This window comes from Astyanax mexicanus, chromosome 15, assembly GCF_023375975.1.
Source record: "Astyanax mexicanus isolate ESR-SI-001 chromosome 15, AstMex3_surface, whole genome shotgun sequence".
NCBI classification, from domain to species: domain Eukaryota; kingdom Metazoa; phylum Chordata; class Actinopteri; order Characiformes; family Acestrorhamphidae; genus Astyanax; species Astyanax mexicanus.
In genome coordinates this window covers 29,644,650-30,131,411 of record NC_064422.1, presented here as the reverse complement: position 1 = coordinate 30,131,411, position 486,762 = coordinate 29,644,650, and the positions used below count along the sequence as shown (strand labels likewise).

General features: G+C 37.0%; 6 protein-coding genes and 3 long non-coding RNA genes across 9 annotated transcripts; 5 read left to right on the top strand and 4 right to left on the bottom strand.

The window, feature by feature from the left end:
- The first annotated feature begins 10,136 nt into the window (after positions 1-10,136).
- Positions 10,137-146,679, top strand: myo1d (myosin 1D). The gene is made up of 22 exons (XM_007259173.4): positions 10,137-10,575; positions 43,954-44,162; positions 46,000-46,093; positions 49,222-49,387; positions 50,223-50,276; positions 51,497-51,592; positions 54,309-54,425; positions 54,625-54,828; positions 55,641-55,786; positions 55,893-56,007; positions 56,204-56,374; positions 71,937-72,007; positions 73,242-73,316; positions 73,432-73,564; positions 74,797-74,963; positions 77,238-77,445; positions 96,330-96,553; positions 98,166-98,304; positions 98,458-98,562; positions 98,683-98,796; positions 107,214-107,368; positions 141,442-146,679. The coding sequence occupies exons 1-22, from the start codon at positions 10,481-10,483 to the stop codon at positions 141,596-141,598; spliced, it is 3,015 nt and encodes a 1,004-aa protein (XP_007259235.1). The 5' UTR covers positions 10,137-10,480; the 3' UTR covers positions 141,599-146,679.
- Positions 146,680-148,304: 1,625 nt separating this feature from the next.
- On the bottom strand, positions 148,305-155,066 carry cdk5r1b (cyclin-dependent kinase 5, regulatory subunit 1b (p35)). The gene is made up of 2 exons (XM_007259175.4): positions 154,741-155,066; positions 148,305-152,747 (listed from the first exon to the last, which is right to left on the bottom strand). Exon 2 carries the CDS (start codon positions 152,507-152,509, stop codon positions 151,595-151,597), a length of 915 nt encoding a protein of 304 aa, XP_007259237.1. The 5' UTR covers positions 152,510-152,747; positions 154,741-155,066; the 3' UTR covers positions 148,305-151,594.
- A 1,718-nt stretch (positions 155,067-156,784) lies between these two features.
- psmd11b (proteasome 26S subunit, non-ATPase 11b) lies at positions 156,785-164,572 on the top strand. The gene is made up of 13 exons (XM_007259176.4): positions 156,785-156,935; positions 159,842-159,943; positions 160,688-160,884; positions 160,988-161,045; positions 161,169-161,363; positions 161,560-161,704; positions 162,109-162,169; positions 162,275-162,337; positions 162,435-162,560; positions 162,744-162,779; positions 163,257-163,308; positions 163,423-163,565; positions 163,650-164,572. Exons 1-12 carry the CDS (start codon positions 156,845-156,847, stop codon positions 163,563-163,565), a joined length of 1,269 nt encoding a protein of 422 aa, XP_007259238.1. The 5' UTR covers positions 156,785-156,844; the 3' UTR covers positions 163,650-164,572.
- A 2,131-nt stretch (positions 164,573-166,703) lies between these two features.
- Positions 166,704-206,057, top strand: uts2r2 (urotensin-2 receptor 2). The gene is made up of 9 exons (XM_007259177.4): positions 166,704-166,897; positions 167,246-167,457; positions 172,348-172,423; positions 172,503-172,545; positions 180,158-180,222; positions 180,743-180,799; positions 182,050-182,203; positions 190,065-190,188; positions 203,831-206,057. The coding sequence occupies exons 1-9, from the start codon at positions 166,830-166,832 to the stop codon at positions 203,965-203,967; spliced, it is 936 nt and encodes a 311-aa protein (XP_007259239.3). The 5' UTR covers positions 166,704-166,829; the 3' UTR covers positions 203,968-206,057.
- LOC103043460 (urotensin-2 receptor) lies at positions 203,919-220,289 on the bottom strand. The gene is made up of 2 exons (XM_007259353.3): positions 219,071-220,289; positions 203,919-204,008 (listed from the first exon to the last, which is right to left on the bottom strand). Exon 1 carries the CDS (start codon positions 220,209-220,211, stop codon positions 219,132-219,134), a length of 1,080 nt encoding a protein of 359 aa, XP_007259415.3. The 5' UTR covers positions 220,212-220,289; the 3' UTR covers positions 203,919-204,008; positions 219,071-219,131.
- A 10,725-nt stretch (positions 220,290-231,014) lies between these two features.
- On the top strand, positions 231,015-423,170 carry LOC111192350 (uncharacterized). Its single transcript, XR_007424493.1, has 3 exons — positions 231,015-231,083; positions 357,039-357,133; positions 421,609-423,170. It is a non-coding gene; the product is annotated as an uncharacterized LOC111192350 (long non-coding RNA).
- Positions 348,867-404,981, bottom strand: LOC103036415 (urotensin-2 receptor). Its single transcript, XM_007259142.4, has 3 exons — positions 404,375-404,981; positions 400,999-402,090; positions 348,867-352,498 (listed from the first exon to the last, which is right to left on the bottom strand). The coding sequence occupies exons 1-2, from the start codon at positions 404,424-404,426 to the stop codon at positions 401,000-401,002; spliced, it is 1,143 nt and encodes a 380-aa protein (XP_007259204.2). The 5' UTR covers positions 404,427-404,981; the 3' UTR covers positions 348,867-352,498; position 400,999.
- Positions 423,171-434,722: 11,552 nt separating the features above from the next.
- Positions 434,723-440,939, top strand: LOC125781297 (uncharacterized). Its single transcript, XR_007424519.1, has 3 exons — positions 434,723-434,789; positions 436,617-436,900; positions 440,691-440,939. It is a non-coding gene; the product is annotated as an uncharacterized LOC125781297 (long non-coding RNA).
- On the bottom strand, positions 434,783-446,084 carry LOC125781296 (uncharacterized). The gene is made up of 3 exons (XR_007424518.1): positions 445,473-446,084; positions 439,684-439,945; positions 434,783-435,893 (listed from the first exon to the last, which is right to left on the bottom strand). It is a non-coding gene; the product is annotated as an uncharacterized LOC125781296 (long non-coding RNA).
- Positions 446,085-486,762: the final 40,678 nt, after the last annotated feature.

Below are 486,762 nucleotides of genomic sequence, written 5' to 3'. Positions count from 1 at the left end.
AGCTTTAAACTCAATCTTTACATCCTTAGTGACAGTGCCTTAGTCTGCCGGACTGCTTATAGAGCCTTATAAATCAGTTTTTTTTTTGTTGTTGTGCAAAAAAATTTTTTTTTTTTTTTCAAGAAACATATCGAAATAGCTACGATAACACTGAGATTCACTGAATAACAGCAAGGAAGCATAGTGAGGTACAGACCCACAGTGAGCACTCACACCAAACTACTTCTTAACCTGGGAAAAATGAGCACAGCCAGGACAAGTGCAGAACAACTTGTGAGGAGCTTAAACTTCATTTATGATCTGAATTGACCATTGAAATTGGTGTCCAACCTTGTTCTCGATCATAAATTTTTTTATCCATATCGTGCACCCCTACACAGTTGATCTTTTCTCAATAATTACATCCATTCTGTGCTCTCAGACAGCACATACTGTACAGTGCTGTGTTGTTGCTGGACAAACTCCTGGAGGCTGGAAGGGTCAGCTCAAGAGCTGCTGACTGTTTTCAATCCACAGAGAAATATGGGTCTCACTTTACAGTATACATCACACAGCATGCCACATATCCCCGCCGGCGTTCTATATATGGCTGCTCAGTGAGCCTGTTGACTGCTGCTGGCTCAAGAATTGCCTGTGACGCTTATATAAAGCTCGCTCTACTGTAGCATGGCACTCTTAGAAATGAAGTAGCTGAGAAGTGTCTTTGAATAATTCCAGTTGAAGAATTAGTTTTGATTCCATATAGAACCCTGTTTGTAGGAGATGTGTGAGTATAAAATCATTATATTGTAAGGGGTAAAACTGGCCAACAGTCTGTTCAAGGTAGGGTAAAAATGAAGGCAACGACAAAAAGGGTTTTTACTTTAGAAGCCCCACTGTTGTTACTGCAAAAATTCACACAGAATAGATCTTCACCTCCCACTAATGCACATGCCTTTTCTGAACAAGTTAACCCTTTACTTACCAAACGTAAAAAACAACACATATGTGTACATCTGTCAATACACACATTGCCAAAAAAAAATAGCACACTAAGAATTAAAGTATTTGGAAGATTCATACATGTGAATATAATGATGATACAGTATATGTGATTAGAATATATTAAAATGAAAGGAGTGAAAGGATAAGTTAACTGAGGAAAACTGTAAAAGGAGGCTCTAGTACCCTGTTGGGTGCCTCTAGCCTGGATATAAGATGAGATATGCTAGGCATGGTGGGATACAGGTTCTGTTGCAGCTGGGCCTATCGATCCTGCACACTCATATGTTGCTGAACCTTTTATTTTACCTGGTTCCATAAATGCTTGATTGCTGGAGACTTTCCTGGAAAACCCTTGCTGTGTGTGGATGAGTATTGTCTTGGTCAAAAATGACCTGCGCATATCACCAACCCGTTAATGTCCCTTGTATCACTACCAGGAGTGACAGACTGTCTTATGATGTCTCCCCAGACCATCACAACCTCAAAGAACACCACTGTTTGTGACACCACTGCAAACGCAGGGCTGTGGTGATTGGCTGAGGGATTGACTAGATGGTGGGCACATTGTCAAAACAACCATTCCACATATCTCAGTTCAATGAGAAATGTCTCTCACCAGGAGGTACACCACTTAAAAGAAACCTTTGAGAGGATTACTATACAGTATTATCTGCCTCATGTTTTACTGCTTCAGCTACAGATTTGACTATGGCCTGCTAGTGGGTTAAATGTATTGTGACGACCCCCTGGGGATAGGGGCGTGGCCACCATGACCAGGTAGTCAGGAAGCACAGAAAGACACAGACACAGGGAGTGAATTAACTCAATCGTACCTTTATTTTGATAAAACACCCAAACAAACTTTAAGAAACAAAATGGCCCAGTGGGGCTCTAGTCGATTAACCCTCAAAGTACTTGGGCAGGGTCTTTATTTTGGTCCCAGCTCACTTCCTAATCAGTCCAATGCATGCCAGCTGGGACAGACCAGGGCTGCACGTCATGGCGTGGTGCGGACCCCCGACTTCCCCCGCCTCCACACGTCACAGTATGGTATTAAATATTTTGGTGTTGTTTTTTGGTTTTGGTTCTTTTGAATGAAAGCACAATGGCATTCGAAAAATACATCAGTGTTTTCATTAATTACATGTGTTCACTGTGTGTTAATGCTCATCTATTTTGTGTTCAGTAAATGAGTGCAAGTATGCATGATATTTTCACAGCATCAGCACAGGTGAGGAGTGTTGTGTGTGTGCATCCTAGCATCACACACTAAGGAGAATCTAACAGTGTGGTGCAGATGGCTTCCTTCCAGCAGAGTGCCCTCTCAAGCAGCTGTTCCGAGCCTGTGTTTGCTCAGCGCTTCACATACAGGACTCTTGACAAGACGTCAGATACAAGCAAGTACAGATATAAAGGTCTGCACGTTCAGCCAGTTCCAGGAACTTCACTGGGAAAAGAACAGCTGATAGTGAGGTGGTGGAAAGAGCGAGACGGTTGGTGAGGGAGGGGGGATTGGGGGGTCAGATGTATGCTGTCTCAGTTAGATGGCACTAATCTGTTTGTCGTAGGCACTGTTCTCTTTGTGGCGTGCCTGACATTCCTCTGGGCCTTACGTAAAGAGTCACTGATGCTGAACTCCTCTCACTGTGTTTTCCCTGTCTGATGACTGTATTGACCGGACTGCACTTAACTGACCTGTTAGTCCACTGACTACTGGATTTAGTCACAAAATGCTACTCTTGGAGTGCCCAAGCGGGAACATGAAAGTATTCTGGTAACATTTATTATTTGACAAGTAGCTAAAAATATGCCTTACATTGTATTTTTAAAAGACCATTTAGATTCATACAAGGTAGTGATGTGACTCTCAAACATAGTTGTTTCATCCAGCATAGTCACAAAAATGCTGAGAAACTGTCTGGGTGTTCTGTTAAACTGGAATACCTAAAGAGTGCCACTATACTGTACTCCGATACAGAATAACAATTTATACAATACTGTGTAAAAGTTTTAGGCACCAAATCAAATTACACTTATCCATTTATCTCAGCAATATTAGTGTTTTTACATGAAAAAGAACCACATATGATTTAAACAGATGCAAATAAACACAAATACAATAAAATGTAACAAGGAATTCTCATTTTTAACTAAGTATGTTATATCCTGTGAGCCAAACTGAAGAACAAAGTGTAGTTCCAGATTTCTCCTGGATGCTCCTCAGCCAGCATGTGTATATGTTCAGTTCCATCAGCAGCTCACCTGATTTACCACATTTACCAATTTACCAAACCAGGTGTTGGTATGATGAGAACTAGAAATAACTCAGATAAAACTTAGATGAGGAGAGATTAGGAGATGTTTTAAGGACAACAGGGCTGTAAAAAGTGTAAATTTGCTGTTTGTATTTATTGTAAAGCTAGTGTTTTACTGAGCTAAACGCTTACTTAAACCAAAAATGATACATAGATTTTAAAAAATTGATCAAACAAAAATCTGAAAACTGTGTGATGTGTAAAAGTATTCAGCCACCCTATATAAAAACAATGCAATTACAGCTCAAGTCTTTTGGGGGATGTCTCTACCAGCTGTCATTGTCTTGAATCTCCTTCCCAGTCTCAAGTCTTTTGCAGCCTCCACCAGGTTTTCTTCCAGGATTACTCTGTATTTCACCTCATTCATCTTTTCATCATCTCTGACCAACTTTCCCATCCCTGCTAAAGAAAAGCATCTCCTCAGCATGATGCTGCCACCACCATGTTTCACTTTGGGAATGGTGTGTTCAGGGTGATGAGCAGTGTTACTGTTCTGCCACACAAAGCACTTTGTATTTACGCCATTAAGGTCAACTTTGGTCTCATCTAACCAAAGAAAGTCTTCCACGTGTTTGCTGTACAAACAGCACACAAAATGTAAAGTTTAAGGGGTATGAATATTTTTGCAAGCCACTGTGTGTTTATATGTTTTGTTCAAGGACATAATTTTTTTTAATATTGTGTCTGTCAGAAATGATTATCTGTCGGGACATTCAGCATTCTGAATTTTAAATGTACAGTGGCCCACAAACACGGGTTTAGCAGCATCCCTTATAAACATGGGCAAAACAAAATGCTTCATTAAAAATATTAACAATAATCTATTTTTTTTAAGGATTTAATGATCAACCTTTTTTTTTTAACTAAGATATAAACAGTTAAGATAAATATAACTATAATTGTTGAAGATGTAAGCAAACCATATGAATAGTAAAAAGATGAAATTAAATACAAGTAAGTGAAAATAATAGAGAAAAACTAAGATTTGTAAAATTCATGTCAGGAGAGACTGTGTACTGTGTCCTTTGAGACACATGAGGCCAGTCATCTCTTGTAACTAAAGCAACACCATTACATGATGACATGATGAAGTAAACATGGGTAGATGGAGTGAAGCTGTGCTGAAATAACCCTGTGTTAGTTAAGGTTGCTGACTACATTGCTGCCACTCAGTGGTCTTCACATCTTACTGCAAACTGCCACTTTAATCTCTTTGAGCTGTGTATAGTGCTATTACTGCCCTCTACAGCAGTCCTGCTAATTCATCTACAGTATATCTCACTGTGCTTATTTAGCCTGGAACTTTTTTAAATGATAATTTTTAAATACATTTTGCCAGTAGAGTAATGAAGAAATTACTTGTGGTTTTACTGGGACCCAGTTGCTTTTCCCATAAAGACCCTATTATTACAGCCCACTTTCTCGTTTTTAGGCCCCATTTGCAGCGTTCAACCTAAATATGGCCCATGTTTAACCCCTCCTGGTCTTATCAGTGACCTTAAAGGAGAACTCCAGTGTAAAATGGACTTTTGGTGTAGTAAAACATGATTAAAAGTACTTACCTTTGATGAGTAGCACACCTCTGTTCTTCCACAGCGTTCCGAGATCCAGAAATTTTAACAATTATCCAAACACCCTTCAGATTGGGTGACACGGCGCATAATTTGCCTCGATTAATTGCTTTTTCCACTGTTATCCAGCTCAAAGTAGCTCCACACCTCCTTGCTAGAATCCGGAAAGCCCTGACATTTAAAACAAGGCATTAATAACTTAAAAAGTGCACAAAAAACTTATTAAGCTTATTACCACTGTTTAAATCCTATAATGCGAGATTCAGTGCCAAGTGCGGCATTACTCCTGGCGCCGGCTGTTACACTATGCAGAGTCTATGTAGAGTCTGTATAACGTAGCAGATGGTGGATTCCGTCAGTTTTGGGTGCATAGATATAATTATTGAAGAGTGTTACATAACAGTTTAGTTGTTTTACAGTTAGCTCTTTACTCCACTGTGCCAAGGAAAATAAATTTAGAGAATGTACAGTTTTACATTCTTGGACCTATTTAATTAAGCAACAATGTGGGTTGAAAATTAGTTGTTTATATGGTATCTCCTTGTAATACTTTGTTTTTAAATAAAAAAAAAACATATGCATATTTTTGTCTATAATAAGTGAACAAACCTTTATTTATACTTTTTTAGTAGCACCTTGAGTTTTTGCAGGTTTTTTGTTGTTTTGCTGACCTCAGCATCAATAGTCACCCATAGCAAGTTTTTATGTGGACGTTAGCATCTTTGTTAAGAAAGGTAAGGCCAGGTCTGTCTGTAGAACTGGGCTGGTGTAAAATATAAAGCTTCAATTTCCCTTTAAATAGGCGGTACAGCTCACCCTGCTGTAGTCTGGTATATAAGTCAGTCCAAATGCAACATTTTCATTTTTCATTTTCTGAGATATGACACGTCCCCTTGGTGAGCAACAACAATGACAAATTACCTATTAGTTTATTTAATAATTCACATATTTACTGCAGATATAAATGACATTTGCATTTTCAATATGTGTCCAACAATCCATTAGTGAATAAATCCAGTACAGATGGCTGCCTCAGGCATTCAGGTGCTGGCTGTGCTGCTGGTCTGTGTGGCTGGTACAGAGGAGAGCGGGCGATTGGTAAACAGAGTCTAATCCAAATTCAAACAGAAACATGGGATTTTTAATGACACTGAATTATTTAACTAACATACATTTGAAGTGAAAGAACAGGTTGAAACTAAGAATCGGAAGCTAACTGAATTACAGTGTCTTACATTTTTGCTATATGATGATATAATTTGGTATTACACTCCCAAGCTGAACAAAGAGTCCCGTTTAGTACTAAAAAAAATAATGGTTTAGAACATTTTTCTTGTCTGAATAAAGACATTTAAAAATAAATTATTAAAAGAGTTTTTCCATCACAGAATGAAAAAGGCTAAAAAATATTCAAGCCATACAGAATCATTGGCTTTAATAAGATCCATTGGAAAATCTATTTTCAATAGTGAATGGTTTTATAAAGTCAGTAATATAGGGACTGAAGAAAAGACTTTCAGTCTAAACTTCATATTCTCAGTATATTTAGTCTTTGTTCTGTGGGTATATGTAAATGCGATTGCAAACACATTTTTCTAAACTATTGTTTTTGTATTATAATTTATACTTTATTATACTAATCTCATCCAGCAGAAAAGGTTTATTAACATATTAAAAGATCATAATACATATTGCATAATATTCCTCACACTCCATCCATTAAACCATCCATTGAACATTCCTATATTGGTCCTCAGTGGACAATGGTATTGTGCAGTATGATTTTCTCTGTGTTATGTTTACTAGGCAGCAGCCTGGCTCTGTACCTTTCTGTCTATGAAGATGATGACCTTGAGGATGACAATGATGTAGCCCATGACCCTTGCTATCTCTACACTGTGCTGGACCAGCCATGGAGAGCCACCAGCTTTACCATTAGTAAGGTTTCCTGTGACCGGCATGTGCAGTGAAAGGGCTGGAACCCCCTGTTTTACAGTGGCAAAACCATTCAGATGCCTGAGATCACCCTCTCGTCCTCAATGGCATCTTCACCTGCAAAGTCTGCAGCAACTGGAAGAACAACTGCTGTAACTACAAATCTCTCCCATCCTGGTGAAGACCTGCCTACTGTGCATGTAGAGTATGAATTTCAGCTCAGATAGAGTTCTGACGAATAAAGGACTCTCACAACTCAGCTACACTGCTGTTCCTTTGATCACTGTCTTTCAGATGTTAACACTCTTGTGTGCGGGAAGTGCAAGAAAGATGAAATTTGCACCTGCAGGGACAAGATCAACTGGCTTTGTAAAAAAAAGAGGAAGAGGCAAGTCTTACTCCTCTTATTTAAAACTGAGAATGCTAGAAATTAGAGGTGCACAATATGTTAAAAACAATATATCATGATACACAATACATTATTAAATAGGATTTTTATTTATTATCATTTTTTACATGCAGACAAAATATATTAGTTGCAGCATATTCTTTAAAAATGCAAATTGAATGCTACAGTTATGTAAAAATAGTAATTTTATTTTTTTTATCCAAAATGTGCTGCATTCCATCCAATAAAAAAATGGTGCAGTGGTTCAATGTGTTTTTAAGCATTTATGATATTCACTATACATTGATAAATGTAAATCATTCATCACAATGACATATTTTTTTGCGATGTAATAAAATATTGGCATATTGCTAAGCTCTACTAAAAATGTACATAATCGTTTTAAATACCAGTTTGTTGTATTTTATTTACACATTTTAAACTATTAGTAGTCAGTTACATATATGAAATGAAACATTTAACAATGCATCTATTTAATTTACCTTTTTTATCTATTACATTTACATCCAACCTAAAATACATCTTTTCCTAAATTTAGCTCTGGTCCTAATCCTAATCTTTCCTAATCCCTCACACCTACTAGATACCATATTACGCATGCGGTGCTAATTTTTGTGCTGCTTATTGGTGTAGAAACAATTGGAGCATCTTAAAGTAATGTATAGAGGATTATTGTGTGTGGTGTCTATAGACTGGTAACTCTGATGAATTTATCATGTGCAATAGAGGTAACTCTTGGTCTTCTTTTCCTGGGTTGGACCTGATGAGAGCCAGTTTTATCATAAGGTTTTTGATGGTCTTTGTGACTTCACTTAAGGATACTTAAGTTCTAGAAATGGTTTGGATTGACTGACCTTTATTTGCTTAACTATTTTTTTTGAGTAGTTCTTGCAATAATATGGATTAGAAGAAATATGGATTAGAATATATATATATATATATATATATATATATATATATATATATATATATATATATATATATATATTTTGTCTATATGTAAACAGTATATTAATGCTAGGATTGTATTTTAGCTGTTGATGTTTGTAAATTGTAATTACATCCTATGACCAGAGGGAGGAGCAGTAATGTTGTTTTACTGTAACAACTAGGAAGGTAAACAGACAATATGCCCCTCATTCACATTCTTTTTTTAATTATTGAGGATGAGAACAATAATACCAAAAATGAAAATTACACACATTTTGAAGCATATTAATAAAACAAGGAAATAATGGAAAAAAGAAATAGAAAAAGGGGGGCGGGAGAGAATAACATACAAAAGAAAAACAGTTTTCATGCATTGTTCAGCTTTAGTAAATTTGCACGAAGTGACCTAGTAAAAAGTGACTTTGGAAAAAAAATAAAACAATCAAATCTCTTCAGAACCGTCAGTACAGGTAGTTTTACAAAAAGATAAGGAATTATTTTGTCTGGAATTTTTAATTTAAGATAATCATGTATGTTGTATAGTTTGTTCTGTGTTGGAAGTCTAATGGTACAGGTTAACAGGTAAATCTTATCTCAGAAAAATCAAATATCATGGAAATATACAGTACCTCTGCCCAGGTCAGCTCTTAAAAGTGAGTCTGTAAGTTTTGGGGATTTGGAGATTTGGAGACCTCTCTGGTGAGAGTGTGTAATTGCACAGAGCATGTAAGAGTGTACTGTTGATGCAGGTTAATGTAAATAAACTACTGTGCCAAATTCTCATGAAACTTGACACATGCATGAGTTCAAGGACATTTTTGATCTGACATAGAAAATCTATTCATATTACAGAGGCTCTATAGTGCCACCTGTGCTTTCAATGAAAATTAGTATGTACAATATTCTAAAGCTTTAAAATTAACTAATGTTTTATTATGTATTATGTGGTGTTAATTAGTAATTTGTTTCAACATTGATTAACAGTTTAACAATGTTTTAAAATTACTGTTGTAAACACTGTTATTTGTGACCCTTATTGTAAATTGTTACCAATTTATGAAAAACTTTCCAATATAATATAGAGAGAAAATACATACAGCAAACCTACCAAAACACTGTGTTTTAGAATAAATATATTGGTAATTTTATTTGAAGATCATGCCAGGACACTGATACCATATATGATACTATATAATATTTTGTTCTCTCCCAACTCAGGAATACTACTGATTTCAGTCTAAAATAAAATAAAAATCTTAGGCACTGCTGCTTAAATTATTGGAACAATAACTTTCAGCTTTTACTTAAAATCACTGAAGGGATTATTATGGCCATACAGCTCTGGACAAAAATAAGAGACCACTTAAAAATTATGTGTTTTTTTTGTTTTGTTTTTTTTTTGCACCAGGAGTGGCATAAAGTTATCCAGAAACAGTGTGTAAGACTGGTGGAGGAGAACATGCCAAGATGCATGAAAAACAGGGTTATTCCACTGAACAGAGATTTCTGAACTCTAAAAGCTCTGCATCTTTTTTGTTATTTCAGCCATTTCTGATTGTCTGTAAACAAATCATCTAAATGTCAATATTTGGAACTAGGGACAAATGTTGTATGTAGTTTATAGAATAAAACGACAATGTTCATTTTATATACCTTTAAATAGCAACATTTTGAGAAACTGATTCAGAAGCTGAAGTGGTCTTTTATTTTTTTCCAGAGCTGTATGGCTAAAATGCACAGGCATCCTTCAGACTGTGGCTGCCTGTTGAACTATAAAGCCAAAAAAAGTAAAAAAAATTTTTTTTACCATTTACACATATTAAAATCTAGGTAGATAATGTATTAAAGTATGTTTTATAGTATCTGTTTTACACCTGGCTCTCTCTCTCTCACACACACACAGCTCTGCTGAGGTAGAGGTAAAGGCGTGTAGGCCCTTTAAAGGGGCGGAGTTTAGGTGAGTCAGGCTGGGCTGAGTGAAGTTCACCCAGAGGCTTATGGCACTCCAGCGGCCCGCCAGTCCACTACAGCAGCCGGAGGCAACAAGTAGCTGGAAATGATCAAGGGCTCATGAGGAGGAGGCACGTTTTCTGGTGGACTTTTGGACGGAGAAAATAAGCAACCGGAAAAACTCCAGTTTTTGAGGAGGGAGGAACATGAGGAGAAAGTAAAGCTGAAGTTTTATTTTATTCTGCTGGAGAATGCTGTAGAGCTGCTGGTTCTCCTCCTCCTTCTTTTCTCGGCTGTGTGGACTATTGTACTGTTTACCTCGCTGAAGTTCAGCGCTGTAGAGCTGCCAGCAGAGCCGTGGGTTTCATTTCTGGACAGAGCACATCATGGCAGAGCACGAAAGTTTGGAATTTGGGAAGGCGGACTTCGTTCTTCTGGACAATGTGTCTCTGGAGGAGTTTCTGGCCAACCTTAAACTCAGGTAAGCTGCTGGACACTGGCTGTTCACCTTCATGGTGGGGTATACTCTGAACTCTGAATGCTTCTGAGAGATGGTGATGGTGATAGAGGTAGACTAGTAGATGTTCTGTAGGACACAGCATGATATATCCATCCCAGCTGTTTTGGTATTGGCAACGTTGTTTAAACGTGATACGTTCAACCTTTAATAAACCATAGCTCACATTTGGGCTGCTCAAAATTGTATGGAATAGGAGCAACATCTCTGGAAAGAATTAAGAGACCACTTCAGTTCCTGAATCAGTTTCTCTGATTTTGCTATTTATAGGTATATGTTTGAGTAAAAAGAACATTGTTGTTTTATTCTATAAACTACTGTCACAATTTCTCCCAAATTCCAAATAAAAATATTGCCATTTAGAGCATTTCTTTGCAGAAAATGAGAAATGGCTCAAATAACAAAAAAGATACAGAGCTTTCAGACCTCGAAGTTTATATTTATAAAGTTTTAAGAGTTCATAAACCAATATTTGGTAAATTAACCCTGGTTTGTAAATCTCATTTTTTATACATCTTGACATGTTCTCCTCCACCAGTCTTACACACTGCTTTTAAATAACTTTATGCCACTCCTGATGCAAAATTTCAGCTTGGTTAGATGGCTTGTGATTATCCATCTTCCTCTTGATTTTATTCCAGAGGTTTTCAATTTAAAATAATTTTTAAGTGTTCTTTTATTTTTTTTACAGAGCTGTACATCTCTGAGAAGTAGGAACTGTACAGCTAAAAACAAAAAGCTTTTATTACTACATGTTGCTAAAACTAGAAAATCGTATGGTTAACAGAGTGTTAACAATAAACCTACATCACTGTAGTAAAGCTGAGTATAAAGTGTAAGAAACTACCAATCTGATTGAACATTTGATCTAAAGAACACATAAATAAAACAAATAGAACATGAACATTCCCCCAGGTATGGTGAAGAATTTGTTCCAAATTATAAGCAATTACTGCAAATGAAAGTAAAACCTCCCTTTTCTTATTCCTTCATTCCACTGTTTTGAAATTGTATGGTGGTGAAATGTAAATTGCTAGTTGTTTTAACATTGAAACAACAACAACAGACATTACTTAAACCATATTTTAACCACATTTCAACATTGAAGGTCGGTTGTGTGCCGGCTGGGATCCTGACAGTAAAATGAAATCAAAACCAGTAGTGCCCAGGTAAACAGCAGTGACCACACTGTACAACTCACATTCACTCTGTTTGGACCTTAATAAGTACTTGTATAAAATAATTTTACCCATTATTATTCACTCTTCCTCTATTGTCTTGTTTCTTATGCGTGTATGTTTACAATCCTCAGACAATTTATTATGCTTGTACTTTACAAAATACAGACATTTTTGAATAATAAAGTTTAGCCCAGCAAGATATAAACTTCACATCTTCCGCCTCCAAAGTAGCCTACAATGTTATCTGTCTTAAAGAGTTTTAATGAACTTTTATTTAAACTATGAATACATTGAGTGAGCTGCTGCTCATTTACAATGTAGCCGAGCATTATAATAAAGGAACTGATTGGGTTATGAATCATATTATTGAGCTGTAGACTAGTAGAATATTCACTCTGAATTAAATCAATATGATGTAGAGTCACATTCAGGTCGGTTACTCTAATTTACATAATCTAATCCAGTTGCTGATAATGAAAGTGTTTTATTTCTGTTTACGCAAGGGTGCAAGAGTGCATGTGTGTGTGTGTGCAGGACTTTGTAGTGTTTTGTAGAATTTGTAGTGTTTTAGGATACTGAGCATTGCTGGTGCTCCACTATAGTAAAAACTCTTGCTACCTGAAAGATGGTCCTATCACTGGAGAGTGTTTAGTTCAAAAATACTTCCTTTGTTTGTAGATTGCATTGATGTGATGAAAGATTTCCTATTGTCATGGGTGTTCTGTAAATGTGTTTTAAGTGTACATCCACTAAAAAAATCTATATTATGCATATTTGTACTGTTTTATAACTTATTATTATTTAAAGAACAATTTAACAGTGAGATCTTGGAGTCCAGACAGGCAGGGTGTAAGTGAGGATTCAATAAAACTAAAAAACAAACAGCTGTAACAGAATACGGCATAATTATGTCCCCTAACAAAAGGTGCAATCACTACCACCACAGTGACAGTGCTTGTAAACAGTGCAGGTATCACATGGATGTTGATTGGCTGTGTCCTGAATTGCAGACCACTCTGTAAAACAAAAAATGTGCCTTTCAGGAAGGCAGCAATTTTCCCAACCACATATTGCCTGTAATGTGGGGCAACTGTCAAAACTGTTTTTCTGATGGTTCACCCTATTTGTAGCTTTATTTGGCATACAATTACAATCGTGTTTTTGGGAACAGTCACTAAATAGATTTCTGGAAAGTGTTTCTAAAAAGAACCCAAAAACTTGGGTAAGAAAAAAGTCTCGGGGAAATGAGGGCATATGTGGTGAAGTCTATAGATTATAGTGAACAGAATGGCTTCCAGCAAGGAGTTGTGTGTTGGATAGGTGTGGCTGAAATAGGGGCCTAATTGGTTGGTTGGCTTTGCAAGTGTGGGAAAGTTGTTGGGTAGCATCAGTTTTGCATGATTGACAGATGTTTCTTCAGCATCCAATTTAATTGATAGATGATTGGTGAAACTGTGTGATTGGCCCAATAAAAATTGTGCTTTTTAATCTGTGCAGTGAGAGTCCTGACTGGAATCGAAGTAATGCTTTTTCATTGCTTTATATAAATAAATTCAAATTGTGAAAACAAACTTTGCTACAGATTGATTAATTAACAGTACAGACATTACATCAATGTTTTTGAATATCAGGATTATACATGGATAAGCCCAAACTACATACAATTGCAAGTGAACAACACCCAAAACACATTTTAAACAGATTTAAATATGATTGCCCAACTCGCATCAGGAGCTGGTCTGAGACAAATTTGAGCCACATGTTATAATAGTGTAAACACATCCGTCTCTCTGGGAAGCTTTCAACAAATTTAAAAAACATTTCTACTACAGCTGAAACTCCAGCAGTACTTTCCACATAGCAAGCAAATTTATATCTTCTATCCTGCGCAGTGTTTAGATTTCAGAATGACTAACTGGGGACACATTTGACCGAATGCTTCTGTAAATGCACGTGGTTACAAATGTATCAGGATACAATTCAGATACTAATCACATTAAGTGACCTGCAATAAATGGGGTATTATGTTTTTAAATAATTAAAAAAAATTAAAAATTAGGTTTGTAGTGTGAACATGTGTTCTTGAAAAGCGGTTCTTGCTTTACTGTTTAGGAATAATGGTTGTGAGCTAAGAGACCTTTAGGGAAACCCAGTCCTGGACGTTACTAAGGACATTTGTTCAATATTCATTGTGAGAAAGTGGAGATGTGGACTGAAATGCCCCCTGCTCACTGTGTGACGCACTTGTGGCTAAGGTTGGCACTCTGATTTTAAATCTGGATCATTTTTGGTGCTGTTTTATTTGTAATTGTGCTTATTGAGCTGTAGACTAGTAGAATATTCACATTAAATAAAATCAACAGACCCTGAAATAATATCACAATATTTTATGGTATATTCAAGTTAACGATACTCATGGCGATATGACAAAATGCGGAATTAAGAACTAATTATTTCAAGAATACACTACTGCAACAAAATGAAAATAATATTTTTTATTGCATATGATATGATATGGCATCCTTTTTTTTTAAACTGAGATATAAAAAAAAAAATACAATAATTTTATCAGGTTTGTAAAAGAAGTCAATGATCTAGAATTCCATGATACTAATAATGCACTCCAAATATCTCCATATATCCAGGATTAAAGTAAAATAATAATACTGGACAGATATAATTTGTCTCTAGTAAATATACAATAGGATATAAGAACAGTGTGAATTGTATTTTCTTTTGCTAAAAACAGAAAAAAATTAGTACCCTGATGTGATAATTAGTGGTGGGTGACACAATATTTTGGGGTATAATATCGCTCCCAATATTAAACTATGCTGCCGATATTATTGTGTACAATACGATATGGCACACCCCTACTATAATGACAGGTAACATTCAGGTCCTTCATTCTAATTTACATAATCAAATCCAGTTGCTGATAATTAAAGTAAAATTCAAATATTTCATTTCTGTTTACGCAAGAGTGCATGTGTGTGTGCAGGACTTTTGGATTGTTTTAGGGCATTTTCACACCTAGAAGTCTGGACCACAGTCTAAACCAAGGTTCATGTGTTTGCTACATTGTGTTAATTTGATCCGGTTAGTTTTGGGTTCACACTGCAGCATATTAAATCCTGTCATCATCACTATGACACTATGTGGGCTACATCTCCCTATACTTCACTTTTTTTTTGTTTGTAGAATGGAGTCAGTTTGTCAACTTGAATGTCCAGGTGTTGTACTGCATTTCGCAGCAGAACAAGCGTAACAGCCTGTAACAGATTCTTTTTAGAAGGCATTTATGTTAAGAAATAAATTTTAGTTCACAACTGCAGTAGTGAAGGGTCATATATATTTTAGAACAACACTGGTTCTTTTTCGTCTTCTGTTGTTTAATGGGTGATGATAGCCTTCCTCAACTTTCTGTAATTGGTCCAGAATCCAAGCTATCTAGAAAAGTGCTTTCACACTGCAAACAAACCAGATTGAAGTTCAGTTGATCCAGACTGAGACCACTTCTTTTTGTCATAACAGATTTTGTCCTTTGGTCTGTAATTTCATGGCATCTTTCACACATGCTATTTTGGTTTGGATGGTAGGTGTAGGTGTTTTTTTTTTTTTTTTTTTTTTTTTTTTAGATAGCCACATGATTTAATCTCATCCAGGATGAGAGATGGTGGATGTTTCTTCCTGAGAAAAAAAAATCCTATTTGGTTAAACAGGCGACTTATTGGTCTGTTCTGTTGATGGGAGTATAACTTGTGTGAACAACCTTGTCACAAGTTCATGATTAAACACTCACTAGAGCATTATTAACTATGTTTCATCAGGTTACAATAAAAGTCAGCCTATATTTTTCAGACAGTGTGATGCAATAAAAAATACAATCACACCCTCAACACATACACTGCTGTACAGAGATTCCTCCTGTCTTACATCATAAGAATAACGATTGTCCATGTTTTGTTTTGCATCACACAATTATGTCACTGACCACAGGCTGCACCTGTGTGGCCTGACTCACAGATAGAGTGTGTAGCTGGAGGGGTGTGGACCACGGAAATTCCCCCCTGTTCTCAGCCCTGTGGTCCAAACAATAGCAGAGCTTAGCACGGATGATCCTCTTCTGTTGCTTGCTCCAAGTTTTTGATGGAAGCCGGTCAGATCACGTTTCCCCATTACCTCTCTGTCAGTAACTGACTGTCTGCCTGTGATATGATGAATGGGACCGTAGTGTGCCAAGTGGGTCAGATGAGTAGTTGTTAGCCTTTACAGAAATTGGATCAGGCTTAAATAATAAACTGTAATCCAAGTTAAACACAAAGTCACAGTTTTGCTCAGTTCACCTGTCAGAGTAGCTCACAGTTGACATAAGGTTATATAATGTCTACAAAACAGTTTAAGGACTTTTTGCAGTAATGTGGTTCTGATTTTTTGAACTATCACAGTTACAAACCAAGTAATTTTGATGGTGTCACCCAATATACAATGTGGTGTAATGTTTAAGCTGAGCAATATGACAATATTTTATTGTATTGGTATTAGGCGTGGGCAATATTATATCGTATACAATATATCGTGACACAGAAATATCATGATATTAAAAATCCATATCGTGATAATAGGGATGGTTTGTCTTAAAAGTAGTCCATTCTTTACTGTGAAGCTTTGCGTGTATTTATTGTATAATTGTTTTAATTTATAGTTTTAGTTTGCAGTTTATATGCATGAAAATATTCTGCAATATTTTTTGTTGCATTATATTATTTTATTATATATTATTTATCTGGCCACATTATGATTATTCTGTTATACTATTATTCTATTTTCCTGAAATGAATGAATTATTTTTCTGTTTTCCTATATCGCCAAGTATATTGTTATCGCAAAAATACCCTAAAATATTGTGATATTGTTTTAGAGCCATATCGCCCACCCCTAATTGGTATAAATTTTATGATCAATTTTAGGCATCTCAGAGTAAATGTGATTAAAACCACAGTGCCCCACTCCACATTTGATTAGCTACAGTATTGAATTAGCATTTTTTTAAATCTGCCATTACTAATGCATTTTGTCTGCTGTTTAAAAACATTATTTTTTTTCTCTCTTTTTTGACACAATTTTGACTAAATATTTTGAAATGAAAGAAGTGCAAGATCACTACTTTTATTGTACTGTGATACACAATATGCATTATCTAAACCTAGTGTGAGTTTAACCAGTGCTTAAAAACACGGACCACATTGTTTGTTTTTAACATAAGTAGTGTATTTTATCCTGTTTAAATAAAGTAGCAGACATTATTTAAGAAAAATGACTGCATTAAGTATATTAGAGTATTTGAGAGTATATATAACAGTTTTATAAATCTGGTGCCAATAGTGCATTTTGTCATTTTATAATTACATGGTAAATTGTGTATTGTGTATATGGTGTATTGTAAAAATAAACATAAAATCTTTCACTGTATCTTCACTTCATCTTTTAAGTAAAATATTTGTATATTTTCTCTGGTAAAACCACCTCTACTGGTCATTTTGTAGATGGTGTCCAATAGTGCTGCCACTAATGATTTTTTTAGTTAGTCGACTAATCTGATGATTATTTTTTCAATCAGTCGATTAATTATCGATTATTTCTGCCATGTCCTCCATCTCTAAAAACGATAAAAACAGCTAAACATGAGATTTAAAAGGCATTTAAATGTCTTGATGTTGTTTAAAATTGAAGAGTGTTGATATTTAGTGATTAAATATGTAATCTGTTGTTTTTGAGCAATTTTGGAGACACAGATTTAATTGAGTATAAATTGTGTGAGTTAACCATTTACTAGCGCTGTGCGATATGACGATAAATATTGTGGGGGCGATAAAGTGTCTATCATGCTACTTACCTTCTATCATCCCTATCATTTCTACAGTCATTTCATCAGTTATTAATGCAAATATGTAAAGTAGGCTACGGTGAAATGAATTGGCGTGGTCACTTTGCATAAACTCAGTTTATGTAAGTGATAGTTAAGTAATATTCATAATGTGGTTTTGCGTCATGACGCTGCTTTACGTTATTTGACGGAGACGTGCGGACACGTCGGTTTGCGATATGCTTTATGTTATTAAACTCATGAGAGCTGAACAATGGAGACGCATTGTTCTTTTGAAAAAATTAGCTACTGCATCTACCTCATCTGTTTTCATTTGATACATATATATTGCTGCACTAAAAGGTAGTAATTCTCACTCGTGAAAGTTTGCTTTAGTGTCACTTTGAAATAAAGTTGGAAAAAAGTAAGCAATTATATTATTTTGTCATATTTTTCGAAGAATAACTGAAAACATACTTAAATGTGGTATATCGTGATATAAACAATTCCATATCGTGATATATGATTTTTCCCATATCGCCCAGCACTACCATTTACCCATCTTCCATTAAGCTTCTGTCCCCAGCACTTTGTGTAATAGGCTACTGTTACAAATTAACATTTAGTCGACAATGAAATTCGTAGTCGACAAATTTAAATAATCAACATTCACCTTCCTGTTATTCAGGCATCTGTGAAATGCACACAAACACACACACATGGAAAGCTGGTACCAAACATGAAGATTGGTAATTAGGTAGAATTGGCCTTTCTTCATAAAGAAGATTGCTGTATTGATGAAATACCTCAGGCGTTTATTAGAGTTTCATGTGAAGAACTTTGTACACTTACATTGTTGGGCTGGAGAAGACAAATGAAGCTAATTATACAGAAAACTCTGATTTAGGTTCCAAGAGGTTTTAAATGTGGTGTTTTTAAATGATGACAGTATATGGAAATAATGAGTTTGTAAATTTAACAAAGTGAGGTGAGAATGGACTGGAATGGAAAATAAGCATATTAATAGGGGGTGTCAAACTGTGAGAAATTGTAATAAGCATTAGCATTAAAACATATGCCAAGTAATTGTAGGCTTATTCTTAAGCATTTTTTTCTGTCATGTGTTTAGGTGTAAATAACAGCTCTGATGGCATTTCAGATTACATTTTTTTTAATCCATCTGTTTTCCAGAAAGGAATGCAGGGTTTAACACATTTATTCTTGATGTGTGTTGACACTGGGGCTCTTTTTTCCCTTCTTCTTTCCCTCTCCTCTCACCCCGTTATCCTCAGTCTGGGCCTGAAAGTGTTTGACTTTCTCCCCGGTCCGGAGATGGCGTGTGCAGTTTGTTATTTGCAGAGGGTGTGACCAGGCGTACTTCCTGCTACTTCCCCTATTCCACATCTGTGTCTGGAGGTCTGGAGCTCCACTAACAACAGAGACAGCTCTCTGAAGAGACGAGAGAGTGCTCTGAGGACAATAGCTTTTGAGGTTTGCTTTTCAGTAAATCTATCTGTCTCATTTAGGACAAACAGAAATTTTAAACCAAAAATGGGACTATATTAAAGACTGCAAATTTACTGAGAAATACACAGGTCAAGCATAACATTATGAATACCTCTTTTTCTGTATCTATTATCCATTTTTGTCAAAGTAATATATAAGAGCACTAAGTAGTTCTATAATTACAGATGGTCCTGCATCTGTTTCTCTGCATACTTTATTATCCTCCTTTCACCCTGTTGTTCAGTGCTGAGGACCACAGGACCTGCACAGAGCAGGTGGTTAGGATTCTCATTCATCCTGTGACAACTAATAAAGGACTACAGGATGACTAACGCAAATTGTGCAGCAACAGATGTACTTCTGTCTCTGACTTTACAGCCAGGTAGGAGTATTCAATAGAGTGTTTAAAAACTCCAGAAGCACTGCTGTGTCTAATCAACTCATGCCAGCACAACACACGGAAAGAGATCACTACCAATACAGTGAGTGTCACTACAGTGCTGAGAAAAACCTACCACCCAAATAATTGTTCATAAGTAGGGGTATTGTTGGTTCTTGACCATTAATAATAAATTATACAGAAAAGCAGAGGAACTACTGTATGTAATATGTATGTATAGATTTATAAAGTTTGGATTATGGATTAACAATAGGTGTAGAAACAATGTCTTAATGTTTTGTTTGATCTGTGTATATGGTAAATAAACCCTAATCAAGGAATCATGTCAGTCCTAATTTAATTTCTGAGTAAGCAGCCTTCCGTTCTGGTCATTCTGTACTGTTTGTTCGAAGATCAGCTGTGTTTAGATTGTTCATCCAGCCTTCTTATAGCAGCAGCAGGAAAAAGGAGGAGACTAAATATAACTGACTGAGACAGAGACCTTTTCTGTGGAGGTTTGTGGATTTGGGGAGCAGATTATGATCATACGCACTTCTTGGGGACTTAACATTCGTGCCAGAATTTACCACCCAGCTGTCAAAGTCCAATTAAGCTTCTTTCAAAGGGACGTGTAAATTAAACAAGTGCCGCTGCTGCTGACATTCACAGATCTGCACAGTGTTTTATGATCCCGAGCGTGTTCAGGACCTTGTTTACATGGCTCCCACATGTCGAGCTTTGTATGAGCACCCTCCAAACACTGCCTAATTGATGTGCGCTCACTGCCTGTCTTTATATGGCAGTGTTGTTTTGTCTGCCCCGAGGATCTTGGGAAAGTTTTTTTGGCAATCCTCTGCACGTTTCCAAAAACAATTATAAGGGCTGCCTGAGACATTTTCTGCATTCCTCCAGACAGCGCCCCTGGTTCCTCAGATGAAAGGGCTGATATCCACTTCACAATCAGCCTGAGCTGCTCTCTCACTGACACCTCGCCCGCCCCCTCTGTCTCATGAGTATCCGGAGTCACTCACTGTAAAATATCGAGCCCAAAAAGCCCCTGACAATCCTCACTAAAATGACTCATTCATTTGGATCTGGATCTAGATCTGAAGTTGTTAGAATGGAGAGCTTAAAGGAGGAACCCTCTTTGGCTCATTCTCTAAAAGATTATAAGTAAACTGACATCATTAAAATTCCACTGACGTGTGTATGAAGAGAGATGTGGTATTTGCAGATACATTTTAATTATTTAAATAAATATCACTATCCAGTGTTGCTTTCACTAACTGTATTTGTATGTAATATTGAACAAATAAACAGTATAACTGTATATACCATATACAGTGTGTTCTAGAAATCGTGTCAGAACGAACACAAGTTATATGGGGAGTAAAACAGTTTATTAAAGCATTTGAATGCTAAAATGCTTGGAACAGACATGTATATGTATAATATTTACTTTTAAAAGGACTTAGTTGTATCTCAAGCACTAAGCCAATACACCTGCATTCTGTAAATAAGGTCAGATGATTGAACACAGATTCACTAACTGTCCTGTTATGCTCTTTAAGGATGTTCAGTATTAATGTAGGAACTTCATGGGTTACAATTCCAGACAAAGTGATGTAAGGAACTTTACAAACCTTTTAAAAAGTATGTGATCTTGGTTGTGGCAAAAAAAAAAAATTGCACCAGATTGCCTCTGTTGGACTTTAATATGCCACTGTGACATAGCAAAGCATAGTATCGTTTTTACTGTATAATTTTCAACATGAACAAGAACATTGCAGTTGTGAATTGAACAGAATTAAACTGAATTGTGTTTCTGTCCTCTTGGCATTGTGTGCAATTAGCTATTATCTAATAAGGAAATTGTAGCCGGTTGGCTAGAGGTTTGCACTTAGCTTAGCATTCCCCTAGCTTCTGCTAGCCTCCCTGGGTTGATTTGAGTTCACCTGCGGATGTGTGTTAGCTTTAGTCTGAGGTATTTTGTAGTTTGTTTTTCAATGTTGGTGAAAGCTGAAAGTATATCTAGACTCCTTTTATGTATGAAAATGAAAATGTGCCCATATACTTCTTTGCTTTTTTTTTTTTTTTACAATGGCATAGATGTTCCGCAGTTTAGCTACTAGACAACAGTATAGCTTTTTTCCTTGAACTTTTCATGTTTTGCATATATATAATCTGCCAGTGCTGTTGTAAAATTGTTTATAAAATTGGGAATAAATCCACCAAATAAGCATTACAAATTGACGTAGCAGTTATTTCTTTAGGGCTACACATGCTTAGCACTTTTGGTGTTCAGTAAGTTTGATATCTGACACATCTGAATGAAATAGGTCTGGGCAAGTTGCTCTTGGTCCACTTATCATGAAGTATTTGGATGATTTTAAAGACTTCAAGCCTTTGAATTCACTTCAGGTATGTTCTAATGATTACTTTGCTTTAGAATGTTTCAGGGTTGACTCTGTGTGTGTTTCCTTCTCTGATAGGAGTGTTGACACTTGTAGCCTCATTCTTATCATTCCTATCTGAAGGCCTTTAATATTAAAAACACTCCTCCAGTAGCAAGATAGAAGAATCCGTGAAGATCTGAGAGCAGGTTTGTACAGAGTAGGACATGAAGTGATGAAAACCGAGGAGTGCTGTGCCATCTGATCGTGTGTCTGCCTGTCTGTCCCTCGTTGAAAACAGAACTGAGTGAAAATCAAGTCCTTTATCCATAACTATTGGAGAATGTGGTGTCAAGGTTTGAACTCGGAAGGCCTGAACTCTCTGGACACTTCAGCGTGTTCTGGTGTCGAATTAACAGGAAGTGTATTGTGGGGGTCAGTGTAGCATTAAACTGAAGTATAATGGCTGTGGAACCTGACCAGCTGGTTGTCAAAGGTACATCTTAAGTATTTAGCTACTATGCGACTGCAGGACAAATAGGTGCGGAGCCTCTCCTGTTTCAAGACTATAAACGCTCACTTGTTACCTTAACAGCAGGGGCAGACTGCATGCAGCCCAGCTGTGACACATGGCAACCTGACTCCGTCCCTACAGAGCAGCTCAGGGATCGAAGTCTCCTTATGGCTCAGGTGCTCCGAGCACAGCCAAACACTGTTAAAGGATCCACTTCCTCTTCTTTTATGCGTGGAGTAAAACTGTGTATTCACAGAATACACTGTGATAGGTTCTATTTGATTCTTAGTTTCATATTTTTTGTATCTAATTTCCAAAAATCCAAAACATTAAACATATAAGCACTACTGTTAGAACGTTTGCATTGCCTGTTATATACAGTAAATTAGTAGTGTTTTAACTGAACACATTTCCCTTGTGTCTTGACTAAAAACATGACATGCTTTGGTCAAAATAGCCCAAGGGTCCAAGTCCACAGCACCTGTATCCAGCCTGTATTAACAGACTTGTTCAGAATGGAAGATTTAAGCATCTTTTTTTTTTTAATCCTAAATATTGTGTTCTGTTTGAGTTTTCTTTCTCTTTGCTTCAGCTGAGATATTCGTAAATTTCCTGTACAGAATCACACTGTGAAGATCAGGGTGTAAACCCAACTGAAAAGAATATATATTTTTTTTCAGCACTAAAAGCTCATTTATTGTTTTAAACCTGATTCCTTTAGCTTTCCAACTGTTGCTTCTTTGTTTGGTGTTGGTTTAATGTGCTCTGCATTGTTTGCTTCGATTTATGTGGTTTGCAGTGTTTGTAGCAAAGTTGACTGTGTCTTGACTGTGCAAGTAGCTACTTATTGTATTCTTATATACTGTACTTACATATAGTGGTTGAATGTGGAACTGCGGTTTCCTGTGTCCAATCCTCCTCTTTATCTGCTAGAATCCTTCTAAATATGATCTGCTTATTTTTAAATTCCCTGTATGAAGAAGGAATGTCATTAAAGAGCTATTTTCCATACACTTGCTAAAGACCCAGGAGGTTTAGGCTACCTCCTGGGGACCCAAATACGAGGCCTCTGACTGGGGGGTGGACAGCTTCTTGTACCAGTGCTGCCCAGAGGTCCATCTGCTCTCTTGGGCTTAGACCACTGGCATGCTTACCCATGGCTAAGGGCTCCTGCCTGGCCAGATCTTTCATAGTTTCCCTCTTTGTTCCTCTCCTAATAAAAACAAACAGATTGAGAACAGTCTGTCCAGCATAGTGGGTCAGTGTGCCTGAAGCTAAAATTAAAATAGGATTTTCCTCGCTCACTGTGATTGTTTTTATCTGTTATTTAGTGACTTAATGTGTTTCCTGTTTGCAATTAATAAGTGCTTTTTCTATTGTTTTGCAGACTGTGGTTAGCATTATTGAGATAAACTGATAAAGCATAGCATTATGACCACTTCCTTGTTTCTACACCCATAATTCATTGTTTTTAGCTCCATTGAATATGTACGATTTACACATCTTTTTGTATTTCTTTTGTATTTCTGATCCACTCATACCACCACAACACACACATTTTAACCACAGTCTGTATTTATAGAACGACAAAGTGCTTGTATATGCTTTGTAGAGCTAGATAAAATGATAATAGGTGTGGAAAGAAGGAGATTTTTGTAATGTTGTTATGCTTGATTGATGTACATATGCCTGTAACATCTAGTAGAAATTCTAATTTTTATTCTTCTTTGACTACAGATCATATAATATTACTTTTACTGCTGTTTCTGTTATTCTACTCCTCGCCTCCCTCCACTTCCCATTAGTATGTGCTTCTCAACTCTCTGGTATTGCACAGTACCAGCGTCTGCACTCTACAGATGAAAAAAGAAGCATCCGTAATAGTGAAAATATGTCTTTCTTCCTGAAAGTCCGGATTAGGGTATGATTTTTTTTTTCTTTTTTTTTTTTTAAAACAGGCCCCTTTCTTGCTCTCCAGCGAAGAAAAGGGCTAGTCTCGCCACAAGAATTTCCATACAACCCCCTGTAATCTGAAGCACATTACGGCCCTTAACATAAACAGGGCTGTGCTTCTTCGCCTTTTTTAAACCCCTCCTCCTCAGCATAAGATCCCAGGCCCACAGACGTCTCATTTGTAAACCACGTTCCTTGGCAGAGGGGCACGGAGTGTAGTAATGTTTAAAGGGCTCCTTTGCTCTCTCTGTGAGCCCACTTTCCCTCTCTTTACTCCTTGGTGTTTATGGCCTCAGTGTTTTTTATGGTTCTGACTGATGACTGACCCTTCGGCCCACTTTGTAACCCCCTTCTTGTTGTTTTTTTTGGTCTGTAATGTTTGTTATTTATTTCTAGCTTCACACTGTGGGGCACTTTGTATGTATTTGTATTAATGACAGGGGTTGATTTATATTCACCATATTGGCATGTCTGTTATCTCCCACATCATATGAAATATGTCATCATCATATGTTTTCTTCTTTCTGTTGGTTCTTCCACCTTTGTGCAGTTTATTTTTCAAATACAAACTAATAAAAAAAAAGTAAAAAAGAATGCTCATGATATAGACCCTGTAGGCCATTCAGTGGGTGCATCCCAATTTCTCCATGATTATTAATACTAACTAGTTTTTGAGTATAGACAAGTCGTAAAGTTGAGTTTCTGAGTAATGGAAAGGGGTGATAAAATCATGTTTGGAACAGTTATTAGATAAGACATGTTGGTAACAAAGTGTACATGTGCACATGACCGAAGTAACTTTAGTTAATTTTAGTTTGTGTTAAATTTAAAAGTATTTTAAACACCTCTAACCAGATACCCCTCTCAAGAGTCAATCATTTATGCCAGTATACTAAGTATCACTGAGCTCCAGGGTGCAGATTTATGGAAATTCACAGACATTGTCTGCCTCAAAAAAGTCAGATAGATAAAAAAAGTAGATAGAGACATAACACATAGAAGCACTGTACAATAATTTTAATACCAAGTGGCATCCAGCTTGCCCTTCAGTCGGTATCTGCAATAAAGTTATTTTTTACATGATGTATGTCATGTCTTGTTAAATACGTTTATTGGATTACAGAGTGCATATAAAAGCACCCACTGATTGCTGCATTTCTCATAGTAGTATAAGAGTTAGATGTAGTTTGTAATCCCTATTTAATAAAAGCCTTTTCACAAAAAATTGTAACAAAGCAGCTTTACAAAGATACAGGTCCAAGCCTCTTATGAATAAGCACCAGGGTGATAGTGGTAACGGTGGAAGGCAAACACTCGCTCACACTAAGAGGAAGAAGCCTTGGGAGGAACCCATCCTCCTCTGGTCGACCCAGACTCAACCTTTTCATTTTTGTCAGGGGGCGTGAAGTCTGTAAATGTGAGTGGGCTGCGTGTAACAGTGACATCATTTTGGAGTAGCTGTGCGTCTGTCCACCTGTTGACTCTGTGCTGTGGAGCTGTGTTAGCTCAGTGGAGAAGCTCTGTTTCACAGCCAGGTTTGAAAGCACACACACACACCGAGGGTGTGACTCATACATACACACACACACAGACTCTCTTTCAGTCCACTTTCCAGCTCTACCCTTACTCTCTCTCTCTCTCCCTCTGTATAATTACAGTATACATCCAGCCAATATCCTCATTAACTTTTCTTTACACTCTCTCTCTCTTTAGCGCTCTCTCTCTCTCTCTCTCTCTCTCTCTCTCTTGTCTGTTTTTGTGCTTTTTCTTGCCCTCTTTTACCCTGATCGAAATCTGAGCGCTCTCCTGAAATAACATGCTGAGTAATGCTTAGTCTGCTGGATGGCCTCATCTTTTTGTCTTGCTTTGTTGCGTTCTGTCTGTCTGTCTTTCTTTCTTTGGCTCTCATCTCATCTTCTGTTTCGCTGTCATCTCATGTCAGGTTTGGGCCCAGCATGCTGAAATTAAACTGGCTTTGTGATCAGGCCCGAGGCTAAGTTTTTTACCAAGTCCCCACCAGTTACGTCATTACTGACTACTGAGATCGTATCCAGACTTCATGAATCTGTGTCGTCTTATTTTTCAGCTGACAACAGAAATGAGCTCTGATCTCTTTTAGGCTGGAATAACAGAAAACTTCAGCTTATTGGCTTTGTTTTAGGGCTGCAACAACTAATCGATTTAATCAATTATTAAAATAGTTGGTAAATAATTTAATAATGAATTAGTTGGGAATATGTTGTTATTATATACATACACATAATAATAGTTGTGGGCAGTAAGCAAACCAAAGCCATGGGTGAAGGAGTTTCACAATAAGTTTGTAATAAGTTAATTCTATTTTTTCTCAAACTTAATGTTCCTAGAGCCTGCTAGAGCTGTTAAACAAGATGTCTCATTCTTAGTACATTTAGATCTCACTAAAATGAGTAAAAGAAAATGAGTCCAAATATTTGTAATAATAAATGTAAAGCCTTTTTCAATGTGTTTTCTGTCTCTGACATTGTGTGGACGTCTGTAAGAATCACAGCCAAGTGTATATTTACAGTAAATATACTGCTGTTGTGATATCAAATAATGATGATAATAATAACATTAATGTAACTGTCGGGGTAAATTCTTCATTTTTAATAGTGGTAGGTTGTATGTTTCTTATACAAATACAACTTCCTCTTATAATAAATTTTCTTATATCGTTCAAATATGTATTAATTGCCTTTCCTTTTTGTTCTCAGCACATGGCAGCATGACCAAATGTCTATTATTATCGATTAATCGATTATATTTTTTTATTAGTTGCAGCCCTAATTTGTATATCCAATAAATCTGTAACATTGTAAAAAAAAATCACTTATCTTGTGTTAACAATGGCGAGATGTGGGGTTGATTTAATCTGAACCCTGAGGCTTCTGGAATGGAGTGGTGTATTGTGGTCAAACTAATCAGTAAGAAATGGATTCTTTGTTAGCTCTAGACCAAAGATCGAAAGGACCATCAGGACTGTTATCAGCAACAAGTCCAAAAGACACTTCTCTGACGACAGCATTAATGCATATTTGTACATTAAAATCTTAGTGAAATATTTTCCAGAAACTTCAAAGCATTTTCAACAAAACAATGCTAAACCACACGCTGCACACAGAACAAAAGCATAGCTGCAGTAGAAGAGGGTACAGGTGTCTCATCTTATCTGGCCTGGTCCCGACAGAGAATGTGTAGACAGTTTATGCGAAAATCTGCGGCAACCCTTTACTGTTATACACCTAAAGACATGTTTGCAGAAAGAATGGCACTAAATTTATCGCTGAAACACTTCATTTTTGGAACAAAGTGCGTGAATATGAATATTAACCTATGAAATTAAACAGATGTATGAAATGACTTGATTAAACATGACATATCTTGTGTTTGAAAGGTATTCAGTGAAATAAAAGTCAAAGTCAATGTAAGAAACTCTGCTCTTCCCACATTATTCCAACCATTTCTAATTCTGATGGTGTTGTAAAAATGCACAAGATCGGTTAAGGCTACCAAACAGTCCGATTGTTTGGATGTCCCAGTAAGCCCTGACGGATGAATTACAAGGAAATGGAAGCACTATACCACACAGGCAATGCCTAGATAAGGCAGTCTCTTAAATCTCAGAGATCAGATCAGAACAAGGAGAGGACTTGTCTGTACAGATGCAGAGGGGTCAGAAAACCATTTGAAAAATCTTCAGTGTGCGACAGTGAAGTATGGTGGTGGTAGCATCATGCTGTGGGGGTGTTGTTCCTCTGCAGGAACTGGGTGTCTTGTAAAGATGGAAAGATTTAAAGGATGAACGGAGGGTGGAAATACAGGGATGTGAAGGGGAAACATCTCCTTTCAGCAAGACAATGGTGTATGTGTTGTTATACTAAGTAATAATCTATAGGAGCTAAATACGTCTATGCAAAGAGTTTATCTTGTTTTGGTGATGGTTTTAAACCTTTTAGACATTTATCCTCATTTTTTACTTTGCAGTTGTGTTTAAAGAGCATTTCTGAATGTTTTCTGAGCATTTTCTGAGCATTTCCGAATGTTTTCTTGGCACAGTTAAAGATGTAGCACACAGAAATTGAAGTAAGATGTTCAATTCACCAGACTGAGTCTGGCCCCTGCTAACACTGATTGATTAACCGTGTACTTAGGCAATAATATAGAGGGAGTGCTATAACGTGTAATATTGGCACTGCTGTGCTGTAGTCGTAGGAACGAAGGGGCAGGCCAATATTACACGTTATAGCACGAACCTCAAGTGTAGTAGTATTGCGATTATACCACAGTTCCATTATTGCTGTTTATTAAAAGATTTTGAGTTAAGGAGGATGAGAAAATATGATCTTTTTGGTTATAAACACTCGAGTTAAAATAGTTCCATTGCTGCTCTGTTTGTAGCTGCGCTGTAAGCTCTGCATTGTTGCTAGGTTAGCATTGTGGCCTCTTTTATTGGAAATTTTAAGCAAAATTGTGGAAATCTAAGCGTACTGTAAATAAACGTAAAAGCTTTACTCACCCAAATCTGTGTAGATTAAATTTCAGTGCTCGTTTGACTTTTAGTCTTATTTTTTTTTTTTAAGAATTAAAGTTTTTCCGCGGCAAGACTTTCGGAATTACAAGTGTCCCCTATTTTCGGCCACCTTACATTCAACTTAAAATACCCTATATTAACTAGAGGCCGACCGATCGATCGGCCAGCCGATTTAATCGGCCGATTTTTGTTATTTTTTTATCAATCGGCATCGGCCGATTTTCTTATTTGGCCGCGCCGATTTTAATCCGGCACATCTGCGGGCAGCTACTTGGAACGCAGCGCAAGGTTTCAAGAGTGAGCAAGACTTTCAATGGGTAAGGCATCCATTTTTACAATCCAGTGTCCCAAAGTCTATATTTTCTCTCATGATTAGTAATCTGTGATGTTGCTTCATTTACTGAAAAAGAATAGAATTTCAACTGCATCGGTGTTGTAGCATTTCTCTCCAAACGAAACTATGCTTAGCGTTGATGGCAGGAGTGCATTTGGAATGCGCCCTGACTATGCAAGGCAAGCCCTATCTATAAGCTCTAGTATAAAATAACTGACGTCTCTTCTTCAGAAACGAAAATCTAAGTAAATAAAATCAAATTAACACTTGATATTTTCAGTATTTAAATTATTTTTAGACGAAATGAAAAAGGGCAGGACTAAAACTGTTTAAGGATATTCGCAGCATCAGCTGCGCTGAAATAATAATTACTTGTTAGTCAGGATTATTAGAGGACTGTACTTCTCCTTATATATAAATAAGCTTTATTGTAAACGAATTAATAAAACAAATAGTTTCTAAAATAATGGAGTTAAAATAAAACATCTCTTTTTCCTTCACTACAAACAGACATTAAATCATGCCGCCTCCTGCTGTTCTGCTGTAAAACTCACCCGTTTAAAGCGGTTTGCGCTTTAGAACCCCCTCCAGACTTTTCTGATAAAAGCTCATTTTATCCTGAACCTATAAAGCCAGGCGGACACTGTGCGATTTTTTTAATCGGATGCGTTCTGGAGAGCTCAAACAGCACGTTTGAATCGTTTGTCGTGTATGAACAACGCCTGCGATTCATCTGCACACACTGTACGGTCCGACTGACCTGCTGCGACGGGGGAGCTTACACTGCACGTCTAAACGCAGCCCGTAGGCGGAGCTTTCTTTGCGTACAAACTCTCGCTTCAACACAACGCCTTGCAAAAGAAAGCGCTTAGCTTTGCTTATTTGTGCCCTGTTGTGCGCTGAAAGTCCACGGAAGAGACGTACATGGACTCGCAGGTGGCTGAGGCGACGTGGACTCTACCGGTGAATTTACACTGCTCCGACGCGACAACGCACACGGTCGCACTACCCCCCTCCAACCGGTCGCATGTGGGCGTGACAAAGGCTTTCCCTGCGTCGTCCAATTGAATCGTTTTAATAAATGGGAAATGCTTTTTATATAAGCTATTATTATTTCCAATAATTAATAAATATACATGTGTCTTTATAGATATAAATGTTTGAATGAGCTTCATTACACTGTCTAGTGAGCAGTATATAAGCTGAAAAAAGCAAACTTTTCCAATTAAATTACATATTAATATTTTAAAAACCCACCAGAGACTCCAAAAATCACAGCAGCCTTTCTCCTCGCTGACAGAGTCCCTGTGAATCAGCGGGGATTTTATAAAGAACAGGGAAGCCTGAAACTTCTCTTCCAGGCTTCTCTGGACGCTTGAAAGCGGAACTAAAATGTTTTCATGCGCTGCGCTGAGGACGCGTTACAGGCCAACACCTGCTCTCTGATTGGATAGACGCATTGCGTTGGACGGACTCATTTGCATAAAGTTCAGCTCGGCTCAACTTTTCATCGCATCGCATCCCCCGCTCTCGACGCGTCGGACCCATGATGCACCGCGCGACTGCGTCTGACGGAGGCGGCGCTTCCCATTGAAAATGAATGGGATCCGTCGCTGTGCGTTGTCGCGTCGGAGCAGTGTAAATTCACCGTACGGGTTGTCCGTTTTAAACCTCCAGTACAGCTGATGAGACGCGTTTCTCTGGCTAAGGAGCTCATTTGAAGCAGAAAAAAAAACAGATAAAGCTATATTTAAATTACAGCACCTGTCTGTTTTTGCATTATTTATAATTTTATTCTTAATTTAAACGTCACCCATTTTTGTAAAATAATAGCTGCAGCCCTAATGTGAACATTTTATAACATTGTCCTCCCATGTCCATTCGTTTTAAACTGCATGGAGTTGAAGAAGAAATGAGCTTTGCCGTTTTGGAGTAACTATCTAAAGTTGTCACATTATGGAAGTCTTCTTGCACTCTGTTAAACATATTAAAATGAATAATTAATAGACTAACAGACTGCAACAAGTCATACATTTGTTAATTAGTAGGCCCCTACAGTAAATTTTATATAATAGCCAACATAATATTTCTACTATAAACATGAATATATAGTGTATATAGAACATATGTTATATAATGAATAAAATAAAATGTTATGGATAATACAATCTAAATAAAATTAATATTTTTTTTATTAGTATAATAAATTAGTATATTTATTAGTATAATACGATAGCATATCGGCCCTAAAAATCGGCAGGTCACATCGGCCATCGGCTGACTCTGACCACTAATGATCGGTATCGGCATCGGCCTTAGAAAAACCCATATCGGTCGGTCTCTAATATTAACTAAAAATATATATACAATTAAGCATTTATTTTAATAATAACAACTCTTAACCTGATATTGCTAATAATGCGTGTTTTCGAATCGGGACCGCATCTTTGTCTGCGCCACCTATTGGAGACATGGTGTTTCTGCGCTCTGTCTATGGGATCCAGCGGCTCCCAGTGGTGTATAACAGCATCGCGTTTGGTTTGTATTTGGTTTGTAATACATTGAGCTCTTTGGTTACAGTGCATTACTGGCTAATTATGTCATTCATAAAACATCTCTCAGCCAATCACATTGCCGGGTCGGAAATAATTGTGTGGTATAATTAATAATATGGAAGGAAAAGTTTTCAGCCTGCTATCGTTATTAAATAAAAAAATTATTACATAGTAAAACCACTTTAGAAATAACCTTTAACCCTGGATCTAAAAAGCACAACCCCAATCTGTTTTAATATAATATTTTGTAATTTGTCTACATCAGTAATTCTAACATTTCAAAAGAAATTCTCTGAGCTTTGTAGCTTTCACCACCACAGCTCTGCTCTCTGTCTGTATCATTGTGTTCGATTTTCTTTAAGGCAGAGGAGGCGAGTTGGAGGACAGGGATGAGAGCGAGTCTAATTGTGTAAATCTAGACCAGCTGGCATGAAGGAACCTATCCACCCAGTATGATTGATTTGTCTGTTGGCCGGTGGTGGGAGTGCTTCTGCTTTTTAAAGACCTGTAAGCTGCTGCGAGGGAGCCTCTGTTTAGCGCTGAGCGAGTGTTAACCTGGCAGAGATGCTGCTAATGCGACTCCCAGATGTGTCTGAACACCGAGACTTGTGGCACTGAAATGGGAGTGGAAGGCTGGCTCTGAGATTAGGTTCAAAGGCCAAGAAAAAGAGCATCTGTCTGGACTGAAATTAGACAGTTTATTCTGTTTGGTCTGAAACTGAATGAAAGTTTTACTCATGTTTTAATGAGTTAGGGGTATTTAGAGATCATGTGTTATTCAGGACAGCAGTTATTCCACCATTTCTCAAAGACCTGGTGGTATATGTTCCAGGGTTTGTTCTATATTTCTGAGTGTTGCAAGCAGAAAACAGGAGTGTGCTATATTATAGAGTATACAATATATTGTCATGATTTCTTAAACAATAAAAAAAATATTTAAGGTGCTAATACGGTAGTAATATTCTGCTTTGAAAGCATTATGTTATTTTAATGTTACATCATATTATTACATTTTATTGTTGTTTCATATACAATCAGAGTCTTTTAGTTACGTTGTTTACAAAATAGATGAAAGTCTCAAAATTAGTTTTTTTTTTTTCTAGTAAATGTTTTATACAAAATAAAAAACGTATTTAACTTCCTGAAATTAACAGTGTTTTTGTATAATTATCAAAAAATCAAGAAAGTCATGGTAAAGTACCCTTATGTAGGCTGATATTATTTAAAAGCCATATTGCTTACACCTAGGGAACACAATAGATCATTCTATCAGTAACAGAAGATTGTTGTAAGCCTTGAGGTAGCTTAACATTCCATCATCATTTTTCTACCACCACCATGTTTAGATGTTGGTACAGTATGCTGTTTCTGCTGTGGAATGTAAAATTGTTTGTTTCCCCCTTTTGTTTCTATACTAGCTTCCAATTTTCTGGGAATACTTTCTACAAGATTTTGAAATGTGTCTGTGGGAAGTTTTGCCCTTTCATCCAGAAAAGCATTTTTTCAGGTTGAACGAGACACTGATGTAGAACGAGATGTTCTAGTCTCTTGTTCCAGTTTATCCCAAAGTTGTTCAGTAGAAATTACATCATGGCTGTGTGTGGGCCAGCCATGTTCTTCCACACCAAACTTTCACAGTCATGTCTTTATAGAATTTGTTATGTGCACTGGGGCACATGATTGCTGGAATAGAAAGGGCCTTCCTTAAAATTGTAAGTGTACAATTGTCCAAGATATTTTGTCATGCTGAAGTATTGAGATTTCTCCTCATTGAGAATCCCTGGAACTAAGGGGCCTAGACCAACCTCTAAAAAAAAATAGCCCTGTAGCATTATCCCTCCTCTACCAAATGTTACAGGTGGCACAATGCAGTCAAATAGGCATGTAATGTACTTTATTGTATACCCATGTTTATACACAATGGAAATGAATAAAATACCTAAAGTCAATGATTTTTCAATTACTTTTAAACATACAGTGTTAAAACCAACTAACAATCTCAATCAGCTTTGGTTGGAAATTAAAGTGCAGTATTATTTTTAGTGGAAAGTTCCGTAATTAAACCACAGCTGTTTTTAATAATTAACCAACATAATTTCCCAACATTTTAATTGCTGTAGCGCTGTAAATCATTGACCCCCGGACGTGACACACATTAAAGTATATCTGGATCCAGAACAGAGGCGGACTCATTATCAGGTCATACCCAGCATGCACTGTGCACCGTGTTAAGCTGTGGGCTGGGGGCTGATAGTGAGTGCTTGATGGTAAATAGTGTGTGAGGGATAAATGTGGATCAGGGAAAGATTATCCTGTCATTGCTGTGGTTGTGATAAAGCAGACCAAAGCTCTCTATCTAGGGGTCAAAGCTGCTGTTTCATTACCCAACAGTTTAAGATGCCGCGCTGTTGTCCCTGAAAGAGGTGCTGAACTTTTTAATCAGTGTCCTAACTGGGACAGTAGACTTTCACCCTGTTTTATCTTTCCTCGGCTTACTTTCTGTAGCGTTATTTCTGTGACAAAACCAGCCCCTCCCCAAACCACACACATACACGCACACACACACACACACACACACACACACACAATCACACACATACACATCTATGTTCCAACTGCTCTCATTTTTCCCTTTACTGGAGTTTTAACTGATGTCAGGGAATGCTGGTTGTGCTCCACCCTTGTTAACGGTGGACAAATAACCACTAGAGACCCACCCAAACAAGCCTGCAAGCGGTAGTTATCTTCAGCCAGGCCTGTAATTCCACTCTAAAAATGGAGCGGCCCCGCTCATGGCCTTTGTGTGTGGATTTTTCACCACCTGTCATGGTATACAGGGGTTAAACCTGTAACTGCTACTGTGAATAACCAACAAAGTCTTCTTATTCCTCTTTTTTTTTCTTTTTTTTTTTACTGTGTAAAAAAAAATTAACATGTAAAACCTGTATCCACAGTGTTGTGTGTACCAGAAGTACTGTATATCATGGAAGGCATTACCACCCACAGTAGATCGTGCAGTGGGTGGTAATGATTGTGAGGTGTGGATTGTCTGTTTGAATGGACAATCACATGCATATCCTGCACTCATGTCCTATGGCTGACTGTTAGCTCGACAGTTTATATCTACAAACTGATAATAGTACTGTATTTGAGGGCCTGAAATACAGTTTCTTCTCAACAGCTGCCACTAAGCAATGCACCCACTGCTGAAGAAGTCGAACTCTCCATAGATGACAAACATTTATGTGAGGAACTTCATTGTTTATAAAGTTATTAAAGTTCTTTAAGTAATTCAGTTTGGGGAAAAAAAGGAAAGAAAATGTCTGTTGGAAAAGTGCACATTCTGATATTATCTAACTTTCTTCTCTCAGTCAGTACACACAAATTACTGGGACTGACATCAGTGACACTGATTTATTAAAAAAAATAAAAATAATGCATCTATTGTATAAATTTACCACAAAACATACACATATCAAATATTCACATATCAAGTATTGCTTGATTTAGATCACCAATGATCAGGCACTAAAAAGCTTGGCCTTCTTTCTTTCTTCAGCTTGTTCTGAAATGCATGTGTAAAGCTTGCCCTTCAGATAGAGTATTTTAGAATGCAACAAGAGTGGAGTAAAGGTAAATTACGCTTCCCAACTGTAGGGAGAGCCCAGGAGGAAAAAATACTGATTCTTACATAAGATTGTCTTAAATTTGCTAGTATTCGTAGTTAGTATTTGTTAATCTGTTCATGCTTTTAGCTGTATAGGCTGACTGCCAGATAAAGAACGATGTCAGCCTTGAGATATTTTGGGACTTTTGTGTTTTGTTGAGTTAGACTATATCAGAATAATGTAATATGCTTTTTATATTGTTTGTACTTGTACAGATTATTAGACTATCAAGGTTTTCCCTAACTAGTCAAAACTATTGTTGATTTTCAGTTGATGGCTTCTTTCCACAGTCTCATCTACCTCAAAATATTTGCCATTTGTAAAATTAGTTCAACACACACAGAATAACAAACAAATCAGTTTCACATTAAACCTGGGCTTTGGAAGACAACGGGTTGATTTTGCTATTCCTTTACTCTGCAGTAAATGGACCTCATTTATTTGGTTACATATTAATACTGTACCAACTCTTAAGTTTATTTATACGTTTTATAAATTTGATTAGTAATTATAGTTTATTTATTGTTGGCATAGCTTGTTGACTAGTTCAACTAAGCCAACAGATGCTTACTTTATTTGCAGCCACAGTGCATACTGTGTGCAATATGTTTATGCGCTCTAGGAATGACATTAAAAAATATGTTGCCCAATGGTTTCATCTTCACTCAGCCATCGTTTATTGACTTTAGCCTTGACATAAATCAGAGACTATGCATTAAAAAGGAAGGGAGGAGATTTATTACACTTCACAAAAGCCAAAGTGTCAGTTGATAAAGTACACAGAGAGTTGCTCAGTGATGTAATCTGCAGGAAGGAGTGGTAGAACGAGTTTAAATGAATAGATATGTGTAGATGTGAGGAAGAGCTGAAAGGGAGCTTGTGTGAGGGTGAATGCTGAAGCTGCAGGATTCGGTGGAGCGTACACACAGCTGGGAGGGATGGGAGTGAGGTGGGCCTGGCACAGCCTGACCCACAGCCTTCGTCTGCATCCAGACTATCCCCTCCCAGGGTCTGACGGGAAACGCAGCCTGCAGGGGGCCGAAACTGTGCCATCCTGAAGCCAGCACAGGGCTGGATATGGTCAAAAACAATCCCATCGTAAAATTAACCAGTGGGGGTTTAGACCTGTAAACTGAAAATTGACAGACCAGTCAGAAGCCTCTGAGCATGTAGGAGAAATTTGTAGTTCTTTAATTGCAGACTGTAGTCCTGTATCTGTTTCTCTACATACTTTATTATCCTCCTTTCACCTCACAAGACCATCACAGAGCAGGTATTATTTGGGTGGTGGACTATTCTGAGTACTATAGTGACAGTGGCATGAGTTGATCAGACACAGCATTGCTGCTGGAGTTTTTAAACACCCCAGTGTCAATGCTGGACTAAGAAACATCCACCAACCTTAAATATCCAGCCAGCAGTGTCTTGTGGGCAGCTTCTTGTTATCAGCACTAATGAAGGACTAGAGGATAAGAACATAAACACAAATCTGTGCAGCAACAGCTAATCTTCTCTCTGTTCTGTTAAGCAGCCAGGTAGGACTGTCTAATAGAGTGGAGGACACCGAGTGGGCACAGCGTTTAAAAACTCCAGCAGCACTGCTGTATCTGATTCTCTTGTACCAGCACAACACACTCTACTAACAAACCACCACTGTGTTGGTGTCCTTGCAGTGCTCAGAATGACCACCACTATGAGGTGGTCCTGTGAGGTCCTCACCATTGAAGTGCACGGTCAAAGGAGGTGATTAGAGGAGAACTCCAGAGAGAAATTGACTTTGGGTGTAGTAAAACATGATAAAGAGTGTGCTTTCCAGCTTTCCAGTTAATTGACCGTTTGTGTTACAGTGGATTTTAGGCTGAAGAATGTATGTGATTCCTTTGTTTTTTGGCTATCCTATAATGTGCGGCATTCAAAGAACAATCCTTATTGAAACACTTCCTATATAACAAGGGTTAGCTTAGAACCTCGTTGGGCTGAATAGGCGGATGTATGACATTTGTTTGTTTTTATGTGACATCACAGAAACAATGGAATCAAAACTGCCTGTTTTCTTTATTGTCTTTTTTTTTTCTTCTTTTTTTAAAACCATATAATATATAGACTATATGGACTGGCAGTGAGCAGTATGTTTTGAATCCATGCTTTTAAAGCTCAAAGTTTTTTTGTATTTTTTTTTTTTAAGTAAATGACATACTTTTAGGTTTGCTGGATTTCTAAACGATTTCTCTCAGAAAGGTATTGAATGAAAAGGATTTTGGCCTAATTTTTTCAAGCGTTTGAACTTTGCTTGCTATTCTTAAAAAGTGCTAAATGAAACATTTTATTTTTGTATTGGTTTAATACAAGTTTTATTGTGAATCTGACTCAAAAAGTTAACTTGACTTAAAAATAAGTGAAAAGTTAAAAGTAGTGTGCATGTTTAACTCTAAATTGTGCATCTTCAAATAAAACATGAATATGTACTATATGTATAAACTGAACAATTGGAATTGTATTCAGGATTGCTTAAAAATATTGTTTTTATTTATTGATTTATTTATTTTGTGCTCTATGGTTTTATTGGCAGGCCTACTCTAGTGCTAAATGAGACCGCACTGCTGAAACACAGACCCCCACCTCCTTAGTAACAGTATTCTCAAGCCCAGCTTTCCTCCTTTGGGAAAAAAAAATCCCTAACTTCCTATTTTTTGTTTCATTCATTCATAAACAAACCAAATGTCTAATAAATGTAAAGTGCAGACACCAGCTGGAAGCTTCTGCCTCCATGTATTTCAGTGCTTTTGATTATGATTGGTAATGGTAAATCGCAGATGACAGATGGGTGTTGCAGATGATCCTCTCCTAAACGCACACTGGGATTCATTTTACAGTATTACATGCACAATTGGTTTTGTTTTGGCTTGATTTCGTCTCATAACAGGAAGAGAAGATGACTTTGGAAATGAATCATGACTCTATTTATACACATTGTGATGGGAAAACTCTGTGGCACTGATAGAACTTCTGCCCAATCTCTCGACACTACAGCAGCTTTTGGCAGGATGCACTGATGCAGCAGATGGCAGATACTGTATGGAGTGTAACTTTTCCATATTAGGGTTAAATATATATAAATACTGTTGTAATTGTTAATGTTTTCCGTTTATATGCATACACTAAATATTCTGTACTTTTGGTAGATATTTTTACTACATTACATTTCCAAATATGTTTGGGCCATATTGTTCACTCCTAATACATAGTACAGTATACAGTCCTGATTGAGGGTGTTCTGTAAACTCTTGTTGGTTGGAGGCTTTCTTTAAAGAATAATACCTGACACACGAGAGTTCCCATCAGTAATCCAGATATCTGTAATCCTCTATAGGATATAATCCTCTATTAGATGTTTCTGGCTTGTTGGTTTGCACGCTTCACCTCAATTTTTGAACTATAAATCACAGTGCCCTAATATAAAATGGCATTATATCTCACAAAGCATTCATAAAATAATTTTGGCAAATTCATGAACATGCTGGATGAATATTCCTGCATTAATTAATTTATTAATTTATTGAGCCTAACAATCAATTTATATACATATACTTGGACTTGGAATAAGGTTTCACATCCATCACAGACTAAAGCATATTCAGTCATAAGCAAAAACAGGCATATTGTCTGGGGTTATGTTAATTGGAGGAAATAGGCTGGCACTAGCATATTATTTAATATGTGTAATTACATCTGAGTTGGAGTTAAGCTGTCTAATTAATAATAAGATTAACATTTACTGGTTCTTTTCCGCATAGTTACTTAAATAATATGATTGTGTTACTGGTCCAGAATCACAATTGGTCTCTACTATGTGTCTCACATGTACTGATATGTTTTACAACATTTTCTATGATTTATTTGTGCTATCTATGTATAGATTTCTTCTACATCATGGATTATGAATGAATGCATCTTGTTCATTTGCTGTTATTTCATCCCCTCCACATATTATTTGTTGTCTTCACTGGATCCATTATGGTAGCTCTTCGGAGCAAACGGATTGGTCCAGTTGGGAGAAAAAACACCTTGAGAAACTCCCAGCTGGGAGGATGCCAGACTGAAACTACAAAGTGGAACAAATGGAAGCGCGTGAGATTACTAGGCTACGAAACGTGTGCCGCTGTAATGATGTAAACCACAACTCCTTGTTCTCCAGACCACAACTGTGTCTCAGTGCTGATTATGAGCGATGCTGAGCCAGAGAGCTTGTGTGAGCGGTAGGTAGGCTGGGCCGCTGTGTTGTGGCCTGTGCTACACGCACACAGACTTCACATTGACAAGAGAACAATGGAGCGGGCACGCTGCATCCTCCCACAATCCAGAAGCACACAAAAGGGCTTTTAACTCTCGCTGCCCGAGTGCCACCCTGCTAGGCATCAGGCAAGCCACTAGATTGGCAGCATCATCGTTCTGCCACGTGGCCTGACACTTGTGAGCTTAGTGCACTATACTGCTGAAGAGAGTGCGTGCACTAGAACTGCATAATATAGAATTTATCATATTTATTTATTTCATTTATTATTTTATCTAGCTTGAAAATATGTAGGTATTTTTAATCAATCCTAGAATTCGAGAAGTGTAAACATTTTGGACAGAATAATTCCAGGCACTCTGGAAACTGCACTGTTATCACATTGTACAGCATTTCTCATGTGCAGGATGTTGCAATATAATCTTTTTCCATATTGTCTAGTCTGAATGAAAACTCTTAGAGACTCCGGCTTTAGAAATGAGCCTTTTGTTTAGACAGAGTGGTTAAATAGTGTTTAAAAGTTTATCTATTTTATTCACAGAGATCAGAGAGATATAACAGAACCCTGTTCAAATAGGCTGCCCTGCACCTTGCCCTATTCAAAAATCTGTGACAAAAGACTAAACACTCCTTTTATCTCCTGTGTGAATAGGAGGGATTAAACTGCTGTATGCGGAGTATGTGAAACATGTAAATTGGATTGTTTTTGGAATGTCACGAGACATGTTAGCTGTTACATCATTAGAGACATCATACATCATAAATATATGTAAAGCCAAAAACCTGTTGGAGTTATTAGTAATGTTATCTATGGTTGAAAAGGTATTTTAGCAGTTGCTTGGGTGATGTTTAGCTAGGTGGTTCCTGTGGTACGCTGTCCATTGTAAGACATTTCATATGTTTTTCATATGTTCATATTTTTATTTTCTGTCCACTCAGGTGCGTGAATGATGGGTTTGGCATGATTACATGTATTAGTTTAGATGTAGATTAAATTTGTTTCTCGGGGGATCCTGGGGTAATTTTCTCTTTTATGGAGTGTCCTCTGTGATTTTATTTGCGTCTGGAATGACAATGTATGTGTTTTTCTCAGACGTTCCTAAAATTACAGGCTGAATTACCTACAGTTTTTTGCTGAGCTCCGTGGTTCTCTGGTAATTTTAGTCCTGTCCGGATCCACATCTCTGAGTTTTGTCACCTCGCGTTTAATAAAATAGCTATTTGTTCACTGCTACGCACCGTAATTACACTTTGGGTGCACGTTTCCATAGAGTTCCATGTAACACACAACAGCGAGTGGAAATGGAGGAGCTACTGAACGTGATGTCATGTGACCAAGAAAACCAAGTTTTATCACTGAGTAGAAGTGTGAAAAATAAACTAATCGTGTCCAGATAGAGCTCAAAAATATGAATCTGCTTTGTGATGAGCAAACATAATTACTGTTCAACACATTAAGTTGAGTTGAAGTTGAAACTCTAATACTTATACTATTGAAACTTACTATAACTTATTTGATAGCACTTAAAAATATCTTATTCACACGTTTTTTAGTTATGACAGTGAGAAGCTGAACACTCAGAAGCCTTCAGAGATTACGGGATTTAAAGATCTCCATAGAACATGCCAGCACCTCTAAAAGAAAAAGTAAAACCAAACGTGTTGGACCTTTTGCACAAAGATGAAGGAGTTGCTAATAGGCAAAGAGAAGTGTTGTTAAGACGTTTCAAAGAGAGAAGTTCCAGTGGAACACCTAGGCCTTGTTCAGGATGAAGGCATATTGAGATGCCTCAAAGCCGTGCACCTCCTGACAGGGGCAGAGTGGGCTTGGCAGAGGTGCTGCTGGAGAAGAAAGGAGGCTTTATTCTGAGCATGACCCAGGGCTTCTCAGAAGAGGAAGGAAGTGAGGCTTTCATTCTCATGGGGCCTGAGCCCAGAACAGCCTGCTCCTGCTGGCCAGTGCAATTTCCAAGTTCTTGCCGCCACGATCCACAGCTGGACTGTGGGGAGTGGTCGGCTGGGTGATGGTGGTTGTGCTGTGTGTTTTAGCCTGGTACCAACAAGCATATAATTTAGCGTATGATTCTTCTGTGACTGTACCTGCATGTGTGTCTCTGAGCTCTGGTATAAATAATCATCTGTATTACTGAGTGAAAGATAAAGCTTCGATCAGCTTCAGCTTGGAAATTGGATCATCTGTACCAAACCACTGTTGATCAGTCAACAAATTGAATTTTTAGTATTAGTGGAGTTAATGGATAACAAGGAATTACCTTACTTACCTAAATCCAGAGCAAGTTTCCAAAACTGCTTTTTCTATCCTGTGTAAAGCCTGGGAAAAAAAGCCACAGTAAAATTCTGCTCCTTAAACCCTTATCATATTCCAATTCCAATTTCTGTATTTTCCCAAATATGAAAAGTTCTTTGCTCTTCAAAAGGGTGTATTTCTTTGCTTTTATATTAATCCCACAGACTGGAAATGTAGTACATGTGTATATACAGTATATTGACAGATTAACATTACAATAAAATAATATAAAAGTTCCTGAGACAATGAGACAATAAAAAAAATCATGACATGCATAGTCATTAATAAAATTATTGGAAACTTATGTTCCCAACTTATGTTGGACACTGTTCTTATCAGGTATGTTTGTATTGCCTATAAAGTTGTATTGGAACTTATTTAACAGCCAATAAAATGGATGTTTGTTTGTTTTTTAGCAAAAATTGCTTTTGCAATGAATCACTCAAACAAAAACCATTTACTTTAGTTGAGTATGCTTTCTCTGTTATAACCAGCTGCAGACAGGGCACACAGCAAACACCAGCATCTGTTAGTGTGTCTGAGGAATCCTAGGGTGTTTTCACACCTGAAAGTTTGGGTCAGCATCTGAACCAAAGCTCAGAACTTGCTCGAAAAGAACTTTGCTACATTCTGTCACCCATCAGGCCTAGCTGCGTCTCCCTAGACTTGACATTGATTAGTTTTAAAGGTGTGGGAGTTGGACCTTGGCATGTTGATTTCCAGGTGTTGTACTGAATTCTCCCATCATGCAAAAATCTGACTCCCCATCTCATGCAAACCTGTCATGTAGTAGAACGAGCATAACAGTGTGTGCATGCTGAAGGGAGTCAACCAGTGCTTTTTCTTCTACTGTTGTTTAGTGGGTGATGATAGACTGTCTCAGCTTCCTGTAATTGGTCAGAAAGTCTGAACTAGTCTAATTAAATAATCTTCCTGGGTTTGTGTGCTGCAACCATATTCTTCAGATGCTACAAGTTTGTACATTTGGCTGAGGCATTATTTGCAATGGAGGTGAAATAATTTCTATTTCAATTTCTATGCAACTGATTTTTATCCATTATTTTACCAGTAATTGTATTATTTTAGGTTGGTGTTTTAGGACTTGGTCAGATTAAAATTAGCCTATAGGGTTAACTCTGGCATATTGACAAGCTGCCCCTGCTGGATCCTTGAGCAAATTAATAGATGGATTTGGAAAGTGCTGGCAACCTTTAATTTAGTATTTTTAAAGATTGAGAATCTTTAGGAGCAGATTGATGTATCTATCTGTATGTCCATGTAAATATGTGTGTATTTATGTACTTACTACTCTATTTGTACCTTTCCTCATGTCATTGTCTGAAATAAAGCATGGGAAAAAACATTTAACAATAAGATAGATGTAGAAAACATTGTTATAATAGATTTTTTTCCCATTTTCCCCAGCCCTATGTTTACATATTTTCTAGTTTATTGTCCTTGATTACAATACATTTATTATTTGTGTTCTCTGTTTATAAAAGACTTTTGTGATCTTTGTTATTCACCTGTACAGAAGAGAGCCAGTGATTGCTTTTAAATCCAGTGTAAATAGATTACAAAGCCTAACACTGTCCTTACAGCTTTGTGTTTCTCAGTGTGTGGAATGTGAGAGCATTAAATCAGATATGATCTGTCTTTACTTAAAGCCTTCAGTCCTTCCTGAACAAATGACAAACCACTGTACAAACACTGCAGATATATAGCCTACCCACACATGAGTTCTGACTTCTAAGGCATGTTCTCTCTATGATGTATTTATTTGAATTAGTAAGACAGATACTGATCAGATTTTTGTGGTTGTTTTTGCTTTTCTTTGAACAGGTTTGAAAAGGGTCGCATCTACAGCTACATTGGGGAGGTGGTGGTGTCTGTGAACCCTTACCGTGCCATGAACATCTACGGGCGGGACACCGTCGAGCAGTACAAAGGCCGGGAGCTGTACGAGCGCCCGCCACATCTCTTTGCCATCGCAGACGCTGCATACAAAGCCATGAAGAGAAGAAACAAAGACACCTGCATCGTTATCTCAGGTTGTTACAATGTGCTCGAAGTGTGTGTGTCTCAATATGGACACAGCATGTCATGTGTATAATAAGATTTTATACAGGGTATACAGGTTGTAGAATCCTCTGAGATATGTTGATAAGGAGCCAACTTATTTGGGGGCAACTTGCAGTGCAGACCTATATATATGAAGTTTCTCAAAAATCGTCATTGAGACTATAATCCGGTGTGTTTTATGCTGAAGTGCAGCATCATACAGGAGTTTTAGTGTAGTTCTCCAGCAGTATTAGCTTTAGCCAAAAACGCTCTGAGCGCTAGATCTTTGGTCGTCTAGAGGTGAGCATTTTCGGCCTATACCCTGCTGGAGCATTGCTGTAGCAGCATTAGCATTACCCGCTAACAGCACTATGTGCTAGCTCTTTTGCCGTTCAGAGGTTATTATATTGGCCTGTATCCTGCATGTTTACCCCGTTAAAACCAGCTACGTAGAACAAACCGCTAGCTAATAACACCCATACTTACCTGAACACTGAGGGTTCCTCGGTGTAGCGCTGTCGGGCAGCATTAGCTGATAGCTGTTAGCCGCTAATGCTAATGCTCCAGCTTCAGGAAAAAAATCTGGAAATCTAAGCTTACTGTAAATGAACATAAGCCCTTTACTCACCCAAATAAACTGTTTTCAGAAAAGAAATCTGTGTAGATTAACATCCATTGCTTGTTTGACTTTTGTCTTACTTGTCTGAAATGTTTTTTAAAGAATTACTTAACTTAGCTTAGCTTTACAGTGAATTAGAATAGAAACATGGTGACACCTTTGTTCCTTACTAGAGTCACATAAAATGCCTTATAATCCATTGTGCCTTATGTATAAAAATAGACCAGAAAATAGACGTTTGTTGACAATGTGGCTTATAATCGGGTGCGCCTTATAGTGTGAAAAATACGGTATGTCTAATAGGTCAGCCAGGTATACTATACCATTTCAGTTATCAGTGTACAAATTTTACTTGCTCGAAAAGTGACTAATACAGTTCAAAAGTACACAATTTGAGATTTAGCACAAGTGAAACCCTTCAGATTACCTTCTATATTGAACTTTAAGCTATTTAAATCCAGCTTTTCCTTCTTGAAACATATCATTTACTTGCCTTCTTAATTACAGCCTTGGTCTTATTTTTGGTGTGTTTTCTTACAGCCGCAGTCAGTGCTGGTATGGCCGAGTGGATATAATGTGATTAGATCTGTGGTCAGAGGAGAATTGCTCATCGCTGGCGTAGTGTGTGTGGTTCAGTAAGAGTGGACCATTCAGGGAATTCACTCGCATAGCATATGAGCAAATAGCTTTGTCATTGGGCTCGTTCACTGAGGGTCCTTTGTGCTAGTGAAAGTATTTGTGGTTAATTCACAATACTGACTCAGTGGCACGTTGTTACATATTTATTTTTCGTCTGGGAATTTATACTGAGGCGGAGCACATACTTTTGGGCCGAAATTGCTGGAGGCGATTGGGAGTTTAAAAGAACAGATGCAATTTTGCCTCAGAATGAAAACACTGATAATGATCCCAAGTGACCACAGGTTGTGACTCCATTGCAGAAATATTTGGGCTATATTTACTGCCATCTAGTGGTTAAAGGAGGCATAGGAAGAAGATTCTGGACTCGCTTCTCATTATCATATACTGTTATCACTTAAACCAAACAGGTACAGTATGTGTGACCTATTGTGTGCCAGTGCACTGAATGTGTGTGCTTATTTTATGACTTTTTACAGGGATACAGTACAGGAACCCAGTATTTGAGTATCTGTGTCTTATCTGTGGTTCATGACTTATTTTTCTGTTTTTTTTTTTTTTTGTTTTAGGGGAGAGTGGAGCTGGTAAAACAGAAGCCAGTAAATACATTATGCAATATATCGCTGCTATTACCAATCCTAGCCAAAGAGCAGAAGTGGAGAGGTGAGTAATGACATGTATACATTTGTTATGCTTTACAGAGCCTCTATATAGACCCTCTACGTAATGTAAAAGTTCTACATAATAAAAAAAATAGTTGTACAGCCAAAGCAAGAATCACTTAGGAACCCACTTTTCCAATTCCAAAAATCCAATGTTTTGTCAGTATTTTGGGCTCACATGAGTGGAATTTGAGATAGATGGGTTCAATGTGAGCATTGGCTATTGTATGAGTTTGTACATGTGTTGCCAAATTATTACAGTCCACCTTAATCTTACAATGGTCCCATCTAAGCCCTGTGTGTAGTTTGCAACCCAAAATTGGCACATTATTAACTCCATCTGGTTTCATCACTGACCCTAATGGGGCCCATCACTGACCACCATATATTTGGGGCTAACATGGAACCACTGGTTAAACCTTTTGGTTCCCAGTTGGGCTACCACTACAGGATCCACATGGGCACATTATCTGGGGATTATATTAGTAATCGAGTCATCTACTGATTAATCGGGCGATTAATTGCCTAATCAGAGGTTAAAGGACCCATTTTAAAGAACACGTTTTAAAAAGTATAGAAAGTAACTTGATAATAGTGATATCTTATGTAAATATTGTTAACTATAGGTTCAAAATGGACTATTAACTCCCCAGTTAATAGAGACAATAAAGAGTAAGCAAAAAAACAAGCTCATTCATTTATTATTATTATAGCTCTGGAAAAAATAAGGGACCACTTTTTAATTTTAAGTTTTTTTTTAATTTTACCAAATTGAAAACTTCTGGAATATAATTATGAGGAAGATAAATGATCACAAGCCATTAAACCAAGCTGAACTGCTTGAATTTTTGCATCAGGAGTGGCATTAAGTTATCCAAAAGCAGTGTGTAAGACTGGTGGAGAAGAACATACCATGTTGCATGGAAACCAGGGTTATTCCACCACAACTCTTGAACTCTAAATTTGATGAATATGAATTTGTTTTCTTTGCATTATTTAAGGTCTAAAAGCTCTGCATCTTTTTTGTTATTTCAGAAACTGATTCAGAAACTGAAGTGGTGACTTATTTTTTTTCCAGAGCTGTATGTATGTATGTATATAACCACTATTCAGCTAATTCTATTAGAGGACTCTTTTAGAGCTGAGCTGAGCCCAGTACCCACAGTAAGAGTGAGCAAAGTTCTTCATCACTCAGGAGTGAATAATACATTATAGTGGGTCTCTGAAAGGAAATGACAGTAATGGAAGTGAAATGTAGGGCAGAGTGAAAATAGCAGTGAGCTGGAGGAGCTGAAAACGTAATGGGTAGTATTTAGCCGGCTCAGCTGTATGAATGACAGGCGTCTGTACTAAGCACTTGTTTTACTGAACTGTATGATTCACAGAATGTGAACACACATTCACATGTCATTCTGTCACCTCTGCTGAGCAGTAAAAAATGCAGGCTGTCACCTTTCAGCCCGGAAAGCAGTTCTCTTTTATGGCCCACTTGCAGTGATATGCTATTATCAGTCTAGTCTAGTGATCCAAAGTTCAAAACTGTGTTAAAAACAAGTCATTCAGGAAAGTGTTTTACACCACCTCGTTGTTTTCAGCTCTACTGAGCATCTAGGGTAAGTTTGTAGTTCTATAATTGCAGACTGTAGTCTTCCTGTTTCTCTGCAAACTTTTATTTTTTTTTAATCCTCATTTCACCCTGTTCTACAATGCTCAGGACTCCACAAAACCACCACAGAGCAAGAATAGTTTTGCTGATGGGTCATTTTCAGCACTGCAGTGACACTGATTGACGTGAGTACGAGTGGATCAGACGCAGCAGTGCTGCTGGAGTTTTTAAACACCTCAGAGTCACTTCTAGCCTGTGTAGTCCACCAACCAACACAAACTGTGCAGCAATAGATGAGCTTCTGTCTCTGACTTCTGACATGTACAAGATAGACCAGCTAAGTAGGAATGTCTTATTGAGTGGATACACTGTTTTAAAAACTCCAGCAGCACTGCTGTGTCTGATCCACTCATACCATCACCATGACCACCACAGCGACAGTGTCACTGCAATGCTGAGAATGACCCACAACCCAAATAATAGCTGCTCTGTGATGGTCCTGTAAGGTCCTGTAAGGTCCTATTAAACAGGGTGATAATAATGAATTAGTCAGTATTCTGTGTCGACAGTAAAGCTGAGAAAATTGAATCAAGTGTAGAATGAGCACTGCAAAAAGCTAAATCTTAGCAAGAAAAAAATTCTAAATTTAAGACAATACATCTTATTTTCTTCTCTGATAAGACTTTTTGTCTTATTAGGCATTGTAAATGTTAGATTATTTTGCTAATTTTAGGGGTAATTATCTTAATCATTCTTAGAATTTACTAAGAATTTGTACCTTATTTTAAGATTTTGAACTCAAAATAAGCACAATCAAGCAGCAATCAAGTTATTCTGATTCTTGTGTCCAAAAACAGTGACTTTATTGCTTGATTTAGGTGTTACTTTACTCATGTTGAGACTTTGCCATTTGCTTTTTTGTAAGAAATCTTACTAAGAAAATTTTGCTTACCCCGTTGGCAGATTTTTTTTTGCTTAATATACATATATTTGTCTTAATTTGCATAGATTTTGTTTATTTTTTTGTCAATGGATTTTTTTGCAGTGAAGGGAGGTCATTATCATATTCTGGACTGTGTATATAGATGAGCTTACTGAAATATGGGCCATTGGTCTTAGCCACTGGAGTCTGTACAGACAGTCTACACCCAGTGTAGGTTTCCAGTGTAGATTTTTGTTGGCAGTTCTCTGCATGTTTGTGGGTGTGGATGTACTGTAGGTCACTGTGGTGATGCAGATGCTGCCTGTGTGCTGAACACACTGCGGTTTGACCCGCACAGCTTTCACCATGCTCGCTCTGGACTATGGTAATGATGATATATATATATATATATATATATATATATATATATATATATATATATATTTAGGCCTTTGTGACCATAGACATGTGCATAGTGGCTTACAGTGGCAAATAAAACCTTTTAGCCAGTTTGAAATAGACAGAGCCTCAAAGCATGGTAAAATAATCAGGAAAAAACTAATAAAAGCGTTGGTTATGTAAAGTGTGTCTCTTTTTCCAGGGTAAAAAACATGCTGCTGAAATCCAACTGCGTCCTGGAGGCTTTCGGAAATGCCAAGACCAACCGCAATGATAACTCGAGCCGCTTTGGAAAATACATGGATATTAACTTCGACTTTAAGGGGGACCCCATCGGTGGCCATATAAATAACTACCTACTGGAAAAGGTAAAGAAAGACTTTGTTAGTCTGTAGGGGTGTAAGAAAATAGTAATACATCAAATTGTATTGTATTGTATTGTAGTATTTTGTTTTATAATACTGTATTAATTTTAGTATATTGGCTACATATGAAGATTGGTTCATTTTGTGTTTAAACTGTTACCACTAGATAGCAGTGTAGTATTCTATGGTTAGGTCTCACTGTTCTTATTGGATTTGTCTTTGTTTTCTGGGGTTATATGACCATCTGTGCTTTCAATATATTGTGATATATTGAATCTTAAAGCAGCACTAGGTAGGATTTCCTTGATTTTTGATATTTTTAAAGAAGTAAAATTACAGCTTGAAACTCACTGCAGCGCTGCATTGAGGTGTAATAGGAGGAATAGCGGTGCTCTCGTGTCTGTGCCGGAGCTACTCTGAGCTCAAACCAGACTCTGTACGTTTTCCGATGCGGCCGCGACCAACGCCCGCGAGAACTGCGACCTGCTTTCCGACCTTTAGTTCTAACAGTTCTACAAAGACTACTGGTTCATTCTTTACAAACTTACATACAGACACTCTGGCAGAAGCTGGAAAGAGACCAGATATGTCTGTGAAAGCCAGAAAACAAGAAAGAGAAACTAATCCACCTGAAACATTTGTTACACTCTACAACTGTAGGGGGAGCCCACTAGCACAAAATCTCAATCCTACCTAGTGGAGCTTTAAATGCTGTTTCGTGATACGTTTCATATTGCTATGTTCTTGCCAATACACCGCCGTATTTGTCATTGTTTTCTGGGGTTGTCTGTCGATCTGTGTTTATTGTGTTTTACATTTTCTTTTTCTGCACATTCAGTCTAGAGTGATCTTCCAGCAGGAAGGAGAGAGAAGTTTTCACTCCTTCTACCAGGTAAGAAAGCGTCAGCAGCAGCAGTGTAGAAATGAGTCTAAGGTTAACTTTTGTTTTTGAAGTCTGGTGTGACTCACATGAGCCAGATGCTCCCAAACCCATATTTATGACTGCAGAGCTGCAGCCATCTACCGAAAACAAAGGATTACTCACTCTTATGCTGCTGGAAATAACTGTGTTTAAACTAATGCTCTGCTGCAGGCTTTCTTAACTGTCTGCTCTTCATCATGTTCTATTTGTGTGTTATGCTAATTTAGCATTACACCAGTCTACTGTGATGTTTTGCCTCCGTTTAACTTGACTTAGAGCGCAAATGCAGTTGGAGTGATAGCAAAATACACTTTAAATGCTTATTTTTTAATTTGACTAAATACTTTTAACTACTAAGCGAAACAACCCGAAAAGTCAATTTTGGGTTTATCATGTAGCTGGTTAACTATTTGAACAGATAATCCTGAGCAAAGCAGTTGTGCCTGAATGCAATCAAATCCTCACAGCAATGCTCCATAATCTAGGACAAAGGTCTTTGTGTTCCACAGAGACAGTAAGTCCAACAAAAGCAAGATTAACTTTCTTTTTTTTTTTTAATACCACTGATTTTAGAAGAAGCAATGAAGGTGCCAGTGTCCCAATATTTGTGTCCATATAGTGTAGCTTTATTAAAGCAAAAAATAAAAACCATGGACAGTTTTATTGTGTGCCTTTATCGACAACTTTTCAAATCATTCTCAAAAATGTTGCTCTCACGACACTTTAATGACCCATTGATTGATGCATATTATTAAAAAGCATCAGTTAATTTTTTTTTACCATTTAGAACATGTTACATAGTTGATGATCCTTTTTTTCCCCAATAGAATTAAATAATTTGGATTAAAAACATGGAAAATTCTTTTTGTACTGCCTATTAGCAATGGCAGACCTGGGCAGAGTCAGTGTTTTATCTTCTCCTAGCGATTTAAGAGTAAAACCCCTATAAATGCTAAATGTCACTTTTAGGACCGGCAACACCAAAGCCTTTGCAATACTGATAAATGTTAGTTGAGCCTTCCACATCCCTCCCACTTCTATAATATTGTAGTGGCACCAATATTTAATGGAGGATTTCCAAAATATAGAGCAGCCAGTATTTAGCAGTCAGCAACAGAAGAATCAATGGCATCTTGTTTTTAATTATGTGTTTTTTCACCTTTATTCTTCTTTTTCTTTGTTTGACACAGCTTGTGAAAGGAGCTCCCGAGTCTTTGCTGCGATCCTTGCACATTCAGAAAGACCCCACAGCTTACAATTACATTAAAGTTGGAGGCATGATCAAGGTATTATTATTGTTCTTTTTATTTATTTATTTATTTATTTATTTTTTACATTTTTACTGTTGAATACAACGAGGGCCCTATTTTATACCTTGTGCAAGTGCATCATGATGGTCATTGCTATCTTACATCCTAGTCTGGAAATGAGGTGTGTACATATTAATTTCTGGTGTATTGCTATCTTGACTGTGGAGAACACGGGTGCACCACTGCTTGAAAAAAGCCTACACAACGGTCAACCGTCAGACGTTCATTGATATCTTAGCAACACAGGCAGAACGCACGTACAACCTCGCTCGTTAAACACACTAGGACATATGACGCAGTACTCAAACCAAACTTTTACATCACATCTAAAAATATATATACACAATTAAATAGTATAGCTGTTCCTGTAAATGCCCTGCTTACGCACCTTCACACTTTTCATTTATTTGTTTATTTTTTTTTTTTCCTATTTTCTTCCCAATTTACATGGCCAATTACCCAACCCACTCATTAGGACTCCCCCTATCACTAGTGATGCCCCAACACACCCGGAAGGTGAAGACTAGCACATGCCTCCTCCGATACACGTGAAGCCAGCCACCGCTTCTTTTCGAGCTGCTGCTGATGCAGCATTGCCGAGCAGCCAGCGCACTTGGAGGAAAACGCAGCGGCTCGGTTCTGATACATCAGCTCACAGACGCCCTGTGATGTAGACATCACCCTAGGAGTGATGTGGGGAGAGCGCCATCTACCCACCCGGAGGGAGCAGGGCCAATTGTGCTCCCTCTGAGCTTCGGAAGCTTGATGGTTCGAATCTGCTTAAATGTTAGACCGCTGGACCACTCGGCGCCCACACTTTTCATTTATTTCACGTTACACTCAAAACACACCAGTAATTAATTTAGAAAAATTAGCACATGCCTTTTGCAAGTTTCGAGCCGCGCAAGGCGTACTTTTCCCATTAAAACTAAAGTATCAACATTTTTATTTCCACAGCACAAAAGCAAGTGATGCAAGTCTAAGTGTGATATGTTGCATGTTATGTAAGCCTGTCATGGCTCTGTGTTGTTGAGTCAGTGAGCTGAATTACAGGTGGCTGCTCAGCTGGGTCTGCTCAGAGTTTAATGAGAGAGAACAAAAACAAATTTATGGCAGTAAACAAGATGATGTCATGGAACAGGCCGGGTTGCGGGGGAAACACTGCTGTAGTGCAGTCTAGAGCTGTTTGAACATTGTGTGCCATGCTCCACTTTTTTTTTTTATTGAAAAATTTTTGGTCAAGCATCATTCTGGGTCCAAAAGGGCTGTGGTTTCCAGAGCTACCTACTGTACGAAATACGCCCCAGTCTGCAGGCAGAATGAGCCACAAGAGCACTGGAATAATTAGAAACACCAGAGTTGTTGTTTTCTGAGGGCTGGGGAGATGGGGAAATTAGTTACTGCGCCAGCGCTTCTCTGGCTGTAATTGAGGAGAGCTATAAATGCAACAGCAGAAATAATACTAAAAAAAAAAAGCATGGGTATATGCAGAGAGAGCGCTACGGATTTCTTTACTCATGAGACTAATTAATACAGTGAGAATTAATTAATGTTAGGGATGTGACTAGGTGTTTTGAGATGAGGCCTTTGGGATATGGTGATCTGTCATGAGATATTACTGTCGTCTTAAAATAGAGTTCAAACAGGTGGGGTGAAACTTGGACTCATGCATGTGCACAGTTCAAGCTGATAAATGTCATGCAGTAATGCAACAATATGCAACAATATGTGAACTTATGATGAAGTATTACCTCAGGGGACAGCTTGGGAAGGCCCACCCCTGTATAAGTTGTGAGGTGTTATCTTTTGAGTTAGGTTAAACGCTAACGTGACATGAATTAACATAGTTTGAACAAACCCTGATGGAAGAGACTTTCAATTTCTGAAGTTGTGCAAGCATTTAACATTTAACAGTTGACAGTGCCACTTGTGTACATTGAATAGTGTAATTGATTGTGGTGTAGTATATCTATGTCAGCAACAGGTGCAATGCTTAATTGTGATGGTATCTTTTTATTAAGATGAAGTAAGGTGTAAATGATGGAACAGGAAAACATGGAAAAATCGGAAAATCCGGAAAGCTTTTGGAGAGCATTTCATAAAGAATCCTACCAAAAACGAAATAACTGTTAAGTATACTGGAATATTTTGGAGATCCTGGTAAAGTTGAGATACTGAGCCACTGTCGTTGTAGAAAAAATGGTATAAAGCTATGTATATTTATTTACTCTATAAAATATTATTTGAGCTGAGCATATTTAACACGGGTTTGTACTTTGATTAAGCATCACATAAAAAGCTGTGTATATCAATTTTTTTTTTATTATTATTATTTTTATTTATTATTATTTTTTATTTTTACTTTGGCCCTGTTTGAATCTGCCTGTTGTTTTTCTATATGGTGTATATTATATTTATGATGCTCTAAATGTAGCCTTCCTTTTACACTGACTTCAATTTACAGTTAATGTCTACCAAACCATCATACGTTTGCTGTATTATATGAATCCCTTGGTTTGTCATAACTGCCAGAGAAACCCTCATGTAAAATTTTACAATTTTGTTTCTCTAAATTTGTTACAATTTACATGTAATAGCTGTTAATGATGTTTGTTGTGTGTAGCTGGTCTCTGTGGGCTCTTAAAATAAGGCTTCTTATCCTCTCCCTGTGTCTCTTCTGTCACACCTGCAGTCCTCCATCAATGACAATGCAGAGTTTAAAGCTGTAGCAGATGCCATGAAGGTGATTGGCTTCACCACAGAGGAAGTTCATACAGTCTACAGGATCCTGGCTACCATTCTGCACCTGGTACTTTCTATTATTTACACTCTTTGTCTGCATAGTCAGTGCAGTATTTTGTGTTATTTTTACTGTCACAGTTTATTACTGTTACCATTTAATGAATGTTCATAGTCATTAAAAGATATGTAATTTGAACAGATATGAGCTTTTCCTTTTGTAATGTGTCTGAGACAGATTTAACAGTGGCACTGTGTCTTTTTTTCAGGGCAATCTGAAGTTTGGCAGTGATGGCGATGTGACTCTGATTGAGAATTCGAAGCTGGTAGCAGTGCTGGGGGAGCTGTTGTCCACTAAAGAGGAGAATGTTGAGAAGGCCTTACTCTACCGCACTGTTGCAACGGGACGTGATGTCATTGACAAGCAGCACACGGACAAAGAGGCCAGTTACGGCCGGGATGCTCTAGCTAAGGTAAACCTGATCATCAGCCTGTACATAAGCTAAATTGAAACTGTAAAAAAAAGTAACTGAAGCACACATATGTTTATGTGGATGAAAGGAAACTATTTTCTGTGTAATATTTTTCCAGATTTCTGAAATGTGGAATAAAAGTTACAGCTGTAACATACTGTGTACATAATTAATGCTGCATAAAGTAGATAAATATTTACAAAAAAGACATAAAGTAATTAATGTGTGCTTTTAACAATGGTCAAATTATTATGGCCTTGGATCATCAGACACAGGGTGTCTGTTGTACACTCAAGGCTAATAGATGCATGAGGGCAACAATAATTATTGTCTGGCCTTTACAGACAGAAAAGCTACTGTGCATTGCGCTCTGCTGCATATGGGGAATTAATAGCCACAGACCTGTCAGAGTGCTCATGCTAGCCCCTGTCTACCAGCAATATGCCTACAATGAACACACAAATATTAAATTTAAACCATGGAGCAATAGAGGGACAGATTACATAAATTTGGTCAAGAAGTCCAATTGATTGTGACTTTGTTGGATTTTGTTGCAAATTCCTTGGTGCTTAATACAGCAGGGCATCTTTAGAGGTCCTGTACAGTGAGGTGTTTTGGTGGAGATGTAAACATACTAATACGTAATGATAATTCAACTAAACACACATATCAAACAGAAATATAATAGATGAATATAATTTAATTCACAATATGGCTATAGAGAAAAAAAATCATTGAAAATAAATCTCTGTCTACTTATGTTATTCAGTTTGTACTAATTGCTGTGTATTGACTGCATTGTCTTTGCCTAGGCTATTTATGAGCGCCTCTTCTGCTGGATTGTGGGAAGAATCAATGATATTATTGAAGTGAAGAACTATGATGCAAGAGTCCATGGGAAGAACACAGTAATTGGAGTGCTGGACATATATGGCTTTGAGATTTTTCAGAACAACAGGTAAAATATAGTGTTTAACTAAACCTAATCTACTAATGTACTTAAATGCTGTATATCTAGGTTTTCTTCTATAACATTTTATCTCTATCTTTTTTTTCTGCTTCAGCTTTGAGCAGTTCTGTATTAACTACTGCAATGAAAAGCTGCAGCAGCTCTTCATTCAGCTGGTGCTGAAGCAGGAGCAGGAGGAGTATCAGCGAGAGGGCATCCCATGGAAACATGTGAGACTATTTTGGGATTTCCCTTATTGCTTCTAACCCAAATACATTTGTTTACTGATGTTTCAAATGCTTCAAAACCTACTTTATGAGTGGTTTTGCAAGAATAGCCTGCTCTTTAATGTTGTACAACTATCATACATCTCATATAAACCTTTGATGTGTGTATGATGTGTGTGTTTGTGTGGGCTCTGGGCAGATTGATTACTTCAATAATCAGATTATTGTGGACCTGGTGGAGCAGCAGCACAAGGGAATCTTCTCTGTTTTGGATGAGGCCTGTATGAACGTGGGGAAGGTGACGGATGAGATGTTTCTCCAGGCACTCAACGGCAAACTGGCCAAGCATGCTCACTACACCAGTCGCAAGGTAACTTATCACACACCAGACGCTTATTAAAGGGTTAAAAAGCAAAAGCAACATATTCTAGACTTAATCATGATTAAATTACGGTGTTAATTTTCGGACAATATGGACCAAAGACCTGATGACATCAGTACATGACATCAAGTATTGAATTATTATGTAAGAAAAAAAAAAAAAAAAAAAATATATATATATATATATATATATATATAATCCTGTTCCAATGTCTGAATATTTGTAATACTTTAAATTTATCTTTGTTATTATATTTCCTTTATATGAATACATAATTAGATTGTATTAAAATGGCAATAATATTGTTTATTGCAATTATTTTTGGGGTAGTACATCATACTCTAAACAAATTAATATCTATACAAATATAAATATTCTGATGAGCTGGTTAGCAAGTTATAATGCAGTGTAAATTATGGCTATAGTGTTATACTATAATACCCCAAGTATTTTGTGACACTATAAAGTTTCAGATTCATGTTTTCTAGCTTTCTAACAAATGTAAAGACATAAGATTACATTTCTTAACTTATCAAATTATATAAACTTCACCTAAACTGAAATCTGTTGCATTGTACGGCTTTAAACAGACACAAGAGGGCATCGGTGATCAGGAAAAGCCAACCAGCCTAGTTTACTCTATATTGAGCTCTCGGTGATGTCACTGACAACCAATGGGAGCTATTGAGCCTGGTGTCTCACAGCCCTGGCAGAGGGTGCATGAGAGGGAGAGCGTGAGATGGAGGAATACTAAGCTAGAGATAAACAAATAGGTTTAGTTAGCACTGAAAGGAAAATGGGACAAATGACTGAAATTAGATCACTGATTATTCTCCAGATTAAGCTGTAGGTAAATTTAGGACGTGCTGAGACTGCATGTTTTCCTCCATACTGGATTTTTGTGCACATACAGCATGATGGGCTGAGAGCCAGGGAGCTGTAGGCAATGACCTGTGAGCTAAAAGTGAGCATGTACAGCAAAGATGCTGTTTCATTACATTCTGTCCTCTTGTAAAACGCGAGATGTGCATTCACTGATATAGCCAGCCTATTTATATCATTTTTATATCAATTAATAATTTTGTTTTAATCGCTGCTTATTACGATTCTGATATACCCAGTAAAACCTCAAAACACACTGATGAATTACTTTAGCTATAATATGTTCTTTTGACCCTTATTCATGTAAACATGCAAAGAATGCCTGTGATTGGTCACAAGACACACAAAGCTCTCAGTAAAACGTTCACTGATTGGTTAGAGCAAAATGAGGAATATGTAAAGTAATAAGAGCAGCCAGCATGGCTACATTCGGCAGATGCTATAATCAAAAACCTGCTTGAATGCAGACATATTAATTAGCAATTAGCATATAGAGCTCATTTGTAATGCAGGAGATTACTGCTCATTGTAGAGGAATCATATCACCGTTATTTCAGCTGAAGAGAGCGAGCGGAACTGATGCATTCCTGCTTTATGTGTGTGAATGCAGTGTGTTTAATATATGCATTAACATTTCTTTAAATGTAACCAGAGAATAGAATGCGCTAAAAATATAAAAAAAAACTTTGTCAGTGTATTTCACCATATGCATTTTGTTTAATAAAGATTTTTTACTTTTGTTTGTAAGACAGTAATACTCTTTCCTATACCTGATAGTGTTTTTTGAAAAATACCTAATACAAAAAGGCCAAAATGGGGAAAAAAGCTCGCAAATATAAAAAAAAAAAAGATTAAAAAAAATATATATATTACAAAAATTTGTGTTAGTAATATTATGTACCATAATATTGTATGTTTAATTTTTATTGGTTGACATATTGTATAGCATACACCCAACCAAGGGTCACGTGCTTTTTAAACATTTTTAACATTTAAACATCAACATGTTAACCTTCCAGCCTTTCTGAAGAAAGTGTTGTATATTTATTTATATATATATATATATATATATATATATATATATATATATATATATATATATATATATATATATGTATATATATATATACATATATATATATACATATATATATATATATATATATATATATATATATATATATATATATATATAGCTATATATATAAGCTAAATATGATTGTAGCAGTTTTTGCAATACAAATCAATGTAGTTGTTTTCCCCCATTGTGTTAGCGGTGGCTTGAATGCACCCTGCCTTGTTTAGCTAGCATACTTTACATTACATTACATTTGGCAGACTCTTTTGTCCAAAGCGACTTACAATAGTGAAGTACATAGAGTAATAGAAGTTAAAGGTAAAAACATCTTCAACTTCTAATACTTTTGTACTTCACTATTGTAAGTCGCTTTGGACAAAAGCGCACTTAGCGTACTTAGCATACTATACTACCATTCATTCATAACATCCATGATTTTTGAACACTTCCTTTTTGCTTGTCAGTATGTGTTGTTTACCCTTTTATTTCATATATTTCAGAATAGAAAACAATAGGGGTTTGCATTGCAGCAGTGACTGCAGTTGCTAAGACCTCGTAACACAACATTAGACTGTGATAGAAGTAAATAGCTAATTTTATTCATTAATTTCAGTGATTCTCTTTTCAAAACAAGACCAAACTGGCCATTTCTCCTATAGCTCCTTTACACTCTCTCTCTTTCTCTCTCTCTCCCTCCACAGCTCCTCTTTAGACTCTGACATTTAGTCTTTGTATCAGTTCCGGCTGCAGCTCTGACCTAATTAAGTGGCGCTCATTAACAAGGCTGTGGCTAAAGCTCCAGAGAGACCTTTTTTTTTCTCCTTCTTGTTTTCCTCCTCACACTTTTTCTCTGCAGTCTTCCGTCTTCCAGAGAAAAGTTCCACACTCAACTAGCTCCGAAAGTGCGAAGGCTTAACAGACTGCATGACTTGAGGCGGTTCTAGCAATGCAGTTATTTTCCCTTAACTAGGAAGTTTGAAAACTCTGGTGCGAGACAGGATATGAAAGAGAGAGAGAGAGAGAGAGAGAGCACTATAGGAAGCTACAGTTCTTTCCTAGTGCCTTAACATGTGAGATCTTCAGTGTCTGCCAGACTCAGTGTTTTCTCCTCTCCTCTTTAATGAGAGGCCTGACAGGCAACACGAATTCTCTGTGTTCTTTTAGATTCACACTGTCATAACCTGCACTGGCTGAAGCTCTGAGGCCGGATCACAGCAGGCAGGGAGAGAAAGAGAGGCAGAAATCCTTCATCGTTGAGCAAAGTCTCGTTCTTCTTGTTAGATCGCTTCCTTTTTGGTGCTGCTGAAATCGTTTTTAATGGTCTTTTATGCCTGTCGGGGGATGCTTGTGGTGTCCTTAGTGAGTTTTATGGGAAAAACAACAGAGGAAACGGTGCTGCTGAGAGTTTCCTGCACAGCAGGGGTTAATATAGATGTACTGACAATAGGGGTGTTACTGTTTGACATTTTCATGGCATGAAAGTCTAGTCAAAAGTCTAGCACTGTTGCACAGGATTGCAATGTTGAGAAAAAGTTTAACCCCTTAAAATCTGTATGTAAACATCAGTTCTATAGGTCCCAAAAAATTAACCCTGTGGGATTCTGCAAGATGTGTTAAACTCACTTGTTTCCAAATAATTTAATATTTTGTATGTATTAAGGGTAATAACTGAATAATGTATCCAGGGTTGTAGGATTTAAAACCACAGATGGAGGTGAGGAAGCTGAGAACTTAGTCAGATGTGACTGTAAATATAATTAACATTTTATTTATTTTCTAATTTTAATCCCATTGGAAGGACAATTACCCATTTCCTGTTTCATATAAACTCACCCGTCACTACCAATGCCCCTAACTGTAGGTGAGTGGCCACTAGCACATGCCTCCTCTGATACATGAGAAGCAGACACATGTAACTCCTTTTTTTTCTTTTAAACTGCCACTAATACAGCGCCACCAATTAGCCAATGCACTCAGAAGAAAGCACAGCATACCAGCTCCAGTACATCAGCTAAGAGATGCCTGTGCTGACCAGCATCACACTAAGAGTAATGAGGGGAAAGAGTGCCATCTACTCACCCAGAGAGAGCCAGGCCGAATGTGCTTTCTCAGACTCCAGCTGCTGATGCTCATGGCAGGCAGGATAATCAAGAATTCAATACAGCAAACCTCAACAGGACCTCAACAGGCTTTAAAAGAAAACATAAGCATTGCCTTGTTTTAATATGATACATCACTTAGACATAATCTTGAAACTTCAATTCTGAAACAGTTCACCTTCCGGATCATTTGACCACAAAGTTACTTTAAAACACTACAGTAAAATCACTTTTTGTGTAAAAAGTCATTAGACAGGATCTAGTATTGCGTCCCAAGACTTGTTTCATGTCCTTGAAAGCCACAGAATCTTTGCATTGATCTCTGAGAAAAGATTAAGCAACTTCCTGCATTGAATGTGAAGGTCATTTCTGCGATTCATTTGTCTCTAAGCATGGACAGTTCTAGCCAGACAATGCCGGTCATGATAATCGCCACCTACTGGCACCCACCATCATTTCATGTAATTCATGTCACCTTCTTATAAACACGCTGACCAGTGTTTAAACCTGATGTTCTTAAGTTTTGGGATTTTGGGGGGTTTAGGGCCCTCTCTGGTGAAAATGGCTAATTGCACCGAGCATGTGGACGAATCATTTTAAACTTGGAGGGTGTGATGCGGTCGTCTTTCAGAGTGAATGAGTCCGATGTTCAGTCCCGGTTTTAGCATGGATTCTATTGCATTCCTTTTTGGCTTCGGAGCTTGTTTTATGTTTCTTTGTTTTTACTATGAGTGAATGAGCTCTGAGTTTCCCCTTCTGAAGTCTCCATTGCTCCACCACCTGCATCCTCTTTTATAGGCTGTACATGTGATGTAAGTACGTGAAAACACGTGACGTGGCCAGCAGAACTCCTGCGAAAAGCGACCCGACTCCCCTGTTTTTACAATGAATTTATAATGAATACATTAGGCTTAGCAGGAATGGTCATTCCACATTGTACAGACATAGATTAGAGTCTGCATTTTGAAACCCAAGTGCTTGCTATACATTCTAATCTAGGGATGTCCTATGCAATTTTTTTATATCCAGTTTCGATCTGTGTACCTTAATGGTATGGATTGGCCAATTCTGATTTGATGAGCTCTTTAGGTTTGCATAATCTTTGTGCTCCCAAGTGGTGCAGCTGTCTTTAGGAGTGTAAGAGCGGATCTTATTATCAGGGAATTGGTGGTTTGATCCCTATTGTTGCCGTTGCTGCGAGTCGAAGAGAGCATAATTGGCCCTCAAGAAATTGTATCTACTCTGCTTTCTAAGGGGGTCGTTGGCCCTTTCCCCCCCACCCCCCACCATCACTCAGGATAATGTTACTCTCCTTCCTTATTGATCCTGTGTGAAGCCTCTGCCTGTTAGGGTGTTATGCGTCCAGGATCTTTTATTTTATTTTATTATATATTTTTATACTAAATGAATGGTAGTGATAGCCTGTGGTATTTGATTGTATGATACAAAAGCAACATATTAACAGATTTTCTCAGCAGAAACTTTTTCTTGGGTTTTTGTCTGTCCCCAAGATTCTCCCTGCGACCCCTTAAAATGGCTTTGATCCTCTTAAATGTGTGCTACTCTCCAGCAGCTCTTAATTACAGTCATTTGCTGACACAGGCGTCCACGCCGTGACTCCGACATCACGTTTAGAGCCAGGTGGGGGGGCTTCAAATCTCCCTCCCATTTCCCTTTCCCCGTCTCTGACTTCCTGCCAGCAGCACGTGGCAGCTGGAGGTGCAGGCATGTGACAGGATGCTGCTGTAAAAGCCCATGGCAGCATGGCTGATTGTGTGGAGGTGAATTTGTGCTCATTAGCTGATGAAGCTCTCTCTGTGCGCAGTGTCTGTGAAGTCAGCTTATTAGTTGCTGCGGTCTGAACCCAGCCATGTGCCACACCTGGCCCAGGGACGCGTCAGCTCCACCAGAGAGCAGTTTATTATAGCGGGAGGTCATGCTCCGTCTTCAATTACTTTACATCAGGAAACCTTGCGTTTTATTTCTTGGGTGAAACAGTTTGGTACATGTGTTTTTGCGTATTGAAAAGGCCTTAGAGATGCTGTATCTTTTTATTTTAAGCTAAAGGAGCCCGTTTCTTTATTTTACTCAATTTCTCTGGTTATAGTATAAATCTCTAATGATGTTAATTATAATTTAATGTTAAATCTGTTTTTTGACAGTGTATAAAACAAGATCTATTGTTAAACAAACTGCCGAAGTTTGAGTGTAAGGCCATTTCATTTCCAAAGCTATGAGGGCATTTAACATTTGGTACCACTTTGAAATAAGGCTCTTTTATTTAGAGTTTATTAATAGTTTATAAAGGAGTTTATTAATGGTTATAAATAAATAAAAAAATACTAATACTTAAATACAAAAAAAAATAAGCACGTAAATAGAAAGAACAACAGTGACAAATTACTTTTTTTTTTTTACACATACCTAATAAAATAATATAGAAAGTCAGTTTAGTCCTTATAATATTTTATTGTAGTTAAATGAATAAAGTTATTAACATAAATGTTAAAGGTGACTGATGAAAAAGACAAAGTAAGATAAGCATCTAGTAGTAAGATCTGAGGTTTAACAGTATAAATAAATGTGAAATCACAATACGGTGTGCAACTGTGTTGTAACTGCTTATTAATGGTTAGTGTGCTTGGAGTTTACTTGATTATCCTCTGCTTGTAAGGTAGGCTGGCTTTAAGATACTTTTAGCTTAATTCTGTTAGAACTGTTTTGGTAATCTTGGGCTTGTTGGGACTTGTTGATTTGGGTAGCTGATTCAGGTGTGGTTTCTGGCTAGTTAAGGTGTGAATTAGAGAGGTGTGGCTAACAGCCTGCAGTTGTTGATAAATTAAGTGTGTTATCCAGTATTCATTTAGTGTGCTTGGAGTTTACTTGATTATCCTCTGCTTGTAAGGTAGGCTGGCTTTAAGATACTTTTAGTTCAGTCATGTGACTCCTTTGATGCGTTCCCTCCACTGGCTTCCTGTTGCCGCCCGCATCAGATTCAAAACCCTGACGCTGGCCTACAAGGCAAAAAACGGACCAGCACCTTCATACCTGATGGCGATGGTCAAAGCCAGATCTGCACCAAGAGCTCTTAGAGCTTCCAGTACGGCTCGGCTCGAACCTCCATCACTCAAAACACACAGAAAACAGACATCCAGACTCTTCTCTGTGCTGGCACCAAGGTGGTGGAATGAACTTCCACTGGATGTCAGAACAGCAGAGTCACTCACGGTCTTTAAACGTCGACTGAAGACACATCTTTTCAAAGAGTTCCTAAACTAAAAAAAAAAAAAAAAAAAAGGTTCCTAGGGTTCTTAACATGATTAAGTTCTATGTATCTCTTGATCCTAGTCTACAAACTAGCTTTGGATATCTTAAGTAACTTTGAAGCACTGTTGTAAGTCGCTCTGGATAAGGGCGTCTGCTAAATACCATAAATGTAAATGTAAATGTAAATGTAATGGTTTATCACCTAATTAATAACATCAATAAACTAATTTATAAACTATTTATAAACCCTTCATAAAGGAGCATTTTTTTTAAATGGTACCTAACCTTCTTAAAGCAGCTTTGTCACGTATGTGCTTGGAATTACACAATGGAAGGCATTACAACCAACAGAGAACAGTGCAGTAAGTGGTGGGGTAATGATTGTAACAGGCGAGTAGAGTGTTTTATTAACATCTGGCAGAGTGTTTAAGTTAAGTGTAGTTTATTTAGGGTGTTTAAACTTTTTTTTTTTAGTCTTCAATTTTATTGCATTTTATGGTATTATTCGATTATTATGCCAGTGGCTTAAATTGGGCTTAAAGTGTCAATAATTTTGTTTATAACAATTATTTCTGGCGCATAAAAGAATACAATTATTGTGACTCTGCCTACTGCTCACCAGATGTTTGATAGACAACGTGCCTTGCCTCTTATATCAGTAAATCAGTCCCTCACTAAGGATAATGGGTCACACTATAAGGATGAGGTGTTGCAAACCAACAAAAAAAAAACAAGACCGGGTGTCTCCAAACATTTGACATTAGTATTTATGCTCAATTTATTAATTTTGAGAGAGAGAATTATTATTTACAAATATATAATAATTTGGTTGGGACACCAGTAGGCCTCAGAGTAGATTTGAAGTGATAAACATCCTCAGTGTCCAGAGCAGGGCTTCTTGTCAGCACTGGATTTGAGCTTCATTACTGATATGGCCGGGTGCCAGCTTAACTAGCTAGCCTGCTGGTGGAGGAGGCACAGGTGGGGAGCAGGATGGCATGCTGCTGGAGCTCACAACAGAACTAGAGGGACGAGTTTTGGAGCCTGAGACTGTATGACCAAGCAAAGCCAAGCCTTAAAGCTGTCTACACAATTACCCACTGCAGAGAAAGCTGTCTGCTCCACTTCTATTCCAAAACGCCAGAGGCTGCTTTATTGGTCATGGATTAAACCTGGTCTTGGACCAAACTAAAGCGCCAATTAGATGATTGTATAAATATAAATGTCATTTTTATTGTTATTGTGATACAGATCTTATATTACTCACATCACAGAAGGCTACAGTGTGCAGATAGATGAACGGCTGATCTGGGTTTAAATAAAATGTTGGGAAAAGCTTGATATTTTGATGATTACACCCAAACTGCAATGGATAAATCAATTTTTAACCTGGCAATTTAGCAACCTGTCTGTGTCTGGTTTTTTTTTTACAGAATTAAAGATACAGATTTTTTTTGATGTGCTGTTAAGTTGCATATACAGTACTATGTGAAAATATTATGCACTTTAGCATATTATATTCATATTTATGTTTATGCTTCAAACACCTTACAATTTATCTTTTCAATAACAACGCTATTGTATATAAGAATATATTTAAGGATACATAAATATAATAAGAAAATAGTGAATATCTTGTGAGGTTAATTTAGAACAAAAACTGGCTTCCTCCTGGCGTAAATCTATTTAATTCTAGCACTAGCTTACCTGATTTAACATCATTAGGCACTGATTTACTAAAATCATAGTATAATAACTAATAATACAGACATCCCAAGTTGCAAAAAAAATATTTCAGGAAGGTACCCACAGACTTGGACCCTCCCCCAATCCCCTGCCCAAAAAAAAAACTCTCGCACACACCAAAGGATACCAAAGGATAATAGACCTTTGCAATCATTTAGTGCAACCCTGTGGGCAATGCTAAAATCACTACTACAAACTGTACAGCCGGCAAGACTTTCTTTGTTTTTTTACTTTTACCAGACGTGGGAAGTCTAAATACTGTGACACATAAACATACATTTATTTATAGTCCTTTTTGGTCATATCTCTCCTCATGGGTGTCTAGTATTGTTTACTTTAATACTATTTTCTATTTTACTGATTAAAAATATCGAAATGAAAAGGTCTGTGTAAATAATCTTTTGATTAACTGTACTCCAGTGTGAAGTGAAGTCAGCCACTGTCTCTTTTTAAGCTGCCGCTGATATAGCATTCCTGTGCTGCACCTGTGCTGACCGAAATCACATGATCTGGCATACAATAAAAAATCCAGCGCCTTAGTCTCCTGGACCATTAAAGCCTATTCTACTAGTTTATTCATCAGAATGTTTTTTCTGATTAGCCCTCCCACAACATACAGCACATATTGTACTATTAGAGGAATGTTATGCTGTATTTAAACAGAACTTATTCAGGGTGGACTTGCTTGTGATAGGGTTAATGCATTGCAAGCAGTTGTGATGGGTAACTGTGTCATTGCACTCCTAGTATACATGTATTAAAATTGGATGTGACTTATGTCTATGAAACTGGCCATAGACATATTGGCAAGGCTGAACAGCATCATTTAGTATCTCTTACAAGTTGTTTTAGTTACTTACTGATGAGGACGTTTATTTACTAATTATCTGCCCCAGTTTCTCCCCCACCTGCTCCACTGCTCCACGTCTCCTCCGCTTTTCTTTCCGCAGCATCACAGAATTGGGGTGTGTTAGACACAGGGGCTTAGAGGCATTGTGTGATTTGAGGATGTGTTCTATATTTAGAGGTGCGAAGACTCTGTGTCCCTGTTACTTTTCACTCGTTTTCCCCCCTTACTTCTTCTTTCCCCTCGCTTTTTTTCTTCCCTCCCTCTCTCTGCAGTGTGACTCATCACTGTCTCGCTCTTATTCCCGTTCCATCTGTTTGGATAATCAAATGTGCGATATGCATCTGCACATGCTATTATTTCTCTGATGAAGCTCCATTTTCTTTGTTTGTAGGTGTGTGTGTGTGTATAGTGTATTAGTGTGTGTCTGTGTGTGCGCATGGCTGGGTGTGACTGATTGAGATGGATGCGGTGAGGGAGGGAGCTCAGCAGGCTGCTCACAGTCTGCTCTGTCTGATCCATCTGAAGCCCTGCCCATGCTGGCCAGCCAGAACACTGTCAGGAGCGATCGAGGCAGATGGGATGGGTGGACAAATAACTGGAAATGACAGTGTGTCCCTGCATTTCGGAAACGTGCCTAAAAATATAGATGCTAGGAAGGTTTCTTTGGAGTGACGCAATGGAAGAACCCCTTTTGGTTCTTTAATAAAACAACTCGTTATGACTCAAAAATAACTATTTATTGAATCTGTTTGTGCCTTTAATCAGCACCAGAAGTAAAAGTCATTTTTTTTTATTTACTCAACTCAAGGCTACATTCAAAAAGCAGAAAAAAGTGTCCCAAATCCTTATTTTTTGTGTCATGTGACCGTTCTGACTTGCACCATGTTATAGATTGGTTTCCCAGATTATATTTTCCGGTACCTCTTTAAAATAAGATTACCTTTATAAAGGGTTTATAAATGGTTTACAATTAGTTTATTAATGGTTACCAATTAGGTTGTAAATGCCTTAAAAATCATTAATAATCAGTTGTAACACTACGTAGAAAGGGCAACAATACAGATGGCTGTAGGTTCACTATTTGGCAAACAACAGGTCATTGTTGCCCTTTCTACGTATGTGTTATAACTGATTATTAATGATTTTTAAGGCATTTACAACCTAATTAGTAACCATTAATAAACTAATTGTAAACCATTTATAAACCCTTTATAAAGGTAGTCTTATTTTAAAGTGGTACCTATTTTCCTTTCAATGGTAAATCTCCATCTACACTGATTTAGTCCAAGACTATGGTCAATTCTTGTGTGATAAACTGCCCATATATGTTGTGTAGAAATGCGATACATATCCGATACATGACAGTGCTACAGATCAGAACTCATGTGAATTTAGATATAACATTAATAGTTTATATGTAGATATTTGGTATCATGTCTATATTCAAACCAAATTAGATGGCACATATCGCAGGCCCTCTGTTTTTGAAGAAATTCCTAAAGAAATGTTAACATGCGCCCAAAAGAAAACTGATTCTCAAACTCATTGTCAGTAATAAGCCCAGCTGTCATCCTCTGGAACTAGAACCTGATGGTTCCTGTGATGCTATTGATGTAACCAAAGCATTGCTCTTTTGCCCATATGCAGCAAACGTACACTGAATCAGATTAGGGCCACATGTAGTACTGACTCTACGGATCCATTCAGCAGATACAGCCCAGTGTCTTCTTGCGCAATGACCCAATACCAGAACTGATTCATATTAGCAAAACTCATCATTACATTTGATGTATCTACGCAGTAATTAGTCCATTAACAGCTTCTCGGACCAGGTTTGGCACAAATGAGCAGTTCAGGTGCAGCTGCCAGGAGGATTCTATAATGGCCAAGGTCATCCGCCAAACATGCTGGCTGTCTGCGGTGTGAACTGCTCTTGACAAAAGTCAACTGTAGGTAACATAAAGAGAGTGACCAAGCTAAATTACTTTTTATCTGCTTTTTTTGTTATGTAATCTGTCTTTTCGGTGGAATTCAGTGCACTGTACAGATTGACTGTGTTTACATACCTGCCAAGAGTCAATGCTGCTAATTCAGTTTCCAACTTTGCCCTATTTTTCCTGCATTTGGGAAAAGTACTTCCATTTTTTGGAATCATTCCTTTACATTATTTTTAAATACAGATATGTACAGAGGTTGGGGTGTTTAGGAGATGGGATGGAATACGGCAGGAGTTAAGAATTTTCTCATGAAGTAACTGACTGGACATTGTGTGTAAAAACACACAGGTCTTTAGTTTTTTTTTCTGGCAATTAACTTTCTCTGGCATCCAAAACACATGTGCTTTTGCCACTGTGAACATAATCTATAGTTTTTTATTTTTCATTTATTTAAAATGCCCTCTACGTAATTTCTTTGAGCCAAAAAAGCCAAATAAAGCTATAAATAGGACTGTCAAATGTTAGATCTTTGAAAGAAACATCCACTGAAGGCTTCTTTAAATGTCATAAGGTTAAACAGCCACTGAGAGGTTCTTTTTTAAACCAAAAGCGGTTCCTCTTTGAATTTTAACCCAGAAGAACCCTTTTGTCAGTTCTTGAGAGAATGCAGCTTCCCCGTTTCACTGAGTCTGTTTGAGGTGTTCCACACACACCTTTTCAATATCCCTCCACTCACTGTCCAATCACACTTTCTGTGAAGTGCTCTGTGAAGTGGGCTCTCTGGCAGTGATAGGAGCTTTTTGGTCTGCACCTTCAGAAGGACACTGTGTCTGTGCTGCAGCTAAAGCAAACTCTGTGAAGCTGATTCCTTTCTCACGCACACTTTCACAACAGAAGCTGACTCAGAACTCCCCCTATCAGAACAGAGCCACTTACTGTGCTTGTACAATCTATTGTTTATTGACCGTTGTCATAATACCTGCCTTTGAGACAATCATCAATATATTATTAAACATCAAGTGAGCAGAACAAAGGAAAATATTTTGTTCTAATCATAGTAGTCACTTTAGTTGGGAACCAGTCTATCTAGTATCCATCTAGTGATGATAGAAATATAAAAATAATTTAATAAAATGTCTGTAGTACTCATACAATTAATAATAGTAACAAATATTCAATTTAATCTTCAGCATAGTAACAGTAGTGGAGTAGTCAGAGGCAGGTGGCAGTAGCTGGACAGTGGGTTGCTGGTCTGAATCAGGAAGCAGGATAGCCCGAGGGTCAGTCCTCCATCAGTGTCAGGCTGAACAGGTGTGCGGTCATTAAGTTGGAAATGATAAAGAGATGAAATTAACCCTGTAGGACAGGGAATAATGACTGGCAGATCTGACTATAGTGGCTTAACTGAAAGGAGTGAGCCAGAAGGTAACACAGACACAAGAGAACCTTGAACACTATATGCAGCATCTATTCACTCCACCGTCCCTTACAGACTGCATGCAGTGGCACGAGTTTACCACAGTTTCTTGTGTCCATTAGCCTCATAAATCTGTTTGTTATATATGTATCTAAAGGAAAAGGCTAATTATGCTCAACTTGGCTAAAGGGTTTTCAGCTTAGACCTAAAGACAACAACTGGATCTGAGGTCTGGCTTTATAAGAAAAGGCTCTTTTCCCTCCTAAAGCTCCCTGTTGAACTTTGTGGCAACTGCAGTAACTTTTAATTCTGCATCCTGTTATATTTCTGTGAGGGCGCTCTGCCCCATGGCTATATGTATATGTTGTGCCAGTGTTCTGTTTTGCTGTGATCTGCTGGCATTTGATGTCCTTTCTTTTCTGCTGCAGATCAGAACTGAGCTCAGTCTTAATAAGCACTGAAGCACTGTTCTTTGACAGCAGTGTTACATATTTATGATTGACTGCTTCTTTTCTAACTGTGCTAGCTGGCTTCCTCCACTGCACAAAATACTTCTTGAAGGGACCATTTTTAAAGCCTTGAAAAGAAAAAAAGAAAAAAACACAACCTGCTCTTTACTTAGTATTACTGGAGCTGTTAAAGTTCAGAAATGCTTATTGTGTACACCACAAACATCCTGAGATTCAAGTTTTTTTTTACAGTAAAAAAAGATACTGCAGGTTTTCAAAGTTTCAAAGTTTTTTTTAATATTTTCACATAAGTGGACTTGCATGGTTCAACCAACAGTGACTTGCTTTGATAGCTACCCAATCACTTGCCCAAACAATTAGAATAGAAAATGAATGTAAGAATGTATGAGATATATGGATAAAAATAAATCTAAATAAAATCTTAATAAAAAATGTAAAGAAGAGACTACATCAGTTTCTGAATCAGTTTCTCTGATTTTGCTATTCATAGGTATATATTTAAGTTCTCCCAAATTCCAAATAAAAATATTGTCATTTATTTGCAGAAAATGAGAAATGGCTGAAATAAAAAAAAGATGCAGAGCTTTCAGACCTCGAATAATGCAAAAGAAACCAAAGTTTATATTCATAAACTTTTAAGAGTTCAGAAATCAATATTTGGTAGAATAAACCTGTTTTTTAATCCCAGTTTTCATGCATCTTGGCATGTTCTCCTCCACCAGTCTTACACACTGCCTTTGGATAACTTTATGCTACTCCTGGTGCAAAAAAGCAAGCAGTTTAGCTTGGTTTGATGGCTTGTGATCATCCATCTTCCTCTTGATTATTTTCTAGAGGTTTTCGATTTGGTAAAATTACGAAAAAACATCATCATTAAGTGGTCTCTTATTTTTTGTCCAGAGCTGTATATATACATATTCATGTTGTACAACATAATGCTGTGCCAAATCATAATAAAGCATATTAAAATGTAATGAATGACCAAGTTCTGTTTGTGATTCGTGTATGTGAGGTAGTCTTAGTTAGTTAGTTAGTTAGTTAGTTAGTTAGTTAGTTAGTTTCAGGGTCAAAATAGCTTGCAAAAAGAAGCTTATTTTCATTCTATCAAAAAAAATTCTATCAATTTTTTTTCATTCTGTCAAAGTTTTTTGCATCTAATAAGGATAATTTGCGTTATTGATTTAGATGATGTATTTCAACACTGTCTGGAAAGACCAGTTACACTTCCCTATATCAAGCACTTCACTTTTTCCTGTTTAAATTTGTATCTCTTTCTCTCTGTCTCCTGTTCTCTCTCGCTCTTTTTCTTTTCTCACACATCCTTCATCTCTCACACTTTTTTTTCATTTCTCTCTCTCTCACTTTCTTTTTCTCACTCCCAAAACACTGGCCTATATACTGATGCCATCGCGCACAGATGTGCTGTCTCTTAGCAGAGGAAAGTGCATGTGTCATTTATTTTTCATATGCACATATTTATACTGCACTCGTTTCTCTCTCTCTCACTCTCACTCCTCTCTCACTCTTCACTCCCTCAGAGAAGACTCCTTCCATTTTAGCTTGCTGGGGATCTGCAGGCCAGCTTTTCTGCTCCACTGCCCTCATCTAGTCCTTTAATAGAAGTCTCAGAGAAGGGGGCTACTGCTTTCCAGCAAAGAGTTACTAAACCCTTTTTTTTTTTAAATAGAGGAAAATCGATAAGACTGTAATGTGACTGCAATCATATGTAAAAAAAAAAAAAAAAAAAAAAAAAAAATCAGACTCTCCCATCCTTATTTATTTATTTTTTTACCTGTTTCCACAGCTGTCCCCAACTGACAAGAGTCTGGAGTTCGACCGAGACTTCCGCATCCGTCACTATGCAGGGGATGTGGTGTAAGTATACTTATACTTATTGACAATATCAAATATACAGCAATTTTTTTTTAAAGAGACCACTTCAGTTTCTGAATCGGTTTATCTGATTTTGCTATTTATAGGAAGTTTGTATTCATAGTTTGACTAAAATGAACATTGTTGTTTTATTCTATAAACTACGAACAACAATTATTTCCAATTCCAAATAAAAATATTGTCATTCAAAGCATTTATTTGCATTAAATGAGAAATGGCTGAAATAACAAAAACGATGCAGAGCTTTCAGACCTCAGATAATGCAAAGAAAACAAGTTTATAATCATGAAGGTTTAAATAAAGTTAAAAAATCAATATTTGATGGAATAACCCTGGTTTTTAATCAAAGTTTTCATGCATCTTGGCATGTTCTCCTCCACCAGTCTTACACACTGCTTTTAGATAACTTTATTGCACTCCTGGTGTAAAAAATCAATCAGTTTAGCTTGGTTTGATGGCTTGTGATCATCCATCTTCCTCCTGATTATATTCCAGAGGTTTTCAATTTGGTAAAATCAAAGAAAATAATAATTTTTAGGTGGACTTTTATTTTTTTTTCCAGAGCTGTATATGTTAACAATGAGTCACTAACCATTTTCATGAGGTCCTGGGCCCTTAGCATCCAAACCTTGTACATGGTTTTATTATTTAGATGCTTTAGATATAGATATAACTTTTAGATATAGATACATTTTGCTCATCTTTACAATAAATTGTGCATTTTTGTACCATCCCTACCATTATTGAAGTACTATTTACTGTTCTATGCAGTCAGTGGCAGTCCTGCAAAACAAGTCTTGCTCTGTCCATATTTAAATCTCATGAGTTTGTCTGTAGTGTGCTGGTTAGTGCTGCTTGTTGTGTTATGTATTGGAGACAGGGATAAAAATACCTGCCTCTGTGAGGGTGTATGGGAAGCAGAGCACCGTGTGAGTCAGTGGCGGCAGCGTAATGCTGCCGGCCCGTATCCCAGGGGCCAGAAACACTTACTGTAGCACTTAGAAGGCCCAGATAGAGCGGCCAATCAATCGGCCACTCGTCTACTTTCATTTCCTCTACTTAGGGGTTCGGCTCCTTTTGTAATGTGTTAAGGAAGTTTAAGCTCACTCTGTGTGTGGCTGTGTGCTTGTGTGTTTCCAGTGAAATGTCAACTTATCTCCCACTCTTTTTGTTGTCCTCTTCGTTCTCTGTGTGTGTGTTAAACCTCCCACGTCAGTTACTCTGTGGTGGGTTTCATTGACAAGAACAAGGACACCCTGTTTCAGGACTTCAAGAGGCTGTTGTACAACAGGTCAGTATTAGTTGATATTAGAGTACTTGCTCTCTCAGTCATACAGGACGTCACTGCTCTGATCTGGTATAAAATTAATGACCTGTCCTTTCCCCCTGTGCTCACTGTGCTATAGCTCGAACCCTGTTCTAAAGGCCATGTGGCCTGAGGGGAAGCTGAGCATCACAGAGGTCACCAAGAGACCCCTCACAGCAGCCACGCTCTTCAAGAACTCCATGATCTCACTGGTGGAGAACCTGGCCTCCAAGGTACAGAGTTACTTATCTTTAATGTCCTAGTAAATACAATCTTATGCACTAAAATAAAAAATAGTATGACTAATTATTGTCACTCTATCCAAGGGGTGTCCAACTTTACCCGCAAAGGGCCGTGTGGCTGCAGGTTTTCATTCCAGCTAAGCAGAAGCACCAATTTGTTACACAAGTGGAACCAGGTGTGCTGCTGTTCATGTGGAATGAAAACCTGTGCCCACTTCAGCTGTTTGTGGATAACATTAAACACACCTGCTCTGTCTATATTGACTTGTATATCATCAATGTCATGCAGATACATTCAAATTTTTTAAATATTATAATATTTTAGGGTTAAAATCCTGATGTAACATAAATGACACAAAACCAATTTCATAACTATTATTAACAGTTTGTGCTATATATTGTAAAACATTTAGTTAAAGTGTTTTGAATTGTTGAACTGGTTGGAGCAGAGCTGTAAAAGCAAACAGCACACTTTTAAAAGGAGCTGTATGACAAAAGAAAGTTTGTAAGAATCCAAAGGGAAAAAGTGTATGTTACAAATTCAGAACAGAAAAAATATATCAAATGTGTATATGAAAAATATTTGCTTGTAGATTTTGCTAAATTCTGTAGATATTGCTAAAGTCTTTTGCTTTTGGAGTTTCTCATTGTCTTTTGTTTTTTTGTTTCTATATGTATATAATCTGCAATTTTAAGTGCAGATTTATTTTATTTGTGTAAAACGTTTGGCACAAATTTTACTTCATGAAAATATCCTTATAAGTTTTGAGTGACAGGACAGGGGCACTTTAGAAGGCCAATCAGACTTTAGCTGCGGCCAGTGCCCCTGTGGCCTCTCCTCTAAAACCACCAGTGAGTAATTTCCACAAATCAATCATTAACTTGACTAACTTAACTAACTTACATGAGAGGCATTTAACTACCAAGTGTTAATGCGTGTTTTAAAATCCTGTAATTATATAGTTTAAATGACAAGACGTAAATGAGGTCTTTGATTATCATAAATCAGGCAGCAGGTGAACAGTCGGTTCTCACAGTAAATGAACAGACATAAGGATCTGAGACACTTTAACAAAATACTGGCTAAGTCTGGTTAAGAGTTTTTGCCTTGACAAGTTAGCTGTTGTTGTAGGACGAGGGACATTAGAGGTAATAATATTCTGGCTGATTTGTATATATTTCTATTTACTGGCCCCATTATCCTCATCTGTTTGTGTGTGCAGGAACCATACTACGTGCGCTGCATCAAACCCAACGACGTGAAGTCTCCTCTGCTGTTTGAGTATGAGCGCTGTAAGCATCAGGTGGAGTACCTGGGCCTGCTGGAAAACCTCAGAGTGCGACGTGCGGGCTTTGCCAACCGTCAGACCTACCCTCGCTTCTTGCAGAGGTGGGTATCAACCTCCACATACTTTACCCTTCATGAGGTCAGAATGTTGAATGATCATCACCCCACCTCTTCCCCAACTTATACTAGAAGAACTGGATGGAGCACGATCCAAAAGAGAACTGCAATGATTCAGTTCAGCTGCTCTTCAAGTTTTATGGGCAATTATATGGCTATATGCTGACCAGAAGATACCAATATCACTTTCAGAACAAAATTAGACTACTTTTTAATTCTAATAATTCTGCATCAATTAATATTGATCCAGACATCATGGAATTATCACATAATGTATATGGGGGTTTTAATTTATGGAGAAAAAAAATCAGACTTTTGTTCTGGTAGGCACAATATTTAGCACACACACAGTTCTGATGAGTTGATCCGGATTCTGTGTGACACTCCTGATGCATAAAGACCTCCTGGCTGTTACAGAGGGTGGTGTAATTGAGAGAGATGACTTAACTGCACTTCCAAAATCATTTTTTGCCTTCACTCTGAAGGCCATGACTGTGCTATAATCTCTTGCTCAGACAATGCCACTGCCTAATGGGACTGTGGGAAATGTTCCAAAGAGTCGAACTATAAAACACACACTCTCACATACACACAATTCGCCGCTACCCTGCTTTCCCCCCTGGCCTAATAAAGTGCTAGTGACCATGCTTACCCTATTCCACTTTCCGCTTTTCATAACAGATACTTCCTGCTCTTTCACAAACACTCACTTTCTGCACTTAGATTATGTAAGGCTCATTTTGCAGTAAAAAAATAAGAGACAATCTAAAAAAAAATGGATTTCATACAGGTACCAGCATCTATGGGTGATGAATATAAATCTTGGCCTTGGAAGTATAATGGAGTTTGTATCGGAATACCACACTTCGAGCCTAAGTTGTATCAGCCTCAATCGAGTTTGAATCTATACCTGATTCTGGCCTAAATGCTCTTTTCACATCTGAGTTGAGTGCTGCATGTACCAGCAAGCCCCCGTTTGCTGGGTATAATATGGTTATTGGCCTGTGCCGCTTGTGCCAACACCCCGCATACATCCCAGAGTATACATCACGTTTGTCCCCGATTTTGCAGCACTCAGTGCTACCATATACATCAGCCTAGTTTGGGCTGATTTCTTATGCTAACTGGTAAGGAACTGATATAGTATTTCATATTAAACTTGTAAGAAACTCCTGAAGACAAACAAACTAACTACTTCTAACCTCTTTTCCTTCTTCCCCTCCTCAATTTCTCTATCCCATTATTTCCCTTTGACCTCCTTTAAGCCCTGTCTAAAAATGTTTTTACCTTTAACTTCTATTACATTAGTACTTCACTATTGTAAGTCGCTTTGGACAAAAGCATCTGCCAAATGTAATGTAATGTAATGTAATGTAATGTAATGTACAATTTGTGTGACACACTTTTTGTTAAATTTGAATTTGTTTTGGTCTAAATTGACCACACTCCTTAAAGTGCTCTGTAAGATCTGCTATACGATCTAATGGGCTAAAGTATCTGTCAAATATAGCTACATTCGTCTCATTGGTAATAGAGAGATTGGGAATATATTTAATTTAAAAACTTTTATATGCCTCTCTGAAATTTTACAGAGTAATATTAAATAAGACACAACTGTAGTACAGAGAAGATCCTTACAATGTTTAGATTTTATGATGTTTTCGTTTATAGCAATGCATTTATTTAGTCCTAAGAATATATTAAACTTATTTTGAAACTGTAAAACTCCCCAGATTTATCATTAAATCTTGCAAAACTAAATGAAGACTGAAGACCTATATAATTCTCAAAAAAAGTTTGACCCTGATAAGTTTTTCCCCCATTTTCTTCTTTGATTGAACATAAAATCAAAGTCTGTCTATTTTTTCTTTCACATTAAATTCACATACGCAAATAACAGAAAAAAATCACATTTCAACATTTTTTTTTTTTTTCAATTTTTTCATTTTCTAATGTAGGATTCTAAATTAAATAAGAAATAAAACAGATGGTACACAAAATTTAATTAATACACAGCACACAATACCACCTTTCCATAGTGTGTGTTAGCCCAGTGTAGTCACATGACTTTACCCCATCCAGTCTGCAACATGTATAGAATACAATAGAGTACAAACAGTGATCCAGCTAAATGTTCATTAAATGTCATGGAGCTGAAATGTTTAGTTACCATAGACCACTTAAACTAAAATATGCGAAAGGCATGTAACTAAAATTGCACAAGCTGATTGGATCTATATCTTTCAATTTCCCTCTTAGGTATAAAATGATCTCGGAGTTCACGTGGCCAAACCATGACCTGCCGTCGGACCGAGAGGCAGTGAAGCGTCTGCTGCAGGGCTGCGGGTTTGAGCACGACGTGGCCTACGGCAAGACCAAAGTGTTCATCCGCACGCCTCGCACCATCTTCAGCCTGGAGGAGCAGAGAGCCGAGATGGTGCAGAGGATCGTCCTCTTTCTGCAGAAGGTGAGAGTCTCACACACATATACACACACCACGACACACAGGGCCTGCCTGAGATACTCAAATCAATGCTGTCATGATTAATCAATTCAAAGAAATCTTCATTACGTTGCTATAGTATTTACTGGATAGTTTTATTGATGATTTGACAGTTTTCATTTAAAGAGTTTTTATATTTTAAAGGATGCATTTATAAAATATAATAGTGTTTCAAAGGATCTTGAGTAATACTAAAGAGGAAACATTTTTTAGCCATGGAAACTATTTTTTTTGTAAAAGAGCTCTTGTGTATTCAAATATAATAAGTGTACTTGAACTATATGCAGAATCACAAAAGTATGCTTTTTCTACTTAAACTCACATTTTTACCTGCTTATTCTGTATTTCAGTGTACTTTGAAAAAGTGTACTTTAATTGGCTGTGCTAATTTTGTACTGGTGATGTACTTATAAAAATATATGCTTAGTATTATTTTATGAAACAGTCTTTTATGCTAAAATATACTTTTACTCAATGTGTTCTAGTTCTGCAATAAAAGTGCACTGTACTACTACAGTAAAAATTGCTACCGAAACATTGTTTTTGTATTGACAAATTAAAACGTTTTAAAAAAAGTTTTCAAAAAGTTTCAATTATGCTTAAAAAGTTTACTTTAGTTACTTTAGTGTAAGTAAAAAAATGAACAGCTAATGCTTGCAGCAATAAGAGAGCTTTGGTTTTTACCAGTTTATATATACTTCTTAAAATGAATGTGATGTTAAATCTATATTTTAATCACAGTGTAAAATGTTTTAATGTTCAGTTGGACAGCTCACACAAATATACTTAAATTGTATTAAATAGTGGCGAAAATAATGTATGATTAGTATACTCAGTATAAATTTTGCGCAAATCTATATCATTTTATTTTCAAAAAAGTTGTAAATAAGTACAAAATAACATAACTGAAGTACGGACCTATGTCAGAATAATTTAAGTATACTTTTTTTTTTCTTTTCACCTTTCCTACAAACACACTAATAAATGGCACAGATGTAGCTTAGGTGCAGGCTAAGTTAATGCAGCTCATTAAGGTTTTTAGTCAATAAATCTTTTAAAAACATCTTTTCTACTGTCTAAAAAAAAAGACCATTTATTTATTTATCAAACAGAATATTGTAATAGTATCAGTATAGATATTTTTGCTCTTTTTTTTATTGTATCTTTATTTGCTGTTCAGATTAAACTGTACATGGCCCATTGTGTGTATGTACATGCATGCTCCCGCACACACACACACACACACACACACACACAAACAAACAAACCCACAGAGAGAAATAAGCTCCAGGGAATGCAGAATCCAACAGTGTGTCACATCTGCACTGCAGGCTCTTACAGGACTTTGACACCAATGCCACTAAAAAACACAACACTACCCTCACAGCCACACCAGCAAATAAAACAGCATGCCTGGAGTCTGGTGCACAACCTCTGTTCCTCTGCTGCTGGAAAAAAATAAAATAAAATGAAGAAAAACATTCACAGGATATATTGAAATGTGTTTGTGTTAGTTTATGTAACAGATTATTTAGATGTAAGTGGAATTTAATGCATCTACAAATCTACACATTGTGAAATTAAATAAAAAATCTACTAAACCGTTCTCTAAACACATAAACTGAATATAACATAATGGCTACACCATGCTGTGGTTACTCTGCTATTGTTAAGGAAAATCAGTTTTAAAATGCTTCTGAGGCACCACCAATAATTTATGCCTGATTTTAATTGGCAGAGAATTTCCACGTAAAACTGTCTGCCACTAATTGCCCAGACAGACATTTGAACTGAATATGTAATCAGATGTAATCGTATGTAACCTCCTAGATTTAGCTGAAGCCTCTACTAAATGCATATTAATGAGACAGAGAACACATTCATTTCCCATGTAAACGATTTTTTCCTCATGTAATGAAAAAAATAAATGCACAATTTGCCTAATAGTTTAGCTCATGCTCACTAAGCAGAGCATGCCCAGTTCAGCTATTTAAGTCCCAGCTTTAAAATTCCTGTTCAGAATATGTGCTGCTTTAGCAAGTACCGCATTTTTCACACTGTAAGGTGCACTTTATCCTTTAATTTTAATTTTAAAATCGAGAGTGCGGCTTATAATCGGGTGCGCGTTATGTATGAATTTTATGAGTCAGGTTGTGATGAGCAGTAAAGCCAGTGTTATAAAGGAGTTTTAGAGAAGTTGTTCCACCACTGAGGCTGGAGTAGTATTGGCATTAGCTGCTAACTACATCGCTAGCCCTGTCGCTATTCAGAGGTGAGTATATAGGACTGTAGTCTGCACGTTTACCGTGTTAAAACAAGCTACGTGGGAGGAACCACTAGCTGATTGCACCCTGGGTTACTGCAACACTCAGGGTTCCTCAGTGTATCACTGTAGGGCGGTGTTTACTTGTGCTTAGCACTGCTGCTAACCACAGCTAGCGCTGCTGCTAACCACTTATTGTAAGTAAATGGAAGTGCTTTACTCATCCAATAAACAGTTTTCAGGAGAGAAATCTGTGTAGATTAACATCCAGCACTTGTTTGATTTTGAAAGAAAATGTTTTTTTTTTTTTTTTTTTTACAGTTCTGTTTACTTAGGTGCTTCCTCCAGCTTTCCCATTAGAAGGGAAACATGGCGACACCCATGTTCCTTACTATTATAGCTTAAAATGCGCTTTTAATCCGACAGTCTTTATGTATGCTTATGCTAATACATCTGATTATATTATATATTATTATATAATATGTGTATTATGTTATTAAATGCGGTAGTGAACTAAAAATGGAAGCATAATAAATATATATTCATATAATATGCTTTTTAAATCACATTTTATTTTCTCTGCATCAAATAGTGAATTAATTTAATTTAATTTAACGTCCACTGTTTCACGCGTCAGAATTGTATGTATTGTTGAGCTCCTTATATTGAATATATATATATATATGAAAAGAAAAAATAGAACAGTAAATTCTCAGTAGACACATTCATATCACTATATAATTTGACTAGTTTAAAGCTTAATGCTGACTAATTAGCTTGTACTTAGCATGTCCACATCCAGATGTTTAAAAGCGAATACAAATATTGTGCTTTTATGTTGTTCTATGAGATAATTCACTAAAAATAGGAGTCCTTTATTATTTTCCTATATAAATTGTTACTTGTAGCTCAAATATTTGAAGTAATACTATATAATATATAGTGTTATGTTATTAAATGAGCTAGTAAACTAAAAATGGAAGCATTAACACATTTTGTATAGTGCTTTTTTATCACATATTATTTTCTCTGCATCAAATAGTGTATTAATTTAAACAACCACTGTTTCATGGATCAGAATGTTATGTATTGTTGAGCTCCTAATATTTGAAAAAAACAAACAGAACAGTAAATTCTCAGTAGACAAGGTCATATTACTATATAATTTGACTAGTTTAAAGCTTGTGCTTAGCACGTCCACATCCACATGTTTAAAAGCAAATACAAATATTGTGTTTTTTCGTTTTTCAATGTACTATCTAACTAAAAATAGATATGAATCTTTTATTATTTTCCTATATAAATTATTACTTGTAGCTCAAATATTTAAAGTAATACTATATAATATATAGTGTTCTGTTATTAAATGAACCAGTGAACTAAAAATGGAAGCATTAACACATTGTATAGTGCTTTTTTTAATCACTTCTTATTTTCTCTGGATCAAATAGTGTATCGATTCCAAACGCCACTGTCTCATGGGTCAGAATTGTATGAATTGTTGAGCTTCTAATATCTGTAACATTAAACAGAACAGTAAATTAGAGACACAGTAGACACGGTCGTATCACTATATGATACATTTCAGTCTCAGAGGACTGATCCTCGGTCAGGAGCAGCAGACATCAAGGTGTTAATTCTGCACTCTGCTGGAATTTGAGATAGACTGTGTGACCTTTGTGTTGACACTTTCTCCTGAACTGAGATGTCGTCCTGACACTGCCGTGTCTTACCCTGTTCCCCTGAGGAAACGCTGCATTTTGGGGGGGATGTTGTCACTTTATTAAGCACCCTGCTCACCTCCAGGCTATGACCGTCTCACCAGAGCTAATATCAATAGTGTCTATCTGAGCTGATTGACAGACATACACACACACACACACTTATACACACAAAGGATGAGCTTAAGGTAGCCCTGAGCATTAGTGTTTAACTCATTACCTTTATATCTGTCTATCTGTGTGTTGGTCTCTCTCACTCTCAGTCTCTCTCTCTGTCTGTCAGTCTGTCTGTCTGTCTGCTGCCAGCTTTAGATCATCTTGCACGCTACACAATCCCTTTATCAGCGCCTGGCAGACTGTGTTGGTTCATGCCAACAGTGCCAGTAGTGGCAGAATCTGTGCCATGCTACCCATCCCCCCCAACATGCTCGCTCTGATAAATATAGCGAGACCCTAAAGGGAGCTTTTTGCTGATGCTTCTCAGAATAAACCTCTCTCTTCTGGCATCTTCAGTGCTGTGCAGAAGTCTGTACTGTTAGGTTGAAAATTTGACTGGCTAGCCTTTATTTAAAGAGACTGTGAAATACTCCATGTACACATACACATTTGATATATTGATCTCTTGGTACCACTTTAAAATAAGACTACCTTTATAAAGGGTTTATAAATGGTTTACAATGCGTTTATAAATGGTTTACAATGCGTTTATAAATGGTTACTAATGAGGTTGTAAATGCCTTAAAAATCATTAATGATCAGTTATAACACATATGTAGAAAGGGCAACAATGACCTGTGACAAATAGTGAACTCACAGCCATCTATATTGTTGCCCTTTCTACATATGTGTTACAACTGATCATTAATGATTTATAAGGCTTTTACAACCTAATTAGTAACAATTAATAAACTAATTGTAAACCATTTATAAACCCTTTATAAAGGTAGTCTTATTTTAAAGTGGTACCAATTTCTTTTAATAATATGATATTTATTTTTCTGTTTTATTTGGGCTGTGCAGACAGGACGTACATTAAAGCAGTGTTTTTTTTTTTTATACTGGTCCTGGTGTCCCCCTTTCCTGCACATTTAGTGCTTTCTCTACTCCTTAACACACCTGATTCAACCAACCAGCTCTTAACAGGTGCTTTCAGAATTACAGGATTGAGAGACAATGCATTAAAGTGCAGTAATAGTTGGAATAGTGTTTATTATATTTAAAAATAATTGAAATTATTAATGAAATAGTTATATTCTTTCATATTTCTCAAAGATACTGTTATACTGTTGTCAGTATTTACAAAAGCAATATGCCAAAAATACCATATGTGAGCATGCGTGTGTGCCTATTAGATATTACAGTACAATGTATTATATTATATAACATATTTTTCAGAACTGTATCACAGATAGAAATGATATTTTCTGCTCGAGCCCAATCTGAATGTTTTCCCACCATTTTCTTCAGGTTCTGTTAGGTTGGACTCAAGAAAATGGTCTGTGACATAAGTCTCTGTTTTTAATATAAATTTTTTTATTTGCTTTAAAAGCTTAACTAACAGTTTTGTTAAAGAATAGGCTTACGCTCTGTTTTTTTTTTCTGTGTTGCACCGTTAATTAACATCATTCTGATCAGATTTCGGTCATTCAGAAAACTGTAGCTAAAATTGTCAGTTTTGATGGTCTACTAAGATGCACGGCTCAGGTGGAGAAGATCTGGGGCTTTATTTACAGTATTATATTAAATCAATCAAGTGCTCTGATTTTAAGTTCTCCTCCTTGAAGACATGTTTTCATGTCGCAGACTGGACAAGATAGTCACATGACTACACACACACACAGTAGTCTATTTTAATGTGGACAGTACTTAAACACAGAACTAATAGACAGAAAAAAAAATATGTATAACTGAAATAAGCAAGATTAATGTGCTTTGAGGTTCTGAATGACTGTTTGCTGGTTTATATAGTGTATATTTGTTTTAATTGCCCAGCACCTTCATAGTGAGTTAGTTCGTGGCAGTCTGTTATCTTAATGCTGACTTATTAGCTTGTGGCTAGCACGTCCAGACCTGGATGTATAAAAACAAATGCAAATCTTGTGCAAATATGTTGGTCACCATATTAAACAAAATTAGTATCAAAACAAAATTAGTATCAAAATCTGCACAAGGCTAGAAATATATGAATTGTTAAAGCCCGGAAATATGTAAGGTTATTTAGATTACAAAATACCCCATATAAGGGTGCTACAGAATGTATTTTATGTGTATTTAAAGTTTTACGTTCTTTAATGTATACATAATAAGGTATGTTCCTTTGGCTAGATTGAAAAATGCACAGATTTAGTTTTACAAGCCTATTTATACAATCCTGTTTTTTTGCCTCACAATAAAACACACTGACCAACTGCAGATCTTTGTTGACTGTTGCAGCACTTAAGGACTCTAAACATGCAGGATTTATTTTTCTATTATTACATTAAATTACCTTTTAATTACCAATACAATACAACAAAAATAATTATGTATCATATGATTTGTGACTTGCGGTTTACATAAAATGTAAAAATTCCACTTGGAGTCCACTTGAAGTATCCTGGCTCTGTATAGCTTATTGGTGTTGTGTCTTACTGTCCAGAAACTCCTTTATGGCTTATGGTTGAGGAGGAGCTGATCAACGATCTGAGTTTATAATATAATAAATAATCTAGACTCTATGAAATAGTGTCACATAGCTTTAACTTAGCACCTTCAATATAAATTAATGGTCCGTTAAAATACTCTCACTTCAGCGCTTCATTGGTGCGGCTCATCAGTTTTTCGATGGCCAGTTATGGTGGACTTGTGGAGGAAAAGCTCTGCTTTTATTGGCTTATTTTGGAATCACAGCAGCTCACCATCATATAAAAGAGCTTAGCATAACCTGGCATGGCCTAGCATAGCCTATACGTATATTTTTGTATTCAGTGTCATGTTCTAGCATTTTTATAAGCAAAGCAAAGATGAATACCTTTTACAAGGTATATAATTTCATTGGCTGGCCTCGAAATTAAAGAATTTAAATTCATAGAGGTTTTGCCGTCCCCTCCTCTTCACGCTTTAAGGACGTGCCTCAGGACGTGTTTATCTGTCATCCTCACTCAGCTCTTTAACCAAGTGGAACTGCTCCAGGCTGAGTGAAAGGAGCTGAGGGAACAGGGGTTTAATGCTGGCTGTTTTTGCCCCTAGTCTCACCTCCTCTCGCCTCGGCTCTCCCCACATCAGCCTCGCTCTGAAACTCAGCCTGTCTCGCTCCGCTGCTCCTTCACGCCTCTCATTTCACGCTGACGCTCAGGGCCTCCTGTCCTCCTCCCAGCTCCTGAGCTGCTCTTCTTCTTCTTCTTCTTTTCTCCTCTCCCTCAGCACCAGATAATACCCAGCATCCTCCGCTCTGGCACTGGGTCCTCTCTGGCTCCTGCCGGCTCCTGTGGTCAGGATTTTGATGCTTAGCAGTTCAGATCACGTCCTGACGGAGCTCAAAGACCAGCAGTTCATCACCAGACTGCTGCACGTTATATGTGGCTTTGAATGGAGGCAGTGTGAAGCAAAGCGGATTAGCTGCTACAAAACAGAAACCTGGATCTCCTACATTATGGATGAATTTCCTCCTTTAAATGAATTTTTTATTGGCCTAAACTCGGCCATCCACATCATGGGAATGCTAGTGCTGAGTTCACGGCAAAAAGCAAAATGATATATTCTGTTTATTCCCATGTTTTGGTTAGCTTTAGCTTCTGTCTGTTTGTGCTTTGGATGCTTTCTCACTGTCTCACTTTATATATATTTTTCTGAGCGAGGGTTGTCAGCTTTGTATGACTGGGCTTTAAAGTTAGAAAGTGCAATATAGCAAAAGATTACACGATATGTGGGGCATTTTAAGTAAACCCTCTATGTATCCAAATGTTTAGCTCTGTAAAGGGTTGGGTGATATGGTAAAAATATTGTATCATGATATTTAAGGATATTTTTCAGAAATGATTATGACAAAATTAATCAGTAGCAGCTGATTATTAAAATCTGTTATTCAAAAAATCCCCTCTAACTTAGTACAGTGATTGTAATTTAGAATGTGCCGTAGTCAATCCAGTTAAACAGTATTGATTTAAACTTACTTTAAACAGTAGTAATATCCATTGCTCTGTTTAGTATTTTATTTTTCTTGACAATTTAGGTTTTCTCTGCAGCAACAGAGGCTATTCTCCTGACAGCAGACTGTGTTCACATTATGTAATAACTAGAGCCTCGAGGCCGTCACATTTGCAAAATAAAGCATGATTTGATAAGATATTATCAAGTTCCTATCCATAAATCTGTGTTGAAGGTACCCTAGAATGGAAATCTGTATAAACCTTCACACAAACACTCTTACAAATAAAATTACTTCAAATGGTTATTTGAGTGATTTCACATAAGGACCATTTACTGTCCCATAAAGAACCATGTTTAAAACAGTATGTGGGAAAAAAAAACTTTAAACTGTTACAGAACTTTTACATCCTTTACAAGTTACAGTTCTGGTCTGTTAAAGGGTTCTTCACACTCTGCGCCCTACTGTGGCATTGCTCAAAAATCCATCAAAAGAAGCTTTTTTAGAACCTCAAATATTGTTTTCTGCTTAATTAAATATCAAATCCCGAAAAAGCAAAATGGTCAGTCAGTAATAAAACCCCAATCTTGACCTAGTCTATTCTAAGAGCTTTTTAGAATATGGTGCTTTTGCTACTATAGTTTTAATTTTCTATTTTATGACTTTTATTGGCATCACTGGTATGCATATGACTGCTAGACTGTTATATACTCTATTATGTACAGTTCTGGAAAAAAAAATAAGTTGAACTGCTTGAATGTTTGCACCAGGAGTGGCATAAAGTTATCCAAAAGCAGTGTGTAAGACTGGTGGAGGAGAACATGCCAAGATGCATGAAAACTGTGATTAAAATACAGGGTTATTCCACCAAATACTGATTTCTGAACTCTTAAAACTTTATGAATATTAACTTGTTTTCTTTGCATTATTTGAGGTATACAAACTATGTAATATATAATTTAAAACATTTATTTTCTGCAAATGAATGCTCTAAATTACAATATTTTTATTTGGAATTTGGGAGAAATATTGTTCATAGTTTATAGAATAAAGCACAAACATATACCTATAAATAGCAAAATCAGAGAAACTGATTCAGAAACTGAAGTGGTCTCTTAATTTTTTCCAGAGCTGTGTATTAGCAAATGCATTTAAAGAACACTTTGAAGAAGCTTTGGCTGCTTTGATAATTCAAGGCGTTTATCATTTATGGTTTAAAAAGTCTTGCACTCTGATCTTCATTCATGTCAAAAGCATAGCTGAATCATAATATATATCAACATAATTAGAATATGGTGTTCTGTCCATGTCCTGCAGCTCTACTTTGTACAGTACTAAGTAGAGTGGCTGGTAATATCCTGTTACAAACCTCTTAGTATACAAAATATTTCTCCATCATATTCTGACTGACAGCCGGTGTGTCTCTATTAGGGGTGTGTTAAAAAAATCGATTATTCGATTTAAATCGATCCTCATTTGAATGATCCGATATCGATTTATATAAACCCGAGATCGATCTTTATAACTAGCCCCTTTTCCCCGTGTATGCGTAGCTTTAACGTCTCGCGTAGATCTCGCGAGACCATCCTTTTTTTCCGAGCAGCGCGCTCTGGCTGGGGTGATCAGTTAAGCATGGCTGAAGCAGGAGTGCAGGCGCCCAAGAACCTGAAGGCAGACGTGTGGTTGCATTTTGGATTCAGAAGCTATGGCGGTAGGGAAGAGCTGGATAAAAGCAAAGCTGTGTGTAAACTGTGCAACAAGGAGCTGAAATATTGTGGAAATACCACAAATCTGAGAAATCATCTAACGCGACACCATCCTGATACTCAGAAAACGGCAGAACCCACACAAACTCCACTAGAGAAAGCATTTGCGATGAAACTACCTTCAAGTTCTCCTCGTGCTAAAAAAATATCTGAAGCTCTGGTAACATTTATATGTAAGGATATACAGTTCATAAGTGAGTGTTCATAATATAAACTAATATTTTAATAATGAAATTTGAGTGTTCCTTGTATAATTACATTTCATATTCAAACTACAATTTTTATGGTAACTGAAATTTCCCTAAATTAATCGATGTTGAATCGAGAATCGAATCGAATCGAAAATCGATTTGAAAATCGAATCGAGACCTTGTGAATCGGAATCGAATCGAACTGGGAAATCAGTGATGATACCCACCCCTAGTCTCTATATCCTGCTGAACACTTCTCTGCTGTATCGTTTCTGGGTTGCTATGATGGATTTCTCTGACACCTGGAACATGCACTTTAACAGTGTCTCGAACAGTCTGACAGTCATCTGGGACTTGCTGTTCCTGATCCTTCCATTTTAACTTGTCATGTCAAACTAGAGGCTTTCATGACGTTTAAGCCCGTGTTTGTGATATATGGCTGTAATTTCCCAGAGCAGGCCATCAGACTGTGCAGGAGTGAGATGGAATACTCTGCCTATGATTTGAAGCTTTGACCATTCATTAATTGCTGCTCAAGGTCACATGTTTAAATTTAGTTTATTTAGGAGGAAATAAAATAATATCCATACAAATATGAAGTGTTTTAATGTTATTCAATAGAATCTATGTCAAGGCTTGCAGACTTATTTAAATTTGTATGTTTGTGCACCTCTTGTTAAGTGACGTAATTTGCAGTGTTAAAGTATATGGTGTTGTTGATACTAGAGAGCAGCACATCAACATCAAACTCTGCTAACTAGTTATGGGTATATGGGTGGCTACCCAAACTACACTTTGTGCTGTAGCTCTTTTTTCCTACTCTAGAAGAGGAGCTCAAACTCTGCACATAAGAAGCCTTGGGATCCGTGCTAGACTAAAAGCTAATGCTAGCTATTTTGTTTATTGCTCATGTCTATAAAAAATAAACTGGAATGGCGCAGCTGACTGCTAAACTGGAGCTTAAAACACAACAGTAGAGACAGTTCTAGCTTATCTTTTTTTAATGGGTAAAGATTCTAAAGTCAAGTTACAGTAGCAAATAGGGAGAATGCTAAGTGCTTGCCCAGCTATGAAGTTTTTAACTAACAGCACATTGGATAGAAAAGGCACAGTGAGAGGACAGCAACACTATACAGTAAGATGATGCAATATCTAAAGGAAGATAAAAGCATGCCATAAATATAACAGCAGTGTAGTATATACGTATATAGGCTCGTAAAACCACATCTGAGCAGTTTTCACCCCAACCAAATGTACATACCTACTATGTTATAAATCATAGAACCACTTTAATACCAAATAAATACATTTTTGCATTTTTAAAATGTAATCCTAATGTATTTATTGTACCATTGCTTTTGCAGAGGATTTTTTTTGTAATATATTTTGCTTTAAACATTAAGCACTACAAGATGGGCAGCTGCATTATATTTTATTATTATACCTTTCCTGTTTTGCATCCTCTAATTTAGCTCAGCTAAATGCCTCCTTTCAAACAAGTCTTTCTGCCAGAACTTTGTGTTTCTGTTTTGATTATATGTTGTAGTGTGATATGATTGCTAGGTAGAATTCATCAAAATACATAAGCAGCTTGAAAAAAAAAACAGAACTCAAATTAGGTAAGTCCTAATTATGGGCTGGTGGAGAGAGAGAGAGAGAGAGAGAGAGAGAGAGAGAGAGAGAGAGCAAGCAGTGTGTAGAGGAGACTGTGGAGGCAGTGACAGCTGCGTCAGAAGCCCTGCTGTTGCAGTAATGACTGAGGAACGACACCCCCCTCCACATATACACACTACACACACACACACCCCAGCAGTCTGTTAGAGGTCACAGTAAAGATGGAAGCCTCCTTCACAGTGGCAGGCCGGCAGGCAGCTCATCAGACCCGCAGTATTGATTTATGAAAATGCATCTCGCCCCTCCTCCTCTGCTGGTCCCTGGTGGCGGCTGGCGGTCAGGATGTGCTGCGCTCACGCTAAACTGTGTCACACTCGCCGAGTGTGATGTTATCTAGCCAGTGCCCTTGCACCGAGTGTGTCGCAGAGAACCACAGATTCCCCCCGAGGGGATTGACACGTGCTGGATTGGTGAGCTTGAATTTGACTCCTGATTGTTGGGGGATTTGCCCGCCCGCCTGATTAATGATAAGCCAGCTTACATTCTCTCACTCATCGGTAATTGTTGTCTGACACCTGATGGAAACGCCACCCATCTGCATTAGAAATTTCTCAAGGACAGTTTTTTTTCCTGTGCTTAATTCTCTGTTTTCTGCACATGGTAGAAGATTTGACGCTGATTCTATACTGGTTTGTTAACCAGGCTTGTTAACACTGTCATAATCTTGTTAACTCATGTGATTACTTCTCAGAGATTTAGCTGCTTCAGTTTAAACGCATCATAACGCTTTACTGAAAAATGATTTAATGGGTAATTCTTTTTTTTACATTCTAAATATATAATAAACTCTACATGACTGGTAGTTTATTCAGCAATACAGTGTACATTGAGGTCCAAAAGTGTAAATAAAAAAAAAAATGGAAACGTTTAAATATTTTTGGAAAATGAGAAAAATCTGTTAAAGCAATCATGAATTATTATTAATGCTGCTACCAGTAAGTCCAATTGTATAAACATTTAGGATCTGTGCCAGCAGAGTACATGCTGTCATTTGTTAGTGATGTATAGAGAGTGTATATAAAGTAAGTGACTTTGGCTCAAGTGAAAAATACTCAGTTGTGTTTTTATTTACAACCCTGTTTCAGAACCACTTACATTATATCATTAATTAATTTAAAGCCAATAAAATTGTGAAACACTTAAACAACCTATACAGCCAGATAATAGATTTCAATAATATGATACTTTAACCTTTGTTCCTACATCTGAGAAGAAAAGTGTTGGAGACTAATTGAATGCAAATGAATGCCTGGTTCACTTACATCTATACCTAGCATTCAGTCAGTACTGTCAGTATCTGCATCATATTTGTCATTGGTTACCTTTGCAATTGCTTTTGCTATTAAGCTGGGTGTGTGTTTATTTTAAAGGCATAACATTGTTGGGGTTTTGAAACTGGCCTAGCTTTTTTTTTTGCCTTTTTTCCTGAATAATGAGAATAGAGATGAATGCAAAAAATGTTTGTTTATATCTGATTAATTTTACAAGTAAAAATGTGCATCTTAACCACAAATGAATGCATCTTTGCCAAAGGTTATTCTTCATGTTATTGATTATAGTTGATAATTAGGGATACATTGATTGATTATTGGGAAACTACAATTATGTCTAATAGTGAAAAGCATGAATAATTTATACAGAACAATGACATTTTTAAATTTCTGATGACTCAATCAAATTGCAACCATCTGCAATGTAAAAATGTTCAGTGTACAGTACCAGTCAAAAGTTTAGCCACACCTCCTATACACATATATACACCTTCAGTATTTTTCTTTATTTAATTCTACGTTGTAGATTAATATTAAATACAAGGAAAAAATAGAGAATACATATGAATTACGTAATCCCTACGAATTATGTAGGAAACGTAAAGTGTTAGTCCTCCACAATACCCTGATCTAAACCTGGTGAACTGACATGGTGATTTGAGGTGATTTGGGATGAGCTGGAGGAAAAGCAGCAACTATTGTTCAGCACCTCCAGAAACTCCTTCAAGACACTGAGAAAGCTATTGCAGGTGACTCTCCCTCATGAAGACACTGAGATTAAAATACCAAAAATGTCCTCAAAGCTAAATGTTATAAGAATCTTATAAGAATCTAAAATATAAAACATATTCTGTTTTGTTTTCACATTTGATGCAAAATTACTAAATAATTAATAATGCGTTGCTGTATAACGTTAATGTCTTCAGTATAACATTTACAATGTAAAAAAACATAAAAAGAAAGAAAACACTGAATGAGAAAAGGTGCGTACAAACATTTTGAGTGGTACTGTATATAACTGTATATAAATTGTATTTTTGTCATTGTTTTTCACTAATAACGAGACTATTTTTATTTTTTTCAGCTCTTTAATTCATGTCATTTATGTCAAATTCAGCCAAATGTTTATTTTTTTATTTATTTATTTATTTTTCAGTTTTGGCAAAAAAAATATATTTAATTTTAAGGCATCCCTATTTTTGGAAATTCCTGTTCAGTTTCCTTCTTTTCGTTTTGGTTCCTGTCCTGAAATGAAAGCAGTAATCATATATGCAGCCAACCACCCCACAATGGGGTTCATTTTAAAGGGCCCAGGGTTCATTTTAAAGGGCCAATCAGTGTTAATCTGTCAAATTTTAGCGCAATAAGGGTTCTGTTCTCTGAATTTGATGAGGCTGTAAATTGTGAAGCGGAACAGCGTGGAGGAGGTGCAGCATTGTGTTGAAACAGTGATCAGACGGGCTTATTGCAGGGGAGGGGGAGCTGCTGCTGCTGCTGGCCTGATTTACCCACAGTCCCGCGGGTGTCGTCTCCCTTCACCTTCCCCTCTAACAATAAGCACAGGCCGTCTGGCCGCCTCCCTGTTTAAACATCTCCAGCACCATCAGCATGGCCAACTGTGAATGAGCAGTCTGCTGTCTGCGCTGGGGCTGGAGCTCAGTACTGGAGCTCAGTGCTGGGGCTGGAGCTCAGTGCTGGGGCTGGAGCTCAGTGCTGGGGCTGGAGCTCAGTGCTGGGGCTGGAGCTCAGTGCTGGGGCTGGAGCTCAGTGCTGGGGCTGGAGCTCAGTGCTGGGGCTGGAGCTCAGTGCTGGGTTGTGTTTTGCAGAATCCGCACAGTTGAGAGTAGTTTCCCAGTTATTCTGCTGCTCTGTCCTGCTGTAAACTTTTGATTTGATGTGAAGGGAGGCATCTTGGTGTATGGGGCCTGGAGGAGGAAATATTATGACAGCAGTGTCAGGATTAGATATGATGTTCTATGACTGTGTTGCAGTGTGGATCAAACTGTGTGGAGCGGTGACTCACATGGGCCTCTGGTGAGACTGAGTGTGGAAGGCAGTAGCAATTGGAGGAGCGTGGAGAGTTTTCTGCAATCCCTGTCTCTCTGTTTAAATAGCTGTAAAAAAAAATGCAAACAATATTAAGTTACAAATTGGTTTTTGATCAACTTGTCATCAGATAGTTTGAATGTTTTATTTAGTTTATTTAAAAAACAACCCTACAACTACAGTGGCTAAGAAGTACAAAAAAACATTTAAAAAATTACAGAAATAAAACAAATCCAATACTATATAAATATTGTCAATTAACGCCACAAAACAGTTTGATTAACAAGAATTCACAACAAGCACTTCCTGTCTTTTAGACCTACCCTTTTCCATTAGGATTTGCACTTTGTAAAATGTTTGGCTCTGGTAAAAGTGTTTCATGTATTGTAGTGCACTGGTGACTGCACTATGTAACTCTGGTGAAGCAGGCAGCAAAGCAGGAGTCATATTTGTGAACAATCCTGTAATATTACTGGAAACGATCGGTCCACATGCTTCTTTCTAGTGTTCTGTCATATCGCTAAAGATGATTGATCAGTATCAGTGTCAATACTGATACTTACACTTAATATTCTGTCAGAAACATAGACCTCTGATAGATTGCTGTAGTTACTGATGCCCATGCATGCCTGTAAATGACGTTTAACTGAAGCCAGCAGCGTGTCTGCAGCGTAGGATTATTATGTTTCTCTATTTTGACAAGTTTTTCATAACCCTGAAACTTTAAATGTTGTCCTTTCAGCCTATTATGTCTTACTTGGGAAACAGAGCATTCTTTTACAAAAATAAAACCTATAAAAATCACTTTCAATATCAGGTTTGTATGCACCTATTGAGTAGTTAAGTCAGTGTTTGTATTGGTATCATTACTCAGTATAGACAGATACTCAAAAAAATTGCATCTTTTTCAAAAGGGAAAAGTGGTATCGCTCCTAATTCCTACTTCTTTCATTTTAAATGACTGTTCTGTATCTCTAAGCTTGTCCATAAATGCATGTGTTAGGCATGTCTTTCAGAGGTGTGTTAAAGCCCCAATCCCACTTCCTGACTGTAAAGGGCCCAGGATGAATTCTTACATGTTCAGGACATTCCAGGATTTTGGTACATTTCAGGGGTGGTCACTTCTGAAACTCTGATCCTCAATTTGTTAATTTTAGTCATATATTTATTAAATACAGGTAATAGACTATCAAAAAGTTTGATTTGTCAAGCTCAGGTATCAAAGCAGTATAAATTAGATTATGCAATATATTTGGTAACTTACAGTAACAGGGTTGCGAGTAACAGGGTTGCAAATCTAGGCTAAGTTGTGGTTTACCCCAGGAACAGATGCTAACTGTAAAATTTAGCTATGTATACAAGATCAAGGACAAACATGGCTATATAAGTATATAAAGTAAATTTGACTCTACTCAATATTAGTCTTACAATATGAGTAACAGGGTTGCATTCACTGAGTGACACACATAACTTGAACAAACATATTTGAATTGTTTTTTATGTCCTTGTGATGTAACTTCCTTTGTGCCAGTAGACAAATATTTTTTACTTTCTCTGCCAGGTAAAATTCCTTATGGTAACAGGGTTGCGCGCATGTTGTGGGACACAACTTAATAACATAAAAACTGTAACATGCAAAACAATGTAGACCAAAGAAGTTGTTTTCATAAGTAAAGAAGATGCATATCAACAATAAACAAGAGGAAGTCATTTATTTAGAGCTTATTTTAATTGTTAATTTTGCCAAAGGAGTTGGTCACCCAATGAGTGGGACAAGAGAAAACGGCCATTTTTTGAGGTGGTCCAAAGGTATTTGGTCTTTTGAATAATATCTAAGAAGCTTATTTTTCCACCAAATTGTACAGTTTGTCTTATAACAGGTAAATTTTCCACAAAAAATAATCATTTAGATATTTTGGACATGTACATTTGAAATTTAAGTGGTGGGACAGGAAATGTACCAAAATCCTGGAATGTCCCTTACTGCTTTAAAAGTGGCTAAAAAGAAATGTTCTCATACTCATACCTTAAATGATAGTGTTCTATCTTGCAGTAACAAACATAGTCTAATGGAAATACTCTTCTTTTTTGATTTCCTGGAAAAGTGTTTTTTTATTATTATTTAAAATTATTAACCAAAAAAAACCCCAGCAAAAGTGGTTTTAATCTTACACTGACTACCAGGCTATGTAGCATCTGCAGCACATTTTAATGTGCAGGGTTAATCAAGAAAGCACCAGTCATGCATGTTCAGATATGAACGTTTACTTTTCATGCAGTGTAAGAAATGTGTAAACATCCCTCTAATGTGACTTGTCCGGTGATCAGAGCAGAGCATGGCGTCTGCATCCTAAAACACACACCAGCAAACGTTGGGTGCATTACAGTATTTACCAGACCTAAATCAATTTCCAGTCAGTGTATGAGTCAGAGTAAAGTGAAGGGAACATATGGTCCTGGCTTTACTGAGAGCTGTGCAGCTCAAACAGCTCCCGGGAGATCCATTATCTTCTATTATTAATGCCTTAAGACAGGGATTACACCCTTTGTACTGCTCTTTGGGTGTCACAGAGCTGGGTGTGTAGCATTAAACAGTGCATACTCATCACAAATATGTGTGTTACTAAAGTTACTACAGTAAAGTTTTCTTTCAAACACTTCAACACTTCACGCCAATCAGGAAGTATATCTCTAGCCTTAGACCATCTAAAGAAGTTACACTTATATAATGTCTTTCTATTAACCCAAGGTACGCTTTACAATCACATTGGATTACACACAACCATTTACACTCAGCACTCAAACCGCATAATAAACCCCAGCCAATCACGTACACTCAACTGGAAACTGCCATCCACCTGGAGGACTGGGCACACAGTCATATATACATTCACACATACACACGCATGCATGCATATGTACAGTACTTTTCTGAGAAATGTAGAGTATCCAAATTACCTGATCTCCATTTTTTGGACTGTGGGAGGACATGGGGTGAACATGGAAACTCTACCCAGATAGGTACTTGAACCCAAGACCACAAAACTGGGAGGTAAATGTGCTAAGCCACTGTGCTGCCATGGAAACCAGTTCTCTGCAAAAAGCTGATCACAGGTTGAATTTTTTCAGCAGGGTTGGTGACTAGGCCTATCACAGATGTGTATTATACTAACAATAGCAATACACCTATACAGTAGCGAAGATGAAGGGCTATGATATAGCATTTGTGTAGTGTGTTGGTGCAGTGATTCAGCCCATAGAAAATGTGTTGTCTGTTCACATTATCTGTTATGTAGTGTGTTGACTCTGCAGGGGTCGGATATAGGCAAATAAAAAATAAATAAAATAATTATATTTACACTCTGTCTCTCTGTTGCACTCGGCATGACTTTAGTTTCCCCCCGTTCTTGTTTTTCCACCAGTTCTTGGGCTCCCTATTTCCTTATAAGGCCGTTTTGTTCCAGCCGTGTCCCAATTCACTAGCCGGGGCAGTGATAGTGTATTGAACCATGACCCTGACATCACAGGCTTGATCCCGTGTGAGGAGCCGTGTTTTTTTCCTTTCTTCTTGAGTTTACCTGCTTTGAGATCAACTGTTCTGCAATTGGGTTCAACAACCCTCTGGGCTGGAGAGCTACTAGTCTGTAGCACTCCATCCCATTACACTTCCTTGTCCAAAACAGATTTTTTTTTTTTTTTTTGTGGCCTTGGAAAATATCTGGCCCGCGGCCAAACTTAATTTCCGACCCCTGACCCCTGACTAAGCCTAACCCTTTTCGCCCTCTTGCAGGTATGGCGTGGCACGATTGCCAGGATGCGCTATCGTCGGATGCGGGCTGCACTGATCATTCTGAGAGCGTACCGGCGCTACAAGGTGAAATCCTACATCAAGGAGGTGAACCGACGCTTCAAAAACGTACGCAGCATGAAGGACCACGGCAAACACGTGAAGTGGCCAACACCTCCCAAAGTCCTGCGCAGGTTTGAGGAGGCACTTAGGAACATCTACAACAGGTTAGAGCTGCAGTAATACACTAATCTCTGTCTCTTTGTATTCCACTCTGAAACACACACACACAAACACACACACACATATACATGTATTTACGTATTCTTAGTGGGCTGGATGAGAATCAAAGCTCTGACGTAAAATAGGAGTTCACAGACTCCTATTCACAGTTAACTCCCACATTAGTGTTAGCTGTGCTAATGTGTATCTGGACAGCTCAGTGACGCATCTTTCCCTGCCAAGGTCTGGTCTGGTGTTAAATTGACTCATTCTGTTTTTCTGTGATGTCACACGTCAGCCTCCATGTTAGTCATTACCATTGTTCAGAGGAGATCTGCCTTAGGCCTGGGTCTGTTATCAGCTCTCTAAATACTTCACGCTTTTCTCAGACTAGAAACATACTTACAAGACTGTCAACAACATGAGTATTAAAACTGAAACACAAGTATTTTCTTATTTTTGGTTCATTATTACCACTACCACTACTACTGCTGTATTTTTTTTATTGAATCTATTATTCTTGAGGGATAACTAGATAAATATAACATTAATAGTAATTGGATGAAAAATAGGAAGGGGGGTGAAGAGAAAAACTGTAGCTGTGACATCTTAAGTATAATTGTTGTATGGACATAATAATGTGAGTGTTTATGTATGTGTGTATCTGAGATAGAGATTTGTAATTGCATTCCAGATTGTTCAGAGCTGAGTGATACCACAAAGTAAAAATAAATGAAGTGTAGATTTTCTTCAAATATATGAGCGATTCTTTACATAACAACTGAAAAAGGAAAATGAACAACAAACATCACCATTCAGAGCTATTAAATATGCAAAACAATGTTTTTTTTTTTTTTTACATTTATTTTCAGACCGTGCAAGCACAAGGAAGCCAATATACCAACAACTGTTTAATTTATCTTTTTTTTTTTATGAACAATAATTTCCATTTAATTATATAAGCAAGTACTGGGAATGAACTGGTTGCAAAAATAGCCTCCTTATATTTTAAGTTAAGAATAAGTGCTTTATAAAAGTTCTTTTTTAAAGATTTATTACCAGAAACACAGGCCTGTCTACTGAGATACCCTCTGGCGGTCTTGATTATTCCATTTAGAAAATGCTATAAAACACTAATTTGATTAATTGATTTAATTTGAATTAATGAACTTCCAGCACCTAGTATTCTGTGATTTTATTTTTGGTAGAGGCATCGATATATGATCCATTACTGATTTTTTTTTTTTTTAGTGCTTGATATTGATGGTAGTTTTTAATTTTTTTTTTAGTTCATGCAAATTGTTCATAGTATTTATATATGGGAATAAGGATTTGTTATATTAATATAAGCTTATTGCATGTGTTTTACTTGCAGAAGTAAATATCTTAAATGTCAAAGGTGTTCTTCACTTGTAAATATACATTTTATAAATTTAAATTTGAATATGGAAATAAATAGGATTTATTTTTACATAAGTCTTTGATATAAAGGCAGTTTAAATATTAATAAATAAAAACAAAAAAACATTAGCTCACAGTTACAGTAGGACTCAAAAAAACAGGCACCTCTATAAAATGCACCAACAGATATGTGTTTTTCTTGTTGTTGTGTTGTAGGTGGTGGGCCTGGACCCTCATTAAAGGTCTGTCTCCAGAGGAGATGTTACAAATCAGAGCTAAAGTGGCCACGCTGGAGTGCCTGAAAGGTCAGAGGGCAGACCTCGGCCTGCAGAGAGCCTGGGAGGGCAATTACCTGGTCAGTGTGAGAACTATAAGCAATACATCAAAAAATGTATTCATTAAAAAAAACTACAATATTGAATCGCAGCAGCTGTAGTACAGTACTTTTATTGAAAATGAAATGCAGTGGGATTAAAGGTGTTTTTATTTTCTCTGTATTTGTCCTCAGAAGCGGGATAGTCCTGAAACAGCATCTTCTTTCACACTGGTGTCCAGTGATCTTCAGAGGAAAGATAAGTTCATGAGAGTCCTCTTCTCCTGCAATGTTCGGAAGGTATGCAGCACATTTCTGTGAATCACTCTTAATGTCATTTATCCTTTTTATTACAGATTTGCTAAAGTGTTTTCAGCTGTTTTAATATAGTGTTAAGAACAGTTCACATTGTTTTTACAGATTAACCGCTTCAACAAGGCAGAGAATCGGGCAGTGCTGATCACAGATCGCCACCTCTACAAGATGGACCCACTGAAACAGTACAAGCCAATGAAGAGCATCCCACTCTACAATGTACGTACTTTTCTCACTATCACTTAATTTTTCTGGTTTTTACTTTTTGCAGAGCTTATTTTTTGCTTTTTAATCTAAAGTCAAATCTTCAAAAATGAAAGAACCTTAGAGGGGAAAAACGTTGCAAGTAAATATCTCCAAAATAAATGAACAAAATTTTATTTTAACTAATTTTGAGTGACTTTTATCAGTTCTTTCATCATGAAATCTGAACGTGATGTAAATGGAAGCTGCTGTTTTCCAAAGTTAAAAAAAAAGGTTTTGTTCTAATGTAAAGATCTGTCATATACTGTATATTGTCGCTGTCCAATAAAAAACAAGCACCTCCATTTTTGTCGATTTTTAGTTTAATGCATAGTTTGAACACACTAATTGTACGTCAGACTGTGCCAAAATTTCTCGATGAAAGTGCCAATAGAAATTCTCTAAAATGACCTGATTTTTTTTTTTTTTTTTTTACGTTGACTTCTATTGAAAGTTTAGAAGGTTTTTTTTACTCTCTCCTGTAAAATTGCTGTTTTGGAGATACCTGTTTTTTATTGGACAGCGACGATATACATATTATCTAATATCTTAAGACACTGTATAAACTATACATGGCTCATGGAAACCTTTTAGTTCCAGAATGTCAACTTTACAAATTTTCTATTTTCTAGCATTTCTATTACAAAAATATTTATATTTTAAAAACTGCCAGATTCACATTGTGTGAGTCAGGAAAATTTAGGTACAAGGTTTTAGCCTGACAACTATGTTGTAGTATATAATATACATCACCTGACATTATCTTAATATGCGTTCATGCAGTTCATGTGTTAAGAGAGATTCTAATGTTACATACTTAATGCCAATACTCTTCTACATTTTCAGCAAAATGTAAAAGTCCTTTTTTTGTAATATACCTCAGCTTTGCATGACATTAAACTGTCAGTGGTGCTTTAAATGGTGCTCATGCTGATTCCTTTACCCATCTCCCAGATTACCAAGCACTGAACAGGCTTAAAGCTGGAAACCTGGAAGGTTGACCTTCTTACAGCAGAGATATTCTTCTGTTCTACCCTTTAGCAAATGAAAAAGAGCAATCAGTCAGCCCCAGACAATGGATTTATTCTCTGCTCTAGCTGCTGAGAAATGGAGAGGAGAGTAACCTGCAACCCTGATCCATCTGTGGTCTGTCTGAGGGCTGCAGTGGGCCTGGGGCCATGTTGCTAGCAGAGGTCTATAATACTGGGCTCACCGTGTAGGAAGGGGGACTTGGCTCCAGTTCACAGCACAAAGGGAGCATGTCTACAGGCTGTGTAGTCGACCTTCTGTCCTCTGTGTCTCACAAGAATATCAGTCAGAGTGAGATTGTGGGATTGTAGCTGAGCGAAGTTAAAATGGTTCTCCATTTAATATTTAGGACAGAGAATAAGGCATTTATATGTTTTGTAATATGTAATATCAATTAATAGCAGCTGTTTAAATAATTATATTTTATTGCACAAACTGACAACAAATGTGTTTAAAAATAAAAACAACACAAAATTAGCCCAGTAGACCCTGTACAGAATTTAGTAATTTCACTAATTACATAATATTTACTTAAGTAATATCAATTTCATAGACAATAGGATTTGACCCTGTGGGACTCAACTAGATATTCTAATCCTAACAATTACCCAATTATCCAATAAATAGGAATAATTGCGTGTTGAAATGCAGAGAGCACATGCCGCTGATTAATGCCTGTGTTAGCACTTTGCTAATTGATGGTCATTGGCAGGAGAAGGAACATTTTGAATGGGTCCTGATGGACAAGGAAAAGCCCTTGCCTGGCTAAGCCCATGTTTATTTATTGCTCCATTGGTGGATGGGTCACTCGCTGCAGTCATACAAGCACACTAGTGATCAGTAGTGTCAGTAGTATTTCTTGGACAGCTAAAGGCGTACTATGCTAGCATTCATGTTATATTATTAAATAGATTAAGTTTAACATAATCCACTCCTTGCTCCCCCTCAAAAACAGCCCATCTTGCTCCTCAACTATGGTTGGTCCTCCTGTTACAATATTTAAGCCCGGGCGTCTTCTCTTTGGTAGCTATTGTAGTTATTGGCTACATTAACATTATCAGTTTAATAGGTCCTAAAATAGAACCCTGTGGGACTCAACAAGATATGCTGGACTTAATTGCCTCTGAATAATTTGCACGAGGAATAATACCTGAAAAATTAACCAAGGATCCATAAAAAAACAACAATGTAAACTAGGGGTGGGCAATATTATATCGTATACAATATATCGTGACACAGAAATATCATGATATTAAAAATCCATATCGTGATAATAGGTATGTTCTGTCTTAAAATTAGCCTATTATTTACTGTGAAGCGTTAAGTGAATGTATTGTTTAATTGTTTTAGTTTGCAGTTTATATGCATGCACTAAATTTTTTGCTGCATTATATTTTTTTATGCTATATTATTTATTTTGCCACATTATAATTATACTGTTAAACTATTATACTATATTCCTGAAATTAAAGAATAATTTCTGTTTTCCTATATCGTTATCGCAAAAATACCCTGAAATATCGTGATATTATTTTAGAGCCATATCGCCCACCCCTAATGTAAACCCAGTAGAGCATTTAGGCCCTAAAATAGAATCTGGTTGAGCTCCACAATATATGCTCTATATTTATAACTCTAATGATTATCAAATAATTTACTATATTTTTTACCTTAAGAATAGCAACAGAGCAATAAATCTATGATTCAAAGGGTAATAGTTGAAAGACAACACGTTTAAGGTGTAATATAAAATGTATTACGCAAATGTAATATAGCATAACAGCATTTAGCGTGATGGAATGCACCGAGCACATTCCACTGATTAATGCCTGTGTTTGCTCTTTGCTAATCGAAGGTCATCGGCAGGGGCGGAACATTTCTGAATGGGTCCTGATGAACAAAGAAGAGCCCTTGGCCAGCTAAACCCATGATTATTTATTGCTCCATTGAGGGATGGGCCGCTCTCTTCAGTCACACCACCACAGTATCAGTAGTATTTATCAGACAGCTAAAGGCTTTCCTGAACGGCGTTCATATTGTATTCACATTTATAAACGGCTTGAGCTTTAAGCACGCCTTGAAAAAAAGAAAAAAAAAATCTTCATAATCATAATCCACCCCCCCGCCCCCCCCCAAAACTACGGTCGGTCCTCCCTCTCCATCCTTTCTCCTCTCTCCGCTGTTGTTATGCCAACATCCCTGGAGATGGGGTTGTCATGGCAACGGGGCGGGAGGATAGATCAGCTGACGTCTGGTATCGTTCAGGCATGTGCACAAATCTGCTTTCTTGGTTCGCTCCTTTTGCTCGTGCTTAGCAGTGTCTTCTTCACTGTTTTCTTTGTCTTTTCTCATTCTTCATTATCTCTTTGTGTGTTTATTCCTGTAACATCTAGCTACTCTCCTTATTTAGACCAAAGTCCAAAGGTGTAGATACCTCCTCATCCATCAGTCTTCTAAGATCCCCCCCCCCCAACAGTAACAAGTAGGCTTGGGCGATATGGTAAAAATATTGTATCACGATATTTAAAAGCACAATATTTTCTTAATACAGATGATTGCACTTATAATGCATTAGTAGTGACAGATCCTTAAAACTACTAAATTCCCAATCCAACACTCTACCATAATGTGTACAGTAATTATTATTTAAGTTCTTCTATCCTTCACTATTAGTATATTGTCTATTATATAATAAAATGCATCACAATACAATATAAAGGACCAGGTTTCAAATCCACTGTCATAAAGAACCTGTTGTTGAAGTTGATAAATATTGTGCACTATTTTTTTATTTATTTTTTATTTTTACTCTCCAATTTCATCTACTCCTATTGTGGGATCAGCAGAGGTTCTTCAACAGCATTGCATAAATAAACTCTGGGTAACACTTTATTTAAATTGCACCATCATAGGAGCATCATAAAACATTCATAAGCATTGAATAATTAATACCCAATGAATAGCTGAAAAATGGGATATTATTTACATTAAGTACATACATGTTGAATATCATATTTATAATTATATATTTTATTTACAAGTATTTTAACATATTAAAAAGACTTTACATACCCTTTTTCATTTTTTTAAGAATTGTCATTAGGAAGGACACTGTTGTGAAGCATCATTCCTATAGTATGTATATTGTACAAGACAAAAAGTACACGGTTCTCTCAGTAAGTAAGTTTAAAAGTTTAAATTCAAAGTGGCAACACGTATTTTATTTAAACACCTTAATTAGTCAGGATTTCCAAGAAATACTAGATGGGAAAATAAAGTAAAATTTTAAGTAATAAGTATATATGGCAATATTATTTATAGCATACATACAAGTGATCTTCGTATTCAAAAAAATATTACTGACTTCAGTATATATATATATATATATATATATATATATATATATATATATATATATATATATATATATATATATATAGTAAATATAAATAAATATGCAGACAGCTACGTCCCCTAGGATACATTTTTTATTATTTTGTATTTTAACATGTTTCCTATATATTCCATTAAAACTGAAAACTGATTAGGATTTTGGGCTGTGAATACACTATGCACCAAATAGACATTTTACGTGGCAATTAACATAGTAAAGTATCTTGTCGTCCAACTTCATAAACAATATGATAAAAAGGATTTTTAAGTATGTATTCATTTTATTCTGTTCTGATCTAACAGAATTTTTATATGTTCATGTGATTATATAAATAATATCTTTCATACCATAGTGAAAGGAGATGATAGTCATATTTAGGGGTGGGCAATATGGCCCTAAAATTGTAGCACAATATTTCATGGTATTTTTTATAATAAGGAAACTCTTGGCGATATGACAAAACACTGATTTAAAATATATATATAAAAATCAAACATGCAATACTGCAACAAAATGAAAATTAAATTTTATTATTCTAAACGATATAATATGGCACAGCCCTAACTGAGATATTAAAAGATACAAGAATTGTATCAGATTTGCAACAGAATGTCCTGATACTAATAATGCACTCCAAATATTTCATATATCCAGGATTAAATAAATTAAATAATCTGTCTCTAGTAGATATATAATGGAAAATGAGAACAGTGTGGATTTTTCTTTTGCTAAAAACAGCAAAAATGTTACCTTGATGTGATAATTAGGGGTGGGTTGATATGACAGGATATTTCTGGGTATAATATCGATCACGATATTTTAAAATGTTGGTGATATTATTGCGTATGATGGGATATGGCACACCCCTACTATCAATACAGTGTCATAAAACAGTTATGCCATCTTGAGAATACTGGAAAACATAATTATAATTTTAAGTGTTTTACACAATGTGTTGTTCAATGTATTTAGTATAATATTTAACACTTGTGCTTGTTACAGAAATTCAGTTTTAATTGTTTCATAAGATGTGTTATGTCATGTTGCAGTTGCTGGCATAAGTTCATATTCAAATATTCATTCATACATTCAAGTATTGCTTTACAAATGCATTCTTCACTTCTTATGCATGTGTTTTGATGCCTTTGACCTAAAATGTTCCTAAACCCTTTGAAGTACATTTAATTTGATCATTGTAGGATTAATTCTGAATCTCTCTGGCTCATCTTAAAGACACTCCGGAGAAGGATGTTCAAATTCTCCACAGTTCAGAGCACTTGGCATTGGGCTTTGTGACCTTAGGCTTATGTTGGGCTGCTCCAGAGCATCTTGTTCTGTTGGCAGTGTTTTATTTTGCCCTGATATTGTTACATAAACTGCACTCTAGCGATCATTACTAAAGCAAATGAATTCTCTGCAGTGCTGTTTATGAGTGTTGTATAAAAAATAGAAAATGATCATAGATCATGACTTGTTGGAGCAAAAAGAGAGAGCAAATTGAGGGATTTTTTTTTTTATATGTGGGCAGATCTGCTGAGCCTTCTTGATCGTAAAGATACATACACACACACACACACACACACACACGCACTGAGAGCATCAGTGGTTATGTAATACAGTCTCTTAAGAATAGACCGGAGAAGGCGAGTGAGGGTGGCAATTTACTGCCAGCTCTGGACCGGAATAGTCCGGCCTGGTTAGCAGTCCTGCCCCTTAACATTCAGTCTGAATTTTCAAGCTTGTCATACGCAGGACATGCTCTGTACCACTGGCCCATAATGACTGCCATCGTTTGGGTTCCAATTTAGCCACAGCAGCTGTCCCCTTCCACAGATGAGCAGGTTTCAGTGTGGACTAACACCATAGACATGAGCTAGACTTGTTCTATTGACTCTCACCTCGGGGCAACCAAGTATTCTATCAGTTATCAGAGAGAGAGGTGCTGTTCATGGTGTAGTTTCTTAACAGCGGTGATATTAGGCTGTCTTGGTGTTCATCTGGAAGTGCGTTTTTCCCTCTGGCTATTTTCTTCATCGACTCAAAGACTGCTATGGAGAAAAAGAGATTGCTATGCTTTTTGAAACTACTAGTTCTTTAAAAGTAGTTTTTCCATACTATTTTATAACAGTATATACAAATCACGGTACCACTTTATAATAAGACTACCTTTATAAAGGGTTTATAAATGGTTTACAATTATTTTTTTAATGGTTTCTAATTAGGTTGTAAATGCCTTAAAAATCATTAATAATCAGTTATAACACATGCATAGAAAAGGCAACAATGACCTGTTGTTTGCCAAATAGTGAATCTACAGCCATCTATATTGTTGCCCTTTCTACGTAGTGTTACACTAAATCCCTGGTGTGCGGTTACTCATGGAGGATATTACACAATATGTCTACTAGACATCAGAGTTTTCAAGGTCTGTTCTACAAGAGCTGAATTATTCAGAACCTGCTGTTCCCTCTTCAGAGTTAAAAGAACATGCAGCACTCTCCCTTCTTCATAATTAAAGCTGTACTTATTATAGCATTTCAATCTGGCTTTAGTCTGATTAATCTTATTATTGCCATTCTATATTAAAATGCCATATTCTTACAGCTCTGTATTCCCTGTGTCTGATACACGAGTAGGTGTGCAGATCCTCAGGTGTCCCAGTGGAGAGATTATGTAATTCTCCCCTTGAAAAACTCCAGGTTTTTCACATCAATACTAAGAGTTGGCTTCTTCCCAAGGTACTCTTACATATTGTATCTAAAACCCTCTTAGAGGCAATGGCCATTGCTTGTTTGTTCCGACACAGGTTCACAGAATAACGGGTTCCAAAAATGCATTTATAGTGTTGTAAAGTTTTTTGATGTGTAAATAATAAGAACTTGACTGGTTGGACTAAAAATACCCGGATGCTGTTTAATATGCTCATTTACAATAAAATATAATCACACATAGAAACATAGAAACTTTCTTTTTAGCACTGTAACCGTTACATTAAAATTTTATTGTAGTTATTTCAGGACGTAACTAGATGTTACTATTGTTGCTGTCCTCTCTGTGTCCTTGTGTAGCTCGGGGGCTTTTTTGTAATCTTTTGTCTAGTATGCTTGTCTTGTATTTTATGTTTATTCTAAATCATTGTTCTGAAATGTAAAAATTGAGAAACATTGAAGTTGTGCTGGGCAGAATGAGCTTAAATATTATATTTTATTTATTTAAACGTTTATAAACTATAATTATCATTAAAGGTACAAAATATGTCTGTTTTTTTTCTACATGTCTGTTTACTTTGAGTTACCTCTTAATAATATGCTGCAGACCCTGGTTTCGAAAGAAACACCTTTTTTTTTTTAAATCCGTTTTTACCCACAACATACCACAATGTAAAATTCAATCATTTCTGTTTTTGGAGAATATTAATTTTGGTACACACTCATTAGACTGGTATTTTACAGAAAAAAAAACATATTGTACCTTCAATAAATAGTTATTTTAATGAACAAAGGACAGAGCATTTTTCTTTGGTACAATCTGCTCAAGTTGCTTAATCTGCCCAGTGTTTGCATTTTTCTCTGTGTTGCTTCATGTCACAGACACGATGGGACTACACACAGTTTTTAGGCAAAGTAAGAGCCAATAGAATAAAACAGAATTAAAAGAATATAGAAAAGAGAGTTTTAAATATTATTATTTTTTTAATTTTCGAATGTTTATCCACCCCTTTTTTTAATTGAATTGTTTTGAGGTCAGAGATTTACACACCCAATAAGAGCAGAGCTTGTTAGTCCTGCTGACCTATTAGTCTGTGTGTGTGTGTGTGTGTGTGTGTGTGTGTGTGTGTGTGTGTGTGTGTGTGTGTGTGTGTGTGTGTGTGTGTGTGTGTGTGTGTGTGTGTGTGTGTGTGTGTGTGTGTGTGTGTGTGTTTGTCTGCTCTCTTTTTTCACCCTTCCTCTCTCCTCTCTGCTTCTCCCAGGTGACTGGCGTGAGTGTGTCCCCGGGGAAAGACCAGCTGGTTGTCTTCCACACCAAGGACAGCCGGGACCTGATTGTGTGCCTGCAGGGCATGGTGCCTGCGGGGGAGAGCCGCATAGGAGAGCTGGTGGGCACCCTGCTCAGCCACTTCAAAAGGTACATGCTCCAACCAAGTGCACACTGGGACATTTAGCCTGACCAGGGGTGTGTTACACAAGCAAAAGTGTAAAGGGTAGATAAATAGAAATACACTCATCATCAAAACAAAAAATATTAGCACACAGAAGGAAGGGTTAGATTACAGTGCTATTCAGAAGGAAGATTAAGGTTACCAGGAACAATAAATGATATAAGCATATATATATATTGAACAACACATACAAAAATACTGTGTAACGAATTGTGCTGGACTTCTTGGCATGGAGTTGTAGAGGTTTTTTAATGGAGCGTCAACTAGCATTCCAAATATTTTTAATTAAGTATAGCTGTGACAATGCAGCTGATCATAGAATAGCATCTGTGTCTTTAAGGCAAGCTCTGCACAGAGCAGCAGTATGAAGATGAGCACTGTTCTCTTGGAAGAGCCCAACAGTGCATTTGTTAAGAAAAGGGAGGGCCACTTGTTGCAGGACCTTATTAATGTAACGTTGAGCTGTCAAAATGCCTGTATTGAAGACCAAAGGTAATCTATCATTGTACAAAATTCCACCCCACACCATGACAACTGGCCTTCTCGAAATATATTCATGCACACAGAGATTAGTGGTTAGTTGGAGTCATCCCTCTAGAAGACATGTGATGTTGATGTAACATTAAGTCCTGCTTTGTGCAGCCGTCTGCCAATGGTGCTGGCTAAATGTCCGCAATTATGGCTATGTATATATACTTACAATTTTCTACTGGTTACAGTGCAGTGTTGCTGCTGTAGTCTGTGTAAAATATAAATGCTACTGTTTACATGCTGAATGCATGTCTAAATACATACATACAGGTCTAAATGTGTTCATGATGTAGCCGGAAAAGTTGTCATCGAGCTTTACCTGGAATGACTTCTGTTCTTGAGCCATGCAACATATTAAGAAACGCTGCACCCTGATTAGACCCCAGTCTGCTTATTATGCAATAGACTGCGGCAAATCACTTAAAGTGTGGCTCACACAGATACAGTGGAAGCGCTATGAGCTCCCCAATATCTATTCAGTAGAAGCAGCAGGAATTTGAAAGAGAGCGATTATAGTGCAGTTCAGCTCAGGCAACGTGTTCAGAACTGCGGTGTGTGTGCTTTGAATTTTTTTCCTCGCAGATAGAGCCTGGGTCAGACACTCAGGGTAATCTGAGTTGATGTGTGTCTGTCTGCATGTGGGTGTACGTGTGTGGCGCTCAGAGTGATGTTAAGCCTTGCTGTCAGTGGCAGTGGTCAGCAGAAGAGGAAATGAGGACAGTCAGTGGGTCTCTTTAGAGCAGAGATATGTATTTTACACACTCTCATGCGCACACAAGCACGCAGAGATGCGTGCAGCCGTGCCTGGAAACACATCAACGCAGTGCTCATTGTCCTTTCCATCACCTCTAGGAAAAATTACGAGGACAGCAGTTTTAAAATTACACACTGCAGATATAACCTGCATGCATCAAGAGTAATCATATAAACTCGGCCACCTTTCTGAGATTTGCTTATTCATGGTTCCGTGCGGTTTCTATATTTAACCACCTCTAAAAAATAATGGAGCTCATATACTCAAGGGGAGTGGTATGGAGGAATAAAAGAAAACACTGGTTTTAACATTGACCTAGGGCTGGATGACATTGCTTAAATATACAGCTCTGGAAAAAGATCACTTCAGTTTCTGAATCAATTTCTCTGATTTTGCTATTTATAGGTTTATTTGTTTGAGTAAAATTAACTTTGTTGTTTTATTCTATAAACTATGGACAACATTTCTCCCAAATTCCAAATAAAAATATTTTTATTTACAGCATTTATTTGCAGAAATCGCTGAAATAACAAAAAAAGATGCAGAGCTCTCAGACCTCAAATAATACAAAGAAAACAAACAAGTTCATATTCATAAAGTTTTAAGAGTTCAGAAATCAATATTTGGAGGAATAACGCTGGTTTTTAAAAACAGTTTTCAAAACAAGCAACATGGAGAGATTTTTTTTTACAGTCGTTTTCAGTTTGTTTTGTGTTAGTCAGAGAAAGATGTCTGAAGTCTTTGTGCCATCCTGACAGCGTCCACCACATATTGTACTATAGGAGTACAAACTTACCAGACAGTTATAGTACAGAGCATTAGCAAGCCATTTAAAGCTATTCATATGAGCTTTTTTAGAATGTCTAAAACAACGTTTAAAAAGCTGATTGTTGGGTTCGGACCATGGTCAGTATGGTCAGTTATTTCCAGTCCTTGGGCACCAGTTCCAAATTATAAGAAAATCTTTGTTGCTTTACATAAGCTGGGCATTTGTTTCTTTTGTGTAGGATAGCATAGTCTAGGGATTAAGAGTAGTGGGAAATGCTGCTATCTATACTTGCACCTTGATATGTAATCATGTTTTCAAAAAAACTCTGTTACAACACACTCTTTCACAATTTGGCTCCAGCAGTATTGCAACCTTTCATCTTTTGAGATATTTTAAATATTAGATTCTTTCCATTCTGGTATAAAATTCATATTTAGAAAATTCACCAAAAAATTGGTGGATGGAAAACCCACTACTTTTAATCTTTCTTGGCACTCACAGTTAGATATATGAAAAATAAATTATGATAAAAAATGAGCCTACAGTAAGTATCTAAACATTTCAGCAGGTCAGCACATGGCGGGAGCAATAAGATCAATAAATTCTGACCAGATTGTAAAAATACGGCCTACCATCATTAAATTTAGACTAAACGAAGCCCATTTCTTCCACCAGAATTTAAATTTCAAAGTTTTTAAATCACTGGTTGATGTGCTGCTGTGTGCTCCCACCGTTCAGTACATATGAATTCTGGTGGAAAAAAGTGCTTTAGGCTTTTTCCAGTTTCTGAATTTGCTTAACATGGTTACATATAAACCCCCTGCCACCCCCCACCCCCACCCATACTCCTGAGTGTTTCCAAGGTTGTGTGGAAAACGTCTTTAACACCTCTCTGTGCTAATGACCAGCACTGCTTTCTCTCTGTGGAGCCATCATCCATCAGTAATGATGATCCATGCACTGAGCGTAAAGGCCCGGCTTCGAGGCTGCAGGCTGCTCCTTGTAGGTGTACGTATATTTCACCTTTATCTCTCCTTCAGCGCCGCAAACGGCCTCAGATCATTTAGCAAAGTCTGCAGACACTCAGCCACAGGCTCTGTCTGATACACACTCACTGTCTTATGTCTGCTGCTTCTATTATACAGTGATCGGTGTCGGTATCATTTTGGTCAGCGGAGTAATGCATACGTTTTCTGTCTGACCATTGTTTTCAGTTAAAAAATGGGTTAAATATTAAAACAGTTAAATACATATGTAGTGCCTTTCCTCTGTAAGTACTGACAAATATTTTTAACAAAACATTACTCAATTGTGATTTATCTTTAATTTAAAGTGTCAAAATATCATGTGGTGCAACCCATACAAGTAATTATATAATAAATAATGAAAAAAATATTTTTTTTCTGTGGCTAAAATTTTAATTGCTGATATCAGCTTTTTTTACCGGACATTAACAGTTTTAGCAGTTATTTGCAGGAAAACTAAGTTAACTGTTAGGATATTTTAGAGGAACTAAAATGTAAACAATGTCAATTATAAAGAATTAGTAAAAAATGTTACATAAATGAATTTATTTAAAATTCAATTATAGTCGCAACATCTGACATTATATTTTTTGTAACTTTATTTTTTCCCCTCCAATTCTCACACTACTTCCTGGGAGGGAAGAAACAAAAAGAAGATAATGAATAAAAATATAAAAGGATGGTACCGGTAATAATAAATAATAAAATAGTAAATCAAGAGGATATTTAAAGAAAAAAAGGCACCAGGAACAAAGGCTGTCTGGCAGATCCAAGTGTACCACTGTGCGTAACAAATAAAACAGCGAGTTACATTGTATTTCACAGTGCTAATTATTTCAAGGCTCTAGTTTTTATTTTATAAAATTGCAACATAAATCCTACAAAACATTAATTTAATATTAATTGAATCATAACCATAGGTCTTTCTATATGATACTTTTCATAGACAGCATATATCCACCGTTTCCATTGTTTCCAACAATATTTTAGGCAAGTATATATTATTTATTTAATATTCTATTATTCTCAAACTTAATCCTAAACAGGTATACTATAGCATTTCCTATTTCCTGCCAATAAAAGCCAATTCTGGACATCCGTAAAGGCACCACATAACATTATTTAAGGCCACAGACAATTTGTCTGGATGGGGAAAAAACTAAAATCTTTAAAGTATAATCTTTGATATTAATCTATGTGTACACAACATTTTTTAAGTTAGAACAGTTACAAAATACACTCTTATTTTTCAGATTTTAAAATAGGCCAGTTAAAAATCAGTTAACCGTAATATATCTTTTTCTCTAATGAAACTGTAATCCTACAGAAGTGTGGCTTTCAATTATATTCAAGCAATAACAGTCTGCAGTCTGTTGAAATGAATGCAGCTTCTTTTTAACTAGTTTAAAGTCTGTGTTATCTCTGCCTACATGTCATATAATAGAGTCTTCTTCCTTTTTTTCTCTTTTTTTCCTCCTTTTTTTTGGTCTAATTTTGAACTACGCTGCATTTTCCCTGACATTTGATACTAAGCCGGCCTGACTTTAGTGCCAGCGTGGCTTGATTCAGAAAAGTGCGAACATAATCATTTTTCATCTGCTATGAATAGAATGCTAAAACGTCCCATCTATAACCCAGATCAGACTCAATGGGGAACGCTGTGCTTTTTGTGAGTAAGCACATAACCCTCTTATCTCTCTCTCTCTCTCTCTGATGACGCCAAACAGTTGTCACTGATAACCCATCCTGCTCTCTCTCTCTCTCAAAAAAAGAGTGGATTATATTTCTCTTTTCACCCCCTCATTCTCTTTCTCTCACTCTCCTGCTCTCTCACTCTCTGTGACTCATTCTGTTAGACTGTCTCTCGTCCTGTTTTCCTCTCTTTATCTCATTTACTCTTGCTGTGGCTTTCTCTCATACTATCGCTCTCGTTCGTTTTTTTTTCTTTCTCCTCCCAAGTTAATCCCCCCCTCCCCCCAACCTCTCTCTTTCACTCCTTCCCTTTTTTTCTCCTTCTGGAGTTGGGAATAAAATATTTACGGTTTTCAGCAGTAAGATCTATATTTAGCTGGGCGTTCAACGTTGGGAAGCACTAAGATCTTGTACCACATCTCTATTTCTCTCTCTCCCTAACTCCCTCCCTCCCCCCCTCTCTCTCTCTCTCCCTCTCTCTCTCTCCGTCTCTCTCTCCCTCTCTCTCTCTCTCTCTCTCTCTCTTTTGCACGCACTCTGTGATGTCTACAGTGGGAACACTAAAACCATCAAAGCTATGGAACGCTGCACTAACCTGCAGGATATGTATGGGGAGCCTCCTGCATTTAATGGACAAATCTAGCCAGACACCGCTGGTCACAATCATTGCTATCCACTTTGCTGTCTACTGTGGGTGGTAATACCTTCTATAACAGAGGTCACTAATAATTGGACCGCGGGACGTTGTGCAATGCGGACCCAAACTGATAAACTACTGAGAATTATTTAATTCTGACAGTGTTTATTTTAAGCAGCCGACCGTTTATTGTCTTTACTGTTTACATGCTTTGCGGCGCATTAAACTCACAGATGCAGGATGCGGGAGCGTGGAGCACACACAGGAGAGATATGCAGTGAGAATAAAGTCGGTGAATAAAGGGAGAAAAGCTAAGTCAGATGGTGTGCACCAGAAAAAAAAATAAAGAAATTAAAATACTACATTTATAAAACATACGAACAGTAATACATTTAAATTAAATAAAACTGCTGTTTTTAAATAAAGCTGATATTCTGGCCAAGTTCAGCAAACATTTCTCCATATATTGTACGATTTGTCATGCATGCAATTATCATGAAAGACAGGGCTAAATCTAATATAAATAAAATCAAATAGAATAAATATAGCCGCAAGCGGCAATCATCGGGTTCAAGCACCAACTTGCACAATGGTGCCTACTGGAGCATTGAATGGTGATGTGTAAGAAGGTCTAATATGATTGGAGATGCCCAGTCACATTTAGAAATTATCAAGTTTTTCACCTGTTATTAATGTTGAGCAGAGGCCTTTCAACCTGATCAGTGCTTAAATTCACATGTAAATCTAGTGAACTTTGTAGGATATTCATTAAGTGAGTTAGAACTAGTCAAAAGGTGTCTACATGTTATTGGTATTGATCAGGTGGCTTCAACCAGAATGTTCACAAAGTGGTATTCAGATTGACCTTTGAACCTTTGCAGAACAAGCTGAAATGTTTGACCAAACAAGTTTAAATTAACACAAAGGAGTGAATGTTCTGATATGACATGTAATTACGAAGTTATTATAAATCTAGTTCTGAATTAAATGGCGCTTCATCAAGCACCAACTAGCACAATGGTGCCTACTAGAGCATAGGATGGTGATGTGTAAGAAGGTCGAACACAATTGGAGACATTCTGTCACATTTAAAATGATCAAAAGTCTTTCACCTGTTATTAATGTTGAGAAGAGGCACAAAGGAGTGAATGTTCTGATATGACATGTAATGTCAAGTTATTCTTAATCTAGTTCTGTATTAAATGGCGCTTCATCAGAGTGATATTGTACAGAGGTCTTTAACATTGTGAGATTACAGCAAATACTGCAGAGTTACAGCAATTTAGGTTAGAAATTCCAAGGACACACAGATTGCTTGATGCCTGGAGAGTATTGTATGTGAAATTTTCACAAATATTTTTAATGAGCATTTACCTAGAGACTCTACAGTGTGCAGCAAGACTGAAATGGAGGTGATAGGCCAAATATCCAGAGAGTAGTTTCAATATAGCTATTTTCAAACAATTAGCAATTATGAATGAACAAAGCACTTTTTAAACATAGTTGTATTGAGAAATTTGTCAGAGCCACTGTACTAAATATGGCAAAAACAATTAGATGTCAAAATAGTACAGCATGATTGACATATACTCGTTTTTTTGGAACAGCGCCCCCCAGTGGGCGGATTGTTTCAGCACTTTGCAGGTCACTACAGTGTCTCCACCTGAACATAACTGTCAAATATCATCCAGATTGGGCAACAGTCAGCCTGCCAAAATGTCTGCTGAATGCTGATTGGCTGATGGTGTTCAGCCATGTTGATTGATTAAGTTGCCCTTTGAACATCCTTTAGAGGCTGTATGATAGATTCTGCATGCAAAGTTTCAACTTGCTAGGTTGCACGGTTGCTGAGAAACAGTGCTCCAAATTTACCTCTTGAAGTGAATGGGGCATATATCCGGAAGGACTAATTTGCATATGGCGGCCATATTGTTTACATATTTCAACTTTTTCTTAATGGAAATTGAAGCGCATGCTCTCACGAGTGTTTTGATACCAAACATGCCAGGATTGGTCAAAATTCCTAGGACTAGTTTGCAAAAGTAGGTTTTGCATATTATGCAAATTAGCACAAAATCTATATAGACGGAAGTGCATGGTCCAAATTGGAAAGTTGTTGGTATTGACCCAAGGAATCCATCAAAAAAAGAATTTTGAATGTAGGTCTTATGTTTTTTGAGTTATTGAGAAAATTGTGAAAAATGAATTTCCTTGTTTATAGCGCCACCACTTGACCAATCGGTGCCATTTTTGTTGTCCACCGAGATGCACTGATCCTACATCTACCTACCAAGTTTCATTTCTCTATGACTTACGGTTTAGGCTGCACAACTGTTTTTACAGGAGAAAAAGAATAATAATAATAATAATAATAAATATAGCCGCAAGCGGCAATCATCGGGTTCAAGCACCAACTTGCACAATGGTGCCTACTAGAGCATTGAATGGTGATGTGTAAGAAGGTCTAATATGATTGGAGATGCCCTGTCACATTTAGAAATTATCAAGTTTTTCACCTGTTATTAATGTTGAGCAGAGGCCTTTCAACCTGATCAGTGCTTAAATTCACATGTAACTCTAGTGAACTTTGTAGGATATTCATTAAGTGAGTTAGAACTAGTCAAAAGGTGTCTACATGTTATTGGTATTGATCAGGTGGCTTCAACCAGAATGTTCACAAAGTGGTATTCAGATTGACCTTTGAACCTTTGCAGAACAAGCTGAAATGTTTGACCAAACAAGTTTAAATTAACACAAAGGAGTGAATGTTCTGATATGACATGTAATTACGAAGTTATTATAAATCTAGTTCTGAATTAAATGGCGCTTCATCAAGCACCAACTAGCACAATGGTGCCTACTAGAGCATAGGATGGTGATGTGTAAGAAGGTCTAACACAATTGGAGACATTCTGTCACATTTAGAAATGATCAAAAGTCTTTCACCTGTTATTAATGTTGAGAAGAGGCACAAAGGAGTGAATGTTCTGATATGACATGTAATGACAAAGTTATTCTTAATCTAGTTCTGTATTAAATGGCGCTTCATCAGAGTGATATTGTACAGAGGTCTTTAACATTGTGAGATTACAGCAAATACTGCAGAGTTACAGCAATTTAGGTTAGAAATTCCAAGGACACACAGATTGCTTGATGCCTGGAGAGTATTGTATGTGAAATTTTCACAAATGTTTTTAATGAACATTTACCTAGAGACTCTACAGTGTGCAGCAAGACTGAAATGGAGGTGATAGGCCAAATATCCAGAGACTAGTTTCAATATAGCTATTTTCAAACAATTAGCAATTATGAATGAACAAAGCACTTTTTAAACATAGTTGTATTGAGAAATTTGTCAGGGCCACTGTACTAAATATGGCAAAAACAATTAGATGTCAAAATAGTACAGCATGATTGACATATACTCGTTTTTTTTGGAACAGCGCCCCCCAGTGGCCGGATTGTTTCAGCACTTTGCAGGTCACTACAGTGTCTCCACCTGAACATAACTGCCAAGTGTCATCCAGATTGGGCAACATTCAGCCTGCCAAAATGTCTGCTGAATGCTGATTGGCTGATGGTGTTCAGCCATGTTGATTGATTAAGTTGCCCTTTGAACATCCTTTAGAGGCTGTATGATAGATTCTGCATGCAAAGTTTCAACTTGCTAGGTTGCACAGTTGCTGAGAAACAGTGCTCCAAATTTACCTCTTGAAGTGAATGGGGCATATATCCGGAAGGACTAATTTGCATATGGCGGCCATATTGTTTACATATTTCAACTTTTTCTTAATGAATATTGAAGCGCATGCTCTCACGAGTGTTTTGATACCAAACATGCCAGGATTGGTCAAAATTCCTAGGACTAGTTTGCAAAAGTAGGTTTTGCATATTATGCAAATTAGCAAAAAATCTGTATAGACGGAAGTGCATGGTCCAAATTGGAAAGTTGTTGGTATTGACCCAAGGAATCCATCAAAAAAAGAATTTTGAATGTAGGTCTTATGGTTTTTGAGTTATTGAGAAAATTGTGAAAAATGAATTTCCTTGTTTATAGCGCCACCACTTGACCAATCGGTGCCATTTTTGTTGTCCACCGAGATGCACTGATCCTACATCTACCTACCAAGTTTCATTTCTCTATGACTTACGGTTTAGGCTGCACAACTGTTTTTACAGGAGAAAAAGAATAATAATAATAAATATAGCCGCAAGCGGCAATCATCGGGTTCAAGCACCAACTGGCACAATGGTGCATACTAGAGAACTGAATGGTGATGTGTAAAAAGGGCTAATATGATTGGAGATGCCCTGTCACATTTAGAGATTATTAAAAAATTTTCACCTGTTATTAATGTTGAGCAGAAGCCTTTCAACGTGATCAGTGCTTAAATTGTAAATTGTAATTGTAATGTCAATCTAGTGAAGTTTGTAGGATATTCATCAAGTGAGTTAGATCTAGTCAAAATGTGTCTACATGTTATTGGTATTGATCAGGTGGTTTCAACCAGAATGTTTACAAAGTGGTGTTCAGATTGACCTTTTGACCTTTGCAAAACAAGCTGAAATGTTTTACCAAACAAGTTTACATTAACACAAATGAGTTCATTGTCTGACATGACATGTAATTACAAAGTTATTCTAAATCTAGTTCTGAATTAAATGGCGCTTCATCAAACAGCAACTGGCACAATGGTGCCTACTAGAGCATAGGATGGTGATGTGTAAGAAGGTGTAACACAATTGGAGACACTCTGTCACATTGAGAAATTATCAAAAGTCTTTCACCTGTTATTAATGTTGAGAAGAGGCACAAAGGAGTGCATGTTCTGATATGACATGTAATTACAAATATATTCTAAATCTAGTTCTGTATTAAATGGCGCTTCATCAGAGTGATATTGTACAGAGGTCTTTGACATTGTGAGATTACAGCAAATACTGCAGAGTTACAGCAATTTAGGTTGAAAATTTCAAGGACGCTCAGACTGCTTGATGCCTGGACACTATTGTATGTGAAATTTTCACAAATGTTTTTATTGAATCTTAACCTAGAGACTCTACAGTGTGCAACAAGTCTGAAATGGCGGTGATAGGCCAAATATCCAGAGACTAGTATCAATATTGCTATTTTCAAACAATTAGCAGTTCTGAATAAACAAAGCACTTTTTAAACATAGTTGTATTGACAAATTTGTCAGAGCCACTGTACTAAATATGGCACAAACATTTAGATGTCAAAATAGTATAGTATGATTGACATGTATTCGATTTGTTGGAACAGCGCCCCCCAGTGGTCGGATTGTTTCAGCAATTTGCAGGTCACTACAGCGTCTCCACCTGAACATAACTGCCAAGTGTCATCCAGATTGGGCAACATTCAGCCTGCCAAAATGTCTGCTGAATGCTGATTGGCTGATGGTGTTCAGCCATGTTGATTGATTAAGTTGCCCTTTGAACATCCTTTAGAGGCTGTATGACAGATTCTGCATGCAAAGTTTCAGCTTGCTAGGTTGCACGGTTGCTGAGAAACAGTGTTCCAAATTTAACAATTGAAGTGAATGGGGCATATATCCGGAAGGACTAATTTGCATATGGTGGCCATATTGTTTACAAATTTCAACTTTTTCTTAATGAATATTGAAGGCCATGCTCTCACGAGTGTTTTGATACCAAACATGCCAGGATTGATCAAAATTCCTAGGACTAGTTCGCAAAAGTATGTTTTGCATATTATGCAAATTAGCAAAAAATCTATATAGACGGAAGTGCATGGTCCAAATTGGAAAGTTGTAGGTATTGACCCAAGGAATCCATCAAACAAAGAATTTTGAATGTAGGTCTTATGGTTTTTGAGTTATTGAGAAAATTGTGAAAAATGAATTTCCTTGTTTATAGCGCCACCACTTGACCAATCGGTGCCATTTTTGTTGTCCACCGAGATGCACTGATCCTACATCTACCTACCAAGTTTCATTTCTCTATGACTTACGGTTTAGGCTGCACAACTGTTTTTACAGGAGAAAAAGAATAATAATAATAAGAAGAAAAATCTTAGCAAAAACAATAGGGTTCTACGCACCTTCGGTGCTTGAACCCTAATAAGAAAAATCTTAGCAAAAACAATAGGGTTCTACGCACCTTCGGTGCTTGAACCCTAATAATAAGAAGAAAAATCTTAGCAAAAACAATAGGGTTCTACGCACCTTCGGTGCTTGAACCCTAAATATAGCATTTTGAAACAAAGTTACAGATACAGATTCACATTATTAGACTCGATAAGTTAAATTATTGAGGATGTTTCCATTTATTGTATGATAAGTCGATAATGTAATTATTGTGACAGGCCGATTTAAAACAATATATATTGTTGAGATATACTGAAAAGTATTTGTAATTAGTTTTGTATTTCAGTTATTGATGCCATAAAACACTGACAGAATTGAAAGGCTTCTTTAGTATACAGTATATAATACTGAATCATAACACAATTTAAAAATGACAACAGTCCGGACCTTGGCCTGATAAAATTTTCTTGAACTGGACCGAACTGAATTCTGATGAAATACCCCTGTTAACACATACATTCCCAGGCACAGGAATGACACACATGATACATTGAGGAATGTCTTTAATTTCTGGAATGTTGTACATTTAAGGCCTCAAGCGAACATCAGTAATTTATGTCACCTCTTCATGTGTACGCTTGGCTATGTTTAACCTCTCTCATAAGATAACACCTCACAACTTATACTTGTGCAAGCATTACATAAAACACTTCATAAAATAACATCTTTATCTCTTCTTCTCTCCCCCTTTCTCTCTTTATACATATCCCCCACCCTCTCTCTCTCTTTTTGTCGTGCTGACTCTCTTTTCCCTAGAGAGGGAACACTGAAGCCATTTTCCTGTCATCTTAGTCTTCCCAGCACGCATGCAACACACGCACAAACGAGCACACACATGCGTGCAAGCGTGCCCCACAGGACCATACAGCATCCTCTGAGTGATCTGAGTGAAAGTTAAAATAAAAAAAAAAGGAAAAAACAAGGGACATTGTATAAAAATAAAATAAAATAAACCCTGATATTTTTGGAGATAGTAAAATCCATTTGTTCTTTAAACAGATACAGAACAAGAAATGAGGAAGCGTTCAGCTCTTCAAAGACTTGTTTCTTTTTGTTTTCTCACAGTTGCTCAAGCTCCTAAAACTGTACTGTTTGTTTCCACAACTCTTTCAAAAGCAGGGAATCCCACTGCACCATGCCAGCTCGGTGGATCTGCCGCAGAGTTCGAGTGTGCTGCTTTAATTGGGACGTCCTCAAAACTTTCTGCTGTGTGTTCTTCCTCTCCTCTCACAGTCGTCTCCTACGCGCACACAGATGAATGAAAAGCCTTTCTAAATTGATATCTGAGGCTTGCGTGAAGCCGAGTGAATGCGTTCGCCACAGCAATTCATTAGCTTAGATGAGTATCCTTCTTCTTTACACCTCTCAGAGGAAATGAATCATGTCATTTGAATTCTGGTCTCAGATTTGTGTTTGTGTGTGTGTGTGTGTGTGTGTGTTTTTATCCCTGAGCTCTTTAGCTTTCCCAGGCTGTTTAGCTTTGTTTGGTAACTTAAATATGCAGGTGTAAATATTCTGGGCAGTCATTGGGCAGGAACTAATACTGAAAACAAGTTCCATGACATTTGTCTTTGTCCTATGAAAGCTGTTTTGGAACAAGTGCTGGGTCTCCTGTATTAAATGTGGATGTAGTTTTTGCATGGACAGTTCTGGCTAGACTGGTCACGCTGGTCACGATCATTACCACCCACTGCGCTGGTCTTCAATGACAATGACTATTTATTCCCACTATCAGGCATCACTCAGACTAAATATTGAACTTCGTGTTGCCTCTGAGTGAGCACAGTGAGCACACTGCCTAAACCCAGAATTGTGAACACAGACATTTCTAGCCAGATTCTGCCAGTCACAGCCAATACCACACATGAAATGACTAAAAAACTTTAGATATTGAATGTCTCATCCATCTGGCACCCACTATTAGGCCTCACTCGATAATTCACCTCACCTTTCCATGAGCACACCGGCCACTGTTCATCCACACTCACAAAATAACACATAATAAGCACATAACGTATACAGTTACAAGCATTCTCAAGCTGTCCTCTGAAGTTACACTTTTGGCATGTCTGTGTAGAGCAGCTAAAGGCAACAAGGTGGCAGACTCTGCAGCATCTACAGCTAATTATGTATTGGCATGCTGTTAGGTCAGTGGCCTGATGTAAAGCGTTTGGACGCTTGAGTGATTGATGACTGCTTTCTTTTCAGCTTATCCTGAGGGGTCATTTCATGGAACATTTACATTCATCACCTTGTGTGATGTCCTTCACCCTGGTTAACTCTAAAGGTGGGCTTTCCGGACAGGGATTAAGCCAATCTTAGACTGTGTTTTCCTTTCAGTGGGAATTTTCTATTCAAAATACTGCTGTGTAGTTTAAGAGTAAGCTTAATTCCAGTCTGGAAAACTGCTCCTATAGGCGTTTATATCTAGCAAGGTTGCATAAACTCAAAAATCTCTGTTACACGCTTGAAACCAAAACGGCATCCCTCAAAGAACCATTTGAAACACCTTTGTATTTAAGAATGCATAGAACCAAAATACACTGGCCAACTCATTCACTCTTTTTCTGGTACTTACCATCTCTCTCTCTCTCTCTCTCATTTTCTCACTTGCTCGACCGTTCTCATTCTTTCGCTGTCACTGTCTCTCATTCTTTATGACTCAGCAGATTCACGTGCCATTACTCTTTATTGATCTCCGCTTGGGCTTTGATCACGTTTAACACAGTTAATATTCAGAGTGCGCCTCAAGCCTTTGGTGCTAAAACTGGGCCAGTCTCCAGTCCAGGCATTACTAATATAGACGAGCGCACTGAGATGGACTGAGGGGGAACTTAAAGAGACAGAATACACAAAAGCTAGGCCACAGAAAATAGAGTGAAATGGAGATCACATTGCTATTTCCAGCTAAAATGTGATTTGTTTTTTGGTTCAGAATCTTAGTTTCTACTAGACGGAACAATGTTTTTTTGGGGCCCTTTGGACTAAATGCCGAATTAACCTTTTGTGGCAAACTTGGTTTCTGTAATAGTTAGCATTAAGGCTCCCAAGATGGAATGTGTATGTTTTTGAATTTTTTTTGGAACATAGAATAAGATGTGAGCGTTTGCGAATTCCCAGGCAGTTTTGTAGATTGTTGCTAGCAGTGTTTGCTAGTTCTGCTGTGTCTGAAGCTCACTGTACTGAGGTGAGTGAAGAACTCTTTAAACATCAGCTTTAAACATCAGCACTCAAATGTTTGGCTGAAAATGATCTGATTTCAATACATTGCTGATCTGTCCTTTCATCTCTAGATTCTACACATATTAGAATCACAGATGAATATGATATGTGGCTCAGTTATGGCATTGACGTTTTTGGTGTAATGCACACACTGAAGTGGATATTGTAGTGGATAACACCATACTTTCACTTCCATCATTGCATATGTAAATTACAGTTTGAACCTGTTTTGAAATAGAAAATGTTGTTCTGTTGCTCACTATCGACCACAAAAAAAATAATATTTATAAATTATCGATATCAGTGAGACATTCTGGGCATCTCTTTATTGGAAGAGTTGAATGAAAGCCTCAGTGAATGAGTTAGAGGAGGATGCAGGAGTGTGCTGCTGGCAGTGTTTTCCAGCATCCTTCCTCAGGGTTAGAGAGCGAGTGCTAATGCCTGACAGGAAGCATTAAAGCCGCACTGCCCGGTCTCCTCACTGAGCAGAGATGATGGAGAGTGGCCAGGCTGGCTCTGATCTGTGAAACAGTCGTGCTCACCCTGTGTGTGTGTGTGTGTGTGTGGTGGGGCTGTTTGTGTGTGTGTGAGAAGATCTGTGCTGTTGACTTGGTTTGTAAACAGCTCTCGTGGTGCTCCAGAAGGACTTTGCATTGATTTCCCCCCCTTTTTTCCTTTGTCTTGATCTTTCTCAGAGACAGATTCATTAGTGAAATTAAAGGCATGCATAAGAGATTGAGGTCTTGATTTAATTTGATTATGGGTCCTTGATGCATTGTGAAATTATCTGTTTGGTTTTATATTTTGGTGAATTTTTTTTATTTCTGAAAATGCATAGTTTATACAAATATGTTGATACAAAATAATATTGATCAATCACTGGTTTGGGGCTGATTATTTATTGTCTTTCAATACAGTTGCCTGATCATCGATACAAATGGAAGGTGGGACTGGGTACCATCTTTAATCTTTATTGATAATCAGACAACCATATTGAAAGACAAACAATTAAATATTATTGATGTTACTGGTATCAGATCTGGAAGTGTTTTTCAAGATGGCTACAGTAACTGGGTAAATCTCAGATGGAATGCATCTGTCTCCTTCTGTACGCATACAGTTGTGGTTGAAAATGTATGTATACTCACCATGAACACAAACGTGGCAGTATTGGGTTTTCAGTATTTTTCTGGTGTAAACTTGTTAAGTAGTCTACATACACACACTATATATTTAAAAGCATTGACATATTCCCCTTAATCACTGAATTGAAGTGTTTCATTTAGTCTCATTAAAACAGATGTATAAAATAAATCAGAGAGCCACACAGTCTGTCATTACATACATTATTAAAAGAAGATGTTGTTTAGTTCAGTCCAGTATGGTGCTGTAATAGGATTCCTCTGCTACAGGTCAAATTATGTCCATCTGTCTACAAATTCAGAATTTAGTGTATTTTGTGCAGTGTGTAAGACTGGTGGAGGAGAACGTGCCAAGATGCCAGGGTTATTCCACTAAATGTTGATTTCTGGACTTTTAAAACTTTATGATTATTAACTTGTTTTCTTTGGATTATTTGAGGTCTGAAAGCTTCTTTTTTGTTATTTCAACCATTTCTGATTTTCTGCAAATAAATGCTCTAAATGACAATGTTGTTTTATTCTATAAACTAAGGACAAAATGTATTCCAAATATCAAAGAACAATAATGTTCATTTTACTCAAACATATACCTATAAATAGCAAAATCAGAGAAACAAATTCAAAAACTGAGGTGGTCTCTTAATTTTTCCCAGAGCTGTAGTGTATTTTGGAGAGTTGAGGTCAGAACTGTTGGAAGCCCATAGAATGTTCCAGTTCCCCTGGCAGCAGAACAGCCCCAGAACGTGATGCTACCACCACCATGCTTAACAGTTGGTATAGTGATCTTAGCATTGAATGGTCATGATAAATTTGAATAAAACAGATGAACTAAACGGGCGGTTATCAGCTAATGCTTCAGCCTTAGTGCTGAAGACATTTGGGAATCTAGTGTGCTTTATAATACGGTGCGCCTTTATAGTTTGAAAAATACGGTAATCAAATATAGGAAAATGAATTTATAGGTGCTTGTATTTTTATACATTAAAGCATCAGTGGATCTGAAATAAAAGCAGGAAATAGGGCAGAAACGTGACCTTTCATTCACAGAGCCCAGGTTTCTGTGTGCGGGAGAGAAAGTGTGCCATGGTGATGCTGTAGCCACAAGTCAGCTCTCCTTCAGCAAGGTCATCCTTTCTGCTGAATCCTAATGGCAGACTATAAGGAGTCATGCTCCTTCTCCCCTTCTCTCTCTCTCTCTCTCTCTCTCTCTCTCTCTCTCCACACTACCACCCCCCACCTTTTCTCTGTCTCCCCTTCTTTCTCACCACCCCTCCCCCCATCTCCCTCTTTCTCGCTTTCCTCCTTTCCTGCTATCTGCCTCTGCCTTTACACCCCCCTCCCCCTCCTCTCTTCCCCTCCTCTTTTTCCCTCCTCTCTCTCCTGCACTCGCTCACCCCTCCTCTCCCTCTCTGCTGCAGATGCAGTTCCCATAGCAACCAGTCAATCCTTGCTGGTCTGATATTTAGTCCATTAGTGAGCCATCCAGGCAAAGAATGCTAATGGCACATCTCCTGTGAGAGTGAGCGAGATAGAGATAGAGAGAGAGAGAGATTTAGTCTTTAAATAGACAGCTCTAAAGGTAAATACAGGTATAAATTGTAATAGATTGGTGTGTACACTATACAGTATGTCCAAATGTTTGTAGACACCCCTCATAAAGAATACATTCAGCTACTTTAAAGCCTTTTGCACTCATTGCTGACACAGATGTGCAAATGCGCACAGTAACATCTGGTCTAGTCCCTGTAGAGAAGTACTGTCAGTAGAATAGAGCTCTCTGGAGAAGATAAACATTAACCCACTGACACCATGCCTAATGCAGTGGAACTGGGTTTCTGGAATGATGGTGCTCCATCTAATCTGTTTTTCCAATAAAATGGAACATCTCTAATACAGGTAAGTTTAGTGGTGGGTAAATCTCAACAGTAGTCCAAGAAGGGACAGTGAGAATATTGTGACATGGTAACATCCCACAGCTTGATGGTAGTATGCTTTATCCATCCACTATGTTTGAGATCTGTCTAGAAAATGGTTTTGTGGTTGTATTTAAATATATATATATATATATATGTATATATGTATGTATATATATATATATATATATATATATATATATATATATATATATATATATATATATATATATATATACATATATACGTATATATATATATATATATATATATATATATACATATATATATATATATATACGTATATATATATATATATATATATATATATATATATATACGTATATATATATATATATATATATACATATATATACGTATATATATATATATATATATATATATATATATATATATATATATATATATATATATATACATATATATTATTGCATCAAACAAATTATTGGAAGTACTTGTTTCACTGGCAACAGAACAGCCTTATATCATAATGCTACCACCACCATGCTTAACAGGTGGCATAGAGTTCTTTGCCTAAAATGCCTTACCTTTACTTTTTGGAATGAGTTTTACAGTCAGGGTTGAAGAGGTGTGGATGTAAGTAATGCTTTTAAATGTAGTAAAATAATTCCTAGACACTAGAGACAGTTACTCTAACAAAAGCAAGATAAACTATTTTGTAATATATTTGATTTACGAAGATCCAAATCATAGAGAGATGCCCCAATACTTGGTTGTGTATCATAATTCATAGTCAGTTTTTAAACTGTGTACAGGGCTCCACTGGTATCTTAATGAAGCTCCCCATCCTGGTGTTTAGTAGACCCTGAGTTTAAGCCTCCAAATAATGTCTTTCTTGGAACCATTTGAATAATGAGATATGAAGGAAGAGGCAATCTGAACAGTCATACATTCATTTATTCATTTCACACATTTAATGTAAAACAAATGTCTTTTGTGTTGAATCAGACATGAGTATGTTACCAATTGTTACTATTGTGTAAGAATACTTGGAGAAAGTTATTGTCAGAATTAAAGCACAGTTCTGGTGGAAACAGGAGAGTTGAGGTGCACGTTGAATTCTGCCATGATTTGGGCAGCCGTGGTTTTATTTATTTTTTTCTGGATACAATCCGGGTTAGTACCCAAACATCCCTTTCAGACAGCTTCCTCTTGCGTCCACAGTTAATCCTGTTGGATGTGGTTGGTCCTTCTTGGTGGTATGCTGACATTACCCTGGATACCGTGGCTCTTGATACATCACAAAGACTTGCTGTCTTGTCCTTTTCAATGAGTGAATAATTTAATAAATGAAAACTGTTAAACTTTTATCATCGCCTCTTTAGGACCCAAGGACACATTACAACCAATACACAATCCTTTTATTAGTTTTATGACCCAAAAACAATCGTACCTAATTTTTAATAACAAACCCTTTTATACCCGTACAATTAAACACACTGTGCTTTTTAACATGTGCTTTATTGTGAATACTGTATATATAACATCTGTTCTGAGTCTACCACCAAAAAACACTGAAGTCCAGCCTGAAGCACTTTACATACACAGTTAATGAGTGGGGTGAACAATGAATGCTGTACAATGAATAGATGGAAATCATCTTCTTGTTGGCATTGTCACTGTTCTTTCTATTGTTTTTCTCAGTTTAATCTCACTTTGGTCTTCTTCTTGATCGTAGTATCTGTTGTATTAGAAGTATAGTTTTATTACATTCTCTTCTACTCAAACTTTTATCAGTGTGAAACTTTTCTGCTGTGTTTCAGCACAAACTCAAAAAGAGGTGTTCTAACATCTAGCTGTTCTCACTTCATCACCTACATCAACAGCTCGGTGCGGTGCAGGAGAAAACACTGAAAGGTGTTTATGATGTGATAGACGTTCTTTTTTTTGGTTGTTGTTTGTTTCGTTACATTTTCAGTCCTTTGTTTATGGCAGGGATGGGCGACACACACTGCTTTATTTTTTACATTCATTTTATTATGCTTTACTTTGTTTGTGTTTTGTTTAGTTCTCCTCTATAAAGCTTGATTTTCAGTGGGCTGAGTGCGTCTGGGTACTTTGTCACTTTCCACTAGTGCTGTGAGACGGCCTGAGGGTTATAGTGGGGTCACTTGGGTTGTTAGTAGATGGATTGATGCAGCAGGCTCAACTTTAGTGTGTATGCTTGTGCCAGTGTGTGAATCTGACCTACTTTCACCAGCACTGCAGTGCTGCGCCTCTGCTTCTCTCCTCCTCTCTCTCTATCTCTGTAGCCCCTCCATGTATTTCTCTCTTTCTCTCTCTCTCTCTCTCTCTCTTTCTCTCTCTCCCTCTCTCTCTCTGTCTTTCTCTCTGTATGTCCGTCTGTCTACCCCTTTCTCTCACTTGTTTTTGATTGCTCTCTGCATGCAAATCAGTCAGAGACAGTTGATACAGATACAAAGCACTAGCAGTTAACTACAGCTTTAGCTGCTACACAGCATGCATCATCTTCCTAGTGTGTATGTCTGCCTGATTTACAGTAGCACAGTTCACAGGACAGCTGTAGTACAGTTCTATAACACATACGATATCTTCCAGAAAATACAGCATCATATTTTTTGGTACCACTTTAAAATAAGACTACCTTTGTAAAGGATTTATAAATAGTTTACAATTAGTTTATTAATGGTTACTAATTAGGTTGTAAATGCTTTATAAATGATTAATAATCAGTTATAATACATATGTAGAAAGCATTACAATATAGATGGCTGTGGGTTCACTATTTGGCAAACAACAGGTCATTGTTGCCCGTTCTAGGTATGTGTTATAATAGATTATTAATGGCATTTTAAGGCATTTAAAACCTAATTAGTAACCATTAATACTAATACTAATTGTAAACCATTTATAAACGCTTTATAAAGGTAGTCTTATTTTAAAGTGGTACCCATTTTTCCAAAGAATATCTTAACAAAACTGATGAATTTTACAACTTTAAACAGAACAAAAATCAAATGTATGTTTTGGGTGTTTCATTAAAAGGTTGCTTTTCCAACTGTTAAGCATGGGGATGGATCAGTCATGCTTTGGCTTTGTGTTTCTGCCTGTGGCACAAAGAACACTTCTGTGTCATCAATGGGTGGTAACTTGAATTAGTTGAATGCATTTCGTTAAAAGGGGTGTCCCTTAACCAGGGGTAGCCAGGTTTTGTATGGTACTTTCTTGCCACCTGCTTAAAGTGGCAGTCCGTATAATTTTGTTTCTAAACTGAGAGCAGAAACATTTCTGAGTGGAGATGGGGCAAAATATTGTCCCTAATATATTCATTCTAAAAACTGGGGTGTCCGGTCGCTTTTCTGCGGAGTTCTGGCCACGTCACGCGTCTTTACGTACTTACGTCACATGTACAGCCTGTAAAAGAGGATACGGCTCAGTTTTACTAAACACGAGCGGCCCAATGGATTTTTTCTTCCCTGATGGCACGGCCATATTCCAAGACGAGTCCAAAATTCATGGAGCTGGAATTGTGAAAGAGTGATTCAGGGAGCATGAGATCATTATTTTCACACATGGATTGGCCACCACAGAGTCCAGATCTTAACCTCATTGAGAATCTTTAAGATGAGCTGAAGATGGCTTTGCACAGTAATCCAAATCTCCCACCATCATGCCACAGCGAATGCAAGACGTAATCAAAGTTAAAGACAGTCCAACCAAATATTAGAGTGTGTGACCTTTTTTTGGTCGGGCAGTGTAGTTAGACCTGTTTTAGGGGGGATACAATGATAATGTAATGTTAATATTTCTTTGTGTTTAAAAAAATAATATATTTTAAATGCAAAAAATAAAATAATATATAATAATATATAAAATAAAATAATCCAGGTTGTTAAATAGGAATGCAACTACAGACCACATGCACATTTCCAAAGCTTAGCCCTCACTGATAAATCTCACATGACTGCCCTGGTGCAGCATTCTTTAGCTTTCATGGGACATGGCAAAAGTCATGAAACATGATGCTAGTTCCTGCCCCAAAGCATTTGGCATGTCAGTGTAAATACCATCCTGTCTAATGCTCTGTCTCTTTTTAGCTTCAGCCCCAAACTGAAAAAGTCTGAAACAGCTTAAAGAAGAACTCTGATGGAAAATGGACGAGGGATGTAATGAAACATGATAGCGAGTTCAAACTTTTTTTGAATAGCCCATCTCTGTTTTTCCCCAGAATTCTGAAATACATCGCTTTTAACGAGGGCTTACAATGCTAGTGATAGGGGCATAGCATTGCCCATGCAGGTACGTCACTATTTTTACACCATTAACAAGCTCAAAGTAGCTCCACACTTCATTGGTAGAATTCTGAGGGCCCCACCATTTACCCTAGGTTAGTTGTCCTGAAGCAACTGAAGAGACTGACAAAGCGTGGCGTGGACAAAGTGAATGGGACTGGAAGTGCTGGACGTCCAACTCCGCCTTCCCGCAGGCTGCAGTCAGTAGTAGTTGGTTATTATTCTTCTTCTGCTAACGTTGCTGAGGAACGCCTGCTCAGCTTCCTGTAATTGGTCTGAAAGTTCAAACCATCTAGAAAAGCGCTTTCACACTGCAGGCGAACCGGACCATGGTTTAGAAGATCCGGATCGAGACCACCTCTCTTGGTCGGACCAAAATCTGGTCCTTTGGTCCGGACTGTGGTTCGCGGCCCCTTTCACACCTGCTACTTTGGTTCGGACCAAATGAAAAGTCCGAAAGTCCGGACCAAACGAGGCAGGTGTGAAAGCACCCTAAGACACAGTAAATCAACTGACAAGCAACAAAGAATAGATAGATAGGAGCAGATTGCAATACGAATTCCCTAGAAATTCTTATATTATAGAGACATTTTCAGCAACAGCTGGAATTCATGCATTTTGACAGACTTCATTTCAAGATGGCAGCACCTGGGGAACTAGTTCAAGGTTTTTTAATGAAATACTTTTGCACTTTTTGTGCACAAGTTCTTAGTGACTCGTTTGAAATGTCAGGGCCCTCTGAATTCTACTAATGTAGTGTGGAGCTACTTTGAGCTTGTTAGTGATGCAAAAATAGCGATTTCTTTGCATGGGCAACTCTATGCCCTCATCGCTAGCATTGTAAGTCTGTTGGGAGCATCTGCTCCAAGTGCTGTATTATTTAATGCTAATGCTAATGTGAACAGATGTGGGCTATTCTACAAAAGTTTGAACTCGTTATTATGTTTCACTACCACCCAAGTCAATTTCACACCAGATTTCTTCTTTAATGTTACAGTTCCTCCAGTCCACCATAACCCACTTCCTGTTCTACTCCTAATCCAAGCAACATCAGCTAATCAATAGTCAGCCTCTCTAGAGTCAGTGAGCAGTACGCTCTGACATGCAGACGCTGGTGAAGGGACATTAAAATGTATTAAGTAGTTATTCATGGATGAGTTCCACAGACTCCAAATGAAGAAATAATGCAGACGCTCCTCTCCCTTCACCACGCCGTGTGATTTTACATTATCATTATTGATTCCTATTGAAACCTCATTCTGATCTGAACCAGTCGCATCCTCTCAACTTTAAGGGCACTTATTGTGAAATGACATGTATTTTTTAAGTGTTTTAAGTGCAAGAGTTAATGAATATCATTATGACTGCTCGGAGCCCGCAAGAAAATCCCTTCAGGAAGCAAAGGCATCTCATTTGGAGCCTGCAGAGAGGATTACAATGGCGAGAGGACGGGAGCTGTGTGCTCTTTTTCAGGAGGCATCTGTCCTATTGTGTTGGGAACATTTGGGAACAGATTGTTTTGTGTACTTATGTGAATAGCGAGTGTCCCTGAGCAGGAGGAGAGGAAGGGATAGAACTCATCTTCATATGGAAGCTGCCAATAAGGACATCCCTTTGTGCATCACTTCCAGTTCATCTATTCACTCGGTCACTCTTTAGTGTCCTGGTTTAATCCTGACCTGCAGCACAGGTAGATCACTGCTGTAATGGAGTTGAAGTAAATGTTCAGTTAAAGATAAATGGAGGCAGTTTTGACACATTTTCTAAAAGAATCTGATGAATGATTGAATGAGTGATGGATTGATTGAACTAGTAAACAAATATTTGACCATGTATGGTGTCTGAAATTTGCTTTTTCAGGTTTAAACTGGTGCTACAGTGCTAATTTGAAGCATAGCGAAGCAAAAGGCTCTATCACATTCAAAATTATGTTTCTTTCCTCCCTTCTTTTTTTGCATATATTTTGTCTTTTTTTTGTCATTTGAGCCATACATAGTGCAAATTACATGCATTAATAACCACACACTGTGTCAGAATGTTAAATAATCTTAAAGAGACACACTTGTGTTAGCTATAAATGTAACGCAGCGGAGTAAATGAAATAGCAGCACTCATATTGAAACTCATATTTTATCTATATGTTCTATAAATAAACTGTACCATAAAACTGATACACATAGACCTCCCCAGTGCTGGAGAGATATTCTATACAGCTCTCTCTCAATCTCTCTTTCTCTTTCTCTCTATCTCTCTGAATATTGCTCTTACTCTTTTTTTCTGTATTTTCTTCTGTATCCTCTTATATTGCTTTTTCTATATCATTCTTTTTGTTTCTCATTTACTCTTGTTCTTTCTTCTTGTACACACTTTTTTATTTCTTTGTTCATTTCATTCTCTCTTTTTTGACTGAGACTCTTTGCCATTCTCTCACTCATTTCATTTTCTCTCTTTCTCCCCATTTTTGTCTAGTTTCTCTTTCTCTCCATCTCTATCATTGTCTTCTCAGTCGTTTCTCTTGCTGTTGGTCATTTTGTCTTTGCACACTCTTCTGTCACCTCCCCAGTGCTGGAGAGATATTCTATACAGCTCTCTCTCCATATCTCTTTCTCTCTTTCTCTCTCTCTGTATATTGCTCTCACTCTCTTTTCAGTATTTTTCTCTGTCTCCTTTTTTATTGCTCTTTTAAGATCATTCTTTTTGTTTTTCATTTACTCTAGTCTCTACTCTTTTCTCTCCATCTCTATCATTGTCTTCTCAGTCGTTTCTCTTGCTGTTGGTCATTTTGTCTTTGCACACTCTTCTGTCACTCTTTGTTTGTTTCTCATTCTCTTTTTTCTCTTTTTTTGTCTTACTGTCTGTATCACTATTTCTTACTTTGTCACTTTGTTTCTCATTTTCTCTTTTTTTTACATTTTCTCTGTTTATTTCTGTCTGTCTCTCTCTCTCTTTCTGCAGTATGTCTCCCTCGCTTGTCCTTACTCTTCCCTCCGTGAAGTGCTGTGTCTTTGATCAATACTTACAATACATTTTTTTTGCTGTTAAGCTCTTTTTCCCCCTACGCCTCTAAATGACCTACTTGGTAATCTCCTTAAGAGTATTGCTCTCTCTGTGTGTAAGAGAAGAAACCGAGAGAGAGAGAAAGAGCAATGGAGCAGAAGACAGGGAAAAGTAAGGAGCTGCAGTACAGCTCAGGAAAATGCTGGAAATAAGGACTGAGTTCTGTGTGGATTTAATAAATAATAGCTCAGTTTCAGACAGGCGGAGTTTTAGCATCAGGACAGATTGGAACAGCTTTTCTCTCTCAGCACTACTATTTGAATTTTACATAATCCATAATCAGGTCTGATGTCTCTGGACCGTATGTTCTCTGTGATGGATTTAACACTCTGTTCCATTCAGGACAAAAAAGACAAGCTTGCTTTCCATGAATTAATCAATTTAATCAATTCCACTTTAATATAACCTGCACTAAAAAGCAGTCATGTAATGTGTAATATAGATAATATAACCTTAATCTAACCTTTTGTGTAATTTTAATATGTCTGTGTCGTCCATTTGTATTAAAGGATTTTTTATATGGATTGTTTGAATATACTGAACATGTAGATGCATCAACATAATGATGTTGAACAGCTTAAAAACATTCTCAGTCAGTCATTTCAGTTCATGTGAAGTGATTTATGTTCTATATTGCAAGTGATTTTTTTTACGTTCAGTTTAGCACTTGTAACTGTACTCAGATTTAACAGATTGTGCTTCAGTTAATAGATGTCTGCATGATTACTCAACTTCAGGGTTAAGGTTAGAAGTAGGACCAGGGTATAGATTTTGGTTATGTTTTGGTTGACAACCAATATTAGAGTCTATTAGGATTAATGATTTAGGGTTATCACGTTACGATGAAATCAGGGCTTTAACTAGCATTTTTCAGCAGGAAAATGCTTGCCCACACTCACACAGCACAGAGTTCTCAGGAATATCTCACCTCCAACAATTTATTAAGCCTGGAAATTGTATTCATTTTAGCTCCGGCCTGATTTACTAATCATGGTCTGAGACCTTGTAAAAATAAATTTGCCGAAGGGAGTTGGTATCCTGGGAGGTAGTCTGGAGAGCCTAATTTGGTCTCAGATTTCTCCAGAACATAATGAAGTATTGATCTACAGATAACATGTGGAGAGCCTGGAAATGGTTGTAGAAAGACAGCTTATTGGTGTAGTTTCAGAATGTTAGACTATAGCTAGTTTAATTGTCCTGATGGAATATGTAACATTTGAAGGCTGTCAGGACACAAAAACAAAAGGTCTTTCAACCTTGGGCAAGATGCGTCACAATGCTCATTGCTATCGTGCACCCCATCAACAGTCTTTTCTCATGCCTTGCACTTGTGTCCTTTGAACAGCAAAGGACCTTACCTTATCTACGCTGATGGGCGTGGTGGTCTGTAAATGCAGCATGTTCAGGTACATTCAGGTAAATTTCTGGCATATTGCTTGGCAACGGAAAACACAGGTGTCTACCATCAGACATTCAATGCTTCATTGGCAACACAGACCTACTGGCCCTCATTACACACACATGAGCAGCAGCACAAACCTAACTTTTACATCAATAATAAACAGAATATTAAATAAAATAACATTGGTGTTCCTCATTGCTAAAAAAAATGCAGAAGCACTGCACCATTAAAATACCAATTCGCTTAAGTCAGAGCGCACCTGGTTCTTAAAAGAAATGGCAAGTGACACTCTGATTGGTTTATTTCACATTACACCAAAAACACACCCATGATCAATTAAGAGAAGTAGTACATGCCTTTTGCACGTTTCGAGGAGCACAAGACATACTTTTACTGATGTTTCGATACCATACGCACACTGACATGCCTTGCCCATAGAACACTAAAATAGGACCTAAAGTAAAGTATGTGAAAATCAATGCGGGTAAATGGGAAGAATAAGAGATGAAAACTGGAAAATGGATAAGTGTGGGTCAGTGTGATTGTGGAATAGAACTTAGGGGGCCTGCCCGTGAAGGAGGGTGAGCACTTTTGTTCTTTATTAGCCAAAAAAACTCAATTTAACAGAAATTGATACAAAAATTGTGTGATAAAAAGTTGTATACAGGCCAAAATGACTGAATCAGACCAAAAAAATTGATGTCAATGGTGTGGACATCTTAAAAACTATGGGATGGGTTACGCTGTGAAAATCGGACAGAAACTTAAGATGAAAAAAGGAATATTATCTTTGCTTTACAATATTGGCACAGCCGTAAGTTCTCAAATATAACTAACATAATAAGTAGTGCCAGGTCCTAGACTTCTGTTTCAGTAGAAAGTACAGCTGTGACAGTTCTCACAGATTTTGCAGGTGTGTGTGTGTGTGTGTGTGCGTGCAGGAAGGACTGAGGTAGCTACTCTGTTTTTATCCTGCTCTGCTGTATAGCGAAGTTTATTATTAGCAGCCTCAGAGAGGTGGTTCCATTCCTGCTTCAGCGAGAGGGTGCAGAGCGAGTGAGAGACGGGGAGTGAGAGGGTGAGACCTGTGCACGTGAGGAGTGTGCTGAAGACATGTGAGGAATAGGAGGAGTGGAAAAGAGTGTGAATGCTATGAAAGCCTATTGTTCGCCAGCGCTGGTGCACGGGGGGGTTTGTATAGTGGGCTGAAGTGAAAGATGCTCCCTGAAAGCTCCATGTGATGCTGTCTCTGATGTTGTGGGGGCTCGTTGGCCTGAAGCGTGTCTGCGTGTATATTTGGAGAGCAGAGTGGGACTGTGTGTAAGACATGCATTCATCTTCTCTGCGTGTCTTTTCTCCGGGTTCCTCCACCCCCTCTTCTGATCCTCTGATAGGGTGCAGATAGACACCTGTAGATAGCTGTACTCACACCCACAGGCACACTGACACAGTATTGATCAGAAGAGGCTGATGTTTTTTGGGTCTCTGAAGCGCAGCAGCATCTGTTGGTGTTGGTAAAAGATGAAGGCCGTTGCAGGAATGTAACACAGGGGGTCATCTCTCTGTGTCACTCTCATCAAAAGAGTCCTGCAGAGTGCATCCTTCCTCAGAACTCTGTATGCTGATGTACAGACAGACAACTGTTGGTCTGTCTTTTCCTCTCTCTCTCCTTTTGTATCTCTCTGTAGTTCTTTAGATATCTTTTCATATTTCTTCTTATTTATTCATCTATCTCCATATGTCTGTCTGGAGTTGTGTCTCTTTCCCTTGCATTCTGTCTACGTGTTTGTTTGTGTGTCTTTCTTTTCTAATCTGTCTATCTATCTGACATTGTCTTTCTGCCTTTATAGAGTGTTATGCAAAATTAAGTTTAACGTAAATAGTTTCTCTAAACAGCATACATTCAAAACAGTTTATGCATAACTTTAGGTCCCTAAACTTAAGTAGCTTCATAGGACACTGATTTGTTTCCAGTTTTCGCACTAAAAAGCCAGGTGATCTGGATTTCCAGGCTTTACAACAATCATGACCATTGACCTTCTTTAAACAGATGCCTAGCACTCTGAAAATAAAAATAACTGGTGCCCACAAAACAGGCGAATGCTCTAAGCAGTTTATTTATTTATTTATACTATTTGTCCTTAGTTTGTGATGTATTTAGGACATTTCCTGGAGAGTTCAAAGGAACAGTAAGTTCAAGTTATAATCTCGAATACATCTAAATTAGAAAACTTAAAAAAAGGTTTCTAATTAAAATTTCTCTGTGAGGCTTTCTGCATCCTTACAACAAAATAAGTGTTGGAAGTTTTTAAACTAAGGACCAGTCACATCGAATCAGATGCGCATGATCTTGGTTGGATCAAAACGCAAAAGTATATGTATATGATGAGCAACACGCTGACTAAAAAATGTATAATTTAAAAGAAAATTTTTGGCCAACCATAGCTGGGGGCAATAGGCTGGGGGATGTTGAACGCTTTTACATAGATTCATATTGCCATTTTTTGGTTTGTCTAGGTGCATTCTAGTTTGTGTATGTTCCACAAAAAAAAACTGCAAACTAGCTTCCCTCTTTTATAATTGTTTTAAACTAAGAAAATAAGCAGAGAAAAAGAAAGTGAGGAAACTGGAGAGACAAAAAATATTAACAATATTATTAACAAAAATATTTAAAAAAATGTTAACATACTCAAAAATCAGTGAGCAAGGTGGAAGTAAGGGATATATATATATACACAGGTAAACAGGTGTATGTAATCAGTACCTAGGTGAGTGGGAACGCTGTTGCATCACAATATCCATGGTGTGTGAGAGTTCTGGTGAGAGTGCATGCTGGGAACTGGAGTCCAGAGTAACAAGTTCAGAGTCCAGAGCAGGCAGGCTGACAATGTCAAGACTGACAAGGTCCTTTAACAGGGCTTTTTTTAGAAACATCCTGTGGACCTGTGATACAACTTTTTGGGTGTACAAATACATGAAAAAACTGTTCAGCATGGGTATAGATCAGTTGTGATTTGCGTTTGTGTGCAACCATTGGACAGGGAACATGTAACAGATTGAGGAAACAGTGGGTCTTATTTTTTTTACAGCAAAACCTTGAATTAACATTACATAAGTATGTGCAAAAATATCTGAAAATACTATGAGAAGTGCTGGATAGTGATATATTCAACAGAAAAATAAGGTTCTTAATTACACCTCAAATCCACAACACCCTAGGAGTTGTCACCTAAAGGTTTTGCCATGGTCCTCACAGTTCCCTTAACAAAAAAAATACATCAATTGTCTGTGAATAGAAGAGCTGTACAAGACTGTCCAAGAGATAAAAAAAATAAACTAAACAAGAGTTAAAAGACTCAGCTGGCTACAAAAAGCATTTACAAGCTGTAATACCGGCCAAAGGGATTACTGCCAAATACTGACCCTGCAGGATGCCCAAACCCTTGTATCTGTTTCTTTACCTTTTTTCATTTGGAAACCGTATGCAAGTTATTCCATATATTTATTGTATTTTCTTTTTTCAAGTAAACAATTTTGAATGTGGTGCCCAATATTTTGACATTTTTGTCACTGTATCTCAGTACATTGCTGTTATCTGTTTCTTTACTGCTGTATCTATACCCCATACATCTTTTTTCTGTATCTCTCCACATCTCTTTCCATTCCTCTGGTCTGTTTATTGCTCTGTTTATCTTTCTGTCTATATACCTCTCTTCATCTGTCTCAGTCTCCCAGCATCTCTCTCACTTTCTCTCTTTCTCTCCCTCTCACACTCTTTTTCTCTTTCTCTTTTTGTTCAGTCTGAATCACTGGAGGACACAGACAGTGGTGGAAAAGAAAGCTGGAATGAATTGATTTTCCAGTGGGTCTTGTTGTGTGCTCTGCTCCTGGGCCCTCAGTAACTAGACCCAGAGGAAGTGTCTGTTCAGTGGACAGTGCACAGTTCCTGCTCTGTTTTTTAAGAACTTTTGATCATTTTCCATCAAAATTAGTCATTACAGAAAAAAACTATATGGATATTAATATGTAACATGCTTTTTTAATAGCCAGTTGTGGAAAAATATATATATTTGTAGAATAAAGAGAACAAAACAGTATATTGCGCTTGAGAGTAGTTGTTTCATGTTCAAAATAGCTTTTTTCTGTATGAAAATGATCCTGTAGGCCAGTAAATTTGTGCATTAAAGTCTTATTAAAGTATAGTAATACTACCTTCAGATGCAGTTATACACACCTAGTGAAGAGGAGTTATACAGCAATGGCTTTCAATTAAGACACTTTTTTAATATTGTTGTTCTTGCTTGATTCCATCTTCAGCTGACAAGACTGCACTCAAGTACAAGTGCCCACCAACACCTTAGCAACCACCTGGGATATGATGGCAAATGCCTTGCAACCACTTAGCAACAGATTAGCAACCAATTGGGACTATAGCCACTGCCTAGCAGCCACTTAGTGACACCTAATCAACCACAGAGTATGCTTAGCAACGACATGCCAACCATCGAGTAACCAGCTATAAACACCTTAGCAATCACTTGGTACACCATATTAACAACATGTCTGTCTGTCTGTCTGTTTGTATGTCTAGTCTGTCTCCTTCTAATTGTTCCCTTTTTATTTTTTTGCTTTACATGCACAGGTTTTGGTTCAGGAATGGCATATCTAGTTTATTCAGTTAGCTTTAGCTACGTTGGTTAGTTTTGGGTAATAGTGGCTGGTAGGGGTGGGCGATATGGCCCTAAAACAATATCACGATATTCCAGGGAATTTTTCTGATAATAATATTTTTGGCAATGTGACAAAACATTTCAAGAAGAATTCATTTCAGTAGAAAAAAAACATCTTGACACTAGAAGTGTAACAAAATAAAAGTTTAATAAAACTTAAGGTATGTAATGACAAAAATCTACCACAAAACTAAAGTACAGCATATGTAATGCATGCACGTAAACTGCAAACAAACAATTAAATGTAAACACAGTAAATAACAAAAAAAAATACACAATGGAGTGCATTCCAAAATATTGCAATATTACGATGGTGGTGTTTTATTATTTTTTGCATACTAGTGGCTATCTTAAAATCTGTGTTCAATTTTTATAATCTGCAAATCTACAGTGCAATATAATAAAACGGCAGATAAACATCACATCTCAATAGGTGTCCTCTGTTCTTGTGTTTTTATCAGTTTTTGCTAGGCAACTTATCAAGAATGTTCTTCCTAAGAGCACGAGTCTTTGGGTTCTTGATTGTATTGAGAAACACTCAGTTTTTACCAGTGGTGTGCAGTAAGGCCCTTCTAAGGGGTGACAAAATGTGCATGTAAATAATTACATAATTTTTTATCAGGAAGTATATAATATAATTATTGTAAGTGTATGCATTTATTTTATGAATTAACTAAAAATTAAAAACAGCAACTAATTCAAAGCATTAGTCTGTGTTTGTTCAGTTGCTACAGGACTCTTATCTAACTGAGAGCAGTACTAACCAATCAAAGCTGTTTAAAAAGGCTTTCATGAAAATATGACAGACATTGTGTCATATTATATTAAAAAGCCTTTTAAAGGCTGCCCTTCTATGTGAAACTAAGTAATAGGCCGCCTGTCTGGTGAGTTTTATGTATACTTAATGTTTTGGATGCTCTGGTGTACTGTAGGCATACAAATGATTGATCTTTGTTGAGCGCCTATTCTTGTAGGAAAATTAAGCATTTATTGTTTGGTCTGTTATATACTTTTATATACTGTTATATACTTGTAGCTGTATTTGTGGGCTGTTAATGTGTATTAAGTTCATATAACTCAGTCGAGACAGAGAATATATAGTTATTGTAATATTTATCAATGTGTCGTTCGGTCAGGCGGGGGCGGGGGAGTTGGGTGGGTGGTTGCAAAAGGGGTACCCACTATATTCACTGCTTGCCACTGCTTTTTACATTTGTATCTTTTATTACAATCCTAGCATTTCCTTTGTCTTGGTTTTCCTTTCAGTCAATACTTTGACATCAGCTACTGCTGATCATCCTGGTGATTTTTTTTTTTTTAATAAGGAATGACAAAGCTGAGCCGAAAGAGAAGGCTGCTAGACAGTGAGCTTAGGTGGTAATGGTAATGAGCAAATGATGAATGGGTCTTCCTACATGAGTAATCTTATGCTTCCTGTAAAATGCATCATTTAAGTTACAGAAAGCCTCTATAAAGCATCATTTATTTACTTAAGGTTTACTTGGATAAAACAAAGAGGCTGGTTTTCCAGCAGCTTACTGTAGCCTGAGCAACAGAACAGAACAGTGTGTAGCTCGTCCTGCTGTTTCCTAACAGCACTCCTGTATAAGTGTAGAGATGGAGAGGGGGTGATGGATGCTGGAGGAGACAGTTATCAGATAATAGCATCCTATTGGCTGACAGGAGGGACCATAACACGCAGAAGAGTTTACGGGGTTGCTATAGAGACGGCTGGTGCAGCAGCCAGGCTTGTGGAGTAAGTTATGGAGATGTGGGGGATGGCAGCTTTATTGTTGTGAGGGTTTCTTTCATCAGGAAACTTTCTTACGTAAGCTTCCCTCTGAAGGTCGCTTCTCTGAATCACTGCGTCAGATTAGCACATTATTGATTCATCACTTCTGGCTCTTCTTGACTTCTTTTAGCTTCGTTCTGCAGTTTAAATATCTGTCTATATCCGGTTGGCAAATAGGCTTATTGTAAGAACACTGTGATTTATAGGGTTTCTCGTTTGAGCTTTATTTCTCTACAGCATTGTTTGGCTAAATTGTCTCTGTGGTAAATTGTCTCGGGTACATTTTCAGTGGCTGTACCCTTAAGAAACTAATGAGGGGTCTATATTTATACTGTTTAATACTAGAGGTGAGCAATATAGTGATATTTTATTGTATTATGCAAAATGTTCTTTTTTAGGGCATTTGGAAAAAAAATGCAATAAAATTATTTATATATATATATATATATATATATATATATATATATATATATATATATATATATATATATATATAAAAACATATTAATGTTTTACCAGCCAGCATATGTATGGATAAATCAGATTATACAAATGGTTTGAGGGATATGATTTCTAAACTAGAAATTAGCACATACGATTAAAGCTAGGTGTATAAATTTGAAATTGCTTCTGTCCTTCTAGTCAGTTTTTTATGCATTTCCAAAAATTCCAAAAACAAAAACACAGCTACTTTTTCTTACATAATACATTGATTTTCTGTGAGAAAGTGGAGTAAATTTTTTCCATCTGCTCAAGAACTCCCACTGTGACTAACACACAATTTTTAACACTATTTTTGGGAAATTTCTGTTTTTCCATTCATATTAAAACTTCCTTCTTCTGCACAACAGTTAGTGTTTTAAAATGATGAATAATGATGAACTCGCAAAGTTTTATTCTAATTCAATCTTTCTTTGTCTTTCTCTTTCTTTTTCTCTTTTTATCTCTAGTGAGAGGAGGAAGCTCCAGGTGAACATTGTGAGTCCCATTCACTGCAGTATGAATGGGAGAAAGTGCACGGTGGTCGTGGAGACCAGGATCAACCAGTCACAGCCCGACTTCACCAAGAGCCGATCAGGTTACATCCTAGCAGTACCGGGAAACTGAAGGATGATGACGGGCAATGCAGGATGTCTCCTGATGTCATCATGTCAAGATACGGTTCTGCACAGCATCAATGTTTAAGCCATACCAAATTTGCCTTAATTAAAGGCAATGCTTTTTTTGTTTGTTTGTTTTGTTTTTTTGGAACCACAGATTTTTTAAAGAGGACACTTCATGTGTAGGAATATCCCTGAATGTATATTCCCGCTCAGAATGAGATGCATAATAATGAAAGATGAGATGATTCATCAAAAAAAAGATGAAATGCACTTAATTTTCAAAAAGATTCTATGAGATTGATGAGGCATCATATTTATTTACCATTTTAGCCAAATGAAGGGACACATACATATAATATTTATAGGAATCATGGTATGCAAGGCTTCAAAATATCTAGCTCGTGTTTTGATATGCTGGTAAGGGCTGTTCTGTTCTTTAAAGAGAATATTTCTGTTTTTGATATCGTGTTCGTTTGGGATCAAGTATGGCTATGTTTTGGATATGATATGTATATCACAGCTCCTAGTGGCCATGTAGCAGACGCAAAGACTTGTGCACCGCAGGTTTTGTAGAGGGATATGTTGAGCATATCCGTGACGTTCCTTAAGTGCTCAGAGAGGAGCATTAAAATCTCTCTTAAAAACTTAAAACTTAAAAACTTGTTATGCATATTTTCAGTTGTGCAGATGTAAAGGGGATTATATATTGTTTATATAGGTAACAGTTACACAGCTGAATTTATCAGGCTGATGTTATTAGAAACTGTCAGTTCTAAAAAAAAAAAAAAATCTATTGGCTTTAATGGCAGTGTAGATGCTTCTAGCTAGATGTGACTGAAACATTTAGAGACGTCTTTCTATTAAACATCAATCCTGGAAGGAGCCCATAGTTGAACCTGCCTTTAGCAGAGCCATGCTTTCTTCTGCATTAAGCCACAGTGACATTAGGCTTCTGTAAGCGATATTCTATATGGTTGAAATTGCATTAATTTGAATATTTATCACCATTAGTGAATTTGAGCGCAAATGTTTTACTTTTGTTTGGTTGTGCTGATCTTGATGCAACCATGGCCCCACCGCTGCCCCTTCCACAGCGAGCCTCTATATGTGAAAGGTCATTGGATAGACATATGTAAGATACATATGAAGATATACTTCAGGAGACCGCATGGGAATCCCCACACTTGTGTAAGTCATGTGGTATTGCCTTGTAATTTAGGCTGAACAAGACGTGATTTAATTATCAGAGGAACAGCCTCATATTAGGTGCCAAATGGATGGGATGTTCTATTTCCAAAAACAGAGCTGACATTTAACATTCCTCAGTCCAGATTGGCACGTGTGTACCAGAAATATATCATAAAGGAAATTACCACCCACAGTGAACAGCAAAACGGGCGGTAATGATCATGACCAGTGGTATCTGGCTGGAATTGTCCGTGCAAACAAAGGATCTAATCACCAGCAGTGGACAGCGAAGTGTCTGGTTACATTATCAATTCGAATCACTCATTGCCACAAACCACAGCTCTTATGTGCAGTAGTATATTATATTATATTGTGTTAAAATTTAGTGTGTGATACTGTGATTCTGTGGTTTAACATGAGTCCGACAGTTGATTCCTAAATTAGCTTGCTACGTTTTCTAATGTGCATCTAATGTGACTGCGGCTTTAATCAGGCAAGAAAATGCATTTCAAGGTTAAAACCTGACTCTTATTAACTCTTATTAAGACTAATAACAATAATTAATAACATGGTACAGTTCTTACTGTAGGCAGATAAAATGTTCAAATTTATATATATATTTTTTTTTTTGCATTTTTGATCATTAGATATAGTATAATTGGTATGGCATGAATGAAGATTGTAGATTGTGGGACCTCATGTGTGCTGATTGATGTATAACTTTGTTTAACTTTGTCGACTCATATGAACTGAATCAGGACTGCGCGGTTCTAAGTGAAAGCTCCCAGAGTGTCTGGCCTAGTTTTAAAGAGACGTTCTCTGAGAGAAGACGCAAGTGCCACTGAACAAATTGGCTGCTGGTCTTTTGTTCCATTATAATTACTGTTCCATTGTACTCTTCTAACTGTGGGGTTTGGGAGACCAAAAAAACTTTAATCAGAAGACTAGGATCACAGCAGTTGGCCAAAATAATTTCTAGCTTATGTCTGTGTTCATCTGCGCTCTGTGATGCTGAAATGTGTCTAATTGATGGGATGTAGGTTTGCAGAAGGAAAGCCTTGGGCAGTATTTAAAGGCTGATCCAGGCAATAGCTCCTGTTTTAACAAGAGCTGCTCAATTTATCATTTTAGCACCATCATTGCAATTTGCAGTGGTCATGTTGTAGGATGTGGAATGTCATAAATGGTATATTAAGTCATACATGTCATGAAAAAAAAATCCATACTGCTCTTATTTTACATGGTATATTTATCAGTACCCAATATCATTTATTTTACTTTGATCATTGATAAACATAGTGCATTAATACCGTTTATCATACCTCAGATCATTGAATTCTAGAGAAATCAGGTGAAAAATTCTGTAATTTTTTAAAAAAGTTGCAGTATGCATTATTATACAACAATATAATATTTTTTCCAGTATCCAGTACATCCCTAGTTTTAACCTAACCTAAGCCTTCTGATGGCTCTGTTGCTCAAATTCATCCTTGAACAACTTGTATTCCTTATGCTCTTTTGTCTTTGTGTATATGTATACGTGTGTCTGAAGCAATTCGCTTGCATTAGAACAAAGTGAAAGCTAAAAAATGTGGTGTTGCCCCTCGTTCATCATCTCCCTTGTCTTGTCTCTGTGCTCTTTGTCTTTGTCCCTGTGTTGTCTCTATCTATCTGTATTGTGTCTTTTGGCTGTATGCCCTGGCTGGGTAAACTCTGCCACCGTGCATAGTGGGAGAGAGAAAGACAAAACACAACGTACCCCCATGCCATGAGGAGAGCGAGCCAGACGCTACAGCCGTTTCCATCCCTGTGGCCTTGGCACTAATACAGCACACTCCCAGCTTACATATTCCTCACTATTCGGAGGCTGCTCGCCAGCAGAACAGAGAATATAATAATTAATGAATTACTTATGGATGGAAAATTACCAATGCACGCACTGCCCACAAATATTAGGTAGGCAGACTTTATAAAGTAAACTGAAGGATTTAAGAGTTTAAGTACGTTAATAAATTATAAATAATTAATTTGTGATTTGGCCTCACCCTTTTGTGATGTGCAAGGTATAAACCAGCCATTACAAACCAGTTTTAGCATTTCTCAGCATGGTTAACGTTCCATACCTGAGGCCACATAAAACATAACATTTGGTGGGAGGGCTTAATAATGTAGGGACTTTCTGATTGGCTTCTCATTTGCATCACTTTTTTGCCATTAGATCAAGAATCTTTATATTTCCAGTAAAGAAAATATAAGATTGTCTTCAGAGCAAATCTATGTTTTTTTGCCTCCTACATTCAGCTTTTTTAGTGTTTAGTCTTTGCTACCTTGCTCACAATAAAGATTTAGCTAAAGTATAAAAAACTATTTGTTTCACTTCATTCTCATGTACTTAGTAAGCTTAGTAAGTTTTTATAGAGGGCATTAATATCAGTTACCATTTACCTAAGCACGCTGGAACTAAATACTGGCTACTGAAATTCAGTAGTAATTCAGTCACTACCATTAAGGTATCCAGCTCTTTCCTATTCATTTAGGTTACCGTCGCATCAGCTACCGGAGCCCTGAGAGAGCACAATTGCTCTTGCTCTCTCTGAGTGGGTAGATGGTGCTCTCTCCCTACATCACTCTAAAGGGTGATGTTGATCAGCACAAGGCGTCTGTGCACTGATGTATCAGAATCGAGTCGCTGCGCTTTCCTCCAAACGTGCTGTGATGCATCAGCAGCAGTTCGAAAAGAGCCGGTGGTGGCTGACTTCACATGTATAAGAGGAGGCATGTGCTAGTCTTCACCCTCCTGGTGTTGGGGTATTTCTAGTGATAGGGGGAGTCCTAATGAGTGGGTTGGTTTAAATTGGGGTGAAAATGGGATAAAAGTATATTAAGTAAAATTATTTCCAATAACCACCATAAATCTTAAATGTAACACCGTGTAGAGTCAGCTTTCAAATATGTTGGGTTAAATTGAGCTTTGTCCAGCCATGCAACTGTTGCTTCATTAGAATGTGGTGGTGGGTGGAGCATGTGAAAAAGTCAGCTGACCCTAAACGGTTTTCCCAGCATAGTTAATTAAAACATCTGAAGATTTGATAGCAGTTTGATATGGTTTTTATTCACATTATTTATTTTTTATATATTTCTGCTTTGAGTTTTTTATCATTTCTGTTAAGAGAAATAAAAACATGATGGATGTTGGCCCAAAAGGCCACGTCATCATTAATCAACAGCCAGATACACTTGCACTTTTGCTCATGTTCATAATTTTATAACATAACTGTACATTACATTAACCTGCTCTCACTCTGTTCTCACTTACAGACAGACTCCCTGGTTATTTTTTATTTGTTATTGGTTATTTGTTTATTGTTCTATAAATCTGCTCGTGTCTGATTATGATAATGATGAGTCGAGTAGCTTTAGCGCCATGATAACCCCTCAGCACCTTTGTGTTTCTTGCTCTAATATATGTATAATTTTGCTGTTTAATTTTTTTTTTTTTTTCAGCTAAAACCAATGTATGTGCCTAATTGTATATTTCAAATATTTAATAAACACATTATTATTTTATTTGATTGTTGTACGCAGAATTCAACCAAATGTAAGGGAACATTGTGAAATGTTTATTGTGTATGTTTCAATTCATACGTCTTGTTTTGCTATTTCAAACCTTAATTAAAAGCCATTTTTTGCTTTTATTCAGGATCCAGAACTAAAATTATGGAAACACATCTGATCTGTGCTGTTATCTAATCTTTAAAGAACAACTGACATCTTTGTTGTCCTGTTTTTTTTTTTTTTTTTTTTTTTTTTTTGTAATACCACGTGGGTTTATGACATGCTGTAACAAATATCACTGCTCAAATAAACATGCCCTTTCCCTTAAAGCACCCAAACCAAGACCTTTGCTTCCAGATGGTGATATAATATGGGTGTTTGTTTGGTGTTTTGTTGTTGTTTGTGTCAGAATGGTCATAAATCCAGCATGAACAGCTGTGTTTTCCGTTTTCTCTGTGCTGCTGATGACGTTTAAATGTGTCAGATCCGTTCGCTGCCTGGCTGAATCATGACGGCAGCACTTTTGCAGGCTGATCCGGCGGTTGGCACAGTTTGTGCTCTGATGAAGCTTTATCCGCCTTCTCACACTCTAAATGCTGAAGTACCTCATGCGACCAGAACACCGTGGTCCAGTTCTCCACCAGCCTGAAGCTCATGACTGCTGAATAGGCAACTTTGGTACATTAATACACAGATCAAGCATTACATTATGACCCTCTCCTTTTTTCTATATGAATTATCAATATTATTTCCACTGATCATTTACAGTATCAGCACTTTGTAATTTTATATTTAGAGACAGGAGCCCTGTATCTGTTTCTGTCCATTAAAAAAAAAATATCCTCCTTTTATGCTGTTCTTTAATGATCAGGACCCCTTCAGAGCAGGTACAGTATAATCTGAGTGGTGGGGGTATGTGTTAGTGTGTGTTGTGCTGGTACATGTAAGTGGATCAGTCACAGCAGTGCTGCTGAAGTTTTTAAACAATCCAGTGGCAGTAATGGAAAGTGCTCCTGTGTGCATAACTGCTTCGATTTATACTTCACTTTAGGTTAATTTGAAACCGTCTAAGCAATCTATTCCAAACACAGCATTTTCTTGAAATATATACCACATAGGAACTGAATTGAAGAGAGACTTTAAAATAACATTTCTACAAATACTAATATATATATATATATATATATATAACTTCCATTGGTGAAAAAAATACCAGATGCAGTGCAACATGCTTATTTATAAGCATTACAGGTATATATAAGCATAAAAGGTAATTGTTTATATACTTCACATAAAACTACTCATGCATCAATGGTAAATTGGTACATTACTGGACCCACCAGAGGTGCATATGGCTTGACACACTAATGTTTATTTGAGAACTCCCTTACATCGCTCTTCAAGATAACAGTCATTCTTAATCAATCCTAGAGTGAGAAAAATTAGTGATTTGTTACTTGTCGTTTTTTTTTTTTTTTTGCCGTTTTAGTAATATTCAAACTTTTACACTCAATACTAGCGTAAAACATTTTTGTCATATTTGGACATTTTTTTCCTTCAGGTTTTGCAAAAAGATGGACAACCCAATGTATGTCAATTTAATATGGTGTGCAGTTGCCTAGCTGAAGAGAGCTGAAGAGCCTGGTGGTCTCCAGAGGTCTGGTGGGGTTGGCTTTATTTTGAGTATTATATTGGTGAACTCCTGGTTTGGAATTTCAAACTGCAATAACATAAATATACTGTTTTAAGTATGATATTAAAACATATGTACAAACCTTCATACAGTATTTATAAATCTTAGGGTTGGATCCAAAGGTTCCCATCCCTCTAACCCTTTTGATTCTTCCCACAGCCTTCAACCCTAACCTTTCCCACTAGATCCAACTAATATTATAGAGTTTAATGATGAAAAATAAGGGCAGTATTATGGAAAGAGAGGATAAGGATGGCCAAACTTTTCTTGCATCTTTAACGATCAGTGCATTTTATTTTCCATCACAGTACAAAAATAAATAAAAATAAGCAAAACCAAACTGAAAAAGTTCAATTACAGCAACAACTTTGTCTCCTTTTTTTTTTTTAAAGAATGTAAATGTAACAGTTCGGAACCCGACCCCACCCACCAGTCAAACTCCATCCCGTGTTGAATTCTCCTCTAAAAAGCATTGCCTTACGTTCTCCCCAGCCCCCGTAAGAAAAAAAAAAAACTTAGACACTCCTCTATACAAATCAGCTCTCACACAGTCACACACACATGCAGTCTTTGAGAGTGCCCCTCTCTTTTAAGACTTGTAACATGTCTTTTTTTGTTGTTCTACAAAGAAATATGTGACGAGATACAGAAAAAAATGACCGCTGTAATCTAGTACACTTCTCTTTTTTTGTCTTTTTTTTAAGTTTTTAAAAGTGTTTCCTCTCTTACAAATGACAAGTCAGTGATGTAAGTGAAAAGAAAAATGGCACATCATAGTGAAGTGGTGGCAACTGATGGCAGGCAGCAAAGGAGGACTCCCCTGTATTAGGCCTGGAGACTTAAAAGCCTCTTTAGTTTCCTCTGAGCTGAATCCAGAGAAAAGTGCTAGTCCCTATGGCGCTACTCAGCAGTCTTATTCAGAACCCACTCAGTGCACATTAGCCACCACATTACTACCTCTCACATCCTCCACTACATTCCCGCATGCCCTCTGTCAGACACAACAAGGCAGCAGAGAGGAGCAAAAACCATGCCAATCCAGTGTTTCCACACATTCTGCAGTTCAGGGGCATTGTTAATACCACACAGCCATCATATGTACTCATACTGTCCAAGGATGAATGATCACGTCTGTTTATATGACGTTTACTACGTTTCCTAGCTCTGTAAAAAAAAATCTGAGATACACAACTACTAAAAGAAAGCATGCGTAGTTTATCACTGCTGAGATGATCAGAAATCGGGCAATTACACATCAACCATCTGTAAACTCCTCCTCTTCCTCGTTTGATGAGAATTCAGCTGGATGACTCAATATACCTCAACCTCCTACAATGAAGTAATAAAATGTTCCTTTCCTTGCAGCATCTGACATTGACATAATCACAATCGCATTTATCCAAATTTAGAAATAAAGTTGTAAGCAGCATATTACGCCCACAAAATAAAATCCCCAGCTTCGGATAAATGTTTCATTCAGTGACATTTTGGTCCTTAAGCTCCGCATGTCAGACATTTCCAAGCATGGCTTGTCCAGCTAAAATCCTGCTTTATCTGGACAGAGGTCTTACAAACTGACCCCACAGCCCCATCTCATCCAGTCCACCGCAGGGAACCGTGTTCCATTAATGTTTGGCTTATGTTGGAGTAATCGCTCTCTCAGGCTGTCATTTTCTACCGTGACATGAAATGACTTTAAGACAGAAATAGACTGCCTGCCAGTGATTGCTTTTCGGCTATTGATATGTGGAACGTCCCAGCAGTTTAGAACCAGAATGGACTTATGGTGCAGGTCAGAAAGAGAGAAAGAGAGAGAGAAAATGGTCTGAAACCAACAGTTTCTTGTTCCTCGTGTAACTGATGAACTACCCTTGGCGATGCTCAGATTTGAAATAGATTTTCAACTAAGCTCCCCGATGGAACATCCTTAGCTAAATCCTTCCAATGCACATTTGCATCAACTACAATCTTCATTTCCACCAAAGGTAATCATGTCTGCCCCAAATCACCTACATCTAAATGCTACACATGAAAGTAGCCATTGTACCATTCATCTGTACAATACAATACTACACTTTTTTTAAATACAAGGGATGTGCTAAGAGAATAAATAAACAGCAATAAATTAAGAGTGAATAGATATTCTCAGTAGTAATGAACCGTTTCAAAGATCACCCTCCTTTGGTGTGTTTCTTAGACCTACATGATTTTTATCAAAGGTATGGCACTGTTTCTGTAAAATTACATTTAGCTTTTTTTTATTACATTGCTTTTTTTTCTATGGACTCTTGCTCAAACTAGACAGTGACACTTAAGACAAAACAACTAAAGATACTTTGTAAGATCATGGCTCATTGTAGCAAGCATAGCTAAATAAACTAGATTTGCCTTTTTTTTAAAGAGCATTCCCTAAATGCAAATGCAAATTCAATGGAAAGAAGTAAATTAAGTTTTTATGCCCTCAAAATGCCATACAAATTGCATGGCATGCATGCATTCGGTTATATTTCTGAGTAGAAAAGAATGTGAACCATGTAAACTAATGGAAAAAGCCCACCTAGGGAGAGTAGAACATCCACTTAATTGTGTTTTGTAGATGAAAATAAAGTAGGTCCTTCGTTTCAGTGCGCCTCACACCTTTCATTTGTTAAACCTCACCGTGCAACGCTGACATTTTTCTCAGAAATCATCCGATTGTGGCATCCATGAACTCTCTACAGACATACAGAAATATACATATATGTACACAGATCACTGGAGCATGCCTCTTCCTTCCTGTGGACACGTGGACGTGTTTGGACGTAATGCTACTATAGCCAAAAGTGTTTAATCATTCGGTGAGCATCCAAACAGCATGGCCGCAGTTTAGGAGTGCATGTCCTCTGCCTTTTAATCACAGTCTTATTTTGTTCTTATTGTTGGAACAGTCCGGCAGAAACATTTCCACAAAAAAGCAGTGCACATCTCCAGTAGTCCAGTAGTGGCTAGATAGACAGCAGCAGGAGGCCTCTCCACATTCATAGCTGTAAATTGGTGTTCCTACTCAGGTGTTTTCTTGATTTTTTCTCTATTTATGACCTTGTTGATGACTTGTTTTTTGTCTGTGATTTTGAATATTTAACATATGAGACTACTTGAGTGCATCCAGGGTCTGGCATTTCTGTTTGGGTCAGGCCAATTAAAAATCTAGGAAAGGCCTAAAATCAAACAGTTTAAATTGTCCAAAGTTTCCATTGATCATATCACAGACTTGAACATTCAGCTCTGAAAACAAAGGTTCCTTAAATACTATAGTTTGGAAAACTTTGTGAGGATTTAGACATTCTAAATCTTTATATAAGAAAGGATCTTCAAAGTTCTTTTATGACCCTTCTTGGCACGTTTGTTTTCAATAGTGTAATGGTTCATTTGTACAGTGATTAAATACTGGACACTTTCTCAGAATTCTCATAGGAAGCTTTAATAATGTGCTCTCCCACATTTGTCAATCCATTAATTTGGAAACCCTTTCAAAAATGCCAGACAAGGGTGCAGCTCCACGCCAAAACCCGCTTCAGCATTCCCTCACCGGTCTAGCCCAATGAGTAAGCGGCTCCTTTCCTCCTCTTTCTGGCTCTCGTTCTTGAGGTCCGCAAAGACCTGGGTGAAGTAGTGTGGATCGGAGTTGATCTGCAGCATCTTGGCGCTCATCAGGTTGATGATGGACAGGCAGCGGTCCCAGAAGGTCTCCTTGGAGCTTTCTACCAGGAATGGCTTGAGTGGGTAGGAGATTTCATTGCCCATGTAGGAGTAGGACAAGTAGAGACAGGTGAGAAGCACTGCCTGCAGCTCGTGTTCTGTGGCCACTTCTGATGAGACAACATCCCGACAGAGCATGTAAACAAACACTACATTGGCTGGAGTGATGAACCCTTGGTCCTGCCAGCCTTGCAGCAGTAGGGAACGGTCCACACTGCGCAGCCATAACACTGGGTCGGTGGGGGAAAGGTGCTTGAGGCGATAGCATCTCCGGCACAGGAATTCCCCCAGGCAGCGCAGGAGCTCGCTGGTTGAGGCCTGGACAATCACCCTCTTAGGTGTACCAGGTGCCACATTGGAGCTGGACAGAGGTGCTTTCTTGACCGAGGAGGCCACATTGCTGGAGCTTTTGGAGCCTTGGTTTGAAGGGCTTGACTGGTCTTGAGTAAACGTAGACAAGTTGGCACAGGACTGCGACTTCTTCAAGTTCTCATTGTTCAAGTGGGTGACATTGTTCTGGTAGGTGGTGTTGGGCTGCACTTTCTTTGAGCCCTTTTTCTTAGCTGAAACCGCTACTATCCGCTTCCACGGTAAGACGTTGATCAGCGAGTGTCGCTTCAGGTTCTTGTCTTTGGCGTTCTTGCTGTTCTGAACGGCCGTGTAGTGACCCACCGTGGCTGGGCCATCTTCAAAAAGGGCAGCCTTCCTGTAGCTGGGTGAGAGGGAAAGGACGGTTCCCATGATGCCAGAGAACGATGGGCAGGGTCTCTAGGTTAGGAAATGACCACAGAATACAACTGGCACTGGAGCTGAGGGTCCCGCCTCAATGCTTCCACAACTAGAGACCCAGACGCCAGGCTCAGTGTAAGTTCAGCATCAAAAATCTGAATTGGTGTTCACACCCGAAGAACAGTAGTGTCTGGGTGGATAATTGCGGAATGAGTTCCTTCTTTGATCCTGATTTGTTTTACTGCAATACCTGTGAGAAATGAAAAATGAAATTTAATTACCACAAATACTACCACTGTGCATTTTTTACTATATTCGCAGAACTGAAGGATAAACAAACATCATATCTCAACTGATTCCATAGTAATAAATAGGAATATCATGTATTAGGATAATTAGTTATTATAATAATCAATTATGTAATGTTTGTCAATAAATAAACACTGGAATTGACCATAAGACAATCAATTTATGATGCCATATTTGGACCAAATATTAGCCTGAATACAAACTGCTTAATTATTACTTTAAATTGATTTCCTCCATACTAATATCAGGTTAACACTAGACTTCAGTATACTATGTGATTTCCAGGGTAAGGCTTATTGTATTATCATCAGGAAACCAACCCTATATGTCTAAATGTATCAATACACCCTCTGTAATAGGTTGCCTGAACAGCTTAAACTGGTATTTAAAATGTTCAAACCCGGTGAGGTATTCTTTTTAACACCCTAAATTTGTCATGTAACCTCATTAAAATAAACCAGATTCAGGTTTTAAAGGTTTTAAGTACACTAAACTAAATAATAAACTGCAATAAAATTGTCTATATAATGAATCAGCATCAAATGTACACACTAAATTTTCCAGAGTTAAATTTACATTTTTTTAAGTTAAATCAATATTTAACTAAACTAACTAACTAAAAGAGCTAAACTGTAGCTCTTGGCAAATGTACCATTAATACAACCCATTCTGAAACATCACAAAGGCCACCAACCTAACAAAGCTGTGAATTCACATTTTAACACCATAGTAGTCTACCCCAACACCATAATAAGGTGGTTGGATGCTTTACACCTGCAGAAACCCATACACATATACCTGCATACTGTATGTTAATGACAAACATAATCTACAGACCCAGTACAGATCTACACCCCCACAACAGGGCAAAACACTGTAGGACTGTAGACTGCATTGTTATGCATGAATGAACCTGAATGGCTCTTGGCTTGAATGTATATCGTTCTAAACCTAATATTAATAATAATCAGTGTAGAGACTATATTTTGTATAGGAATTTAGTTTGGAGGTTCTTACAGGTTCTTCACACAAGTAAAATTCCTTATGCAACCAAATATGTTTCTTCTCTGGCACTGATTCACTGATTTCTTTATTATTTTAAACGTGAATTTGATATACTGTTGTGATGATCTGTTGTTTTAAATAAATAAAGATGCTGTGTGTGGACAGTCGTAGGCTACAGGGCGTGAATCATGTAGCAGCCCTCCTGCAGGCTTTGCAATGGAGGCGCAAAATGTAAACACCAGATTCGCCCCCATTAGAACAGCAAGAGACTCTACAGCCTACACAGGCAACCTACGTTTGAAGGCAGTGGGTTTACAGATTTGATCAGTGGCTACAATACAGCTTATTTAACAACATATCATATTTAATGTGATTTAATGGAATCAGCATTAAATAAATGCTTGTTGTTTTATAAGTCTGTAAAAATATGTCTGACCACACAATCCCTGTATACTGTCAGATCTCCATTTATGCATCTCCTCTCAAATAATAGGCAGATAATATAGTAGTCTATTTTGAAGCATTATGTTTTCATCGTTTTATAATCTCCCTCTGCTGCTGCTATTATGGTGGGAGAAGGGTGGGCTTCAGTGATGCTGCTATGTAGAGCGGCTGTCCAAGGTCCTGAAAATGTGTGGCGCCTATGATACAGCAATAGGCCTGTCTAAATCATCATTCCTGTGTGATTAATTGTTATTTTTTCAGTCATCCACTCAATATAGTTAATCGAACATCTGGATTCTCCTGGATGCTCGAGGCTAACAACATCTTTGCACATGTTTACATCAGCCTCCACTGAAAGGGATGGAATATGAATCAAGATTAAACCCCATATCCTTCATCTAGAACATGCAGTTCATCTTAGTATTCGTCCTAAAAACCGCAGGATGTGTTCATATTTGCTGTATTTATAGAGTAAATGTACTTACTGTACGCTGGTGATGCTGCTGCTGCTGCTGCTGTGAATGAGAGGACAGCAGATCCGCAGTAATGGCTGTCTGTGGATGCTCCGATATGCTGCGCATCAAGGTGACACGAGAGGATCCGCTCTAGCACCGCGATGGAAATGATAATAAAGATGATAATATGGAGAATCACAGGCTGTTAGCTTAAATAACGCAAAATAAAACAATGAATCCAGTGTGGAAAAGCACCGTCTCCGCCAAAGCAAGGAGAATATCCGCGCGCCTGTACAGAAGAGCGTACACGCGCTGCTGTGCTGTGCTGTGCTGATAGTGTGTGTGTGTGTGTGTGTGTGTGTGTGTTTCTGTGTGTGAGAGTGCTGATAGTGTGTATGTGTGTGTGTGTGTGTGTGTGTGAGAGAGAGATGCTGAGGCTGAGAGAGGAGAGAGAGAGCCTGGCTGGACGGTTCACAGCGGGACAGCGCCGCTCTCTGCTCTAATCTAGTCTAGCCTCTCTCACTGAACTACTGCTGCCTGCTGTTTACCAACCACAGCTCCACCCCGACACACACTCACACAGAAGTGTGGACATATATCGATGTTTTTTTTTCCCATGTAATCTATGCTATCGGCTAATGTAGTGGTGTAAAAAAAATCATATCACAAATACTAGTCTAAAATGTAAGATCCTTCTATTTTAAAAAAGGAATAATATCACACTAGGAATAATATAACGTAGTATTATAGAAATAACATGTTTGTTAAAAACGTAAAAAAAACTTATATTTCATATTTTCTTTTTGTTTTTTTTTTGTCAAGATATTTTTTGACATCAGTATTTCCAGATCATTCATTGTAATATTTTAAACTTATCTTCCTTTTTTTGTCCTCTCAAAAAAAAAAATTTGAGATCAGTATTTCCAGATAATTTATTTAATAAGGTTATTTTACAGCTATTTTGTCATAAAAAAGGCATTCCCAGGTGTGGTCACTACCCTGACTTGTACATATAGGTGAATTTTTTTATTTTTTTTTTTTTATTGAAGTTATTACATATACACAGACCTATCAATAAGAGAAGAAAAAATGGAAAATTTATAGAAACAGAGTGTATATATCAATATATTTTTATAAATATATAACAATATATATCTTTTTCTAAGAAAGAGAGATCATATTTCTTTTTGTTGTATTATTCAGGTTTCTTGTTTATATATATAATAATTCTAGGTTTTTTAAATAGTATTGTTATTTATTTTATTATCAATAATACATCTACATAAATCGTTTCAGAGATTGGTTACATGTCACAATTTTAAAAATTGGTTTACATGATCATATCAATGCGTCATTTATTTATTTTTTTTTAACTCACGTGGACTGGAAAGAAATGACACCCTCCTTCATCTGATTTAAACATGGTTTGCCAATTTCTTTAAGTCACTAAAACATATTAAGAAAATAAATAGAAAGGCAAAAAGAAAAATAGATCTTAATATCACAGTTCTTGATTTTTAAATTGTGTGATACACTGATAGCACTAAAGATTGTGACTAAATAACAATTAATGTACTCTTGCTGTGGGGTTGTGCTGTAAAAAAAAACTGTATATTATGTCTAAAAGTACTAAATAAGGTGCTTTATAATCTCGCTATTGTTTGTTATTGTCTGTTTGTTTTTAAAAAATGCTTTACGTACCAGTTAAACTATGATTTATTCTGTCAAGTTCTTTCAATCTTATGTTTTGTGGCTTAATTTGTTTAAATGTGTCATATCTTGGTACGTTGCTGTCTCTTAACTTAACATTCAATTACAGTTTTATACTTAAACTTTTCCAAAAAAATAAAAAGATAATTATGAACTTTTATTTTCTGAGATTGTTATTGCTTTTTCTACACTTGTGATTCATTGGCTAGTGTTGTTCAATAAAACTTGCTTAATAAAAAAGTAAAGCACATGGATGATGCTGATCAGTGGTAGAGATGTTTTGATGTACTACAATACCCAGAAGGCGCCCGTAGACGCTACGGCACTACAACACCCACAAGGACCCGCGGCGGTCTGCCCTCTTGCTACGTATTTGTGGTGCAGTTCGCGGGTGGTTGTGGGTCTGTAGGTTTGAATAGGGAAGATGGCAGCCGCGGCAGTGGTGGAGTTTCAGAGAGCTCAATCTCTCATCAGTACGGACCGGGACGCCTCTATCGATATTCTACACTCGATAGGTGAGAGGTTTTGGCGGGTTCTGCTGGTCTTGGTTCTTTAGTTTGCTCTGAGAGTGAGTTTAGCGAGGCTGTGTGCGGGAAACTGCGAGCCGGTGCTGCTGTGCTGACTCACTGCACTGTCAGTGCTGCTCAGCTACAGCTACTGGGGGTTAGCCGGGGTAGCTTAGCTAGCTAGCAGCTCGGCTAGCGGAGAGTGAATTAGTATATCCGTCCCGGGATTTTGTTCCAACTGCCTGGATGGGTCCGCTGAAGCTTCCTTAGCCTAGGGCTGTCCCGGCAGTACGAACAAAATCCTGGGACGGATTTTTAGTTTCAGGATATGGATTAACTACCATTGGAATTATGAGCGTAGGTGCGTTAAGTTAGCTGTCTGGCTAACTAGTTTGCCTGTGTTGTTTAGCTAGCTAAGCTAAATCAAGCTATTCCTGGTAAGCTCTATAATGTGACTAGCTAGCTAAGCTAACTAAATATGAGCCCACCGGTCTAATTCAAACTTAGCTCATGTTATTTTGAACCCAAAAACCAACCAGTCGAAATTACTGACTTTTTTTTTATTAAATGATGCAAGTATTTTATTACCTTATGACCTTATGTTCATTAACCTAGGTTCTCAGTTTGTAGTTAAATAGGAATGGTTTTAGCTTTGCTAGCTGTTGGCTAACTAACTAGCCGGTGACCTGAGTTGTTCTGCCCTGTCAAATCGTGCTACCCTAGATTATATTTAAACGTAAAAATACAAAAATAAGTACCCTCTTAGAAATAAGCTTCCTACAGGATATTTGGATAAGCAAAACAACTCACTGAATCAAAAAGTAACGTTAAAGTTAATGCAATAAGACGTGATTAGATAAACAAACAAATATTTTGTATTTAATTTGCTTATTACTGTTGCTTATTATTAATTGCTATTTAACGTTAATTTTTTTAACGTTCGCAACAAAGAATAACAATGAGCTGAGGTTTAAAGCACAAAAGAATAACGAACAAAGATGAACTGAAAAATTCTAAATCATAAAAACGTATAAAATATATAAAGAAATAGGTCTGCGCAGGCGTACTGGTGGCAAGAAGCATATATCGATGTGTAGCACAACTCGACGGAACAGCGGCTAGCTATCATGAGCACTAAAGAATATCATAGTTAGGTTATATGTGCTAGCTATCTAGGTTAGCTACACATCTAGCTAAAAGGTTATAGTGAATATTTTGCCAAACAAGTGAAGCTAGTTAGCTTAGCTAGTCAAAGAACTAGCTTTGTGTTGGCTAGTTAGCAAGCGATTAATTTTATTATATTTTTCTTATTTATTTTGAGGAATTGTTGTTAGGGTTAACGTTACTTGGTTAGCTCGTTAGATTTGCTGGCTAATTAGTTACATATACTACAGTCGTGTACGTTCTGGGATTTTCTAGCTAAATTGTATAATTTATTCACAAAATAATTAAGTAGTCATAAATACAAAAAGTCTAGTTTTGAGTTAATGGACTTTACCACCTTCTGTAGATTAGCCTGCTAACCTAGCTAGTTAAACAAATTAGATAGATCCTTCTCTGTAGACGCGTTTTTCAATTAAAGTTCCGCTAGCTAATAACGTAGCCAGCTACCTCACCAGTTAGAAAAGTGTCCTAAAATAACATTAATAATCAACTTATTTTGGCTAACTATATTCCTTTTATTTGAGAATGATATTGATTTTTTTTTTGTTTGACTAGGCCCGGTGCCCGGGTTTAGCTAGCTTACTGCTAGCTGACTGAGCTTCATGGAAACGGACTACAGCAGTTAGTCAGCGATTTAGCTAGCTTGCTAACGCTGCTGTAACGCTAAGCTAACGTTATATAGTTAGCTAGTAGATTCTAAATCTGCTTAGAATGGCTCTTTATTAGCTGTAACGTAATTGCTAAGGGTGGAATTTGTTGACTTTTACTTAGTAAAAACCCAGCTTGTCTGGTTAACTTGATCGGCTGTCTGTCTCAGACAGGGTAACATTACTGCTAGCTGGCTGGCTGTCTCCATAAACTACCATAAACTGTTTAACACAAGTTGCTGTTTGTTGTGATTTTTATTTTTCTTTAAAAAACTTAACAATTTGTGAATAACTACTATTAAAATGGTAACCTAGGCACAAACATTTGAAGTCTCTTAAAGTACTGTAGTAATGCTAAACCTTGAATATTTAAATTGTTCCCTCAATTAAATCAGTCGTTGCATACATTTAAAATGCAGTGCTTCCTCTTTATTGAATGAATGATATCTGTCAAATATGTTAAATACTATTTTCCAACCTTAGTGGTTTAGAGCTTATTAGATTTTAGACTGTGCTAATATTGTAATGTGATAAGTTATTTTAATTATATTTAAATAAATGCCAAAATCTATCAAAAGACAAATGTCAAATATTTTAAATACTATTTATTTTATATGCTGTATTACTTTAGGGATAACCTTTTCAGATTATATTTTCTGTACTGTAATGTGGGGAGCTCGATGATTTAACCAAAATTTTTAAATGGCACATCACTTACTCTGTAGCAGAAATAGACTTCATTTAATTGGAAATTTTGTTTTTAATTAAAGAAGTTTATTTTACCTAAAGAGTGAGTGATGCACCATTTTTGATTAAATTATGTCTAAAGTAATTTTAGTGGTTTAGAGGTATTAGAAAATGCCTTGTGTGTACCACTTGTGCATTTCAGCTAGAGGGGGAACCTCAGAATTCTGGATGATGCATGAGTCTACGTTATGTGACGTATTTCAGAGTGAATTATTATGTTTCAGTGTATGTTTGCACTCAGTTTTTAATAAGATTTGTGTTATTGCACTTTAATGACTTGCTGATTTAAGTTATTAATTTTGTTTGATGGACAGTCATTGTCTTGTGCTTACTTTTCTCACTGTGATGTTTCTCCAGTGAGGCGGGATGTTCAGCAGGATGATGAAGAAGCGGTGCGCGTCAAAGAACAGAGCATCCTGGAACTTGGCACACTGTTGGCCAAGACGGGGCAAGCAGCAGGTGGTGTACCTTTCCCCCCCCCAAAAATATATATATATTTCTTTTTAAATTATATATTTAATATTGAACTCCTCAAGGTGATTTTTAAAGTCTGTAACACGCACTTAAGCTACATTTACTGTACCACGCTGAAGTGACTCAGATCTGATTTTTCATGGCTGTCTAAACATGCCAAATCAAATTTTTTCAAATCAGATTTGAGTCACATTCATATGTCCTAAATCAGATATGTATTCGATTCATGGATATGAATCGGTCAAATCAGAATTTGCATTCGCAGAATGTTTTGCTATTACCCATGTGCTGCGTGCTTCTTTCTTGTACTCACACCTTTCTTGGTGTAGCTTTGCCAGCTGTAGCTGCAAAAGCAAGCCGCCTGGCCTTTTTTCGCCTCCTCGACCTGAGCATGTACTTCAGATGAGCTGTTTGCTCTTTACTCCAGCAAAAGATGCTCCACAGACCTGATAACACATTAATTTTCCTTTGTAAAGCTACAATATGTTTTTTTTTTGTTGTTTATGGTGAAGGTGATGTTTATACTCGTATCAATGTGCGCATGTGAGGCGTTTCAGGGACAGATTCGTTCACATTACACACACATACATCTGTGAATGTGAACCGTCAAAATAGCCAGATCTGATGTGAGCCAAAATCAATCGGATATGAGCAATGTGTCTTGAAATGTGAACGTAGCATAATAGCACATTTTCATTTGTAATGAAATCTTTTATTCTGTCATCCCAGAGCTTGGAGGGCTCCTGAAGTTTGTCAGGCCTTTCCTGATCTCCATAAGCAAGGCCAAGGCAGCCCGACTGGTGCGCTCTCTGCTGGATCTCTTTTTGGATATGGAAGCAGCCACGGGCCAGGAGGTAGAGCTGTGTCTGGAGTGCATTGAGTGGGCCAAAGCTGAGAAGAGGACGTTTCTCAGACAGGCATTGGAGGTAAATATACTTCATAATGCACCACTGCTTGTGTAGAGTGGCATTATACTTTGATGTCTCCATAGGAACTAAATGTTTATTTATTTTTTTGTGTGTGGTGTAGGCTCGTTTGATTTCACTGTATTTTGACACCAAGAGGTTCCAGGAGGCCTTGCAGTTGGGTGAGTTGTTTAATAAAATTGTTAAAATAAGAGGAGAAAGTAAAAGCTTATTAGGCTTTGAGGCTTTTTCTTTTGTAATGTGTACTTTTTGTAGTTTGTAACCTGTCATGTTCTGTTCTGCAGGTTCCCAGTTACTGCAAGAGTTGAAGAAGATGGATGACAAAGCTTTACTTGTGGAGGTCCAACTGCTTGAGAGTAAAACCTATCATGCACTCAGCAACTTGCCTAAGGCCAGGGCTGCCCTTACCTCTGCCAGGACCACAGCCAATGCCATCTACTGTCCTCCCAAGCTTCAGGCAGCATTGGACATGCAGTCAGGCAAGTCTTCATTGTACATTGAACATTACTTTATCTTTTCAGTGTTAAGTTTTGTTTTGAAAACAGTAAAATATAACTACAATTTATAGACTACAGATGGTGTAATACAATCAGTACATATAGTATTATCTATATGGCCAACAATGCTGTGTTTGTGTGTATGAATAGTAGTAATTGTGCTCTGTATTTCCTGTAGGCATTATCCATGCAGCTGAAGAGAAGGACTGGAAGACAGCCTATTCTTACTTCTTTGAGGCATTTGAGGGCTATGACTCCATCGACAGCCCCAGGGCCATCACTGCCCTGAAATACATGCTCCTCTGCAAGATCATGCTCAACTTGTAAGTAAAAGAGCAGCTTACAGTTTTACTCATGCCTGTGTGGGAGTGTGAATTGTACATGTCGTTCTCATAAAGGCCTTTGTTATGTAATGTTGCATTAGAGAGCATAAACTTTTTTTTTTTGGCACAAGTAATGGACATTGCTGAAGTGCAGTAGAAAATAGGCCTGGGGCTAATGACTCATACAGGTATTAATAGTAAAGGCTTTGGAACATCACATTGAAAGTAATGCTTTTTGGCTGATGTGTAGGCTTCTGTTTGGGTGAAATAATGTGGCCTGGGGTCCAAGTGCAGCAGCCAGTGGCAGTATGCCAGCGGGTAGCCTTAATGACTTATGTTTATTAGTTGTGAAGATGATGTGAAATGTCATTTTAATCAAATTATTTTTTTCTGTCATTCCTTAGGCCTGAAGAAGTACAAGCCTTGATCAGTGGCAAACTGGCCTTACGATATGCTGGGAGACAGGTAAGTGTTTGTTTAGAATGTGATTGGATGTGGCTCATTCTCCTGTGTGTACACATGCACAAACTAAGTGGTTCTGCCTCTTTTCTACCTCCTCATCTGTAACAGACGGATGCTCTGAAGTGTGTAGCACAAGCAAGCAAGAACAGGTCATTAGCAGACTTCGAAAAGGTGAGGCAGGCTTATTCATATTCTCCTTGATGATTCAGGGCTTTCTTTCTGTTGCTTATTACCTGCCTGTGCTTCTTCTGCATGTCCACGCTCGAAGGCGCTGACGGAGTACACAAAAGAACTGAGGGATGACCCAATCATCAACACACACTTGGCAAAGCTCTATGACAACCTGCTGGAGCAGAACCTAATCCGTGTCATTGAGCCCTTCTCTAGAGTACAGGTAGAGTGCCAAAAAGCAGTTTAAGCACATTTGTCAGGTTTAATCAGTTAAAAAAAATACTGTTCTGTAGATTTTCTCTGGCAGACTATTATTAGAACGGTGTCTGATTTGTGGTTTCATATTATGTTTTGCTTGAATGCTCCTTTAATGGCATCTGTTGATGATATTTGTATTGTGTTATAGATAACCCACATATCAGGGCTCATCAAACTGTCAAAGGTAAGCTAACATTTGTAATGTTTGTTTTCTTGACTTAACTTAATGTTTTGATGCTTCTTATGAATTTCGTAAGATACGTCATCAGCCATTGTGTTTGCATTGTTTATTGTAACAGTTATAAATCAGTCAAATAAGTGAAAAGCAAGCGATCTTTATTAAAAAGCAAGCCATAAATACATATAGGCTATTTAATTTGTGCAGTGGTGAAAAGGTTGCAAAATTTGAAATTTATTGAAAACCAGACAAATGTTCCAAATTCATAAATTCAGACCTCACTAAATGCAGTAAAATCACTGCAGTGCTCCAAAATAGTTACCCTAAAAAATAAGAATTATTTATTTACTTATGTTTTAAATACATTTGATTTCAGGAAGAACTCTGAATGGGCTGCTGACGCAATGCTTTTGTCCCTGTTTGTAGTATATGGGTGTGTGACCTAACAAAACACATGTCTAATGTCCTTGGTTTGGCTTTCAGGGTGATGTTGAGAGAAAATTGTCACAAATGATCCTGGACAAGAAGTTCCATGGTAAGATTTTAATGTGCCTGGATAAATTTCCCACCATTTTAGCTGGCACTCCTGCATTTGATAGTGGTCTCAGTTCAGCCCTCTTATATTTGCTGGGTCTTTCTTCTATCATAGGCATTCTTGACCAAGGTGAGGGAGTCCTGATCATCTTTGAGGAGCCTCCTGTAGACAAGACTTACGAGGCGGCTCTCGAAACCATACAGAACATGAGCAAAGTTGTGGATTCACTGTACAACAAAGCTAAGAAGTTGACATAGGTAAGACAATCATTAAGTAAAAAAAAAAAACACATTACAATGGTTTGGTCATGTTCTAATTTCTTTTTTTCTTCTGTTCCGCAGAACAAACGCAAAAGGATTTTGCTCTGCAGAGTGGATGTGTGTGTGTGTGTGTGTGAGTGTATGTCTGCATGCGTGTGTGGCCAACATGTGGAGCCTTTTTTGTCAAGGCGAGAAGGGACAATAGAGTAAGACTCACAAAATTACAACGGATTCACTTCGCTCCCCAACCGAGAGTTTTTAACTCCTCATTCAATGGACAATTTCATCCTTCTCTTCTCCTCTTTATTTTGATCTTTCATTTCTCCCCCCCTCAGTGTATCTGTCATCGGCCAGTATGGCCATCAGGGAATATTGTACAACTACAATAAAATCTTAAAGTCATCACATAGAAATCTATAACTCTTTTTACAGATCGAGTAACAACCTCCAGTGGTGCAATACTGCTTCAACTCCCTGTTCTTTTGGGGTCGCGAGGAAATGTGGATAACTGTGATTGTCTCCATTAGTTCTAGTCTCATGGAAGCACATTTATTCTGTCTGCAGTAAAAGTAGGATGTGCCAGATCCAGGCATGTTAAGGCTATTCAAATGGTTCTGTAGCGAGCACTGTTGCCAGCAATCAGACCAATCATGGTTATTTTTCCAATATTTTTTAAGTTCAAATGATTTGAGTTTGATGTACAGTTACTCGGTATACTCTTGATTATACACATTGCAGTTCATTGTCTTTAACTCTAAATATGTTTGTTGTATTAAACTTCCCTTCTTCTTTCAAGGTATTCATTAATAACTTCTTTTTTAACTATTAAAATGCTAATGTTTAACTGCAGTATGGATAAATTTAATTTCTTTAGTTGGACTATATATGCATTTTAGATTTCTAGCAAAGAACACAAGTTGTAAATTATAGCCGGTGTGGATTTAAAAAAAAATTTTGTCAATCATCTTTTTCATGTAATCAAAAATACAGATTCCTTTTTCTGAGTTTTTCTGAGTTTTGCTGTGGTCCATACTAAGAAATGCAAGGTGCATTTTAGATTGAGATGCAATCTGTGTTTTTACAGTTTTTGTGCAATATTTTTTATAACTTTATATATAATATATTTATTATGTACATCCCTTGGGACATTTGCCAGTGTTCCTAAGCTAAACTGGAATTAGGCCTTGTCTGCTCCTTTAATTGGAAATGAACAGGAATACAAGCAACTTATCCACCTTACTTTCACTAATTCCAGTCAAGTGAATCTTATTTGGCTTGTCCATTCTTAAGTTGGAACAGGTAGATTAGTATCTTACTTTTACAAAAAGATTGCAGATCATAATTTTTTTATTTGTTCATTTAGTAGGGGGACTCTGCTCACGTGAGAGCATTAAACCATAAAATTCATAACAGCATTTGGCCCCAAAATTAGAACTCATCAGGTCACTGTCACTTTTAACTGCCCTTAGGTAGTTAAAGGTAACGACAGATACACCAACAGTCCCATATTGCTACAGTATATCTACCTGCACGTCATCTGACGTATTTTACACTAGCAGGCATAGCTGCTGGCACATCTTGCAGCCACGGACATACCTGCCGTCACTCAAACTGGCACGTTTTACAGCAACCGGCACACATAATACAGTACATCTTACAGCTGGAGGCATGTCTACAGTAATGTCTTAAAGCCATCAGCAGCAATATTAAAACAGAGTAGGTTCGTACAGTATAGCTAACTACACCAAAGAAGAGCTGTAGAAATTCTACTGGGGTTCAATTAGTATTTCACGCATTTTAAGTACAAGAGACATATTGAGTGTCTTTCAGGTTGCCAGATCACAAACTAAACCTGTTAAAATATGGTGTTGCATCTGAGCTGTTATTGACAATGACATGAACACACTTTATTATTAAGTATGATTCTGTTTTTCTAGTGGGAAGCTCTTATGGGCATTATAAGAATAGTTCAGTTTGTGTGTGTAATTCATTTCTCCAGTAGAGGGCTGTCTGGTGCTGACCAGCATTTCACCTGGCAGTTCATAAAGCAGCCAGTCACCTGGCACACTTCAACTTTAAACTCTTATTTCCTCTTATACCACCCGGCACATCCATGAGCAGCCAAAACACCATGCAGCACATCCTAAAGCAGCAAACGCACCAAACAGTTCTATATTACAGCCATTTTTTTTGCATACTTACAGCAGCTGGCACACCTTAAACCAGCTGGCGCGTTATGCCTGACATCTAAAAGTAGCCTGCACACAAACAGGTGAATTCAGCACCCCTCCTATGAAATGCACCCACTCTCAGTAGCGCGCATGCACCGTCTTCTTGGTTTAAAACATGCTTTAAAAGCAGCAGAGGGTGAAAAATAAATATACTTTACTTTACGCATACAAAAATGGAAATACCCAAGATGCTGTTCTAAGCTACGCAGACTCGTAAGAGATAAAGAAAAAAGCCTAATTAAACCAGACCCTTTCTGGAGCGTGTACTTTGCACCATCTTCTTGATAAAAGTGGAGATAATCCACTTTAAATGTTCTCAGAAATACGAACCAAAAGTCACGGTTTTCTCATTCACGGTTATTTCATGTTTGGATCAACAGAAAGGTGCATGCTTTTTCTGGCGGGGGTGCTGAACTCGGCACAACACCGGCACACAAACCGGCATAGCTTACAGCAATCAGCACATTTTAATATATATAATATAGAAAATATATATAATTAATATTTTAATTATACAAATGACTGTATTTTTATAAATATCTTTTTTTCATTAATAATAATTTTCATTTGCACTTGTGTGCAATGACAGTGATTCCAGATTTTTTTCCAGATATTTAATGCACAAAAAAAAGAAAAAAATTATTATTATAAAAAACACGAGCAGTAATTAAATGCGTAGGACAGCGCATGCGCAGTGCCTTTAGTAGGCATGTATCGATGGGTAGCATAACGCGACAGAATACGAGCACACCAACTGACACAAATTAAACACCCGGCATTTGGTTTTAGTGTTATATTATACAGAAATTTCACCTTTTTATACCTTACTCAGTTTATTAGAGCGGACTTTAATTTCCAGGTAACTATTTTATAGGGCTTTTATTTTGAAATATAGAAATGAATCAGTTAGTCGTCAGCTTCGCTCGGTACTGAGCCAGTGTGCTCGTGTGCTGCGCTGTGAGGCGGGCTGGTGTTCAGTGTGGAGTGAATGGGAGTGTTGAACTGAGTTTTACAGGCTGCTGGTGTTAGTATGGCTGTGCAGAGGCGAGGAAACGTTAAAAGCCCAGAGTCTAGCGCTATTGAGAAAAAGATTAAAAGGTAACATTTCATTTTAGTCAGTTTGCTTGACTTACAGCAGGTCTGTAAAACAGGACTGGAGTTATTCATGCTTATAAAAGTCCAAACATTTCCCAGAATAACGCCAAAGTAATTACTGTGGTACTAAATTATAATTAGTACCCTGTTTATTAGCTGTAGACAGGCAGGCAGTATTTACTTTTCTTATTTATTTGTAAGATAGGAAATGCTGGTTTAGGCTCAGTGCAGGGTAAACTACTGAACTTCTGCTGTGCTGTAGCTACAGTTCCTACAGGTGTGAGAGAAAGAGATGTATCTATTTATGTTTCTGTGTTTGTTTTCTGTACCTGTGTTGAATGTGTTGAGCAGGGCTATTGCACAGAGGCAGGCCTTCACTTGGAGAAGCTACATCCCTCTCCTGCTCCTGCTGACTGTCCTCACTGCTGCATTGACATGGCTGTATTTGAGCCTGAGTGATGAATTCACTGAGACCCTGGTTTCAAGAGGGGAGGTCCTGACAGAGCCCAGAATATTCCTGGTCCAGTGCTCTGAAGATTATGAAAACCACAAGCGCTTCCCAGGTAACTTAGTAGTGATAAAGAACTCCCCTCTCGTTTTACACACCTCTCATTTTCTCTCTATTTTCTTCTTTTAAAAACATAACTTGTATCTGTATTATCAGATATTGCAGGAATATTTATCGGAGTAATAAGTGTGTTGGATAATTGACTGTGTAAACTGGGGAGAAAGTGGGGGGGGGGGGGGGGGGGAATAGAAATAAAATTATATAAAAAAAAAACTATCCTATATATCCATTGCTGATAATAGACATTTTTAAAATAATTTGTTAATTAATAAGTTTCTCCCCAATTTACACAGCCAATTACCCAATCCCTATCACTAGTGATGCCCCAACACCAGGAGGGTTTACACATGTAAAGTCAACCACCACCCTTTTAAAACTACAAATTGCAGAGTAGCATCACATCAGCTCACAGACACCTCGTGCTGATCCACATCACCCTAGGAGTGATGTGAGGAGAGAGCGCCATCTATCCACCTAGAGAGAGCAAGGCCAATTGTGCTCTCTCAGCTCTCCATTTGCCGATGGCAAGCTGCATGAGCAGTATTCAAACCGGAAATGTCCTGATCTTAGTAACAGTGCTTAGCCCGCTGGACCACTCTTAGCCCTTTACACAATTCTTGATTACAGTTTAGATTTTTAGTTTTTACATAACTTCATTTTTTAATTTATTATATATTTAATTTATATTTTAAAAATAGTAAGCAGAACCCTTCAACCTTACATTTAGCTTTTATATTAAACAAGGTGCAAACATAACCTCTATGTATTTCATTTAAAGTAAAGTGTAAAACATAAAAATCACTGCCACATATGAGTTCTTTACAAGTTTCTGAAAGAAGCACATGTCTATCTATTGAGTTTTCGTTTGTAAGCTTCTATATATAAAGGCGTACAATCCATGTACAATCATCCTATTTTGAAAGTTAAAACAGTAATTAAACAGTACATTAAAACAGTAATTCAATTAATCAAATAATTCCATTAACCACCCAGTCCCAAGTGGCAGTATTTATATTGCCACTTAAATGGAGTACTGATATTGACAATAGAAAACACAGAAACCATGAAATACATTTTGATTGAGCAGTTTGTCGGTGCTATGACCTGCTACAAAATCTGCAACAGCAGTATTTGTAACAGGACAGGAAATATCTATCAAACATCACCAATATGTACCAACCACAATGAACTGTGTGTCTTACAAAATTGAAAGTTGCTTATTTCTAAGCTGTTGCAGGTTTTATGGTTCTAAACACATATACACGTAAATGCATTAGTTCAATAAATGCTTATTTCAAGCTTATTCAGAATAAAGTATTTATAAAAAATAAATCAGCAAAAAAAAAAATTGATTATTAGATACCTATCACCTATATACTCAGTACTGACATCAGGAATACGTATTGGAACAAAAAAGTGGTATCGGTGCAAGTAAATTTCATCGCTTGTATATGACAGTTATTATAGATTTGCATAAAACCACAATACATGAATATTGCACGTCTCAAGTCAGAAGTACTGTAGTACTATATGGCTTTTAGAAATCTATACTCAAACTGGCCTAATAAGGAATATTTGCTCCTGATAAAATTGGCTGTACAGTGACTGCATTCATATTACCGAACAAGACCGATTTCTTCTAATATTTTCTAGTGCACACATGCAATAGTGCACTTAATTCTTGGGTAACTGTAAGTTGTAATTATTTTTTTTTCCTGCACCTGCCAGTGCCACAGGCAGCAACAAAACAGCAGAACTTAACAGAAACAACACCTGGTCTGTTTATTTAGTTTTTCTTCTAATAACATTCATTTTGAGATGTTTGAGAACTGTTAGTAACACAGTTGTTAGTAACAACTGTTAACACAAAATATGCAGCAAGCTTATTTAAATAGTAAATATTAAGCTAATTAACATTTGTGTATTAATACACAAAACACAGTTGCACTCTGTGTTTTTTACTCCGTAAACTGTACTGGATTTTGTTGTTTGTGATGATTTAATTAATTTAATTTGTAATTTAAGTCATTATCTTGCTCCATTAATTACAATATTTCTAGTGCATTATTTGCACCAGACTCAGTCCAGTATTGCAATATGGTACTTTTTAATCTTATGTAAAATAACTTAATATATTGTAAAATAAAATAACAATATATTGCCCAGCCCTACTTCAGGGGTATATTCTCAGCACTATTATTCATGGAGCATGATCGTACAATTATCAAATAAGTACTGATACAAGCTTGGTACTCATTTCATGTTTTTACACATGATTTCGCTTATCTATTCATTTTGTCTGTTTTGGTTGCAGCCAATAATACCATTGTTTAATTGAATTAAATTCAGTTCAGTTTTATTACAATTCATTTTTATTAGCTCATTTTAATTGCTACAGAATGGAAGTTCATATTAAAATCTAATTAAAGTTTTGTTTTAAGCTTTTCTGAAGGAGTTTGTGTGATTTAAATGAGATTGTGCAGACGGCAGCTTTATTATGGAGCTGCATCACAGTATGTGGAATTGAAATTCACGCCCTTGCAGTTCCATTAGTTCAAGGCAACTGGCAGCGCTCAGTGACCCAAATGACAGAAAATAAAAGACTTTTAAAAAGAAAAGGAACATTTTCTTTACGCTGAGGGCAAATTTACTGAAGACAAAAGCAGCACTGACACATTAAACAGTCCTTACCCTCTGTTTTACACTGATTTAACTCATTTTACCAGACTAGATGATATTTCTCCTGTAGGCAGGGCTGATTTGCTCTGCTGAAATAAACAAAAAGGCGGTGGAAAATCCACAGGCTGATTAGTTAGATAGTGTGTGAGATGCTCAGGTTATGAGTGACAGTACGGACTCTGCTGCAATCACTCCATATGGAACTCATTACCAGCCCTCACACTGGCATCAAAAGACTCCACACACCCCAAACAAAGACGGTGCTGGAGATAATGAGCACTGCTTCAACCCCCTTCAGCATCTACAGTCTCAACTTGCTGTAAATCAGCGATGGGGAGAAGAAGGCTGAAAGGGTGGAAAACACTCAAGGTCAGATAGCCAACAACAAATCTCACATGTAGTGGTCAGATTTAATGTGCTGGGAACTGTGATCTGAAATGATTGCTATGTAACATACAGTACTGGTCTAGCAATAAAGGCTGAAATACGCATACATATGCACTCATTTACACTGGCACGTCAAATGCTAAGGAACATAAGACTAGTTTTGTCTTCAATGACTTTGACCATGTCACACGTATGCTAATAAAAATCGCCCTGACCTGCAGGATAAGTGTGTAGAGTTTTCTGCATTGAATGTAAATTGGATTTCTGCCAGAGTTGTTTTCTGTTTGTACAGACCACATGGGTATGAATAACAACCATAATACAACATTCATCTACCTGTCTAACATATTTTACTATAAATCACTTGAAAAAAAAGATTGCCTACTAAATACCATACTTATTAATAACCCCTTACTTGTCAAATAATTTTGGATGGGAACTAGTATCTTGTCTCGTTACTTTTACCACATTCCATAGAAGCTAAAGAATGCTGCACTGACCTATTTGCACGGACAATTCTTGCCTGATGTTACAATCACGATCATTACCACCTGCTGTGCTGTCCATTGGGGTGATGCCTTCTATGATGTATTCCTCAGTACAAATATTAACACTGTAAATTGAGGAATTTTAAATGTCCACATGACAAACAAAAATAGAATGTGACAAACTTATCCATGTGGCACCCACTATCAGTCCTCACTTAAACTCACCTTGATTATTTGCGCCGCCTTGCCATGAGCATGCTTGCAACCTCAGTCACAAGATAACACCTCACAACTTTTACAAGTGGGGGCATTCCCAAGCTGTCCTCTAATTTAACACTTCATGCTCAATTTACATATAGCTATCCCATGACTTTTGGCACTGGCCTCCAGCGTATGTGTATGGGATATTCTTTTTTTTTTTTTTTTAAAGCTATTGTTGTCCCTGAAAAAAATCACCACCCACCATTCAAAGCTTTTAACCCTGATGAAGTGAAATGCTGGAACGCTAATCTTGTATTGCTAATAAATCGGAAATTCTCCAGTCAACAAGTGCTGCTGGTTTTTACTATTTTTTGATCAGTGATTTTATTGCCAGGCACCTTGTTGTACAGTGAAGTTGCACCAGATCCATCTGCTTCTAGGATTAAAGGATAATTAAATCAATAGAACATAAAAGTGTCATGGTTAGGGGTGGGAATCACGGAGCATCTCACAATAAGATATTATCATGATATGTCGCCCACGATAACAATGATATGATACTCAATTTATATTGCAAGACAATTCTCTATGATACTACGCAACATCTGTGTTGCTGAAGAGGATAAAATACATCTAAATAATCAAATACCAAGAATTATGGATTTATTGGTGTCAGTTTCACAGAAACAGGTTTTCCCCTTTTCATTTAATTAGCGCCCCTACGTAGACTAATTTGCCTTACTAAAGTTACTGCTTACTTTAGTAAGGCAAATTGGGGTGCCAATCTTAGGGAGATTAGAGTGCACATGTTTAAATAAATAAAAATATATATATATATTTGACGCCACATATTGATATATTATGATAAATGAAACAAAATCATACATCACATTTATTGATGTATTGTCCCACCCCAAGTCATGGCTAGTTGATTGTGATCTTGAACATTGTTTATGTGGTCATTTTGGATGACTTCTAATGTCTACTAATTTTGTTCACATATTCCAGATTTTGTTGTATTTACACCCCAGCACTTCAGGGTACTGACCTTTCCCATAGAGCTGTATAGTAGATGATAGTCTCACATAATGTAAGGCTGTGCTGATATATGTGGTATGTTCTTTTCTCAGGCTGTACGCCTACCAAATGTGGCCGAGCTGTTACAGACAGTGTGGTGACCAAAGAGGAGGCCCAGATCCTAAAGAGGTGAACATGCACTCTGTCCTTCTTAAACACATCCAGGATCTGAGTACACACATGTATGATGTCCTCTTTCCATCCACAGGTTAGCAGAGAGAGGATTAGCACTTGGAGGGTCAGATGGTGGCGTGAGTACACAATGATATATTGTACTGTATCTGATAGAATAGTTAGAATAAAAAAAAAATGTATAACTATGTCTAGCACCCTTGTAACTTAAATTTAACAGTATAGATTTTATAATGCTTGTATTGGCACTTTAAAGGGAAAAAATAGCAATGTTTTTATGTATTTGTCTGACAGACTGCCAAAAACAATTTCCCATTACGGTAAAAGTAAATTTAGTGAAAAAGGTTCATCCATCCATTTGTCTGTTCATCCAACCATCCAGTTACTCTGAAAGATAATTGTAATCCAGTTCTTTTTAAGATTTTCTAGGGGTAACAATAAACCTGATTGTGTCATTTAGAGGTCTCTGAGTAGCCCAGCAGACTAAGGCCCAGTTCACTATGATCTGAGAGTCACCAGTTTGAATCTGTGTTGTGCTGAATGCCATCAGCAGCCGGAGTCCGAGAGAGTACATACAGTTGGTTTGCTCTGTCTGTGTGGGTATATGTATCTCTCTCTCTCTCTCTCTCCAAACATTACTCCTAGTGTTATATTGCTTAGCACAGGTGTCTGTTAGCTGATGTATCGGTCACCTCTGAGCATGCTTTTAGCTGGGTTCTTTAAGCTGAGTGTTTAGGGTTACTATCCTGTTAGAGGACTGGTAGCCTCTGATTGAGACAGACTTTTAAATCTTGGCAGTTCCTTTTGTTTCATAATGCTTTGATAGTCTTGAGATTTCGTTGTGTCTGTGACAGGTTCAAGGCACCCAGTGCCAGATGCAGCAGCTGCAGCCCCAAAAACAGTCTAGCCTCCTCAATGTTTCATAGTAGGTATGATGTTCTTTTCTTTGAAAGCTTCATTTTTCCACCCCAACAGAGCTGGTGTGATGTGCCAGAAAGCTTTGTGGTTTGTCGATTGGCATTTTAGAAAATTCCAGTCTGGCTGTTTTATGTTCCCCTTTCAACACTAAAGTCCTCCTGGGTCTTTTCCCATGGAGCCCACTGTTGCTCAAAAATCGATCAGACTCTCATGTTCCTTGTTTTTGGAATTCAGCTTGTATCTCTTTGGAAGTTTTCCCTGGCTCTTTGTCTATCATTCGCACTGTTCTTCTTCTCAGTCCGGGCTTGATTTTCCTCTTATGGCCACATCCAGGGAGGTTGGCTGTTGTCTTGCAGATCTTTAATTGTTTAGTAATATTTGCAACAGTAGTCACAGGCACAATGTAGGAGACACCATGTTGCTGATGTCTTGAATCTTTCCCATTTAATATGCTTGTCAAAAATTTTCTGCCCAATTTTCTCAGACAGCTCCTTACTTTGCTTTAATGAGTGCATGTTCAGTGATCACAGACATACTGGACACTGATTAAAGAAAACTGTTAGTCTGAAAGATCATTGTAATCCAATTATTTATACAATTTTGTTGGTACCATTAACAGACTAAGGCACAGTCACTATTGTTCAAATGCCATTTCCTGCTCCTTGCCATCAGCAGCTGGAGTCAGAGAGAGTACAGTAGTCCCTTGTCTCTCAGGGGTGGATAAATAGTGCTCCTTTCCCACATCACTCATAGTGTGACGCTGGGCAGAACCGGTGTCTATAAGCTGATGTATCTTACCTGTCGGGGCTGTGATTTCCTCTGATTGTGCTGGATACCCAGCAATGCTGCATCTGCAGCAGTTGGACAAGAAGTGTTGGCTGCCCTCACATGTGTCAAAGGAGGCATGTGCTAGCCTTCACCATTCTAGTGTTAAGGGCATTGCTTGTGATCATATGATATAAGATAATATAAATGTGGATTGGGTAATTGGCCTCCCAATTTAGGAATACATTTAGAGAATTAAATGTATAATAATGATGAAGATGTTCAATTCATATTACAGCATGTTTTAATGTATTTATATAGTGATATTCACAAATAAGCTTTTTTTTTTTTTTTTTCCCATTTTCTCCCCAATTTACACGGCCAATTACCCAACCCATTCATTAGGACTCCCCCTATCACTAGTGATACCTCAACACACCAGGAGGGTGAAGACTAGCACATGCTTCCTCCGATACATGTGAAGTCAGCCACCGCTTCTTTTCGAGCTGCTGCTGATGCAGCATTACCGAGCAGCCAGCGCGCTTGGAGGAAAGCGCAGCGGCTCGGCTCCAGTACATCAGCTCACAGACGCCCTGTGCTGCAGACATCCCCGTGGGAGTGATGTGGGGAGAGAGCGCCATCTACCCACCCAGAGGGAGCAGGGCCAATTTTGCTCCCTCTGACGCCGGCAGCTTGATGGCAAAGCTGCATGAGCTGGGGTTCGAACCGGCGACCTCCTGCTCATAGTGGCAGCGCTTTAGACCGCTGGACCACTCGGCGCCCCACAAATAAGCTTTACAGAGAAGCTTATTTTGAGAAAGCAACAGCAACAGTGACGAGAAGAAACTCATTCAAAGAAAAATCAGAACTCAAAAGTGAAACCCATCATCTAAAGTTATTGTTTATTTTATATTTTTATTCTACATTACTCTGCAATCCACTTAAGACATGCATGTATACAGTATATAATATAACTGCTTTTTTATGTATTTCATCACCTGAGGCATTTTCCAGTGAGCTGTAAGGGTACCAACAGATTTGTTCACGACTATATATATGTATGATATATAATAGAACATAATGCAAAAAATGCATTATGTGGATGGGCTTACTCAAACTTATGATCATTTTTAACCGTTTTGAAATCCCATTCATTTCTTGAATCTTGTCAGTGACTGATTAACTCTACTGTTAATGAATGCACACTGCTGTAACATACACTAGAGGGCAGTATTTGATTACATCAATTTTACACCATATTTAAAAATTTACTTTTCTTAGGATTTCCAAGTAATTCTGTTCTGTTAATATGATAGCTAAAATATGTTAGTCTTAGTATGCGTATATAGTAATGTAATAATACAGTTATAAGAGTAAATTAAAGTACTAAAAAGTAATATATTAAGCGTGCTGGCTGCTCGGTAATGCTGCATCAGCAGCAGCTCGAAAAGAAGCGATGGCTGACTTCACATGTATCGGAGGAGGCATGTGTTAGTCTTCACCCTCCTGGTGTGTTAGGGCATCACTAGTGATAGGGGGAGTCCTAATGAGTGGGTTGGGTAATTGGCCATGTAAATTGGGGAGAAAATGGGAAAAATTTGGAAAAAAAAAAAACAATTAATATATTAGTTGGGACTATGTTACTGTTCTGCTTTGAATGGCATTTATATTTTGCATTGTTGCTTTTTCAAGGTTATATAAAAAAACGATCTGGTTTGAAATCATGTTGTATATTAAATTAATTTAATTTAAATTTATCACTGTTAGCAAAAATGCTCCAAAAACAGAACAGGTATAACAGACATGTAAAGCAAAGACAGTATAAATGGAGATAGACTGATATTCAGAGAATGGGGAGAGGACAAAGTGAAAGGTGGTGTGCATGAATACAGATAGCATATTTAGTCGAGGAGAAAACCTTAGCGGTGTATTTTTTGACTTTGTGTTTTTGGAATGTGATAAAGTCCATGTGGCAATTTGGGGATAGGTTCCGTCACCAGGCATCGACACCAAAGCCTGGTTAGTGATATACCAATAAGAATCCATGGGCAGCACCCATAAAGCTGCATTCACCTACTTGTATAGCATGATTGAAATGTGAATCACTTTAAATAAGAAATGAGAGTAAATGAATGTTGTGTCCCATGACTTTTGCCATGTCCAATCAAAGCTAAAGAATTCTGCTCTGACTTGCTGGATATGTGTTCGATGTCTTCTGCAATAGATGTTGCTGAATCATTTGTCTATTCACAAAGAAAATTCTAGCCAAACACTGCCAGACAATTTTTTTGATAATTGATGGCGCTTTGCTATGAACACACTGGCCAGTGTTTATTCGACCACACTCACAGGATAACACCTCACAACTCACAACAAGTGTGGACATTCCCAAGCCATCCTATAAAAACACTTCACAGTCAATTTACATACTTCTATTGGATGACTTTTAACTCTGCCTTGCAGGATATGCTGTGTGTGTGTGTGTGTGTGTGTGTGTGTGTGTGTGTGTGTGTGTGTGTGTGTGTGTGTCGGGCCTCCTGTTATGTGGTTGTGATGCCTGCCTGAGTCTATTCACACCTGTACTTCTAGCCAAAAACCACTGGTCACAATCATTTCCACCCACTGTGCAGTCCACTTTGGGTGGTAATGCCTTCTTTGGTGTATTTCTGGTACACACATAATACACTTAAATTGTGTTAAATATCTGGAGAACTTCAGAAATCAAATATTCAATCCATCTGGTACCCACTATCATACCCACTATGCAGCTTTTCCTTTAGCACACTGGCTAGTGTCCAGCCTCACAAGATAGCACCTCACAACTTACATAGGTTTGCTCATCCCCAAGCTTTTTCCGTGATCAGTTTATATACTGCTATCTTATGACCTTTTGGGATGTCAGTGTACATTTCCTGCTGCAGACATTCTGTAAAGATCAGTGGAGAAATATAATTTCTTGTAGCTAAATTATATTCTGTACTCGAATAAACAGCATCCCTAAAATCAGGAGATCTGATTTATCACAACTCATATTGAGTGCTTCACCAATGACAGATAAAAGAGCAGTAATATTAGAAAAAGTATCTTTTTGTTGCCATGATGTTATGGTGAAAAATTGTTTTGTGGATTTGAGAGGTTGTGACTCATATCACAGTTTCCAGGCTGCTTTTAATATATTAGTGTTTTATAGAACTGCCTAAAGACGGCTGCATCCAAGAGGCTTAGAGTTAAGATACTCACCCAGACTTGCTGTGGTTTCATGCAGAGCATCTTTTTATGAAGTGTCTCAAGCTGGAGGTGGAGATGTGGAGTGTGTGTGTGCGTGTGTGTGTGAGTGTTTGAGAACGAGCCAGGCCAATCCGGAATTATTCATATGCTGTGCTGAGACAGAGAGCAGGGAATACCTCAGCTCACATGCATCCACCTGCTTGCCACTGGAATTAGCTACAGCAAGACGTGAAGACAGAGTGTACGCTCTCAAAATAAAACGCTCCTAAACAGCTCTTGGCTTGGATGTTAGGTTCTAGGAAAATCTTTTTACTATATTTGTGTGGAGCTACTTTTAAATGGTTCTTCTCATTCTGACATCTCATTTATAAATATGGTTCTTCCAAAAGCTGATAGTTTAAAGGGTATGTTGAGAAAACATGAAGAGCCAGTTGTTACTCTTTGGCAGAGGTAGTCAATGTGTGTTTGTCTGGACAGTTTTAGCCAGACATTCACAATCATTTCCATCCACTGTGCTGTCCATTGTGTGTGATATTGTCTTCTATTACTTAGGGTTGCAGCGGTAACCGGTTTCACGGTATACCATGGTATTAAAATGCACGGTTATCATACCGTGTGTGTTTGCTTATTACCGGTAAAACGCAAGCCAGCGGAGAAACTCCCCCGCGCATGCGCAACTCTGCTCCGCTTCAGCTACTCAGCACACAGCGGTGAGAACGGCAGAAAGTGCATCAGACTAGAGCTTAGATTCTCTGCCCGAACCAGACCTGACCCAGAAAATAGTCTGAGATGTAGGCATCTGTTTTTTAATTATATATTTTATTTTTAAATAAAGCTCTGGTGTGATAATCACAATGTTGCTAAGTAACCAATTATTATTGTTAATGAAAACGAACCAAATAACGAAAACTGAAAGTGAAACTTAACTAACTCATTTATAAGCGCTGTTTTCACTCCCGCAGTTCTACAGCGGGAGGTGTTGTGCCGATTCGGTCTGCGAAGCGGGAGTCGGATTGAGCAGGGAGTCGGATTCGGCATAACAGCGGCAGCACCTCGCGGCCCGCGGTGTTAGTTGTAAGCGCTCGCGCTAGCCGCAAAATACGACAGAAAACACTGAGAAACTGCAGAATTATGTATTGGACTAAAATATGAGCACGAGGAGATAAAAGAGAATCTTTACCTGTGAGTAGCTCATACAAGAACACGCAAATCTCTCTCTCTCTCTCTCTCACTCTCTTGTCTCTCTCTCTCTCTGTGTCTCTCTCTCGCACGTGAACTTCTCCGAACTTCTCCACTGTGTTTAGCTGTTCTTAAAAATCATTTTAATAGTTCTATGCTTCTATGTTAGTGTTAATTAACATAATTCTGATCATATTTCGCTCATTCAAACAGCCCGAAAACAGACTTGTAATCTTGTAATCAACAAGCTTGTAATCAATGTGGCCGTAAAGTCACAGCTAAAGGAGGAAATACATCAAACCTGATCTCCCATCTCCGAGAACACCACCCCGCTGTGCAGCGCTAAGTATGTGTTTAGTTTATAATTTTAATCTGAACCTAAATAAAACCTCTTTGTAGTCGTGCATAACCCATGCGGTAAGCGCCCTCAAAAGCGTTGAGTTATCCGAAATTTGGGCACGCAGGTACAGGCGTGAAGTGCGTGCTACGATGGATTCACGTGTCCGTGTAAAGGTCCTGGCCGGACTGGATGTGAAAGACGCCATTCATTTACATGCGTTCATTTTCAAATTCTGACGTGCCTGTTTTTCATATGTTGAAGGTTTTAAGGTGTGAAAGCCTTAAAATAGAAATCTCTATTGTGAGGATCATGTCAGAAATAAATCCCCTCTTTCTGCAGGATCTGGTTATATATCAACTATTTATGTATACACTGCCCTTAAGAGTAGTGGAAAAACATGGTTTCCTTCACCTGATGGTGTAGTTTCTACAATAAATAGTTAATTGAACAAAAAACTTTGTTGTAATTTCTTTAAGGGTCAGTTTAATAATATATGTAACAAACTGTGATACCGTGATAACCGTGATACCGCGGTATTTTCTGAGACGGTTATCATACCGTGAAAATCTCATACCGTTGCAACCCTACTATTACTATTTCTGGGTCCATACCTGAATGAAGTATATTGCATTACAAAAAAAAAAAAAAAACTCTTCACAATCTGTCAAAACTTCACATGATCTACAGGCACTTCAATAAACTCTCCTTTTTCCTTGTTAATTAGGAACAGTGAAAAAGAATTGTCCCAGTACTTTTTTCGGCAAGCATAAAACCAATATAACCAATATAAAAACAAACATATAATTTAGTTATTCTTTAGGAGTAGTGAGCAACTCTCGTCAACCTTACAGGCAGAAAACCTTAAATCCTTGTTTGTCAGTTATGGTAAAGTGCAAAATATGAAAATCACTGCCATAGAAGAGAGTTCTTTACAGGTTCCTTGACAAACAATCCAAATTAATTTGATTAATCAACCCAGTTGAAATTCTGTAAGACACCTGTTTGAGTACCCCTGCTCTGTGGCATTGCTCCAGTGTACCCCTTTTGGCCCCAGAACAAAACCTCTTTTCTCTTTATTGTACTCCTGTTCTGGTACAGTTGTAAAAGCACAGTTTCAGTGACAAGAGAGCAACAATACACTATAAACAATACAGAGACATACAGACACATAACTAGCATTTTCAATTCAGGTATCCACTGGAGTCAGTTAACGTATTTTCTCTTATTTTTTCCTCCTATTGAAGCTTTTCTATGTACTAAAACTTCAGTATCTTTCCATGTGTTTAATCTGTTGTCTCTAGGCATCCATCCTGGACCTTCACTCTGGAGCTTTGTCTATGGGGAAAAAATTTGTCAATATTTACAGGTGAGTGAATGAGCCGCAGTTGAAATTAAGAAAGCAGGGATGGAAATTTGTGTGTGACTCACTTCAACTGAACGTCTCAACCCGGTATATCTGTATCAGCCTGTCTCGCTATACTTTTCATCTGCACATCAAAGTATGCCTCAGGGTCCTGAGTCCTGAGGCAAAATGTATTGCGAGCTGAGCTCGACTCCCGTTTCTCAGGCTGCTTGCCTTTATTCTTGACACCTGGAAGTTTTTCTGTAAGCCTAAACCTGCTCTGTTTTGTGAGGGCTGCAATCCTGTGCCCTCAGTCAGCCTGCCAGAGTGCAGTCGGACATCTGGCATCTGTTGACGGGCTCAGGATGCTACAGTGTCTGTGTGTATAGAGCAGCCACACCTTGCATTTTAATGTCTGTACAATATTTGCATTCCTGTATTCAAGTAGCAGACCTGTTAAAGTGGGTCACAGCAGTGTATCAAATGTTACCTTTCCGTTCCAGTATATCTCATTTGTGGCTCATCTGCTTCTCATTTCTTCCAGGTATTTTAGTAACCAAATAAGTGAAGTCTTTACTGAGGAAGATTTCAAACTTTATAGGTAGAGTATACCTTCATTTTCACACTGATAAACTGATTGCTTTCCTTTATTTTACTAATTAATCTGTCTATTCATTTAGCCATCCAGACAGCTAGTCAGTGTAGTCATTTCCTCATTTCCCAAAGGACTCATTAGCAGACATTTCTCAAACAAGCAAGAGCTTAGCAATGTGAATCTCCAAGCTTACAACCCTTACAATGCTGCACATCATTTAATTATGAAACTGTAAAGGCCTGTGTAGAAACTAAGTACAAATTGGATTTATTGGGGAAACACTATGGAAAAATTTAACAAAACACGTTTACATGTATTCACATATTTAGTCTACTAGGGCTGTACAATATATTGTCTTAAAAATAAAAAAATAAATAAATTGCAGTGCAGGTTTTTTTCCGCTCAGTATCATGCAGCCCTTCTGTGTACTGCAGCCTTGTAGCCTACTATGCTGCAGCCCCGCCTATTCAGTTTAAAAATTATTACTACTGTTTCAAGCTGGTTGTTTTCTTTGGAAGGAGTATAATCCACAGCAGCCAATCAGAGCAGGTTTTGTTTACAGATGTTGTCAGTCCCAAATTAAACCAAAATTTGACCGAAACCGAAACCAAGCAAATTGAAAAAGTGATATAATTGTCCAAAGGCCAAATAGTAGATATTCTAAATGTATTGTTATCTTGATTTTCAAAGAAATGTTATCAAATTTGTTATTGCTTGATGAAAATTATTAAGCATTTCTACTTTTTCAGCAGAACATAGAACATTTTAACCAAAGTAATTTTGGTTAATGAACATTTGGTGTGTCCCTCATTGTAACCAAAACAGCCTGTTTCCAAGAGGTTTGGAAAAAGTCATGTAAAAATGAGTATGTATTTATTTTTTATTTTAGGATATGGGCCCCTAAAGATATTTTTTCAATGATCGCAATACAACACAATAAAAAAATTTAATTCAATAATTTTTTTATTAGATCACAAATGTATGATAAGCGAACATCTTCTAAAACAGCCTGAAATTTCTTTTCTTTTTTGTGGCCAAAATTTCTTTTGCATGTTAGAGGCATGATCAGGTGTATCTTTTGATGATGACTCATGATGTATGACACATGAATGACTCACACATGACATCCTGTATGAATCTGTGCCATTTGGGTGCCATTTCATGTAATGAGTTTTCACACTTTAACTCATCAGCACATCACATTACAATATAACACCTGTGAGAGCTTCTCATGAGTGCATCCTGCTTCAATTTAGGGATGTGCGTGGTCGTATTCAGAAGGTGATTGCTGAAACGTTTGGACTGGACTCCTCTCAGATGTATCTCACCAAGCCGACATTCTTCTCCCGCATCAACAGCACCGGCGCCAAAACCACTCATGATGAGTACTGGCACCCACACATTGACAAGGTAATACACAAGCACACACGTTCATCTGAGAGGAATGCTCAAGCACTTCTGGAAAATATTCCACTCAGTTGTTTGGATACTCTGCTGTGTGTGGTCTGAGGTGTAATTTTCAGTAAGAACTAACTACCATCGCAAATTCAATTACAGCCTTTTGAAAATGAGCCTGCAGTGTATTATTGTGGAGAATGTAAAATGTGTGCAGATTAAAAATGTGCTAAACATCCAACAGGTGCTTAAGATGCCACCTGTTTTTCTGCTCCAATCTTTATTTATAGCAGCCTTTGTGGCAAAGTGTTTGTTTATTAAATTCTGTCTGATTTGTGTCTAATTTGAATGTCAAATCATTATCATTATCATTATCATCACTCCAGCATTTATTTTTTTTTCAAAGATATATATTTTTTAAAGGCTGCCAGTAAGAGTTTTCCCTCTCTTATTATACAGTATAAACAGGAATATTCAAAACAAGTGATACCTGATAATGAAGTCCAAATTACTGGATCACATGTGTGAAAGTCTTTCTCTTTCTGAACATATTCAAATGTATGGATGTTTGATCTTAATTTCAACAATATTGAGAGAATAGCAATAGTATAGCTAAATAGATACAACTGAAGGCATGCCTTATAAGAATCTTTTGTAAAATATAATTAATAGACTGTAATGTAATTAACAAAAATAGTTTTGTTGTGAAAAATGTTGTCACCCCTATTTTTTTTACTGCTTTTTACGGAACTGGGAATAACGTCACAACTGAGATGACTACATTCCTGTTCCTACATTTTGATAATTGTACGCTGTTTCATAATGTTTCCAATAAATCAGACAGCTAAAGACTTACTAGATTTATTGGTCATTACATGGTAGGATTTTTAGTATATATTTTATTATATTATTATTCAGTATTTTTCAGTAGATATTAGTGAAATATTTTGTAGTGTATTGTCATATTGCCAGTAATATATTGTTATCTTAAATGTATCACAGCAAAAAAATCACAGCAAAATTGTTATTATTATTATTATTAATTAATTCATTTATTTATTTATTATTTATTATTTATTATTTTATATTAATAATTATTATTATTCATGTCACCCACTGCTAACAATCCTAAAATATCATCACTGGACCTAAAAATAGCTCCTGCTACATCTGGTGTTAAAGTACTAAAGTATTTTCCTTAGAGATGGCTTTTCCGTGAAATAAATCCTGAAACAAAACAAAAAACATCCGTTTAAAACATTTTTTTCCTGTTTTTTTTTCTACCCTGATTAATAAAGGGTTGCCATAAGTTCACAGTGTGACAAATACACGTCTGTAAATAAATCTCACGTCTTATTCTAAATCTCATTCTATTATTGTACAATGGTTGTAGGTTTTGCTACTACATGAATATTGCTGTTGCAACATAGAATAATGTACAGTAGCTTGTTTATATGCTTCAATCAGAGTAGTAACAAAATCGCTTTAAATCAACTGATTCTTCCACTTTTTCAGACGTGTTCTGGTATGTGTTTGATATGTAGAGTTTAGGAATGATTTTATACACACTCAGTTTTAATAGGGGAGACAAATTGCTCTCCTCTGCTCTAATTGGGGAGGAGACCCCTTGACACTTGGCCTGACTTCAAAGCAGCAGCGTCTGAGGTGATCAGAGCACACAGCATGCTTTATGGAAGCTTAAATAACTGCAAAAGCAAAAAATTCCCATCTGTTTATTGGAGAAGGCATTTATAATTGATTACTATGAAAGACTTTAAACAGAGCATTCCAGTCAGAATGAATATGCATGAAGAATGTTGAGAAGTTTTTAGACAGAGCTAATCAGGCTCTGTGTGGATGGAAGAAAGGAAACTAGTTCATCTAATTAGTGAATGGAAAGCAGTTGTGTTCTTCAGGGATTGCAACTGTCCATATCTTACTGGTACACAACCACCTATCCCTACTGCAATCCCCATCTAAATCCTTTAAAGGAAGATGGCAGATCTGCTCTCAGTTTTCTTTTTTCACACAGAACTAAGTAGGAACCATCACATCTGCTTGTCTTTCATTGATGAGATGAGCTTATTCTTTTTCTTACCCAAAGCCCTGATCAAACTCAGTGACTGAAACATGACCTTGAACAGCCAGAATAAACACATTATTGTATGATGGTAGAGCACCATAAAAATAGTAAGGAACTGTTCCACCAAAAAAAAGTTCTGGAATTAATGTTGCTAAGAAACTGTAGAAGTTGAGAAATCTTTCTAATTGGGTTAATCTGGCTCCCCAGGGCCTCCAATGTACAGATTATTTAAATGTAACTCTACAAAATATGTCTTATGAATATCTTCTCAAATTTGAATAAATGTCTGCTGTGTTTGACAAGTATTTCTCTCTTCTCAATGTAGAATAGGCAGTCCTAAAAGAGCTAAGGCTATCATCCACATAACCTGACCAATCACAAGGCTAACATGACTCTGTTATTTATTCTAATCGGAGCAACCTACAGAGCTAAAGCTAACGTAGTACGTATTTTGGTAAACACCAAGTATTTGGCAATCTAAATGATTTGTCTAAAGATGGAAAAAAGACATTTTCAGTGTTTGGCTGTATATTGCAAAGACTGCGTAATAAATAATCAGACAAATTGCATTTTTATGCACTCTACACTTCTTTAAATAAAATTAAATGAAGCGTTTATTACTGTCTATTTTCAAACTGACTGTTTTTCAGCTGTAAAATACATGCTGTACAGGGCTAGGATAGTATCATAAGCAGTGTTAAATTTGCTTTACAATTTGTTTGTTTTCCACACGGCTGTCTTTCTCTGTGTAAATTTCACCCACACGTGACTTGAGTAGCATTACCGAGGAACATTTGTGACCAGAGTAGCACTCCAAGGATTAATGAGTAGTAGTTAGTTCATGAATAGAATAGCACTGCTGTATTTATGGAAAAACTGAGATGATGGTAGACATCTAGTGTTTGATTGAAGTGCTAGCTCCAGTGTTAAATAAAAGGAGCAGAAATTGGACACTCAATTTGACTTGGCTGATTGACTACACTTGACCTATTGACTACGTGAGTTTTTTTTTTTTTTGGCCAAATTGTGTCTTTAATGACTGTCAGCAGCAGCAGAAGAAAAAGAAGTGATGTTTTGGAGTGGAGTTGCAGTGTTGCGATGCTGGCTGTTATGCTCTTATTCTGCTAGTCTTTGACAAAAACCCTCATTTCATTCAAACCTTCCCTCCAAGTCGACTATTAACATGAGGATACAGGCCAGAGTGTTATAACTGCTAAAGACTGAAAGCTGCTCTGATCACACACATTCCCTACTGTGATTAAACTTTATTACTGTGATCAGAGTAAAGTACTTTTCAGCATGTTTAATGAGGTTGAGACATGATTAAATATTCATATTGATTAGTGCAATTTGGCAAGCTCTTTGTTGATAAACAGCTTTGATCTCGGAAGAATGAACAGTTTTTTTTGGTGACAGACGTAAAGATGGATTATATTAGTTTTGTTCCACTGCACACTCATGAGAGAGGAAAGTGTGTGTGTGTGTGTGTGTGTGTTGGGTTGTGTATTTGTTAGGAGAGGGGGCCTGGGTTCCGGTTGTTTGCTTCAACATTAATTCAGGGCTTCGTTTATGTTTTTGAGATAGGTGCATAAATTGCATTCAGAAATTTCAGCACTACCATCATTTGTCATTCCCTGCCACACTCTTCCTAATTGCCCCAAGCCAAGCCCAATTTACATAGAAATGGATTACACCACTCTATGGTTAACATGCTTCCATTTCATGTGCTGGCAGCATTTGCCCTTATGAGATGGAAGAGGAAATTTTGACAAGTATGAAGGGGAAAAAAGAGCAATTTCAACTGGGATTTTCTGCTGTTACCATCTTTTTTTGGAATGGTAACAGTCCTGGAAAGAAAAGCCCTGTGATTTGGAGCTGTGAGTGAAGTAGTTATTGCCTGACCAAAATACGCACATTTTCCACTGTGTGATGGTCCATCTCAGAAGCCTCCGCGTCCAGAGAAGTCAACGCTACTTCTGAACATGGTTAACATAAGACTTCTGTTTTTGTAGTACTTGACAAAGATTGCCAAAATGATCAGTCTGTTTAACACTGCTGAAATTTAATTAAAAAAAAAATTTGTACCAGTGGAGCTGTCAGTACCTGCTATCTTGTCTCCTGTACAAGCCCCTGAATTTGCAACGCCTCTTGATGTATCTGACTATGTAATATAGTGCCTCAGGCAGTATGAGAAAAAAAGGAGGACAGCAATTATTCTGGTGTCTATGCTAAGCTAAGGCTAACCAAAAGTGACCACCTGTTCCTTTATGTCTTTTTGGAATAGTTACAGTCATGACAAGAAAAGCCCTTCCATTTGCAACACTGAATGAAGTAGTTAACGCTGTGTGTTCGAAATCCAGGAAACATGAGCTCTATTTTGTTTGGATACACTGAAAATTCCCCTCATGAAGCAGAAGGTGTATAAAATCTCACTGGAAAGTTTTCATTGCCTCATACAAGGACTAAAACTCGTATTACCTTACGGGCAAAACATGCAAAAATGTCCCAGTGCACTTAATATTTTATATTCACCACTTAAAACTTTGTACTTATGAGTCTCTGTTTGTGTTTGTGAACTATAAATCCTTTACACATCCTCTTGAACTTTCTACACACTCACTGAACAATTTATTAGCAGCCATACTTCCTTACTAATACTGGGTTAGAACATCTTTTTGCTATCAAAACAGTCCCAGTTCTTTATAGCATGGATTCCACAAGATGTAAGAGACATTCCTTTTGAGATCCTGGTTAATGTTGGCATGATTGCATCACATCATTTTTGCAGAGAACCTTGATCTGAGGCTATGAGTCCCTCATTCTGCCACATCCCAAAGGCGTTTTGTTGAATTCAGATCCAGTGACTGGGAGGGCCCCTGAGGAAGAAATGTATAAAACCAGTTTAAGAGACTTCTGTTTTATGCATTATCATTTTGTAGGAAGCCATTAAAAGATTAATAAATTGTGTGTCTATGAAGGGATGCATAAGGTCAGCAAAATACTCAAATGGGCAGCCTGGACTGTTGACACAAAACAGGTTAAGTCAATGGATTCATGCTGTTTGTGCCAAATTCTGATACTGAAATGAGATTTGTCAAACCAGACTACGTTATCTGGTCTAATTTTGGTGTGCTTGTTCCTATTGTAGCCTCAACTTTCTGTTCATAGCTTGGTGAAAAATGCATGAATGTCCCTGGATAATGTGACTAGATGAAGACAGCATTTGCCTCACTACAATACACATTTCCACGGCGTGAGGGTACTCGGAGAAGTCCACACCGCTTCTGGACGTGGTTAGCATAAGGCTTCTGCTTCTGCTGTAAAGTGTTTTGTGACGTTTGTGAATCGAACTCTGTATTGTAGTGCTTGACAAAGGTTTGCCAAATTTATCTGTTGCCCAGGTTGTTGGTTTTATCAACAATTGAATCATGACCGTTAAGGACATAATGGGTGATTGCGCCCTTGCCCGTTACACACTGAAATTCTTTCAGATTCCTTCTTAAAATTGTCAAATTATACTATGCTCTGTGGAGGGAGAATTTGCTAATTCCTGAAAGTTTATAAAGTCTCATATATCTCATGAGAACTTTGATATTTCTCATTCAGTGAAAGAATATATTGTTCCTACAAATATATTGATAGTTTACACAACATAGCGGTGATGCAGAGATATAAAAGTTTTATACAAATCAATTTTGACCCCAAACATAATAGATGTTACTATTGTTGATAACAAAATATTTTAAATTCTATAGGTTCAACATTACAAAAAGCTTTACTTAGAAATAATACAAAGACATTAAGATACCAATGAGATCTCTACATTTAATTTTAGTTGAATCAATGAAATTTTATGGTGATGTGCAAATTTCTCCATAGTCACATAACATGTATTCTGGCTTTATAAGGGTGGAGATTTTTTTTTTACTGGCTATTTAAGTAGTCAACAACACATCTAGCACGTGACATAAACTTGGGTAAAAATCGTAATATTATATAATACTTTATAATAATTTCTGTAGTTTAAAATAGCTAAAATAACAAAAGATATTAGTAAATTTGAACATAATAAGAGGGTTAAGGGACGTTGGTTTTAAACATTTAAATAATTTCTGCACACACTGGAGATCTTTGGCTTGTCTTTGCTCCTTAAAAAAAACCCCTTAATACTGTATGTATGTAAATAAGTTAAATGCATGTATGTTAATAAGTTAAATGGAGTTGAGTAGACAGAACATGAAATATAGTGGGTTGTTTCTGTCTGCTATGGCATAAAAGTCAGCGTAAATGTACATCGCTGTGGGATTGTTTTTTTGTTTTTTTCCCCAATTTTCTTTTTCTAATTTGGTGTTGTTACTGTACTGTTTATTTATGTGAAATGCGGGATTTGAGTACAAAGCCGATAAATAAAAAAATCAGCTTTAATGAATTATTCAATTCATTTTTTTTAAGTGTCTTACAGCAACTGTCTTGCACTGCTGGAATTTGTTTATTCATGCCATTGATGCCATCTGTACCAGCTGTCTTGTGTTTCTTGCAAGAAGTTTGATGCTTTGACGCTTGATGCAGCTCACTGTGTGATGTGGTGCCTCAGGCCATATGAGAAGAAATAGAAGCACAGCAAGCGTTCTGGTGTGTATGCTAGGCTAAGGCTAACCACGAGTGTCCGTCTGTTCCTTTATGTCTGCTGCCAAGCAATCAGATCAGACTAGCTAATGCTGCAACTGACTACACAGCAGCATTTTGCTGCATTTTCATTTTCACTTGAAACGTGACTTAAACATCCGTGACTCTGTGACTCTGCAATTCACTTAAAACCACATACTTTAGCTTTTGTTTTGCACTGTTTGAATGTTATCTGTACGTTCTCTGTGGCATGCCGTTATATAGGTTGTGGCAAAACTCACTGTAATCATTTGTGCTTGTTCTTTACTGTATGACTGCAAAACCAGGCCAAGCTCTGCAGACCAGTATGTTCTGTGTGTAATCCGCTGACAGGGTGACAGATCTCCTGTCCTCTGCCTTTACAAAAGTGGAGGGCTTGTCACACAGTGGAGAGCGAGATGAAAAGAGATTACAGGGTGAAATCTTTTATATCATCCAGCTAAGGTCTCTAACCCCCATGAGAATAAAATAAACAAGCATTTTTTGGTTTGCATTTTTGGTGGCTTGCTGTTTTTCATCCAATATATCATGTTAAAAGTGATTATACATCAATACCAGAGATTTCTAACAGGGAATACAGGACTACAGTTACATTTGCTATCCAAAAAAACCCTCCCTATTTCAACTGTATTATATTTAATTTTATTTATTATTTATTTAATGATATATTTAATAAATTTGCACACACACACACTAAGATCTGTCATGCTACAGGACTGTGTCAGTTCAGTTCTGTGACAATATGAATGCAGAAATATGCTGCAGTATGTGCTGCCTTAAAGATGAAATCTTAATTTTTTTAGAAACATTTTATCAGTGCTGAAATGCCTTTTAACTGTTTGTAAGGGGGGGGGGGTAATGTCTACATTACAAAGTGGACAATGCTTTACCATCACAGACTTTTTTTTATGTTTTGTGTGAAATGCAGACAAAATGTAAAATATATTGGGTTTGTGGATTTATTCTGTCTGCAGTGAAGCAAATGTATGAAACATTCTTTTATATTGGCATTTTTCATACAACATTTCCTGATTTGATGATGTAATCAGATTCTAGTAGAAATTGGTCCATCTTTGCATTATATGCCATCACCTTTTTGGTGATAATAAATGTTTTTTTTTTATACAGGTGACTTATGGGTCATTCGATTACACATCGTTACTCTACCTCACAGATTATGGTGTGGATTTTGGAGGGGGGCGGTTCGTCTTTATGGACTCGAACAGCAACCGAACAGTGGAACCTCGTGCAGGTATACAGTCTTTCATTACACATTTGTAAAGTCTGTCCTGAGAGGGGAGGGAGTATAAAAAAAAATCCATTGTAATGCACAAAATATACTGACGCCTTAAAGTGAGGTTTTATTCTGGATCTCATTCCGAAACAAAGAGTTTTTACACACCATCATTTAATGAATTTTCAGAAAGAAAAGAGTGTTCTGTTCCAATTTCCTCTTTTTTTTATTAAGTCCTGAGTGTATCTACAGTCCTGGATGAAATGAGGAAAGTAATCTGATTATATTACATGACTGTATGGTGCTGCACTCGATTGTTTCATGGTGCAAAGCAGTGTGTCCTTTACCAAGTGTATCTTTTGTAGTTGGTTAAACATTTAAGATAATTATTACTAAAACTATTAATAAAAACATTAGTCTTGCTCTATCCACTGTTATTTGAAGCGTTTTGGAATTTATTAGCATTAATTGCTAGCATCAAAATAGCTGTTTTTGTCCTTTGAGAACTTCTCTCCTTATCTTACATAATAATCTCTGCATATTTGCTGACAAATGATCTTCCAATAGCAATGTGTGAGACAAAACTGCATGAGTGTATATTTTTCTCTCTCTCACACACTTTTTTTTCGTTCTCGCTTTTCATTCTCACTGTGTCTCTGTATATTTAGCATCTAAGACTCAACATTAAAATGCCAAATGTCATGGGACCAGAGTTTAGATCATATATGCCGGTGCTTAACCTGGAGACAGGCCTGGTCAGGCCGATATTTTTTCACCTTATCCTCGGGTCCTGACGGGTTGGGCTCAAGAAAAGGTTTTTAATGCTATTTTTTATTTTATGTAACGTTGTGAAGTGATTATCACAATATAGACAAGTAACTAAAAAGTGAATTGATTGTCTTTTCACATAGACAATTGCAGCCAGATGCTGCCTGTCACAATCATTTCACCTGCTGCACTGTCCACTGTAGGTGGTAATGCCTTCTAGGGCATATTCCCCATACCTACATGACCATGTGGGTTGAGGAATGTTAAATGTCCACCTGAATTTGGAAATCAAAATTTCTAAGTTTCATCCATCTGACACTAATAATTAGGCCTTGCTCTACGACTATGATAATGCACTTTATCTTGCCATGACCAGAGTTGAATCAACCTCACTCACAAGATAACACCTTACAACATACACAGCTGTGAGCATTTCCAAGTTGTCCTTTAAGCTAACAATAAAAGATCATTTTACATACTGCAAACTTATGATTTGGACATGTCTGTGTTTAATGCTGTGGTTAAAAGCTCCAGCTGCTCTTCTCATATTGTGTGAATATGATAAACCAGTAGATCTAGTTCAAAATGACTAGAAATAACATTTAATCGACATCTATACATGTTTTTCCTTGAAAAGTTTGCATTTTGGGTATTACGTTCTGACAATGGCTCAGAATGCATGCTGTGTACCTTTTTTCCTGTCATGCTTTGCCTCATCACCCCAGAGATGATGGAGTTCAGTGTGATGCACAGAGCATCAGTCATAATTATCAGGCTTTTTTTTTTTACCCTGACCTCATTATGTTTAGCTCACTCTCTTCTCTGAATCATCCATTCTGGGTTCCATGTTTGGGAAATGGAATTATTGACTCATCTGTTGTTTTTTTCACTTTATGTAGCCTTTGGCACAGTTCACATGTTGACATGGTTTGCGAATAACCAACTAATTAGCCAGGTCCAAAAACTGATGGCTTACTGGCTGACAGGTTTTAGGAGAAGCTTTCTCATTTGGGTGAAAAGCAGCTGTCCTTTATCAGCTGTGAAAATAACTACGTTATTAGAGACATGGTTGCTTTTTCCTTCTTTCTCTCTTTTCTCTTGGAGAACCTGCTTGTCATTGTGCACCTCAGGCTGAGAGAAGAAGTGGTGCTTTGTCACGTAGTTTTACACCTGATCACTCCGCGTTCTCTAAGCACACAGAGGACGTTTGGCAGGAGAAGGACAAATTGAGATTGGTCGATAGACTTTCGCAAAGACCCTTTCTTCTGAATGCTCCTGGGTCCTTGAAGGGGGGGAAAGAGCGAAATATGACTGAGTCAATAACGGGACAAAGCTCAGAAGTGCTGCAATGTACAGCATCCTGGCCAGGGCTTGGAGAAACATTTATTGCATTTATTATTTGCATTTATTATTCATCACTTGATCAGTTTAGAGTCTTTGTTCTGCCTGCTCAAATTGAACCGGTGTATAGGAGACTGTAGAGGGGCTGGTTTAAAAACAGCTGCTGCACTTGTTCCCCACAAGGCTTAGCCAGTGTGTTGATTAGCCATCATGCGCAGATGATGAACCAGTGAACTTCAGCTAGGTAATTACTACCCTGACAGATACCTCACTTACAGTGTGACTTACAATCAGCCTCCCTCCTTCACCCAGGAGGAGGCGAAGAATGGCAGGCATTAGTCAGTTGGGGGCTCAGGGGAGGGGGTAAAAAGGGTCGGTGTGAAATGCACGGAAATGAGGGTAGGAGAGTGCTAGTGGAAGGAGCAGACAGAGGGATAAAACTGATATAAGCCTACAGGGGGGATACAGACGAAGAGCCTGAGAAGGGGAGCATATAGTGGAACGGTGCGCTGGGAAAAGGGCACTTCAGCCCGTCACAGCGGGGAAATTGAGCTCTGGTGCTGGAGGAATCCAGCAGGAGAACAGCTGCTTTCCTAGATTGTACAATCACAGCCACAAACCCCAGAGGAACAGAATGGGCTTGCCCCACAGAGCTCCTTGCACACTTAATGCCCACTGTGTTAATAGGAAGTGACAGGTGTATTCCTACCGATCCCTGCTCAGATCTGATGGAGGAATGGAATACACTGTAGGTGCACATTTTAGGAGATGTGTTTGGGTAGAAGGCGGGATGGAGGGTGGAGGGAAAGAGAATGAGAGAGAGAGAGACGACATATTTATTAAATATCAGAAGTGCCATACAAGAAATGATTCTGTTGTAGAGATAAAAAGCTCATTGCTGATTTCATGATCAACTATTTAAATAATAATAATGAGTAAGCAGTAATAAAATAACCTGGATGATCAGTTATAGTTGCCTCAATAGGTAGAATACAATAGGTGGCAATGTAACATTCAATGAAACATTCAAGGTAAAATCAAACTAAACTAAATAATTCTTAATGGAATCTAAACTTACACATAATTGTTATGCTAACCTTAACTAGGTTTAGGGTTAGGTTATATTACAGTCAATAGAAAATCATTTACATTTAACTAAGAATTCAGTTGCTTTTAATAGACATTTTGTTGAAGTTTAGTTAGGATGGACTGTCCAAGTAAAGTGTTACTAAAATGCTTTGAGAAACTGATGTTAAATACAGCAGCTACTTTGTACTGGCTGTTTGTACCATAAGTGTGGATAGCTGCAGAATGTCAGGCAGGAGCTCCTGGCAGATTAAAAAATACTTGTTTTGAGTGGCCTCCTAGCCACTCCAAAGTGTCACCACGGAGACTCATTCTGGAGTCTCAAGTTTAGAGGAGCAGTGTTTTGGGGTATAACTGGTGCACTTATGTGTAAATAAAATTGTGCTTCACCTGGTCCCCCATTCATGTGACTCAACCTCTCCCCTGGGCTGAGATCACAACAGCCTCAACTAAAGTTAGCCACAGTCTCCCTGAGGTAGCCTCACAGACACGGCATGCTACATGGCATTTTCTTTGTGGAAGGAAAACATGTTGCCTGTTGCTTAGGGTTGGGCAATATCTACTTTTTTTTTTTTTTTTTTTTTTACAACATCTCAAAACTACATTGCAATATTAACAGTTATATAATAATATTGTTCTTAATAATAATGCACATGCTGTTATCTTGTTTACAGAGCTGGCATTCAGCAGGAAGATGATTTCAATTTGAATATCAGTATTTTTTTATTTATTGATTTATTTTTTTTTACATATATTACAATAATACTGATAAGCATGATAGTTTTAGCCACTATAATTGTGATAGAACGTGTTAATACCATTTTATCTATAGAAGAAACAGTTTTGGTTTGTTGATGTATTTTAGATATGACTGTGTTTTTATTATTTTTTGCATGAGAATATACAGTATGGTTTGACCAGTTGTAAGGAATATATATCTGTTAAATGGGAGGGATAGAAATGTTTTTAAAAATCTAGTTTGTAGAACAGTATATCGCTCTTTATGCACTTTAATTATTTACTAGGTGGATGCTGTGCTGTTGCTACAGCTCCGATCCGATTTCGATGTAAAACTGATATATAAAAATGCCGATACCGATAAAAGGGCTCTTTTAGTTTATTTTTAGTACTATAATTAAGGTTACATAATGAGGCTTAAACAGACCACACAGCCCTTTAAAGAGTATACAAAAGTGCATACTCTATTTGACACACTTTATATATGCACACAATAGTTTTCTTAAAAATTAAATATTTTAATTTAAATTTTTATTTTTTATTTATTTATTTTTTAAATAAGTTAAATATTAAATGTTAAATATTAAATACTGGGCTATAGTTTTTTTTAACTGGTTGCTCAAGAGACCTTTATTTTGACATGTAGCGTCGTGGATTATGCTAACTGTATTTCAAAGCTGAATAAATCACTGTTTTTTAATAGCAGATAGATTTCTTAGTGCTGGTTAGAATGGGTAGTATCTGTGGTTTGATATTCGATGTGGATTTTAGCTATAGTTCACTTTAGTTCGTTTATTATTACATTCACAATGCTGGAGTGCAGCTGTCCGCCTAATGCTAGCTAGGCTAACAGACTGCAGATCTTAATGGAGATTGCTAACGGCTAACTTGCAATGCTAACTGTATTTATAAACTAAATTAATCACTGTTTTTACCAACATATGGGTGTGTTTGTGCTGGTTAGTGTTTGTAGATCCTGTAATTTTATAGGATATGGGGATTATGACTATAGTTTACTCCAGTCTGTAGTTAATACCTTTACAACACCAAAATGCAGCTGCTCTCGGGTCAGTGCTAGCTAGACTAACAGACTGCTGGTGTTAATCTGTTCAGCCCTTGGATGCTGACTTTAAAATTTTACATGTAGCCGCTCTGCTGTTCGGCATTTCCAAAGTAAAAACTCTCCAGGCAATTGACATTTTTTTGTAGACAAATAGCTAAAGTTTACTTAGTCAGCTGCAGACTGAAGCTGCTGGGGGTTTAGGGTAAACTGTGGAACTGGAATGCGGATCAGTGATGTGTTTCGTGTTAGGGTTATGGTGAGTTTATTGTCCAGCTCAAGCTCTGGACTGGAATATGGATCAGAAAGTGGATCTGCTACGGTTACCCGATATCTGATACGTTAAACTATGTCAATATTGGCCCCGATACCAATACTGTATCGGATCGGTCCCATCTCTACATGGTGGTTGCATACTTACAGGGATGACTTATTTTTAATTGTTTTGTCAGATAGGAAATTCCTTAAATGAGGTGCAGTAGAAAAGAATCTTTTTAAAGATTTATAGTTTTCAGTTTGCAGTGAGGCTGCCATAGAGAAAGAGCAGGAGGAAGTTCACCAGGATTCACCAGGGCAAAGATACTGTTGAGCTGCTGTATGAGCTGCACTGTGTCAAGACAAGTGTTTTAAAATCAATACCAACACGAAAAGAGACAGTGTAGCTTGGTGAAGACAGGAGTGAAAGGAGAATAACCCGAAGTGTAAGTGAGAACTCTCTCTCTCTGTGCACATACTGAAGCTTCTGGAGAGAGGTTTCAGGTAAACCAGTAAAAAAGCATTACAGTAGTCTAGCCTGCATGAAATAAAAGCGAGTACTAGTTTCTCAGCTTCTGAAGGCGTGGAAAACAGTCTAAGCCCTGCAATATTACAAAATTGGAAAAAGGAGGTTTTGGAGATGTTTGTGATATGAGTGTTGAAATTGAATATTTAGTGTGACAGAGTGTATCCTCAGTCTGTTCATACACAGAGATCATTCACAACCCTCAGTGTAGTTTAGTTTTGTGCCCAACCCCAAATCCAGCCTGAACAGGTGTAAGAAGTTCATACTGAAGGAGATAATACTGACGTTCTGGCTTGATGTATAGTAGTGTGTGAATTTGGTTCAGGAGAAAAATGCTCAATTTTCTTTTTTTTATGTTTTTGCCCCAGCATTATGCTGCTTTTTTGCCTCGTAAAAATTGTATTACTGCAGAACATCAGAGTTTGTAATTAATCTGATCCACATGTTTACGAGCTTACACTACATTGCCAAAAGTATCCGCTTGTCTGCATTGTGTTTGGTGATGAAAGGCTTGGATTCAGCTGCTTCGCCATGGAAACCCATTGCATTAAGCACTTTACACTCCATGTTCTTGAAGCTTATCTTAAGGCCACATGAAGTTTGGAGGTCTGTAATGATTGACCCTGCAGAAATTTCTGCAGAAATTGCCTCAGCATCCATTGACCCCACTCACGCCATTTTGCACTGACAGAACGAGTTTCTGTTGTTCCCAGTTGCTTCCACTTTGTTATAATATCACTGACAGTTGACTGTGGATTATTTAGTAGTGAGGAAATTTCACGACTGGACTATTTGCACAGGCAAACAACCCATTATTTCACTAATGTTTAAATCCTCAGCATCGCTCTGATATCAAATCTCTGTAATCAACAATGGCAGATGTGTTTTTCTCCTTTGTCTGCTTTAACTAGGGATAACTGGGCTTTCAGTACTGTGTTGAGTGTACATCCGTTTTAATTGTGTAAGTAAAATATCAGAATTGGCGTGTTTGCAGCCCTGTTTTGGTTATGCAGTGTTTTATTATGATGTGAAGAAGCCTTGCTATCTAATGCAGTGTCTATAAATAACAGTCCTTTTTACCCAGACTCCTCAATTTTCACCCTGATTAGCACCCTTGAGTTGTTAGATCATGGGCAAGTTGATTCAAGACATAGAACTTTGCATCTGCAGTCTGTTCCCAAGGTCTCCTCAGCAGGAAGTGTTGATGTCAGGAAATCTTCAGGAGACTAAACAATCCCACATAGTCAGTATTTATTTAGGTCTGTCAAATGTAGAAATAAAAAGTCTTGTTAGTGAGGTTGGTAATAGTAACCTGGTAGACCACAGGCCTGACTGTAGAATATTTTTAAGACATGAAGAAGAGCTCCATTAGAGCAACAGAACACTTTTAGTGGATGTAGGCAGAGATGTGCCAAAGACTACCATAAAGTTGTCATGAAATTTACAGCAGGATTTAAATCACTGCAATCCCTCAAGAACGGAAAGCATAGGTTCATAAAACGCCTGTGGAGTTCAGGCACAAAGTCTGCTGGACAGGAGATGAACACCACAGTGATGGAAAGAGAAAGTCTAGAAACAAAAAAATAAACTGCTCACTGAGTTATGGTGGCATGGACATGTATGACTGCCAGTGATGCTTGATCATCCTACAGCAGCGGGACGAGTTATGATGTGTACAGAGACATCTTAATTGCTTAAGTGCCTCAAAAATGTGTTTATGGTACTTAACCTTGCAGTAAGACAACGCAAAACAGTGGAAAAGCAAATACGGAACGTTTCTTCTCTACTGTGTAGAATTTGCTTTTGACTGGCCAAGTGAAACACCTGATTTAAATCCCACAGATCAAGCATTTCTTTTCCTGAAAAACAGACTAAAGACATTAAATTGCCCCACATATTAGATTATAAAAAAGATTATACAACAATACCAATTCCCAAAATTGTTAGGACACTGTATAGCCTCACAGATTATATTATAAAAAAAGATTATAGAACGATACCAATTCTAAAAGTTGTTGGGACTGTATAGCCTCACATATTTTATTATAAAAACGATTATAGAACAATACCAATTCCAAAAATTGTTGGAACACTGTATAGCCTCACAGATTAGATTATAAAAAAGATTATACAACAATACCAATTCCAATTTTTGAGACACTGTAAAACATAAATAAATGTAAATGAAACAGAATGGAGTGAATTGCAAATCTCATAGACCAGCATTTATTCAGCATTGCACTATGTGCTATTTGCCACTCAATTTATTGGGTATGAAAAGAGCGTTTTAAAAAAAGCAAAGTCTGTTAGAAGCAAATATTGGCAGAATTTCACCAATTTCAAAAACTTTTTAAATATTGTGGATAAATTTAAGCTTTTAAACTGTTCCTAAGCTCATGTAGTCATTTTTCAGTACAGAATCAAACATGTTTTTAATTTCAGATCACCAGCATCCAGTATTGATCTTTGACTCTCCCTTGTGCAGAGGGATTTCTCCAGATTCTCTATATATATTTCAATATTATGCACTGTAGATGTAACATTGAGATCCCACAATTTTTATACAGTTTTTACATGTTGGCAAACCTCTGCCAGTCTTTGCTTCTGAGATACTTTACGCTAAACGCTATTTTTATACCAATGCAAATTGCTCCTATTGCAGATGTTTTATATTAGTGTTACTTAGTGTGACTGTTGCAGTCTTTTGTTTTCTTATCCCAATATTTTAAAATGTGTTGCTGCCTTTAAGTTCTAAAAGATTAAATGTTTTCAATAAATAATGAAATGTCTTCGTTTTAACATCTAAAATGTCCCATTATTAATAAAATACGAGTATATGAAAATCTCTGTTTATTAAAATGTATTTATATTTTGCACAGAATCCCGGGGGTTGTGTTGCAAATGTGGCATAGCATGACCTGAGATGATTCCTAAGATGTTTTATCAAATATAGGCATACCAGTGAATACACTTGAATAAAAGCTGACATGCTGCACTGTAACCTCCTAATTGTTTTAGGACATTTTAAATGGTGTGCTGGAGGCAAAATTAGAAAAATATGGGTTTTCTGACACTAACAGACTGCTTTCTACATCACGCCTCCACAGAACTGAGCAAAGAATGTAATCTGTTTATTTAGCCAGGTTATTCTTTTCTCAACACGCTGTGACAGAAGATCAACATGACAATTGATCTGCCTCTACTGGTCTCAGCTCTAGTGCGTCCACACTTGTTGTTGACCCGTGTTATTGAACCCACCCTTGTTAATCAGATAATTGAAAGGTTTAAATATTTTAAAATGTAATAATATCCTTTATACAAAGCAAAGATTATTATTTGATGCCATCAATAACTGAGGCAGTGTAGGTGGAATTTAAAAAGCTGACTCCGCATGCACTTCTTAGTGAGTGCGTGTAGGAGGTTAATAATTGATGGCCAGGCTCTTCATTGATTTTAGTCTTGTATCTTACATTGGGCAACATTTTAATTTGATTTTGTCCCTCAAACTAAAATAAGAGGATCTTAATGTACCTTGTATGCTGAATGAAGTGACTGAGCAATCAACAGTAAGTATAATACGATACATAATATACAAACCAAAGTTTGGTCTACTTTCTTATCACTGACCTTTACTTAAGCTGCAGGCTGTGAGGTACTGATCTCATAAATGATGGTAAATCGGAATATTTTACAGTTTGCTTGGATTGTGATGTTATATTTTTTTCTTGCTATATCTGATTTGAAAAAACAAATCCCTTTTTAAAAAAAACTTAGCGATTATCAACTGGTGGGTCGGGACCCAAAAGTGGGTCGTGGACAGCTTGTAAAAAATAAATACATTTTTCAAAAATGTAAAATAATTAATGCTTGTCTGATTGTGTACTCGTCTTTTATGTTGGGAAAAAGAGGTGGAGAGAGTTTCTTCCTAATGTATTCTAAACTGAGAGATATGCAGAGAAGTGACCTCTAATTTTATGGCCTTTGTTTATTTTGTGCTGTTTTGATATTTAATTGTATCGTTTTATACATGTAGTTGTCGTGTCCCTCCTCACTTTCTTAAAAAATGTGCTTTATTTTACTTTGCATGCTAATGTATGTTTAAATGGGTTTTTGAAAGGCTATTTTTAAAAAATATATATTTAATATATATTTTATAAAAGTGGGTCCCGACTTAATGACCATGAGAAAACTTTGGGTCCAGGGCTGAGACCAGTTGAGAACTCTGAATTAAAGTATACATACAGTACCATTCAAAAACTTGAACACACCCATTCTCATTTTTGTTTTGTTTTTTCTTTATTTTTTTTATTATTTCTACATTGTATATTAATATTGAATGAACAGAACTGTGAAGGATTCCATGTGCAATTATGAAGTGAAAAAAAATAAGTGTTAAACAAGCCAAAATATGTTTTATACTTTTGATTCTTTGAAGTAGTACCTTTTGCTTCGATGCCAGATTTGCCCAGCCTTGGCATCATTCTCTCAGTCGACTTCATGAGGTAGAACCTGGAATGGTTCTCCAGCTGTATTAAATGAGTTCCTAAAGGTGCTGAGCACCTGTTAACTGCTTTTCCGTCCTTTTGCACTCCAACTTGTCCCAACCACCTGGGTTTGGTTTTTATGTCAGGTGTTTGTGAAGTACAGAGACTTTTTTGTCTACTCCATAAGTGCATGTGTTCCTTCATAGTTTTTCCTTAATCTACAGTGTAGTAAATAATACAAATAAAAAACAAATCAATAAGAATGTGTTTCTAAACCTTTGACTGGTAATCTAAGTGTTTGTTTCTGTAGTTGCCTCACATTGCGTGGTTTTGTAGAGCTTTAAACACATCTCTTTCCCACCTTCCTACCAGCACAACTCATCTAAATGTACCTGCCCTCTAAATGACATGAAATGTATGTCTACATAAAGCCCCCTGGCATCAGAATTTTAATAATTGCAGTCATTCCAAGTGTCCTCTAATTTGAAAACCAAAACACGGTCACTCCAATGTTATATCATTTGTCTTTGTCAGGTATGGAACTGTATGAATTACAGTTTTTTTATAACACAAAAATAGCAAAAGACATATGTCTTGAACCTTTTGCCCAATTTTACTCTGTTTACCCACTTTAAAAATGCTCTGAATATTCCTTCGGATGGGTTTAGGGCCTGAATATCAGCTCACTGCAAATATATAAAAAAGAGTTTTGACACTTTCCATCAAGGGTGTCAAACCTATCCACACAGGATTCTTTAATACTGAACAGCCCCTGGTTCCACTGGTTTAATCAGTTGGTCAGACATTATACATCTGATCACATGAGCTTCTGCTTCAATGGAATAGGAACCTGTAGCCACACTGGCCCAAAGTCGATGGGTTTGACACCCCTGCTGTTTGGCACAGTTTCTTGGGATTATAATTGTGAACAGGGGATTTGGCACAGCACTCAAATAAATAAAGAATAGCAAACCTTTTCAACTTTGGATGAAACCCAGCACCAGATTTGTTCCCGCTGTAAGATCTAGCCTGCAGCTGACCGGGAGCTGCTTGTCAGTGGTGGGCAACATTTGCATGTCCTCACTTGTCCTGTCGTGTTTCTGCAGGCCCCTGGTGACTAATTTATCAGGGCTTGTGCTTTCAGATATGATATATGATGTAGAACCTACTGGAGGATGATGGGTGAAATTCTCAAAACATATTTGTATTCAGTGTACAAAAAGTGTTTCATGCCTCCTTTACTGCTAGAAGGACTGTGTGCCCTTTTTAAAGGTTTCACATTTTTAAATACTGTTCCTCACTTTCATTTAGAATATACTGCATAACAAGGTAATTTAGTGTAAATCAGTATTTATTGTAAATCAAAAATGTTCACGTAATCTCGGACAGTTATTACTCGTAGTGGTAAGGAATAAGTGGCCTGTTGTCTGAAATTTGTTTTGGATCATTTTGCGAAGGTTTTGGTTTATAATCTATTTAAAAAAATGAATGAATGCCTGAGAAAACCTTAATGTGAGGCAAATAGTGGCAAATCCGTGGGAAGAAAATATTTGTGGGTCTATTTTTAGAAGCAAGGCCCAGATATGTTTAATAATAATGCTTCCTACATGGGAATGTTGAAAGAGCCACACCATTACAGGGTTCAGAATGCCCTCATTCCCAACTTCAACTGGCTTCTGAGGTAGAAGTGAGGCAGCATTATGCAATACAATACAACATACATTACCTCTCTGTTTCTGTATTTATTTAATATAGATGATTATTATTGTTATTATTGTTTGATATCACATGATGTAATTTTATTTTACATTATGTCATTTCTCAAAGTCTAGCCAGCATCATACATATAAACAAACATTTATCACAAAAAATAAAATGTAGGAAGGCCCAATGTCCCGGTTCTTGTTGGGATTGAGGGATAGGGTGAAGTGTAAGCGCTATATGGACCTCCAAATGGAGAGTTTTGAGCAAGCAACCAAAGAAACCCACAAATATAATATTTTTATGTTTTGTTTTGTTTTGCTAAATATTGCAGTACATTTTGCATTGTCTTAGTACAATGTAGTTTTACTGTATTATGGCCTCGTTCTTCATAGCAAGCATTAGAATCCACTAGTAGTAAATCCCAGTAGCTAGCTAGTTGGTTACATTTCCCATTCCACCTTAAATGCTGCAGCATTTACATTCTGATGCCTGAGGCTGCAGCAAAATTTAAGGTGGAATGGGAAAAACTGGAAAAAAGCTAGAGAATGACTAAATGTATCTCCCTTTTAGGGGTAAATAATAATAAATCATTCTCACATCACACCCCAACCACTATTGGAAAGACATATGATGCCCTAAATCAATCTAAAGTCCAGAAGCGAGGTTCAAGAAATTTACCTTGCCTCTGTTATCACCAGACTGGCAGGGTTGTCTAAAGAGCACCACAATTAGCCTGCTTATAAGGCAGTGTTCTTTTTTTTATTTCATTATTTCTACAGTGTATCAGGTTCTTGAATCATTGTTCCATTTCTTATGGGAAGGATTTCAAACACTTCCCCTTGTAACTCGGTTCCAAAGGGATTCTAAAACATTCTAAAAAGACATTCTAAAACAAGGGGTCAGGGTACAAAGGAGAAATGGATTTCGGTCTCTGAATAAAAGTCAGTTTCTTAATGCATTTTTTTAACTTGTTGGAATTTGTGCTCCTCTAGAGATAGCTGAGTAAATAAATGAGTGTACCACCTTTTTTTATTATTTATTATACACAGACATTCAGCACCCTTTTAATGCTGTCACATCATGGACATTTTACATCTTAATAAGATTCAAAACCATTTTCATGCTAAGTAGCTGTCTTACAAAGGTCAGTGATAAGCCAACATAGCAGAGGTGATTTACATAAATGTCCTGCTATTTTTGCAGGTGTCTCCTTTTAGTGCTGCAGATCAGGTTAGCCAGCAGTACAACTCTCGCTGTACCTGCTGACATTGTCTAATTAGTGCCTTTGCTGCTCTTGTGTGGGTAGTAGGGCAGGAAGTATTTAAAAAAATATATAACTGTGAAAATAACTTTAGTTACATTGGAAACATCCTCTTGTGCACAGACTCATCACAAATACTTTTTTTCATCATCTTTATGTTGGCTACCATGAATACGATAGTACAAACATCATAAATATTTAAATACCAGCTTCAAATCTCCGTTTTTATATATTGCACATATAAAACCCTCCTTTTTTATAAAATCTGAAGGACAAACTGCAGAACTGTACGTCCTCTGCTAGACTCTACGCAAGACTTCAGTCCAAGCAGGTCTTGTTTCAACTTTTGTATTTTTAGGTTCCCTTCCTCATTCCAGATATTCAACACCGCTCTTCATTGTCTAACTCTGTTCATCACACTGCTTCTTCTCCCGCAGGACGCGTGTCTTTCTTCTCCTCGGGCTCGGAGAATCTCCACCGCGTGGAGAAGGTTGTCTGGGGCACGCGGTATGCCATCACCGTGTCCTTCACGTGTGACCCCGATCACGGGATTGCTGACCCCACTTTGCCGTAGGGTCCCTCTTCAGCTTCGGAGATTTGCACCTTGCTGGAGCCCTGGAGTGAAAAAACAACAAAAAAAAAAACACAAAAAATATGTGAGGAATATGTACTGAAGCACAGATTCCTGATTTATTTGCAGCTTTTGAGCAATGGCTTTCTTGATTTGCTTGTGGAATTAGCATCATTGCAATGTTAATAATAATAATTCATATTACAAGTAATGTACATGTTATTTAATTTCTTTTTTAATTAAGACATGATGTTTTTACTGGGAAAAGGGACTTTTTATTGAGAAAAATTACTTTCACACTTTTTACACAAGTTTGTCTTGTGTAGATTTTCTGACTGCATGGTTTTCTTCTGTCTGATTGTTCCTTTTTCTTTTTTGGTCCTATTTGTCACAGCTGGATCAGCTGTAACAGTTAAATCAGACAGACTGTGCAAGTGGGTATTCCCAACAGGTGGTATGAAAGAAATTGCTTACAAAAAGGCAGCTAGGTATCCTACTGATGCAGCTTTTCAGGAGCATATGCATGAGCCTATTGCTGAATATGTTTCTTTTTTACTCTGCAATATCTTCTTATAAAAGTAACAATGCGAGGCTCAACAAAACGTTCGCAGTATGAATTCCAGATGCCTAATGAGACTTAATGAGACATACAAGTCACTTACTCAATAGTCTGAAAGAACTGAAAAAACCCTCACTTAAAAACTAACTTTTTGCTAGAGATGTACAAATAAATTCAGCTAGTGGGTTAGCTTAACCATTTCCAAAGCTTTCCATCAGGAAATACAGCATTTAGTGTTTACTGGTACATTCCAAGATTGCATTAATAAAAATAATGCTTCATTAAAGTAAATCAAATCCATGCAGAGTGCGCAGTGACTGCTATTCACAGAGACGTCAGCAGACGAATATCAGTAATTTACTGTATTTGTGTTTATTAATTCTAACATTAATTCTAATGCTAAGTTGTGTTTGTATAGGTAAAAACAGCATGCAGTTTGTTTTAAGCAATATCCATGACTCCCTAAGACATTTGGCACTATACTGTACAATATATTACAAAACTTTAAACGCAGTCTGAAAGAAGGCAAGTGATACATTTTATTGCACGTTCTTGGTCATGCTGTTTATACTGGTCCATGTTTGGGTGACAATCATGATGGTTGTGTTGGTTGTTTGGCTTTCTCAGGTTGATCATGTTTGAAGACCAGCTAAAATAAATTCAAATGTGAACAAATACACTCTATGCTGGTCATGTTGGTCATGCTGGACGACCAGTTTTGTTAAGTATAGTTAAGCTTGGTCATTCTGGTGGTCTAGTTTGGTCAGTTTGATGATGCTTATAGACCAGATAAACCATCAAATGAAAACATTCCCTCTACTGGGCTGAGTCAACTAGCTTAATCAGCTTTAACTGACTGTTGGCTGTATTTTGCCCACCTAGACTCATTGATTGGCTGTTTGCATCTTATTTTCTTGATTTCTCTTCGTAAATACCTTTTTTAATTTTCTTGGGTAAAGAAATATACTTTTTTTCAGCTTTTTCCCCACCCCAATTTTCTGCTGTCAGTGCAAAAAGATTTAACCTTTAACACGATCAAGCAACACCTTTTTTAAAAAGGGAATAGAGATTAAATAGGTCTCTAATGTGTCAGATTGGCAAAATTTGAGTTTGTCGTTAATATGATCCAGAAAACTGCAGATCAGTTGAACTGTGGAATCTGGCACTGCAGCAGGGATTATACAGAAGAGAGGAGCTTTACATTTCTCACACTGTGTGGCCTTCTTTCCAAAGTGTCATCTGCTATACTGGGAAATCTGAGCTGTCTGCTGTTCCAGTAGCATCAGTGATGTCTCACTGCAGTGTACCCTGTGTTGCTTATGAAGCGACCATGAGCACCAAATGAACTGTTCTGCTGTAAAAGTACATGAATGCTAAATATTCTGATTGAGGCTTTTTACTGTTACACCATGCAGAAGAATGTGAATTCATTTGCCGCTGTTTTCTAAATGTGCGCATGATTATCTTAAATTAATTCTGCTTATTCAAAGAATGACTGAATGATTTTTGTAATAAATGTCATTTAATGATCTCAGTGCTTGTGATTTAATTGTGTAGTTCTGTCTAATGAGCAAAGTTTCAGGGCGTTTAATGGATCATCATGTTCCACAGAGAGAGTCAATCAAATTACTGCCACTAAAAGGAATTACATCAGTATCCTTTTACGATTGTGCACACATTTGTTCTCTAGACTCTATAAAGAAATAGAGGATCTATATAAGGTTATTTAAGCAATGCTATAGAACAGTGGTTCTCAAACTTCGTCACAGTGCACAGTGCAATGGGCACAGTGCAATCTCTGGCTATAATTGTCTATGCAAACAGAAAAATAACTTCGGCAGAAATCACATCTACATTTAATGCAGGAGACCCCACTCACAAAAGTATTATTCACACTAATTGACCATAAATATTATCTTGCATTTTTGCACCAATGTATTTGGCAATTTGTGACATTAAATAGCCTAATTATATTATAGTCTAACATATTTTGTCAATTTTGTTGCAAAAGTGATGTTCTAAGCTATTTTAATGAGAAAACACATGCAGAATGATTTGTATGATGTTCTAAGCTATTTTAATGAGAAAACACATGCAGAATTATTTTTATGCTTATGCATGATGTTCTAAGCAGTTTTAATGGAGAAGTGTTAAACAAAGCAGAATATGTTTTTTTTATTTACTCTTAAGTAGCCACATTTATCTTTGATTATAGGTTTGTATTTTCTCAGTGTCTTCATGAGGTAGAGTCACCTGAAATAGTTTTCTCAGCATCTTGAAGGAGTTTCCGGAGGTGCTGAGCAATGGTAGGTTAGGCAATTGTGGAGGCCAAAGATGTTTTGTTTTTTGTTTTTTACTACATAATTGTGTGTTCCTTTATTGTTTTCATGTATTTAATATTTCAAAAATGAATAAAATATGCTCCACAAGGTAAGTTGTATAAAATATATTGCTAATTCTTGCTAAAAACAGACTTACATTGTTAGGAAAAAGTCATGGTGGTTTAAATCCAGAAAATCTCATAATACAGACACTTATTTATACATTGTTCTGAAAAATGCAATATTTTGTCTTTACATCACAGGGAAATCTGTTTTGGTATTTAGCATTATGAAGATGTTCCTAAAAGCCAGTCACACAACTTATTTACTGAATGGTTCCATTACATTTGTATGTTTTTATCTTTATTCATTAGAAGTGGAAAGAAAAAACCTTTATGCCTTATGAGATATGAACTCTATTCTGAGTGGTTACTTTCTTCTTTTTTTTTCCTCAAATCTCTTTCTGGGTGATGGTGTGATGTCCTGCTGAGGTAAACTTATGACCCTGAATTTTCAATTTCCTTTGTTTTTTTTAGTCACGGAGCACAGCAGAGTATCATCTGCTGCTGGGTCCAAACTCCAGAGAGTTTACTCTGAGAAATGCTCCAATAAGACTGAGTCAGGAAGTGAAGGAGAATCATTTTGGTGAATTATTTACAGCAGGTGATTCAGAGGTTTCTCTCAGATCTGTTCCCCTCTATACTGTATGTTCTGTCGGTTTTGTCTCCCACACTGCTGAACTGACAGGAATGGAACACTATTATCTCTTATCACTTTCTGTCTTCTGTTTTTTTTTATCACTTTTATTATTCCGTTATTGAATTCTTTCTGATGTTTTTAGTATGGCTTTAAACTTTCTGACTAAACTTGAAATCCAAATAGGGCAGCTAGCAGTATTTCAGTGATTCAGCAGTCCATCATTAATAAAGAGGTTAGGTAATAACGGATCATATGTAACAGCATTACATTATCACGATCAATGTGTAGCTTTAAAAAGAGACAAGTAACCAGGTAATCAGTATCAGATTGCATTTTTGCAAGTTATATTTCCAATCCTGACTGATTGTGAGTCAATGATACAGACCACAGACTGACTGTATCAACATTCAAGGTTTGTTTGGTTGGTTCTTGTTTGGGTGAAGTATAAAGTATTGTGGGCTTTGGAGATATTGGAGACTTTGTGACATGGTGTGCACATGACTGCCATGTTCTATGTTGTTTTGATAGTAGCACAGTTATAGGACATTGTGTGTTTGTTTGGCTTTTATTTTGGCAGGCATTTGGTAGGAGATACATGATGTTCCGTTCCTGCTGCGTTACATCAGCAAGAGACTTAATTAGAGGTCTGTAATATTACTTAATGAATTATACATTGATTCGATTCATTGCCGGGATGATGAATATGAATAAGTATGAGATGATTGTTAAATTGATCATTTAAGTTTGATAATAAGTCAATCTTTTGCAGCAGTGGAAACTGAGTCTAGTCTCAGGAGCTCTTTTTACCCAAGTAATTGCTGTTTGAAGAGAACAGCCATGTCATTTCCTTAGGACCTTAAGTTACAGTATTGTAATTAATTTTAACTGAGAGCTGCTAAGCTGTCTACCGATTTCTCAGGAGTGAGGAGTTGGGATATTGTTGGATACTGTAATTAATTTTAACTGAAAGCTAAGCCGCTCATTGATCTCTCAGCTGAGGGACTGAAGTTTCACTTGAAGTTATAGAGTTCAGTAGGAATGTACTGTACTCTATACAGTATTCCTTAATGAATTCCATCAAACACTGTGGCACGCTTCCTTTATAGGATGCTCAAAGACGACGACGAGTTAAAAGGTAACACTTTATGTTGCCAAAGATCTTAGAGATGAGAAAAGCAGTAGAAAGATGATAGTTAATGAATATGCAAACCCGTCTGTTCACAGCACCGAGTGAGCCTAGAGTGCAGTGCCCCAGTGTACGCTATGAAAGAAGGCATATTATTGATGTTACCGACACACTACATATCATCATTTCAACTGAGAAAGCTGCATCTACGGCGAGAAAGTCTAATAAGATAAAGCAGTCTGACACGAGCTCGACCGCAGTGCCTCCGCTGGGGTGGTAATCCTTTTAACTCCATCTTACATCAGTCTTAATCTCATTACACTCCTGATGTGATCAAAGATGTTCCAGCTGGTTGCCAGTTCGATAGAGTGATTGTGGAGAGTGGAAAGACTGTGAGGACTGCCAGACATCAATCATTTGCCATTATTTTTCTTCTTCAGAAAGACAAACAACTTAAAGATTTTAAGTTGTTCCAGCAACTGCACAGTTTCAAAGATGTGAAGAATACTGTACATATGCCAAAGGGTTCTTTGAGCCACATCTTAAAAGAACCACTTTTGGTTCTCTAGTGAAACAAAGCATGAAAAGATGATGCAATTCTGCAACGATGTGAAACGATGGCTTGGTGGTTAGCTTGTTTGTCTCTCAGCGCTGGGGTCTTGGGTTCAAGTCCTTAACTGTGTGGAGTATTTTCAGTCTCCTTGTGTCTGGGGAATTGAATACTCTACTCTAAAACTGTCCTTGTGTGAATAGGTATGTGTGGAAATATGTGCATCCCTGTATGCCCAGATATGAATTGGCACTAATTGGCATTATAATTAAATAAAATAGGCATAAGCATAGTGTTTCATTAAATTAAGCTGGCAACACCTTTGCAAAGCTCAAAAGTGAGGTCTGGTGTCCCAAACCCACTCCCCTCAAGGCTCCCTTCACAAACCCGTTTCTTAGTCAATTTCATCCACTGGCCTCCCTGGTGACTAAGGCCATACCTAGCCACACTGGCACCATTAAAGCATGCTCAGTGCCAACAGTTTCCTGTGGACTCTGTTCACTATGGCAATAACTGCAAAACAAACCAGAATGCTGTTGTATATCATCAGCATACTTGATGCTATTGGTGTTCTGGTAGGTCACACAGTCAGACGTGAAGAGAGTGTACAGTAGGGGGCTCAGCACAGAGCCCTGGGGTTCCCTGTGCCTTGAGTTCTTGTGCTGGTATGTGGAACATTAATACATAAAAGTATAGACTTGAAGGAGTGTCAGGAGGATGACACAAAGATGTCTGCCGCGGTGGGTGCCATCTCAAAAACTGACAGTTGAGCTGACAGGTTTCAACTTACCGGTAAAACCTGTCAGTTTAAAGTTTTTTTTTTTGTTTTTTTTTTTTACAAAAAATGTGTTGTTATACTTTTAAAATGAAGGACAAATGTGCCCAAAAGGTTTTTGGAATGTTGCAATTGAATTATCATCTGTTATTCCTTAAAGAACATTTTAGTTTATGGAGCTCAAACACTTCTGATATATATTTTTTACTTATTTCTAATTGTTTCCCATTTTTCTCCCAATTTAACTAGGCCAACTGTCCCACCTATTCAGCTGCTACTCAGCTGTATATCCCCCTATCAAGACTAGCACATGCCTCCTCCGATACATGTGAAGTTATCCACTGCATCTTTTCCAACTTCTGCTGATACAGCACACTTGAAGGAAAGTGCAGTAATTCAGTTGTGATACATCAGCTCACAGACGGCTGATTGTGCTGATCAACATCACCCTAGGAGTGATGAGGGGAATAAACACCCATCTACCCACCCAGAGAGGACAAGGATTCAGGATTCGAACCAGCAATCTCCTGATCATAGTGGCAGCGCCTTAGACTGCTGGACCACACAGCGCCCCACTCTTGGTGGGTAGTGTCCTTTGATCCCTGATGAAGGACTTGAGGATGACCAACCTAAAAGAAGTGTTTAACAGAGCGTAGAGTGAGTGGACACAGTGTTTAAAAACTCCAGCAGCACTGCTGTGTCTGATATACTCATAGCACAACACACACTACACCCCACAACCATGTTAGTGTCGTGCACAGGGTGAAAAGTAGACAGTAAAGTATGGCCAGTGGGAGTAGAATCAAGGAAGTTGTCATGTAAATGTTGTGACTTGACTCTGCAAAATGCTTCTTCAAAGTCATCTTTTTTTATTAAGGTACAGTGTAGATAGGAAGGTAGCAGTAGCACAATTCTCATTATACAACAATTAAGTCTACAGATGCTCCTCACAGGAGTTGCAGTAGTGTGTATGAGTGAGTTAAACAGTCGGAAGCACCTCATGGGCAGTAAACTGCAGTGGTGTTTACCCTCTAGTCTTTGAGGAGTCATTGTGTAAAACCACTTATTTGCGAAACCCATTGATAAGGAAAAGAAAGGATATGGTTGATTTTCGGAGCAAATTCAAGGAGGCCGAATCTGTGAAATTTAAATAAATGGTGGCTGATCACTGGCACTCTCTCTTGTATGGCTTGTGTAATGTATTATTGTACGTGACTTTATTTAACGAGAGTCTTTTCCCCGCACTGCCATTAGGTAAAGTGATACTCTCAATATCCACATCTGACTCAAATCTTCCACTTTGAGGCTAATCCCACTTTAATAAATGATACTTAAGCAGACGTCCAGCGAGGTGCAGAGCACCGAGGGCTGCTCTAAAATCCATATCACTGCTTTGACCCTGCACTCGGTGTCGACTCGCTTTGAATTTGATGGCTGCCTGAACAGTCAAGTCCCAGAACTGAGCCTTGTGCTCTTTTACTGTCCAGATAGACAGTAAAAGAGCAGATAGAGACTGTAGTTTTTAGAGACTGTAGTTTTTTTTCTCTCTCTCTTTTTTTCATGTCACTGCTAGACAGAAGCACATACAGTACAGATTGAAGTGTTTTTTTCTTCTATACTGCTGAGATCGCCAAGTGCATTACAGAGAGTTGTGATTCAAAACGGAGGCCTTCAAGGCTATTGCTGTTTTCACAGCTTCTTTTGATTCTGTCCAGCTGACTTGTGGAGCCCAGCTGCTCAGTGATTCTTTCACATAATACGAAGTCTGAAATTTCTTTTAAAAAGACAGCGATGCACAGTTCTTTTAGTCCCCATTATACTGTATATTATACACATAACAGATGTTCTCTGGTTATTTAAATAAATCAAGGCAATCACATTTAAAACAGTTTGTTCATCAATGCAGGTCTGCAGACCAGATTTAACCATCACGTGAAGTGTTTTCTGTATTCTTTTATATATAGCATCCATATTCCTTTGCAATTTACTGAATTTGTAGCTGCTCAAATTCAGTGTGGTGTTTGCCCTATACTACATATAAATAAGAACTGATTAGATCGTTCTCTATAGTGGGAACTGGACAATATGTGTTTCCTGTTTTGCATGCACCTGACAGCAGTGTGTATTTTCTGTTAAGAAGGGAAGGTGGGAAAATGTTACCATGACCAACTGCTGCATCCATCTGTAGCACTAGTTTCTGTGAATACATTAACGTACGAGCACTGGGGTTCGGTCCAATCCATGCATATGAAGGAGAGTGAGACATGGGACAAGCAGCCGGTGACAAATGTCACAGTTACGGATGTGATCAGGGACATGATCACGCTCCAGCTGGGACTCTCTGGAGCAGGTTCTATTGAAGGATGAAATACGCAACCTGAATCAAAATCATGCCTTTCATGATGCAACTTATCATGAAAGACATCTAGTCTCCTCTGATTTAGAAAAATAGAACTCAGTATGAAGACTGATTTTGTTAAAGAAAGAGTTTACCTAAAATCACATTAAGTTCATTTTATAGGTACTTTTGGAACATTAACATGCAAACAACATTTACAAACAACCACAAACACACATTGTTTTCAATAATGTTGTGCATCTTTGGCTATATAAAACAGAATGGATGGAGGATATACAGCCTCTGGATTATCAGTGGCTCAACTGAAATGGGGAATTAATTTATGTTTTCTCAGTTTTCTCATAAATAGAAAGCATTGTATTTGTTCCTGAGTAATTGTTTGCTGACCGACTTTGTTTTTTTCAGAAGTAGAGTTGGGCAATGTGGTAAAAAATATTTTTGCTTTATATTTAAAAAAATATATACATAACATTTATCACAATATTTTGGCATACAGACTAAATCACTGGTAGATTCTTAAAAGCTGCATTTTAATATAATCTCCCATACTTAGTACAGTCATTAATGAAACAGTACTGATTATCATCTCTGTAATAAAAAAAAATATCTACAATATGCTATAAAAATATGTTGTGTATGATTATAACAAAGTTAATTACAATAAAATACTGTCCCTATTACATATACACATATCGCTACATTAATGCGGGCATACCAGGTCACTTTATTTTAGAACCTATGTAGTTTGCATCTTGCATTTTTACAATGATTATTTTATCTACTGCACTCTACTGTTATTCATAATAAAAGCATTTAATAGATCTTTCTGCCAAAGTTTTTATGCCCTTCATATATATATATATATATATATATATATATGTCTATTATCCTGTGTGTTTTTTACTCGTATTTATCTAAATATGATATACTAAATACTAAATACTGTGTTGATTTAATCTACTATATGCTTTAATTCCCTTAGTATTTATTGAATGTGCACCAGTTTTTATATTATTCCAATATTATCCCGATACATTTCCCACAATAACAGTGATATCACGATACTGTGATTCTGCGATAAGCAATATATCACAAGTCACTTCTCTACAGTACTTCATGCCATCTGTGTAACTGAAGAGGGTAAAATACTTCTAAATAAACAAATACCAGGAATTATGGATTTATTTCTGCCAGAGCAATAATTTGTAATTTGTAAATTTAGTGTGTTATAGGGGTGAGTTATAGGGAGTTTAGAGTCTCTATGTTTCAATAAAAAATATTGATATTTTTACTCTAAGTGGTCTAACGACTAAGGAACTGCCACTATGATCAAGAGGTCACTGGTTCGAATCCCAGTCATGCTGCTTGCTTTCACCAGCCGGAGTCCGAGAGAACATAACTGGCCTTGCTCTCTCTGGGTGGGTGGATGGCACTCTCTCAACACATCACTAATCAAAGGTTATGTCCATCAGCACCGCCGTCTGTGAGCTGATGTATCGGTACTGAGCGCGTTGTGATGCTACTCAATAATTCTGCATCAGCAGCAGTTACAAAAGAGGCGGTGGCTAATTTCACATGTATCAAAGGATCATGTATCAAAGTATCAAAGGGCATTACTAGTGATATTGAGAGTTCAGCCAAGTATGTGGCATAGCTAAATTGGGAAGAAAATTAGAAGAAAAAAATGTTTGACACAACATATTTTTAATATAATGCAAGCAAAAACAATACAATATATCGCAAAATCAATATTTCATCCCATCCCTATTCTGGTGACCTGTCTTTCTGAATTGCCACAACACCTCTACAATACCTATTATATATAATCTAAAAAGCAACAAAAACAACAAATTAACTTAAATTTGTTTACTCCCAAATTAGCAGATTAATATATCTGATTTTGAGTGCAGTGGCAATAGCAGTGTATTAGACTCTTGAACTCTCATCACAAGGCCATGTATATGTGGGTTATAAATTAAACCTTGTTTTAACTAAGCATATGTTAATCAAGTATTAGCATATAAGTTTATATAAGCATTTCCAGAGTGAGAAACAAAACAAGGGGCACTATGCAAAAGTATCTGCACCCAAGAGATTTGAGCTCTCACCAAGCTCTAAGGTCTCAGACCATAATTAGCTTGTTAGGGCTATGGCTTGTTCACAGTCACTGTTAGAAAAGGCCAGGTGATGCAAATTTTCATTGGCTCCTCTATGCAGCTGCTTAGAACTCTTAATTAAAATTAAAATAATGAATGTCCTTAAGCAATACAAGGAGGTTGAGTTGATCATATATTTAGTTTGTAATGTAATTATGAAATGACAATTATCAGGAACACGTCAAGCTAAGAGTCAGTAGAAACATTGAAAGAACATTGAGAAAAAACAATCACAATCACACCCCAGCTGACAGTAAAACACCCTCAGAAAGATTTACCAGACTAAACTGGTGGTGCACTGTTCTACTGTGCAGCAAATATGACCTTCTGAAAAGAGCGATCAGAAGAAAGCCCACACAATTTAACAATGAAACATCTATACAAGCATTATGCCTTTTAAAAACAAGCGCTCAAAAATGATGGAGTCATATGTGTATAGATTATGAAAATAATATTTTTTCAGCTTTTAAACATGAGGGTCGGTTGATCAGTCTTTTGAGGTTGTATTGCAGCCAGTGGCACAAAAATATTTCACAGGTTGAGGGAAGAATAAAGAATTGATTCAATTAAATACCAGAAAATTCTAAAAGAAAACATCACTATAAACATATATCAGAATCCAGAAAAGGCTACCTCAAAAGGCCCAAGCTGCAGCTGGGAGCAAGCACATCTAGCTTTTTGTTGTTGCAGATAAGATCATCTGGGACACAATAAAACTAATTTTAATCACAGCTAAATGTTTATAATGTAAACCATCTGTTTTAAATAGTTAATCTTATTACTAGCTCTTAATTGCCTCTTATTGATCAACTTAAATTTTAAGATTAAGTTTTTAATTAACTTTGATTAACTTTTTTAAAGTTGATAAGCCAAAAACAAGAAATATCCTGCATTTATAATCCTTGCAATGAAACAAACATCTTCCAACTTCGATCTTTAAAGTGGCAGCCTGTAAGTTTTTATGGCACTAAGCATGCTAAAAAGTACAAACATACGTTGTGGTGCAGTCTCTTTTCAGAGTGAATAATCATCATTTTAACGAGGATTGGCAGCACCAAGGACCCGGTACCTACCAGACACCTGTTTTTAAAATGAATGTAGGTGACTTTGCAGAATTGGTAGAAGAAGCACATGGATGCCATTTATTAGAATATTTTACCCATCTCCTCACTCAGGAACACCACTGCTTTTAATATAAAAGAAAAAATCTTAAGGACTGCTGCTTTAACTTCATTTAGTTTCAATCTTCAACTTTACCTTGTTTGTTAAATTTAGGTCATCTATGTATTTGTCTAGCTCTTCACATTAAAAGAGGTTCTGACTAGGAGTGCCTAAACTTTTGCATGCCACAGTATGTACACAACCTGTCGGAGCAACGTGTGACCTGTAATAATAATAAAGAAAATTTTAAATTTTCTGAAACCGTGTCTCTGCTCTATACAAACGCAAAACAGAGTTTCCCAGTGTGACAAATTCAAAGGCTATTTATTTCTATTATATAATCATTTATTATCATTTTTTTTCCTTCACTTTAGCCATAGACGTTGTCCATCATGTGCTGCACTGTGCACTAAATGAAGAGAGCACAAATGCCTGCTTGACCTGAGTTGCCTTCTTTTTCATTTCCGTTCCGTTAAAGCAGTAAATTAGTCTGCGAGTCTGTCTGGTCCTCTGATTAAGGAGCTGACCTTGCTCACATCACACATGCGCTCAGCAGACCTCCTTGCTGATGGATTTGGTATAGAGTTTGCTGCAAAGATTCATTTTTAGTGACACAGATTTGGTTTAAAGGTGCTCGAGGCAAGGAAAAGCTGTTTTATGTTAAAATTCTGGGTTTGGTTGGTTGTGTTGTGTTGGTTTGGTTTGTGTTTTTTGGGATATTTTTGAGGAATGTAGTGATTTTGAAAAAAGCTGAGGTTTTAAAGAAGAACTTTTGCAGGGGAAAACTGTGAGAACAAAGTTTAACAGTGACTCATAAATGTCAGTCTCATTATCTTCAATGATTTCCACAAAATGCTCTTTTCTTATCCTTCCTTAACCTGTAGAGATCATTTTTAAGGAGGCACTGTAAGAACATGGTGTTGTTATTTTTTTCAGATACAAGGAAGTGTAATTTTTGGTACAGTACAGAAAGTGGTGCTCATCAGATACTATGTACTGTGTGGTGAGCAACAGATACTAATAGGAAAAACACAGTTTACTGGGAATCATAGTGTCTGGCACAAAATACAAAATACATCAGTATCTTGTGCTCATCACTTATTATCTGGTGCTCACCACTTAATATCTTGTGCTAAACGCATAGTATCTGGTGCTCAGTACATAGTATCTGGGGCTCACGACAAAGCATCTGGTGCTAACAACACAATATTCTGGTGCACACCATGTAGTATCTTGGCCTCACTACATAGCCTCTGGTGCTCACCATGTAGTATCTGGTACTAACGACACAGTATCTGCTGCTCACCATAGAGAATCTGCTGCTCACAATATATAGTGTGTTTTTGCTTTCACATAGTATCTGTTGCTCAGGTGCTATGTAGTGAGCACCAGATACTATGTAGTGAGCAACAGATACTAATAGGAAAACCACAGTTTACTGAGAAACATAGTAGCAGGCACACTACATAGTCTATATTGCTCATCACTTAGTATCTGGTTCTCACCACTTAATATCTTGTGCTGATCGCATAGTATCTCTTGCTCACTACATAGTATCTGTTGCTCACTACACAGCATCTGGTGCTCACCATGTAGTATCTGGTGCTCACTACACAGTATCTGGTACTCACTATGGAGCATCTAGTGCTCACTACATAGTACCTGGGGCTCACTACATATCATCTGGTGCTCACCATGTAATATCTGGTGCTCCCTACATTGTATCTGACCCTCCCCACATAGTATCTGGTCCTCACCACATAGTATCTGTTGCCAATTACACAGTATCTGGTGCTCACCACTTACAATCTGGTCTTCACCACATACTGTAGTATCTGGTGCTCCCCCCATAATATCTGGTCCTCACGACTTAGTATTTGGTGCTCATCTTTTTGTTTTTACCTAAACAAAACTTACACCATGTTCCTTTTACCTGAAAAAATATATACACCATGTCCCTTCAGGGGCTCCGTAGGTTTCACAATACCCTGACCAATAATAAGACAGTACTTTTTGATTATTTGACCTCAGTTCTATTTGCATATTGACTATAGATTATTTCTATAAAATACATATGATTTGAGTATTTATATATACACAAGACAATGCCAAAAATCTTGAGACAGCACAGGGAATGACTTGTAAACACTCACAACTGTACTGGCTGGGAGGTGTTATCTTGTGTGTGAGGTTGAACACCGGTATGCCAGCATTCTCATGATAAGGAGATGTGTTATCAGTGTTATCATATAACACTATGGCACAAATACTGCATGCTTTCAGTCTACAGAGAGTAAAAATCACATTATTGACAATGTTATGCTAAATAGCTTGAAAAAGAACAGTTTGTGTAGTGTGGCACACATTACTGAGTAATATCTTTAACTCCAGCTCTTTTGTAACACTGAACACGGCAGTGTTTGCCTTTAGGATTTTACTGTATGTGTTGGTGTCAATTTGTTTGGATGGATAGGAGAAGGTGAATGTGGATATGAGGTCAAGGAATCAAAGAGGCATAGGCTAATAGATGAAGCAGGATTTTCTTCTGATTAGCCTATAAACTTCAAATAAAAAGAAATCCACAGAATTTTCCAAAATGATGCACAGATTCTAAAATTGGTCAAATTGTTCTGATGTGAGATGATTTGTATGTGCTTTATGAGAGAATATACTAACTTGGATTTTCTTTTAGCAGTGGTGGTAATAAGAACAAATAGAAGTGATCGACTGTGGCTACTGTGTCTTTTGAGCATTTGTGTGTATTATTCTTTTAATAGGATCTATTCTGTCATATAACACCATGAATGAAGCTCTTCCGCATAAATTCTTCTTTTTTTAAGGTCAACTGTGTCGCAGACATCAGGCAGCACATCCATTATCATTCACTGTAGGACAAAAAGGTACTCTACAGGTACAATTTTGTTTATCACAGTACAAACTCAAAAGTACATGATCCTTCATGTCCAAATTTCTCTTAAAAGTAGGAAAAAGTATAATTAAGGTACAAATATCACTTAGGTAAAGGTAATAAAGAAATATACGCTTAAAGAATAGCATCCTATAGACAGTATTGTACTGTTTTTTATATGCTGTTGTTTTCTGTGAGAAAGGTGTAGGACTCATTATTTGATTCCATTTATACCATTTTGGAAAAATCCTAACCATCCTTCTTCTTCTTTAAACTTCTAAATCAATCTAAATAACTTTGTTTCAGGAGAGCTAAGCTACATCTCTCATGCTCTTTTGGGGAAAAAATAAGGAACTACTTCATCGTTAATAAAGCTCAAACTCCAGCCTCTCCACAACCCTTAAGTTGGGTGGGTGGGTGTTAAGTCCCAGGCTCAAGTTATCCAGCTAACTATTAAGAACTTCCATACATGTACATACAGAGTGTACCTACCTCAGCACGGCTGCTCTGTGCTCTGTGTTTCCCTGTCCCATCACTTCAGCCCGTCCTCGCCTCACTGCAGCTTCAACTGCGCCATCACCAGCGTCTCGGAGTTGAACTCGAACTGGTTGCTGGAGGACGCGGACTTTCCCCACGAGTACAAGCTGGGCGGCCGCTTCTTGAAGGAGGACGTGTAGCGGTAGAAGCTCTTGTGGCGGTTCTTGAGGTACTCCCTGTAGTTCTTGGTCAGTAAGGTGTAGAGGAAGGGGTTGATGCAGCTGTTGCTGTAGGTCAGACACGCCACCAGGTAGTTGATGCACGTGTGCGTGTGCGAGGCCAGCCTGAGGGGCTGGTGGTACAGGGGCAGGAGCTGCCAGATCCAGAAGGGTAGGAAGCAAGCCCAGAATACCAGCACGATGGTGAAGATCATGATCAGCACCTTCTGCTTTGGAGAGCGCTTGTTGCTGCTGCCTTTGTTGATGGCCGAGGACCTCTGGGAATCCAGGTACGTCCTGGCCAGGCGCGTGTACAGGTAGCCGATGATGAGCCCCGGTGCCATAATGCTGGTGCAGAAGAGCACAGTCAGGTAGATCTTGTACGCCTGAGGCGCCCAGGTGGGTGCGCACATGCGCTTGAGACCCCCGTCCGCGGCCTTTCTAGTGGTCTGGTTGACCATGATGATCATGGGCAGGGTGAGAAGCAGGGACAGGAGCCACACGCCCCACGCCATGGCTTTCCTGTAGCTCTTGGAGCGCTTGACCGTGTCCAGAGGCTTGGTGACGGCCAGGTAACGTTCCGTGCACATCACCGTGAGCGTGAAGATGCTGGCGTGCATGGTGAGAAGGTCCAGGCTCAGGAGGATGCGGCAGCCCACGTCCCCGAAGTACCAGTCCTTGAGAAAGTAGGTGCACACCACGAACGGGATGGTGGAGAGGTACAGCAGGTCCGCCAGGGCCAGGTTGATGATAGAGATGTACATGGACGTGGCGAAGCGGATGGAGTGGCACATCACGGCCAGCGTGTACACGTTGCCCGAGACCCCGACCACGTACACGAGGGACAGCAGCGTGCCGAAGGTGGAGGTGATCACCAGCTCGTCCACGGAGCTCGCGCTGGAGCTCGCGGCGCCCCCGCCGGACCGGCTCGCATTCATGGCGCTCCTGAGGATGCAGCCGGAGCGATGAGCCCCCCTTATCCTATCCTGCGATGCGCTCTTCGCGGGCGCGAGGTGCGCGCGCGAGCGTGCTTGAGAGCGAGCGCGCGTTTAGAGCGAGCGAGCGTCACCGACTCTGTCTGTGAGACACATGACGTCAGCGTGACCGGAATCGGAGCGGTCAGCACAAAAGCGAAAAGTTTAAAACAGGCCAAAAACAAAAACACGCTCTCCCGGTGTGTACCGCTTCTGTGGGCTGTTTTAATACCCTATCTCCAGTCTTCGTGGTGCGCCGACGCTCGCTGCACGCGCTGCAGGAAGTCCCTGACAAAAAAACACAATAAAAACACACAGCACACAGCATGAAAATAATCCGTGTGTGCGTTTGGACATTTCCTTGGCTTTATTTTCCTTCCTCCTCACTTTGCGTTAAAAACAGGCTGCCTGCTCGTCCGGCGGCGGCACCTATTTTACGCGCGGACTGATAGGCTATAAAAAGCGCCCCAACCCGGTGTACTATAAATAGATACAAAGATCTGGATCTGTACCAGCTGTACACCAAGCATCAGACCTCAAGATCTTGAGGGATTTGAGATATTACTGTTTTGTTTTGTTTATTGTTTGTCTCTGAATCGCATTGTCATTATCGCTGAAACGCGCAAAAAAAGTGTTTTTTTCTAATTCACGTTTTCTCGAATTTAACAAATAGTTACAAACAAAATGACTGACTACTCTTGAAAACGTTACAGTATTGCGTTTTTTTACAGCTTTAAAACTCCTTACATTCCGTTTTTGCATCCCCTTAAAATGATTAAAAACACATAAAACGCTATATACAGATGCTATAGCGTATATAAAGAGATTAAGTTAGATTCTATTAAATTTACAGTATCAGTCAAAACTTTAGACTGGTTCTTTCTCATCTGATGTTTTTCTTTATTTATTCATTTATTTAAATAATATATTTCTACATTGTAGTACATTGTAGATTAATATTAAAGAAAAGGAAAAAAATAAGTGACATATGGATACATTAGGTAGTAAATATCCAAAAAAATGTTTGGCCTCCACAATCCCCTGACCTAAACCTGATCAACTGAGATGATGATTTTGTGATTTGGGATGGGCTGGAGCTTCACAGCGTGAAGGAAAAGCAGCAACTTTCGTTCAGCACCTCCAGGAACTCATTCAAGATGCCGAGAAAAGTATTCCAGGTGACTCTCCCTCATGAAGACACTGAGATTAAAATACCAAGAGTATGCAGATCTGTCCTCAAAGATAAATGTGGCTAATTAGAAGAATCTTATGTATAAAACATATTCTAGTTTGTTTAACACTTGTTTAGTTTACAAAATAATTCCACATTACATTAGAAGAAACTGGTACTGTACATTTCCCCAGCAAACATAAAACAAAACCCTTTGACAACTTTCAAAAAAATCAATCATTGCATTGTTATTGTCCTGATAATTAAAAACACTATGTTTTTAAACAAAGTTTTGTTTAATGTTGAGAGAACGTTATAAGCACCAAAGTAATAAGTTTTGATGTTGCTCTGTGGCGCTCTTTTACGTACGAGCAGACTACAGTACATTAGCCTGAATAATTAAACAAAATGAATAAAACCTCAGCGTAATATTAGCCTATATGTAATATAATCACATATTGTGACATATTCTTTGTACAAGGCCCCATCAAACTCAAATTTAAGGTTTTTGTTTTATTTTAAAATTTAAACCAAGTCGCATAGAAAAGTGCGTTACTACTGTTTCTTTATATTTATTGTGTCGCGTTGCTACGCACATCATATCTACAGCTCTGGAAAAAAAAAGAGACCACTTCAGTTTCTGAATCAGTTTCTCTGATTTTGCTATTTATAGGTAAAATGAACATTGTTGTTTTATTCTATAAATATATATACAAAGTATTGTCATTTTAAGAGAAGATTTATTTGCAAAAAAGATGCATCAAAAAAGATGCAGAGCTTTCAGACCTCAAATAATGCAAAGAAAACAATTTCATATTCATAAAGTTGTAAGAGCTCAGAAATCAGTGTTTGGTGGAATTACCCTGGTTTTTAATCACAGTTCTCATGCATCTTGGCATGTTCTCCTTCTCCTTACACACTTGCTTTTGGATAACAAAAATGAAAATATACCTGTATTATGCAAAACTATCTTTAATTTCAGGCTGAAAATCTGTAGGACTACTTTTTACGTCACATTAAAATCCAGCCTGCTGAGTACAGTACAGCGCCAACACAACAGGTGCACTGTATGTGTGTGAATGTTGTGCATATGCGCGCGCACACGTGTATGCACGCGCGTTCCCACGTGCGCGCGCCAAGTGTTCACTTTGTTGCTGCGTCCTCAAGGGGAATACAATAACACGGCCAGGGACTCACACCGCGCCTTTCTAGTCCCTCCTGATCCGCCTGTACAGCCGCCTTATACCGCATCTCTGTATGAATGAATTCCAGCCTGCAACAAGTGCTATTGATTGAAGTGAATGTAGCTCACGGGCTCTGTGATTGCTGATATTGTTAATCTATGGCTTCTCTGAGTTCAGCCTTGGTGCACAAAGTAGAGAAATCAATGCCAATGAGTTTAAAAATATTGGCTGAAAATGAGCAGGACAGCAGGTATTGAAGAAAAAAGCTGTATCTACAAAATGCTGAGCTGGATGATAAATCCAATCTAGAGTGAAAGATTGTTGTCAGAAGCAAAATTGCTTATAAACTGTTTTTTTTAGGACAGTCCATGGATTATATGACAGTTTTAAAATACTGATAATTCTGATGCTGAATGAGTATTATTGGATGTATATGCACTTTTCATATGAAGCTATACTGTAAAATAGAACTGCTCTAATTATTGAAGTAATTGTGTTATTGTAACATAAATCCTACAGAAACGTAAGCCGATTGAGTCAACCTAACTCAAAAATGAACAGTTAATATACACGTTCACTTAATTTGCGTGCAGGTTTTGAGTTCATTGAGTTTATGTGATTTCAATTATGTTATACTGACTGCACTAATCTGAGTCATTTCAATGAAATAGGTTTTGTAGGGTGTGCCTTATATTGGTAGTGCATATACAGTATATATATAAAGCTCTGGAAAAAAATGAGACCACTTAAAAATGATGAGTTTCTTTAATTTTACCAACTTGAAAACATCTGGAATATAATCAAGAGGAAGATGGATGATCACAACCCAACAAACCAAGCTGAGCTGCTTAAATATTTTCACCAGGAGTGGGATAAAGTTATCCAAAAGCAGTGTGTAAGACTGATGGAGGAGAACATGCCAAGATGCATTAAAACTGTGATAAAAAAACAGGGTTATTCCACCAAATATTGATTTCTGAACTCATAAAACTTTATGAATATGAACTTGTTTTCTTTGCATTATTTTAGGTCTAAAAGCTCTGTTTTTTGTTATTTCAGCCATTTCTCATTTTCTGCAAATAAATGCTCTAAATGACTATTTTTGTTTGGAATTTGGGAGAAGTATTGTCCTAGTTTATAGACTAAAGCAACAATGCTCATTTTACTCTAACATATACCTATAAACAGCAAAATCAGATTTGTCCTCTTTTGAACTCTGCTATGTCACCCATAATGTTGTGTGCATTGCAATATTTTGAGCAAAACCGTGCTCTTACCCTGCTAACTGAACCTTCACAACTCTGCTCTTACTCAATGTGCATGTGTGTGTGCACCGTTTGAACTCAGCCTGATATTTATGTTTAAACTATTTAAGTGACTATACTATATAAACTATAAAAGTGTACATTAACAGTTCATTTTATGTTTTTTCATGACATTGGTCTCACATTGACCTCCACAGTTCCTCTGAACAGTCATAGTTATGACCTGGTCTACAGTTTGATCTTTCTCATCAGATACTCTACCAGTTTAAACATGGCGCACAGAAAAAAGTTAATAAATTAGATTCATTAATCAGCAAGAGAAGCAGCCTTAAGGGGTAAGTGTATAATATAATAACACAAACAACTGCTAATAATACAATTAATTTAACCTCAAACAGAACACACAGAATAACTCTGAAGGAAAAGATAGTGACAGAATAACACAGAGCCTGGTTGGTCTGGATAGGATGATGATCTAAAAGAAGAGCCTGAAACAGCTATCTATGGATGTGTCTGGGCCTGCAGCTATAGAAACACCTAAGAAATCACACACACACATACAAAAAAAACTGAAGAATCAGACACAGAACAGAAATATTACCACCAAAGATCATAACAGCCCATTTTTAATAACATTCGGTACTTCAGGAACTCTCCTGCCTTGTGGGCAATTTCATTTCATCTTCAGACAGTTATTTAGAGATACTTATGATGGATGAGTGATCGTTCAGTGTTTGACGAGTCACAGAAAAGCTTGAAAGTTTGATTCGTCTGACAGAGCCTAACTTCATATTGTGGCACCCTTGCACATTCTACATCGAAGGACTAGATTTTTATGTTTTATAAAACGAACGTTCATTAGAATTAGCAGAGAAGTTGATTAATTAAAGAAGCCGTGTTTACTACTTTTATTGGCAATTTTTTTTTTTAATCTTTTGAAATATTTTTGATCAATTCATGAAATGTCCGTATTAAGTAAATTAAACTTTGTAAAAAAACAAACAAAAAAAAAACACCTGAGGTGAATTTAGGATGATTTTATTTATTTGATTTAAAAAAATCATTTTTTTATTTAATTAATGCTTAATTTCTTTGATACTTAACGTGCTTGTTTTGATTTTTGTGGTTTAACATACAGCTAGAGCTCAGCAAAAATATTTTTTTACGTTCACACAAGAAAATAAACCTTGTATAGCCAGACTGTCCCATCTGACCTTATGTCCCAATTACTCTTAATTCACCCTAACTGAAACGGAAATGGTTCGCCAGACATTGATCCAATTTTAGACACAAGCTGTGGCAGAAGGAAGAAACCTGTTATGGCTGAAATTGGATCACTGTCTGACAGTTTTTATTTTAGATTTATTCATTTTAGAAGTTTTCTTACTTTTGAGAAACCCTGCACAGTATATGTGAGTTTTAAAGCAAGAATAATACTTAATGGTGAAATTCATAAATAATATGATGATATGACTACTCAGGTAAAGTTAAAATAGGATCTACTAAGTAGTATGTTAAGAAAAGTGTGAATCTTTTTTAGATTAGACTTGTTAGTGGGGAAAACAGAACAAAACTGGAGAAGCATTTCTTATAGGCTTACTTGATTAAAGAGAAAAAAAGAAATTTAAACTAGGCAGAGCAGACATACAGATTTTCTTTTACACTTACATCTCTTTTACAAAAATGTTTCTTCATAAAACCAATCATGGGTCTTCTGAACCCTTTATTTTTTAAGAGTGTTGAAAACAATTAAATCCCCATTATAAGAATTTATGGTATAGCTACCCTTCTGAAGCAACATATATTGTTAAGCAGAGCAAAAAAATGGACTGCTGAGAACAAAGGCATCTTTAATGACCAGAGGGCAGCCCTCCCTAAATCTCCATGCATTGCAGAAGCTGAAATAAACTTATGAATATGAAGACACATCAAGTTCAGTAAAAATGAAAATATACTCTACTGGAAAGGCAAAACTGAAGAAAGTAAAAAGCAGAAGAACAAAGAAATGTTTGATGACATGAAAAGGAAAGTTGAATGAAAAGGTAAAAACTGCTTTGAAATGGGTTTCGTCAACAGCATCTGCACTTCTGAACCCAAAGTGCACCGAGAGGTTCTTTCTATATGTTCTGAAGAATAGCTTTGTGAATTGCCTATTTCAGCTGCTAGTTTGGGCCAGTGGCTCAGAAATGCCTCCCCTATGTGAAAGCTCCCTTATGGCAGCATCATTTGCTTTAAAGTACGCATGCACCCCTATGATGGCCAGAGGTATGAGATGATCATCGCTGCTGTACCAGAAGTCCAGAAGGTGAGAAGATATCTGATCCAACCTTGCATCATTTTTCTATTAGACTGAAGAAGTAGTTTCATAGTATATCTACTTGCTAAGCATGGAGATCTGTAGAATATGTAGAACACTGGGTTTATGTGAAGGTACACGAAAAGGTGAAATAAACCAGGAGTCCAGGAACCATACAAGGTAACCTTGCAACCACTGTAGCAGTTAACGTAGATGGGCTAAAACCTGGGCTAAAACCCGTGGATTTAGCCTTGTGTATGTCACCATGGATGAACTCTAAAGCTAACTGTGTTTTTTTTAAGGTATTAGACGTTACATAAGTAATAATATAAAAGTTACAGACTAGTTAACTATACACTATTGTGATGAAAATGTGTTAAACTATATCCAGTGTTATGTGAAAAACTTACTACTTATATAAAAAAGGAATATTGTATTTGTTCATGTGTTCATGACCAATGTGTATGCTTGTTAGGTGCAAGCACTTTGCTTTTGGATTTGCATGTGTGTCTCTCTCTCTATCTCTCTTTCTCTCTCTCTCTCTCTTTCTCTCTCTCTATCTCTTTTTTTTGCCCTTTTTACAGGTAAACCCACTTACTTGCTCTAATCAGGTGGATTCCAGCTGTCCAGTTGGCCTGGAGTCTTTACCTGAGTAATTGGGGGAGGAGCCAGTATTTAAAATTCAGGATCCAAGATGGCTTCCACAGATGATTAAGCCTAGTCCCGGACCACACAGCTTTTTGATACGGTGTTTTAGATTGAAAGAAAAATATATGGTTATGTTGGGACTACTTAGTCTGTGTATTTTATGTGCACTCAATCTTTCTCAAACTTTGATTAATGTAGTTTTACAGTGAGTATTTGAGTGTGCTTTGTGTTTAGGTATTTTACACAAAGAGTTTAACTAATAAGATTAATAAAAGGCATATTTTAGGCATATTTCAGACAGGTAAGAAATATGCACCTCTACTGTTCTGTTTAATTTCCATAGTGTAGAGGGTGTGGCTGCATCTGATCTATTTTGGTTGTTGGTCAGGGAGGTAGTTAAATTTTTTCTTTTTATTTTATTTATTTTTGTAGTTAGCTGTATTGTTACTCAGCGTAGGGAAGTGTGGTTTGTATTTTATTTTCCTTTATTTGGGGCTGTAGAGCTTTTTTAATTTCCACAGCTGTGACTTCTGACCTAGGATCGGTGTGAAGGAGAAAGCTAGGGGTTATATTTGTTTTCTAAACATCAACACTCGTGACCTCTTGAAGGTTGGTGATAGAAGAAAGTCCCAAGTGCCTGACAGTCTTCGTGAATTGGACATTGTAGTATTGTAGAAATGTTTGCAAATTTAAATTTACATCGCTGTTTTAACGCTATTTACATTTATCTTTATTAAAACCCCATGTTATTGATCCAATGACTCCTGGACAGAAGGTGTAATTGTATCAGTGATATATGATTACTCATAAAAAGAGGATACAGCACCTTCATATCTTATCGTACCTATCATTCTGAGCTCATACCACCTCGTGTATCCTTTTTAAATTGCTCACCTGATAGCTTGGAGCTTTTTTTTCTTTTATCTACTTGGGTTGGTAAATTAACATATTGTGGCGTGGAAGAGGAAGGAAGACCCGTGAGACTCATGCTGAATGCTCAACAGCTCCTTTATTGAACCGGCTTGCCACCCACTTACAGTCTTTAACAAGATTAGGAGAGCTAAAACCATACCCACAGAGCTAAAATAGCCCAAAGGCCACCAACCCAGCTGTGTGTCTCCCAGATGGCAGATCCAGAGTGGTGCCCACCCTCTCTGCATAACCCCTCCCAAGGGAGATGCCCCACCCCTGTCATCCTCGCACACAGGAGAACAGAAACATGCCTGCAGGCAGCCACACACACAACCCAGAGCCGCCACAATATCTTAAACTAGGAAAATATTGATGTCCTACAAAATGACCCCCTCTGACATGCAATTATATCACATGGTTATACGTGATACTGTGGCATTGGTGAGCTCTCATTATGCTTTAGGACATAAACAATTAGTTTGGGATTTGTGTTTATTTAGTGTAAGTAAGGATCTTTTAGTAGTGGTGTAAAATGTTGTCTCTATATTGTGTTGTAAGAGATGTTTTGTAATCTTGAGATGAGATGTGATGTATCCTCATATAACCTTTGTCTGCGTGTCTTGTACTTTCCCACTGTAATTTAGCCAAAAACCAGAGGTGAGCCTCTCTATGTAGTTTGGTTTAATATAAGAGGTTAAAAACATAATGGAGAAATAGAGGGTTCAGAGGGTTTTTGGCACTGATGGCTCAGTGGTTAGAGCACCGAGGTTATGACAGGGTTATGAGTTTGATAAGCTGTTAGTGCTGGGCCCTTGAGCCAGGCCTTTAACCCTCACAGCAATGTCTGTGCACTGTATGTTACTGTGTGTCTGTGTGTGTTCACTGCATGCAGTGAGTTCAAGCCAGAGGCCACATTTTTATCTGTGCTTGCAGCACAAAGATGGTAACTATGGATGTTTTATCGAAAAGTTAATGGAGTGAAGTGGCAGTAACCTTTCTGCAGGTAGCCCACGCAAGCCTGTTTAACATGAGGTTGCCAGAAGACAAATAGGAATATTTTTTCTGTATTACTCGACCTTAAATAAACCTTACTGAACACAAAGGGCAGAGAACACACAAAAAGAGTGAGATTTCATTCTCTCCAAATGTCTTTATTCTCCTATATCTTTACAAACATGTTGCTGTTTACTGCTATAATACTGTTTAAAAATGTCAGAGGTGTGTTCCTTGATTGACTAAGCATGCTTAAAAGCATTTGATTTTTAGAGAACATATACAGTATTGCATATTTGAGTGTGCTAAATTAGCCAGATATAACACTTTATTTGAATTTATTGCAATAACTAGTTGGCAGAGCTTGAATTTCTGTGCCGAATGAATACGCCTCTCATGTCTCAAGAAACCCATTATACAGTTGAAAATAACCTGAAGGTTATAAAAGAAAGCTGCCATACTATTCAAATTAGTTCCTGCAGAAACAGAGTACAAGAACGTGCCTGCCCTTCACCTGAGAGCAGAATTTAACAAAGTCATTTCAGCAAACGCCAAAACAAACTAAGAAACAGTTTTAAACTATATCTCACTGTACTAGACTACCACCTCTACTTGTTTCTGAGATGTTTTAGTGCTCATTAGAAGAAATGACTATCCAAAAATGATGAGCTTGGGAGTGATAGAGTACAAATAAACCCTGCCACACTGTAGTTATTGGGCCTGTTTATATAGAATGTATAATAATGATCCAGAAAATATTTATATTTGTCTTTATATAAAAAATGTTTTTCTACTCTCAAAAGAGAGTGCTGGAATTTAGGGGTAGGATGTTGTTCCACATTCAAAAGGCCATTAATAATATTCAGCAAAGAAGGATGTAGTGCTGACTCTGTTTTCACCCATGACCTCACCTAAAGCCATTTTTCATTGTGTTAGCAAAAAGTGGTCTTTATGTATTGTGAGGTTTGGGGTGTATTAATTCAATTTCCCTCTTGGATGCAAAACAACTGTAATTGTATTTCTTTTCTTTTCTTTGTGATTAAATTATTTTTTTAAGTTTGCTTCAGCAGTAGCACTAAGATCCTATGTAAATAGAGCTGGATGAGAAAAACAGCAATGTTTTGAGTTTCACTCACACCTACATGTGTGTGGGTGAAATTAAATCTATATTTATAAAAGAGAAAAAAAGGTCCAGAGTTTGGTTGAAATTGACAAGTTTAAACTCATTTCATGTGCTCATTTTAACCTAATTTTCTGTGACTCTTTCAAGCTGAATTCGGAATCACTCCCTATTACAGAAATATTACAAATATTTTTAATGCTGTTCAAAATCTTCCCTCTGAAACACTTCAAATGCAGCGTACAAATGTAGTGTTAAGATAATGTACACAAAAATGTTCAGTGTATCCCATAATGCAATTCAGTGATGTTGTGCCAAGCGTCCTCACAGCAGCACAAACAAATGTAGCTTGTTGTTCAGTTATTTCCAGGCCCCAGCTTTTGCCTCCCAAAGCATGCCACCAGCAGTGTCCATTGATTTCATTTAATTTCAATGTCATTTGAACCAATAATACCAATAATAATGTCTTCCAGCTGCTTTTGATGGCCTGTGTTCTTTTCTACAGTAAAATGACTTTCTGTCATTTGAACCACAGGTTTAACAATTATGTTCATTGAATAATTTCCAGTGAAAAATTAATGAGCTAAGGAGAGAGCCATTCTGAAGACAGCTTGAGTTTTCCTTTAGCTTTGTTCTGATTGGATAGTCTAACAGTCTCCCATGCTTTGTGTCTTATCTATTGGTTACTGAGTGAGAGGGGCGGGACAGAGCGGCTGGTGCTGCTGCAAAGCAATGAACAGCAGAATTATGGCTGAAAAAAAAGTTTATCTCTTAGGGTTTTAATAGTGAAAAGGGCTGTTATTAACTGCAGTAATGCCTCGAAGTAGCTTAACATTCTCCTTTAACCAGTATTACCGAGTAGCCTGAGTAACATTTTAACATTTTTATTAGCTAGCCAGCTGGGGTTACTTAGCAACCGCGTTAGCATTTAACTTTATTTAGTTGTTTGGAGAAGCCAGTGGAGCTTCGAAGTTAACGAACAGCTATACCCTGTGAGAGTGAGAGACTGTCGCTGTACTTCAGAAGAGCTGTTTTATGAGTCGGAGTGGCTGGAAATTAGAGCTGGACTTTGTGAGACTTGAGGTAAAGGGTGAGATACAGGAGTCCTCAGCCTAGCTGTGTGGAGCTGGATACCCGACTCCAGAGCTCTGTCAGAGAGACCTGCAGCCTGAGAGAGAGAGAGAGAGAGAGAGAGAGAGAGAGAGAAGAACGAGCCAGAAACCCCTTAAACATGACGTTTTCTGGAGGTACTGTAGCGCTACTTTCATTTTGCTTTTATCTTGCCCTGCTCGGGGTGAAGTGACCGGTGTTGTTTATTGTTTACAGTTTCCCAAGTATCAAAACAGGCCTGCACCGCAGGCGGAAAAATACAAAAAACTGTGTTTATAGGCAACAAGTTGTTCATATATCGCTAGCAGCCTAACTAGTGCTGAATAATCCAAATATTCATTAATTCAATTTATGCTGTCCATAAACTACACAACTTTGAAAAGATTCTAAAAACACTTTTAACAGACTAAAGTCTGACACCCTCTGGCATCTAGAGACTAGTCACAGACTTTTTACTCACAGACTAGTCACAAGCTAAGATTTTGCAAAGACTGGGGATCACTATTTAGCAAGACTACAACTAGTTTCTTTTGGAGATTATTTGCCATTATGGATGAGAAATGTGATGGTGACGTTTACATACACTATATATTACATATTAACCCTCCTATTATCTTTGGGGTCAATTTGACCCCATTCAATGTTTAAAGTCTTTGAATGAAATGGTTTACATTAGTTTTGTGATTTATTTGCTGAAGACAAGATGTAAAAAATATATAATATTTCAAATATTTCAATTTCAATGTCTGTTTTTTATGTGCATAAAACATAGGAAATATCAATATTTTACACTCATAAATGTTGAGGTATCTATGACATTCAGTTGTATAATCTTTCTCTAAACATCCCTTTACTTTAAGTCCTAACTTCACAACAGAATACTTATAATACCTATATAATACTAATAAAACAATATAATAATGCCAGAACCGTAAAGTAACTGGTGAATAAACTTTGCTAACATGTTTATTTAAATGTAATTATAATCATTTTCCAGAGGTTTAAATTACTGGGATAATTTTTATTCAGAGAATAAAGGGTGTTAGCAAATCTGAGGATAGTAAGAGGGTTAAGTTACAAATAATGTTTGTATATCAATACTGTGATTTATCAGACTCACAACTTTTGTCCCCATCAACAGTTATTTTTTCTCTGTTCTTGATATTTTTTAATAGAACACATTTTGTGTTTATCTCTGCCGATAAGCTTCTTTTCCCTCCTTTTTTGCTGCAGCATTGTATAGATTCACAGTTTCACTGCTGCACATTTACCTTTGTTTTAGATAAATTTTAGATAGTTTATTAGCTAGAAGTCTTGCAAAATGTGTATTTATTAAATTTGTTTGTGTCAAAAATAACACTGCACAATAAGACATAGTAGACTAAAATAAAATAACTTTAAATATAATGACTTTAAATTGCTACCTGTGTTCAAAATATTGTACATATTAAAGTAAGAAGAACCTTATAAGCCGTATTAACTGCAAAATGTGTTCTTATTTAAATTGTTTGTAAACAGTCACGTAAAAAATATTCTTGCCTTGGCTTCCTGTAGCTCTCCTATTGGCTGTTGACCTTGTTCAGGACTTACAATAATATTAAACACGATTGATATCTGAATTCCAGGAAGCAAAAAAGACTGGCTAAAACTCTCAGTCCTAACCACCTTACAGTAAACGATTGCACTGACCCGACCACAACTCAAGTCTAGCAAGTCTCTTGTGAATTTGTTCTGAATCTGGAAATTGGTCTGTGTTAGGTGTATGATTGGCATAAGGTTGTGTTCAGGAGCGGTTTAAACACAGAGATGTATAGTAACAAAGTAGAACTCCTTAACTACTGTACTTAAGTACTAAAATGTTGTATCTGTATCTACTGGAGTATTATTTTTACTTCACTACTGTACTTAAGTACTAAAATGTTGTATTTGTATCTACTGGAGTATTATTTTTTCTCCTATGTTCACTTTTACTTCATAAATTTCATACGTTTACTCTGCTTTATTTTTTATGCACTGCATCGTTACCCATTACAATTATAAAAATGTTACAAATCATTCCAAACCCACGTTGTCACTCCATTGTTATATTATATTATATTATATATATATATTACACATACTATTCTCTCATATGCTTATCCCTGGTATTTGAACACATACAGAATTATAATTAAGTGAAATATTAACATTATTTAATTATTTTAAGTGACCTTATGAATGAAGAAATCATCGGAAGGGCTCAAATGTTCTGAAATTATTAATAGTTTTATATTATCCTGTAGAACTTCTGAAAGTGATAGACTATTTGACGAACTCTTGATAACTATTAAATGTCAAATAGAATCTTTTATATGGGTACTGATTTCCCTAATTCTTCAGATGATCTCAAATAAAACTTAAAACATCATATTCTTTCACAAGTTACTGCAGGCCTATGTAGTTTACTAAACACTCTGAATAATCCCTGCAATCGTCTCTGGAGTCTTAGTGGTATTTTTCTGAGAAAACTGTTTGCAACTATAAGATTAAAACTGCTTTAGGGTGTGCCTCTGATGGAGCTGTCCAAGGTGCTGACTCTGGCTTTGATCCTGGAAGGACAGCATGCTGTTCCAAAAGATGAAATAGATGATAGATTTATTATCTGGTCTCACTGTCGTGATCATATTTGTAATAAAATAATCAAAAGATCTTTAAAGATGAATCAAGTATCAGGTTTCACAGCAATTGCATAATTTTTATAATTTATTTGTTGAAGAGCAAAGTGAAAAATAACAATCCATATATAACCATTCAGGTGTGATTTGGTATATTCCTTTGTTTGGACTTTACAGTTTGGTTAAATAGGGCGAAAATAACCAAGTTTGTTTTATTTTAATTTGACATGAAGCTGTGCAAGTTACAGACACTGTTACATATTGTGCAGTATGGTCAAACAGCATTACAGTTAAAACAGCAATATTTTTAAATCCACTACAGTTATACTCTGCACATCTAACAGCTTAATCAACTCTTAAACAAAATATTCTTTGACCAAAAGATGTTCATAATTTGATTTATAACAAGTGGAATCCTAGTGAAACCATTTTGTGGTGCTATATAGAATGTTTTTTCATATAATTTCAAGTTCGTTGGCTTCCCTGCTTTTCCACCAAGCAGGATGAGCAGATATTGCAGAAAACTGTAGAGAAATCCAGCTGGTATAACTGAGGATTCATACCCTTGCTTTGAAATAATCATTTGAGTGGTCCAGCTGACTAAGGCACTGCTACTCTGGTCCTGCCCTTATGTGCACTTTATAATTGATGCAGTAAGTCTGAGTTTTTGGCCTCTTTGGCTCACATTTCTATTATCAGTGCTGTTCTTTTTTAATTGTTGTTTTTCATGGTGCTTGGTTTTAAATGAAAATCAATTCTGCCATTAGATTCAGAGGTGTCAGGTGTCCTTGAAGTCGAATTGCTCTTTTTTTATTTATCCAGAGGAATCCAAGTGAGACAGAGGTTTCATTGCTTGTGGTTCTTTTTGCATCATATTAATACAAAGCAAAGCCATGCTTTTAAAAACACATAAACTAGGACTTTTTTAATTAAAAAAAATATATGTAAATGATTATGTAAATTTTGTTTTAAATTTACTTCATACATTTACATTTTTTTTTGTTTTGTTGGAAAAATGATTCTATTTGTCACTAGTTTAATATAAGAAAACAATAAGGAAAAACATGTGATATACATTCTCTTTTAATCCAACCACAAGCCTCATCAGATGCTCTCTGTTGTAGATGTTTATTTTTTTTAGTGTAGATTTTTAAGAAAAATCATCTTGCCATCAAGTTTTGCACAATGTATAGGAACATAAATTTACAGCATAACTCAAGCCTTTTTTAAAGTGTGTGTGAATGAGCAGATAAATCCTAGTTTGATGCTTCGATATCTTAGATATATCGCATGTTTGCAGCAGCCCTTGTATCAGGGCCATATGCAGCACTGCATATAGTGCATCAGGTAACTAACAAATACTGCCTTAGCCAGAAATAAAACACCTTAGGAAACCTACCAGAGCACTCTGTTTTAGGAATGAATATGTTTAGTTTTGCAAGGATGGTAGAAGAGGCACATTGATGCTACTGATTACAATATTTTGCCCACTCCACATTTAGAAATACTATTGCTTTCAATTTAAAAGAAAAATCATTGGGACTGCTGCTTTAATACAATAAAATACTCAGGGATGTTGAGCATTTCTTCTGCCTGTGTGAGATAAGATGAGATGACTGAAATTATTATGTTTTTTTATTATATAGCTAACAGATTTACTACAGAATACAATAAATAAAACAATTATAAGAAAGCAATAATGCATTTCCCCTCAATAATATGTTTCCCTGTATCTGTATTTAATTTTGGATTTGTCTTTTCAGTTCTGCAGATATTATGAGTATTACTGGGGAAGTTTCTTTTCCTAGAACAAGTCTAACCTCTAACTAGGCCTCCACAGAAATCATTACACAAGATGTATAATAGTGCTGTTTCACGCTGTCTCTCTAACTGCTGCCATACCTGTGGGGTGTTAAGCTGATCCTAATTATTTGCCACTGAATGGTCCAGCATCCACAAATTCTTGAGAACAGTTGACTTGCAAAGAGGTAATGGCAGCGGATTTTATATAACCCAGCTGAATATCTGATATATATATATATATATATATATATATATATATATATATATATATATATATATATATATATATATATTAGATATATATTTGTATAATATGCTTTCCTTTTACATTAGTATGTATACATTACATTAGTTTCTACATTTTCACATTCCAGATGATAAAGCGAGTCATTGACTTTAAACAGCTGTTGGCTAAGGTGAGGTAGAGGTGCTGTATTTCTTCTTTCTTCCATCATCATTCAGATCAACACTCAGTGGCTACTTTGTAATCATGTTGGCTCTTATGGCTTTCATGAATCACACTCACTCAGTCATGGGTCAGTGGGTGGTAAAATATATACCAAAAGTGACAGTATCAATATATAGAAAAAATACAATACCTTCCATTAAATACAGCTGTCAGTCAGAATATAATAGGGCAGGTAGCTGAAAATAGCTTACCATAACTACACTTAATTGAAACAGCATGCATGTGCTAAATAACATGCTTCTTTTTTTAAAGCTTTGTCTTATAAAATAACCCTTATTTAAAATAATTTCTCTGAATTCTTTGTTTATTGATGTTGTGTTCTTTTTTTAGCCTTTTGCTATTGGTCTCACAAAAATACAGAGATGGGCAATTGAGTTAACGATTCAGGTTTAAATTGCTATGTATTCACATGCAAATAGACTTCATGCTTGTCTTGGCCCTTGTCCATAATGACACTAGACAGAACACGCACTTGTCAAAAATAGCATGCGAACAGTAAGGTTGTGTTCAGACTGCTAGCCCATATCAGATTTTTGCATATCTAGATTGTATCCATATAGATTTTTGACTGTCCGAACAGCCAGAAAGCACATAAAAAAAAAAACTATTTTTGCAAATCATGGTGGTGTGTTGAAATGCGATTTCTTTTAGATTTGTGAAGATTTGCATCAGTCTTGTCATACAAATCGAATTTCAACATGTCTTTTGCATAACTTACAATTCGCCAAAAAAGTGTCACTAATTCCAGAGTGATGGAAGTGTGGCAGTCTAAGAAGAAAACAAAGGGTTAATTACTGAACCATATTAGTTACAGATTTGCAACCCATGCAGATACATTTGTAATGTTTGGAAGGAAACTCAAATTCAGTCTGATCACTTGCAAATAACAGGACAGACAGTCATCTCAACAGATTTGATTTGAGAAAATGATCTGATTTGCCTGCAGTCTGAACTCTGTCTAAGAGCATACCCATTATCTAGGCATGTATGGTGTGTGAAAGTTACAGAAAGGTACATTAATTTGTTGATTTGGGACACAGCAGACTCTTCTTGTGAGGCATAACAAAGTTCGGCTTGCACAAGTGTCTAATAGCTGTAAAATCTGATATGTTATCTTGTGAGTGAGGCTAAAACTGGCCAGCGTACTCACAGCAAGGCGGCATGAATTCTCAGAGTTTAAACGAGGCATAATAGTGGGTACCAGATGAATAAGACATTAATTCCACTTTTTTACATTGTTTAAATCTGGTAGTTGTTGTGACACAATCTTATGGTGACTAAATCAACTATAATACTGATGCAAAATGAATACAGTCTTTTTATATTTACTTCTGAAAGTGTTCTGAAACTTTCTCCCTCTCTTCTTTCTTTGGATGTATAAATATTGGAATTCTGTTGGTTAGACAGCAGAATAGCTGACATGTACCTTCTCTTTAAGTCTTAGCTGCAGGGTTTTGCTTCCTCTATATTGGGAAGTCCTAATCTTTACAGAATAAGTCTCTGGGGAGGTCACTTACTGCTTACAAAGTGGTCCTAATGTTGAAAGGATCAGAACACTGTTAGGAATGACTTTGTTAGTAACCTGCGTGAGGCTTTTGAAGGCTAGATTAGCTACATTTTCACACAGGGCCATGTAGGTTTGGATTTTTCTTCTCCCTTAATAATAAAAACCATAATTTAAAAACAGCATTTTGTGCTTACTTGTGTTGTCTTTGACTAATATTTAAATTTGTTTGATAATCAGAAACATTTAAGAGGGACAAACATGCAAAAAATCATGAAGGCACAAACACTTTTTTTTTACACCACTGTATATGGTTTAAATGTGACAAATGCCAGTTTCGTAACTTTTAACATTTTACAGTGTTAACATTTTGTTCTAGAAATTATGTCAGAATTATATAAAATGTTAAAATGTTTGGAACAGACCTGTAGAAGAAAAATACACTTAAAAAGACAAGCACTAACTCAGCACACCTACATTCTGTAAATAAGGTCAGATTATCACAAATTCATGGTGCATTTAGAATGTTCAGAATAGGTCACCTAGGGACTTCATGATATTTTAAATGGTTTGTCACACATAATGTACGTCACCATGAGCTATTTTGTGTTAAACTGAACTTTCCCTACTGTTCTGAAGAGTTTTTTACAGTGTGCAGACCTTGTTACAAAAAGTTTCTAAAGAGTAGTTTTACACAGTAGTTTCAAAACTTGCTCCTTAGTCTAGCCCAGCCCACATAGGATGAAAAATAACCTTTTTATTCACTGCTTTTCTGATGTCATAACCCATTTACATATAGATATGCATATTCATAGATTCCCACACCCTGCAGAGTTTTAGCCCTGGCTATTTACACTAAAGTAAGAAATGTTTCAGCATGAACTGCTTTTTAACCCAGGCACATTATAAAGCAGCTCATTACAGCAGAGATTGTTGACAAATTGTATTATTTTCTTCTTCTTCTTCTTCTTCTTCTTCTTCTTCTGCTTCTTCTTCTTCTTCTTCTTCTTCTTCTTCTTCTTTGTCGGGCAAGAGCTGTGATGCCGAAGTAGCTTAAGGGTAGTGGAAATCAATGTGATCTAAACTGAAAGAAGCAGACTGTGGATGATAATTATGTTACGGGCGACAGATGTGATGGCTTATTAAGGCCCCACATTAGTATAAACATGGGTTGGGTGATGCTTAGGATCCAGCCATGTTTATAATATAACTTTTAACCTGCCCCGCATACAAGTGCTTAGGGGATGGTTTGTACTTCTGGGTGAAGTAAACATGTTGTCAGTGGTTTAGCCTGTTTAAGTGCCCTACACAGGTTTGGCAGCCAATCACAGCTGTTGCTGTCTGCACCGTGTGATGCATAGTAGGGGTGGGCAATAATATCGTATACAATATATCGTGACACAGAAATATCATGATATTAAAAATCCATATCGTGATAATAGGGCTGTTCTGTCTTTAAAGTAGTCCATTATTTACTGTGAAGCTTAGGTGTATTTATTGTATAATTGTTTTAGTTTATAGTTTTTGTTTGCAGTTTATATGCATGAAAATATTCTGCAATATTATTTGCTGCATTATATTATTTTATGATATATTATTTATCTGGCCACATTATGATTATTCTGTTATACTATTATACTATATTCCTGAAATTAAGGAATTATTTTTCTGTTTTCCTATTTTGCCAAGTATATCGTTATCGCAAAAATACCCTAAAATATTGTGATATTATTTTAGAGCCATATCGCCCACCCCTAATGCATAGTTACATTTCTAGGGATAAACTGTTAAAATATTTAGTCTCTATTTAACACAATCTAAGTAAAATAACTTTTTTTGTGCGCAAATGTTTTACCTGGTCTGCCTGAATATTTTCAGCATGACTCCAGTTTGCCTTTGTAAAAAAAATATTGTATTGTTGTTATGTTATGAATTTACTCTAAAAACCCTGTTCATTGGCAAATAAATTCTAAACCGATCATCGTTTTTTGGTGTCAGGCATGCATTCATTTGCTCTGTCTTATTTATGTGCACATTGCAAAATTATGGACATTCATGTTTATTGGCTGTAAAATCACTGGTTTTATTTATACAGTCTGTAAAAGATGCCTAACCTGAGCTGCAGACAGATAGATTTTGGAAGGGGAAACTCATGCTGTGGGGAAATTTGTGGGCAGATGTTTCATTTGCAAGAGTGATCAAAAGCTTTGGTGCTTTGAGGCAGGTCTCAGTGGATGTGCTGTTACGCCACTGTCATTCATCTCTCTCGCATTTAGCAACATCATTAACATGCAGCTTCTGTCTCCACTCTGAGAGTGGCCCATTAACAGCACACAGGGAGCATGTAGGTGTGGACCGCAATCACTCCAGCTCACTTTCACTCATTACTGCTAAATGTCCCTTATTGAATCTCATTCAGAAAGTTGGCTTTAGCTCATCGGTTGGAGTTGTTGATGTTTGTAGATGTTTCTCTCTCTGTCTCTACTGTCTTTTATTATCTGAAGTTCAGGAAAACACTGAAGCGGCTTTCCTGTGGCACTTTAGCAATTTTCTGATGATTGCCCCACAGCACATCACAATTTCGTCATTTCAGTCTTTTTTTCTGCAACATACAGCAAAACGTTTTAGCACTGGGTTTATTTTTTATTTCTGCTTTGTAAGGCCTTTTTAATCTGTTAGAGCATGGGTTCTTAACCTGGGGTCACGACCCTAAAGGAGTGATGCAATGCTGCGTATGTGAAGTAAAATATACATGTACATATTTTTGTATTTTACTGTTGTTAGTTGGCGATGGGATGCTGAGTTTTGGGTTGGGGTTGTGAAATGTTTAGAATGCTAAAAGGCATCACAGTAAAAAAGCTTACAAATCCCTGGTTTAGACTTATTTCCTTATTTTTATTTCCTTATTTTTGCAAGACCTACAAGTTCTGGGTTAAACACAACAAGTATTTTTTTTTACTATGACTGTAACATGCTAGATAATTAAGTGTTACTCAAATACATGGTTACTTTGACCAGATTCTGGATTTAATTTATTTTTGTTTAGAAAAAAGTTTGTTTAAAAAAGTTTTAATTGGATGCCTTAAAATTGCTACGTGAAGACGATCAAGGTCCAAACAGTGACAGCAAAATTGCTACTCGGTCCTGGCAAACATTTTTAAATTTACATTTATGCTTCAGATATTTTTTTCCAACCTGTCAAAGAGATTTTTTAAATAATTATGTCACTAAATTGGATGAAGGCAGAACACAGGGCTGGTTCACTTTCGCACATTTTGAAGAAGATTTATAAAGAGCTGTCTGCGCTTCTTGTGTGTACGCACCGTTTTATAAATCTGAATGCTTTTGGGTGCATGCCATTCCTGGCTTTTTCAGTGAGGCCCCAGGTGTGAAGTTTACACAGATTTAAATGTACATGTGCATGAGGTCAAAACCCTGTTTCTACACCACACTAGCAGATACAGGACTAGTAAATATTTAACATGTTTCATAGTTATGGTTCACGATCGGGGTGGCCCTAATTGCTCTGGGAGAAGATCTGAGGACAAATGATTAGATTATAAACTCCAAACACTACAAGTATCTTTTACAATCACTCTAAAATCTTGCGATTGTTTTGAGTGTGGGCCAGATATAAGTGGACCAAGGTATTTTATAATAATCCATCACTGTAACAACTAAGCCACCACTACAAATAAGACAGACACTTAAAACAAAGCTTTTTGTTTTTCTTAGAAAAACTGCTGTGTCCAAAGTCATGTACCTAGTAGCTAGTTTTGTTGGGTAACCAATAAGTTCTCACCAAGTCCCTCAGCTAATAGACCCAACTACTCTATTATTATTATATAAATAACATTTAATATTGAATTCACTTTCAGATCAAATTCAACAAAAGCAAACTAAACTGCAACTACCAATGTTCCTCCTGAAGCACAACAGAAAAAATAGCATAGTCTAACAAACTAAAATTAGCTAGGGCTGCCGGTTCTCACACACAGTCCTCTCATGCCACTTACTTTAATATAATTTGCTCACGCCATACTTAATATTTCTCACACATTTTTTATGACCTTTCATTCCCCTCAATAACTACCTCCAGATGAATTTGACTACAGCTGCCGCTCTAGATTTCACTGATTAAACACAGTTTGGACCGTCGACAGCAGCTTTCAGAACGAGTTAATTAGATCACCCCTACTACACCTCAGCCCTTTCAGAGCTAGACCAGACTAAATCTCCCTTAAAAAAAGCTGGGAAGGTTTGCAGCCCTGACTAATATGATCAATCCCTCCATCAGTCTCGCGCATCATTAGCTCACTATGTTACCTTTGCTACTGAGTGTGACTACATGCAGGCTGAATACTACATATTACACTTCACTACAGTAATGAGATGCTGAATTCATTTGGCCATGTAATGTAGTTAGCTTGGTAGAAAAAAAGCAGGACTATATTGTGCTGTTTTAAAGGACAGTGTTTTCGGTGTTCAATTCAGTTCATATTTACTATTATTGGGTGAACTCTACCCAAACAAAATAAGTGCAAATTGTTGTCTCAGATTTATAGAGTAGATTCTAGTAGGTTTTTTTTTTGTAGTCCATTAGAGGGCTGATTTTGCTAGTCCAGAGTGTTTTTAATCAGTGAAATCTGAGGCAGGAACTGTAGTTAAATTTATTAAAAGGTGAGAAATGGCAAGCAAGTTTATAAGATTGACCTTAAAATGCCTATATATTTTTAAGGTATGTTTACCTGTGCCTGGCTTCAAGCTACTGCTGCATGAAGAAAAGATCTTTAACTTTAAGCCTGTTTTTTTATGGTTGTAGTTTACAGGTTTAAATCAGTCTTTAGCCCTATCCAGACAGGATTAGTTTCTCAGGTGGTCCTGGGGTAATTTTCTCTTTTATGGGGGTCCTCTGTGATTTTATTCCAGTCTGGAACAACCATGTATGTGTTTTTTTCTCAGACATTCTCTGAGAAAATTACAGGCTAAACTCTGTGGCGGTCCGGTAATTGTAGTCCTGTCCGGTCAACCATCTTTGAGTTTTGTCACCTCGCGTTTAACAAAATAGCAATTTGTCCATTGCTACAACGTAATTACACTTGTAATTACGTTTGGGCGTGCGTTTCCACGGAGATCCACGTAAACACCACATCTAGTGGAAATGGGGGGGCTACTGAACGTGAGAAAGCCTAAACACTCACTGGTTTTTCAATTGCAGTCCGGACGCAACAGTTTTATCACTAAGTAGAAGTGTGAAATATTTTTCACAGACGTCCCCCTGAGAAACTAATCCCGTCCAGATAGGGCTTTTGTCCAGGCTGGACAAAAAAGTTGTTGATGAATATAAATACACTGTAGTATTTTGGTAATTTGAGATATAGTTAAACCTTGAAAATGAGCATGTAGGGTCAGTTTTCCTGACAGGGATTTAGCCTAGTCTTAGACCAAATTTTCCTTTTAATGGGAAATTACCCCAAAAAATTGTGTACTCAAAGACTAGGCTTAATGTTTACAAAAGTGCCCCAATTAAATTATTTTGTAAACATACTAATTGACATTGCATTATGTTTGTTAACCCCCTATTACTTTAAACTACTTACTGGTCATTGTTAAAAGCACAGGGTTAAATGGCTTTTTATGACTAGAATTGACTAGGATTGAATGAAAGGCTATTTTTAGGATACATTAGCTTTTATCTGTCATAGTAAAGGGTATAATCTGTTCAGAGCCAAAGATAAGTGGCACTGTTGCAGAGAGGCCTTTTCCCCCACTGGATCAGCTCCACAGCTTTTAGGTAAGAAATTAGGGACTTCACACAATGGGGGCTGGAGGGAATAACTACATTAGTGCCTTAGAAACCATGGTCACTGAGCAACATCCATTGGAATTGCCAGTGTGTCGCTCGCTTATTAGCATATCCAAGAAATAATACTTATATGGAAATAGAATCTAACTTACCCACAGTTTTTTTTTTATCTTGTTGAACTCATTGGGTCAGTGTTAATATCGGGTTGTTATATATATGTAATCGACAACGCAGACTATAAAAAATAGTCGTTGTTAATGTGTGAGAGAGAGAGTGCATGCTAGAAAGAAAGTGTGAGAGTGACAAATCATGAGCCTCCTGATTGGCCTCTCCTTATGCTTAGTTGGCCAATGAGGTTCTATTTCTTAGACAAACAATCATTTTAGGGAGGTATCTCCTTGGAAAAACAGGTTAAAAAATACTTACAAGTGTTCTAGAATATCTTGAAAATAACATCCGGCCTGTGTGAATGTTTCTTATAATATACTTTTGTAATTTTTAGTTTAATATAGGTACGCCAAACTATCAAAATAAATGCACTGCAAAATTAGTCTTGGGGCTTAAATATTTAGCTGTCTTCACCAGTAGAAAGTACAAATGGAGGGCATGACAATAAATAATCGCAACTTATTGTTCTATCCAATTTCTAGTTTTTATCATATGTTACTTCAGTAGTTTTTGATTTTATATTTCTTCTGTGGATTTACAGTGGATTTGGTGGTGTTATTAGTACGTTCCATTCACAAAAGTGTGTTTTAAGGGTTGTTTTGTAAATGCAGTGTTCTGTGAAAAAACATGACTATTGATATCATCTTATATCCTTATATCCAGTGACATGTTTTGTGTGCCAGTGGCTCCACCCAGATGCTGAACAGTTTCTGAGGTGTTTTTTTTTTTCATTAAATTCTGCCCCTTTCCATAAACCTTTTTCTCCTTACTCATTTAGACAAAAAACATATATGTCTAATTCATCAGTCCAAAGGAGCGGTTTCAAATAATTATCAAGTTTGTTTCAATACTCATTAAAAACATATAACACTTATTTTAATTGTAAGTATAGCTGTCTTTTAATGTGTTCATTAAGTTATTTGTGCAGATCTCCAGAGCCATGCAGAAATAATTGTCAGCAGTTTAATCGTTCCAGTGCAGTGCAGTGCTTGAAGAGTTAAATTCATGTGACACTCTTATTTAATGACAGAAGTGCCACAATCAAGCTGCTGATTGTCTGAGTAGCGCAATTATGGCTTAGTTGGAACAGCATCCTGATAAACATTTCCGGAATTGTTTGTTGTTAAATGATGTTATGTTGTTGAAGGTATGGCAATTCATTTTAAATGTGATGTTTGAGTAGAATAATTGTGACAGTGTAATTAACTGAATTGATTATTTTGAAGACCTATTAGACGTGTATCCGGGCGTCATATGAGGCCAGAAATGCTGTGGAGGACAGATAAGATCACCTGTGGCATTAAGGGTACATCTCTCTATCTTGATGTGATTAGAATTAAGCTATCATAGTTACATTTTTTTCAAAAAGTCCAGGTGAGGTGTTATCAGATGTCATCAGATGCCTTTAATATAAGTTATCTCCTACCCTATACTTGCAGGTTTTTACCAGATAAATCACAGCTATATTTATAGAACTTTAGAGCCTTATCTATGCAAATTCACAAATACCAGAATGCTGCAGGAGACAATGCTGATGCTATGTATGATTAAAGGGGTCATGTGTGCTTCAGACTGAAGGTAGTGTATTAATTCAATTCAATTCAATTTTATTTATATAGCGCTTTTTACAACAAAGGTTGTCACAAAGCCGCTTTACAGGAAAAACAGGTCCACGCCTCTTATGAGCAGCACCACAGAGATGCCAATTTTATGGTGACACAGTGGCAAGGAAAAACTCCCTTTAAGAGGAAGAAACCTTGGAAGGAACCAAGACTCAGTCCGAGGAACCCATCCTACTCGGGTATTACATGTCGCGCACTGAGCCACTGAGCCTTTGAAGGGTGTGGAGGACAATGAGTCTGAGAGCTTCACTCGAGTGGCGCACTCATTTCCTGTTCTTTTTCCGTCTGCATAAAACACTTATTTCACCTTCGCCAGACTGCTTTTCATCTTTTTGTCCAGCGATCTTCTGAAATGAGCCCTTTTGTGAACTGCAGCTAAAATGCTTCTTTATTCCTCTCCAAACAAAGACAATTATTCTTTGCTAAATTAGACAATCTTTCTATAATTACCTTCAATTAATACCATAAATAAAATATGCCTTTCAGCTGTGGTGTGTAGCTTTGATTTGATTGAGTGAGAGAGACCAGTGCCAGTGTGTGTGTGTGTATGTGTATGATAGCTGGATAGGTAGCTTTCTGTATTAGTGTTCATGCTAAACACGAACAACGCAACACACAAATTTGTAAGAACATGAGAAAAATGCCAGATTAAGTGATATGCGTACCTTAGAACTTGGAATCGTACAAGCATACTAGGAGGTCAAAATGCACACTTGCTACCAAAAATGCAGGACTGATCGATTCAAAATTGTCCACGTCCAAATCGAGATGCATCTAAGAATCGAAAATTTCCCCCACCCATAGTATCTAAGGTGCCTGTAACGCTGTGTGACGCTGTAATTGACTGACGTGTGAAAGGATGCCACTTTTGCAGCACGTCAAATATAAACAAATGCGGAAAAGTGGGGTTCACGTGTGCCTAACGTAGGCCTACATCACATTTTTGAGCTCAACCTGACAGGGCTCGAGGAAAGTGGTAGAAAAGGTTGGCATTGGGTCGGGCTGGGTCTTGGGCAGATAATCTAAACCCTAATACACACATAGTGAGAGAGTGAAAAACAGTCCATCCTGATTGCAGCACTTGAGAGAGTCGGAGAGAAAGATGTACACATAGTGTTATGCAGCACTTAAACACAAAAAATCCATATAACTCCATAATACTCTAGAGTCTGTTTTTGCGCGCAGTGTTTTATTGACGAGGGTGTATAAGTTTACTACCTTGGAATATTCCATCAGTTTGTGATTATCAAGGGGAGACTGAAGAGAGGGCAAGGATCTCAGAACTTTTTGGTCTGAAGTTCATGTGGCTTAAGGGATATGAGAGTTAAATGGGGGAAACAGGGTTGTGGAGGGATGCAATGGCTTGTCATAGACACGTGAACAAGATTGTACAAAGAGATTGTATTTATAGGATGTTGGATTAGGTAGATGGCTTCAGGCATGTTCCTTTTACTAAAATGTTGGTAAAAGAATAGGTGAGTCTAAAAAGCCAACTGAATTCCAGCATGGATCTGTAAAATGATGGCACTTTTGCAGCAAATCAGATAGTAAAATATCTTTCCTCCCAGATACTGTATTTTAGCATAACCAGTAGCTGCCCAGCCTGCAGCCAAGTTGCGCTCCATTTATGAGAAGCTGTGTTCTAAAAGATTGTTTCACAGTGAAGGACTACTTGTATACAGCCAAGAAATGTAGACACTATTTGGTGCAATTTCAAGTCCCAACTGATTGTCCATAATGGCCCTCAGTTACCTATCATTTTGTGTGCACATACAAAGCGAAGGGTAAAAAAGAAAAGCAGCATCACGGAAATTGGGCGTAAACAGTGAACAGCAACGCATGTTCTTAAAACTCAGAGGCACATAATGCATACAAAACACCAACACTACTGACTCCATATTTACCAAGTCCAAACCTTAGGGGGGGCTAACTCTGTATTAATCGCCAAGTGTTCCAATAGTTATGTTCATGCTGTGGTCGTGACATTCAAGGTAGTATAAAGCTTCCAGAAAGGTCAGCTGGGAATGCCATGACAATAATGCCAGAAACAGATAGCATTAGCTTTGCTATGTAGTTTGTAGTTAATATTACGTGAACACCAAGCTAGCGACAAAATATGACAAATTGCCTTTACTGTCTTGAGGCCTATTCCCAGCTATTCCATCTGATACCAAAACTGATACTTGAAGCTCACTATAGCAATTTAAACAGCATTATATACATGGACTTCCTCTTAAACACTTTTTTAGTCTGTTATCTAGCTGCTCCTAAACCAGTTACAGGTTCTGCCCAGAACAATAAACACTGTATTTACGCATATATGCATATTCTTGCATGTGCAAGAACCATTTTGTGTAGCAAATGGTGACCTGTTGCTAAGTGAGAATAAGAGATTTGTTTATGTTTGTCCAGTCCACGCCAGAGGTGCTATTTGGTGCTTTTTAAGATATCAGCCCATGAGAGATAGGATGACTCGTATCTTTCTACCCAGTGATAAGTGTTCAGAGATACAGGACACTCAGGGCAACTTTAATCAGAAGACCCACAGACCTGAGGGTCTTCTTACAGATGCCCAAGAGATGACTTTCAACTGAAAGGACTTTTCCTGAGAGAAAACTCCCTGGACTAAAATAAGCCCACCAGAGTGATAAGGTGGGAAATTCTACATTTTATCCGGTAGCTACAAATTTAATCACTCCATATTGCTTGAAGTGTATGTTTCAGGTTTCTATGATTCTCTGTGATGTTATCTATAAAGCCAAGCTGGACGACTCCTGCTTGTACTTTCACTGGAGTGATGCAATCTGTCAAGTGGACATGAAGCTGTAAATCCGCCTTAGGTCCTTTAGTAAGATTATTGCAATATTGCTCACACGAAAGAGAATAAAAGAGAAAAATAAGAGTAAAACTTCCATCAAACACTGTCATAGCGCCTTTTCGAATTGTGTTGGCCTTTGTGAGCTGTCAGAAAGACTCAGTTCACCTTGACTCGCTCGTGACTCACACTCACACTTAAAAGTGTGTCTTCTTGATTGTCAGCTCTCAAAGTCTTTTACACAGAGTCTATTTGAGCAAGATTTTTTTATGGCATATTTGATTCTTCAAGGGTTTTATTACAATACTTTATTCCAGGGTCAGGCTGTAACAGAAAGGCTGAGTACAAAAATGTCAGCAAAATCCGTCTGTGAAGTGTGTGTAGATGTAATTAAAAAGACAGCTTAAGAAAATGTTCAGTAAAAATGTGTGTTGTACATTTAGTGTTGACTTGAGGGTTGATTTTAACTTCAGGCTTGGCTTAAGGCATTGGTGTAATTGCCACAGGGTGAGAATACTCCATAAAAAAGTGCAATTATTCAATTATTTGGTACGAATATTATTAATTGGTAATAAAAATTGACAAACGATTTCGTGTCTAAACACATTGGTTATAATCTACATTGTAACTAACATACTCAAAAAAGTTAAACAAATAAATATATATGTATGTATGTATGTACAATGCATCCGGGAAAGTCTTCAGACCCTTTTTTATGTTGCTGCCTCTTGTTAAAATAAAATCAAAACTAAGTTTTTACAAAATTAAAACAAAATTTTCTAAACTAAATTAAGTTTATTAGTAGGATTACAATTCAAAGGTCTGCGATGCTATTATAAAATGATTATCGGTGCATCTTGATAAATATTTTTTCTGATATACAGAACTTCTTTTTCCACATTGCATAATTACTTGGTACTTTTAAAGGAAAGTATCTGTAATGATCAAAACGAATCTAGCTATTTAAAATCATTTTTAACACTTATTAAAATGACAAAAAGCATAGTTATTTTACTTAATCAAATGATTAATACAAAAAATCTAGAATAAATGTTAGGGTAATGGTTAAGCAAACTTCAGCCACAGTATTAAAACCAGCTACAAGGAAAGCAGACACAAGAAGGTGATTATAATATTATGACTGACCAGTGTAATGTATGATGTAGAGCTGGTATTTTGCAAAGTATTATGCAAAGTATGTAATAGAGTTTTTGTACTGTTTTATAATATCTCAGTGTAGTTCTGATGCTTTTTAAATGTGAATATTGTAATGTGTTGAGTTTCCGAGTTCAACCTTTCAATCCCAATGTTTTAACAAAAAATAAAAACCTAGTTTTGTACAATAACGTTTGCAACAATTTTAAAAAGCACAAAACCTTCAACCCTGTAACAATCATACCGCTGTGATACAAGGGGAATGGAACAAAGGTATACCTCTGTATCTGATTGTCTCCCTCTGACCCTGTCTTGGCCCCAGGTTGTGAAAGTTCTATTTATGATAACCTTACCCAATCCATTTCAGTAGATCACACACCATAGGGGAACGGCCAATTAAACATTTGATATTTCACTGGAGTCAGAGAGCTCAGTGTTCAGGCCTTTTGTTGTTCTGTGTCCTTGCTGAAAGAGTCAAATCCACCACTGATAGAGCTCATTTATGGGGCCTTTGATCATAGAGCTTTAGGACTGTAGCACACATTATCGCCCGATCCCCACTGCAGGGATGCAGCCAATTCTTCTCCGCTGCTGTGCTTTAGGCACAGACATCGTAGCTCTAAAAGCTACAGCTTTAACCAGGCTGGTGGACCATTTCATTCTTTCCCACACATTCTACCTTTTCTGTGTTTTCAGAAAAAAGATTTAATGTTAAAAACAGGTGCAAATCATTTTTGCATAAATATTTATCAAACATTAATCCTTAATCCTTAAAATGAAAGTGTTATTAAGATGTTCTGGCTTGTTATGTTATTTTGTGCTTATCTCTCAAAACTTTAAAGACTTGGATTAACTTCTGGAGATTTTATAGACATACTGTACCCGTTAATGAGGAAACAAAAGCTTGTATCTACGTTAAATAACACAAGAAACACTCTAAACAATCCTTTCTACGCAGCACTCAACCAGCACACACCAGTAAGATATTTTATTGGCTTTTTTTCCCTTACAAGGACTTTACCAACTGAGGAATGAATGTTACATTTGTACACTTGAACAGTGTTAATTTACTATATTGTAGCATCATTGGAGAAGAAGTAACTAAGATTCCAAAAACATCTGTCAATGAGCTCTAGATGTCTCCTGATATGGTGGCTTCACTGGAGGAGATACTTATTCACTCTCTGTCCCAAAAACAGGATGGTGTGTAGTGCTCCACCAAAATTAAACCCACACATAATGAACATAGCTCAACACATAACCCTTCACAAAACAACCCCCACCCCATTCTCCATATAACCCCAACTGAAGTCCTCCCACACAGTATCAAGCACTTTAAATTCAATGATAATGGGTAGGTAATAATGCAGTGTAATATTTACTCTTCTTACCTAGAAAAAGAAAAATATTACCACAACTCCTACATATTCCATTAATGTTAAGAAACCATATAGGTGACTTTTGAATGTAATTACTCTTCACACTACAGAAACATTCCTTTAACAGGAATCCTCTGATTTATATGGAAAGCCCTTTCAATATGGGCAGTGTAATGAATCTAAATTGCACTTTGAGTTACCAGGGAATCTGCTGGATGAAATGTCAAGGCTTCCACAGCACATTTGCAAGGTTCTTGCTGAATTCAAACTTCTAAATGGCACCAGCTGCTCGCTTGACTGTTGAAAATACTCGAAGCACAAAATCAATCATTTGTGTGAATTTAATTTCCATATCAAAAATTCAATATGGAGATAATTACTGTTTACTTTATGAATAATAATCATGTGGTTTTGTTTACTTGTATGATTATGCCTCATTTAGATAAATAAATAATCTTCCCCCTATTAAGGAAACAGAAATCCATCCACTTTATCATTTAAAGACTGGTACTAGTTTATTTGAAGGGTACCTAAATAGGAGCTCCCTAACACATGTATCAGCATATGTATTTGTAAAGCAGTGCTTGGATATTAATATTTATATACATACAATTGTAGCTGTTGACTTAATTTTATTTATAGCTACTGTGATCATTTTAACATTACCTTAAAACCTTACGTACCTTTCCTTTTATCTATCAATAAAGATCTGTCTAATTCAAGTGAATTTTTCTTAATGAAGATGTTATGTAAAAATGTATGCCACCAAATCAGTCATAGAAATAATATGTATTGTTTATAAATAGGCATCTGTCATATACACTGTTTAGTTTAAGGGGATCAAATTCCTTCCTGAAGCTGAAAAACATACTGCTGATTAGATAAGCACTATCCTATTAATACTGCTGAGACCAAAACTAGATAGATGGATAAAAATATCAATTTTTTGAAAATACAGTTAATATAAATTTAAATATGATATTCTACACATATGCATGTAATGTCAGTACAATATATAATAACTATATTTATTTCAAGTGTCATATGTAAGGATTTGAGTACTGGAATAAGCTATTGATAAGTATCAAAGAACTGCTCTATAAATGTACTGTTTAGTGTTATATTAAAAAGCCTGTATTTTGGTGCCCTTTAATCAAAGAGTTGAAAAAAGACATTCATTATATTTTGATTTTGAGACCAGTCTTAAGAACTTGGTACCACTTTAAAATAAGACTACCTTTATAAAGAGTTTATTGATGGTTTACAATTAGTTTATTATTGGTTACTAATTAGGTTGTAAATGCCTTAAAATTCATTAATAAACAGTTATAACACATAAGTAGAAAGGGCAACAATGACCTGTTGTTTGCCAAATAGTGAACCTACAGCCATCTATATTGTTGCCAATTTTATGTATGTGTTATAACCAATTATTAATAATTTTTAAGGCATTTACAACCTAATTAGTAACTATTAATAAACTAATTGTAAACCATTTATAAACCCTTTATAAAGGTAGTCTTATTTTAAAGTGGTACCAAGAACTTAAACAAGCTGTCCTGATTTCATCTCAGTCTCTACCTCATTTGGAATCAGTCTTGTCTTGGGGTGTGATCAGTGCTTCTGGGTGAGGTAACATTTATTAGAAATGTTTTCTTTCTTTTATTTTTCTCCAATGAAAAAAATTGTAATCTGGTCACAGTCTTGGTTATTAAAAGTCTTGGTCTTGACTAGGACTCGATGTGTCCTGGTATTGGTCTTGGTTTGGCTCTAGCAGATGTGGCTACAACTCTAACAGTTTGTCCAGTCATGTTCTGTTTGGGATTTTTCACGCGATCACATGAAATGCACATAACCACTTTCATGCATTTTACTTTATTTTAACTTAGGATTCGGGATATTTCCTTTGCTTGCTGGATCTTCTTGTGCTCGTAGACAAGTAAGAATTTGAGGAGGAGATGATTGTTCCCAGATGTCTCTAATGTGTCCTCATTCTGCAATTTCTTTTTACAGTTTTTTGGGGCATTAATATGAAACCAGCTGAGTTGGTTTCCCCTCATTGTGTGAATGTATCATTCATTTCATTCACAAAAAGGAATGATAAAGTATTTCAGTCATTAAACCGTATGAACCATTACATTATATTTTCAAAGGTCATACACATTTATACTGTTTTGTAGAAAATACAATAGAAAGAATAAATAGAAATATCTTGTATTGTCAGATCACATAAGGCTTTACAGTGAAATATTGCATGGTGAAGGCTTTGTGAGGTATAATGCCTTTTATCTTACACAGCTTTGGGTTTTAATTACATGTTTTCAGCACAGGTGTTTCAAGTGTTACCAGCTGAGTGGTGCACATTTCCAGTGTGTGTGCCATCTTCATTTCTAAAGCTGCAGTTCTTGTCTTCTACTTGACTCGTTGATTAGATTTAAACAAATTAGATTAGTTTAGATTATATTGGATTTACTTTAGTCATCCCCTGGAGAGGAAATCTGTTTTGGTTCATGTAGAGTTCACTGTATGTTTAACCCACACTTAATCCTTGTGTTATTGGGAGCTGTTTACTTAAAATGAGGAATAAGGCTTCAGGCATAAAGAAAACTTTGTCAACGGCATGGCATTTATTGATTTAGTTTTATTTACCCTCCATGAGATAAATATTGATATTTGCACTTTAAAGTGTATTTTTTTATTTCCATTTAACAAAGAAAAAATTTAAGCATTCTATCATGTTTTTAAAAAAATCCAGTAAAGTTACCTAGTTAGGAACTACGAAATTAGAACATTAATTTAAATATTGAATGGGATAGGATATTTTCTCAATTTACATGATGAAGCAGTTTTCACACTCTTGGTGTTGAACTGGTGGGTGGATAAGCGACTCCACTGGTGAGCTTACATTTTATAAGAGAACTGCTGTTTGTTTGAAGATTATTCATGATCTCTTTTGTCCAAAATAAAGTTTTCTCAATGGAACTATGGCCTGGCCCGGTCACTCATCTCCCAATGACACTGTGTACAGTATACCAGTAGTCAATAACTAGAAAAGTCTTAGTATATAGTACAGAGTTAGAGTGCATCATCTATGTTTGTAGAGCTTCTAAAAGTTCTTAGAATTCATTCTCTGTTTTTTGTGTGTGATTTTTTGCTTTGGTTTTTTTGACCTAGACTTTATATATGCCTTTATATATGCCTATATGTGTTGTGCCTGCCTTTTTTTTTGGCCCCTGTTTTTCTTAAAGACAGCGCAATGTGGAACAGCCTCTCTTTGCATGTGCATCCTTTTTCTCACCAATCATTACACCCATATTTTGTTGTGAGAAAAAAATGAAAAAAAAAAAAACTGTAACAGAATATTAAAAGAATAAACTTGACAAACTAAACAGAAGAACCAAAAGTCTTAGCATTCAGAAATCATTCTTCTCACCACAGAATTGTTAGCTGGGAACTTTAGGAAAAGCTGTGATGTGGCTTGGTGGTTAGAGTTCTGGGTGATTGATCACAGGGCTGTTGGTTTGATAGTCAGGTGTTCTAGGTTGTCTGCTATTGTTAAGCCCTTGAATATAAGCCTTCAACCCTCTACACCTGGAGTGTCGTAGTATGGCTGACCCCGCGCTCTGACCAAGCTGACATAACCGAGAGAGAGAGAGAGAGAGGGAGAGAAAGGGAGGGAGAGAGAGAGAGAACGAGAGAGAGAGGGCAGTAGAAGTAGAAGCTGTCAGCAGCTTCTGTGGAGGAATTGAGAGTTGCTGAAGCTTTGGAAAGATGGAATTAAGGGAACTTTTGCAGAGTTGCAGAAAATGCCACAATAAGCCCCTTATGTCACATCACACGCTACAGAATGCAATGTTGACATTGGGCAATTGTGCATTACATGGCTAAAATATTAATTGAATATGATGAATGTACATCATATTATTAAACAGTTTATTTTTATATAGGTCATGTGTGGAGTGCAACCCAAATTCTAAAAAAACAACATGCTTTAGAAGCTCTTTAGCTCTTTAGGCAAAATCACATTTGAAGTGGACTTCTTATGCAAAACTACACAATAAACCCACAATAAGAGTCAAATCCGTTTATAACAGACTTTAGTCTATTGGCATAGACTGCTTCTTTTTTACTTGCCACAGTCTTTTTGCATACTAAATGTGTCTTCCATCAGTGATTACCAACACACTTCTTTAGGTAAACTTGTAGATTACATATTATAATAATGTTGCAGGCTGTAAATTCAAGCTGAGCTGTTAACTCTGTGCTGACCGTGTGCTATACTGTTCTGTTTTGCTTTCATCTGAAATTTAAAACTATATTTTATGCAAAAAATAAGACTAAATCTTGTCAGGTAAAAGTGAAATTACTGTGCAAAAAATATCAGGTAAATTTAACTTAGAATTTAGGCATAATAAGTTTAATGCACTTTTCAGTTAAGTTTTCAATTAACATTACTTAAATAATTTGAGGCAATGTGTGTTTCAAGGTTTTTTAGGCTAATTCAATTTATTATTAATTCAGTGTGTTCTGTGGTCAGGTAAATCAAAATTAGAACTTTTAAATGAGCTCTGTTCCAGTGAAGCCGGTGACATGTTTGGATGCTGTTACTCACTAGTGCATCTCAAAAAAGTAGAATATTATTGAAAAGATACTTTAATTCAGTAATTAGGTTCAAAATGTGAAACTCATGTATTATATAGATGTATTACATCTGTATAAGTGTTGGTGATTATGACTTACAGCCAATAAAAACCCAAAATCAGTGTTTCACGAAATATGAATATTATATAAGACCAATTGGTACTTTTGGCAGTATCTCCAAAAATAGATACTGCCAAAAGTATCTCTTTTGGTTGCATCTCCAAAAAAGTTGTCAGCAGAGGGAAGCATGAAGTGCTGTAAGATTTTCTGGGAAAACACTGCACTGATTTTGGACTTGATATAACACAGTGGACCAACACCAGCAGATGACATGTCTCTCCAAACCATCACTGATTGTGGAAACTTCACACTAGACCTCAAGCAGCTTGGACTGTGTGTCTCTCCACTCTTTCTCCAGATTCTGGTCCCGTGATTTTCAAATAAAATGTAAAATTTACTGATGGTCAGTGATGGTTTGGGAAGACATGTCATCTGCTGGGGTTGTTCCACTGGTGTTATATCAAGTTCAAAGTCAGTGCAGTGTGAGTTAGTTGCATATATTTCCTATTTCAGCTTTTTTTAGTAGTACCACTTACATCTCCTGGGTTTTGTTGCCTCATCCCTACCTTTTTGAGATTAATTGCTGCCATTAGGTTTTAAATTAGATTGTTGTAAATATCTTTGTTTTGTTGTGAATAAAATATGGGTCTGTGAGATTTGCATATTTTTGCATTCTGTTGCTTTTACATGTGTTTACATTGTACACAGCACCCCAGCTTTTTTTGAACGTGGAAAGACAGAGAGAGGGAGTGGAAGAGTAACAGTGAGAGACTTCTCAGTGCTATTTTAAGCTGGCACTCCTCGCAGCTGTCACCCAGTTCATTCAATAGTTTAACTGCAGAGTGAATGGCTGTTCCTTTTGTCTCTAGTCTCAGCAGGTCTAAGCCGATGGTGTCTGCCACATCCCAGCTCTCATAAGTCTCTCTTCTTGGAAAGCACTAGACACCTACTCCTGTAAAATCAGTAAATGAAGTATCAGTGCCAATTCTCAGAACTGATTCAGTTTCTCCACAGTAAAGACACATAGTCCTGAGATTATGTGTTTGGCGTGAAGTCCCAAAGCTGTTTTGTTGGAAATTAGAATGTGCTTTACAAAAATAAGACACGGAAAATGAAAAGGGAGAGGAAAAAAGCTATTATATGCTTCAATGGTTTGGTTAATTTCCTGGTAGATTTGGAGAGCACAGAGACACTGAGCAACCATCAATCAGACCTGAGGAAGACATTCAGTGAAACAGAAGAGCACAAAATGATTTCAATCAAAACAACCTATTCTCCTACTGGTTTCCTCAGTTCACCTTTCGCTTATAATAAAGTGGATGGTGTAAAATACCTGTGATTGGACTGAAATTATTGGAATATATTTATGATCTACTGTTTCTGCCAACAGAATAACTTAGTTTTTATTAGACTTATTTAACCACAATATGTCTATCCTTGAAAACTCTGCAATCTCTCATACATTTCATACAGATATTCAGTGTTTATACAGAGAAACATAAACTATTCAAGCATAATTTTATAACCTTGTATATTCCTTATCTATATGCTCAGCTTCACTGAGCATATAGGATCACTTTGTGGTTCAGTAATTACAGACTGTAGTTCTTGTATTGATCTGCACACTTTATTATCCTCCTTTTATCCTGTTCTTCTATAGTCAGGACCACCACAGAGCAGCTATTATTAGTGCAGTGGGTCATTCTCAGCAGTGCAGTGTTGGTAGTGTGTTAGAGTGGGATCAGAAACAGCAGTGCTGCTGGAGTTTTTAGTATCACCTTTATTCATAAGCTTATTATTGTAGTGTGATTAACTAACTCATGTGGACGATGGGTGGTGTGGTCTTTTGTTTTTTAAGTAGATTTCGACAGTGAAGCAATTCATGCCGAAGTTCTTGAGGACGCATTGAGACACTTTAGCATTTACACTGCAATAATAAAATGGTCATATGCACCACATGTATGGTTTGTGTGATTAAATTACATTGAATTGAATGCATCCTCACATTATATTTCTTTAATTCCATATGAGAACAGTTACTAACTTGCAACAAATCTTGTGTTTTGTAGATGCCAAAGTGTTGGACTTTTGTGATTTGTGTGCCTGCATTCGATCAACTGAACTTTGAAAGGGCAATTCCAACAATTTCCCAAATTTCTCTCACAAAATTGCAAAATGAGATGTTCTGTTCTACAAACACAAACTGACTCTAAAATGTTCACAGTAGTGATGATAGAAACCAGATGTCTGAAGTGTTTTTAATGTATCTAGTTTTTGCATGAAATGGTTCAAACAAAACACTGCCTCAAACATGAACTTGAAAGTGGGATAATTTTCGCTACAGTGCACCACTTCACAATATTGTTACAGATATGTTTTCTGACGGTATCATTTTAGGGGTTCAGATCCCATATGTTTAGGTTCAAGCCCAGATACACAATTAGTTAATTGACTGTTTATTGCTGGATATTGGCTTGAATTAATGCTCGCCTTGTGGGATTCACTCCTGTACTGTGGATATGCAACTTGTGATCAAATTGACTAGGATGCATATTAATGCCTGGTGTGAACAGGGGCTTAATAACCTGAATCTGATCTGAAGTTATGTGGTTGCCAAAGTGTGGACTTCAGTTCCTATCAGTTTGCCTATAAATGATACATTGAAATTTTGTAAGGGGAATTCCAACAATTTCACAAATTTCTTTTGCATAATTCCTTAATTTATGTGTAAAACAACTAAGTTATTCAGAGCGGTTTGATGTGTTGAAATATTTTGTTTGAAGGAAACAAAGTGAATTTAAGCTTTTTTCACAGTGCTGATGATGGATACCAAATGTTTGAAGTGTTTTGCTTCTAGGTTCTGCATGAAATGTTTGCAAAACACTGCCTAAACCATTATCTCGAAAGTGGGAAAAATGTGTGCAGTACACCACTCCACATGAATATTATTGAGATGTTGAAAAATCAGAGATGGTGAAAAACTCTTTTCAGGAGTTCAAATGCCATATGTCTAGATGTGAGCCTAGAGACTCAGTTCCAAATAAGTAAAATAACTGCTTAAACTGAGCATATTGTGGTGAGATCTTGCTTCAGATCTTGCACCGAGTTCATCAGAGCTGGTAATCATAGAAGGACAGCCGCCACCAGCCAGTTCACTCGGTACAGTTTGGTGCATTGCTGGCAGACAACCTGGGAGAAAGTGGAAAATTTGTCTGTCTGCTTAGTCCTGCTTCCAGCTGTAGCTGTGGGGTTTCTTTTCCCACTGAGGCTGCATGAAGCACATGTCTGGCTTGGGCTGTAGGAAGACACATAGACAGACAGACAGGCAGACACCTCATTCATCGCCTGAAGTGTAGCATACTCTTTCTTATCCGTGCCAAAAGATATGAAGTCGTTCCCCATTCTCAGCAAGCCACTGAGCACCAAGGGTGCTCGAGCACAACTAGACAACTGTCACCCGGTACTTCAGCTGTCACGAGCAGTTATGCCAAATGTCATGCTGTATTAATTAAAGAATAATTTAGTCTCTCATGAAAGTGTCAGCTAAATCCTCAGACACACTTGCTCACTAAAATATGCTTACATGAAAAGAGGTCCTTCTGTAATGAGAGAGCTGGTATAAAGCTTTAATCCAATGTTCCAAAGAAGTCAATATGTGCTCTTAAATCTTTGAACAGTTACTCTTTAGAAACATTTGGAGTTAAAGTAAAACAATGGTGAGGAACTGATTATGCACTAACATCTATTTAATGACAGTGACACTCTCTAAAGACAAGGCAAGGGGCACCAGGTACTGTGATCTAGAGAACAATTTTCTTTAAATTCTTAAAAATAAATATCCTTAAAATGATTGATAGAGTGATGCCATAAAAGATCCATGTTTAAAATACACAATGTACATTATTATGACCACCTATGACAGTCACTGTCCATTTTATTAGCTTTACTAACCATATAAGACATATAGGACAGTTCTATAATTACACAATGTATGTTTTTCAGTGCTCAGGACCCCATAGTACCAATATAGAGCAGGTATTACAGTATTTGTCTACAGTATTCTCAGCATTGCAGTGACATTGACATAATGATGTGTGTTAGTAGTGTGTATTAGAGTGTGATGGTACAAGTCACTGCTGAACTGAGAATAGTCCACCAATCAGAAATGTTCAGTTTATAGCATCCTGTGAACAATAATAAGATACCAGAGGATGACCAACACAAATTTTGCAGCAACAGATAACGGTAAATGGTGGACCCACTAGGTAGGAGTGTCTGACAGGGTGAACAGAAAGTGGACACAGTGATTATAATCTCCAGCAGCACAGCTTTGCCCGATCCACTTGTAAACCAGCACATCATACACTAATAATACACCTCCACCATGTGCATGAGGGTGATGTTGTGAGGTAGGTGGGTATACATTTTCATTTGACATTACATTTAAGCAATAATACATGAGAGGAAACATGAACCTCAAGTGTATTATTGTGATTATACCATAGTTCCATTACTGCTGTTTATTGAAAGATTTTGAGTTAAAGAGGATGAGAAAATACGATCTGATTGGTTATAAACACTCAGCAAGGTTTAGTTGCACTGTTTGGCTTGTAAGTGCTGGATGGTGCATTACCATCTGATAACGGCACTCACAGAACGCCTCCCAGCCAATCACATTGTAGGGTCAGAACAAACTGTGGTATAATAACATTTATGGCATTCTTTTCCAAAGCGACTTACAAGGTTATTCCTATTACCACGTTGGGCCAGTGTAGTGTTAGAAGTCTTGCCCATGAACTCAGTATAGTCAGCAGTATAGTCACCCAGATTGGCAATTGAACTCCAGGCTCTCACATGATGTGGTGGCTCACTGGCATGCAGTGGTGTTATCCACTGTGCCACACCAACCACTGAATCTGTATACTATCCAGTAATGCAATTTGAATTTTTTTTTTACAGTTTTGTGGCCTTTTTACAGGAAATGTGTCTTTTTCTTTATGCAGTCTGAGCATTAGAGCAAGAAATCTTTTTTAGACAATCACATACTCTAAATCACAGATCTCTAAAGTTTCTTGAAATTCACAAATCACAATTACAAATATAGTTGTTTGTGGCACCTCTGCCATCTGTGGCATCATTCAGAGACCTGTTTAAAGCATCTTCGATTTTAAAGAGTGCCATCTTTTAGAGGTGAGAGATGACCCAGAAAAATAACATCTGCATGTCTCTGACAATGAGTTTACTTTTGTCTAAACCACACACCTGTCTCTGTGATAGCTCTCTCAGCTGATCAGTTGTGATAGACCTTCACATGCAGTGCTGGTGATGGAAGCTGTGGTTGTGATGAAAGTTGCAGGAGGCAGGAAAAGCCATCGCTTCTTATTTTGCTATCTCTGCTGACAGTACCTGACACTGAGGAAGACAGTGAGGAAACACGCCAGTGCAAAAGTTAAAGCTCATTAATCTCACCTCATGTTGATTAATGGATGCTGCTGATTCTCTGCCATTTCAGGGGCTCTGTGCTTTTCACCTCGTCCTTCCATTTTCAAGTAAAACTGGGACCATGCTATTTGCTGGAACCTGTATTTACCCAGTTCTGTTTTATCCCTGTAACCCGTACAGGGTACTCCTCTTTCCCTCAATATCTGTCAACAAGTCAAAATCGTATACCAACAAATTCAAGCCTTGACAGAGTGTGAGGTGCAAACAGTAACACAGATACTCTGCTTTACACACAGGCTTCTTCTTTCTTCCGCTCAGTGTGACATGAGCCAGCAGCTTTGATGACTCTCGTAAATCCTGGTGACAGTGTCGTTGGGGCTTTTGAATCATCAGGCTGTAAGAGTGACAACTCACCTCCTCAGAGTAGGTTGGCATCTCTAGCTTGGGTTAGTTTCTTAGATTAGCTGCTGGGTTCCTTAGATTAGCACTTCTTATTCATGCGTTCATGAGCCAATAATAGCTTGTGCTGCTGCACCTGGTACCTTACTAGAGTTGCTTTCTTTAAGCTCTCTTTTATCATTAAATATACCACCATTGACAACACTAAAAAAAATGTGGAGCGGGAGGGTGTGGGAGATTTTTCCATGTACTGTATGTAAAGTGTGAGATGTGCTACGTTTTTTTATATCAGTTTGATTTTTTTTAAACTCCTGTAGTGTTTTCTTACAACGCATATACTTATGAAGATCTGACATTAGGTGTGAGAGGTGCTCTGATCTTTATATCGATTAGGGTTTTCAGAACCCTGTAATCTGTCCCCAGTGCCTTGCTGATCTAAATCTAATCTCAGTTGCTAACATTTCTTACAGGCCTTGAGTCAAGAGGCTAAACACAACCCTGCAGCAAACAGAAGTTGAAACATCTCTTATCTCCTCATGGATCATTCTTTAAATTCATTATCTTACACCAATGCTGCCTATTTTATTGTGCTAAAGCACCCCTCAGCTATAGAGATCCAAGATATGTAAACATTATCTAGGGGAGCTACATAATGATTAGTTCTCACTTTATCTCTAGTGCATCTCTAGTGCAATGTCTCCAGTGACTCCAAAACTTATCTTGTAGACAGGTTTGGAGCAGTTCCCAAGAAATATTCCACACTTTTCCCCAGAACTAATAGTGCTTTCACACTAATCTTGTTTGGTTCAAACTTTCAAAAATTCAATAGTAGACAAAGAAAATAAGCTTTTGTTGGGTTAAAATGAGCTAAACTCCCCTTTGCATTCATAGTATCTATATTTTCAAAGCAAGCTCTTGAGATGAGACAGCGATAGTATGTGGACAAGCATTGTCCTGTTAGAAAAGTTGGAAAACTTTTCAGAAACGTTTGGGACACTGGTTGTAGGACCTCATTAAAGTAATGTTGGGCTGACAAATACCTGTAATAAAGAGCATAGGTGATCTGGAATTGTACAAAATTGCACCTTACCCCACGACTCTAGGCCTTCAGGACAATTGATGTGTAACAACAAACCAACACATGGATTCATTGGTCTTTTTAACTAAGACAAAACAGTCCATGACATTCTGGCACCAAGTTTCATTCTTGTCGGTTGATTGCTTCTGCAAACAACCATTTTATGAGCGTATAACTACAATGAAGTTAATTGGTACACTTATATATGATAACACTTTATAGCTGCTCGTACTGGCTGGAGTGCTAACCTCTATTCCATAACCCCCTTTGTATGATCTCAGGAGCATACCATTTGCACACAGCAAAAATACAGCATATTTTCTCTGCGGGTTTCCCTTAATGACATATTGTTTCCCTCCCGCACTGTGCAAGCTTGCAGTTTCTCCATTCACCTGGGATCGAGCCTTTGTGCCTTTTTTGTGCCATGCCACGAGCTGATAAGCTTAGACAACATAGCCTGGCCAGTCCAGATGCTTTATATTTTCCCTCTGCTTCCTCTCTTTCTGGAAATGCTACAGTTTCAACCACATTGTACATGGTTTCACCGGTATTATCACAGTGTTTTCCGAATTGTACCATGATGGGCTGCCAGATCATGGTTTCCACTGCCGCTGTGTCTGCTAGAGGGCTCACCATGTCAGCTCCCATTTGAAAAGGACCTTCTGTCTCAGCTAAGAAGTGGAGTGTGTCATCTGCCCCCACATCAACTTCAGTCCTTGCTTCGGCTTCTGTACCAGGGATGAGGGTTGCGGAGTGCTGTGAGCCTGCAGTCTAAAAAAATACAATATGCAAGAGCTGTCTATTGATGACTGGAGAGAGCTACCCAGCTACTTTAAAAGAAATGGCAAAGTATTGTTTTTTTATTCCAAAATCAAATGAAAAGCATTTTAGACCTGAGACTTGTTACCAATTGTATGTCCAAGTTTTATACATACTCTTCAGGCAGACTCTTTAAGCAAATATTGAATCCTATCAATTGCCTAAATATGTAAAAACTAAAGCAATCCATGCCCACACGGAAGAGAAATAAGATAGCCAAGTGTTTTTCAGCAAGCATTTCATACAGAGTGGGATGTTACAAGATAAAGCAGTTCAGGGGAAGTGTGGAGGTCAAAAGCAGAAGAGGCAGACCCCAAAACATGTCTGGCTATACATACAAACCAAAAGCCCCGCATGACAGCCAAGAACCAGCAAGATAGAGACAAAAGGCAAAAGCAGTGTCAGATTCTTTAAAACAGCTGTTCATACTTCTATGCACATTACAGTGATTTTCATACATTTGTTACTGCTTAGCATCCAATTTAACACCTTTTTTTTACACTCTCTCTTTATAAAGGAAAGTACAGTTGGGTCAGTTAGGACTGTGTTCTTTAATCACTGATGATATTCTCGATATGCTTATTAAAGCATACTGTTGATCCAATAAGAAAATTTAGCACGATACAATAAAATAGTCATACTGCCAAGCTCGACTAGTGTGTATGTGTGTGTGTGTTTTCTGTCAAAAAGAGCATTTTCATTGCTTCTTTGAATCAGTAAAACACACTTTTTATCATTTTAAGCAATATAAACAGCTATTTTAAAGTCAGTGCATCAAGTCATTTCTTTTAAGATCAGGACTTGTCCTGGTTTGCTATAAAAAACTTCCCAGTTGCTGCTAAATGATCTAAACAGATTTCCTCCCAGTCGACTAAGGTTTTTATGTCTACGCTGTTTCCAGACAGTAAAAGTCGACACTGGTGTGCTCCCGGTTAATGGGAGTAATCATTAAAGTGCAAATGGTGAGTCTCCCTCTTTTCCTCTGTGATTTATGGATGAGAGAGGACATGAGGGTTCTTTGCAGCGGCAGCAGGATACACTGCCAGGACAGCCTTCATCCTGTATGAAGGTGTGGAGGGTGAAGGGCAGATGGCACAGGGGCTGAGTGCTGGATCAGTGCACCCATTTCCTCCTTCCTCCACACAGTCCTGACAGGCAGAGCTTCCCAACTGTAGTTTCTGTTAATTAGCTTTAATTTGTTCACCTACAGTTCATTTAGCAGAAGGCGTTCCTTGACTAGGCTGTGTTCCTTTGACATCCTGTTGCTTAGGGTAACAGCTCTGCTTTTCTCCAGGTGCTCGACTAGACTAGAGTCCCTGTCTGAGCAAGGAGACCACACTGTACCAATACACGTCCCTGTGTTTTCCAAATACCATTATTATGTACAGGAACTAAGGTCAAAACCAAGATGAACGATGGGTTCTCATGAGTCATGTCCAGAAGGCCTGGTGTCATGGGGTGGGGTGCAATATTGTACAATGCCAGATCACCTTTGATCTTCATTACAGGCAATTTGGCAGTCCAACTTTACGTTAAGAAGGTCCTGCACACACTCTGATACACTGTTCCAAAAGTATTATAATCCTCCACATACTGCCATCTCAAGAGCTTACCTTGAAGATATACATGATATGCCACTGCTGATCATTTCGTGGGATGGGATGGGATTACCAAAGGGTCATTAGGAATCTCTACAACTCCATGCTAAGATGTGTAATGCATGTGTTACCCAACATGCCAAATAATATTGCCCATCCGTGTGGATGGAAATATTTAAAAATCATATAGAGGGAAACCTCAGTTTTTAACAATATCTGGAAAAAGTCTGTTCTGTATTTTTTCTGTTGTTGCCCCAGAGAGAGTTGCATCCTTCTTTAAGTCTGGGTCCTCTCAGGGATTCTCCTCGAGATGTTTTCCTTGTTACGTTGTCCTTGGCTTGCTCTAATCAGGGCTTGTGCATCAGATTTCTCCACTGTTTTGGCTGAGTCAGAAGAACTGAGAGATTGTTTGTTAGTATATTTACATTTTTCAGGGGACTGTTTGGGGGATATTCTGCTGAAGGTTGCTCTCAGAAGACTTTCACGGAGTTGGGAGGGCCTCTGTTGGACAGAGTAATGAATGAAGAAGTGAATTCAGACTGCAGGGGTATGAACTATGGAACTATAGGCTTCATGGCTCAGTATGGCCAAGAGAAGAATATACCCATCTAAAAACAAACAGTATGCCATTGTTTTGTATTTGATTTTAGTTAATGTTTTATATTTTTTGGTATTAGGTTTTGTTTGTCTTTTTTAACTTTTCTTTAACATTCCTTTATTTCTTTTTTATTGTTTTTAATTGTGATATATTTTACTGTTTTATGTTTTATTATGTTTATGTATTTCTTTGACCTTTTTATTATTTTTACTACTTTTAGGGTTTGCCTACTTTAGAGTTCTAAAGTATATTTTTATATTAATCTTATTTTATATTTTATAAATGCTGTATTTTCTTTTTCAATCTACAGTCAATGATTTGGCTTGGCTACATTTTAAATGAGGGTCATTCTTAATGTATTCTGAGTTTAAATTGGTTGATTGACAGATTGTGTATGAATGCATCCACTCATTTCTTCTTATATACCATTTCAGAGACTTGAATACACTTGGATATATAGAGACTGGGTGTTTTTAGAGAAGGAAGAGGTGAAATTAGATCAGAACGTTTTAAGGTCCAGTCATAGAAGCATGGATGTAATGAGGGTTTAGATTAGTGGGCTTTACCAAGTGTAATCAATTGCTTTTTCTATAGCTGTAAGGTGGTTTTAATCTTTGTTGCCTTTTTAAATGATATTCACTGTAAATGTGACTATCAGTTTTAAATTGAACTTACTTTTTTCATTTTTGTTTTAATTTTGTTGTGGTAAACTGGCCAACAGACAAAATACCAAGAGCTGTTTTTATACAGTTACTTTATAAAAAGGAAAGGATAAAAATCAGGTCTTACTTGTTCTATTCCCACATGGTCTCACTTAGACATCATCCAAAATTTGTTCTAGTGAGCTGGCAGGATGACGTCTGGGTAATGTTTGGAAAAATAGTTTTACCTTTACTCATACAGCTCCTCTGGGAAATGTCTGGTAAAGATACGAGTTACCAGAATTACAAGTGTGAAAGTTGCTTAAATACGCGAACAAATGATCCTAGAAAAATGAAACGGTAACACCAGTGATCTGAAAAGTTCACACTTTGTGAGATAACCCTGAGTTCACATTGGCAGACAACAGGCCAACAAGTGACCAATTTATAAAGTCTGGTGGTATTCTGTTACTGTTATTCTCAGCTATACTTAGAACACATTGTCACATTTTCTTTGACAGGATTGCATGTTTTGCCAAACTACAGCCATCCTACACAGTTAATTAACGGTCTCGCTGATTTACGTAAGCAGCACACAGCTTTTACAGGCTTTCTTATGCCTGTGGTTAATCCAATGTGATCAGTGAAGCAGCCCATGTCTCTGAGAGCTGTCCCGGATCTGTGGTCTGATTCGACAGGGCAGGAGGGTGGTGGTGGTAATATCGGGGCAGACCTAAGGTCACTGAGCTCAATTTGCTGCAGTGGGATTTTTAAGATACAGCATGGCCATCAGTTTCCCATTCAGGAGGAAAAGAGGCTGTATGAAAGCTATTTAACGCTTCAAGGAGCAGTAATTTCAAGATTTCAGTGAAAGCGACAGAAAATGATCAAAGTTAACATGGAAGACCCTGTCTTTAAATCCTTATTTTAAAAATACACAGTCAAGGCACAATTTATGTCCACCTCCTTGAGTGTTACTTCACACACTCTCCTTATCACCTTGTATCTTATCAGCTCCACTAAGCATCCCAAGGCAGTATGCAGTACTATAATTACAGACTGTTGTCCTGCATTCTTTATTATCTTCCTAACACCCTGTTCTTCAATGGTCAGAACCCCTCAGGACGTGATATAATTTGGTTGGTGGGTCATTCTCAGTTCGGCAGTGACACTGAAATTGTGGTGGTGTGTTAGTAGAGTGTGTATTGGTGTGAGTGGATCGGACACAGCCATGGGCGCAGATGGCACTGGGGATGGGGGGGACATGTCCCCCCCAGATTTATAGTGACCTCATCCGAAATCTAGCATCTACAAGCATAAACGTTGGGGTTTTAATTTAATTAACTGTACGTTTATGGAGTTCTGTGTTCCACAATGCCCTCATTTTTAAACTAGGAAGCGGTCAGTTCAGAGGTTACATTGTTCGGAGCTCCATGTTCCAGTTCCAATGTAAATTTAACGCACCTTCTCAAGTCCGGGGTTCTAAGGAGCTGGTAACTGCCTGTACAGACTACAGACACAGGCAGTTACCAGCTCCTTACGGTACGTGTCCACTGGCACTTTTTTTCAACGCAATCCGCTGCGCTGGATCTCCTTGCTCGTTTTTTAATTAAAATGAAGCAACAGAAGTAGACAGTCATACGTTTAATATTTTTATTTTTTTTACCAACCTCACTGTAACCTATAGCTCTATAAATCCATATTCTGCCGCTTTCAGCTTCTCTTCTGTGGTTGAAAGGTGCCTGTTCTGTGTGTGTGTGTGTAAGAGGCTTGTGTGTGTGTGAAGACGCAGCCTGCTCTTCCCTCATTGGCTGGACGCAGCCTGCTTTTCCCTGATTGGCTGGACTGGACACAGTGCGGCGGCCGGATTTATTTGAATAAAGTTGAGCCGGAGGGCGGAGCTGCGTTAAACGCAACGCAACCCGGCATGCACCGAGGCATGCAGCGGCTCTCTCTATTGATTTTATGTATGATGTTATTATGATGTTATTTTAGTAAGCATTTGTTCTGGTTCTTATAATCTTATAATCATTTACATGAAGGCATGTTTGTGAATCATTTAAATTTTATTTTGTTATTTTTTGTTATTTTGTTATTATTATTTTTGCACATAGGTTCTTTGATTTTTTGTTATAATACAGTTTCTTTCAGTTTTTTTCAAGTTTCTATGCTGAGATTGAGATTTTTCATCTTGTTGATATCAGCAAATGTTAAAATAAAAATTTGCAGAGGGCATGAAGTTTTGGTGTGTGATATGGAATAGTAGGCTGTCAGTGATTTGGCATCATGGTGTAAGAATGCGCGCAGATGGCACTGGGGACATATTGACATACCAGACCAATAACAGTTTCAGTATGGCTAGTGTTGATCAGAAAAGTGAATATTATAAATTTTATTGCAGCATATATATATATATATATATATATATATATATATATATATATATATATATATATGATTTTACAGCTTGGTCCCCCCCGGTTCAAATTTTCCATCTGCGCCCCTGGACACAGCAGAGGATGCCCAACACAAACTGTGCAGCAACAGATCAGAGCTTCTATTTCTGACTCTACATATACAAGGTGGAGCAGCTAGGAAGGTGTCTAATAGAGTGAATAGTGAGTGGAGTGAAGTGGGTGAAGGTTTTACAAAACTCTACCTCAAATGCAGCCTAGATTTTAGACTCAAGCATGTTGGACTTGAAATGAAGAATGGCTCCAAGAATAAGCTGTTTTTAATTTAAGGTTCTGAATGGCCACCCTGAGTGATCTGTGTACTAATTAAAGACATTTAATTTGACAACTCTCCCAAGTTCATAGGAGTAAATGTTATTGAGCAGTTGGCTGGTATTTTCAGAGACAGCTGTGTATTGTTGCATTATTAGTTTATGCTCAGGCGAAATAACAAAAGGTCTGGGGTTCATTTTAGATGTGGCATTTGCATCATATTTCTCAGCATGATCACCAATGCTGTGTCACTGATAGCAAAGTAGGCCATCGTAAGACTGGAAAATCCTAATAAATTAATGAGATCAGACCAAAATAGTGGATGAGTCAAAACACAAATGTTCCAAGTACACCAAGAATGCACTGATGTGTACTCCTATTAAAAACAGTATTTCTGAGAAATTCAGCCCACATCCTATATTCTACAATATCAAGGGGCATCTTTTGCTACCGGCATACAAACTGAACTCTTCTAGGAAGTGCTATCGTTCTGCTGGGAGCCATCAGGATCTATCTTTCAATCAGTCTGGTCAATTTCCTGCTCAAACACATCTAAATCTGGCAATTCTGCTGAGCTGAATCAGCCATGTTTGAGTTGGATAAACTGTACTGGGCTGAGGCCCTCCAGGACCTGAGCAGGATCCTGGTGCTCTAATACTTCCAAGCCTCTTCTGTATACAGTGATAGAGACAAGGTTATTTCAGTGCTTTAGTGATTTGGTTCTTATGCCCAATCCCATTTTACACCTTACCCCTACCACTTACCCCTCTATTTTGTCCGTTAATGCTTAGGGGTAGGGTGCCCCGATTTTCACGTTAGGGCTACATGGCCTTCAAACAGATATTTTTCAGTGGCACACACCAAATATATAAATAAAAAAACATAAAGACAGCAGCGAAAACGACCCACAAAGATAGTATTGGCTGTGTTAATAATAATAATAACCATTGCATTATCATAGATAAATGTAGTTTCAATGTATTATGCCCCGTTTTTTAAAACAAGAACACAAAATCACTAGTAGTACATCTTGGTAGCTAGTTGGTTAGCTAAATTTCCTGTTCCATCTTAAATGGTGCAGCAGTTACATTCTGCCAGAGGCCACTGCATGGTTTAGGGTGGAACTGGGAAATTCAAACAAGAATCTACCTAATAGCTAACTTGAACACTGCTAGTATGTAATGAAGCAGTGTTCTTTAATATTTTTTTCTATTTTGACAATTTTTGGTACATAGGCTACACAGAAACGTCTTTAGATTTAATCTTATTTTAGCTCTAATATTGACATTCAACTGTTACACTACATTTTTTTTGTTCCATAATTCATAAAACATCTAACAAGCAGACCATACCCTGCTAACAATCACTAAGCAAGTGTTCTTAAGAAGAAATTTCTTCTTAAAACCAACTTTTTAGCCAATTTAGCAAAGATTTTTACATTCACCAGTGTTTTATTTTATTTATTTTATTTAGGATTGGTTCAGTTTATTAAGACACTGGGACCCATCTTCATGAAAGCAGACCTGCAACCTCATCATGAGTCTGATGTTAGACCTTTCTGAAGCTTTCTACAGAAGAAATTTGAGACAGATCTTAGGAAGATATATTGAGGTAATATGAGGCCTATTGTAAAGTTGATCACGATGATTTAATAATGCAAACATGCTTTATTTCTATAATGTACCACTTAAGACAATCCAAAGATATGTACAGTTCACCTGGGATGAACCTTTGTAAATCCTGCCAGCATTCATCTGGTTTTGCTTTTGGTTTGTTTTGTACATTCAAATGTAGCATCAACATCCCTCAATGCTCTGGTCATTGTTTTGGCTATGATGTGTTCTTCAGTTTCCAAACCTCGCATTTTTCACCAATTAGCTGTTGTCGTCAACTTAGTGGTTGGTCTGCTTAAACTGAGCGAAAGCTCAAAAGATTCTGAATAGTTTGAAATCAAGAAAACGGTGACTATTATTCAGTAAACACAAATCCTCAATGTTTGTTATGTTACAAGCAAATGTAATTACTGTAATCCAATTTTTTTACTGTGGGGAAAAAGTTCTGAAATAGTCAAACCCATGGAAAACAAGATGTTCTTGGAAAAGGAACACTTCCCAGAATTCTGTGGAAAAAAAGAGATCCGGATCAATCATCAAAAGCACATCAAGGTATAGAGTATCTGGTTACTCCTGTTATTACCAATAAAAATTGTAGGTAGCTAGCTACTATTGACTACAATTTTATGCTTGTTCAGAAGAAAGGTGACAGCAAAATAAGCTGAACATTAAACTATGTTAATATATTAACAAGGGAAATACTCAAATTTGTGATTTTTCAGCCCTGTTTAAAGTGTGCCTCTGCAAAGGAATTGAAATGGAATTGGTCTTTTCTCTCTGTTGTTGCTGCTGTAAAGGGCACTCTAGTGACATGGGGGTCCCAGATGAGCAGTTGTTCCCCCAAACATCAACAGAATATTCCCCTTAGTCATAATAGCAAAGAACAGTAAAGAATATTCTCCAATCATCAGGGTTACAAGAGTAGAAAACATTAGTGTGATATTATATGTTACATTAATACCATAGCTCACACACTACCAAAGCACTTGGTATCATTTCATGAAATTACTTTATGTAAAGCTGAGTTTTGTTTTGTATTCATCATCTGTGTCACCACAAATGAAAAATGAGGCGGATGCAGTTGCAGAAAGATCTTTATTCACAAACACTAATAGGAAATGCACAGTCCAGGAATCAGACAAAGGGTCAGAAACAGGGCAATCAGAGGCTTAGACAAAGACGTGGTCAAAAAATAAGCCCAGATTAAAAATCCAGACAGACACGGGTACAAGAAATGCTTAGAACTTAGAGTACAATAAATAGAAAAACTAAGACTTCATAATAAAGGAAATGCACTAAGTTTATTTTTATGTATATGTATAATAATAGCATTGCTGTTTTATTGCAGCCAGTGTTTCTGTCTTGTAAGTGTTGGCATCTTGCTATAGAATATTTCTATATGTGTTGGAGTAATACCTTAAGAGCTTCAGTCAGAGTGCCATTATCTTGCAATTTTGGAGCTCCTAAAATGTCTCCCAGCCAATCAGATTGCGGTGTTAAAACTGCAGTATAATGGCAGACATTCAGCTTAATTTGAGGAAGAGTGTGGCTCTTATGTAACTGGATGCAGATATAGAAAAGTCATTCTATTTGCACTTCAGTCCTCTGAAAGTGGTTTGAGTGTTCAGAATGAAATGTAGAGTGTCCTAGGTGTGTTTACACCTGGCTTTTTTATGTAGTCAATTAAAAACGAAACGTGATTCCAGTACGTACAGCCGTGTTTAATGTTTCAATGTACCAATTCAGAACCGTTCTGCTCTCATTCTCTCTCATACTGAATGACTGGTCCCGCAGGCTCAGCTGCTGCAGGATTATTCTGCTGGCACCGCTGAGGTGTGTGTGCTCTGCCTGTGGTATCTGTGGTGCAGAGAAATAATAATAAAATACACCTAAGCTTTAAGATGTCTTAACATGATTTAGAAAAATCCTTTTTAAAGTGCAAGCATGCACATCTTTCACACTATGGCTGTCACATGTTTTTTTTTTAAATAAATCATATCCCACATATATTTTAGTTCAAGTGTATTTCAAAACTTATGATCATACTGAGAGCCTTATTAAAAGCACATTCGTCTATTATAAAATCATGAATACTTTGGCTATAGCTGTTGTGTGTAATAGATCATTTTCAGCTCTCGAATGTTTATGGAGATACTGATCATCAGTGAATCATGAGTTCTTTCATTCCTCACATTCTACTGGCATCCCCACACATGGCAGCAGAGCCTCTGATCCAGATCTGAAGACACACTGACCACACACAAAGTCTACTGATACATCAGACATTTCCTATTAGTGCAGTAGTCTTTTGGCAGCTGGACAGGCACATTGTTTTTGCCGGACCGCCTAGTGGGCTGGACCAAAAGAGCTATTCGCCATTTGGACAGAGAGTGAAAGAGAGAGTGAAGCAAGAGCTTCTCTGTGTGTGGGTGTGTGTGTGTGTGTGTGTGTGTGTGTGTGTGTGTAAGAGAGAGAGAGACAGAGAGAGAGAGAGAGTAATGTCTTTCTGGAAGATGCAAACTAAACTAAATCTAAATCAGGGTTCCCGCAGTACCTTAAAAACTCTTCTAATGTCTTAAATTAAAATCTAGGTAATTAAGGTTTTTAATTGTTTTAAATTTATTATGAATTTGCTGTAGGTATAAAAAGGTATTTTTAGCTGTTGAAGGTGGAAAAATATTACATTAGTTACGTTACCGAAGAGAGAACTAAGGTTACTGGAGAGCTAGCTAACGTTAGCGTCGAGCTAGCTAACATACGTTAGCAACAAGTTATCTATGTTGGGGGAAGAGAACTAAGGTTATTGGAGAGCTAGCTAACATTAACACGAGCTAGCTAACATACTAACATTAGCGGTGAGCTAAAAAAATAAAAAATAGAAATGGGACACGTTAAGTTTTTATTTTCAGTACAATGCATTATTTTTTTACCAAAGAAATGATGACTACATTTTTTGTCTTAAAAATACGGTGGCCGAGAAAGCCCAACGCAGTGCAAATTGAAAAGCGCTGCAAAAGCACAAAACACATCCATCAAAATTACAACACAGGCGCAGCAAATAGAAAAACGCGCTGCAAATAGAACCACAACACAACGGAAGTGAGTCACAACACAACGGAATTTTCCCGGGGGACCTTAAAAGATACTGTACCAGCTAAGCTGCGTCTTCAGTAACGTCTCGGACTTCACTATGTGTACAAAGGACAATAAGTGGCAAACAAGGCGTTTTGTGAAGCAGAACTTTTAATAATATGCACACAACCGTGGTAATCACAGGTAATAAACATAACTTACTTTTCAGAAGCTTGTTTGCCACTTATTGTCCTTTGTATACAGCTGGTACAGCATCTTTTAAGGTCCCCCGGGAAAATTCCGTTGTGTTGTGACTCACTTCCGTTGTGTTGTGGTTCTATTTGCAGCGCGTTTTTCTATTTGCTGCGCCTGTGTTGTAATTTTGATGGATGTGTTTTGTGCTTTTGCAGCGCTTTTCAATTTGCACTGCGCTGGGCTTTCTCGGCCACCGTATAAAAAGCATTAAAGTTGACTTTTAAAATTATGCAAGGACCCTGTAAACTAGAAATATAGTAAGATGCATATTAGCATAAGCTTTGCTACAGAAGACCAGTCTTTTCTGCTTTAATCTGCATAGTATAGATTTTGGAATCCTTTTAAAAAATATCAATTTCATTAAAAAGGATAAAATATATACTATATTTGTAAAAGCATTCACCATTGCAAGCATATGAACTTTAGTGACATTCCATTCTTAATCCATAGGGTTAAATATGATGTGGACCCACGCTTTACAGGGTTTATGAGTGTTTTTATGAGTGCAGAATTTTTGACCATTTTTTTCAGAAGCACATTTATGATGTTAGACACTGATGCTGGATGAGAAGGTCTCCACTCTAATCCATCCCAAAGGTGTTCTATCAGGTTGAGGTCAGGACATTCAAGTTCTTCCACACCAAACTCATTCATCCATGTCTTTATAGACCTTGCTTTGTTCACTGGTGCGCAGTCATGTTGATACCATAATCCCTCCTCCACCAAAAATCCACCAAATTTATACTTGACACAAAGACTAAGATTGCCAGGCAGAGAAGCTATGGAAACCCATTCCAAACATGATTCAAGCTGTGTTCTTGAGCTAATCTGATGGCCGCATAAGAATTAGAGGTCTGTAGTGATTAATTCTTAAGTTTGATCTCTGTACACTATGTGCCTTTACATCCTCCTACCCTGCCCTGTCATTTTAAATGGTCTACCACTTAATGACTGAATTCCCAATCACTTCAACTTTGTTGACTGTGGAATTTTTTTTGTTTCACTACTGGACTTGTTGTACAGGTAGCATATCTTACCACGGTACTTGTAATGGTACCACGCCAGAGTGACCCATTCTTTCACTTAGTGTGTGTAAAAGCAGTCTGCAAGTCTAGGTACTTATACACCAGGTTTTATACCTGTGGGCATGGAAGTGATATCGAAAACCTGAATGTAATGATTTGAATAGATTAATGAATACCTTTGGCAATATAGTGTATAAACAAAAAAATGCTACATTATTCAGTCTATTCTGATGGTTTAATACTGCTACAATGCTGCTATGTTGTTACTGTGGCGCTGATATTCTGTTAATAGTTTATTATACAAACGACCACATAAAATAAAATGTTACCACCACAGCTGCATCTTGGAAGTGTAACATCTAAAGGTCTGAGGCGACTGTGGTAAGGCTATCTGTAGCATCGCCTGTCCTCGTTGCCTCAGCCTCCCAGCATGTAGCTGAGGTCTCACCACCACCTGTGATGAACCCCAACATCACATGAAGATGCGCTGTGATAGAAGTACAGGGACACAGGCAGGAGAAATAAATGAGAGGGAGGAGAGATGAGACTAGAGGCAAGAGATGAAGAAGGATTGTCTGCTGGAGCTATTTCTTTTTGCAATTGCAGATTCCAGAATCGAACAATTCAAACAATTGTATGTAAGTACAGGTTATTGGAAGGTGTTGCCGTTTTGGTACTTTCAGCTGACAAGAAAATTGGATTGGATCATTAGCAATAACCCAAGAACCAATAAGAACAACCAAGGCACACACCTGCCATGGATTTCATTGTGCTGCTGTAGAGAAAAGGGTAAAATAAAGGGGAACTGAACACTGCTGGAACACAACCATCTACAGTCAAGTGAGTTTTAATCACCACAGATGTAAATGTTGTAAAAGTTGTTAGATTTAATGTTATTTAATGTTGTTCCACGGTTGTTTTATTTCAAATTCAACAATTGTTATAAGGAGCATTACCATCATAACAAAAAAGCATATTTTTGCTTCTTTACTTCATTTGTATGACAATTAACTGATCCTCCAGCTCTTCCGTACACAATTTCACACAGAAACAAAATGCTCAAAAATATACTATATCTGAAATCTGTGATCTGCATTTTAAGGCTTTAATAAATTATTGATTTTATTTTGTGGCAGGGTCACGATAAATGTCACATTTTATGCCATTTTCCAAACAATGGATATTACACATAAGTGTAAATTACAATTCAGGATGGCTAACAAGAATTATCTATAGTTTGTGCCCACATAACAAACAGAAATACTACAGTGTTGACACTCGTAATAGATGCTTTGCCTTCAAACTGACAACGTGTACTTATGGAGGTCATTTTGTGCCAAAGGCTTTAAAATAGCTGCAAAAAAAGTTAAGAATTAAAATGAAAATGATATGTTGTGAATGAAAAACATGTTTATAAAAGGAATTTAAGGACCTATAAAAACAATCATAACCATGCAAATTTAATCAAAACACTTACATAGGCAAGAAATATAATCAAATGCCTTACAAACAAATTAGCCATCTAAATTAGCTATCTATCTGGGTTTCTCCGAGCACCTGTCACTCTAAAATCAGTTTACGTATAGAGAAATAGGATTCTTTTAGGATTCATATACTCATAGAAATGTGCCAAACACAGAAGCAGACAAACAAAGCAAGTGTTTCAATTCCTACAAGCAAAACCACAAAAAGAGAGAAGAATTAAAGCACACTTAAAGCACAAAAGCAAACCACAGTAATTATCAAATACAAATAATGATGACAATAATGTAAAAGAAATAGATTTAATACATTTTATTTTCATTTGGCATTCTCTGTTATTTAAGGCATACATGTACAAAAGTTTAAATGACTGTATTAAATTGTTTAGGCAAAAAGCCTTAACAAAAGTCTGAGGAACAATATGCTTTAAATTTAAAAAGGTAGCAAGAAAACATTTTCATGGATATGTGGACTCATGGGGCCCTATCTTACACCCTGCACAAGGTGCATCACAATGCTCATTGCTATCTTACTCCCTGCCAATAGTCTATTTTCATGCTTTGGGTCTGGGTCGTTTAAATTGCAAAAATGCTTATGAATATATCTGCAGAATGGCAAGTGGCTTGGCTGATTAGTTTCATGTTATGCCCAAAAAACACCATTGATTAATTAAGAGAATTAGTACTTTTGCGCTACATTTGGTGAGTCAACTCCATACTAATTGTTTTTGTTTGTTAATTTTCTTTTTCCTAAGCCTCAAATTAGGATTACATCACTACTGTAATTTTCTAATACATTAGATGAGACATCATTCATTATGTGGTGTATTTAACATTTTCATTTGTGTGCTTTTTAATGCGAGAGCAGGAAGTTATAATCAAATTCATAAAAAAAAAATATTATGCTAAATGTTTATCGGATGCTGAAATGAATTTGTGAAGTGTGAGATGTGTCCTGCATATTCATATCTTACATGTCTTACATTTCGCAAATAAATCAAGGCCCTGGTGTTCCAAACAAATGTTAAAAAACTAAGTGGTCTAATGAAAAGAAATTTAAACCTATTTGGATTTGTGTTTTGGCTGAGTGCGTAAGCTGAGTGCCGTAAGAGGTGCATTCGGCTTTTTTGCTTTCTGCCTACTTATTCTTAGTGCTCGCAGCAATGCTAATTCATCCTGAACGAAGATTAGCGAAAGTAAACAAATGAAAGGTTTTTATAAAGCAGAGAGCATTTAAGGTGGTTCTGCATAGGGCATGGGGTATTTTTAAGTGCAAAGGGCTTAGCTGGATCCAAACACAGATCAGTGTGATGATGCTTGTGTATTTACTGCACGTATGTTCAACAAAGACTCAATGCGGGATCGAGTTTTATTGAAAGCATATTAGAGCACATGGCCAAAACAGTGGGACAGGTGTTTAAAGAATCTGACAGATGTTGCCTAAATGTTTAATAACAGAGGCGCTAAAAGGGTTTTGTTCTGCTTCTCCATGGTGTGAACAGAAAGATTGATCAGAGGTTTATATCCTACTGTCTGCTTTTGTAGATATCATGCTAGCGCTTGCCGCTGGTTTCCATTCCGGAGGACTTCACTGTAATCTCTTGCAGATAATAATGCCTTCAGGGCTCAGAATGATTTACTGAATTATTCAACAATTCAAAACCTGTAATAGCAAATAATGAATTCAGTTATTGATGCAATAGACATAGAAACACCACAAATTAAAATGGCACAAGTCATGTTTTAGTAATAGATTTGTAATATGGATTCTCATCAGTTGGGAACAAAAATGTCAAAAACATTGATATTTGCATTTGGAAAAGAGGTTGTGGCTGACTTCACATGTGTCTGAGGAGGCGTGTGTCAATGTTGGAGGCTTTGCTAGTGATAGAAGGGGTCATTTGAATGGGGAATGGATAAGTGACCATCAAAATTGAACTGAAAATGGAGTAAAATTAAAAATAGTTATTTTAAATATTAATTTCTATTACAACTTGAGCTGATAGTTTCTGTATTATATGTATTCTAGTGATCAACTGTTATAGATTTTTTGATGGCCAATACAGATGCCGATATTTAGACAGCTGGAATGGCTGATGGCCGATATGTAAAGCTGAAATTCCCATTTTTTTTTGCAAATAATAAAATACTATAATAATAATACTATAAACAAGACACAAAACTGCTAAACTTAAACATTATTATTATTATTATTATTATTATTATTATTTAGCACAGTCTAGTCTTCTTTGCTCTTTTTGCAGTTCACTTGAAATTAAAAGCAGAGCAATATCAAAACACACAAAATCTTAAATAAAATATAGATGTTCTGTGCACTTAACATACGCAAGTAGAGAGCAGCATTACTATGTTATTAAAAAATAATAATTAATGAAGCAATAACACTTTTAGTGAAGACAGTAGCATGCAGAAGAAGTTAGATTTCTGTCCAGCCATCAAATTATCAAAACAGAAATATATAGGGTGAGTAAAATAATCAAACAAAACCTCCCAAAAGATAGGACATGTATAATTGCATTATTCCATACACATTACAACTTAATATACAGGGCTATCTTGGCCATAACAAATTATCTTGATCACAGTTATGTGATAAAACTGGATATTATGCCCCTCCAATATTTAAAACAACCAAGCTGGTAAGTAGCTATGTAGAGGTAGAGAGACAGAATATGCAGGAACGAACAGCCCATGATGTTCACGTAAACATTTTGGCAAGTTGATCATGTTAACGCTAAATTTGATTCATATAAATCAATGTTAGGTTTAGCTGACTGCTATGTTCCTCCAATACTCAGCTAAGAAGATAAGGTATTTAGGTAGGTTAGTACATAATCAAACCTGGCGTATGCCGTCACTGTGTGTATGTCTGTTATATCTTTGGTTTTTTTCTGTGCTGACTTGCCACATGGTCTTTGAGTCACATCCTGAGAGCACAACATGTGGAACTCTGTGAGAGCTCTTCATTAGAGTGAAATTAGAATGAATTAATTGTGATACATTTCCTCCCCACATGTGCTCACAACACCTGCCATTCATTGACAGACGTGACAGGCTGACAATCAGTCAGTATTCTAAGATGTTGTGACTGAGGATCGCAGTCTGACTGACAATTTTCTGATTTCTCTATACTTGTCTCTGTGGACAGCCATTGCTTTCTCTGTATTTATAGCGCAGTTACACAGATCTCTGAGACATAATAGTGTTTGTCATGTTGCGTGGAGTCTGTTCTTTTCAATTGATTTGTCATGGACATCCTGATGTATTGCCTTTGGCTCATGCATGGCTTTGATTACGTATTATGGTTTTAAATTACATTCCTGAGAAACAAATTACTGCAGAAGTTTTTTTTTCTCTGTCTTATGGTTGCCTGTAATAAAAAATACAGCAATTACTGTATTAATACAGTTACCATCATCGGCACTGGGCACTTTTGACAGTCACTTTGATATTGCAATATTTTTACAGTTTTTCTCCATACATTGGTCATAAAATGTGATCTGATCTTTATCCAAGTCTTTATCCAAGGGTATTGACAAATATAATGTGCCTAAACTAATTGCACAAAAATGCATGATCATTCATGTCATCATTGAGAACAACCATAAAAACTCATAGTGCTAGTGGAAAATGTTTGTGAATGTATGTGTTAAAGGTTTAAAAAAAAGCTCATTACATTTAATTGTTAGCATACCTGAAGTCTTGCTAATTCGGACTATTAAAAAACAGTCAGACCTTTTGAGTTTGATCCGCACAAGAAAGATACATGCATGTTAGCCTTGCCTTGTGTGCATTTTGTCTCAAATGGAGAAAATTTTGGGGTTGTGGCTAGAAGTGGGCACCGACTTAAAATGACCCCAAGAGCACAGTGGAGACTCATCTATGAAGTAAAGAAACAATCCAGATTTAAAGGCATCATTGGTACAGGCTAACATCTGTGTTTATAAACTTTTGGTGCATAAAACCTTGAACAAGCAGGTTGTCTATGGCAGGACATAACGAAGGAAGCCCAAAGCTAAAGCAGTTCTGCCAGTAAGAATAGTCCAAAAACCTGAACAATGTACTTACAAGTGTCTGGTTGAGGTTATTGGAATCAATCCGATATTGATTCCAAGGGTTCACTTAATTCCACTACCACTATGAGTGTATAATGAGTATGCGTTCAATAAAGATATGCAAGATCATATTTTTTTGTGTTATTATTTTAGGCACAATACATTTGTTAATACCCTTGATTTGGATGAAGATCAGATCACATTTTTGACAAATGTATGCAGAAAACCATGAAAATTAAAAAAGTTCACATACTTTTTCTTGCCACTGTATAGTATGACTTTATTTGCACAAGTCATACTCGTAAAATACTGGACTGTGTTTTATTGCACTCTACTGTGTTGGATATTTCTACTGTAACTACCTCATCCATAACTGCCCACTGTGGAAAAAATTACATACTACTGCTTTTACTACTGTTGATGTGTGGGGTACCATCACTCAGAGTTAACTCAGAGTTGGTGAGGCTCTCCAAACTTTTCCATAAATAAATTCAACCTATAGGAGCATCCTAGGTAAAGTGGCAGTCCGTATTATTTTGTTTCCAAACTGAAAGCAGAAGCATTTCTGAGTGGAGAAAGGACAATATATTGTGTTTAATGGTACCAGAGTGCTGGAACTACCATTTCTGCTGAGCCTAATATATTCATTTTATATATATAAAAACTGGGATGTTGGGTCGCTTTTTGTGAGTTTTTCTGGCCACGTCAAGCGTCACACGTACAGCCTCTATAAGAGGATCTGACTCGGTTTTACTGAACGCAAGCGGCTGGTGGAGCAATGGAGACTTCAGAAATGGAAACTCACTTAAATGGAATTCACTTATATTAAAACCATTTACCATTTACTCTGACTGTGATTACCATTTACTCTGACTGAACATAACCTGGAATCGAATTCATCCGCTCTGAAAGGAGACCCATCCAGTTTAAAATGACTCTTCCAGATGCTCAGTGCCATTACCCATTCTCACCAGAGAGGGCCCTTAATCCCAAAACTTACAGACATCAGCTTTAAAATGTCCTAAATGTTTCTTGGATTCCAACATCCCAGTTAAAGAAATGCAACATTACTGCACGTTCAGTTGCAAATATTTAGTATCTATGTTTGTCAAACTAAATAACAGGTCGGGCTACGAAAACAAAAAGAGAAACTGCACAAATTTGTCTGACCACTTCTGAACTCTAGAACTGCCATATTTTTGCAGCAGCACTTCTTGAAATACATGGAGTGTGCAGATACTTGGCCTCTGGGTCCTTACAGTTGCACTGCTTCACGGTAGGTCAGAGTACATGGCCAGATGGTTACCCTACAATTGACTTTTCCACAATACTGCATAAATGCATTTCCGCCTCCACCTCGCCTCACGCTGAATCACATAGCAGCCCTTGTCTATTTTTGGAGCATGCCAGATAAAAAAGCTTCATAGCACAGGAAGGCCCTGCAGTCTGTATCTTTTGTTAATACATGCTACCTTGATAACTAATTACACATGGCAGCTACAAACCCTATTAAAAATATGTCACGTGAGATTCTGCCCTTCAACATCTCAAACAAACAAAGAATAAAACAATTTTAAAAACTACTGTTCCAGGATCCTTTCACAGTGATATACTACATATACTGTAGACTGGCATAAAGCAGTCAACTTTATAACTTCAGTGGTGAAAACTATAGTGACATTACATTACATTACATTACATAATAATGTACAAATATTGAGTAACATAAGCTATAGAGATCATAAACTCCAAAGCAAATGTACAAACATTTAGCAGGACCTGAGAGAGGTCAGAAGAATAGTATTGGGGAATAAGAAGAAAGGAACAGGGAATGAGGTTAGAAGTGGTTAGTTTGTTAGAGGTGTAGAGAGCTCTTTCAGGAGCTCGGTCATAAGAAGATTCTGGAAGGTGGCAAGGGATGATGCTTCTCTGGTAGTGATAGATAGCTTGTTCCACCATTGGGAAACTTGGGAGGAGAAAAGTCTGGATTGCTTTGTTTGAATGTTTGACTTCATCCTTGGTAACAGTCCTGCTGTTTAACAGTAGCCTTCCTGTCTCACCCAGCATCCCTTCAGCATTGTTAGCATGCCAGCTAGTGATTATCATGCAAAGCAGGCTGTTAGCATCACTTCTGTGCTGGCCTCCAGATGTGCTCAGCGTCACTACTGTGGCATTATTAGCATCGCTCTCACAGCATTAGTCTCACCAAGAATCACTTTTTTTCATTGCATCTAAAAACTAGTAAATATTTCCTACATCTTAAGGCTTCGAACGCAAGGCTTGAGTCATTTACCGGGCAGAATCATATGAAAATGGCACATAATAGATGTCATATTTTATGCCATATTATATTTTTGTATTGCCATTGGTATGGAAAATTGCCAATTTTGCCTTGTTTCCATTGTAACTATAATTTCTGCAGCAATCTGTGCTTAAAATTGTTCATCACTGTTGAAATGAAAGCCTCAAAGTCCTAATTGTCTTAATTAATCTTCAATCATAATGTGAATGCAGCATATAAAAAAAACTTGGCTTCAAGGTTCTTGGCTTGGATATATGGTTCTTCAAAAATAGCGGGAAAAGTTTATAGAATCTTTACATCATCCAGAGCTTCTTTACTCTTAGAAAGTATTAGTTACAGAGTATTAGTTACAGAGTTACAGAGTGTAGGTGAGGTGAAACACCTCTTTCAGCTCACTAACAGAGAATCACAGGAAAAAGGATGGTGTGAGAGTGACAAGGAGAGATGGGAGAGATATTTACAGCAGCGTGTGAGCTAACACTAACTGGCTGAGAGTCAATATGTTACGCATTTGGGATTCGTGCGGCGTGCTGATAGCTGGCCTCTGCCTCTACACCTGCAGGATTACTACAGAAATCCATGGAGGGATGGTTACAGCTGGTTTAACCATTGTTCTTAGTTTCTCTAGCAGACTGGGCCAATAGAATGCCAATTTTTGTGGTCTAGCAGAAGGCTGCTTTAAATTCATCTAGAGTAAGTACCCCAGTTGCTGGGTCAGAGTGTGTATTGATCATAGTATTTGAGCGCTATGATGGAGAGGGCTGGCATGTCACACCACAGCAGGTGACAGAGTTTTCTTTAGGCAGTCATCACCAGAAATATAATGATGAGAACAGTGAGACAGATCTCTTTTTAAGTCTATTGATGGCAGTCAAGACACTAATTAGGTTTAATGGACACTTTAATGGATTTTAATTTGAATCACTGTAACATTGCATGTGTTCATGCCTCATGTCTATGTTACCTTCTGGCTCTCTCCTTTTAATAAAAGTACGTAAGTAAGTTGCTAGACACACTGTGTATTTCTGAGTCTTTGTACTCTATAGATCCGAACAGAGGTAATTCCATGTCTTCACACTTTTCCGAGATAATGACTGTGCTCCTGTCTGGTCTTGCATCTGCATTCGGCCATTTCATTAAAAATGTTGAGCAGATGAAATACGGACTTCCTAATATTATTGGAACAGAGACATCACCTCTGATATTTATTATGTCTGTTACTTCGCTATCCCACCACTGAAACCTGTGCCCTTCCCTGTCAGCCTCTACTCTGTCATCCTCTTCACTGTCGTCTCATCTCTATTTTTCTATCTATTGAAGGCTTTTTTCCCCTTCTTGATAATTCAATTCTGCTCTGGCTATTTAGACACACATTCACAATACTGAGAATGACTATGAACGACTATACACTGGCCACATGTATGAGATATCACAATTCAATACCACATATTGAAGTGTCTATAATCTTGTGTCCCTAATCACAAAGTGTAAAATATTTGAGAATATCTGTTGTAAGCTGCATCTAAACGAATGCAAATTATTTGTATGCAGAAAATGTAGGTCAAAAATGGCTAATTCTCACTCAGAATATACAAAAGATAAATCTTTTGTAAATCGACCTTGAACTCATGAACACTATTAATTAAAGGTCTTTTAAACTCCTGCTGATCAGATCCATTTATTAAAATTCTGCAACAGTCTGCTTGACTGTGACTCACTGTTTAACTAATTATCGTTAGTATTATGGTCCTCCCATCTCATAAGGAAAAAAATCACTGTGAACTCTTGAACACCTGTGCAGCAGAAGATTTTGAGGCACTCTTGAGAATGCTAATGGAGGCCAGTCTGCCAGGTCTTTATCCCTTCTTCAAAAAATTGGTTCATATTCAAATTCCAGCTGCATAATATTTGCCCAGTCAAACATTTTAATCACTTGATTTATTTAATTGTTTGTTTGATTTCAGTTCCAGAGCCACTGACTTATCTCCCCTCAGTGCCCCTCAGTTTCCTTACATTGCAGCTCAGATTATCCAGAAGCCTCGATCCAATGGCATTTCCAAATGTTGGTCTCTGTGTGCACCTTTTTTTTTTTTTTTTTTTCCAAGAACACTGTTACGTTTTATTGGACTATTTATTTTAATAAACCCCATGGTGTTATCACTTCTTCTGTGCAATACCTTCACCTCTACAAATAAGTTTTTGCATAAGTAGAAGAATGGAAAGAAAAAAGATATTCTCTTCAAGGCTGATTTGCCAAAGAAAACACAAAGAAAGGCCTTGTCCCTAGCTAGCACCAGCACCGTGGTGGAATAGGAATAGTAAATCTCACATCATTGCTTCAGTAAAGCAAAACTAATTTGTTGGATTTATTGTTTTTTTCCTATTCTAATTGAGCCTTTAAGCCCCCTGATATAGTTTTTTTTTTTCATTTATTTTTGCGTATGGCTGATCTGTCACATGACTGGATTGTAATAATATTGTCAGCAGCATGTGTCTGACATAACAGCAGTAATTAGAGGGAGCTCAAAAGATATGAAACACATTTCCTCAGACATGAAAAACATGTCCTTGAAAAACATGAATGCCTATTACTGTGACTCAACAAGTGTGGTATTTGCAGTACAGCTGATAATCAACCTTTATGGACAAAAATATGGCCTGCACAATATTTTATAATTAGCTTTACTTACAAGTTCTGTTTTACACGTGACAGAAAACAGTATTTCCTCATAGAAATAGTCCTGTTTAAACACTTGCCAGAATTTTAGGCTATTTTTTAAATATGCTGTTTTTTAAATGTCAATATATATTAAAAAGGTTTAGCCACATTTTTTATGTATCTTGTTATTTAAATAGGTAAACTGACATTATTCTCAGAAACTCAGCAAAAACAAATGCACGCATGGATGAGTATATATCTGTCAGTCAGTATGTCAAAAGGAATAAAACAGATTCTGAAAATGACTTGGCAAAAGAAGATGTTTTATCCAGACAAGATGCATTACAGTTATGATTTGTTTGACAGATTTTCCTGATAATATGTCCAAAATAATACAGATTGTTTGTCCCCTAAGACCTGCACACAAATACGCTGGACTGCGTTACCAGTGTTTTTTCCTCTATAGCTATATTTTTAGGTTTTTGTTTTCACACATTTTCTGCTTGATGAATACTGTGCCAAACTGAGATTCCAGTACAGAATTTGCAGGCTGTGTAACCATAAAATTTGGGAATTCATGTGCATCGGTTACAATGAAATATACTACTGCAGTTTCAGAAAGTTGCAGCCATGAATAAATATCATTTCTCCAGTCATGAACAGTGTTTTCACGGCCCGACTTATTTACGTATTTTGTACCTAAGGCCCTACTGGGACAACTTGCCCCATTAATATTACAGAGTTATAAAAGTCATACAATACCAGTCAAAAGTTTGGACACACCTTCTCATGCAATGTTTTTGTTTTTTTTCTACATTATAAATTAATACTGAATCCCAACTCTACTTCTTTACAAGATAACTGATGCTCCCGAACAAATGAAGAGAGAAGCAAGGGAAGCTGTCAAGGCGAAGCTGTCAACTGAAAGCCATTCCAGAAACTAGTGTTGTATATCAGTTAGTCTGACTCTAAACTTGCCAATTCATTTCTCTTAATTATTCAGTTTACTCCTGAAATAATGCTGTCATTCTAAACGTGCTGAGCTACAAACCATCTAAAATGTTTTGGATTTTTGACAGCTACTATCAATAATCAAAACCAAAACAACATTCGTTTTACAGTTTTTCAGCGCTTCAGATACTACAGTCCTGTTTACTCAACATATTATATTACAGTCTCTGTAGCTGTTGCTGACCCAAATACAGCTATACAGTAAACACTGCATTGTTCAGCATTCACAAAAGATTTTATTTATGAAAAAGCTTATCTCTACAAATTCTATTTTGGTCTCCTCGAGAGAAACCTTGGTGACATAATGAGGAGACTAAAACGGAATCATCTCACAGGGTATAAAGTGGCACTATTTAGATGGAAAAGACCTTTAAAGTTTTTGCAATGTTTGGTCTGCCATAGAAATTTGTTGGTTTTAGTTGTTTATTTAATGTATGTCTATATGGTGTAACTATACATTTAATTTTAAATTTAAGATTTAATCAAACCAGATTTAATCTAACATTTTAAATGCACATTCCAAAAACTGCTCATACAGAAAAAAACATGATTATATTACTTACCCTAAATGCAGCTGATCAATAAAGATACTGGCTGATATTGTATCCAACATATGCTTATTTAATTTGGAATGAGAAATGCTAGGCTGTGTACTGTTGCTAATATACTCTTGGGACCTTGGGAATATGATCTTGAGCTTTCGCAGTGGTGCCTCGGTACCCAGATAGCAAAAATCACTTGGGCCATTTCTGGTTCTATCAGCCCAGTTCCGGTTGGAATCAAGGTCTGATTCCAGCTTAAAATGCTTGGCTCACATCCAAACCGAGTTCAGCATTCTGTACTCTAGAACACATTGGCCTGCATCTGGCCCAAATATAATTTAAATATAGGCCCAAATCCCCTGTTGCCATATTTATATGGGAATCAGGTTGAAGTTCTTGAGCCAACACCCCGGTTGCTAAGGATAATAAGGGAATGGACCCAAGCTGCTTATGCCAGAACCCTGGTTGGGTTGCCTAATATAACACTACTTGTACCAAATTTCCGGTTGCTGAGTATAATATGAAATTGGCCAGGATTGCCTTGTGCCAACACCATGGTTGTTGAGTATAATATGGAAATTGGCCAGAACTGCTGGTGCCAACACCCCGGTTGTTGAGTATAACTCATATTTGTCTCAAGTCTCAACCAATTCTGCTGAACAACAGCTGAACTTGTGATTAATTTTTAGATATTCTGGGTAAATGCATGCCAAAAAACTACAAATATAAATGAACAGTTTCATGAACTGCATGGTTAGACCTCATTTAAATATTTTTTCAGTTACTCAGTATGGTTGTCCTACCTTTCAGTTTTGAGTCATACTGCGTCCTTTAGTACATCTAGTTATCGGTCCAAAGTAAAAATATAGATCTGGGACACATTTTAAGCAGGTTGAGAGACTTTAAGCACAACACAACTAAAAAGTCACTGTGTAGCCTGGCAGGACAAAAGCCCTGTAGTGCTTCAAAGTGGAATAATTCCATGACTAAATGTGCTCCAGGATGGTACCTTATGGAGAGGAGACTATGATGAATACTCACAGTAAACTTGCTTTATAAATGTTTCCAGACTCTTGTTTTCCGCCAGGGCCAGACCTGTCACAGAAAGTACAGTCTTAAAAATAAAGGTGTTGAAAAGTTTTTTTTTTTTGGAAGGATGCCGCAGAAGAACCTCAGTTAATGATGCTTTACATAAAAGATCTTGTAGCTGGCTTTTGTAAGTGTGAAGACTCCTCCGAATAATATAACGATTGTTCCAAAAGCTGTACCGCTGTATAAGAATCATATAGGAATATTTTAGAGTAAAGTGACCTCCATCAAACAGTGCACAAAAGAGTACTCCGATCACTACAGGCTAGTGGAACATCCCCAGTGGCTTGTGACACATTTTATAGGACAGAGGCCCTCTAAATGCCGTGACATATTGACTGTTTGTACCTCACTGTGTGTTCAGGTGGACTCTGTGGATTGCACCACTTTTGCTTTCCCCCCTTTAGATGATAACCAGTCTCAGTTGCTCTCTGTCTTGCTGGAAGCAATCCCTTTTTTTTTTTACTAAGAATTTATTTTTGATGTGCTCAGATGCACACGCTGATTCGTTCTGCACCACAAGCCAAAGCGTAGATTGCGGCACATTCCTTATGTTACTGAATCCACCTATAGAGGAATTCAGAGAGGCCTAGTGATTTCTGTCAAAAATAATGTAAAATAAAAATTGTAAACAAAATCACAGATCTGTTTTTTTAGGTATTTTTATTTGCTGTGTTGTAAAAAATGTTTTGTTTTATTATTAGTTGTCACAATTGACACAAGCAGTTGAGCTCTCCCATTTGTTAGAAATTCAGGAGCTGGACTGAAGACCAGATGCATTCACTGTCAACATATATTGACACAGCAAACATAATGGAATAGCAGTATGTACATTTTTCAGTGTTATTTCAGGAGATGGGTTATCTTGTTATCTTGTAAGTGAGTTTGAATGCTTGCTAACAGCTAGACTATGTAAACTCTTGGATTTGGAGCAGTCTGAAAACAAGCTGCATTTTAAATAATTTCAGTCAGTCAGTCAGAAAATGCTGGCAAAAAACACATACAAATGTAAAATAAGCTCCAAACAAACTGTATGAAATGTGTCTTCAGACACCTCTGTATTTAATCTAGGGCAGCCTACATTGTTCACATACACCTGTGTAAGCTTGGCACTAACACATTTCTATTATGCGAGAGGAATGCTATTAGAAAAGAGAATTCAGTTTATTTGTTGAGCATTTTTTATAAAACTTGCTGTAATAGAAAACCTCTGAACTTAGTATGTTTTGAAGTTAGGCTAAAAATGCTAAGCCTGGCCTTTTAAGCATTAGCAGCAAACAGCTTATTTCTTTGTTAAAATATGTAAAGTCACACAGCGTCTGTCTTTAGTTTTTTTGCCCTGTGTTTATAGCTGGTTTACCTGCTTGCACACATTAAAACCCACCTTGTGGAAATTTCTGGTGCATTCAAGTTCTTGTTGGAAGGTTGTGTAATAGATAACCCAGTTTACCCAAACTGTCAGGTCGACAGATCAGTCAGATAAGGCCCAATTTGACACCCTGAACCCACCATCCACACTTTGAAACATGGTGTTGGCAGAAACATGCTGTGGGGATGCGTTTCTTCAGAAGGTACAGATAATCTGATCAAAGTTGATTGGAAGATGGATGGAGCTTAATCAGGGCAATCCTGGAAAAAAAAAACTGTTTGAGACTGGGAAGGAGATTCACCTTCCAGCAAGACAATGACCCTAAATGTTAAGACAGAAATCACACAAATCAGTACACATGCAGCACATAGGGAGAAGTAGCAGTCACAGAGAGACACCATGTTGACAATGCTAACGGGAGGAGTGGGGCGTGGCTGAAATATAAGGCATTCGTTTTGGTCTGAGATGCTGGTGCTCTAGTGGAACATCTACTGGACAAAAAAATCACATAGTGCTCCTTTAGAATCTGCTGTGTATGTAGATAAATTACTTTTCTTTTAATGTTAAGGCTGTACTAAGGCCTATATAGTCATTATAACGTCATTATTTTAGGAAATGAAGATACTGTGGAGATATTACATTGAATCTGAGATTTCAGAGAAAAGGATCAGTAACTCTCTTTAGTTGCTTTTATACGCCTTGAGTGAAAGTTTTCTCATAAATGTTACATCCTGTCAGTCTGTGTCTGAATGATCCTGTTTACACTGCCTTACAAATAGTCTCCATACAGCTCATTAAAGGTTAGGTTAGAGCGTGATCATTATTCTGGGAGTTATTTTTGGCTGAGGCACGTACAGACAGAAGTGTTCTCTCTTGTGTTGCTACATTACACAGTCATTAAACAGCAGTTTTGCATGACGCTACTTTTGGAACAGAATTGCCTGTGAATTTATATAGCAGCTCTGGTGTCACCTGCAGCCAGATCTTCTGTGTTTATGTTTAAGTGTGAAGCAGCTGATGGGTGGCGGCGGTGTCGCAAAATCCTGAGATTTTGTGGATTAACCCTGAGGCAAAGGGTGCATGCCAGAATGGGGGGAGAGAGAATGTGCAGTAGTCTCCCTAAGCTCATAAGGAGATGAACACTCCACATTTCCAATTTAGAGCTCAATTCAGGTGCAAGACTGTGAATGGAGTTTTCTTCATTATTATCTGGGATAGTTTTTTAGGGGTTGGGGGCAGAGCAGAGCAGAGTAGAGAATATTCTTAAAATACTTAAAATATTCTTAAGTGGAAAAAAAAGGATCTCTATTAAAATTCATTGCTGAATGAGTCCGGCACTCTCACTCACTGTCCAGCCAGTAGTTCTGGTACCTTACTGCTGTATATAGGTCATCCTTTCACATCTTAGTATGCCGTTTCACATTTCAAAGTTCCTCAGAAAACAGGATCCAGTTTCTTCAACCACTCAGAAGTTGCTTATTGAAGATAGGATGGAACATTCCAGTAGTGTTTGAGTTTATATGACCATATCCAACAGTGTTACTTAAGAGAATGGCTGTTTTTCTCATATTACAGCAATGGATTTCAACACTGCCACAGTTCTGAGACTGCAATAAGTCATTAGAGGCTCGATTTTTTTTTTCTCGTTTTGCATGACGTGCCTCTTTAGTGATCCAGGAAATTAAGCTGTCTGTAATAAGTAAGTGATCATGTCACGAACACTTAAAGAAGACAAAGAATATTTGAAAATTATCCTACAGTCATTTGCACAGTTCAGAGCCAGCAGTGTTAAATTGGTTCAAACAAACTGAAGACTTTTGTTAAATTCAATCTTCTAATTATGATTGATTTGAATTTCCAGAACTCAAAAATTAGCCATTGGAAGGTTTTCCACTGCAGGAATTAACCTTTATAAGCACAGAGGGTTTTCCACACAGACACAGTTTGACACAGAATGCCTACAAATGGGACTTATCCCAGTTTTCTCAGCATGGTTGATTAATTGTACTTGGATCCACAGAACTGTTCAGGGCTGTGTTAGGCCATGCTGATGCCGTAGTAGCAGTGTCGGACATGGGCTTAGCCAGCAAGCCAGCAAGCCTGTAAAAATGTGGAATAAGACGCATAGCCAGCATGCTTCTTATTTCACAGAATAAGACCCATAGCCAGCATGCTAGCAATTTGAAAAAAGCCAGGTCACCAGAAAGCAAACACTGTAGTAGTGATGTTGAATGAAGCCTGTCACAGTAATACTATTACTGCACTAGTAATGATGGACACCATTCTGCTGTTTGTATTTAGTTAGGATGCTCTCTTCTGCAAGTTGGCATGCTTCTGGTGGAAAAGTGTGGGGCAGCCTTAGTAACCATATGGCCCTGAAGTGGAAAAGTGTTTTGTTTGACTCAAAACTATATTTTCTTGGCCTGTATAAAAGATTTATTTTCTCTTTGTCTCTCACTCCCTCAGCCAGCCATCGGAGTCTGTCAAATTGATATGTCAGAACAAGATGACTTTAAAATGTTTGATACTGTCAAGTCAGTTTTGGTGACGTTTTGTCCTCTTTGCTCAGTGCAGACCTCTATCTTTTAAGGTAGTCTAGGATGTTGCTGTCAAAAATGGACTCCCCAGACATTTTTTTTCTTCACAAATGACCCATATTAACTTTCAAATGAGGCAGATTATACAGAGTGTCGTTCTTGCTCCAAGTCTGGTGTGATCGTGTCAGGCAGGCCAAGTAGCTGCAGTTCTTGGAGAAAAGAAAGACGTTTTTCTCTTCATATGACATCGCTGTCCAGATGTGCAGACAAAATATGTCCAGGCGCTGCTGAAATACAAATGTGTTTACTTACTATGGAGTTGAAAACAGTCAAAACACTGACAATTTATAGGCCTTTGCTCCAAATGGTCTCCAAAAATCTTTTGAGTTGACCAAATATCTGTCATAGTCAAAATTGCAGCAATATACTGTACCATTACTTGCATAAAATACTGTACTATGACAGACGCACACCATAACAGATTACTGACTGAGCATATTCCTGGTCACAATTCAGAGAACTCAGTCTCGTGGGTATGTGGTACCTGAAGAACAGAGATTTGATGTTAAGTAGATATATATCTTATCAGTTCAAGGTCAGTTCATAGCTTGTTATAGCTCTTTTTTTAGAAGCTTGGAGCTTTTCTACTGTTCTTGATATTTCATTCTTTATACTGAAGGGTGAAAATTAACCAGAGTCCAGTTCAACCAAAGTTTTGAACTTTTTAACAATCTGAGTGTTCAGTCTGACCTGAGAATGTTTTTAAGGCAGCAGAAAAATCTTTCATGCTTATCATGTCTTCTCCCAGTTCTTATCATTAGTGGTTGATTGCTGTGGGCAGGCTGGAATTATCCTTTATCATCTACTCACCAGCTCCCAATGGTGGTTATCATTAGCTTTATCATTTTGACAAGAGAACACTAATCTGACAGGAGAATTTACCCTCAAGAGTCTCGGTTGCACCAAAACAAAGTCATTTGGCTGAGAAATTCCATGGAGGAAGGACGTTGAGGATGACTGCGTAATGATGTGGTTTTCTAAATTCTTCTTTATCTGTGTCTCTGAAGCCTATGCTGGCAGCTCTTCGCTTTTGTTTTCCCATACAGTTTCTCAGTACAGATTATCACATTCCCACTCACATCATCTGTCCTCCTTAAGTCTACTGTGAAACTCTTCATCACTGGATGTTTCTGGAATTGTTTGTTATCTGTAAACAAAACTGACTCCATCCCTCTTCACGCAGGCAGATGTTCTCTTCAGGTCTTTGCAATTGCACAGACTGAGATTACCTTAGAGAATTCATCAATGCCAGATGCCACCTCCTTTGCTTGTTCATTCCTCAGTATCCCTAGGACTTTTAGTTGAGGTAATGAGACAGGTTTGCTCATTAGCTCCATGTGGACCTTCCTATCTTCCCATGTACCTCATCTGAATTTGACTTTTGCTGTATTCTCCCCTTTTATTATTTTACTACTTTTATTACTTTTTTTGATTTATCATTTTCCAAGCCATCTTCACAACTTCACTAGAATCTGGTCCAGTACTCATTTCCTCATTTCCTGCACATAGCTGTCCTTTGATCCTGCTTAGTGGTCTCAATTTCCAGAATGACTCCAGCATGACCTTGATCATCCACCATCAAGTCAAGTGACCTCACTCCCAGGCTGTCTTCAGAACTTCTAAAAGTTACTGCTTATTGCCATTGACCTAGTTCTTCTCTTCCTACACTCACTGAAGCAGCCTCAAGCTGTAGATATGCGTGAGTCTGCTACCCTGGAAGTCTTTGACAGATTTTAGAGTGACAACAGTGCATGCGATCTGAGAGAGAATAGCACAGAGAAAACTGAGAGAACAGAGTATGGTGCCTCTGCTTTTTTACAAGACATCAGATCCTGTAAGTCCTGTCTAATTCTAGTTGGATTTTCATTTTTGGCATGGTTAAACTGAATTCTATTTATTTTTTAATCACTCTTGGCATGTGTGGATACAATAATTGCGCTTGGAAGCAGACTAAAACAATTGACTTGTGCAAACATGTAAGAACTTTCTCTTTGCTAATTGGTCAGACCTGTCATCAAGACAGTAAATGTAGAAAGAAGGTTCTGTGTTTATCTGGGCAGTACACCAGTGAAATACAACTGCAGACTAAAAAGTTGAATGTCCAGACTAAAAATCTAACTACAACACCAGTATTTTCCTTGTTAAAACTTACAATAAGTGGCGCCGAGTGGTCCAGCGGTCTAAAGCGCTGCCACTATGAGCAGGAAGTTGCAGGTTCGAACCCCAGCTCATGCAGCTTTGCCATCAAACTGCTGGCGCTCAGAGGGAGCACAATTGGCCCTGCTTCCTCCGGGTGGGTAGATGGCACAATGCAGCACAGGGCGTCTGTGAGCTGATGTACCAGAGCCGAGCCGCTGCGCTTTTCTCCGAGCGCGCTGGCTGTTCGGCAATGCTGCATCAGCAGCAGCTCAAAAAGAAGCGGTCGCTGGCTTCATGTATCGGAGGAGGCCACAAACTTTAAAGGGCCGTCTCAATTTATATGGGTAGGATTTTACCCCTTCCCCTTGTAACCCTGTTCAACTCGAAAACAAGGGGTAGGGGTACAAAAAAGAAATTTAATTGAGCCCTAGTTCTGAAGTAGCTCCTTTTCCTATTAGCTATTGCTATATGCTATTGTAGCATGCTTAGCCAACTCATGCGGGTGGTGGGATCTTGCAGTTATTACATAAATTCAGGCAGGGTCAGCGTTATGATTAATGTGGGCGGGTCTTTGCTATCAAGGGCTCTTTGGCAATCATAAGAAATGCTAAAATAATATTTGTGGTCAATTCTCTCTCTGACCACCACTGAATCTGGTTTACAGTGCATCCTCAAATTCAGTATACACCGTTCACACTTACACTTTGTGCAAGCTGCTTATGATCAGATCACCCAGGACACATGTTAATGCCAGGTCCCAGAACTGACTGTTCATTTTCTGTCTAATATATTCTACCCTTGACAGATGCCACTGTAGATAAAGGAATCCATGCTTTTCACTTTTCACCCATCAGTGGTATTAACATTACGGCTGATCAGTGTAATTAAGATGGTCATGTTTAGTAATGTTTTTTTATTGGCCTTCAAATGGATCAGCTGTCTGTTTTCCAAATATTGCTAATTTATTTCATTATTTCCAATCCAGTCCTTCCTTTCTTTTACTCCACCTCCAGTGTGTAGGAGAGAAAGAACAGCAAAGGATGTAACGGGCAAAAAATTGTGGCTGTGAAAATAAATTCAGGACACAGCCACAGTTACCACCAACCCACAGAGGTAAAACATTCCAGATATCCTCTTCTTTATAATGGTGTCTACTTCATCCAGCCTGTCACTTAATATATCAGAGATCATGTCTTTGTGTCATCGTCTCATGCACTTGTCTCAGCTCTTCTCCTAACTCTCTGTCTGTGACAAGTTACCTGCAAAAAAAAATAACCCTTAAAACACTTTATCGGCTTTCTCAACACTGCTCTAGTCCAAATTGCCTCCGCTTCTGCTGGCACCCACTGTTCTCCGCTCTCTCAACGTTTCTGGACACACTCTACCTGAACACCCACGGACTGTCAGGACTGTAAACTTTTAGTGCCTGGTCCTGAAAAACTTATTTTGAGATATTAGCGGATGGATGGCTCGAGAGATACATTGTGACCCAATCACGTTTCACCCCTTGCTCCTAGCACTACCCATTCATTTCACGTATACCTAGGGGTAGGGTGTCCCAGTTCTTGTTGGACTTAATGGGTAGGGTTAAGGGTTAGGGATACATTGCGTCCCAATGAAGATTTTTTAGAGGCAAACTCCAAATAAATGGAAGGTAATGAGAAATTAACAGCTAGATGGCTGCATTAGCAACCAAAAAAACCCACAAATGCGTAGTACAAAAAGTATTTTCTTCATTCAAAATGATCATCACCATTGCATTACCTTAGTTTAATTTTTTTCAATGTTTTATTACCCTTTTCTTCATAAAAATCATCAATACAATTGCTAGTAGTCTTGGTAACAATCTAGCTAGATAAATTTCACGTTCCTCCATAAAAACTAATTTTTAATATTCTTGATTTCAGAGAAAACAATGAAAGATCAGGTTTCCCACTACTAATGTTAATTTTTTTTTCTCATTTATTGTTTTTTCTTCTTTTATATTTTCTATATTGTAGATTAATATGGAAGACATCAAATATGAAGGAACACATATGCAATTATAAAATTAAAAAAGGTATTAAACAAGCCAAAATATGTTTTATACTTCAGATTCTTCTTATTTTATACTTTAGATTTTTTTCCCACACAGACATTCAGGTCCAGCCAGTTTAGTTTGGGCCAAGCATTTCATGGAAGCCTGTGAAGCTTAATACCAATTATCTTGTCGTCTGTTACTATTCCACTACTATTGTTCTATTTCCGTGTGTCTGGTCCTTTGTTAGTTATTCAGGTGCTGTGGTGTTATTTTATAATAGCTAAAATTGTTTGAAAGGTGGATGTAAAACATATGCTAATTGATGTTTGTTAGTCAGCATCCTTCCCCACTATGCACAGTCGTGCTGTAATGCTTGAGTATGTTGTTTTTCTTAATTACTCTATTAATTATAGTTTTGGTAATTCCATGTTGATGCTGATTGATGAGGATTGAATTCCCGGCTGAATTATAAATGTATTGGCTCTGCCTTTTCTTAATTGCCAGTAAGTCCATAAGGTTTACTGTTATTAATGTGCCATCTAAAATGAAAGCCTTTCAGACAGCCGTTCTCTGCAGAAAGCTGCCATTTGGACTGAGCATATTTATAAAGTTAAAGCCTTCACATTAATCAAATGATAAAATGTTGACACAGTTACTCTTGCAGTGAGTTTTTGCATGACTGATTTGGAAATTCACGTGTGTGTGTGTGGCCAATATTAACAATATTATTTTTTTACTCAGGCCACACACTAGAATATAACCTTTTCAAAGAGCCAGCAATATTTTGACAATTTATATTTTGAGGTGGCATTAAGTGTCCAAAAGATTGCGCCACCCTTGTTTTCATCATGTTATCAATGGTACATTGGAATAATGATATAAACAAAAGCCTGGATCTCTGTGAGAGCTAATGTTCTCTCTTAGCGAGGGCAATTCTCTCGTTCACTAAGCCAGCTTCAGAATTCATTCAGTCTTATCTCTACCTGGGATATTGCTTAAACAGAATTTGCCAACCACTGATGAAACGAAAATGAGACTCCCTTGCACAATGGATTGAGAAACAAATTTCGATCCTTTCATCCACACATTACAGCAGTGTCCAGATTGTGGAACAGATTGTCCAGAAAACTCATTGCACAGCTTCCCCAATGAGTCACTGTGCTCACTTCACATTGTGCACAACTCTGTACCAAGTTTCCAGAAAACCTCTGAAAGATGTTCTCAATGAAAAACAAACTTGGGTTCAGTCCCGGGGGAATGCTGGAACTAGCATAAGAAACATAGTGTTTGTTTTTTTACTTAGATAAGGCCAAAAAACTCAGACTTTTCACAAAACTGAGAGACACACATATACTGTATGTAGTCTTATAAAAGTTTGGGTGCCCCACGGGAATAAACCCAGTGCAGGCAACTAACTCACAAAAAGCCGAAACTTAGAAACTTATAGAAATATAGGAAATGTCTTTTTCAGAACAATTAAACGTTTTCTGTAGTAATTTATAACATTCGGATGTATCATCAGATATTAAGAAAACATGCTGAGTTAAAGCTGAGCGTCAGACAGTGCTTTTTTACTGGAACTGTGCAGACCATCAGGGAAATATGTGTGGGTTGTAATCTCTGAATTTTGTTCACTGATTTACCAGAGTAAGACTCTGCCACTGTGTGTCAATCTGGCAACCCTTGTGAGCTTTGCGTCTGGAAAAGAGAGGGTGAGACAGAAAACGTTCAAACTGCAGCTAAGGGCAGCTCCCCTGCTCTTAGACACCTGTGCTCTGAAACATCACACTAGAGGTGATGCGGAGAGCGCGCCATCCACCCATCGACTGAGAGAGCATGGCAAATTTAACTCTCACAGACTCTGGCCCTGACCAATGTGCTGCCATAGGCGAGATTTTGATTGGTGCCTCTTGCATCATCAATACTTTTGTTTAGCATTAAACAGTAAAAACAGTATTCAAGAAACAAGTGACATTAAATTAATTATTAAAACAACATATAAACAAATATATAAATATAAATAAGGTATTGCACACAACACTTAACAATATATTACAGCAACCAGCACAGTAATAAATAACATTTATAGTTAATCATATTGATTAATGTATTAATTTTAGAAACTTGCTTGCTTGTGTTTTTAAAATTGCAAGAGTAAATTACACTTACTTGCACTCTTGCCCAAGACTGTGTTCACTTAAAACTTGAAGCATGCTTGCTGTAGCTTATATCTAACAATGACAAAATAATAATAATAATAATAATAATAAAATAGTAATGACCACCTGTGCTGTAGGCCAGCTCCACTGGATGCTGATTTTAAAATATGTATTGTTATATTGCTTTTCCAGCATTTGAAATCAAGTGTAAGTGTAGCATGCTATGGTTCTGGTTTCACCTGAAGATACCTTTTCCCCAAAAAAACATGTGGGGGAGGAGTCAACAATGTTTTTATTTTTAAAAAAAGTCAGTAATTGGACTATTTTTTTTTCTTCGATAAATTGTTTGTTCTCTTTTGCGACTAATTAATTTATGGAAAACACCCACCCAGTGATTTATGAGTCTACTCATGCTTTAGCAGGATTTTTTTTGTTTGTAAAGAAGTTATTTGTTACATGTAAGAGTAATGGCATCCCTCTAAATCTGATCAAACATCTTCCATATGTCCAAAACTTAGCAGTCAGGGTTCTTAAGTTCACTAAGTGCACATTTCATATCACTCCTGTTTTTTGTCAACTGTACTGGCTCTCTGTTACCCATAGAATCAAGGAAAAAAAGGCATTACATGGTGTGGTTCCTATAGAACTTTCTGGTCTTATCTGTCCTTATAATCCCTTTTAAACTCTTAGATCCTCTAACTCTGGATAGACCTTTTACTGTTCTTTAAATTAAACATTACGCTCTGTGTGGCAGATCTTTTAACTTTTCTGCCCCCAAGTTTTGGAACTTTCTCCCTGATACTCTTTTAAATTTTTGCTCAAAACTTTTGGTTTTCTTTTTATGCCTTTTCTTTTTAGAACTTTTTTTCTTTTTTCAATAAAATGATAGGGCACTAATTAATGTTAAAAATAATCAAGGAATTAAACATAAACTGAAGAGTCTTCTCTTTCGTGAAAACTTAGTACAGCATTAATAACATTTTCTTTGAGAGGATTTATTGCTTTTAACATACTAATTGCAATTATTATATCATATTCATCTTCACAGGTTTTTGCATAGTTTAGTAAAAGTAATAGTTCAGTTGGTTTAGGCTATAGGTCAAAATACCTTAAGACCTTTATCAACAATAGCTTTGGATATTCAGAGAGATCTGTATGAAATAAACACCAGGTAAAGACATGTAAAAGTGAGTGAGTGGATAAATGAATGAATGAATGAATGAATGAATGACAGCAGATTAATTTTCTTTAACTTACCAAAGACAACTGGAACATAAACTACTTTCTGCATTAATATTAGCTACTTTTCCAGCTAAAGTCTCTGAAGAACATTCAATTTAGCTTCTAAAGGTGGCCAATAAGAAATACAAATGCATGATACATTAATTTTTGCATTTTAATAAACCCATTCACTATATTAGTGAGCTGAAAAGCCCTCTCACAGTACATTAAATAGTACAGGTCTCACTTTTTTAGAGAGTGTCCCATTCCAAAACTACAATGGATTTTAATCTGCTCTGTTATTGAGTCTCTTTGTGCCTTTAGGTCAACAGCCCGTGCAGTTTAGTAAGGGAGAAGATTTATTTTGACAAAGGCAGCCTGAACTCAATCAAGGGTAGGGCATGAGCCCATTACTTTTAAAGTTGCAGGGAAAATGCCATCTTGCCCTGTGGTTCAAGTAGCCATGGTTGAAGAGTGATTGTGTTTGCTGTGTCCTGACTGTGCAGACTTTAACATAAGAAAGCAATGATGGTGCTGCTTTTAAAGATTGTTTTTTTTATTATTATTTAATAATACTTAATGGTACTGGAGTAAGTGGGCTTAGGGGCTCATGGGAGAGCTCTCTGGAGTTATTTATGAGGGGTTACGTATGTTGTATGTGTGTTTTAACCTTGTTTGTTGTGGTGGTTCTGCTGTCGGAGTGTTATTTAAACTCCTGAGTTTGGGGTGGAGAGTGGATAAGGGTCTCCACTGGTGAAGCTGCCATTTTTGGAGAGAATTACAGTTTATTGGCAGTAGTATGGGGTTCTCCCACTGTTTAAATACAGTTGCTTAGTGGGATATGGCCCAGTCTTATTAGTTTGCCACCCCAGTGGCGCTATAGTATTCTACAATAGTAAACCAGAATCATTTCCCAAGTGTGGATGCAAGGTTGTACTGGATACTGTCACTAAAATAATAATATATATTTTTTAACCCTTGTGTGGTGTTCATATTTTTGTTACTCGTTTACTTTGTTACTTGTATTTAATTCAGCAAAATTAAGCAATTTTACATTAAAATGCTTTACACAGCTTACATGGTTAATATTTGCCCTTTACCTTTCTTATGTTACATTTCTTTCAAAAAGTGCTACTCTTTTTTTTTATTAGTTTTTTAATAAAATGTAAAAGAAAATGAATTAAACTCAAGATATGAGTAGAAAATTTATTTAGTGTTAAATTTACAAATGAAGCAATGTTTATTAGCCCTTGGCCAAACATACTGTATGTAATATAAATGTTTGTGGGGGGGGATATATGTTTTTCACAAAGAATGAGCCAATGCCAATGAGTTTGAGTTAGAAAAAAAAAAATTTAGTATCATTTGATGAAAAAAGAAAACGGGTCCCACAGACCCGAACACCACACAAGGGTTAAATGTACGAAGTTTTACATTCAAAATATTTTACTACTGTACACATTTGCTCATGAAAGCTTGACTGTTTACTGGTGTATTGGAATTCTTTATGTCAGTCCCAAAGTTCAATAGATAAACTTTCACCTGAATAGCAAAACACATCAGCTATTCCTTATATAGAGTGAATTCCTTTGGTAAAGCCAAGGTATGCTAACTAACAAACTGCCACTTCTCTCAGGAATTCATGCCCACATGCTTAGTATTCTACCCATAAGCCCCAGTGAGGTAACAATAACAAAGACAGACTCCATTAGCTTGCTAACCTAGGCTTACATACCATAAACAGATGTTCCATGCAACCTTTGACTGCTTTACTCCCAATACTACACCTCTTCCATCTGGTTTTAGTTTAGAAAAAGAGAGAAATATTCCTCATCCATCAACACAACATTATATATATATATATATATATATATATATATATATATATATATATATATATATATATATTACAAGAATGTTGAGGCACACCATGATCCTCTGAAAGTTTGTAAGAGGTGCATGAGTCTGGTTACAGTTGCTAAGCTATTTTGGAGAGGCTAACCAAAAAGGAAAGGAAAGTTTATCAAAGAAAATTAAGACACTATAACGCCACCCTGAGGTAGATTAGAGCTGCGACCTCAGATTTGTTATTCTGAGAGTAAAACAGGCTGAAATAAACCCCTGAAACAACACCCTTTTTCACTGAAGGCTGAGTGGTTATTTTCCCAGTAGGCCTAATGGACAATTATACCATAACATGTTATTAAAGCTTATTTTCTATAACTCCCATCATTTTCTAAAGCTTTTAAAGGTTCAAGTGTTTTGTACATTGTTATATATATATATATATATATATATATATATATATATATATATATATATATATATATATATATATATATATATATATATACACATACATGTATGCATACATACATACATACATACATGCATACAAACATACATACATACACACGCAGTTCCTGCATACATTACTTAATGCTTTATGCTTGTTAAGCTCTTTCCCTGTGCTTATAAAATGTAAAAACCCAGGCTATAAGAAAATGTATGTGATACAACTCAACAACATTGAAATAGGGATTTATAGAAACTGCAAACTTATGAGAATATCCTTTCTCATTTCACATGTGTCTGGGTTTTTTCACATTCCAGTAAGTTCTCTCAAAAATACTTCTAGAATAAATTACCTTTTCTGATAGTGTGGTTAAATTTAGCAAAAACTGCAGCTGTAAGAGATAAAGTGTCCAACACCCCTAAATTCCTGGTCTTGGTTGCAAGCCTATTATAAATACATTTTATAAATACCTGAATAAGAATATCATTCATTTTGTAAAAGTTTCTTTCACAATGTTTTGAGAACCTCTGTTTACAGGTGGTTTTCTAGACACAACACATGGTAAATGTTACCATGTATGACCAATCAATATTGTTAATGCAGTGAAAGTTCCAAAATGTGTTCTCACACAGTCCTTATAGGCATGTCTTCTCACTTGTTGCCCATCTTTGCAATGTCATTAAGCATTTACCTCCAAATATATGGCATTAGCCTTCTATCTCTTTGAATGTTTAGAGACCAACTTACAGAAACTGAAGGTCAAATTACTGTTTCAAAGACATTTAAAGTCTTCATTAACAAAAAACATGATTCACGGCTCATTATAGCTACTGCACATGCTCAGATCTCTGGCTTTCACCCTAAAAAAGTTGATGGCTATTTTTGTCTGAAGGGTTGAACATACGCCATATTGAGCGATACAAGAATTCCCATTCGTATTTTAACCTGTGACTGGTTTCCTTATTTATAATGTCTCTGGTATTCATTTGCAAAGACCAAGGTCTCTTACACTCGTGATTATGTTGGACTACAGCTGGTAGCTTCTCTGTGTCTATATTAAAAGGATTGTTTAAAGGCACTTACTGACTGACCAGCACACATTACAGTAATGGGGAAGTGCAAAGAGCTCAGTGTACAACTGAGAGTCAGGACAGATTCCAAATCATTAGTTCAAACAAAAGTTGCTATAAATGTAATTACAAGTTTTTGCCTGAAATTTCATCAGCTCTGAGATAATTGGTTTGAAAGGTTAACCCAAGATTTACCCAAGAACCACCAAGCCACAAAGAGATAAGCATGGTGACGGTAGCAACATGTCTGTACTGGAAATGATGTAATGCATATATTATAACCCCAATCCAGCTAGATGTTTTTGTTTTGTGTTCCAACAAAACTATGACCACAATCAAGCATTTAAAGTCGTTGTGAAATTAATTAATCAGGTTAAGATTTAGTATTTGGAATGGCCTTCACAAAGTCCTGACCTCAAATATTTGAGATGTGCTTGAAAAGCAAGTTTGTGCCTGGAAACTTAAATAAAAAAAAAAAAAGTAATATCCTATTTCAGATATCCAACCAGAATTCTAGAATTTGATGTTTTGTAATGTCAGCCAAGAGTCGCTGGACAAGGTGCAGGTTCCTAAAGTAAATTATATTTATTGAGCTACACAAGCATTAGAAGTGTGTAATGCAACATGCCAGATGTCTCGGTATAAAGTTGTAGAGGTTCCTAATGGTGTTCACAGTTAATGCATATTTTATATGGTAGCGGGGTGGAGACTTGATGAAGTGTTAAATAACGTTTCACACATTTCCAATCGGTGATAGGTCTGGCAATGCAACTGGACATCACACAGCATCTTTGTGTTCAAGGCAAGCTTTTGAGATGGCATTAGTATGTGCACAAGCATTGTCCTGTTGGAATAGTGTACTGAATATCGTAATGATGACGATATGTGATCTGTGAAGGGCACCCCACACCATGATATCAGGCCTTCTGGACGTGGAATGTGTGGCTTTATGATACTGCATGTGCATTGCAAGCATTTATAGCAAGCTTCAGTAGAGATTGAAGTTAGATGTTCTATTTTTTTGCCTGGATAAAATTTACAGTCTTTGCCTTTATAAAAAGTATATGCTAGCATCAATTTCAAATCTTTCAAAATGTATGTGTGAAGCTTCCCAGCTCATGTTTATATTCAGGTCAGGTACAGGCCATGCTGGTGCAATATAATATTAGCAAAATGTGCTCTTTGGAAATGTGTGCTAGGATTTCTTTGGCACTCAAATGAGCACGTCGGTCTGCTTGTCTGTGCTCAGGCAGGTGGGGAAGGTTAGAACAGAATTCTAGTAGCAGATGTTTTATGAGGAATGAATTATTACCCCAATGCTTTCCCAGTGCCAGTAAAGGCAATGATGCGAACCCTGCTTAGACCCAGCTGAGTCCACACTCATTTATGATGCTGTGATCTTTCTAGTCAATTGGCAACTGGGTCCCTCCACAAAACACAGGGCTAAGGGGTCCCTTTAACGATTCTGTCCATTGTAGTTAAGAACATCGTACCTTTGGCTCACCTTAGAACTGAAGCCTGGATAAGACTGAAGTTTTGCAGGAGTAATAAACTCAGCATTATAAATGCACAGAATTCAAGGGTGGAATATTTAGGCTATATATGAGACTATTAAAAATTATCTCAGTTTTTAAAGCTTTTTTTCTGGTTAATAAAAAAGACATATTCTGATTTATTGTCCTTTTGACACTAGTCCCAAACGCTGGTTTGGTCTCCATAAAATATAGATCCAAATATTTTTTGTAAGATATAAAGACATTGGCGGCAGAATAGCTACTGTAGCTCCAATACCTCTGGCAGTGACACACACACACCATACACACATACACACACACACACACACACACGCTCACTCACACTCATTCCTGTTTAACGGATGCCTAAAGCGCCTGGGCCCCAGCAATCCAGGGAATAACGATAGCCAAAACAGCAGTAGTAAAGCTAATGAAATTCTCCTCACTCACTATTGTTTTGTTTGATCTTCCTTTTTTCCATTTTAATTTGCTTTGTTTTTTTCCTTTTCCCCCTCTTTCCTCTATTTTCTCTCTTGTTTTTCCATCTCCTGACTCACCAAGTGTGGAGAAGCCCAAAAAAGGAGATCCTCAGTATGGGCCTACTGGCACTAAAGTGCAAAGCTGTTTCAGCAGCTGGAATCACACCATGCATTGTCTCTCAGATTTAGAAAATGACTGTGAAGAACTTCCATCAAACCTGGGAGTAAAAATGGCTTTTCTGTATCTCTCTGAGTTTGTTTTCACCTTGCATTGTTACATGTTTCATGTTATTCAGTCCCAGTCTGAGAACCATTTAGAAATGAAACAGTTCTGAGTTGCAGTACTTTGGGTAGATAACTTGAATCAAGTGATCTGAAGCAAGAAAACAGATCATTTTATGTAGATGAAAAAATAAACGAAACCGGCTAAACCAATGCTGTTCCATTTAGACACAGGAGAGGATCTTAGTCTGTGAAAAACTTGAGCTTTTTGAAGAGTGTGGTGAAAAACAGTAAAGTAAAAAATAATTTAACCAAATACAAGGTAAAAATAACTATATAGAGTACAGGTCAAAAGTTTGGACACACTTTCTCTTTTTCAATGCGTTTTCTTTATTTTCATGACTATTTACATTGTAGATTCTCACTAAAGGCATATGAATGAACACATGTGTAGTTATGATGTACTTAACAAAAAAAGGTAAAATGACTAAAAAAATAACAATAATCTAGTTTCTTCAAAATAGCCGCCCGTTCCTCTGATTACTGCTTTGCACACTCTTGGCATTCTCTCAATGAGCTTCAAGAGGTGGCCACCTGAAATGGTTTTCCAACAGTCCTTTGCCTTCACTCTGCGGTCCAGCTCACCCCAAACCGTCTCCATTGGGTTCAGGTCCGGTGACTGTGGAGGCCAGGTCAATTTTGTCAAGTACAAAACTCCACATGTGTTCATTCATAGTTTTGATTCCTTCAGTGAGAAGCTACAATGTAAATAGTCATGAAAATAAAGAAAACACATTGAATAAGAAGGTGTCTCCAAACTTTTGGCCTGTAATGTATACATATACAGTGGTAATGTAAAGTATGTGAATCCTTTGGAATTTTAAGATTTTCTGCCTAAATTTGTACATAGAAAATGACCTGATCTATCTTCATCTAAGTGAAGGCTATTGACAACTGCCATATTTTTCACACTATTAGGCACACCAGATTATAAGGCGCACTGTCCATGAATGTCTGTTTTCTGGTCTATTTTCATACACAAGGTGCACCGGATTATAAGGCGCATTTTAAGCAACAGTTGTTAGAAACAGGGGTGTCGCCATGTTACACTTCTAATTCAGCAGGTCTCGCAGCAAAGTGGTAAAGCTAAGCTAAGTTAATGAATAAAACTGTAATTAAAAAAATAATAATAATTGGAGGTTAATCTACATAGATTTCTCTCCTGAAAACTGTTCACTTGGGTGAGTAAAGCACTTCCGTTTATTTACAGTCGGCTTAGATTTCCAGATTTTCACTAAGGCTGGATTTATTAGCATTAACAGCTAACCGCTAATGCCACCTAACTGCTGTCTAACAGCGCTACACTGAGGAACCCTGACTGTTCCGGTAAACCAGGGGAGTTTGTCCCACGTAGCTTGTTTTTACACGGTAAACATTCTGGCTACTGGCTAATAATACTCACCTCTGAATGGCCAAATGACTAGTGCTTAGCGGGTAATGCTAATACTGCTCCAGCAGTGCTAGCCGGGGTTAGCAGCAGACTACAGGCAGATAATACTCAACTCTGAACGGCCAAACGGCTAGCGCTTAGCGGGTAATGCTAATACAGTTGGAGAACTAAACTGAAACTCCTGTATAATGCTGCTCTTTAGCGGTGTGGCTTTACTGCTCCTTACAACCTGACTGGTAACATTCATACATGAGGCTCACCGGATTATAAGGCGCACTGATGATTTTTGGGAAAATTTAAGTGTTTTAAATGCACCTTATAGTGCATGGTATGGTATAATGTCCCTTAAATAAAAAAAAGAAATATGATAATTGATGTCTTCATTGAGAACAACCATAAAAACCTTGTAGTTCTAGTGGAAAATGTATGTGAACCTTTATCAAGTCAAGTCAAGTCAAGAGGCTTTTATTGTCATTACATCTGAGTACAGGTACACAGTGTGATGAAATTACGTTCCTCCGGAACCATGGTGCAACATAGAACCACAAGCAATAGACAACATAAAGTGCAATGTGACGACAGTGCAACATAAAATTATAAAATTATAACACTAAATAACAATAAATACAATAAATACAAAAGACGAGACAATTTAAAGACAGGACAGTGCAGTACCGATACGGTATAATAAAGTGTATAGTTGGGATAAGGTGCAGAGATGTCTGACATACTGTAACATATAGAACATATATAATCACAGCAGTTACTGAGGTAGAGTTTATAGTTTTTAAGAGTGCAGCAAATAAAGTCATCAAGTTCAGTTCTTTGTGAGTGTAAAGGGGGGGCGGGTGTACAGTTTAGTTTTGTGTAAAGGGGGGGTTTATTTTCATGACCTCAAAAAAGCTTATTAGAGTTAAGGGTTAGTAGACCTGGAGTCTTGCTAGTTTGGAGATCTGAACTATTCTGACTATTAAAAAAAACAAGTTTTCCATAAATCTGGAAAGGGTTATAAAGAGACATTAGAATTTCAGTCTACAGTAAGGCAACAATCTACAAATGGAGACAGTTTGGGACTGTGCCAAGAAGTGGGCACCCAGTCCAAATGATCCCAAGGGCACAATGAAGACTCATCAATGAGATAAAGAAACAACCCAGCGCAGGATCTGATGTCATCCAAATGTTATTTTTTTAACACAGTCTATTATAATAGCCTCATAAGAGTCATAACAAATCAGTGCATGCATTTATGGACAAACATGAACTGGTCACTTGAGGATAACCTTAGGAAACATGCTATGCGTCAGACAATTTCAAGCTTTAATGTCATTTTTGTAATGGGCATTGAGATATTGCGCAGTGAAGCAGTTGTAGAGGAACACAGCGCTATCCCCTTGTGCCTCGGTGTATTAGAAAATTAGTTGCAGGGGCTGACACTTTGTTGCAAGAGTGTGCAAGAAAACAGCGTGACCATGTGAAGTGCAGCTCAGACCCGGGAGAGCCCTTCTCTCATTAGAAATGAATACTGAACACAGCTCTTTCATGCGGCAGGTTTTCATGCGTCTCCAGTGTTTCGGAGCAGCTCTGTTTTTCATCGATTCCTCTGTTCTTGTTTTTTCCCACTGACACTATAGTGGAGGAGGCTGTAACTCAACCTGACAATGAGACTTAGGCCTGAAGAGCAGCTTGTGTCTGTTTTCGCTTGTAGTCGATTGAAAGCACTTAGTCTTCATCACAGAGCATGAGGCTGGCCAGTAATCTTCATTAACTCGCACCAGATGTACCTACCATGGATTTTATACTGAAAGACCCTGTAGCCTACTTGTTGATTACTCTCTATACACACAGACATTTACATAATGTGTATTTAGTGTCACACCATTGTAAAAATGTTCCATTTAATTAATTTTTTTTCTCTATAATCCACATATTTGACTGTTTAATGAAACAACATTTCCATTTGATAAAACCTGGTTCACCTAGAGTAGCAAACATTTAGAATTGTTTGTGTTGTCTATGAAAGATCTGTTCTGTTTAAAAGACACATTTTGATTTTCTAAAATGTTTTAAATCACTTGACAGGGTTGATATCTTAAGCTTTACCTCAGCTAACTATGGAGACAATAACCAGGATTCTAACCAGCGATCTCCCGATCATAGTAGCAGTGCTTTAGAGCGCTGGACCACTCAACACCTCTAAAGATGATTTTTTTAAAGGGGTGAGGTTATCACAAGATCACACAGGATGGACAGGGAGTTATTGGACATGTTTACTGTACATATCTTGACTTTTTAAATGAAAAAGCTAAATGAATCATTGTAATGTCTAAATTATTTTTTTTAAATAACCAGGCTGCACTGTTGTTGTGGCAAAAAGCCACCCCTTACATTAAAGGAAACTTTAAAGTGAAGATTAACATTCCTCTATATTTGTATTAATGTGTTCAATCAGAGTAAATCTTTTGTGGAATGTATTCTTACACAGTGTTTGTGTGAAATTTAAACAACTAGGAGGCCACTTTTTAATAGATTCTGGTGTCTGCCGTATTCGGCTTGAAATATCCATTATTATTTCACTGCTTAGTTCTGCCCCAAAAGTGAAACCTACAGAAGCAAAAAACTCCAGCAGACGTGTCAAAAAAAATACAAAATGTGCAAAGTAATTTGTGAATGTTCTCGCCTCTCAGTGACACTTTTTGCTTCAGCCAAAGCTCCCTTAGGAAAATGGTGATCTTGGGGTAAAAGAATGAGATTAAAGTCTGGCTGGTGAACATGGTGGAGCCCGTAGATATCACTGAAAGATTCAATCAAAACACAGATAAAACAGCGTATACCTTTAGTTAAGGATGGGCAGCAGTGGGGAAAGAAAAGCCATCTCTTTGGGTTTTAAGGTCTGGAATGTAGCTTCAGAAACCTGGTTAGTCTTGTTGCCAGAGATGAAACTTGAGCTGTGCTTAATTTTGTTCATGTGCACTCTACCAAAAGAACACTCTGTCAGTCAGCTCCACAGTCAGGGTTGAAAACACAAGCATTGGGAATACAGATTCAGAGTGCAGAAATGAAAAAAAAAATCTGTATGTAGTCATGTTTCAAAAAGATGTTTAAAAATTTAATTGTTTAAAAAATATACATATTGTTACACCTTAGCCCATGTCTGTCTTCTGTTTCTCCCTTATTTTGTCTCTTGTGCTCCTGCCCCTCTGTTTACCTGTCATGTTTCCCAGCCATGTGCTATTGTTGTGTTTTGTACCTGTCTCCACCCTAGCTCCGCCCCAGTTAGTGTTCTCACCTGTGTCCTGTCTGTTACCCCGCCCCCTCGTCATCCAAGCCCAGGTGTTTCTCACTGTCCTCTTGTATTTAAGCCCCTCTGTTAGAATGTTCAGTGTCGAGTCTTTTGTATCTTTGTATCTTTGTATCTTTAGTCCGTATGTATGAAATAAGAAAAAAAGAAAAAATCAGTACGGTTTGTTTAAACTACAGATCAACTTTCATGTATGGTGCACAATCTGAGTAAAAATAAACTGAGACTAAATGAACCAGCATATGATTTAAAAAACAAAATATTATGATAATATGTAACAGTCGGCTAAAGGGTGATCCACACCTACTGCAGATATGGCATGCATACATAGTGCATAGTGACTGTCTATGTTGTTCATACTTGATGTTAATACCTAATACTATAAAAAATATACAGTTACAGTGGTGTTTTTATGTTACCATTTTATTTTTATTTTACTTAGCTTAAAGACATTTCTCGCACTACATTCCATTCATTTTTGTACATGTACTGTATGTTTGTGGACATCAAGGGTGGTTAATATAACATCATCAAATAACATCATCAATATTTTAGGGTATTTTTACAATAAAAAAATTTTGATATAAGAATTAAAAAACACTGAAAGGTTTTGCATTAATATCAAGAATGTATTACTGCAACAAAATAAATGTAAGTTTTATTTCATGTAACCATAACATTCATTAGACACAAAAAAAATGTTTGGGGCGAAAGTAATTTACCAAGATTTTTTGCAAAATAATTATAATTTAACAAAATAAATTATGTGCGTTTTGTATGGCACACCCCTAGTGCAAACTACTTCTTTGCGCCGCTTTGCGCTCTATAACATCCGAAAAATTAGACCGTTCTTGACGCAACAGGCCACCCAACTCCTGGTGCAAGCCGTCGTCATCTCACGCCTCGACTACTGCAATGCCCTGCTAACTGGCCTCCCGACCTGTGTAGTAAAACCACTCCAGATGATCCAGAACGCAGCAGCACGTCTGGTCTTCAACCAGCCAAAACGGGCACATGTCACCCGCTGCTCATTGAGCTCCATTGGCTACCAGTTGATGCTCGCATCAAATTCAAAGCTCTTACAATCGCCTACAAGGTGATGACAGAACAGGCTCCTTCCTACCTGCACTCGCTCCTGAAGGCTTACGCTACCTCCCGGCCGCTGCGCTCCTCCAATGAACGTCGCCTCGCTTTGCCAAACATTCACACAAAGCAATCCAGACTGTTCTCATACAGAGTTCCCCAATGGTGGAACAAACTACTTTCCACTACCAGATCAGGAGAATCTCTCACTATCTTTAAGAGACTCCTGAAGACAGAGCTCTTCAAAGAGCACTTACTCTCTTAACACCTCTAATACACTAACTACTTCTAAACCCCATTTCCTTCTTCCCCTCTTTCACTCCTCTATCCTATTATTCCCCTTTGACCTCCTTTTATCCCTATCCAAAGATGTTTTACCTTTAAACTTATTTTACATTGTACTTGACTATTGTAAGTCGCTTTGGACAAAAGCGTCTGCCAAATGTAATGTAATGTAATGTAATGTAATGTAATGTAATGTAATGTAATGAGAGCATGCTGATTCTTGCATCCATTTCTAATACAAATGTGCAAATGCACACACACAGCTTGTCTAGTCCCTATAGAAAATAAGCCACTAAAGCCAATTTTTCTTTGGAATGAGTTGGGGATGCAGTGGAGTCGTTAAAGCTTTTGTCATTAAATGCAGTCAAATTCTCACAACAATGCTTCAAAATATAGTAGAAACCTTACCTAGATTATAGAGACAGTTTCTCCAATAGAAATGAAAGTAGGGCATCATGAGCAATAAAAAAGTGATAGGGAATTATTAGCATAAAATTTGGCGGTAAGGAGGGGTTGGGTGGGGAGTGTCATGGAAAAGGGGCCGTGGCGTTGAATATTAAATTGATTGTCATTATGTTCTCCTCAGGGCCAGATGTTTTTCCCCAGAGCGCTGCAACATGGCGCAGTGCCGATCTGAGAGTCTATTAAAATAATTAGACTGTGAACGGAAGTAGAATTAACCAGGGTGTTGCCATGTGTGCAAGCAAGAGAGAATGAAATTAGGCTGGCCACAAACACACACTGATAATCCAGGTCAAATCCATCAGGGACTGAACCAAATATGAGAAACGAAACACTATGAAAACAGAGAGATAGACCGCAAACCATCCAGGAGAGGCTTTCAGATGGTCTGTCAGAGAGCTCAGTGCTTTCAGTGGATGCTACAAAGCCTAAGAGGGTCTTTATTCAGCGTCTACTGTGTCATGTTGATATTTCTTGTTTTCACTGTGTTAAGGGAATAGTTTCATGCTTCTTCAGCCATAAAAGGCTTGCTGAGGTTAACAACTTAATAGCCCCTCTATTACATACTTTACAGCAGCAGTACAGAGAAGAGACAGCCCTGTTGTTGGCCTCAAATATGGGTATAATATAATTTTCATATTAAAATGATTACTTTTATAAAACAATTTCAGCCTGAGCAAGAATTCCCAATGCCATGAAAGGTGTGCTTTTTTTCCAGTCATGTGATCACCAGGCGATAATGTAGTTGTTGTACAGTTACATATAATTTTATCACTAACATTTATCAGGAGAAAATCTAGATAATATTAATATAAAGTTATCAGGTGTAAACAGGATAATTGTCACATTTGTACAAAATCCTCTTCAGATTAGACTGGTTGGATTCCACGTATTGTGTTTTTAATGAAGTGCTTGGTCAGTTTATATGCAGTATGTATGTGTTATATATTATATTCATGCCAGCATGTGATGTCAACTCAATTCAGCATCGTTAACAGGGATAATTTAAAATGCAATGAACGATGCAAAGCTAAATGGAGCCAGTAACTGTGCTCCAATACACAAGAATCGTGTGTTCTCTACCCAAGCTCACAGTCTGTGCAACTGACTGCATACGAAAAAGCATAAAAATCAAAAGGTAGCTCATAAAAATGTAAAAGTAAAGTCTTGGCTCAAAGTCAAAATGCTAAAATGTGTTATCCATCCATGAAGAGGAAAGAAACAATACAGAGAATGACTGCTGAAAGAGAACAGGTGGATATTGCCTTTACTGTTGAATATGGAATGAATGCATAAAATATTCTAACTGCAATGCACGTATAATTACAATCCCCCCCCCCCAATTATTCTATTTTAATGATATATGTTACATACTCTATACAAACCCAAAGGAAAAGCTGTGAACTCCAGAGGTGATAATGAATACCAGAGGAAAATCGCCACATTCCCTGATCACATTTGTCAATCATTGCTTACCTTCAGTGATTAAGAGTTTCCATTTCAGCAGGGCTATTTTGATAGAGCGCCGGGGCTTTTATTTTTGTGTTTATCGTCTGGGTCTGATTTGCCTGGCCAGCTCTTTGTGTTTGGCAGTGGGGTGTAAATGTGAGTGACAAAAGGCTGTATTTGCCAGCATGGCCCTGATTGCACTCACCTTATCTCGCTCACTCGCGCACACACAGTCACACACACTCACACACTGCAGACAGCAAGAAAGGCTGGATTATTATAGAAGCCAATTCATTCATTAATTCTCTCTCTCTCTCTTTCTCTCGATAATGAGTTTTGCTTTCTTTACCATTTAAGATGATACTGTAATGGTCAGTTATTAATCTCACACATTTTGTGAGCTAATTCTTTCATTGTCTAATGAGCTGAATTTTAACTAACTGACTACACTCTGCACAGCATAGCATAGAACAACAAATTGACTAGCAGTTATGTCATGTTGGAATATGCCACAATGTAAATTATTTATATATATATATATATATATATATATATATATATATATATATATATATATATATATATATATATATATATATATATATATATTTTTTTTTTCTATATTAACTGTTGAAGGTGGTTCATTTTGTTTTGTGTTTAAACCCGGCCCACTAGATAGCAGTGTTGTACTTGTGGTAAGATCCAGTGGGTATGATTATATAAAAAGAGAAGTTTTACACAGATTTTTTAGAACTATATCATACTATGAAAGATTAAAACAACTGCAAAATGTTGATATGGGGCTTCCCCGCTTTCAGTATTGCAATATCTTGCAATACATTGCATCGTAAGCACTATACTGTATTTTAATGTGTATGTTTGTATCAAACAATTGAATCTAACCACAGAGTGCAACACTGCTATTTAGTGGAAGCTTGACGTTTTTTTTTTTGTTAATATAAATCATATTTAATATATTACATTATTACATTATGTAATAATATATTGAATATATTAATATTAACATATGCAGTATAGGAAAAAATGTGTTAATAATCCAGTTCGAGGCCAACAAAACATTGGGATGGTACATTTGTTCTCACAAGTATAAAAAAAAAATCGGCACTAAGGATTGCAGTTATGAAGTATTTGATTTTTTATTTCATCCTAGTATATGCAACAGTACAAGGCTGACATATTTCTGTCTAAAATGTAGCTTATATGACCCTAGCTCTCTTTTCTTTTTCTGCAAAAAGTTCTATCTGGCTGGCTGCAGGCTGATTTGCTAATGTGACTACTGTTAACTAAATAATAAACTAAACAGTGCACCTAAATACAGTGCAATACTAATAATGTTTCAACTCAAATAAATTAAGTCTGTTTTATTTCAAATGTTTTAGGCATTACTCTTTTATTATTATTGGCTTCTGGCAACGTCTATTTGCATTCTCTCATCTGTTTGTGTCCCCCAGTTTCTGACATCCTCCATTAGTGTGTAGTCATTTCCCCCAGGTGATTTGTAGATAACATATACTGTAAACTTTAGGGGTGTCACGATTTCGATATTTAATCGAAATCGATCGAAATTATGTCATGGTCTAGAGCCTCGAAGTCAAAAAGAGGATCGACAATCCTTCCCTCTAAGCTACGCAAGCATGCGCGCGCTACGCAAATGGCGCAGCCGCGGACATTGTGACTGCTCAAAGAGCAGTCCTTTCTCCAGAGAATGTGAACTTGAAAATATAAAAATTGAAAATATAAAAATAACAGTTGTTTTGTCTAGCCTCAAATATGTTAATAGTTTTGGTACCTTAAGGAGCATCTTTCTCTCAGATAAAGTTAATAATATATCTTTGTTAAAAAAAAAAACTTGTCATTCTCAGGGACCGAGTCTTATTTTTCATGTTTAACTGTTATAGTAGGATAGAGTTCAGTTTGATAAGGCTCTAATTGTTCTATTATTTTGTACATGACTGTTCCTGTATTTTTTTATTATTTGTTTTGTTATGTTGCACATTGCTGTTTTAATAGTGCACACTGTTGCTACCAAAAAAAGCTACTAGATGGCATTACATATATATCTAAATTAAATTATTTAAATTTGACCATTAGTGCCTAATGTGGTGTATTACAGATCACTTGTATCACTTTGCATCACTTATATCAAGCCCACCTTTTGAAATAAGATATTGTAAATTTGATGAATCAAACCAATGACTGACCATAGATTAATCTAAAACTCTCTGCTGTAAAAAAAAAAGAAAATTGGGAATCGAATCGAATCGTGACCCTAAAATCGGAAATAAAATCGAATCGAGGATTTAAAGAATCGTGACACCCCTAATAAACTGATTAACTAACTGGCCTCTATGTTCCTGAGCTGCTAATTATGTGTTTGCATAACATAATGTTATATGGTTCACTCTATAGCATTTTCTTTCTCTGTCTAATTTTTCCTGAGTATTTCAAATCAATATTGTAGTTGAATTAAATCAAAAAGAAGACAACGATTATCTCAAATAACCTAAATAAATTCAACTTATCCAGGCCCACATTTGTAATTATAAGTATATGGATCAACAAAAGCCACAGGGTGATATTTCAATTCTGTGATTTGAGTGGAGTGAAGTTTATTGATTTTCCAGCCTGGTAATGTTACATCAGAGAAATCCTCAAACTGTACTGGACTCCTCCTGAATTCCTCCCGGATCAGAACTGATGATCCAGGCTTGTGTCTCACTTAGAACTTTTTGGAGTTTTGAAATAGTGATGTCATAATTTAGCAATGTTGAAAAGATAACAAAACTTTAAAGCAGTTAATGAGCTACACATACAGGAGTTGTGTGCACGGCATGTGCCTGACCATGGCATAGCATCTTTGTCTTCAAGACACACTGAATTATAAGGCGCACAGTTGTTTTTTGGGAAAATTAAACAATTATATTATATATTTTTTTGCCTTATAGTCCAAAAAATTTGTAAATGTGTCACATACAGGAGGCATGGTATCATCTTGTGAGATTTAATTTCACACAGTGTCAAATCATTACAGGCACTTTGACAGACTAACACTATTGTAATAAGGTCATGCAAACAGTGGTCCTACCTTTTCCGAACGCACGATCAGTCTAATTTCTTATTAACTGTCTCGTTCACTACAGGCACTTTGACAGGCCAACATTGGGTTAATAAGGTCATTCAAACACTGCCCTTTTGTGAATGCACAGTGGGTGTGCTTTTCCAGCAGGACAATGCTCATCAACATACTGCTGCCATCTCAAGACAGAACCATTCAATTGTTCAAGACCATATATTGCTTTGTTTACATTTAAAGGAACTTAATTATTAAACAATGAAGAAAAATGTAAATTATACTCACAGTATGCCAAGTCAACCTTACACCACCTCCACTGTTGCCTGGACTGTTGACACAAAGCTTAATGCCTAATGGATTTGGTTAATAGAAGCTAAGGATCAAAATCCAACCCTACGTCCAGTTTTGAAGAGTCTGTGCACACTGCAGCCTCAGCGTTCTGTTCTTGGCTGACAGAAGTAGAACCCACACTGTAAAAATGTGCTGTGAAATTAATGTGAAAGTAACTGGCAGTAATTGACAAGTAACTTACTGTGAAATAAAATCACAGTAATTAACTGGCAGTAATTGGAAAGTAACTTACTGTGAAATAAAATCACATTAAGTAACTGGCAGTAATTGACAAGTAATTTACTGTGAAATAAAACCACAGTACCTAACTGGCAGTAGCTAAACGGTAATTTACTGTGAACCAAAAGCAAATCACAGTAACTAACTGGCAAAAACTTACAGTAAGTTACCGTAAAAACAAAAATCACTGTTATAAAAAAAAAACTGGCAGCAGCTGAATAGTAAATTGCATAGTAATTGAATAGTAAAATGTTTCCTGCATACTGTAATGTTGTGCATAGTTGTATTGATCAGACTTTACAAAAATAATTCTGTGCATTGTGTTTTTATTTACATAAGTGTTTTCACAACAGAATGATACCTTACTGCTTTATTTTGCAGTCAGTATTGAATCACTGTTAAACATAAGCATTTCTATAATGCCATGTACTGCATGACATTTTTTATTGTTCAACAAAAACTGCAGTGTGACAGAACAAACAAATTAGTTTTCAGCCCTGTTCTGTCCCTGCTGTATTTTTCTCAGTGCATACACATACACAGCTATTTTTTCCATTTAATACTAATTCCCCCTTTTAAAAGTTTAACATATTTTACAGTTAAAAGTATGCTACTGGGAACACATTCCTGTTTTAATAGCTGCCGGTACAATTTTTGCATTTCATACACTCACCTGTACTCTCTTCCTGGTCTGGCAAAGGGCCCTACAATTGTTTTAGCTGCCCTTATATAGGGCCTGAGCAAAATTGGGGGCATGCTCACTGGGCCCATTTTGGGCCATACCATTTTGAGGGGGTTCTTTAGGGATTTGAAATATTTTAATTATTCTTTCCTTTTCTTATTTTCATGTTTATTATATTGGATTGTGGCCTATGACATGAATAATGATTATTTTGATAATGTATTTTTCCATTGTCTGTTAATTTGATTTATTGTTTGTTTTGTTTATAATTGTATCCCCCTGCAATGGAAATCTGTTGGTTTTGGCTGGGTTGGGTAGACCAGTGGTGGCCTATTTAAAGCCTCATTTCATGTTGGTTAGAGGATGGTTAAGGTTGAGATATGGTATGGTTGGTTGGTTGTCGTGTGAACCAATGTACGACTTAAGGAATATGTTGATTCCTTATGTAAATTTTTGTAAATAGATTTTGTTTTGTTTATTTTTTTTTTTGGTTTTCTTTTTGTTTTCTTTTGGTATTTTTCTGCATTTGTGCACCTTCACCAAATAAATTCACTTGCACTGGATGTGCTACTGCAGTTGCCATCATTTTTTCATTCAACCCACAACCTTTTTTCGGCACAACTACCCTCACCTATAAGTAAGGTGTGACAGATGGTGGCAGCGGTGGGATGGCAACACGCAGGACAGTGAAGGTGCCGAAGAGAACTGGTCTTCGTTCACAGAAGGTGGTTCCTGTAAAGACCAAAGCTCCTTCTACAGGATCAGGCACGGGATCGTCCACCTGCTGAGCCGCACAAGTCATCTGGAGTGTCTGAACTTACAGCTGGGCCAGTTTCTCTCCACCCAGCAGAACCGAGAGGAGAGGCTACTTCACGAGTTCCGTGAGTTGAGAACAAGCCTTTCAAAACCACACCTACAACCAGATGAGATGAGCATTAATCCAGGTGCTCCTGCTGCAGCTGGGACTTCAAGGTCTTCAGTGACTTTGTTGTCTGCAGATGACCAGAGTCCCAGAGTGCCTCTTCCCACACCAGCACCCAGACGGCCTCGTCCCTTGGATCTCCCAGAGTTTCCAGAGCCAGTTCCACAACTGGCACAGGGTTTTCACCCTGCAGCAGTTCTCAGCCAGAGACCCAGAGACATTTACCGGACTGAGCCAAAAATGCCTACTTTCCAGGCTGGGGAGGACATTATCTTCTCCGTTTTGAACGTCTGGCAAGGACTTGGGGATGGCCAGTTCAAGAATGGGCTTGCCGGCTTGTTCCGTTGTTGACGGGCAAGGCTCTTTGAGGCATATACGTCCATGGATGAGGACTTGTCAAACTCGTATCCAGACCTGAGGGAGGCACTGCTTGCAAAGTTTGACATATCCTGCGAGACTTATCGTCAGCGCTTCAGGGGGAGGTTCACCCCAGCAGGAGAGACACCCAAGGAGACATACCACCGTCTCAAAGGACTTTATCGTCGCTGGATTAAACCAGAACTGCATACCAAAGAAGAGATCGGGGAGTTCATCATACTGGAACAGTTGTTGCGCGTTCTACCAACAGATGTCCGCACCTGGGTCCAGGAGCATGAGCCAGCAAATGGACTGATTGCTGCACAGTTGGCTCAACAGTACTTGAATGCAAGACGAGGACTGCCTTGTTCTTCATCAAGACCACAGAGGGACCCAAGACCTACTGAAGGTACTGTCAGCCCTTCTCCAGAGCATGGACCACCTAGACGTGCGAGATGGACAGAAAACAAAAGGTACCTTGATTTGTTTTTATTGTCGGCAGCAAGGACATAAGGCATCTGTATGTCCTCTTAAAAGACCTAAACTGTCAAGCTACTGTTATGTGCCAAGAGAGGGGGACATTTTCTTATCAGACAGAGGGGAAGCAGTAATAACTGAGCCTAGAGATTTTGTTTCCAGCAGTTTGGGAAATTCTACTGACATTTCTGTAGTGGTTAATGGTCAACCTTTACAAGCTATGTTGGATACTGGGAGTGCTGTGACCTTGGTAAAGGGGGATTTTTTGCCACCTAGTCTGATTGACCATTCTGTGTTGACCAAAATACAATGTGTACATGGTGATGTAAAATGTTATCCTACAGCTGATGTAACTCTTGAGGTTTCTGAGAATGTGTTTCTTTTGCGGGTGGGAGTGGTTAATGACTTGCCCAAAGACATGGTGATTGGCAGGGACTTGCCTGTCTTGGCTGAATTGTTAGAAGAAGCCCAGTCCCCTGTTAATGTCTCCTGCCCAGTGTTAACACGTTCCCAAACCAGAGTTGGTTTTGAGCCACTTCCTTCTGTGTCTGATAGCCTGTTTGAGGGTTGGAAGGAGGGCCCAAAAAAGTCACGTCAGAAACGTCGTCTTGAGAAAGCTTTAGGATCACCCACACATCTACCAAACACCACACACCTTAATACTGGTCAGTGGCAGGTCCCCACAAACATAGACACTCTTCAGAGAGAGGACCCTTCCCTTGCTCCCTTGTATGCCCAAGTAGGACAGGATGATAGCACTGGGTCATTTACCTGTAAAGACAGATACATTCTAGAGAATAACATCCTTTACTTGGCAGATTCCCCTGACAAACATATGGTTGTTCCCACAAATTGCAGACCTTTGGTTCTACACCTTGCACACACTATTCCATGGGCAGGTCACCTGGGACAGAACAAAACCTACCTTAGGATTAGCCGTTGCTTCTACTGGCCTTCTATGTATTCTGACGTCCAGAAATACTGTAGTTCATGCCCTGAATGTCAAAAAAACAGCCACATTCGACATACTGACAGAGCACCTCTGCAGCCTATGCCCATTATTGCCACACCTTTCAGACGTGTAGCCATGGATATTGTAGGTCCTCTTGAAAAGAGTAGTTCTGGCTTTAGGTACATCTTAGTTGTGTGTGATTACTCCACCAGATTTCCTGAGGCTTTTCCTCTGCGCTCTATCACCACCCCCAAGGTAATCTCTGCACTAGTGCAATTCTTCTCCAGAGTGGGGTTTCCTGACGAAATCCTCACTGACCAAGGCACAAACTTTACCTCTCGACTTCCTAAATTTCCTTCGGGATAAATAAAGCGTCCGTCCGTCCGTCTGTCCGTCCGTCCGTCCATCCATCCATCCATCCAGGCCTTGTTGAACGGTTCAATCAGACCCTGAAATCCATGTTAAAAAAGTTTGTGTCAGACACTGGAAAAGACTGGGACAAGTGGTTGCCCTTCCTGCTCTTTGCTTATCGTGAAGTACCTCAAGCTTCAACTGGGTTCTCGCCATTCGAGCTCCTGTATGGGTGGTCTGTCCAGGGACCTCTTGACCTCTTGCGCCACCAGTGGGAGAACCAGACAGAAGATGGTAAAGAGAGGGGCATTGTTGACTGTCTTGCAGATGAGAGATCGCCTGGAGTCCTATAGAGAGCAGGCCCATCTTCACCTTGAGAAAGCTCAGCAAAAACAGAAAACATGGTATGACCAGAAAGCTTGTCTGCGTGAATTCAAACCTGGTCAGAAGATCCTGTTGCTGCTTCCTACCTCTTCCAACAAGCTTCTGGCAAAATGGCAAGGTCCATTTGAGGTCCTGAAGAAGCAAGGACCTGTGACCTATGAAGTGCTTCATCCTGAGAAGGGAAAGAAAACACAAACATATCATGTGAATCTGATGAGAGAATGGAAGGATCGAAAAGAACCAAACCTTGCCCTGTTGGTCCAGCATGTAGAGGAGGACGGTGAAGATGCGGTGGATCAGCTTCCCTCTTGGAGATCTTCATGTGAGCCATGTCTGCGCCATTTGACTGCTCAGCAACAAAATGGTTTAACCCTGGTATTTCACCGTCATCCCTCCATTTTCCAAACAAGACCTGGATGCACTAACATGGCACAGCATCCCATTCATCTTAAAGATGACAGTCCAATCCGGCAAAGACCTTATAGAGTACCTGAAAGGCTGCTTGAACCTCTTAAGGCTGAGATTCAGACGATGCTGGATCTAGGGGTCATTGAGCCCTCTGAAAGTGAATGGTGTAGCCCAATAGTGACTGTTCCAAAGCCTGATGGGTCTCTACGGGTGTGCATTGATTTCAGGAAGATCAACGCTGTTTCAAGGTTTGATTCATACCCAATGCCACGAATTGATGACCTGTTGGAAAGGCTTGGGCATGCTCAGTTCATTACAACCCTTGACCTATGCAAAGGTTATTGGCAGGTTCCTTTGGCTAAGGAATCTCGGGAATATACAGCATTCCGAACACCACTGGGGCTCTTCCAGTTCACTGTTATGCCCGTCGGACTACATGGTGCTCCAGCGACATTTCAAAGATTAATGGACCGTGTTTTAAGAGGCTGTGAAGATTACTGCTCTGCATACCTTGATGATGTGGTGATCTTCAGCAAGAGCTGGGATGAACATCTTAAGCATGTTGACGCTGTCCTTGAACACATTGCTGAAGCTGGGTTGACACTTAATGTGAACAAGTGTAAGTGGGGTCAGTTGGAAACACAGTACCTTAGATATCAGGTGGGGAGGGGCTTGATCCAACCACAAGTGGACAAGGTGGAAGCCATTAGGAAAAGTTCTCGTCCCCACACCAAGAAACAGGTACGCTCTTTCCTTGGCTTGGTTGGCTGGTACCGTCGACTCATTCCCCAATTTGCCACTATTGCTGCCCCACTTACTGGACTGACCCTCAAGTGTGAAAAGAATCCAGTTCGATGGACTGACGATTGTGAACGATCCTTCACAGCTCTTAAGGAAGCACTGTGCTCCAAACCAGTTCTGATAAGCCCAAACTTTTCCAGGCCATTCACGGTGCAAGTTGACGCTTCAGCAGTTGGAATTGGTGCTGTCTTACTGCAAGGTACTGAAGGTCAAGAACAACCTGTGTTGTACCTCAGTCGGAAGCTGTTGCAGAGAGAGACAAGATATTCCACAGTGGAAAAGGAAGCACTTGCTATTAAATGGGCCTTGGAGAGTCTTCGTTATTATCTGCTGGGAAGAGAATTCATTTTAGAGACTGACTACAAAGCTCTGACTTGGATACAGTCAATGAAAGACCACAACTCCCGCATCACTAGGTGGTACTTGGCGCTGCAGCCTTTTGTGTTTCGAATTCGTCATAGAAGCGGACGACAAAACATCATGGCAGATTACCTTTCCCGATTGCCCACGTTGTGCAATCCAGGAGGGGTGGAGGGTGATGTGACAGAACAAACTAATTAGTTTTCAGCCCTGTTCTGTCCCTGCCCAAAAACACAGCAGACAATACTCCTCAACTAATTTTTCCTCAGTATGTGAAGAACAAAAGGTTAATCTAGTTGTGATAGAAATGACGCATGGGTTTTCCGCTTTACAGTTTCTCCAGTTTTCTGCCTTTTTTTTTAAACATTTCACTGCACTTGCTGGAGCCAGGATTCAGTCTGACAAGGACAAACAGAAATAAAAATGAAAGTTAATATACAGAATCACCAAACTGGTTTGTTAAGCACATCATGTAAGAGGCTCTCAGGGCAAGTTGAATTTTTTATAGAAAAATAAAACTCCTAATTGAAAAATATAGGACAAACACAAGTTGCTTTTTCACCTAGCAGTCTTATTCTGATTCCATTACTTTGACTACTGACATAAAAAATATAATTAGATTTAGATTTTAGTTATTGAAGACAAGAGAGAGCATTGTGCTATATCATACTTACATGGAATAATGGATTCAGTGCTGCTCAACTTTCAAACTTCTTCTTCTTCTTCAGGTTTTAGGTCGGTTAGATCCAAAATTAATCCAACTGACTACTGCCCCCTTTTGATTGTCCGTTAGTGGATTATTACAGTATATTACTGTGATTTTCTACAGTAGTGGGATTAATACTGTTATTTTCTACAGTAGTGGGCTAATTAGTGTGATTTTCTATAGTAGTGGGATTATTAGTGTGATTTTCTACATTAGTGGTCTTATTACTGTGATTTTCTACAGTAGTGGTCTTATTACAGTGATTTTCTACAGTAGTAGGATTATTACTGTGATTTTATCATTTTCAAGTTACTTACTGTGGTTTTGGCCGCATTGAGAGTATAATACTGTAGAAGTATTTACAGTAGTTAATTGTGCAGGAACACAGTATACTACTGTGGATTTCACAGCATTTTGTTACAGTGCAGTGTGGTGTTCTGCTGTTCAAAGGCAGCTCTCTCATTCTGCAGCATTTTAACCCATAAGAAACCTCATGCGGCAGCACGTTCGGGACATGCTCCATAGTCTGCATACATCATCAAGACTAGCGCGTTGTGCTCGTGGGCTCTGTTTACACAATCAAGTTATTAACCACTTACCTCACGATAAATCTGAAAGCATGATGGGATTGCCTTCGCTGAAAAGGATACATCTTACCCTGCCTTTAAATGGCAGGTTTGATACTGACTGGTGTTCAGCAGTGCGTTATTTAACTTACTTTACAGCTGCTTTGTTAATCAAGGTATCATTGTACAATTATATAATAAGAGAGGATTATGAAAAATGTCACACTCAGCTCCTGAGAGTCACCCATTATTTTACTAATGTTTCTAAACGCTGTCTGAATGTCTAGGTGCTCGGTTTTATACACCTGACCATGGAAATCCCTGGAACCGGCATTCAATCATTTGTATAGGTTAGCAAATACTTTTGGCTTATTGGTGTATATGGTACATATAAAGCTTTAATGTTTTACTTTAATTACACATTTGATAAAGCCAATTGCTGTTAAAATAAGATTTTTATTTTTTTACTACAATATATTGAAATTAGTTTTATGGGACAGTTCTGTTAGATTAATATTAATTTGGTTTTGTAATGTGTGTTACTTCCTATTCAGAGCAAATTGTAAAAAATGTAAAACTTCTTTACTGGTCTGTATTTTTACACCAAAGACTGAGTTGATACGTCAGTGAAACTCCATAAACTATCCCTTAAAGCCCTTAACAAAATTGTTCAGTTGAGTTAAAATACAGAGTATTCTTGTCATTTAAATGTACAGATTTTGACTGTGCTTTTACAGAAGATTTATTGAAACAGATGTTTTTAGTGTGATTTTCAAGTGTATTGTCTTTTTACATAAGACAGAAAAAACGTTTGTTTTCTACAGTTATTTTCTGAAATATTTATTTTTACTGTATTCTTTAATGCAGTTCCAAGTAGTCTAGTCAATCTCTGTTGATCTGAATCTTATAAACACGGCATTTCTGTCTATAGAACTGATGCTTATTGGATGTTTTTTCTTTAATGTAACTCATATAAATAAATATATATATATATATATATATATATATATATATATATATATATATATATATATATATATATATATATATATATATATATATATATATATATATGTAACTCATAAAATATAAATACATATAAAAATTTGGACATTTGTACTTATAGATATCTTCAAATTGCAGTTCTCAAACGTCAAGTTTTGAAGAGTCTGCGCTCACTGCAGCCTCAGCGTTCTGTTCTTTGCTGACAGAAGTAGAACCCATTGTGGTGTTCTGCTGTTGTATTTAGCCCATGAGCCTCAGGGATGGATTTGTTGTGCATTCTGTGGTGTTTATTTGCTCACCACAGTTGTACAGACTGGTTATCACAGTTATTGTATTCTTTATTGTTGTTCCAAGCAGTCTAGCCAATCTTTGTTGATCTCACTTTTATCAACAAAGCATTTCCGTATGCAGAACTGAAGCTTACTGGATGTTTTTTTTTCCTTTACAGTAACCCTGAATTGCGTATTACTGTCTCAGGAGATCTACAGGTCCCAAAATACTCAAACTTAGCACCATTAGCACACATTAGCACCAGTAAAAATGCCACACTACCACACATCATCGATTTATTTATGTTTGCATTAGCTCTGTTCTAGACAATGTTTAACACATTAGTTCCCAGTGCATATAACAGTGAAAGGGTTATGAACAGGATATTAACAGGAAATGCTAATGGAGAAGGAAAGTAAAATCATATCTTTCAGTGGAAGCAAAAGTAACAAGATTGTAAAAAGTCATTTTAGAGCACTGCTATTGACCAATCATGACATTTGAATCAATATTTAAAACCCTGCCAGATTCACATTATATCAAAAGCGATACAATGTGTTGGTGTAACGGTGATAATATATTACTCGACATAGCATGTCCATTTCTCTCATTTGATAGTATCTAGTTTTCCATTGGGTTCAGGGACTTATGTGGAGAAATGTTGTTATAGGGCGTCCAGTTCCTGTAGATGTGGAGATGGTTAGCAGAGCAAGCAGGAGGGGAATTTGTTCACAGTAGCTCTTATCTGAGTTAAATTTTTTTAGATAACAGGGTGTGGTGAAATGTTACAGAGTGCCTGGTTTTGTGTTGGTGGCCACAAGCAGCATTATTAACTTACGTTTTTTTTAAACTTCTGGATTTTAAAAAAGTCATATTGCACATTTGTGTAGGAATAAAAAAAAAAAGCATTAAGATATTTTTTAAAGGTTAAAGACTTTTTTGTGGAATGTACACAGGATGGAGTAAATATTTAAATTTTAATTATAATAGTTTTGCCAAAAAATAAATAAACATAATTTTTTTATTTACCTTTATTAACTTAGAATAGGGTATGCTAGGATAGCACTGCTAAAAACAATTTATCTCCATAAATATGTGCCCAAATAAGCATGTCTCGTACTCCCCAAAACACTTTGAAATGTCATTATTTATTGTTTGGTACTGAATAATCAGTGTTGTTTAGAATTGTTATGACTTACTGGAGTCATTATTTCAATAAACTATAAACATTTACATGAGCAATATAAATAATAAATCAAAAGTAAATCCACATAAACAGAATTGTATTTAATGTCAATTGGATCATCACCACATCATCTGCATAGCATCCCACTTTGTAGTATTTTACTGCATTTGGAATGATAATGCCAGGGCAGTACATTGTTATGTTCTACCTTGCAGATATTACAACTGTCTGCATAGGTAAGATTATATAACTGTGATGCTGCCTGAAAACCAACAAAAATTCCATATACTGAAATACCTATACTGCTTAGTCTTTTATTAAAATCACATACTGCTGTAGATCACTTAGACGCACACCATTTCTCGTTTTACTGCAAAGTTTACCGCTTCCTCTGGGGAGAAAGTAAACGGTAGAACAGAAGCAGTACATGCAATTCATAAATGGTAATGTTAGTTTCTGACATCATTTGAATAAAGTGTGAGAAAGTCAGCCTAGGGTGATTATATTTTATATTTCCCCCAGACATATCCTCTTTTATGATATGTACAAAATGTGCCTGGTATGTAAATGTTGTAAAATGTTAATAAAAAATACAGTGTATATTCCTCTTCTCACTACATTGATTGGTCTACATGCAACTATTGGTCTAACTGTTTTCCACCGAAGTCTAACAATACTAAATATAGATATAAATAAATAACCAGCTGGACAAAATACAATTCTGAATGGTCCAAAAACACTTCAGTTTGAAATTAGTAATCAAATGAATCACACCAAGAGTTAAAGCCTGTCGAAAACACCAGAAGGACTCAACAGTGTTTTATTTATAGCAACTGACATTATTGATCTGTTTTTTAAACTGGCTTAAAAATAATAATAATAATAATAATAATAATAATGTTGTGTGTTGTGCTAAAAGTATTTTAATCAAATCAATTTTAGTCAATTTTAGAAAATGAAATCAAAGGAAACTGTTAGCCAAACTGGCTTTTATACCTATGTATTAATATCAATAAGTGTATAAAAACAGTATTTAGCCCTATCCAGATGTGATTAGTTTCTCAGTGGGTTCTGGGGTAATTTTCTCTTTTATGGGGGGGTCCTCTGTCATTTTATTCCCGTCCGGAACGGCCATGTATGTGTTTTCTCAGACGTCCTCTGAGAAAATTAAAGGCTAAATTACTTGCTGTTTTTTGCTGAACTCCGTGGTCCTCTGGTAATTTTAGTCCTGTCCGGATGCACATCTCTGAGTTTTATCACCTTGCGCTTAATAAAATAGCTATTTGTCCACTGCTACGCACTGTTTTTACACTTTGGGCGTGCGTTTCCACAGAGATCCATGTAAACACAAAAGCGAGTGAAAATGGAGGAGGTAATGAAAAGCGATGTCATTTGACAGAGAAAACAGAAAAACTCACTCAATTGCAGTACAGATGCAAGAGTTTAATCGTAAAGTAGAAGTGTGTAATATTTTTCCCAGACGTCCCTCTGAGAAACTAATCCTGTCTGGATAGGGCTTTAGTCATATATACCACCATTTGAATTTGCTTTCCTGCAAACTGAATGCAAGCTTTTTCCCTGGAAGTAACACAAACCTGCAGATTTATATACACCTATCAAGCACAAAATTATGAACACCTCCTTCTTTTATATACCCATTAATAATTTCTCAGCTCCACTTAGCATATACAAGCACTTTGTAGTTGTATAATGACAGACAGTAGTCCTGTTATCTGTTTCTCTGTCTACATTTTGGCTACTTTTGGATATTACAGGACCACCACAGAACAGCTATTATTTGGGTGGTGCTGCAGTGACACTGGCATGGTGGTGGTGTTGGTTTAGTAGTGTGTGTTGTGCTGATATGAGTGAATCAGTCACAGCAGTGCTACTGGAGTTTTTAAACACTTTGTCCCCTCATTGCCCAATTTATGAGACACTCCTGTCAAGCTGCTCCACCTTGTAAAATAACTGACAGAATCTCAGTGTGCTGGTCACCCTCTAGTCCTTCATCAGTGCTCACAGGATGCTGCCCACAAACTATGCAGAGAAACAGAAGGACGACAGTGTAATTATATGCTTAGTGGAGCTGAAAAAATCAATAATGGGTGTAAAAACAAGGAGGTGGTCATAATGTTATGTTCTACATTCAATTTGTATTAAATACAAAATATGAATAATTTCAAATTCTTTTTTAAATCTTACTGAAGATGGGAGGCGCAGTTCACGGCTGTGGTTTGCGCAGATCTCTCTATGTGTACAATGATGCTGTTGTTGCTTAGCAACAAGGGCCTTTTTCACACCTGGCATTAACATGTGTCTTGGGTGATTTGATCACAAGGGACTGCCAAGTCGTATAGTGGTTTACACCTGCCATTTTCAATATGTCTCCAATGACCACTTGTGATCAGATTTCTGATGAATTAGTAACTCCACGTACATTCACCACGTGATTCTCTTGTGCTGCAAGTTCCATTCATACAAGGAGTCATTATGTTTATATCAGTGGGACTTGTTTTTTTACATTCATTGTCCATCTTATCAGCTCTGCTGATCATATAGGAGCACGTTGTAGTTCTAGAATACAGACTGTACTCCCTCTGTTTCTCTGCATGGTTCATTATCCTCAATTTACCCTGTACTTCAATGGTCAGGACCCCACAGAATAGACCACCACACAGCAGGCATTATTTGGATGGCCATTCTCAGCACTGCATTAACACTGTCATGGAGGTGATGTGTTAGTATGTGTTGTGCTGGTGTTATGAGTGGAGGTTATAAACCCTGTGTCCACTCACTGTCTCTCACACACTGTTAGACACTTGCTGCTACCCAGCTGCTCCCCAAAGCAGGTAAACCCCCACTTGTTATGCACACATGGACATGCAGCAGTGCACAAACCCATAGTACATGCCTTTTACCAGCTAGGCAGACTTTTACATCAATAATAAACAGAATAATTGAGCATAAATGAGCAGGCCAGTTTCCTCTGCAGAGAAGTGTTGGCTAAGTAGCTGCACTATTGAAATAGCAATCCATCCATGTCAGAGTACACCTGGATCCTAAAGAGAATGGAAGGTGATATGCTGATAGAATAACAGCCACTCCACATTTTATACTCTTGCTTTTTCCTCTGCAAAAGTGCTCTTATCATCATTATAGTGTTGCATTTGCCTTCTGGACCACTTCTGATGATTTAGTCTTTGTATATCACTAAAACTGTGCTCTGAATTGCCTGGCGGGCTGGTACTAATGGGCCTCTATTCTGGCATATCCATGGGCAACCCTCCCACTGACTGGCCTATAGCTATTACAGAGAAGAAAATTGCACGTCTCGAAAAAGATCCGTATAAACACTCAAACCATCTTTTTCTTAAAAAAATAAGCATTATTAACAGCTTATGCTTCTTTTAACTGGTCTGTATCTGATATTTTATTGATCACTATGTCTTAATTTTTTTTTATTTCAGTTTACCAGTATCATAGTAAAAGATCAGAGACATCATCATGTGGTCAGAGACTGCACTCAGCACAGTTGGTGGTGGCGCTTCACTATAAAGCTTACACAAATTAAAGACCATAGAGAGATGTTGCTGCTTTACTGTGAAAGGACTGTGGGCAACTCAGCATGAGTCCCACTGCATTACTGTATCATCATTTTCTAAGCTACAAACTTGACTTTTTCCATTCAGCATTTATTCTTGATCATTTGAGTTAGATTTTTAAATAACGCATTAAATTAACACTGTATATAAAATGGGCTGTATGATTAAGAATGAACTGCCTTGCTGATCCTAATTAAACACTTATTGTACTACACTAGTAGTTGTTTTTTATACTTTCAGCACAACTCTAATACTGCCCAGTCAATCACAGCTGCAAGGTAGAGCCAGCACATATACAGCAATTCTATGGTGATGCTGTGTTAGTGTGTGTTGTGCTGTGTGTGTGTGCAAGAGGATCAGACACAGCAGTGCTGCTGGAGTTTTTAAACACTGCATCTACACACTGTTCACTCTATTAGACATTCATACCTAGATGCTCCACCTTGTAGGTGTAAAGTCAGAGATAGTAGCTCTTACGTTGCATCCTATAGTTCATCATCACTAATATACATCTATGAGGTCAAGGTTGAGTTTTCCACCAGAGAATCTGCATCCACCCCCACTCTACAGGATACTGAGTCATAATTGCTAAACAGGTTTCATATAAATTCATGATCAGAGGCCCAAAGATTGGATTATAGACACCACACACTACCAGACAGTCTGGAAAGATCATTATTTACAAATTGCTCTCAAAATCGGCCTGATTATTCTGTAGCGTGGGCCAGGCATAATCAAGTGCACTGCCCTTTGATTATTTTTGCTTCAGTCTGAAAAGTTTATTTTTTTAGATCCATCAATTGAATGAAAGTGGTTCTTCTATGCAATCACACCACAACCCTTTTTGTATATAAGCCAAGGTGGTCATTTTGTCCATTAAGATTTTTAAAAAATATAATAGCTTTAAAAAAATAACAATGTCTCTCAATCGCTTTTTTATTACATTAGTGCATATTTTATTCTGACACAGTTATGAGTTTAGCTTTTCAAAGCAAAAAGGTTCTGAGTATTTCCACCTTAAAAGGCCATAGCAGTTATTTTGACCATTTACATTAATGATGGCTATTTTTTCCCCGAATCCCAGCTTTTCTGTCGTTACCTTGGCAATGTAGTAGCACTTGCCTTCTCTCAGAAAATACCTAGATAAAAACTGACCAATAAGATCTGATTTACAGCTTCAACACTACAGATAAATGAGATTGGATTGGAGAGAACAGGAATGTCACCATCAGAGACATAAATGAGATTTTCGTTATGTTTCAGAGTCTAGACTGAGCTGATACTGTCTGAGACACAACTGACAAGATTTCCAAAAGTGATATTATTCTAAAATAAATCAACAAAACCTGAAAATCACATATTAGCTAAAGGACACATTACCTGAAAGCGTGTGAGCCACTCAGAATAGTAGAGCAGCAGGTGATCACTAAAACACAAAAGAAAATCCCAGTCAATTAAACAGACACTGCAAATAAAACTAAACTGGTGCTGTGTGACAGATGACACACAGTAGGAGTAGGAGAGCTGCACACTGAAGGTCAGAATGACATGTGTTGACTGTGAGGAATCTGGCTGAGTGTGCAGTTTTTAATTGTATCGGTTAATAAATCAAATGTTGGCAATTAATAATATATTTTTACATCCATCTTCCTTATGACACATATGAGAATGGCTTTACATTTTAAGATTTTCTGTATAGAAAAGCATGAATTATCATATTACCAAAATGACAACTAAGTAGGACTGAACGATATGGAAAATAATAATATCACATTTATTCATTTCATTTAATACAATTTCGATGTTGATATGAACAGTATAAAAGCCACCATCCTCGCAAAACCTGTATGGCAACCTTGCCTGATATATTCCTATCTTTAATTTTATGTTTTTTGGAGACTAGTTATCCTTTTACTTACCTTACTATTTATAGTTACAAAGATTTTGACCGAAGTTCCCTAAAAGTTTGTATGGCACTGTACAACTTTTTTCTTAATCCTGATTAGGGCTGGACGATATGGCAAAAATTGATATCACAATATATTTCTTATTTTTTAATATGATACGATACAGTTCCAATAATGATATGTACAGAACACAGGCAACCATCCTTGGTGTATTTAATCATGCACTGATAGAGCTGGATGCTATAGATATATATCGTATAGATATTATATGTATAAAAATAGATTATCTATATTCCTAAAGGCAGTGACAAAATGCATCAGCAGTGGCAGATTCTGCTATTCAAATTCTATGGCAGATTCTGCTATTCTGCTCTTTCATTCTTAATACAGTGATTCTTATTTCATTTCAAATAGCAATTGTTAAACTCTCTGTAATGAAATGTACAGTTGGGTCAACGTTCTTTAGAAACTGATTATATCCTCTATATGATTATTGTCAATAAAATAAGAACATTTATCAAGATACAATAAAATATCAATATATTTTCCAGCTTCCAAGACTAGTTTGCTAGTTTGGAACATACCATGAGCTTGTGGAGCTTGAAGAGAGGGAAGAGACCTTAGAGAACTTTGGGTTAAAGTTCAGGCTACTTCTGCTTGTTGTCGGCAGCAAGTCAGTCCTCTCTAATAAGTATAACAGTCATAAAGAAGTGGTAAAAGGGTAAAAGGGAGGAGACAGGGCAGTGTAGTCGTGTAAAGTTGTAAACGCATAAGCAAGGTAGAGGCCATATAGGATGTTAGATCATGCTTCAGACATGCTCCTTCCTTTGTTATTTTCATAACAGCACTTTTTCTGGTCGTTCTAGTGTTGAGACTTAAATCATGAAGATACAGATATCTTTCAAAAAAAGTGCTTAAGTGCTTTTTTACTGTGCATGGCGTGAGAATTGTTGTATATAAGATAAAACATTATACTTTACTAGACAGTCACACCCATTCCGATTCAGGAAAATAATACAAGCTAAACCTTGTCCCACTGCTTATGATTTTGAACTGTCTCTATTTACTAAGAAGTGATCGCCAAGATGTGTCCCTCTCTTCCTTATTTTGGACAAGTACATGGCCCCATTGGAACGGAGCTGGCAATTTATGACCTTCTGAATACAGCAAACAACATGCTGCAGCCTAGCCTGTGAGAGCACAGAACAGATGGAAAGCAGATAGGGATGGAGATAATAAGCATCTGCTGAGCTACAGTGACAATGGTGGAAATTTCACTCTCCTACTTCAGGGTGCTGCAGATGTTGCAGGGAGCTTGAATGGGAATGACTCATCCATATTCACAGCTCATAATGTTTGTTTCCAGAAGAAGTCAGGCAATTGTCTGTTCTGATGTTGTGAGCAGTGGAAATGTTTGAGGTTCTTATGAAAACACTATGACTCAATATGAGCTAGGTTGCTTCTGGAGTTGGGTTGTGGTGCACGGTGTTTGAAACAACAACAAAAAATCCAAACTGTAATAATAGTTCTATTCTATTTTAAAAGCCTTTTTTGCTATTTGGGATGAAGCTTATTTTTTTTCATATTTGCAGTTTGTATGCATATGTGCACACATTGTGAGCATATATATCTTACTGATTCTTCAGAATTGGGATAAAATAGGTTTTAATTAAAAAATAAAAAGTATGTTAAATAACAAAATCGTAGACAGTAGAGGGTATAGAAGGTAAGGTATTGGCTGTTCTGAAATGTACAGGCATTAACTAGCTACTTCAGACCTCTTTAAATGTCCTCAGGAATGTAGTTGACCTTTTAGTTTCCGGATTGTATTGCTTTTTATGAATATCTGTCGGTGGTGACAAATATGTGGGACATATTTGAGCAATCACAAAATAATAGTAAGTATATTTAAATACCCGCTATTTGTAGTTTTTATTACATATTACAATATACTCTGTCATGTGGTAAATATATTATTCATATTAATTGTTACTGTTTAAAATGATTATACCTTATCTGAGGCCAACATATTTTAAAGGCAAAAGGGCAGCTTTAAATAAATATTAAAAAATAAAACTATAAAAGAACTGTTGCAAAGGACCTCCTGATTATAACCTTGATTGATTTCCAGCAGAATTAGCATTTTTCTACTTTTTCTCATGTTTTACCAAATACTGAAGAATCAGGGCCAAAGGCACTGAGTTCCCTGTAAAGTTTAATTTGAATTGAGGTCAGAATTTGAATAAAGTAAGAACAAGACCTTTTCTGAGGATAGGATATTTGTCATCATCACTGATTATGCTAAAAGCATGTGGAGATTATTTGCCTTATCTGCATAGAAAGTACAACCATTCAGATAGCAACAGAACTCTGTCCTTGGACCTGGAATCACTTAATACCATCCTCCTAAAAAGAGTAATTGTGTCCACTGACAGAGAGCCACAGAAATCCATGTTCACAGAAAGTTTAGTGAAATCATTTCATAAATAAAGTTCAATGAAATCAAACTTTAATTCTAAAGGACATTTATAACCCCCAGTGACATATCATATATATGCTGCTTATGTACAGATATGCTGAGTGAAAGTATAATTCCTGCTGTTGTTTCCTGAACTAAAATATGTGCCATTCCGGTATTATTAATCTTTGAAAATTTTTTAAATATTTTTTAAACCACTGGGACAATATTCAAAGGTGTAGTATGTGCAACACTGTAATCTTAACTAGTTCATTTAAAATACTGTTGTTAATTGCAAATGTTTAATCAAAAAACATATTTTATCTATATATTAAATTGTTTATAACATCTAACCAATCTTACCAATTAAAATATATATTAAAAGAGAATAGCTCTTTAGAAGTTGTGAAATACATTTTTTACAGTGAAGATATATGTAAAAATGTATACTCTATCCAAAATCACACTTTTAAATTTGGAAAAGATTGTTGAGTATAAAATCTTGCTGTGCACAAATAATCACTAACCATTTAATTTATTAACACTTTACCTTGATTCAACTCGTTACATTCTCATTTTTAGATATTGTTTGTTAATTTGTCATTATAATACATTTGTATAAAAAAGGAAAGTAACCTTTAGCTTTCAAGGACTAAAGACCTCCAGTACATTACTTTTTTGTTAAAAAGAAAAAATAAATCATGTTTTTAAAAACTGCCTTTGTCCTTTTTTTGGAGACATGGATAATTGTAGTGGTTTAGAGTGGCTAAAATGTCAGATTACAATTTGTACCAAGGGAAACAGTTTGTACATAATTGCTGTTGTTTTCTGAACTGCTTGCTCAAGATCACAATTAAATAACGTCCACGCATAACAGGATTGCACATCTTAGATTTACGTAACTGTGACAGAAGCTCAGCAACAAAACAAAACAGCCATCAAAATTAGTTGTAGTACTTGAAAACAAAGGTGGCCTTCATGCTTTTAAAGGAGCTGTTTCCAGGGTTCTTTAGTAAAGGCACTGATTCTACTGTACGTCAAATCAAAAAGCCGTCTGAATGCCATCTAAATGGCTGGTTAAATGGTTTTTCTCTGTATAGCACAGAAAGGGTTCCACCTTCGTAATAAGTTAAATAACTTTTGTACAGAAATTTATAGAACCCTTTATTTTGCTTTGAGCGTATATTGTTGCTGTCACTTCAAAACCTGTTTTTTAATATGGCTTTTTTCTTTACATTGTGTCTTTACATTTTCTTTACATTGTGTCAGAACATGAACCAAAACAGCTTGGTATAAGTCTGTATCTTTTAATATCTTTTTTTATTATATTTAGGAGATACAGAGTTTTTGTCTCACAAAAGCAATATATAAAGTTACATAATTTAGTTTTAAAAACAGCTCAATGTAGAGGAGGTCGGCACAGTGCAATCAAATGTCTCAGACATTTTAGGCAATTTAGATATTCTGGCCGTTTTTCAAACTCCTGTTCGGTCTCAATAAGACGACATATGGCCAACCTAGTATACAAATGCATTCAATTACATTTCAGTTCAAAATACACCAAGTAAACACTAAGGTTAGTTTCAGAAATAAACGTGTGGCTCACTGAATACTAATGCTTAAGCTTTGATCATATAGAACACAGTCAAAGATCTCCATCTGTAGAGCCAACATTGAATATTGAATTGGACAAACCATTCGTGGACAGCCGAGCCACACACAAACAGAAATATTACATATAATACACGGTATATTGGTATCTTGCAGTGATTGCTTTGAACTTCATTTTTAAATCCATGAAATTGGAGATCAATATAAGGGCTGAACCTGGTTGCTGTCCTGAATGTTCTCTGGCTCACTTATTTTTAAAGTGCACACAGTATGATCATTCAGCCTTTATTCCATGTCCCTGATTACTCTGAGGGCTCGACTCAGCTTGGCATCAGCAGTCAGCTTTTAGCTGAGTTAAACTCACTTTGCAAGATTAGAGCTACATTTTCCCATTTATCCAGTCTTTTCGCCAGGGTGAAAATGAACCAGCTCTTGTTACGAGGATTATAAACACCAATTTTCAGAAAATGTTCTTTTTGCACTGTTGTGTTGAAAGACCCTTTTCACAACACTGAAAATACAGTACATTAACGTGTGTTCTGTATGACATCAATTTAAAAAAAAAACCTTTTGCAGCTTAGATAACCTCTTACAAGAGAGCAAAACACGTCCTCGTAGCTTAGATGGAAATTAGAGTAAATTTTAAATAGCTTTGAGAAATTGTTCTCTGCTGGCTGTGCTTATAAAATCATTAGGAAATTTGTATCAAAGTCTTATTATGATTAAATGTACTTCAAATTGTTTATTTGATCAAATGCTTGTTGTTATATGTTAGGCTAAAGTAAAACCTCAAATTAAAAGGATGCTATTTCTCTGAAATGTTGACTAATTACTAGAAAATGTTTTTTTTTTTTCAGTTTTAAATCAATAGGCTCCAGACACTGGAAGCCTTTTTAGGACTTAGTGTCAGAATAATTAGATTATTTCATTCTGCTAAAGTGATTTGTGGTTTTGTTCTTCAAGCTAAAATGATTGTTTCTCTAGAAGTGTCTGAGGCAAGGTTAAGTGTCTCCAGATAACATGCCCACGTGGGGATAAATGGGCAGCTAAAGTGTGCACCAGAAGTTTTTGTCCAAGTGTTCCCATTGGCTGCTGACCTATACAGTGGGGTGAAAAAGTATTTGCCTCTAGAATTATTTTGTTTTAGTTTTTTGTCATACGGATAGTTTACAGATTATCAAACTAACTTTAATATCAGACAAAAATAACCTGAGTAAATATAAAAAGCACTTTTTAAAGGATAACTTTATTTAATAAAGGGAAAAAAAACTATTTAAACCAACAGTTTGCCGCACACTCTGTAGCACACACGCTCTGATATGCCACTGTTAGGCCCATAATCTCACTATATATATCAGTCATCAACTCCATGTTCTATCTTTTAATACCTTGCCCTAGTTTTTAACTGAGTAAGTGGATGAGGAATGTCTTTTTAATAGTAAATCCATCTGTGACACACCTTGCAGAGCAGTGGGAGGCAACACAGGGAATAGTTCATTACTATAATTCCTCATAAAAATCAGCCCTCATTTAAGGCTTGGCACACTGTGTTGCCTCTTGTGTGTAGACCCAGCTGGACCCTGCTGCTGCTGCATCATACTCATACACACTACTCTGTATCTTCTCTGGGCTTTAGAGACATCTGAAGAGTTCAGCATTACATATTTTATTTTTTGCACCATGGGGAGAATGTGTAACATAGGTTTTATTTTGGTGCTCAGTAACAGTGTATGGAATTTTGACAGTTTGACAGTTTTTAACCTTCCTATTTTGAAAGCAGAGTTTTGCCTTTTATCCTGAATCACACAAATATAAACAATTGGTTCAGCTTAGCTACTTCAGATTACAAAGAGCAGCAGATCAGGATCCATCAGCCTTTCATAAACACTCTGTAACTGGCATAATGAAAGGAACAGATACCTTGGGTGTGGTAACTAGCTTTTATTGGTAAAACCCACATTATGGCAGTTATATCTGAAAGAGAGTTTCCCTTAAATTAGAGATGAGCTGAAATAAATAATTCTAGACAAAATTAAACTGAAAATTACAGTTTTAAAAAATGTTGGGCAGTTAACATTCTTAAAACATGCTAACAGACATACCAACAAAGCACAAATAGTGTTTCTGCTCCATAGCTATATTTGCACTGCAACATGACTTAAAAAAATATATATATATATATATAGAAATTATTTAGTTTTTTCACTTATTTTGACAAACACGATTTGTGCTTTGTTTGCCATGTAGAATGTTGTCAGTTCTGCAAGTTACATATTACCCCTTCCTTTTATTTCTGTTTTAAATACAGGTTAATCTACAGTTACAGTAGATACAGGAATCACCAGCCTAATATGTTGCACCCATACTGCTGTGTGTCTCAAATTAAGGTACAAAATATATATTTTTTTCTCTTTTCTGACATTTGGTGGGTGACAATTCCTGTTGGACAAAACTAAAAGGTTCAAAGGTCCAGACCAAACAAGGAAGGTTTGTTGGATTTTTTTTGGATATACTCTGGAGTGTTGTTGTCAAGGCTGGAAGTTTTCCTGCCAAAATTGTCCTACTTTGAAAATGCTGTGGCTTCTGGCGAACAGGGAAATCTGCTATCCTTGACAGCAACACGCCATAGCATATCCAAAAATAAAATACAGTACATAAAAAAAATCTAAAAGTACTGTAGATTAAAACATTTAATACTGAATACAATTATAAGTCGATATAGTTCATAACATAATTAAGTAATTAAGAATAAATTTCAGATCTGACATGTAGCCAATTTAATTATTGCAATTATTTGAAAATAGATTACATACACAAATGTGTTCAATATTGAAATTGCAGTTTGCAGTTTCTTCATTTGTATGAATTGTACTGTATTTTATTGGATGTGCTATAGAGCATTGCTGTCAAGGATGGCAGATTTCCAACTAAAATTGTGCTATTTTGAAAATGTCATGGTTAAATAAAGATCCATACAGTTTTAGTTTCAGGTGAGCTTTTGAGGAAAGCAGGAAATCTTTTCTGGTCCATGCAAATTTAAAAAAAATGCATGAATACGAAATAATGATGCAGGCTATAGTGCCAGCTGCAGTGGCAGTTTCATATTCTCAATGATAATTGCTAACGTTGTGACACTCTGCTGGCAGCAGTATTGCTAAAACTGTGGTGATGTGTGATAACCCAGCCAACATCCTCATATGGGGCTCACATGGGTGGAGTTTGGGTTAGGTGGGTTTTAGGTTTTTACTTGGATCCTGTTTGCTTTCCTGAAGATGACCCATCATTATATCTAGGTGCATGTTTTACCCCTCCTGGGCCTGTGACTGACATCCATATGTGGGGCCAACAGGGGCAGGTTATCTGGGAATATTGTGGTTTATGCCATTTACTGTAGGTTTAATGCCAAATAATACACTACAGCAGATGTTCTTAAATTCACTTTTATTTTACTAAACGTTTTTAGAGGTTTTATTTGATGCAGTTTGGGGCACAATCTCGCCGTGCTCCCACATCTGCAGCACCAAGCGGCACTTTAGAGACTGTGGGTTAACAACTGACATAATGCATGGTGTATTACTCTATTTAGCTGTCTAAAAATATGATTTTGTGATACCAAACCACCAGTGAAATATGTGTGCATTTCTTTGTATTGTACCTGTGGTTTGACATCATGAGGTCACATTTTTAGAAAGTAAAAAAAAAAAAAAAAATATTTACTCATTTTGTCTGGTATTTGTCTTATGGTCCCGAAAGTGTTACTTGCTGCTGAAAACATAAGAGAGCTGCAGGATTTTGCCTTGTTTCTGATTAGAAACATATATAAGCTCTATTAAGTGGTCCAGCAGACTAAGGCATTGACACTATGTTTTGAGGCTTGCTGGTCGAATCCTGGTTGTGCTGCTTGCCATCACCAGCCAGAGTCTGGGAGAGCACAATTGGAGATTAGTTAACATTCTACTAATCTCAACTAACCAGGGTTGCCTAAAAGTGAAAGTAAGCCACTGTGCAACATTTTTAATCCTAAAAAAACTGTAATAGTGAGAAAAAAACTCCTAATAATAACAAATCATGATGCTTAATATGCAGTACTGTTTACATTTGAAACACAATAAAGCAGAAACCTCAAAGCCAAATTTTTCATGGGCACAATCACTCTCAATTTCAGATAGCTCTTTTGTAAGGGCCTGATTCTGATGCAACCCTGCTAATTAGCCGCAGTTCAAATGCTGCTAAATCTTGACTCTCTCAGGCACTTCACACAGTGACCGAGTAATAGCACATCAGAGAGGTCACCCAGCTGCATACAAAGCAGAGTGAAAATGGAGGAGTTTAGCATTCATTTATCATCTTTTTTTGAGGTCAGCCAGTCACACTTCATTTAAACGATTCTCTCCCTCTCACGTTAGCACAGCTGTCATGTTAAATAAGCTGTTCCCATGATTTAGATATTAGGATGACAGAAGCTCAGCCCTTGTCATAAAAAATGTGCTTTATGGCAGGACACCACTCGCATGGGCACAGTCTCGTCCACACAATCGGACACACATTAGCGGCAGAGAAATGATTTCGCAAGGAGAAATCCGAACGGTAGGAGCCTATAATTAGGTGACTTTAGAGGCCTAAGTGCATGCGAACAACTGTGAGTGAAGCGAGGTCTTTAAATGGAAACAGACTGAAAAGCAATAATCAATTAACTTGTGTTAAGCTGTTTATTGATTCAGTGTCAGCTTTAACAAGCTGTGATTGGCGACTGCATTCATTCAGAATCATTAAAACAACTGCCTGGTAAGAATTTCTTCTGGTCAGGATTGATTTGGTGGAAAGTCTGAAGCGGCAGAGAGGGAATCCTTAGCTGGAAAAGCAAACCCAGTCAAGCAATTCACTTCCGTACTGGGAAAACTGTAGGCCCTTGTTAATGAAGGAAGAAATCTATTAAGCCTTAGTGAATCTCCTGTGATTACAATCCAAGATGCTTGGGAACCTAAACCAGGAAAGTAATTAGAGCAATGTTGTTTTCAATCATCAGGCTCCAGATTTTGTGGAAAACCTGTGGCAAATCAATTTATTTTGAGATATGTTTTTAAAATGTAATTTTAAAAAACTTGTATCCCCAGAATGGTGATTTTACAGGTAAAGAAAAAATATCGTCCTACCTCTTTAATAAATGTTAGTTATACTTTAAACCAAGTAATTTTGGAACATTTCTATTGGTCTACTCAACATTAAACACAATGTAAAGACTGCCAAACAACTAACTGTCAGTCATATTACCTCAAAATAGTAAAAAATAAACATTTTGCATTACCATAATGCCTATATGAAAACTTTAAGAAAAAAGTTCTGACTACATGTAATAATCATCCAAAGTGAATTCTGCACCAGTTGAGATGAAATGAAAAGTTTTTTCCAGTTTTTTTTTTGGTATGCTCTGTTTTTTTGCGAAGACTGAACAGTGGACATATTTGATGAGCCAGGAGAATTAAAGCAGATTATTGCATATCGTTTAAGGCTAAACATTCAGATCCCATGGGGGGGGCTATGCTTGCCAAAAGGTTAAATCACTTCTTCCCAGCTGTTTTTTTATCCTTCTTGTTGGCTGAATAAACGGCAGCTGATTCAGTAAGTTTAGTGGTGGTGGTGTTACACTCGAGTGGGTCTCTTTCTTGTCTCATTCAGTCTCTGTCTCGTCTCAGTCTGAGCCTCATTTGAACTTGGTCTTAAGGTGAGATGGAAGCAGAGCAAGTTGTCGAGACCAGCTTGGTCCAGTGTAACTTTAACTAGAAGTCAACCTTTTTTATACTGTTATTTAATTATAATATATAATACATTTATATAATATAATACATTTAAAGGTGGAAAAAAATCAATGTACTTCACAACTTAAGTCTATTTATCCTAATAAAGCTTAATAAACCTTTATACACCTATATACTAATATTACTAATATTTACTATAATGGTATTAAATGTACAAAAAATTGCTAACAAATTTCTATGTTTATTTGTATATGATGAAAAAAATCTCCACTCAAGGTCCTGGTCTTGGCTTGGTCTCTAGGGGGAAGTTTCCCAAACAGGGATTAAGCCTAATCTTGGACTACACAGCCTTTTGAACTAATATTTTCAATTAAATGTCAATTATAGCTAGTGTAAGCCTAGTCTTAATCCCTGTCTGTCTGATCTAGCAGTCATGACTACAACACTATTAATCATCAAACATGAATTATTTACTGTGTTTAAATTTTCTTGAAGTTGAAAAAAGTTGAACACAGAGAACAGTTCAATGTGTGGATGAATAAACTAAGTCTAATTAGACAGAACAGATTATGCATGATTAAATTCAGTCCCTTGCAAACCCATATTAATGGTAAATAGCACATTTAATTTGCAAATTCCTGCAAAAAGCAATTTGAATGAGGAGCCATTTGCAAGCTGCCATTCGAAATGCCTTCTTGAAGGATTTTCTGGAACATCTCCACAGGTGATGACAGCCTTGAGAGCTTCATTTCAATTCAGTTCATACAAGCTGCCACTGTGGAACTGGGGAAGCAAGATGATGAAAAATTAACGGCAGGATTAGAAAGCCAGCCAAGACATATGATGATGTGGTAACCAGAAACATGAGCTGTCCCATATGCCAGTCTTAATTCCAAACAGATTTCTTGATGAGCTCATGCATTTCATAGGCTGAGGTCATCCTTCACATAGGACTGTAAAATGACATCTTTGCTACAGTAAGAGTTCTGATTCAGCTGGGTCTGAAAATCACTGCCTGCTGCATCACTTTTGCATACTATTAAGGTACTGTAAGGTTGAACCACAGTGCTGCGTATAGCATCTATTTGTTTTCAACATTATTCTATTGAATAATTGCAAATCTGAAACTGGTTTAAAAGAGTGAAAAAATGATAACAGTGTGTGCAACAATCTGACCAGTGAGACTGTCTTTCACTCTGCACTGTGTTAGACAGGCACCAGAAATAGAAAACCATTATTTCAAGTAAGTTATAAGCACCCACTTAACACCCCCTGACACACACACACACACACACACAGACACAGTCATCCACATCTTATATGTCAAAATGGCAATCCCTAGAGTTCTCCTTGAGCTCCTTGAGTTTGCCCGAAGTATAATCTATATTCTAGTCTCTATTAGTTTTTATGTGGCTCCTATGAAATTGTAGGTGCTTAATGGTACGCTTTTGTGTATTGCCTATTATAATAGATGATAAGAATCACTCAAAGGCTACGTTCACATTACAAGCCACATTGCTCAAATCCGATATTGACGGTTCACATTCACGAACGTAAGTGACCTGTATCTGTGTGTAATGTGAACGAATCTGTCCCTGAAAAGCCTGATTGATTGTGCACATTGATATGTGTACAAACGACGACTTATAGCTTTACAAAGGGGAAATGAACGCGTTACCAGCTCATATGTGGGGTGCATCTTTTGCTTGACAGCTCGTCTAAAGATGACAAAATCAGATTTGAGCCACATTGAGCAACAAAAATGTATGTGCCACTTCAGCCTGGTAATGTGAATGTAACCAAAAAGTTTTCACACCTGCACTTAATATAAAAATAACAGTAATGTGGCCTCTTGAAATAAAATATGCTTAGATTTCCATATATTTTAATATGCAATAGAAAAATCCAAATGGTATGCATATTGCAGTTTTGGTTCACAAACATTTTATTCTCGCATTTTATTTTTCCTGTTGGCTAATTGAAATGAAATAATGCAGTTGATCCAACCATGTGAAAGTAAAATACTGTAGACCTGTATTTTAAACCTAAAGTACATAATTTTCTGTAGACTGTAACGCTCAACACAAACTTAGTATGCACAGCTTTAGCTCAGCATCACACAGAGGTCTACGAATTCCCTATTGGGACCAATTAAGACTCATAATGCTTTGGTCAGGATGCCCCTTCCTAATCATCCTCCCTCCCCTAAGCGCCACACAAGCCCAGCGGGAGGAGATGCTAATACACACCACATGCTTCCATCCAAGAAGCACAGCCCATTCATCAGACCCAGTGTGACTGCATTAGCACATCATTCAAAGTAGAACTTCCAGTGAATTCCAGTAAATTGCGGTCCTTTGATGTCTCCAATCATCACTTCAAACCTCCTTATAATTATGTTTTTATGTCATTAATTGGTAATTTTTCATAATTCTGCTGTACACAAAATAGTTTGCTATAGCCACTAGTGTTGTAGGATTGCATTATCATACATTTAGCATGTTCATATTGCATTCTTGCTACAATGAATTCTAAATTACACAACGCTACCATTAGATTTAGTTTTAGTATGAAGTAGAATCCACTTACAGTAAGGCACTCTCAGCTTTGCATTGGCACTGACAGGAGAAAGACTGATATAGCCAGCCCTTCCCTGACTGAACCTAAGCGATATCAGCAATATCAAGGTGATCTGATCCAGTCTACTGTGAAATTAACTCAATGTATAAGCTGAAAATAGGTTTTCAAGCAACCTCAAACATCTAGAACTCAAGCATCTCAATCCCTACATTGAACATTGAGTTACAAGTAAGACTTTCAGGAGATTTAGTTTAAATTAAAATTATTTTATATATTGCATAGACATTATTTGGGACCATTCTCAGCACTTTAGTAGACACCACCTGAGTAGACCTTCACTAATTGGTTTAAACACTCATCTGCAAAAAAATAAAAGAAAAAGAAGGAAATGTCAAATTCATTTTTCAGTGGTTTATAGGGGTCCTTAAATGTGAAAGTGTGGAAGTTAAGGTAGTTATAGGTGCATCACAGAACATTTTCTTCTAAAATCCTTTTCTTGAAGGTTCTTCAAAGCACCTTAAATTTTCATGAATAATTTTAATATAAAAAAAACCTTAACATTTCTCCAATGACTATTGTCAATGCTACTACAGTCAGAATTAAATTCTATTATTTATATAGATATATAATATATTTGTAAAATATTGGTGTAATGGGAGGAAGATTTGAATAAAAGTAAAATCTGCTGTGTTAAGCACACATTTCTTTGATTACAGGCAGCATACTTTAACTGTTAGGACATGATGCAATGTGCTGTTGTGGTCCTCAGATTAATATTGTATTCCCTGATCAAAAATATTACTTTGCATCATAAAAATAATGAGAGCTGATGTTGGGGAATATTGTCTCCAGCTAATAATGTTAACTATCAGTTTGGCCAGAGTTTCTGACCTTTTCACAACACCAGTAATAACCCCTCGATGTCAGTGTGAACTGCTTCTCCAGTTATATTGCTTTCAATGTTGAGAAAGATTATGAAATAAGTTCATTTCAACAACTTTTACTACACTGCTGGTGCTTCTGGGTATTGGAAGGATACAGAAGGGCTGGGCTTCTGGTGTTTAAAGATATTAATCTTTTTAAAAACTCTTCCAATCTATTTTTTTTTTTATAAAAGAAGATATTTAAATGGATTTGGGCATATTTTAAAAGATTTTAACTAATTAAAATCAACTTTTAAACTTTTTTTTCAAAAGATTATTTTTTTTATTTAGTTAAACAACTTTAAAGTAGGAAAGGCTTGAATCATTGTTATAAGTGGTTAGAATTGCAATAGATAACCAGGGGTTACACTACTATTCTAGCAACAAGGATGATAGCAAACAAACAAAGGTGTCTAAAACGTAAGAAATGGTGCATATTTAGACAGGGTTTTGAAGTTGCCAGTAATGACTGAGTTGAAGTTTAGTAAACATTTTTTTTTATTGTGCAACAAAATTGGACAGCTAATGACAACAAAGCTAAACTCTTATAGGCTATTTTCGTATATCAAGGAGTGAGCAAGGCATCAAGGCATCAAGTCAGCATTTCTTGTGGTTTGGACACATGCAAAGTATCAACACAACTGAACCCAGTGTTGCCAGGTCCAACAAAAATATCCAGCCCAAAGTCAGTTTAAAACCCACCCTTCAGAAGCTTAAACTAGCCCATAATATATGTCTGTCAAACGTTCGAAGCAAATGGGAAAACAACTATGAGTGTACAACTATTTTGTTTATAACTTTTTTTTTATTAGTATTGCTTTTTTTTTTAAATGTATTAAAATTATTGTATCATTAGTGTTTTATCAGTTGTTTTAAAACAGTTTTATATCCCAGTCAAGAACATTTGCTAATAACATAATTAGCACAAAAAAAGAAAGAACTGACATTTTTTTACTCATTTACTCATGTTCTTGCCCCTCTTAAACTCTCTTTTTTCCTCTTTAACCTGGTGATTTCTGGTTACACTGTGATCTCTCTCTCTCTCTCTCTCTCTCTCTCTCTCTCTCAAAAGTGCACCCCGCTACCCCTGAATTTTCACCCGCGACTGGATTTTAAAACAAGCCCAATTTGGTGGGAAAACCGCGAACATGGCAACCCTGACTGAACCAGAGGCAAACGAGTTTTCTCGCAGCATTTAACCCGTTGACTATGCCTCTTTTTTTGCACGTCTTTAAGGTACTTAAGGTGCTTACACAGCGAACGCGGTAGGAGAGGCGCGGCACGCTGACCCCCATAGGATTAAATTGTTTCTAGAGCGGTAGAATAGTGCGTCGCTGCCGCGGAGCAGAGCGGAACGCGGTGCGTTTCCCCGCACATAACCACACCTCTACCGCGCTACCGCTCACCGCGGTCAAAGTTCAACATTGTTCAACTCTGACCTCGCGGCAAGCGGTACCGCCATAGATACCGCGGCAGAAAACGCATGACGTGAACTCACGCGACCAGGGAGAAACTGTAGTCCAAACAACTATAAACACAGGCGAGGTACTAATATTAACGACTAGTGAACACCCTCAGGTGTACATCACTTCTCTACACTCATATAAAGATAACAGGAAGAAGATCAGAATCAGAGCTTTATTCTGAGGCTGAGAGACAGATACAGATCTACAAAACACCGCTCGCAGACGTGACAAGTTTTTAAAAACCCCACCTATTATCAGCAAGCATACCGCATTCGGTATGTAAGCACCTTTATGCATAATTGGTGATGATGATTGACAGCTTACTCCACCTATAGGAGAAGAGAGGTAATAAACCAAACTCTCTGCCCAAACTGAGAGACCAGAGAGAGGAAACAAAAGGATAACAGATATTGCAAAAATATCGTTCCAACGTTGTTGACACCCAATTAAAAATTATAACCGTTTCCACACCTCTCAAATTAAATAATATATTTTTATTTGTATTATATACGTTTGTAGCATTTACAAAAATGTCTGTCATTTACTCAACCAAAGCAAGTGTCATAGAGCCTAAAGTCAGTTTACTTTAATCCACCACTTCTAGTAAAACACAGTCCCCAGAGTTTACCGTTGAAGATTTTTAAACAATGCAAGAACCCGTGGTGAAGAAAAAGAACAAAGACAATATATGGTAAGTGTTAGAATTTGTATTAGTTATCAGTTCTTTTTAATTGCTGTTATGCAGGTCTTTATTTTGCTGCTTGAAGATAGCAGGTGTTTATATTGTTTGGACAGTAGGGCAGTTTCTTCCACTACTTTAGTGCCAGGACAGAGAATCAGGTAATCAATAACTCTATCAATTTATCTGTCTCTGTAATCTATCTGATTTATCTGTCTGTCTAGAGAAAGAAAACATAATGTGATTTTGTGAACTCAATATAAACTTTGGCCATGTTTCAGAGTTAGTTAACTTACAGACAAACCTAGGTACCAGAAGACTGCAGTTTCTTTATTTACATTAATTTATAAATACTTGCTTTTCATCATCTTTAAAATTATGTAAGATTAACCAAAAAGGTCCCATGGTGATGTATGACTCACACACCCTTAAAAAACAAACAAACAAACAAAAAAAACCCTGTCCTTCACTTTATCTCAAGACGTATACTGAACATCCTGAGAGCATCACAGGACAGTTAACCTACTGAATGTGTTTTCCTTCATCTGACCTTACAGAATATATATATATATATATATATATATATATATATATATATATATATATATATATATATATATATATATATACACATGTGTACTGGGTTAGTGTTTGAGATAAAATTAGCTTAAAGTAAAAAATAATTTTTGAGTCTATAGGTCTCTCTTGAATAGTTTTTTTTATTATTATTATTTCTGAACTGATTTATTGAACTAAATGCTAAAATACAACTTGTATTGTTGTTGTCGTGCTATGTATGACTAAAAATATATTTAGTCATGTGCCCACAGTAAGAAAAAAAACTTTGGATTTGGCATCAGTGTAAATAGGTCTGGGCTGTGTTAAAAATATTTTAGAAAAGTTTGAATGTGGTTTAGTTAATTAAATGCATGTAATGGAAATGAGTAAATATATTAAGGACTGTATTTTGGGAGGAAGTTCACCTCTGAGGAAACAGTGGAGTTTAATAAGGCGTGGTCTGCTTTTTCTAGTGTTAATTAGTCGAATCTGGTGTGTGGGGAGAAAGAGGAGCAGTGTATGCGCCGGGGCTGTGTCCCAAATCGCGTAGTTAAACAGTGTGTAATGATTTGGGAAAAGTGCGCACTGCTCGCCCGGTAAAGCAGTCCACTATTTCAGTGCGCGAGTCTGCAGTATCCACGCGACCTCAGACTATTGACAGTTTATAGAAACTGGAAGCAGTTATCCCGCTGATTTCGGTGGGGCAGTTGAGGCCAATACTCTCACCTGATTGGTTTCTCGAGGGGCATTAACCGGGAAAGTAAGAAACTGCGCCGGCGCCAGCATGACGTGATTCTAGATGGTGGCATACCATTTCTGGTAAAATACTGGCTGTGACCGAAATGGCTCACTACTCCCTCATTAGTGTTGCGCTATTTAGGGAGACAGTATATAGTTCACTAAGTAGTGGTAAAACAGGAGTGAATTCGGACACTACCTCATCATTTTCATGCGCGAGCACCGGTCGCATAAACACACACAGGTGAGAGAGGGTTGAGCCGCATTTTTGCATCTGAATTTAGACTAAAGTTTTGTTATTTGTGGTAACGAAATGGGAAGGTTGAGGACCTCTTAATCCTGTTGCTTGACAAAAATGGAAACTTTATTATTAAAAAATAATCTTAAATGTAATATAAATCTATTTGATATAGACCAATAACAATAATTATCAATAATTATCGTACAATATATAGACTTGAAGACCTTGATACTCCATATTGTGTTTACGTGGTCGTTTAGATTTTAGTTTTTATTTATTTTGGTGATTTTAAAATGTATTTCAATATCTGTGATTAAAAGTTCACTGCTCTTTAAAAAGGTAAAATTGCTGTTTTATTCCATTCTTTTGTAATTATATAATTGGCATAAAATTGTCTTAAAATCACAATATTCTTTATCATAGTAATTTCTAGAACCTTCTAGAAAAAAACATTATTGTATCCTGCTTTAATATGAAGTAGTGAATTTTTGAAGAAAGAACATTTTCCTCTCAGTCAATCATTCCTTCCTCTCTGTAACTATGACTGTTTGTTTTTATCTCTCAGTCTTATCAAAGGGTAGATTAAAGCAAAAGGCCACATGAACTCCTGCCCTCTGCCCTTGTTCTTTTTACTGTCTCCGTCTCCTCCCATGGGCCATATTATATATATTATATGCTGGTATAGACCAAAGTCGCAAAATATTTTTTTTATTATTGTCCATTCATCATCAATTTTCAAATTGCATTTTCAAATGTCATTTACAATCGGTGTTTCATGAGACATTGTGCAATTATAGCTACAAAAAGAATTTCAAAATAATGGCATCACTGTACATCTACTGCAAGGACATTGATGACAGTAAGACAAATACCGAAGTGCCTGTGTGGCCTGCGCAAAACGTATAGATTTAATGAAAAAAAGACATATTTACAGTCTAAGCACTGAGGATTCAAGCTATTCCCTTTGGCCTAATAGGAAAAGCAGGCTTGTGCAGTTTGCACTCTGGACCCCCATTCAGAATGTGTATCCGTGAAAACGTTTTCATAAGAAATAAATTAACATGTTAAACAGCAGACCAGTGTGGCCTGTTTTAGTCATTTGGAGCACCTACAGTGAGGTGAGCTCCAGTGAGGAATTGAATTCAGGCTTGAACAGAGGCAGCTTTTAGCTTTATAGAAGACTCTGCCTGATTTACACACATGAGCAAGAGAAATTCTTCATTCACATTCGGCTGCTTAAACCTATGTTCAGACTGCAGGCTAATCAGATTTGATTCTCAGATCAGATCTGTTGAGATGTATGTCCACACTGTTATTTTTAAAGTGATCAAATCAGATTTGTGTGTCTGAACATCACATACATATCTGCAAGGGTTTCTGGGGTATCGAGGTTAACATCAGTAACTAACCTAAATTGTGAGTGACGAAATGGACACGATGAAATCCAATTGAGCTTCCAGACTGAGATGCATCTGTAAAACTCTGACTGTAATCACATTTCAAACCACCTCTAAATGTGGTTTGGATCCGATTTGCAAAAATCTATTTCACTGTCTTTTCTGGCATTCCAAAAAATTCTCCAAGATAATCTGGATAGAGCCTAGAAATGGCAACATTTCATGTGGATTCTAGCTATTCAGACTATCAAAAATCAGTCCGCATACAATCTACAAATGTCAAAATTTTATGTGCTTTCCAGCTGTTCAGACAATCAGAATTCAGTCAGCATACAAGCTACATGTGCGTGAATCAGATTTTTCTGCTGTCCAGATAATTCAAAATCTGTCAGGATACAATATAGATATGCCAAATTGGATTTCAAGTATTTTCTGGCTGTCCATACAATAAAAAAAAAATCTAGATTAAAACTAGATATGCTAAAAATCAGATTTTAGCTGGTAGTCTGAATACAGCCTAAAAGCATAATAAGGGAATAATAAGCGTCTTTGCCTCTTTTTTTTCATTTAGCTTTTTTTAGGCTGCTTGCTTTAGTGTAAACAATGAGTGTGTGTTAACAGTAAGAAACAGAATACCACAACATTTAAAAACATAACAGATCCACTCACATTGGTTTCTTTTTTTTAAACAAATTATAGAATTCATCTTCTCTTTATGAATATCACAACTGAACACATCTGTCAGAAAACAAGAAAAATTATTTTAATACATAAACTCTGAATAAAATCTAAATCTTCTTCTCTTTGCGTTAATGATGCCTCAACACTGCTGGTCTCAGCGTAATTCGTCTCTTCACTGATGATATTGTTTTTGCTAATGTTTTATCTGGACCCATTTTTTTGAGAAAAGTTTCAGGAAAGTTGAGCAGCCCTCGTCACGTCCTTTTCTGAAGTGTTTAGGCTGAGATGTGAGCAGAATGCTGATCTCAGGTCAGTTCAGAGGTCAGTAGCGCACTCTGCTGCTGTCAGCCTCAGGCCTTAGGAAGGGTCAGGGCACAATGAAGGAGGAGAGCATCACCGTCGCACTCGTTTCTCAGTCGGCAGCTGTTTGATGTCTGGGTGCGTAACAGTATTCAAAGCTTTGAAAATGAACCCGGGTTCAGTAATTGTCTCCTGCCGTTAAACAGAGGAGCTTTCATCACTGTGTTAGACAAATACAATGAAATGTAATGATTCTTCTGTATTTTTCCTGCCTGCTAAACACATATGGGGAGTCTTGCACAACTGTAACCCCATTAATATCCGAATCCTCTTCCAATCATCCTCTGCAATGCCACATTTATGTTAAACGTTTTTCTGAAATGATGTTATATTATTGGAGGAAACTTAGTCATTAAAATAAATCACTTTCAATCGAGGCAAAGTTAAAGCTGCCTTTTGTGAGGTGTTTAAAACTTCATCTTTGAGATTGGAGAATTTGACAGACAGAATGAAATAAAAAGGATCCATTAAGTCCCTTATGCCTCGTTCTATTCATTTTACAGGGCTAATTATATGGATGGATTAGAGCTGAGAGAACTTGATGTATTAGTCAGTCAACGTCATTCATGAGTTTGAATTGTGCCGCCAAGGGTTCTTTGAGCAATGCCATAGAAGACCCCCTTTTCGTCTAAAGGACTGATTTTTAATATTGGGCCCACTTCTATTTCTCATTTGTATCTTACATCTTGTTTTTGAGTCAGTTTTCCCATTGGAACTAAGCGGGAACTCGGGGGAAGTGCATGACATGGTTAAAAGAACACTGCTTTTTTAGCAGGCTTCTAGTGATCTGTTTGTGATCCTGCCAGTCTGTTGTGATGATGGAGAAGCGGTAAAGTTCAGCAACCTCACTGGACTTTAGTTAAATTAGGTAGGGATGCACCAATTCTGGGCCGAAGCAGATATCTGATATTACACATGTACATATCTGCTGAAGCCAATATACACAAAGCTTGTGGAAAGAAAAGACACTCTGGTAAAACTTTATAGCTAATAAAAATAAGGAAAAAATAGCTTTTTAATCAATGTTCAATCAAAGCAATGCATTTTAAAGTAGCACCACCAGTATCGGCCAATTTTGGTACTGCAGCCAGTGTCGCTTGGTCCTTTTCTAGCACACAATAAATACATCAGCAAGTACCAGTTTGAAATATTCGTCATGTACTGATGTAATTTCAATATCATCATGCATCCCTAAAATTTAGGTCATTGCATGTTGGGTGGAGATGATGCAACAGTCATGTATTATTGTATACATCTAAGTAATTGGTTATAGGAAGCTAAAGTTAGCCATAACCAAGTTTGCTTCTAGCGAACCCCAAAAATATTTGTTCAGTGTTTTGGCATTGTGCAATTTATGGAGCCCTTAAAGGGGCATTGTGTATTTTTTCCAGGTAGAATTTTTTCATAATGTAAAATTGTTAAGGTTAAAACAAAGTGGGGCTCACAACATACTGTATGATGCTCACCAGATACTATGCAGTGAGCACCAGATACTATGTGGGGCTTCCCAGACACAAAGTGGTGCTCAACAGATTCTAAATAGTGAGCACCGGATACAATGTGGCCCAATGATCAGTGTTTTTTCCTTTTTGTATCAAGTGCTTTCATTATCATTATTAACCCTTTTTGGAATCTTATTTTTATATATATATATATTTTTTAAGAGAGTAACTTATAAGAGAGTAAAATATAAGGTTTTGAAGATGTGATGTGGTGATCCATCTGAAGGTGGGTGAAGATTTTTTTGACGCAACTTCTGTCCTTTCTTTTCGGCTAATGCCCTCCTCTTCCTCTGTCTTTTTTCGCTCCCTTTCCTGAGGAAAGGGGTGCCAATCAGCTTGGCCAGCTCCAGGCTCTTCCTGCTGCAGCCGTTCTTCTTCCTTCCCCTGTAAGAGCAGCAGAAGCAACAGTCTTCAGTTAATACACTGCACTTTAGACTTGGCAAGTACCGGTAGAAGCTACTCTTGGAGCGTCTGTCTGTCCTGACCCAGACCTCTCTTCCATATGGTCAGGTTTTAGAGTGAGATCAGTGTGTGTTTGTGTGTGTGTGTGTGTTTGTGTGTGTGTGGAGCAGACTCAGACTTCAGTGTGGAACTGATTAAGCGGTGCACATTGGCCTAAACCTGATCTGTCTTGCCTTTTGTGGTATTGCCTATTACGGTAGTGCCCAGTTCCTAGAATGCAATGTCTACAGGCAATGATGGCATGAAAATCTGTTGATTTATAGATTCTGGGCCATTCCTTGGTCTGTGGACGTACTATTTGCATAAGATATATCCGCAACATTTTGTGCAGCCTCCCAATCTGTGACCACATCAGGAATACTGTCAGGAATACCACAGTCAACAATTTACCTCAGGCACACAGACAGAGACTAAAACCAAATGAGTTTACTTTTAGACTGCTTCCATTCATTCTGTAAGCCATTAAAGGTCTGATAAAGGAGTTTGGGAGAAAAAACACATTCAAAAACATGAAATGGGCATCTTTTATATGCTACGCAAAGCCCTCTGAACTGACCTGTGGATTGTGAGCGTGGGCCTGCCTGCTGTGAACATTCTGTTCCCCTGAAACAACCTGACAACACTCTGGCATCACACACTGCACTGATATCAACACTGCCTGTGTGCCATTGATCAGCATACTTGTACTACTGGCCTCAGAGGTGTTGACACATGCTGATGGATGAACTCGCTGTGTTACAATAAGCAAAACACGATTCAATATCTGCCTCTACTTGTTGAGTGACTAGTTAAGACTGATGTGAGGTTTATTAAGTTTGTGAACTCTTTATAAAAGTGTCAGTTATGAAGTAATTATTTAAGCTAATGTGAGCTGATTGTTGAAAATGATATATTACACTATATTGTAATATAAGGTCATTTGCCCATTTAAATCTTAAAACTCAGGTTCCAATCTTTTTTATGGCCGCATGTGTATAAAACCAAGCACCTAGACATGTAGACTGCTTTTATAAACGTTTGTTAATTTTCTTCCTAGTAAATATTCCACAGTCAACTGTCAGTGATATTATAACTATAAGTAGAAGCAACTGGAAAAAAAAACAACTTTCTGCAGAGCCTATCACTACCGACCTCCAAACTTAAACATGTGGTCTTTAGATTAGCTCAAGAACAGTAGAGTGTAGAGAGCTTCATGGAATAGGTTTTGATGGCTGAGCAGTTCCATCCAAGCATTACATCACCAGTGTTGAAGAGTGGATACTTTGGGCAATATAATCTATAATGCATGGTACCAAGCCTTCTAGTGTTCTAGATTATGTCGATGACCAATGTAAGACAATGTCATACAGTCTTAATGAACTTGAACCTTAAATTATGTTCAATTTACATGCACTATTTTATTTTAATTCCTTAGGCAAATTGTGTTCATTGGGGAAAATATGGATTTAAATAATACTATAATAAAATAATAATGGAAGAACAGGCTGAATCAGATACAGATGTTTTAGAAGCGTTTATGTTATATATCATATAAAATTTTACATATGCAGTATCATACACGTTCTTGCTTCTGTATTATAGATGAATTAAATGTCAGGCCGTGGCATAAAATTGCTTTAAGCTTATTTAAAGGTTATGTAAATTAATAATTAGGCTAGTTAATCAGCAAATCAGTGTTGATGATAATTCAAATTCTATTTTCATATAAAACAACGATGAAATAATAATGACAGAACAGGCAAAAAAAATATGTTTGGGCCAAACTTTTAAGGTCTTAGGTACCCTTCAACAAAGCATATACTATATGAGTTTGACATAAATTAATTGAACTTTATTTAAAAACTTAAAATGTAAGACACAGATCAGAAGTAAAGCTGCATTTTGACTACTATTGTCATAAAAAGTGCTATATAAAGAAAATTGAAAATTAAAATGTGAAAATTGTAAGTCTCAACAGCCAGTATGTTTACATGATATGACTGAGACATGGAAAAAATGGCCATAATCTAAATGGTTAAGCTGTCATGAATACGCTCAGCAAGGTGACATTCACATAGCAGCCCACTGTGTATACAATCCCACTGTTCACAGATTAGCCTTTAAGTAGCTCTCCCACTGCTGCAGCATTGAAACAGCACACAAGCCATCTTTAACTGGATAAATATCCTCTATCTGAGACACTGTTCTCTCTAGTGTGGAAAAAAAAGTGTTTTTTCATTCATTTTTTATTTCAAAGTCATTGCTGTTCCTACTCTCTGCACGAATTGGTATAATCGAGTAGTTTTATCAAAAGAACAAAAAACATGACATTTTCTTTTTCCGTCTCCTACTACTAAGCTTAGTCTTCTATAGAGTAATCTTTTTTTATGAACTTGTATGCATGTTATTCCATATATTTAAAAATGTGTGTGTATATAAATACCTAAGCACAATATGTAAAACTCTTCAAAAAAATCTTTAAAAACTTAACATCACATTAAAACAGACGTCAAATCTAAACATACATATAGTAACTAATTTTATTGTATAATTATTATTTTTATTATTATTTTTTAGATCCTTAATAGTTAGCAAAAAAAAATTGGTTGTAGAATCCTATCATATTGCTTCATCTAGAAGCATGTGGCTGTGTTCAATTCCATAAACAGATGATTTACAAGCTGAATACATAGGGTATGTGTACATATGGTAGACAGTATATGTGTATGCATGTATATGTGTATTATTGTAACGTAAATAATTTATTATGAACAGACAGCTTCATGTTAAATGTTCTACAGTGACTTTGATTTACAACAGCGTCCTTTTAAAATTAAACAAAGTGCCCTTTAGGAGCTAGATTTAGAGGTATTACATATATGTGTTATACATATTGAATGTTTTGAAAATAGATAAATACATTGTAACAGAATTTGACAAATATATGTATAAGGGACATAAAGGAATTTCTTATATTTTAATATGTCACATATTTTAATTTATATTACCGTCTATCAGATTTAGTTATGGATTGCTTCATACTCTTACTTCCTCTCAGGTTGTTTGGAATTGCCATAATGTCAATGCAGGGACTCAATTAACCCTTCGTGATTAGAAATCGGGCCCAAAGAAATCAGATGGCCGGTGTTGATGATTAGAATTCTGGTGTTGATGCAGTAAGTGACTCAGGGAGGGGCAAAAGGCTCAGGGGCAATGAGGCAGAGCCACAATCTCCATGCTGTGATTAAGCAGAAATGGAGAGGAAATGTCATCACTGCAAGGTAAGAAAGGGAGGAGAAAATCCGCAAAATAAGATTTTTAGTAAAGCGGTAAAGCCCAGCGCCTGGTCTGTTAACATCCCCAGCTTTGCTATAGTGGGGTGCTACACTGAATCCTAAGTAGGTCACATAATAAAGAAAATAATAAAGAAAAGTCAACCATGTAACTCATTTAGTACATCAGGAGTTCCAGTTTAAGAACATGTGTTCGGATCAAAATGTACAATAAATGATGCTACAAAATGGTTAAGAATGCAGAACTTCTTTTCAATATGTTCAAATAGGTATCTGCTTTCTTGTTTATCCTGCATTATTCAAAAGAAGAAATGGCAGATGTCTCTCTCTCTCTCTCAGTGGCTATTTTTTTTTTTTGCAGGCATTTAGCCTCAATCGCAAAGATATATTGCAGTGATGTCTCTGCTGTTACCCTGATTTTAGATCATCCTGTCTCTGTAATCTCATTCTATTCTCAGAATTAGAGTAGCTCCATTTATAAAGTACTACAGGAAATAGCTGGATCAGAGGAGCCCGATAGTGAGACTGAGAGCCATTTATGCTTATCATGCACTGCAAACCTTCTGGCTTATAGTTTGATACTATTTATAAACTTGGCATCCATTTGATTTATTTTTTTTACTGCTGTTACCAGTAGCATGCAGCGATGGGTACAAGATTCTGGAATCATATCCAGGTAAATTACTTCTGGATTATTTAAACAATGAGTTTTATAGTTCATCAAACAAAAAACAATATATATTTGTCTAAACTAGTTGTCTGCAGTTTGATTATTTGTAAAACACAAATGCAGCTAATCAGTAATGTATGTTTTAGGAAAGCCAAATCATTTTAAATGATGCAAGGTTATAATAGTTTTTAATTTGTCATTATGTCATTATTAAATTTTATTTAATTTTCAATTTTTCTCCTCAAATTCAGTGTTTTTAGAGTGGGATTGCTAGTTCATCAAATCTGACAAAAGCATTATGTATAGTTTCTAGTGTTTGGTTCAATATTGCACAATTCTTTTTTTCCAGGTGCTGAGCTTGAAGTCACGCTTTATTCTTTCCTTTTAATTTAAGTTTAATTTCAATCGAAAGGATAAACCTCAAAAAAAAAAAAAATTTGACTTGATCACATACGTTTATCACAATGTATTACAGATGTCATAATGATGTAAATAACTAATTCCTTTTCTGCTTTTTCAGTATTATGACCAGAGCCTACCTGGAATCATAAGGAGCAAGGCAGACCGTGAGCCAATCCATCACTGGCTACCACAGACACTGACTGCTTCTGGCAGGTAGGAAGAAACTCTCAGAAAGAGAACACAAACTTCTCACAGACCATAACCACTATGCACCACTATACATCCCCTAGAAATGATCGTTTAAATAGTAAATATGAACTTAATATTAATGACAGAAAGTGTTGAAAATACCCAGTCATGGCTGAACAGCCTGGAGCTTGAGCACAAAAAGACTGATACAGGATTACTCACACAGGAAAAACACTTTAATTTGTGTTTTTAAAAGAATAAAATGTGTCTGGTGTGAGTGTTGCTTTTGTATTAAGGCCAATTAAAGTCCACACACTCTTTGAGTCACACCAGATTCCAGTGTAGTCCAACCGTCATCTTTTACTTTTCTTCACTTAATTTTGTTCCCACTTATTTTGCTGTGTTGTTTTATTGTTTTCTAGCAGTTGTAGTAGTTGTGAATTTAGTCATGAACATAGCTGTACACACACTTGCATATGGGCTACAGGTGTTGAAGACTTCAATGAGTAGGCAGACTAGAGAACACTGACTATGTCTCAATATTGACTTTTAAAATAAATCAGATATCTCACCAGCTGTTCTGACGAGCATTTTTGACGTGGCTGCAGCGACAAGGGCAAATCATTAGGATGTGGGTAGTTGTGAACTTAACGTAATACAACCTTTCTTCAAAACTTTCTCATTTTCATCCTGTTAAGTGCCTGCACTGCAGTGTTGTGCCAGTTCACAGCTTTTCTGAACTAGTTTAAGTTCAGTTCATACATGCTCAAAGTGAACAGTTCACGTTCAAAGTTTACAATTTTTATTCTGAACTAGTTCAAAGTTCAGTTCATTTTACTTTTTTCGTGAGATATTCAAATAAATACTTTTTTCACACTACAAGCTAGAAATCACTATACGTTCTTTGAAACTGCTCATTGTAGCCATTTGCTCATGACACTGCAATTGTGGGTTTCATACCAGGTGATGAAAATGTTCTTAAGGAGAATCGGTGTCTGTCTCTGTGCCATCACTTCCACTAGCCATTTTTTTTTTTTTAAATTGCAGCGCTTTCTCTCCCTCCCGTCATTGGTATTTCTTTCTCTCTCTCTCTCTCGCCCTCGCGCTCCGTGCTCCGCGCTCTCCGCGTCGTTGCTCCTCTCTCTCTCTCCCCCTCTCTCTCTCTCTCTCTCTCTCTCTCTCTCGCCCTCGCCTTCGTGCTTCGCGCTCTCCGCGTCGTTGCCAGTATGTTATTAACTAGCCAACGTTTATTTACAGGGATGTCTGCCGTTCATGACACATGCTGTGAACTAATTCACGTTCAAGTTCTTTATTAAAAAATGTGTTTCGTTCAATTCAACGTTCCTTGCTTATGCATCTCAGTCCGATGCAACAAACAGCACATCTCTAGTATCTTTATTGTAATATCTCTAGCCTTAATCTGGTCCTGTACTCATAAAAATACAAATCTATCATGTTTTATTTAATTTTAGTGCATGTTCTATTTTAGTAGATTTCCACCACTGACTTTCAGGTAGCTTTCAGTGACTTTCAGGGTCAATAGCTTGTGGCTGTTTGCTCTCTGCACTTTCTCTGCAGATCCCACGACACCCTCTGCCAGCACGCCCCTGGAACACTGCCCACTCTCCTCCATCTGAGTGTGTGCAAGTGTGTTCTTTCTAAGGTTAACAGAGAAAGTGATTTATTGAGGGGTATCCTGTGTAGTCTTTATTGTGCTGATTATAATAATTTGGTCTTATGCGCAGTGTTGCTGCTCTCTGCTCTAAATAAAGCTATGTCTTTAGGGAGCTCTTGTTTGGGTTCATTATGTATGGCAAGCTTTCTCCCTTCTCTCCAGTCATGCTCACTTCAGCGCGTCCTACTCTCTTACTACCTGTGTGCCTCTCTCTTATCTGTATGCTGCAGGATGCTCCTCTTCTCAAGCCTGTGTGTTGGCTTTGAGCTGTTGAGCTGTACAGCAGGTGTTTCTACTGTATGTGCTGGCCTGTGTCCGTTTACCAGTGATTTTTGGTTCCTGGTTGCTGGACTAAACAGGTATTTCAGATTGAAAACCCTTTAAAATGTACATACAATACAAATCCATAGCCTAATATTGTCATTAGTCATTTTTCTTTTTTGCAGCATTTTCTTGCGCAATCCAAAATGACTGTTATTGAGAACCACTGTTGCTGTGACACAAGTAATTCTAATTCAGAATTCAGGGTTCTGCCTTTAATTCGTGTTGGTTTCCAGCTCTGAACCTTTAAGCAGATCATATTGACACTGGACGAAAAGCTGTTTACAAAGGCTCATGAACAAATCCATCTCTGTCCATCAGTATCGATCCATGACAAATGATCACTGCAATCAAGGACGAGGAATGACAGAGTTCTCTTTGCTTCCAGTTCATTCCAATTATTTTTTTTATTTTAAAATTACATACAGTGGTGTATATTTTTGTCATATTGATATTTTTCCAATTATCAAACAACAAGTCTTTTTTTCACATCTCTGTAGAGTAATTTTGGCCCACTCTAATTTTTCATGCCACTTTATTTTAAAAGTACATAATTTGTTAAATTAAAGATTGTCTTTGTTCAGAACTAAGCTACAGACCTCTTGGTGTAGAACTGCACATTATCTTAAGTTATGAAGTGCTAATAGGCTGTGTTCAGACTGTAGATCAATTTGATTTGCTTTTTAAATCCAATTAATTGTGAGTGATCAGATCGGATTTGTGTGCTTGGACATGAACATAAACCTGTCTGCATGATGGTTGTGGTGGCCACACTTTTGATGTGACTTTTTTTTACGCAAAAGCAGGAGAAATTAAGGTGCATCTCTTGCCCTTCATTCACTGTTTCAAATTAACTCTGGATTTGACAGGCTGTTGTTTGAAATCCAATTTGAGCAGCCAGACTGAGACTCATCTCTACAAATCTGATAGTAATCACATTTTAAATCAACTCTAAATCTGGTTTGAATCTGATTTGCAAGATTGGCTTTTCAGAGTTTTGTTGCTGTTCAGATTGTCAAAAGTTTGGTTTCAGTCTAGATCAGGGCTTTTCAATCTTTTTAGTGTACATAAGAGAATAATAATTAGATAAGTTTACTCACATAATGTAATGTTAGGCGGTATATTGTGGCACAAAGGCTTTAAGAGCCTCGAGAACTTCAAGTACTTGTTTCAGCACATTTTATTTTGCCTTTCCACTTACAGTTCTACCTTCTAAAAAGTGATCAATTTTTATGCAGTAACCTAAAACATTGGTTCATTGTGAGGAATGCAGCGATTTGACCGATGTGCAGAATTTTCACCCACGCCTGTTTCCCTGTGTGTGATGTTTTTTTAACTGCACTGACAGTTGTGACTTTTGCAACATTTGTCAAATATAAACCAGGAGTTGTTTTCTGCACATTTTGTGGAGAAGACACCTTTAATTAGCATCACCCCACGACCCGTTTCTGGACTATGTCAGGAACATCTTGGATGTTGCAGCCCCCAGGTTAGGAGCCCCTGGTCTGAAAACACCAACAATTTTAATTTGGCTGGCATTCCGAACATTTAAAGCCTTTGCGAATCACAATCAGATCCTACATTTAAGTATTATGTTAGAGTTTTTATATATGTTATACTCTCAGGTATGAGGTTATGTACTGATCATTTTTAAAAACCCATCCCTGATCATAGCATACGGTATAAGATATTATAATTAAATGGTTTGACTGCAATGAGCAGTCATTTATAAAGTACTGAAGACCCAGACTTGAGTACAAGTGCTCTATCAAAAAATGACTTGAGTAGAAGTTGAAGTGTTCTTTAAGCTCTACACTTGTTAAAGTTGAAGAACTAAATTATTCAACATTTTTTCTACATCTAAAATGTACTTAAGAATTGGAAGTAAAAGTACAACTACTGTGTTACGTAGTTTGGACAGAAAGCTTGAAAGCTTCAAAAAATGTGATTTTTTTTTATTTTATTTATATATTATTATTTTAAAAGTTTAGGCTAAAGGACACTCACAGTTCCTCTTGCTGTAGCAGCAATACAAGCACAGGAATGTACAAGATAGGATACGTTTATATAAAGTCTTAAATAAACTCTCTAAAAAAAAAACTAGCCCAAAAGAGAGGCTAAACAGAACTGACAGCAAGCTGTTAGGATAGTTTAACCAAATTGGCATAAAAGATCACTATCACTATTGTAAAATCAACTAAAGCTAAAATCAACTTTACCTCTTTATAACAAAAACGGAACAACCATGTCCCTTCCTCCTTTAAATCATCCCTGTCTTCTCTTCCCCACTCTGACAAATAAAAACATAGAACACTTTATTGGTAGATAGAAAAATGGATTCTATTAAAATCTTGCAAAATTTAGAAGCATAGAAAAGTGTATATAGAAAAATAACAGCAGGATTCTACAGCAGTATACTTATCCTAAACACATGCACACATGGATTACCACAACAAACTACCTTAAGGTTTTGTCATAGCCTTCACAGTCCCCCCTATATAAAACATCATCAGAAATCTCACTAAAACACAAAAGAGCAGTGCAAGGTGGCTCGAGATTTTCTCAGAACTAAAAGACATTTTAAAGTAGGGCAAAAAACATCCCTTAAACAAGTCCAAAAGAAAAGAGAAACACACTCAGAGCTGTAAGTGAATGAGCTGCTGATGGGAAGTTCTTCCACACATCTATCAGTAAAAAATGGTTTCATTTGTGGTATGTGCCAGAGCAATTGGGAGACAAATTACAGTATATTTCCCTTATTTCCTCACTGCCCATCCAATCTAACCTGTCTATCAGTCTGCGATACACAGACATCTCTTACATGTATTTGCTGTTATTTGCTGGCAGTCCCTATTGCACTGTTCACTCAATAATGGAGACATGCAGTCATGAATCCAGTGATTATATACCTTTCATCTCGGTGCTGAGCAGATCCCCTCAGCTGGAATGAAAATGAGCTGTGTGCAGCATGGTGGGAGGGAGTCCTCAATAAACATTCTCGAAATAGCTGTAGTGTTAAACGAGAAATCTTATATCCCTATAATTTTGCATTTTCGGCAAGTACGTTTCTGCCCAGCATATTCAAGAAATAAATTATCCACTTAACGATGTGCAGTACCTTTATAACAGACTGCACTAAAATGTGAGGAAAATTTACTTTCAGTTTGTTTGACATTACAGGAAAATCTGCTGTTTATACATGTAGAGTGTTTGACAGTTTAAGATAGACACAAGGAGCAGATTTGACAGTAATCCAATCGGACAGAAAAATAATGTCTTCATTCTGATTCTCTATGAAACTGGTTCCTGCATGTTAGACCATATAGCCTCCTTAATCAAACCAAACCTTTCAGGTTTTACCTAAAATAATTTAATGGGAATATGTGCCATACCAGCCTGGTTTTAGGGGATTTGTACATCTGCTACGAAAACAAATGCATTTTAGGTTACATACAATGTCTAGTAAATATAGTTCAAATTACTGACGCAAAATTCAAACAGTTAGAGCAGTAAATGTATAATGTTCATTTTTATTACATAAACTTACTTCTCAGCCTGAACCAGCAAACAGCCGAATAACCTACTACCCATAACCCTAAACCTAAACATGACCTACTACCCCTAACCTAAACCTAGACTACTACTTAGCTTACCTTACCTCAACCTAAACCTAACCTACCCCATTTCAAAATAAACTTAAACTTTACATACTACACCTCAACATAAATCTAATCTACTACACTTAAACCCAAACCTAATCTAAACCTACACCTCAACCTAAACCTGAACTTAAACTTAATCTACACTTTATTCTGCAACTCAGTGTAAACCTAAACTTAAACATACTACAACTAAATTAATCTATTTTAGCTTTTTCCTTCATCTGTATCTTTGATTTTTTGGCCACACACAGCCTTACATGATGTGTGAGTGCCACACATTGTATCATGACTTATATTGTTATTTATTTTTTTTTAGCATATGTTGTGGAGTCCCTCAGGAATCTATTGTAGGGCCTATGAAACTGATGTTAATAATTATATTATTGTAATTATGAGAGTGGAAAACTAATCAAGCACTAAAACAAACACATGTAACGTTATGGAAAGGAAATGTGAACACTTCAAATCTTTAATATTTTTTTCATGCAACATCTTGGGATGCTTTACATGCCACCAGTGGTACCGTGTACCGTGTACCATAGTTTGAAAAACACTGGTCTAGGCTAATTCAACTGCATTTCTGAGCCAATATGTGCCAACCTGACCAATGTAGCTACTAGTATTGCAAACGTGTTTGTTAATGTGATACTAATTTACCCATTTCGATATTTGGAGGGTTTTAGTTAAAAAGTTGTAAACAGGCGTTTTCTTTTTTTCTTAAGCATCCACCTGCTTTGTAAGGCATGTCAAGTCCCTACCCGACCAACATGTGACTCACATGTGGGGCTCACATGGGTGGAACATGGGCTGGGTGGGTTGAGGTTGGGCATGGTCTATGAGTGGGTTGTACATGTAATTTTACTAAAACCAATTAAAGCCTGATCAAGCATAACACTAGACCACTTACTTTAAACACCCATTTCATCACCCATTATCCATTTGTTTCACATTGTCATACAGTGAGCACACAAGACCCAAGCAGTGACACAAATTTCTAAAGGGCTCAACAACCCTGTCATAATATGAATTATGAACCTTCTATCTGTGTATGTATTGTGTATGTATATAGTGTATGTATTGTTGCAAGGTTTATTTGGTCTGTAAGCTTTTACCTTGTATAATTGATCTCATGTACCTAGTAGACTGTATATTGATGTTTTAATACCAGCAATGAAAAGGTATAGCCATCACCATTTCCTTTTCTCATTTTTGAGAAAGTGAAGGCCAAGACATTTGAGTTCCCTGCATTTATGATACAGCTTTAGTGGAAAAAGATCCTGCTGAGTGTTCTTAGCATTTGACTTGTGTATGAAAGCAATGACAAAAGCACACTGAGCTGTCAGCAAGTGAACCACTTATAGAGTTTTTCAGATGTTTCAAAAACATCTATTCATTTATTATGTTTGAGGTCTGTGTCAGAGCAACTGAGAGACACTGTATAATAGAAGCGTGGAACGATTATGGACTGTTAGTTGTACACATGGAGATAAGACAGGCACAGACAAGGCTATTTAGTTGCCAGTCAGAGAGGCTGAATACACTGTTGTATTCTTTGGATAGTATCTTTGTTTGTCATGCCATTTTCACAGTCTTTTTTAGAAAGCACGTTGCTTTTCTTTGTTCTGAGTGTAGCTGTCGAGCCATGGCAGATGCATTTTAATAAAAATCTAATCAGATTTATTGTCACATCACAAGAGTACAGGTGTACATTTGAGTGGAAAAACTTTGGTGCCATTATTTCCCACTAGTATGCAGAGAACATATTTACAATATACATAATAGCTTAACCTTGACATATGGTATTGCACTGTAGATGTGTAAGGCACTTTTGATGAAACTGTCAATCAAAGTGCATTAAATGTTAATGACTGTCCATTTACTCGTATCTGTTTCATTCCATCTCTGATTGGCTGGCTGGCTGACTGACAAATTATATTTTTCTCTGCCTGATAAAAGACAACCAGACCACTGTGCTGAGTGACTAAAATGACCTGTCAGCTCTACATACAGGCATTGTACAAATTTATAGTCATGTTATGAGACAGAAAGTAGTATCATATCCCCTGACTTTTGTAATCTCATGGATGATGTCTAATCGTAACAATCATTATCACCCTCTGTTGGTCACAGCATATGGTTTTTGAGCTGTAGTAGTCTTAAAAATGATCTTCAGTGTGTGTTTGATTTGTTGGTGTGCATTTATTTAATTTTTTGTTTTAATTTATTTATTTACATTTTTGGTGCTATGTTTACACGTAGCAAACGGACCAAAATATCACCAATATCAAGTTTTGATAAAAACGTTAGTTATTTTTTACTCTTTTTTTATTTTTTTCTCTTTTCATAATTTACAGAGTGCATGGGGAATCCACGTTTGGATGAACCTCATTTGAACTATAACTTAATTTGTCTTGTCCACCATTTGGGAAAAGACCTATGGCCCGGTCAAACTGTTAGTGCTACACTGCTGGGTCTGTCCATACTGGACACATTACAGCACTGTCTAAACTAACCCAAGTTGGGTTATTTTTAACAGAACGATTTTAGAGTGTTGTGGGCTTGTTTTAGAGCACTGCCGGTCAACAATTAAGATGGTTATCCAACAGGGACTACAGACATGCATTCCTGACTCCTTTAACTGAGGAATAACTCTGCAATACTGCAATATAGCAAAACACAAAGCTGAACAAAAGTACATATATAATAACTCTGGACTTCTGAAGGCTCTTTTATGCTCAGTGTTGAGTACAAATAGAGATGGAGCCTTCTATCTGTATTCTGAATTTATTTCATCCGTATTTGTAGACATTCTCTGAAAGCTTACGTTTATGGATGGAACAGAGCGGTATCACTGGAAAACATGTAGGCAGTGTAGACAATAGTTCAAATAAAACATAACCGACACAACAAGTCCGAGAGAACGCAGTTGTCATTGGCTCTCTCTCCACACATCTCTACTAGTGTGGGTAATGTGCAGTATGTCAGCACAGGTGTCTGTTAGCTGAGGTATTGGAGGTGGGGCATTGTGCTTTCCCTATCCAGTAATACTGATTGAAAAGAGGTGGTGGCTGGATTCACTTGTGTTGGATTTGGCATGTGCTAGTTTTTGGGGGCATTACTAGCGATGGTAATGTTCATATTGCCTTCCAAATATGGGAGAAAACTTAGGAAAAAATAAGCAAGTGGAGCTTTAAGAGTTAAGTCTCAGTAGCAGAGGCCAGTTTTCACTGCTAATGGTCCAGCCTGGTCGCCACTGTCCACGCTTATCTAAAGAATCAAGAAGAACAGATTGGTTAAAGCAAACAAACAACTCTGTTCTTCTTCCAGCTGAAGAAAATTAGGAAAATAAGCCTGAGAAAGCTGCCAGATCATGAAGAGCGCCTGATTGGCTGTATCTGGAGAAGCTGTGGGAAGCTGTTGCAGGCTGGTCACGCTCAGGTCAGCGTTTGTGACGATGAAGGTGTATCTAATGAAGAGGAGGGAATGGGAGACGGTGGATGTGTGCACAGATGTAACTGTTGCCTCTGTCGTTCAAATAAACCTTCCCTTGAAGTTCCTGCTGCCGACATCAGAGGAAACCGACGTCCTTTGTTCCTCCTTCTACCTCTAGCGCTGTTTTTGTTTTTCTTGTTTTGCGTGTGCGTGTGTGTGTGTGTGTTTGTATGTAGGAAGACAGCAAGTGTTGCGATGGGCCAAACCGCATGCATCACGCTCAGCGTGCTGAAAGTGCTGAGAGAGAAAGTTCCTGTGTCTTTTCTGATGAATGGTCCTCTGGGTGCATCAAGCTTCAAATCCAAAAACCTGGAGGCTCTAATGTCTGATCCCTGTTCCTTTCTCTCAATGACTCATTCCTTAAATTAGCTCCAGCTGCACAGCTGCTCAGCTTTACAACACACACACACACGTCTCTTTAAATTCATACGCATACACTGAGGTGGACCACCATGCCTATTTAGAAATTGGATTCACTTTTCTAGTAATGTCTAGGGGCTGCAATTAAACTGTTTTCTAAACCTTTAAAATCCTTCATTATACACTAATGAGCTGAAAATCAAGTTTTTATATAAATAATATTTGCAAAACTTTAAATATTCATATGTTTATATTTGGCAATATCATATTTCTTCTGTCACTCAGAGCATAGATTATAAGGGGAGTGCATTAGAGCACTGTATAAAAAAAAAAAAAAAACTCAACGACCATTTCATTTAACTTCAAGCTGAAACACCCATTAGCTAAAAGTTATTTTTCTGCTTCGGTGTAAAAGCAGATAACACAATCTTCAGTAACTAGTAGATTTTGTCTCCCATGAAAGCTGAGGAAAACCATCACACTGATTTTTGGGATGTGTGTATGCAGGCTCCTGCATTGATTGCAGATGTCTCTGTCTGCCAGTCACTTTTTAACATGGACAATTCTATGCAGAAGCCATCAGTTATGATCATTATCACCCACTGCACTGCCCACTATGGGTGGTAATGTCTTCAATGTTTTTTTCCCCCATTGGTCTATCCATTTGGCACCCACTATCATGCTTAACTTGATTAATATACAATAAATCATGTCACCTTGCCATGAGCACACTCACAAGATAACACCTCACAACAAGGTGTGGGCATCCCCAAACTGTTTACTTTATGATTAGTTTCCATACTACTATAACTTGATTTTATCATATCAGTGTATTATCAGACATTTCACAGTTTAAAAAAATCCATTCGTTTCAGAATATGCACTTTTCATTTTTTACTCAGTAAAACGTCTTGGTCAGTTTCACATCTTAACCCACTGTGTTGATTAATCTTCTCATATAGAAGCTTTAAGCAAAACTGAATCTTGTTTTACTTCTCTCTGTCTAATGCCAGGCACTGGTGGACTCAGGGTGGGGGTGCCGGGGGATATCTGTCCTCGTGGTTGAAAAGTGTCACTAAAGTACCCTCTAGAGACAAAGTGAACTATTTGCTGCCCTTTTTGGGGGTAAAATGTGATTGTTATCTAGGGTGCTGTTATTGCAAGATATTTTGATAATTTGTCTTAATGAGTGGCCACCTATGGGATGAGTGGCCACCTATGGGTGCCCTTCTGCCCTTCTTGTAGAAAAGGGTGTCATTATGAAGTCCATTCTACCTCAAACCTACTGGAAAGTGTTCCAAAGGGTGCCCTTTCAAAGAGAGAAAATGGGATATGGTGCTGTATAGGATTTTCCTACAGGTCGGGAGCTATTCTAATGAAGAGGTGCTACATGACAGAAATTCTAGAGTTTCTAGAATTTCTAGAATTTCCCCTCGGGGATCAATAAAGTATCTGTCTATCTATCTTCATCTGCATCAGTGGATTAAATGTGATGTGGTACCCAGTAGGTGCCTTTACAACTGTATTTGATAGTAAAAATAATTTTATGCTATATCTTCATTGGGAGACTGGCAACACTTCATGTTTGATGCTGGTTGATCATCATCGTTGCCTGTGCTTGAGTTTGTGGTGGTTCCTTTGGGAGGAGGGTCAGGAAACTGTCAATCATGGCTACAGAAGCGCTGTGTATGAAAGAGAAAACAATAAAAAGAAAAAAATTGACTGAACCAGTTTCAGGGTGTCACAAAGAGGATAGTATAGGCTATCTCTTCTTCAAAGAGATCTTGAGGTATGGCTGGATGATATTGTGTTTTGAAACTTATAGTTTGCTCTTTCATAACTCAAGGTTTTATTCAGTTTTTTATTTTTTTTATTTTGTGCCAGAATAGTAACAAAAAAGCACCATTTAGCCCTATCAAATATACAAACTATTGTTTCACATTTATTTTCATGGGAGTCAAAATCATGCAAGCACAATAAATCTTGTATAAAACAATGGGAGAAAAACGTTTGTGTTAAGGAAAAAAGTGCAAAATATTAAAACAAATAATAAACACGTTTCTGATCTTTTATTAGTTGTTATTTATAGCATCTGTCACTATCTGATGATAGTTACAGGGTGCATTACGTGAACTGGAAAATAAATTTTATATTTTATATATTAAAAAGTATAGTATAGGGGTGTAAAAAAAAAAATCATGTTTTGCAATTCTGTATTGTTTTTCAAAAATGGAGTAGGGGTGTGCCATATCATATCGTACGCGATAATATCGTCAATTTTTTTAAATATTGTGAACGATGTTATGCCCTAAAATATCGTGCCATATCACTCACCCCATTTCCCATTTTATATCTACTAGAGACAGTTTATATCTGTCCAGTATCATTTATTTAACTTTAATCCTGAATATATGGAGATATTTGGAGTGCATTATAATTAGTATCATGACATTCTGGATAATTGACTTCTGTTACAAATATGATAAAAATCTTTGTATTTTTTAATATCTCACTTAGGGGTATGCAGTATTATAATGTATGTAATAATAATATATATTTTTTTAATTTTCTTGCAGTGTATAGTGTATTTTTGAAAGTTTTTTTTTTTTTAAGTGTTTTGTCATATCGTTAAGAATATTGTTATCGCGAAAATATAATGAAATATCGTGATATTATTTTAGGGCCATATCGCCCACCCCTAAAACAGAGTATAGATTTTTTTTTATGTTAGTTTTCATGTAAAGGTTGTTGGTAGGCAGTGGTTCATTTCGCATTTTGTTTAAAACCCACCCACTAAATATCAGTGTTGTTCTGTAGTTCAGTTTTACTCTTCTGATTGGATTAATAGTGAACTCTTTTACTGTCTCTTAAATTTTATAAATGATTGTGTGTTTTATACGATTATAGTCTAAAATTGTATAAATATTTATTACATTATTGCAATATATCACAATATATTGAATCGTAACTCCTGTATTGTTGTCAACAGGTTCTTACCAACCTTACCACAGCCCTAATATACAAACTATATTATATAGTTTGTATATATACTATATATCTGCTGAATTATATTGATGATATATATTTAGAATTTTGCTATATCGTCCAGCCATTCTCCTAGTATATGAATAATCTTATACTCAGTGTCTAGTTTGGCAGGAAATACACACTGGTCCCTGACCCATGTGCACTAAACATAGTTTAGCTGCTTTTAAACACACCCCCTGACGTCTTTCCTCTTTCTCTTTCTGCCCCCCTACCAGCAGCTCTGACCGTAAACAATAGGCAGACAGGTGCCTGAAAAACTTGGGATTCTATAGCATGCAAATGCAGCAACACAGCTGAGGGTGACGAGCTCATTTGTCACGCCGCTCTGCATTTAACACCCCACTTACAAGCATATTTATCTGCTGCTGTTAACACTGGATTTAGAAGGTCATGGATCGGGGCCACGAGCAGTGCGAAAATGGACACTCGTAGGAAGAGCTCCAGCTATAGAGGCTGTCTCTGGAGAAGGAGGGAGATGGCGTTTTTTGATGCAGGATTAACAGGGATTTGGCAGGCTCTACGGTCTGGTTCGACTGTCTGGTCAGCCAAAACTCAACACACAACTCAAAGGCCGAGTCCTTTCCAGCAGCCTGTCATGACCTTGCAAATGTACTGCTCCTTCTGCTCACTATTTTAACAGCTAAAAGTAGAACGGCAGAACAAATCTGTTTTCTTAAACATAAGGTCACTGATTATGACACTGGAATGAATGTACTTAACATCAATTAGAAAAAGGAATAAACTTCTATTATATACTTCTTAATCATTATTTTATTGCACAATCTTGGCATGAGGGCTAATGAAATGACATTCACTTTTGTGAAACTATTCTTGCCCGAGGGAGTCGTTCTTCAAGACGTTCTCAGGCTATTTGTGTCCTAATGATTCTTACGGCTGATTTCCCAGATTTTTCTTTGTTTCCCGCCAGTTGAACATCTAATTGGGCTGGGTTTGGACTCTCGTGGGTTCCCTGCGATGAAAACAATGACTACAACACTTGATTACACAGAAAAAGAGAAACTGCTGTTGAATGTAGAAACTCCTGATCCAGTCAGAACGACGCTATTTCCACTTTTCTGTCCTTCGGTCAGCTATTTATTTCATTCATAACTAACCAAACTAATTGTGGTTGTGCAATACTGTAGCTGATTCACACCGATCACACAAAGTTATGACCACCTTCTTGTTTCTACACCCATTGTCAATTTAGATCTCCACCACAAAGCAGTAATATTCTAAAAAGTGGAAAAGCTTGGTAGAAGTGCCTATTGAATTGGACAGTGTTAATTGTTGCATTGAGTTTTTTCATTCCCTGTTACTTCCATAAACTCCCATTCATTTTCATCCCTATGTAATCCAGTCTTCCTTTGGTCTGACAGCCCCCAAACTGAATGTACCTCTTCAGGACAAGTCCCCGAACTGTAATCCACAGTCCATCTGACCCTCACTCATCTACAATACATTTTATCATTCCTCATTCCTCCCATTCACTCCTATTCATTTTTGTTCACTATAGCTGTGCAACCATTCTGTGTTTCCTTTGAAATGAAATGAAATGCACTTTTCTGCTTAAAACAAAAAATCTGAGACAGGGTGGAAAAGCACATGGGCAGACATGCTTCAGTGGGAATACAGAGACGTGTCATCATGGCTGAATTGTTAGGCCAGACACTTTTTTTTTAAGCACAAAGGAGCATTTTTTTTCTTAAAGGAATTGTGAGTCACTAGTCCTTAAAATGGATTATAAATCACAAATCCGGAATTTTCTTTTTCTTAAATCTGAAAATGGGGAATGAATCTGGAAAAAATGTTAATGTTGTAATTTATGACCTTACTGCTGCTTTAATGGACTCTTATCAGTCTTATTTTACAAGGGTCGAGGGAACAGAGCTAGTTATTCTACTTAAGGGATCAAGTAAAAGAGAGCACTTTTATAGAGGCACATATTTAATATTGACATTGTACGGTAGTGTACATGATTATGTTCATGTTACAGCTTTTAAATGAGCCATAATATTACTTTTGGCCACGGGATTATTGACTTTCTACTATGTGTGCCACCAAAAGCTGCAAAACAATTTCTTCAGCATTTACATTCTGTTAAAATAACCCAAGACCCCGGTCCAAAAAACACATGCTGCGGTCCTCTCCCCCAGATTGACTCGCACACGACACTCAATCACAAAGGCATCTGAGCTGGAAGAGTTGGGTATACTGCCAGACAGCTAGCGTGCCATGTGTGTATTTGTTTTTATTTGAACTACAGGCACCAGAAGGAAGCAGTAACACTGGAAAGAATGTGGCTTTCTTGAATTACCTATGAGATGTTCTCCAATAAGCAGGACATTATTAGAGCAGACGAAACCAAAATAGAAGCCAGAAATGCAGGCGGAAAGACAAATAAATGACTGATTAAAAAAATCTAGGCTAAACACTTGGGGGCAATATAGTAAAGTCTTTATTAGGACATGAAAAAAGGGCTGAATCGTATAATTAAGTACTGTTTGTCTTTTGTCCAAGGCCTCAGTCGATACGGTGGAACTAGAGGGCAAATAGTTAAAAACTTGCGTCAGTTTTATAGATATCCTTCAAACGAATCTCATGCTGTTAACCATATAACGTGATGAAGGACAGCCCAGGTTATCTGTGTCCACTTAAGACCAATAGCAATGCCATCACTTGATTGGAATGACCTCCTGTGATTATGCAGTGTATCCACTGAACTAATACTGCCCATAAAAAGCAATAGTGGATTTTTAACCCAGTGTTCAAAAGTGTCTTGGCACATAATGCGCTGTTTTAACTGGTGACATCTCTAAACTCATACCCCTCTATCTGTACTGTTGGGATCATACCTCATACTTGCATATAAGCATTTTACATACATGGATGCTATGTAGTATGTAAATAAATGTAAGTGAAAAATAATTAATTATTTGTAAAACATATAGACAATATAAAGTAGAACATGTCATATGTTATGATTTATGTAAAATAAATAAAATAATCTACATAGAAAACTGTTGTGTGGACAAATTTTAAATGAAAAAAAAAAAAAAAAGCTTTGGCATAGAAAAAAATGATGTGTATAAGGACTATGTTGGTATATGCATATGGCTTCTTCTTTCCATAATGCAGCTCTTTCCAAAAGTTAGCTTTAAGACCATCACCAGCATCCAATACGACCCATGCAAATTGCAAATCATAAGTATCACTTACTTTTCCTGTTGTTTGTTGCCCCATCCCAACTTTTTAAAATTGTAGTGCTGCCATCAGGTTCTAAATGTGTTAATGCTTTTCAGTGAAATGGTAAAATGAGTTCACTGTTCTCTTATAAATAAAATGTAATGTTTTTATGTACATGTATTTGCATTTTGCATAGCATCCCACCTTTGTGGAATTTGAGTTGTAACTGGAAATGTCAGTTTTCCTTAATAATGTGTGAAAATATTATTAAAGAAATCTTTTCTCACTTTCATAAAATTTCATTATTGTCGCTTACTAGAGCTAACCCCCAAAAGGGTGCAGGCGAGTTATCCAAGTGCATGAATCATGTATTTAAACTGCTGCTAGCTGATTATTATTCTGTAGAACAAGACTTTAGGGAAAATTTTAGCTTTTAAATTAAAACAAAACTTTCTGAAATAACTATTTTTTAAAGATTGCTTGAAAGTCTAAGAAAACCAGTAGTTTAACTGCCAAAAGACATTCTGAAATATGTCGTAATTATATGTTTTCAGTATCAGTATCAGAGGGAGGTTAACGTACTATATGAAGTTAAATAAATAGATAATAAAATGGGACAGAAAATTAAAAATAAAATAGGACAAAATAAAATAAAAGACCGGTATACCAGTATGATACAGAAGCAAAAAAATCACACAGTCCAGTGTTTTACAGACTGGCAACCAGATTTCAGACATTTTGGTGTCTGTTATGGATTTTAAAATGAGTTTCTTCATTGTCAGCCACATGCAGTTTGGACAGATTTGAGATACACTTCTAAACATCTTATGTCGTTGTACGCGGTAGAGTTGGGTAGAATCTGTACAAAATACAATTTAAAAAAGTTCTATTGAATACTGCCTGAGGTACATCTAGGAAATATTTTCTTATAAATATTGTTCCATGTATAAACATAAAATGAAACAAGCATCAGTAAAAATGAAAAAAGAGAATTCCTTCTACAGAATTCCTTCTTCATATTACCCTGCTTGTGTACAACATCATACATAATTTAGATATTATAATTTTACAGAAATGTTGTGCCATTGTAGTTCATTTATTTAAATTCGTAATTAGTTAAAATGAAATGGAATGGTCAAAATTGTTTTGTTGGTTTTGTGGTGTTTTGTTTAAAAATATATATTATTCTATAAATCGTTTTATATATTTTTTAATCCCTTGTCCAGTTGAACAGTTGTTACTTTTGTAAACATATAAAAATTATTTTTTTTGTAAAAATATTTAAACACCTTCATTAATTTTTAAGACTAACTACAACTACAAACATAAATAATTTTAAAGTTTTTGTTGCTGCCAGTGTATAAAAGTCTATGTGAAAATGATAATAAAAAGTTAATGGTGGCCTGTTCCTTTCTTTTATGAGTTTATGTCCTAAAAAAAACCGCCTCTGCTGAACAGCTGGACACCTTCAGTAGAAACAGGATAAGACTTGGACATAAATCTCAGTTAGTCTTGTCATGGAAAGTAGAAAAGAGCATCTCCACTGCACCATGATCGTAATTCATAATCGTTCCAGTCCTCTTTTTTGTACTTCTAATCATCACTGTGCATGGTTTAATTGTTGTACATTTTATTCATGGCCAGTCACAATTATAATGATAATACAGATATGTGTCAAAAAATTAATAGCATGGAAAAAAGGAGATGATCTCATAAAAATGCAGATTCTAGCGTGCCAATAAATAGTAAAATTGTGTGAAGTGATGAGAGGAATATTTGTTTGACTTGTGTTTATCATTTGAGCCCTTTAAAAAAAACATTTGTTGGGGAAAACAAATCTGATATTTTCTTTATTTTTGTAAGTTATTAAGGATCCTTTATGAATAAGAAATATTAATTTAAATAAACCAGATTTTAATTTAAGGTAAAAAAAAAAATATATATATATATATATATATATATATATATGATTGATATGATTCTGAAGGTTCAGGTTAATTAATATTAATGTTAATATACTTTTAAATACTAAATTTCAAGAAGCTATTGAACTAAATGCTCCATATACGGTATACAGTATCCATCTGTTGGGTTAAATGAGGTAAATCCGTTTTTAAAAAGTACTGTATTTTGTATTGTTCTCTTCCAGTCTTCCTGCCTTCATAGAAAAGTTTATTCAAAGACAGCTGATATGTTGTTGATTACACATCATCTTATAATGACCTCTTGTGGGATGAAAGGCAGTCCATGTGGGAGCTTCTAATTAGATTACGCTGCGGTTTATAATGAGTCTCCTTTGAAAATGAAATTTGGGCCATTCCAGAAGGACTGAGAACACTCAGTCAAGGACACGGCAGAGGTGTCTAACACTGCAGCAGACAATTAAAGTTTCCTGTGATTTTACAAATTTTACAAACAATTTACAATTACAATTTTAAAAGTTAACATGTTATAAGAAATGTTTTAAATTGTGTGCAATTGTACTTCAAGCAAAATAGTAGCTCTCTATACACTGAAACGGTACATTTCATTAAATAATTGTAATTCTAGCAAGAGGTTCTAAACCAATAAAATATTACATACGAATACAACTGTCTCAGTTCAATAGTTTGACAAAAGTGTGTTTATGTAACACAGATTATTGTTTGTTTGCAAACAAATAAATTAAGTTAAAGCAATAGTCTGTAAGTTTTGAGGATTTAGAGACCTTTAGGGTGAGAAAGTGTAATTACTCAAAGCATGTGGAAGAGTATAGTATCAGCAAGTGTACCATCATGAAGAAAACAACAAACAAATATAACCCCCATTTTAGCATGATTATAAAGCTTTTATATATATATATATATATTAGTTTATATTATATATGTATAGTACACTGCATGGCAAAAAACAAAATACAATATCACCTCCTGGATTTAACTAAGCAAATTATCTGGGGTTGATGCTGCAGTTGGTCTGCAGGTCTAGGTTCAGCAGCAGTATGTGCTGAAAGAAGTCAGCTGACTACCTGAATATACTGAATATAGACCAGGTTTTTCCATCAATGGATTTTTTCTTCCATGATGGCACGGCCATATTCCTAAATAACAATATCAGGATTCATGGTGCTGGAATTATGAAAGAGTGATTCAGGGAGCATGAGATCATCATTTTCACACATGGATTAAGAGTTCACCACGAGTCCAGACCTTAACCTCATTGAGAATCTTTGAGATGTGCTGGAGAAGGCTTTGTGCAGTGGTCAGACTCTACCATCATTAATGCTGATGCAAGATCTTAAAGAAAATGAATGCAACACTGGATTGAAATAAATCTTGTGACATTGCAGAAGATTATTCAAATAATGCCACAGTGATTTTATTTTGCCCAAGCAGTGTATGTTTGTGCAAATATATAAAAAAAAGAGTCTAATTTATAAAAAATGATGCATGGACTGGCTAGAATTTAGTTGTGTTTTTGTCTCACAAGGATTTTGTGTAGTTCTATAAAGATAGTTTATATTAAAAGACGCTATTTAGCTGTGTGGAACCATTAAGTTTCTTTACAGATTGTTTTCCTTTTTCTGAGTGCTGTTAAAGTTTTACTATGCAAGCTGATGAAATAATATTGCCTGTGTTTAATGAATGGGGGGGTTTGACCAGGGTTTCCTCTTTGTTTTTTGCTACTAACACATTTGCATACTTAAAAATAGCATGAAGGGCACTAAGGATTTAATCCGATAGAGTAAAGACACATTCAGCATGTTTTAGAGAAAAGGAGGAGGAGAACGTCTGATCTGCTGTGATGGGGAGCTCAAATAGTTTGCTGGGTGATGGGTGTTTATCAGAGTCACTGAGTTTTGTTTGCTCTGAAGGTGTCTTTGGCTGGCCATTTGTCTCTGCAGGAATTCAGAGAAGATCTAATTAGGCAAATTCGCGCTCCGGTTCAACCTTCACCTCCAGAGAGCACGTTTTAATAAGCGCTGCATCTGTCAGCCAGTCACTAATAGAACTGTACTGACATATGGCATTTTCTCAAGCAGGGGACCTCTTGCTGCTTTACTACCATGTTTATAAAATTTATTTACCGGACTAAAGCTGACAGTGGATTCATTAGTACTTTCCAGTTCAGATGCTCTCTAGAGAGATTGTTCACTTCTGAGGGGCTGTCAATTATATACAGAATTTTATACATTCCAGCCTTTTGGCCACAATGAACACCGTCGTTTTGTATCCATCATTTCTGAGGCAGCCTCTCCTACATCATTTTTTTTTAGACTTCCTCCCAAATCAGTGGAAAAAGATAGGACTCCAGACAGTTAAAGCGACTTTATCGCTCTACCTAATTCCAGATGTTTTTTTGAAGAGCAGAGGTTCCCTGCTGCTCCTAAATTATGACCGGGCACCAGGTGTAATCTAATATATTCTAAATCATTGCCCACATACATAAAAGTACATTTAATGTATACACTGAAAGGATAATATTAAAATAATAATAATAATAATAATAATAAAATATATAAACACAAACACATCTGTCAGTATTGTAAAAAGTACAGCAGAAAATGAGATCAATTTTATTTCTCTCTAGGAGGAAAACGTCAAGCCAAGAGTAGGTAAAAGAAGCCAAAACAATGACATGACTTAGCACCCAGTTTCATGTTTTTAATAGTGTGGCTAGCTGAAAAGACCACATTGTAAAACGTTATAGAAGTGGACATTTATTAAAAATAAATAAAAAAGGGAAAATTTGCAATATTACAACAGCACAGGCAACATGATGTCAGTGTCAGGAAATATACAGAAAATATACATTATAATATTAAAAAAATACTTCTTTCTTTTTTTTTTAACACTTTTTAATTGTGGGTCCATGTCCCAGACAGAGGATATGCCTAGTTGCATGTAAATCATTCCTTTCAGTGTAAAGTCTCCATTCAAAGTGAAAGTAGTTCAAAACTAGGCCTAATACCTATATGAAAACCAAGCTGAACTGATTGAATTTTTGCACCAGCAGTTGCATAAAGTTATCCAAAAGCAGTGTGTAAAACTGGAGAACATGCCAAGATGCATGAAAACTATGATTAAAAATCACGGTTATTCCACCAAATATTGATTACTGAACTTTATAAATATGAAAGTGTTTTCTTTGCATTATTTGAGGTCTGAAAGCTCTTCATCTTTTTTGTTATTTCAGCCATTTTTCATTTTCTGCAAATAAATGCTCTAAATGACAATATTTTTATTTGGAATTTGGGAGAAATGTTAGAAATTTCCGTAGTTTATAGACTAAAACAACAATGTTCATTTTACTCAGACATATACCTATTCATAGAACAATCAAAGAAACTGTTTCAGAAACTTGAAGTAGTCTCTTTTTTTTCAGAGCTGTATATCTACAAATACTTATTGTAAAGTTCTGTGTTGCACAATTTCTTGTATGTTTGCATTTTGTTCATTTCCATCCAAGTACTTGTACTTGGATGTAATGACTCTAAAAGCTTTTGACTTGACTTGACTCAACCTCATGCCAAGAGTGGTGAAAAGAAGCCAAAACAATGACATGACTTAGCACCCAGCATGATGTTTTAATAGTGTAGCTAGCAGAAAAGACCATGCTGTAAAAAGTAATAAAAGTGGACGTTTAATAAAAAGTAAATTACTTTCCACTTACAAAAAAGTAAACTAATAAATGGGACTGAAAAACATAAAGCCATTTCCAATTCTCACTTTTCTTCACAATAGATGAATACAGAATTAAACCCAGTCATTAGATTTTGCAGAGACATAATTACATAGCACAGATGTTACCGTGTCTGCAGGTGTCAGACTGGACTATGTGGCTTTTGTGATGAATTCTATTCAGAATGCATAATCATATCAGTGCCCTGGGGGGCTGCCAGTGAAGGGAAACAACCATTTGTGAAGTGCTTACACAAGAGCCCTGAACCGCAATCTGAGTTCAGCTAAAGGCCTGGGGCCTGTGAGACCTGCATGCCATGAGGGAGCTGCTTAATACTGCTCTCACTAGGTCACTCTGTCTTGCAAGGACACACCAAAGCAGATCACAGGTCATGGGTTTAGAGGATCTCCTACTGAATTTTTCAAATATCATTGACTGTGTCAAAACCCATAAACACAGTGGCTTTGCACAGAGCTTTGAAGGGTTGGGAGATCACGTTACTGACCCTGTCATGTGCACTACACGTCAATTTAACTTCAGCGTCCCTGCCTTCAGCTTCACAGATTTTAAACCAAGACAAACCACACAAGAACAACAAGCTATAAACTCAGTAGTTCAAGTTGAAATAGGATTTGTGCAGATTAGTGGTTGGAAACAGGAGATTAGTGTGGTTTGATGTGAAATTGTGCACTATAGAGGAAATGACCACCTTTTGATTTCTTTACTATCATGACAGTGTCACAGATGAAGCATAACGTTATGACTATCACACATCCATTTTTTCATCTCCACTGAGTACATAGTTGCATTTTGTGGTTCTATAATCGCTGTCCTTTTGTCCTTTGTCTACAAATAACTCAAATTATGTTGCAAGGAGTGTCCAGTAGAGTGGACAGTGAGTGGTCACAGTGTTTAAAAACTCCAGCAGCACTGCTGTGTCTGACCCACTCCTACCAACAGAACATACATTAACACACCACCACCACCATGCCAACGTCACTGCAGTGCTGGAGATGGTAAAGTAAGGATGCCCATGATTAAATATTACTCCAGTAAAAGTAGTACAAAAGTATTTGACTACAAATATTTTAAATATATTATGACCAATGTCTAATGACTATCATTTTTGTAACAAAGCTCTTCCTTAATCAACATGTTTAGGTGAAACAACATAGTGTCACTGTTGATTCACCAACCTTTTCATAGAAAGTCATAACTTGGTCTGACAGGAATGTCTATTAAAAAACAGTGAAGGCAAACTAAAGTTAAAAACAAAACTTCCTTTACACACAGATTCACAAATTATTTTTTTCTTTACTATATTGCATCCATATATTCCATGTATTCCATCATTTTTATGGGCATAGACACTGGCAAACATTTATGCAGCTTCACTATTTTTAAACTGTATGCTTGCAGTTGGGTAGAAGAAAGTCCAACAGGTCAAAACTAACTTAAAACATATTGTATTTTAATGGAATTGCTTAATTGATCCAGGGTTCGGAAAAAACGTGAGGAGAAACAAAACCCAGAATCAGTCCTGTGTGCAGAATCTTCTACTCAGGTCGTGTTAAAAAAAAAAAAAAAAAAAAAACTAAAACCCAGGATTTGAGGAATATCTTACCAGGGCAAAAATATTTAAACTACTTTTAAATATGTTAATAATGTGCTTGTAGGGATAAAATTAATGTACATTTGAAATTTGCAATGTTTTAGTTGGGGAACCAAGATAATTGTGACTGATCAACACTTATTTTAATATTTTAATTCCATGGCTTCAAGGATAACATATAAACTTGTGTATTACTTGTGCAATAGAACATTTGGAAAATATCTTGCTTTGCATGCTTAAATATTGAGTATTTTAGGTCCATTTATATTGTTTATATTTTTTTCTTCAGAAAATGAAGCAGTGTCAAAGTTTTTTTTTGCACAATAAATCATGTTTACTTTTTGTAACTGTTCTCCTGCAAATGCAGACTGAAACCATCATATATTGAGTAATTTTTTGGGACAAAGTAAACCCTATAGTAATCAAAACTTTAATTAAAAACCTCAATGCTACATTCTAGTTACTTCTGGCAGTAAAATAAACCACAAGCCTATTTTACAGCCAAGTCAATAAATAAATAAACAATATGATCATAATACCCTGAATTTATATTTATATATATATATATATATATATATATATATATATATATATATATATATATATATATATATATATATATATATATATATATACATATTTTTTTTATCTTACACTAATTAAAAGCTCCCAGCAATACAACTTACAAAAACATACTATAAAACTTAGGCACGTTTTCTCCTCCTGTAGGGCTTAAATTTCATAGGTACAAGGTTGTTATTACAGGGATGATTTGGAAAAAGGCCAAAAACAACCATGACTCTCAGAAGAGCAGCTTCCTCGAGGGAGTCGTGAATATGAGCTTTACAGGAAGCGATCTCAAATGGGCGAACAATTCAGGCATAACTTGGAGAAGCCCCCCCTGTGCAAGCAATAGCACTGTGGGATCAATCTGTGTGAGCAGCATGAAAATATATTAGATTTCCTATTTCCTTTTCAGAGGTGGTGTTGATGAATGTACACACAAACAAAAGCTCACACACGCATGTGCGGCATGAGTCACCGGCATGCTAATTAATAACAGAAGCTTTAATTCGCTGTAATTGACACATTTTCATGAAAAATCTGTGTCTGTGCAGGACACGGCTACACACTACACAAGCTGATTGACCTTTAATTTGAGACAATTTATTTGCATCAAGCTGAGATTAATTAGATGAGAATAATGGCACACCACCTTGACCTTAATAAGTTGTCTAAAACAATTATAGCAATAATTTGTTCTGAGCTATAATTTTATAAGGGATAAAGTGAGGTCTGATTAGGGCTACAAAATAAAGAATTAGGTCTCTGATTAAGGCTACACAATAAAGCGTTTCTGCATCCTAGTCACAATGTGATGATGTGCTTTAGCTACAGTGCAGGATAAGCAATATCATGTAAGGCAAATTTATTTGAATGTTATTTGATCTTTTGCTGCTTAATGCAAAAGTATAATCCAGGCTATTTGCATTTTTTTGTGACATTATCTATCAGTGGCAAATTATTTCTGCCCAATAGCATTTAATTTATTGTACTTGTATCTTCAAGTGCATTAATATCATGACATGTTGAATCATTGTAAATTCTTGTTAGCATCTCTAGCAAATCTAGCTAAAAAAAAAGATAACTAAATCATCAATGTGGCTTTGCAAATGCTTTGATTTGTTTTGATAAATTCTTGGACCTTGATTGGGGCATGTAACCAACAGTAATTACTATCTGCATCCTGAATGAAAATTTCAAGCTGTATACATTCTCAAATTCTTCCTCTCCAAACATGGGCTTCTCTGAGGAAAGTAGTTCATTTCTACAAGGCAAGCTAGAACTATGTGAATGCAGGTCAGGCATGTTCAGCTTGCAGTGTCTACAGTGCAGACAGAGTTATTAGGAAATAGGAGTTCTAGAACTATGGAGGTCAATATGGGGAACACTAAGAAATTCTTACAGGAGAAGTGCTTTTATCATGGTTAGACAAATCAAAACCCCTATGACTGCGAAAAACCTGTATGAACGTTCTGCCAAGTCCAGAGCCTGGTGCACCAATCCACCATGCAGTGTTTGCACAAACATCGTCGTCTTAAACATAGTGGAACCATAACCTGTGATTTAATTATGTCTTAATATGCTACAGAACATCTAGAGACGTCAGGTGAGATTCGGAAAAGGTGGAAAATCTTGTGAACTGATCTCTCTTTATTCAGTCTGTGCATTTGGAGAAAATTGAATGGCTTCTGTAAAATATAATTATGAAAAAAAATGTACCTGACACAATCTGAAGCTTTTGCAATGGCACTTGTTATCTGGAATATTAAAGTAAATTTGTGAATAAATAGTTAGCTAAGTGCTTTTTGTATAAGACTGTTCTGAACTGTTGCATAAAACAGTTCAATTGTTTAATGCTACTTTGCAGTTCAGCAAATGGCTGTTTCTTTTCGCATCAAGCATTTTTACAAACAAATGGATCTTGTTATACAACATGATCCCCTACAATACATACATATGTGACAACAAGTGTACATTTAAGGTATTTTGTGGATATTTTTTCATCTTGTGGCAGTGTTTTGTCAAATATCCACAACCTGCCTGTCCTGTACTCGAAGAAGAATTGAGAAAACAGTGTCACTGCCACTACATTTCTTCTACTGTTTTATTGTGCAGCTTTTATGAAAGGAATGGGCAGAAACTCATACAGATATTGTTAGAATTTTAGATTTTTTTTTTGTTCTACTATGGGTACATTTAAGGTAAGAGTTAAGGTTTATTTTAGGTTTAGGTCGAGGTATAGTAGGTTAAGTTTAGGTTTTCTTATTGGGGTGTAAGTTAACTTTAGGGTAGGTTCAGGTTGAAGTGTAGGTTCAGTTAATAAATTAAATGTGTTGAATACATTCTAGTAGGTTAGGTTTAGGTGTGGATTACATTTAAGGTTTAGAGTGTGGTTTACATTGAGGTCTTGGTTGATATCTGAATGTATAGGACGTGTCAGTATTTTGTACACATGCACAGAGATCAAATTCTATTTACTACACATTTTAAAATACTAAAATGGTATTTAGTCATATACATATCGTTGCTGTCCAATGAAAAACACTTATCTCCAAAACAGCAACTTTACAGCAGAGAGAAAAAACCTTGTCAACTTTCAATGGAAGTCAATGTAAAAAGAGCTTATTTCAGGTCATTTTGAAGAGTTTCTATTGGTCCGTTCATCAAGAAATTTTGGCACAGTGTAAGGGAAAGTTTGTATGTTCAAATTATGTAGCAATCTAAAAATCGACAAAAATGGAGATAAGTGTTTTTCATAGGACAGCGACGATATACACACAACTGGTCACTCACTAAATCATTTTTTTTAAACAAAAGTCACACCAAAGTAATGCAACCCTTTGGCCTGCAATCTTAAGCTTGTCTGCTTCTGTCTCCTGTGGCGACTTTATTTATCATACTTGGTCCATGTGCTAAAACAATCAATCAGTTTGTGTTACTCTAATGGCTATAGCACCTGATAGTGGAACACCTAATGCAGCACTTCCCTCCTTTTCCCCCTCGGCTGCACAAACACGGCTGCTCATGTGGGGCCTGAGCGCACAGCACCTGGAATTAGCATGTTCTCTCTCTCTCTCTCCTGAGAGAGCGTTCTGCCCCATCCCAAGCTTTCTGTGCCCTGGGCCTGAGCTCCAGCATTGTGCCTGCTCACAATTTCCCTTCTTCCGCTTCCTGCACGCTCCACAGAGCTCTAATTACACTCCCACCCTGCCGAGGTGCCGTGCTGAGCTACAGAAGCTTCAAGGACTTCCCCTTCATTCAAAACAGCCCGATGGCTGCTACTTAACCGCTGGAATCGGCAGGATGAGAGAAACTCACAGCAGTGGAGGACAGAGATAGCATTAGAGCACACTTAGGAGCAGCGTGAGTGCACCTCTTCTGCGTGGAGCTCTGATTTGAACGTCCAAACCCAGATTGCCAGAGGGGAAATGCCTCCTGCTCCAGCAGTGATGGATTTATGGGATTCAAATGTGTACATCATTTCCACATGAACAAAATATATTACACTGACAACATGAATTCCAGCTTGGGATTTACAGTTGTGGTCATAAGTTTTTTGGACCGTGGCACAATTTTTGCAGCGTAGCCTCTGTACCACACCTCAGCAGATCTGTAAATGGAGCAGTTGAGATGTGATTAAAGTGAAGACTTTCTTTAGAATAGCTTTTCTTCAATGAAAGCTATGACATTTTTTTTAAATGTTCAGCAAAATCATATTTTACCAACTTAATCACCTTTTAATTTCAGACAATTTAATCTGAATTAGCTACAGTTGGCATTTAATAAAACTTGGTTGCCCTTAAGGTGCAAAGATAGATTGATAGATTGTTCAAAGATAGATTTAGATTTTCTAAAATTTATTGTAATTACCTTGATATTTTACCACAATAGGGTGAACAACCTAAACTTTACTTCAGCTAAGTATTAAGACTGATATTAAGTGGAATTACAATTCTAAATTTGGTAACATGCAAACAAGTGTCTTCAGAATGAAATGATGACATTTTTAAAATGCTTAAATGATTAGTAAATATCTTTAAAAATATTTGTTATTCATTTATACAGAATTACCTCAAGATTTATTAATGACCTCAGGAATGGCAATAATCTCATCATGAATAAAATGTCTAAAACATACATAAAAATGAATGTTAACATTCTACTCTATTTGTAATAATATAAATACAAATGTTTTTATTCAGAACACATTTCCATTCAGTTACACAGTGTTTGTGTAAAATTTAAACTGATATGCTGTCACTTTACTTTGATATTCAGCTGTTACAGTCCATAAATATTTGAACAGTGTCTTCTTTTTTGTACTGTCTACAGCATCTCAGTGAATTCTTAATAGGGCGATTGTGATGTTATTGAAGTGTAAACTTTAATCTTGTTTTAAGAAGTTATAAGTTAGACAAATAATTAAGTATTAATTGTTTAGGAATCACAGTCTTTTTTTTTGTTTAAACTCTCAGTTTTCATAGACGTTAACATAATTGGACAAATTACTGATAAGCAGATTCATAGCTAGTGGCCTATTCCCTTGTCATTTTTGACAAATAATGAAGATAAAGGGTCTGGAGTTGATTGTAAGTGTTCAAATTGCATTTGGTTGTCGTTCATGGAAGCTCCTAATCAGATATCAGCTATTTCTGCTATCAGATAGATTGCAGAAATGTAATGAGTGGCCGAATCAAGAATATAAAACATTTTGGTAACACAGGGAATTCACTAGTGGGCTCAGCAGCTCACTGGTGGGGAGCAGTGTTCCACTGATACTGGGTTCAGCATGTTTTGCCACTGTTGGGCTCTTTACTATAAGGGTTGCCCACCTCTCTGGGCATGCGTGCTCACTGTGTGTGTGTGTGTGTTACATTCAACCGTGTTTCCATAACAATGGTAAATAGAGTTGCCTTTTAATTCTCAGAGAGACCACAGAAGGTAACAGAAGCAGATGATTACTTTGCTGGGTGAAGAAATGTCTCTTTACAGCATCTAGTCCAGTTATTCCCACTCTAAAGGGGGCACATGTATCAGATCACGGTCAAGAGAGGCCTTTATAAATGTAAACCAATAATCCTAGTAGTTTCCTGTGAAGTTGACTATGCAGGGAATTTGAAGTGAGATTTTAAGTGAGATTACAAACCACAGGGAATGAAAGTGATCAGTTTAAAGGAAAACTCAATATTTACTTTCTATTTTTTTGCTCATATGAAGTCAAATGCTGCAAAACTGATATGAATCCTCACAGTACAGATGAAACTTACTATAAAAGCAACCCAGAAGCTTCTTCAAAGTGCCATTAATGTATTAATTCAGTATTGTAAGTCATTTACTAACCATTTTAAACCGCTGGAAAACTACAATGAGGGACACAAAGTACAGTCACAGAATCAGAATATGTCTATAAGACTATACTAGGAAATTGTAGATACATGTAAAATATATAAACAAGTGTAATATGATACTTGGCAGCAGGTAATTTGTTTTTATAGTTACTTTAAAATCAAAGGAACAGTAAACTTAAATTGATGACTTGCAGACCATTCCAAAAGCAGGAATTTGACCAGTTGAAGTTCCCTTAGCTGATATCACATGATTCATGTGTAGGGAGTACAAGGGCACTGCTTAAGGACCCTCTGGAAAGGAATGTAGCTATAGGGTTTACTTTAACATGCAAACTACCAGTAACACACAAGATCAGAGAGGCCAGATTAGAATGATAGGAAGCATCGTAAAAAACCTGGCCATGTTTTTGGACAGTTGAAATCAAGATTAACTAAAGTATGGAGAAGAAAAGACAAGAGCTCATGATCTGGAGCGAATCACACCATCTGTCAAACATGGTAGATGTTCTGTTATACAATATGCACGAATGGCTTCCAACAAAACTCGGTACATTTAGTGTTTATTGATTGTGACAGTTGATAGAAGAAGACAATTCTAATACATGTATAGAGAGCTATATTTTTGCTCATATTTCAAATGCTACAAATAAAGAGAAAGCTTTTTAAAAGTAAAACAGAATGCAGTAATTCAGTATCATAAGTGTATTTATTGGCTGTTCTTAGACCTGCATAGAGAACAATGTTAGGTTGAGGATCTATAAAACCTGTATTAAAATGTTTTTGCACCAACGACTACAAAAAATACAATAAGTCAGTTGCTTTATAGCAAAAAAAAACAAAACAGACTTTATCTGCCCAATATAAGTTTTTTTTTTCTAATCTAAAAACACACAGGCCTTTATTAATATTATAACATGTTGGACCCTTGACTGGTAAAATTCCTGTATTTTTTTGATACCACAATATATATCACAGATATCATGCAACCATATTTGTAATAAATTGTTCATATTTTAATTGTTTATCCCCAAAATTAAGACGTTTTTACTATCTCTCTATTAAACAGAAACTAATCTAATTTCCTTACAGTATTTTTATATTTTAATAGTACAGTGAATTCATTATTCAAAGGGTGTAGTGATGTTTTTAAGTCTTGAACCTGCCAGTAGGTTCTAGATTTGCTAGATTGTTTATGTAATGAATTCATTCCATTTTTTTTATTGGGGAGGATTCTTCTTACACCACCACAAAAAACGTATACTTCTCTATTTATAAGAGTGTACCCCAACACCCAGAATCCACATTTTGCCCGAAAAAAATGCTATTAAGACTTTAAAATAGCTGAAAAATGTTATTCTGTGTGTGTGGATATGTGTGTGTGTGCGTGTGTGTGTGTGCGTGTGTGTGTGTGTGTGTGCGTGTGTGTGTGTGCGTGTGTGCGTGTGTGTGTGTGTGTGTGTGTGCGTGTGTAAGGTCAGAACACAAGGGTATAGCTATTTTGTATGGCTTCTCTGGGAAAAAGGAAATGTCACAATAGAACCTTCACAGGGTTTGCATTTCGCTCAGATAAAGTTTGATGACTTTGAGGAAGAAGGCTTATCATACTTTCAGAGAACAAAGGGTGGAAAAATGGAACAATGTATTCCTGTAGTGACATTACGCCGTATCAGTATCGCTACACTAAATACAATTAAACAAAAGAGCTGGAATTAAAGACTCTCTGCTATTGCAACACAGTAATAGCGCAGAGTATGAGACATCTCCACTGAGAATTGCATAATAAATTGTGCAGAGGAGGACATGAATATAAAGAGGCTAAAAGGGCGTGTCAACATGCTTTCTCCTTGCGCTAAATCTACTCTTGCACAACTCTAAAGAATCTGCAGTAAAAAATCTGCAGTGTTTACACCCTTAATTTGCTTGCTGTTCTTCAGGGTTTTACATTCCTTGGAGACATTTACTGTAATACAAACCAAGTAAAAAGTTGTCCTATAAAGTTTCTTTATCATGGCTAATATATTTGTCCTTATATAATATATTTTCCTTATATCCTTAAATAAAAGTATTTAATGTAGTATGTTGGTGTTAATAAAGATTCACAGACTACAGTTAATGTGTTATGTAAAAAAAAAAAAGAAATCAAGTGATGTCATTAATGATAGTTGATTTACCTATAAACCTACTCAGCCTATTTGATACAGCACCACTCATTTATGTTGAAGTTCTTATACATTCTATACATCTTTAATGGGTCAATAGAAATGCTCTGGAATGATTTACATAAAATAATTTTACATTAAAATTATTAAAGTTACATCAATACAAGAAAAAAATAAAAATAAAAAAATCTATAAACTGTTCAAATATTTCTTTTTTGTTTAAAAGTGAACAAATCCAAAACAGCTATTGTCCTTGGATTTAAGATTAATGTGGCTAGACAAGCTTATTAGCACTTGTATTTATTAATGTCTTATTAAATTAGTCATAAAAACACTGTACTTCAAAACTACAAAATATTGCATGATGTGTTATCAACTGATAGTGCTAGTAAACCCAGTAGCTGCATTCCATTCCACAGGGCCCCTTCCCAGCTGGCCACCAACGCCATTAGACGTTAATTTCAGGTAAAAGGATGGATAATAATGTCAGATGACAATAATTTTGCATCAGGAAAACATCTAACATTATTACATTCCTGCAGGGTTAGCAGTGCCCTTCTTCATGTACTTCATGCCAAAGCAACTTCAAAATAACCATTGATTAATTTCCTAACTTTATTTATTTCCCAGCAACGTTATCATATAAAAGATCTGGTGTTGCATTTATAGTGCTTTTTTTGGCCACTCCTTTGCTTTCTAAATGAAATAAGAAAATAATGAGCTGCAGCGGGAATCATGCTGCGTATGTAAAATGAAAATACAACATGTTTGCTTTGTATTCACATTAAGTCTTGTATTGCTTATGATGAGAGCCAGCTGTTTTAACCTTTAGACCCACCAGTGGATTCTGGGATTGTTGTTGTGAAAATAAACCAAATGAGGTGCCCAATCTTTCAGACATGACATATTGCAATAATATCAAAATCCCAATATATAAACAGCACATACATTCAGCCTGTGAATGTGTAAAAATATTAAGCAACTTAAGCAATAAAACAAACCTTATCCTGGCAATGAAAACAGACAGCATTCTGGCAGCATTCCCCGTTTAGTCCAAGTTCAAACAAACTCTTGATTGCCTGTTTACATCTGGGATTCTCATGCTCAGATAATATTGATCTCCTCAGCACATTAGTATGCAGCCATATGCTGGTGATTAATTAAAGGCAGTGTTTACCTGTCTCATCCACTGTGGCCACGTCGCTAAAGGCACATAACCTCAGATTAAGACTCGGACGGACAAAGTTGGGGGTGAAATATATAGCTTAATAGCTTAATTGCTTTATTCACACAGATTTAGTACAAATGTACTAGTTTTATTTTATACATCTGAACTCACAGGCTTCATGCTCAGTCATGCCTTCATCAGACAGAATTTTATTTTAGGTGCAGCAGATACAGAGTAAAGTTTGAGCTCTGGGATGTTGTGTAATAAATAAAATACACACAAACAATAATGGATATACAATAAGTGAAATCACAATTTAAAAAATGACATCACTTGTATTATAATTTGGCATCATTTGTATTTTAAAACAGCAAAAACTAAACTGACTAGTTCCCTCTCCATGAAAAGCATATTCAGTGCTTTCAGTCATGAGTCAGATGCTGCAGTAGCTGGTATCCTGTGTGTATATACCACTGTAGGGATGGAGGTTAGACCTGTAGCCAGGTTAGCAGTGCAATGCTAACTGTGAAATCAGAAGTCTAACAGCAGCAACTGTCTCATAGTTTTTACGGGATGCTTCTGGTCATGATTAAAGTGGAAAAAGAAAACGTAACCAGTGTAAAGGGTCAGCTCTGATGTGGAGCATTATGGAGCAGTACCTAGTAACTATGACAACCAAACTTTATATATACAGTCTATGGAAAAACCAGAAGGCGCTGAAATTCCCACCCAAGTTTCTTGTGACTAAAGTAGGCAAGTGAAAGCCCTCCTGGAAACCATTAAATACATTGCAGATTTTGCAATTCTGAAAAAAAAAATTAACATAAGAGTCAATAAGAGTGATCTGATTGTTTTTCAGACTGCTGGGAATCACTTAAAAAAAAGGGGTGGTACTATCGGAAATGCAGCATGATGCTGATTGACTTAGGATGTTCAGAGGCAGGACTGGCTGTCCAGAGCAGTCACAGCTAGTCTAACACTTGTTAAATGCGCTAGAATCCTTTTCATTAAGCCCGTCATGATAATTACAGTATTGACTTATCGTACAATAAACAGACATGACTTCAATAATATTTGATAATCGTGATATTGTCTGTTGTGTTTATTTGTATGTTCGTTCACATATATATCAATAACATTTTTTTAAATTAATCATGCAATACCAGACCAGTGCTTCAATAACTGCAACTCCATACACACAGTGTGGACTGACGTAGGTGAAGAAAAATATATTTATTTCCCAAACTTTGAATAATTAAATTATTTTGTCCTTAAAAGTGTATAATTGCTTTGTTATGGGATATTATTATGATATCAGTGGCATTTAAATAGTCTTAAAATGACAATAATATCGTTTATCGCAATAATTTCTGGGATGATAAATCGTCCACAAAAATCTCTTATCGTGACAGGCCTACTTTTCATCATTCTTGAATTTTGTTGGGGAGTTGCCCGATGGCCCTAATGAACAATCCACTACTGACCTTTTTGGTATTCATTACAGGTACTTTCACAGCCCGAAGTTATGTTAATAACTTGCAACCAGTGATCCTACCTTTTCTGAACACACTATGGCAGTGCATCACTGCAACAGGACAATGCTCGTCCACATACTGCTTTCTTCTCAAAAATTTTCATTGAAAACTGATGCTATGCCATGACCAGATGCACCGCTAGACCTATCCCTGATTAAAAATGAGTGGGACGTTGTTATTTACTGCAACATCTGTAGGAGCTACATGAGAATATACATGCTGCATAAGATGGATTGTCATAGGAGACCATTAAGAACCTCTAAAACTGAATGCCAAGACATCTGAAATGTTGATTTACATGTGTTTCACACTACTTCTGTATTCTGTAGCTCAATAAATATTGGCCACATCAGTCAATTTTTTATTATTTATTACTTTTATTCACCTCGCTTACTTCTGAAAAGCATTGCAATTCGACATGTCCTTCTGGGTGCAACTGTTTTTTTTTATGAGTGTAAATAGCATGTGTTAGTCTTCACCCTCCTGGGATGTCATTACTAGTGATAGGGGGAGTCCTAACGAGTTGGTTGTGTAATTGGCTGTGTAAATGGAAAAAAAATTGAAAATTGTAAATAGATTTAATTAAATGCAAATTATATTTTACATTATTTAAAGTACCTTTTATTTGCTGTATACATGTTTTGAAGGTGCTATAACATGGTGTCACCAGATGTCGTCTTCTCAGGTGTTTTGTTTGTCTGCTAAACAGCTGCCGTGATCAGCAGATATTGATTGTTGTTGTGATACTCCCTAAGCTCTGATTTATTCCCTGCTGGTTCAAATCATCCTCCAACCACCTCCTCAGACACGATGTGAGGAGCATTTTAAAATAACAAGTAGAGCATGCTCCTGAAGAGTCTTGTAGAGTCTTGTAGAGTCTTGTAGAGTCTGAAGAGTCATCAAATACTGTCCAGCTTCAAGTGTGCACTAATGAAGCATATTTATGGTGTTATAATTCATATACTTTTTCATGTACCTGACAGCTTCTCTGGGATTTTGTGATCTACTGCAGTGGTTTTTGACCTATGCTGTAACCCTCTGTGGGCTGCAATGGTACTTCTAGGGGACCATTTGCACAAGATAAGAAATTTCAGTATTAAGTGACTTTGATGGGAGTGGCTACTTGATTTACTCTTGATTCACTCTGCACTCACCTCTAAAAAATGTGATGAAAAATCAGTACTATAACCTACTTATCATTATCTAAATAATGATCATAGGCTGTGCTGCACAGTGACTTGCCTAAATTGCAGAGCTGTGCACAATAAAGCTTAATGCCTTTGTCAGTGTCCACACTTTGATAAGCTAAGGGTATGTCTACAGATCATTTTACATAAGGTGGAAATCTCTTGAATCTTTATTAAATGTGCAGTTCAGGAAAAATGACTTGCCATGGTGTATTCAGATGGCACTAAAGTCGCTGAAGAACTCTGGCCATAATTACGTTACCCAATCGCTCCCTCTAAAACTAATCCTGTCTGAATAGAGCTTTATTGTGTGAGTTTTACCCACCATGAACAAATGTTTGCAAAATGGCAATTTGAGCCTCTCAGTCAATTCTGTCTACAATAATAGTTTTGCTGCTTTTTCGGATTTTAAATGACTAATTTCATTTTTATGTGGATTGCAGATCATTTTGTGGTGGATTAAAAGATCGAACCCCCCTGATCTTGAGCTTCACCTCTGCAGTAGACATAGGTTTTTCTTTTGGAATAATATTGGCACTGTTTTGGCATGCAGTGTAAAAGAAAATAAAAGGTTTGAAATACTATTTAATCAAGTGGATTAAAGGAGAAGTCTGGAGTGAAATGGATTTGTTGTGTAGTGAAACATGACAACAAGTACAAACGTTTGTTGAAAAGCTTTTCTCCGTTCACCCCCAGCATTCTGAAATACTGGCTTACAGTGCTAGTGATAGGGGCATATCTTTGCCCATGCAAAGCGATTGATATTATCACATCTTTAACAAGCTCAAAATAGCTCCACATTTTGGTACAATTGGTAGAATTCTGAGTGCCTTAGTGCCTTTGTGCATAAACATATATATATATATATATATATATATATATATATATATATATATATATATATATATATATATATATATATATATATATATATATACCTTCGCAGTGCCTTGAGGTAGCTCTCCAGGAACTGCCATCTTGAAATTAGGTCACAATAAGTGGATTACTGGACAAGCACAAACTAATAGGTTAAATAGGACACATATTGGAAATGCATGGATTTTATAGAGCTAATTTTACCAAAATCACTTTGTCCTATAAAACAACAGTTGAGTGGTTTAAGTCATTTGTTTAAATGAATAAATGTCTGACAAATTCTTTTAGGAATCAAAATGGCTTTTTCCATGACAGGGCTCCTGTGAACGCTTTTTGGCACCTTTATTTTTATGATCGCTCCCTCAGTAACAAGCTTTAAGAGATAAAATAGCCTTTCAGGGAATTTTTTCCTCTAAAATTAGGAGTGCAGCAGATATTTTCACTTTCTCATGCTTCTCATGTTTCCTCACCACTAGCGAAGTCTCCAGCGACTATAAGAGGAGTGTTAATGAAATGTCACGGGACAAAGTTGATTATTTTGACCGTACGTAACTGCACTGTCCTGCACTGACGTAGAGCTGGAGGCTGCGTGGTAATGATTAGTTTATAGTGCCATTATAGCAGTGATGTGCATTAAAAATGGGTGGTATGTGAGTGATGAGGGTGTCAACTTGCTATAACAGCTTGACCTTGAGTGCCTGTAGTGTGTTTTCTGCATTGGGGGATGGGGAGAAGCACTATGGGCATGCTGGGAGTAAAAAGGTGATGAAAAGTCACTTTCTCACATGGGAATAAACTATCCTCACTACCGAATTCAAGGACGAGACGCATCAGATTTATCATGTGCAAAAGGAGAGTAAAGCAAATCCATACTGCTGTACACACTGATCTATATCTCAGAGCCTGGCCTGGTCGATTTGGCCACGGGCTAATTAATGCTCAATAGCTATACACGTAACATTCTGGCATCCTAGTGGGCAAGATGAAGAAGCTTAACATGTAGGTGCAGGGTCACTGGGAAAGTAATTACGAGTGAGCGTGTACGCAGAGAAACAGCCCCATAAACAAAGCCAGCTGTCCCAGGTCAGTCAGTGGACTGGCCTGCTTAACAGGACCTCTGTGCACCAGCTATGTGTTTCATTTCACCATTACACTACTGGCTGTTGTGCTAGCTTACACAGGTACACTCCTGCTACACTTAAACATAACAGTTCCTAAAGGGATCTAGGCTTAGAAGTAGGCTTATCATTATAACTATTTTGGTTTCACGATATATATCCCAGCAATAGGTGTGTTTTAAAAAAAATATGTTATTGTCATTTAAGCTAATCCTTTTTAGTTTTGCATTGTAAAATGTTCATTTTCGATACGGCAGCAAACAGTTAGCAAAGTATAGTGTTCATATAATTGAATAGTGTCTATAAGTGTATTTTGTGTGTGTGTGTGTGTGTTGTGTGTACCATTTAGTTGGATCATTTTATGCCAGTAATATAATTATAGTATACCAGTGATGGTATATACATTTAATGTCAATATATCAGTATAGTGTTAAAATAAATCAGAACTAAAATAAAACACTATTTTTAAATCAAGTCTACATATCAGCATATTCACATCAATGAATATTCACTCTCCTTGCTAAAACTAAAAAAAAATATATATATAAATATATATATATATATATATTATATATATATATATATATATATATATATATATATATATATATATATATATATATATATATATATATATATACAATGATAATAATAATGGTAATATCGAGGTCAGTAAAAATGATACTTAGGTCAATGATGTAATTATTTTTGTTCTTTATTATCTGATTCACCATAATTCGTTATGTATTATTATATATTATTTATTCTATAGTGTTACATAAATAAACATACAATTTGGCCTCAGTTGAAGTGTAATATTTTAACCTTCTTGGACTTTATTACAGGATTCATAGGTGTTCCTATTGTGTCAAATTGACCGGAACAGTCTATGTCTAATATATGTATATATTCTAACATATATAAGCTTATATAATATTATATTATACAAAATTGTAAACTATTTCATTTACATTTTCGTTAAGCCCAGTTAATGTTATGGTTTCTTGCTCTGAATAGTTTTACAAATATTTTCCCTGTATTTTGACACTTTAATATAAGCCAATGTGACCAGCGACATAACTACCATTACTCTTGGTTGTGTCTGTGTTGTTTGTGAGCGTAGACATAATTATGGAGATAATTATTTAGATTTTTTTTTAATTATTCATTCATACTGTAGGAGTCATCATAATGGAACTGTTTCATAGGCTGAGTTTCACCTGTAGGTGCATTCATTGAGAATCAGTCAAACCTCTAGCTAATGAAACTAATTACTTTCATGCCTGGGAAATATAACATGGAAATTTATTTATGAAAAGAGTTTGAATGGCAGCTGAGAATTGGCTTATAAATTCTATTAAAATGTAATTTTTCATTTAGCTTAAGGCATAACCAGTAAAGGTCAGCGGTAAATGATATCAATACTAATGAAAGCATATTATGTTCTTTTGACTAACATATCTCCTGCATGGTTATCTGGGGACATATTTAAAGTGTTAAAGTTTTGCATTGCCACGGATTTCCACTTCCTATTTCCTGCATTTTTTCACTGCAAGACTTAATCTAATTCGTTCTGGGCTGATCTCTGCACTCTGAGTCCATTGTTCACACCACACAACACTTCCTATTTACCTCACGCCATCGCCGCTTCGTGTCTTATAAATATTAGGCTTGGATAACATTGTCTGCGAGTCTCCTACACATTCTTTATCCCTGCTCTTCATTGTCATTCTGAATTATAGAAGCTCTACTGAAAGACCTTATGTGCCTACGCACCAATTACTCATTACTAAGCAGCAGTCTGCGATTCTGCTCCCATTTCTCAAGCAGGCTGATGGAAATACACACCACAGGACATCCTCCGAATTTTTTTGGGTTACAAAAGTCATAACAGTTCATCATCCTGCAATTGTACTGCCAGAGGTTTCTCAAACAGGGGTAAAGAGCATCAGAGAGAAGCCACTGAGCTCTGAGCTCTGCCCATCTGGGTCCTAAAGGACCCAAACCAGAATTGCCACAGTATGAAAGACAGAATGAACAAGTGTGTGATCTATTCTGAACCCTAATTCCAAATATATTCAGGGCACATCTACTTTTGGCTCTGCAACATATCTTTTATTCTTTTCTAATAATTAGACTTGACTAGAATATTATATAACGTATTGACTTTATGAAAATGCAAAAGTAACAGATTTACCTTTTTATGCACGTCTTTAAAGCTTGTAGTTACCAAAGAATAATAAAACTGGTGACTGATTTTTATAAAAATGCATTTTCTACACCTGCCAATCACTAAAATGTTATTTAAACTATTATTCTGTTTTTCCACAGTTCCCAAAACATAAAGTCAGTCATAACATTGACCTCAATTAAAAGCTTCATATTGTCACTGTCCTATTAAAAACACTTGTCTCCAGTTTTGTCGATTTTTAGTTAACTACATCATTTTAACAGACAAACTGTCCCATGCAGTGTGTCACTGAAACTTCCACTGAAAGTTTAGAATTTTTTTTCTTTCCTGTAAAGTTGCTGTTTTGGAGATACTTGTTTTTCATTGGACAGCGACGATATGAAATCCGGATCTAAATGAGAAAGAGACAGTAGATTTACAATGTGCTTATAGAGCTTCATAGATATTCTTAAATTGATGGATCAATAAGGGTTAATTGTCAAAATAACTTTTATATTACAATATAAATATTTTTCACTTACATGTTTTAAGTGTAATATATCTGTAAAACTATCTAGAAAAAAAATCTAGTGAAACAAAAATGGATGTTTCTATAGAATGACTCTAGTAGTCTGTGATCAACATGTCTTTACACCAACCGTTAGCGTTTGAAAAGCCTTGCACAATTGGCCAAACTCTTAAATTATACGGCAAGCCCCCATGATCAGGCTTCCATTATAAAAAATATAACCCATAATCTACTGCCTTTATTTCCACATAATTACCAAAACATAACCTTTAACAGTGAATAAGCCTGGAATATTAACGGTTTGAAGTAAGTTATCTCAGTTTTCTCAGATTCCAGAACAGTCCATTTTAATTTCACTGTCTATCTGGCTTCACCTGAAACAAGTACCTGTGGCAGGCCTCAGATTTTCCTCAGTACTCATCAGTATAATGTTAATAATCTGGTATCTTAAGGTGAACAGAATGCCTTCAGAGCAATTTACAGGCAAATTCTCACAAAAGGAACAAGGATCTGTTCCCTTTCCATATAAGGGGAAGATAAAAAGGGTGTCTCATTTATGCAAATTAACTTTGAATAAAGGTACAGTTGATAACAGTTGGTATGTAAGGAAAAAGAACACATTATACTTCCATTACAAATGTTGACCTTTACAAGTTTTGAACTAAATGAGGGGTAGAAATATTAATAGACTTTAAAAAAACTAATTTTGAGCTGTCATTCAAACTGGATCTGGGTACCAAATTTACATTTTACATTGTTTGGGAGTGAAAGCAGACACCTCCATTGAGTTAGAGGTTGGGTTAGATTTTACTGGTTGTGTGTGCACTGGAGATCAGCTATTTAGTCCAAAGAGAATAAAGTCAAAATAATGGGGGTTCAAGTTTGCTGGGGCAGTGGTGGCTCTGGGTTATTAAAAAAAAAGTTGTGGGTTCAATATTTAATTTTTTTGTTTGTTTTTTAATTGGCTGCAACTGCCTTATCTTAAAGGTCTCCTTCCACTAAAATCCAATTTGTCTTGTTCTTTGTGAAATACTATAGGTCTCTCTGAGTTCTATATGTATGCTGCACATGAAACTTTCTGAGCCTCCATTTTCTGCAGTAGCTAGTAAAAGAAAATCCTCAGAAACACGAGTTGATCAGAGAGGTGTAAGGTGTCAACGTCAACCAGTGATCTCTAATTCAGTGAAATAAAACAAGGCTAAATAGAAACACCTGAGCACTTTTTTCACAAAAAAAACGTCTTACATGGCATTCATTCATAATAGAATTTAGTTTATTTAATTTAGTTATGTTTTGTTTTTTCCAGTGTCCTAAGAATAAAGTAGGTCATACCAGTGACTCCATTTTAAAGCTTCATATGAAATCATGAGCTGAATTTAAAAAATCTGAAACACTGAAGAGACAGTAGACTTATAATGTGCTTTACTTAATAGATCTTCAGAAAAAAAAACACAGAAATATCAGCCGAGTTTTTGTGGGTTCGATAGCACACAGAAAATAATATATATTTTTTGCCAAATAATTTTGTTTGCCAAAGATTCAGACCCTAGCCTTGTTTTTGTAACTTTTTTTAATACACACAGTAATTGCGATATGTGCCTTCTATTTTTGATTTAAGGTATTTTATCTCACTTTCCCACCACTGAAACTCTCACTCACTGTTGTTGTCCATTTTCCCTTTTTCTTGACATAAAACAGATCACATAAGTTTCCAATCTGACCTATTAGACTAAGTGGCATGGTTGCATATCGGATATGTATTTATAATTATGTATCATCAGTACCACATATGAAATTGGAGCAAATTAAATTTAAAACATATCTTTGTGACAGTGTGAACAGCAAAAACACATTGAATCTGATCACATATAATAAAAGATTAATTTTAGACCACGTATACCTGTTGTATGATTGTATATCCCAAGATGGTTTAATTTAACAACATTGACCAGAGAGACAATGACTCAGTATTAATCTATTGTCCATGATAAGAATGGAAATGTTGCTGAGATGCTTGTACGTTTGCATGGCAGGGCTGTAACAGAGGGCCAGTTATATTTAGATTGCTGAGGGCAGGGGTCATTCTCCTGGCAGAACTCCTGGACTTCCTAAACTCTGACCACGTGCTCCATTACAGCCAGGTTTTAGATGCACAACAGTGTAGGAGGGTCTACAGTGCTGCTCATTTTTAATCTCGTATTCTGCTGAGTGGTTTCCTCTCCCAGGCGCCACAAGAATGACAAGAGTTTACTTTGTACTTGTACTTTTTAATTTTACACTTCTTTGCATCCATGTCTGATCTACAGTCTGCATGGACTGTGTTTGTTAATCTGGACTTATTTCAACTTTGCTTTGAAGGGAAATTGAATTTTAATGAAAAGTGGAAACAAAAGTACAAAGAAAAGAAATAGTGTGCGAGCGAGTGAGTGTTCTTTATTCATAGAGAATAGTGTGCTGGAATTGTTCCGTTTCAGTGTCTAACAAAGTGTAACTCATTTCTATCTGCACCATTATTTATGTTCAGATCACCCACTGTGAGCAACTTAATATTTTACAGTCTGTTCATAAATAAGGTAATAAGCATTAAACAGCCTGTTTTAATATCGTATGAAATAAACATGTGGTGCAATATGTTGTATGTTATCATCTATTTTATATGTTCATTGCTAAAAATTGCTTAAAAAAAAAGCTCCTCAGACATAGGAAAAGGAAAGTCAGACAATAAATCCATGTAAGTTTTTTCATGGGATTTGGTGTGGAATGAGAAAATGATTGGATATTGTGTGGATAAAAAAAAACAAAAACATAATTTTTAAAAAATATATATATTTTTTACCCACAAGATTATATTTCTGTTCAAGTGCTAAGCTCTTGTGCTCACCTAAATCACCATAATGAATTTCAGCAGGCTCGAGTTGTGCTTTGTTCTACCTGAATCTGTCTGCTAAAGTTTTGTCACGAATAACACACTCCCTAAGAACATCTAACACAGAACATTTGCTCATGGAAGCATATTTTTGTCTGTTTTAAAGCTAAAATATATTCTAGGATTAGCATGGGATGTTTTTCCACATTTATTGTGAGAAAAGGTTTGTTATGTTTTTATCCTGGGCGATTTTTCTTTTGGACAGAATTATTACATACCATTGTCAGTTCTACTTTTTTTTCCTCTTTTTTGTTGCGTCTCCCAGAATCCTTTGTTTTCATTATCCTAATCATTCAATTTAGAGTCCTGTAAGAGACTAAGAGACTTCATCAGACCATCATAATCTCTACTTTATTAATTAGGCTTTTAAGCGTATCGACATTTGGCTTCTTTGAGTTTCATCCAGCTTATCTGGATGGAGTTTCATCTGGCACTGAGAACTCTAAAGAGCAGCTATAATTTTTCTCATTACTTTTCTTTTTTTTCTTTCTTTTTTAATGATCAACGCTCTGAATTAAGACATGTATAAATGACACTCCTAGGCCTCCAGTAGGAAAGAAAAAAAATGATCCATGAAAAATAAATGGGACCACACTGGTGCTGGTGCTCGTCTGAGGAAGAGATCTAAGTAAGACGTCTCATTTTTTTTCTTCTTTTTTTGGAAAGTAAGACATGTCACTAGCTATGAATGACTCAACATGTTATGTAGTTTTGTATTATCCTGAGGTTATCTGAGGATGCTGCCCAATTCATATTTTTATCAAATGCAGCAAAAGCTCCCTTTTCCCTTTTTGTTCTCTTTCTTTTTCTTACGTATTTTTATTTTCTTCACTCTTTTGTTCACTTCTACCACAGTTTTCCCCCTCCTCCCACCTCAAACTGCAGGTCTTCTTGATCTTTTCTAGTCATAACAAAGCCATAGGTAACTTATCCTTTTTCAGAAAGCTGTGGACTGAAAAATACAAAAAATAATAATAATAAATAAAAAAAAAGACCTTGTATGCTTCAGGCATACAAGGTCCTCACATCTCAGCTGCATATCATCTCAGCTGCAGGAGCAGATGTAAAAACAGATGCACCCAGGCCACAGAAGTCTGTCTGTAGATAGAATCAAACCAGGTCTGTTGTAGTGGATGTGAATGTTAAAGTGAATTTGAATGGAAAATCCGGTGAAAATTTGGGTTAATTTGTTCTGGCTGTCTGGACGTTATTCAAAACCCAAACAAAAGCTGTCTGCCAGACCACACTCCCGGGATGGCATGCCTGTGGAGAACAGGAAGACAAGAACCTACCTCACAAACTGCTGTTATTGGTGCGTGATGTGTGCGTGAGCATGAAGCTCTCTGTGCACTGCTGGCTGCTGGAGGACAGGGAGCGGCGAGGCGAGCGCTGGAAGCGGTTCCTTCGGTTGAAATAGCTCCCAGCCATCCAGGTCCGCTGCCTCTTCCGCAAGTACTCCTTGTAGTTCTTGGTTAGGAGGGTGTAGAGGAAGGGATTGATGCAGCTGTTGCTGTAGGTCAGACAGGTGGTCAGGTAATTGATGTTGCGCCTGGCCTTGGTGGACAGGACCATCTCTGGATTAAACTGGCCCAGGAGCTGCCAGATCCAAAAAGGCAGAAAGCAGGCCCAGAAGAGGAGAACGATAGTGAAGATGAGGTACAGAACTTTGTGGTTTGGCAGCTTCTGAGTCTGCTTGAACGTCTCGGTCTGCGAGATCCAGTAGGCACGTGCCAGACATATGTACAGGTAGCCGATTATGACCCCAGGAGCGACGATGCTGGTGCAGAAAAGTGAGGAGATGTAAATCTTGTAAGACAGAGGGCTCAGCGTGGTCTGACACATCAGCTTGGAATTTTCCATCTTGAGCTCTATGTCAATGATCATGGGGAGGGTCAGAATCAATGAGGCTGTCCATACAAGGAGAGCGATGGCTTTGCGGTAGCTCTTGGATCGTTTTACTGTATCCAGGGGCTTAAGAACCGCAAAGTATCGCTCCGTGCTCATCACAGTCAGTGTAAAGATGCTGGCATGCATTGTGAGAAAGTCCATACTAATGAGGGTCCTACATCCTATATCACCAAAGTACCAGCCCTTTAAGAAGTGGGTGCACACCACGAAGGGAATGGTGAGCAGGTAGAGCAGGTCAGCCATTGCCAGGTTGACAATATAGATGTACATAGAAGCAGCTGCGCGCATGGAGTGGCACATGACCACCAGGGTGTAGATATTTCCTGACACGCCCACGAGGCACATGACGGACAGGATGGTGCCAATGGTGAAGGTGGCGGCCATATCCTCTGCAGATGTCTCCACTGGAGTCTCAGTGGCATTGGGAATCCGATCCACCATTGCCATCAGGGACTCCACTGACACAGTGGTCATCTCTGCATAGCAACCAGACAAACACACATCAATAAACACATCAATCCATAAATAGTGGATAACTAGGTAAAAGTTAGGCATAGAAAAAAACTGCTCAGGGTGTTTCGGAAAGTTTACAACAGTCAAAATTTCAGATTTTGATTATTACAACACTTCTTTTATTCAGTTAATAGTGCAACCTAACAATATTTTAATTTCTGCAAATTATGGAGCCCTTTAAGGAAAAATGAACATGGTGTGTTTTGCTTATCAATTTTGTAAATATATGTATATATATATATATATATATATATATATATATATATATATAAAAAAGAAAAAAAAGGAAAGAAAAAAAGAGAGACTAAGTGGTGATCGCTAGATACTATGGGGTGAAGACCAGATACTATGTGTTGAGCTCTGATATTTATATATATATATATATATATATATGTAAAATGTAAAATGTAGTAAGGATCAGATACAATGTGGTAAGCACCAGATATTAAATAGTGAGCACCAGATACTGTTTAGTGATGATCAGGTAGTAAGTGGTGAGCAACAGATACTTCAGAAATTACCAGATACGATGTGGGGCCTGATAATAAGTTGTAAACACCATATTGTCCCTGTCCAATGAAAAACAAATATATCTATTTTTTGTTGATTTTTAGTTTACTACATAATTTGAACAGACAAACTGTCCCTCACACTGTGCCACAATTTCTTGATGAACGGACCAAAAGAAACTCTTCAAAATGACCTAAAATATTCTTTACATTGACTTCCATTGAAAGTTTAGAAGATTTTATCTCTCTCCTGTAAAGTTGCTTATTTGGAGATACATGTTTTTCATTGGACAGCGACGATATACTTTATAATGAGCAATAGACACTATATGGTGAGGACCAAATACTGTGTGCTGAGCTCTGATAACTATGTGGTGAGCAACATATACTATGTACTAAGTGGTGAGCACCAGATACACTTTGGGACCTGATACTAAGTGGTAAACACCATATTAGTTGTGAGCACTAGATACTATGTAGCGAGGACTTGATTCTAAGTGGTAAGCAGCAGATGCTATTTAGTGACGGCAAGGAATTAACTGATGAGCACCAGATACTGTGTTAAGTACCAGATACTATGTAGTGAGGGCCAGATACTTGTGGTACCAGATACTGTGTAGTGAGGGCCAGATACTATGTGGTACCAGATACTATAGGGTGAGCACCAGATATTATGCACTGAATACCAAATACTACGGGATAGGCTCCAATACAATGTGGTAAGCACCAGATACAATGTGAAGATTGCCTAGTTACTAAGACGTGAGCACCAGATACTTTGTATTGAGCACCAAATACTATGTGGTAAATTCCAGATAGTATGTGATGAGCAGCATATGCTATGTGGTGAGCATCAGATATTAAGTGGTGAATGCCAACTCTGTATTTAGCACAAGATACTATGTGGTACCAGATTTTAAGTGGTGAGCGCCGAACACTAAGTGGCAAGCATCAGATATTATGTAGTGAGCACAATATACAGAGTGAGTCAAAAGTCACAGGATAACCTTTTTTTTCCAGAAACAAAATATGGCGGCTTTCAAGATGGCGACATTGTTCCAGATATATATTTTTCCCTTCTCTTTTGTTGAAAGGGAAATGATAGGGTGTTCTGCAACTTTTGACTCTCCCTGTATTTTGTGGTGAACACCAGCTACTAAGTGGTGGTCACCAGATACTGATGAGTGAGGACCAGCTGCTATGTAGTGAGCACCAGGTACTATTGAGTGAGAATCAGGCAATTTCAGGTGAGCATTTGATACTAATAGGAATAATAAAACAAAACTGTTCGCTTGGCCACATAGTTTCTAGTGCTCACCACATATTATTTGGAGATCACCACTTTTTTTAACCGTAAAACTTTACACCAATTTGCTATTAACTGGAAAAAATATACAGCATTTCCATTTCAGGGGCTCTTTAGCAAATATAATAGAAACAAAAAAAAATGTTTTTGACCAAATCTAACAGACAGCATTGTAACAATCCATCAGTTCATGTTCTATTAAAGCTCTGTTGTCACTCTAAAGTCACTTAAACTAAATACCTCTAAGTGACCAATGTCATTTTAACTCTAAAGAGCACCTCAAACAAGTCTGTTTGCCCTCTTAATTAACACAGTCACGTTATCTTAATAAGCGCAGAGACAGCAGAGGATTTCGGACATGCAATCCAAAAAGACCTAATGACAGTTTTGATTATTTTATTTTAGTGGAATAATAATAATAATAAGTCTTACCTTCTTGAATTCCCACAGATTGTGTGGCTCCCAGCAGAGAGTGGTTTAACATTTATAATGAGCTCAGCGCCCACTGATCGAACTCATGATACTTCTCCCGGTAGTTATTCCAAAGTCCCGGAATTCCATTCGAAAGATCCCAACGGTTTGATTCCAGTTCAGGCAAAGGCACACCAACACGCGGACACACACTCACACTCTCCACACACTCATTCACACATACTCACACACATGCCCACACACAAAAAAAGCAAGAGCCCTCTAGAGGAACACGGTCATTGTGTCAGAATGCGAAGTCTGAGCGCCTGCGTTCAAATCAGTCACAAGCAGGTGCTTCAGCTGTTGTTTAAAAACTTCTTCTGCTCTTCTTCAGCACATCACCTACTCCCTCACAGCTCCTGATGGCAGATCTCAGCACAGCATTACGTCTTCAAAAGAAGTCGTAAACATGAAAGAGAGAACGTAAATGGGGAAAAAAGCCCAAAAACTCATCTTAGCTGGGTATGCCTTAGGAGACGAGCACTTTGAGCTACAGCTGGATTTTGAAATCCTCTCTTCCACTGACAGAGTGTGTGCCTGTGAGGGGTAGAGAGAGAGAGAGTGAGGGAGGGAGGGAGGGAGAGAGAGAGAGACAGAGAAGGGGAAAGAGAGAGAGAGAGAGTAAGAGTAAGAGAGAAAGAGAGAGAGAGCACGGATTAGAGTACACAGTGTGGGAGGGGAAATGACGTGGGAGAGAGGGAAAATAAGATGATGGGGGGGGTTGGAGGTTGATGTGGGGGGTGAGCGTTGTAAGGCTGTCTGTCAGAATGGACGTGAACGTGTTTCCCTAGTGCTTGATGCTATAAATGAATGACGGGTATGTGTGGCCAGAACTCTGCTCCTCTTACGTGACGTCACAACCCACCACTACACCTTTCATCACCCCCACCTCCCCATAATTCCTGAAGATAAAACCACGTAAGAAATTGCTGATGTTATAATGCTGTACTTATTTTATTTATTTAAATTTTATTATAAAATAATACAAAAATGTGATGGGCAATACCAAAAGATGTATAAATTATATTAAAATATGATTGAATGAAATTGATTTATTTTAATTGAATGATCTATTTTTTGTTTAAAATATGGAGAATGATGAATAGAACACAGAATGCAGTGATTTGGGTTTTTGGCAGTGTTTGTTGTCACATGTATAAAGAAACAATGTCATTGCCATTTTCCATTTTTGGCATTTCTCATTTTTTCAGATAAAATTAGTTTTCCATTTGTTCTTTATATTGCACTAGGTCTGTCATGATTACTGTTTTTGTTTGGATGATATATTGTCCCAGAAAAAATAACGATAGTAGTACTGTCATTTTAAGGCCATTTATGCCACTGATACCATTGAAATAGCATAATATTATAAATACACAGAAATTATTACACTGAACATTTTTTATTGTCTTTTTAAGACCATTTTATGCTGCTGTTTATCACCATTTTAAAGAGCAATGAACTGTTAACTATCAAGAATTTTGAATAACGGAATTGTAATATGAATGTTTTTTTTTATATATATATTTTAAAAAACAACTCTCATTAAATGGCTATTCTTGCTAAAAATGTACAAAAACATGAACAATATTCAGGCCAGCAAAAATTATTGTGGTCATTAACATATATTGTACAATAAATCAATAACGTAATTACTGTGACATGCCTACACTGACCAGTAAAAGTTACAAGGGTTTTTAATTACAGAGACTTTACAAGCTTTTGTTTGACAGTGTGTGTTATTTGTTATTTATATGTCTGTAAAGTGATTTTAGAGACTATTTCAAAGGCTGTGTGTTTGTCACCTCCAAATACTTTTTGTCTCCCCTGGTGTACTGATCACTAATCCCACCCCTCTTACCTACCTGTTACTGTCTGTCTGCTGATTCGTCTGATTAAAAAGCCTGGACTGTTCCCTGTTCTTTACGACACATTGCCTCTCTGAATCAGTTCTGAGCATTAGTCTGTTTATTCCCTCTGTGTTTTTTGGACCCCTGCCTGGTTTTTGACTCAGTGCCCTTGATGCTTGCTGCCTGTGTGGCTTCGTGTACGTTTGTACTGGTTCTTACTCTATTTCTGGATGAAAGCTGCCCCTTGATGACTGAACTCTTCATTAATCTCCGCTTTTGCATCCCAGCTACATGTTTAATTGTTACAATGCTCAGTTATATTTAACTTATTTTTCATGAAAACAAGGGGAACCATCTTTTTTTAATTACATCCAGCGTAAATGTGGATCTGTTGATGCAGCGTTAATAAACATACAAAAATAAATAGAGGAAATTAGAATGTCACATGAACAGAGTTATGAACACAGCAATGATTGTAACCTATATCTACTACTAGAAGAAAGCCTGTGGCTTTGGTTGACTGTGCTAAATTGCAAAAAGTCTAGTGTCTTAAGTAACATATATAAAATGACTAATCAATACACTTTATCACACATATCTCAGGAAACTCTCATGCTATGAAATGTTATGTTATGTTGTTTTTGTTCCTTATTTGCTCTAATGCTTCCACCCGCCTCCTGACATTTACTTCAGGTAAGAGACGGCAGGAAAAAGAGACAGCAATTTTGCAATTTGTTTCTGCGTAGCATTGATTCACTTTTCAAAATGAGCTGCTTATTTCCTGCATTTATATCTGCATACAGTCCATTATCAGTGTTCCAGAAGGACAGGAGGATAATAGGCATTTTCTCTTTAGTTATAAACAGTCTAAGCTAAGATACTAAGCACCCAATCACAGGGGTTTGGTTCTTGGCCGCCTGGTGATGATACACTGACTGACTGTGATGATCAGCCAGTTTAGACGTGCACTTTTAGACTCTTGCTCTCCATCGTCAGGTATAAAGTCTTTGCAAATGTGCCAAAGCAGCGTCTCAATTAATGAGAAACCATGAACCACTGAAAAGGTCAGAGCAAAAGCTAGAATACTCATTTGGGAGTGTCAGAGAGACCTCAAAGCAATCAATGGGCCTAGGTGTAGCCAAGAATGCCAGGATTTACTTTTTTTTATATTCTTTAAAAGAACCCAAATCTACTAAATTAGTCACAAGTAGACATTAAAGCATTGTACCACTCCCCAGAGGAGCATCATATTCAAGTCCAACCATGCCCTTGTTCCCTTCATCTGTATGAATCACCTTGGATGTGTTTTTGAGGCGAGATAATGCAGTCCAGTTGCCGTTATTCAATTACACACTGCCCGTATTGGTAAATAGAGCTCAAAGGGGCTGGAAATCAGATTTTGAGGAACGGCATGCAGCACCTAGCCGACTGAAATGAGCCGTAGATGTGAAATGCCAGCATAAAATAGCATCAGCAGTATATGGGGTCAGTGTGTTTATCGTTTGTTTTTGTTTTTTTGTTTTTTTTTTGCTGTGTTACTTGCTTACAAATCACTGTTAAAATTAAAGGCACTACAAAAGGTCTTTTAAATGACGCCATAGAAAAAAAAAATTGGAAGAGAGATATGAGTGTGAACCTTTCATTTAGAAGGTAGTTTTTTATCTGTAATTGCTTAAAGAACCCTTTATTTGTAGCACAGGTTTGTGTCCCATGGACGTTAAAGGGCATTGTTCTTACCTGCAAGATATGCATGTGGGGCCTCTTTGAATGCCAGTGTGATTTCTGCCAGAGTGTTGCTTTTAGATTGCATTGACATTTCTAACCAGTTTCCACTGGTTACGATCATTACCACCCACTGTACCAAAGTATAACCATGCCCTTGTTCCCTTCATCTGTATGAATCACCCAGGAAATGTGTTTGAGGGTTGATTATACAGTTCAGTGTACATATGATTCTGCTGGTTTTGTGAGAAATGTAGCTGCTTTCCAAAATCTAGGCTGCAGTCATGGTAGACTATGGGTCTTCAATAGGACTGTCCTTTAAAGATTCTGTGTATAGAACAGTCTTTGTGAAGAAGTATTTGTGGTGGCATAACATGATTTACACTGAGGTGTGAAATGCATGTGCTTTTTCTTTTCTTTTCTTTTTTTTACATGAAAAATACAGTGATTATTAAAACTAACAATAAAACTCTTCCCTTTTTTTCCCATTTTGTTTTTCCCATTTTTGCTAAATTTAAATGGTGCTCTTTTTCTATTTTCACATTGTGGGTAACCTAGGGCCACAGACTGAAGGCTGCATCCAAATTGCTTTGAACACAATCTGCATTTCTGCATTCACACGTAGGGTCCTTCAGTTTGGAACAAGCTTCTATGATGTAGTGGCTGAGAAATGCAACCCACCTCAGCTGCAGCCTATGCATTGGAGCACAGCTATTGATTTTAAGTCCACCATTTGTTTCTTGTCAAGGGCCGAAGGTCATCTGTTAACAGCAGATCAAACACAGTTTTAAACGAGGGGGCTATTATGTTCCAGTTTGAATTTTTGGGGGATTTTTTTTTTTCTTATGCTCCAGACCTCTCAGAGAGTAATATTCCTCTGTGGCTTTGAAAATCACATCTGGAGGCTGTCAGACAGACATTAATTATTGAATTCGACCCTTGAAAAAAAAAATGTAGGAGAAGTAGAAGGAGAGGATATATTTAAAAAATAGTCAAGAACGGTCAAGATGCTGTTATGCCATCTCGTTAATTTTCAAAGTGCCCTCGCAAATGCCAGAGTTGAGAAGTGTAGCCAAGATGTTCTAATAACACCGACCAGAACGATCTGACCCGCAGCGAGATGGAAGACTCTGGAATAGTTTCTGAGTGGCGCATTTTGCACGGCTTTAACCAGGCAAGACATGGAGTGCCTGACTTGGCACTAATGTGGCTTGTATTGCACTGAACTGAGAGGTCTTTGCTAGATGAGATGTCAGTCAGTTAAACCCATGTTAATATAATGTGAGAATGTCGATGCCAGAGATGATATTGATAGTCTGGATTAAGGTTATGTGGGGTCACACCAGTCCATTCCTTTTCCTTCCTGACTTTCTCTCTCTCTCTCTCTCTCTCTCTCTCTCTCTCTCTCTTTCTTTCTCTCTCTCTCTGTCAGGCGAATCACCCAAGCTCCGACAGACTGAAACACGGATACTCTCTCACTCTCTCAATTAAGCCTGACAAGCCAAGTAAGATCAGGAGTTGTATTTGCTGATAGCAAAAACAGATTCTGCGGGAAGAAACCTGAAACAACTACGTAAACAAGGCCAATCTGCTTCACGTAGCCCACCAATGTTTGTACTGGTGTTGAATCATCGGGTACAGACGCCAAAGTTAAAAGCTGGTACAGTCTAGACAAGGTTTGTCATGATGTCATGGCTTCATGGTTAGTCGTGAGTCTCTTTTTTCCACTGCAGGGCCAAGTGGTTACTAAGGTTGTGGCGTACCATACTGCGCTGATCGGGATCATCTAACATTGCTGAAAACATTAGCATTAGCACACCGGATACTGTGCTTGTTCAACATCGCTACCGCAGCATTAGTATGCTGGCAACCAGTGCCCGTCTTACGTCACTAACTCTGCGTTAGCATGCGAGGGTGACCTGGTTCATCCAACATGGCTACCACAGTAAGAGCACACTGGGGACCAGACCTGTCCCACGTCACTAATATGTCATTAGCACAGCCCAGCTAGCCAATAAGCAACTAAAGGTTGGAGTTCTCTGTAGAAAAGGCATTGGAAGGGTTACCCACTCGATTTGGCCCTTTATTGAAAAAGCAACCATAGTGTTCCCCTGATTATTAAAATACAGAAAAACAGGGTTTGTTAGCCTTGTTTGTCGTGATGTAACTTTTTGTCTCTACAACACTAAAACACATTACATCTTCTTGTAAACTCCTCACATTTAGAAACACGCCAAGGACATGAACTTTATCATGCCACTTCATCATAGCATACTGTCCCTACAGAGTCCATCATTTGTTGTAAATATTCCATGTTAGCAACCAGTTTGCTACCAAACATTTGGCCACCAACCACACAGCTCTTTTTTTTTTTTTACTCTGTCATTCTACAAACAAAGATCCATTCATACATTTACAGCACTTTTAAAAAATGTTCTAACCCCATATTAATGTTTTAACCGCACCAATATGCGTCAAGTAAGCAGAGTAAATGTGTTGGCTCAGAGCTGCTGAACACTGACCGCCAGTCACACAGGGTCCAGAAGTAGTGGGCTTTGACTGACAGTGGAGAAATGCTTCATGAACACAGTGTTCTAAGGTTCATGGAATGTCAAGGAGAATCACATGCAGTTTTGACTTTGGCCGAGCGCCACCTCTTTACCTCATGTCCATCCAGAGCATCTGCTAATGCCTGTTTAATGCTAAGATCTTTTACATAGATATTTTTGACTGCCGCAGCTCCTCAGTACCACTTAAATAGCTCCACATACAAAGGCTTGTGTGCCACGGTGCTCTCAAATTCTGCGAGTTTCTTGCTCCAGTGTAGGATTTTCACTAATTTGTTTGAGCCATGGTGTCATATTTCTGCACTCTCTGCTGCTGTGTTCCCAGAGTCTTCCCATAGCCACCACCTCTGTGTTAGCGTAGAGCAAAGCCCTTGGGACGACACTCACTGTAAACCAATATTGACTGTTAGTGTTAACTGCCTTTGACTGTTTGCCCTTGTGTGTGTCTCTGTGTGTGTCTGTATGTGTGTGTCTGGGCAGAATCAAAATATTTCTAAAGGGTTTCAATTTAAACACTTGAAATTCCTGGAAATATGAAATATTACAGCAGACAGAGAACGGAGGGACTGTTGGTTTTTTGTCCGATAGTTGCAGCAGGATGAGCAGGGAGCAAAAAATAAATAAGAAGAGAATGTGGTCCTGGAGTTAATGAATCATGTGGTACGCACAATGTAACACCATGCTGCCCTCTAGCACATGGAGAGATAGCAGTGCAGTTGGATTCTGACAGAGCTCTTAAGGTGCTTTTCCCCTTAAAATAGCGTTTCTACAAATGGCACTCAGTTTCAACCCAATTCAGAATTCAGTGAAAAAAGAAGATTTACAAACACGTATTGTTCATTCAAGACTTGTCTGTACTGTGAAGGTAAATAATGGGATTAGGATAAAGATTATACCCTTACTGGCAGCACTGCAGGATATAAAATCATGAAGATAAGGAATAGCAGCTTCAGAAAACGTCACACATCAACCATCAGAATATTTGGCCATAAAACACATTCAGTGAATAAAAAAAGACAGAATAATTTATATTGAACAATGACTAGATTCTAAGTAATATTGCAGTGTTTGCAATAATGTTAGGGTTGTTTTCAGCAGTAGTGGCAGCCCTATACTCCACCTCCCTCCCCAGCTCACTGCAGTGTTGCATATGTGAGCAGGGACTGAGGAAGAGAGTCGGCTCACATCCGAAAAAAATGAGTTTAAGTTCATTTTTACACTCTATGCACATAAATTAAGTTACGTGAAACATTCACCCTCACTTTACCATGCGTAGTATGAGTTTACAACCTCTTCACACACTGACGAAAAAGATACAGGCTGTACAGAGCTTACCAGATGAGCTAATTTAGCTTTAGCATCTCTCTTTTTCTGTGTAAATGTGACTTGAGTAGCACTCTAGATTCTAGATGCTTAGACTAGTCTAAATGGTTTGACTAGAATGTTACAGTTGCTAGCACTGCTGCTATCAATGCATTGTGCTTTGTTGGTATATCTGGTGGAATATTATAATGTTAAGTTGTTTAAGTTGTTTATTTAAGAAACAGGAAAAATATATATTTAGGCTGTAAAACATAATAATAAATTCATGAATTGAATGATTTTGAGTGTGTTTTGATTGTTTCTAGATTTGCTGATCTCCTAAGATTGTCAGCACAAAATTGATCACAATGTTCAAGATTTATTTTAGCTAAGGTATAAAAACAGACATGTCAAAAGTATTTGAATAGAAGTATGTAAACTGATCGTAAAATAATTTTACCTCAGGAGAAGGCCTGGGAATACCCATACTTGTGCAAGTTTTGAGGTGTTACCTTGTTAAACACTGGCCAGCGTACTCATGGCATGACAAGTTTGATTATAGAGTAGATTGCCTCCAGTTACTAATGAGAAGAAGTTTAGGTTTCTAGGAACTGAAGTTCAAGAATTTAAATGCGTTTAAAGACTAGATTTATTTTAAGTTTGGTAATAGAGTGTCTGTAGCCTAGCTATTCTGGAGTTTTTGCTTTATATATTCTGACCAAAACACAACATTATGTCAAAGCCTTAATACTAATTAGATTTTAGATAGATGTTTAGATTATAGATTAGATTAAACTTTAGATTATTTTGGATTATTTTGTTAGAAAATAGTATGTGTAGTTACTAGCCTCCTGACTAAGTTATTTAAAAATAATTTAATATGGATACTTTGAGGATTAGTTAGTAAGAACAATGAGGTTCTTCTCAAAGAATCACTGGAATGCTGAAATCTTATTCCTGATCCTGGGAATTAGTTATCTCTAACAGCACACGTGGCTTCTATGTTCAGATGCCCTGAAGGTCTTTGCTGGCTGGATCAGGTGTGTTAGATTAGGGATGGAGATAAACTCTGCAGAGTGGATGATCTCCAGGTCCAGGATTAAGCTACCCTGGATTAAGCAGAAGGTAGTCTGGGTTTATTTTATGACTAAAAGATCACTAAGGTGTAGAATATCATATTTCCTGCTGTATATGACCGAAATGACCATGTATGAACATAATGTGAATTTTGATCCGAACACATGTATTAAAGTTCTATTAAACACTAATTTCAGTTCAGGTAGATTTTTTAAAAGAAAATATTCAGATTTTATTTTGAATTTTGCTTTGCTTGTCTCACTAGGTGTTTGGACCCAGTGCTGAGCCAAATTCTGTGCCAAAACAAACATTTAATTTTGGTGACAGAACATGACCAGCAGAACTACACTTCAACAGGAAACTGCTGGCTTAAGGGAGTGGCAGAATGTAATTTTACCACAGGATGTCTGTAAAGCTAATGGCTGATTTTCCCAGGATAGGAAATCTCAGTATATATGCCATGGATGGGAGTGTCTCTGTAAGAGACAGACATGTTGATGTTCAAATCAAAACCACACACAAATCATGTGTACGTTTTGTAGCCTTTTCAGAAGAATAATTCTCACTACAGTTTCTAGAGGTGTGGTTTTTCTGGGAGGTACTTTGGAAAATCTTAAAGTTTTGATTGTTGCATCGTATAACACTTGACGTCTTCCACATGTGGCTTCTATGACCTGTTTAATTTGAGCCGTGTGTTGCAGGTTACACATTCTTTCACTTTGCCTCACATACACATATGACTGAATATCAGCTACAGAACCCCATACTCTAATAGAAATGCAAAACACTCAGAGGATTAACTGGAATGTTTACCAGCAAGTTGATTTGCATGAGATTAAAATATAGCATTTTTAGAGATCATTTGTAGGAAAAATCCTCTAAAATATGCAGTCTGTAAAAATGACTGATATGGTGTTTTTCGATGGAACTATAATTACAGACACACACCAGTTATAATTATACTCCCTGAACCCTCTATACAAGACGAAGCCTATCTGAATAGGGTTACCAAAATGGGACTTCAAAATGAGTTTTTTTTTTTTTTTTTGTCTGGTTTCACAATGATATGTTGCATCTCAAAATGTGTGTGTAAAGTATGTTCTAGAATTCGGTTGGGGTTAATGGTTCTGTATAGCAAGATTATAATTTTTGTTAGTCAATGAATGTTTTTTTTTGTTTGTTTTTTGTTTGTCATACAACACCAAAAGTTATTTTTATTGTTCAATAATACTGAATTTGCTTATTTGGTATTATGAGTTATTGTGGACCAAGCATCAAAGAGGAAAAGTATTCCTCTGAATACTTCCTTTCTTTTACGCCAAAGCCTGATTCAAACATATTGCGGCTTCTAGGAGCGCAGTGAGAATATGCCTGTGTGCTTATTTGTACTGTAACACCCTTGATTTTGACTGAGCAGGTGATCCAATAATATTTTTTTTGGTTTTGAACCATATACTGCAGTTTTATTTTTTTGAGAACTATACATTGGTCCTAACCTGTGTTTTTTGTGTTTAGTGAGATGCATGGGATTTATATTACTTGTTTGCTCTGTGTGGACCTTCAACCCAGTGGAAAATTCGTAAGCAGACATTTAAGTCACATATTTGACCACCCCTGTTTTAGAGTCCCTATTTTGGAGTAGGGTGCTTTTGAAAATGTACTTAGTAAAAAGTATAATTTTCGTAAAAAGTCATAGCCATCTCAGTCCCCTGTTCTAAACTCTGTTGAAAACATATGAGGTAAGCCAAAGAGGAGAGCGTACAAGAAATGACCCATGACTCTGGATGATCTGTAGAGATTCTATGAAGTGAGATGATCTCAAATTCCCTGCTTTGTTTACTCCAACCTTGTAAGATGTTATAGGAGAAAACAAAGTGCTGTTTTATTGGCAAGGGAAGGTTGAGCAAAGTCTTAAATGTGTGCCAATAATTGTGCCACATGTGGTTTTGTTAAAAAAAAAAGCTTATTTCCTAGAAATATATTTTTTTTGCTTAGAATAAAACTTTAGATTTTAAAAGCTTGAATTTGATAGTGTCTGGTCTTTCACAGACAGAAAAACAGAATCCAACCTGCTCTGATGCGTATTGAGCTGTTATAGCTGTAAGTCAAACTTGCTTGTCTTCCATCAACATGACCTCTTGACCGATCAGAAGATCTTGCTGTTTTTTTTTTTCTTCAGTTTGGTGCAAATGTTTTATTAACCTTTAGTCCAGCTTTATTTATCCCCAGCACAGTGATCTCCACCTCAACCATATATACTGTATATTTGTTTAGCTTTCCCATTGCTTACCTTATTTGTGGTTGCATATGCAGTAGTTTATCTTTGATATTTCTTCTTATGTTAGACTTTTGATTTTTTGATACTTTAATTTTGGTCTAGTCAAATATGTCAATATGCAATTATAATGCATTATACACTGCCTGTCAAAACAATTAGTTCGTGAGCACCAAGACAAACTAATCAGTCTGTAAACTCTGTCAGTAGAGCATACTAATAGGTCTTCTTGGAACAAAGACAGGCAAATCAGGATGTTAGCCCTGTCCACAGAGTACAAGGAGATACCAATAAGGATGGTTTCTGTGTCACACACAGGCAACATCTGTCACTCACTCAGTCTTGCTCAATCCCTCTAAAAAACGTGCAAGTGAGCCTGAAATACAGTTTTATGATTATTTGCATATTGGATTTGATTAGTGGGTCTCAGGGAGTCACCATCAATAAGATGGTGAGATGGGATGTAAATTATTAAAGGCTTAAATCTGATCTTTCTAACTTTTCATTTGAGTTTAATGCATCTGTGTATGTCCTTTCTTGTAGACCAGTTGGATGTCCTCGTTACTTATGAAAGGCGAGCTTAGCCAATTTAAAACCAACTTAAACTTTCAACTGTTTTTTTTTTTTTTTTTTTTATCAGGGCGGCATCTGTGGTCTGCTTCAGTTGTGTGTTAAAGTGTGTGACAGGAACATGTACTGTATATACTGATCACCCAGTCCCGAATCCCAAATCCATTTGCTGACTGACGAACGCTTTCAGCTTCTTCTGCACCATAGTTTGTTTTTAACCTTCTTGCTACGAAGCTTGAGGTTTACAATATGCCTCAGGAGAGCTGGAGCTTTTTTTTTTTTTTTTTAATATAAAAATAAACCTCATCTCGAGCTTTTGAGAAATTTCAAATTCTCAAAGGAACTCCCAATTTTTATTTATTTTTTTAGTCCCCTAACATCTGGTCACCTTTGAAAAGCATAACATGTACCAGAACCTTCTTGAGGTTTGAGGTTGTGGTTTGTGCCTGAATGTCAGCTTATAGATTAAGGGCATGATGCTGCCTGTCACGGCAGTTCTTACAGAGGACGGGACGTCATGGGGAGCTGTTTGTGTGTATCCCTGATTCTTAAAACAGCACAGCGGGTCAGTGCTTTCATTAGCAAGATGTACGGTCTCAACGTCTCCGTCCAGCGAAGATAGTCCCCACTTCCAATTCACTAACGAAATGACTTACTCAGCATGATTCTGCCGATACTGGAGGGGAGCCCCTCTAAGCACACTCGCGGTATACAAGGTCGTCTATTTCGAGTCATCACAAAAGAGTCGAGCAGATACGCAACAAAGTACCACTCAAAGCTAAGCGGCACTCGCTGTGCCAGGCCTCGAGCCAGCAGCGTTCTGTCACTCTTTTAGCAGAGCGCGTAAACACACCGAGACTCCGGCACACTGTAGAGAACTGACCCAAAGCATAACTGAGTGTTTGATTTGGCGTGGAAGACGCATTCACAAGAGGATTCCACCAAAGCAGAGCAAGGACTGACATAACAATAATAAATACTGGCTCTCGGAGAGAACACACTGTCATGAGATTAGAACGGTCACGGGAGCGACGGTACGGCCCAGGATACGAGACAGACTCTCATCAGAGTACTGGAGGAGTGTTTACACTCACAAGTCCAGGAGGGGTAACGAGTTAGGGAGCGTGACCTCTGCCTGATTACTGATGAATGCTGCCTGGCTTCTGATTGTGCAAAGCACTACAGGACTACCAGAACAATTATACGTTTAAGGTCAATGCTGGTTCACAAACTACAGGCTGTTTACGAGATTCTACACCCTGATGAGAAAAGGGGGTGACAGTCAGGCGTCCTCTGCTTTTATATAGATATTTCTGTGATAATCAAAATTGAATTTATTTATTTATATTTGCTTCTCACTTTTTATTAGCTTTCTGTAAAAGGGTAGTCTGTAAAAGGGATCAAAGCAAAGGGTGGGGACCTCAGACCCCCACATCTGCAACTGATCTGTAGAATTTATTTGACACCCGTTACCCCTCCCTGCATTTCACTATAGTATCTTTTTACTGCGCTCCATTACACTTTGCTGATTATTTGCCAATGAAATTCCACATTGACAATTTTTTTATAGTCAGTGTTGTCAATTGTGTTGACCAATTATTGCAGCCCTGGTGATATTGCATGACATAATGTAACACAGTGACACAGTAACACAAAGCAACATTTGATATACACCATGACATGTTTATGGCATCTTTATGTCAGAATTATTAAACAGTGTTCAAGTAGTGTTTAAAAAATGGGTTTTCTCTTCAAAAAAGTACAAGTTTCTACAGAGAGCCGCTGATGACATCCTGCATTAATAAAAATTGAACTCGGTCATGAAATCCCAACTTAGTAAGTTGTAGCCAAAACAAAATTATTTCTTTACCTTGACTGGTCTATCCTGTTCCCCATCATATCAACACGTGACCACAACTTAATAATCTCATTCCTTATCTCATTCTCATTCCTTACTATACTAAGTTGCTCAGTTATGGCTGTAACTTAAATATCGTAAATCAGGGGTGTCCAAACTTTTTTTGTTTGGGGCCAGAAGGAGAAATATATTTGAAGTCACGGACCACAAACTCTGTAATAAAACAAATAATGAAATATACCACTTTAAATAATACATTTTCTTGATTACTATCATTTACACACCATGTTACTTGACTTACTATCTTTATCTATCTTTGACAATGTTGTGTAAACTAAGAATTTTCAAATTGATGTTTCATTTTATGATGTCTCTTAATATTACTCCTTAATTACGGCAACTTTTAGACTCTTTTGCCCTTTTTCTGCGCTACAACTAATCACCCTCTCCGCTTTTAGACTCTTTAGTCCGTTTTTCTGCGCTACAACTGCGCACTCTCTCTGCTTTTAGACTCTTTGGTCCGTTTTTCTGCGCTACAACTGAGCACTCTCTCTGCTTTTAGACTCTTTGGCCCGTTTCTGACACCTTGCGTTTAAACTTTGAATCTCACATTATAAAAACTTGCTTAACAGCGGGCCAACTTTCATTCTATTTCTAAAATACCTCGCGGGCCGCTCCAAAAAAGGAAACGGGGGGCAAATAGTTTGGACACCCCTGTGGTAAATGCATAAATAGCTTAATCATCTTATTGCTTATATTGTCTCGTTCTCTACCGTACTATTTGCAAACGTCTTAAAGTGTATAATTCTATCATTGTTAATCACAGTTAGTGTACTGGTTATGACTTTTATTATGAAATTTAAACACTGTGTGAACAAAAATAAACACACAGGCTGGATTATTCTTACACTAAAATTTAGGGCTGAAAATGTGCAGCTTTTTTTAATCATTAAAAATTTTACATGCTGTTAGTCTCCTTACACGTGTTCACATTCTAATCTCCTGTAATGATGGACCATGCACGTTTTTACATGTGCACTAGCAGACTGTTGGAAAGATTGGAGAGATCTAATCTTTGATGTATCTCTGACAGCAAGTTTAAATTCAAATGCAGATATGAAAATGCTAATTTAATAGTGTTGACTATTGCATTTCCCATGTGAGTGTGGATGATTCACATGCGGAATATGTGTTTGCATTTCTGTGTACAGTGGTCGGCCATGTTAAAGATAAGCCGTTTTGACATTTCATTTTCATTGTCTTATCGGTGGGACTCTGACATATTAAAATGGAATAACAATCCCCCAGTTGCACTTGCATTTTCTCATCCTTGTGCTGCAGCTTGGCTGAAATGAAAATATATTTGAAACCCTGTTTGTAGGTGCATTTTCACAGAGAATACGGCACCACTGTCAATCAAATGCTATTCCCACTTTATTTTAATCGTATTCTGGGCCATATGTCCATTGTACATACATTTTTAGCATCTTTACATCTGCATCTTTAAAATAAGGTAAGTAAAATTAATTTATATAGCACTTATATAAACTGTAAACATACAGTTTAGTTCTAGTAACAGCCAGAAGTATTTGTTAGAGGACCTCAGTGACCTTGTGCTCATAAGGGGAAAATAACGGTTCACTATTGTGTTCTGGTGGCCTCACCATACAAAGCCTTGTAAGTAAGAACTAACACCTTAAAACTGATCCTAAATTTCACCTGAAGCCAGTGAAGAGGCTAGCACTGAGCTAATGAGGTTCCTTTGTCTAGTTTTAGTTAAGAGTCCGAGCAGCTGCATTCTGGACCGCTTGAGATGTTGCTAGAACTTCTTGACTAAGGCATGTATAGAAGGCATTGCAGTAGTCTTAACGAGAGGAGTGAGAGGGCACAAAGGTATAAACAATTCCCTGAAAAGATACTTTCTGTCTGATCTTTGCAGTATTTCTTAGCTGGAAGAAACAGAACTGCACCAGCTTCTGGATATGCTCTGAAAACTTGTCAAGTCCAACAAACAAAACCTCATTCGTCCTCATTTTACTTAAGAAAAGTGCTACTCTCAGCTTTTTTGATTCATTACTCTGCTGGGGTCATTTCGTTTGAAGGAGAGATACAACTGTGAGTCATCTGCAAAAAAGTGGTAGGAAATATTAAAATGCCTAAAAAAATCCCTCCAAGAGAGAGCATGTACAGAAAAAATAAAATGGGATAAAAATGATAGAACCTTGAGATACCCCACATGTAAAATCATCCACAGAGGACATACAGTCTTCCAAAGACACTGTAAACTTCCTAATAGATAAGCAGGATAAAAACGTGGATAATCACTAACTAGATATAAATAAATAGTTGCACCCAAAAGAACTCAACTGACTGGAATGAAACTTGATGGGTAGTTTTGACATTTGACATTAGGAGACATACAGATGGTTTAAGTTTCACACTTTGATATACATATGACTTAAGCAAGGAGAGGCATTATCACTGTACCTGACTGGCTACAGTACATACAGTTGTCCTGCATACTTTCAATCCTGTCTTATGCTGTTATGTTGGTACCAGCTTTTGCAAGTAATATATGCCTTAAAGAAAAGTATTTAAACAGTTAAAAGCAGATAAAAGAGTTTGAGAGGAATTGCGTCGTAAGGGCTGGATAATAGGAATACCAATCAATGTGGATATTACCATAGCATTCTGTTGGCAGCAGTGAATAGATGAAGGCACGCACCAGTGACATGAAGCATCTGGAATACCTGCACAAACAATTGGGAGGGTAGAACTGACAGATTGTCCAACAGCCAACATTTTGGATATTCAATGAGCCATCCATGAGTCCATCCGGTTGGAGCCATCAGCATTGGCAGATGGCTGTACAACGTAGAACTGCATGCACAGAGACCATTGTGACATTTCCTTTAAACACCATGTCAATGTCATTACAGTCTAGTATGACTTCACTGTAGTTTTTGGTGACAGTGAGCTTCTTGAATGATGATTTCTACTTTTGTCATGGTAAAGAGTACCAATGGTGTATGATGTTTTCATACATTACATGTTAAGAAGACCTGGTGTCATGGCGTGGGGTGCAGATATGTATAATGCTAGATCACCTTTGATTTTCATAACAGGCATTTTGACATGCCGTGTCCAGTGGACCTACCCTTTCTGGACACACTCCAGTGTACAATTTCTACAGGACAATGCTCATCCTCATACTGCTGCCTTCTTAAGAGCTTGCCATGAAGACACAAGCTGTGTCATGGCCAGCCACGTTGCCAGACCTATTCTATTTATTTCAAAAATGGTACAGCAATGTCTGCAGGAACTGTATGACTATTCAGTCCAGCTATTTTTTTGAGTGTAGTCCTGATACTTCAGACTTATGAAGTGTCTGAGTGAAAATAATAGTCTCTTGATGGTTTCTGGTTTGGACACAGAGTTCTAGAGTAGAAGCTGAGTTTTTTTTTTTTTTTTTTTTTAACCTTAACACTCCTTACACAATCTCATTACACAAATGGCTCCTAGAAGAAAATCAATTGAGAGTTTCTTTACAAAGCCAAAATGGGCTTCTTTATGGCGTTGTCCCAAAGAGTCCTTTTTGGCGCATTTATTTGTCAAAAGCTCCACCTTGAATTGGTGGTACATAGTGTGTGAGTCGAAAATTGGCTGTCAATAAAACTGTAGATAAAATTCTCCCCACACAAGCAAAAGCACAATGAATGGAAGATGAGGCCCTTATAAATAAGCACAGTAATTTGTTATTGTTAGCAAGGCTAGTGGTATAAATTGACCAGTATCTGTGCACATTTGTTCACACTTATTTGTAAGGAGTGAAAAGTGTTTTTATGTGCCTCCTAACACCAGACTAAATCAACTGTATTGTATGTACTAGACTCTTTGCAGACTAAACACAATGCATTCACTACCCGGGTGCGTGACTAAAAGCTGGAAAACTGTTTTCTTCTGTTGCCTTTTAGATTCTGCTGAATGTCTAACGAAAGAAGCTTTTGCCCTCGCCTGACAGTCTGCAGTTCACACAGCATTTATCTTCATGACACTGAAGTCAGCGATGCCTCTGCGCCTGATGAGGATGGGTATCAGGTAAGAGAGGTCGAAGATATAAGATACTCTGGATGAGAATCTTTTTTGACTGCTCCTTTCACATTCACAGGACCAGGCTGTGAATCGACCTACTTACCTTTTCACATAAGCTTGACTTCAGTGAGAGAAATGGTCTGTAACATCCTTTGATAAAAGTCAGGGAGCTGAAGGCATTTTGTGTAGACTAGCTTAAGTTTGAAACTTCACCATTGAGCTGAATACTCAAATGATTTATTCATGTTTATGCTTCAGATTTGGACAGAACTGTAGACTGGTCATGAAAATTGTTTGCCCAGAGATTTCATTAGCCTGCGCTGCAAAAACAAACATGCTCTTTTCCCAGTTTTTCAAACACAGTGCCAAAAAAAAATGCTGCTGACTATATATATATTCTGTTTTTAAAACAGTGAAGCATTATACTCTCAACTTACAACAACACTATGAGGTAGCTCAGTGACACAGCCAAACATGATAACATCTGCAAAGTGGCATATTGGAGAGAACTACCCTTGACATTTCTTTGGCTTGAACACACTTACACTGGGAATTACATGGGAATTATGTTGTAATTCTGAACTAGACTGGAATTGATGTTTTTGGCGTGATCATACATATCTGATCCATATTGTTTTGATCCTGCTTGGAGGAAACAATCCCAGTGGACAGTTATAGCTTAGTTTCCAGGGATGATAATTGATGATAATTATTTAATTTGATGAGAGTGGGTTTGAAAGGAAGACATGGAAGACAAATTGTCAAAATGCCAGTGTTTGCTTTGCTCTTACAGTGTCATTCAGCAGCCCCAGCAGGATTCCAAGAACTGTTATTACAAAAACAACTATAAAATCAGCCATTTTTCATTCATCAGGGTGAATTCTTAACTACATTTTTCAGATAAAACAACTAGAACAACTTAAATTAATTGCAGAAACGAATACACCCTACATGCAATAAATTGTCTACTAGTAAATGCTCTGGGGCAAAAATTTGGGATAGCAGACAAAATGTGTCTTAGAATATGCCTGGGTCCTCATTATTTTCAATAAACATATCAAAAGATAGACACTTGATTACAGTCCCTATTATTTGTGATTGTTTATATATATACACCAAACATGCACAACATTATGACCAGCTCCTTGTTTCTACACCCATAATCAATTTTGTCAGGTTCGTTGAACATGTTTAACTTTGTAGTCCTGTATCTGTTTCTCTACATACTTTATTATTTTCTTCCTTTCACCCTGTTCTTTAATGGTCGGAACCCCATAGGATAGAACCACTACAGAGCAGGTATTATTTGTGTGGTGGGTAATTCTCAGTGACACTGACATGGTGCTGGTGTGTGTTGTGCTGAGGGTATGAGTGGATCAGGCACAGCAGTGCTGCTGGAGTTTCTCAGTATCACTGCTGGACTGAGAGTAGTCCACCAAGAGTATCCTGTGTGCAGTATCCTGTGGGCAGAGACCAACACTAATAATAATAATAATAAATATAGCCGCAAGCGGCAATCATCGGGTTCAAGCACCAACTTGCACAATGGTGCCTACTGGAGCATTGAATGGTGATGTGTAAGAAGGTCTGATATGATTGGAGATGCCCTGTCACATTTAGAAATTATCAAGTTTTTCACCTGTTATTAATGTTGAGCAGAGGCCTTTCAACCTGATCAGTGCTTAAATTCACATGTAAATCTAGTGAACTTTGTAGGATATTCATTAAGTGAGTTAGAACTAGTCAAAAGGTGTCTACATGTTATTGGTATTGATCAGGTGGCTTCAACCAGAATGTTCACAAAGTGGTATTCAGATTGACCTTTGAACCTTTGCAAAACAAGCTGAACTGTTTGACCAAACAAGTTTAAATTAACACAAAGGAGTGAATGTTCTGATATGACATGTAATTACGAAGTTATTATAAATCTAGTTCTGAATTAAATGGCGCTTCATCAAGCACCAACTAGCACAATGGTGCCTACTAGAGCATAGGATGGTGATGTGTAAGAAGGTCTAACACAATTGGAGACATTCTGTCACATTTAAAATGATCAAAAGTCTTTCACCTGTTATTAATGTTGAGAAGAGGCACAAAGGAGTGAATGTTCTGATATGACATGTAATGTCAAGTTATTCTTAATCTAGTTCTGTATTAAATGGCGCTTCATCAGAGTGATATTGTACAGAGGTCTTTAACATTGTGAGATTACAGCAAATACTGCAGAGTTACAGCAATTTAGGTTAGAAATTCCAAGGACGCACAGATTGCTTGATGCCTGGAGAGTATTGTATGTGAAATTTTCACAAATGTTTTTAATGAACATTTACCTAGAGACTCTACAGTGTGCAGCAAGACTGAAATGGAGGTGATAGGCCAAATATCCAGAGAGTAGTTTCAATATAGCTATTTTCAAACAATTAGCAATTATGAATGAACAAAGCACTTTTTAAACATAGTTGTATTGAGAAATTTGTCAGAGCCACTGTACTAAATATGGCAAAAACAATTAGATGTCAAAATAGTACAGCATGATTGACATATACTCGTTTTTTTGGAACAGCGCCCCCCAGTGGGCGGATTGTTTCAGCACTTTGCAGGTCACTACAGTGTCTCCACCTGAATTTAACTGCCAAATATCATCCAGATTGGGCAACATTCAGCCTGCCAAAATGTCTGCTGAATGCTGATTGGCTGATGGTGTTCAGCCATGTTGATTGATTAAGTTGCCCTTTGAACATCCTTTAGAGGCTGTATGATAGATTCTGCATGCAAAGTTTCAACTTGCTAGGTTGCACGGTTGCTGAGAAACAGTGCTCCAAATTTACCTCTTGAAGTGAATGGGGCATATATCCGGAAGGACTAATTTGCATATGGCGGACATATTGTTTACATATTTCAACTTTTTCTTAATGAATATTGAAGCGCATGCTCTCACGAGTGTTTTGATACCAAACATGCCAGGATTGGTCAGAATTCCTAGGACTAGTTTGCAAAAGTAGGTTTTGCATATTATGCAAATTAGCACAAAATCTATATAGACGGAAGTGCATGGTCCAAATTGGAAAGTTGTTGGTATTGACCCAAGGAATCCATCAAAAAAAGAATTTTGAATGTAGGTCTTATGGTTTTTGAGTTATTGAGAAAATTGTGAAAAATGAATTTCCTTGTTTATAGCGCCACCACTTGACCAATCGGTGCCATTTTTGTTGTCCACCGAGATGCACTGATCCTACATCTACCTACCAAGTTTCATTTCTCTATGACTTACGGTTTAGGCTGCACAACTGTTTTTACAGGAGAAAAAGAATAATAATAATAAATATAGCCGCAAGCGGCGATTTACGGGGTTCGAGCGTTACAGGCAAAGAGACCCCTGGAGGCCAGTTAGGCTTAAAACATGTTGCCGGTTGACCGGCATCGCCAAACTGGATGAGGATGACCAGCATGACCGTGAAGACCAAGCTAGATTACCAGCATGACTAATCTGGATGACAAACTTGTTGACCATATTGACCAAGCTGGAGGACCATAATGACCAAACTGGATGACCAGCATGGCAAAGGTGGTTGGCCAGTATGACCAAGCTGGAAGACCACCATTACTATGAGGACAAAGCTGAATGACCAGCAGGACCATAATGACCAATGTGAATGGCCAGCATGACCAAGCTGGATGGCCAGCATAACCAAGCTGGGTGACCAGCGTGACCATAAAGACCATAATGGCAATGCTAGATGAGTGGTGTGAGTAAACTAGTTGAAAAGCATTGATAAATTGAGCTGTAGTGTTCATCAGGTTTTATGTGGTGTCTTACTGCACTCTAGTGGGCATTTGGTGAAACAAATTCAGTTCTTAAATTGAAAAAACACAAGGCATAAAAAGGGCATATAAATAACCCGTATATAGTATATAAGTTTTGACCTGATTAACATTCCGCCTGTTAAAAGCTTGCTGGAATGTGATTGGCTAATAGTGACCACAAAAGTGTCCATATCAAATTTTCATTTGGTGTACCATTAGTGCATGGGCCATAGATGATAATTGGCTAGGATGACCTTGATAGCTTGTATGGTTCTAGAGAAACAGCTATCGAGCATTGGCCCCGCCCCCTGGGGGTGTATGTCTACTTAAACTGACAGGGTATCTGAGAATCATGTAATGATCAAAGGACTGAAGTGGTATTAGTGTCAGGTTAAGCATTCAAAAGTTATGTGTTAAAGACATTTTAGTGCACCATGGTAGAACTCATTTGCATATGGCGGCCATATTGTTTATAAATGTAAAGATTTTTTTAATAATTATTGAGGAGTAAGCTCTGCTGAACTGTTTGACACCAAACATGTCATGATTGGTCAAGGAGCCAAGGACAAGATCTCAAAAGTAAGTTTTGCATATTATGCAAATAAAAAAAAAATTAAGTGGGTGGAGCATAAACAAGAATGACCCAGGCGGCTGACTAGCATGACCAAGAAGGATAAAGATCTTCAATTAAGCAAGACAAGCAAGATTAAATAAGTTCAGCAGAGCTTTAATTTAGAATAATTCAACTGTAACTGTTTCACCAAATGACCACCAGAGCGCAGCAAGAGACCACATATAACCTGCTGGAAATCTATCACTCTATAAGTAAGACAGAACATTCCCTATCAGTGTGTTTCTATTTATTAAAAAGAGAAGAAAAGTCCGATTGGGCTCCAAATTGGTACTCATGATCAAGTGGTCTGTATATACATGAATGTAAATTTGTGTGTTGATAGGGTCAAAGGTTCCTGACTTCTGACCATTTAGGTTTGAAAAAAGTGATAATACAGGCTTATGGCCTACAAAATGGCTGTTGCTCTTTGGCCATATTAGAGGCAAAAAATATCTGATTTGGCTCAAAATTTGCAATCAAGATCACAATATCAGTCTATATATGTATGTCAATTTCTGTGTCAATAGGGTCAAAGGTTCCTGACTTCTGTCAATTTAGATTTGAAAAAAGCGATAATACAGGCTTGAGGCCTACAAAATCGTTGTAGTTTTCCAGCCGTTGTAGAGGCAAAACATGTCCGATTTGGCTGAAAATTTGCAATCAAGATCACAATATCAGTCTATATATGTGTATAAATTTGTCTGTTGATAGGGTGAAAGGTTCCTGTCTTCTGTCCATTTAGGTTGGAAAATAGCGATAAATAGAATAAATTGAAAATAGTTATTGTTTCACTGTAGAGCCTACTGACGACTTATTTGGCTCATACTTGGCACATGTGCTTCAAATGTCATTGTTAATTAGTAGCTTCAACAGTTTTGGCATGTTTTAAACTTTGACAGAGTTTTGGCCAAATAACTCTGAAAAGGCTTTCACGTACATGTTTGATCAAGGTTTATGGGCCTCAATTAGTTAAAATGTCAAGATTTTTTTGATAATTATTTACCTACAGGGTCTCAAGATTGCATCAAGACCAAATTTGTTTTGATTGATTAAGGACTTAAAGACAAGTTCGAAAAGAGCAATTTTTACTCTTTTGGCCACTGATGAAAATCTTTGCATTTTTGGTAAACACATGTAATTACAAAGTTGTAAAGGCTACAGGAAAGTATACAACTAAAAAAGAATAACAAGCCTAGGCCACTTGTACCTTTAGATATAACTGATTTTCTGCTATAGCGCCCCCTTGAGGCCAATCAACGCCATATTTTAATGGATGATAGAAGGCCCTGAGATACATGTAGGGTATAAGTATCGTCCTGATTGGTCATTGTTTAGCATGTCAAAAGCTTGCTGGAAACTGATTGGCTAATAACGATCGCAAAAATTTGCATATCAAATTTTCCTTCTGTAAAACATTAGGACATAGGCCATAGATGATACATGTCAAAGGAGAGCTTCATAGCTTGTACGGTTCCTGAGAAACAGATTTTTAGCTTTGGCTCCGCCCCCTGGGGGCGTATGTCTACACAGATTGACGGGCTACCTCAGAATCATGTTGGCATCAAAGTTGTAAAGTGGCATTAGTGTAGGTTTAAGCATTCAAAAGTTACAGCTGTTAGAGTAAATTTGGGTGTGCCACGGTAAGATTAATTTGCATATGGCGGCCATATTGTTTAAAAAATTCTCGATTTTTTCGATAATTATTGAGCGTGGGACTCTGCTGAGTTGTTTGACACCAAATATGACAGGATTGGTCAATGACCCTAGGACAAGTTCTCAAAAGTAGGTTTTGCATATTATGCTAAATAGCAAAAAATCTAAGTGGGCGGAGCTTAGTGGTTCTATTGACCTTTTTGATTTGCCATTAACCAAGGAATCATATAATGCAAGAATTTTTGCTCTGGCTATCAGGGCGTAGGAGTTACGAGGCCAAACGCGTTGACCTTCGCCATAGCGCCCCCTTGAGGCCGATCGGGCTCATCTTTTGAATCTGAGTAGCGGTGAGAAGTACTACCATATGACCAAGTCTCAGCCCTGTAGGCCTTACGGTTTCTTCTGCCCAATCACTTCTATGGCAGAAAAAGAATAAGAACTATAATAATAATAATAATAATAATAATAATAATAATAATAATAATCAGAACAATTACAATAGGGTTTCTAGCACTACGTGCTCGAACCCCTAATAATAATAATAATAATAATAATAATAATCAGAACAATTACAATAGGGTTTCTAGCACTACATGCTCGAACCCCTAATAATCAGAACAATTACAATAGGGTTTCTAGCACTACGTGCTCGAACCCCTAATAATCAGAACAATTACAATAGGGTTTCTAGCACTACGTGCTCGAACCCCTAATAATCAGAACAATTACAATAGGGTTTCTAGCACTACGTGCTCGAACCCCTAATAATAATAATAATAATAATAATCAGAACAATTACAATAGGGTTTCTAGCACTACGTGCTCGAACCCCTAAATATAGCCGCAAGCGGCGATTTACGGGGTTCGAGCGTCACAGGCAAAGAGGACCCTGGAGGCCAGTTAGGCTTAAAACCTGTTGCTGGTTGACCGTCATCACCAAACTGGATAACCAAGCTGGGTAACCAGCGTGACCATAAAGACCATAATGGCAATGCTAGATGAGTGGTGTGAGTAAACTAGTTGAAAAGCATTGATAAATTGAGCTGTAGTGTTCATCAGGTTTTATGTGGTGTCTTACTGCACTCTAGTGGGCATTTGGTGAAACAAATTCAGTTCTTAAATTGAAAAAACACAAGGCATAAAAAGGGCATATAAATAACCCGTATATAGTATATAAGTTTTGACCTGATTAACATTCAGCCTGTTAAAAGCTTGCTGGAATGTGATTGGCTAATAGTGACCACAAAAGTGTCCATATCAAATTTTCATTTGGTGTACCATTAGTGCATGGGCCATAGATGATAATTGGCTAGGATGACCTTGATAGCTTGTATGGTTCTAGAGAAACAGCTATCGAGCATTGGCCCCGCCCCCTGGGGGTGTATGTCTACTTAAACTGACAGGGTATCTGAGAATCATGTAATAATCAAAGGACTGAAGTGGTATTAGTGTCAGGTTAAGCATTCAAAAGTTATAAATGTTAAAGACATTTTACTGCACCATGGTAGACCTCATTTGCATATGGTGGCCATATTGTTTATAAATGTAAAGATTTTTTAAATAATTATTGAGGAGTAAGCTCTGCTGAACTGTTTGACACCAAACATGTCATGATTGGTCAAGGATCCAAGGACAAGATCTCAAAAGTAGGTTTTGCATATTACGCAAATTTTAAAAAAAATTAAGTGGGTGGAGCATAAACAAGAATGACCCAGGCGGCTGACTAGCATGACCAAGAAGGATAAAGATCTTCAATTAAGCAAGACAAGCAAGATTGAATAAGTTCAGCAGAGCTTTAATTTAGAATAATTCACCTGTAGCTGTTTCACCAAATGACCACCAGAGCGCAGCAAGAGACCACATATAACCTGCTGGAAATCTATCACTCTATAAGTAAGACAGAACATTCCCTATCAGTGTGTTTCTATTTATTAAAAAGAGAAGAAAAGTCCGATTGGGCTCCAAATTAGTACTCATGATCAAGTGGTCTGTATATATATGTGTGTAAATTTGTGTGTTGATAGGGTCAAAGGTTCCTGACTTCTGTCCATTTAGGCTTGAAGAAAGCGATAATACAGGCTTATGGCCTACAAAATGGCTGTTGCTCTTTGGCCATATTAGAGGCAAAAAATATCTGATTTGGCTCAAAATTTGCAATCAAGATCACAATATCAGTCTATATATGTATGTCAATTTATGTGTCGATAGGGTCAAAGGTTCCTGACTTCTGTCCATTTAGATTTGAAAAAAGCGATAATACAGGCTTAAGGCCTACAAAATCGCTGTAGTTTTCCAGCCGTTGTAGAGGCAAAACATGTCCGATTTGGCTGAAAATTTGCAATCAAGATCAGATTATCAGTCTATATATGTGTATAAATTTGTGTGTCAATAGGGTGAAAGGTTCCTGTCTTCTGTCCATTTAGGTTGGAAAATAGCGATAAATAGAATAAATTGAAAATAGTTATTTTTTCACTGTAGAGCCTACTGAAGACTTATTTGGCTCATACTTGGCACATGTGCTTCAAATGTCATTGTTAATTAGTAGCTTCAACAGTTTTGGCATGTTTTAAACTTTGACAGAGTTTTGGCCAAATAACTCTGAAAAGGCTTTCACGTACATGTTTGATCAAGGTTTATGGGCCTCAAATAGTTAAAATGTCAAGATTTTTTTGATAATTATTTACCTACAGGGTCTCAAGATTGCATCAAGACCAAATTTGTTTTGATTGATTAAGGACTTAAAGACAAGTTCGAAAAGAGCCATTTTTACTCTTTTGGCCACTGATGAAAATATTTGCATTTTTGGTAAACACATGTAATTACAAAGTTGTAAAGGCTACAGGAAAGTATACAACTAAAAAAGAATAACATGCCTAGGCCACTTGTACCTTTAGATATAACTGATTTTCTGCTATAGCGCCCCCTTGAGGCCAATCAACGCCATATTTTAATGGATGATAGAAGGCCCTGAGATACATGTAGGGTATAAGTATCGTCCTGATTGGTCATTGTTTAGCATGTCAAAAGCTTGCTGGAAACTGATTGGCTAATAATGATCGCAAAAATTTGCATATCAAATTTTCCTTCTGTAAAACATTAGGACATAGGCCATAGATGATACATGCCAAAGGAGAGCTTCATAACTTGTACGGTTCCTGAGAAACAGATTTTTAGCTTTGGCTCCGCCCCCTGGGGGCCTATGTCTACACAGATTGACGGGCTACCTCAGAATCATGTTGGCATCAAAGTTGTAAAGTGGCATTAGTGTAGGTTTAAGCATTCAAAAGTTACAGCTGTTAGAGTAAATTTGGGTGTGCCACGGTAAGATTAATTTGCATATGGCGGCCATATTGTTTACACATTTCACAATTTTTTTGATAATTATTGAGGTTGGGACTCTGCTGAGTTGTTTGACACCAAATATGACAGGATTGGTCAATGACCCTAGGACAAGTTCTCAAAAGTAGGTTTTGCATATTATGCTAAATAGCAAAAAATCTAAGTGGGCGGAGCTTAGTGGTTCTATTGACCTTTTTGATTTGCCATTAACCAAGGAATCATATAATGCAAAAATTTTTGCTCTAGCTATCAGGGCGTGGCAGTTACGAGGCCTAACGCCTTGACCTTCGCCATAGCGCCCCCTTGAGGCCGATTTGGCTCATCTTTTGAATCTGAGTAGCGGTGAGAAGTACTACCATATGACCAAGTCTCAGCCCTGTAGGCCTTACGGTTTCTTCTGCCCGATCACTTCTATGGCAGAAAAAGAATAAGAATAATAATAATAATAATAATAATAATAATAATAATCAGAACAATTACAATAGGGTTTCTAGCACTACGTGCTCGAACCCCTAATAAATATAGCCGCAAGCGGCAATCATCGGGTTCAAGCACCAACTTGCACAATGGTGCCTACTGGAGCATTGAATGGTGATGTGTAAGAAGGTCTAATATGATTGGAGATGCCCTGTCACATTTAGAAATTATCAAGTTTTTCACCTGTTATTAATGTTGAGCAGAGGCCTTTCAACCTGATCAGTGCTTAAATTCACATGTAAATCTAGTGAACTTTGTAGGATATTCATTAAGTGAGTTAGAACTAGTCAAAAGGTGTCTACATGTTATTGGTATTGATCAGGTGGCTTCAACCAGAATGTTCACAAAGTGGTATTCAGATTGACCTTTGAACCTTTGCAGAACAAGCTGAAATGTTTGACCAAACAAGTTTAAATTAACACAAAGGAGTGAATGTTCTGATATGACATGTAATTACGAAGTTATTATAAATCTAGTTCTGAATTAAATGGCGCTTCATCAAGCACCAACTAGCACAATGGTGCCTACTAGAGCATAGGATGGTGATGTGTAAGAAGGTCTAACACAATTGGAGACATTCTGTCACATTTAAAATGATCAAAAGTCTTTCACCTGTTATTAATGTTGAGAAGAGGCACAAAGGAGTGAATGTTCTGATATGACATGTAATGTCAAGTTATTCTTAATCTAGTTCTGTATTAAATGGTGCTTCATCAGAGTGATATTGTACAGAGGTCTTTAACATTGTGAGATTACAGCAAATACTGCAGAGTTACAGCAATTTAGGTTAGAAATTCCAAGGACGCACAGATTGCTTGATGCCTGGAGAGTATTGTATGTGAAATTTTCACAAATGTTTTTAATGAACATTTACCTAGAGACTCTACAGTGTGCAGCAAGACTGAAATGGAGGTGATAGGCCAAATATCCAGAGAGTAGTTTCAATATAGCTATTTTCAAACAATTAGCAATTATGAATGAACAAAGCACTTTTTAAACATAGTTGTATTGAGAAATTTGTCAGAGCCACTGTACTAAATATGGCAAAAACAATTAGATGTCAAAATAGTACAGCATGATTGACATATACTCGTTTTTTTGGAACAGCGCCCCCCAGTGGGCGGATTGTTTCAGCACTTTGCAGGTCACTACAGTGTCTCCACCTGAACATAACTGCCAAATATCATCCAGATTGGGCAACGTTCAGCCTGCCAAAATGTCTGCTGAATGCTGATTGGCTGATGGTGTTCAGCCATGTTGATTGATTAAGTTGCCCTTTGAACATCCTTTAGAGGCTGTATGTTAGATTCTGCATGCAAAGTTTCAACTTGCTAGGTTGCACGGTTGCTGAGAAACAGTGCTCCAAATTTACCTCTTGAAGTGAATGGGGCATATATCCGGAAGGACTAATTTGCATATGGCGGCCATATTGTTTACATATTTCAACTTTTTCTTAATGAATATTGAAGCGCATGCTCTCACGAGTGTTTTGATACCAAACATGCCAGGATTGGTCAAAAATCCAAGGACTAGTTTGCAAAAGTAGGTTTTGCATATTATGCAAATTAGCACAAAATCTATATAGACGGAAGTGCATGGTCCAAATTGGAAAGTTGTTGGTATTGACCCAAGGAATCCAGCAAAAAAAGAATTTTGAATGTAGGTCTTATGGTTTTTGAGTTATTGAGAAAATTGTGAAAAATGAATTTCCTTGTTTATAGCGCCACCACTTGACCAATCGGTGCCATTTTTGTTGTCCACCGAGATGCACTGATCCTACATCTACCTACCAAGTTTCATTTCTCTATGACTTACGGTTTAGGCTGCACAACTGTTTTTACAGGAGAAAAAGAATAATAATAATAATAATAATAATAATAATAAATATAGCCGCAAGCGGCAATCATCGGGTTCAAGCACCAACTTGCACAATGGTGCCTACTGGAGCATTGAATGGTGATGTGTAAGAAGGTCTAATATGATTGGAGATGCCCTGTCACATTTAGAAATTATCAAGTTTTTCACCTGTTATTAATGTTGAGCAGAGGCCTTTCAACCTGATCAGTGCTTAAATTCACATGTAAATCTAGTGAACTTTGTAGGATATTCATTAAGTGATTTAGAACTAGTCAAAAGGTGTCTACATGTTATTGGTATTGATCAGGTGGCTTCAGCCAGAATGTTCACAAAGTGGTATTCAGATTGACCTTTGAACCTTTGCAGAACAAGCTGAAATGTTTGACCAAACAAGTTTAAATTAACACAAAGGAGTGAATGTTCTGATATGACATGTAATAACGAAGTTATTATAAATCTAGTTCTGAATTAAATGGCGCTTCATCAAGCACCAACTAGCACAATGGTGCCTACTAGAGCATAGGATGGTGATGTGTAAGAAGGTCTAACACAATTGGAGACATTCTGTCACATTTAAAATGATCAAAAGTCTTTCACCTGTTATTAATGTTGAGAAGAGGCACAAAGGAGTGAATGTTCTGATATGACATGTAATGTCAAGTTATTCTTAATCTAGTTCTGTATTAAATGGCGCTTCATCAGAGTGATATTGTACAGAGGTCTTTAACATTGTGAGATTACAGCAAATACTGCAGAGTTACAGCAATTTAGGTTAGAAATTCCAAGGACGCACAGATTGCTTGATGCCTGGAGAGTATTGTATGTGAAATTTTCACAAATGTTTTTAATGAACATTTACCTAGAGACTCTACAGTGTGCAGCAAGACTGAAATGGAGGTGATAGGCCAAATATCCAGAGAGTAGTTTCAATATAGCTATTTTCAAACAATTAGCAATTATGAATGAACAAAGCACTTTTTAAACATAGTTGTATTGAGAAATTTGTCAGAGCCACTGTACTAAATATGGCAAAAACAATTAGATGTCAAAATAGTACAGCATGATTGACATATACTCGTTTTTTTGGAACAGCGCCCCCCAGTGGGCGGATTGTTTCAGCACTTTGCAGGTCACTACAGTGTCTCCACCTGAACATAACTGCCAAATATCATCCAGATTGGGCAACATTCAGCCTGCCAAAATGTCTGCTGAATGCTGATTGGCTGATGGTGTTCAGCCATGTTGATTGATTAAGTTGCCCTTTGAACATCCTTTAGAGGCTGTATGATAGATTCTGCATGCAAAGTTTCAACTTGCTAGGTTGCACGGTTGCTGAGAAACAGTGTTCCAAATTTACCTCTTGAAGTGAATGGGGCATATATCCGGAAGGACTAATTTGCATATGGCGGCCATATTGTTCACATATTTCAACTTTTTCTTAATTAATATTGAAGCGCATGCTCTCACGAGTGTTTTGATACCAAACATGCCAGGATTGGTCAAAATTCCTAGGACTAGTTTGCAAAAGTAGGTTTTGCATATTATGCAAATTAGCACAAAATCTATATAGACGGAAGTGCATGGTCCAAATTGGAAAGTTGTTGGTATTGACCCAAGGAATCCATCAAAAAAAGAATTTTGAATGTAGGTCTTATGGTTTTTGAGTTATTGAGAAAATTGTGAAAAATGATTTTCCTTGTTTATAGCGCCACCACGTGACCAATCGGTGCCATTTTTGTTGTCCACCGAGATGCACTGATCCTACATCTACCTACCAAGTTTCATTTCTCTATGACTTACGGTTTAGGCTGCACAACTGTTTTTTCAGGAGAAAAAGAATAATAATAATAATAAATATAGCCGCAAGCGGCAATCATCGGGTTCAAGCACCAACTTGCACAATGGTGCCTACTGGAGCATTGAATGGTGATGTGTAAGAAGGTCTAATATGATTGGAGATGCCCTGTCACATTTAGAAATTATCAAGTTTTTCACCTGTTATTAATGTTGAGCAGAGGCCTTTCAACCTGATCAGTGCTTAAATTCACATGTAAATCTAGTGAACTTTGTAGGATATTCATTAAGTGAGTTAGAACTAGTCAAAAGGTGTCTACATGTTATTGGTATTGATCAGGTGGCTTCAACCAGAATGTTCACAAAGTGGTATTCAGATTGACCTTTGAACCTTTGCAGAACAAGCTGAAATGTTTGACCAAACAAGTTTAAATTAACACAAAGGAGTGAATGTTCTGATATGACATGTAATTACGAAGTTATTATAAATCTAGTTCTGAATTAAATGGCGCTTCATCAAGCACCAACTAGCACAATGGTGCCTACTAGAGCATAGGATGGTGATGTGTAAGAAGGTCTAACACAATTGGAGACATTCTGTCACATTTAAAATGATCAAAAGTCTTTCACCTGTTATTAATGTTGAGAAGAGGCACAAAGGAGTGAATGTTCTGATATGACATGTAATGTCAAGTTATTCTTAATCTAGTTCTGTATTAAATGGTGCTTCATCAGAGTGATATTGTACAGAGGTCTTTAACATTGTGAGATTACAGCAAATACTGCAGAGTTACAGCAATTTAGGTTAGAAATTCCAAGGACGCACAGATTGCTTGATGCCTGGAGAGTATTGTATGTGAAATTTTCACAAATGTTTTTAATGAACATTTACCTAGAGACTCTACAGTGTGCAGCAAGACTGAAATGGAGGTGATAGGCCAAATATCCAGAGAGTAGTTTCAATATAGCTATTTTCAAACAATTAGCAATTATGAATGAACAAAGCACTTTTTAAACATAGTTGTATTGAGAAATTTGTCAGAGCCACTGTACTAAATATGGCAAAAACAATTAGATGTCAAAATAGTACAGCATGATTGACATATACTCATTTTTTTGGAACAGCGCCCCCCAGTGGGCGGATTGTTTCAGCACTTTGCAGGTCACTACAGTGTCTCCACCTGAACATAACTGCCAAATATCATCCAGATTGGGCAACGTTCAGCCTGCCAAAATGTCTGCTGAATGCTGATTGGCTGATGGTGTTCAGCCATGTTGATTGATTAAGTTGCCCTTTGAACATCCTTTAGAGGCTGTATGTTAGATTCTGCATGCAAAGTTTCAACTTGCTAGGTTGCACGGTTGCTGAGAAACAGTGCTCCAAATTTACCTCTTGAAGTGAATGGGGCATATATCCGGAAGGACTAATTTGCATATGGCGGCCATATTGTTTACATATTTCAACTTTTTCTTAATGAATATTGAAGCGCATGCTCTCACGAGTGTTTTGATACCAAACATGCCAGGATTGGTCAAAAATCCTAGGACTAGTTTGCAAAAGTAGGTTTTGCATATTATGCAAATTAGCACAAAATCTATATAGACGGAAGTGCATGGTCCAAATTGGAAAGTTGTTGGTATTGACCCAAGGAATCCAGCAAAAAAAGAATTTTGAATGTAGGTCTTATGGTTTTTGAGTTATTGAGAAAATTGTGAAAAATGAATTTCCTTGTTTATAGCGCCACCACTTGACCAATCGGTGCCATTTTTGTTGTCCACCGAGATGCACTGATCCTACATCTACCTACCAAGTTTCATTTCTCTATGACTTACGGTTTAGGCTGCACAACTGTTTTTACAGGAGAAAAAGAATAATAATAATAATAATAATAATAATAAGAAAAATCTTAGCAAAAACAATAGGGTTCTACGCACCTTCGGTGCTTGAACCCTAATAATAAGAAAAATCTTAGCAAAAACAATAGGGTTCTACGCACCTTCGGTGCTTGAACCCTAAATATAGCCGCAAGCGGCAATCATCGGGTTCAAGCACCAACTTGCACAATGGTGCCTACTGGAGCATTGAATGGTGATGTGTAAGAAGGTCTAATATGATTGGAGATGCCCTGTCACATTTAGAAATTATCAAGTTTTTCACCTGTTATTAATGTTGAGCAGAGGCCTTTCAACCTGACCAGTGCTTAAATTCACATGTAAATCTAGTGAACTTTGTAGGATATTCATTAAGTGAGTTAGAACTAGTCAAAAGGTGTCTACATGTTATTGGTATTGATCAGGTGGCTTCAACCAGAAAGTTCACAAAGTGGTATTCAGATTGACCTTTGAACCTTTGCAGAACAAGCTGAAATGTTTGACCAAACAAGTTTAAATTAACACAAAGGAGTGAATGTTCTGATATGACATGTAATTACGAAGTTATTATAAATCTAGTTCTGAATTAAATGGCGCTTCATCAAGCACCAACTAGCACAATGGTGCCTACTAGAGCATAGGATGGTGATGTGTAAGAAGGTCTAACATAATTGGAGACATTCTGTCACATTTAAAATGATCAAAAGTCTTTCACCTGTTATTAATGTTGAGAAGAGGCACAAAGGAGTGAATGTTCTGATATGACATGTAATGTCAAGTTATTCTTAATCTAGTTCTGTATTAAATGGCGCTTCATCAGAGTGATATTGTACAGAGGTCTTTAACATTGTGAGATTACAGCAAATACTGCAGAGTTACAGCAATTTAGGTTAGAAATTCCAAGGACGCACAGATTGCTTGATGCCTGGAGAGTATTGTATGTGAAATTTTCACAAATGTTTTTAATGAACATTTACCTAGAGACTCTACAGTGTGCAGCAAGACTGAAATGGAGGTGATAGGCCAAATATCCAGAGAGTAGTTTCAATATAGCTATTTTCAAACAATTAGCAATTATGAATGAACAAAGCACCTTTTAAACATAGTTGTATTGAGAAATTTGTAAGAGCCACTGTACTAAATATGGCAAAAACAATTAGATGTCAAAATAGTACAGCATGATTGACATATACTCGTTTTTTTGGAACAGCGCCCCCCAGTGGGCGGATTGTTTCAGCACTTTGCAGGTCACTACAGTGTCTCCACCTGAACATAACTGCCAAATATCATCCAGATTGGGCAACATTCAGCCTGCCAAAATGTCTGCTGAATGCTGATTGGCTGATGGTGTTCAGCCATGTTGATTGATTAAGTTGCCCTTTGAACATCCTTTAGAGGCTGTATGATAGATTCTGCATGCAAAGTTTCAACTTGCTAGGTTGCACGGTTGCTGAGAAACAGTGCTCCAAATTTACCTCTTGAAGTGAATGGGGCATATATCCGGAAGGACTAATTTGCATATGGCGGCCATATTGTTTACATATTTCAACTTTTTCTTAATGAATATTGAAGCGCATGCTCTCACGAGTGTTTTGATACCAAACATGCCAGGATTGGTCAAAATTCCTAGGACTAGTTGGCAAAAGTAGGTTTTGCATATTATGCAAATTAGCACAAAATCTATATAGACGGAAGTGCATGGTCCAAATTGGAAAGTTGTTGGTATTGACCCAAGGAATCCATCAAAAAAAGAATTTTGAATGTAGGTCTTATGGTTTTTGAGTTATTGAGAAAATTGTGAAAAATGAATTTCCTTGTTTATAGCGCCACCACTTGACCAATCGGTGCCATTTTTGTTGTCCACCGAGATGCACTGATCCTACATCTACCTACCAAGTTTCATTTCTCTATGACTTACGGTTTAGGCTGCACAACTGTTTTTACAGGAGAAAAAGAATAATAATAATAATAATAATAAATATAGCCGCAAGCGGCAATCATCGGGTTCAAGCACCAACTTGCACAATGGTGCCTACTGGAGCATTGAATGGTGATGTGTAAGAAGGTCTAATATGATTGGAGATGCCCTGTCACATTTAGAAATTATCAAGTTTTTCACCTGTTATTAATGTTGAGCAGAGGCCTTTCAACCTGATCAGTGCTTAAATTCACATGTAAATCTAGTGAACTTTGTAGGATATTCATTAAGTGAGTTAGAACTAGTCAAAAGGTGTCTACATGTTATTGGTATTGATCAGGTGGCTTCAACCAGAATGTTCACAAAGTGGTATTCAGATTGACCTTTGAACCTTTGCAGAACAAGCTGAAATGTTTGACCAAACAAGTTTAAATTAACACAAAGGAGTGAATGTTCTGATATGACATGTAATTACGAAGTTATTATAAATCTAGTTCTGAATTAAATGGCGCTTCATCAAGCACCAACTAGCACAATGGTGCCTACTAGAGCATAGGATGGTGATGTGTAAGAAGGTCTAACACAATTGGAGACATTCTGTCACATTTAGAAATGATCAAAATCTTTTACCTGTTATTAATGTTGAGAAGAGGCACAAAGGAGTGCATGTTCTGATATGACATGTAATGTCAAGTTATTCTTAATCTAGTTCTGTATTAAATGGCGCTTCATCAGAGTGATATTGTACAGAGGTCTTTAACATTGTGAGATTACAGCAAATACTGCAGAGTTACAGCAATTTAGGTTAGAAATTCCAAGGACGCACAGATTGCTTGATGCCTGGACACTATTGTATGTGAAATTTTCACAAATGTTTTTAATGAACATTTACCTAGAGACTCTACAGTGTGCAACAAGACTGAAATGGAGGTGATAGGCCAAATATCCAGAGACTAGTTTCAATATAGCTATTTTCAAACAATTAGCAATTATAAATGAACAAAGCACTTTTTAAACATAGTTGTAATGAGAAATTTGTCAGAGCCACTGTACTAAATATGGAAAAAACAATTTGATGTCAAAATAGTACAGTATGATTGACATATATTAGATTTTTTGGAACAGTGCCCCCAAGTGGTCGGATTGTTTCAGCACTTTGCAGGTCACCACAGTGTCTCCACCTGAACATAACTGCCAAGTGTCATCCAGATTGGGCAACATTCAGCCTGCCAAAATGTCTGCTGAATGCTGATTGGCTGATGGTGTTCAGCCATGTTGATAAATTAAGTTGCCCTTTGAAGACCCTTCAGAGGCTGTAGGATATATTCTGCATGCAAATTTTCAGCTTGCTAGGTTGCACGGTTGCTGAGAAACAGTGCTCCAAATTTAACTGTTGAAGTGAATGGGGCATATATCCAGAAGGACTAATTTGCATATGGCGGCCATATTTTTGACAAATTCCAACATTTTTTTGATGAATATTGAAGGACATGCTCTCACGAGTATTTTGACACCAAACATGTCAGTATTGGTCAAAATACCTAGGACTAGTTCGCAAAAGTATGTTTTGCATATTATGCAAATTAGCAAAAAATCTATCCAGGCGGAAGTTCATGGTCCAAATTGGAAAGTTGTAGGTATTGACCCAAGGAATCCATCAAAAAAAGAATTTTGAATGTAGGTCTTATGGTTTTTGAGTTATTGAGAAAATTGTGAAAAATGAATTTCCTTGTTTATAGCGCCACCACTTGACCAATCGGTGCTATTTTTGTTGTCCACCGAGATGCACTGATCCTACATCTACCTACCAAGTTTCATGTCTCTAGGCCTTATGGCCTAGGCTGCAGATATGCTTTTTCAGGAGAAAAAGAATAATGAAAAGTAATGAAAGCGAATATAATTGCTAATATAGCCGCAAGCGGCAATCATCGGGTTCAAGCACCAACTGGCACAATGGTGCATACTAGAGAACTGAATGGTGATGTGTAAAAAGGGCTAATATGATTGGAGATGCCCTGTCACATTTAGAGATTATTAAAAAATTTTCACCTGTTATTAATGTTGAGCAGAAGCCTTTCAACGTGATCAGTGCTTAAATTGTAAATTGTAATTGTAATGTCAATCTAGTGAAGTTTGTAGGATATTCATCAAGTGAGTTAGATCTAGTCAAAATGTGTCTACATGTTATTGGTATTGATCAGGTGGTTTCAACCAGAATGTTTACAAAGTGGTGTTCAGATTGACCTTTTGACCTTTGCAAAACAAGCTGAAATGTTTTACCAAACAAGTTTACATTAACACAAATGAGTTCATTGTCTGACATGACATGTAATTACAAAGTTATTCTAAATCTAGTTCTGAATTAAATGGCGCTTCATCAAACAGCAACTGGCACAATGGTGCCTACTAGAGCATAGGATGGTGATGTGTAAGAAGGTGTAACACAATTGGAGACATTCTGTCACATTTAGAAATGATCAAAAGTCTTTCACCTGTTATTAATGTTGAGCAGAGGCACAAAGGAGTGCATGTTCTGATATGACATGTAATTACAAATATATTCTAAATCTAGTTCTGTATTAAATGGCGCTTCATCAGAGTGATATTGTACAGAGGTCTTTGACATTGTGAGATTACAGCAAATACTGCAGAGTTACAGCAATTTAGGTTGAAAATTTCAAGGACGCTCAGACTGCTTGATGCCTGGACACTATTGTATGTGAAATTTTCACAAATGTTTTTATTGAATCTTAACCTAGAGACTCTACAGTGTGCAACAAGTCTGAAATGGCGGTGATAGGCCAAATATCCAGAGACTAGTATCAATATTGCTATTTTCAAACAATTAGCAGTTCTGAATAAACAAAGCACTTTTTAAACATAGTTGTATTGACAAATTTGTCAGAGCCACTGTACTAAATATGGCACAAACATTTAGATGTCAAAATAGTATAGTATGATTGACATGTATTCGATTTGTTGGAACAGCGCCCCCCAGTGGTCGGATTGTTTCAGCAATTTGCAGGTCACTACAGCGTCTCCACCTGAACATAACTGCCAAGTGTCATCCAGATTGGGCAACATTCAGCCTGCCAAAATGTCTGCTGAATGCTGATTGGCTGATGGTGTTCAGCCATGTTGATTGATTAAGTTGCCCTTTGAACATCCTTTAGAGGCTGTATGACAGATTCTGCATGCAAAGTTTCAGCTTGCTAGGTTGCACGGTTGCTGAGAAACAGTGTTCCAAATTTAACAATTGAAGTGAATGGGGCATATATCCGGAAGGACTAATTTGCATATGGTGGCCATATTGTTTACAAATTTCAACTTTTTCTTAATGAATATTGAAGGCCATGCTCTCACGAGTGTTTTGATACCAAACATGCCAGGATTGATCAAAATTCCTAGGACTAGTTCGCAAAAGTATGTTTTGCATATTATGCAAATTAGCAAAAAATCTATATAGACGGAAGTGCATGGTCCAAATTGGAAAGTTGTAGGTATTGACCCAAGGAATCCATCAAACAAAGAATTTTGAATGTAGGTCTTATGGTTTTTGAGTTATTGAGAAAATTGTGAAAAATGAATTTCCTTGTTTATAGCGCCACCACTTGACCAATCGGTGCCATTTTTGTTGTCCACCGAGATGCACTGATCCTACATCTACCTACCAAGTTTCATTTCTCTATGACTTACGGTTTAGGCTGCACAACTGTTTTTACAGGAGAAAAAGAATAATAATAAATATAGCCGCAAGCGGCAATCATCGGGTTCAAGCACCAACTTGCACAATGGTGCCTACTGGAGCATTGAATGGTGATGTGTAAGAAGGTCTAATATGATTGGAGATGCCCTGTCACATTTAGAAATTATCAAGTTTTTCACCTGTTATTAATGTTGAGCAGAGGCCTTTCAACCTGATCAGTGCTTAAATTCACATGTAAATCTAGTGAACTTTGTAGGATATTCATTAAGTGAGTTAGAACTAGTCAAAAGGTGTCTACATGTTATTGGTATTGATCAGGTGGCTTCAACCAGAATGTTCACAAAGTGGTATTCAGATTGACCTTTGAACCTTTGCAGAACAAGCTGAAATGTTTGACCAAACAAGTTTAAATTAACACAAAGGAGTGAATGTTCTGATATGACATGTAATTACGAAGTTATTATAAATCTAGTTCTGAATTAAATGGCGCTTCATCAAGCACCAACTAGCACAATGGTGCCTACTAGAGCATAGGATGGTGATGTGTAAGAAGGTCTAACACAATTGGAGACATTCTGTCACATTTAAAATGATCAAAAGTCTTTCACCTGTTATTAATGTTGAGAAGAGGCACAAAGGAGTGAATGTTCTGATATGACATGTAATGTCAAGTTATTCTTAATCTAGTTCTGTATTAAATGGTGCTTCATCAGAGTGATATTGTACAGAGGTCTTTAACATTGTGAGATTACAGCAAATACTGCAGAGTTACAGCAATTTAGGTTAGAAATTCCAAGGACGCACAGATTGCTTGATGCCTGGAGAGTATTGTATGTGAAATTTTCACAAATGTTTTTAATGAACATTTACCTAGAGACTCTACAGTGTGCAGCAAGACTGAAATGGAGGTGATAGGCCAAATATCCAGAGAGTAGTTTCAATATAGCTATTTTCAAACAATTAGCAATTATGAATGAACAAAGCACTTTTTAAACATAGTTGTATTGAGAAATTTGTCAGAGCCACTGTACTAAATATGGCAAAAACAATTAGATGTCAAAATAGTACAGCATGATTGACATATACTCGTTTTTTTGGAACAGCGCCCCCCAGTGGGCGGATTGTTTCAGCACTTTGCAGGTCACTACAGTGTCTCCACCTGAACATAACTGCCAAATATCATCCAGATTGGGCAACGTTCAGCCTGCCAAAATGTCTGCTGAATGCTGATTGGCTGATGGTGTTCAGCCATGTTGATTGATTAAGTTGCCCTTTGAACATCCTTTAGAGGCTGTATGTTAGATTCTGCATGCAAAGTTTCAACTTGCTAGGTTGCACGGTTGCTGAGAAACAGTGCTCCAAATTTACCTCTTGAAGTGAATGGGGCATATATCCGGAAGGACTAATTTGCATATGGCGGCCATATTGTTTACATATTTCAACTTTTTCTTAATGAATATTGAAGCGCATGCTCTCACGAGTGTTTTGATACCAAACATGCCAGGATTGGTCAAAAATCCTAGGACTAGTTTGCAAAAGTAGGTTTTGCATATTATGCAAATTAGCACAAAATCTATATAGACGGAAGTGCATGGTCCAAATTGGAAAGTTGTTGGTATTGACCCAAGGAATCCAGCAAAAAAAGAATTTTGAATGTAGGTCTTATGGTTTTTGAGTTATTGAGAAAATTGTGAAAAATGAATTTCCTTGTTTATAGCGCCACCACTTGACCAATCGGTGCCATTTTTGTTGTCCACCGAGATGCACTGATCCTACATCTACCTACCAAGTTTCATTTCTCTATGACTTACGGTTTAGGCTGCACAACTGTTTTTACAGGAGAAAAAGAATAATAATAATAATAATAATAATAATAATAAATATAGCCGCAAGCGGCAATCATCGGGTTCAAGCACCAACTTGCACAATGGTGCCTACTGGAGCATTGAATGGTGATGTGTAAGAAGGTCTAATATGATTGGAGATGCCCTGTCACATTTAGAAATTATCAAGTTTTTCACCTGTTATTAATGTTGAGCAGAGGCCTTTCAACCTGATCAGTGCTTAAATTCACATGTAAATCTAGTGAACTTTGTAGGATATTCATTAAGTGAGTTAGAACTAGTCAAAAGGTGTCTACATGTTATTGGTATTGATCAGGTGGCTTCAACCAGAATGTTCACAAAGTGGTATTCAGATTGACCTTTGAACCTTTGCAGAACAAGCTGAAATGTTTGACCAAACAAGTTTAAATTAACACAAAGGAGTGAATGTTCTGATATGACATGTAATTACGAAGTTATTATAAATCTAGTTCTGAATTAAATGGCGCTTCATCAAGCACCAACTAGCACAATGGTGCCTACTAGAGCATAGGATGGTGATGTGTAAGAAGGTCTAACACAATTGGAGACATTCTGTCACATTTAGAAATGATCAAAAGTCTTTCACCTGTTATTAATGTTGAGAAGAGGCACAAAGGAGTGAATGTTCTGATATGACATGTAATGTCAAGTTATTCTTAATCTAGTTCTGTATTAAATGGCGCTTCATCAGAGTGATATTGTACAGAGGTCTTTAACATTGTGAGATTACAGCAAATACTGCAGAGTTACAGCAATTTAGGTTAGAAATTCCAAGGACGCACAGATTGCTTGATGCCTGGAGAGTATTGTATGTGAAATTTTCACAAATGTTTTTAATGAACATTTACCTAGAGACTCTACAGTGTGCAGCAAGACTGAAATGGAGGTGATAGGCCACATATCCAGAGAGTAGTTTCAATATAGCTATTTTCAAACAATTAGCAATTATGAATGAACAAAGCACTTTTTAAACATAGTTGTATTGAGAAATTTGTCAGAGCCACTGTACTAAATATGGCAAAAACAATTAGATGTCAAAATAGTACAGCATGATTGACATATACTCGTTTTTTTGGAACAGCGCCCCCCAGTGGGCGGATTGTTTCAGCACTTTGCAGGTCACTACAGTGTCTCCACCTGAACATAACTGCCAAATATCATCCAGATTGGGCAACATTCAGCCTGCCAAAATGTCTGCTGAATGCTGATTGGCTGATGGTGTTCAGCCATGTTGATTGATTAAGTTGCCCTTTGAACATCCTTTAGAGGCTGTATGATAGATTCTGCATGCAAAGTTTCAACTTGCTAGGTTGCACGGTTGCTGAGAAACAGTGCTCCAAATTTACCTCTTGAAGTGAATGGGGCATATATCCGGAAGGACTAATTTGCATATGGCGGCCATATTGTTTACATATTTAAACTTTTTCTTAATGAATATTGAAGCGCATGCTCTCACGAGTGTTTTGATACCAAACATGCCAGGATTGGTCAAAATTCCTAGGACTAGTTTGCAAAAGTAGGTTTTGCATATTATGCAAATTAGCAAAAAATCTATATAGACGGAAGTGCATGGTCCAAATTGGAAAGTTGTTGGTATTGACCCAAGGAATCCATCAAAAAAAGAATTTTGAATGTAGGTCTTATGGTTTTTGAGTTATTGAGAAAATTGTGAAAAATGAATTTCCTTGTTTATAGCGCCACCACTTGACCAATCGGTGCCATTTTTGTTGTCCACCGAGATGCACTGATCCTACATCTACGTACCAAGTTTCATTTCTCTATGACTTACGGTTTAGGCTGCACAACTGTTTTTTCAGGAGAAAAAGAATAATAATAATAAATATAGCCGCAAGCGGCAATCATCGGGTTCAAGCACCAACTTGCACAATGGTGCCTACTGGAGCATTGAATGGTGATGTGTAAGAAGGTCTAATATGATTGGAGATGCCCTGTCACATTTAGAAATTATCAAGTTTTTCACCTGTTATTAATGTTGAGCAGAGGCCTTTCAACCTGATCAGAGCTTAAATTCACATTTAAATCTAGTGAACTTTGTAGGATATTCATTAAGTGAGTTAGAACTAGTCAAAAGGTGTCTACATGTTATTGGTATTGATCAGGTGGCTTCAACCAGAATGTTCACAAAGTGGTATTCAGATTGACCTTTGAACCTTTGCAGAACAAGCTGAAATGTTTGACCAAACAAGTTTAAATTAACACAAAGGAGTGAATGTTCTGATATGACATGTAATTACGAAGTTATTATAAATCTAGTTCTGAATTAAATGGCGCTTCATCAAGCACCAACTAGCACAATGGTGCCTACTAGAGCATAGGATGGTGATGTGTAAGAAGGTCTAACACAATTGGAGACATTCTGTCACATTTAAAATGATCAAAAGTCTTTCACCTGTTATTAATGTTGAGAAGAGGCACAAAGGAGTGAATGTTCTGATATGACATGTAATGTCAAGTTATTCTTAATCTAGTTCTGTATTAAATGGCGCTTCATCAGAGTGATATTGTACAGAGGTCTTTAACATTGTGAGATTACAGCAAATACTGCAGAGTTACAGCAATTTAGGTTAGAAATTCCAAGGATGCACAGATTGCTTGATGCCTGGAGAGTATTGTATGTGAAATTTTCACAAATGTTTTTAATGAACATTTACCTAGAGACTCTACAGTGTGCAGCAAGACTGAAATGGAGGTGATAGGCCAAATATCCAGAGAGTAGTTTCAATATAGCTATTTTCAAACAATTAGCAATTATGAATGAACAAAGCACTTTTTAAACATAGTTGTATTGAGAAATTTGTCAGAGCCACTGTACTAAATAAGGCAAAAACAATTAGATGTCAAAATAGTACAGCATGATTGACATATACTCGTTTTTTTGGAACAGCGCCCCCCAGTGGGCGGATTGTTTCAGCACTTTGCAGGTCACTACAGTGTCTCCACCTGAACATAACTGCCAAATATCATCCAGATTGGGCAACATTCAGCCTGCCAAAATGTCTGCTGAATGCTGATTGGCTGATGGTGTTCAGCCATGTTGATTGATTAAGTTGCCCTTTGAACATCCTTTAGAGGCTGTATGATAGATTCTGCATGCAAAGTTTCAACTTGCTAGGTTGCACGGTTGCTGAGAAACAGTGCTCCAAATTTACCTCTTGAAGTGAATGGGGCATATATCCGGAAGGACTAATTTGCATATGGCGGCCATATTGTTTACATATTTCAACTTTTTCTTAATGAATATTGAAGCACATGCTCTCACGAGTGTTTTGATACCAAACATGCCAGGATTGGTCAAAATTCCTAGGACTAGTTTGCAAAAGTAGGTTTTGCATATTATGCAAATTAGCACAAAATCTATATAGACGGAAGTGCATGGTCCAAATTGGAAAGTTGTTGGTATTGACCCAAGGAATCCATCAAAAAAAGAATTTTGAATGTAGGTCTTATGGTTTTTGAGTTATTTAGAAAATTGTGAAAAATGAATTTCCTTGTTTATAGCGCCACCACTTGACCAATCGGTGCCATTTTTGTTGTCCACCGAGATGCACTGATCCTACATCTACCTACCAAGTTTCATTTCTCTATGACTTACGGTTTAGGCTGCACAACTGTTTTTACAGGAGAAAAAGAATAATAAATATAGCCGCAAGCGGCGATTTACGGGGTTCGAGCGTTACAGGCAAAGAGACCCCTGGAGGCCAGTTAGGCTTAAAACATGTTGCTGGTTGACCGGCATCGCCAAACTGGATGAGGATGACCAGCATGACCGTGAAGACCAAGCTAGATTACCAGCATGACTAATCTGGATGACAAACTTGTTGACCATATTGACCAAGCTGGAAGACCATAATGACCAAACTGGATGACCAGCATGGCAAAGGTGGTTGGCCAGTATGACCAAGCTGGAAGACCACCATTACTATGAGGACAAAGCTGAATGACCAGCAGGACCATAATGACCAATGTGAATGGCCAGCATGACCAAGCTGGATGGCCAGCATAACCAAGCTGGGTGACCAGCGTGACCATAAAGACCATAATGGCAATGCTAGATGAGTGGTGTGAGTAAACTAGTTGAAAAGCATTGATAAATTGAGCTGTAGTGTTCATCAGGTTTTATGTGGTGTCTTACTGCACTCTAGTGCACATTTGGTGAAACAAATTCAGTTCTTAAATTGAAAAAACACAAGGCATAAAAAGGGCATATAAATAACCCGTATATAGTATATAAGTTTTGACCTGATTAACATTCCGCCTGTTAAAAGCTTGCTGGAATGTGATTGGCTAATAGTGACCACAAAAGTGTCCATATCAAATTTTCATTTGGTGTACCATTAGTGCATGGGCCATAGATGATAATTGGCTAGGATGACCTTGATAGCTTGTATGGTTCTAGAGAAACAGCTATCGAGCATTGGCTCCGCCCCCTGGGGGGGTGTATGTCTACTTAAACTGACAGGGTATCTGAGAATCATGTAATGATCAAAGGACTGAAGTGGTATTAGTGTTAGGTTAAGCATTCAAAAGTTATAAGTGTTAAAGACATTTTACTGCACCATGGTAGAACTCATTTGCATATGGCGGCCATATTGTTTATAAATGTAAAGATTTTTTTAATGATTATTGAGGAGTAAGCTCTGCTGAAATGTTTGACACCAAACATGTCATGATTGGTCAAGGATCCAAGGACAAGATCTCAAAAGTAAGTTTTGCATATTATGCAAATAAAAAAAAAATTAAGTGTGTGGAACATAAACAAGAATGACCCAGGTGGCTGAGTAGCATGACCAAGAAGGATAAATATGTTCAATTAAGCAAGACAAGCAAGATTAAATAAGTTCAGCAGAGCTTTAATTTAGAATAATTCACCTGTAGCTATTTCACCAAATGACCACCAGAGCGCAGCAAGAGACCACATATAACCTGCTGGAACTCTATCACTCTATCAGAAAGACAGAACATTCCCCATCAGTGTGTTTCTATTTATTAAAAAGAGAAGAAAAGTCCGATTGGGCTCCAAATTGGTACTCATGATCAAGTGGTCTGTATATACATGTATGTAAATTTGTGTGTTGATAGGGTCAAAGGTTCCTGACTTCTGACCATTTAGGTTTGAAAAAAGTGATAATACAGGCTTATGGCCTACAACATGGCTGTTGCTCTTTGGCCATATTAGAGGCAAAAAATATCTGATTTGGCTCAAAATTTGCAATCAGGATCACAATAGCAGTCTATATATGTATGTCAATTTCTGTGTCAATAGGGTCAAAGGTTCCTGACTTCTGTCCATTTAGATTTGAAAAAAGCGATAATACAGGCTTGAGGCCTACAAAATCGCTGTAGTTTTCCAGCCGTTGTAGAGGCAAAACATGTCCGATTTGGCTGAAAATTTGCAATCAAGATCAGAGTATCAGTCTATATATGTGTATAAATTTGTGTGTTGATAGGGTGAAAGGTTCCTGTCTTCTGTCCATTTAGGTTGGAAAATAGCGATAAATAGAATAAATTGAAAATAGTTATTTTTTCACTGTAGAGCCTACTGAAGACTTATTTGGCTCATACTTGGCACATGTACTTCAAATGTCATTGTTAATTAGTAGCTTCGACAGTTTTGGCATGTTTTAAACTTTGACAGAGTTTTGGCCAAATAACTCTAAAAAGGCTTTCACGTACATGTTTGATCAAGGTTTATGGGCCTCAAATAGTTAAAATGTCAAGATTTTTTTGATAATTATTTACCTACAGGGTCTCAAGATTGCATCAAGACCAAATTTGTTTTGATTGATTAAGGACTTAAAGACAAGTTCGAAAAGAGAAATTTTTACTCTTTTGGCCACTGATGAAAATCTTTGCATTTTTGGTAAACATATGTAATTACAAAGTTGTAAAGGCTACAGCAAAGTATACAACTAAAAAATAATAACAAGCCTAGGCCACTTGTACCTTTAGATATAACTGATTTTCTGCTATAGCGCCCCCTTAAGGCCAATCAACGCCATATTTTAATGGATGATAGAAGGCCCTGAGGTACATGTAGGGTATAAGTATCGTCCTGATTGGTCATTGTTTAGCATGTCAAAAGCTTGCTGGAATCTGATTGGCTAATAACGATCGCAAAAATTTGCATATCAAATTTTCCTTTTGTAAAACATTAGGACATAGGCCATAGATGATACATGTCAAAGGAGAGCTTCATAGCTTGTACGGTTCCTGAGAAACAGATTTTTAGCTTTGGCTCCGCCCCCTGGGGGCGTATGTCTACACAGATTGACGGGCTACCTCAGAATCATGTTGGCATCAAAGTTCTAAAGTGGCATTAGTGTAGGTTTAAGCATTCAAAAGTTACAGCTGTTAGAGTAAATTTGGGTGTGCCACGGTAAGATTAATTTGCATATGGCGGCCATATTGTTTAAAAATTTCTCAATTTTTTCGATAATTATTGAGGTTGGGACTCTGCTGAGTTGTTTGACACCAAATATGACAGGATTGGTCAATGACCCTAGGACAAGTTCTCAAAAGTAGGTTTTGCATATTATGCTAAATAGCAAAAAATCTAAGTGGGCGGAGCTTAGTGGTTCTATTGACCTTTTTGATTTGCCATTAACCAAGGAATCATATAATGCAAGAATTTTTGCTCTAGCTATCAGGGCGTGGCAGTTACGAGGCCTAACGCGTTGACCTTCGCCATAGCGCCCCCTTGAGGCCGATTTGGCTCATCTTTTGAATCTGAGTAGCGGTGAGAAGTACTACCATATGACCAAGTCTCAGCCCTGTAGGCCTTACGGTTTCTTCTGCCCGATCACTTCTATGGCAGAAAAAGAATAAGAATAATAATAATAATAATAATCAGAACAATTACAATAGGGTTTCTAGCACTACGTGCTCGAACCCCTAATAATAATAATAATAATAATAATAAATATAGCCGCAAGCGGCAATCATCGGGTTCAAGCACCAACTTGCACAATGGTGCCTACTGGAGCATTGAATGGTGATGTGTAAGAAGGTCTAATATGATTGGAGATGCCCTGTCACATTTAGAAATTATCAAGTTTTTCACCTGTTATTAATGTTGAGCAGAGGCCTTTCAACCTGATCAGTGCTTAAATTCACATGTAAATCTAGTGAACTTTGTAGGATATTCATTAAGTGAGTTAGAACTAGTCAAAAGGTGTCTACATGTTATTGGTATTGATCAGGTGGCTTCAACCAGAATGTTCACAAAGTGGTATTCAGATTGACCTTTGAACCTTTGCAGAACAAGCTGAAATGTTTGACCAAACAAGTTTAAATTAACACAAAGGAGTGAATGTTCTGATATGACATGTAATTACGAAGTTATTATAAATCTAGTTCTGAATTAAATGGCGCTTCATCAAGCACCAACTAGCACAATGGTGCCTACTAGAGCATAGGATGGTGATGTGTAAGAAGGTCTAACACAATTGGAGACATTCTGTCACATTTAAAATGATCAAAAGTCTTTCACCTGTTATTAATGTTGAGAAGAGGCACAAAGGAGTGAATGTTCTGATATGACATGTAATGTCAAGTTATTCTTAATCTAGTTCTGTATTAAATGGCGCTTCATCAGAGTGATATTGTACAGAGGTCTTTAACATTGTGAGATTACAGCAAATACTGCAGAGTTACAGCAATTTAGGTTAGAAATTCCAAGGACGCACAGATTGCTTGATGCCTGGAGAGTATTGTATGTGAAATTTTCACAAATGTTTTTAATGAACATTTACCTAGAGACTCTACAGTGTGCAGCAAGACTGAAATGGAGGTGATAGGCCAAATATCCAGAGAGTAGTTTCAATATAGCTATTTTCAAACAATTAGCAATTATGAATGAACAAAGCACTTTTTAAACATAGTTGTATTGAGAAATTTGTCAGAGCCACTGTACTAAATATGGCAAAAACAATTAGATGTCAAAATAGTACAGCATGATTGACATATACTCGTTTTTTTGGAACAGCGCCCCCCAGTGGGCGGATTGTTTCAGCACTTTGCAGGTCACTACAGTGTCTCCACCTGAACATAACTGCCAAATATCATCCAGATTGGGCAACGTTCAGCCTGCCAAAATGTCTGCTGAATGCTGATTGGCTGATGGTGTTCAGCCATGTTGATTGATTAAGTTGCCCTTTGAACATCCTTTAGAGGCTGTATGTTAGATTCTGCATGCAAAGTTTCAACTTGCTAGGTTGCACGGTTGCTGAGAAACAGTGCTCCAAATTTACCTCTTGAAGTGAATGGGGCATATATCCGGAAGGACTAATTTGCATATGGCGGCCATATTGTTTACATATTTCAACTTTTTCTTAATGAATATTGAAGCGCATGCTCTCACGAGTGTTTTGATACCAAACATGCCAGGATTGGTCAAAAATCCTAGGACTAGTTTGCAAAAGTAGGTTTTGCATATTATGCAAATTAGCACAAAATCTATATAGACGGAAGTGCATGGTCCAAATTGGAAAGTTGTTGGTATTGACCCAAGGAATCCAGCAAAAAAAGAATTTTGAATGTAGGTCTTATGGTTTTTGAGTTATTGAGAAAATTGTGAAAAATGAATTTCCTTGTTTATAGCGCCACCACTTGACCAATCGGTGCCATTTTTGTTGTCCACCGAGATGCACTGATCCTACATCTACCTACCAAGTTTCATTTCTCTATGACTTACGGTTTAGGCTGCACAACTGTTTTTACAGGAGAAAAAGAATAATAATAATAATAATAATAATAATAATAATAATAAGAAAAATCTTAGCAAAAACAATAGGGTTCTACGCACCTTCGGTGCTTGAACCCTAATAATAAGAAAAATCTTAGCAAAAACAATAGGGTTCTACGCACCTTCGGTGCTTGAACCCTAATAATAAGAAAAATCTTAGCAAAAACAATAGGGTTCTACGCACCTTCGGTGCTTGAACCCTAATAATAATAAGAAGAAAAATCTTAGCAAAAACAATAGGGTTCTACGCACCTTCGGTGCTTGAACCCTAATAATAAGAAGAAAAATCTTAGCAAAAACAATAGGGTTCTACGCACCTTCGGTGCTTGAACCCTAATAATAATAATAATAATAATAATAATAATAATAATAATAATAATAATAATAATACCTGCTCTGTGGGGGGAAAAAAATAATTCTAAAGTGTGCAGACAAAACGGATACAGGACTACAGTCTGAAATTATAGAACTATAAAGCACTCCTACAAAATGGATAATGGGTGCAGAAACAAGGAGGTGGTCATAATGTTAAACTTGATCAGTATGCAATCTTAAAAAAAAATGACTTAACTTTTATTGTTTAATTAGGAAAACACTATGAACAGTTGATAGAACTAATAAAACCAAATATGTACTGTTCAGCTTTGTCTAAAGTACAAAATCTGCCATAAATCCAAATTTTATCAGTATGCAGTGTTAATAAACTCTGATCTGTAATATCCGTTAGAATAGGGTGTAAAACCGTTGGAATGTTTGTGTTCTACAAACTGAGATTGTTTTGTTCTGAATGGAGTAAGATCCGATTTACTGAAAATTAATATGATTAAGGGCTTAGAACCTCATTACACAGTTTCATTACAAAGAAAATAGAAGTGAAAAAAATCAATAGATTCCACAGGAAACCAGCTTTACAGTGATATATTGCATGATGTGGTTTGCCAAGTATACCAGAGCTAAGCCAAGTGGATTATGTAAGGTGGAGTGGAAATCAAATTTATGACACATGCTGAAATAAACATGTTTTTGTTGTTATGATTGCAGTTTTAGAGGCATGTTGTTAATATAATTGATCTGCACCTCTGTGTTTTTGCCTGTAATTAAGTCCTTTGAGTGTAGTTACAAAGAGTCATACCTCAACATTTCAGAAAGTCACTCTCAGTAGAAAGCAAAAAAGGCAGACATATTCAGAAAAGGAAGAAGAAGGTGACAACCTGCCAACTTCACTAAGTAACACTAGTCCTGTGGAGCACTTTATTACTGAAGAATGTAGCTGATGTTTTAGGGATTCTGTGAGACCTTCTGATGATAATTGTTCAACTCAAATCCAAAAAGGTTGGGACAGTTTGGGAAATATAAAGAAAACTCATTTACTTGATTCAGTGTGGACAGTATAAACTAGGGGTGTCACGATTCTCTAAATCCTCGATTCGATTTCATTTTCGATTTGAGGGTCACGATTCGATTCGATTCTCGATTTTCTTGTTTTTTTTTCTTGTTATTATTTTATGCCTCATAAAATTTAAATAATGTATTTATTATTATTATTATTATTATTATAAATATTATAAATATTATTATTATTATTATTATTTATTAAGATATATATGGTAATGCCATCTAGTGACTTTTTTTGGTAGCAACAGTGTGCACTATTAAAACAAGCAGTTTATCAGAGCTGTGTGTGGATGGCTGGTGAAACTGCTCACTTACATGAAGCTGCAGTTCTTCATCCAACCACTAGTCGGAGCTGCAGCAGCAGCACAAGCCCCGCTCTCTTCACTCAGTCACTACTTCAGTACAGCCCAGCCACGGGCTACAGGGCTCAGCCAGTCCGTTTTTACTGTTTCTGTAAACAAATAAAGGTTTTAACCCCACTAACCGGATAATACAGCTCACTACAGTTCATCTTTCAGCCCAAGCAGCTAACAGCAGCAGGTTAGAACAGCCGACACGGAGTCACTGCTCGGATTACATTATAAACAGGTCAGTTAGCGCGCTGCTAACCTCAGGATGTTTATAACTACGGAGTTTAGTGGACACACCACGGCCGCCAGGTAAGTCTTTTAAAGGCTACTGAAGACTATTAAAGGCTATTAGAGGTTATTGAAAGCATTATTGGGGGGCAGAAATCAGTACAGGCTGGTTAGATAAGTGATGTGGTGAAACTGTGACTAGCGCTGTCACAGTGATGTTTATTAACGTCATTAAAACAGATTTTGTCAGGTATTGTCTTATAAATATTTACACACAACTTATATCTCTCCTAAAAAGCGTTTATTTTAGTCAGAAACACGCTTGTGTTTACTTTATCTGAGAGAAAGATGTTTTTTTTTTAATTCAATGGAAAGCAACAGGTGTAGTCAATTAAAAGTTTAAGATTTTTAATCCACCTCACTGTGATCTATAGTCAGTGTTCTCAAGTCACACGGACACATGCATTTCAGCGAGTTCACACGCTCTCACCTGCGCGCACCCACCCCTCCGTTAGATACAGATACAAAACCTGCGCGCCCAACCCCTCTGGAGACTGGTGTAATCACCCCCTGACAGGATTAAAGCAGTTGCTAAGGAAAGGATATGCATACCCAATTTTCTACCTTTTTCACATTTTTCTTATGTATACGAACAAGCCACTCCTTTGCTAATCATCCAAGTTCCTGATTAGAATATTAATCTAATAAAATTGTGGGATGAGTCAAGAGCAATAAAACATGCCTTTGTGTCCACAGCATGGTTGTCTAAATTTTATGCAAACACTATATAACAATACATTTTTGAAGATTTACTTTGAATGAACACATTATTACAAATATAGATTAATTTTAAGCTCCAATTACAAATATTTTTGTATATTTTATACTATATTATTTTGAGGTTGGGGGTGTGAGGGGGTGTATTTGCCAAGTCTATATTACTGCCTGGTTAAATTTAAGAGTTGAAATAACCAACCTTTCTTTCTTAAAGTTTTAAAGATGATTTTTAGTAATGTCAATTCTAATTATTTATTGATCTATTTTAATATTTAAAAAAATCAACCTATTTATACATGTACAAGAATTCCCTGTCCACTCTGTCATCTTGGGATTAACCATCCCTTTAAAACGAAAGTAACCTCAATGACATCAGAGCCAAGGGACTGAAAACACTTGAGGCATTTTCAGCAATTATTAATACTAATTTATGCTAAAATTGATCATATTTTTAACATGCTTATCTGAGGTAAAGCTGATGTTGCCCACCCTGTCGTGGGAAAAAATATTATGATTAGTTACATGATAATTTAAATCAATGTAGAAAATCAAGCTCTACATTTAAAACAGAACAAGATCATGGTGAACAATTAAAAATGTCAGTAGGTCAACCTTTTCGCAAACATTACTATTGTCCACCTTTTTGCACAGCTTGCCATGACAGGGTGGACACATGCATGAACAAAATTAAAAGTAAAAATTAAAAGTGATTAAGCTGATTAGGTTATGGCCAAAAAGCACAGAATTCTGATAATGACACTAATATGTTAAATGTGATCATGCAATTAAATAGTTATCAGATTCACTATAGTATATGTGGAAGATTCACTTAATTTGCTGCATACTGTTACTTTTTAATCATTCCCGCTAGTTTGCCAAGCCCCAATCATGCTAACAGTAGCTAGCACTTAAGTCCTGAAATGGGTTTTTAGTCACCTAGCAACTGCTATGGTCACCAGGGAGCAGCTGCTCCATGGAAGCTTCGTTTTCAAAGCATCCCCTCAGGAGAGGTTTTAGTCCACTAATCCTGTTCCAGATGTACATTCTCACCCTCTGTCATGGTCAAATTAGTAAAATAATACTTTCTTTATTTTAAATGGCTTTAAAAGTCACTAAAAGCAGGTTTAACTATAGTTATGAGCAAGCAGTACAGTGTATATAACAGGGTTTTTAAACCTGTGGGCTGTGGACTACCAATGGGCTGTGAAACATCCTCTAGTGGAGCACAGCTCCATCCTCAGGCGGTGACAGTAGTCCATAGTTGGCCAGTAAACAAGTAAAAATATTAATAGTAAAAATTAAGAGATCAATCATGTTTAAATTATTTATTATATATACACATAATCTGAATATTTTTTGTAGTTCTATAAATACAGACTATTGTCCTTTTGTTGCTCTGCATTCTTTATTGTCCTCCTTTCACCCTGTTCTTCAAAGGTCAGGAAACTACAGGACCACCACAGAGCAGCTATTATTGTGGGCTATTCTTAACACTACAGTGAAACTGACTCGTGTGTGTTTGAGTGGAATAGACACAGCAGTAATGTTGTAGTACTCGAGTCATTAGAAACTTAACTTTTTTCTATTTTTACTGAATATCATAAAATTCATTCATACAAACCGAATCAGTTCTTTTTTCTCTATATCTAAAATCTGCACACAGATTGGCTAACGACGGAAAAAAAACAAGCAACTCCCGCTTTGATTCAGTATCCAATCAATAAACACTTTTCATTTTGAATAGTGCGATGTTTAGTTAAATGTGCTCTTTTTCAGTGGCTCGCTGGAGTTATACTCATTGATTATGTGATTCATCATGAATTTGTATGCAAGACTTCCCGAAATAAGAAAAAAAAAGAATAAAAAAGAAGAGAAGAGTACAAACTAGCAAGATAACAAACTTTAGCAGCGAACTAGCTAAAATAAAAATGTTATCAGGGGGAGCACTGACATTAACAACAAGCTAGCCAACCTTAGCAACAATATAGCTAACACACTAATGTTACCAGGGAGAGAACTAAAGCTAGTAAGAAGCTAGCTAAACTTAGCAACAAGCTAGCTAACCTTAGTGACGAGCTAGCTAGAATACTAATGTTACCAGGGAGAGAACTAAAACTAGCCATAAGATGGCTAACCTTAATGACAAGCTAACTTACCTAAGCCATGAGCTAGCTAAAATAGTATTGTTACTGGGGAGAGAACTAAAGCTATTGACGAGCTTGCTAATCTTAGCGACAAGCTAACTAACCTAAGCCATGAGCTAGCTAAAATAGTATTGTTACTGGGGAGAGAGCTAAAGCTAGTGACGAGCTAGCTAATCTTAGCGACAAGCTAACAAACCTAAGCCATAAGCTAGCTAAAATAGTATTGTTACTGGGGAGAGAGCTAAAGCTAGTGACGAGCTAGCTAATCTTAGCGACAAGCTAACAAACCTAAGCCATGAGCTAGCTAAAATAGTATTGTTACTGGGGAGAGAACTAAAGCTAGTGAGGAGCTAGCTAATCTTAGCGACAAGCTAGCTAACCTTAGTCACAAGAAGTTTGAGGGCAATTTTTTAATAACAAAAATGAATAAAAATTGATTTAGTTTACTTTTTATGGTGATTTCTTATTAAGTTTTAGAACAGACACAGATTAAACGTAATTTTGCTAAATAGAGAAGCTACTTTAATGTTTTCATTTTTAAATCTTAATCTGTTCTCGGTCTTGGTCTCGTTTTTTTCCGGTCTCTGTCTTGACTACTAAAAAGTCTTGGTCTTGACTCGGACTTGACATATCCTGGTCTTGTTCTTGATTCGGATTTGGCTCTAGCGGTCTTGACTACAACACTCCACAGCAGTGCTGCTGGAGTTTCTAAACACCTCAGTGTCACTGCTGCCAACAGTGTCCTGCTGCTAACAGATCAACCACATCAACCTCTGCTTTAATTGTTACGGTGGAACAGCTATGTAGAAGTGTCTTATAGAGTGGACACAGTGTTTAAAAACTCCAGCAGCACTGATGTGTGTGATCCCTATAACTCTATTGTTTTATTCCATATTATGATATGAACTAATACTAAACCACTTAGAGAAAAGTGACAGTCCATCATTACTTTAGCTTTTAAGAAACTCAGTCTGTCTGGTCAATTTTAAGAACTTGAAATGCATCCTTAACTGCAGTAATGAAAACCTTCAAATGCTTAAAGAAACTGGCGCTCATGAGGATCGCCCCAGGAAAAAAAAGACCAAAAGTTACCTCTGCTGAAGAGGATAAGTTCATTTGAGTTACCAGCCTCAGAACTGCAATTAACAGCCCATCAGATTACAGCCCACATGAATGCTTCACAGAGTTCAAGTAGTAGACACATTTCCACATCAGCTCTTGAGAGGAAACTGTCTGAGTTAGGCCTTTTTGGTCAAATTGCTGCAAAGTAGCTGCTACGGAAGAAACTTAATACAAATTAGACCAGTGAAAAGCTATACTTTGGTGACCTAAATGTGTTGCATGGTTCCCACTGTGAAGAATGGAGAATAAGAGGTGTTGTTTTTGCAAGGCACACTTAACTAGCATGGCTACCACAAGTGTAGGGCTACACGCTATCCTATCTGGCTTTTACTTAGTGAAACCATAATTTTTTGTTCAACAGAACGGCATTTGTATCATTAATACAAGCTCTTGACATGACAGCAGTATGTGGACAAGCATTGTCCTGTTGAATTGGTTGAAGAGTAGGGGAATGAAGCTGGTCATCCAGGCAAAAACATGCTCTACATTGACCAGGATATAGTTTTTTGCATTTCATTTAGGTCATGCTGTGCTTACTGGTCAACAGTGTTGGGCATGCTGCTCAATGAGGTTGACCAGCTTTGTCATGCTGGTCATACATGCATTGGTAAAGCTTGGTCATACAAATGGTCTAGCTTGGCCAGTTGGTCATGTTGTTTGTAGACTAGCTAAATCAGCAAATGCAAACCAAACATGCCTTTTACTGACCACAAGCTTAACTGGTTAAAGATCTTAACCAGTGTGACCAGTTTGAGTGTGCCATGCTGTTTTTATCCCCAACAGCATTACCATGACATTGTCTGTCTTCACGTTCTGTTGAAGTGGATCCACAAATACAGTTTACAGTATTTAGTAACTCTAAGCATAGTACAGTACACAGCCTTCACTGAGTAAACAGAGGAACTAAGAAGAGAGGGAATACTATTTTCATCTCCTGAGGGAGGGGGGAAATTTGGGTGCATAAGTGCAAGTCACACAGATCTGGCATCCAAACGAAGCAACCGCAAATGAGATTAGTTGATAATGGGGTGATGTAAAGGGAAAACATACTACTGGCCTCTGTGAAGGAACAATAAATCCCCAAAATGCCTCGGTGTTTGTTCTTCTCCACAAGATTATACAAAGCTTCAAATGGCATGAGAACATCAATGGAAAACTGAACCGTTGCTGTACTGCGTTTGCCACAGAAGCAGGATTGGGACGCTCGTCACGATTAGGCTGAAACAACAGGAAATGTTTAATTCATAAAATCAAAAGCTGGCTGCCAGTGGCATGTGAATTATTGAAATAAGTCTGTGACACGGTGCAGGAGATTGTCCCAGAAGAGCCCCGTGGAAGCGTTGTGCGTGTTCTCTTAGCATGAGAAGAAGAGCGAGGCTGGGATTTCTTTCACCCAAAGGCTGAATTAAAGATTATTGACCCTTCCATTGTCTGATCCCACCTTCATCAGAACAAACACTGCTATGATCAGGGCTGAGGACTGGAGATTGATTGGCCAGTGGGAACGTCTTAGAAGCATGAAATCAGAGCGCTCCCAGCATCCAAGAAAAGAGGCTGGAAATATAAGCAGTTTAATCTGAATCACATTTTAACGCTGGATTTAAAACGTCCTTTAGAGAGAAGAGCTTGGATTTAACCCTTAGACTTTTTCCGCTGTTTCATCATCAACAGATTCAGGGATGCATTTCTAGTCTGACTTTTCATGGGAAAGATTTTGTAAAATCACTGAAGCACAAAGATCATTGTTGAATGTTGAAGCAACATTACACTGACACTCTCTCTACAGTTTAAGATCAGATTATCTAAACACTGCAGTGCTTTCGGGAGGTGGATCCCTGTTAGTTTCCATTTCTAAAAGTCTGTCTGTCAAACATGGCTACATTTAACAATACATTTATTAATAATAGTTTTCATAAATGTTATTTTGGCACTGAAATAAAGTACAGAGAGGGGGTATCTCACAATCATAAGATATTTCAGTTTTTTTCAGATATTTCATCCAATGACCATTTTAGTGTTATTAGGAAAGAAAATTGTACCAACTCGCATAAGAAAACCTTTGGAAAGGGTAAAAAAAAAAATATATATATATACATTTACTTTGTATTTGATGCAGACGTTTATTTAATGTAGACAATATTAACTTGAAGATATTTCATGTATATTAATGCTGCCATCACATAATTGTACTGACTGATTTGTCCAGAGCACATGGCATCCTTTTCATTCCAAAAAAATATCTAGGCCCAATCCCATTTCACCCTAAGCTCTACCCCTCTGTTTTGCGCATGCATTAATTTGCTAACTAGCTAACTTTCCCATTCCACCTTAAATAGTGCAATAGAAAGCAGAAGCTGCAGAATTTAGGATATAAAGGAAAAATAAAAGAAAATAAAAGCTAATAAAAGCTAGTTTCTGCTCCCCATTACAGATGAATTAAAGAATGGACAGGACTACTTAACTGTGCCACCTTCCCCCTTTCTGAAGACATACAATGTTAAGCAGCAGTTAGGTTGCTGAACTTTAGTGCTCTACTTCTACATCTGTGGCGGGTGCTTGAATGCTTGTTCTAATTTTTAAGTGGAGGATTTTACTCGAAAACATTGGGAACAAAAGAGAATTGCATTTGGGCCCTAGACTACTGATTTGTCTGACCACAATTTATGTTTCTACTGTGTGATGGTCCACCCCAGATGACTCAGAGTCCAGAAAAGGCTACATCACTTCTGGACATTATTAACACAAGATATGGACAACATATTGTGCACAATAAAAATGTAAGTGGCATTTGTAAACTTTTTTCCTGCTTGACATTGGACTGACATTCCTCATGATTTCTATTATTTATTGTAGAGGAAAGAAATTGCAAATTCCTTGCTTTTAAACATGGGTACCGCATTAATGACCTGTTGTTATGCAGGCTCAGTCAATATATGATGTCCAATAAGTAATAAAGTGGCCAGTATTGCATTTCAGAAGCATGTCTGCTTCCTAAATGTAATTCACTTTGGAAGCTTCCTCATATTCTAAATGATCAGCCCCTTATGCTTGGTATCATGGCCACTGGGGTGAATGAAAATCTGACAATCCACTTTTTAAAGATGCAAAGGTGCCCCATCATGTTTCGATTGAGTTCAGACTTCAGAACATGAGAAACCTAATCTGGTCCTAAACTATATGTAGCACTGCCATTAAAAATCTTTGAGAGCCGGGGTAGCGGGGTATTTTTGAGAAACTCAGTTCATTAAGCTGTAGCCTTAGTTAGAGACCCAGTTGTCTTGTGCCATTCAGAGGAACTTGTCTGTTGTTGTTTTTTTTTTTTTTAACAAATAATTTTATCCCATAATTTTTAAAGCTTGGGGCCACCTTTGCTTGGTGGATGATTTAGAAACTTAAAACCACATGAATGATGCGATAAAGTTTGGTTGACCATTTCTCCCTCTACAGTGCATAGTAATTTGGCATAAATGGCAAGAGAGAAAGCCTAAGCTGAAAGTCAATGCTCTCCAAGCCCTCAGTCTGCACTGCATCAAGAATTGTCAATCAGAAATAACTAATAGAACCACATGAGCAATGGATAGGTTTGACAAAACTGTAACACTTTACTGTCCAAAACAGAACCCTTATGCAAACCATGTCTAGAAACTGTGTCAACTTCTATGGGCTGGGATATATTTGGAATGGACCATCACACAGTGGAAACATGTACTGTGGTCAGGCGAATCATAATCCCGATCTTTTTAGAAATTAGAAATAAATGCTGTGTGCTCAGGACCAAAGACAAAACGGCCATCCAGACGGTTATCAGCAAGTCCAAAACGCTTGTCCAGGGCAATAAAACCTTAAAGCTGCCTACATTATACTGTCTTCACAATGTTTGTTCCTTTTCCAGGAACACACTTTTTTTTTTTTTCAACAAGATAATGCATAATGCTACACACATTACAAAGGTGTGGCTGCAGAAAAGGCGAGAACAAATACTGGATTGACCTGCCTGCAGTGCTAACTTAACCAAATAGAGGATGTGTTTAGAACTTGGAAGTAAAAATGTGACAACAATGACCCCATTCAAGAATTTTAGGAAGAATGGGATAAAGTAACTTTATTTTTTGGTATTTAAATGTGATGAGAATGACTACAAACATTACAAAGGTGTAAATGCTTTACCGTCCCAACTTTTTTGGAACAGGTACCAAGTGGGAAATGCAGGAATGGATATATATTAACAAATGAAATGAAGTTGAGAAGACACAACATGAACTTTGTTTGGTTTTTATGGTCTGCAATTATATGAAAAGTACATTTTATTTAAATTTGTAATGCTATTTCAACCTTTTCTTGTTTGGGGTTGTAAAAACAAAGATGATACAAAAGTTTCAAGCACTGCCAAAAAAGAAACATTTTTACTTTCTTTAAGAACAATTTTTGGTAAAGCATTTTTTTTTTGCATTTTTCATACATAACTGTCCTAACTTTTCTGATTTGAACTTGTAAGGGTGTTCTCTTTTATACACCACCCTCTCATTTTCTAGTCATGTATCAATTTTGTTTTTAGGTGAAATGATTCATTTGTGTGCAACAGAAATTGGGATACAAAAGACATTTTTACAAACCTCAGTGCGGCCAAGACTCATTCTAAACACGTCAGCTCGTTGCTTGTGATTACTGTGATGCAGGAGGATACCCCTTTAATGTCAGATCAAATTTTGGTCACTTTTTTTTTATCAGGGCCTGTATGCTGTCATGTCTTTTCTGGTTGAAGGAGAAAATGTCGCTGATTAGACGTTTTCCTCAGAATAGTGCCACTGCTCGGTACAACTTAAAAGGTGGCTGCATGGAGAGCGCTATTCAGCTCGGCTGTGTTCGTGCGGGGTTCAGAAATTGCCTTCTGCATCGGCCATTAATAATTCCTGAGGTGTCATTTCGTCTGAGGAATTGTGTGAATCCTCAGTACCTGCCAAAGTGTGAATACTTTCAGCGGGGACAAGCTGTGACTTTTATATGCTGTCTGTAGGCCAGGAGCCAGCTGTTGGAGCCTCTGTTTAGGGAGGGTGTGCCTTTCAGCTCCAGTCACACGGAAGTGAAGCTGGGTCTCAGTGAGAGAAGACTGAAAAGGAGATTTACTTAGGCTAAAATGTGTCTCTTGAAAAGCTGGTGCCAGATTGAGTGATAAATAGGTGGCATAACATTTGAAAGCCTATTTTCAGGTCCCTACCCTTTTGCTCTGAGTGACAAATTTTGTGGGTCGACAGATTTGATGGAAAACACTGATTATTTCTCTAATGCTTCACCTCTTTTTCCACTCAGTGTTAGTGAAAATGAAAATGTGGAACGTGTAGTTCTGACTGTAACTTCATAGCCGTGTTACGTGTGCAGGGTTCAAAATAGTTCTTAGACTTATGATAAGCGTGTCTGCAGAGAGGGACGTGAAGAACAACATGGCACAGGCTTTAACAACAGGAAGGGCAGGAGCGATAGCATCAGCAGATGTTGAGTCTCTGACTCCCTCAGAGCTCATAAATGTATGCCACACACACAGCTCACACCCATGCACTGTAGAGGGCTAGGCTAATGACTAAAACACATCCGCCAAGCTGCTCTTCATTATGAAGTGGGTATAGGCAGGCATGCTAATAGAACTGGGTTAATAATGGCTCTGGCTCGCTCTGTTGTTGTTTGTATGGCAGGTGTCTTTGTTGAGACTGAGCTCCTCAAATTAGTGACATTCCTGCGAGAGCAAATTAACTCAAAATGCCATTCAGCAAACAATAACGTGCCACTTCAAATAACCCTTTTATGACATTCATTGTAATATTATGCATGGGAAGATAATTGAGTGAGTGGCATTTCCCGAGACAGTGATTGGGGCTGCATGTGTCATCATGCGGGCAGGATTCCGGCTCTGCAGTTATCTTGGGTCCATCAAGCATATGTTTAGAATAGGAGATGCAGCCTATTAGTAGGCCTGCGTTTGGCTGCGTTTGGCCGTGTTTGGCCATGGGCAGGGACAGAACACCCCGGAACACCCCAGAACACGTAGGCGGAGGGATATATTGCATCAGGGTTTGTCCTACACTGATTTTTTGACATGTTCCCACTCCTTGTATGGACTGTGTTTTGTGACTACTATATATGGGTGGCTTGATTTAGACAGGACCTGCTTGTTGCATGCGAAAACCCAAGATCACTAATGATTTCTTAGAGATGTCAGCCCATAACAAGCCTCTCAAAAAAAAACTGTAGGAATGTTTTCAGTTGAAGAAACCCCTTTTTCAAAAGTGCAAATTGAGCTATAATATATTAAACCCAGATCTTATTATCGAACGCAGTTGGTGCTCTCATTATGTTGCGTGTAAGTAATTGGACACAGTTTTATTGTTTTGGCTCTCTGCTCTTCCACGCTGGATTTGCCATGAAACAATAACTACGATGTTTATGTGCAGATTGCTAGCTTTAATTAGCTGAATTATGGACCATTTTAGGCTCTTCACATTTCTTGGCACTCTCTGTAAAGGAATATAATAAATATAAAGCACTGTTGTGGCTGTTTACAAGCATGAGTGTGTGCTGAAAATATTGAGAAATAGTTATTTCTAGATAATGACCCAGAGACAATCTACGTACCATGGTGGTAGTTTGAGGTCACTCAAGCAAAATATATTACATTAAATTTTTTTCCGCTTTAAAGGGTTTTTCTGGTATTAAACATAAAGGACGGTAATTTTTTAACCCTTAGGACGACAAGAACAAGAAAAAATATGTATATATAAAACAAAAAAAAACAAGGCCAAGTTAAAGTACCATTCAAATAAACTTTATTAGAACAGAACAGAGCCTGAAAGACCATCAAACAAGCAGTAGTTCTCTTATCAAATGATGGCTCACCAGTTGAACAGCAGATGTATGGATGTTTGGATGAATGTTTTAAATGTAGCTCATTCACCCCAGATGCAGCTCCTCTTCTTTGAAAGGCAGTGGATTTGTTAGCTAATTAGTAGAGAAGGGACCGATCCGATACCATATCTGTATCGGGGCAGATATTGACGTGATTTAACAAATCGGATATCGGGCGAGCGTGGCTGATCCACTGACCGATCCATATTCCAGTCTGCAGCTTCAGCTGGACAATAAACCCACCATAACGTTAAGATCCGGATACCAGTTTCACAGTTTACCTTGAACCCCCAGCGGCTTCGGTAAATTTTAGCTTTTTGTCTACAAAAAAATGTAGATTGTCTGGGGAGTAGAACGGCAGCAGAATGGCTACACATAATATTTGTAAGTCCGTGTTAGAGGGGTGAACAGATTAACACCAGCAGTCTGTTAGCCTAGCTAGCACATAACCGAGAGCAGCTGCATTCTGGTGTTGTAAAGGTATTAACTACGAACTGGAGCAAACTATAGTCATAATCCACATATCCTATAAAACCACAGGATCTACAAACACTCCCATCTGTTGGTGAAAACAGCGATTAATTTAGTTCGGAAATACAGTTAGCATTGCGTTAGCATCTCCGTTAAGACCTGCAGTCTGTTAGCCTAGCTAGCATCGGGCTGTCGGCTCCATTCCAATCTCAAGTGAACTATAGCGATAAATCAAATATCAAACCACAGATCCTTCTAACTCTAACGAGCACTAAGAAATCAATTTGTTATTAAAAATGTTCAATATTGATTTTTTTTATATTTAATAAAACATTTAAATATTTAATTTGAAAGTTTTATATCAGTTTTATATCGGATCGGAGCTGAAAAAAGTACATCGTCCCATCGCTACTAATTAGTTATAGTTAGCCACCCTAGCTATAACTATGTGGTATGCTCTCAAATAGCTGTAAACAGCATTAAAAAGTCTACTGAAATGTTATGTTTCCATATCAAGCTACTTTACAATTAGAGTGCACAGCAGTAGCTGCTTCAGAATGCATTTAATATAAATACAATACAATAAATACAATCTTTCATACAGTGCCACAGCAAAGTCTGTCCACTGCTCCTGGCCTGTGGATGGGTAAAAGATAGAGATCAAATTTCAACACAAATATTCCACGCCACCCAATCAGAGACAGTTTCCTCAAATTCCTCATTTCCACATGTTTACTTTGTTCCCCTTTAGTCTGTGTATAAATGTCTATTTGCTAAACTGTGTATATCTGTTTTGTTTCTGGCTAATGCTGCAGTTTACTGCTAGTGACAATTCATACCTTGATTCTAACACTGAACCCCTGAAAAAGCAAACCAAGAATCATTAAAGGAAACTCATGTCTTTATTACGTTATGCTTGTAAATTAGGTGCATACAGGAATAAACATACCCTTATTTTCCACATCATTTAAAAAAAAAAAAAGCTATCTGGACATGGAAAAAATATAGACTTTTTTCCACCTATTGAAGAAATTATGATGGTACATTTTCTTAAGAAGTCTCTGGAAATATCAGCTCCTTTGATTATTTTCAAAATGTTATTTTTATAAGAATTTGGCATATGAAAATAAGTGTCCTCTTTGAGGAATACGCATTAGAACCTGTAAATAAAAAAGCAACACGGTTTTCTGCATCACCTGATGAAACCCAGTCTAGCCCTCTCCCTAGGTGTAAACTGAATGTCAGTCAAGCCATTCTGAGAAACTTGCTACTCGATAATAAGGTAGATGTCCCATCCCCAGAGGCAACAAGGCAACAGCTTCCATAGCTAGCTACATCCCTTCACTGCAGCCCAAGACAGATAGACAGATCCTGTCCTTCTGGAAAAAAGAGACAGCGTACAGGTGAATAAAGTATTGGAACAGTGTAACAAGCCCCATGGGATAGGTGCTACACACACACTCTCGCCAATTATTAATCTCCAGACCAACGTCCTTGAACTTGGTGTTTTTGCTTCAAACCCCCTCCTGAGTTCTACTCATATTAGAAAGAGCTGCAGTCGCTATAGTAAATCTCAGTACTCAAAAAACAGGGGCACTTTCCAAAAAAGCCCATCTGGTGAATACACCTTCAGCTATAAAACTGATGATGACGATCCAGCACTCTCTATAAAAGACTGCACCATATATCATTTCAGCATCATCATTGCAGTGTGGGCAATGTACAGTACAATAGTGTTACAATGTCATGTAAAAATATATTTAATATTATTATTTTGTCCTTGTTTGTCCACTTATTGTCCTTATAGCATATAGGAGCACTTTGTGGTTCCATAATTACAGACTGTAGTCCTGATAGAGTATAAGTAAAAATCATATACAGGACTGCAGTCTGTGTTTTTCTATAGGAAGTGTAGAAGGTGGTCATAATATCGTGATTTAACTGTGTAGATGAACTTAATGATTGAAATAGTGTCAAGTTATCACCATTATTTACTTTACTTAATTATTCTCATTGTCACTAATATGATTGTATCAGTACACATGAACATAACAAACTTATGTGATTGTACGTAATAGCTCATTTCTGTGAAGCTGCTTTGGAACAATGTCATTTGTAAAAAAGTCTATACAAATAATTAGGATTTTGTCTGCCTTTGATTTTAGGCAGCTATCATTATCTACTGTGTTCAAAAGGCCAATTATGCACTTATATTTATGATATTTATGATATAATTTGTATTGTTTTTAACCTCATTATGATTGCATAACTGCAGTTTGTCCTATTTCATTTTATTAAATCCAGTCTATGTCTATGTAAAACTCGTAACACTAGCCAGCGTGCGATGAATCATTTATACTTCTCAGTACTCATCCATGTAGTTAAATAGAAGAGCTCCAGCTCTAGAGAAAAAAAAACATCATGTGTGTTTGATCATTGTGAAATTATAGTAGTTTTGTGCACAAGAACACCATTTTAGGGCAGCATTTATTTTATTGCTTAAGCTGGTGAAAGCTGTCACACTACAGAGGCACATAAAGTAAATCTGTAAAAAAGTCAGCGGGGAAAGAGAAAACAAAGGGAAATCCAAAGACGTTCAGACAGGCTCAAGCTTCGAGACATCTGGCTCGAGAAGGTCTGCTTTTAAATCCTGACATTAAATTATAGAGTTCAGTTTTTATTCCTATTTTATATAGTGCTTATATGAAGTGCATCATCTGAACAGGTTCTTGCTCTGAATAGAAGATGAGAACGGCTCATTTCTTATTAATGTGAATGGTATTAGAGGTGCTGTTGAACATGAATTACAAATTCTACATATGTATCTCTAGTATTCTTGTCACGCTGCTAGAGTAAAAAGGACAGTGTGATCGGATTATATTATTTTGTTGTGTCTAAATGTTTGCAAAACAAAGTACAGCATAAAACCCTCAGTATATTGCTTTGATGTTATAATATCCAAGATAAACATGAAGCACAAGTCCAGTAGAGGTTCCATATTTCACTTTATTAAAAGCCATGGGGAATCCATTTAGTATTTGGCAGGAGTTCATTTTGAGATGACTTTAGAATGGGTAAAGATATGAAAAGCAGAAATCTGAACTTGCTGCAGGTTATTGAATGATAATGTCAAACAGAAGGCCACAGCATTAGCCTATTTACAGGTTATGGATAGTGCCAATCAAAAGCTCTAAAAGGTGAAATACTATGAAAGAAGATTAAACAGTTAATAAACAGTCACATAATCACCTCTGATTTAAGGCAATGTCTGGCCCACACTACAGGATAATCAGGTCAATTTTGAGGCTGATTTGAAGTCTCCCGGTTTCAGGGGGATCTGAAATGTAAACCGAATATAGGGAGACGATATAAATATGCATGAAATTCAGCCGCTTGTGAAAGATGGAAGATCCCTGCATATAGCCTACATATAAGCTTGTGTGTGCAACATAAACAGCTTTCTGTTTATTTATGCGTCTGTTCACCTCAAGCTCGCGTTTCAGTACATACAAGCCCTGTTAACCTCCTTCTTCTTCAGCCATGGTTTCATCCATATCCTTTTTTCCTTTTGGCTTCTTCTGAGCAGAGAGTTTGGTACTCAATTAGTGTAGCCATGGCTTTGCTGTCATCCGCAATGAGACAAATTTAATCTGCCTCTAGTTTTTGAGAAACTCCCACCTCCTCTCGAGAAACACCTGCAAGGTTTTGGAAATCTGAGTTGTCAGCTGAAAGTGTAATTTTAGACCACACTTTCTCCAAGATTTAGGTGCATTTTGTCAAGTTGTAAAGCTGCTATTTAGCCTGGGAGTGGCTCAGAGTACTGATCTCTGGTTCTCCTGAAAACTGTGGTCTAGGCTAGGATTCAAGCAGACTTTTGAACTACTCCTGGTGCTAGCCACTCCCGGTGCTGCGTGTGGGGTTGTGGGATTTGGTTTATTTTGTAATGTGATGCTTCAACTGATCATTATTTGCCTTTATATCAATATAAAAGTTACTAATGCCTTATAAGCCTAGTACTCTGATAGGACAGAAGTGATACTGAAGTGTATGAGTGCTGACACTGACATCATGATGATCAACTCTAATCTTGAAAAAAAATTCTCATATCAGAACATATGAGATGCTTTTGATGTTTTGAGATGCTCCTGCATGGTCTGATGCTGTAAAGGGCTGTTCCTCACCTCTCAATTTTTTTGGATCCAATAACAATAATAAAAAGTTGTAAATGGAAGAAGCTTTTGTGAAACTACATGAAGAAAAGTGACATGGAATTGTGCAATTGATTCATGATTTGGAAAGAGCTCTTGTATGAAAACAAACTAGAGATAATAAGCTCCTCCCCCAAATGAGTCCAGAATCAGTCCTGGGTGTGGACTCATTTATTCAGGACTAGCGTAGGGAGGTTCGATGACAAACTGACGATTAAAGACAATTAAAGAAACGTCAGTGAAAAATATCTTTATATCTAGAGTCTCTTATGTTTTTAACATTGTTGATTTTAAATATCATGTAGTGTAAACCAAGCATAGGGCAAATTAGTATTGAGCACATCTGGATTGAACAGAACAATATATTTTATATTAGTTCTAGTGTGAAATACTGCTTTCATAAATACAGCTGACAGAGAATTACTGCAGGACAAAATTGGGCAGGAATAATCCAACACAGATATCCCTTATCCACCAATGGGGAATGGGATTTGTTCCGGTTCAAGCACCTAATTTTGAACTGTTCAGCGCATTTCCTCCAACAAAAATAGGTTCTGAAACCTGAACATTTAATTCTCAGCTGGAACCAAAGAATAGTAGGTTCTTTAGCAAAACCCGAAAGCTGTTATGCAACACCTTCTGTGATAAAACCTCGGTTCCACTAAAACTGGTTCAAACATGAACAGGTTTTCTGAAAAGCACCAGGGTTCTTATAGCCTCAACAGAATTAGTTCCAGAAGTTCCTAGAGTTCAGAGTGAGAAACTAATTTAGTTTTCGGTTCAAATTCAGATGATGTCAGGGCAGCATCAATGGGGAAACTGATGCTTTAAGTTTTCCTCTGTTGGGTTTGAGGTTTTTGAAGAAGCAGCTTTTGAAGGACTGTATTTGAGGATTATTTTGAAGAAACAGCTTATCATTTGCTAGCTGTTGGATTGTTTGCTATGAACTATAATTCAGTCATAAATATTGATCATGCACTGCAAAGAAACTGATTTAAATTATTGTTTAGCTGTCATTTGCTGAGCTTTCTGGGGCTGTATCTGAATTTTACAGTTCTAGGGGAGGAGCTTCACAGCATACATTTTATTTTTACTAGTTTATGTTTTTTATTGGTTTACACCTATAGCAAGGGTATATTTAAAATGTTTTTTACAGTTGAATTGTTTATGTAAAATAATTTTTCATATCTATATTATTTTGTATATTTGGAATGCTTTTTAAACACTAACACTAAAACAAAACGATCATGTGATATTATCCTATGTTAAATATCTGTCAGTGACTTTATAAAACATTCTTTATAAAAGTATTCTTCTCCTGTTGTAAAGAACTCACTCACTCTAAATGAACATATCAAACAGTCACAGTCCTCGAATATGATTTCAGAGATTACTGGAATGTGCATGGATCAACATGCAAATTACAGGATGGTTATGGTGAAGATTAGGATCAGCTGTTGCAGCTTTTCTCATGACCTCCTTTGCCCTCATTCAAAACAACAGTTATGATTATTGCATTATGATTGATACATTTCACATGTATGAGTAGATAACAACTTAATAAAATCTCTAATATATCAAAAATCTCAGTGTTAATCAGCCTATCTTAATTCCAGTTCCCCATGTTACTGCTATGATAAAGGCCTGATCATTTGTCTGATAATGTCTTTTAATCCACAGGTCAGATGGTTTCTGTGGGGATGAAGGGAAGCTTACAGGCTCTATAGAAACTGAATTATAAGCAGAGGTATGGCAACTATTCCTGTCCTTCACCTGCTCTCGCTGACCATAGCAACACTAAGGTAAAGCTTTCTAATTAATTGGCATTGGTCTCTAAGAAATGTTGTGTAAGCTGTACGATCATTCTAGTTTGCCCTTAATGGCTCACTTTTCTTAAAGGCAGTTATGGCCATTGGGCAGCTTTAGGTGGTTAAAGCAGTTCAGAGAATTGTATAGCAGAAACAAAATGATAAAATCAAATCAAATTTATTTATATGGCACATTATGTAACTTATGTTGTCACAAAACAGTTTTACAGAACTTTGGTAGCAGAACATGTAATCAGACAAAACAATTAACATAACATAGATTATGTATTTCTGTAGGTTGATATAAGCAGATAAGCAGAAGCAGATAATTTGTTATCTTATCTAGAGCTGTGTCAGTGCTATGATCAGGCCTAAATCCAGACTAAATAATTAAAGTTTTTTGCAGGTAAGAGAAAGGTTAGGGCCACAGCTTATTCGAAAGAATTAGCCTTAGAAATAAAAAACAGGTTTGAAATAGGTCTATAGTTAGAGCGTAAACTAGGATCAATATGTGTGTTTTTTATCAAAAGTTTTTATTTTTTTGTTTTACTGCTAGCTTAAAGGCTTTGGTACATGACACAGGCTAAGCTGTAAACCTGTTGATATTAATTAAAGAAAATGCGTAATTATATAAATTTAAAGTAGTGGAAGTATCATAAGGTTTCTAACTGATTGCTAAGGTATTTAGAAAAAAAATATGCAAACCCCTCCACCCCACAAATCTTTAGGTTTAAACTGCTGCTGCTACAGTCTGGATACAATTGTTTTTATAAGTTATTATGAGTTTTTTTATGTGTATGTTTGATTTGGTGGGACAGACACAGTCTGAATACACTGGTATCTTGGTAACGTCTCATTGCAGCTCGCAGATGGTCGATTAAGCCCATCAGTCTGCAGTCTGGTCTCGGCTCTGGATTGTCAGCAGGTTGTTATACTACTGTGCCAACTAGCTAAGAGGCTATGTGCTGTTCTGCAGGAAAGTAAGGCATGGGGGTTGCCCTTGAATTTTAACCAAAATATCTTAATATCTTAACTCTTTTTTGCTCGTATCCCTGGTTTCTAAGCCACAGATATCTCAATTCATGTATGTTTTCAGTTTGCAGCTTCCCGTCTTGTCCTGCCTTTGTGTCTTTCCTTGTGTGTAGTTTGTAGCCACACCCCTCATCATTCTCCCAGTTGTTTCCTGTCTGTATTCAGAGTATTTATACCCTGAGAGTTTGTCTTGGCTTTGTTTGAATTTCATGTTTGATTTATGTGGTCATGGTTCAGACATTTCTTTCTATCCTGCTCTTACTTTGTTTGGTTTTGTACCATCCAGACAGTGTTGTTGTATGTTTCTTATGGATTTTCACATTTCTGCTTATAAATTTAAGACATTAATAACTCACATTTGCATTTCTCAGAATTTAACTGCTTGTTACATTTAGGATTGATTTATTTTTTAGGTTGATTTGATAAACCAGCGTTTACAGTGTACAGAGCAGACAACTATAGAAGAATGTCAGCTTTTCTGCCAATATTTTTATTGGCTTCCCCGTAGCAATCTTCCTGTCAGATCTGTCGTCTGGAAACATAGCTAAACCATAATCACTTTCCCAAAAGAATTATCTGCTATCTGTATGCCAGACACAGACAGCATAATTAGTGAAAGACTGCTCAGCGTACCATATTGATTAGTTTCAGATGACAAAGTTCCTGTAACAGCTGCTGCAGTGGAAAATCCTCTCTATTGCTATGTTGAAAGGGGTTAAATCAGTGTTTAATAATTGGGACAAATGTCCTTTGTTAGTAAAAAGTGTGATGCATAGGAACATGAAAACTCATAATTCATGCCATTTACCTAACCAAAAAATCCAAACAAAATAAGAGTGTAGTTTTTAATGTTAACCTTTGGATTATTGATCTTGGAAGCTTTTAAAGACTGTAAAGGTTAATTTAAATCCAATCCAATTTAAATGTTCTTCACAAACTTATTTTACAACTGTGATACTATACAGAATTGAACATGCTTCCTCTGTGACATTAGTAGCCTCATTTTTAGGTGTATTTTACATTTTACAAGTTTTACATCACCATATATTGATCTTCAGTAGAGCGATCAGGCATCGGTGAGGCCTGAGGCTTGTGCGTAGATGCTCAGTGGAGTGCCAGCTCTACAGCACTAACACTGATGAACACACTCCATCTGCTCTGAGCTGGCCAATAAGGACAGATGTCCTACAGAGCCCTGGTTAGGTGAACCACAGGGTCAGATTGGTAAACAAGGGCTTTTGGTTTTCGAGTCCTAATGAGCTGTAGTTTGCTGCTTTTCTACATCAGAAACACCAGAGGCAAATATATAACCTTATATAATTGGCTAACTTAAATTCTATTCAGATGGCAAACAAAGCTTATTGAAATTCTACGAACTGAAGCAGCAAACCAGGGAAAGGCTGAACAAGCAAAGTGATATGCTGCAGAGAAGACACACCTCGAGCCAGAGAGGAAGCTACATGCCATTTCCTCCTGAGGATGTTTATCAATAAGCTAGAAGTGCTTTTGCTTTTTTATCTAGATGTTTTCCACGATTGAAGGGAAGGGTCTGTAGAGGCCTTGATCGCCACCTTTTTTCCACGTATGTTGGCCGGAGGTCTGACATCTGACACAATAGAAAACAAATTAATCAGAGCACAGTGCTGTTTCCTGTTGACTTTGTAATTCTTGTTGAATAGATGTCACCTTCATTTTTCAGACATCATAGCCACTGTGAGCCCCACAGATTAAAAAAAAAAAAAAAAACTCGACTCTATTAGTTGTAAATAATACTGACATTTGTACGCCCATTATTCCAATAGCAGAAGAAAATAAAGTATGTAGAAATGAAACCAGCATTACAAGGTTTCAAAACGTAGGAGGATTTCTATTGTCTTACAATGAAAATATATTAATCTATGCTTATAAATGCATATTTAGCCATTTCATATTTATGCAGATTTAATGTGGAATTTTACACTTTCAATAATGTAATGCCAACAAAAATAAAGGTAACTGGTTACAGGGCTTTTTTTTAAGTTTACTCAAATTAGTTTAATCACACATTCCCCACATCAATATATTTTCTGAATATGAAATAGTGTGTAGTCTTATTTGTACAATAGAACTTGCCCGTCATATTATGTCCCCAAACTACAAGGCTTTTAATGATCAGAAACTGCAGACTGTATATAAAAGTAGACAGAACCAAAGCAGTTAAAAATGAAGCCCAAAACTCTCTATCATCCTCTAGTGGCTGGCTGCAGTACAACTTTAACTTTTAACTCTTTTTTATGTAATGAATAGAACAAAAATAGAGCAAAAAAGTAAAATTAATTTTAAAATTAAATCACAGTACCATGGCATTAGTGTTCCTAAAATCCCTTTACATTTAACCTTTATTTAAATTCATTTTAAAGATGGAAAATTTGATCAGCTGTGTACCTGCATTGGTTGTCAGCCAAAATATGTCATCAGCCAGTATTCTAGCCAATGTTAGGAACTGGTATGCAGCATTATGCAAGAATCTCTTATATAAGGCTTATATAAGTCTTACATTTGTGTGTGATTTTGGACCACTCTTCAAACTCTGTTTTTCCATGAGAATATGACTCAAATGAGTTGGAAATTGCCATGGCATGGTGAATTTTGCCCAGTTTCATTTAAATATACCGTAAAAATTTCATAAGGCTATAGTCTCACCATTTTGCTGATTTTGAACATTTTTTTCAAACAATAGTTTTCCATGAGAGTATAACTTTGATGAGTTGGAAAATGCTTGTGCATAGTGTACTTTGCCCAGTTTCACAAAAATACATTGTAAAAAGCACTTTCTATTTTTCACCAAAATCGTCAAATTTCATAAGGCTTACCATTTTGTGTGATTTTGGACCACTCTTCAAACTCTGTGTTTCCATGAGAATATGACTCAAATGAGTTGGAAATTGCCATGGCCATTTAAATAGGTCATAAAAAGCACTTTTTATTTTTCACCAAAATCGGCAAATTTCATAAGGCTATAATATAGTCTTACCATTTTGCTGATTTTGGACAATTTTTCAAACTCTGTTTTTCCATGAGAATATAACTCAAATGAGTTGGAAATTGTCATGTCATTGTATATTTTGGTCAGTTTCATTTAAATATGTCATAAAAAGCACTTTTTATTATTCACCAAAATCGGCAAATTTCATAAGGCTATAGTCTTACCATTTTGTGTGATTTTGGACAATTTTTCAAACTCAGATTTTCCATGAGAATATGACTCAAATGAGTTGGAAATTGTCATGTCATTGTATATTTTGGTCAGTTTCATTTAAATATGTCATAAAAAGCACTTTTTATTATTCACCAAAATCGGCAAATTTCATAAGGCTATAGTCTTACCATTTTGTGTGATTTTGGACAATTTTTCAAACTCAGATTTTCCATGAGAATATGACTCAAATGAGTTGGAAATTGTCATGTCATTGTATATTTTGGTCAGTTTCATTTAAATATGTCATAAAAAGCACTTTTTATTATTCACCAAAATCGGCAAATTTCATAAGGCTATAGTCTTACCATTTTGTGTGATTTTGGACAATTTTTCAAACTCAGATTTTCCATGAGAATATGACTCAAATGAGTTGCAAATTGCCATGGCATGGTATATTTTGCACAGTTTCATTTAAATATACCGTAAAAAGCACTTTTTATATTTCACCAAAATCGGCAAATTTCATAAGACTATATAGTCTTACCATTTTGCTGATTTTGGACAATTTTTCAAACTCTGTTTTTCCATGAGAATATAACTCAAATGAGTTGGAAATTGCCATGTCATTGTATATTTTGCTCAGTTTCATTTAAATATACCGTAAAAAGCACCGTTTACTTTTCACCAAAATGGCCAAATTTCATAAGGCTGTTGTCTTACCATTTTGTGTGATGTTGGACCGCTCTTCACACTCTGTGTTTCCATGAGAATATGGCTCAAATTAGTTGGAAGTAACATGTGCATGGTGTATTTTGCCCAGTTTCATTAAAATAAACTGTAAAAAGCACTTTTTATTTTTCACCAAAATCGGCAAATTTCATAAGGCTATAGTCTTACCATTTTGTGTGATTTTGGACAATTTTTCAAACTCTGATTTTCCATGAGAATATGACTAAAATGATTTGGAAGTAACATGTGCATGGTGTATTGTGCCAAGTTTCATTTAAATATGTCATAAAAAGCACTTTTTATTTTTCACCAAAATCGGCAAATTTCATAAGGCTATAGGCTTACCATTTTGGTGATTTTGGACAATTTTTCACACTCTGTGTTTCCATGAGAATATGGCTCAAATGAGTTGGAAGTAACATGTGCATGGTGTATTTTGCCCAGTTTCATTAAAATAAACTGTAAAAAGCACTTTTTATTTTTCACCACAATCGGCAAATTTCATAAGGCTATAGTCTTACCATTTTGTGTGATTTTGGACAATTTTTCAAACTCTGATTTTCCATGAGAATATGACTCAAATGAGTTGCAAATTGCCATGTCATGGTATATTTTGCTCAGTTTCATTTAAATATACCGTAAAAAACACTTTTTATTTTTCACCAAAATCTGCAAATTTCATAAGGCTACCATTTTGTGTGATTTTGGACAATTTTTCAAACTCTGATTTTCCATGAGAATATGACTAAAATGATTTGGAAGTAACATGTGCATGGTGTATTGTGCCAAGTTTCATTTAAATATGTCATAAAAAGCACTTTTTATTTTTCACCAAAATCGGCAAATTTCATAAGACTATAGTCTTACCATTTTGGTGATTTTGGACAATTTTTCAAACTCTGTTTTTCCATGAGAATATAACTCAAATGAGTTGGAAATTGCCATGTCATTGTATATTTTGCTCAGTTTCATTTAAATATACCGTAAAAAGCACCGTTTACTTTTCACCAAAATGGCCAAATTTCATAAGGCTGTTGTCTTACCATTTTGTGTGATGTTGGACCGCTCTTCACACTCTGTGTTTCCATGAGAATATGGCTCAAATGAGTTGGAAGTAACATGCGCATGGTGTATTTTGCCCAGTTTCATTAAAATAAACTGTAAAAAGCACTTTTTATTTTTCACCAAAATCGGCAAATTTCATAAGGCTATAGTCTTACCATTTTGTGTGATTTTGGACAATTTTTCAAACTCTGATTTTCAATGAGAATATGACTCAAATGATTTGGAAGTAACGTGCATGGTGTATTTTGCCCAGTTTCATTAAAATAAACTGTGAAAAGCACTTTTTATTTCTTCACCAAAATCGGCAAATTTCATAAGGCTATAGGCTTACCATTTTGGTGATTTTGGACAATTTTTCACACTCTGTGTTTCCATGAGAATATGGCTCAAATGAGTTGGAAGTAACATGTGCATGGTGTATTTTGCCCAGTTTCATTAAAATAAACTGTAAAAAGCACTTTTTATTTTTCACCAAAATCGGCAAATTTCATAAGGCTATAGTCTTACCATTTTGGTGATTTTGGACAATTTTTCAAACTCTGTTTTTCCATGAGAATATAACTCAAATGAGTTGGAAATTGTCATGTCATTGTATATTTTGGTCAGTTTCATTTAAATATGTCATAAAAAGCACTTTTTATTTTTCACCAAAATCGGCAAATTTCATAAAGCTATAGTCTTACCATTTTGGTGATTTTGGACAATTTTTCAAACTCTGTGTTTCCATGAGAATATGGCTCAAATGAGTTGGAAGTAACATGTGCATGGTGTATTTTGCCCAGTTTCATTAAAATAAACTGTAAAAAGCACTTTTTATTTTTCACCAAAATCGGCAAATTTCATAAGGCTATATATAGTCTTACCATTTTGTGTGATTTTGGACAATTTTTCAAACTCTGTTTTTCCATGAGAATATAACTCAAATGAGTTGGAAATTGCCATGTCATTGTATATTTTGCTCAGTTTCATTTAAATATACCGTAAAAAGCACCGTTTACTTTTCACCAAAATGGCCAAATTTCATAAGGCTGTTGTCTTACCATTTTGTGTGATGTTGGACCGCTCTTCACACTCTGTGTTTCCATGAGAATATGGCTCAAATGAGTTGGAAGTAACATGTGCATGGTGTATTTTGCTCAGTTTCATTTAAATATACCGTAAAAAACACTTTTTATATTTCACCAAAATCGGCAAATTTCATAATAGTCTTACCATTTTGTGTGATTTTGGACAATTTTTCAAACTCTGATTTTCCATGAGAATATGACTCAAATGAGTTGCAAATTGCCATGTCATGGTATATTTTGCTCAGTTTCATTTAAATATACCGTAAAAAACACTTTTTATTTCTTCACCAAAATCGGCAAATTTCATAAGGCTATAGTCTTACCATTTTGGTGATTTTGGACAATTTTTCACACTGTGTTTCCATGAGAATATGGCTCAAATGAGTTGGAAGTAACATGTGCATGGTGTATTTTGCCCAGTTTCATTAAAATAAACTGTAAAAAGCACTTTTTATTTTTCACCAAAATCGGCAAATTTCATAAGACTATAGTCTTACCATTTTGTGTGATTTTGGACAATTTTTCAAACTCTGTTTTTCCATGAGAATATAACTCAAATGAGTTGGAAATTGCCATGTCATTGTATATTTTGCTCAGTTTCATTTAAATATACCGTAAAAAGCACCGTTTACTTTTCACCAAAATGGCCAAATTTCATAAGGCTGTTGTCTTACCATTTTGTGTGATGTTGGACCGCTCTTCACACTCGGTGTTTCCATGAGAATATGGCTCAAATGAGTTGGAAGTAACATGTGCATGGTGTATTTTGCCCAGTTTCATTAAAATAAACTGTAAAAAGCACTTTTTATTTTTCACCAAAATCGGCAAATTTCATAAGGCTATAGTCTTACCATTTTGTGTGATTTTGGACAATTTTTCAAACTCTGATTTTCCATGAGAATATGACTCAAATGAGTTGCAAATTGCCATGTCATGGTATATTTTGCTCAGTTTCATTTAAATATACCGTAAAAAACACTTTTTATTTCTTCACCAAAATCGGCAAATTTCATAAGGCTATAGGCTTACCATTTTGGTGATTTTGGACAATTTTTCACACTCTGTGTTTCCATGAGAATATGGCTCAAATGAGTTGGAAGTAACATGTGCATGGTGTATTTTGCCCAGTTTCATTAAAATAAACTGTAAAAAGCACTTTTTATTTTTCACCACAATCGGCAAATTTCATAAGGCTATAGTCTTACCATTTTGGTGATTTTGGACAATTTTTCACACTCTGTGTTTCCATGAGAATATGGCTCAAATGAGTTGGAAGTAACATGTGCATGGTGTATTTTGCCCAGTTTCATTAAAATAAACTGTAAAAAGCACTTTTTATTTTTCACCAAAATCGGCAAATTTCATAAGGCTATAGTCTTACCATTTTGTGTGATTTTGGACAATTTTTCAAACTCTGATTTTCCATGAGAATATGACTAAAATGATTTGGAAGTAACATGTGCATGGTGTATTGTGCCAAGTTTCATTTAAATATGTCATAAAAAGCACTTTTTATTTTTCACCAAAATCGGCAAATGTCATAAGACTATAGTCTTACCATTTTGGTGATTTTGGACAATTTTTCAAACTCTGTTTTTCCATGAGAATATAACTCAAATGAGTTGGAAATTGCCATGTCATTGTATATTTTGCTCAGTTTCATTTAAATATACCGTAAAAAGCACCGTTTACTTTTCACCAAAATGGCCAAATTTCATAAGGCTGTTGTCTTACCATTTTGTGTGATGTTGGACCGCTCTTCACACTCTGTGTTTCCATGAGAATATGGCTCAAATGAGTTGGAAGTAACATGCGCATGGTGTATTTTGCCCAGTTTCATTAAAATAAACTGTAAAAAGCACTTTTTATTTTTCACCAAAATCGGCAAATTTCATAAGGCTATAGTCTTACCATTTTGTGTGATTTTGGACAATTTTTCAAACTCTGATTTTCAATGAGAATATGACTCAAATGATTTGGAAGTAACGTGCATGGTGTATTTTGCCCAGTTTCATTAAAATAAACTGTGAAAAGCACTTTTTATTTCTTCACCAAAATCGGCAAATTTCATAAGGCTATAGGCTTACCATTTTGGTGATTTTGGACAATTTTTCACACTCTGTGTTTCCATGAGAATATGGCTCAAATGAGTTGGAAGTAACATGTGCATGGTGTATTTTGCCCAGTTTCATTAAAATAAACTGTAAAAAGCACTTTTTATTTTTCACCAAAATCGGCAAATTTCATAAGGCTATAGTCTTACCATTTTGGTGATTTTGGACAATTTTTCAAACTCTGTTTTTCCATGAGAATATAACTCAAATGAGTTGGAAATTGTCATTTCATTGTATATTTTGGTCAGTTTCATTTAAATATGTCATAAAAAGCACTTTTTATTCCTTCACCAAAATCGGCAAATTTCATAAGACTATAGTCTTACCATTTTGTGTGATTTTGGACAATTTTTCAAACTCTGTTTTTCCATGAGAATATAACTCAAATGAGTTGGAAATTGTCATGTCATTGTATATTTTGGTCAGTTTCATTTAAATATGTCATAAAAAGCACTTTTTATTTTTCACCAAAATCGGCAAATTTCATAAAGCTATAGTCTTACCATTTTGGTGATTTTGGACAATTTTTCAAACTCTGTGTTTCCATGAGAATATGGCTCAAATGAGTTGGAAGTAACATGTGCATGGTGTATTTTGCCCAGTTTCATTAAAATAAACTGTAAAAAGCACTTTTTATTTTTCACCAAAATCGGCAAATTTCATAAGGCTATATATAGTCTTACCATTTTGTGTGATTTTGGACAATTTTTCAAACTCTGTTTTTCCATGAGAATATAACTCAAATGAGTTGGAAATTGCCATGTCATTGTATATTTTGCTCAGTTTCATTTAAATATACCGTAAAAAGCACCGTTTACTTTTCACCAAAATGGCCAAATTTCATAAGGCTGTTGTCTTACCATTTTGTGTGATGTTGGACCGCTCTTCACACTCTGTGTTTCCATGAGAATATGGCTCAAATGAGTTGGAAGTAACATGTGCATGGTGTATTTTGCTCAGTTTCATTTAAATATACCGTAAAAAACACTTTTTATATTTCACCAAAATCGGCAAATTTCATAATAGTCTTACCATTTTGTGTGATTTTGGACAATTTTTCAAACTCTGATTTTCCATGAGAATATGACTCAAATGAGTTGCAAATTGCCATGTCATGGTATATTTTGCTCAGTTTCATTTAAATATACCGTAAAAAACACTTTTTATTTCTTCACCAAAATCGGCAAATTTCATAAGGCTATAGTCTTACCATTTTGGTGATTTTGGACAATTTTTCACACTGTGTTTCCATGAGAATATGGCTCAAATGAGTTGGAAGTAACATGTGCATGGTGTATTTTGCCCAGTTTCATTAAAATAAACTGTAAAAAGCACTTTTTATTTTTCACCAAAATCGGCAAATTTCATAAGGCTATAGTCTTACCATTTTGTGTGATTTTGGACAATTTTTCAAACTCTGATTTTCCATGAGAATATGACTCAAATGAGTTGCAAATTGCCATGTCATGGTATATTTTGCTCAGTTTCATTTAAATATACCGTAAAAAACACTTTTTATTTTTCACCAAAATCTGCAAATTTCATAAGGCTATAGTCTTACCATTTTGTGTGATTTTGGACAATTTTTCAAACTCTGATTTTCCATGAGAATATGACTAAAATGATTTGGAAGTAACATGTGCATGGTGTATTGTGCCAAGTTTCATTTAAATATGTCATAAAAAGCACTTTTTATTTTTCACCAAAATCGGCAAATTTCATAAGACTATAGTCTTACCATTTTGGTGATTTTGGACAATTTTTCAAACTCTGTTTTTCCATGAGAATATAACTCAAATGAGTTGGAAATTGCCATGTCATTGTATATTTTGCTCAGTTTCATTTAAATATACCGTAAAAAGCACCGTTTACTTTTCACCAAAATGGCCAAATTTCATAAGGCTGTTGTCTTACCATTTTGTGTGATGTTGGACCGCTCTTCACACTCTGTGTTTCCATGAGAATATGGCTCAAATGAGTTGGAAGTAACATGCGCATGGTGTATTTTGCCCAGTTTCATTAAAATAAACTGTAAAAAGCACTTTTTATTTTTCACCAAAATCGGCAAATTTCATAAGGCTATAGTCTTACCATTTTGTGTGATTTTGGACAATTTTTCAAACTCTGATTTTCAATGAGAATATGACTCAAATGATTTGGAAGTAACGTGCATGGTGTATTTTGCCCAGTTTCATTAAAATAAACTGTGAAAAGCACTTTTTATTTCTTCACCAAAATCGGCAAATTTCATAAGGCTATAGTCTTACCATTTTGGTGATTTTGGACAATTTTTCAAACTCTGTTTTTCCATGAGAATATAACTCAAATGAGTTGGAAATTGTCATTTCATTGTATATTTTGGTCAGTTTCATTTAAATATGTCATAAAAAGCACTTTTTATTCCTTCACCAAAATCGGCAAATTTCATAAGGCTATATATAGTCTTACCATTTTGTGTGATTTTGGACAATTTTTCAAACTCTGTGTTTCCATGAGAACATGACTCAAATGAGTTGGAAATTGCCATGGCCATTTAAATATGTCATAAAAAGCACTTTTGGTGATTTTGGACCACTCTTAGGAAAATTACAGAAGCTCTGCATGCATTACATAGTTTATTTGCAAAGATGTATTCAGCCCCACCTTCAATAGGCACTGGTGATTGATCTGAGCTCAATATCAGTCCCAAAAACACTGATTACTCAACCTTTAATAAAATGTGGTGTGTCTTACTCTGTTCTACATGACTGACAGTTAGGTCATATTTGCAGCAACAATAACTCTACTCATTAACTAAAGCTGTGGATTATTATTAGCATACTCATGTCAAAGCCCAAAATGTTGCAGTTTTCCTGTTGACCCTTCTCTTTTGTTTTTGAATACAATTGACATAACTGATTATGCATAAATTCTTGTGTCGTGACATACCAAACATTCCTCTGATATTTTTGTATTTCCAGGAAAGTGAGCACTTTGTCTAAGCACTGATGTAATACCCTGTATTGTCCTACAGAGCAGTGTTGTTCAAAATGAATTGTAAAGACTGTGGTTCATTTGTTGCATCCAAGAAATAACTGAACCGCCTATGTTACTGTAAATAGAAATTCCATTTTGTTGTGACTGAAACTCAAGTTTTGTCTTCACAGATTTTAATTTAGGGCCAAAGGTTTTATACAGAGTAATAAAAACTAATCAAAATTCAAGGAACCAAAAGAAAAAGTATATATTGCAAATACTAAATAGAGTAAAATATATAAAATATTTTATTACTATTTGCAGTTATTTGATAATTATTTTGCCGGTCTTTGGTTTTTGCATTTTTTTTTAGGTGGGTGGGGCTTAGAAGGAGTCAATCACCTTAAAGCTAGTGACATTAAACAAACATGAATATTGAGGTCACCTGGATGGAGGGAAAAGACTTATTCATGGAAGAAAAATTACAAGTAATCTGTCTCGATGCTTTGATGCATAAATTTAATTTAACTTCTGCTGTGTATTGGAACCAGTTTGATCCATTATGTTTGGAAATACATTGGTAAGGTTTTAAAGAAGCTGTAGCTTCAAAATCAGCTGACCAATGGAGATTCAAAGTGAACGCCTTCTTAAGACCCGCCCACCCATGAAAACTAGACCAAAACTAATAACCAAAAGCAAAAAATTTAATAATTGACATGAAATAAATATTAAAGAGTAATAAAGTAACCAACTCTTTAAAATCACCATCTTTTTCCTTCTGACTTACTTTACATTTTGTTTGAAGATGTAAAACTGCTAGTTTGTGTAGAATTTCTTCTGTAGAGCAACAAGCTGCAAAAGGTTGGTGTTCCAGTATTCAGAGAACAGAACAGCTCATCTCTACTGCTGTTTTTATCAGAACACACTGTCCTAATAGTAAACACACAAATCAGACTGAAATTTAGATTGCAATCAGGACTGCTCAGCGTGAGCCCACCAACACCAGACGCCTCTGCTAAGAGATATCAGAGATATGATCATAGTCAGCTAAACAAATGACTCTCGCCTGTAATTTATTTTATCTTTGTTTATGGTTATTTAATTCTGGCAGCAGAACAAAATATCTGCATTTGTACTGTTTGAATAAAAAATGAACACGTAAATCAACTTTTACCCAAAGTCAACTCCATCCTTTCATTAATGTTGGGATCATTTCAGCTTATTGCACCTTGGCTTTAATATTATGATGCATCTTTGTTTATAAAGGTTCCACATATAATCACTCTCTCCAAGATTGTAACTTTACATGACAAATCCTTCTGAACCTTTGATGAAAATCAGTGTAAAACAAGTTATTCCAGTTATTTTGGAGCATTTATCATGAAATTTGGACCTGTGTAGGTTGTAAGCCAGTGTGTTTATGGCAAGGTGACTTGAATTACCAGTTCAAGTTCGATACCTAAAAGTTGTGTGCTAGGTGGAGGGGACACTGAATTTCTGAAGTTGGGTGGTCATATAACATTCCTTAATGGACAGCGTCACGTGCGGAATATGTGGAATTAGTCATAGAAGTCATATTGATTTGTTATAAAAATCGTGACTGGCGGTGTCTGTCTAGAATTTGTTCATGTGAACAGAAAAAAGAAATCACAGCCACATTTCATATTCAATACAGGAGGACACAGCACCCATACTAGTTTCACTTTTTTTTTTAAAGGTGTAATGGTTGACAAAATGGTTTATATATTAATACAGTTTATCCAGCAAGGAGAAATATCATTGGGGTGATAGATATGAATAGTGCTTTGTTATTGCAACACTGCTCTTATTACATATA

Excerpts from the sequence above, each read along its gene's own strand:
- myo1d (XM_007259173.4), top strand. The coding sequence starts at position 10,481 with ATGGCAGAGCACGAAAGTTTGGAATTTGGGAAGGCGGACTTCGTTCTT. Across the intron at positions 77,446-96,329 it reads TCGTCCTCTTTCTGCAGAAG|GTATGGCGTGGCACGATTGC; the intron begins GTGAGAGTCTCA and ends GCCCTCTTGCAG. Across the intron at positions 98,563-98,682 it reads TCTCCTGCAATGTTCGGAAG|ATTAACCGCTTCAACAAGGC; the intron begins GTATGCAGCACA and ends TTGTTTTTACAG.
- cdk5r1b (XM_007259175.4), bottom strand. The coding sequence starts at position 152,509 with ATGGGAACCGTCCTTTCCCTCTCACCCAGCTACAGGAAGGCTGCCCTT.
- psmd11b (XM_007259176.4), top strand. The coding sequence starts at position 156,845 with ATGGCAGCCGCGGCAGTGGTGGAGTTTCAGAGAGCTCAATCTCTCATC. Across the intron at positions 162,170-162,274 it reads TACGATATGCTGGGAGACAG|ACGGATGCTCTGAAGTGTGT; the intron begins GTAAGTGTTTGT and ends CATCTGTAACAG. Across the intron at positions 162,338-162,434 it reads CATTAGCAGACTTCGAAAAG|GCGCTGACGGAGTACACAAA; the intron begins GTGAGGCAGGCT and ends CCACGCTCGAAG.
- uts2r2 (XM_007259177.4), top strand. The coding sequence starts at position 166,830 with ATGGCTGTGCAGAGGCGAGGAAACGTTAAAAGCCCAGAGTCTAGCGCT. Across the intron at positions 172,546-180,157 it reads TTGGAGGGTCAGATGGTGGC|GCATCCATCCTGGACCTTCA; the intron begins GTGAGTACACAA and ends TGTTGTCTCTAG. Across the intron at positions 182,204-190,064 it reads GGCACCCACACATTGACAAG|GTGACTTATGGGTCATTCGA; the intron begins GTAATACACAAG and ends TTTTTTATACAG.
- LOC103043460 (XM_007259353.3), bottom strand. The coding sequence starts at position 220,211 with ATGAATGCGAGCCGGTCCGGCGGGGGCGCCGCGAGCTCCAGCGCGAGC.
- LOC103036415 (XM_007259142.4), bottom strand. The coding sequence starts at position 404,426 with ATGTTAAACCACTCTCTGCTGGGAGCCACACAATCTGTGGGAATTCAA. Across the intron at positions 402,091-404,374 it reads ATCTGTGGGAATTCAAGAAG|AGATGACCACTGTGTCAGTG; the intron begins GTAAGACTTATT and ends GTTGCTATGCAG.